We start from the raw sequence: 557,722 nt of genomic DNA on the forward strand, positions 1-557,722 counted from the left end.
GACAAAGAGTTAAGGACATTTGAAAAAAGGACACCTGTTAACAAAGGATTAACTCTTAAAAGCAATAGCCTGTTGCATATTCATACACCTCATATATGATGCATAAATTCCATTCAAATACAGGATTCTGCCTGGTCATCCTCTGGTCATCCTCATCAACTTCTTCGTCTGAGTCCTAACAGCACCTTACAGCACCTTTGGAGGCGGGAAGAAGTTCGTTTCTTCTGATAAGAGAGCAGTAAGTTCTTTTTCTCTGAAAGATTTAGGTGTCCTGTGGCTGCTATCTCGCTGCAAGTCCTTTCCTTAAAAAAAAAAAATGTATCCTACATAGCAGCTTCTATTTTAACATTTTTGTAACCTAAAACTATATTTAACACACTACTTAAGAGAATTAATACTGCACTACTTTCTAGCACAACACATATAACATTCATTTTAATATTTGCGAAAAGCCAATCATAAAACACGCATTTTTCATATCAGGAAAATGTTTTTTTCCCCCAGGGGGTGGTTGGGCACTGGCACAGCTTCCCAGGGCAGTGGGCACAGCACCGCCTGACAAAGCTCATGGAACATTCGGACATCGCTCTGGGGCACAGGGAGTGACTGTGGGGATGTACCGGCAGGCCGGGAGCTGCACTGGGTGACCCCGGGTTCCTCCGGCCGAACCCATCCCGCCCTTCCCTCACTTCCCCCGGCCGGGGCGGCCCTGAGGAGCCGCGGTCCGGCCGGAAGTGACGCGCGCGTGAGGGCGGAAGCGGCGCGGGGCGCGGGGGCGCGGCCGCGGGTGGCAGGTGAGGAGCGCGCGCGGGGGCGGGGCCGGGCCCGGGCCCCCTCAGAGCCCCGGGAGAGCCCCGGAACCCGAGCGGGGCAGGGGAGCAGCTCCTGGAACAGTTCCGGAGAGCGGCCGCGGCTCCGGTGGGTGCCCTCCGGCTGTGCAGGGGCTTCGGCCTTCACGTCTGGGGGCCGCAGGCGCTGCCCGGCGGGAGCCCCGGCGGCTGTTGGGCAGGAGAGCCTGGCAGCGCCTGTGAGGGAGGGAGAGCAGGGCTGGAAAATGGTTCTTGGCAATGCTCTTGAGAACCTGAAAATGGTTCTGCAGAGAACCTGAAAATGTTTCTGCAGGCAATGGTCTTCCTAACGCACTCACTTTTCGTGGGTGCCTTAGGAAGAGCGTTGCCTGCAGGTCGAGGGAGGTGATCCTGCCCTTGTGCCCAGTGTTGGTGCTGCTTCCAGTTCTGGGCTCCTCAGGCCGTGTGACAGACACATGGAGGAGCTCCAGCAGAGAGCGACAAAGCTGGTTAAGGGACTGCAGCATCTCTCTCTCCTGTGAGGGCAGGCTGAGGGAGCTGGGTCTGTTCAGCCTAGAAAAAGATTTTCCAGACAGGTTGTGGAGTCTCCCTCGCTGGATATTCAAGGACCATTTGGGTGCAATCCTGTGCCAGGTGCTCTAGGATGGCTGCTTGAGCAAAGGGTTGGACCAGATGGCCCACGGAGGTTCCTTCCAACCTGAGCCATTCTGTGATTGTTACGTGCTGCTTCGGTGCTGAGCCATGGCATGGGTTGGGAGATCTGCCAGGCAGGCATGGAGCATGGAATTCTCAAGTTGGCAGTGACATCCAGGACTCCTGAGCTCCATATTCCCTGAGTATTTCAGGGAATGGCGAGGGCAATGCCTCTTTTCAGTGTAGGTCAGGTACCCTGTAGGGACAGATGGGAGATGCTGCAGCCTGGAGGAACAAAAAAAGAGGTGTCTGAGAGAGACATGGGATTCTGTGTTATGTGATTTTTCCTCAGAAAGTCAACTGATAGCTCGTGATGGGGTTTGGGTGTCTTGTACTATTCCAAGTAGTTGTACTGTTTGTAGTACTTTGTACTGTTCCCAGGCCAGTACTTGTGCTGGTTGTAATGATTTGTCAAATAAAACCTTTTGTCGGTGTTGGCAAGTGAACCCAAATTGCTGATGCAGTTATTGGAATCATCTTTTTCTATGTTCAAAGTGAAGAATGAATTGGCCAGCAATAAGGAGACCACAGGACTGCTAGACCTAGCTGTGTACATGAAGAAAGGATGCTGATGGGTTTAGGGAATGTCGTGAGTTCACATCCAGCAGTGACAGTCATTGTTAGTATTTATTTTAGCAATCAACAGGAAATCCTGTGAAAAGGCTCCCCCCTCCTTTATATTTATTTTTTGTTTGCTTGTTTGTGGGGGTTTGGTGTTTTATTTGTTTTTTTTTTTTTCCTTTTCTTTTTTGGTTATTAAATGTGGTTCAGATATTGAATGGTTGAATAGCGCCTGGATTTTCCCAAAGACCTCTTTCCAAAGAGGAGGCTCTTTATCCCTGTGCAGAGCAGGCTAATTGTTGACTCTGTGCAAGCCAGGCAGAGTGGGGCGGTGCTGCTGTGGTTGTGGCATTTCACGTGGCTGAGGCAGAGGGCAGCTGGCAGTTTGCTTGGAATGACCTCTCTGTCTCATGGAGGTTGTTGCATGGGGGGTGTTGCTGGCTGTGTTGTGCAGACTGGGCTCACCCATGCTGGAGTGGAAGTTAGAGCTGCCCCTGCTCCTTGGCAGCTCCCTGCAATACGGAGCTTTCCTGGAGCGCTGCAAGGAGGCAGAGCAGAGAGTGCTGCTCTTGCCAGAGGCAGGGCCTGGAAGCAAAGTGGCTTTGGCATGTCCTTGTAGAGACCTTTCTGCATGGCAGTTTTCTGGGAAACAGAGGTGCTCCAGTCAGCTTGCCCTTGCTTAGACTTTATTTTAGGAAGGTTGGCTGATAAGTTCTCCTGATATTTCATGATGTTTGTCTTGTATGAGTGGTAAAGCTGGGATGTAGAGGCTGCCTCATATATCTCTGTATTCCTGGGATGCTTTGGATGGGGGGGAAACAGCCACAGCTCCAGAGCCTGAGGCAGAAGGGTGCCTGAGGAATGCCTAGAGCAGCACAGGCTGCTATTCTTAGCATCTGTCCTTCTTCTATCACTCCAGATATTGAAACTGAGTTTTAAATCTTCATTCCTTCAGATGCAAAGTGCTGTTCTCTCAGCTCAGGCGTTCTTGGGCCAGAAAACTGAAAGCAGATAATTCCTGGGAGCTACTCTGCAGTCTGGCTTCTGGGAATACCAGGTGACTGTGGTGACATCAAGCTCAGCTTGGGGAGTGAAAGGGAAGGGTAGAAATTGAGGGCTGGGGAAAAATAATATTGAGGTAATCCTGAAAGCAAGGCAGATTTCTTTTTTATAACATTTTTTAGATTAAAGGTAATGTGCAGAGGAAGAAGAGGATTATGTCTGAAATTGTTATGTTTCCCATGGCTGTGGTGTAAGAGATTGAAGGGAATCATTTTTATCAGTCAGAAAAGCAATTTCTGAAGCAAATCAGCTCTGCTTAGACTCCCTCTCAAGATAACCTTTCCCTGAAAATACTTCATCCAGGTGTCATTTTTTTGACCCAGCTTTTCATCAGCTCCTGTCAATCAGGCCACTGTAGGGATATTCCTTCTAGCAAATGTGAACACACTTGAAGACATTCCTTATTTTGTTAGGTCCCCTCCTGTCATCTTCTAGAAATGCAAGCACTGCCTTTGCTTTTGAATGTGTAAAACAGGCAGGAACTGATCTGCTCCCTGGCTTGATTTAATTGTTTCCTTAATTGGATGTCAAAGGCTTTGTTGTAATGCTGCACGTGGAACCTGGGGGCTGAAAAACTCCAGAACTTTGGAGCAGAGGGTGCTGAATGTGGAGGTGAGAACCAGGAAACTGCAAGTTATGGTTTGTGGCAGTGGTTGGATCTGCAGCTGAGGTGCCTCTGCAGGAGGGTGGAGCTGATTTTGCATCAGAAAATTAGAGGGCAAAAGTAGCTGGATGGTTTTTTCTTTCTTCTTTATTTTAATTTTTTTTTTGGACGTGGTGTGTTTCTGGAAGAATTGCTGTGTCTGATAGTGAGAATGAGAAGCTCCAGACATTCTGCAGGAAGCTCTACAGCAGCATTCTGGTTAGCCTGGCTTTGGAATCCCATTGTTTAAAAGAGAACTTATTGCAGAGAAATGCATCTCTAGAGGACTTTGCATAGCCAGTGGCTTCTGTGTACTTGAAGCATACAAAACCAAAGTGCCCCCATTTAGGACATCAAAGAAGGAGCTGTGTCTGGATGTTTGGGATGGGATTCTCAGCTTTAGTTATGATGTTTGTAGAGTAGGTGTAGCTAAGCTGTTTGTTTAGGCTTCCTTTGTAATAAATAGTGATAGGAAGGCAATCAGCAGAGTGTTTGTGGTCAGTTGTATATGCTGCCCTGGAATCAGATCAATTGTTCATTCCAGAATCTGTTTGTCTCCATGACTGATGGGAGCCAAAGGTGGCAGTTGCAGAGGGGATTATCTGATTAACTTATCAACATCTGCCTGTCAAAATGAGCTTTATGTATCCAGCTGGAGGAAATGAATTTCAGCCTGTGCATAGAGGACAGGGCTTTCTCAGCAAGGTGATGCAGTGAGGGAGGCTGCCTGTGCTTCACAAACAGAGCTCTGTGTTGAGGGGAAAGATTGTCCTGAAGACAGCAGTGGCTTAGAGGGGGTCTTAGCTTATGGAGCTGGCAGGATTGAAGTGCACCTCTAAATTCTTTTAAGTCTCTAGTTTTCAGATTATCTTAAAAAAAAAAAGCATTCTCTCTCTGGATAGTCAGTGTAATTTGTTGTATCTAATCCATCTTTAAATGTCAGGTGTTTTGCCAAGGAGTTGCCACGTGCTATTGTAAAGCTGGGCTCTGAGATCTCAAATTTTGGTTCTTTCTCTTTAGCCTCAGTGGAATACGCCAGTAGTGACAAACCAGCAAATCTAAGTGGCTCTGAGTAGTTTTTGGGTAAGGGGGAGTCTCCAGATTCACCTATAGTAGCTGCCACAGCTCTTTCTCTCAAAGCAAAGTGTCTGAGCCAGAGGTGTTTCTAACAGGCTCTGGCTTCTTGAGAAGGAGGTGCCTTAAATGCTGGATTCCTGCTTTCAGAGGCAGATTTTTGACAGGCCAGTGCTTTTCTCCAGGTAGTCCTGCTGCCTGTCAGGTGCCTCAGTGCTCTACTCCTTCTGCAGGGCCATGGTGAGATGTGGGACTGGCTCCTTTTGAAAAGGGTTTGGCTGTTCAGGTCATCCCATATCAATGAGCAGCTGTGGGAGCAGGAGGTGCCCTGTAGGATTCATTTTCTACACGGAGTTTTTGTTGCTGGTGTTCCTCTGAGGTAATGCTGTGCTGTAAGGATAGGCTCAAAGGTTGAGATTGAGCAAGTATCCTCTAAAGCTGGAGGAGAGGAGCAGAAATGGCTTTTAGAGCTGTGGCTAAAGTAGCCTTGTGCTGTAGATTGGGCCATGGTGTGGTCCTGCTGCTGGGAGAGAGGGACAATGATGGCTTCTCAAGGTTTTCACTTTCCTGCACCCATTGCCAGCTTCTGTGTCTGGGGAACTCCAGCTCCTCTGTCTAATTCACTCCTTGATAGTGGGCAGGGTGGGACAGCTGGAATGGACAGAGTCATTTAGTTCCACAAATAGCACTGGGAGGCAAAATCACAGCCAATGCCAAGCACTCCAAAGATGGAGAAACCCCTTTCTTGTCTAAAATAGCTACTAGAGGTCTTAAGACCAAAGCAGTAACATCTACAAAGGAGTTTGAGGGTGCTACTATGAGAGACATCTAGTAACATGAGCACCCTGGTGGAGTACAGCCTGCTACGGGGCCTAATTAGGGGCTCATTAATGCTTTCTTTCATCACTGCCTTGCAGCCTTCAGATGGTGATTAGACCTATTTATAGGGGCAGAGTTCCTTAATATACAGCACCGTGTGCTTCTTGCCAATCAAATCAGTAGCATCTGCATCTTTGATTGCTGCTTAATAACATTGTAGAAGATGGTTAATTAAAAAAATATAAATAGACCTTTCATCCTCTTAACTTACCCAAGTGTTGCTCTCCTGCCCCCACCTTCCCCAAAAAAAGGGTGAAGTTGGATTAGCACAGGGACTGTGGTGAGCCTCTCATGTCACTGCTGGAAATGCATCCTGCTCTCCTATCCAGGGTAGTTACCTCTTGTGTGCTCTGCTGGAGAACTGAATTTCATCCCCTCCCATGCATGCACAGGGCAGAATGATTGTATGCTGCATAATAATGGACTTGTAGGCTCCTGTGCTGCCTTTGAGCAATTTCCAGCTTTTGTTTCAGTGTCTGCATCTGTGTGAGTGTGTGCACACACTGCCTTATCCTGCCTTGAGCAGCATTTCATATGCAATGGCATATTTTGCTTTTCTTGCTTTTCAAGTCTCTTTTTAAAATACTGTTCTCTGTTTTTGCAGCTGGTAAACTCACAGGAGTGTGCTTTATCTGTGGAGGGCAAGGTGTTATAATTAACTTTTTATATTATTCTTATTTTTTCCTTAGAGGATTTAATTCTGATATTTTGTTGGGCTAGCCTGTAGGCAAGCCTCCAGAACAATCAAGGTATGACTTGAATACACCAGCAGATTTGACCATGGGGAAATGTTTGTCCAGGTAAACATGGTAGAAAGTATTACATGTCAGAAATTACTCTCAGGGCAGAATTTGGGATGACTTCTTGTGTTTAACCAAGTTATGGATGTGACTTTGCACTTTTTGGTAAGCCATGCCCAGAGCTTGTCTGCTCCATCTATGGAGTGTGTTTGATCTTAAACTGCAGTTCATTTGTGGTTTGGTCTGTTGCCACTTGGGAGCCATCCTGGTGGTAGTGGAGTAGTCAGGTGTGGTGAGGGATATGCAGAGGGATATTGCTGATCCCTCTGTCCTAACAAGGATCTTTATTGGGATCCTACAGAAGAGAGACATAGGTTAGAGACAGCCTGTGACTTCTTTTTGGGGCTGTTACTGCCTGTGGGAATTAAAGGCCTCTAGTTCTTGCTGCCTTTCCAGGGCAGTGGTAGAAGCAGCAGCACAGTAATTGCTAAAGCAGCCATTGTAGCTTTGAAATACACACACTGATTTATTTCAAAGTATTTAATCCCTCTTCTCCCCTGAGCCTGCTCTCTTTAGAGTTCTTGAAGCATGTTAAGGAAGCAGGTATTGTTGATGGCTTGCCTTATTCTCCCTTTATTTTTACAGCAAAATACACATCTGCTAAGTGCTTGTATACAGCTTTACATTCTGCCTGTGTTAAAGGCAGCCATGCTATTTTTTAAATATTGCCCTTTTTTATGTTCCTTTGAAAATCTAAAATATTTTAAGGTTGTAGGGTTATTTTATTTTTAGATAATCATCCCAGTAGTCAATCCTCCATAGAGCAGTATTTTCTAAAGAACTTAGGGAAGTGTTGCTTCTTTTACAAACTCTGCTCTGTAACAAGTTCTTTAGGGCTTGCCTTAACATGAGAGTGTAATTATTCTTATGGAGAGAGGTGAGGAAAGCAGGTGGAGTGTTTCTCTGCCTATCCAGAGCAGTGAATTATATACTTTCTTTTCCAGGGGCAGAGCTCCACATGTCCCTCCAAGCATTAGACTTGGCTGTGGTGAGTGAAGAGCAAGCCCAGTTGTTGGTTCCAAGTGCCTGGAAACCCTGGAGTGCTCAGCCTGCTTTAGGTCTTCTGGAGAGGCCAGACAGTCTGGTGGAGGCTGATTCTGTTTCCCACTCCTGCTGTTTCTCTCAGCTTTTGCCAGTGTGAGCGTTGGAATTGGGAGGGAGAGAACAGCTTTGAGGGCAGAGGAGGAATAGCCACCAGCCCTGAGGAGCTTTGGAGCAGCTTGCCTGAGGTGAGAGGCACAGACAGCTAAAGGCAGAAGTGCAAATCTAAGCAGTCAGGAGCCTTAGTCAGAACTTCCAAATCAGAACATAGCACTTGGAAGCAGGTGGTGCAGTGAGAAAACAACCTTTTTCTCTTTGCTTTCACTTTAATGAGGTAAATGAGGTTATTATATAACACCAGAGCATATTTGTCTTGATCATGAAAGTTGACATAGAAAACATAATTGAATATAAAATGGCTGGAGCCCCCAGATGCTACAGCTCTTTTTCAGAATCTCTTTGATCACAAAAAAGAAAAAAAAAGGCAAAAAAAAGAAGAAAAGCTCTGTGTTGCTGTTTCTTCTTCTTTGTGTGACCCATTGGTGGTCACACCACTAATGATTAAATGTCTTGGGTGATCTGACATCTGGTTTTGTGACTCATACTTTCTTTGGGCACATGTGTCCATTTCTCACTGTAGCATCAGAGTATTTCATGTCAGCTGTCGTAATTCCAGCATTGCTGTACTTCCTGCAGGAACACACCCTCTGTAAGATTCTGGAGTGATACTGGAACCAGTTTGTTGCTTTGCTGGAAGTCCCTTCTGTATGTAAGATATAAGCAGTTTATTTGCACCTTTGCTGTGTGTGTTACATGAAGGCTTGGCACCCATTGGATAGGGTAGAAGAGTTGACATAGTCTAACACCCAGCACTCACTTTTTTATTTTTTATGTACTAATTCTGATAGTGGAGCATGGCAAGAAAATGTGCTGCTTCCTTCTCAGTGCTCTGGAGTTTGAGATAAATGAAGAGTCAGTCTTACTGAGTGATGTTCAGCCTTTGCTTTCCTTCCTGACTTCTGCTGGGAATATTTTGGATTTCCCTTTAAAAATATTCCTTATTCCTGCAGTCTCTTTCTGTTAAGTGAAGCAATTCTTCTTTTATTCTAACCACATGGTGGCCCTTACTCAAATTGTTTGTAAAACTGGCTTATTTCTCTAATTCATTTGGTCCTAGGAGGTAACAAATGGCAGCTGTAGCATGGGATTGTGCCCAGGTCTAGTCATTTAGTTGTTGCTGTTTTCCCTCCTCCTTGCTATGGCTCTCCAACTTGTTCTCTTGCACAGAAAGAATTGTCTCTTGTATCTGTCTCTGGCACTCATTTCCAGAGCCTGCCATGTTTCTCCACTTTTTGTTTTAGGAAAGGTGAGAATCTGAAGCTCCTTTGAGAGTCTTCATGGAGAGCCTATGAAGGTGATGTTTACCAACAGACAAACTGTGGCAGTGTGAGCAGGAGCACCCAGGGATTTTCCTGCTTTGCCCAGTACTGGGGGCTCCTCTCTTTGCAAGGGAGCAGTGGGACCTGAGGGAGAGTCTGTAGCTTCTGACTGTAGGCAAAGAAATGTTTTGGGAGTAGCTAGAGGAGCACTGCTCCCAAGTCAGCAGCTGAACTGAGCTTGGTTTTAGGAAGGACACTAGGAGAATTAGGATTGGTGAGAGTCTCAGAGATCCTACTGGGGCTGTGTAATCTTGCCTGACCTCAAGAGGTGAAAATCTTGGCTTTCTTAGGATTACCTTTACACAGGAATGGTTTTGGTAATGAAACAAGTTTCAGAAGTTTCCTTCTTGCCCCTTCTTCCCCCTGTGTTTCATGACTGGACAATTACAGCTGTTTATCTGGCTGTGGTAAATTGGGTCATTGAGCTGATTTGAGTTAAAAATAGGCATCCCAAACATCAGGAGCACTGATGCAATGGCAGAGTTTTTGACCAGTGGCAGGGAGGATTATAAACTCCTTTTGGGGCCAGAGTAACTCATAACCACGTCCTTGCTGTGTTATCTGGCCCCTTTATTCCATGGTGACAGTCAAATAGCAGCTTTGAAAGGAAAAATATTGAAGCTTGATTGTGGTCAGCAGATCAAAAACTGCTGTCTCAAAATTAGCTGTACTCATCTCAGATTAACTTGTATGCTTTACAGCTCTAAATAATAATTTCCTGTCTGCAGAGCAGGCCCAGTCAAGAAGACTAATCAGTGTGCAAACATTGCTGCTAAAGAGTGCAGATACAGAGTCTTGCTGCCAGTGATGCATGAAATGAAACAGAGTAGGTCTAGGCTTCCTAGACTGGCAGCAGAGCCAGCTTTGTAATGGCTGGGCTTGATCTTGCAAATTTGTTAACTGTGGAAAGGCTTCTACATACTCTTAAATCTCATATGATTCATTACTAAACAGCCCCACAAAAAAAGCCCCAAAACTCAGCAAACCCCACATCCCAGAAGAATACCCTTAAATAACAGTCACATCACATTTACAGAAAGCTTTTTCTCCCCTACTGTGGTATCATGTTAAAGCAAAAATTTGGAGAGGGTGGTGTTCGTTAAATACACAGAAATGGCTGCAGGCAAGTCTAATCTGTTATCTCTTTGTTTTGTGAAGCAAGATAGGGAATTGAAGGAATGTATGAAGACCCCTCTCGTTTTCACATATTAAACTGGTTTTTTTTGTGTTGTGACTCTCTTCAGGCTCCTGATTTGTGAATTTCTCCAGTATGGGCTGTGTTTCTATGTCACTCTCAGCCTGCACTGCTGTAGAGCCAGGAATGCAGGTTGCACACAGCACTGCTCTGAACTGGCTCCTGCAGACTTCCAAGTACCACACAGGGAATGTGGTACCTCCTGAGATATCCCTGTCTGTGATGCCTTGGATTTTCATCCTTTGTTTTGCTTCTCCTCAGCTTAATGAATATTTTCTTATACAGATCTACAGAGCCCTGTGTGGTGCAGCCCTGTAATGAGCACCTGTAAACTGTCTGGTTTTTACAGCCCGAATGAGAAGAGACACAGAGAAAACAAGTTTGGAAGGAGTTGTGCAGACCTAGCAGTAGAGTTAGGGTTAGAAAACTGTATGGATACTCTACTCTGTTCATTCTTTAGAACATCCTAATAGAAATGTATTTGTGAGTTTGCAATTTATAATGTGCTCAGAGAAATGGATTTTTTTCTCTTTGTTCTTCCAAATCCCAGGAACTTTTTTGTTATTTTTATGAGTAAAGTTGGGAGGCCAACTTTTTGGGAATTGCTGAGGGAGAGGTGAGCAAAGTTCAGGATGGAAACATGGGTGGTGGGTGACCTTCTCCTGGCTGAGCTGTAGAGCAGTGGTACTGGCCCAGCTGCTTCCAAAAGTGTGCATACAGCTCTGGTGTGGGGCACACAACTGAAACATTTTGGTGACTGGTCAGGCTAGAGATGTGAAAGGATTCTAAAATAAGGAGGCTCCTTTCAAGATAGTTACTAAGGAAAAATCCAGTCCAGAAGCAGCAAAGAGCTCCTGGGAGTGTCAGAATGGAAGAATTCTCATTAACCTACTTGGAGCAAGGGGGTGTGTGCCCATGCATGCCTTGTAATTTCATGGCTTCTGTTCTTGGAAGGGTCTGATGTTGTGTTTGTTGGAGCAGAAGTGTAAGATGAAATACTGCCTTTTGCTAATATGGTTGGATGACCTGAAATATATCCATGTGGAATAGGAGGAAAGGGAGGAGGGGACAGGGTGATTTGTGATGAGTCTTATTGCCACCCTGAAGTGACTTTGCTTCTAACTCTGGACTTTGTTTGCAGCACAGTCCTGAGCAGAGATTTGTTAAGTAGCATGCTAAAGTAAAATTATGGTTTCCAAGAACATTCAGCTAAGCAAGAGAGTCTCAGCTCACTGTAGCAGCCTTGAATGTATTAAAAATCCAATATGTCAGCCTTACTGCTTGTGCCTTTTTCCTCAGCTTACCAATTCTGTTGCAAACGCTTTCCTAAAATAATTAGTGGAGCAGAAAGTAGAAGTCCCTTGAATAATTGCTGTGATAAAATGGCAGTGTGTTTAATGTGTAATGACCTATTTGTTCTTTCCCTTAGGTACAATGGCCACAGTAGCCCAGAAGCACTTTTTGGAAGGACAGCCATACTCAGTGCCCCTGATCCAGCCAGACCTGCGCAGGGAGGAGGCTGTGCAGCAGGTGGCAGATGCACTTCAGTATCTGCAAAAGGTGTCAGGAGATATCTTCAACAGGTAAAGTGCCCTCCTGGGGGCCTGGGTGCTTAGCATTCAGCATTACACAACACAGTGCTGGAATTAGGTTGCAGCAGTGAAGGGGAAAGGGCATTGGGTTGGCAAACAATGGAAGTTCAGAAAAGAGATGAAAAAGGACCGGATGCACTTCAATATGAGTTTATTAGATTTGAGTCTGTCAAAGTTAAGCATAATGAAATGGCTGCAGTTTGCCAGAGATTGTTGGTTATGAATTTTTTATTCATTTTTATTAGTGACTAAAAATTATTAATTTTTATGCCACAAATTGCATTACTGCTTCTACTGCATTTATCCCTTATTCCTTCTTGCTCATGCTTTGAAGGGGAGGCATTGTAATTTAGAGTATCTTGAAGATGTGTCTTCTTGAGTCATTGTACTTGAAGCAGTGAAGTAGAAAATGTCTCTTTGTTCTGATCTCTGCAATGTACAAACTGTTCTCTTTGGGCTTCTGGTGTTTCACACTTCCCTTTTTGTGTGCTGGAAGGGCTGAGTGCCCTGGGTAAGACTGGGTTTCTTGCCACAGTATCATAATCCACCAAAGTCCATCTCTTCAAGGATTTGGTCCAGATTTGGCCCCTCTTGCATATGATCATCTTTAGGATTGGATCTTTAAGGCTGTCTTTACAGCAGATCAGAGAGATTCTTGTGTTTGCTTGCAAATGATGGTAGATAGTGTGGTTCCTTTTTCTGTCCAGTGCCATCTTTGGCATCTCAGTGCTCTGGGATGGTGTGGACTGTCACTGGGAAGGAAACAGATCAGCATTTATCTTCTCATAGCCTAATCAGTAGAAGCACATGCTTTGGTTTCAGCATGTCCCATGCCTATCTAGTTTAATTTCTTATGATGTGAGCAGGATCATGACGTTCTTTCTTTGAGTTTTGGAAGGTTTTTTGAAGGGTAGATTGAAGTTCTGTTGTTTCTGATAGTGATGTTTTGAAGGGTAGCCTCTGGAGAAAGAGCAGTCTCTAAGGCTGAGCTCAGGTCATTGAGGTTAAGGTTTTCCACTGGAATACTCCTTGTTTGGGCAAGGGCTGTGTGTGGGCTGGATTAGGTTGAACACAAGGTCTACTTCATTTGTGCTCTTCAAAGTAGGGGAGCACTTCATGATCTAAGGCTGGGAGAAGGCTTTCTAGAGCTGCCCTAAACATGTGGAAAGCACTTCTCAGACTTGGGCCTGGTTGGCAGTGCTGCCCCTCTCTGTGGGGTAAATGAAGCTCTTGATAATACAGGAGTTGCTCTTTCTGTGTCTCTATTTTCCCTGTTTTTCCTCTCCATACTGCTGTCTAACACAGTACCCTGTAATTTCCCTAGGGAGATAAGCCTGCTGCTTTGTATGCAAGTCACTCCTGAGTACTGAGCAGTGACTGTGATGCTGTTCCCTCACTCTTTGGTGCACTCATGACTTTTAATTACCAATTTTCTCCAACAACAGAGGAGGCTTCATTGGCTTCTTTGTTTGCTTTGCCTTTCCAGTGAGGTCTTGGCTCTCTGATATAGTTAAGAGTGATTTAGTAATTATGCAGGCATCTGATTAGAAGTTCTGTGACCTTGGTTGTTCCATGTCAATCAAGGGGCAAAGCTTTCAAGGTGAGAACTTTGCTACTTAGTGACCTTTTATCTTCCCCTTCCTGAGATAAGGCAGCTCTGTCTTCCATTTCCAGGAAGGAGCTGTCTTACCTGGGCAAGCTGGCTGTTTGATCTGCAGAACAGCAGCTTGCAGTGCTGATGGAGAGGAAACTTGTTCACTGTGGGAGACTTGGCTGAGGGTGTCCAGCTCCTTACTTCAGTACAGCAGAAATGCAGATGTTCTGAGGTTGTGTTGTGGGAACAGGTGAATTGGTACAGTGCTTTTGAGAGTGGCAAGCCAATCTGTACTTTGTGGAAGGTGGAGTGAAAGTGTCTCCTACTCTCTATGAAAAAGGGAATATTTCCACAACCAGATCTTTGTTTCCATTTTAGCTAATCAAAGTGTCTGCTCATAATTGTTGCTGACATCTTAATTGAGTATGAAATCTTCAAATGAACATGTTGAGATGACACAAGGAAGATACCTTTCCATTTAGGGAATTAGAAGAAAATACAGGGAGCTTTCCTTCACTTCCCCCCTTTTTGGGCAACTTGGGAAATAACCCATGTGACAAGTCTCTGCCAACTCTTGTTCCCAATCATTCTCAAAGAAGCTTACTTGCTATTAACTATGGCAAGGTACCTGGTGAATGAGACTGCAGGGTTCATTAGTTCTTAGCCAATCAAGGGGTGTGTGGGTGCAAAACCTCAGGTAAGCTATGGCAGAGACCTAGAGCATCCCCACTGGGCCCAGCTGTGGAGAACAGGCCTGGACTGCAATCAGGAATCACTTAGAGCAGGTACATCAGCTCAGCATCCCTCTCCATCCTATCCCTAACTCTCAGGAGCAGAGACCCACCTGACATCTTTCACAAGGGGAGCCCCAAAGCTCTTGGTTGCTGGGCAATAGAGATTGATGTCTCAGGCCAGTGCTGTCCAGCAGTGCCTTCCTCTGAGCAAGTCCTGTCCTCTTGGGGCTGATATCAGTGCTATGACAAGGCCAAGAGGCTGCATGTCCTTCTCAACTTTATGCTTTGAAGTAATGGAAGTTTTAAGTTTGTGTGTGTTAACTGAATCCAAGTCATTAATCTGTTGTGGAAGCTGCAAAGGTGAGATTCACTGCCTGTGGTTACTTAGATATTAATACTGCTTAAAACATAAATATTCTAACATAGCCAATCTGACATAATATCTGTTTGAATTTAACTCCTGGGTTTTTAGGAAGGGTTTTTGATACAGGTCACAGGAGCTGGGATGACCAGTTTAAACCCTCAATTAACAGTAGTCTTTCATCTATTTTCTATCTATTTCTATCTTTCTCATCTATTTAATGAGTTTTTCTCATTAGTATTTTCTGGGTGGGAGATTGTGCTGGAATCATGTGCTTTGGAGTATTTTACAGGAATGTTCTTGGGAGAAGTGCTTAAAATAAGTGATGAGTTTAGATTTCCTGATATTCCCTCCTAGTTAGGTAGGCTTGTCCTTCAGCATTTCTCAGTTTCTGAGGAGTTTGTATTGGCAGGAGATGTTAATAATCTCTAATATTGTCCATTTGCTATTCAAAGTGTTCACTTTTAAGTAATGGATGTGTGGAAAGTTGTTTTTGCAAGTTATCTCATGGAGTGTTACAGTAGTAGAAAGAAATCAATTGCTTGGGATTGGGAGGTTGTTATCAAGGTCCAGGATTTGCCTGTAATCCAACCCCAAGTTGTCCTGTATACAAAATTTTCCATCCTTATACTTCTTTTTTTTTAGTTTATGGAAAAATTTCTGGTTGTTATTTTTTAAAATCTTTATTCAGTGTCTTTTGCTTGTCTGGAATAATACTTTGTTAAACCAGTGTATCCTGTTTCCTCCCCAGCTGCATTCAAACTAATTTCCTATTACATATTTGAAAAAGGCTTTAATATTAAGCAAAAGTTTAAATGAGAGCTGCATTCTGAAAACCATAGCTGGAAAACAAAAGCACTGTGGAAATGCTCTTTGGGGTGGGGAAGAAATCTGGTAAGGCTGTGATAAGAAAGGTAAGGAGTAGCTGGCTGGGTAGCAGAGCCTTCAGGGATGTTTATGACAGGAGCAGAGCTGAGATGTGAATAGTTCTGAAATTGAAAATACCAACAAAATCTTAATCATGAGGTACACTTGTGTGTTTTAAAGACCTCCTTGTTTTAAACTTACTACTTTGATTAGTCATGATCATCAATAATGGAAGTGGGGACTGGTACACCAGTGTAAATGTGTTTAATTTAGGAGGTCTGTGGAATGGAAACTTGCCAAGAGGGGTCTTGCTGCAAGCTGCACTGTGCTCGTTGTTGTGCCCTGGGGCTCTGGGATGCAGCTTGGAGCTTGGACACTGCATTGTGTGTGTTCCTCTGCTGGCTGCAAGGGTTGATCTCCTAGGAAGAGAGCTGTCCACTGGGATGGCTCACCGTGCAGGTGGGTTAACCAAGAGACACACTGCAGCACAGGGAAGCAATTTTTCTCCAGTTAATTTGAGAGTGTTATACCTCTTGTTTAACAACAAGGTGCCTCATGGTACTTTGGAGTTGTCCCAGAGGTCATCTGAAAGAGGATGCCAGGTCTAGTTTTGTTTCAGGTACCTCTCTTGAGAGGCTGTAGGAGCAGTTGTTTGCTGCCAGGAAGATAAAGCAGCAGCAGGGAGGTAAAGAGTGAATGGAGTCTCCTGCAGACATGAGGAAATGGAGAGCAGGGACATTTTGCCTGCAGCTAGTTGTTATTCTTGTAGATATATGTCCAAGTGACGTGGATTTATTTTCCTTTTAAGCATAGCACACACTTTCTAAGGCACCTTTCATTTGTTATGGCTGCCATGATCCTCTGGAAGATAAGTTTGACAGCTTGTGAAGATGTAGCTTCAGAAAGGTTCCTAGACTGTAGAAAGAAGACTTTAGGAGGTGACCCAAGGGTGTGATCAGCATGCTTGGAAGTCTGGCAACAGCTGGCACCAGCAGGCATCCTACGCCCCCATAAAGAGGCAAAGGGAGTAGGACTGTTCTGTCAGAGACCAGGTCACAACTCCTTCTGGATGCTGCTAAAATCCTTAAGCTTAAGATCTTCTGGAATCTGACCTGTGCAAAATTGCAGCAGAGGTGTTCTCCTACTTCTGGAATTAGTCTCAAACCTGCTAAGCAAAAGGAGGCACACAACAATTTCAGACTTTAAGGAGCTCTTGAGAACATTCTTTCTACTCTTACAGCAGTAGTGGAATTCTTGTGGAAATATGAGACAGTTTGCTTTAAAACAGATGGCATGTGCAATAGGAAAGGCAAACAGTGAGGAGAAACTAAGGTAATTTCAGTACATATGGATTGTTGATTTATTTTAGTTCATGGGGTTTTTTTTAATGCTGACAGGGAAGTCTCTTGTTTGTACTCTGTTCCTTGTTGGAGAAAATTCAATATTGAGTAGCAGCCTTCAAGTTCCTGTGAGCTAATTTTGTCCAGCAGTAAGTCTCCGTTAATTAAAAGGGTTTTGGCAAAGATCTTATGAACTTCCCCATGCAGAGAGTAGTTCCTTTACCCCTCAGTCCCTGACTGCAAGTGGCTGTGGCTGTCACTCTCTGGAAATAGGCAAGGAGAAGCATGTCATAACAGCAATGTGAGGCAGTGTGTGCCCCACAGCAGAAGTGTTCCCTTATTTCTTAGCCCATGGTTCTGGCAATATCATTGGATTCTCCCACTATTCTTGATACAGTAGCATCTGCCATGTTATTCCTTTATTGCACAAAGTGAGAGCTCTACCTTCTCAACCAGCTTCAGACACTGGAGATTCACATATGTTGGAGTAATTTTCTGTTCCTGTGGATGACTTTTGTGTACTCAGTCAGCCCTGGAGGAAGAGATTCAAACATGTAATTTTGTTTTACAGGCATGACTTCCATTAGGGATCCAGCATGGAGAAAACTGTCTGGAAAATAACACTGAGTGCCTTGAAATGTGTATTACAGGCTCATTCCTATGGGGGTGTGCACACTGAGGGGAGAGTTGGGGGAGGAACACCAGTGCCAAAGGTCTGTTCCTCACACATGACTGGTGCATTAAATTCCCTTTTCATGGTGCTTCTTCTGTCTTGCTGTGGTGCTGTTGGATTTTGCAAATGGGGAAGGTTGTAAGGGTTTAGGTGTAAATGCAACTGACAGCAGAGACAGAGCAGTGCTTTTGGAGACAGGAGACCTATTTGTAGGTGCTAATGAAGGAGTTTCTGATTTTCTTCCATCTACATCTTCCAGAACCTAAATTACCCACCTGGCGTTTCTCTTTCACACACTATACCATCCAAATTCTTTAATTCAGGCTCCAGAAACTTTCATCTCCTCCTCTAAATCCACCAGACAAACATTTTATTGAAGGAATTCACCATGCTGTGCAATTAATAATTTTTATCCCCTATTCTCCCTGGCACAGCATGGTGAATTGGATTCCTTTCTTAATTCATCCAAGAATATGATCCTTATTCCGGATTAATGTGCATTATAAAACCAGGTATTTGCATTTTAATTTTTTCTAGGACTCTTGTTTTAGATTGACCAGCAAAGCTGAATCTGAAAACATGTTTGATGGGCCTAAGAGGCATAACAAGACATTCATTCCTTTTAGAAGAGGAGGTAAAGCTGTTGCAGTTCTGCTCTGTGTGAATGCAGTAGGAATAGCCTTCTGGTTGTCTGTGACATATATATATATACATAACATTCCAATATATATACACATACATATATATATGTATAACATTCCAGTAGCTCAGGACCAAAAAGCAAGGAAGTTCATGGTGTCTCCACAGTGCAGTCCTCTCTGTTGTTTTGTCCCAGTGACTGGGTAGTTTGGTTTTGCTTCAACAATACTTTTGAGAGTGACATCCTGGATTTAAGCTATTAAAGCGTATGAATTTACGGTTCTGGCAGTTTTGGGGTGGAGAAGGAGGTTTGGAAGGTACACTCTGTGAATTTGTTCTGGTATTACTGTGAGGATAGTGTTTCCATTCTTAGTGACTAATTGTGAGTTAGTGCATGGGAAAGACAATTTTTAAAATGACGGTGGGGGAAATGAAATCATGTGTCTAGACCAATTCTAAAGGTGTCTGATCACTGATGTGCCTCAGACTATTTCATTGAAATGACAGAGCAGCTGTCAGTGCAAGCACAGAGATATCTGCTTTTTGATGCTGTTAGGAGAATCTCTGCCTGTGGCCCAAAGTTTTTGGGGAAAGAGTAACTAGAAATCCCTCAAGAAAGTACCAGAGTGCTGTAATCATTCAGGAAAGGTGTTAGATGGATAAGGTGTCATAAAGAGTTGTTCTGATTTGTTAAAGAAGCACACTCAAATTAGCTTGTTGATGGGCATATCACACACGGTGACTTTTGAGATTTGAGTGTGACTGCAACTGATTGTAGGAAAATGAAGAAAGAACACTAAACAACCTCTGTTTCTGAAGAGTAAATATTAAATAAAAAACTTCATTTGCAAAAAAATATGTGAAGAAATCTTTCCTTTAAGAGAAGGAGGTCTGTTTGGAAAGAAGAACTGTTAAGAGAAGTTCACTTTGAAAGCAGAGGTAAGAAAGGGAAAGGCTAAATTAACAACGAAATTTTGTAACTGGTAAAGGGCTGGTAACTGTTTCTGAGAAAGTCTATCTTATGAAGCTGGACTTGTTTTAATTGTAGCAAAATTTTGGGTGGATCTTGGGAATCCCCACTAGTTCTGGCAGGATACTGAAGAGGGTCATTGCTGAGCAGAAGCAGTGAGTGCAAGGAAATAGAATTTTCACTGAGATATAAGCTCTTGAAAAGTACAGGGATCACTGCAACAAACATGATAAGCAGAAACATAGTGCTGAGTGCAGAACAGAATAATGATCTGCTTATTCCAAGTCATGCTTCAAAGGCCAGTTTGGTCATTTACCAAGTATCTGATTACACCTTCAACTGGTCAGCACAGTGAGGGATGACCACAGAGGTAGACCCTTATTATGTGATCAAAGTCAGAAAGGAAGTAAGAGTTCTGAGAAGACATGAGGTGTAGTTGTCTTTAAACAGACATTTTATGGTACCAAGTCCTTTTTCTTGGTTGGGCTTTCCTTCTCCTGAATATTCAAGTCCAGCTGTGCAGGACAGCAGTTTTTATAGAGTAAGCACTAGCTTGTAAATGACAACTTTTAGATATACTTTATTGAAAAGGAGACTGAAGGGTTCAACTTGTGAACCTGCAAGTAAAATTTCATGTGATTGCCATCAGCTGCTTGGAAGTGGAGAAAATTTCAAGTCAATGCAAAAACCTTTACTGGTAAACATGTGTCCTAAATGTGGGTAAATGCTACATCTTGGATCACAAGAAAGAAGTGTAGTGGTGGTGAGAGAATTGTCAGTGTTTTGTGTCAGTTCTTGCTGGCTGTAGTTTATTCTAGTGAGCAACAGTGGGATGGATTTGGCAATGGCAAGACATTGAAAAGGGCAGATGAACCTGCACAAGTGGCCTTAAACTCAGTAAAATGGGAAATTAAGCAGCTACTGAAAAATATGTGCTAAGTCCTGTGAATTAATGCAAAATTGTTTGAGTTAGTGAATAATGGACTGAAAATCTGATCTGTTGAGACTGTACTGTGAATTTGCCTAGGTTTTCTTTGTTCCGGGGAACAAATGATTCCACTCTTGGTTTCACAAGCAAGCAAGACTTAATTAACACTTGGAAATTGCTTGGAGATCTTTGGGTGAAAAGCTATGAAGTTGTGAGGATATTTGATTAAATGCAAAGAAAAGCAGTGCTTTTCTTGGAGAACAGTGAGAATAGGAACTGCTATCACCAGGAATCATTTTCTGCTCTGGAGGCAGACATGTTTTGCTCAGCATTCCTTTCTTGATGACAATGACTTGTTTTGGTGAGATGAACAGACTAAGAGCAGTGTTTGTGCTGTGTGCTGTCACAGTATGAGAAACCTCCATCCCAATAAAGGAGTGGGAGCTCAGCTTTCCTGATATTTTCAGCCTTACATCAGGGGAAGACCTTAAGAGATGCTCTCTTCTTTATGTTTTGTTACATTTGTATAACTGAGTACTACTTACCTGAAGAAAACTGATTTAAAACCATTTGGAAGGTATGGGGGAAAGCTAGGAATAAAGAGAAACTTCCTGACTGCCTGGCCAGGGGGGTGGAAGGCTCTGCAAATTTCATTCCTCCCACATGATCATGGCAATTTATCTTTGGTCAAGTGAGGCACAGCCTAAAGGCCTGGGGTGGCTGCCTGTCAGTGCTCCTCTCCTGCTGTTGCTACCTTCAGGTGAAGCTCAGAAGAAACAGTGTTTCTGGCTGGTGGCTTATGAATTTCTCTTGCTGCTCCAGCTGAGAGAGGGCGCAGATCACCAATTTCAGTTCAGGCTGATTTGCCTCCTGTAACTGTTGCTGATAGGGAAACTGGAGCATAATGTCAAATGAGAGTGAGCTGTGTAACAGAAATATTGTCTGTGTAGAATTCAGACGTGGTACCCTCAGTGATCCAGAGGAATCTCAGGTCTTTTCAAAGACATTAGCTCTCCCTGCCCCAGATACAGTTCACAGCAGGGTCACCTGGGCATTTCTCCACTGCTTATGTTTGCTGTGGCTCTGTAGTGATACACATTTTCTTTTCAATGGGAACAGGGAGGAAGATCTTTGGCTAGCCTGAGAATGGAGCTTTGATGGGAGAATGAGAAACCTAATCTTTGTGTACACACAGTTGATTAATTTAAGGTTACAAGGTGCCAAAACACCTTCTCAAGCTATCTGCCAAGTATGATCTATTACTTCGAGCAACATGGAAACAAAATTTATTTTTGACAGCCTTGTAAAATTCTGTCCAAACAGGATTAGCCCTCCTTTGACAAGTGATTAAAAAAAAAGAAGAACAAAACTGAAAACACTTAGGGCTATTACTACAAAAGATTAAGCTTCAGTGAGTAAATACTTAAGAAGTTTTTTCAAGGATGGGTGGAAACTCTAAAGATAACAAACTATACTTCACTATTAACTTTTACTGGTTACAGTACTAGTATCAGTTACTACAACTCCTCTCCTCTGAGGAAGGGCTGAGACAGCTGGGGTTGTTCAGCCTGGAGAAGAGATGATTTGGAGAAGACCTCATTGCAGCCTGTCAGTACCTAAGGGGCTCATAAGAAACACGAGGACAAACGTCTTAGCCTGTTGAGATAGGACAAGGAGTACTGGTTTTAAATTAAGAGGGTAGGTTCAGACTAAATGTAATGAAGACATGTTCTGTGATGAGGCTGGTGAAACACCAGAACAGGTTGCTCAGAGTATTCAAGGCCAGGTTGGCCGAGGCTCTGACCAGCTTGTTCATCTGAAGATGACTGGGTCACTTCCAAGCCAAGCTATTCTATGATTCTGTGATTCTATGCTGACTATCATCAGCTGCCTAAAATCTCAAGACTCTTCCTGTAGCTGCTGCTTTGGGAAGCAATTCCACTGCCAGTGGAGGAGCTCAAAAGGTCACCTGTGAAACTCTAGCAGTACTGGTAAAGAACCATTTTTTCCATTGCTTCTTTTAGAAGTAATGGAGTTCCTAAAGTCATCTTTCCCAAAAGTTGTCAGTGTGATGGTAGGACCTGTGTTGTAGAGGTATATTGGCACTGTTAATGGAGAAGCAGAGTGACCAAAAGTAGCCTGTATAGTTTAAAGATCTTATGGTGTACTTTATTTGCAAACAGACTTTCTGCATAGTATACACTGACTTTCTATTTAATATATATTTCATCTAAAGAAATAAAAGTGCATCTGCTTTCAGACCAGTCAATGGTATGAGACAAATAAAAGGCTTGGAAGGTTAAAGAAGAACTTGTTTGTGACCTTTTTCTACAAAGAAAAAAAGAGAAGCTGCTTTTCTGGGGAGGAGAGTAAGCTGCAGGGGAAGAGGGAGAATGGTACTGTGATGGTAGGTCAAAATTCTGAGTTTCCAGTTTTTACATACACTTAATTCACAGTAGTGGGAGTACCTTCTGAAATGAGAGATTAAAAATCAAACTGAAATGTTTTTTTTGTGAGAACATGACCTGTGGAGAGTGATATATGCTGGATCCTGCTGAGGATAACCTGGCAACCTTGATCACTCTCAAATCTGCAAGACCTTTCAGCATCACAGGAACAGGACAATATGCAAATGCTGAAACACCTGCAAATCAGGCTCGAGGAGCAATCAGAGTGAGATAAACATTAATTAGTATAATACCCAAACCCTTAATGGAGGAAGGAACGTTGATTGCACAGCCTCACTTGGGACTTCTTTCTGTCAGAGATGCTGGATGATGACAGTTTCTGATTGCACTTACTCAGATAAGAAGTAAGACTTTAAAAACTGCTTAAATATGGAGAGAGAAGAGCAGAAAGCAAACAAGTTGATCTTTCTGTGAGTGGTTGAATGTGTTTGGCTCTTCATAAGAGTATGTATTTTTCCTTTTTGCCTTTCAAACTTTTGAGGTGAATTGGCTTTGTGAGCTGATTTTGAATGCTTCCCTGCATCACAGTAAACCTTAAGTGTCTTACCAGACTTTCCTTTGCTCTGCCCATCTTGATCCTGAGATGTTGCCAGCTGCAGGGGCAGAGGCACTGAGTTGGAGTGGGGAGTGGGCTTCTCACAGTGTTCATTTTGACACTTTCTTTCCTTGTTACCCTGCTCCAGTACCTGCTGCTTGGATTGTCTGAGAACAAAATTAAATACAAGAACCATAAACTCAATCCCTTCTTATTCATGCCTCCTGCAGTAAGGGAGAAATTTAATAAAAGCATACGTCATTTGGCAAAAAGAAAAAAAAAAGGGTAGCTTGACTTTTAGGCAAGAAGCCAAGGTTTTATAGAATAAATTTACTATATGTACCCTGAAGTTTAGAACAGCAGTGCCAAGCATCACCCTGCTATCTCTAAGGCTTGGAGCTTGGGCTGGGAGGTGATGAGAAGCCTGATTTTCTGTGATGTGTACAGTCCTCATTTAAGGAAAAAGTAATTTAATACTTCATCTGCCTTATCCTCCTGTGCAACTTCATTTCTCATTCTGCTCTGTAATGTTCTTTCTCCTTGGTTGATCACTTACTTTTATACTTCAGACATGAAAATGAAGTTCTTTGGTATTCTAGAGAGGTTTGCTCCAGCCTCTGTTGCCTAACCTTTCTCGTTCACCTTGGTGTGCAGCTTGCCTGTCCTCTCTCCTCTTCATTTCAGAAATTTTGTCATCCCTGTCACTTTTGGGTGACATGGACATTCAACATAGAAAGCAAAGGGTCTCTGGCTGCTCTGATGCTTCCTTACAGCTGAATTCTGTCTTTCTCAGATACCGGTCTTGGAATCTGTTGGCCTATCTTTAAACCATCTCTGATTTTAAACTTTTTTTTCTGTTGCTGTCTGATCCTTAGCAGATATAGATGATAAAAATCACCATTTTTTTGGTTGGCACTGTGGAGTGCTTGGAGACTCACATACAAATGTAGCATTATTGTCAGTGCTGACAGTTACCATCAGACAGTATCCAGTGTCCTGGATGCCAGATTTCTAATGCCTCAAATCTTTTTCCTGTGGGAGTAAGGAAACAGTGAATTTTCCACCATGAATAGACACAGACACAGCAGAGGAAGTCTTTCAGTAGCCACCTGAATGTGAGATTTATCAGAGGAGTTATAACAGAGTAAGAGGAAAGATGTGCTCTGTGGTTGCAGATGGGACAGAGGATAGGGGCCCAGCAAGAGAGGCCCTCAAGGGGTTCCCAAGAATTGGGAGGAAGTATTCCTGGAACTTGCTGTGGGTGTTGGAGAAAATTGCCTGTAAAATGGAGAGTGGCTTAAACACAGCAGGATGAGGATTTTAGGACAAAGGAGAAACAAGAGCTAAGTTGGGGGTGAAGTGCAGAGGGCTTGAGGGCAAAAATATTTCAGAGGGACAAGAGAAAGTGAAAGCTTGAATCAAAGCTGCTGAAAGGTTGGCTTTAATATCTGCTTCGATCAAAAAATAAAAGTCTGTATGGATTAAGAGATAATCCAGTAGATAGATTTAATCTGCCATGTGTATTGCTTCCCCAAAGAAAAACACTGGGAGGGGAAGGTTGATTTGGCTCAGTGCCCAGCATTGGAAGGTAGGTGATGTATTCTTCTTTTTCACAGACCCCCCTTTCACTTGTCCTGAATGAAGCACATCCTGCTGAAAGGGAGGGGCTGTAGCCTCCTGCTTCTTTGCAACTCCAAAGTCATATTGAATTTAACTAAAGGCATTTCTCAAGCAGAAAAGAGCACTGAGAGCAAAATAACACAGCAATGACTAAGAAAATAGGCATGGGGTAGGTTCAGATGCTCATGGTGGTTTTGAGAAGCAGTACTGGGCCATTTTATTAACACTTAATCTCTCTTGTCCTAATTGTCCTTGTCTTCCCTTTAAGGGAAGTTAAGGTCTGAATGACACCTTTCCTCCAGCACTGCCCCTGAAATCCTCAGCCATATCCCTCCATCCCTTCCTTCCTGTTCCCTTTCTTTACAAAAACTGGTTGAGTCCTTTGAGTAAGTCCAGTTTCCACAGCAGTACAAATAGTTGATCAAACATGAGGAGGTTTTCTCCATGTATTTTTTCTGGTAAGGTATATGGTGTATTATGTCTTCTAACTAACACATTCAGCTGTATCTTGAGCTGTTCATGCTAACAGTCATGCACCTCTAGGAGCCTGTACACATGGGATTTGGATTGGTTGGATTGAGGGGGTTTCATTTTTATTTCAAAGTTATCTTGTTCAGCAACAAATAAATTAATCTGTAGACTGATATGTATGCCTTCTATGTTGTGGGCCTGCATGTGTACCATCTCAGGTGAAGGTTTCTTTGCAGATCTTATAGGGTCAGTGGGATTTGGCCTGTCAAATCCTTGAGCAGGAGATCACAGGAGAATGTACAGGGTACATTCAGAGAAGATCCATCATGGTTTGAAACACCTGAGCTGGCACTGGACAACTTGCCCAGCTTGTGCTGGGAGCAGGCTGTCTGCCTGAGATGGTCTCCTCTCACTGATGATATTTTGTGGGCAGTGGGGTTGGATGTCTCCCCTCTTTTTGTTTTCTTTTTCTTGAGTGAGGGAAGAGATTGGTGAAACACTGGGGATAATGTGGGGCAGGAAAGGGAGTGAGGGATGTGTTTGCTTCACTGGACCCACTCACATTCATGAAGTGAAAGAGAGGAGAACACTTACTGGTTTGCAGACCTGAGCTTGCATAACTATTTGCTTAGCACTTCCTTCTGGGGGAGAAACATGTGCCTTGTCAGATCCTGAAAATTGTGTCTGGAAGTCAGCAGGGTACTGGCTAAAAGGCAATTGATACCTCACTTTTATTTGGAGCTTCAGGAAAGCTTTGTGGAGTTCTTCTAGGAGAGAGGTCTACTCTCAGGTGAGAGAGAAAATTGCATCATTGATTTGAGGGAGAGCAGCAAAGCAGAAATAAATGACTCAGTTTTTTCAGCTTTGAAGGAAGCAAAAATAGTCAGATGCCCCTGGAGAGCAGTACTGGAAATAGTGTCAATCAATACAATTATGAAACCTCTAGAAAAGAGGTGAACTGTGAGGTGGGAAAATCTGCTGGTGAGAGCAGTTAGGAAAGATTTAGGTCCTTCAGAGGCATCTCACACTTGAACAAAACAAGGCAATGGGACAGCCCTGTGACACATGAAATTTGCTGCAGACAGGTGCTAGGAAATGCAGACTGAAAGGAACAACAGAAACTACTCTGAGAACCTATCAAGTGTAAAAGTGATATGAACTTACTCCACTGAGGCAGAGGAGGGTGTGGGAAGGAAATCATGAACAGATTTGTACTCAGTGTTGGTACAAAATACAAGCTGTTAGACTGTGTTTAAAATAAAATGGGGTAATGGAGAATAATTCTGAGAGGGAGAATCTCATGAGGTTCAATTTTGCTCATCTCCCACTCCAAGCAAAGTAAGGTAGAAACAGGCTGTGTGCTATCATGCCATATGCATAAGGAGGAATTTTTCATGCCTCCAGAAAGAGGAGAGCATGGCTATAAACAAACAGAAATACTTCAAGTTTAGAGAAAGTGAGGGTTTTTTTTAGAATGGTACAAGGAGAACAGGCTGCTTGTTCTTGCTGTTTTTCACTATCTGCATTGAGGGGGGGCTTTATATTTCTATACTATAATAGAGAATGTGCTGTCCAAATATATATACATAAGAAAATACTGGAAAAGATGGATTTGGTACAGTTTGGAATTGGGAATCATGGATCACTGCTGATCTCAAATTCATTACTGAAGGGAATTAGGCAGAGCAGAAAAAGAGCATGAGAGCTCTCTCCTCAAAAGCAAAGAGAGACTCTTGGTGAAATTTAAAGACAATGCTTGAGATTGCTTTTCAGAGGCACAGAATGATCCAGTGGAACTGGGGTGAAAGTTCAGAAGACTTTCCAGCTTTTGCCCTTGTGGCTGAGGAGAATCTGCTGGTTATGCATAGGAAAGGAGGCCTCTTTGAGAAGGTGACTCCATCATTAGCTGTAGCTGATGCCTGCTCCCAGCATCCCAAAGCATTCTGATGCTGATCTAGGGTATGGGTTGAGATAAAAACAGGTAAATTAAATAATAATAATAATAATAGTGATGATGTAATGCAATGTGATGTAAAGGAAAATAATGAAAAAGAGAGAGGAATACAACACAAGAAAGACAAGTGATGCAAATAAAAACAATTGCTCACCACCAACTTGATGAAGCTTGTCAGTCCCCAAGCAGTGGACCCCAGCCAACTTTCTGCCTAGTTTCTATGCTGAGCATGATGCCATGTGGTCTGGAGCATCCCTTGGGACAGTTGGGATCAGGTGTCCTGGCTGTGTCCCCTCCCAACTCCTTGTGGTGGGCTGAGAGGCAGAAAAGGCCTTGACTCTAAGCTGAGCAATAATTAAATCATCCCTGTGTTATCAACACTGTGTCTGTTGACAGTTTTCCATCTTTCTGTGCCCCAAACAGCCACAGGAACATCATGCTGTGAGTCATGGATTTATCCTACTTCATGTTGGAGTACCTAAAGCTCTCAATGGGATGGATACAAGCATGGCTCAACCATCACTGTTTTTCACTGTGAAACAACCCACTCCCCTGGGATTCACATCCTTCTCTGAGGGGCTGGGAACTGCTGTTTTCAAAAGAGCCACTGATTGTTCAGCTCAAGAAGTGTTCTTGCCTCCTTCCTAGGATCTCTCAGCGGGTGGAGGCCAGCCGGGCACAGCTCCGGGCGATTGGGGAGAGAGTCACCCTTGCCCAGGCCAAGATTGAGAAGATAAAGGGCAGCAAGAAGGCTATTAAGGTAGTGACTTCAGTGAAGGCTGCATGGCCTCTTCTCTTCCTTCTTTCTTTACTCCTGGCATAAGCTCTGGAGAAGAAAAGGTGCTCAGCTGCTACAGCTGCTGCCCACTCAGCTCTCCATGCCTTACTGCTGAGCAGGATTGTGGTGAGAATCCCATTCCTGACTTGGCCAGCGGATGAATTTTAGACCCATGAGCCACACAGCTCCAGGCTTTATGTAGCCTTTAGAGGTTTCTGTCCCAGCTGCTTCCTGAGAAAGAGAAAAGAATGTGCTGAGCTAAGCCTAACTCACTCCTTCACTTCAGGCTCATAGACACTTATTTGAATGAAAGCTGCTGTCAGAGAGACTCCCTTTAGTGTATCTTAATCCCATTGAGCCATGTAAAACTGGTGAAAATCCTTCTTTCCCCATTCTTGCTCCATTTTATACAGTATTCCCAACTCCTTTCCTGCCAGTGATCTCCTAGTCCTTTTAGAGAGAGAGAAAAGCTCTGGCAATTCCAGTTTCAGAAGTGGCAGCCCATGCATATTTGGATTTGTTCACATAGCCCTTAGGAGCCTGTTGACTCCAAGGCTGTCCATTCCCACTGGCAGCACAGGTTGCATGTTTGCTCCTCTCCATGTGTTTCTGCATTGTAGGATTGCCTAGTTGTTGGGGTTTTTTAGTCCCTCCTTGTTTCTCCATAGGTATTTTCCAGTGCCAAGTATCCAGCCCCTGAACGGCTGCAGGAGTACAGTTCAATTTTTGCTGGTGCAGAAGACCCAGCTAAACAGAAATGGCCAAGACACAAGATTCAGAGCAAACACCAAATGCTGGATGAAAAAGCTCTGCAGGTAAGGAGCAGAACAGACCTTGGGAAGGACAAGCAAAGAGAACCTGGAGGCTGTTAATCTCTTTGATAAAGTGGGCCAGGGCTTTGGGACATAGGCTAGGAGTAGAACATATTTTCATTTGGCCTGTCATTGTGGGGGAGGGTGTGAGGTCAGACTGGGAAGCTTATGGAGGTGAGGTGCCACATGGAGAGGGCCATGTCAGTACAAGAGTTTGGATGGCTGTGAACTGCCAAGTCTCTGGAGCAGCTCCATTTCCTGAAATGCTGCTGTTTCCTGCAGCAGTGTTGGTGGGTGCTGCTGCTGCCTGGGCTCAAGGCCTTGGCTGTGCCTAGTGAGGCAGCTGGGATCAAGCTCATGGTTGTTTCAGAAATAATTTCTGAAGGCTCTGATATAACTTCTGGTGAGAGGGGAAAGGTAAGAGGCTTGTGAGTGTGTCAGGAGAAAAAGGAGACATTCATTAGAGCATTTTTCTGCCCCAGGAAATCGTTGCATTTGGGCACTGTCCCTGGGTTGGAAGGACAGGAAGGAAGAGTTGCTGTGCTTAAAGTTTAAAAGTTGCTGTGTATGTGCTGTGTCAGGAGTTGCAGATGTGCTGTTCCTAGCAGGTTAAGGATCAGTTTGACAACTTCCCTGCTCTCCACCCCTAAAGAGACTTCCTTCCTCATCCTTGTGTGACTTGGCCAAAAATAAAGCTGCCACTGAATAATTTATCATGCTAAACTTCCCTGAGTGTTAATGGAGTTGAGACTTCACACAGAGAGGTAGTTATGAATATTTCAGCCAGGCCAAGGAAGCAGGATTGCTGGCCAAATGGAGAGCTGGCAAACTTGAGCAGGGTCCCTGCTTCCTTCCAGTCCTGGCAGTAGCACAGGCAGAGCTGCATGGGACAGGCTAGTGTCTGCCAGGGAAGCCAGTGAGTGCTGCTGTCTGGAGTGGGGGGGAGCAGAGGCAGGCAGGGTGCAGGCAGGGAGATGGGCTCCCACCCTGAAGGGCTGGTACTGAAGTACAGCCCTTGCACAGGGAAGGGATTGAGAAGAACATCAGCTGTTAAAAAGCAGTATCCCACAAAGAGCAAATGGTCCACATGCCATGCCCCACAGCCATGTACCTGGGATGCCATCTTTTCCAGTCCCAGTCAGTCTCTGTACCATTCTGCCATGTTCTGCCCTTTGTGACTAAAGCTGCCATCACCACAGGGGCTTTGTTTCAGGCCCTGGGGGATGTTTGTTCTCCCCTCCTGTGACCCATCTTTTGATCCTCTTTTGGGACTGTTGATCTTTCTCTGGTTTTGCTGAGTCTGCCTCATGCAGCAGTTGTCACTGTTGCCAAGCTCACACACACGAGCTCCTCTGTGGGGTGGGGGATGCTGCTGTCAGTGGTGAAGGATGGAGGGGTTGATGTGCTGAATGGGGCTCAGCGTGGCCAAGCTCTGACCACATTCCAGGGGGACAGGCCCTTCTCAGCCATAGCTGAGCACAGAGCCTTGCAGTAATGAAATGTGACAGGGAGAAGTCTAATGTTTGCATTTATGCTTTCCTCAATTATTCAGGGCTTTCAGCAGGGGCTCACTGCCTGTTTTCAGTTCTGATGAGAGCCTCTTTGCTGTGAGCAGTCACAGTGGCCTTTGCTAAACTCCTCGTGCACACAACACCTCATCAGGAAAGCAAACTCTGCTGATGTCAGTCTGAGGGGAAGTGGTGGCAGCCTGTGCTCAGCCTTTAGGGTTTTTGCTCTGGGGGGAAGCAACTGAGTTGGAAATGTGTGTGGGTCTGCAGTTGATTTTAAATGCTTACCCCTTGGAATTTCTTTTTGCCCCCTCAACTCCAAGCAAGTGAAAACTTATTTGTTTAGAGGATGCTGTTTAGGTTGGTAAGGTAAGCACTGATGGGTAAGAGTGCCAGAAACACAGTGCTTGTGGTAAGCCTGGAAAATCCCTTTGCTTTGCACACTGCAGTGGTAGCAGCAAGGCTGGACTCAGCAGGGAGCTGGCTGCATCCCTGTGGGGCTTCCCTTTGTGGTGGGAGCTGTGTCTGGGTGCTGCACATGGGAAGAAGTCCAAGCAAAAGTTACCATCCACTGCTGGAGTAACCTTGCTAGGCTTCAAAAGTGTCAGTAACTTGACATGTCCTTGTGAATTCTGCCTCTCCCAGAGCCCACCATAGGCATGTGGAGGCTAAACCAGGCTTTTGTCACTTGCTCATCTTGAAATACTTTCCTAGCTGGCCTCAGCACTCCATTGGTGTGGGGGGAGTGGGATTGCTGGTACATCCCACCAGTTCCATTTGTAATAGTGTGTGTTTAATTAAGCTGAAGAACCACAGTGACTTTATATATTTTTAATTTTCTTGGGAAGAAAAATGCCTGAAAATGCAGTGTCCTTGGGGATTGTGATCCTGCCAGGTGCCAGACCCCGGGTTGGGGTGTTTGAGCCTTCAAGCAACCCCCATGACTTCAGTATGTCAAGGTTGCCAAACTTTGGCTTAAGAATTTAGTAATTCCTATAAGAATGTTCCTATAAGAAAACTAATTTTTAAATGGCACCTTAACTTGTGGAATTCACAGTTGCAGGATATTTTTGACAGTGTGTGGAAGTTCCAAATTTCAGAGCATCTCTAGGTACTTGAGGAAGACTAGCACTTTGATGGCATTTAAATTAAAAGGATTATATTTCACATTTCAGAATAGTCATACTTAGTGCTTTTATAAATTCCTTAGATGAAGTTTATAAGTAAATGTAGGTAATGGTTGTTTTCTCACTACACCCTTAAAGTGATGCACAATCTTCCAGTGCTAACTGAAGTATACAAAGAGAGAATTAAAAAAGATATATAAATTACTTGAGGGCTAAGTGTGTCTGAACAGTTCTGGCAAAAAGAGTCAGTACTCCTTCATGCTGAAAAAATTAAACATTGAGAAATGAATATTAATGATCAAAAGAACTTTCATTTTTGAGTCTCCGCTTCTACAATCTCTAAATAAGAATTTATATATTTTTGCCTATTTGCTTCCATTAAAAAATAGAAGGTGTTAACTTCAATGTATTTTTCACAAGTTGGAACCTGAATTAAATCAAAACCTTACATGTCCTTTCTTACAGCATTTTATAGTCTCAGAGCATCATATAAACTCTTAGTGGATTAACTGAACTGTGACTAAGCCATTTCCTTGGATTTCTGGCTACCAGATTCAAGACTGAAATTTCAATCAGCAGGAACTGCTTGTGTCCCTGAGATGTGGTCTTAAAACTGAACCAGCAGTGGTCACCATTTGTCCCATACAAGTACAAGGAGGGGAGAGGGACTCAGAGAATGGGGTGGTGCAGGGATGCTGGAAGGAGTAAGGCAGTAGGAAGCTGTGGACAGTATTTGGAGTGGTGGCAGAAGAAAACCACAGGTGAGGCGAGTTGCTTAACCTGACAAAGTGCTCTGGTTTCTCCTGGTATGAACACTTACTACCTTGTAGCTGCTGCCTGCCTTACTTGTGAAGAAAGAACTGTGAAGGGGCTGAGGAGGGGTCTACAGAGGGGTCTGAGGTGGAGGTTTGTTCATCCCAAAGTGTCTCTGTTCAGGAACTGATGCCTTTCCTCCCTCTAGAGCAGAGTGCTGTGGGCACTGAGCTTCATCCCCCAGAGCATGTGGCAGCGGGCACTGTCACACCAGCTGAAGCACTGCTCTGATGTAGGATGGCAGCTCCTGTGCTCTATAAAAGTCAGGCAGCTCAGATGTAATAAGTCCTTTTCGAAAGGGAGCTCTATATATTATGCATGAAGTTTTAGAACTGAGAGAGAGAAGATTTCAGTTCATTAGAGTTGAAAACTCCTGCAAATCCCTCAGGCTTTGCAAAACCATCTGGCACACGTTCCACTCTGTGCACTCCTTTCTGCCTGATCTCTTGCCTAGTGCAGGCACTCTATTCTTTCCTAACCTCTTTTTCCTTTGCTTTCCTGCCTACCCCACCAGTGCAATCACAGCTCTTAAAACATCAAGTGAAGGCAACAGAGGGGAGGTAATAGAGATGTGTGGGGAACTCTGCCTGCATGAAAATGTGTTGTAATTGGAGACACTGTAACAAAAGCCTTTTAGGCTGTGGTGCTTGATCCCAGCCTCTGACTATAGAGCCAGAGTGGTGGTTTTACTCTGGTGGATTTACTCTGGTTTTACACTGTGCCAGAGTAACAGTGTTCAGTATGACCCATCCGCGGCACCAAAAGCACTTGCTGCCATTCTGAACTGCCAACACTTGCCATGATTGTGGGGTTGCAATGTTGTCCATGTACTTCCTAGCTCAAGGGGAGATAAGGAGCAAGCAGCAGTGTTCCCAGACCATGCAGTGCATCCAGCAGTGTGGGGTGTGATGGCTGGGGAGAGCTGCCTCAGCAGCCATGGCTCTAGTGTCTTACCATCTTTTATCTGTCTTCTTGCAGGAAAAGCTCAAGTATTTCCCTGTGTGCGTGAGCACCAAAATTCACCAGGAGGATGATGCAGAAGAAGGCCTTGGCAGCCTTCCCAGGAACATCAGCTCCCTCAGCTCCCTGCTACTCTTCAATACCACCGAGAACCTGTGAGAGCTGGAGCAGTGCTGTGCTGCTCACCTGCCCCTGCTTGTCCTCAGAGGAGCTTTCCCTTCCTCAGGCATAGCAGTGACTGCTTGCTTTGCTGGGGATTTTACCTACCAGGCTCTTGATAGGACAGGGTTTGATACTTCTCTGCTGGCTTCCAGCTGGGAACCTTCCCTGCTCTTTGCCTTGGGTGGAAGCAGTTACTTTGTCCATACCTGATCCTCTACTCACCTGATTCAACCCAATTTTGCACTTTCTTTGCTTAGTTCTTCCTGTGGTTCATCTAATTTCTTTCCAGCCTTGAGATGTGCAGTCACTCCTGCCCTTCTCTGCCCTGCGTGCCAGCTTAGGTACTGCTTCTTCTCCTGACAATTCCTCACAGCATTACTTTACTGCTTTTGCTGCTTTAATGTCTCCACCACCTCCCTCACTGCAGTTTCCTTTCCCACTCACATCATGGTTCTTCTTTCTGCTCTTATTGAAGAGCTACTTTAAGCTCTTCTTGAGCTTTCAGCTGCTGGACCTTGTCTTTCTTCTCCTGAGCCATGAATCATTTCTCCTTTTTGTCTGTCCTCCTGGACCCTGAGTGACAAGTCACTGGTGTCCTGCTGCAGACTGTAGAATGGTTTCAGGTCATGTGGTGGAAAGGGGAGAGCTTGGTCCTGGTGGCACTACAGTGGAGCTTTGCTTTAGAATTAGTCTGGAGGCTGCACTGGCAGGGTGGGGAGTGCTTGCCTCCTGGTTGTGAAGGGGAAAGGCAGAAAAATGGAGCCAAAAGAAGGAACCTGGAAGCCCAACATGTTCCATCTTTATGAGTAAAGCCAGGTCTCTGCCTCCAAGGCCCTCTTGTGTACACTGTTTTTTCTGGCCTTGGCTCTCACTAAAATACTTGTTTTCTGCCCTTAGGTACAAGAAGTATGTGTTCCTGGATCCCCTGGCTGGAGCAGTGACCAAGACCCATGTGGCGCTAGAAACAGAGACAGAAGAGAAGCTCTTTGATGCACCTCTCTCCATCACCAAAAGGGGACAGCTAGACCGACAGGTGAGAGGCAGCTGCTTACATTTCAGAGGGCTGTGCTCAGCTCTCTGAAAAGAGAGGACTTTGATAGGGTGGTGAGCAGGTAGGACAAAAGCCCCTTACAGGGCTGCGGAGGATTCATTTACCAGAAGGACCTTGCCTGGTTTTTGCTTGAGGTCCTGGAGTGAGCTTGGTGAGTGAGACAAAAGCCTCACACTTGGCAGGCATTTCTCTCTGCTCAAGCCTTTGTTGAGTGGTGAAAGGAGAGTAATGGGATGGGATATCAACTCACCTTGCTGCTTCACCTCAGGGCTGTAGGGAGGTTTGGAGGATTTATCACTTGATCAGCTCCCTTGTGCCAACTCCTGAGCCTCAGAGTCTGAGGGTGAGGTGCCACTGCTGGAAGGTCCCTGGGGTGAAGTGTGGTCCCATCATTCCTGCTGGGAAGAGGTGCCTACTGGTGCAAACAGAAGGGCCAGCCAGACTGAGCAAAGGGCTGTGCTTGGTGTACACATGGGGCAGGCAGTGCACCAACCCAGTTGCCCCAACATGTGACTGGTACCTGGCACCTTATAAAGACCATTGCTGGGGTGTACCAGCTTTGCTGGGCCTGGGAAAAGGAGCCTGGGAATCATTTGCTCATCACGTTGGACTGGAGGATATAATGTATGTAGCGATATAATGTATATAGTGAACAAACTCTTTATTCACAGTGCACCATCACTACTGTGTTGCCTGTGTGTTAAACACAAAAGCAAACCCCTGGAACTATTGGGTTGTGCTTCTGCATTTTAATCCTGGAAATGGTTCAGACACTATCCTCTTCTGGAGGAGAAGGGACTGGTTTGTTTAGGCTGCAGCAGTTAGTGCATGAACCCTTCAGAGTTCACGTGCTACTGTGAAACTAAGAAGGGTCCTGCACTTCCTCCTCCTGCAGCCTACCTTTCCCAAGCCTGGCCTGCAGGAGGTAACCTCTAAGCACAGAGGTGTAGGGGTAGCTGATGCACCAAGGTACACCAGCCCAGCTCTGACTGCTGCCTAGGTTGTTCCTGCAGTGCCCCTGTTTGCAGCAAGCACATAGTAACTGCCTTACCTTGTTGGTTTGGGTTTCTTTAGGTTGCTGAAAATTACTTCTATGTGCCAGATCTGGGCCAGGTCCCTGAGATTGATGTGCCCTCCTACCTGCCAGACCTGCCTGGCATTGCTGCAGACCTCATGTACAGCGCTGACCTGGGCCCTGGCATTGCACCCTCTGCCCCCAGCAGTGCAATTCCAGAGCTGCCCACTTTCAACACTGAGTCGGTGGAGCCTTTGCAACCAGGTATTTTCAATCTCTGATCCCAGGACCCTATGAAGGAGGAAGGCAGGGATTGCTAGAAAGTGGAGATGGGGCAGAAGGTCCCTTGGGAGAAATTTTAAGATGGATGATGGATGTTGCACCTGTGGCTTAGGCCTGAGGGAAAGCTGCAGCCTGCTCAAGTTCTGGCCTGACTGCAGCCCCTTCACCTCCATCCCCTTCTCTCTGCATAGCTAGGGAGGAGGGAGCACAGTGTGTGTGTCAGCCTGGTGGGATGCCCTTGTGCAAGTGGGATGCAGCTGGGAAGGGAGAGTAGGGGAATCTCAGACTCTTGCCTTGGCCCTGGCTGCTGTTAAGAGATGGTGCACAGAGCAGGAGTGCTCTACTGCAGGTGCTGAGGTCTCTGATCTGTTGCTGCTGAGGTGTGTGAAGCTCTGAGCTGAAACTGGGACTCTTCAGATACAATTTCTTTAATATTTCAGATCTTCAAGATGCTAAACTATTGCCACCTCCTCCCCCTCCACCTCCCCCACCGCCTCCTGTTGTGCCAACTCCGGTGCCTCCTCCACCGCCCCTGCCCCAGCCCACGGCACCCTTGGAACCAGCTCAGGCAGTGAGTGAGGAGAGCAGCAGCACAGTGCCTGCAGGTAAGGGCTGGGCTCCTCCACAGCTGCACCAGCCTCCTTCCCTTCACCTGTGTTCTTGGGGGCCTTCCCAGCCTTCCAGCAGGGGAGGAGGTACAGTGGGATGAGAGGCTGTCAAGGTCTTGGAGTAGCCCTTGCCATGGGAATTTGGTTGGGCCTGTCGCTGATGCACTGACCCATGTCTGCTGCCTGTCCTTCCTGTCCCTGCAGCTTCAGTCCAAGGAGCCCCAAAAGAGGTGGTGAACCCCTCCACTGGGCGTGCCAGTCTCCTGGAGTCCATCCGCCAGGCCGGGGGCATTGGGAAGGCCAACCTTCGCAGCGTCAAGGAGAGGAAGCTGGAGAAAAAGAAGCAGAAGGAACAAGAACAAGGTGCTGAGACTCTTTGGCAGAATTTCTTTTCATTGCCCAGGCTGGGGAAGCATTGGGTCTGGGGGCAGGCAGGCAAGTCAGGAGCACAGTGAAGTCACAGAGCAGAAAGGAGTTGTCTCCTCACAGGCTGGTGGAGTCTCAGGTGTTCACCACTCAGCCAGAGCTCTGTGAACTTGCTAAACCCCACTGGCCCAAAGGGCATCTGTCCCAGGGCTTGTGGGGAAGTTTCACATGTGATGCACAGGAGCAGGCACACAAATGAAACCCTGGGGGACAGGGCTGAACCAGTTTAAGCACCTTGGCTGAGGTGAATTCCACTCAATAGAATTCACTCAATTCATTCCTCAATGAATTCCACTCTTGGTTTTCCCCAGGAGATGCCATTAACACTGCTGTGCCTAGTGTTTTCCTGACCTGAAAATGGACTGTAGTTTTGGGGTGTCATACAAAATTAGAGGTTTGGAGTTTTTTCTTTAATCTGAAGGCAGTATTGCAGGGAAATGCTTTTGCCATAGTGCTTAAGTCAGACTAATCTTTCTTCACTGACTTGTTCTGCTCTGTTTCAGTGAGAGCTACGGGACAAGGTGGAGATTTGATGTCAGACCTGTTCAACAAGCTGGTGCTGAGGCGCAAAGGTACTGTCCTGCAATGTGGGCTTCTTCCCCTAGCAAAGACAGAGAGCACTCCCTGGTACCCAGGTTGTGTCAGCCACAGCCTTGGAAACAGGAACAGAGATTTTCCTGGGCAGTGTACCACAGTATAGCTGGGAGTGTCTTTGCAGAGAATGAGCAGAGGAATCTCCACCTCAAGTCCAGCTGGAGGCACTGGAGGAGTTTGTATGTTTCAGAGGATGGACCCTGAAAGCTGCTTGTGCAGAAGGGACAGCAGTGTCTTTTCTGATCCAGTGCTTGGGCAGCTGGCCCACTGCCAGAGGCCCATATGGGCACTTGAGATGCCATGGGAGGTTTCTGGGGCATTTAGATTGAAGGTCACACCTCAGTGCTGGACAGATGACAGCAGGGACTTGCTCAGGGGGAGCTGCAGTTGAACCTTGGCATAAGACTATGGCAGCATTAAACATGTTGGCTGTTCTGGTTACCTGGGTGGTGAAAGCATGGCTTTCCCCCTCCCCTTTGCTGAATCTCTTTGGTCTCTAGTCCCCAGGTGTCACTCAGTGGTGATTTCCTTCTCTCACAGGTATTTCAGGGAAAGGCCCAGGAGCCTCTGGGAACACGGATGCTCCTGGCAGTCCTGCTGGTGCCTTTGCTCGCATGTCGGACTCAATACCACCCCTCCCACCCCCACAGCAGCCCGTGGGTGAGGAGGATGAGGATGACTGGGAGTCATAGATGGGATCCATTGAGTATTAGTGTGAAACTTGCTGCCTGAAAAATTTTCATGAAGTTGAAGGAAGCAGGTCCTTCCTGTCTTCACTTTGGTAAGAGTGGGAAGTGTCATTAATTAAGAGTGTGTAAAAGGAAAGCCCAGCTGTCCAGCCTTACAGCCCAGGCTGTAAGGCTGGAGGGCACCAGCTGCTAGAAGCAGGTGCTCCCCTCCCTGAAGGCAGAGCTTGTGCAGACCACAGGGTTTGGACCTACTCAAGGGGCAGGTGACTCACAATGGAAGTTTCTGAGAGGCACCTGTTTCTTTCCCTGTGGGGCTAATTAACATACAGGGAGTGGGTAACAGCTCTGTGCCATAAGTACTTTCTTGTGAAGAGCCTGGAGAGGTGGCATCCAGCTGCTGAAACTGGAAAAGAAGCAAACAGGGCTTCTGAGATGAGACTTGCTCAGGATGACAGAGGTACCTGGAAACAGCTGAGGGATTATGTGGCTGTCCCTGGTGTTATTGCTGCCCTCCAGCACTGACCCATAACCCTGGAAAGACCCCCAGGAAAGTTAAATTTAAGAAGTTACTTTGAATTTAGAAGCTTAGGGGTTAAAAAGAGCAAAGCAATCCTGTGCTTAAACATGATCAAAGGAGAAGTTCTGTATTGTGGCCATATCTTTATTTCCCTTGTAAGAATGAAATGCTTCAATCTATTGGCTGCTTGAAGCCAGGCAGAAAGAGGGTGAGAAAAAACGTTACCCACAGCTGCTCCATTACCACTGTGTGTTATTCCAATATGACATAAATTAGTGGCCTGCTAGTTTAAAATTCCTGTGAAAAGCTCAATGATGGCATTGGTCAGTCAGGCCTCCTACACTTGGTGGTTGATGGGAAAAAATCATATGTGTTCAGTCAAAATAATTACTCCCCATACTTAAGTGTACTTAAATAATACTCGCCATACTTGAGTGTTTTTATTGAAAGTATTTAATCAATTTAAATAAAACCTTAACAGCTGTAAACAAGTAGGTGCCTGCTGCTACTCTCTTCACCTGCCTCAGTCCTACAACCAGTTTCCCTCCTGCCTGTGGTGCTGAAGGCTCTCTCTCACCATCATAGCACTCAGATACTGAACAGTAAATATCCACAAAGGATGCAGAAGGCAGAGATTTTATGAAGTCCATGGCACAGAAAAGCAGCAACTTGTGTTACTTTACCTAGTCTTCAGAGATATAAGTCATAATGATAAACACTGTCTGTTCTCTGCTCCACATCACAAAGCATCCAACTTGCCTCGATGGAACTGGGAACACACAAAACCAGGCAGTTTATCCTCGGCCTTACTCTAAAGGGAAAGCTCTAAAAAGGTCCAGATGAGGACAATGGGGAATAGTGACACAAAATACAAGGAATTCTGACCTTTCTTAACTCAGCAAACGCTGATCCAAAGGCAGGTTTCACCTGGGTCCTCTCCCTGATCCACTGGGGCAGTTTGTTAAAGATGGCAGGGCGTGCGTACCTGTGGTCCAGGAGCAGGATGCTTGCAAAGTCCTTCTGGTGGCGAATGGCTCTGCCTGTTCAGAGGATAAAAACAAAGAATGGCCCACTCAGTTGTTTGTTCCCATCATCTGTAATGCATCCTTTTTCCTGCCCTCCTCCTCCAGTGTATTTGGCTATCCCCCAGCCTGTCCAAGGAAGGATGATTTACCTATTGACTGGTTTACTGCCTTCATGCACAGGTTTTCAATCAGCACTCTGCTCGGTGCCTGGCCACCAGCTCTGGGCTGGAAAGAAGAAACAGGAAAGTCTGAACACAAGGCAGATGTAAATCAAATTGAGGAATCTTGCTGACAAAGTGAGGTGAATACTTTTACCCCTGCAGGGTGAGCGGGTAGCCGGGCAGACCCCAAGTGGAGAGTAAGGAGGAACAGAAGAAAGGCTGCAGTCAGAAAACTGTGTTGAGCGTTCACAAAGAGCCAACCCAAGGTGCCCTTGAAGGCAGAAATCTTGTCCCCAGGAACAGCACCTCCAGTGAGCAATGAGAAGAGACAAATAATCCTGGCAAGCAGCTTCTACCACCCTGCCACCCCCTATGGGTTGAAGGGTCCTTGCTCCCCTTGGAGCTCAGAGCTGCCAGCAAGTCCTGGTGGCATTTCCCTCCACCAGACTTCTCTGTGTTTAGGGTCACCTGTCCAGGAGCAGCCTAGAGAAGACTGTGCCCTCAGTACCACACTGTCTGGAAAATGAGGGCAAGCTAAAGGAAAATAAAACCTCTGAAGGCAGCTCTGGGACTCATGTGCTGGGAAGTTAGTACTATAAAGCAGAATTGAAAGAGACAGAGGTGTAAGTGCCTCCTACCATTGTTTTGTCAAGCCAAGTCATTTTTTCCTGGAGTTCTGGAGATTTAATGTTGGGGTAAGGCATTCCCACCATAATCACACACCTGCAAGGGAGGACTGCATTATTCTTAATGTCTCATCCTAGGGCACTTTGCCAACAGACTGATAAATTAGAGGTCACTGCACCCCTGAAAGACAGCCAGCCCTGCAAACCAAAGGCAACAATAAAGCACAGCAGTCTGACAAGCATGTGCTGAACAGAGCTGCAGAGGGATTCAGGGTGCCAGAACAAGGGATTATCCAGCACAGCAAGCCTAACTGCATTATTCACAGAAGAGTGGCCTGGACAGGCAGGTTTTACATCACTCGGCAGACCCTTCCTGTTCCTTTAAGCATCAGTTAAGTACACATTCCCCATGCAAGTACTAATGTGCTCATCCTGCTTGGAGTCACTACAGCACAAGCCACAGCTGGCTTTCCAAGGAGAAGTCACCTTACCTTCCCAGGTCATCAGAGAAATTGATCCCTTCACTCATTTTGCCTCCAACTACAGAAAGCAGCAGGGCCCCCGTCATCTGTCCTCCTGTCTGGCTGCAGCGCTGCAGGAGAGGGACAGCAACTTAAATCAGAGCAGGGAAGATTTCTGTGCTTCAGAAACACTCCCACACCTAGGCTAGAGCCTTCTTTCCTTGTTAAAAGCCCCCTCCTTCACAGCATTCCCATACCTGCTGGGCTGCCACACTTCCACCAGACTGCCTGCTCAGCTTACCTTTATGCATTTGGCATATTCCACTAGCACCTGCTCCACCTGGTTGGCTTTCTTAGGCTCCTGAAAGATCTGTCAAGCACAGTTCATCAGTTCAGCAACACAGCAATAGGAAGCAAACAGTTTAAAGAAAGCAAATAATTTTACCCCCATGCCATTAAACAACATATGGAACTGAGGTCATGGAAGGGAAAATTGCCTGAAAAACTAACTTAACCAGTGCCTTTCCTCCACCCTGAAAATGCACTATGGCTCTTTTCTGCTGGGCTCTGAAGGGAGCAGCAGCTGCTCCTGCCCCTCCAACATTCCCTTTCAGCTTTGGGAGACTTGTTCAATACTGCAAGAAGTTACAAGTCATCCAAGAGCTGAGAGGCAAAACAGCAATGTGCACCTCTTGCACCTAGGAATCAAGACTCTCTGGGGTCAGGGGACTCTACAGCTGCAAGATATTGGAGGATAGGGACAGGACCAATCAATTTGAATCATCAATTAATTCCAAGCAGGGGCTCCCCTTGCACAGTGAATAAATTAGCTTTTCATGCAAAGTCTAAATAAAGTAGTATATCTTTATATTATTCTAGCACACCTAATTAGTTACTGAAAACCTCTGCAGTTAATTAAGCTGTATTTTACAGGTGCTGTACCTTGGCCTAAAACACAAGTAGTTTTCCTAGTAAACAAGAGGTCCAACATCTGTCTTCTCTGCAACAGTAAAGAACCTACAGAATGTGTTTACCTTTGGTTAGCAAGAAGTAATATAAAATTTTACCAGTCAAAATCAGTCTTTCAGTAGAAAAATAACTGGTAATTACAAATATAAGCCAAAACTCACTTTTTGAAAAGTAGCTATTTAAGCTTCTGATTTAAATCAACTTTCCCTGTGTGATTTGTATATAATCTCAGTGTGATCTCACCACAGCAACCTCGGGAAAGTCTTGAACCTTCCCCTGCTAAGATTTGATCTTGTGTGTGGGCAGTTGAAAGTCTCACTTGCTGCACTTACACCCAATTGCCTTGCTAATGCATATCCAATTTTCTGGAGACTGCAGAAGTAAAACAAGAACAATTCAGAGTTGAAATTTGGAACAAACTGTTTGTGGCCCAAAACCTTGGAGGAACCAGGCAGAGCATTGGGACCCTGACAGGACACAGCTGAAAGGCACTCAGAGTGGTAACTCTACAAACACAGAGAAAATGAAGCACAGTGCTTCCACCCAAAAACCTACAGGCTGCCCCATGTGCCAGACTGCCAAGAATCACCAAGGCTGTGAAATATCTGGGACTGTGGTAAGTTGTTTAGCTTTCGGGACACACAAGTCACAGCCAGGGTATATGTAATTTTTTTTTCCCCTGGCACATGATCCAAGATCCCTGTACCACAACCTGCCTGACTTTCCATACCCAGCTTTCAAATACCTGTTAAGAGTCATTGCAAAGACTTCATATTTGCAGTGATCTCCCTATTTAATGTTTCTCACTGCTCCTTCAACAGGAGTCACCACTGCTAGTCTTCCAGTTCTCATCTCTACTTCTGGCAGATAGCAAAATGCCATTTGTCTTATGAACTGCACTGTTGTCTCACTCTGCCCAGCCCTTGGCTGTGCTGGTCTGTGCTCAAGGGACACACAGATGAGCCTGGGAAAAACTAATTCCCTGCAGGAGTTCAACCTGAACAGCCCCTCCTAGCCACAAGAGAACAAGCCTGCTATGGATAGCAAAGACTGTCTGCCCCCATGGCCATTACACAGTGTGCACTTCAAGGATGTATAGCTGCAATCAATCTCATTTAGATAGCAGCTCAGTGCTCAGCCACCCAGGAAGTGTAATTTATTCGTTCCTGGAGGGATTAGCTGGATAAACATCCATTCTGCTCTGTGCACAGAGCATGGGAACAACTCAGAGAGAGGTCCATAATGCATATGGGATTGTTTGGGTTTTGACACCTCCGTGGGAAGTCCCAACTGTCCTGGCTGCACAATCACCTTCTTCCTGGCTGCCAGGCGGGAGAGCAGCCCTGTCTTCTCCCAGTGTCCGTACACCTGCTTCTCGTACTCGTAGGAGGGGAAGAAGCACACCACACCTCCCGGGATCACATTGCACAGGTTGCAAAGGATTCGACCTGTCTCATCCATCTGCAAGAGAGATTAGAGCATATTGCAGCTGACAGGAGCCCCAGCTACTGCTGCTCCAATTCTCTGCTCAATCCCAGGATCACACCTTCCTTGACATGACTTAGGGGAGGAAAAAAAAGTGGGAAATATGCCAGGTCTGTGAGAACTCCCATGAGGAGCTGGGTATCACTAAAAAGCTCTTCACTGCTTGGCCTTCTTCCCTAGCCTAGGGTTTCTGTTTTGGCTGTGGAGCTGTGGTCATTCAGGAAAGGAAGGTTTGCCTCAGTGGATGGAAGCTGTCCTATTAGAACAGATATTGAGAGCTGGTTAGCACATCTGCTTGAGATTGTGCAGAGACAGAGCAGACCTAGTGTCTAGCCTTGGGTGCCCACTGGCCTGCCACAGGAAGAAGGAAGATGTGCCAAAACACCTGCAGCTGCTTCTGTGGTTTGGGATTTCCTTTGCCATGGCTTTTGCTCAGCCCCCCTCTTAAACACACAGTATACCCTGCTCTGAAATATAAGCATGTGAAGCAAAAAAAGAGATCCCAAGGAAGGGAACAAAGGGCAAACTGACCATCTGAGGCAGGTCTCTGGTCTGGTAAGTGAACTCCAGCTGCTGGTTGGAAGGACCACTGCAGAGGATGATGGGTAAAATATTTTCTGGAGGAATCACATGTCCTGGGGACAAAAACAGGGAGAGTCAACATCACTGCTGTTGGCACAAACCCCATGAGCTGAAGAACTTGAATTGCATTCTAGTGACAGAGGCAAATGTTTGCTTGGCTAAGCCAAAGTGCCTAAGTCACTCAGCTGCTCCAATTTCCATCCCCTCGGCCTCTGGGAGGAAGGCATGGCACACTGCCTGCTAATACCAGTCAAGACTACAGGGGAAGCTCAGAGTGAAAGGGAACTCACACCCCTTTGCTGCCCTGATTTTTAGGAAAGATGCCACACTGCTCTGAGTGCTGACAGAATAGTGCTAAAGGCAAACTGCAGCCCTTCCACTGCTGAGCCCTCCCTGCCAGCACTGCACACTCACCACAGGAGAACTCCACGATACGGGCAGGGTCCACGCCAGCACAGCACAGCAGCTGCTCTCGGAAATCAGCCACCTAAAACCCACAAAACAAAGGCAAGTGAAGTACCAGTGTCCCAAAAACCTCTACACCACCAGCAGCAGCAGCAGCACTGCCGGTCAAGCAAAGGAGCGGCAGCGCCCTCTGCCCGCACACAGCGGCACCGGCTCTGCAAAGCTCCCGTGGCACGATCCCAGTGGGATTCCCGGCCTTGCAGAGCTAGGATGGATCACGAGCTCCTCCCTCTGCTCTCCGTGATAGTTCCAACCCACCACCGGCTCAGCCTGGCTGCTCTCTGCCCACCCCGGCTTGCTGACAGCACCCCCGACCTGCTGAGAGCCCAGCACAGCATCCTCATTCCCTCACCGGCTGCATGGTGCCTCCAGCAATGATGACAGCACGGCATTCTTCCACAACCTTGGCAAAGTGGACAGCTGGATTCAGCAAGAGGAATTTGAGGCTGCTCTGACCAACTGTGCCTGGGAAAAGGAGAGAAGAGCAGTCAGGAGCAAGCTGTGACACAAATTCAGGGATATGAGAGATTCTCCCTCCTGACCTGGGTACTCTGGCAGGTACCCACCTCTTAAAGTAAAGACTTGCTGTTCAACACAGACAGAGGCAGCAGCAGGTAATGCCAACCTGAAAGTTACCTTCTGCTTCCTAATCTCCCTGGAGCTGTACAACAGGTGCAGTAAATTGCAAGACAAAACTTGACATCCAAAGTGGGAGCAGACCTCTGCAAATCCTGGCCCCAATGCCCTTGGTTAAAAATTCCCTTGGGATCATAAGCATCCTCAGACAGACCAAGCCTGCCAGCCTACATCACAGATGGCACAAATGCAGGTTCCAGGTTCCCCAGAGACTCTTATATCTCCTCCCTCAGTGCCAGTGAAACAACCCGCTTGTGAGTAACTCATGCCACCCCTCCCCAGCTCACCCTTTCCAGTACCTTGCTTGTTGAGAATGACTCTGCCATCTTGGTTTGCATTTGTGAGGGCTGAGAGAAATCCTTCAATCTGCATCAGTGGAGAGGCAGTTCGGAGCTGGTCGTGCTCAGCCTCCACGGGAGGGCTCTGGGGGGCACCTGCTGGCCCAAAAAAGAAAGGAGAGGCAGGCAAGGCAACTTAGGCCACACTTCTAAAGACAGGGGTTAAGCACGGAACATGCTCTACAGGAAAACAATACCTGGCAGAGAATACAATATGCAGGCAGAGAATAAATACCCATTAAAGGGAAAAATCCAAATTCTGTCTCATTGCTAAATTAAAAAAAAAAAAAAAAAAAATCTGATTTTTGTGGATGACACCACGCAGCAGAGCTACTACACACAGTAGCTCAGGTCCCAGAGCCAGCAGGTCACAGAAGTGCAAAGCTTGAGTGTATGTGGTGTGAACATGGAATTACATCATTCAGCTTGAAAGGGACCTCACTAATCCAATGTACAGTTGTACATCAGCTAGTGAGACCTGTTAAAAACACCCATGCAGGAGGACACCTTCTTCAGCCTCTCATTCTGCACATCTGCCTCCTCCCTTTCCTCATGCAGAGATGTGGGTTCCACATCCTCACTCTGCCCACAGATGCACAAGGAGAGGATGCCTGAACTCACCCTCCTTATCAGATCCCTGCTGAAGGGTCAGAAGAAAGTCCTGCAAACCAGCCACCTTCTGGTTCTCCTTGTTGGTCTTCAGAGCTGAGGCAGAGCCCCCATATCGCTCCACAAACCCAAAAAGCTGCCAAACAAAAGCCAGAAATACTAAGACTACCAACAGCAGTAATCAGAGAAGATAAGACAGATTTGCTGGCCTGCTGCTGTGTTCACAAACCAGCCTAATCAGAATGTATCAGCTCCCATTACTTTCCTACACCCACTGAATCAAAAGAAAAACAAGTTTCTGATGTCTGTTCTTCCACTGCAAGGCAGCCTACCTGGCTGGCAAATTTGAGGCCAAGCAGCACAGAACTGGCACCCACTGGAATACTGTGGCAAAGCACATTGTATTTTTCTTTTCTGGATAAGCAAGAGTTACCCTGCCCATATAGTACTTTTTAAAGGAACCAGTTTGTTTGCAGAACAGGATGGAGAAGACAAGCTCCCACCCAGCTGCTGCATGTTCCATCTCAAAGTGCAGGTGTGAAACAGCATTGGAGCACTGCTGACCATGAAACCCCAGGGCAAGTACCTTCCTGCTGATAAGGCTCTTCTCACAGTAGCGCTGAACCTGTTGGAGGAGGACAGGAAAATGAACTGGCATTCAGCACCCCTTCTGCATCCTGCTGCCCTTGATCCCTGCCCAGCAAGGCTGTCAGTTGCTGTGCTTTTGGGGAGAGCTGCACAGCTCTTTGTGGGCACCACCAGCCAGAGAAGAGTTTATTACAATGTGAGAAATGTTTGTTACCATGACATCCCACAGTGTTGAGGTGCTGTGTCTGGAGGTTCAAGGGGGAGAGTTAGGTTACTGGGGTAGCAAAATTTCTGCATGACAGCCCTTACAGTGTAGCTTTGCCTTACAGACAGTTAGAAAGCATGGGCTTTGGCTCTACTTCCAGCTTTCACACAATAATCTCAAACAAGTCGCCACCACCTGTGCCACAACATTTGCATTACCTTGAAGAGGTTGATATTGTCAATCTGGCTCTGAAATAGAAAGTCATTGATGGATTTTAGTACTGTCCCTGATAGAAAAGAGAGAGAAGGGGAAAAGAAATTATTGGCTGCTGCTGGGCCTGCACCCCTTACTGCCCACATCCACGTCCCTGACTGATAGATCCATACCCCAGGAGTTCACTCCTGTCTTACCTGTTTGGGAAACTGCCTGACTTCCAGGATTCTGGTTCACATTACCTGTAAAGCATGAAACCAATTCAAGGCAGGCTTGAATCTATTTCAAAATTAAGCAGAAAACTGAAGACTGACCTTGATGGGTACAGTGCACAAGAAACCCAAGAAGTAACTACACATCTGCAAAATGTGTCTACGCAGACAGAACACCAGCTCCCACTCAGTTTTAATTTGCCCTAGAGTAGCCCTACACTATAGAACAAGAGTGCTACTGCATCCTAAGGAATACCACCTACATTCCTAAGATCTAGGAAACAGATCATCGGAGCAAAGGAGCAAGCCCTGCAAATTCCTGTGGACCTAAAATCAAAGCAAAATATTTTCTCACAAAGGAAAGGCACCACTCAAGAAAGATTCATTCTGCAGATGCATGCTGACACACAGAGGCCTTGCTACCAGACCACCTGGAGATTTATTTCATGCAGTTCTTGTGCTACACTGTTACACATTTTATACATCTGCTGTATTCCTCACTTAGCATTTTACATCATCCTCATTTCAACTGGATCTCAAAACTACACAGAAAAGGAAACTGCCTCTACCAACTTACAATGTCATCTGCTGCTCCTAAGCTAGTGAAACTAAGTAAAGGGTTCCAATATACATCAGTCAACTTCCCCAAGTACAAACCAGCCTGCAAAATAAAACTACTGGCATCTGAACCTATACATAAGCAACACTTCCCTGCAGAGGAGGAAGGGGGACAGTGTCCTGAGAAAGTACTAACTAGCTCAGAGTTTATCATTATCCCTGAAGATACAAAAGGTTTGCTTACCTCCCAGCATAGCCACAAACTGCTCCAGTAAATACAGGATCTGCTTAATGTACATCAAGTTCTTTGCCTTCAAACGTTTCCTATGAAGCATGAGACATGTTTAGGCCCCAAAACCTCTTCAGGGACTAACCAAAGCAGATGAGCTGCAGAAACAAGTACATGAACTCTTCTTCATTTTGGTGAGTCAGGAACTAAGATTTCTTCCAAGTTCACTCTCTCTGTTTGTGACAGGGCAGAGTCATCTGGATATCCTGCCCAAGGTCATCCCAAAGCATTTATCCATGCTCTCCCCCACTGTTCCTACCATTGCACCTCTCCTTGCATATTAATTATAGCTGGTTTGTTACAATGGCAGTGATGCCTCAAGACCCTGTTGCAATAATGCTCCAAACATTCAGAGTTATTATCATTGAACACAACAATCAGCCACTGCAGGGATGGCAAGGTGCAGAGCCAAAACCCACACACAGCTTCCGCCTCCTCCTCAGAGCTTCCTGCTTCTACCATCATGCCAGTCAGCACAATGGAAGACTAAGGGAGAGACATGAAAGACTGAGTCTTTTGAAACTCTGCATCACAAAGTAGAAGTGATTAGAGGGCAATATTGGGAAAGAACTGAGTGTATAAGGGGAAAACAGAATCCTCAGGGTATCCCCTTCTCGCTGCTTAATACCAGCCCCAGGAGTCTGACTTAGATGAATTCTAGGCAGAGATAATAAAGCAAGTGTTCTTTTCATCTGCAGAACTCTTAATGCAGTAACTTTCCACTGGGGAAAAGCAAGAAAGACCCTGCAGCCATGGGGCAAGCCAAGGCATCCACAGACCTTGCCTGTGCTGAGCTGTTTTTCCCCAAGATCCTCACCTGTATCGCTCCATGTACTGCGACAGCTGGGAGTGGGCACAGCACAGCTGCACAAACAGAAAGCAGAAGCTGTTGTTATAAAGGAGAGAAGAAGGAGCACTGCTGGAAGCAAACCTCCCTCCCCTTTAGCAGGCCAGGCTGTGACTCACCTGAGAACCGCTGACCTCGGCGCTATGGATGCAGGTGATGGTGTCTATGAGGTTGTGGGCCTCGTCAATGATCACAACCTGGTCCTTCAGCTTGATCCCAGCTGCCTTCCTGGTAGGCTCATGCAGAAGCATCTGATAGGGCAGCACCACCAGCTACAGGAGAGGCACACACTGCCCTGATTCCAGCTCTCATCCTTACAAACTCTGGGCATTCTACAACCACTCATTAACAGCCCTTATCAAAGGGCCATGCAGAATTCAGCCAAGTGACTTACTCTTATTATGGGAAAAGTAAGAACAAAACCAGGAGCACATGCTTGAGAGGGGCACTGGGATGTCAGCTGAAATGATTATGCTACAATTGCATATGGGTTTAGGTTACCTTTTAAATCTCCTTTGGGGCACTGAAACTCTTCAGGGAGAACTCAGCAAGGAAGAAGAGTGGTGTAAGAGCTAAGAGTTCACCTGTATGTCAGTATTGCTTCACACTTGCTGAACTGCTCAAGTATTTCAAAATGCTGAGACATACAGCATCCTTATGAACTTCTGATGGGAATTCTCATTTTCCTTTGCTTTCTGAGCAAAACTAGAGCTGACAGAAACACAGCCTGTTTACAGACTCCCCAGTCTAAGTGACAGTACTAGAAGGAGCAGGCCATCAGTTCACTCATAGAGTGCCTGGCATTAACGCCACTAAAACTTAAGCCTTACCTGAGCAGCAGGGATAGCAAATCGACTCCCATAATATGGGCAGGCTTTGGTCTCCCTTCCTAAGGACACCAACTGCTCAATATCCTTCACTTCCACCAGAACTTCATCACGGAGAAACTGCATTTGCTCAAAGGAATAAAATGGGCACACGGTGTGACTCACACGTCTCTTCTTCCCCTCATTCTCCTCATTGCTCTTCTTTTCTAACAGCAGAAATCAAAAGAAAGCTATGAGCAACACACACAACAGCCTAAAATAACCATTTTGCAGAAACTCATGGATTTCAAAGCAAGCTTTGTCCTGTGTATTCCTGACCTATCACCTATTTTTAAATTATTCAGCAGTAACATTTCCATTTCCATAGTGGACACTACTCTTGCCAGTTAGATTTAGCATGTGACATCTTCCAACATTTCTAGCATTGAGTTAAACACAAGTATCCTTCTGTGCAGAAGTCCTGACCAGCTTGAGACACTCAGAAGATTTATCCTGATCTCAGCATAGCCTGGAGATCAAGAAAAGCACCAAGGATTCCTGTTCTTCCAACCTGTCATTTTCAAGCTTCTACCACTCTTGCTAGAACTGACTGGCAGCACCCACTGTCTCCACCCTCTCATGACACCTTTATTAGGAATTGCTTCCCCAGGCTGTGGGAGCATGTGGTATTTCTGGGGTCCCCCATTGTGGGGAGGAATGATGAATCTGACTCCATGTTCTTAGAAGGCTAATTTATTATTTTATGTTACTATATTATATTAAAGAATGGTATACTAAACTATACTAAACAATAGAGAATGGGTACTTACAAAAGGCTTAACAAGATACTACTGAAAAATTTGTGACTCTCTCCAGAGCCTCGACACAGCTGGCTGTGATTGGTCATTAAGTTAAAACAATTCACATGAAACCAAAGAAACAATGACCAGTCGGTAAACAATGTCCAAACCACTTTCCAAAACAGCAAAACACAGGAGAAGCGAATCAGATAATTATTATATTCCTTTTTCTCTGAGGCTTCTCAGCTTCCCAGGAGAAGAAATCCTGGTGAAAGGATTTTTCAGAAAATATGACAGTGACAGGAGCATTCTTACCTTGTTTGTTCTTCTGCATCTCCATGCAGCGGTCATTGATGAGCTGGAGAGCGCCCAGGCGTCGCACCTCCTCGTTCACACACAGATTCTGGCACGTGCAAACAGAGGAAGAGGAAGGGAGTCAATTCACAGCTGAGTGCCCCCATGTGCACTCCCTGCTGTAAAACAAATGATTTTCTTTAAAGCAATCTCAGGCCAGACTCCAAAAATGAAAAGTCTACCAGTTAGACATTGTATATACTAACTGCTATAAACATGCTCAAAACTCACAGAAACTTAGGAGGAAAAAATGAGAAAAAGAGGGCTCACTGCTACACAACAGCTTCTGAAAAATGCTGCCAGAAGTATTAGTTTACTAAGAGGAGCACCTTCTCAGTGACTCAGACATCTGTAATACTCCATATTAGCAAAGGTAAAACATATTCTTGTATTTACATCAAAGGGTAAATGACCAAAACAGAGTTCACAGAAAGATGTACACCACACAGATCTGTGTTGCAACCCATGGCTGCCTTAGTTTTTCAACAGGAGACTCAGCCTGTCCCAAGGTGACTTCTGTGGCACCAGATCCTCACAGCTCCTGGCAGTGTGTTCCTGAGAACAGCAGCACGTACCTGCCTGGATCCCAAGGAGACCAGACGTGTGTCCTTGCCAAAAGGACTTTTCTGCACCTCATGCACAAACTGGGACAGCTGGGAGTGAGTGCGGCTGCAGTAGTAGATCTGCAGTGAGGAACAACAAAGGGAAGACAAGAAGAATATGGAAGCCATTCCCTACCTATGACCAATCCTACAAGGAAGCAGCCAAGCACTTCAGCAAGGTTCACCTTGCTCAAGTCTTCAAAAGCACAAGGGAAGGCACATGTTTGAGTGTCACCTTAAAACTGCTGAGGCTAAAAGCCCCATCTTTGTTTTCTCCTCTGCATTTGCTTTTGTTGCCATTTAATTTTCCAAGGTCTCTATAAAACAGGGATTCACCATGGGAGAGTAATAAAACACTATTTATTGCTGTGTTCTTTTACAGCGAGCCACAGCAAAAACGAGCACAGCAAGCTGCTTAGGCAGGCAGTGTAGTCCAGAAGGAGATGAGCACAGCAGAACTAGCTATCTTTATCAACAGACCTGGCAGCTTTTGGAAGCTAGCTCCTAAATCCTTCTGTACTGTCTGACTGTTGGAAAGGTGCGAGGAAGCCATCATTCTGCTCACTCCTACACTATTCTATGAAGTGGCACTATTTAATTTCCTCCTCTCACCTTAGTCACATGCTCCTCTTCCAAATCATCATCATCATCTTCTTCCAGCCTAAGAAAAGAGAAAGCTTAGTTTCCTTTCAGCAGACCACTGACAGTATGAATCAAATGAAGCTCCACCACAGGAGTGAGGTCTCAAGAGAGATGATTAAGTCATCTCAAAAAAGAGCCTCAGAACTCATCTCAGGTGGTAAAAGAAAATTTAACTTTTTAAGAACAGGGTTCTCTTTAAAGGAAAAATCTCTCCCGGATTGTGCCTTTTTTCCAAGTTCAAGAATTTTTTCTTCCTTTTGATTGAGGAGCCTCTAAGCCTCAGGCATAAGCTAATCAGTGCTGTACTATTATTTGGTGACCTTATTTATTTATTTTTGTAAAGCTTTCCCATTAGAAGCAATTTACCACCCTCCAGATACTGCATAAAGAAGGGCTTCAGGAAAGCATTCAGCTGCCATTGCGCTCCTCAAAGGCAACAGCAGTTAATGTTTGATAAACTACTTACATATAAAAAAAGTAGTTAAGCGTTCTTCAATTTTAAGGTAGAAGGAAATGTCTAAACATGAATTAGTAAATTTGTAATTTAATTGTGTTTGATTTTCTGTGCTGAAGTACGGCTTCTGGCTTTCTGCATAAGGCAAATGCACGGGAGACAAAAGTGTGCATGGGATTTTCATGTCAAAGCTCTGTCTTAAAGAAATGTGAACATCTCTGCCTTTAGAGTACCAAAAGATGCCAGTGCTAATCTGCAGAACTGACAGCTGACTGGTATCCTGAGTTCCATTCTGCTTTTCTAATGCAAGGAACTTGATCTCAAGTCATTCACCCAGCATCCAGAGCCACTCTTTGGGAAGCTGGGCATGGATAAAGGCAGGACACTGCTACACATTTTAAGATGCACTTTCTCAGAAAGCACTTCAGGTCACTCAGATCGGTCTAACAAAAGTTTATAAAAACCAAAACAAACCAAACTAAAATCCCCCCCAGACAACCAATTAAATAAAACCCCAGAAAAACCACCACCTTACACTGTTTGAAAAGGTGAGAGACACTTTTTAATAAAATCTGCACAGCTTCTTTAATCAGGGCAAGACAAAAATTAGATGGAAAATGTTTCCTTAGCATGGAATCCCCTCAGTCCCCGTCCTTACCCAGATACCACTTTCTTTTCATCATCACTCTCATATTCAGCAAGAATCAGCTCCTCCTCATTGTGATCCAGCTGGTCTAGAGCATCCTCTCCAGCTCCCTGTGAAAGAGCCTCCTTGCTGAGCTGAAGAAGGCGCTTTGCCTCATCATCCTCACATCTCTGGAAGGAATACAAAGGCACAGCATTTCCCATATAAAAAAAGAGTGGCACAGGGGTTGCTTTATGGCATGAACAGGGCAGAAGACAGCACAGGTCTCTCACAGAAGGCTGAAGCTGTTCAGCCCTACAGAAATCAGCTGTTACCAAAACCAAAGACCTGCCCACACAGATGGTTATGAAGGGGAAACATAAAGGACCTTCTCTGCAAAAGGCCTGCTGAACTAATAGACCCTCAATGAAATGTTCATGTAATCCAGTATTAGCTGCTTAAAGTGGCCCATAAAAGATGTCTGCCTGAGAGAAAATGGTATGTAAATAAGCCTGAACAAACAAACATGTAAAGACATAATCAAACACTCTGCACATTTAACTCAAAGCTAGAATCAGCTCAGCATCTGGTTTAGAACAAGATTTCTCTTCCTGATTTTTCTCCAGATGTATGACTGTTACTCTAACACAAGTCTACCTCTCTACAAAAATTCAGTTGAACTGCTGAAGAACAGTTTTCTGATTAACTTCTGTGTCACAAAAAAGAAAAGTTCATTTTTTTCCATCTCAAAACAGTATCTTCCAATGTTAATGAGCATTTTATTACCATGGAATATACAGAAAATGCAGTTAGTAAGCACTAACTTAGAAAAGAAGAATCAGTCGCTTTTCTAAATCTCCATCATATTTGCCTCAGTTGCTTTCTTGCTTTTCATCATGCTTCTCATTTCACATGCTCTTCAGTCTCTTTTAAGAGACAAGTTCTTTGTTCCATTTGGTTTTTATTTGCCATTCTCTACTATTTCTGTCATATCCTTTTGACAGGACTTGACCAAAACATTACACAGTATTTGAGATGGAGCACACTAGAAATCAATAGCCTGGCAGCCTAATAAATCTATCTGGGGACCTGAACTGAGTATTTCTGGGAAGTATAATTCATATAATCAAAAACCATCAAGAGCACTGAGGCCAGTTCATGCACCTAAATGAGAGGAAATATGTATCTGTGAACTTTAATACCATTTTTATTCCAGAAATACAGACTGTTTCACATATTTTCATAAAACAGAGATCTTTCCAAAAAAAGCCTCTGAGTATTAAAGCTTTTTAAAGAAAAGCAGAAAGCCAGAAGGCAATCAGAACACACATCATTTCTGCCCACACACAAAAATTGTCACAGAAAATCATTGATGCACAAATTGTTTTTCACACCTGCACTTTTAAAATTTAACAAATAATTTCAGATGACCAATTTCAGAAACCTCATACAAAGAGCTCCTCAAACAGATGGGTTGGAAAAGTCAGTGTGAAGTCACACATAAGCAAATATGAACAACACTGAAGGTAACCAAAACAGAAAGTTTTGATCTCTGTGGAATAACTCACCTTCCTCTTTGCTGCGTATTTTAACTGCACGTTTTGCCGAATTTTCTCAAGACGATCTTCTCGCTTTTTCCTTCTGATCTGCTCTTCCTACAAAAATGGGGGAGTGTAGGCAGGATTACGTGGATTTAGTCCTTAACCCTTGGTATCACTACTTAGGCTCTGGGCATTGAAAAAAGAGTAAGGGAAACAAATTTTCCGGGACAGGGCCAGGACAGGGTTCTGTTCTCTCTGCGTGCTCCCCTACAGTGTTACTCTGCTCAAAGCAATACAAAGCAGTAATTTCCTGTCTTGGGCAACCTGCAGTCAAAGACACACCACCACCAAATTTGCCTGACGTGTTCTCCACTCACCATCCAGGATACAGGAACAGTTTGCCCAGAGAGGTGCTGGAGTTCCCAGGAGATGCTAAACAGCCTCCTGGACACTGGGTACCGCGCTCTAGGGAGAGGCCGTTCTAGGCGACCCCCAGGGTCCCTTCCAGCCCCAGCCACGCTGTGTCTATGCGATATCAGCCCTCGTTATTTCATCCATCCTCTACACACGAGCGCATCCCCACCTTCAGCCTGTCCACCATGTCCCGCTCCTCTTTCCTCTGCACGAAGGCCGTGACCCAGTCCGGCTGCCCGGCCGTGTCCGCGCTCCCCGGCCGCGCCTGCTGCGGGCTCAGCCCGTCCTGCCCGCCGGCCCCGAGCGCCAGCAGCTGCTCCTCCTCCTGCCGCCGCTTCTCCTCCCAGTCCCGGAGCCACGCCAGGGCCCCGCAGATGAGGCTCAGCGATTTTCCCTGTCACGGAGAGCCGGCAAGGTGAGGAGCGCTGCCGCCACCGCCGCGGCCCCGCCCGGCCGCAGCCGCGGCTCGGCCCCGCCGCCTCACCGTGCCCGTGGGGCTCTCGAAGATGCCAACCCGGCCGGCCTCCAGCGCGCCGTACAGCGCCTCCATGAACTGCTCCTGGATGCGGTACGGAGTGTAGGGGAACGGGAACCGGCCCGGCACTGGGCCCGCTGCCGCCGCCCCGCTCTCCATCCCGCCGCGCTTCGAACCGAGCGCCGCGGCCGCGGCCGCCCCTTCCCGTGACGCAGCGGAAGGAGCGCCCCGCGCTGCTCTCTATGCACAGAGCTCCCTTCCCGAGCTGTCATCCCTTTCCCCGTCCCCTCCCGTCACGCACGGACAGAAAATTACATTTCAGAGGAAAAAAAAAAGAAAGAAAAAAAAAAGTTTTATTTAGGATGAGTGAAAAATGCGTATTTTATGATTGGCTTTTCACAAATATTAAAATTAATATTGTAATATAATATAAATATTATGTTAGAAAGTTATGCTGTAGTAATTTTCTTGAGTATTGTGTGTGTTAAATATAGTTTTGGGTTATGACATAATGTTAAAATAGAAACTATGCTATGTAGGATACTTTTTTTAAGGAAACTACTTGCACCGAGATAGCAGCTAGAGGACACCTAAATCTGTCAGAGAAAAAGAATTTATTGCTCTCCCATCAGAAGAAACGAACTTCATCCTGCCTCGCTCAGCCCTTAAGACACTGCCAGGATTAAGAGGAAGAAGCTGACACTGACCTGACAGAATCCTGGGTTTGAATGGAATATATGCATAATGTATGAGGTGTATGAATATGCAATAGGCTATTGCTTTTAAGGGTTAATCCTCTGTTAATGTGTGTTCTTTTTCAGGCTTATTTTGCCCAGAAAGAGGTACCTGGACTTCCGTAAGTCTTTGTTTTTATTGTCTCATATTATCCTAATCCAAATTGTCCAAATTATTATTACTCTAATTATATTACTATTTTATAGCCATTATATTACTATTAAACTTTTAAAATTTTAGAAACAAGTGATTGGCATTTTTCCCAGATGGAAACATACAGTAATAAAACACTGCCATATAGAAAGGGTTTATATAATACTCAGTCCTGTATTTGAACTGTATATGTTCATACCCTGGAAACAACAGTGACCTAAAGAAGAGCAGCATAAAAAGAACAAGACAACTGCAATCAGTCTCTGGACCAGCAGTGAGAACTCATCGTGTACTGGTTCAGGTTAGGCCATCTGGGGGCAAATCCTTTCTTTCTGGGTTAAATAATATAAGGCTATATTTTTGTCCATGTTTTGTTGATGTCCGATGTTGGAAGCAGTTTCAAATCAGCAACAACAAATCTGGGAGAAGCTATAGACTTCCCTTCAACTGGAAGCACTTCTGCATCCAGGTTTTCTGGAGCAGCCATTGGTTTTGTGTTACCTAGCTATCATGAGGTAGGAATTCCTTATCCCATGTAAAGATTTGGAAAATAGAAAGAAAAGAGAAACAGATTTAAGTTCAGACTATTCATTTAGTTTCTTCCTTGCAGTCATAGCCCTTTTCCTTAAAAAGAAAGCTCTGCAGAAAATTGTATCTAGATTTCATCTACAGAACAGATAGACAACTGAGTAAAATTATAAACTGGTTTATTAACCTTTAGACTGAAACATTTGGAGGCTCCTGGTTTTTCATAGGTTATACTCATTTGGAAACACACGTTGGAAATTCATGCTAGAGCGTGAGGTACAATGGACAGCACTGCTTACAGACTGAACATCATCCTGTCACATGGAACAAGGTGTGATGCAGCAGACTAAACCCCCCTGTTTCAGATGATCTGCAGATTTTGGAAGACACTACTACACTGGTTATACCGATCCCCAAAGTTTGTTTACAACACTCAGGGCTGAAAAACATTTGCAGTACAAACAAAGGTACTCAAAAGCACCTCAAAGCAGCAAACTGACTCAAATATTGTCAAATATTGTCAGCACAAAAAGAAGAAAAAGCCATACTTTGGTTTATGTCTTTTACCATTATGAGTATGTTCTTTGCTGAAAAATACACAAGATTGATTTCATTTTGGACAGGGTCTTTTTGAAAGGGTATTTAGATACAGGACTTTTCCATACTCTGCCTACAGATCTTCCTGGAAGCAGAATCTATTTACTGAGGGAGCAGAAGGGGCAGGGTGAGTGTGGAGTGTGCAGCATGGTACAGCCCAAATTTTCAACATTCAGCTCTTCCCTTCCCAGACATGCTCCATGCAATTTCTCACCTTGTGAGCAGTCTCTCTACTGGCTCAGTGTTGTGCTGCTTCTGGTCACAGACCTGCTTCTCTTCATTCATCCAAAAGGTTAAAGCCAAGCTGGGGACTGCAGGTCCTGATCAGAGGAAGGAAAACAGGCATAATAAATACTTGTCATGGTAGCAGTGCTGTAGGGTGGGATTACAGGAGGATAAGTATTTAGGAGCTGAAAGTAACCTAGACCATAGGAAAATGATGCCCAGAAACACGCATCAGGGTCTCTGTCTGTCCTTCCATGCACACCGTGACACCCCTGTTCAGGTCCATTGACCAGGGCCAGTTCAGGTAGCACACACAGGTCAACGAGATGTCCAGAGAGCTGCCTGACAGCTCACTGCCTTCTCACAGGTGTCTGGATGTTTGTCCTGCTGCACTTCCGGACCAAAAATGTCTCCTGATGATTTTTGTGTAAGAAAACTATTGATTCCTCAAACCATTTTCTCTCCATCACCTTTCTTTCTGGTGTTTTCTGCCATGTCTGGAGCCCTGTTTAGTGCTTTGTGGATCCTGTCTTAATGGATCAGCCAAGCACACACAGATCTGGGCAAGAGACAAGATTTGATCTGCTCACACATTATCAACAGCAGCAGCCCAAAGGCAGAATTTCCTGTCCTGTGCTCCAGAAAAATGGCTGTTTGACTGCCTCTTTCCAGATGGATTTTACAGGGCTGGCAGTGAGCAGAAAGAAGGAGTCACACACACCTGTCCATGCACAAACAGTGCCTGGGGGAGGGGGCAGCAGGGAGGAAGCAGGAGCAGCAGAGGATGGAGTGTTCGGAACGCAGGTGTCTGTGACATCAGTGGCAGAGCAGCACAGGTGACAGCTCCAGCAGTGCAAGTGGGCCCCAACTGTCACAGGCACTGCTCCCAGTGCCATGACGGCCTTGTGGGCTTATCTGGCTTTGTCTGGTGAGTAGGACATGTCCCTCCTCCAAACCCAGCTGTGGGGAAGGGCAGCCAACCCAGCTGCTCTGCACTCTCCCCATTACTCCTCAAAAGGAAGGGATGAAGCATCCTCCAATGCCTCAGGTGCAGAGATCCATGGGCTTGTAATTTTGGTAGTTTTCACCCCTGGAGTTGGTCTTTTATTCATCAAGGAGGGCCACAGAGCGACCTAAGAGCCAGACAGGAGTCTGATCTGGATGCAGTGGGCACAGGCTGGAGCAGAGGTGGAGGCTGGAGATGCCGTGACAGGGACAGCTGGGTGCATTAAACCAGACATGAGCACTAAGGCACAGGTCAGGAGCTAATCCACAAAGCTAAGAGGGAAGAGTTGGCCCAGCAAAGCAACAGGGGAAGCAGGAGAAAGAGGTCTGAGAGAGGACCTTGGTTGAAGACCTATTTAGCCAGAGGAAGGGAGTTTGCAGAGGCCAAAAATCTTGGAAGGAAACAGTCTACTTGCTCCAGCACCAACAACAGAGCAATATTCTCAGTTTCAGCCACGACTTCCAAGACATTTCTCCCAGTTCAAGATTTGAATCTCCAGAGCTTTGGTGAAGGTCCCTCAGCCATGTACTGTCACTCCTTTCAACATGAGTGAAGCAAATTTTCCACAGGTCTGGACCTTCCATCTCTAGCTTGTTAATTCATTTTCCATGTGCTGGATCCTGCACCCAGAAAAGGCAACAGAGATGTGGGTTCAGTCCTCCAGCTCTTCCAAACATGTTGTGGTTAGCGTTTCCTTCTCCCTCTGACTCCCTGCACTCTATTTTCCACCAGTGCTCTTGGGCTGGGGCTGCATAGCTGGCCCTCGGGGCACAAAGGCACAGGAGCCAGGAACACCCCTCTCTGACCAGGAATACCATCAGTTCTTCAAGTTCCTGAGGATCACCATCCAAGCCAGAACCGCCTGCCAGCTCCGCGAGCTGTACGGCTGCAAGAACTCACTTGTCCAGAGGCTGGATGAGTACGAAAACCACGGAGTCATCCCTTTAGGTAAAGCCAGCCATGATTCCCAAGGGCAGGCAGTTGGACATGGACAGGAGTCCTGCATGGCCCTGATCACTGGGAGAGGAAACACTCAGGATCTGGGGAGGAGAAGTAGGGGGAGAGAGGTGGGTAGCAATCCTGCAGTGAGAAGAAGGCATGTGCTCACGGGCAGCCTCTCTCACATTTCATTGGATCCACGGAAATCCAATGGATTCCCTAGGACCAATCCCTAGGACCAGCTTCCTCTCGTCCCTTGGGTCATGAAGATGACCAAGAAGCAGTGGAGTTTCTCAAAAGGTCCCCATGTGACACAGGGGGGTTTTCTTGGAGGGATGTCACTCCACAGGGAGGTTATTGCAAAGGGGGATGCCAGCACTGGAGTCTGTCACTGGGTCTGTGTCTTTATTTGCCTCTTTCTAGGGCCTATATGCTCCGAACTGCCAGAAAACCCTTCCTTCCACAATTTCTGCACCTTTTCTCTTTATCGCTGTATTATGAAACAGTATTTCCTTAAGGTGAGTTATTTGGCTGTTTCCTGGAGACTATGGTGTGCTCTGGGCAATTTATAGGCAAAAGAGAGAGCCCTAAATACGAGTAAGTAGGAAGACAGAAAGCTAAAAGACAGGGAAGATAGAAGAGAACCATGGGCAGCCCATCATGCAGGGGCACTCACACCAAGCTGATTAGCTAACACAGATGGCACCTGCAGCCCCTTGCCAAAAAGGAGACTTTGTAGGAGGCATTCTTCAAGAAAATGAACCTCTGAGGACCGCCTCAGCCCTCTTCCTTAGCTCTCATTCCCAACCAAGTTGAGACAATCTAGGTTTCTCCAGAAGAAAGGGGGATTTATGTAGGCCAGAAGAGAGTAAAGAGAGCTGTGAATCCCAAGAGAGGTTTATGAGGAGACTTGACAAAGAAAGGATATGAAGGTTTATATTTCTTTCCTGGGCTCATCTTAGTAGGAAATGGGAAAGATGAGATTGTGCAGTGAGAGCTAAACCCACAGAAGAGGGCTGTGCATAGGTGCCTGCTCCTAAGGCTCTCCAGAGGAATGTTTTCTCCTCCACAGAGGACTGTGTGCCCAGGACGCCCAGAGACACAAAGCATTCAATCCGGTGCCAGCCCCATCGTGAGCAGTGATGCCATGCCATCCAGCAGCTTTGGCCCCCTGCCAGCTCCCCCCATGCCTCCCACACCTCACTCCAGCCCCGAGACAGAGGCACCTGTGAGCCCCACCTCCTTCCCTGTGAGCACAGAACCAATTCCCTTCGGCCCAGAAGCCACAGAGGTGACAGCCAGTGGCCAGCAGCAAGGACCCCTGCCCAACAGTGACATCGAGGATCTCCTCCTGAGGATACTGGACAGCCAGGTGCAGACTTCACTGCAGACAATGAAGTTGTTGATGTCTGTTGGGAAGGCAGTGAAGGAGGAAGAGTTGCAGAAGGCTGCCATGACCCTGCTGGTGGCTCTGAACAATGCAAATGTGTCTTGGTCACCAACCAACTGATACAGCTAAACAGTGTGGTAAACACAGGGGAAAGGCCATCTCTTCCAAATGCATGGTGAAACAGAGCCATGGGAAATGCTATTGCTCAGGATTCAAAGAAAAAGATGGTATCCTCTTGGAAGTAAATGTATTGAAAAACTGTAAAAACTGTTTGCTCACCATTAATGGTGTCCGTTGTGTCATTCAAGGGATGTCATGGGACAATGATGGCTTTTCTTCATTAAATGCAGGTGTTCCTGCTCAAAAGCATTAAGAGAAGACCTGTCTTTGAAAATATGTATGTGAATATACATACACAGATGTACAAGGGGTGCTCTACAAGTGCAGGAAGGCTTCATCCTGCAAGGGAACTGTTGGTCCCATGCAGTACTGGGGTTGCACATGGTTGATATCTACTTCTGAAATGTAGTTATGAAACACACAGGATAAATATTCATATTAAGAGCCTCTTGTCTCTCACAAGAAATCAGAGAATCTGATTCTTGGAACTTTGGCTGAAGTGCTGCTTCTTTTCTGAACACTGAACGTGCCTGTAAGTAAAACTGTGTGAAGCCATCTGGAGTCTGCACTTACTGCTAAAAGGAGAGCGGGAGCTCTGCAAGAACCAGCTCCGGTTGTCTGAACCTCCATTCAGAAAAAGATGGTGTTACCTTAAACTCAGTCCAAGCTCCAGTGGTTTTTTGCTTTCAGGAGACCACCCCTGAAGTGAAAGTCCCCTATTCACCTTTCCTTCTGCAGGCTTTCTTGTTTTCTATTCCACCAAGGGCTCTCAGGAGAAAGGGCTCAAAGGCAGCTCTCTCAGTGATGCACCACACCAAGCAACATCCCTGTGGATTCAGTCTGGGATGCTGCTTTCCTTTACACTGCTAAGTGACACAGACAGCTGAGTGAAATATTGGCTCTGTGTCTATCCATTGAAGGAAGTCCTTAGGAAGATCTCAAAATCACAGGTCCTCCATTGTCCTGGGAATGGGAGATTATTGCTGGTGTCCTACACTTAGGACCCAGTCATATCTTGTCTCAGACCTTGTTGAAAATGAGCAACAGTGGTGACAAGGATAGACAAGGGATGAACTTAACTGCAAACTTTGCATTAAATCTGTCTTACATGGCATAAAAAGTGAAACTGCTAAGATAACATGAAGTAAACAAGGAGACATAAAATTTAAAAAATAGTAGCTGTACATAGTCTCAATTTTGTAATATGGAGAAATAAAGTAAACAAGCAAAATAATTTAATTGGAGAGAACAGCTGACCACAACAGTCAGATGGACTTAGTTCCTTCTTGACTGAAAGAGGAAGAAGGAAGGTCAAGCCCTGGTATAGGGCTGCCCAGGGCAGTGGTGGACTCACTGACTCCAGAGGTGTTCAAGAAACAGCTTGACATGGCCCTCTGTGCTCTGGTCTAGTTGACAAAGTGGTGTTTGGTCAAATGTTGGATTCAATTACCTTGGAGGTCTTTTCCCACCTTAATGATTCCATGCTCCTAAGAGAGTGGGATGTCTTCAGTGGTTTGAATGCAGCCTTTCACATCTAAAGGATGGAAATGACAGAACTTCAGACTGCTTTCTGTGTGCCCTCATAGATGAATCAGTCAGTATTGCATGTTTAGTATCCCCAAGACTGATGGCTTCTATAAACCTTCAGTCCCTTTTTAACATTTTGGGTGCTGGTGTTTCCTCCACCCCCCCTTACTATCAAAATTCTTAGGGTTTCACTAGAAGCCTAGGTGCTGGAAACATCACCTGATGCTCAGAACAGAGAGCATTTAATATTTTCTCCACTTGAATGTGGTATCTAAATTGGTCAGAATCAACTTCCTAAAACAATTTGAAGCATTAAAAAGCAGGCATTCTTTATGTGTGCAGGACACACAGAAAGTATCTCCTTATTCTGTGTGTGTGGTGAGGCTTTACAACCAAGGTATTTATCACACATATTCATTAAAATGTGCTTCTTATCCAATACATAAGCATCACCTTTCTAGAAATAATTTGAATGTTTTAGTACCTTTTGACAATGACAGGGAAGGGGAAATTACTTTCTGTCAGTGTTACAGTGTATGTCAAGTAACAACCTCAAGGAACTTGCTGACAACTCAGCACTTAAAGGATTTGTGTTGTGATTTTTTCTTGGTATGAACTGGAAGGAAGGAGCAAATAAAATTCCTATCCAGAGAAGAAGAGCAGAGCAGCAATTACCCAAATTATAACTGGTCTAACATGGTGCATGGGAGCTGTATTTCCTTTGGCCTTCCTACTGATGAGGCTCCAGTAGCTGTTGGTTGTCATTCTTCTGGTACAAATTACAGTCTTCTACAACTGGATTGATGCAAAAGAGATTGCATTCAATCTGTTTTAATTATCCTGATATTGTACTGTTTCCTTACATAGCCCATTAGTCAAAGCTGTGGGATGCTAGAGCTGACTTGACTTCTAGAGGTGAGGCAAGTGACTTTTGTTTATGGAAATAAATTCATTTACCATTGTGTCCAGCTGTGTTCAGAATTTTGTTAGGCAATCTGTGCCCTTAGTAGTCTCTCTGTCTCATGAAAGGAAATGGGTAAACCCTCTAAATTGAAAGAGATGTGGTAAAATATCTGTGCTGAGTTTATGGGAAGCACAAAGATAAATATAAACTTGGCAATATATTTCACTGCAGTATTGGCACCTGACTACAGACAGGAAAGCTAAAAATGCAACAGCAAAAAAAAGTGAAGAAAATTAAGACAGAAAGACCCAGGGTCACACATTTATGAACTAGATAGCTATTATTAGTTTAATTTAAATGGTTTCTTACCACTTGAGAGAGTTTCCTATATGTTCTTGTCTAGCAACTAAATGATGCTTCCTTCCCACTCACTCCCACATATTTTTTTCCTCCTCCACACCCACAGTAGCAGTGGCCTTACATTCAGGAAATACCAGCTGAGCCTTTTTTAGCCCAGTGTATATAGCTGAATTCAGCGCTCTTAATTTTTTTTCAGCTTTGTTTTACAAGGTTTACAGACATCAAAATGTTTTGGCATATTTAAACACTGAGATCAGTTCAATTGCCCTTATCTTTTTGTTTAACACAGAGTAAATTCTGCTTTGTCAGGCTGGGGTATGTGAATGCATGTGCATGAGAGGAAATTCAATGAGCTTCAGTGCTGAGAGCAGCAGATTATATTTTGCTCTTCTCAAAGCAAGTAGATGTGATTACAGTTCACCCACACACATGAAAAAAAAACCAGAAAAACCAGAGTACAGGCCCTTAATATGTGTCAGGCTCTGGGTTTCCAGGTTGCTGCTTTGACATAGAACATGGACAGAATTGTGTGGTGTTTCTATATTTGTATCTTGGATTTTTGTGTGACATTTCCAGCCACAGAGGTGGTCTCTGTGTGGCATTGGTTGCTAGCAGCTCACTTTGCATTCACTGAGTGGATCTTGCACAGAACTATTTTTACTGAAGACAAAAAAAATCTGTCTCAAAATGCTATAGCAAAATTTTGTGTATTGAAACCATCCCAGCCCTCTCCCACAAGCTATGGAGTCCTTAGCAAGACACATTTCATCCTAAGCAAGGAAAAAGAGATTCAGAGACAGCCTGGTCTTTTTGAACCATTAATGAGAGACAAAATGTTAGCATAAATGAATGGGACAAACCCAATATTTCACAAGGACCTATGAAGAATAGATACACACAGGTTTAAATAATCACAAAACCTTTTCTCTTCATAGTTACCTTAATGACTTGAAAGATAGGTGAAAATTCAGTACAGGGGGCTCTGTCTAAATGTAATTGATGATGAGTTACTTTAATAGACTTCAGGTCTGTTCTTCAGGTTTCAGTGCTTTTCTCAAGGTGGCTGATGGTAATTTACAGAGGTGGCAGCAATTCCTTGAAAGCTGGAAGCACCACTGATTTTGACCTAAGTTTTCAGGTAGGGAATTGCCAGTCACTTCTCTGAAGGTTTCAGCTGCTGGGTGAAGGCACAAGCAGCACTGGCTCTTCACTTTGAGATGGCAAGATAGCCAATGAATCAATGCTCTCCTTTTGATAAAGCTCCTGGGCAGGGGATGGTGTGGCACTGTTTCTAGAAGTGGGCATTTTTGGACATCTCAGATATAATGATTTTCCCAAGCAGAAATGTGCATATATTATACCTCAGGAAAAAAAATAAATTGCTATCATACAGAAACATGCAGGCATACATCCAGGATAAGGAATATTAATGGCACACAGATGTGCCTTCCTTTAAGCCAAAAAGCTTTTTGTAAGTTACTTGATCAAAACTGTACTGACTGGGAGATTTTTGGTAGGATGAGCTAGAGAATAGTACTTTCTAGTAAGAGAACCTGACTCATTGCTGCCCCTGCCATGCTGCTTTATTTCTGCATGCTTCTTGGATTGTGCTTTCTTGGGCTCCTGTTTTCCTCCTCCTCTACATTTGTGAAGATCCCAGGAGAGAAATGCTGAAGGCTTGAGTTCCTCTAATGCATATAAAGAAATAAAAGGCTGTAGCCCAGAGATTGAGTAATACCATCTAAAGAATATGTAGCATTTCTCTTGTAGTTTTGTGCCTTTCTGAAGAAAGTTTCTGCATAAATACAGAGATTTTGAAAAAAAAATCTAAGCACTATGCACCTTTCTTTTAATTCTTCCAGCTTTATTTCCAATGGCTTTTGGCTTTTTCATGTGCAGTGATTGCTCATAGCAATAACCCCTAAAAGAAAAGGCAGCATAAAGCTGCTGAAAGTGTAACAGATGCTTGTAATATCACTGCCCTCTCTACAGGGACCTGTGTAAACTGATTCCTTGCTACACTCAGCATGTTAACATCCAGGAGCAGAATGCTGTTTGTGGAATTTATAATGGAACCAGGGATTCCAAAAATTGATCCACAGGGTCTTATAACTACAGGAGCTCCAAACTATATGTTATCCATCTGCCTTGACTTTGCTGGTTTTCAAATACATCTCTGCATTTACAGTCTATTTGGAATAATTTTCACTTGGTACATCCTTACAAAGAGACTGTGGAGAAGAATGATTATCTGCCAAGCACTGATGTGTTTGGGAATATTCAGCACAAGCTTTTGAGTGTTATTTAAATGAATGACTTATTTTGTCACCCTTGAAATATGCATCATCACTTTGGCAACCTCTGTGTGGTGCAAGGTGTGCAGTGCAATGAGATGCACAAATGAACAAGAGGCAGGCAGCAGGGCACACATGAGGAATGAGAAAAGGAAGTCATTTAGGAAAGCCTGGAGTAAAATCAGGAGGGGCAAAAAAAAAAAATCTCTCTCACGTGGCTGAGGTGGGAAAATGGGGTTGGTTTCATTTTCTTCTGTCTTGGCAGATGTCTGGGACTGCTTGCCAAGGCTTAGAGGGAAAATGTGCATGTAAAATGCAAAAGTTCATGAAAAAACATAAACTCATCCTTTCCAGTGTTCAGTTCTTTTATGACATTATTTTATCTTCTCTGACTCCCTGTTGTTTTCCACTGATTTCTCAATCCTTTCTATGAATAAAATGTACCAACCCCATACTCCCACCAGCCCTCTGCCAGGCTCTGTAACTGCAATTATTTTGCTGCCCCAAAAGCTTCTTCTTCCCCGTGAGCTCTTTGGTTATAAAAGATGATTTTCAGTCACAGAATCTCAATCCCTATATTCCTGCCATCCCTGTTCCCCACCTGCAGACATCAATGAGCACTTGCTGACTTATTTCCAGAACATTGCCTCCAACACCCAGCTCTGCTCTAAGCCCCAACATTTTCTTTGCCTGTGGCTTCTACCTATTTGAGGAGGTACATAACAAATACATTTCCCTCAGCAATGGAATAGCATTTTTTATCTTCCTGATCAAAAATATTATTATTTCAGTAAAAAAAAAAAAGCCCCTCAAACCTATTTTCTTGCATTTGGGTTTTACTTATTCTTTTTTTTTTTCCAGAGTGGTACCTTTAGATCATGATTAAATAGATGAAATTAAACGCTTTTCAAAGTAATTCTTTGGTTTAAATGGTCTTATTGAAAAGTAAGATATGCCTGCAATAGTGTGCAACTCAGAATTAATGTTTTCAAGAATAACTAAAAATGCTAGTTTGCTTGTCAATGAATTATTATTGAAAAATTTAAATGTTATAAACTTTTGCTGTCCGGTAACTTTGCAGAATTCCAACACCTGTGCATATCTGTACAACACCTTTTTTTTTTGCTTTTTTTTTTCTCTTTTAGTTTTTTTTTTTTCCTTGCCTAGCCTAAATCTGCATAGTTTCCCATAGAATCACAAAATGGTTTGAATTTGTAGAGTCTTTAAAGATGACCCAGTTCCACCCCCTGCCTGTCCTTGAACTCTGCCAGGGATGGGGCAGCCATAGCTTTTCTGGACAACCTGTGCAGGGTCTCACCCTCCACACAGGGAAGAATTTCTTCTTAACAGCTAAGCTAAACTTGCTCACTTTTTTTTTTTTTTTTTTTTTTTAACCCTAAGTACTTTCATGGAAATCCTGGTCTTTGATGAAAATGGCAGTATGTGAACAGAACACCTTATTCCTATTTCTGTCAGCATCCCTTTTTGTAGGTAGCTGTCCTGCAATCAGTATATAAATACAGGTAAAGCAGTTCAATTTTTTAGTGTCAGAAAGGTGTTACATGTCATTTTCTTGGAATCAATGATGTATATAAAAAGCATCCAACCCCATAAGCCTTTGAAGCTGGGACATCTACTGTGTACTCGCTCCTGTTGATATGAAGAGCAGTAGTGGTGCCACCATCTCCTATATTCACTTGTTAATTGGCTGTTTATCTCATCCCCATGAGAAGTCCTAACTCATCATCATGAATTCTTCAACCACTCTGAACACATTAAATCAACCTGCAAATACCTGGACTTCCTCCCCTGCACCTCCTCATCCTACAGAACCACAGAATCCAGCATAGTTTTTGTTTGGTTCTTTTTTCCTTTCCTGATAGATTTCAGATATTGTCCATACTTTAGATATTGTCCATAGAGTTTAGCTGCTTATCAGGCACACTCTAAGGTTCTCCATTACCTCAGTTGTTACAAGATCACTAGGCTGTCTCACATTGCTTTAACCAACTCATGTTATTTAGCTTTAAGCACATATATTCCACTATCCCACTGGTTTAGGAATGCTTCTTGTCTTCTGAATCCCCCACCCCTTTTTTTAATTAAAAAAAGGAATGTTTTGAGGCACTATAGGTGGGATCCATATTTGAGAACCTCTATGACAGCATCACTAGTTTTGTGAATACTGCATTATTTTTCACACTATACCAGAAAAACAGAGTTGCTATACTACCTCAATTATTCACACATCTAAAATCTTCTCCAAATCGTTGTTAACAAAAATATGTTAATGGGTAAGAGCAGCTTTTCATTTGAATAATGACTTAATGCTTCTGCAAATTTCAGATGGTGGAATAAGCCCTTTCTTTAAAAGTTTACAATTTCCCTGGAGTTCTTGGAGTACCTCTACTCAAGGGAGAAAAAAAGGCAAATGGGAGACTTCAAACCTCAGCACCTGATGGGGACCTGCTGTGGTTTACAAATCTGTTTAGGGAGATGAAACATTCAATCCTCTGCTGTCTTTTGTTCAGAAGACTGACATTGATGGGAGAGAGGAAAAGGCCCAGTGGTGTTTGATTTAGTGTAGATCAGGTTTGTTTTTCCTGCCTCTCCAGGTGGAGATGATCCTTGGCAGGTGCTCACTTCAGATGTTCGAGATCACTGAGGAAAGAAGCACCTCTACATTCTTTTGATATCAGTTTAAGAGAGGCAACAGATCTGAGTGAAAATGAATTCTGTGAAGGCCACTGGTGTCAATTGTTCAACTTGGAAATTAGTTATGGGATTCAGTGCTAGCTGTCATGCCTCCTTCATTCTCTACTTAAGGCCATTCCTCCTACAAGAGGTTTTGTTGTCTTACTTCATTTTTCAGTGGTAGGAAGATGTAAAAGCCATTTGCTAGATAGTCAGTAAATCCCAAAATACCCTGCTGCCCTATTTTCTATTGATTTCCCAAACTTTGCACACTGGACATCAAAATGGCTTTGATCCAGCTAAAAAATCAGTATCACTCCAGTCAAAAGAGAAAAATAGTGGGCAACAGCATTAAACCAGTCATGAGAGGTCTCTGTTAGATGTGGTTCAACAGCCAGCCCCCAGGCTCTTCTCATGCTCCTCAGGGAAGCTCCCAGCTCAAACAGGCATTCTAGTTCAAATCACTGTCCTATTTTAGGATGAAATGCAAAGGCAATACCATGCTCCCCACACCTCATTTCTGAAATAATTTAGACTTGAACACATTTGTGAACTACTTAACAGAAGTTTTGAGCATGGCAGGGGAGGTGAGAAGGTGGTTTGAGGCCGGAGTGTGTCAGTGCAGCATCCCAGTCTGTCCTTCTGCACTGAGGGGCACAGGGGGGCTCTGTCCGTGGTGCTTGTGAGACAGAGCTTGCAGTGAAAACTGCAGACAGCTCTGAATCAGCTGCTAAAAAATCAGCTTCCACTAGGTGGAAGGCTCTTCTTTCTGTTTGCTCCTCATCTCTTCCCTCACCTCACCGAGTCTGGGACCTCAAAGCCGCTGAGCTTTGATGGCACTCCCATGTCACCTGGAAAAGCACTTGCATTGCATCAACAATTCGCTCTGCAAGGACCATCCGCTCCGTCTGGTTTTCTAAAGGTGTACCTAGCACGTCTGTCTGAAAAACCCAAACCATTAATTATTGGCTCCAAATGATATATATGTTGAAGCTGAAAGCAAGAAAAGTATCATGCTTTTCTCAATAATGATTTGTTTCTCCTATGTGAATTCCTCAAAGTATCTATGTGTTTCTATCCCTTTCACTGTAGAAGAAGAATCTAATACCGTTTGTCTTGCTAGAGAGGAAAATCATATGTGTTGTATATGCAATTGCAAAGGTGCTGATAGAAGAATGTGTAAATAGATATGTTTGTTTTTGCTGCCATCAGCCTTTGTGCAATAAAACATGCAATCCTGCAATAGTTGTGCTGTTACAAAAGAACTTGTTTCATTGGAGTGGAAGGGTTTTCCTGTTAGTGGAATAAGGTTTAGTTTAACCATCTTAATCAAACTGAAAAAAATTAAGTCAAGTAAGCATGACACTGATATAGAAATAAAAAACCACATTAATAAAATCCAGTTTGAGTTCTCTATATATATATCTTCTGGGATACTGGTGTAAACTTGGACTCCTAATTAAATACATCATTTTGAAAAGCCAAACACATTATTCCATAATAGTGTACAGAGAAGTTTCAGTGTAATAGATAGAAGTCAACAGAAGCCATATGGAAAATGAATGAGATTGTTCTCACTTTGTTGCCCATTATCATCTTGTTCAAGTTCCATATGGTGACTGAGCTCTCTTTACATAACTCTTATGTGTAGGCAACTATGTTATTGGAGCTGTTAAACAATTAATAAAAATCTACAGCCATATGTGCTGATTCTACTGTTTGCTCTCGTATTTGCATTGGAAACTGATCTGGGAAATTTTGTTCTCTGTTCTGTTCTGATACTAATCATGTCCTTTCTTTTCTTTTTTTTCACACAATATTCATCTCCTAATTGCAAGAACCAATCATCTCATTACCCATCTATAACGACTCTAATAATTATTATCCCATATCCCACATCACACATCCTGCACAGCCACTGTGTTCATTGAGATGATCAGCTGAGTTGGCACTGAGGTCTTCCAGGAACAATTCTGTGGTCCTCAGAGCCATCTCTGCCCTGATCTGAATGAGACCAGGGCCTTCCTCTTCCAAATTTCTAGAGAATCTCCTTTTACAAACTGAGGCCACTGCCACAGTACAGGGTTCACATAAAGCCACCTCTGAACAAGCTGTTTACTCAGACATACAAATAAATGCAGAGGGGATGAGGTGCAAAGGGGAGAGTTTGATGCTGCCTGAAGATTGTAGAAGTGCATTGGTCCAGCAAAAAATCTGGGCCTGCCTCCCTACCCCTCCCATTTGTGCTATTGCTCTGAGAAATTAAATGTCATTCTCAGCAAGGATCTCACCATGGTCTTCTCCATGTGAAAGCATGCAGCCTGGAGTCTCATATTATTTGGCAGCTAATTAAGGAAGTGGCCAAGTCCATGGAAAAAAATCTCTTTCAAGACCAAACTAATGCTAGAGAAAACCCCCCCTCTGAGTTCTGTAGGATGAACTTTAACACTTTATTTAGCCATGAACTTCACATCTACATTTTGTTTTGAGGTGGCAGTTGGCTGCAACTGAAGATAAGCAAAATGGTTTTGTTTTAAATTAATGAGATTTAGTCTAAGTCCATTCACTGGACATGTTCATGAGGAGGAAAGAAGAACAAGCATTCTTCAGTTGCTCTTTTTAAGTTGCAAAATGTTAATACAATAAAAATGAAAGCATAAAGAGATGCATTTAAATAGAAAAGGTCTATGCAAAGCAAGACCAGGGCATTCAGGTTGCATACATAAAATCTCAAAGGTGTGATTGTAAGGGAATCTGGGAACCAGGCGATGTGTAGTTTTGCAGAAGAAACCTGAAATAAAAACCACACATCTGGCTTTTTGGGCCTGAGAGGTTAGCCTAAAATAAACCACAGCCATGCTGGGCCTTAATTTCAGGTCAGACCTAGTGGCCACAGTGGCCAAAGAAACTGAAAAGTGTAGAAATTTTGTGTGGGACTTGTATGTAGTGAGAAAATGGACTGATCCAAACAGCTACAGGGTCTTTATCTGACCTCATTAGTACACAAAGCTTTGCAACAAACGCTGAAGGAAAACTAATTAAAGATGTGGAAATAGATGAAAACCTAGTTAAAATGCAGCAGTACTTCCACAAAGATAGAATATCCCAGACTAAGCCAGTATGATAAAGGCTGATAAATCATTCTCTTAGACAATGTAAATACAGTAGATGAAATCTATCTGGACTTCAGTAAAACATTTGAGAGGTTGCCATGCGAGAAAATATTAATTAAGATGGAGAGATGTGGATGAATGTAAGAAATGAAAAGTGAGGACAATAGCTTGTGCTGAAAGGAAGAGTCTTGGTGGAAGCAGGTTACTAATGTGGTTCCATAGGGAACAGTCTCAGAACTAATCTTGGTTAAAATTTTATTAGTGACCTTGGCAAAAAATATGTGTGAGCTAATGAAATTTGCTGACAACATAAACTTAAGACCTGCTGTTACAACAGAAAAGGGTTGGAATGCCTCATGCAAAGAACTGGGTGAGTCTGCAGAAAGAGAAGCTACATGAAATTTAATAGAAGAAATGCAAAGTAAGGTCTATAAATGCACGATTGTTACAGTGGGGGTTGCTCATTGCAGACATATAAATGACACAAACTCTTAGAAATCCACATGATAGCAATGGTTTAGTGTGGAGTCTTGCTTATGTAAGGGTTTGAAACACCTTGGTTTAAACCACTGATTGGTCTGGCTTTAACACCACCCAGCATAGGAATGTGCTCCCTGATAAAACTATCCCTTGGCTCCTTTAAAAGGAAAAAAGCCCAGAAGTTTCTCTCCTCAATTAGCAAAGAAGACACCTCATAAGACCTGGGGGACTTCACCTCAAACTTAAGAATAGCCAATTGGACAGAAGCCAAAAAGTCCCACCTGAGCAATTAACTAGAAAAAGGAGAGAACGAAGGAACCAATCACTTTTGTGAGGTGTTTTACCAGGGGCAAGAACTGCTGGCACCTAGCTCGGTTTTTCTCTGTAAAGAGTTTTGTTATTTTGCCTTTTATTAAAACTTTTCTGTTTCCAACACTACCACAGAAGCCATCCTGCTGATTTTATGCCTTCTAAGGCAGCTGAGCTATCTTGGGTGTGAAATAGATCTCCAAGAGATTATGAGACCTGGCCCAAGGAAACCACATACCAGCCCAGCTCTTTGAGCAGTTAGGATGGAGCTTAGGATGGAGTTAGGACAGAGCTGCTTCTGCAGCTTAGCATGGAGGGTGATTGGGTGAAGTCCCTGTTTAGGTCTGAATGAATCCTATCATTGTTCACCCAGGGACTGTTTATGGAGCCTGTTTATGGCTGGGCTTCTTATTTATAGCTGAATTAATTGCCCAGCCACAGACCAGCTGTGACAAAGAATAATGTGCATGCTGACAATCCAGTGGATTGGATGCTCCATCTTGAAATGCTCCATGGTATCTTTTAACACATGGCTAGGAAGAACTAGAGACGATTCAGAATATAAATTTAATGAGTCCGTTCTTAATTTTAAGAAGGCATTGAATTATTATGAAAGAATGTATTACCTGCTGTACAAGAAATAGGCAAGACTGAAGTGTTTTTGTTCACAGACTACATCTCTTTCCTGTTACTGTTCAGTACTTAAATCTGTCACATGAGGCAGAAGAAAAGCACAAAATTATTATGTTTGCTGTATACATAATCTTTCGTGTGTTTACACATGCTAAATCTATAGAATAATTAAAGCAATGAGGAAAGTCAGGAGTTTAATGTGATTCTTTATCTCAATTTTACGCTCTGTTTTGATCAATGTTGCTAATGAAAGTCTGTAATGTCAGGTGAACTTCCACTTTTAGAAGCTGTCCCAGACTGTGAAAGCCACTTGCTTGTGAAATCCCACCTGCAGAGTGGCCTCCAGTTCTGGGCTCCCAGCGCAGGGAGGACACGGAGCTGCTGGAGTGGGTCTGGAGGAGGCACCAAGGGGTGCAGCACCTCTGCCATGAGCAAGGACTGAGGGAATTAGGTTTGTTCAGCCTGGAGAAGAGAAGTTTTGGGATGACCTAATTGTAGCCTTCCAGTACCTGAAGGAGGCAACAAGAAAGAGAGAGATTTATTTAGAAGGGTCTGGAGTGGCAGGACAAGGGGAGAACGTGTTAAACCTGAGAGAGAGTAGGTTTAGATTGGATGTTAAAAGTTCTTTCCTGTGAGGGTGGGGAGGCCCTGGCACAGGTTGCCCAGAGAAGCTGTGCCCCATCCCTGGAAGTGTTCAAGTGTTGGACTGGGTTTGGAGCAACGTGGGATATGGAAGGTGTCCCTGCCCATGGCAGGGGGTGGGACAAGTTGAGCTTTAATGTCCTTCCCAACCCAAGCCATTCAGGGGGCTGGGGTTCTGTGAAATGTAAAATAGTTTTTGAATTTTTCTTTGGCTGTAATTTCAAAGCATCTATAAAAATCTAGTGGGGGATGTGATTTGAAGTATCAAGATTCTGAGGAAGGGATGTACTGATGTGAATAGAGGGGAGAATTGAGGTGGACAGCATTAGGGAAGGATTTGCTTTTAGGGTTGCAGTTAAGGCAGCTGTTGTTGATGCTGGATTATATGGCTGGTATTGAAGACACAAACTTGTTTGGGCCCTCCTGGGCTCCTTGACACCAGCAGAAGAATCACTGAGTTATCTGAAACCCTCAATGGGCCCTGTGCATTGAACTCTTGTAGTAAAACACTTCCATGCCTTACAGCATGGCATTTCCTGCACAGTAAATTATCATAGCAGAACAAAATATCCAGCTTGCAAATATTTCATCTTAATACTTGTGAGTTAATGGAGAAATAATTGGTTTGGGCAAACCAACTGCTAGCTGGGTCTGCAGTGCACTGGTTAAGAAACAGTCTAGTGGAAATGAAGAAATAGTGGGATGGTTAAAGTTGATTTTGAATTGGGATTTGTGCCTAAACATGGGCTATATGATCACCATATAGAATGGCTTTGGAACTCTGGGACTTTACAAAACTGTTCTGTTTGGTGCAGCTCAGAGGTGAAAGGGATGATGGTAAGCCTGGGTATTTTGACAAGAGCTAGAAACCTTGACCTGTGTTGCATAAATATAAGAAGAACAGGAATTTATTTTAAAAGACCTAATTTATTCCACCCAGAGGAATCCCCAGTGAATAATTATGCAATTAAAAGAACCCTTTTTAACACAATGCACCAACCCTTTGTCCAGTAACTTGTCAGAGGAATTTAATTAAAACCCACAATCTTAAAAATGTACTTTTCTGCAGCTGAAAGTATGTAATCCCTGGAGATGGAAGCTAGTTAAACAGGAGTTCAGGCCAATGTAATTCTGCCACATTAGTGTGTACTGCAGCACTAATTTGGAGAGCAAGCTCCATAGATGACTGATCATTAGTGTTTATTATGATTACATTATAGTAATTTTTGTTTAGTCAGTGACCAGTTATGCTGAATCCAAAAAATGGTGCAGTGTATTTATTGCAACCACTTATCCAGGTAATTTTGTCCCAATGATAGAGCAAGCTTACATAAGGCTTTCTGTCAGCTGGTTATGCATTAGGAACTTTTTTTTTTTACCTCTTGTGTTTGTTCTGTGCCAGATGAACAAGTGTATGTGATAAGAAAATATCTGTACTGTTTCAGACAACAAAAAATATTTCCAAAACCTCTTTGCTAGTAATGGCTAGAAGTAGTCCCTTTGCTTTAGTGTTTTCAGAACTAGGAATGGCTGATACATGCAGGTATTTATTTATATGAAGTAGGGAAATACTCTTTATTTCACTGTGACATGCTTAATTCTTTCTCATGAATAGATATTTGACTCCTTCCAGCAGAGGAGGTATGGCAGGGTGTGTGAGGAAGAGATTTTGTTGTCAGTGAAATGACAGTTTCCAGTAGAGGAAAAATGGTGATGGAGAGTTGAGGTTTAAGGTTTCCTCACCTGCTCCAGCTCTGCAGCTGTGACCACAAGCATTATAAAGGTGCAATGTACTCTGAGGTTGGATGTGTGATATAACTGTGGAAAGATGTTTAATCAGGTGAGTGTCATCATGGCAACCTGCAAACTGACAGAGGGCAGGAGTAGATGGGATATGAGGAAGAAATTAGGTTAGATATTGGTGAGAAATTCTTCTCTCTGAGGGTGGTGAGGCTCTTGCAAACAGGAGCTGTGGCTGCCCCATCCCTGGAAGTGTCCAAGGCCAGGGCTTGGAGCAAACTGGTCTAGTGGAGGGTGTCCCCTGCCCATGGCAGGGGGTGGGATGAGATGATTTTTAAGATCCCTTCCAACCCTCACCAGTCTGTGATTCTGTGATCCTGGAATAAACACTGAAAAGACTCAACTGCATGAACTTGGGCTTCCAAGTGTAGGACAGTAGATACCATCACTGAGCAAACACTGCTCACCTGTTTTCCCAGTTGAAATGGCATGGATGAGCCCAGTGCAAAATTGCTTTCAGAGAAACCAGCACAGTTTGATCAGTGTAGAATTTGGTAGGCTAGAGTACAGATGCTCTTGTCAAGGAGACAATCTTCCTCTCATTCTGATTTTCAAGGCTGTGTCTCAATTCATTGAGGAATTAACTTTCCTGTGTGCTCCTTTTCTGATCATTCTATGAAAAGAGGTTAAAAAACTCCTAAACTAATGTGATATAGAAAGAATAAAGTATTTGGATTGAATATGAATTCAATCCAAATTGACATAAGAATGCCAATTGACGTATGAATTTAGTGTCTACGTTTCTCTCTTACATTTTAACATAATGTTTTTTCATGTTGGCCCTAAAACCAGGAAACTTCTTGTATTATTTCTGGGACAGAACAGTGATACTACATAGCACAGTGTTATTTTGCATGGAGAACTGGCAGTTTTAACAATTATGAATTTTTTACTGGTTTTATTAATTCTGAAAGAACAGAGGTGTCAATATAACATGTAAGAACGCAAACAGTGTTACATTTTATGCACACCATAAATGCTAAATGGTTGCAGGAATATTTCTAAATATTTTTCTCCCCTGAGCTGTGGCAATTCTTTTGTCTCTGTTAAGTACCTGGTTATTGTTTCCTAGCAACATGTATGGGGGAAAATTCCTTGAGAGAAGGGGAAAGGAAGAATCATAAACCCCAACAGTAAAATTGCGTTGAACTTTTCAAAGTAATAATCCTTTGGTTTCAAACATCAACTTACCAACCTGTGTGGCATCAGCATTCAAATTCTTTGGGATTTTTTTTCAAGTTGTCAAATTATTTCAGCAGAGAGAGGCCCAAAGAACCAGAGCCCTGTGTGTGCTCTTGCTGTCAGTCTCAGTAGCTATTTGCTGATTTTCACCAATTCATTGCCAGCAAAGAATGGCAGATCAGTAAAGAATATGAAAAGAAACTATGCCAAATAGCTGAAACCAACTCATAATGAGAAATTCAGATTTGGGGCTTGGTAGACATTGTGTAGGAAATGCACTGAGGAAAAATACTGTTTAGGGCAGACAACCTAGGGACAAGGAGAATGTTTGTTTTCAAAACATTTTTCACAAGTACATTATGCATTCAGCTCATGTGTTGCTGTGTTTATAGATTCCATAGCAAATTTCCTGCAGTATTATAAATAATAAAATAATCTCCTGAAAGCCCTTTGCCTGGTTTTGTATCTGATACCCCTTAGCAGATTCTGGCTTTACACAAAATTCTTGTCCTATCAAAATGTAAATTGTGGGCTGATGTTACAGTGGTGAGCTGTGTCAAGGCGTTTAAAAGTAACAGAGAATATCAGTGAAAGGCAAGAAAAAAAGGGAAAAAAATGAAGAGAAAGCACACTATTTACATTTGATGAAGAGCATATCTGACAGCTGAGTGCACAAAAAGAATTGGCATTAACAACGCCTGTGCCTGACAAATGCTGCAGGAATCTCTTGCCTCTGGAGTCTCTGTGGATGGGAGTTCATTAGCAGGCAGCTCTGTGTGTGCCTGCCCTGCTCCTGCTGAAGCAATAATCCTTTAGGGATGTCAGTGAGTAACAACCTTGCCTCAGGAGGAATACAGTCTGTGATATTTTGTAAAATACTTCCAAATTTCTCTTTTTAATTAAGGGCTTGTAGTTTGGGTCTTCTTTTTTTTTCCTTCAATTACCTTTCTGGTAGGGTGGGGTTGGGGAAGGCACTAAATCACTTTACTAGAGCAGTGAAATGTGGCATGGAACACTGTAAAGGAGATGATGTTGTGTCTCAGGAACAGAGAATGCTGCAGTCAACAGGAAATCAGTGTCTGAGGGTGCTACACTGAGTTTGCCTCCTAACTGGAAACTTTCTAATTGTTGCTCCAAGGGAGCAATAAGCTGAAAACCAGGCAGATGCCTTCTTCTGCACTTCCCTTGTTCTTTGATTCCATGTAAATAATTTCCAGCTGCATAGCAACTTTTTGTGTTAAACATTTGTAAATGTTTCAACACTATCAGAGTTGCTCTCTCTTGTGCAGTAACTTGGCTGTTCAGAAGCCAGATGTTTTCAGCAAGTTTCAGAGGAAACCTGATTTTAGATTTTTAAATCTGCTCTCTCTAGACTGAGCCACTACTTCTAGCTATAGCATTAGCAGTTATGAAAGAGAAATTGTGTTTTGTCCCATGCTATGTATTGAAGGATTGGATTTAATTTTTTTCCCTTCAAGCAGGGGCTGAAGGAGATGGTTTTTTTCCTTGTATTATAAATTGTTGTATATAGGTAAAGCCTTACAAAATAAGGGCCTTGTTACCAGTGTAAAATCATGGCTCAGGCCTGTCACTGTTCATCTTGACTTTGAAAAGCTTTCTTTTCTCTTGGTAAAGGTGCATACCAGAGCAATGACTACAACCACGTGTGAATGTTTTTTATTTACTTTCCAGGAGCTGGGGGGTGGCATGTTTGAGTGGATGGCCATAAAGGCAGAAACTCTGCTCTAATGAGTGCTTGGTGCTGTGGCTTGTTTTATCTTTCCTGTGTGTTCCCAAGACTTTTAGACTTTCCCATAGTAGAAACATATAAATATTGCAATTTGTGTAATAAAGATGGGTCCTGCTGCAAGAAGCAGTGGTCTCTGTTTGGTTTTTTTGCCAAGCTGCCCCAATTAAATTCATTGAGACCTTCATTACTCACATTATCTGACAAGCATTCTAGTGGCAATGATATAGCCTAATTTTTATGACTTATGATTGCATTTATGGTTTAAATTCAACAGACTGGAAAGGCCTGGTGTAAATAGGAATGTAAAGCCCATTTCCTTGTAAGAGTTTTTGGAAATGATTGGATGAAGTCCATGAAGCTCAGATATATTGGACATTGGTTTTGTTTTTTCTGAAAGTACAAATTCACAGGTTCTTGAAAACTTCTCGAAGTCCTTAAATTCCTTAAAAAATGTAAACATTTTGTTTAGGAAAAAATGTAATGAGAAAATGTTCAGGTAAGATAGAAAAAGTCAGATTTCCTTATTTTATCCTTACTTCCTTATTTTGTGGCTTGGCTTCATAAACACTTTTAAACTTTGTTTATTCAAAGCAGATATTTATGCACCATTTATTCCTGGCCATCACAGGGGCAGAAAAGTAGATAATGCACCAAGTACTTATGAGCAAACTATCTCACTTACTAAATCATCTACAATACCTGCTACAGATTAGTTGCTAAAAAAAAATACATTATCACACCAGTTGCTAACTGTCAGTCTTAGAAAGATCTAAATATCAATATCTATCAATAACAAAAAATTAAGTACTCATTGGAACATCAATCACTATTCATTTTTAATAGCAATACAAATCTGACCTAGAATTGCTTTTTTAAAAAGAATATTATTACTCAGTGGAAAATGGAATTTTTTTTTTTTTTTTTACTTAATGGCACCCTCCCCTGTATGTATGGACTTTGAGTTTCCTGTAAGTGGAGCTGATTAATTTCAACAAGGAATAAGTAAGATTGTTACAAAATAATTGGCAAGTTTATGAAAATTGTCTAAATGGTAGAACCTGCAGCAAGAAGGCAAACTGCCCGGACTTTTTTTGGTCCAAAATAATTTCCCAGTTTGAGTGATTTGAAGGATCAATACAAAATCTGATGTCTTGGCAGAGGAGAACATGCTTGAACCACCCAGCCATGAATTTACCTGTTTTGTTTTTATTTAACATGTTCTGATAATACCAAACTGATGTTAACCAAGGGGGTAAACTAAATTCAAAGGAGGGGTCAAATAGCTCCATTTCTTTCTCGCCTCCACACCTGAGTCTGGGTTTTTAATGTAAGGGAAGGATGCATTTGGAAGTACTCATTTTGCTTTTTGGAGCAAATGCTTGGGGAAACAGATCCTCTAAATCCTGTTTTTTGGTCCTGATTATAATTTTGAGTGTGTTCTTTAGTACTCTGTTTGCAAAGCACAGAGCCTTGACAAAAAAGCAGCAATTATAAACAGCAACAGCTGTTTTTTTTAGTTTTTCATATGTTAATGCTCTCTTTAAATTTTTGTGAAGCTCTTTTATGTGAAATATGAGGTATAGAATGTTTCCTGTAATAAAGCTTAGAATTGCTATAGAGAAGTGACCTGGAGTGAGGGTACAGAGTGTATATATCAACATCTACATTGAGAAAAAAAGTTTTAAGTTGTTTTCAGGAGTGGTATTGGTCACTAAAGGTGTGTAATGCGTAAGTACTTTGTGGAACAACTCCTCCAAAACAAAAAGAGTTCAGTTTTTCAGTTTATTCAAACTCTTTTTTATTAATTCATAGCTTTAATTTTTTTTTTTTTTTTAGATTGCAGTTTTAATATGGTTGTATACCACTCTTGTAGTAAGAAAATGGTAGCCAAATATCAATGAGGTTTTTCCTCTACAGCAACTGGACATTAGAATTTCTGGGGTGGGTTTTTTGTTTTTTGCTGTTTGTGTAGTGCATAAAATGTGCCACATTGTCATGATAAGTTCCTTTCTTTATTTTTGTAGGGCTGACCCAAGGATCATTTAGTCCTTCAAGAATCTATTTGCAAGTTTTGCATTACTTGTTCCTAAGGAGAAGCGTGCCTGAGGTTGACCATGAGAAATTACCTGAAACAGGTAAATATTTTTATAATATTTCAAATTGCATCTGTGCAGAGCTACAAGTGATTTCATAGAGCATCATCAGTAAATGAGAGGCTTCACCCACACTCTGTAATGCTTATTGGAGCAATCCAGTATGAGTTACAGCTTCTGTACTGATGTGTACCCTACTAAAGCCATTAGGGCTGAAGGTTCATTTCATCCATGTACCTTTTGTGAATTACTGCCAGATATTCCTAGAGCAAATTTAGGCTGTGGGAACATCATCATCATCCCATGTTGTGGCACAAATGGGAGCCATTCTCCAAGCACACGAGTATGGAATGAGCATATATTGGAACCCAGGAAATTCCTCTGGCTGCCCTGGAGGACTCGAGAACCTGCCCAGGGGGCTCAGAGACCTTGGCACAGAGCCCAGGACCCCTGTGCCTTTGATCTTGACCTATGGAAAAATAATTACCAACCTTTATATGAAGAATTACAAGTCAAAAGAGTTTAAGTAGAATGATAGTGAATTTATCACAGGGTGCAAAAATAGATTTTTGGGGTTTTTAGAATGGGGGTTCAGGGGGCAAGATGGAGGAATCTGGGCATGTCCAGCCTTTCTCCTTCTTCTCCTTGGCCTCCATCTTCTGCTGTGATGTTGGCACCTTTAGATTGGTTTAGAGTAGAAGCTCACTGTCTAACATAGGTGATAGGTATTGGAAAGTCACTGTAAATATTGTACACGTAGTTTTTTGTATAAAAAGATAACACCACCCCAAAGATGTGCAGTGCACCTCAACCTGACCTGCCAGACAGACCTCAGCAGGTCAGAGAAAGAATTTTATAGATAAGAAACAATAAACAACCTTGAGAATGAGACCAGAAGAGTTCTGACTCCTTCTTTGACCGCTGGGCTGGGAAAAGAGACTTTTCTAACCTATCTTGGGGTCACTGTGAGCAGCAGGGATTCTGAGAAGCACAGAGCATTGCAGGTAACTGCCAGAGGTGATCATTGAGTGGAGCAATGTGAACCAAGGCATCAGGGGCTCACAATTTGGAAAGATATGCATTATTTTTATTTTTTTTTTCCCTTGAGTTTTTGAAGATGCCAGGCTGAAGCCCAGAGCAAGGCTCTTCCAGATCCTGCCCAGCCTGGCTCAATCTCAGCCTCCCTTTCCCTGTCCCTTCTGAATTAGATTCAGATGAATCTGAATTCTGAGAAAAAGCTGTAGAAAAAGAGTAGGCCCTGATTGCTAGGTATTTTGTGATGAAGTCACTTAAAGAATTGATTTGGTAAAGCTTTTGTAATGTCACTGCAATTCTGTTATGGTCTTGGAACAGGTAATTGACTGTAGAAAAATACTGGTTATTATATGCCTCCAAAACACTCTGTTATTTTTCAAAATACATGTTTTCTGGATGCAATGTAACAAGGAATTTACATGCTGTAAATAAACCACAAGGCACTCTGTTTGTAACAATATCTGTTTAGGTATATTTTAATTTCAAACTCTTAAAAAAAGTCTTGATTGACTGTCACTACTACTTTTTTTTCCATTAAAATGCCACTAATACTTAAATCAGGGATCAAAACAGCATTACATTAATTGCAGTGTCAATCCTTTTTGCAAGATACTTGCAGCCTAAGATTCACAGTATGCTGAGGGAATTAGATAAATGAGACTGGGAGTACAGGGTGAGAATTGAAGGGCTTTTCTATGCAAAGGGAGAGAGTCAAAGTGTTCTTCATACTTGCAGATAGTCACAGCCCAGTAAATGGCACATGGAGCTATCTGCTTTATTGAATGAAAATCACTTACATACAATTAAGAGCAATAGTTGGGGCTGGTGCAGAATAAGAAGATAGCATTGAGAATAGCATGAGAAATTTGAAATCTGACACAGCAAGAAATGCAGCTAGATTGCACTGCTCCATCATTGCTTTATTTGAGTCATTGAGCTGTGTAATAGGCCATCCTGTGTTCTCAATTGTAGAAGAAAGGGAATGAAAATCATCTTAAACTATACTGTACAAGAATGAACACACAGCAATCTGCTTCTAAAACATGCAGTGTTATTTCAAGATGGGATGCATAGTGTAGTTCTTTAAATTAATTTTAGGGAATTTAAATTAAATTTAAGAGAAATGATTCACAAATTCAGTCCTCACAATGCAAACAAGTGAAAGACAAATATATTCAAGAAGAGCAGTTTCATTAGGTGTAATGGATTTTTCAAGGATTTAGAAACTTCTAAATTGAGAAGAAAGCCCAAAACGTATTCTTTATTGTTTGAAAATGCAAAATGACATTGTTTGCTTGTCTAAAAGGAAGGACAAAAACTGAGAAAAGCAAAATAAAAGTTTCTTTTAGTTAAAATGCATCATTTAAAAATTTCTTGGCAAGCACAGTTCCATATTGTATTCATTTTAAAGTGATTCATGAGCACTGTAGTTTTTGTTACTAAATATTTTCTTTAAAACTTCAGGCATCGCAATGATATGGAATTATTTGCCACTAGAACAAGATGAACTTCTTAGATAAATATCTTGAAGCAAATATAAATTTGCAGTCTGTGCAAAAATAGCAGATTTTCTTTTCCAGTTACTGCTTCAAAAATCCCATCCAGTAATATATCTTAAAACCATAATGTTATTTTTCTTCTTATTTTTCTTCTCAAGTACTTGAAGTATACCCAGTATGTAGAGAGTGATTATATGGTTGTCTACTTTCCCTAGGGCTTGAAGACTCTGAGCAAACCATCTCTGAAATGGTTACGAACAGCCTACAAGGAATTTGACAGGAAGTAAATCTCTTAAAGACTTATTTTACTCTTCAGATTGTCTAATGTCTATAATGAATTTCCATGAAGGAAATTAGGTGGATCTGTCCTGATCCACCCACAATTAACTCAGCTATTCAGCTCTACCATCTCTGGCATTTAACATTTTTCTGACTATTTTGTTTTCCTTTCCTAAGTACAAGAAAAACCTTAAAGCACTCTATGTTGTCCATCCAACCAACTTCATAAAAATTCTGTGGAATATCTTTAAACCTCTTATAAGGTACTTGGCACTTCACTGAACACATTTTTCCCATTTATTTCAAGGATGGCTTGTTCTCTAATAAGTTGCTTTTTAAAAGGCTTGGAGTAAATTATGTCAGGTAACAGCTCAACACCCATTTAAACTGTCTTGACATGCAGCAATAATTGCCTGCTAATTCTTATAAAGTATGACTTTACAGGTATCCATTGCAAATACTTATTTTTCCTGGTTCTTACTATGTCTAAGTGAGTTTTTTTTGTCTTGGAAAGTATGGCACACTGGCAGTTGAAAAGTGAGTGATCCTGATACACTAAGCATTCATACCTAGCATAAATAATTCAAACCAATGCCTGTCATCTTAAATGCATCCTCATCTTGACCTTCTGATCACCCTGTTTTCATCACAATTGGTTGCTTCTGTTTGAATCTGTGACCAACAGCAACAAAGCTGTTTGTACATTGGGACTGACAAAATAATTGAAAGTATGAATAAAGTCTGAAAAGATCTACAAACCAGAAAGCAGGAATCAGCTGAAGCTAGGGAAAAACCCTTTTTACTACTTAAAATGGTTTAATAGCCAGCCATGACTTTTCTTTTCAGGTTGACTGTAGTTTGGGTTTGTCAAAAAATTTGGGTTATTAAGTGTAAAATGGCTCATGTACAATTTGGCTAAATTATACTTTCCTTAAAAACTAAAACTTATTAATAACTTGTTAATTTACTAGAGTAGTACAATTTTAAATTTTTTTCATAGTACCTTTTCATTCCAGTTTAGACTAATCTTATCTTGGCAAATCATGCTGTTAAGTGTCAGTATTAATCCAGTTCACAAAAATAAGGGAGAAAAATTCTCTAGACTTTCTGTTCCCTAGCTTTGCTGAATTATAGCCCAGACTCATTTCTAGATAGTGTTGCAAATAAAAATAGCAGATGTAAAATAGATTTCATTATTATGAGGCATGTATTTATTTTTCTTTTTATTTTATTTGTCTGTTAGTACATTTGGTACCTGTTAGCACATGGCCTCAGCACTTTTACGTGGCAATGTATTTGGTAACAACTGGACAAATGACAGAGTTATTATAATGAAGGATTTTAGCATCCTTTTATTTGATAGTATTAAGAAAATGTAAGTATTTTTGAAATTTTTCAAGTTCCTGAAGCTGATTGATCTTCTTTCCAGTCCCAAAAGAAACGAGCAAGAAGGTAATGTGTTAAGTCAAGAGTATTTTCTCTAAAATGCAAGATAACTGTAGGAAGACCATATTTCTATGAGCTAGCAGAACCTGTTATGAAAATAATATACATTTAGGTGGCAGTAGTGATGAGCAGCATTTATTCCTAACTGCCCATGAATTTTTTTACATATTGTGGGTTCTGTGACACATCCTCTATTACCAGAGGTGATTATTTACAGAGTTATGTGCTCAACTCTGGTTTAGGGAAGATGTTGGAAGTTCGGGCTGTTTTGGATGAGAGACACTCTGGAGAGCTCTGAAACTGTGCATGCACAGAACTATTCCTCGTGTGTCCCAAAATTCCTGTTAGCTGAATTCAGGGCAGGGACTGTTTGTTCCATGGGCCGCTAGAGGGAGGATGTGCACGTGGATTGGACAATCCAGGGATAAACTCATCCATCCAGAGTTTTCCCCCAATTTTCCTATGAAAGTAAGTTGCAGCAAAGCACACTTTTTACCATCAGCTCCTACTATTTTTCTTGACACTTCATGACAGTCCAGATATTTTGTGTTGTGGAAAAACAAGACATTATTTCAGCTCATATGTACAAACACGTCCCTGACCCTCGTTTGAGCACCTTGACTCGTATGGTCGTGTATTCTGGCTGAAACTCAACACCTAACTAATAGAGCTTCAAATCTGGAAGTCTGTTTTGCACAACTTGGAGAAAACAAATAGTATTCCTGTTGTTTCCTAGAAGATATCCAGCCCTTTCAAAAGGGGTAAAGCTGATGGCTGGCACTTCAAGGCTGTACACTATCAATGCTTCGAAAATTTTACCTGTTGCTTAACTACCCCAAAGTTTATTTCTACATCCCCATTATTTTGTCTTTTTGCAGAGTGGAATACCTACATAATACAAAGATGTTGTTCTGTTGTCTGGATAATATTCTCTTGAAGGTTAACAGTTCTTTTAGTGAGCTCCCTAATGCTGTGTGAAACCTAGTTTACAGTGCCTTTTAAAGCAGTGTTTTTCCTATCTGTGCAAATCACAAAACATTCAGATGGAAGTCAGTTGTTTTTTATTCAAATCAGACTCTCAGGCATGCATGTGTTTGATCATATGAAATGAAATCCATCTTATGTCTCCTGCTGCTTCAATTACAGTCTAATTTTGAGTTGCATCAGCACTTGCGTTTTTGTAGATTTAGAAGAGAAACCTCTTATAAATGTTCCTCCCATGCTAATTTTTATACTATTATGTGATTTAAAAAAAAATTTTAGCCACAAGTTTGGGGAAAAGATCACCTACTTGAACTATTTAGGCGACCTGGGACAACATCTCAAATCTGACCAGTTAAATATCTCTCAAAAAGCCATCTCGTATGTGACAAATTTAATATACATTGCCCCACTTTTTTCTCAGGTGGGGTTGCATCCTGATCACTGTATTCCAAGAAGAATCTATTTCTTCAGTGTAAAATACCTGTTGGTGCCAGGTTGGATTAATTCTGAAGGCTGCATTGCTGTCAGAGATACACTGAAGTGCATCAAGTGTTTAGTTTGATACTAAAAAATTTGGAAAAAATCCATCTCTGTCATTGAGCATTTTCTTAATATGATTTCTACTTCTGGGTGAGTGTAAGCAAAACCAATCCATGTGTCATTGCTGCTTATGAGTATCACACAATTTTCTTGGGAAAAACCTGTAATCCAGACCTCTTCCCTTACATATTGTAACAGATTGACTTCCTTTTATGAAGAGCATTCCCAATCAGCAAAGTGTTGATTGATTTTAAACTTTGTGGGTGTATCTATTGTTAGTAGGTCCATTATGTGTATGTGGAGTTTATTTGTGTGTGTCAGGGGGAAGGATTTGAGAGTGGATGGGAGATGAAAAGAGCTGCACAGGGCTGGGATAGTCAAGCACCAGTATTAGTATCAATAACTCTTTCTAACATGATGCTTTACATGGAAATGCTTTGATGTACTGACAGAAAGTGATTTTATGTCACTGCTGAATGAAAGTAACTGGAAGCTTTGATTATGACTGCTACTGATGCCTGGTGGCTTTTAACACACCTTTTGTGTAAATATGGGATAACAGAAAATACCTTAGAGCTCTGAGGTTATAAATTGGATTGCATGGTTGCCAAAGAAAAGGGAGTTGTAATTTGAGGAGCAAAAATGTTTGGATTTTGCTGTTAAATTATACTGTGATGCTATTTTTTGGACACATTTATTACTATACTCCACTGGCTGAAGCAAAAAGGCTCTTCTATGTCTTGCTTAAGTATTCCACCACAAATACTACTTAAAAAATTCCTCCTGCTGAAATTCTGAAGGACAAGGTTCTGTGAGACCTGCAGCATGTACACTATTGTCAGGAGATCACATCATGAGCAAGACTTGTAGCTGTTCACATATACAGTCTGTCATCTGCAGGTCACAGATTATCACTGAAATCTTGATTTTTTTCCTGACATGATGAAAATCTTTGGAGGAAACAGAAGGGAAAACTTCCATCTGTGGTTAAGGTTCCTCCACCATGGCCACCTCGGCCTACCCAGCAATTTGGAGTCAGCCTGCAATAGTAAAGCCATAAGATTCCTAAAATATTCTGTTGCTGGTGGATGCTGACAGTCTGAAAGTGTTTTGGAGATGTTTAGATAATGGGTAGCCAAGCCAAAACACTGTCCTGTGCTGTATGTTCAGCAAGCTCTGATAAAACAAAGTAATAAAGCCTTATTGCTGCACCTGATTGCCTCTCTCATCAAGGAAGGGCACAGCTGAGCTCAAATACAGCACACAGAGCTGACCTTGACTAGATGCTGACATTAATTAAAATAATAATTAATAAATAATAATTAAATAATAATTAAATAATATTATAAAATAATAAATAGTAATTGAATAAATAATAATTCAATCATATTAATTAAATAATAGTAAATTAATAATATTCATTAATTAATATGGATTAAATAAATAATAATTAAATAATAAATAATTTTAAAAAGTATAAAAATAATAATAATTTTAAACTGATTAGTTTTTAAATCTAAAATTAAATCTCTTTTGTGAGAAGACAGGGGATTTTTTATTTTTTCTATCTGATGCCATGGATGTGGGAAAGGGGACAGAGAAAACATTCAAAATTGCCACAATTGTGCAGCTTTTGCTTGTTAAGTTGTCATCATAAACATTTCAGAGTGCTTTCCTTTTGGTCATAATCTTTCTGTGTATGGATGACCAGGGAGGAGGAATACATTCTAAATCAAACCTCCATGGGCCTCAGCAGGGAGAAAATGAAAGGGAGAGGAAAAGCAAAGGGAGAGAAAGCACTGAAATGTCATGAGATATTCTTGGCTGATAATCTGTGTGTGAAGGCCTTGCCTGGATAACTCTCTGCTGTCTAGAAATGAGCCATTGGGTGTGTACCATTCTGCTGTCATTGATCATGTGTCCATTCAGTGAGCAGTTCTTCTCCCTGGCACTGTGTTCACCAGAACAGATCTCTCTGGAATCCGACATTGCTGCGATACGACTGAGATCTCCTCAGTGGATCATTTCCAGCAGCTGTACTGCAGAAAGGTTCTGTTCTGTTCATCACCTAAGCAGAAAGAGTAAGAAAAGATCATGTTTGAAATGTCCTGTAGCACTGCCTAATCCTCAGTGGCAGTTTGTGTTCTCCATCACACGGCACTGCAGCTCATCCCACCATCCTGAACAAGGCAGGACAAACATGGATTGCTTGGCAGGATCCAAAAAGAGACACATGAAACACAGAGGTTTCATTTCATTGATCTTTGAGCTGATTTACATTAACTGAAGTCATGTCCTGAGCATTTAATGTCCCTGTAGGTCCAGTAAAGTGAAAGCTGTGTCCCAAAATGTGAAATGCTCTGAAAAATACAAAGCCCAGCTCACCCCAGTGCTGCACAAACACAGCAATCCTTTGCATGTGACTGTCAGGGAACAGTCAATTCTATTTTAAATACCTTTTTTTTTTTTTTTTTTTGAGAACCTGGTTTATTTTACTGAGAACAGAACCCTTCCTTCAAGGGAAACTAGAATCCTATAGAAAATGGTAGAAGTGCAGAAACTGTACAACTATACTTTTTTCCCCTAGAAAAAAGAAAGTGATGTGTAGGGTTTATTATTACAAATTATAGCCTAGTTATTTGTTTTACTTCCCTGACAGATATATACTATTTCTCAACAGGAGCAAGTGCTGTAAATAATCAGTTTGCTATTTATACACTGCAACTGGAAACACATTTATGGCTAACAATAATAATTAGAGAACATTTAAAAAAAGCTGCTGGGTTGCTATTTGGTTCCTCTGGAGTGAGCAGCTGTAAGAAAGAAAATGCAATCAGTGCAACTTTAGAGAGGCTGAGAATGGGTTCCATGAGCTTAAATTGTCAATAATAAAGATGTAACAGCTTCCAAACACATTAAAGTCTTGATGATGCTCCATTTAAGTGAGTTAGGCTTTTGACTAATTTTAATAAAAGCTGCTCTGAGTGTTTAGGGTTTAAATACATGAAATAAAATCCTTTGACACACAAGGAGTATGTTAGAACTCCCCTTTTAGAAAAGCTAAAATTAATGTGCATTTTTTTCCCCTTACCTTGATTTTCTGCAGGCTTTTCCTCACTGGCATCTGGAACGTTGGCCTCAATGCTGACCTCATCTCCCACCCTCTGTTCTTTTTCAGTCCCTTACTGAGAGATATAATTTCACTGGTTATTTCAACTTCACTTGGTGTGCAAAGAGACCCTAGAGCTTCCTTCCTGGTGTGGTTTATTAGTAACACTAGTTTATTAATGGGGCTGCACAGTCACTGTGAGACTATATTGCCTCTCTGAGTATGTCATGAGCTTGGCCCTGGTGGCAGAAGCTTCTCTCATGAGTGGGGTTTTTTGGTGGAGTACCCAAAGCCTTGGCTTTAGCTCTCAGAGGTCTGTGATAATGGGGAGCATTGCACTGGGACTTGGTCTTACAAGTCAGGTCATAAATATTTCTTCTGGCCATTATCATGTCATTATGCTGCTGCAGAGATATTCTTTCTAATAAATATTTTTTCTTCTGGCCATTATCATTATGCTGCTGCAGAGAGCCATTGCTCCATCAGGCCCAGTGCTGTTTTGTACTGAAATTAATGGTGCCTTGCCAATGTGTAAGAACAAGATGTTGGATAGCCTCATCTAAAGATTATACTGGCAAGCAGCAGCAAATAATGATAATTTCTAATGTATGAAAGACCATACTTTAGGATTATCTGAATTAAATTAATCCCTTGCTGTTAGTCTTTTCTTTCCTGCAAGTGTGTTGCATACATTGCATACATTGTAGAATTTATTTGGTCAAATGTCTGAGATGGTCACATTGTGAACGTGGTTTGGGAAATTTGGCTGCATTTTTAAAGCAAAGTGTCTGTGTTTGTTTACAGCAAGGAAAATTCCCCTTTCCTAAACATGTTCATGTTGCATGTAGGTACAGTAGTGTCCACAAAGTGCCATTAACCTACACATAGAGCATCACTGAATTTTATACACTCTAGATTCTGATATGGGTATTTTGTTGAAAAGGAGCAGTCAGTGGATTGATTTTTAGTAAGGCTCACAGAATAGTTTTGGGCTTATGTCATCCAAACTTGACAGAGGAGTAGGCCTTTCCCAAATATTGCAAGCTTTTAAAAATCATTGCTTGAAAGGATAGAAACTGTAGCAGGAATTCAGTTTTCTCTTGCCTTTAGTGTGCTGGTGCATCAGTTAGTGTTTAGGTGGTGATTAGGTATGAACTCCTCTTTACCTTATGAGTAAATATGAGACAAAGTAGTGAGGGGAGGATATGAAAATACTCTGTAAGGGAAGAGAGGTGGTAGATGGTACAAGGAAATAATCTTTGATTACCAAGATGCAGAAAGAGGTCGGACATGGGATAGAAATCCATGGCAGCAAAAAACAACTTCATTAGTTCTGCAGCTTCCTTTTAAACAGCAGATTGGTCTAACATTTGAAATAGTAGAGAGAGCTCTGGGAGGTGTATAAACATGTTTATTACAATCACATAGCAACTTGCAGTGTTTTCTACAGCACATGAGGAAGTGATGCATGAAATGTAGTATGAGAGAATGTGGATAACATAATAGAGATACAGAATTTAGTGCCTGGGGAGAGGCTGGGTGGTGAAAGTAGGACAGAGGAAGGAAGGACTGGTTGGGCAATGAAAATGTGATTGGGAGAGACTGTACTGGTCAGTGACAGCATTGTGTCCCTGGAGTGATGAACGGAATCAAAATATTTGAGGGCTTAATAACCCAATAGCATGAAGTGAATTCTCATGTCAATTTATGAGTAAGAGGGGCAAAACCAAAGGGGGATTCAGTATCTAAGGCATGATCTGGCTCTGAGTCTTCCTGTTGGAGGATCCCTCCACTGCAAAGCTGGGAGTGACCAACCTCTTGAGCATGGAGACCCAAAGAAAGGTACTTTCTTGGGCCCATTTGAAGATTTTAAAGAAACAGAAGGTTTATGGCCATCATTATGTTGTGTTAGTGACCAAAGCTAGTTATTCTTGCACTGATCTGACATAAAACCTCTATGTCTTGCTTTTGTTCTTTCTGGGTGTTTTGTCTCATCACTGCTGCACCAATTTCTAACTCTTCTCCCTCAACAATTGCTGACTCAGCTCAGATACACACAGTTTTCTGAAGCAGCAACACCAAATGTGCAGTAGAGGGAAAAAAAAACCAGTCATGATGGTTATGGTTAAAAAAACTCCAGGGCTGGCTCATCTTCATCAGGGCAGAATTTCTCCCAGATGAAATGTTTAGATGAAATTGAATGTTTTTCCATTCTGAAAGCAGTAATCATCCTTGAGTTTTCTCCACACCTTGACCACCTTTGGGTAAAATTTCATCTATTCAGTGCAGGATCAGTACAGCTTGGGAGGGATGGACTCTGATGTGATGAGATTTCTTGTCCTACTTTCTGCATCTTCAGAAATCAGTGGCATAGTAGTGCTGGCCACTCATACATAGTCCAGTTCAAGCACTTCTTAGCTGAAATATCTAATTTTTTCCCCCAGCTCTCAATCCTTCTGTGCCCTCAGGAAGGAGGGTCCAGGGCTCTGTTAATGTTGTTATTTTCCAGCCAACCCCAGGTTTGCTCAGGGCTGTGATATTCCCCATCATAAAGAGATTTCAGCAAACCAGATTTGTGAAGAGAGATTCCTTGTCAGGTACAGCATTTTTTGACATCCTCAGCCAGCTGATGCTTGAAAGCCAAGTACCTGTCATGCCAAGGCTGTTAAGCAATGGGTGACAGACATGCAATTTCTTTGCACTTGATTGTAGGTGTGCAGGTATCTGTTGTGCCTGCTGTCTGCTGTGATTTGACTCTTCCTGTAAATCTGGAATATCTCAGTTGTGCCATCTCCAGCAAGTGCTGACCCTGTGGGTTGCTGACAGCCCTGGGAGGGTGACTGGCAGCATTCTTTGCACTCCAGACGTGGCCTTAAGCACAGTGAAAGCTTCAGTTTGTCTCCTGGAAGTGACAAAAATTCACTGTCATTGCCCTGTTTCATTTGATTTTGGCAGAGTTTTCAGCCTTGCAGCGTTAGCAGGAAGTGGGATTTGGTTTTCATCCAAGGTGCAGTAGCTCCACTCTTTCTTCCATTGCTACATTTTCACATCTGTGTACTTGAATTCAGTTTTGGAAACTGAGTTAGACAACAGAAGCTTCTGCAAAAATCCTGCTTCATCAGCAGAGTTAGGATTCCTTGAAATATCAGTGGCCCTGTGGCATCCCTTGGGTCCGTTCTGCACCTCTCAGACTTTAATTTCTTGAGCAGCTCTGGTGCAGGAGCTGTGCTGCTATTCAGCCCCTGCAGTGCTGTGTCCAGGCTGAGGAATCTCTCAGTCCCTGAAGTTCCCTCAGCCTTTTTCACCTCCCTGATTCCAGCCCCTCTGACAGATTGCCTGGGGTCACAATCTCCCTCCCTGACATTTAAATTTTGTGCCTCAGCTCCAGACACCTCTATTTGCAGCAGCTCCTCCCAGAGTGGAGGCACTGTCACTGTACAAAGGAGCCAAAAATTCCTTTCTTGGACCCAGTTTGTATTTATCTGACATTTACTTTTATCTGACAGTATAGCTAGACCTTTCTGACCAAGACTGCTCTCACTGGATCTCAGTAGTAATCCCCTCAGTACTTTTACAGACACTAAAGAATTTCCTGCTTTCAGAGATTCATCTACATCTGCTTGTAGTTTAGAAACAATAACTATTATAGCCCATGCCTCAGACAGTATTACAATAAACACAATAAGCTGAAGTTTCTGAATTTCTGTAATTTTCAGGTTGGTTTTTTTCAAGAATGGAATAAAATAAAACCATTTCACCACTTTCATTGGAGCCTCACTTTAGAGTGAAAAATGCTTTTAATACTGAATTTTAAAATTCCCAATTTAGGTTTTTTTTTAACTTCCACAGAGAAGAATTGGTATTCTAAAATAAGTTCTGAGTATCTGAAAAAAAATCATCATCTCATTAAGTTCATCTTCTGCACCAAACCAGAGTAGTTCTCTTAATTTCAGACAGAAGGGTGTGGTATGATCCCGAACCCATGTGATGATTTAGTCAGGCCAAAGAGGTTTACCTTGTAAAACAAAGCACATTTGTGTCTTGATATTAACCAGCAAACCAGAGAACTTTTTTTTTTCCATGCACAGCCTCAAAACCATCTAGTTTATAAATGCAAGGCTTGACTTGCACTAAGTAAGATTTTTTTTGTGTGTGTACCATTGTGGGAATTTGCAGGGGTGCCAGGACGAGGAAAGAGACGAGAATCTTGACTCCATGTTTCAGAAGGCTTGATTTATTATTTTATTATATGTATTATATTAAAACTATACTAGAAGAATAGAAGAAAGGATTTCTTCTATTCTTTTTTTTTTCAGGATTTCTTCAGAAGGCTAGCAAGGAAAGGAATAGAATGGAATGATAACAAAATCTCGTGACTCTCAGAGAGTCCAAGACAGCTGGACTGTGGTTGGCCATTAATGAGAAACAACCACATCAGACCAATCACAGATCCACCTGTTGCATTCCACAGCAGCAGATAATTAATGTTTACATTTTGTTCCTGAGGCCTCTCAGCTTCTCAAGAGAAAAGTCCTAGCAAAAAGGATTTTTCATAAAATATCATGGCTACATACCATCTTATCTCTACTACGCCCTGAGAAATTACATTGCTTAATTAAACATCCACTCTCTTTTCAGAACAGTTCTTAAGTGTTTCTAAGCTGGTATTGTTCCTTTGGCAGGGAACAACACCTGGTGCTTCACTCACAGCACCTTTTCTCCAAGCAGCCAAACTGAGCTCATTTTCTTTCCCTGGCTGTTGTGTCTCCACGTGTCCTCAGTCTCTTCTATGCCAAAGTGAGATGTAAAAGAGGCTGCCCCTCATGACCAACTGTTCTGGTTGCTACAAAGGATAAAACTGCACAACAAAATCTGTGTCTTGTTTGCAAACCCCCCAACACCTGGAGGTAAGCTATCAGCTTTTGTGGGATTTTTATTTGATTGAATACATGTATAAACTGCACTGTTCAGACCTGCATGAAGATGTCAAATAGGTTACAAAAGGCAGGGATGTCACCCAAGGCTACTTTCAAACATTGATACACTGTCATTTGTAGCTGCTTGTATGCAAACTTTGAATGATAATGATTATGATTATGACTATGATTATGATTATTTAGGATTATAATAATAATACTAATGTATTTCATGTTTTAAGGAGTATCCTCAAAGGTATAAACAACATGCTTTAAAAAATTTAAAAGCAAAGTAACCTGCAATGATTATTACTAAAATTTCCAAAATTTGGTAACAAAGCCATGCAAAACCGACACATCAGGCATTACAAATAAATTATTTGCAGAGATTCCAAGTGTAAACTGAGACCATTCATTCATACATGCAAAGGCTGTGCAGTTGTGAGCTGCAAGGACACAAATACACTTTGGATTCTGCTGCTGCTGCTCAGCTTTTCAGTTGGGCTGGGGCTGTCTCTTCCCTTGCCCTCTGCTCTTGCTGTGCACTTTCTTGCAGTGCAAATCACCTTTATGGGCTGCAGACATCCCACTCACTTGCTCTGTATTCATTGCACAGAATGCAAGGAAAAGGGAGGATGGGAAATCTCCTCCTCAAACTTCCACTGCTATCCTAGCTTTAAAAAAAAAAAAAAAAAAAAATTCAAATTTGTCCTAAACAAGAATTTTAATGCCACTTTTAAGAAGAAACAGTGACAATTCAAATATTCTATAAACTCAGCAGTCCTTGTGGAAGAAATAAATCAGTTCTGATTAAAAAAAAAAAAACTTACTAGAATTAGGAAATATGAAAGAAGATGTCTTGGTTTAGACATGCATTAGTGGGAATGAAAACCTCTTCCAAATCAGGATGGACACTTTGTAAGACTTGACAGGACCCCAACTTCCAACTTACTTAACTTACTTACATTTTAACTTACTTACATCTTAACTTACTTACCATCTTCCTTACATCTTACTTACTTAAATCTTACAACTGCAAGAAACATTTCCAAACTCCATTTGGGACTCCAGGAGGGATTCAGATGCTCACTCTTTGCCATTTCTCTTCTGAAAGCAGACAAATCAACGAAGGTTTTTGATGCCAGCAACCCTCAAATCAAGGATGATTGAAAGAAAAAGAATGCAATTTTCTTGTCTGCCTTTCTTTGACAAGTTTCCAGCAATGTGACAGCATGCATTGCTTTAATTTATCTTTATCAGTTTTGATTTTCTGTGTCTTTTTTGTGGGACGACTGAAGGGGGCCAGTAGGAGGGGAGCTAAGCATTTTTAGCAGCAGTAAATAAATGCAGAGTGTGACACAGTTGTGTCATGGCACTGTGAAATTTTGTCTACTCTGGTGAAAGCCATCTTATTTCAGTGTGGAATAAAGTGCCTGCTTGTTGTCATTTATGATTACTGATACTTAAATAATCACTCAGTTGCATTCTCAATTGCAGTATCACTTTTTTTTGAATATAGATGGCTTCTTTGGAAGTCATAAGCTACATTTTTCTGTGTACCACTTAATATTTAGAATAAAATGTCACTCTTTTTGGTCTGAGGAGTTTAGTGCAGGGTGGTAAAAGTCCATTGGTCTCTAGATGTGTTTTTCTGGTGAAGGGCAGGGGGCAGTTTGTGAGAATTGCCTTAGCACAGTGGTGACAGAATCTGGTGACATGCAGTGTTCATCAAACTGGGGAGTCCAGGCTCATGTCCCCATCCCCTCACAGTGGCTCTGGCACTGCTGCTCCAGGGTGGATATTCTGTATGCACTGTGTTATTCATGCTATTCATGGCAAAACAGCTCAACTTCTACACACAGACAAAAAAAAAAAAGTCTTTTTACTGAGACAGCTGTAAGGGGTCATGCTGTGAACAGGATTTGATTGAAGAACTTTGCTAACAAAAATTAAATAGACTGCTTCACAATTATTTCTTGATAGGACAAAAATGAATGCTTTGAGCTGTAATCATCAGGATTGCCTTCAGTCAAATTTGTTTTCTCATCCTATGACTCAGGTGGTTTTAGCATGCATGTTGTCTGCAAAAAGGAAGACACAGTGATTAATTTTATTTTATTCTGGGTAAGTTGTGTTGGCTTAATTATGGTAGTTCAAAGATCTGGGTTGTTTTTCCCCCAGAGCCTGAAAAGGCAGATTCAGGGTTGGAGAAGGTATTTCCAGGCTTATAAGGCTGTGTACTTACCCATCACAGTGGAATATCCAAGGAGAGGCATCAGCTCCCTTCCTTCCTTCCTTCCTTCCTTCCTTCCTTCCTTCCTTCCTTCCTTCCTTCCTTCCTTCCTTCCTTCCTTCCTTCCTTCCTTCCTTCCTTCCTTCCTTCCTTCCTTCCTTCCTTCCTTCCTTCCTTCCTTCCTTCCTTCCTTCCTTCCTTCCTTCCTTCCTTCCTTCCTTCCTTCCTTCCTTCCTTCCTTCCTTCCTTCCTTCCTTCCTTCCAAAATTCCTTCCTTCCTTCCAAAATTCCTTCCTTCCTTCCTTCCTTCCTTCCTTCCTTCCAAAATTCCTTCCTTCCATTCTTTTCCCCATGCCTGTGTGCAGTCTGCTTGTTAAATAAACAGGTTTTTTCACTTTTTTTTTTCCACCAAGAAATTCCTGTAATAGTGCTGGGGTGAGGGCATGCCAAAACCTACCTCAGAGGAGATGCCCCTTTCAGGATATTTTCTCCTAACTTTCCTCTGTCTCAAACTGAGACATTTCCATCCCTTGTTATGAGACCTTGTTGGGGTCAGATTCTAATGCTGCTCATGCTGTGTGACAAGGGAAATGCCATCTCTTAAATAATGGATTCAGGTGGCTTTCATCTGACCAGCTTAAACACAGAGAGCACTAAGAGCAATCCATGGATTTACAAACTTCTAAAGCAAAGTGTCCTTTTCAGTTCATGTTTATCCCAGCTCATCAGTGAGCTCAGGCTCATTGTTTCCCCCCATCAAGAGCATAACTGCTGTTCACTTTTACTCCTGTTTAACAGAGACTGAAGTTAGAACCACAGATTGATTTAAGATTTGCTCTAATTTCTTATTTATGGTCTAAAATATAAAATATTAGCCTGTGCTGGTCTGACGAAACAAAAAATTGCAGTTTTGAGAAGGCTGGCAGACTACCCACAGCCTTGGAGGCACTACTGTGCAATTAAGCATCTTGTACTCACAGAAAGGAAAAAAAAAAAAAAGATGTAAAATGTGACTCTTGCTGTTGCAGTTCATTTACTGTAGAAGAATATTTTCTTTTTTTTCCCCTAAGAATTGTACTAAGCTACACTTAATTATGTGTCCTGTCATTTGGCTGGGTTGCCCACAAATGTAAAAAGCACTGGGTATATTTACTTTGGCAGCTGGCTTGTTGCCACCTGTGATCAAACAAATTGCTGTGCATTGATTAAATTTCACCTGGCTTGGCAAGTGGGTTCTGGAAGAAGCACAGATATTGCTGTATCCCAGTTTTTGCAGATAAAGATAAAAGTGGCTTTTTCCTCTCCAAAAACATAACCAGCAAGAGCTTAGTGCTGTTTGCCATTACAGTAGCATTGATGGGAGGCAGAGCCAGACAAGTACAGCTGTTGTCTGTGCTACAAACAAATGTCTTTAATAAGACTCTTGAAAGCTTAGCCAATAAATTTATAAACCTGTTAATAATTGATATTTATTACATTACTCCTTACAGCGAGATTCACATCAGATAAAAACATTAATTATTAACCCAACTCCTGAAAAGCAAATTGAAAGAGTTTATGGATATCTGTTTTCTGAAAGAGTTGTTTGTGTAGAACACCTCTAGTCAGTGACAACCAGCATAAAATTCTGCAAATTCTCAGGAAACAATTGCTGAGGACAGAGCCTTGATGAGCTAGCAGTTCTCAGCTGCTTCTTCTCAAATTGTATTTTTAGACAGGCTGTATTATAAATCCAATGGAACAGTTTTACTACAATGATGTTATTTGCTGTAAATTTATTTGAGTGAAACAAAATCTGATGGAGAATAAAGCCAGGGGTCAAATATATGACCCTTTGTTCCTTTAGTGACCACACATGTTAAGAAGGTTAGATATGGTAGTTTGAAATGTCAAACTCCTTCCAGAACTGAGTGCATGGGCTAAAATTTTAATATTCAATTCAACAGGCAAGGGCATATATTCCTAGGAAGTAACTAGGAGCTGTTTTCAGCTGAACTCCAGCCAAAGCTCTAAATCCAGCCAGTGGAGTGCTTTCAAACAGAGCCTGGGGTCCTTGGCAAAAGTCCCTGAAGCTTGTCTATGAAAATGTACTTCAGTGGTATGTTATCAGCTCTTTTAGTACACTGACCTAAATTCATGTGCAAAATACTAGATGATGGGTTCATTAAGGAATTTTGTTATTATTTACTGATTTTAAACCTATGAAATACATCTGAGTGAATTTGCAAGAACGACTGAGTGTCCTTCATTAATGTATGACTCATTTATTCTAGAACAAAGTAAAGAATCTTGATCATGCAAACAAACCCACGTGTGCTTCAGTTGAAATACTCAAATGTTTCAGTCTGGCTATTTACCTGCATGAAAAAAAAAATTGTATCATCTGGTCTTCCTCATCCATATCTAGAAACATACAGTAGTGCCTCCAAGGCTGTGGGTGGTCTGCCAACCTTCTCAAATCTGCAGTTTTATGTTTTGTCAGAGCAGAACAGGCTAATATTTTAGATTACTCTGCTTCCAGTAGAAATTTCCGATTTCGACAGCATCTGAGTGAAATTACATTTTGTGCTGGGTGTGAGGAGCAGCACAAACTGGAAAGAAGGAAAGGGAGAGGCAAATGAGAGTTTTACCAAACTCAAAAAGCAAGAAGTACCACAAGCCTCAAGAAAAGTAGCAGTTCTTGGCCCCATCCTATTTTGTATAATCATTGAGATAAATAACTTACCTTGAAAACTGAGGTCCAATGAGATCCTTTTTCAATATTTTTCTTCTCTAGATGAAGTCAGATTTCAATTAGTCCACAATGTTAGATAGACATCTTTCAGAAGATTAATGATAAATAATTCAGAACTGCCTCAAGACTAGAATCAGATATTTCAAAATACCATGGACAGGCAGTGTTGAGGCCCAATGGCTTCCAGAGGGGTGGAAAGAGCAATGGTCTGCACCAAAATACCTTAAAACAGTTTCCTTTTAAAATTTGTTTTATAGTTGTTTAATTTTTAAATTCTTTTTTGGGACTTCTAGTAGAGGGCCTCTCCAGGAGGTCAGCCAGCATCCAGAATATCAAAGATGTGCAGAAATTCTGCAATCAGGGTAAGCTGTGATCACACCTCTGCCAGTAGCAATGTGAATGCTTTGTTCATCCTGGTTTTGGTGAAGCAGGAATACAATTTCTTGCAATTAATTAATCAACACAAAATAATAAGAGCACTAGTAGAGAAACCTGAGACATGGCAATAGGCACTTAATGCTTACTGAATAGCAAATCATCTCTGGATGTCACACCAGAGCTGCAATAAAATCTGTAACAGCTAATGAGGTTTGAGTCAAAAAAGATATATTTTTTTCACAAAAAAATGTTAAAAAGTATGGAGTCTATGTACTTTACTGTAGTTACAGAGTCCCTGTGTCATCTTGCCTCTTAATGGAGGCCTCTGGTTATGGCAAAGAAATATAATTTTACCTAATAATTTATGAAATGTAGTGAAGTAATTTTGAAAGTCACTGACTGCCCTGTGAAGTCATTTTATGAATTGCCTTTAAGGGGAGAACCTCTTTTAGGACTCTATGCAAATGAAAAAGGCAAAAATAAAATATCAGGAGTTACCAGCTGCAGAAGGCCAAGAGACTTTCTGGTCAAAATGTTGTGTGAAGCAGTTTTCAAGGAGCAGTTTGAAGAAAAAGGAAAACATATCATTGAACACCCATTTTGCTTCTCCTCCTTTTAGGCAAGTTTGTTAATTTTGATGATTATTATGATATCCATATTCCTGTGAGGAATCCAGTGAGGTAATTGGCATTCAGTAGCTCTTCTTGGGCCACTGTCATGTTGGCCATATTTTAGCCAACAGTGTATTTCAGAAACAACAGCATTTAATCCCATTTTCTGTCTAAATACCAGCAGAAAGCAAGATTAAAGGATAAACACATTGATATAACCAGCAGTTGCTATAATACCCACGTGTTCATTTACTAGCTGAACTCTAAAGCTATTAAGGAAATCCTCATGTCATTTACCATTATTTTAGCAACTGATATCTCTCCTCAGTGTTATGACTTGTGTAAGTGACTTTGTTCCAGTAATAGAAACATCATCTTAATGCACTTAAGAGCTGAGCACTTGGTATGTTAATGAGGTGTGCAAAAGTACCACACAGTATTTTCTGTAATTGGGCAGCAGAATATAGCATTCTTTTTGAGTAGGCCTTATTATGTCAAGCACAGCATCAAGTGATGCTAGCGCTCACATCTGCAATTTTTGCTGATCCATAGGTTTTCTTCCTTAATGTCTCAGGGAATATTTGCATTTGGAAAAGGTCAAGGGAACATGAAACATTCTCAGAGCTAGAAATCTCTATTCATTGCAGATTGGTGTGCTGCACAAGCTTCCACAATTTATACTTTAACAGTAATCCTAGTTTTTACCTGCAGGCATCTACTTTCTGCCTTACTATAAAAGGCAATTTAATTCTTCCATGAGTTAAGTCTTGAGTAGTGCAAGAGGTACTTGTAGCAATTTCATGAAGTGGGATGAATTGTAATCACTAGATAGAGGTTTTAAACACTCCAAGTTTGATCCAGGCTTATGAAAAATGAAGGAAAAAAATCCCTATTTTCTCTGCAGTCTCAACCACTTTGCTTCCTTCTGGCCCAAGAGTGCTACAGCAAGACAACACAACTTGTACAGAAGTAACAGACTTGAATTTCAAAAATAGGTCCAAGTTCTTTAACTTTGGATTAGTAATGATTTTGCCAGTAATGAGCCCAGTGGTGAAAGGTATAAATCAGCCAGCCCATCTCTACTTTGCAGCCCACCTAGCTGCTAGAGAAGGGCTTGTAGGGGCTTCTTGGAGTGGACTGAGGTCCCATGGCAGAAATGGGCAACCAGGAGCGAGAGGGAAAACAAAGAAGTCTCCTTGCAAAGAAGATGACTTGGCAAAGCACTCTGAGGTCTACAGGCACCCAGTTCTGAAGCCAAAAATCATGTGGTAGAAAACTATAATTGTGTTTTTCCATGGCACTTTAAGGCTAAAGAAGCAAGAGAATCTGTCGAGGCTTACATTTTCCCAACCTGCTGCTGAGTTCTGTCCCTGCCATCATGCCTGATGTGGGGGTAGGATGGAGGACTTTCCTGGAAGAACCATTGCAAAACCTTGCTGAATTCAAATTGTCAAACCTGGACCAAGAAGAAAATGGACTAGGTCTGGGGCCCATGGGCTGTGCTTCAGATCTGTCACCCTGATTTTTTAAGTTTTTCTAAGCCTTCTGATGCTTACATTCTTGTAACGAACTTTCTCAAGCACTTTATGTAAATAACTTATTGTTTTGCATTCTTTTATAGAAGAAGAGAAATTTGATGGACTATCAGTTTGTCCAGTGTCATTGGAGAGGTGGCACTGTCACCCTCCAATCCACTGTCACTTTTAGAAAACTATAAATGTTGGAGTCAGAAAATAAACTTCCCTTTTTTCACCTTGAGAGCAGCGGTGCGCGCGCTCGCGTTGTTTCGTGACATCAGATCTGTAACCAAAGGAGCAAATTTAAAACCAAATGCAAGCTGTAATGAATTGCCCTGAATTGTTGTTTTGTCTCAACCACTTGTCCAATTGGAAAGTGGAATTACCTTCAGTAAAGCTTGGAGGTGGCTGGAGATGTTGGGAAGGATCAGATGACTCAGCCTCACAGAGCAGATACAAGCAGTTGGCATATCTGCAAAGTGGCTGGTAGAAACTTAAATTTCACTCAGTTTGTGGGGGTGTTTTAATAGCTAGTAATTTTCTTTTGAAAGTGTTTGGCAGAGATCCTTTCAGCATTTTAACTGAGAAACCAGAGAAATGGTGGTGTTGCTATATTTTGAAAATGTGGTAGTAATTGGCTGTTTCTACCCCCTGTATTTTGCAGTTTAAGCTCATTAGGTGGTGTAGTGCCTGCTTCACTCCTGTGGAATCCATGAATCACAGAATTATCAAGGTTGGAAGACACCTTCAGGATAAAGTCCCACCATTATCCCAACATCACCATAATCACCCCTAAACCATGTCCAGAGAAGAGAATGGTGCTGGAGTACCAGCAGCTTAAGTAGAAAACTATAATTTTATATAAGTTGTCTAAATAATAGGTATCAAAGTTATCTAAATAATTGTATATAAGTCATCTAAATTCTTGGAATTTTCCTCCAAATTCTTGGAATTTGAATCAGTGGAGTTTTATATATTGGTGAGTGCATAGTACAGAATATAGACTAGCTTTGAGTACCCCCAGTGTTTGGACTGCATTGCTTTTGCAGATTGAGTTGATAGAAATTTCAAATTTCTTTAGAAAGCAGTAAGAACAACAACTTGGATATTATATCTGATTTTTTTACGCATTGAAAGTCTGTTATTAGTCCCAATGTAAATTATTAGCCAGCATAAAGGGAGAATTTTCAGTTTTCTTTCTAACTATGCTGTGAATATTGCTTGTGTTTGATGAACTCTAACAACCTTCAATTTAGGTTTAACTGTTGTTTAACGGCTTGGTAATGGCATGTATTAAACAAGTTATCATCATATTTGCCTTTAGAGCAAAAGAAAATTAGCCAGTGTTAAAAAAGATAAGTGGTGTTTTCCCTAATGCTCTGGGCTTCTGTACAGAGCAAATGAAACAGAGGGAATATTTAGATTGCAGTAAAAGTCATAGTCTCAGGAGGACCTAAACACAAGCACTTTTTATCTCACAAGTTTTAGTGAGTTGAGGACTTGTGCTTCTGTCCTTGCTCTTGGCAGCTGGACATTGCCAGCCTGTGTGAGGAGAACAACAAAACCCTGTCACAGAGGGTGAAGAGGATTTGTTCTTGTCTCAGGAAATAGCCAAATATTCAGGAGGCTGTGGAGTGCTGGGTGTGCCAGGCCTTCCTTTGCCCAGTAGGTGTCATCTGCAGCATTAGGCAGCGATTAAAATTTGAAAAATAGAGGCTTAAAACAAGGTGGGTTAGGACCAACTTCTGATGGCATAGCTGTGTGTTTTCTCCTGCTCCTCAAGTATCATAAAGACAACATGTGGCTCTTGAGTATCTGTATTGCTTGAGTATCTAAGCAATAACCACCTATGACTCCCATTTAAATATAAAATCTGGCATATTACACAAAAAATAATTAACAAGAATTCAGGACTTTTCAGAAAAATGAGATTGACAAGGACAAAACTATCATAGTTTTGTATTGCAACTCATCAGCTTTACATTTGTGTGAGGATCTCCTAGTCCTTCTAGTTGTATTGAAACTCAGACATATGCTCAGCAACTTCTTTCTGTACATCAGCACCCTGTTTTGATAGGGGAGGAATTTGGCCTCTGGGAATTAACAAAACCACAGTATTTTGCCACCCTCTGACTTTGGTCAAAATACATATGTGTTAGTTTCACTGTCTGTAAAAAAAACAAAGGAGCATCTGGCATTAGAAAAGTTCCTTGGGATTAAATAGTGCTAAGTCCTATAAAAGGGTTGTTTCCTATTTCCTCATATCCTTTTTTAAAAATCCAGCCAACATCAATGGTATTTGGTCTGCAGGCTGTGTTGCATAACAGGAATGGGAGTCCTGGACAGCTTTAGCACTGTAACAAACCAGATCCCTGTGGGTTGAAATCCTGAGTTCATGGAAGTCAGCCTTGCTCAAAACATCCCCAGAGGTAGGCAGGGGGTCCCACATAGATTTAGTTCGCCCACTCATCCTAGGCTGGGAGACAGCAGGAATTTGCCAGCTGCAGTCGTCAGAACACAATTGTCTCTGAACCTTTACATTTACAAAGGAAAAGTACAAGCTGCAAATATCCCTTCAGCTGATTTGCCTGTCTGTGGACTCTGGAGATGATAGTTAAAACCAGACTCCCTTTTTCAGTATTGCTCACATGCCAAACACCAGGTCCTCCTCTTACTGCTGTGTAAACTACCATTTCCTAGCCATTAATAGCTCCTCTCATTTAGTGAATGAAGGACAAAATGGTGCTCTCTCATGCCAAGGTACCTTTTTCTTTAAAGAACAGATAACACCTGTTATCCCAGTCATTTGATGCTTCTTAGGAAAACCAGCAGCCCAGGTTCTGGTGGCCATTAGCTCTGCTGGGGACAGAGTGATGGGGGCTCCTGCTCCCCTTTGCCTTCCTGCCTCCCCAGCAGCCTGGGCAGAATCAGGGAGGGACTCACCTCTCCCTGCCTTTCCCTTCAAGGCTGCTGATCTCAGGGAATGGACTCTCCCAAACTAAAGGCACCTAGGTACAAATCCCCAGTGATGAGACCCCAGCCCCGTCCCCCAGCCCTGGAGGAACTGGTGAAATCCTCCATCTGTGGCAGGAACCCCCCCAGTCTCTGTCCTCAGTGCCAGACTTAACTATGGCATTAAATCAGCTCACATGAATTATTCAGAAGGCTTTGGAGTGAAATTCATGTTAGAGAAATCTATGTTTCAAATTTCCTGACTCTAAGAGGAGTCCTGGAGGTGTCCCCTGCAGTTACTTTGATAACAGTTTCTCTTTACAAATGATAATTGCACGATTCAAGCTTTTGTACAGTGTGGCCTTGTGAACTCTTCTCTCGTATCAAAGAACAATTTTAAGATCATTTCCATAGCAAAAAGAAAGTGATTGTGGAGATAATCTGTTGAAAACACACATGCAGGATTTCAGTTGAAAACAATAAAATGCAGTCATGAAATGAGAAATCAAGTGTTACCTAGCTGACGATATATAGAGAATAAATTGCCTGGGCATTTCAGTTTCCTGAGCTGCTAGGATTTGAAAATTGGTCTCAAGATTAGTCTGATTATCAGGACACATCTAGCAACAAGCACCAAAAGGGAAAGGGAATACTTTTCTACCCTGAATCTATGAAGAAACATAAGAAGATTGAAAAAATGTCATTAACCATTTGGGGGTTTTTGCTAGAACTGCAAAGGGGGCCCCTTGCAGTTCTAACAAAAATACTTCCATAGATGAATATCACTTACATGTGTTTAGATGATCTGTCTGGGTGTGCTGCAATTCTTGAGCAGCATTCATCACAGAATATCTCAGAGCCTTATAAACTTTAAGATATTTAATATGAGCAGACCAATAATAGAAAAGTTCCCGATATTTTATTTGCATGATCAGTGTATGCTTAGGTAGCAACAGAACCAGGAAAAATGCCCTTTTCCACAGTGGGTTGGTCAGCATCTAAGAACTGTCACCCAGAATTGTCACTCTGAGGGGAAAATCTTTTCATTTGGTACATGAGTTCTCATGTTTCTTCCTAACTGGTGTCTTTAGTGCTAGGAAAGCTGTGGAAATTGTACACAATAGGACCATAGAGCTATTATTCTGGCTGTTCCTCTCTAGAATAGTTGGCAAATGAAAAAACCTAAAAATAAGCTGATTGAAAAATTATTTCTGCTAGAACATGACAGCAAAAATTACAAGTGCTTTCTTAAAAGGCTAGTTTTGTTGCAATTCTTCCAGAAATCATGGAGTTCTTCTAGAAAGCTGCCTGTGTCCCTCTGAGCTCTGAGAACTCACAATTGATGTTTGGAGATGTGGAATTCCCTCCTTTTCCCTGGCAATAATTGCAGCACCGCGTGCAGAAAGGTGATGCCATCTCAGAAGTGCATGAATAGGAAGCAGTGATGTTTGTTCCCTGCCTCTGGAGCACTGCAGATAAAGTGAAACTCATCTGTGTGGGTGGGATTTGGGATCTGGTTTGGTTTTTTTTGTTTATTTTCTTCAGTTGTGATGTAATGGAGGAAGATAAGAAGATCAAAACACATAGTCAATGGCTCAGCACATATTTTTTTATGATGCAGTTTCAAACCACTAGAAAACTCTTTAGTTATGCAAGTGCACTTTAAACCATAACATAATATCTACACCAGAATTTCATTTTTCTCAATTCACTGCTTTGTGAATTTATTTCTAATGTCACCCCTTCTTCACGATTGAAGTTTCCACCTCAGCAACTAGAAGAGTGTCAACTACAACAGGACTGCTGTGTTTCTAGCATGAATACTGAGGGAAAAGGGGATTTATTGCAGTCTTTTAAGCCCAAAGATGAAATGCAAATGTGAATTAAAATGTCTGTGGTAACTGCTCAATCAAAGGTTGGAGTGCAGTATTTCTGCTGCATTTAAACAGCAAAGAATCATCTGCAATTTGCCAGTGCAAATGCAAACAAGAACTTCAAAGGCCAGTGGTATCTTTTCTTTTTTGGTTTTTCTTCTCCCTGGCTAGAATGTATTATAGCAAGTTTGTGTATGCTTTGTAGTATTTTTTTCCTGTCATAACAATTTAGTTTTTGTTTCCTTTTTTAAGGGAGGGAAGAAATCCCAACTCTTGCTTTAATGGTCTTCACTATGGTGAACTTTAAAGTGGCTTTACATCAGGGGAGTGAGGCATTTTCTGTTTGCATCATCAGTTGCTAGCAATTGATCTCAGAAGTCAGCTTTCATTTTCTAAGCAAAATAGGCTGCAGTTGGATAAACCTGATTAAGGTGAGTAGATTTTATCTGATGTGCCTATTGCCACTCATTTCAGCGCAATGACTTTCTTTCCAACTGCAGATGACATGCAGAACACAGAACAAAAAGAATGTGTCAGTTTGTAACGCATTCTTCTCAAAGTTTAAGTGATCCTAATAGGCCATCAAACTACTAGAAAACAGCTTGGCATGTGGAATAAGCTCCTGATCAGGCTGCTGTAGTTTGTGTTGCCATCCTTACACAGAAGTCTGCCATGAGAGAAGCTGCTTGCTGGCCTGATGTTATTGTGAAAGTATCTTGCAAAAATTTATGTTCTGATTGGAAACTAAATACTAAAAAAAAATTGAGTGGTCTTGACTTTGTTTCCTGACTTCTGAGTGTTTAGGTCCTAGTGGCTTCTCTGCTAAAAGTATGAAACCTGGAGACATCTGAGATCCTGACACAAAAATTGCTCATTCTGGCATTGCTCTGTGTTACTTCCCAACAGAGAGAAATGTTCCTTTTCCTCTCATTTCTGAGGGACAAGAGACAGTGAAGTGGAAGAATAGGTGACATTACATTTGCAGAGGTGCAGATACAAAACTGACAGCCTTGGAGAAAACACATTTCATTCGAATGGCTATTTGCAGAGCAGGTCCTCTGCAAGATAACTTATGGCATGAGAAAGTCCTGTGCACAGAAAACAGTCTGTCAAAGTAAAATAAAGAGCCCTGAAGCTGTGAAGTCTGGCATAGCTGTGAAAATAACTTTCACTTGGGAGGGGAGGCTGGGAACCCTGCAGCTCCCGATTCTTTTCAAAGACAATGCCTGTACCACAGCAAGGAACACGGAGGGGACCGTACCTCCTGCAAATCTGCACCAAAACCCCAATTTAAAATGCTATCAAAGATTAAAGACTGCACTCTCTTTCAACTGCATTAATTATCAAGGCAGCATGCAGAGCTCTGTAAATGGCTCCTGTCTGTTAGCACAGCACTGAGTTGAAAGGTTAGGGTGGTGGCAGACAGATGATGGTGATGACGACAACAACCTGTGATTTGCAGAGTTTTCTGCCATAGGGGAGAGGTGTCTTCTCATCCTGGAAGCAATGTTAGGAAAAATCTTCTAATACTTCTAATTCTGGAAGCAAGGTTCCTAACAGTCTGCCTTTTATGTAGCAGGGGCTGGGAGGGAGGAGAGGGCAGCTGAGCTGTAGGGGAAGCAGGAGCGCAATGCTGAGCTCCCTTGCCTGTTGCAGCCTGAAATTAAATGGTAATGCTGCCACGAGGTGAAGACAAGGCAACACACTCCCAGCCAAAAAAAAATACTCTTTTCCCTACCCCTGACAAGAAAACCCCAACCCTCTTTCTGCTCTGCATAAGCACTAGCCACTGTGGCAGGTTTTATGCAGCTGTGACAGTGTTCTGCTTTAATTTGATTAATTTTATTGGGAAGAAGTTCCATCCCTCCCACCAGCCACAAACCAGCCAAACCCTGTTAGGGCCCTCTTTCCCTGTTTCTTTACTACAAAGTGATTTATAAATTACTTTACAAAATAGGGTCACCACACATTTGAAGAACACCTGAGAGTGCAGGTGTGAAAGGAAAGCCCAGGGGTCTGGTGGACTGGCAATTATTCCAGGAGATGGGAAGCTAATCAAGGGACTGCACAGGGTGCCTCTGCCTGGGAGACACAGTGGCCTCAAGGAAGAGGCCACCTTCCTGACAGAAAGCAAGCAGAAAATATTGTACTCATTCTTGCAGGGCTTGAGTTTGAAAATGGAACACAGTGGTGGAGAAATTTCTTTCCCCCTCCCCACCCCAGGAGAGTCTGGCCAGGGAGGGGATCCCTCAACAGGCCCTGGGCAGCAGAGACCACCACAACAATGCCAGGAAATTCTCAGTCAAGTTTAATGCATCATAAAGAAGTAAAACTACATTGGCATATTTAAGACAAACACTTCTTTTTTTTTTTTTTTCTATGCACACTATCCACTGGACAGCCCCCTTTTCAAAATAACTACTTTTAACAGTTGAAGACAGTTTTTCAGAAATTCTTCACATATTCAACCTTCTACAATTTTCCTTTATTTTTTTATTTGTCTGAGAAGGAAAAAAAAAAATTATGAAACCTGAAAACATCTACATTGCAAGCCACTCAGAATGCATAATTGCATACATTAACCAATGTATAACAACTGTGTTTTACTTAGTTCACTCTATTCATCAATAAAAGAATATAAAAATCTTGTTCAATCGAGAGTTGTGTATTAAAATAGATTTGTATAGTACTGCACAGTTTCTCCCGGAGTTGTGAAAATGGTTGAAGGGACCTTGTGCTTTCTGGGCAACAGAAAAAGCCAGTCCCTCGTGTGTTCATTTTTTAAAATGAAAAACAAAAAAGGCTATTCGGCACCACGTGATATGCTGATGTGAGGGACCAGCCTTGTGTCCTGCTCTGGTGGCTTTCCATAATTACCTGTTTGTGCTAATTGATGGAGAACTCACAGGGACAGAGACAGTGGCACAGGGGAGCGGGAGCTGAGAAAAGCAGGGTGTCCATCAGCACCTTCCCAGGCAGCACCTTGCAGAATATCAGGAAGACCAGCTAGTAAACAGGCAGGTGCACTGGGATTCTCTCAGGCTAATGCTTAACGCTTCCCAAACATGCTAAAATCCAACAAAATGTTAAAAAGGAATCAAGTTTCCAAAAACAAAATAATCCCAAACCTTTTTAATTTTCCATGCCCTGTCCCTCCCACAGAAGTCTTGTCTCCGAGTCTCCAGTGTAAGAAACAACCCCTTGAGGCAGTTTTTTTTTTTTCCCTGTACCATTTCAGCAGATATTTCTACAAAAAACCCCAACCAACCAACCCACCAACCAAAAAAACCCAAGGCAACAACAAAAAAAAAGCCCAAAAAACCCCAAACAAAAAAAAAAACAACAACAACAAAAAAAATCATGTTGCATATCTTTAAAAATGCAGTACAAAAAGGTTATTTTTTTTGGCATATTATCTGTACTGACAAGAAACAAAACCCAGAATATTTATTTGCTTTTTTTGTTTAAAAAAAGAATCCAAAATGAACAAAAAGACAGAAAACCACAAAATAATCACTTTAAAAAATGAAACCCAAACTGTCAAAGGTATCCACTGTTATGGTTGATGCTAAACCTTGCACAAAAACTCCATGAGAAAAATACACTGATAGCAAAATAAGTAAAAAGGACCTGCAAAAGGAGTTTTACAGTCGTATTTTTTAAATATTTTGGAACGCATATACAGATGCATCAGCATGAAAATACTTCAATATTTTACTAGAAATGCTAACTTCATACAGTTTCTTTATTTAAATATCTGCAATTCTCAAGTCTAATAATACGGAAAAAAAAGATCTTTTGTTTCCAAGGCTCTGTGAGTGTCCGTGATGCTGTTCTGGTCACAAAGACCCCACATCCAGGTCACTTGAACCAATGGGGCCAAACTTGTTCCTCTGACATCCATGTCAAGTGCTAAGTAGCTCAGTTTCTGGTTATCTCACTGATTCCCCCCCATAGCTTTCAGCCCAACTACTTCTCTAATCCCTCACTAACTCCTCTCCCCTTGGAACAGAAAGCCTGTCTGCCAAAGGCTCTCCTGCTTCCTCTATCAGCCATGCTCCTCTGGTTCACCCTCAGTCATAAATCCATTAAGGCCAACATAACAAAACAAAATGTCATAAGCACTGAAGGTTCTTGGCAAATACAAAAGTGCAGCACAACCTGCCCTGTGGGAATGTGCTGCCACAGTGACCTACAAACTGGGCTGCCTGGCCTGCAAGTCTCTAAGTGTATCAAAACTGAGATTGCTCCTTCTGTCCTGTGTTCCAGTTCCATCTCTCCTCTGCTCTTGTGCATAAAGTTCCTTGTGTCGCCGCTCCTCGCGCAGCCGCCTCCTGTCAGTTGTTGCCCTGTGATGGCTGCAGAGCTTTGTGCATGGCAGCAGAGGCAGCAGAGGGTTTGATCCAGGGGATGGAGAGCAGGGAGGTGGTGGTGGTGGTAGTCATGGTAACCTGAATCATCTGCTCGTTTTGTATCAGTCTAATGAGGGTTTTGAGACGTTCCAGTGATGACTGAGTCCCTTTCTGCTGGGCTATCAGGCTGGTTTTTAGCTCTAAGCATTTCTGTCAAATAAAGAGAAGAGGAGAGAGAAGGAAAGACTGAGAATACATTCAAAGTGGTGTCAAACATCTCTTCAAACATCCTTGGGTGCCTTGGGTGCACATTCTGCTCAAATGAAGTATGTTCTCCTTTGGGGAAAGCAAAACCACAGCTTAACAAATGGAGCAATCAGCAGTGCTGCACACACTGCAGCAGCTGTCTGAGGGAGCAATATCCTTCCCAGGCCAAATGCATTTGGAGGATGTTTCTGACTCCATCCTGTAGACAGCCTGGCAGGAGCACCTTCTGCACTCCACATGAGTGCAAGAGCTGTGTTACTGAAAAACAGAAGGCGCCACTCAGGTCTCTCACTCTTACCAAAGGACCCTGATAAATGCTCACCAGGACGCATTTCATATGTGCCACACATTCCAGGGAATAGGCACTGTGAAGACACATTAATCTCACTGAACATGATATCAATATTTTTCCAGCAGAAAACTTTGCTCCAAGACACAACTGTTACACCAGAGCAGTCACAAGAAAGCTTTCATCCCCCAGGGTGGCCAAATTTCTCCCCATGATCTTTTGAAATAAAAACCTCCATGCAAATGGGCACGAGAGCAGGAGCTAAACAAAGGCATCCCAAATCCTCCATTTCTCCAAGAAGAGGCAGGAAGAATCAGTAATTCTCCTTTCTCACCCCAACCATGGACTGCTGCATCCAGCACCCCACTCTTCAGTGAGGGACAGACCCACACCCTGAGTCTGTCTCCAAGATGGAAGGGGACAGTGGTCTCTAGACCTGAGACCTGTTTTCTTTCTCCCAGTGACCCAGGGCTCTGACCAGACTGATTACTTGTCTGCAGATTGCTTCCCTTTGGCTATGGTCCAGACTGCCAAGGGTGAGGATTCTCCAGTCCTGGGGAATTGGGAAAAGCTCACTTGAAGAACAACCTGTTTGGAAAGCAACTGTGTGGAGCTGCTCAGAGGTTGGTTTAGAGAGATGAAATTTCAGATGAAAGATAAATTATGTTCTGTTTTTACCATTGCAGCTGTGGGTGTATGAGAGTGTTCTTCTTCATATAAATCTCTGTTAAAATGTCAGAATGAAATTGCTCTGTGTGGGACACCTTTAATTTATTTTCTTCTTTCAAGTGGATACATTTCCAATAAATATAATCATTGGCTGGTATTACAATTTAAATAAGACAGTGTTGCCCACTGGAAGAACCTGATTCTGCTTAGGTAGAAATCTCACTGATTTTGACAGCCATGACAAAGACCTGATAGCTGACAGCTTTTCTTTTTCCAAATTCCTCAGCCCACTGCACTCCCCTACCTATTACACACACATGTGGTTCCATTAGTGTTGCACACATGTACAGGGAATATACAGTGATGTCTTCTAATAAGTATTTGCTTTTCCTTCCACTCTGCTTTACATGATAAATATTTTAACGTGCCCCTCTGGATAACTGCAATGGTAAAACAAGCTGTGAGCAGTTACTCCTGCAGCTGCCACTTGGATTTTTCCAGGGTAAGGAAGTGTCAAATGTTTACTGAGGCTGCCCTGCAAACTAACAGCTGCCTCTCAGGATGGAAGTAGCCCCAGAGAGTTCCTTCAGCCATGAGGGGTAGGAATTGGGCTTTGAATTCAGCTCCTCATAGCACAATGTGTGTGTAAGACACCCCCAGACAACATTTAGCTTTGAAATGAGTTTGGAGAGACAAAATAGTCCATGTCCAGTCATGGAAAAATGCTACAACATTCAGTAAAGATGGTTATTTCTACTTAATATCAAGAGGTTTGAGTTAATGAACAAGCAGCTACCACTGGAGGACACACTTGTGACCAAACTTTTCCCCTAGAAGATGGAAGTGCCTTGAAGTCATTGGGTACCTCAGAGCTATGGATGCAACTACAAGGAAGGCAGCCATGGCTACCTGTGGAGTTTTGTTTGTCTCAGAAATTCAAGTGATTGCTCCTCCTCTGCCTGCCAGAGTGGCTTACCTTCGTGCATAAAGAAAATGCACACATGCTTCCTCAGAGAGAAACACATTCACACTTGAAAATCTATTGCTTGGGAGCTTGAATCATTTTCTAGCCACAAAATACAACTTTTTTGGGCTTAAATTCTTTATAAACATCTCTTCAGGAGGCTGTGAGTCCCCATCAGGTGTCCTACCTTCACTGCACTGTTGAGAAGTCGATCTTTTTCTTCCAACTGTCTGTGCTCACTCTTCAGCTCACTGCTTCTCTTTAATAACTTCCTCTTCTCTTCTTCTTTGACTGTGGAACAATAAGATTAAGGATGCAGAGGTTAAGAAAAGGATGTGGTGTGCACTTGAGGACAGAAAGCAGAAGCAGGTATTTTGCATGGTGAGTTTAAGGTCTCATTAGCCTTTTGTCAGCAGGTACAGCCAAAGAAATCTGGAGTTTCTGCTTGCAGGCATTTCTTCACTAAAAGGGTGGTCGGGCATTGGAAGGGGCTGCCTAGGGAGGTGGTGGAGTCCTCGTCCCTGGAGGTGTCCATGGAACCACTGGACATGGCACTCAGTGCTCTGGGCTGGTTGACAAGGTGGGATCTGTTACAGCTTGGACTCCATGAACTTGTGGGGCTTTTCCAACCTCAGTGGTTCTGGGATTCTGTGCATGTGTCCATGTCAATGGTTAGCACAAAGGAGGACAACCCAAAACGTACAGTGCACCTTTAAGGTGAATTAAAATTAATCCCTAGACTTCATGTGATCCTGAAGGTCTCCAAGAAGGAGGTGAGTGGTATTTAGGAAGAGGCCAGCCCCTTGGAATGGCAATAGTTAGTGACCCTGGCAGAAAAGCACAATTATAAGTGTGCCAGACCTCCCTAAAGGTCCTTACAAATATGATCTAGTGCCCCAAACAGCCTGTTGTAAGAGTGCAACAGGGAATTAAAAAAGAACAATGCTCAGTGCAGAGCTGTCACACAGCATACGACTCAAGTGGCTGCCATACCCCCTAACACTGAGACAATGAGAAGCTGGGGTTGCTGTGGGGTCAGGGACACTAGCCTGGCATTGTGTCCACACCCAATTGCATGGCTCTGCTTAGCCTGACTCTGCCTCACAATGATTCTGCCTCAAAATCCTGTTTTCAGCACTGTTCAGGGAAGGCACCACTTTGATGACAGCTTCCTCCAGCAGAGTGAAGTTCCTGAGAGATCACTCTCAACTTCCTTTCAGAGAGAAGGGAGCAAAGGAGCAGACCAAGGGGAAGGGGACAGAAAAAGTCTGCCCTGCCCAGTCACTCATGGTCCTATGACCTCCACCATCAGACCTGGCAGCATTGTAACTCTATTTGATATTTCAGCTAAGGACTCAAACAGCACTGCTATCATGAGCAGGGAATCCCTTGTCAGAGGCTGAGTTAATCCCTACCTGTTTTATGAGTAACATAGGAGTGAACAATAGCCAGAGTTCCAGTCCATGGCACATTGTCATCTTTCTTTAAAACCTATAAGCCCAAGAAACAATAAATGGTTAGGATTCCAAAAAAACCCCACACACTAATGTTTGCTCCAGCCTTACAGTTTGGCAGGACCAGAACTTGGATCCTTGTCTCGGAACATAAAAGTGATCTCAAGGCTAAGCACAGGGAACTCTGTGGCACAGAATCTACACTTTAGTGTTTTAATAATTTTTTTCTTACTTGTGCTATCAACATTATTCACAGCAACTAGACAGTTTAGCATATCTCACATGATGAACAGTTGTGTGTAACAAATGTGATTTAAAGAAAAGGAAGTTTTCTCCTCACACCTTTCAGATCCACTAGTGAACAGTGCCTTCTGACACTGCCTCCCTCATCTCTAAGATTTACATTCTTTTGTCTGGCTACATGATGGTGGTGTCACTGTAAACAAAGGAGCTGAAGAGATATTTTTAAGAGGACAATTCTTAGCAATTACAGGCAAGCTACAGCACTCCCTGTATGTTCTAACTCTAGGATGGTGAAAAATACCAAAAATAATACTGCAAACTGCACTAAAAGCCTCTCAGCACTTCTTTATCTAATGTAGTCCACTGAGTTATGACCATAGGTTAGACTTATTCAGGGGTACACAAATCTGAGGTGTCTCGCCATTTTCCCTTCTTGGTACACCATGCTCCATGTAGCTTACCTTCTGTTGGCACTTTGGGCAGACCCAGAGCCCTTTGGGGGCAGTTTTGAGGGGTGGGTCCAAGCAGTTGAGGTGATATGCTCTGGGACATGTGCCACAGGGCTGCAAGTTAACTCCACGCTTGCAAGCAGTGCAGTGCTCATCGTGATGGATCTCGTTCTGCAAGAGAAGGGTGCCCTGGGTAAAGTCAATCCATTGAGAACTTCTCTCTACACAGCATTCAAAGCCTCTACTGCAGCAGACAGGCTCCTTCAAACACGAAATCTAATTGTCAAAAGGACCCTGACAGACACAGAAGACAGAAATAATAGATATATGATAGCAAGAAATACAAACAACAAATGACCCAGAAGCAAGTTACAGAAATTGAAACATAAAACCCAACTAATCAAACACAGGAGAAAGTCAACTAATATAGCCAGTGATATAGGAATTATTGTGACATAGGAATTATTTCACTTTTTTCATTGCCAGTGTGTTACTACAACACACATGTATCCCCATGCATGGCTCTGTCGTGGGTCAGTTAATGTGGGGATCACTTGTCTGTGATGCCCAAAGCAGAGGGAAGCATAAAGGAAAAGGATTCTGGGGAAGAAGCACAGTTCCATGTTTCATTCCCACTGCCTCAAAGGGCAGCTGGGGAAACAGGAGGCTGGAGCAAAGCCTTGGGCTACAAACCCTCTTTTGTGAGCTCCTCTGGCCTCTTTCTCCCTGGCACTAATTGGTCTCTGCTCAGACTTGCTCTGACAATCTTTCTCCAACAAGACTGATTAGTGCTTTGTCTGAAGCAATGCACAACATGAACTGAGACTCATCAACAAAGTTACAATGTCGTGTAGTAGATTGCTATGCTAATCTGGTGGCAACATTAATTACTCTTTTTAATAAAGGAGACACTGATTCTGAAACTCTCATGCCTTGTGAATCATTACAAAAAATAAAAAACTTCCTACTGCTTTTCTAGGAAGTAGAATAGTGATTTTATGTTTTTCAATTCCAAAAGCGTGCTTTCATTTTTTGGAATAGTAATTAAAAAGTTTCACAGCAGTTTTAGTCAAGTTTATATCCTGAATTCTAAACCAGTCCTGTCAAAAAATCACTCTCCAAAATATTACTCTTTATAAACTACCTGCTCAAAGAATCTTAATTTTAAGCCCAATGTAAGGAGATTTAATCTTTATGAAGTAGAATGGTTACTCATTTTTCTTACCAAATTTTCATTTAACTCATAAATCTGGTCTAGCAATTTCTCAATCAGTGGAGTCAACAAAGGGACTAAACTCAAGCCTTGCATGTGAAAGCCCAAGAGTTCATCTCTTTAAAATTCCAGCTTAGGGACTCAAAGGTTTAGTTAAGTGGGAGAAGAGAATACTGCAATTAGGTACCTTGAGAGTGACTACAATAATCAGAGGCAAGCACTGAATACACAGTGATGAGAAAGATACCTGCTAATACACAAACTTTGCCACACATACCTTCCAGAATGAATCCTCATTTGCTAGCATGCAAAAGAAGGGCAGAAAACAGATCAGTGGAAAATACATTGCTGCAGAAATTGCTAGTTCTCAGCTGTGGGAGTAATTTTAATCAAGATGTGGCATAGGAGATCAGGACATTGCCAAAATTCATGCAGGCAGTAAAGAATGGAACAGCAAGCAGTGAAGTTAGCATTTGAGATTTAAAAATGTACATGGCAGGTATCCCATGTCCAAAGGTCTGATGCTAAAGGCTTATAGTATTTGGAAATTTCAGAAATTTTCCTGCAGAGCTCCTCTCTACATGCCAGTCAAAAAGTTTTCCTGAAGGACCACAGCATGCTGGGTGTTGAAAAGGCTGGCCCTGAACCAGCAATGCACTTAATGTGGAGTATGAAATGGGTGCCTCCAACTACTTGTTAAACACAGATTTAAATGTTGAGCTGGTTCCTGGACAAAATGGTCAGCTCCTGTAGGAGTGAGCCTGAGGGTATCACCAAGTCCTTCTCATGAGACTACTCCCACCCAGAACACCAGTGACCTTTGGATGAACTGAGTCTGTACTGATTGTATTCACAACTTGATAGGAACAAGAACCAAGAGAGCTCACTGGAAAGCAGGCCAAGTCTTCCATAAAAAAAATAAATTGTGGAATTCAACACACTTTGGTCCAAAAATAAGAAGCCAGAAAAAATTAAGAGCTTTATGGAAACTGCACAGTGTGTTGCAATTTCTGCTGCTGATTTCATAGAATCACAGAATGTCCTAAGCTGGAAGGTACCATCAGGATCATTGAGTCCAGCCTCTGGCCCTGCACAGACACCCCAAAAATCCCACCCTTGGCCTGAGAACATTGTCCAAAGTCTCCTGGAGCTCTGGCAGCCTTGGGGCTGTGACCTGACCCCTGTTCAATGCCCCACCACCCTCTGGGGGAAGAACCTTTTCCTGATATCCAGCCTAATATGGCCCTGGCATGGATCCAGCTATTCACTTGGGGTCCTTCAAGGGGCTGGAGCACACTGTCCCACTGAAAAACACTTCATGGACAGGGATTTCTTTGGATTAAAGTGGAGGCAACCAAACTGATACCACTCCTGCAGAGTGCAGGAACAAGGCAAACACTAATTACAGAAGCATCCTTCCAATGCTGGCAGTTTATGGCTTCCCTAATGCTGAGCTTGCATCTTCATTTTTGCATTTAGCAGCCTCTGATAGATTTTTTTCTTCCATAAATTTCTCTACTTTTCCCAAGAATTCTAGTATACTTTGGCAATGATGTCCATAAATAATCACAGACTAATAAAATGTGTAGATGTTACTTCACATCCAAAAATACACACACAAGGGTCCACCACTGTATGACACCATGATTACTCAGGGGATATAAATGCTATTCAGATCAACAGAGGCTTGATAATTGATGAATCTTTTGTACAAATGATACATGTCAGGGGATGTGACCTCATTTCAGAAAAGACATTTTCATTTAAATCAATCCTGATCAATTAACATTTTGATCAAAATTTACAAGAATTGTCCTCTTCTGTATATGCAGACATGACAGTTGTTTCCTGGACATTGTGGGGATTTTTTTTTCTAGTTTGTTTGTCTTTTCAGCTCACTTTTGCTACAAAGTTTTAAACTTAAAACATGTCCACTTCCCTCTTCTAGTTGCTAAAAAATTAAACTGAAGACAATATTTTTAAAGGAGCATTTTAAAAGAGAAGGGCAGCCATCTCTGCACTGAAGCTGGAGAACTGCATCACTGCAGAGCCAAGCAATCTGGGACAGCACCTGCCTTCTGCTCAGTGCCTGCACAGCATCCAGAAAAACAGAGCTGGTGCCAAAAATATCCTTGCAGAGGTGAGGAATTCTGCTATAAAGAAGTCCATCTCAACATTCTCAGAATATGCAGAACTCCAGCAGGTGTTCTGGATTCTGGAAAAACCAAAGATACAGGACTCAAAGAGGAATTAATGATTAAGGAGAGAGGTTGCTGATTTTCAGGAAGCTGAGATAGCTGCAACAGTAGATGTCTGTCACTTGCCCACTTCTTTGCAAATATAATGAGAAACATGTAATGAAAGGAAGGTCAGAGATATCAAAACCTAACTTAAACCCACCCAGGGGCTGGAGGCACAACTTGCTAACAATGCCATTCTGTCCTGATTTCTCACATGTGTTTACACGGGGAAAACAAGTGCTATGATAAGACAAACAATCTATCGCAATTTTAATTTTGAATATAAAACTGAGCCAGGAATAATATTCTTTCCAGTGGGGCTCACATGAGCCTGGCTTCCTGCTAAGAGGCATGTCATCATAGCTGCTTACTGTAATAACCTCTGCTGTCCTCTGAGAGCCAATGCATTAGAGGTGAGTAGAGTAATGCATGTGGTAAGTAGGCCAAGTGTCTGTATCTGGCATGTGAATTTTTGAAGGCAGAGAGAAGCACTGCTGCCTTTCAGTTGGTGCTCCTGTGGTGCAGGAAGTCAAGGCAGAGGCAGAAAGGTGAATCTCAAGCACTAAACATGACACTTGACAGGGAGATCAAGCAAACACTGAAAAACTGTCAAAACTTCATGTCTCAATTATAATTACCCCTGCAAATGCTCCTAATACTGAAATAATATTTAACTTGGATAAAGGTCTCTCTTCCCTTACCTCTAATGCAACTTAGTAGAGAAAAAGTTATAAAGACAAAATAAGGGCAAGGACTGAATCAAATTTCTTTACTGATTTGTACTATTTTAAGGAAGAAAGTTTCTCACTTTATTCCTTAAAACAGTACATGGATCTTGTCTGAAGAAGTAAACTGTACTCAACATTCCCTGTGTCCCACCTCTCATTCCCAACTCATTGTCTTCTCTGTGTTGCACATTTTTTCCTGAAATGTGCTTCTTCCCATGAACAAATCATCAGCATCCCCAAATGGCTCCTCTGAGTCCTTAATTCTCAAGGCATTTACTATTAAATTTCAGATATGAAGTTCTTATAAGTACAAGACTGGAAGGCATCTTGAAGGTCATCAGGTCTAGATTTATGACTCTACCTCTTGGAATTAGAAAAACCGGCTCTCAACCCTTGTTACTGAAGCAAAATTTGGGAGAAATTTCTGATGCTTGAGGATGGAGAGCAGTTTCTTAAAGCCGGTGGGAAGAGGCAAATGAAAAGCCTAAAACAGTAATTTTTTTTTAATATGTATTTTTAAGTACTTGGGGTTGGCAACACTACTTTCTTCAATCAGTTCTCTCACTGCATGGTGCTTAAAGTGCCTGTCTTAGGTTGCAAGATGTGTCTGGGAGTGTGTAATCTATTGCCATCTGTTAGAGTTACCTTCTGTTAATTGGGCCAACCACTAAAACCAGGTGGGCCAGTTTGCTTTATCTCCCGTACAATCAATCCTCCCTCCAAGAAATATCATCTGTTAATGAGCCATTGAGTCTCACTGCATAACTAATAAAAATTACACAATCCCATTATGAGATGCTCTGCACAGGGGGAGGAGCCAAAAATTTCTACCTGGATATAATCTGAGATTTAGAACATCACAATCAGCCTTTTCCACAGGATTCCCAGAGGAGCAACTTTCTTTTCCACTAGGTTCCCAGAAGACCAGGCCCCCCTACAGCATCACTGGACCTTCAGAAGAAAACTAAGCCTTCTACAGGATCCCTGCTGCAACAGAACCACCCCTGTCACTGCAGGAGGGCTGCAGCCACCATTTAATGGCACTGCTGCCACCACCCTAGCCCACAGGGTGTCAGGGCCTATTCTGACTCTGTCAGTGTTGTTTTGCATTTCTATTTTTTTCCCCTAATAAAAAACTGTCATTCCTACTGCTATATCTTTGCCTGAGAGCCCTTTAATTTCAATATTATAATAATTCAGAGCAAGGGGGTTTACATTCTCTATTTCAAGGGAGGTTCCTGCCTTCCTTAGCAGATACCTGTCTTTTCAAACCAAAACAGTGCCAGAGATCAGATTTTCCACTGATTGCAGAGGTTTTGGATCCATTTCTACAAAACTGTGACCTTTAGCCTTACCTTTCCATTGTTTTTGCAGGAAAACACTTTTCACTCCATATTAAAAAACACAGCGACATTACACAAAGTAATGCCCTGTGGTATCCTAACAGTAACTTATAGGAAATCCTATTAATAAATTTTTAACACATCATTATGAGAGTAGTACATTCATTTAAAAATATGCTTACCTCTTGTTGAAAGGAACAAGGGGTTATTCAAATAATTCGATGCAAGGCGTTTCCTCTACAAGGGAAAAGAAACCAACCCCCATGTCATTGCAGTGCTCTGCTTGTCTCTTACATTTCACATTATCAGTCTCCATGGGCTTACCTCATACCTAACCAGCTCTCCAAAAGCTTCTTAGAGACCACTGACACAGTCAGTCAAACAGTTGCATAATTTCATAATTTACCTTTCTAACAAGTTTCTCACAGAGCAGTTTATTGTGTATTGGATTTTATTAAGAAGTGAGAAATACAAATTGTGAATGTTATTGGTGGGGTTGCAGGATATGTCACATGGGCTGGTAAGAGCAAGACTACAGCAAAACTAACTCCAAGCCCAGCAACATCCATAAGGGAAAATTGTTGCTGTGAGATGACATTTTTATTTGCATTTATAGATGCCTATTTTTATTTGCATATATAGAAATGGCGATGGATTTCTCACCAGCAGGAAAACCACTACTACCTTTGTGACACCTGCCTACAGTTCAGAGGAACATACTGCATTTGCAAGCAACAAGTGAGGGCCTAAGCAAAATATTTCCCTTTCAGAAGTGACTGTGCAGGACTTTGAGGAGCTGGCAGTAATTTCAGTCTGCTGAGCTCACCAAACTTACAAACAGAGAGCACTGCAAACCTGTCTGAGATGTTTAATTCATCTAACACAGCCCATGGCCAGCATTGTCTGATGGCACAAGTTGTGGTCAATAGCAAGCCAGGCTTCATTAATAGTCTGGACAACCCCAAATTGTTCCTCTGAGACACCCAATACTTGTACAGCAGTACAAGTATTGTACTGGAGACAGCACAATTTTCCTCCTTTATGTGTTGTTAGATTCAGCTTGGAAGAAAATTAGAGGGGTTTTGCTACTAAATTTTTTATTCTGTGGTGAACAAACTATTCTCTTATAGACGGGTGCCTGCCAGTCTGTTAATGAACTTTGAATAGATGTTTCTTTCTTCAAAAAATAACCAGCCCAAAATGTAACCATTTCCTATGAAAAAAAGGCTACTGAGGCTATGAAAATAAAATGGTATCTCATTTTTTTAAAGAAAAAAGCTTTGAGAAGAAAAAGCACACCATTCAAGTGAAGACATAAGACCATGATCACATTTTTGCAGTCAAAGTTAATATCACCACTATGAATGCTGAACTCCTGCCATTTTGAGGGGTGTGGGCAAATAAAAGGTCTAATTTATAGGCAACTTCAATTTAAACAATCATGAATTAAAGATCATTCAGTAGACTAAATTAAACTGCATCAAAATGCCTGAAATGCCACCAATACCTCAACTCCCTGATTAGCAAACCAGTCTGAGCAGCTAATTGATTAGAGAAAAAACATCTGCCTCCATTTTACTTGAATGACATTCCCCATGGTCAGTACTTAATGACAGCTCCTAATGAGGACACAGCTGATCAGCCACAGGAGTCTTTCACAGACATTTCTTTGTCCATGCCATCCTTCCTTCAAGCATATGCTTTTGAGAATAGATATGATGAGAAATATGAACTAGGGGTGCAGTAGACCTGGGCCATCTTCTCTTCCACCTCTCCAAGGCAATAGAGTTTGTCATAAACACCAACCTGGCTACAGCCACAAAACTCTGCTGCAGGTATTTTAATAATCAGGACAAAAACATCTAAAGAGCTACAGATTTCATGCTAGCAAGGCTAAAGTTCCTACTGTGTTAAATACTGCACTTATGGGCATCAGTATTTGCACTGAAAAAAAAATAGTTGAGGAATTCTGAGGAACTCAAGTGCCCAGAGCTGCTCTGGAGTATAAAAATCTCCAGTGCTTTCAAAAAAAGAACAATCAAGCAACTCAGCAGTTTGACTGCAGCAGTGTGTTTCTTCTTAGTCTCATCTGTTTGCTATCTGCCAGCAAAGACAGAAATCTGAAATACTGGCACACCAGAAATTCTGCATCACTTATGCCTAAATAAACAACAATCACTTTCTTTAGTCTTAGAGGACTCAGAACACAGAGAGGCCTTGCTTAAATGGAAAGCTAGCTGCAATTGAGTTTCATCCCAGTAGAAAGTTCAGACAGTAAACCCAAACTGTGCTGAAATTTTAAATGTGAAATTTTAATTAGCTGAATAAACGCATATATGTTTGTTTAGAAACAAAGAAAAAAATCCAGAAAAAGTTAAGCCTATTTATATGCTGCTTTTACACCAAGTTTGCAATCCAATATTACACAGGACCAGAGATTATCCAGAGCATTTTTCTTTTAATAATGCATTGTTATATTTATTATGCAGACTTCTATACCCTCTGCCGACCACACTGATTCTTAAACCAACACACCCCTTTTATGAATGCCACAAATTAAAAAAAGTGATGATGATGATGATGATGATGATGATTACTATTAATTTGGCACATAAGAAAAGAGAAATAGCAATGCACATGATCTAAAGGGACTGCCTTTGTAGATAAAAGAGTAATTAGGTCCTGCATTAATTTAGTTCTCTTGGACTTTATTAAAACTAAGATGAATTCTAGTTTGGAGCAAGTGATGTTGTGTGGTGAAAACCTGTTGTTTAGCCACTGAGATATTTTCTTTCTTTTCTACATCAAGATCTCTTTACAAGTAGCTGTGGTTCTACATTCATATATATTTTTGTAGCAAAACACACTTAGACCTTTTATTGACATGAAATAGAACTGTGGTAAAAAAAGTGAATGATAAAGTACCTCTGTTTCCAAGAGTCCACTGTAGGCTGGATTTGCTGTGCTTCTTCTCTTTCTTTCCTGACGCTTGCTCTGGATTTCTGTAACCATGGAAAGGAACATGAACTGTGTATTTCTCATTTATCAGGGAAAAATGTAGATATAACTTGCTAAGCAAGATGATCTTACCCACACAGCCCCTTGAGCTTTGTGTTCTGTTTCAGTTTCTAAAGTATAACTGGGTTGCATCAGCATTGATATTTGCTGCAGTTCAAGGTTTGACATTAATAAGCTTTTCCTTGTGATATTCACAGGCATTTTTTATTTTTTTCTTCCTTCAAGGTAGACTTCTGCTGCCCTACAAGAATTTTATTATGATCTCTTCAGACACATATTCAGCAAGCATCATCAGAGAGCCCTCAGAGTACTCTCCTCCATGGAGGTCAGGAAAAGCAGAGTTGAAATGGCACAGCTGGATTCAGTTCTAACCAGGGTGTGATGATTTATCCACCCAGAACACACCTTCATAATCCTGAGTTTGCAAAATGTCATTATGAGTCATATGTGCGTGTTTGTGTCCCTGCAAACACCAGCACACAGATGGGCTCTTTGGACTGACTGCAGCCCATTATATTCCTTCCACTAAACTTCCACAACTCCCTTCCACTAAATGGTGACACCTATTGAAGATGACACATGCTGAGGACTGTATGTAGCAACCACCAGCCATGTGCACAACTCTGTAAACACAGAGAGATGGAGCAGATTACTCAGCCACAGAAATCTGTAGGTTTAATGTACTTTGATCTGAGCCAGGATTCCATTTACATCACATGGAATTTCTTTCTGCAGCTCTTGACGTCAGTTCAGAATGCTGAGATTATTACAAGCATGTCTTTTAGAGCCTGTTAGTTTGATTATAAACCCCAGACACACTTTAGTAAGGAGAGCCACAGCATCCATCCCATGACATGAAGTGTGTGCTCTATTCCAAAATATTTCCTGTGTGAATATTGTAAGGTAAATTTTAGACTTGGTGCTGAGGTACCAGAGGGTATTCTAAATGTCCCCATGGTGGTGATACCTTTGCTCTGTCTTGCTCTATCTCAGAAGGAGAGGAACTGGCAGGAGCATGTTCTTCAGCCCAGAGGCCCTGCAGCCCACCCAGTAGATACTCAGGACACCATCTGATTATGCAGGAGGTCTGGTGTCTTTCCTCAATATCTGAGCTGAGGAGGTCAATCTCAGAACGCACTCAGAAAATGCCCTTCAGGGTATTGAGCAAGATCCCCCACCTGTAATCCAACATTAACATACAGGTGAGCTTTCAGGGTGTTTATATACTTGGGAACTGGATCCCCAGTACTTAGTTCTGGTTTCCAGCACCCTTTTCCAGTGTTGATCATTCCCATATACCATTTGAAGCATTGCTATGAACAGGGTGTCAGTATTTTTGGTCATGTCTTGGACATGGTGTCCCTGGAGATGAGGCCAACACTTTATATGGGTTTTGTACTGGCTTAACTTCCAAGTTGGATTTAAAACTTACAAGAATGGATTTAAAACTTTCCCTTCACGAAAGAGTATTGGCTAAGCTGCTGTGCTTGGAGTGATGGATGCATCAGAAGGAAACTAGATGGACAAGGAAAACAGGAGAGTAGCTGGGTTTTCCTATGGCACAGGGACATGTCATCTCCCATGTTCAGAAGGTGTCTTCTCCTAGGGCACTTCAAAGAGCACAGTCACAAGCTGCCATGTGACTCAAGGGGCTGCACAGAATCTCACCCCCAAGAAATGTGTGATCTGAAGCTGCACTAGGATGTGAGATAGGTGCTTTGGCTGTAACCACTGTAACATCACATTAACATCATTCAGGCTATGAAGACTCCAGAACACAGGATCTTGTCTGGGAAACCGTTCTGTTCTACTGTGAAAATATTTCCCATGAAATGCTCATGTGTCTATGCTGAAATATCCATCCTGAAGCTCCCAGGCTCTCTGAAAGCATCTAAAGGGAATCGTGCCTCAGCAGCAGGGTGAGTGCTACATGCAGTGGCCTCTCAAAGACACAAAAGAGAAATGTTGTTCTTGATGTCAGTGCCAGATCTTCTGAGGGAAAAAGCTCTCAATGCCCAAAGGTAACAGAGATGTCACAACTGAGGAACCTTGGTGCAGCCATAAAACAGGAATTGGTCCTCAGCTGACTCTTTTCCATGGCCTCAGCAGTGTGAGCTGGAGCTGTGGCTCCTGCAGCCAGGTTCAGGACCCTTATCAGGACCCTTGAATTCAGGGCTTCAGCATCTCAGCACTGCCATGGCAGTGCAGAGAAAAAACTGGAGTTAGGGCAGGCTTGGTCTTCCAGAAGTGGTCACAGGGATAGAAGACTGGGACTTTCAATGGCCCAGAAAAAGAAACAAAGAATTCAATGCAGCAGAGTTTTCTTGGTATGTAACTGGGCCAAGCATCCCATAAATGGACAGTGCTGGATCTGTTGATCTCTGTCCTTCTTGGTCCCAAGTTAAAGAGAAAATTTCTTTGGTACATGCTCTCACCAAGGCAACAGAAAATATCTGGTGGTGTCTGACTCACACATATGGCAGATAGTCGGAATGCAGGTTTGGAAGAGGCATTGCTATGGTACAGAGATAAGAGCTGGCTGGGACAAAAAGTAATAGCAGTGGGAATAGATGGAAAAGAAGAGAGAGAGAGTAGTGAAGGAAACATCTCGAGATGTACAATACCATCAGGGAGGGAGAGCACTTCCTTAGTGGACACAAATGCATCTATGTACACAAGGAGTGGTTCTGTCAATAATTACACCCAGACAGAGCAAAAGCATACACTGGTGTGTGCTATCTTTTGTTACTTGTTACTTCTGCTAAAAAAGTATTGCGTTCTTTTCAGAACAGGATGCAATAAAGTTAAATTAAATTTGTTTCAATTGATGAAATCATAAATATTTCAGTAATCTAGATGGACCAAGATATGCATTCTTAGAGTGACCTGAACTAAAGGTCCTTCTATAAAATTTTGCTTTCTACAATTTTTTTACAAAATTGTAATGCTAAAAGGTGTTTCTAATAGCCTAGAGAAAATGATTCAGTAGGTTACAACTATGCACTGTATCACACAATTAAGCTATCTTATTCCTTAGCTTATCAATTAAAAAATAGAAACCAAACAGGAAAAATTAAACTGTAATACATTTGACAAAGATGAATTAATTTAAAGATAGATTTATGTTGGAGGCCAAACTCCAGTGAGCTGCTGCTGCCTTCACCAATCAACATTCTGCATGGTCATCCTATGAAGCCTGTGATGGCAATTTTTCTTCAGTGAAAGCTGCACCTTGCAGCCTGTCAGTCAGTGGAAGCAGCTGTGTTCATTTACTGGTAAAGATGCCTGGTAAAAAGGCTCTGCAGAATAGAGCTCTTTCCCCAGGCAGGGAATGCTTGTGTGGAGGTCAGGTGAAAAGGCTTTTAGGTGGATAGAGAAATACATATGGACTTGGAGCAAGCCCTTCACCAGAAAATTAATGAATAAAATTAAGAAAAACTGTAACACTGTGAATTAGAGATACTAAATGAATAAGCTTTTAATGATCCAATCTTGATAGAGTTAAATTCCGAAAATGTGAAATTGAAAAATAATTAGAAGTTTTTAAATAAACTGAACTGTGTAATGACCACTGCTTTCTGATAAATAGCAATGACTGCTAACTGTAAACATGACACAGTAAAATAATAACCTTCAGCATGTGAAAGCTATAAGGAAATCTCTGACAGTTGTAATCACCAATTCTGATGAAGAAATACCCTTTCCATAGTAAATAGCTCTTGGCTGGAATCATTTATTTAATGCTAGTAGAAATATAAAATGTGAATTTGTCTTCAAGAATTGATTCTGCATGGTGGGTGTTGTAGCAGTTTGGTTTAAAATGAGCATCTCCACACTTGGCATAGAACAGAGAAGAGCACTGCTGGCATTTTGAACATAAGCAATAAATCCACACAAACAATTAGTTTCAATAAAATCCAAGGGTATAGAATTATTCAAAATTAAGTTATCTCTGTTGTAAGCATAATTTGTATTTCTGCATAATTTCAAATGTTGTCCTGTTTTCCTTAGACAAAGAAAACAAGAACTAATTATCATTTGCACTTTTGGATTATAAATCTTCTCCCCAAATTGTTGTAGCTTTTTGATTTCCATTTCAATCCATGACCATTAAGGGATTAAAAATTATGAAGGCTTAAAATTTCTTTAAACTGCTTTCAAATTCTCAGTCACTGGGACATTAAATTATTTTTTTAAATGCAGATTTAAAGAGGAAAAACACTGAAAAATAGAAACAAGACCCACAGGAAACCTGCTGCATATACTGAGGAGACACTACAATTCAGATATATTTTCTCACTAATTCACAGCTTGTCTTAAAACCAAAGAACTGGAAATCTTAGTAAAAAGAATTCAAGGTAAAAATGTAGATACCTTGAGACAGCGAGGTAGCTAAGCATGCTCCTAAGCCTAAAGCACATAAAACTTAAACTCAGGGCACTGGAAATTCCTAAGTATTTTGTTTAATATGGTCCATGGGATGGGTGGTAAATATCAATTGCCATTAACACTTTTTGTGATCAAGAATCACTGTCAGCTGACACAGATACCAGTTTTCTCTCCTTTTACTGGTGGAATCACACCACCTCGTTGTAGCTGATCTTGTAACTAAAACCATCAGGCTGCAGATCTTTTCTTCAAAACACCTGCATCATCTCTGCCCATGAGAACTATTCTGCCACCCCAACTTGTCTCATGCCACTGGCAAATTTGCTAAACAAACTCTTTTTCCCCCCCTTTCATCTCTAATTTCAGAACAACAAAGCTGAGGCAAAGAAAGATACAAATCTGCTAACTTTTGCAAGCTATTTTTGGAAGGTTGGAGAAGGAAACTGAAAAGGATGCGGTGCTGATTTTAGCTTACGTGCAATATTTGTTTGAAGTCATATGCAGGAGCCTGAGAAGACATGCTAGATGCTCTCAGGCAAACACTGGATTTGATGGGAAGTTTAAGTTTTTGGCTAAGTGGGGAAAAGGGAGGGCAGGAATTCTTTGTGAGATGTAGTCTTAAGTAAGTAAAATCTTATGAAACAAATGCCAGATATTCACTGCTATTTTACATATTATTTTGTGGAACTCTAGAGGTGACAGACAATCCACTCAAAAAGTGAAAGTCCGTCTCACATGGGAGAGAGCAGAGGGCACTTGATGCATATCTGGGCAAACATCTTTGAACCTCACAGATCCATCAACCAGATCAGTGGCAATCAGAGCCTTTGCAGGATTTTTATTTCACTGTTTCTCCCAGGTCTTCACATCTTTTAAAGGACCATGATGACTGAGTGGGTCCAAATCCCAGCCTGTGCCAAGCAGGCTGGTGGCTGCAGGGCCAGTCCTCGTGCCCCTTGAGCTTTGCCATGGGGTGGGAGGCAGAGCTAAGGTCTCCCACTGCTGTGAGTCTGAAAGGCACAACTGTGCAAAGGTAACCCTGCATCTCATTTTTTCATTTTCCTTTTTCAGTTTTCATGCCCTTCAGAGGGCATGAAAAAAACAAGAAAAGGAAAAACTGAGAGGGAATCTTGTTGATGTGTACAAATATCTGCAGGCAGGGATCAGAGCACGGGCTGGGCTGTGCTCCATGGTGCCCAGCAACAGGACAAGAGGCAATGTGCAGAAACTGATGCCTAGGAAGTTCATCCTGAACATGAGGAAGAACTTCTTTTCCAGAAGGGTAACAGAACTCTGAACAGATTGCCCAGAGAGGCTGTGGAATCTCCTTCTCTGGAGAGTTTCAAAAGCCATCTGAACACAATCCTCAGTAATGTGCTCTGGCAGAGAAGCCAACAGAAAAGATTTCACTCAAAAACTGAACTGTAAATCAACATATGCCACCTTACCTTCCAAATGTTCTGTTGTAACCAGTCCTAGTGCTACCATGAAGGCAATTTTCTGAGGAAAAAATAAACGAGTTAGATTTTCTATTATAATGATCATGGTAAGAAAATAAATAAAATTAGCACTGACAGAATAAACCCAGCAAAAGCCTTTTAGAAATGTATCTTATTTGAATGCATAGTAATGTAAAGAACTTTAACTGAAGATTTGCTTGAGATATGCCTGGTTCTCCTTGTATGACTACATAAACTCAAGCAGTTCAAAGATGTCTGAAGTCAATGCTCAATGACTACTGATCTTACACAGCACATGACCAATATTCAATCAATTCAATCAATTTCACATTGCTAGCTGGATTGCTACTCAGTTCTTAAGTGAAGTAATTTTGTATTATTTTTACAATCTGGACAAGACACACTGCTTTTAGGGGATATGAGCAAGCTGTATGAAGTGAAACAAGTATGAACTGTACAACACTAAACAAGACATCAGAAGCATATTGAAAGTCCCCTCCCATTAAAAAAAACCCAACCAACCAAACAAAGAAAACTCCCAGAAATTTCTCTTCCCAAGTTTTAAAAATAACATCTTCTGCATGGATTTTAAGATGTATACTGATCCAACATTTTTCCTCAATGAGGAGTGAACAAGCATCTCCTACTGACACTGGTGAACTCATTTTGCAGCGCGAAATCTGATCAAAAATATTATTCACAACACTTCTAAACTATATATGCACAAAACATATCTTCATACCAAAAAAATCTTCAGAACATGCTGATGCAGTGACAGGACAAGTATTTGAGCAGATTCTAAATTTTCTGTCAGTGATTTCTCACTGGAAAACATTTCCTTGCAGAAAGGTTTTGCTGAATGTTTTATCATGTTTTTTTGATGAAAACTGAAATTACACTGTGTTGTTCCAAGCCCAAACTGAACTGAACACCTTGGTTTTCAGTCACATTTGTGGCACTTGTGGGGCTTTGGGGGCCTCCTCTTTCTGCTGTGCTGAATGATCTTGCTGGATTTTCATGAGGTTCAATTCCACAGGAGAGACAATCTGACTGTGAAACTCAAGCTTTTGGGAAATCCAAGCAAGCAAAGCCCACAGTCCAAGTCTGAGGAAGTGTACAAAGACCATAGGAAGATGCAATTATCATACCTCAAAATGTTTAGATTTAGGTCCAACTAAAACACAGTGTTTGAGCAGTAGAAGGTCAAAACATTGTTTCATTCAAAGAGGGTCAGGAGAACATGTTCCAACACTTCCAAGCCAAAATATTAGTCTGACCTTCTTGCTTTGTGAAAAGCTTGATGATTCAACATTTCGTTTCAGCTCAGGATAAAATCAACTAGTAAGTCACCAGAACTACAATTTCCTTTTCAATTCTGACTTTCACTAAGTGAAATCGTGAAAGCAAAAGCATCCTCATTTTGTAGATGAAAAGTTCTCTTTGGTGGGTTCATCAAAATCAGAGGTTAGGATTGGACATCTCTACCACTCATGCATCTGTGAAAATACCTTTGTCAAACAGGTGAACTAACACCCATGTAGGACAGGAATATGTCCTTTCCACAACCTCAAGAGATTCAGGTAGATTAAAAAATGGTGGTGTAGAATTTCCTCATTGGCAATTTAGATATATTCACACTGTATTTCTGCCTTCCATAGCTGTGGTAATTACACACACGTGTTCATTTGCAAGTCAGACCTTGATTTCAGTAATATTCACTTCTTACATGCCTGAAACAACCAGCCAGGCACAGTGGGGGCCCCACACCTGAAGGAAAATATGAATATTTGATCCACTGTGCAGATCTGAGAAGAAAATTATTCAACTGAGTAGGATTACAAGCTCCACCTCAGCCCTGTCAAAAGTAACAGTGGCAGGATACTTCCCAGCACTGTGAGCAAAAGTAATGACAATTTTAGGAATAGAACCAGGAAGCTGGAATGGTTAATGAGTGTTTTTTCAATGGAGTGCAGAATTTTTGCATCACCCCAACATTAAACTGTAGGGAAAGCACATATTTTCTGATGCCTCAACTGAAATTTGTGCACTGGAACATTTGCTAAACAATTTCCTCTCTTCGTGCTAAAATTGTTTGAATATGTATCTAACTAAATGCAACATACTTGCTTAAAATATGAAGAACCATCACAAGTGGACTTGATAATTATCTCATGATTAAACACAGGAAGTGTTAGCTTTTATAGTTACTTGAAAGATGGTTCCTTTTAAAAAAATCCCAGCACAAGCTGTATTCTTTTGAACAAGCATATTATATTAACAGCCTATTTGTTTTTATGGGTTTTGCTATTTCACACCTCTGCAGCTGATTGGATTCAACTCAAAATCTGACTTCCACTGCAAAACTTTCATTTCAAATATCACAGGGTCTATTGTTGGTCCTCTGTACAGGAAGTTGCAAAGCCAAGACTTCATTTTCTCCAGATTTTCCATCCAAGCTTAATACTAGCATTTAGTTCACAATTGCCATGTGTTTCTCTTGTGCTTAGGAAAAATTAGAACACCAGTAACTAAATAACCAGCATTTATGGCAGTATTTTTTCTTTTAGGTAAAAACATTTTAGAATGAAAGTGTTGCCAGATAGTTTGCTAATATGAATTGTTAAATGATCAAAACGGTTTTGGCAGAATTCTGTTTCTCTCTGTGTTGAACTCACGTCTCTTCAAGAAAAAAAGAAAAGATTAAACCCCCCCAAAAAAATGAACAAAAAACAATGTCCAGGGTATTTTCTCCCCAGAGGAGCAGCTCCCTTCTGTAATTAGCCCATTTCTTTACAGAAGCCATCCTGGTGGGAGAAGGCCCATCACTGGATCCATCACCATTGTTCTCCATCCCCAGCTGTGCCCCACTGATGGGAATGAGTGGGTGGCCTCCTCCTCTTCCTCAGTCCATGATCAGCTTCATTGCTCACCAGCAGACTGACCAAGCCAGGAGCTAAAGACAGTATTTATCCCTGCTCTTCTCTGTTTGTTCAGGTACACTCAGTAATGTGGGATTCCTGGTTATTGCTAAGTATGGTTATTTCTATTTAGCTCATTTCAAATTTATTAAATCCCAGTCTCTCCCAACTAAGTTCTCTACAGAGCCATACTGGAGTTCCTGCCTCAGTTTTCTGCTTTGAGGATAAATAAAAGTGAGAAGTGCCTATTTTCTCTTTAAAAATACCATGCTGTTTTTGCTTTAAACTTAATCATCTGCTTATAAGCCGTGAGTGCTTTCAGAAATACACAGAATGTCTTTTCATGAAGCAAAACAAAGATTTTCATAAAAGCATTTCATTTTGTAATTACATGTTCTATTTATGTCATTACATGTATTTATACTAATTATGATGTTAGTTCTAATTACACTAATTGCATAAATACATGATAATCAACTAAAGTTTACTTTCAAAGAACAAAAGAAATTAACTCTAGACCTACCTATTTATGGCTGTGCCACAAATCTATGAAAAGAACTGTCATAGTTTAGGGCACAGTGTCAGCACCCTACCCAGAAAATTAAGGTTTTTAAGAGCTCCAGTAAACAGGGTAGAAACAGTGTCTGTGGTTAGAAAAAGGTTGTTGAGATATTCTAGTTTGCAATGTAAGGAAATTCTTACATTTTTGAATCCCATAGGAAAAGTGTGCCCAGTCCAATTGCCTCCTCCTGCATCTCTCTGGAAGGCTTTTATTCATTATTTTTCTATGGGGAAAAGTAATGAATAAAAAATTGATGTTTTTTCCTAGCATTCTGTTTCTAAGCAGGGCCTACTGGTCTTTCTGCACATAAGGTGCTACAAAACAAAGAAGTTTTTGGAAATACCTGTCTAAACAAAACAGAACTCTACAATCCCATCATTCTGTGGTAATGAAGATTCATGTAAGTGTCAGATTTTAAACTTGAGAGGTTTCCCAAGCATAGTTTTGCAGAGCTTCTACATAGAGCTGTGATATTTTGGGCTAAAATGTTTATCCTTAATACTTTTAACCATATGAACCTCCTAAAATGGTAAAAAAATTGACCACAAGCCTCAAGTAACATAATTTATTTTGTAATAATCCTCTTAAACCTATAGCTCCAAGGATGCTTTTGTGCTACACATTTATTAGACTAGTGAGGTTTAAGATTTCACAGGAGCTGAGCATTTCCACAAAAGAAGTAGATTCAGTCTGTATAACTTCTCAAACTGCCCTAAAATTACACCTAATATAATGTGAATATACCCAGTCAAAACCCAAAATGTCTGTTAGAGAGACCCCATTTCTACAAAGAGTAGCAGTTTATATTTCTAGTTTAAATCAAAACTCTAATTCCCAAAAGAGATTTAGTCTCATTACCTGCTTTCTACTCTCTTACCCAATTTAAAGGATTTTAATGTATTTCAGACTAGAATCTGTGTACATGTGGGAAGACATACACCCAGCAAATGCAAGAAACTAATAATACAATCTAAAATGTGCAAGATTCATTAAGAAGAAAATGGTAAAAGCTCAGCTTACAAAAGAAATGTTAATTACACCTCATACGCAGCCTCTAAATCTGATGCTAGATGTTTCATAACATAAAAGAAAATATCTTAAGTTTGTATGCACCTTTCACAAGAAATCCAGCCACAGCCATAGGGTGCCTAGATTATTATGAGACCTTTAGGTATTATGAGACCTCCAAGTCTTACATTTTGTGACAGTGGAAGGTTTGAATGTGCACCAAGTTTGTGCAAATTTGGTGCAAACCAAATTTGTCAGGGCACTCACTGGCAGAGAAATTACCCTGATTGCAGAGACTGAGAGGAGAGATGAACAGCTGGCAGAACCACAAGCACAAATAAAGTAATCACATATACACAGAGAAGAGTGTTTAGATTTGGCCCCCATAACTTAACCACATTGTAGCTCATTTATTAAAAATTAAAAAAAAAAATTAAAAAATCACCTCTGGATTTTCCTCCTTTTTCTTTTTGGTAGCAGGCAGTCCCTGAGCTGACTCTTCAGAAGATTTCTTTGTCTCCAGTTTACTTTCTGTCTGGGTTTGGACTTGAGGTTGAATAATGATAACCTAAAAGACAATGCACAAATAAGAGAATTCACTATATGAAACTGGATTTTTCTGCCTCAAACCTTTGAGTCCTCTTTGAAGGGTTACTTGATACCCTACAAGTAAGAAATGTAAGTCACAAGTCAAAAGCATAAAACGACAGGATACCTAGGTTAAGGTCCTAAATCCATACTTAAGTTTCTAAAAATTAATTCTTATTAGTGCATTATAAACCTGCTACAGCCTAAGTCTCTTAATGAGTGCCTCTGAAAATTAGGACACTTTCTATTTAGAGGACTTGTGAAAGTGGCAGAGAAGCCATGCTTTAGCACTTGTGTTAGTGATCTTAAGGTCTTTCCTTTGAGTTTATTTTGTGTACAAGTAGAAGAGATGGGATTACTAAACTTCCAAGCTCAGTTTGATCTCAGTCATAGCAGTGTTTTTTCAGGGTTAGTACATGGGGATGGGAAAGAAGGTATTCCTCATGGAACTCAGATCAGACTTCAGTCCTCAGCCTTTACATGTTATAAATAGTGGATGTCCAGTTTTCCATAAACTAAATAAACAATATGTTTTTAAAATTAAATTTAGGTCTTCTTTAGAACCTACAGGAAGTACAACACAAATCTCATTAACACATTTATGGTAGCATATCCAGCTGCTTATATTTAAATTACCACATGAAGGTTTACATGATGTAGGTCACATTATCTAGAAACTATTAAATTAAAAGGAATGAATTTCTGCCCACAGAAGTACACATATAACTTCATATCTATAATCAAAAGGACTGTGGAAGCTTCAAAAGGACTTCCCAAGGACTATCACCTTCTAGATAAAGATTATTAGATTTGAACACCAGGCCTTTTCCATCTACTTCATTGCTAATTTTCAATCAATGTCATTTAAGTGTTAGATACATTATTTCAACTCAGTCACTCTAGAAGATTCAAGAGCATAAAAAGGGATGGTTTTTTTGAGGCAGCTGCCATTTTAAGTAAGAGAAAAATAATTTATGTCAAAGAAATGGGGAAGAGACGTCTGCCTTTATTTACCTCAAAAGCCATCCTACATATTTTTTTAGCGCTGTATGAGAACTTGTGCTCCAAAAAGACCAAAAGTAGGAGGATCCCAGTAGTAAATTACAGTGAATGTCTGCCTGATACATTAGCAGCCTGTATGGAATCTGACTCTGGTATAAGAGTGGTGAAGTTCTTGCATTCCAATGCAGAAAAGCAGTACAAAGCTGAAAGAAGTAATTCATAGCTTGAATTTTTTCTTTTTACTGATTCATCTCCTGGTCAATTCTGAAACCCTGAGCTCTCATTTCATTTGGTCTTCCTCTGAAAGAGCAGAAGGGAATCTCTGATTTTTTTATGTACTCCCTGGTGTCAGTCAACAAATTGAGTATCATTGTGTCACTGAAGAGGGAGTCCATAGGAAATGTGAGCCTGTATAGAATCCAGGGATTTTATTCATGAGGATTGGCTTAAGGAAAGAGAAGTTCATTTTAACAGAAGATCCTGCTAATATCAGTCTACATAATGAGGTGTTTTGTCCCCAGTAAAAAACAAGCTTGTACGCAGCTAAAAGCCCACTAGCTTCTATGTGTCCATGTAAGAATTGTCCCGTTGCTTTCTGATTATTTTCTTTGAGAAGAGCCACTGACAGCACTCCCAGGGCAATATTTGCTGACAGCTGCAGCACAGCTGCTGTGTCTGCTGCCCGGGGAACTCACCTTGCTGTCGGCACTGATGAGGAGCGGCTGCACTTTGATGCTGTCGTTGACCACCGAGACAGCGGCGCTGGTGCTGATGGGAGCTGCATTGCTGGGGGACGTGGAGATGATGGCATAGGCCACCCCAGCACCACTCAGAGGGGACGACAGGGCTGCAGGCTCGGTGACACTTTGGGACGGGCTGCTGTGCGTCTGTCCATGGCTGACGGTGTTGTTGGCGGTGGGGAGGGCAGGGCTGGGGTTTTTGATGCTCACTATGGTTGCCTTCTGGAAGGTGGGAGGCTGCTTGGAAGGTTGGTCTCTGCACGGGGAGATTGGGAGGCTGTCTGGAATCAGGGTCTTTGGCCTAACCTACAAACAGAGAGCCAGGTGTTATTAGTGAACAAACACTGCACACCATGTGTTCTGCCAGTGGAATCTCTAATCGCATTCACCATGGACCAGGAGCATCTAGAAAAACAGAATGGAGCAACTGCAACTAGCTACCACTTATAGATATATTCCCAGCTCTTCTCAATTGGGTCATTTTGAAGTTCTTAACTCACTGCAATGCTAAACAATCAGAAGAGAAGAAAGTCAAATCCTTATTTTGATCAGTACACATCCATACAAATGCTAGTCAAGTCACATCCAGTTCTCTCAGCTCATACCTGCAGCACAGCTCCTGTGTTTGCTGCCCATGTATAAGCCAAAGCCTTTGCAAAGAATGGAAAACCCAGATGCAAAAATTTCCTGTTCTGAAGGACACAACACTTTTGCTATGAATTAAGGAGAAGGAGCTGAATCTTTAAGGGAGTTGTGGGAAAGCATTTACAGGGACAGTAAAGTATATGCTTTTATGCCAGTGGGTTGGTCAATGAACATCCTCACATGTTTAAGACATGCCATGTCAAATGGAGAGGACATCAATCACACAATCACTTAACTCACAAAAAAATAAAGAAAATAAAGAGAGGCATACAAGAAACCCACAACCACCAAGCACCATATTTTGTTGCAGTAATTAAAGAGCTAACTTGCAGCCGTGGGTGGATGCAGGAGGAACTTCCATGAATGGAAGAGGACACTTTGCCCTGCTTTGCAACAGCTGGGGCTGTACCCAGAGCCATGAATGATAGCAGCAATCAATTGTTTTCAGCTAACGTGATGTGTTTCCAGTGGTGTAATTAACATTACCCAGTCAACGTGGCTCTGCCTTAACAACATGTTAAGTACAGTTCCAGGATTGAAAATAAATAATTTAAAATGCTTCACATGGAGTTAACTTCACTCCCAGCTAATTCGTTAACACAGCTGATAAAACAGTCAGTTCCCTCCGTGCTTATTTAGTCCTGTCACTTCCTGCACCTTCCATACTGTGAAACAAAATGACAAGCTCTAACAGACAAACACGGGAAACAGCTGCCTGTGTCACCACGCTGGAGTCTACAGGAGCCCTTCAAATCGTGCCAACTTCAATCTTCAGCCTATGTAAGCAATTTTTAAAAAATGCAGGGATTTACTGGTGTGCAGAAAACCATCTCTTAAGGTTGACCATCATCCCCTGTTGTGTCAAGAAGGAACCATACCCTTTTGTCCCCACAGCAAATATTAAGGGCAGCAACACACACATTGCCAGCTCTCTGGGTCTCAGTAATTTGTCCCTCAAATATCAATAGGAGCCCTGTGGACACCCACAAGCCTCCTGGGGAAAGGCATCACAACAATAATGCCCTGGAGAGATGCGTCTTAGGTTGGCAGCATTTCTCACAGCTCAGGGTGAGGAAAGAAGCCTCCCCCATGGTGCTCTGCAGCACTGTGTTAATTTATCCCAGTTCTGTCCTCCCCATTGGCCTTCCCTACCCCTTTTACCCTCATATGTTCATATTCTGGTAAGTTCTCCCTTCCCTGCTTTCCCATTGGTTTATGTAACCCCACCTATCCACCCTGGCATTCCTTATCCCCATGTTCTGCCCCTGAGCCCTCAGTTCATTGGATCCCTGATGCTCTTCTCCATCCCCTCTTTCCCGGTATTTATACCCTGGGCCCTCCTGTGTGTTTGTCTTTGTCCCCCTGGACCTCTTCAGCCTTGCCTGAAATAAAGGACGTTGGAACTGCATGCCTGGACCCTCCCATGTCTCCACTGCTGAGCTGCTGTGTGTCTGTGTGTCTGTCTGTGTGTGCTGCTGCTCTCCTGGCTCCCACCCCTTGGCACAAGATGCTCTCAGGGAAGGTTGTGTTCACCACCACCATGGACTGCAACAGCGCCCTGAACCCCTGAGCAGTGCAAAAGCAGCATCAGAGCCACAGTCGTGCGTGGGACAGTCACATTTCCAGCAGTCATGGTAGATGGAAAGGTAAGGAGGAGGTTTGCCCAAGGTCCTGCAGACTTGTGCAGAGCCAGGAAGCCACTGTGCTCAGCTTACAGCTTCGGGGTGGCACTGGGAAGCCACAGAGACCTGCTGTGAAATGATGGAAAACTACACAGAACTCCAACAAACCACAGTCAAAATACCCTGACAGTAACTGAAGGGTTCTTTGCTCATTTTCTTTATGCAATGATTATCTGACTGGCTTAGTTAAGATACCAGACAAATACCTTGGTCAAGTAGTTTTAGGGAGGACTCTGTACTTAGCTTCATATCCATGATTAGTTAATGGTCTTATTTTCAAAAGTAGTGCACAAAGCATTGGTCTAAACCCATCAGTTCAGGAGTTTCTCTAACCAAAAACTGTCATGTAGTCTACCAGGATCAACTGTATCTGTCACTCTTAATTGCACTTCTATATTTAATCAAAAGTCTAATTAAAACTAAATGCCTACATATAGGCATTATAATATAGCTATATAATATCTTTTAATATGTAATTATAGCTATATAATACAGCTATATAATTTTCTACTGCATGATGCAATACCTCTGTGAATCCTACACACACTCATAATACACATCCTGCAAGTTATGTCTGAACACATCTTACTTTGCTGTAAAATAAGCTCTTCCTGCATAGATAACTAAGCAAACCTAATTTTCCAAAATACTAAATTCTTTATAAAGTGCTGCATACTGAAGTTATCTGATAGGACACACCAAACTGTTACATCACAGAGCATATGCTGGGCACTTTCTGCCACCATGTGATACAGAAGAGGGATAGCTGTTTTCATGGACTAAGCCTCTGAAAACTCCCTGCTAAGTTTACCTAACCTTGGGAGACTGTATTTATTTGCAATTACAGAACAATAAAAAGGGTTGACTACAGAAACAAAAGTTTCAGGTACTCCTGAGTTAAAGTTCGAATTATTTAAAGTGAAAATAACATTTATTTCAAGGAGCTGCAAGTGTGAATCCAAACCAGAAAGCAAACATAGAAGCCCCTTGTGCTCCAACACCTATGAATGTTCCCCTCAGAATATAAACAACAAGAATAAACATTTAATAAACGGCTACATGAAAGACCTTTGGCAGTGTCACCTAAAATCCCAAACTGCTACAGTTATTGGTGGAGATAAATGGTATCAACTAGGAAGGGAAAAAATAAGAAGGAAAAAGGCAGCATAAATTCCCTTCCCTCATGGCAAAACTGTAGCTTAAATTTGGAAGATGAAAGGAGGACAGTGGCACTAGCAAAAGTTTGGAAGTTGGCAATCACTGAAGAAGAGGTAGATTAAAACTAGGGCAGGACAGGGAGTGCACTGCACACAGTACCAAAAAGTAATTTCCTACTGAAAGTATCACAGGTTGGATGACACCAGTTCCTGTCACAGGAGTTGCAGAAATAAAGGCACCAAAGTTGAGCAAAAGAGAAGAAAAGTGAAAGAAAAATAAATAGCATGTATGTTACCAAAAGAACACTTCAACTCTTGGCAAGTGCTGCAAGTAACAATTCTCCTGTAGGCTCAACCCCTCTTTCCCCAAGTATCTTTCATTTAACTTCTGACAGCTGTCAAAACACAATGTGATACTAGCAGGGCTCGAAATGCAGCAGAGAGAGCTGCTTCTTGAATATAATGATTTCCTAAACCCATGTTGTTCTTGAGTTTCCTCCATACTCACACTAACAGAAACATTTCATTTCCTGTGGCAATGTTCAGGCTGCTACTCCTCAGATAGCTGCAGGTGAGCACATTTTTCAAGGAGATATTCTCAAATCCGAGCACTCACTAGGTGGCAGCTGTCTGCTTTTCAGACACAGAAATAAGAGAGCACCCAATCCTGTGAGATGTACAGAGCGCTCTTTTGTTCAACAACTTCTAATTTAATATATTTTAAAGAGCTTCAAATCAGGAAAGAATCAGCTCCTGTGAGCTGATTCTACTACATGACTTCTTGTATATCCCATATTATTAAGCTTCATCCAGATGTCCCTGTATGAAGCTCAAAAGGCTGGGACTGGGTTCGGGTTCTGTTTGTTGTTAGAGCCAAAGCTGTTATTGTTGTTTGTTTGTTTGTTTTATTATACATACTAGTAAAGACCTGTTATTCCTATTCCCATATCTTTGCCTGGGAGCCCCTTGATTTCCCGATTTTGATAATCCAGAGGGAGGGGGTTTACACTCTCCATTCCAAGGGAGGCTTTTTCTGCCTTCCCTAGCAGACACTTGTCTTGTAAACCAAGACAATCCCAACAGGTGAGCCACTCACCTGCTGTAGAAAAGAAAAATAAGGTAAGAAAGAAAACCTCTTACAAAAGAAGTCCTCAAGATCCAACCTATAGAGGTATAGGGAAAAAGGAAAAGGGAGGAAAGTCACACAGTTCCTCCAATCTCTGTGGGCAATCCTATGTAGTCCTAAAGGACAGGATTTAATTAGAACAGTTACATCTGTGAAGATCTGCAGGTGATATGAGAATTGTTAAGGGCATTTCTGGCAAATGTGCTCTCCCTCAGGCCTAGGAAAGAAAGGAAGTTAACATGGAGTACTTCAATTACAAATCCAAAAGGGATCGCTGTGATCCTCCAGTTCATTGGCTGGACATATAATTTCTCCCAGAAACTGAAGACTGATTTCAAAAGAAAATACTAAAGACTTCTTAATGATGAGCTCCAGTAAATTGTTAATTTTGTTGGGTTTTTTTTTTTTATGCTCGTGACTGGCATTTTATAGCAAGGTTGAATTTTCCTAACTTCAGCTTCCAGTCCCTGGATCTTGTTCTAGCTTTGTCAGCAACACTGAAGAGCCTTCCCCTTCCCCTGTATCAGATATCAGCTGGATCATGCTCAGCATCCATCAGCCCTTCATACTAGCAGGGCCCATCTGTATGAAAGTAAGTTTTTCAGCTCAACACAATATCACATTGCCTTTGAGAGAAAGACCATTATTCACACTTTATTTTCACTTCACCCTTGTACTCAGAGCTTGAAAACAAAAACTCAAAATGGATTTGGCACAATTCATATGTCACAGAGGCAAAGTGCTGGGAGCAGCAGCCAGAGCTTTCATTCTTGAAAACTTTAGAGGATTACACAGAAAACATTAGCAATGGCTGATAAAATGAGTGCAATATGGGGTAATCATATCCTTCACCAGAATGAACAGATGCACACTGACTTCAATAAAGCTGGGTCTATTTGTGCCAGCTGAGAACTGACTCCCTCCCTCTTCTTTTTTGATCAGTAAAAATTAGGCAAAAAAATATTTCTCCTTAAATTTACAGCAATGACATTCCCTAAAATCCAGGTTGCCCCATTCACTCAAATACAAGTATTTGCAGCTTGGTTCATTTTTAGTTCCTTTCCCAATAAGCTCCTATTATCTTCAGCCTGCTTTAGGACCACTGTCAAAATAAACACAGTTTATTTTCTTCCCACAGGGAAGATTTCTTTCTTTTCTTCCTTCCCCTTGATGGGGCTACATAAAAAAGAAGTTACTCTTCATTGTGGAAAGCCCAGGCAAGATGACCCAGAATAAGTGAATCCCATGTTCACATACAACTTAGGCCTCTCTTTAGCATATTCCTGGAATATTAGCCTGTGAACCTACAGAAGGATGTTGTGAAATTCAGGGCAGAACCCAAGGAGCAGCTCCAGCCCACATTTTCAATCCTGCTGCTCTGGATGGAGCAGACCAGGGAAGAAACCTTAATCTGATCACAACAAAATTGAGCAAAATTGAGCAGAACTTCAGCAAGGGCAGAACTGCAATAAGCCCCTCGAAACAAAGCCTGGTCTCTCAGTTTACACACACCACCACCCAGGAGTCACTCAGCAGTATTTTCACGTGTTCAAATTACACACACTCCAGATCAGGCATCTCCCAGGTGCTGTGTACCTGCCATGATTTGGTATTTCAGTTGTTAGTCATGGACTGCTAACTTAAATGTAAAGGTGACATGCAGCTAATAGAACTCCTGGGCAGTTTTTTTAAGAAGGCAAAACAATCTAACTTAGTTTTTCTTCTCCTTCATCTTTGCTTGATACTACAGAAATGGATGTTTTGTTGAGAAGGACGTTTGAGTGGGAATCTGCCAGCTCTGCTTTTTGTGGAGGTCAGCATAAGGCAGTCAGGTGGGAGCTCTTTATTAAAAATGTTATCAATGTTTTGAACACTGGGTTGGTTTTACATGGCTTGGTTTTTTTGGTGAGGAGGGAAGAAGCCAGCCACAGAAGTGATTTTTCTGTGGGAAGCTGCTAGAAGCTGCATGCCTGACAAACCAATAGCAGGCTGGCTCTGAAAACAGACATGCTGCTAAGCCAATTGATGCAGTTAGTGACACGTCTGTGATGACATATTTAAGGAAGAAAAAGCATGTACAATTCCTCTTTTTTCTTTTGAGGTGTAGGGAGGCGGCTGCCAGAGAGGCCATCCCGGCACTGGGAGCGGCAGACCAACTTTGCCACAGATCAGCCTATTTCTTCTACAGTACACAGTGGCATCCCAAAACTTATGTCTGTTTCTAGGAGTTGTTTTCCTTCCAAGAAATCTTCCAGAAGCCCTACTACTAAGGAAGCCAGGAGCAGTACCTGAGTTTGGTACACATGTGAAGAGAAGCAGCAACTACCAGTAGAAATGTGCTCATGAGAACTATGACATGAAATTTTAAAATAGGACTGTGTTTTTAACATTTGGGAACATGTGGGGACTCTTTCTGGGCTCACATGGTACCCAGTGAAGAATAAACACAAACCAAGACAACAGAGCTTGTCCCAGGGCAGCCCAGTGACCACATTCAGACACACATTAAAGTGTCAAGGTTTGAAAGGACAGGTGTCTGCTAAGGAAGGCAGAAGCCTCTCCTGAAATGGAAAATGTAAAACCCTCTCCGCAAATTGTTATAATTTTGAAATTAAGGGGGCTCTCATCAAAGATATGGGAGCATGAATAACAGTACTTCACTAGGGAAGAAAAGAAAATAAAAATAAAATAAACAATGTAGTAATACAATACAACATTGACAGAGTCAGAATAGACCTGACACCCTGTTGGTCAGGGTGTTGGTAGCAGTCCCATTCAATGATGGCTGCAGCCCTCCTGGAGTGACAGATGTGGTTCTGTTGGAGCAGGGATCCTGTAAAAAGGAGGAGTATTCCCCTGAAGGTCCTGTGGTGGGGTAGATGGGCCTGGTCTTCCTCTGGGAATCCAGTGGGAAAGAGCTGCTCCTCTGGGAATCCAGTGGAAAAGGCTGCTGTGGTGTTCCAAATCTCAGATTGCATCCAGGTAGGAATGCTTGGCTTCTCCCCCTGGGCGGAGCATCTCCCAATGGGATGATGTAATTTTAACAGCCATGCAGTGACACTCAATGGCCCATGAACAGAAAATATCTCCCAGCAGGGAGGATGGGTTGTGGAAGAGATAAAGAAAACTGCCCAATTAACAGAAGATAACTGCCACACACTCATTTCCAACCTAAGCATAAAGTCACTGCAGAAGATAAAATCTAGGCAGTGTCTGACAGCAGAACTTGGCAGAGTTGGCTGACACATACATATTTCACCTGAGGCCCTGTGAGTACCTGTTTGTTTTCACCACTAACCTGTGTGATCCCTCCAATGCAGACACTGCTCTGTTCGAAGCAGCAGTGTCATGAGCAAAGCCATCCCAAACTGTGCCTTCAACCAGCATGGAAAGATAAATCAGATTATAATTCTATCTCTCTGACCTAACTGCCATTCAAAATATCACAGTTTCTCCATTAATTTGAGTGAGGACTGGACTAGGCCCAAATTACTGGCAATAAAACAGGGGATTAATTTTAATATTTTTACCTTTTCACTTAAAATCTTCCTGTTGAAGCACAGAAAATCACATTCACATGTACCTCTAGGTGGCTACAATGCAACTTAGATTTGTCTGTAAACCGGTTCAAAATAAGCAGAATATTTGCTCTGCAGCTGGATCTTGGAACTCAACCTGAGAGAATGCCACCCCCTCCTTAGAGCAGATGGTGCCATAAGAAAGAGGAATAGTTCCAGAGTAACACAGTGTTTAAGGAGAGGACCTCCAGGATTTTCTTCTTAGAGCGCAGTGGAGAGTCTGCAGTTTCAAAGCATCTTACTCAGCTGGAGACCTCAAAGACCAAAGAAGAGAAAGGCTCTCTGGAATTAGCTTCTCAGACATCACAGCTCACTTATTTGATGAAAGCAAAAATACCTTCATATTTAGGAAAAACTAACCAAACAAACAACCAAACAAAAAAAACCCAAAACAAAACAAAAAAAAAAACCAAACACCAAAAACCCCACAAACGTCTGCCAAAGAAGCTTGTTTTGGCAAATAATGAATGCCTAAAATATTGTTTGTATTGCGCAAAGAACTTGTAAGTAATGTTTGTTTGCTCACCGCTTAATTAGCAGTTCTAAGTGATGGGATTTTGCTGCCACTTGTGAATGTGCAAATTTTGAAACTTCATTCCCCAGATGGAAAAGCTTCCAGGGGGTCATATCATAAACCCATTTAAATGAACAAAACAAATGACAAGTATCTCTACTAATGTGGAAAATGAGGGAGCTGTATGCATTATTTTATGTAACTCTTGTTAAATACCTTATTTTACTTCTGTGGTATGATTTTGTTTGCATAGGGGTAAATCAAAAGAGGCTGTCAAGATGAGGAGCACAGAAGTGTCAAATATATAAAACCCCTTTAGACATGATGAGGCCTCAAAATGGAGGAGCCTCCTCTTTCTGTCCAGCCAGCATGGTAATATTTATGCCTATCTGTAAATCTGAAGAGAATTTGAATCCCAAAGAAATAATGAGACTGGCCAAAAGGAGAAATGCCAGGGAGCAGTTGGTGTGCTTTTTTTTAGTTATTGTCATAACTAGATTTGTCACAACTTCACTGTCACAACTAGACTTGGCAGAGATGAAGGCTGAGGAAGGTTCCATACCTTCCAGAACAAAACTGAGCCACAGATAACATCTGAGTCTGGACACTGCTTTCATTCCCTGTGAAATATTCCAAATTCTTGGTAGAGGAGTGATGAATACGATTCTGCTGTCCCAGTAATTTGCTGTTACATAGGCAAACAAAGTAAAGGTTTCAGCAGGTGCCAAACCCAGCGGGACTCAACTTGTTGGTATGCTTAGGAGATGGGAATTTGCATCTCTGAAAGGCAGCCCTAGAATGGCAGGATTGTGCCAGTAACTCAGAGCAAGGTATGGGGCCTTGCCTGCCACCCATGGGGACAGAAGGAGGTTGGTGGCCAGCCTGGGTCAGTGACCAAGTCTGATGAATGAAACTGAGGACATGGACTGTGACTGGGTTTAATTCTGCGCCATTTCCAGCTCCTACTGGAAGATAATATACACCTCTTAATTTCCAAAATAATTTTTTATTAGGTGCTTGTTTTCACAACACTACAAGGAAGAAGGAGGAGATGCTTTTTACCATAATACCTGTGTGGCATCACATGCCCTTGCTTCCTGGAATTTTTATATTTCCATATGAAGTTTCTAGTTTTCCTGGACCAGAGCAGTGAGGGCCACAGTGGGAGACATATATTTATACTTAATAATCATTAATGTGAAGAGCAAACCATAGAACTGCAGCAAAACACCTATTGAAAATGACATCCAAAATTTTTGAGAAAGAGGATTGATATGGGGAATAAAGTGCATAGTTATAGAAACAGTGATTGGTGTTCAGAAAAGAAGACAGTTTGAAACATTTTAAAAAACAGTGAGTGCAACTCTCCTTTCACTCTTGCTCAGAGAATCTTTTCTCAGTCTGGCACCTGGGTTAGCTGGGCCAAAACTTTGTATTGGGATAGACAAGGCAAATAAGTCAGTGAAACAGAACGTGGGGTTAGATCTTGAACAGGAAGGTTAACACTGCCACCAGTTCTTTTAATTACAGAATTGCAGATTTTCAGTTTGATTTGTGATTCAACTTTAAAGCATAAATTTACATTCCACCATATGTATTTTGCTCTTCCACAATGAATCTGCATTACTTTTTATAGCTTTTCATTGTGCTATCAGTACACACCCAGAAGAATTATGTTTTTCATGGACTGAAGAAAAACACAACTCTGCAAAGTCAGTGTGCTGATGCACCCAGGCCTGGGCAGTAGACAGAAGCAGAGAATATGTACAAAATGACACAACCCCCTCTTTGAAAGTGTATTTTGTACCTGAGGTAGCACTGCTGGTCCTTGTCCTGCCAACCTCTGCAAGGAGCTGACCTGAGGAACCTTAATGGGCACTGCAGTGATAGTTCCCAAAGCCTGTTGGAAGAAAAACATTTGAACACAGCTTAAAACAATCGTAAAGCTTTCCCAGACAGAATCTCTCTGAGCCAGCAGTTCCCTTCCAGCTCTTTTTCTCTTCCCAGCTGCCCTGGCTGAAGGCTCTCTAGGAGGCACCAAACTGTTTTCAAAAAAGATCTGAAATGCACCACAGTGATGTGTATTGGTACAATGATGCATTTCATGGCAGCCAGGGTCACAAAGAGATATTTGCTGTGCCTCAGGAAATAGTAAATACTGAATTATTAAAATGGAAAGCTGCCTATAAATCTACTACAGCGCACTGCCACACAACATTCAGCTGACACCCATTTGGGCCAACAGAGCATTTATTACTACCTGTGCTTATTTTTGTTACTCACCCTTTTCTTAGTTGTACACTAAATTTATTCAAAGCTTATTTAAGATAGGATGGAAAAAGCAGATAACTTATAAATTTATGATTGGGCCATATATGTAGAGAAGACAGCTAACTTTTCCCATTCAATGTCTTTCATCCCTGATTTCAATTCACAAAATCATGGAATGGCTTGGATTGGAAGGGACCTTAAAGATCACCCAATTTCACCCCCCAGCATGGGCAGGGGCACTTTCCACCAGACCAGGTTGCTCCAAACTCCATCCAATATGGCCTTGGACATTTCCAGGGATGGGGAAGCCACAGCTTCTAACCAAAAGTTCTAAAAATACTTTGGTTTACTGGCCAATATTCTTTGGGCAAGGTTTTGTAACTTTTATCTAGCATTTTGTTATCACTGTTGGGATGACACAGAAATATAAGCAAGCATATGACTGTCATTATAACAGCAAGAGACACTTAGTCACCAAACAGAGAATCTTACCAGGCTGTTAGAAATAGCTAATATGGAGAAAAATATAGATTCAACTCAATTTCTCTAAATTTAACTCTGCTGTAAACCAAGAGTTTGGATCACAGCCAGCAAGATAAAATATGCTATTATTACCTCAATCTGGTAATGAAATTTGTCAGTAGAAAAGAAACTATAACATAATCAGCTCAAGGAAAGTGAAACTGTGTCATATCCATACTGATATGTTCTCCTCAGACCTCACCCACAGAGTGGCAAAACAGTCTATTTCATTCTGTCTCCAGTGTTTGATGAGAAATAACAAGTGTATTCAGGCAGAATATTCTTAATAAACTTCTCCTACAGCATTTATATTTTTTACCTCTGCTACTCCTGTCAGAGACATTTGGGGGTGTGATGCTGCATATTCAGGAAAGATTAACATTTGAGGATTTGTCTGATTAAAACAACAAGGAGAGCTGAACAGTTAAAAACATGCAAGACAATTTTTCTTGAGTACTCGTGGATTACCAGTGCCCTGGATTATCCATGGAAAAATATACTCCATTAAAATTCTGTCTCAAGCCAAGAGAAGAGGGAAAGGGGGGCTGAGAGAGCAGCATTTCCATATTTCCATCCATGGATGACAACACAAGTAAGTTACACTTTCCTTTAGAAATTAAGGATCTGGCAGCAGGGTGAGGAACAGAAGGGGGTATTTCTGCCACAGTTTGCTTATGGGGTGATACATGGACTGAAAACAAGAGGAAGGATCTGACTGAACAACTTCACTGCCCTCACACATCAGCAAGAATACCATGATGAGCTACTGCATTCTGGGGAGAAGGAGAAATTAAGCTGCCACCTACTGCTGTGGGCATTTATTAGACTCATCACAACTTCCTGCTTAATATTGGAACAAACTGTAATCAATTCAGCCCAGATTCAGATTTTTTAGGGTAAATACCAAAGTGAACTTTCCAATTCATGCTACAGAAAGTTTATCAGACATAGGATCTATATTTTCCTACTGTCCCAAATAAGATTTCTTTTACCACAAGTGAAGTCCAAGGTCTACTTGGAAATACCAGGGCCACCACTACTTCTCCTGGGCTGCACAGATACCCTCTACAGAAAGTTAGAAACAAAAAGTTCTGCCTTCTGGAAAGTTGTGCTTTAAAGGCTGCTGCCTCTGACCTTGCAAACACACATTCTAACATTCCTATTCCTACAGATACACAAGGATTTGCAAAGATGTCCAAACTGGACAGCAGAATACACGGTGGTTGGCATGGTGGTGTTCAGTCCAAGGCTGCACTTGATGATCTTGGATGTCTTTTCCAACCTTAATGATTCTGTGATGCCATTAAAATACAAAGAGTCGACACTGAATGAAATTGGGAACTGATTATAAAGATAAGAGTCAAATTACTAAGATGTTAAGTAAGATAGAGTGATCAATTGTTAAGATGCATAAAAAACTCCATGTCTGAGCAAAAAAGCTCTTCTCTTGTACTACTTTAAATATCTCCAGGGAATAAAAAACCAACCAAGCATCTAGAACAGAATGACTGTCTGTCCTGCGAGGAAGGAGGTCCTGTCAGCCCCTGGGTGCACTGCTGGGCCAATTATGGTTCAGGTTTCAAAACAGTGAATGATTGAGACAAAAGAAATGAGAGAACAAACAAGAAACACGACAAAACTACTCTGCACTGTTTCCTCAGCTTCACTTGAAGGCAAAGTCAGGAGGAATCATCTGTGGGTAGTGGAGAAATGAACTACTGTCACTTTTGTCACCTGCACTTTCAAAAATTTAATCAGATTTATTTCCTGAAGGAGCAGTTCTGCAGCAAACACAAAAGTACAAAACCAAATAATGGCACTCTTAAGTTATGAAATTTTCAGTGACAAAGATGCAGCCTTCCCTTTACAAATGATTTTATAGTAAGGATCTGTTATTGAATATTCAAGGAAACAATCTCAGTATAGAAATCATATGGCCAAGGAAAAAATCAGAATTTCAATCTCATGTTAATATTAGCATGAGATGATCAGTATGTTCAGACAGAGAGAGATGTACGAATCTATTTTATTTTTCACTATTTACATTGTTTTGTTACTATTTCCCAGCTTGGGCAATAAATGGTTCCAGCTATTCAAGAATTTGATAACCTCTGTACTTTTCCTGTAACACATTTCATCTCTTATGTCTGGGTACTTTGCCTAGGTCAGTATTATTGTCTCCATTTTAGTGATTAAAAAAGTCTAGATTTAGAGGTAAAATGATAATGGTCAGGGCTAGATTGTTGTGCAGCTGGAAATTCCAGTGTCTAATCCATGTGACTGATTAACTTCATCTCATCCATGCATGGAGACCTTCAACCAAGTGGCCTAATTTTTAGGCAGACCAGGATGTCTCCATGACAATGAGTGAAAGAAGTGAAGTATGAAACAGGGAATCCCAGTTGTGCTCTCTGCAATGAAGGAGGTGCCAGAATGGGTGGTTGGGCAGTTTGTCTCTGGGTACAATTTACACTGATTTGTTCTTGTTCAAGCTGTACATAAACATAGGAAAAATAAATGGGAAATAAAAACGTAAGTGTCTTTATCTGATGCCCTTGGCCACACAATGAGAACTGGACAAATTTCCCATGGCTCAAGCTGTGACATGTCAGATCCTGCTCACACTCCCCTTCATACATCAGCTCAAGTTGGGCCCTCAGCTCAAGCCCGTGGGCCTCAGGAGGTTACTAATCAAGATACCTCCCCAACAAACAGAAAAATAAACTTTTGTTCCTCCTGTTTTCATGCCCCGATTGTCCAGGCCATGGTGAGCCTGATGGAGCAAAGACTTGCCACTCACTAATTCCACACTATCGTTTTTATCCATGGGGACTTTTTTCTTTTCTCCTTCTTTTCCAGTTTATCCAAAGAGCAAGGTTGTGCACATTCTCATAAACTCCTAATTAACAAGCTGAAAAGACATTTTTCTGGCAATGCTTGACCTTTAAGCATTTTGTATGGATTTATTGATACAAGCAGAAACAATAATTTAAAAGACTATTTTATGAGTGCAGGATAGCAGCACTTTTGTAAAGATAAATGAATTTCTCAATTCTACATTTACAGCTCTAAGCATTTTAATGAAAAGGTCCATAAAAGTCAAAGATATTTCTGAATCTCTCCTTTGTCTAAGGCTTTTCTGGTGACTCCCTGAAACATCTATAATGTGAAGGGATGGGGAAGTGAAAAGCCAAATTTCAGTTTGCCTCAGGTTTGATTGTATGCATTTAAATCAGACATTACTTTATACAGTCAGGTTTTTTTTTCAAATAAGAACAAATACATCCAGTGTATTTCCTACTGTCTAATTCACTAAACTTTGCATCCAAAAGCATTTTGGGAGCTCATGATCTTTTGCTCTTACCTCAACCTCCAGCCCTGGACTGGGACAGAAAGCTCAACCACTCCATCCCTCAGTGCAGGAGTTACTGGATAATGAACACATGTGACTGGGACACAAGACATTTCCCAACTCCTGTCTCCAGCCACCTCCACAGGCAGACAGGGATCTGGCATGTCAGGGACATGGTTTTGATTCAGCCATCCACAGGTGCTCTCAGACACGAATGCAGCAGGCCTGCTGTGGAGGGGATCTGCAGTCCCTGTTGGGTAAATTTCACCCAGCAGCACCTTCCAAAGGGTCATTCAAATTGCAAAAAGAGGTGAAGGGATCCAAGGGAAATCATCCTTTTCACTGGACAGTTTATTCACTAAGATAATAGGAATAAAATGGGAAAACCAGCTCAAGTCCCCAAACAAGAGGACACAATTGCATTAAAAGACAAAAAAAAAAAAAAAAACCAAAAAACAAAAAAAAAACAAACCAAAACCAAACCAAAAAAACCCCACCAAAAACCTAAAAAAACAGTTCTTCCCATTCAACCAAAAGAAAATGAAAAATTTAAGAGATATTGCCAAGTGCAGCTATAGAAGAAGATCACTTATCACTGTCATTTCTATTAATGCCTTGCATTGTAACTACAGGAGTAACCAACAGGAGTTGGATTCAATGAGCCTTGTGGGTCCCTTTCAACTCAGAACGTTCTGTGAACCTCCTATGATTCTCCTGCCATAAATCAACCTCATCCCAGGATAAAGGCTCTCAAAGACAACTGAGGTATAGAAGTGTGAGGAGAGTAGCAAGTGGAAGACATAAAAAGTGAAACAAAGAAGTATGGCATGGGCAGAGAATAAGAATTCAAAGGATGAAGTCTAGAGATGGTCAGAGGATAAAAGGATGCTGCTGCAGAAAAAAAGATGAGACCTGCATTATCAGTGATCAGACTAAGGGCCATATATTCAGTTTCCAGCTATTATGTTATGACTTATTTAGTCAATGCCTGAGTTTTCAAATTTAGGACTATTTGTGATTTAAGCAAGCTTCTGCCTTTCAGCCCTGAATGAATACACACACACACACGCCCATGTATATATCTAGATATTGTATCTCAATTGAAAATATTTGCATTTTACTCAGTTTGGGTACCTACATTTGTCAAACCATTGCTGTTCACTTTGAATAATAAATTGCCTTCCCCCCTCCTTTAGATGTAGTAACAAATGCTTAAGGACTTATTGCGACCATTCATTATCTGTACAAACCCATTGCAGAGCTTGTGTCCATGAGCAGTTTGAGATTACATCACAGATGTAAAGCTGTTAGGGGACATAACTGTTCTCCCACTCCAGAATTACACCAGGATAAAATCACTCCAGTCAATCACTGAAGAGAATCAGACTCAACCAGCAGCAGAAGGTCAAAGACACATTCAGTTCTACAGCACATTACCAAAATAAGAGTTTAACTCAGGAACATATGGGTTTGTTGTATCTCAGCTGAACAGTTCAATTATTTGAGCTCAACTGACACTACATTGCTGGATTATTTGCAAATTATTTTATACTGACATCAATACTGCAGCACAAATACTGTGTTCCTGCAATGAATTATGGAAATACTAATCTACTTCTTTTTAAAGAACATATGCATCTTTTTAAGATCTAGGTCTTCTTCGTGTTGAACCTAAGCTATTAAAAAAATCTTTTTGTCTGTTATGTGTTCAATATTGGCACCAACAGTTTTACAGAATGGATTTTTAATGTGCTAGTGACAGGGGAACAGATTGCTATGGCAACAGCAAAGACGAAAATTCTTAACCTGAATGGATCATCGCTGAAGTAATTGCAGGGGATTTTTACCCATTCTACACCCATTTTACAACTTGAATGCTGCATTCAACTTTAAGCTTGCTTTATATAAATGCCAAGCACTGTATGCAGCCTCCAAGTTGATTTGACCTAAAACTTGCTGCCCCTTTCCTCACAAATCCTGGATAACTGCTGTCCTCTAGCTCACCTGAACATCTGAATACTAGCATGTTTTCAGAGTCCACCAATAAAAGCAACAGGCCTTTGGACATAACTTTGAGGCTCTTGTAAAACATGTTTAGATACATATTTTTTCTTTCCTTCTAGACTCAACTTGCATAAAAATCAGTGGAAATAATTTTTCATTCTCCAAAATCTGGTGAAATCACTGTGCATGGTATTTCCAATAAACTGATGGAATAAGGTATCAGTTTCACATTTCATTGCATCTAAAGAGGCTGTTATTTCAGACACATATTTTGTATGAACATTAATTAAATGGAATTTCATAGAAATGTAAAGGTTTATAGGTTTTAAAAGTGTTTGTTCTCCCCACTTCCTCTCCCTTTACTCAGAGTTCATTAATCATGCTTGCATATGCAATTTATGATCGCTATGAAGTAGACAATTGGAAATACATATGTCCTGTTGCTTTTTCAAAATATCAATATTTTTGAAACTATCCTTTCTTTGGGCACCAAAAATACTATTTGAAACAACTCTCCTTATAGTCAATTAACAATGACTTGGACTTTTGTCCTGGAACAGCTCTCTCTGCATGGGGGCAGCAGTAGGAGGCAAAGCACCACCTTAAATTCCACACCTGCTTTGAAAACCAAATTCTTAGTTGTTGCTGAGGTTTTTGTACTCATCCCTTTTATCACCACTCATTTGCAAGGAAGACCAAGGTGGTATCACGTCTCATGCAGGTATCAGAAGAGAATATGCAGAGATAAAACAAGCAATGTTCTGCTTTTCCTGTGTCTCTCAGGCTTTTCAGAGCACCACCCAATTTATCTCTGCTTTTACCACAGGATTTTCAAACCACTATCTCTACTTCTTGCACATTGCCATCTGGGTGCACTGAAAAATACAAACTCTGAACACACTGTAGGTATGTATTCTGGCAAAGGGAAAACACAATGACTACAGCCCACATTTTTCCCTGTTTCAGAAATCCCATTGATTACTTACGCAAGGAGACATCTGTGCCAAATGCCTATTCCTAAACACAATTTGCACCATAGTATTTACTGGTCAGTAGCTTTTTTTAATGCACCATTTTTAAAATGAAAATAATTATAAATTACTTCTACATATGTTATAAAAATAAATTTTTATATATAGATATTATTTGTTAAGGGTTTTTTTATTAGGATTTTTTTCAACAGGCATTAGATCACACTCTAAATTTCTGAATTGAAATAAAATAAAAAGAAAGTTTGGGTGTGCTGAATGCATTAGCATGCACCTACCTGTTCTGTGATTTGTAGCCTTATTCAGAAACCATATTTAACTAATTAAGTCTCCACCTCCTGCACAAATGAGCATAATGCCAATGAGTTGAAGCAAGACTCAGCAGCTGTGATCACACCTATAGGCTCTTGCTCCGATGATTCATAAAAGGTTTTCTGTTTAACTACTCAGCTGTTCCAGGTTGATCTGGTTTTTAATGACTAATGTTTTCAAATTACTTAGTCTGAATTCACAGTTTGCAGAAATATTCCCAAGTAAAGGGAAAATGTATGAACAGTGTCACACAAAGCAGTTTCACACCTCTCCCTCAAGTGAGCTCAGGCAGGAGTGAAAATCTTCAACAGACCCAGCAGCTAATAAACTGTCCTACCACAGCTGCAGGATATGAAGATTACAGTATGAAAACATCCCTTTTAAAAGAAAATATAGTAGTAATAATAATAACAAAAAAACCCCACTAATGGCTTGCCAAGCCTATTGTACTGTCATTAGGAAAATCGTGAAAGACATGCTAGTGATGTGTCTTGTAGATTAATTCTTCTGGCACAAATAAAGCTTCTCTACACCTAACTTCAGTGGAGATGTTCCAAACTCACACATTTAACAATGCTCATAGAATTTGCTGAGAAATACTTTGTTATGAAGGCTTATAAACTTAAACTTACTCAAGTGTAAACACGTCATGATATGCCAAGATATAAATTAATTCTGGTTCTATGTAATAACTTCTAAATTCAATACCAATTTCTGGATTCAGGCTAGAAGAATGAGAGTTAAAGCTCATGTTCCTCAAGACTTGACAATTCTGAGCCAGCATAATGATGGTTCAAGGCCACTTACTCTGGCTTTGAAACCCACTTAAAACCACAAATACAGCAGGAACCTGGAGCTTTTTATCTTCTCATACTTATTAGGGAAGTTGGGCTGTCCTTTTCTAGCAATAATAACACATGCAGTGTCTAATTTCCCACATTACAGGAAAGGTTAAAAATTACATGCTGACAGAATATGGAGGATAGGCTTCTATTTTGAAAAGTCAAGCGTGAGGGAAAATAATATAGTAATGCTTCACCCTAAAAAAAAGTGAAAACAGCAAATTGGGTTGTGGGGTTTCATTAGAGCAAATGCTACCTAATTACCATATACAGTCTTCTAAAATCATAGTATCCCTGTAGCATCTCTGTCAAATTTCTACAGTATGCTTATTACTACTAGTCTGCAATATCATTCCTTAAAAAAATCTTAGTGTACTAAGATATTATTCAAAGAAAAATTAATATTATATTAAATTAAACAATGCTGACTCATGGGTTTATTTCACACCCAAAAAGTGTGAAATATTTAAGGTAAAACCCTTAAATCATCATTGCCAGTTCAGCAAACTACAGGAAGCACAATGTTGCTTTAATTCTATCAAAGCTGTCATTCACATTCTGTTATTGCCTATTCAGTCACTGCTATTGCAGTGATCCTGCAAATAAAAATGAACACATCTCCAACCCAGCCAGTCTCATTGCTGGATTCAGTGAGGGATGCAACAATCAAATTGTTTGTAATATCCTACATGTGCAAATTTGATCACACAAGTCACTGAACTGGGGTTGTAATAAAATAAAACACGAAAAAGAGGCTAAACAAATGCCTATAATAAAGATCTCATGGAGAAAACCCCCCCAGACAAACAGTCATACCCATTAACAAAATGCCTTGCACAAAAACAGTGGGGATGGTCTTGCCTTAACTGGTAAAATCTCCAAGGACAGTATTTAGCCAAAGAATTAGAACTATCAAAAAGATTAAGACCCTAGCACAGAAAAGCAGGTAAATATCAACTGATACATGGATATGACTAATCCTCTTGAAGACATGTGAATTATATACATGTTAACTCAGGGTTATGCTCAAATAGAAGATAAACTTGAAATAGTTTTCTGAAATTACTGATATTGAAGCCTGATTGTAAGATCAACAAAAAGAATTTTGGTTCGTCTTACCTTGCCTGGTGCCTGCCTTATTTTAAAAGGGTCTATATCTCAGCTTTCATAATGATAAAAATCCAATTCCAATGCAAGTCTTTCTACTCAAGAGGGCAAAAACACGACTCAAGACCACAGCATACCATCTGCACAAGAATTATCTGCACAGAAGAAACATCAAGCCCAAGAGTGATTTAAAAGCAGCCAAAGAAGAAACAGGCTCATGATAAATGAAAGTAACTAGTCTTTTCCCACCCATACACACATATATGAGTATCAAAAACACACCCTATAGCTTTTAACAGGCATCCGCCAACACTCTGTCCTTGTCACTGATGGAAACTGAAATATATCTGTCTTGCCATTCAGCTATTCTCTAAATTTAGAGATGAACAAATTTGGTTAAATTTGGATCAGGCACTTTGTGACTCACATTATCCTCCAAGTTGGCAGTCCTGCACATGTCACACAAAAAGACCATTTAACATAGAGCACAATCCCACTCCTGAAGAGGCACTGCCCACAATCAAGGCAAGGGATACACAAACACCCCATTAAAAGGCAGGAAACCCATGCAAGCCACTCTTATATGAACAGCAAAACAGTGCCTGTGGGTTGAAATATGCATTCAAAGAACCAAATCTTTAACTAGTGCAAATAGAACTCCATCACTTGGAGCACAGCTCTCTAGATTCCTAGTCAGGGAGGGTCTGTCCTTCTCTACAGGAATTTCTCCACACACAGATTACTTTCTTCTCTCTCACAAACACACACAAACAATTTTAATTGCTTATTGTGTAGCAATATAACTTGAATGTTAATGAAATGGCTGTGATGTGAGGAAAAGAGAACAACTAGCATCAATAAGTACTAATAAAGTACTTACTGAGTAGTACTAAGCCCTAGCATCAATAAGTACTAATAAATATTAATATAACACAAACACTACTTATATTGCGATGTGAAACAAGTTTATTATCCACTGATGAAATCCACAAATGAAATAGAATTACTGCCTTTATTACTGTCAGGAATTACTTCTAAGATACTTCTGTTTCCTACTTGAGTGTCCATCAGCACTCTGTGTTTACAGCATCTACTGTCTCACCCATCTCTCTCACCAACCCCACCACATTTATACATGAAACAGCTGAAGATCAGTATTTCCTGATACATTTTTCCAACCAATTTCAATATAGACACAAATGCACATTGTGAGATTAGCAGCAGACCAATTGCCAAATCCTGATACAGTTAGAACACCAATAGGAGATCTTATCATGCCTGTGTTTGCAATATGAACATTGAAAGTGGATAAATACAGAGTTTGCAGTCTGGTATCAAACAGCTTCCTGCAAATTATTCAACTATCCCACAGACTCTGAAGATAATGAGAAAACCTCACCTTTAAACAATAAATGGAACTAAACCTTTAGCAATATTCCAAAGCTTTTCATTTCCTAAAGTGGTGCCTTTTATTAAAGTAACAGCACATGTAGAATAAGTAGACCTATTTATGCATCCCATAATTTAGAAAAATACCTAGGAGATGACTTCTCCAGCCCCAAAGCTGATCATCTTTCACTATTGCAAACTGCACTTCAAGTTTGAATCACACAGCCATCAAATTTTCTATCCATCCCCTCACATTCTTGGCCCTCCATTTTAAATAGAACTAACTTGAAAATTCTGACATTTTCAGGAATGCTTGACTGATAATTTCTGTGAAGCACAGACAGCCTCCAATTACAATGAAATAGCTACAGTGTATTATCATTTTTAGAGCGTTCTTTGCAATTCTGAAGTGAATCAAAGCTCTCCATGGGAGCTACTCTGATTAATGTCAAAACAATCATGTGCTAAAAACTCTCAGCATTAGAATAAGGGACTCCGAATTTTGTTTGTATGGATAATATATAAAAATGCATGAAAATATCACAGAAACTTCCATAAAGGGACTGCCTATATCTTCACAGAATCATAGAATTCCAGAAAGGCTTGGGTTGGAAAAGACCTTTAAAGCCCATCCCATCCTACCCCCTGCCATGGGCAGGGACATGTTCCACAAGACCAGGCTGCTTCCAGCTCCATCCAGCCTGGCCTTGGACACTTCCAGGGATACTGCAGCCAGAGCTCCTCTGGGCAACCTGAGCCAGTGCCTCACCCACCCTTACAGGGATAAATTTCTTCCCAATATCTCATCTAACCCTACCCTCTGTCAGTTTGAAGCCATTGTCTCTTGTCCTGTCGCTCCTGACCCCTGTCCAAACTCTGTCTTCACCTTCCTTGTTGGGTCCTTCAGACAATTAAGTCCCTGCAAAGCTTCTCTTCTCCAGGCTGAGCAATCTGAATTCTCCCTGGGTTTCCTCACAGCAGAGCTGCTCCATCCCTCTGATCATCTTGGTGCCTCCTCTGGACTTGCTCCAGCTGCTCCATGTCCTTCCTGTGCTGGGACCCAGGGCTGGAGGCAGCTCTGCAGGTGGGATCTCACCTGAGCAAGGCAGAGGGGCAGAAAACTCCCCTCCCCTACTGCCCACACTTCTATATTTTTATCTTCCTAAATTTTAAGACTATCTTTTACAGGCAGTTAGAATTGCTCCCAAGAAAAGGCATGAAATTGGAGCAATTGCATTTCTCTCCTTTAACCTGGTTGTCTATAGACAGGACAATGAAGTACTTCTGGATATAAGGAAATACAAATGTGTTGACAGCTCCATCACTCTTGCAGGACCAGGAACCACTGACAAAACTAAAGTAGTTTTCAGTTAATCTCCTTCTGCTCAATCATGGTCTGGTCTCCAGAAACTGGGACTCACAATTATTCCCTTGTAGAGGCCAAAGGGCCAGCGACTAAAATCATACCTCATCCTTGGAGGAGTTACAATAAATAATGTACCCCAAGGTTAGGGTGAGAAAAGCCTCTTTCCCACAAGCCTCTGCATTCAGATGTTAATTCCCTGTGAGTTCTGTTGTCCCATTTGCCCCCTGTTCAGCCCCTATTTCCATTTTTGTATGCCTCCTCAACTGTTCTCCCTCCCCTGAATCCCCATTGGCCCTGATTTGTCACATTGCTCTGCCCAGTCAATCCCCAAAGGCTCCCTTTGTTTTTAACCACACCTTGCACCATTTTGCCCTACTCCCATTGGACCCTGATCCCCTGAACCATCTCCTCTTATCCCATATATAATCCTGGACCCTCAGCCCATCTGGGTTCTTGTCCCTGGGCTGTGTTCAAAGTTGTGTCCTGTTCTTCAATACATCATCATTTGGATCCCCAAACAAGAAGCCATCCTGACAACATTCCTCATTGACCCCACATTCCCTGGTCATTCATTTTCTTCCAGCAGGGTGTTTGTTTGCCAGTTCCCACAGAAAATAAATTTGGAAAAGTTGCTCTTAGATTTTTACAACAAAGCATCTGACAGTCAGTGTAAGTCCACTTTTACCTACCCTTTCCTGCTGAATATTCTGTTGCCTTCACTGGAAATTTTTGGCTGTGTAAGGAATACTATATAGGGCCTGATGAGGTTTTATTCAGTTCCTGAATTTTGTATTTTCAGTCTTAATTCAGTCTTTGGGTGTCTGAACCCTAATGTAGACCAAATGGGAATGCAGACTGAGCAGAGAAGAAATCCACATGCTTTAGATGCATTAGGATATTTAAAAGGAAGCCATTTATCATCAGGAAGCATAAGTGCTTATTGTGAATCTGACATTTAAATATACCATCAACAGCAACCAGCATTGAGAAATGGTTTAATTAACCTGAAAGTATGTAATTTTATGCTATTTAACAAGAAATACAAATTTTAAAGTGCTTTTATGCTGTATATATCAGAGTAGTAAGGCAAAATCCTGCTGTTAGATACCCATATTTAAATATGGAGTAAATTAATGAACCTCCCTTCATGAACCTGCACCTAAGAGGGTGCAGATACAAGCAGAATCTGTCACACACACTCTATAACCCACTTCCTAAAATTACCATGTTCTTTACAACATTCTAATGGTAGAGTTAAAACTTTGGCCCCAATGGCAAGAACTGATCACTGGATGGTGAGTGGAGTGGTAAATCCTCAGAGTTCCTACTCTCTGAGTGTTTTTCTTCATTATTATTCTGTCCTGGGGTGGTGACTTTATGATGCTTGTATCCCCATTGATCTGTTTAGCCCAGAAAGAAGTTTTGCACTTTTAAGATGGTTCTGAGAGCAAAGAGGGGAGAGAAGAAGTGTAGAGTTTGTTATCAGGAACTGCACTCACTCCTCCATATTTGGTCCTGGACTGTGCTGTCTGCAGCATGGACAGACAGCAGGACAGGGCTCTCCTTTGCCTTTAGTTAGTTTTTAGCTAGCTGAGGCAGAGAAGTTCCCTGCACTGTGGTTTTTGTTTCTCCTGGACCTGTTTAACCCTGCTCTGGACAGAACACCCAGCAGAGCACCGGCAGCTCCAGCTGTGGGCACCGGGCCGGGCCTGGGCCGAGGCATTTCCAGCACTGGAGGGACTGATCAGAGACTGAGTGAGCTGAGCTACTGCCCACCAAGGGACTTGCTGAGTTTGTCAGCTCTTTGGAGCAGCAAGAGGTTTTATTGTTTAATATTGTTCATTTTTTTGTGCTGGTGAATACTTTACCTGCTAAATAAACAGTTTTTTCCACTTTTCTCGAAGGATATATTTTCCCAAACCACTTGGGGGAGGGACAACTTGAATCTACTTTCTAGAGGAACCCCTTTGGAGGTTTTTCTCCCAGATTTGCCCTATTCTCAATTTAATTTGGCTAGGTCATCTCTTCTACATTTTAACATATCTCCTGAAGGTAGATCTAATAGGATCATACTTCAGAATTCCTCTGTTTACAACAACTCTGTGCCCACGATGGCATGGTCAGTACTTACCTGTTTAAAATCTCCACATCACTGGCTTTCTGTGGTGTTGTCTCCTCTGTTGTTACTTTGAACAGAACACTGTTACCATGCCAGGTTGCTCTCATAGACCAGCAAAAGCAGTCAGAGCCCTGATAAGGCCCCCAGCAGGAAACCCAGCCTTTGTTTCACATTTAAGGAAACCATAAAAACCAGAACAATTTATGGAAAGTCAATAGGAACTGTTACCCACACAGATCAGTCATTGCTCTGTTCCTCCAGAACAGACATCCAGACACAGTGATGAATAAAACAAAGCTCAAGTAAGCCCTCAACAAATCTCTTCAATATCTTGAAATTCATCAGCCATCACTGACCAACACAGATCTGAAGAAAAATACAACCGAACAGCAGTTGTAACACACAGTAAGAGCAGGAGCCATTGACTCCAGAAACACAATGATTTTGGCAATCACAGACAGCCTGGCACATCTCTGATGCCAGCACAATGCTGGTGCTCTGGCAATGGCCAATATGACCAAGGCTCTCATAATCCATAGAAAAATGTCTTTATTTTCCCCTCCCTTAGATCTGTGTGGAGCCTCTGGATCGTTCTTGTGTCCTTGTGCTCACTACTTATCATTTCCACCTGCATTTCAGCACATGGATTTACATGGATAAGGAATAATAAGTATGAGGCAGAGCTACAAAGAGCTACAGCAAAGGCTAAAGGGGGGCCATGGCATGATCCAAGGACTCGTTGGACAGTTCTCATTCCCAAGGATGCCATGTGCAGCATGGACATGTCTGAGGCATTCTCAAAATTACCAAAAAGGCCTGTAGTGTGGCTGCCAATACAGGGATACTGCCTAAGGCAGCCCTTGTGAGCTTCCTATGGAGAAGCACAAAGGGATCAGCATAAGTGGACCCTTTATTTCTCAGTTTTCCCACAGTAAAACATGGAATAATAATGCCTTAGTCATACTAACTCCATATTGTGAGGATAAATTAACTAGTGCCGCATTTTCAGGCACTGTAGTAATATGAATTAAAAAAAAAAAGCTATATATAGCCACATAACCAATACAGGTAAATACCTCTATAAATAAAACCTGTAAGTACTGCTGCAATACAAATAATAAATAAAAACCAAAGAAGACTTAGTCATATGCACAGGCAGATTTACAGTTATGGAGGAAGTACTTTTACAAAGAGCATAGTGAAGCATATAAAGTAGGGTGGTGAAGAGAAAGGTAATAAATCATTCTACAAATACATTATTCTGAAAAATGGCCATAGTAGGTAAGAGTATGGTCCTAAATTTCTGGGATGCATTTTTTTTCTGGTAAATTGAATATACAGATAACTAACAGGTATAAATGAGCATCCTCCTACATGTATAAAAGCCATATTTTGTGAAAAAATAAATGGATACCTGTGTTGTCTGCTCAGTCTAAACAGGGACACAAGTAGTTCTGTGAGCTGTGGAGTCAATGAAGTATTTGTGGACAGCAGTTTACTATCTTGCCAAGAATTTATAGCACTATAAATCCTCATACTGTATTTTGCTTTGAAAGAAGCCCTCTGTATAGAAAAGCCCTGGGACACAAGAGTACACGTGCATGGGGAATCTGCCAAATTTCCTCCAGCTGACCCAGGAAATACATGGGTGGGAAGGGAAGTACAGAGAGGGGCAGGAGGCAGGTTTGATGCTGTTTGTGGAGTCATGAAGGACAGGGAGCCAGGGCCTTTTCATTACAAGGTAGATTGTTCCAGCACAACAGATGGATGCTTTGTCCTTCAGCAAAGCAATTTCAGATCTTGTTTTCAGTCAGGAAATGGTGGTGAGGATAGGAAAGGGTAAATACCACATAAATATCATTACAATAAGAATAAAATTTGAGAGGCTTATATCAAAATCTCCTTATACTAAACTATGTTGTAGGTACAGGCATACCATTGCCTACCCAGTAGCTCCAGGGCGTTCTCTCTACACAACAGCACTAGCAATTCTCTGAAGGCAAAGCACACCTATCATGTATACATCATATGCCAGCAAAATTCAGCCTATGCCAGCAAAACTCTGCTATAGCCAACATAACTTGCTCCAGATCATCCAAATGAAGCTCTAAGCTCCATTTCTTGAAGTGGGAGCAAGAGCTGAACTCATGATAGCCCTGTCTGTACCCTTGCATCAGTGCAGCTCTGTCAGTCATGTCCTCACTCATGAGATTGGCACTGAAAGGCTGCCAGGGAATAGTGGGACCCACCACTGATTCCTGCAGCTCACCATTTCCAGTGCTTACACATTTCAATCTCTCTTGCTTTTTAATCTCACAATATATCCTGCTTCTAATAAACCATGTGATATGTATCTGAACAATCCTTTAGCATCTCTTATGCGTTTATTTACTTAGATGCTTTTCTCCATGCAGATATGGCTTCCATTAAGTCAACAACATTGCAAAATCACTTTAAAAATTGGCTGAGTAAACAACAGCCTAAAATGAAAGCGATGACTTGCTGCTGCCCAAATGAAATTTTTGTAACAACCTTACATTTAATCCTATCTGTATTTAAAAGTTCTGTATTTAGACAGTGTTTGATGCCCTATTTTTTTCTGCTGAGTTTCATTTAGCATTTCATTCTTCTTGCTAAATACCACACGACATGACATATGCACATCCTGATCCTTTAAATACTTCCAAGCACTGTTCAGACACTTGTAACGTTACATTTCATGCCCTTGCCCTTCCCCTCACTTTGCAGATGCAGAAGAAGAGGCTACACTACACCAATAATCTCAGTTACAACTGTCAGCTTGCCATGTTAGCCCAGTTTGCAGAGATCTGATATCCTCCATCTTACAGACTACATACATTCCTCTTGAAAAAAAAACCCAAACAGAAACAGAGCAGAAACAACACTACAAAAGAACCTCAAAAGAAGACATGGTAAATACTTATTAATAAATGTCAATAATGAAATTTCCATCCAATGCTACAGTGGTTGTAGCTAAGGTATTACTACATTGATTCATTATAATACTCCAGGAATAATCGAGAATACTGAGCATGAAGCAAGAATAGATTTTTTTTTTTCCCAGAAAAATAAATTTTGCAAAACAAGTTTAATTTGGGTAGAGGAGTGATAATTAATATGCAATCTGGCCCTAAGCTTGATGACACTTTAGGACCAATGGTCAGCTTGCATTTTTTATTTTTGTAATTCAATATTTCTTACTGTTTCTATCCATGCTTGCTGACTATTCTCAAAAAGATAAAACTATCACAGTCCTCTTGCTTAGAAACTTGCCATTGCTCAGCTTCTTCCTTCATAAATTACAAACATAATCAGAGATATCTAAATCACAAAACTACAGTTATTGAAAACTTGCTATGTGAAGACATCTCTAAGTAAAAACACTAGAGCTTTTTCTCTAGCAAAACCAAGGCAAATCCCACATGCTGGTCAACATTGCCATGCCAGTCCAACAAGAGTTTGAAACAAAGCTTCTCCTTGCAAGGAAAAGTTGCAATGCCAGGACAAACAGTGTTTCAGGTTTGAGAGCATCAGTGCTTGGCTCCAGCAGGCTCAATACACCACGGAGCCCAGCATGCCCGGGGATGTGGAAGGTGGGACTGGGACCCATTTGCCCTTTTGAAAGGATAAATGGGAAGGAGCATGGAATATTCAACACCTCAGCAGGTTAGAAATTCTTCCTCCAACAGCACTTGAAGAAGTGAAAAGTTTGCAGCCAAATGTTCTAACTCACATTGCTCTCCAGCACCTGGGACTGTTGCTTCACTATTTGGTTTAAACACATTAAATTATATTTCAAGCTTCTTCCCTCACTGCTTTGATTATTTTCTTCCAATGGCTTCTGACAGTGACTGTAGAAGATAGCCCTTCACAAAATGAGAGACTGTTGTAATATTGAAACTTATATCTTTCATATTATTATCATTTATATAGTTATTTTCCAGGATTCTAAGAAATATCTACTAGGATATCATCAAGTATATTTCCAGTAAAGCATAAACAATACCTTTTAAAAAGGAAATTACCCAGCATGAGATACAAAATGGATATTCAAAGGCCAATTCCCCAGACAGATACTTCAGTTTAACAGCTAAACAGAGCACTGTTTCTCCAGAAAACCTGACAGGACAATTTGGCTTCCAAAGTGGCTGGATGTACTTTCCATTTGTTAGTGAATGCAGTAGGGGATGGTCATGCCCTATATGTTTAGGAAGGAGCTTCCTGGGTATTAAAAAGCCTCATGCATTCCAACATAACCTTGACTTACAAAAATCTTCAGGTATAGTTTGCCTGTTGCTTTTATCCATACCAGGTTCTCCTTTCTTGATTATTAGAGATTCATATCCAGAGTGTGAAGGGGAATTAAAAAAAAAAAAAAAACCCAGACTAACACAGCCCCTATGTGCAGAGAGCAGAAAAGAAATCCACATCTTCCATGTAAGCAATTACACATTACACCCTCTTCTACAAAGTTTTAGAAAGACTTTGTCACTTTCTTCATGTTTCAACTTCATCAGAATCACCTCCATCTCCTGACACACAGCATGACTGGAGTCAAGTCTTCTCTTGTTAATGGACTGCACGTGAAAAATGTGTATTTTATGATTGGCTTTTCGCAAATATGAAAATGAATATTCTATGTGTTATGTTAGAAAGTTATGCTGTATTAATTCTCTTAAGTAGTGTGTTAAATATAGTTTTAGGTTATAACAAAATGTTAAAATAAAAACTATGCTATGTAGGATATTTTTTTTCTAAAGAAAGGACTCCCACTGAGATAGCAGCCACAGGACACCTAAACCTTTCAGAGAAAAAGAATTTATTGCTCCATTATCAGAGGTAAATAACTTCATCCTGCCTTGCTCTGGCAGGATGATGCCAATAGGATTATGAGGAAGGAGTTGACACTGACCAGACAGAATCCTGTGTTTGAATGGAATTTATGCATCATGTATGAGTTGTATGAATATACAACAGGCTATTGCTTTTAAGGGTTAATCCTCTGTTAACATGTGTCCTTTTTCAGGCTTATTTTGCCCAGAAAAAGGTGCCCGGACCTCCATAACTCTTTGTTTCTATTGTCTCATATTGTCCTAATCCAAATTTTCCAAATTATTATGACTCTTACTGTATTACTATTTTTATAACTATTTTATTACTATTAAACTTTAAAAATTTTAAAAACAAGTGATTGGCGTTTTTCACACTGCGCAAAACACGATGTGCAGCAAAGAAACAGCATCCTTCCCCTTCTGACCTCCTTTCACTAAGTCCATTTATTTAATATTTTCATTACTATGAACATAAACATTAAACATATATTTGCATCTATTCCTGCCTGGAGAGGCAGCAGCCTGCCAGCTCCGCTGAGCCTGAGCGAGGGCAGGTTCCAGCACTGGGACTTGAAACACCAGCACAGCCAGGAGCTCCTCCACCCTGCAAGCATTTCTCTACGTAAACTTTGTGATGTTGAAGAACTGCTTTTGAATCAGAGACGTGGTGCCAGAAGGTGGGACAATGAGAATGAGCATCGTGAGCTCCCCAACTGCCCTGCGCTCAGCACGAAGCCTGTGGCTACACGACACGAAATAACACAACATGCACACACAGCTCTTTCAAGGTAAAAAGAGCACTTTTAATTTCTCACTTTAACATTTATAGATTTCAAAAAGTGACAGTGGGTTGGAAGGTGACAGTGCCACCTCTCCAATGACACTGGACAAACCAATAGTCTATCAAATTTTTCCCTCTTCCATAAAAGAATGCAAAACAATAAGTTATTTACATAAAGTATGTGGAAAAGTTCATTACAAGAATGTAAACATCAGAAGGGGTTTTGGGTTGGATTTTTTTACCCTTTGGGTTTTGCCTCGAACTATTATCCTAGTATAAATTATCACGATAGAAGTCTAGGTAATACTGTGGCTTCAATAATAAATAAATGGCTTATATTAAATAATTTTCAACTTTCTCTTCTGTTGTCTGAATATCCATTCCACATGCCCACTGCACCCCAGTGCTTGGTGACTTCCTGTATTCTTCCACTGTGACTGACTTGGAAGTCAGTTTGCTGCTTTCCCTTTAAAGTTTTCTTTTCCTCACAAAATTCCACTATTTTTCCAGTGGTGGTGGTGGTGGGAGGAAGAAGAAGAGGCAGAAGAAGACGAAAGAAGAAGACGAAAGAAGAAGACGAAAGAAGAAGACGAAAGAAGAAGACGAAAGAAGAAGACGAAAGAAGAAGACGAAAGAAGAAGACGAAAGAAGAAGACGAAAGAAGAAGACGAAAGAAGAAGAAAGAAGAAGAAGAAAGAAGAAAAAGAAAGAAGAAGAAGAAAGAAGAAGAAGAAAGAAGAAGAAAGAAGAAGAAGAAAGAAGAAGAAGAAAGAAGAAGAAGAAAGAAGAAGAAGAAAGAAGAAGAAGAAAGAAGAAGAAGAAAGAAGAAATAGTAGTAGTAGTAGTATAGTCATCCAAGCTAACTTTTCTCCATAGCACCATTTAAACTCACAGTTCTCTGTTTTTCTTAAGAGTTGTTCTCTTATATTGCTACAGAGTGGCTATCCCATCATCTGTAATAGGAATATTTTGATTATGAGCTTGCTATAGGATCTCTGACAAGATTTGTATTTGAGATTTCTGTAGGTACTGTGAAGATGCATATGGTAAATAATAGTATGTGCATACAATGCTCGTGTTGAAAAGGAAAAAAAAACTTTTATAAAGTTGTTGCACTTTGAGTAATCTTAGGAGCTTTTATAATTAATGCCATTTAGGCAAGCTAGGTGTATGTGGAAAAAATGTACTGGTTCAGGCCTCTTTTGATACCTTTAATTATTAAACATCTTGTCAACTAGAGTAGACATCAAAGGCACTTAATCCTGCAAACAGTTCTGCCCATGTTTAACTTTATCCACTGACCATAACTTTGGGCTCCAATGCAATTACATGTTATGTACAGCCTTTGAGAAACCTCAAGTCTGCTCTTAAAGCCCCTAAGAGTTTTGCTGTCAACTTTGTTTGTTTAAAATACGGTGTGTGTATAGAAGTGTGTGTGTGTAGAAAGTTATAGACATGGTTAGGTCTTTCCAGAATCGAGGCTGAAAACCTTACCACTGGGCATAAAGTAGAAGCCTTGTAGCACAAAACTTAAGTGATCTCTAAGAAAATATATCCTGTCTTACCTTTAAACCCAACATACACTTTAAGATAGGAAATATATGTGTGCTCCGGGAACTATAGTTTTTGTGTTTATATGAAATCACAAGCATATGCTTTACCAGAGATATTGGCTTCAGATTTTAATATACAGAAATTACTTTTTTTTGGTCAAAGGTTGGACTCAGTGATCTTTGAGGTCTTTTCCAACCTTATTGAATCTGTAGTTCTGTGATTCTAATGTCAGCATTACTCTAGCAATTGTGACTTTGTAGACATTGTTTTGAGATTTCTTCATTTTTGTCCTTACCTTTCATTCTCCATTATCCTGACAATGATCCCAAGGAAGCATAGGCAATATTCTCCTTGTTTTCTATGCTGTTGTGTGTCATAGAAGTTTTGAAAAGAAAAGATCTTTCTCTTCAAAACAGAAATATACCTGTCTGACAGCTTAAGAGTACTCAAGTGAAAGACAAGAAGGTCAGCTATGCGTTTTATGTAGGGGGGAAAAATTGCTTATGAAAAAATTCTATGAAACCCTATTTCTGTGGTTTGTTGTAGCAGTTTTCCACTGGTGTTCCTGGCACTGATTCCATCCCCATGGCATGCTGCTGCAGATGCCAAAGAGAACTGGGACAGCCTGTGGGAGAGCTGACCATCTCCTCTCCTGCTCTACAGAATATTTCCTTGCAAAGCACCTTACCCCTAGATCGGCATAAAGCTCTCAGACTAAGAGCTCAGCCCTGTGGTTGTATTTTTGCTTCATGCCCTTTGAAAAATGCAAGCTCACAGACTCTGAAAATGCTGTACTTGGTTACAGTGCTAGAAATCCATTGCATAAGTGGAGTTATTGCAGGAGGGAAATCCTAACCCTGCTGCAGACAACCAGAGGTTTGCTGCTGACATCAGCAGCATTCAGTGGGGATCTTCTTCTGTGACCCTAGGAGCATTTCCTATTCCTGATAGATCAACTGATGAAGTGTCTTTTAAAGTTTGTCCTCAGACATCAACGTGTGGGTTACTGAATGAAAAACTTCTTACAGAGACTGATTACTCTGATTTCATATTTTCACTTAAATTTCTAATAAGTAATATTCTAGTGGTATTAGTACAGCTTTACTTTGCTCTCAGACAGTTCAGCTACAGAAAGCACCTAAGCAAATAAAACTTCTTGACTCCAAAAGATCCTTGGTAGTTCAGTGGAAAGAACAACAATAAATTAAGTAGAAGTAGATTATGACTTTCTTGACTAACTTTAATAGCAACTAATTGCTTTTTTTCCTTTTTCAAAGGAGCAAAATAGTGGAAAAGTACAAAAGCAGGAATTCTGTAAACAAACAAAAAAATTTCACTACTCAAACCACCATCCATCCCTTGTTCTCACTTGTTCTCCCACAAGCATTAACAGTGGGTCAGTTTTGGGTCTTTGCATGTGATGCATGTTAACATTTTTCCTAACAACCTCACAATTCTGTCTATTCATGTGTATGCAACCAAAAGAGCTAAGGAAATAAAGATTACTGCTTGTTTCAGTCTAAGTTGTGATAAATATGAAATGCTTGTAAAACTGGGAAAATTTCATTTGAATATAGGTTTTGTGGCTTTTCTAAGTAAATACAGGGAAAACATTATGTCCTTGGGATACTTGTAAAGACCAATTGGCCCACGTCTGTTACCTCCTGAGGGTACAATGTTATACTAAGTTTATTTAAATAACTGAAAATTTTAGAAACTAAATATGGAAGTATATACAGAGGATCAGGTGCTCAAAATTAGCTTTCAAAATAGAGGTACAGAAAACCTGTCCATTTAGGGAAAAGCAGCAACAGCATCTCTTCTGTGTCTCTTTTGTTAATTTTCTAAAACGTACCTATCAAAACTTTAAAAATAGCCCCTTTAATCAAACTGTGTTAATTAAGAGATAAATTTTTTTCATCTCTTCATGTTTTTTCCTTTGTAACAGCCATTTTTACGTTATAACCCTGAGAAGATGTTGGTAAAGGAGTGTTGACAAGAAACAAAGATTATGATATGAGAGATTAAAATAATCCTCAACAAAACCTACATCTGCTATGTTCTATTTCTGCCAGATTAATTAAAATAATAATCTTAGTTTTTAAAGAGAAAGAAAATTCACATTTTGAGAATCAGCATAATATATTATCCGATACTTTTGGAATTATGAACAATAAAATACTAAGCAAGCTTTGGACACTGCAGCAGAAAACATGTGCTGATACAATGGAAAAGCCAAAAGAGAGGAAAAGAAAAGAAAAATAGTTTTTGCTATAGATGCTGGAAAGCAGGTCTCTGCTTCTCATCCGCAGCATAATAGCACACACAATACACCAATTTTGAAACAGCATCTTTTCAATAGCAACATGACTTTCATTTTCACTGCAGGATGCCACAGGCAGTCCAGAGTTTGAAATATGTATGCTGGTCACATGCAAACATGCCACAATGTGCTGGAAATCTGCCACTTGTTTATGATTTCCCATCTTGTATGTGGCAGGATCTCAACTATTTAGAGCAGAGTTAATGTTTTTTTCCATATGTATCAAAATAACTCTGGCCTTCCTATTTATTAGTGCATGTAAGCCTTCTCCCCCTCCTTTCTAGCTAGGTCTGTGTTGTAAAGGTTTGCAAGTAAGAAGGTAGCTGTCCAACAGTTTAAGCCTCAAATTTGGTTACTCAAATGCTACTTCTGCTATCACAAACCACAAATCATTCTGTTTAGTGAATGAAGCAATGGAAAAAGCAAAGGGAGAAACTGTTTGCAGGTGGCTGTTCTGCTGTGACCCACACACTGAGCAGTGGGGCACATGTGTGTGCTCACACAGGCTCCAGCCAGGCTCCACGTACACAGCACTGCTCCTGGTGCATGGCTTTGTCCCCTTCATTGTCACCCTGCTGCACTTTACATCACGTCTTCAAACCCTCACTGATCTGATGTCAACATTACTTCACACATGCATCTCAAATAAGAACATGGTCATGCTCCACAAAGGAGGAATTCTCAGCTCCTGGCTGCTGTCTGCCATAGCAGTGATTTAAAACAGGCACACACCTTTCAGCAAACCTTCATGTTTTCCTAGAAAATATGAGATCTGTCTAAGAAGGACCTAAAATTCACTGTCCATCACATTTATATTTTAACACCTACACACTGTAGATAGAACCCTCAGTCTGTTAATCTTTACAGAATGATGCTCTGACAAAGCAGTTTGGTTGTGAAAAACTGCAACTGTTTACAGAGCAAACAGTTTTTTTCCTTAGTGGCCTCATGGCTATGAGAAAACATTTGGCAAAACCCTGAGAGTTTATTTAGCTTGCAGAACACTGAGAATCCACTTTCAAACCAAAATTATGTCTTTGTCAATTAATAATATAACATTCCACACTAATCTAATGCCATGCATGCAAACCAGCTGAACAGACTTCTCCAGCAATGAGAGCCATGGCCTCTCTTCATTTACCCAACAGTCACAATAAAATTCTCTTAAGCAACAGAATATTTAATATTCAGAGAGTGACAACACACAAACTCACTGTAAACACAGCCACCAGCTATGGCACTTTAGTACATTGTCTAAGGATTTTGGTTCAAACCTATGAATTTCCATGTATTTCTCCTGTATTTCCAAATTACTACTTATATACAGGGCTGATCCTGCCTGATCTGAACCTTAAGTCATGGGCCAACCATCCTCATAATTTCACACACTGAAACAAAGAAATGAGCAGGGCTTCAGCCAAGCACATGTGTACACACAGGCACCCAGAGGAGTTTGGTCAGTGCTTATGGAGGCAAAAGGCTTCTTAGTCTGTGTTTTATCCCTGAAATCCCATAAAGAATGGTTCCTTTTGCATGTATGCCTTGGGCACCAGGTTATCTGTGCCCAAAGAGAAGACACTGAAACAGGTTCTCATACAAACAGAAATGAAGAGAGTTGCATGGGAAGATTTTATGCGCTGTTTCCAAAAATGCTGTACTTCATGTAAAGGTGTTCAAGATGTGCAACCAAGGAGGAGCAGGAGGAAGAGGAGGGGGAAGAGGAGGACAAGGAGCAAGAGGAGGTGGAGGAGAAGGGTTTTAAAGAAGGTTGGGGTAGTTCCTCCTGCCAATTGCTCAGTAAATGACCTGTCAGTTTGATGCAAACGCTCTCCCTGTGACGCTCCAGCTTGGGCGGGGGCAGGGGTGGGGAGAAAGGAGGGGAGGGGGAAGAAATTTCTCGACAGAGACATTTTTAATGACCCCCAGGGAGAGGTCACCGTGGCTCAGGCTGATGTGAGGTACCCGGGGGCAGGCAGCCTTCCTCCTCCTCCTCCTCCCTGGTACGCTCCTCCTGTCCCCCTGCCCTTTCCTAAAGGAAGCCCCCAAAAGCACGATGAATAAACAAGGAGACAGTGACTATTCGACTAGGTACAACTCGAGTGTTAGTTTCTGTGAGAAGAATTAAAGAATAAAAAAAAAATAGCAGAAGAAAATCTGGGAGTCAATGGAAACAGCCTTTCCAGGGCTGGAGTGTCAGGAAGGTTTGTGTGTGTTGAAGTACAATCTCAGCATTAGTTGGTCGGGGTTTTTTGTACAGCTTCTTTTGTCTGTTGGTTTCGTCTCCTTTTTCTTTTTCCTTTTCTTTTTCCTTTTCTTTGACAACTTCCTGCCTGCCTGTCATTAGAACTAAGAATGTATTTCTTTGTCTCTGTCAGATCTTAGTTAATTAGCCATCACTGCAGCAGGCTCAAGGATTTAAATTCAAAGTGAAACTCATTCTAATCAAAACTGCAGCAAACTGGGGGTTTTGTTTGACTTTAACCTGAGAGTCAGTTATTGTATCACTGATGTACATATTGCATTACCAGCTGAGTGCTTTCAGCATCCCTCTATCAGTGTGAAATATTTAATCGGCACAAGGATCCAATCAGCACAGCAGAGGGGAAGCTGGTGTGTGCATTAATTTACTTCAACTGAAAAGCAGTAAAGCAGGTCAGAAACATATAACCTCCTCCCTTTCCCCCTCCTCCTTCCTCTCCCAAACAAATACACAGCACATCAGAAGAGTTTTGTCGGGGGGAGGGGGGGGAGGGATTGAAAGCCACCCTTTATGAATCCAGATAGGACAGTCAGACAATAAATTAGTCACTCCTGCCAAAGAATGACAAACACTGCCTGAAATAGAAGAGGGGAACAATGCACAACACCACCACCACCCCCAGACACCCCTTCTCCAATTAATTACATTGTGTAATTGTTTGGTTTTTAATCTTTGACTCTTTTAAAGCTGAATGATTACCCCTTCTGTGTATGACATTGATCAGAAGGAATGCACATGCCAGAAAATATTGAAACAGTCTATTAAGGTGCAAAACAGCTTTTGATTTTCTAACCTGCCAGATTCTCCAGGAAAGGCTTCCATTAATATTATTGGTATTAAAAATCTGGTTAAGGAGCACTCACAAGCTCTTCTGCACATCAGCAATTTTATACACAGCAGCGCACAACAGCCAAACTTTTCCCACTTCTAATTCTACCCTTGTCTTTTTCTTCAAAGACAGTCAAGTTCCTTGTCTCCTTGGCATCATAACGAGAATACCAGCATGCCATTTTCTTTCACAAGGGATCATATACAACCTGAATGTTACATGAACAAATTTGTTCAGTCCTCCAAGCAAAACCATCATGCAGAAATGTGACGACAGACGATGATTAAAGTTGCATCAAAAACATCCACCCCAGCTTGTCAGTGTGAGTGACCAAGCTCTCATTGTGGCTGCTCTCCAGGACAGGGCAGCAATAAAGAATTAATTAACAGATTTATGTAAAAAGAGAATTTTCCAAGCTGGTAAATACTCCAACAATGGTAACCATGGGCTTAGAAATACATATATTCACTCAAGTGCAATTAGCCTTTAATTTCTGAACCCATTAAACATCTTGCTGACTGCAAAAACCAATGCATTTTAAATGGTATTGCTAACTGGCAATCCACTCATCAAAGCTTGCAATTAGCTGCTTAGTGACGTGTAAACAGCACTTTTTAACTAACACAGAGTAGGGAGGAAGAGGATGCTATTAAATGAGAAAAGTCAGACTGATATCATGGAACATTCTGGTAGTGCCTGTGCATCTTGAAGGAGAGGAGGAGGGGGAACAAGGGTTGGGTTTTTTTTAATAACCTCACAAATAATCCCTCATCCTTTCTCTCTCTCAAACCACGCCAATGATCAAGGAAATGAGAACAAGGCGCTTGATTCACAGCTGACTCTTTCTTCTTGTTACATCAGATCAAGAAGGAGCAGTGTAACAGGGAGGGGGGAGCTGATTTCTGCCTAGGAAACAAATCTACAAGCTGGCATTTTGTCTCCTACTCCTATTAATTAGACCAGTTTTGTGTCAGAAACAGAGCTTTAAAAACTTGCAATGGAGTTACATGTGTGCCCACTCACACACATGCTGCATATATGCATCCAGAAAATTAAATATTATGTGTGTGGGATAAACTCCTCCCAAAAAAAAAATCTTCAAGGCAAGAGTAGTTGGTTTTCCATTTTATTTGATAGATGGATTTCTATTCTTTTCCTTAATCCCAAGTGTAAAATATACAATGAGCTGCTAATAGTAAGACACAGCCTGTGCTGAAGCCCCCAGTAATGACAGAGCCTTTAGACAGGGGCACTGTGTTCTGCAGCAGGTCTGCAAGGCTCTGACATGCTTCTTTTAAACCCAAACTCACCACAGAGGAAAGGAAAACTTTGGCTTGATCTCACTACAAATAAAGCAGAAAGCACACAGGCATCCTCTTGGCAGGTCAGAGGGGAGCTCCCTGCTATGTAACACAGCTATGTTCTCCCATAGCCCCCAAAGCCAGAGTCCTACTTTCCTTTAGCAGCTCAAAATTTGCACTTTTGCTGTCACTAGCTTCAATTTCTCATTATTTTCCTCATCCCATGCATTCAAGAGGACTGCATTCATATGGCTTATTTGTTGGTGAAAAACAAAACCAACTCTCTATAAACAAACACACAAAAACACCCCGGGTGTAAACCATAGAAACACTAATGTACTTCTAATTTAAGTTTTAAGAAAACAAAGGCAGAGTGATTAAAGGCCAGGAACATGCAGCCAGCATAAGTGCTCTAGAACAAGCTGAATGTTTCCATTGTGTGAAACTCATTCATTATAGCTATAAATGCAGGGCAGACATTTGCATTTCTAGAGTGGCATCTTGTCATTTTTAGATAAATCATGGGACCCAGACTCTTTCTAAATGGCATCTAGCTCACATTTCTTGATAATTTGCCTCCCTTTGTTTCAGTACTCTACCTCTGTTCTTCTCCTTTCCATGCATGTCATTAAAGTTTGTGTTCTATGTGTCTAGAACTCAGGGGCTTCCTATTTTTGCTTAAAAAGGCACTGCTTCCTATGACCAAGCAATGCAAAAAGAGATGCAACCACGTGCAATCAGAGAAGTTAACAATAAATTAGAGTAATTTATTGTATCCAGTTCCAAAGCTGCTGCCTCCTCATTCACATTCCCTGTGCCCCATTCCTCCCACCAGTCCTAATCCCACCCCAACCTGATAATTATTTCTTTGATTTCTCCCTCCTTCACCCCAGCTTAAAATCAAATTTGGAGTGGCGGGAAGAACCAGCAGTACAATAAACCAAGCCAAATCCTTTCCCCCCCTGCTTTTTTTTTCCTAGATAACACAAAATTCTCCTGAAATGAACAAATGTAACTGTGAACAGATACAGACTTCCCAGGGGATCAAACCATCAGTTCCTCAGTATACAAAGAAAGAACATAGAAGTTAAATGGCTGCATTTTCCCCAAGGGAAGGCAGAACCTCAGTGCTGAAGTATTCCCATCAGAAATTCTGGATAAATTGCAAAGAAAAGAAAAAAATCCCTGCTTTCTCTCCAGACCTGGTGTAGACATTTCTGCAGCAATTCTACATGCACACATTTCATCCCAGGAAGCTGATTTTATCATGGAACCTGAAGAGTGTGCTTTGTTCAGAGGACAAAGATGAAGGCAACTCTATGAACAGGTTTGTTGCAAAAGCCATCAGCTGTTAGCACACTTTACTAATGAAAAACCCTGTGGCTTTGGTAGCACAAAGAGCAGGGTCCTTCTAGCCCAGCCTCTGAGTCTGCTGCTGGCTAAACACACCAGGACTGAGGTGGAAACAGAGCTGCTTTCAGGATGAATCCCCTTGCCTCAGTTTCCCAACTTGATAACATGTTTTCCTCGTTGAGGTATTGTGAAAATGAGCTTGCTAACATCCATTAATTGCTGTTTATTTATATTTTAAAGACAAGTTAAATCATATGATTTTATCTTAACCCCACAGGAATATGACTGTCAAATCAAAGGTAGTGAACTACCTGTTTTTCTGAAATATTTTCTCATGTCCTCCAAAGGAAATCTGGTGGAGATGAAGATGAGATTTCACAAGTCCAAGCATTTTCCTGTGTGTGTGTGGGCTTGGCCATGAAAAGAACTATGTGCAGATAGCAGAAACTTAATTTCATGTATTTTCCTTTCTACATGTTACATAAAAAACAGTCTATAGACCAAAAAATGTAGTAAAGCCCATGACCAGAAATGGAAAACACACAACAGGTAATTGCACCTCTAAAAAGAGGTGCTACAGGTCTGAGGAAGAAAAGTGTTCAAAGAAGCTAGAAGGGATGGCAGAAGAGACATACAGAGACAAATTTCTCTCAAAAGCACCTTTGCCAGTCTGCTATCAATGGAGTGAAAATAGTTGAAGTAGAAAACCTCTGAAAGATTCTCCTCCTGCATCATAAAATGACTGTTTATTACAAACTATGGAATGACAATCATGAACAGTTGTGCAGGTGTTTGCAGAAGTAAAGGATGCAGAGGGATGAGTTGACAATGGACGTCCATCTCAAGACTTCCTACTTTCTCATTCAATGTATAGAGGATGACAATCTCAGTGGTTTTCTCTGTTCCTTCCCAGGATGTCAGAGCATCTGTACATCATCCAAAGAAATCCCTATGATCCAGTGAAACTCCTCCAGAGGTAGAACTCTGAGTATACATGTGGAAGGAAGCTGCAGGAACTAAAACTGAAGTCACAGAAACACTCACATGATGTATCAAATAAAAGCTGGAAAATGAACCTCCACATCACAAGCACAAAACTTTAGTTATTGAGAGAGCACCTTCACTCTCATTTAATTTTTCCCTCAGTTGCACCACTTCATTTGCCACGTGGAGCATCAAAAAACATTACTGTGAATGATCACATTGCTCTCTTTATCCAGTCTGAGGGTTGACTGTGCAGGCAGGCAGCAACAGCACTGCTGGGGATTTCTGCCTTTCAGGGAGGGAGGGTTCAAAGAGGTAGGTTATCAAATAATGTCTTACCAAAAATATAAGGTAATGTTCAAAACCTGGCTGAATGAATATTGTCTAATCAAATAACACCTCCTACAGAAGAGGGAGAAACTGAAAATTGGGAACTCCAAGCCCTCTGTCTTTGCTCAGACCAGTATTCAGTACATTACTTTTTTTTTTTTTTACTGAGGGCATATAATGGCCTAGTTCCTCTAGGGACATGGGTGGTTTAGAAAGATTAAAAAAAAATTAACTTCCCCTACCTGGTCCTTTCCCCCATGACAAAGAATTGCACACGCATGAAAAATCAAAAGCCAACTTAGACAGTTTGAGAATCCCAAAGAATATCACTTGACTAGATACAGATAATTGATCAGTGGAGGATAATTGATAAGAGGAGGATACAGCATGCAATTGATAAGAGGATAATAAGATAATAATAATAATTGATAATAATAATTGGCAATAATAAGATAATAATAATTGATATGAGATAATTGATAAGAGGAGGATTACAGCATGTGACATTTTTCTGTTAATGAGACTTCCAAGAATGCATGAAAAAATTATTTAGAATGACTGAACTGTACAAATACATTAGCAGATGTAGAAAATACTGTGTAAATTTAAGAAGCAAGGGAATTATATGCTTTCACACTAACTTAATGGAAATACAAATGATAAGACAATGCTTAAAGGGAAAGAAAGGTATACAGCAATGTTGGGAAAGAATATTAAAGAGATAAAAGAGCTGCTAATGAAGGACTGTGTAGATCCTTGAAACTAAGACAGTACACAGCCATTATTGTGAAGACCAAAGAGAGAGTAACAAGGAATAAATAACACAGATCATGCCAATGACAGCAAATAAAATGGAATGTAGAAGAGAAAATGAGATAGAACAGACTGGGCTCATTTCAAAACAACAACAGGAGAGGAGCACAATGGCTAAGGAGAAGGCAATGACACACCACATTGCCATTGCCTTCACACACCAAAATGGAGATGCTTCTTTAAAGCATACATAAAATGGAAATTATCTGCAAAATTCAGTGCCTAGTCTTCAGTTGTGTCTGAGCTAATTTCTAAACGATGAACAGTAATAGGAGAAAGACAGACATTTGTATGTTGAGTTTTGTGCTATTGTAGTGGTAAGTACTTGGATGCTTTAGCCACGAGAACTCTACAGGGAGCTGCAGAGTGGCACTGATCTGTGTGTCTACTCAGAAAGGATTCAAGGACACAAAAAAATGTGAGAAGTGATCGAGAGAAGCTTCAGCAAACTTTCCCCCTAACTTTTTTACATTTCAGAATCAGAAGAAACAGTTTCCATTGAGTGCAAAACATCACAAGCACTTAAATACCAACCTCCATCAGTCAACCAGATCCCTGCCTGGAACAACAGCTTTTCTTCTGATAAAAGTAATTTTGCCAAGATGCTGAGTACAAAAAATGACAAAGTGGTCAGAAAGAACCGATGCTCTAGCTTTCCAGTTCTGTAGTGCACCCAATTTTTTTTACGTTCCCATTTGAGTTAACTTTTTCTTCTGCAAGAGTGGAACCCCCTTCAGAGCACAAGGCAAGGGTTAAGTGGCAGGTTTGTGCAGCAGCCCCCAAAGATTTGAGTTCAAATACAGGACAAGGCATAAGTAGGGATGAAAAAGAAAGTCCTTGTTCAAGATCCAAAATCATCTGTTGTGTAACGCCCAATTTGGAATAAGATTGGGCTGCAATTGTGTGAACTGTAATGGCACAATTTAGAAAAAGAATGGGATAAATAAAAGGCAATATCAAGTTTGCTCATTCCAGTGGATTCCAGCTGAGCAGGAGGTGTTAACAACACTCAGTGTGGAAACACCAGCTCTCCACACACCTTCTCTGTAGATACTGTGACTGCAGCCAGCCCCACTCCTGCATTTCCCTGCTTTTATTTTTTTTTTCCATCCAATTTTTTTTCAATCCAAAGGATTGAAGTCTTTAAAAGTAATTGTGGAAAAAACAAAGTTTAGCAATGATGGCCTCCTCATTACTAAATGGAGGTGAGGGAAACAGGTCATGTTGTACAGAATATAGTGTGCCAATATGAATTCCCAGTTCTTCCAAGGGAAACCATCTCCTAGTCCCTGAATCCTGCTCCTGTGGTACACAGACTAAAGTGACTGCACCAGCATTCAGATAGCTATGCAATAATTAAATTTATTAATTAAAGCTAACCTGTCAAAGGAAACAAATCCTAGCTTTTAATACAGATGAATTTCCCACTTCAGCTCCCACCCTTGCTGCAAAAACAACTGGGCCTGAGTGGTAGAAGGAAGCACTGGGGAGGAAGAGGGAAAGAGGAGGGGAAAATGCCATTACAGGAGAGTTCTGATGGTGCTGGGGCAGCAATGGGCACAGGCTTGGCAATTTCACCACAAACTGTGAGCAAAGCGGGAAACAGAAAGGAAGGGATTAAAGAATAAAGAAAAGAACATGTGCAAGAACCTATGAGGACAGTGCACTTTGGCCAAAGGAAACAAGTATAGAGCCTCTGTGCCTTTCACTGCTAGGCCAAGAAGTTTAGTAACTGTACTTCCAGTAGTGATCAACACTCACTTTTCCCACAGTTTTGTGTGGAACATGTCCTTTTCCACGGGCTGCTGCCAATGATAACGTGCAGACTCAGCAAAGAGGCTAAAGGCTGCATGGACACAATGAATAAATTACCCTCTCAACCCTCAGAAGATTATAGGTCTCTGTCAAGTCATTTAGATCTAAAATCTGACCTGTCTAAAAGCATTTATAGCTTGTCAGGGAGTATGTTCTGTATATTCAATAGTCATTTCAAGGGAAATAAATCCCTTTATTATAAAAATTATATTTTTATACTTAATAATTCTAATTACAATTTCTTCCTACAAAAATCCTTCATCAAAAGAGCTTATGCACTAAAAGTTCACATCTCAGCTAAATAGACACTAACATCCCCACATAGGCACATCCACCTAGCAGACACTACTCCCAGTCTTTTGCTGACATGATGAACAAGAAATAAATCACAGGAATAGGAGTCATCAAAAAAGCAACTCAATGGAAATTATTAAAAAATAAATCAGTCAAATGCAGAAGGATAGATGAGGCAAGGGAAAAACAGGACATAGAGAGAAAGGCATTTGAAATTTCATGTTTCTTGACAGCATTCTTTCCAAAAACCAAAAGCAGGCTGGGCTGGAATGCAGTGCTGTGGTAAAGGCAGATGCATTCAGTTTTCTTAACTAAAAGTTTCAGGAAGAAGCAACTACAGCACCAGAGATGCTTTCTTAATGTGAAGGTGGAGAAAACAGCAAGAGACAAAGACTGCTGAATTCAGCAGGAGCTGAGTCTATAAATGGGCCAAGCAATCTGCAAATGGAAACTTTTCCAAGCTGGAATGAAAGTAAAGCTCCTAAGTATTCTAGCAGTGAGCATGACTGAACCTCCTGCTACTCATGTACCATCCATTAACATCCATCAATGCTATCAGTATCATCCATTAACATCATTGCATTCCAGGGCTTATTAGCATTCCCACTCCACAACACGGTGGAAGTTTATTAGCTGATTGGTAATCTGGGGATGGTGTGGATGAACAGAAGATTTTTTGAAACAGGGCACAAATGCTCTCAGCTGAGGATTGGATTTATTGTTTTTTGATGGGCTCTAAGACATATCATCAATTTCCTAAGAGAGTTTGCTGGTTACCACGTAGTCTGTGAGTATGACAGGACATGCAGTGCCACAATGCATGAGCTGCAGAAAACAGGGCAAGTCCAGTCTGGAGTGACTGGAATATGGAGGGGGAGGAAACACAGGCTTTTGATGCTGACACCTGTGGCTACAGAGCAGGCAGTGCAGTCCTTATGCTGTTCTCTATGTCCTCTACGTCTGAGGAGAACAAAACTCAACCCAACTGTTTTAGACTGGCACATGTACGTGTCCAGATGAGCCTTGCTGCTGGCATAAAGGGGAGTGATCAAATTTTGATCATTCTAGCCCAGAAAATTAAACAGCAAAATGTTTACTGATGCGAGTGCACTGTTCTTTATCTTGAAACATGTGTTTGTACAAAATTGCAGTCTCACTGGGGAGTTATCCCAGTTTTAGGACAGTTGGATAAGAGTGGTGAGTGAGCTGCAGGAATTATATTCCTAAACCACAGAATGGGCTCACCTTGCCTTAGCCCAGGCCTTTATGCCTTAGACCTTGAACATCTGATGTTCAGACAGAACTCCTGAATAGCTGCTGTTAACATTTCATTTGGCTTCAAACATTAAGAATGTTAATCCTGAATGACACAAGCAGGAAAATTTGTGTATGGATCTCAGGAACAGTCCATTTAAGTAGAGCCATCACCCTCCAGTTGTTCAGTACCCAGACAGACACAGTCAGGATTATCATAACTTGCCATTTGACAAAATATCCTGCCATCCCTAAAGAGGATGTGCTGTCACCATCACCTGCAGCTGCACCTTCCCCCTGGAGACAGGCTGCTGATAGCCAGCATTCCCCAAAGCAGGCACACATTGCCTCACCCTCTCCCTTGCCAAGACTGCCAGTTAGTTGCTCCTGCTTTTAAATTAATATTTGCTCTCCTTGGTACACTGGCAACATGCACAGTCTTTTTGGCACAGCCTTGCACAGAAATCCTCCTGCCTTGGACAGTTCTGGCTTTCCTTGAGAGGCGGCAATGAAATGTAAGAGCAGTTTTGGCTAGGGAGGAGGCTGATGCTGCTGAGATTGCTCATGCTGAGCAATGAAGCTTGGATGTGACATTATCAACAAGGATTTTTACAACTATGCAGGAGACAAGGCAAAATGATCTGGACAAACTCATTGTCCTGGCAGAGAGCACAAGAACAAGCAAAAGTTGACTCATGGCAGTAGAAATCAGCCCTCGTATCATCGTTACTAAACTATAATTAGACACCTCCATTTTTTAAATTCACTTGTGATTCTTTTTAAGGGCTGGCAAAAGGAATGAAAATTTCCCACAATTTCATACGGAAATACTTTTTAATTGACTTTTAAACCATTTTCATGTTGAAGTAAAAAAAAAGTTCTCGCTATATTGGCTTTTTTTAACTGGCCAATAACTGAAAGGACAGGAGCTGATAATAACACTAATTGATAGGACAATAGCACAATCACTCTACATTGTGTTATATTAAAATATCAAGAGGCATGTGTCAGCTCAGCCACAAGCAACCATGAAAAATGCATTGTTTATGAAAAAATACAAGCCCTTCAAGGGCATTTACAAACTTTCCACAGCATCAGCAGGAAAAAGGATGTACTTAACCACCATGCCTGACTTCCAACAATAGAATGCTACAAGAGCATTTGTATTTTCCTTGGTCTTTTGCTATGTTTCTTCACACATGGGCAAGAACAAATGAGGGCTGCACATCTTCACTATAGCACCTTGAGGAATTGCTGTCCCTGAAAAACAGTCACATTTACCTTAGAGGCTGGCCCAAGCATTCCAAATCTGGTTCCATTTTTCTGTGGACAGGCTCCTCTGAAAAAGCATTTGCAATGGCTGCTAAAGCCTGTCAGGTCTGTAGGGCAGTTCCATCAGTGCCTCAAGATGTGAATTAAGTTCCAGCCCAAAGCTGCTTAGCCAGACATGCACGGTAATTGAGGTCTAGCAGAAAATCTGTGCAGGGACACCCCAAAATTCCATTGGACAGCCACTGGTTTCCATCTCAGAATGGTCAGGACATGAATATCTGCAGAGCTAAATGTTTTAAGGCAATTTTAGGATTATGTGACTACCAGATCACATTGCACCATTCAGAAAACCCAATTCAGGAATACTTGAAGAATTGAGCATGAGCATGAAGTTTATCATTTCTTCCTGGAAGCCACTCTGAAACCAAAGTGAAACCTCAATTTAAGTATCTCAAGTAATAGCACCTACTATTTTACTAAGTTCATGGCTTTCAATTTTGAAAGTCCTCATCTTATTTCCAGCTTTAGCTTTCAGCCACTGACACCTTTCTCCCAGTTACACAGAATAGCTGCCTGCTCAATCAGATGTTCCTTTCCTGAAAGACAGGAACAATGATTCTGGTTTCCTCAACAGCCACAGCAGACACTAAGTTTGGGGTAGAATATAAGCCTGTTTTTTGACTTGAATTGCTCAGGAGTTTCACCTGCAGCTGTAACCAGGCATGCAAGGGCCTCTGACAGCCAGAAATTTTGATGGGCACCTCTCTGTTCTGGGATTTTTCTATTTTAAACAGATTTAGGGAGCCAAAGGGGGCTGAGTGTGCAGGAGCATGTGTCATTCACATGCAATGCAGTGTGCAATCCAGTCTTTGACCTTCCCAGCTCCCAGCCATTTGCATTCTGGCAACATCTCACTTTAAGTCCCCAAATACCCCCAGCCCAACAAAGAACAAATACCAGCTTCTCTGAAGCTACAGCAGAGAGAAAATGGCAGCTAAAAAATGCATTAGGCCAACTTCAAAGTTGTTGAATTTGGTGCTTGGGCTTTGAAAAACCTGTCATTTGGGAGGAAGGGTGGAAGTCTGCTTTTTCCCCCCCTCCTTTTCATTAAACAGCTTTTCAGAACTTGGGAGAGCTACAGCTCTCATTATGCATTCCTCCTTCTGGAAATAAATACTTGCGTGAGTTGTCACATTAGTCAGCAGATAGATGACAAAAACAAATTACAGCCTGGCACAGAACCATGCACTGTGTGTGGATGTGTTACAACAGAATATCTGCTCTTACAAAGGTGGTTGAGTCTCAGAGGGTGGAGTCTTTTCCAGGAGCAGAAGTCCTACAATGAGAGGCTTTCCAAAGAAGAAGCAGAGAATCATGGCTGTGTTTCATTCCTTTCCCCTCAAGGAGATATTACACACACTCCCCATATGGCTCAGTGCTACAGAGGGAAATCCTACTCCTGCAATGCTTCTTCCAGCTCTCTGGAGTCAAAAACAAGCTAAACAGTCTCACAGCTCACTTCAGCCTTTCAATGAGCTGGGGCTCTCCAGAGGGATGGGAACCAAAAATTTGGTCTTTTCAAAATCCACAGAAATTGTCCCCTCTTTCTCTCTCATTGTACACATTTCAATCTGTTTTGGTGTCAGTTGTGATGCTCAAATCAAATTATTTTTCAAAAAATAACAAGATTTAAAAAACATGCCCATAGTCCAATGCTCACTGTGAACAACTAGTTTTTTCAATCTCAGGAGGATCAACATCCTGGATTAATACTCAATTGGTTCTACTGCAGTCCTGCTCCCATGCATGTGTGCAAATATGAGCCAGGGGAGTTATTCAACAAATAATCAAAATTCTGCCCTAACCTGGATAAACAGATGATTGTTTTTGAGAAGCTAGGGCAGAGGAGACTAAGGTGCACAATCAGATTTTCTGATGAGGATATTTCAATGAGTAAATGGAGTTACTTCAATTGTTCCTGGAGCAGCTGGAAGGTCTGTTGTTCCTGTGAATGCCTTCTCACTGCTGTGCTGCCATAACTGTAGTGGAAACTACAGTGTGGGACCTACAACTGCATCATTCCTCACTAGAGAGGGATGAGAAGGAAACTCATAGCCTGCCTTCCATGCATTTCTCTAACCTTAAAATACCTTTACATTGGCCTTGTCTCTAATTTAAGGATATTTTTACACACCTTCAGTAGGACAGTACCAGTGATGTCATTGTTCAAATATTTCTGAACAGGTCACTGAATGCAAATGAACAAAATTTAAAAACCAATCAAACCCAGAAAACTTTTTACCATTTACATTCAGAATATTGACAAAAGTAATTGTATTCAAATGCTGTATCCCCAACTAATGACAGAAACAACTTAAAAATATGGGACTTCATAAAAGCAATAAATTGTGGGGGTTTGTCTCCTTTAATAATTGTGTAGGAGTGGTGTGGCCAAACTTCCAGAAATAAACACTAGAAGTTCAATTATTTGTACAAAGTGAAGTGGAGAATTAATGCAATCACATGATTCCTACAGCTAGGGCTTTAAAAATAAAGTCAAGCATTGCATGACACACAATATCCCTGCTAGGCTTGGCCTCCATTTATATGCTATAAACTCAAACTGGGCAATGAAAATAAATTTTCCAGCACCCTTTTACCTCATGCTGCTGTTCAAAGCTCTCATTTAAGTCCTTACTCATTCTTGGTGAGTCACAAGCATTTCAAGCTTTTAATATTTGAGTATCAAACCAGGCCAGAACTTCAATCACTGTGAGCAGTGACAAGGCATCAACATTCCTCTGAATCATTATTGGGACCCAGGACATTGCTCTGGCTGCCCTGGGTGATTTGAGACCCTGGCAAGGGGCTCAGAGACCTTGGCATGGAGTCAAAAACACCTGTGTCTTCGATTTTAGTCCATGGAAAAAATTACCAACTTAGTGTGAAGATTTACAAGCCACAAGGGTTTGAGTAGAATGATAGTTAATATGTCACAGGGTGAAAAAGTAGAATTTTGGGGGTTTAGAATGGGGGTTCAAGAGGCAAGATGGAGGAATCTGGTCATGTCCTGTCCTTCTTCTCCTTCTTCTTTTCCTCCATCTTCTGCTGTGATGGTGACACTGTTTGATTGGTTTAGAAGAGAGACAGTCTGACACAGGCGAGAGGTATTGGAAAATTATTGTAAATAATGTACACGTAGTTTTTAGTATAAAAAGTTAACACCACCCCAAGGGCAGTCACTGTGCCTCAACCCAACCTGCTGGACAGATCTCAGCAGATCAGAGAAGAAATGTAATAGATAAGAGAAAATAAACAACCTTGAAAAGCAGAACCAACGAATCTCAACTTCTTTGGTCGCAGAGCTGGGAAAAAAGACTTTCTAATACCTCAGGGGTCATCTCAACCACAGAAACCCAAGAAATCATCATTACACTCCCATGTTTGAAGAACTCTGCACAAGGGCTAAGGACTGGGTATAAATGTGAATATTCAGGTGAACTGAGCACACTGAAGCCAATTCTGCACCTCCTAAGGATCAATACTCACACACTACTCCTGATTTTAGGGACTCTCTTGGCAATGTTTGTCAGCCTGTGCCAAGGACACCATGTTCTGGATTCACATGGTTGGCATTTCAGATGCCCTAAGTGTTTTTGTGACTGGGCCCAAGTTTTCTTACAGTGCTTAATACAAGCAATTAGGTGTTAGTGCTGTTATAAAATACCTATATTATGTATTTAAAAAGACCCCTCAGTTTAAATCACCTCTTTGCTATGAGACACCCACACAGCACTGCTCAGAGTAACACAGAGGTAGAGTTATTTACTTGTAGGGGTTTTGCTTGCTTGTTTGAACAAAACTGCAATAATAATAAAGGAAGCATAGGCAGGAATGACTTTTTCTTTACAGAGATATAATATTGCCAGATTTTATGCTTTACAGGATTATGCCAACTGCAGCAGAGCTCAGAAATAATACCCAACAGTTTTTAAAATTCCTCTCCAAGAAAACAATAACATCCACATGTAACATCCATAACATCTAACATTCCATGAACTTGGAATCACCAGGTAGGAAAGTATCTGGTTTGGTCCTGTATTTTATATTTTATTTTATTGGTTTTTATTTTATTTTATTTATAGCCCATTGTCAACACAAACACACCCAAACACTTTAACACATTAAACACATTTAATAAGTGCCCTTGATGGCAGCCATGTAGCTCTTTCTGTCTTAATGATTGGTCTGTAATGAAATATTTGAAAGCACTGGGCTGCCTCACAATACACTTTGCACATAAATGCAAATCAATAAGAAATATGAGCACTGTCTTTCAGACAGCTTCAGGTCACTGTACAGTCTCCCCTATTTTGTTTTGTTTGGTGTTTTTAATAGTAGTTAATGATGGCTGCTTACATCAGACTGGTAATGATTTTCAAGCTCTCTCTTTTCTCCTCACTATATCCCTAGAGTGTTGGCCAGTAGTTAAATACTCCCAAAATCATGTGATTTTAGGCAATATTGTCACCCATAGCCATGAAGAGGCAAGTTGGCAGCATCTGCTGTGCTTATCTGATGTAGTCACATCAAGCATCAGTACATACCTGTGAGGTAAAATGACTTCCAGAAAGTCAAAGAATAGAAATTCAGGGAAAAGTGTGAAAAAGTTTGCATCATGTTTCTCATAACATCTCTCCTGGATACAAAAGACTTTTCTAGACTGGTAACCACTTCAGTTGTCTGAGACAACTGAAATTTACATCCTTATGTACTTACACAGGAGTACACAAGATGTAACAGACTCTAATAATGAAATCGAGGAGATAACTACACACAATATAATATGAGGCTATACAAATTTTGAATACTTAGTTGTATGACTGTATATACATAAAGGTAAATGCTTAAAAGAGCCACTTGACTGATGTGCACTATACTAGGGATTGCTTTTTTTTTAAGTACCTTTTTTTCTACTATATTACAAGCAATTTGTACAATGGAGCTTGACATGTTAAGTATCATTTCAGTAATTAGGTAATAACTGTGTCAGTTTCTCAGCAAATGTCTCCTCAGTTTGTTTTTGGCCAATTTTCTGATATTAATTTCTTACTCAAGCACTTTAAATAGCATTCATATGAAAGGAAACAGAAAGCAATAAAACCCTTGGTCTTCAAAAAAAACTTTTTTCCCCCCTAGTTTATTCTTCTAGAAGTACAATGTTTGGATATGTGGAATAAACCAGTGAGACTCATGAAGAAAAAGTTTCATATTTCTATGTATGTCTCCACTAGAAGATCACAAGAATAATAGAGGATAAACAAACTCTTGACTTTCCTCTTTGCCAAGCTACCACCTTTTTAAAGGGCCCACTGTATGTGTTATTTCTGATCCAGATCTGAGTGTTTTGAAACCGGACTTGAATTTGAATCATAAGAATAGAATATTCCAATTCAGGAAAACACAAAAATAGGAAATGCAGGATGTCATTATACTTCCCAGTCTTCCTTTGGATATTACTGTTAGTGTGTCTAACTAAAGGGATTGATTTTAAAGACTGATGGAGTGTCCCCCTGCTCTTTTAAATCTCTCCTTGGCCATACATTAATGTAAATATAGTGAGAAAGGGGAAGGAAAATGGAGAAAGTAGCCTCCAAATGCCATGCCAAGAACAATACCAAGTTCACACTGAACTTTTGCTGAGCCATGAAGTCAACTATATAGCCAGTTCCAAACAGCTTTCACAGAAGTTACATTAGTCACAGGAGTTGTGCATGAAGCCAGCTCCTGGCCAAGCGGGACAAAATATCTTGTTTTCCTCCTGGTCTGTATTTTTAGAAAGAACAACATGTTTTACTGAAAATGTGTAATAAGCTGAAAATCAGCTTCATATTCATAGCTAACCAAGAGAAAAAAACACCTTACAATGTGAAATGTAGTTAAAGATTACTTTTACAGTTTCAGTTCTCCTGAAAGTAACACCTTGGTTTTCCCTCTGCCAGAACGAATTCATTGGGCATTTTCTCCAGGAAGACATAGAGCTGTAATGGCTGAGTCTTCCACTCTTTTTTAAATACTACATAGAAATGTCACTGAGGAACTTTATGAGAGAAAAAAAAATTTAAAAAATCACACCACTGTGCTAGAGGTACAGAGAATGCAGTAATTGATGCACTGATTAAAAGATTCCTTGTGGGTTTTTTTTTTTTAAGCTCTAGGCTTGAATCTGTTTCTTCCACTCTGGAGACCAAGATTTCCTGTGTGCATTACACACAGGAACAATAAACACACAATGTTTATTGCTTCAGAAACATGCACCTAGTGAGACATTGTGTTTTGCAAATGATGCAATATAAAGACCTCACTTTGCAGCCTTATTTAGACAAAAAAATTAATGTAACTTCTAATTTTCTCATCTCATGCAGAACATCATTCTGCTTCTGTGCTCCAGGGCCCAGATTATGCTCACACTTCAATCTCACTATCTGATCTCCCATGGGAGAAACCTGCACTAGGGCTGGAAATTGTTTCACAATTTAAGTGTGCTGTGTTCCTCTAATGGCACTATCAGAGATTATTTTAACACACTCATTTTATGCCTTTTAGCATCACTTTGACACCAAGTAATCAAAAAAGTACATGAGATGGGGACAATACTAAATTAATGGCAACTGATCCAAACCAAAGAATGAAAAAGAACCCTGCTGACTCTGGATCACAATTCACTCATGTATGCAAGGTAACAACAGATTGATTACTTTTTGGCCTCTTGGCACATTTACAGTTAAATTGCTTCATTTGTAACAGAACCAATATTTCTAATTATGTAAATTGTAGTATTAAAAATATAATGATCTACTGTGGAAGCTAAACAAGAATATGACCCGGTATTCTGGATCTATTCCAGTAGAGTTTTCAGCTCAAAATGCAAATAAAGAAATAGATATTTCTTTATGCAAATAAAGGAATAGAAGCACAACAATGTTGTGTCCCAGGGACCTTGGGCAGTCATCTTACTCCAGCTCAGTGGCAGGCTCAAATCCATTCTTGTACATCCGGACATTCCCAACAGGCGCACTGATATTTTTTAATGCTCATTAAAAAGTTTTTTCACTGCATTCTTCTAAGGCCTCCAAATGTTAATAAACTAAAACAACAAAACTGGAGGATAACAGTAGGTCTGAGTAGGGTGATAATATATTGCAAGTTAAATTGCAATTAAATTTAAATGCAATTAAAGGCTTTCTAGTAATGGGGGACACCTGAGAACTAATTTGGGCTTTACATAGGCAGCTCTCTGAAAATATTGAGATTTTCTGATCACACAACAGAGGACCTGAGCTGAAGGACAGAAAGAATGAAAGAACAAAAGAAAGAAAGGTGGAGATCACCAACAAATTTGGATTAAACATGGAAACTTGTCACAATATAACACGAAATGAAAGAAACTCACATGCTGAGATGTCCAAGGCAAAAAATGCACATTTATTTCTGGACCTTGATATTTATAGAATTCTAAAAGTGACCATGGATTGGAGGATGAAATTGCCACCTCTCCAACCACACTGGTCAAACCAACATCAAATCTCTCCTCTTCCAGAAAGGAATGCAAAACAACCGTTATTTACTTAAAGGTGTGTGAGAAGCTCCATTACAAAAATGTAAACATCAGAAGGCTTAGAAGAACTTCAGAAGAACAAGGCAACAGAGACTAGAGTGGCACTACAATAACTAAGACACACGCCCTTATTCTGGAGCTCCCTGCTCTTTGCCAGCCTTTGGAGTGGTCCACAAACCACTCAAGAGACACTCGTGCCAGCTTTTAGGTGCTCCCAAACCCAACAGCCAATGAAATCATATGGAACAGAAAGCACAAAGTACTTCTGGGATTTGTGACAGTAAAGCCTTAAGGTATGAAAATGCACTAAGGGAAATGCAATATAATTCTGGTGCAAATCAATAGAGTCTAACTGCAGGGAGAATTTTAATATTATTACACAGTTAATCCATGGCTAAATTTGTCTTAGTGAATTGTTAATGTTCTTTCCAAAACAAACAGGCCAGGTAATTTTGCTCCTTTTTTACCTTGGCAAGCTCCTTTCATTACATCTCCACATCTCTCTGAAAAAAGACACACCATGACTAGTTTTAAAATCTATAAAGCTAAAAACCCCTACAGTAGGGAAGAGGAACAGCAGAAAATTATACTTCACCTGAGTAAAATACAGCCTGCCAAGAGGAAAAATATTTTAATTTGTCAATGCTGGGCTGTGGATTTGGAGTGCCAAAATTATTAAGGTCAGAACACTGCAGTGAGTGGCAGGTGTAGCATCTACTCAGTGCACACTCCTGCATCTCACTGTACACAGCTCTGATCAAAGGCAGCCTGGAGAGGGCACCTAACAATGAGATCATCCTTCAAAGAGGGAAGAAAGGAACTTGTGAAAAGGAACTGGCCAGGTCCTCCATTATCTACAAGAGAGAAATTCCTGATCCTTCCATGACAGGCTGCTTGAACTGGGAACCCAAAGCTTCTGCAATGCCTTAGGAACAATGCTGCTACTTCTATTCCCCACCTGTGGAGCTCAGGATGACCCAGCCACCTCTGGGACAGGGAACACTGGATGAATCCATACCTACTCACTTGTGCTGACCCTGCCTCAGCCCTTTAAGTCTGTGGTAGTTTTGGGGCCCCCCCGTTGTTGGGAGGAATTAATGAATCTGACTCCATGTTCTTAGAAGGCTTATATTATATTATATTATAATTATATTATAGAGAAAGGATACAGACAGAAGGCTAAAAAGATAATAATGAAAAACTCATGACTCTCTCCAGAGCCCCAAAACAGCCTGACCCTGATTGGTAATTAAGTCAAAACAATTCACATGAAAGCAATGAAACAATCACCTGTTGTTAAAACAATGTCCAAACCACATTCCAAGCAGCAAAACACAAAAGAAGCAAATGAGATAATATTGTTCTCCTTTTTCTCTGAGGTTTCTCAGCTTCCCAGGAGAAGAATCCTGGGATTTTTCCAGAAAATATGATAGTGACAGAAGTGATTTCCAACACTGGAACTGCACATTCAGCCATTAAAACAGCTTCACACAAAGTCATGCCTGGGGCCTCATCCTGGACTATCCATCGGTGCTGACTTTAGGAACTACTTATCTTGCAGCTGACAACCCAAGAAATGAAGCTCAGTCCAGAAAACTGGAAAACTGACCTCTGGTGAGGAAGGAAAATCTAGGGAAAAATATCATTCTGGGAAATTTCATTTGTCCTCATGCAACCTGTTAATATACAACTACTGAACGGGAAGGATAAGGTAAGGCTGTTCTGACATGCTTTAACTGGGCCTCTCTGTAACTAAATAAAGCTTTAGGTATTCTTTGAGTTGACTTTGGATTTCTTGGTTTTATTGGTCTTGTTTTCTAAAAGCAATGTTGTGACTTCAAGATTTCTTATACATGCTTTCAAGATTTAAACCACTTTACTATTCCCATCTGTAAGGAAATAACAGAGGGAGAAAATTCACACTTCAAAATTCTTGATAAAAATGGTGAATATATCAAAATCCAATAATAGTAATAATCATGACGATGATGATGACAATAATAATAACAATGATGATGTCTACTGGTGTTCTTCCTGTCCCTACTCCCATCTCTTTCCTCTGCCTGTAAGATCTCACATTGTTGCAGGTGTATAATAGAACATATTCCAGCTCATGCAGACAAAATGAGCACAAAGAAGACAAAATAAACACAGAAGTTTTGAATAATTATTCACAAATAACACTAACAAATCATCTTCCAAATGAGCTTGATTTTCACTGGCACTTTGCTTACCTATTATGCCAGGTGGATTTTTGGGTTTTGGTTCTCCAGCTGTTACTCAGGAGTCACATGGACACTGCTGTTCAACATTTACACTGCATTGTCTTCCCCTGATACATTCCTCTTCCTTTTCTCTTTTCCCATTCCATGTCACTCTTTGTTCTGCCTGTGCCAAGGGCCCAGGCACACAAAAACCCAGTGGGACACGCCTGGAGGCAACAAGGATAGCAGTAAAGCAGCAGGGCTCCGTGTAACAAAGTCTGTTGCTTACCCAGGTGCCACTTGGATTGGCTCAGAGAATTCCTCTCTCATCCTTAAGAAATCTCACTGAAGACTGAGCCACGTGGATCTCAGGAAACTCCCAAAACTCACCTGTGGCAGCTTTGGACTGAAAATTGATGGAATTTGCTTTGATAAAGGAAAGAGGCTTGAACTGCATTGTAACAGTGTTTTAATGGGGTTTGAAGACCTCTTTGATCATTTACAGAGGGGTGTAAAGCAGCCCTTTGTATAAAATAAACACCTTTTCTAAGTGCCCAATTTTAACTAACAACGTCTGCACTAACCACCACATGCTCCTAAAACCTTAATTCAAAGCAACAGAGTTTTTCCTGTTTGTGCAGTCCTCACATTTCCCCATGCAACTGTGAATATCAGGACTATAAACTTCAGCATAGCAATAATATGACTTCCTCAGACCTTCTGAGCCTTTTGTTGTCTCTCCCAGAGCCCTCAGGTCATGCTGAAAGCCATTGATCCAGTTATAGTATTTTCCATGGAGAAGTGGCAAAACTGGTCACCATAAAGCACCAGTAATAAATGGAGTGCTAATGATGCCCATTTCTTCCTGGAATCCCAAAGAATTCCTGAACCACTAATGAATTATATTACACCTCTTCCTTTATAAAGTACCCAGCCATTAATATGATTGTTACTTATGTAGAGACACAGAGAACCAGGTTTGGGAATATCAACAGAGACAAAATGTGTAGCTATACTTGTGTTTTCCAACCTGGTAGAAAAAGTTGGTGTCAGAGGCAGGAACCAAATCAAGACTATTGAGAAGTTAGTTTATATGAAATATACTCTAGAAAATGGACCTGGAAAACCCATATCCAGTGGAAAACATTATTAAACTAAGGATACTTTTGCAAGACTGTTTCACTCACAGACTCTGATTTGGTTCAAGTGAAGGGAATGGCTGGAGCTGTGTCAGGGGATGGTCAGGCTGGATATCAGGAAAGATTCTTTCCCCAGAGGGCACTGCCCAGGCTCCCCAGGGAATGGTCACAGCCCCAAGGCTGCCAGAGCCCCAGGAGCATTTGGACAAAGCTCTCAGACACAGGGTAGGGTTGTTGGGGTGTCCTAGGCTGGACCAGGAACTGGACTCAGCGATTTGGATGAGTCACTTCCAGCTCAGGATATTCTGTGATTCTATAATCTAATAAATCTCAGGTGGGATAAATTCTGCCAATGTATCTTAACTAAGGCAAAGGATCAGAAGAAGTAAAAATTCACTCCAGCTTCTTTTCTAGACACTTTACAGTTATTTACATATTGTCCTGAAAGGATCTTTAAATATCTGTGCTTCTCCTGCCTAAAGTCAGGAAGGCTAATGAGTGAAAGCTGATTTTTCAACTGTTATGCCAAATCAGAAATTATTTTGGACTCTAGTTGGAGATACAAGTGTGTGAATTACAACAGTCCTGTTCTTGTTCACATGCATAACAACATTAACATCACTGGAAAGACAAATGAGCTTGGAAAAGGAGTGTTTTCTTCAGCCAAAATAAGATCATGTAAATCTACTGCCCATAACAGCTGTAAGCAAAGAGACACCAGTGGAGAATTTTTTACTTTAGATGTTCAAAATTACAACTGAAATAATACCTGCACAGCCATTTAAAAAGTAAGGTATTTTATATTATTTTAAAGGTGCTTTCCCTAGTTGCTCCTTGCTGCCTAAAAAGTGCATCTACATTGCCCTGTCTTTGAGAGGCTCCATGGCTACACTCACTCCTTCATCTTTGATTCCCACTGCCAGAATTTCAAAACTTAGCCATATCAATTTCTGCTAATGAAATTGGAATATTTACTAAAACCTGAGCTAGCAGCTGTAAAATCTGTGTGCTGAGGAGGGGGAGGAGAGGCTTGTTAGCAGCTGGCATTTTATTATGAGGCATTCAAAAGCCTGACAGATAATGCACTTTCCAAAGACACTCTGAACTACATGTCTTCAGAAGAAATTGTAATAGCTACTGAGGTTTGGGTTTGCTTGTACATTGTATTTCCTGCTTTCCAGGGAGATGGATGCAGCATTTGATAGATCCTCTTTGTGCCATATGAATTCAGATGGTGGCTGACAGGGTAGTTTTAGAAGGAAGATTTATCTCAAAGTGTGTTTCCATGTTTACACACTCAGCATCATTTTTCACATCCACCTTTAACCATTATTCCTCCTTGGCAGTAGAAGTCAGGTTCTTAATTATATGAAATTTTTCATTGTAATGAAAGGAAACATAAAGATCCTTGTGAACACACTCACATTTATAACTTATTTACAATGTGTTTTCAGAGTTCCAATAATTCATGGTGCTAACAGTGGAAGACTCCACACACTAGCTGTAATATTAATCCTTTGAAAAATTATTAGCCAAACTCGGAATTTTATTAGTCAGCTTTTCATGTTAGAGGTGCTCTGCTGGGATTTCACTATATCAATGCTTACTTCATGTTCTGACAATTTTTCTAACTAGCCTAAGATATTATTGTATTAGATGATGATTTACTCATTCTATTAAGCCTTGACATTAAATGCATTTAATGCTAAATTAGTTCTTTCTTAAAAAGACTTTCCTCCTGATAGAGAAAAAAACCCCATTCCAATTAAGAGAGAAAAGATCTGAAGTAAAATATATGTATTAATTGTCCACCCTTTTCATGAAAAGAACACTTTACTTTTTTAATATTATAAGCTGCTTTTGAGGAAAAACTCACCACAGCAGAGTCTATGGATCTGTAAGATTTTCCTGCCAAAGAGCATAATGTTGCAGGAAAGTCTAAGTGCCTCTTTTGGGTTTTGTTTCTAATGTAAAAAGGATCAGTTGTGCTATTACCAAGGCCATAAGAAGTTAGAAGTCAAATTCTTCACCCTGGGCAAGCCCATCAGGTCCATATTTGCACTGGACTCAAGATTTGTTCAAGTCCAAGGCCCTAACCTGCAGAAAGTGGGGCAGAGCTCAGCTGTGGTATCAGTGATAGGCAGGATTCTGTGCACATTCTCACAGAAAAGGGCTTTAGCAAACATGGATTGAATGAAAACACTATTTCCAATCACACTACTCTTTATTTAAATGAAAAACTCCTGACTGCCATTGAGAACCTGCCTAGGTCTGAATTCAGATTCATATGTGTTGATCATACTACTGCAGCCAGGTCCACTTGTGCTAAAAACATAATGAAAATGAATTTCTGTAATGAAATCAGTAAAAAAAATCACAGTTACTTGTAAACTGTTTTCCTAAGTGACAGAAATAAGTGGCTATTTCTATTGCATTGATTGCATCACTTTCAGGAGGAAAGTATTACTGGCTTCTTGTTTCAGACTATTGGCATGTGCATTCACATTTCTCCTTATCAAATAAAATATGGGGCAGTAACTTTTTTTAATCTTAAAAAAACAGAATGGCAAGGTATTCATCTTCCTATGAAATTAAGGTTTGGAAAGGAGGCTTTCATATCCTGCTGAATAACTTCTACTTTTGAGTGATGGCTGCCCAACAGTGGATATCTGACCCTGCTCTTCATTGGTTGGTTATGTAAAACATTGCTGCCAGACTGCTTGTACAGTGAGATTTCATTTGAACACTGAATTTCTGAAGAACTGAGGACTCACTTCCCCTTCAGCATATTTTGGCATGAGCACCTCAAAACCAAGCACAAGAAACACAGATCCTTGTACTTGTTCTTTGCATCCTCAGAGGGGAGGATGTAGCCATGACAAACGAAGGGTATAAGATCTGATTTGTCCAAAGTCAGGCATGTCAGAGAACAGAATCACATTACCAGAATTTAAGGATAATTAGAGCAGGCCCTTGCTACTGAATAAATCAGTACAACTCCAGTGATACACGAATTTACAGCTGTCAGTGCCCTGTTTATTCTCTTTTGATCAATTATGACACAAACTTCTCACCTATAATTCTTGCCCCCTGATCCTGTTTTACCCTCACAACCATGAGAATTTTATAATGCATGCTGACCAGATCAACAGATACTTCCAGTAATTTATGATGAATGTTAACCTGGTCTACACACAGAAATGACACCTATTTAAACTAAATCAGTTTCTAATTCAATTTAGTTAAATTGGAGCAGCTTCCAAGCAAGAACACATAGATTGGTTTAAGAATAGCTAATATCATGTTAGCTTCATTCAGTTTAAAGAATCTCTGCACAACAGGATTGCAATGAGTTTATTAAATTGATTTAGAAGCCAATTTATTTCAACCAGTACTATTTGTGTGCAGGCCAGGCTACAGAGACAAGTGCAAACTGCAAAATGCAACATTAATTGTCAGTATTACTGCTCCCAGAAAGTAAAGAAGTAATTAGTTTGAATAAAGTTTCCATTTGTCAATGAACAGCACACATGCAACAATAAAGCTAACAAACAGTGTTTTGTTTACATTATAGTTTTCCCCAGGCAGCTGTTATGCCATTAGTGATGAAAAGTCATTGTTGCATTACAGTCTTAGTGTGAAAATGCTAAAATGTAAATATATTTAAACATCTTGGGAATATTGTGATTATTGCTAATTTTTACTTCTATTGCAACATGTATGGAAACGCCTTCACTGTCCATTTGCAACCTCTTTTTCCCCCTTTCTTTCATTCTGGGTTTTTAGGTGCCTGAAGAATTAATGCTTACTTATGTCAATAGGCATGCTAAGAAATTAGTCCTTTATTTTCAGTATAAAACCTACAGATTGGTAAATTCTGTGGTGATAAAAGATTGAGATGATTCCCTTTCCATCCTAATCATCCACAACCAGCTAAAGGCATCTGAGTAGTGGCTGAAGATGTGTGCAAACTGAATGATATTCAAAAGTTTCCACTGCTAATTCCCAGGTAAAAGGCAGAACTCAAGTTTCCTGACATAAATTCAGTCCCCTTAGTAAGAGTGACCCGAGTTTGAAGAGAGGGAAAATGCTTTCTGATCTGGAGGATATCAGAAAATAGCCAGATTAGATTTCTTCTCTTTTTTTGGTCACTGGGATGTAATCATGATGTCATCTATGAATAAGAAGACATTTCTGTGAAACACTGCTCCACTCTCCCCAGGCCTTCAAATAATTTCTTACCAGGAAATTGGAAGTGATTGCTGAAAAACCAATTTTGTACCTCTTTCTCCATAATATACACTGAACAGCGATGATCAGAGGCCACTGAGGTGTAAATGTCACTTGAATAGCCTGGACAGATGGGTCTTTTCATGGGGAGATCAGAGCATGGCTCTGTGTCCTGGGGAGGGAGGCAGACAGGGACTGTGAGCACACACAGTGTCTCTGGTTCAGAGAGAGAAGTGGCTCTTGTTCCTTGCTCAAGGTTCTCACCTCTCCTGAGGGAACATTCTCTGACTGCAAGAAAATGCAAGGCTTTCTCTACAAGCTCTAGGACAGTCTTAGAGATGAACAGCTCTTCCCATCAGTCACAGCATTCCCTCTTTCCTTTCCACCAGCCTCTCTTATTCCTCCTCTCGGGCACTGCATCTTTCCCAAGATTCCTTCCAGTGCAAGACAGGTCCCAAGGCCGTTCCCTCCATCCCCTTCACCTCCCAGCTCTAATCCCAGGAGCTGCAGAGTTTGTGGCTGCCATGTGTCTTGAATATTTAACATGCTCTGCAGTCCTGCTGCTTTTCAAGAATCTGATTAATTACTTACAATTTACAAAGCATGTTGAGGAAGAAAGGAACTCTAATATCAATGCTAAGTACCATAGTTATTTACTTCTCTGGCTTTATTCTCTACTTTATTCTACTTCTCCACTTTATTCTACTTTCTCTCTATGTCCTAATAGTCATAAATTGGTGGCCACCTGAATTTTGATCTATGAACAAAAATTTGCATTTGGCCTGTGGAATTCAGCAGAATGGGACACGCACACTCAGTGTACTGTCACACTGAGGAGGCTCACATTTAATTTCTGTCATCATATTCTCATGTGGTGGCCAAGACTATTTCCAGATAGGCGTAACATTTCAGTGACACGAATTTAACAACAAAACACTGCTGCTGGTTTTGCTATTATTGTTTCCACACCTGACTGAGGAAAGGAATTAATTCCATGCTCTTTAGGGGCTGGTTAAGGAGGACACATAGGCCCCACCAGCACACAAAAGCAAGTCCTGGTCCAAACAGCCTTCAAACGACTGAAATAATCCGAAAAACTTAGCAATGAGTCAGGGAGGTACAACACAGATATACTATCACCAAGAAAAATAAAGACACAAAATTATGTGAAAAACAAAGGAAGAACTTGTAAGAGAACTTAGGGAAACTTCTCAGTGAAAATATTGTCCTAGGAAAGGCAGCTGAAGGGATTGAAATGATTCCTACCCAAAAATGTAGTGTCCTCATCAGAAAAAGACAATGTACTTTATTTATGCTGCCAGAGTGACAGAAACTTCTCCATGATTGCTATGATGACTTTAACTCACTTGGGAATTACACTAAGTTTACATTTCTTTTCACAGCATTTAGTACACAGAATATATAATTTGCTTTGACAAACAATACCCTTTCTTTAAATTTCAGTCTTACTCCAAGACTTTCCAAGCATAGGATTAAAGAGAGATATTACTCCTTGCAAAATAAACACTTGCTTTGAGGCTATAAATCAGAATTTCCTTAAACCAACTCAGCTTTGAGCTTCCCTCAGGTCTTTACACTTCCCACAGGTAGTCTGGCAAAATTCCCTGATAGCTACTGAATGAGTGGGAAAATGCCAGCTTTCAGAAAAAAAGAGAGAAAACAATAACAAGCAGATCCTAAATACACAGCAGGCTGCAACACAGGTGCCAATATTAGCAATAAATGAATGAACTGCTGTTTTCACATGTCAAGGTACTGCCTGCTACAGTTTTACTGCCTTGTGTAAGATGTGATTAGCAGGTAGGGCTGCTCTTGCTGAGTTCAGTTATAAGAAGAACCTGGTGGATACACAAATAAGTTTGGTATTACTGCACATGCAATGCACACTCAGCTTGCTTAGAGCTCAAAGCCTTACCTGTTGGAACCATAAATCACTCCCCTGGCACTATTCTTAGACCCAGGGCTGCTAAAATATACACAGACAATCCTTGACTACCTCTAAGATGTTTCACAATTTAAGTTCAGCAAGAGCTTCAGTCTGTAGTATTCCAGAATAAGCTCTTCTGAATCAGATGGAAAACCATGTTCCAAATGTATCTTTAAAGAACCCAGTTAAAACTCCTGCTGCAGGAGAGTTGACATTTTGCACCATTAAACACATTAGTCTTTTAAGTTAAAGTTCCAGGCAACACAGAAGAAATTCAGAGTTCTGTCTGCATGAGGGCAAGGAGGATGCAGGCATTTAGGGGACTTTTCTGTTTGCTTATGTGCAGCTCCTAAATGGCAAGTGCTTGTGGATTTGCTGTGTAGAGTTGCATCTGTCCTTGGTAATTGGGAGCAGGAGTCCATCTGCCAGAATGTGTTTGGTGAATCTCTTTGCAGGCTGCCATTTTGTGAGCAAGGACATACACAAGGACATACACCCTTGGTGACCCCTCCCTAAAACCATCTGTAGAACCTTCCAGATGCTCCTTTCTCTAACTCATCCTCCAGTTATCCGTAATGAGAGAGTTGAATGAAGGAGAAAATCCCTGTACATATCTACACATATATGTATGCATGTGCAGCCATGAGGAAGATGAGGGGATCAAGAAGGCATAAAAAACAGCCTGGCCTTTTTCTGTTGAAGAAATGCCCAGGCAGCAAATTGCCACCTGCCACAGCTTTTCTTTTCCCACTTCAGAGTGGTCTTTATTAGCTTTTTAAACATTTAAATTGTTTCTAATGTTTCATCTAAGAGGAATCTTATAGTGGAGAAAAACTGTTGGGCTGGATTTTCCTTGAGTAATTCTCAATGGAAATTCTCATTAGCGATCTGACCTTACATTTAAAGAACTGCAAGGGAAAAAAGTAGAATTAATTAGTAACATTATTTTTCCTCCAGCGTATTTTAAAAATTAGCAACTGGAGCATGAAGGAGAAGGGGGTTCATCCTGCAGTGTCACCATCATATTTTCTGAAAAATCCCTTTGCCAGGATTTCTTCTCTTGAGAAGCTGAGAAACCTCAGAGAAGAAGGAAAACAATATTATCTCATTTGCTTCTCCTGTGTTTTGCTGCTTTGGAATGTGGTTGGAGATTGTTTATCCATCATGTGAATTGTTTTTACTTAATGACCAATCACATCATTGGCTGGGTCACGACTCTGGAAGGAGTCACAAGTTTTTCATTATTATCTTGTTAAGCCTTCTGTAAGTATCCTTTCTCTATTCTTTAGTATAGTTTCAGTATAGCATTCTTTTATATAATATAATATAGATCATAAAATAATAAATTAGCCTTCTAAGAACATGGAGTCAGGTTCATCTTTCCTCCCCACGATGGGGGACCCCAAAAACACCACACTGCAGCCCTTCCACACAACAGCAGCTGCAGAAATGCCTCTGGGAATGCAGACAGGGAGAGCAGCATCACACCCTTAAACATAAGCCAGGCCTGTGGAGGCACAGCTCAAGAGAGCCTTGCTGTTGTATCCCGAGCACTCCTTCACCACAGAAGTCAATGGGAACACTTGAGGCATTTTATGGGTACCAGATTGAAAATGATCAGTGTTCTATGGTGTTGGGAAGGATGAACGTTTGACAAGAAAGTCTCACAGATATGTATGCTTAGCAAAAAGATTTTTGAATGTAGAATTTGAAGAAGGAATAGAGATGGAAGAAGTTTTGATATAGAAGGAAAGAATTGCTGAGCCAGTCTTACTGGATAACCAAGGAGGCAAAGGGTATGTTAGTTAGAAGGGGTTTTTATGACTTAAAACAAAAAATAAACCCACCTCAAACAAAAAAAATGTTTTTACCAAGCAGAAAGACAGTACAAGCAAACAAGTCAGCAAATGTTGCAAGTAGGAAAAAAGTCTCAATTCCAGTGCATGAAAACTGAAAAACAACTTCTAGCTTAAACTGTAATATACTAACCTTTAGTGATTAGAAAATAGTAACATGAATTTAATAATTATAGTAGTTATGATAGGCTATAGATAAAAGTTAAGGTATAGATTGGTTCTAGAGAACTATTCAGTACACACAATTTTAGAGTTTTATTCTTCTAACATTTCACCATTCTGGTAACTACCTCTCAAACCATAAGATTTTGATCTGAGCCTCACGACTCAGTTGTTCTGTCTGCTCACTCCTAGCTCACATGTATGGAAACACCTTCCATCCTTCAAAAATCATCAGTTTTGAGATTTCCAACTCTCATTTCAGTCTCACTGCTATTACACAGACGGAATACAACTTCATGGCAAAAAAAACCATCCCAAACAAACAGCAACCAAACACAAAAAAGTTTGCAACAGCCATCCATATTGAACAAAATACCCTGTGTGAAGATCATAAAAGAAAGATTAATCTAAAATCATAATTTCAGAATGTCTGATTCCAGCAATCTACAATCAAGGAAAGAAGACTGACAAAAAACAACTGCAATCAAATATTCTAATTATCTATTTTTCCTTCCTCTCTCCTGTAAACCTGTTTTATATTTTCTTTCTTGACATTAGCAGTTTTATTCACAATTTTGAAGAAACACATATTTGTTGTCTGAGATCATGTCTGGCCAATTATCAAAATTCAAAGAATAGTTACAGAATTAAGGAAAAAAACCTATTCCCTCTGAGAAACAGGAAGACAAGACAGACAATATTAATCAGTGACATTCCACTCACTCAAAAAGAATTGCATAATTTACACCAAATCAGAAGGTGGTTCATGATTTTAAATTAGGATCCTGGTTATTTAATAACTTACTGCAGAGCTCCAAGACTACAAAGATAGTCTATCCTTATTTTTTTTATATTTACTGATAAGCATGTTTCCTTAAAACAACTTCAACTGTAATAATTAAAATCTTAAAACCTGCTTAGGTCTAAAGTTGTTACTTCCTGCCAGGAATGTCTGAAAGGAGTCAGAATATTCATCTTCTTGAATAGGTCTCCTGGAAATATATATATATTATATATCACTATATATATATATACATATAAATAATATATATAATATAGAATGTTTTTCCTGAATAGCATGCTTGCTGTGGAATTTGATAATCTTTGGCATTTTCAGCATTTCACACAAAGCATAATTTTTAAGGAATGTCTCATTATACCAAGCTTTAAAATGTTTGGAAAGGACCAAGAGCCAGTTTAAGTTTTTGTAGCCACTCAATTTTCAAGCTACCATTTTCTCTACAGAAGCTGGATTATCATGTTGAAAAAAAAAATCTAAGTTGTGGCATTATGGTCAAACTCAAAAGTCTAACATGCAGAAGATTCACTTAGAGCTGCTAAATACAGGGTAGGGGGACAGTCTGATCCATCTTTTCATAGATGCATGAATTAATTATTTACCTGTTACACTTGTAAACCTTCTGTCTATTTTTTTTCCTGCAGTTGTCACTAAGTTCCATTTAAATTGGAGCTGTCATTTTCTAATACCTACCTTTGCAAACACAATTAATTTACTTAGCAAACTATCTACTGGGGCTTTTCAAACATTTTTTTTTTCTCTAGGCTTATTAAACATTTGCCAGGAGCAACTTTACAGAAAGCACATCACATGGATGACAGCTATTTGAAGATCTCAGATTCACATTCCTTATTCCATAACCCACCTGTGTGAGCAAAGCCAAGGGAAGCAGAAGTACAGACTTGATTTGGCACCTCTGCTCACAGACTGGGATGGGATTCCCACACTGGACACTTCAGGGCACTCAATGGAACATCAAAACTTTATAGCATGGTCTCTCCATGATGAACATATTAAACTGACCCAAGGAGATAATGTTCAATATTTCACAGTTTTAACCAGCAGCATGTCACAGAATCAAACAATCCCAGAACAGTAGGTGTTGGAAAAGACCTCCAAGGCCACTGAGTCCAGCCTGTGACTGATCCCCACCTTGTCACCCAGACCAAGCACTGAGTGCCACATCCAGGCATTCCTTGGACACCTCCAGGGATGGGAACTCCACCACCTCCCCGGGCAGCCCCTGCCAGTGCCTGACAAGCCTTTCCTTGAAGAAATTCCTCCTGATGTCCAACCTGAACAGCTTGAGGCCATTTCCTCTCATCCTGTTCCTTGTTTGCTGTGAGCACAGCCTGACCCCCACCTAGCTGGGCTCCCCTGTCAGGGAGCTGTGGAGATCCAGAAGGTCCCCCCTGAGCCTCATTTTCTCCAGGCTGAGCTCCCCCAGCTGCTCCTGGTGCTCCAGACCCTTCCCAGCTCCATTTCCTTCTCTGGACACTCTCCAGATTTGCAGTGTGATTCACCAGTGCCCAGCACAGGTGAATAAACACTGCTTGCCACTTCCTCCACCACCTAAAGTGTAAATTTCCATCTAAAGAGGATGTGGAGGGCCTGAATTTGAGGTCCTTAACATTGTCTAAACCAAGCACGATTCTACTGAAGTTGCTGCCAGGGTGGTACATGAAGGACTATCCTTAGAGTATGGGGCCACAGTTATAAAACACATCCCAAAGCCATCCTGAAGGCCAGACTTGGAGCCACAGGGAAGAGCAAAATTGGAAGTTCAGATGCAGACATGACCTCTGGAGAAAACAATTTCTTTTGTGTGACACAGCTTTGGGTCTCTGCAAGGCAGAACTCCCTGTTTGGGAGATACCATGCACAGGACGCCACGAGCACAAGATTGTCACCATGATATTTTCTGAAAACTCCCTTCGCCAGGATTTCTTCTCTTGAGAAGCTGAGAGTCCTCAGAAAAGAATGAAAACAATAATTATCTGATTGCTTGGGAATGTGGTCTGGAGATTGTTTACCAACAGGTGCATCTTTGGTTCCATGTGAATTGTTTTTAATTAATTACCAATCCCAGTCCAGCTGTGTCAGACTCAGGAGTCAGTCATGAGCTTTCATTGTCATTCTTGTTCAGCCTTCTGATGTATCCTTTCTCTTTCTTTAGTATAGTTTTAGTATATAATTTCTTTTAATATAATATCATATAAAAAAATAATAAATCAGCCTTCTGAGAACTTGGAGTCAATTCTCATCTCTCACCTCATCCTGGGACCCACAACATGACACAAGATCAAGACAGCTGCTTTGATTGCAGCAACCTACTTGTGCTCAATCCAGCAGGTCCAGCCACTTGAGGACAGCACCTTGCTGTCTGCCACCAGCAAAGTGTACAAATCATCCTTCTGTGCTGCAGGGGGGCTGGAGGAACCTCCTTGTCTCTTCCAGAGGTTGGGATGGCAGCTGGGAGCCGCTACAGTCAGACTGCAAACCTCAACAGGGAATTTGTTTTCACCTCTCTCACACACAGGTGATCCTACCCTCAAAAGAGCAAGGTAGAGAACTATTTATAACAGATGACTTTGTTGGATATAGGAATAGAAGATGAAGGATCAGTCTGCAGCTATTCCTTTGTAAAAAGCAAACCAGAGCTAAAGGTAGGAGCTGGGGCTGGTGGCAACCAGGTTTAACTCAGTGCTGACTCCAGTCCATGTCAGTGTCACTGTCCACTCAGGAGCTAGCTGCCTTTTACTTTCACTGTCATTTCTCATGGATTGAGAGCACACAGCAAAAATACTACAGATCTAATGGCTTAGCCTAAAAACCCTCTGGATGGTGTATAGAACTCAGACTGCCTGTAATTACATTCAAGGCCAGATCATAGGTTGTTTAGCACAGGGACTTCACTTATTTATTTGTATTAAATTAATCCAAATCTTCTCTTTGTAGCTGAAGATTTGACTGCTACAGAAGCAGCAAGGAAACATCAGGAGTCAACCACCTAGATCTGAAAATCTTACTTGCAGGAGAAAACAATTAAATACTGCAGCCAAGTTCAAAATCCAGAAGGCATAACTTGGTTCTGTTTGCCTTTAAACAGTTCTTTCTGTGCTTGCCTGTACATGACAGGTGCTTTTTCAATTTAACCATCTTGCAGCAGACTTCATCAGACAAAGTAATGATGGCATTCACCTACAGAGAGCTGCTAGTTTGAATGCAGTGCTCAGAGACAATCTATGTCATGGAGAAATGTGAATGCAAGGGAGAAGAATGTCAGCATTGTGCAAACAAGAACTTTTGTCTGTTCCACACTCCAGAAATATCCATTCAAATAGAAGGATGATAAAATTAAAAAAAAATAAGTTAAATTAAAAAAAAATTAAAAAAAATCTATCTGATATCTGGGCTTTAAACATGGCATAAGACCAAGTGACCATGGATTGTAAAGAATGTCCTTTGCTGTCCCTTAGAAATCCAACAATTTTGAAAGAGCAAAAGCTGGGAAATGATTGTGAACATGACTTGTTTGGATGCTAAATTGTGCTGAGGTCCTAAAATGCCACTGATTTCACTGGAAGGTAAAAGGCTCAGAGCTCCATGGGAACCAGGCTTTTTCCTTTTTAAACAAGAGACCACTTCCCAAGAAACGACATAGATGGCTGCTAAGGAGGTGAGGGTTTCTATGGGGTTGGCAAAGTAGGAAGCAAAGAGGCAGAAGAGAAGACACTGTGTGTATATCTGAGCTGCCAAATGTACCATCCCAGGGAATCCAACAGGGCCTGTTACTTTCTGAGCTCAGCTTGAGAAGACAATATGTTTAATGGGAAGTCCACCTGGCCTGGCAGAGCACAGGCTCATGGAAAAGCACTGATTCCCTTGGCTAACTCATACAAATATTTCTGCTGGAAAGAGTTGGGTTGGATGTCATGCAGAAAGACTGCTGAGGAACCCAAATCCTGCCATATTACCAGGGAGCAAGCCTGCAACAACAGCTGCTCCCAACAGCTTTGTTTTAAATTTATGAAGTCCTGACACAGAAACTCAAGATGAAGTCAACTCCCTTATTCTGTCAAGTGGATATTTTTCTCATTATTCAACACTTAACAGGGATGACAAGATTAAACAGTCACTCATCTTCTGTGCCATTATACCTCCTGCATGATTGCTTCAAATTAAGTCTAACAGTCAATGAAATAGTCAATATTTAATTTACTCATTGCAGGTGGTGATTTAGCTCCTGTTACAATATCATTCAGTAACAGAAATATTAGTATTTATCAGTTTTTATGACTCTTCTGCAGCTTTAAGTCACATGTCACTCCCAGAGGGTGAATTTTGAACACCAGGGGCCACTTCCTTTTCCCTGCTTCCCTGGGTACTCACCATCAGTGATGATGCACAAGACAGCTGTGAGTTTCCAGAGAACCACTAAGGCAATTGAGACACCTCTATTCTTCTAGGATCACCCACTGCCTAGCTGGTGGTGCAGAACATTTGGATTCAACCTGAGATGCCAGTGACACTCCAGGGCAATGAGGGTTAATTCCCTCTCCTTTGACCTGGCTGCATTACTTACATAAAAGGCAGTACACAGGTAGAGGCAGGGGCCCCCATAAACATTTTGGTGACATTAATTCCTGCCTTTTTTACCACACAAGAGTTCATCAACTCAAGACAGATAATTTTTGCCCTGTTTCTAGAGGAGAACAAGCAGCAATGCTATTGCTCCCTTTTGATCATGCTACAATCTTTTGGTTTTTGTTATCAGTATTTGAGGTGAACAAAAATATGCACTTCAACTCCCTGATGAGAAAGACTTTACATTGAAGCCCCTTCCTCCTGAAAAATGGGGCTTCTCCACATACCTCAGTTACTGAAATATAGGAGACCTCATTACTGTCCTGCCATGGACAGCTCAGCTTTCACTGAAAGGTCAGAAATTAGAAAGAAAAGGCATCACTAGGCTGAGAATTCAACTATCTCTCATCCCTTCTCCTGCTGAGATGGTGTCGCTCTAGAACATAAAATAAAATTATGTGGACATTGGAATCTCCAAGGTAAAAAGAGGGGAAGTTTAATTCTGACTCCAGCAATTATAGATTTCCAAAAGTGACCGTGGATTGGAGAATGACACTGCCACCTCTCCAATGACACTGGACAAACCAACAATCCATCAAATTTCTCCTCCTCCATAAAAGAATGCAAAACAATAAGTTATTTACAGAAAGCGCGTGAGAAAGTTCGTTACAAGAATGTAAACATCAGAAGGCTTAGAAAAACTTAAAAGAACAGGCAACAAGATGGAACTGGGGGCCAAATCTGCCTTAATCACCACACAGCTCAGAGGAATATTTGCTTATGTATAGACTGGCATTGAAGTGACTCCTCAGGAGGTGAATGAGGAAATATTTTCAGCAGAGGGGGAGGCAAGTGAACACCAACTGAAAGATGGAACAGAGCACCAGCAAGTGAACAAAGACCTATGAAAAGCTACAGAAGCTCATCTGTGGTTTGGGACCAAGGCAGCTTTTAGAGGTGTGCCTCTGGATGGCTTCTTCCACTCCTTAATTTGCTGGGAATTTCTGCCTGCAGAAAAATGCAGCAGAGTTGTTCCTGCATTGCCCTGCTTAGGGTTCCTCCTGTGCTCTGCACATCCCTCCCTCCCTGCTCCCCACTGACTGCAGCCACAGCTTCCAAACACAGATGTGAGCACACAAAAAGTGTCTCCTCTACCCACCTGCACAGCCAGAAACAGCTCAGCCCCCAGGCAACAGCACAACATGTGAAATTACAAAGTGGATACAGAAAGTTTTATGAAATGCACTTTGGTTTCCCATAAGTAGTTTAGTGAAAAATCTGCTTTTGGATTAATTTGGGTAACAATCTGCTTTGTTAATCATGTGTTTGCATATGCTTGTTTGGAAATCCATGTGTTGTGTATGTCATTGCAGAGCACACAGTTATCATACTTTGCTATCTGTTAAAGATCTGGTTGAAAAACAGGCACACTTAACAAAAATATCTCTGAAATTCTGTCTCCATTTTCCATCACAATCCCTTCAATCCCTAGGTCCTGTCATAGGCATTTGTGCCAAACAAAAAACTTTTCTGGTCTTCATTTAGAAATTTCTCTCTTCAAATTTTTGAACCAGAACAAAAGTATTTCTAATCTTTATTAAATTGACATAGTAATAACATATTATGTTATAACATAACAACTTTATTAAATTGACATGGTGGAATAACTTTGATACTAGAAAGATTTTAAGCTTCAAAACACCAGAGAATTCTAATAGTTTTTATGGTGCATTGAATTTCCAAGGTCTAAACACAAAATGGGGGGAGACAGTACTGCAGAATAAGGGGAAAAGAGATTTCATAGCCATATGCTTATCCTCACAAAGCTGAACAGTCAATTAATGAGTTGAGTAATTCCATATTTGTTGCCATTTGAAAATAAAATTGTGCCCATATCTGAAGAGCCTCCTTTCTGCTAAGAGATCAATTTTTATTTACCTGCACTTTGAATGTGAGTCCCTATAAATCCTGGGTCTGTTGTTTACATTTATGTGTGTGTTAATGACCCCATGTGGAAACCCCAGCTCTAACAATGGAGAGTCAGACTGGATCTTTGCCCCAAGCACTGTGGATGCTCCTCAGCATCCCTGTTGGAAGAGAATCAAATCTCAGCCTCCCCTTTGCTGCTGATCTATGGTAGCAGTACATCACACTGCACCAGCCCTGCTCCCCCAGCACCTCAGGTGACCAGGAACACCAGGAAAACTCCTCCACCCATCTGACCATGGCCATGGGAAGAGGCAGGAGGAGGTGCACCACACCTGCATGGCTGCAGGGAAGTGCTGCTCCAGGGATCAAGTGATGATTTAGTAAGGGTTTGCTCTACATTTCTCATGGGTGCATTTCCGACCTGACCTGATGCTGGCCCATGGGTTGTCTGTACATTCTCTGTACCTCTGGCTTTCTGTCATCTCAAACTGCTCCAAGATGTACCCATGCTTTGCAAATCGCTGGAAAATCCCTCAGCACGTCCATGAACGTTGCACAGAAGTGTAGGAGATTTGAAAATTGTTGGGCAAAATTATGCTTTGAGGATGGTGAGCTGTAACATGTCAGCCAGCTCTTCCAAGCTTCCAGCAACAGATAACAAGAAAAATCCCCCTGTGAAGAGAGCACAGGTGTCCAAGCAGGAGCAGTGTGCTTTGGTTGGGAAAGCAGCAGCAGGAACCCCTTCCCCTGGTGAGGGGTTCCCATGCCCTGTGAGGGTCAATCCCACACAGGTTTTACTTCCTCTGCCTTCATCTCCCTGCCCTGCTCTGCCACCCACCCTCATCACCACAATGTGGAGCTCATTGGAAGAGGCCAAAGAGCACAAGAAATGACTCCTGAGCATCTGCCAGGGCTCCTCAGCCTGCAAACCTACAGGCTAAGCATTCAGAAACGCCTCACTAAGGGTCTAAGGCAGATTTTTATAAAGGCTTCACAAGTGGGCACTGAGCTGCTCAGAAAATCAAACTATTCAGCAGTGTGAGCTTTGAGTATTGAGTGCTTTGGAAAATCTGGCTGTAAATCCACAGCCTACTCCTTTTGTTTCATTAATTGGCTGTGGGGTTTAATTTCTTCATCTCACTTTCTCCCCTCAAGTGTAATACTCTAATGAAAGCAGCTGATACAGGTTTGTGTTTCTGAGCACTGATATGCTACCTGTGGTGATTCACACTTAGAAATATATTCTAAGATAGCCCTGGCCTCCAATATAAATATGCCTCCAAAATCATTTCAAGTCCAAGTAGGCAAATGATTACTTGAATTTTAAATAAAGGCATTGTTAAGAACTCGTACAGAGATGTTAAAGAAAGACCTCCTCTAGCACAGGAAGTCCCTGAGCCACAAATTGTGGGAGGTTGAGTGAAGTTCAACTCCCTCCTCCAATGCCTTTTCCCCGTACCTGTTATGGGCCACTCCACTCTCAAATTTTTATGAGTAGTTTTGTGTTTAAGAAGTCAGCACCAGTAGAAGGTGAGGATTGAAAATTTTCATCCTTAATACTGTTTCAAGTTATCATGGCCAGAATAAAAACCACCAACTTGGCAGGGACATGATGAGCTCTGACAAAGTTCCCACCTGAATGGCACCACAAAGAATGCCTAACCTTGACTTTCCAAAATTTCCTGGCATTTCCAGATCCAGAACCACTGCAGACACTACAAAGAGAACTCTGGAAATTACATCTTAAAAGGAGTTTATTTCTCCAAACATCACAGGCAAAAATATCAAGCTGGATGTAATAAATTGCTATGGCAAATTGAAAATAAAAAACTTCGCTTCATGTCTTCTCACTAACTTACTTCCACTTCAGGGAAGCCTTCAGAATAGATAACATAGATGATTCTAAATTCTTTCAGGGATTTTAGAAACTTTTCTTTCCCTTCAAAAGAATCTTCCCCCTTACACTGCTTTCAAAGCAATCATCACATGGGCTGTGAAGGCACAAGCTGGTATGAAGATAGAGATCAAATTTTGAAAGGTGCTTGTCCTCTCTTTGATTTCACTGAGAGTTAAAAGCCTAAAAACCTCAGATTACAGTCTTGCAGTGGTACATAAAAAGCAACACTGCCAACTCCAAACGTTCAGAAATGCAAGACCAAGTCCCTTCCCACACACACAGGAACAGAAATGAGCTTGAAAACTTTAAGATGTGAGCACAATACTTACAGGATGGCTTCTGTAAAGGAATTGAGCTTTTGAGCTTCTCTCTACCACCAGATGAGCTAGAAACTTTTCTTTGTTTAAAATGAAAGTTTAATGTTCGCTGACAAAAGCTGAGCCTTCATCTGAAAACTATTCACCACTGTAAGATCTGTGATAAAACCATGATGGCTACAGCAATAAAATCCTCAGAGTCCCAGCATTTTAAATATGGGCTTTGGTCTGGGTATGACACTTGGGTTAAATCACAAGCAGTAAAATATTTGTTTCATGTCATTCTAATCCCTGTTTGTCAACAGAGAATCACAGAATCAAAGTTGGAAGGGACCTTTAAGACCATCCAGTCCCAGGATCCAGTCCCCAGTGATCAACCCATCACTGCCACTGTAACTCATAAATCACTAAACCGTATCAACCAAAACAGTGGGACAACTTGGAGTATCTCCCCAGGCAACTCCTGGAATTGCAATAACAGGATACCTGAGTCCACATCAGCACAGGACAGAACACTTGCTGCACATATAGCCATGTCCAAAGTAAATGTGATTTTTCCACTAATTTCACTTCAACAACCAAGACACTTTACAATGAAAAAAAATTAAAAAGCAAAATAAAAAAAACCCAGAAGGTCTTGTTGATGTCTGTAAACTATAGTAGGAAAAACCATGTGGCAAATATGTGAAAATGAAAGGCAGTGCTTTGGGTGTGCACAACAAGAACCCCAGCAGCACCACTGCCCAATACTCCAGCAGCTGATCTTGGGTCATGCTGTCCCTTTGCAGCAGGGCAGCTCTGCCATAGAAAGGGGGGAGGATGTGAGGGGAGTCATGGGGGAACCACCCCCATGACAAACACAAGCCAAAATTTCTCCAAATGAATTTGGGGTGATCAATGAACCATGGCAGAATTTGTTCTGTTCCTAGTCCTGCGAAAAACTCAGATTAGAGATGCTTACTTCTGGAACTGACCCTGAAAGTCCAGAGAGAAGCAAAATCTGATTCTATTTCACCAACACCAACCTCTCACTCATGCCCTTACATCTCATCAGAATCCCCAGTAATTCTGCAACTTGTGCCACTAGGAGACAGGACAATAATTCCACAGGAGTGTCTCCAAAAGCAAACCAATAAATTCAGTAGAAAGAATGACTAAACTCAATATGATTAACCAACACATTAAATTCTAATGATCAAATAGCTTGGACCAATATTTACCAGCACCTGCTGTTGAGTTTATCAGAATACAGAACTCTTTGTGCATGGAGGAGATAGTCTGTTATCACACTGCAGCTTGTCTTTCACACCACATGCACCACTTACTACACAACTGAAGCACAGCTTTGCAATTTTATTCAGCTGGTCTGCCACAAAAAATCAATTTAAAATGGCATTATTGTAACTTGTGGATATGGATCCCTTGTCACTTCATAGAAACACTATTTCTTCACATTTAAGGTACAATTTCAGTAGGTGCTTTCCTTTTCTTCCCCCCACCACCACCCCCCAGCCTTCTCTCTCCTGTATTATTTCAATCTGACTAAAGTTTCCCTATCTGCTTCTCAATACTTTTGTCATCCTTCTGGCATTCTAAGACAGGTCGTACATTTTTAGAACCTGTTCAGTCACTGGAGAGGCACATCCTTGCTTTATGTGAAGGGAAGAATGACTTCAGGTACCATGGAAGGGGCTTAAAGACATTTTGTTGCTTTCCCTGATTCTCCATTACTCAACAATATAGCATGGATGCTAAATAGAAACTTCAAAAACTGGCTTTCTAAGGTCCTCAGTTCCAGACAGATAATTCCATACCATCAGAAGGTGAGACATGAGTCTCCTTGAGCACCCTCTCCAGTGAGGAGGTGTTTATATCTTGCTGGATCCCTTGATGGTTGTACCATCTTGTTACTGCCTCTGCTCCCCTGTCACCTACTCATCTACCCAGTCCTTTTTTGTAAGGACTAGAGCTCAACTCCATGCTAAGGCCAGTGTCAAAACTCTCCCAGCCTCTCCCTTCCAAACTCTCTCTTTTTCCAAATCTGAAAGTTCTATTTCAGCTGATTTAAAAACAGACTTCTCAGAGCTGAAAACATGGGAAGCCTCATTGATCTACTGATATTTCCACCAAGTATTAACTTGTTTTATATTTTGAAAAATGCACTTCAGCACAGTTCTAGCTTGTACATACACAGCAAGGCAGAGTCTGTGCCTTTTTCAGTTTGCAGCCAGGACAGTGACATGAAAGCTGCTTGAACTTGCACCACAGCCTGAAAGCCAGGGAGAAGCAGAGTGTCAAAGTGACACTTTATTATGACATTTTTGTCATCATTCCTTAGCTTGCTAGAAAATCAGCCAGTCTTAAGGCAGCATCTCAGAATCCTCTGACATCATTCTGTGCTCTCAGAGAATCACAGTGCTGAGTGGAGAATAATAAATAAGCAAGATGCTCTGAAAAGGGATGTTCTGGTAGGCAGGTTGCACAGGCTGGAGAGTTTGTGAGGGGCAAGACTTGATGCCAGATGATGCTGTTGGCATTTTTACAGGATGCATATGAAACTAAAAGTAATGGAGTAACACAGGTATGTCTTTGTAATATAAAATTATATTTGCAAAACAAATACTGTTAACTGAAAGCTGTGTGGTTATGGGGAATGCCCCATTTATCCTAATACACTGTCTAAGATAACAATCCTAATAAGAAATCAATTTCAAGTCAATATATTCACTCTTCCTACCATTTCCTTCTATTTCACTCAGTTCAAGCACTGACAAATCAATTTCCAGTCACTGATATGCTGTCATAATGCTGCTGGACACTGGAAAACACAGCACTAAAGCCATGCAAAGATGTGACAATTCTGGCAATTGGTGACATTTCAGTTCCAAAAGATCATGATATAAGAAAAAAGCCAGACAAAGTCTTGACCCTAAACATTCAATCACTATGAAATAATTTGAATAATACCTACCTATATTTCACTCATGCCCATTTTTGAGGGCTTGTACAGCTCAGGAAGGAATTCTGAGATTGCTGACCCAAATTTTCTCCCCTAGCATTAGGCTTGCAGGGGTAAAATTACTCTTGTCAACAGGACCATTCCTAATTTAATAAAATTGAAACCAGAACCATGCATTCTGTTATGGTCCTAAGAAAGCTGTGTTTAAGCAGTGAAGAGGTCACATATGGTGTGTGGCAAACTGCAAAAAGAGACAAAGACAACTCCTAATTGTTAAAGGTCATGAAATCATGCTGGTATGTATTTATAATTGCTGATGCCACTGAAGAGCTCCTGAAGATCTGCACTGACATTTGACAGGTGAAGTCTTGAAATTCCAGAAGTTATTCAGATACTACAGTTATTCACAAGAGAGCAGCTGGACTTTCATATGCCCAAGCACCACAGCCAACACACCACAGCTTTACCATATTTGTAACATGGACAAGTCACAACTTCCAAGTTGCCATTGTGACTACCTGAGAGCCTTAACCAAAACACCTACTGAGTGGAGCAGCACACCTCAGCTTTGAGAGGCAGAAAACACTAACTACTGTGACACACTGCTCAAGGGAACCCCCTCCTTCTCATATCTTTGATCTCTCAGAAATATGAATTATTGATTTCAGCACTTGGGATCCTTCTTTAAAAATGCCAATAGACAGAATGATGCAGTCAAAGCCATATGCGACTTTTTGCTGAAGATTAAGAGAATGCCTTCTCCAAGAATCAGATAATGACCACAGTGCACACAAGGCTGCAGGAAGAATCCAAGAGTCCTGGTTCCCACCCCATATTCTACTGCTTAAACAGCATTTTCCATAAGCAATTGAGAACAGACGATTTAAAGCATTCCAGCTGCAGCACAAATCCTGGTTAGAGTGGAAAGTAAAATCAGCTAACAGCAAAGTATTGCACAATTGAAATTCACAGCAAAGTCCTCATCTCTCAACCTCATGGTCGCATTTCCTTGACATTTAAGAGGTTAGTTTCACATGGGATGACTAAGGGAAAATAATATTTTGTGGAACAGAATTTGTAAAGTCAAGGTTTTTGATCCCAAAACAGTCTCAAGCAAATCAAATGGGCTTCTAAGCGATCACCAGCTCCTGGAATACTACACCTCACAATGCCTGCAAGATTCCTTACAGGCTACAAAAACTCCTGCAGCTGTTGACCATCATGATAATGTACCAAGATCTCCAGTACATCTGCTCAAGTCCTTCTACCACCAGTCTGCTTGGAATAAGCTGCACAACCTACAACAATAAGCAGTGGTCATTATTAGTGATACATGTACATGGTTGTCTTACTCCATGCAATTTACCAAGTGTCTTCTGTTGAAAAAAAAATACTCTTTCTTGACTTCATTTGCATTTAATTTTCATATTTAATTATCACCAGTAGGTAAGATTAAGTATTTTCTTAAAAGACAAGAAAAAAAGACATTGTAGTACTTTTAAAAAGAAACCATCAGCTCTAAAAGACACTATTTGAGCATAAATATTGGTTTTTGCTAAGTAAGAAGTGCTTTGATCTCTTTGCTGCAGTTAATGGATACATGTCTGAGCAGGAAGGGGTGGGGGAGAGGGAGGAATCAAAACCAAAAGACAAACAGCCTGAAATTCCAACAGAGCCCTCAGAAAACCATTTATTTTTCCACATCACATACTTATTCTTTCCACACTGGTCCTGAAAACAAAACCCCAATTTTCAAGGCAAAGAACACCTGGGGGCAGATGGGACTTCAGAGGCAAACTATTTATCTTCTTGAAGTCCCCTTTCACATGTGTAATATTAAGTGTGTAATTTCAATGTGCAATATTAAGTTAGCAATACAAAATCCCCCCCCAATCTATTCCCCTCATCAAACCACTACAAAAACCAACCACTGGTATGTTCCACTAATCTTTATGAATGTTACACAAAAAAGCTGAGTCTTGATACAAAGTTTGCTGAGATTTTCCCCATGTGAAAATTGCAGGGCTGGAGCCTCAGTTACCAATGAAAATGCACTTTGGAGGTTAAGAACATGCAGGTTTGGGCTCCTGGAGGGAACATGCCCCAGTAATCAGACTAAAGAACTGCCAGGGCAGACAGATTGCTCTGCCAGTGAACCCATTTAGCAGTTCTACCCTAGCCTGTCTCTCCACTGAGACACTTCAGAAAAGGAAATCTATGTTTTAATAATCCTAATGCTCTGGGCAGTTAAGAGGATGCATAAAAATGTTGCTCTTTAAAAAAGAATTGGAGATTCTTTCATTTTGGTTATTAATTAAAGGAGAGGAGAGTATTAGATGGGAATGGAGCAAGCCTGTGGGGATGTGATTGGGAAGTTGGTGTCTTCCATGCACCAAGTCAGTGGATGGGCCATGACCACTGGGATGCTGCAGCACTGGCCTGATTTACTCTGGCTTCTGCTTCAAGTGGTCGTCAAAGCAAGTTCAGGCATGGTACATCATTATTATTTCATCAATTAAATGCACTATGCTCAGCTGGCAGCCAGTGAAGTCAGCTGTCACAGATGCATCCAAATCCAGGGCAGAGGGGGGTCTTTGTTCTTTAAAAAAAAAACAAAAAAAACCACTGTGGAATAAGATGTTCCATACTAATCAAAACAGAAATGGTTGAAAACCCAAAACCTTAATACCTAGCACAAGTTGACCAAGGGGAAAAAATAGCTTGCTTTTGTCTCTCTTATTTTTTACTAGAAACACTTTATCTTCTTGGATTCAAGGAAACTTCCATTAGGCAAAAATTCAATACTGAGCACCACTTCAGCAAAATGCCCTTGTTGCAGAAAGCTCTGAAAAAATCCCAGGAATTTGAGGAATTTTTTCTTCTCCAGAAATCTTATTGTTTTGTTTTGAATGCAGGAGACAAAGGAACAATGCTGCCCAGTCTCTGGAATGCCCTCTAAACCTCCAAAGCCACTGCTCCCAGCAGCTTTTCTCTCCCAGGGTGCTCGATGGAGGTGCAGTGACCTCAGCAAACACAAATCACAGGGGTTTTCTTCTCTGAAACAGCCACCCACAAAATTCCTTTACAAGCCACGGCACCACAACTGAAGAGTGACTTGGACTTTGCTGTTGTTTTTAAAACACACATTCCCTTTGCTCCCTAATGTGTTTGTAAACAACCTTGATCTTACAGATGTGTTGAGTGATCAGTACTGCCAGCTGTTGAAATCACAGAGACTTTTTAAAGGAGTTTTGTGGATTTTGTATTTCGGTTCTGTTAGCTCATACCACGATACTCTCATTTGTTCCAAGCCATTATTTGCATGGCTTTATACAACATTGATTGTAGGGGTGAGTGACAGATATATTTTCTTTTCAGTGGTTATCAGCTGACAAACAACAACCATTAATATTGGCTGTCCATCTAAAACACAGGGATTTAGCTCCATTTGTTTTTTCAGAAATTTATATTGGGAAGTATATTTAAAAAGAAAAGGATGTGTCCCTTCTGGAATGACAGCCAATGAACTCAGATGCCATGCAGGAGGTGGAGATCACAGCCAGCAACACTGAACTAAAATCCCAACTCACACAGCTGACAGGGCTCTGTTTCATCATGAGAAGCAGCTCAATCTTCCCTGCAGAAGCACAAAGACAGGCCAGAGGCTCTGCTCAGCAGTCCTGAGGAGCTTCTGGACTATTTTTTCCCCCCAAGTAGTAAGATAATTGATACTGAAAATGACAACAATCAATAATGGTTGCAAACCTACTTACAAGCCATTCTCCATTCATATTGACCTGTCAGGATTATTAATAAAAGCATAAGTGCTCTGGCCTAGCTCCCCTTTCGATCAATAGATTCCCAGCCATAACATGTTCTTCATCCTTCATAAAGAACATATCCTTTTGTATAAGAACATATCCTTTATGAAGAACATATCCTTTTGTATAAGAACATATCCTTTTGTTCTTCATCCTTTATAAAGAACATATCCTTTTGTGTAAGAGATTGAATTGACTACCTACAGAAAAGGTGTGCCCACAAAAACTTGTGATACATTAGGAATCTCCCATGTTTAAAGGGGAAGTGGAGCATGCTGTAACAACCTGGGTGGAAGCCTTTCCTTTGCTATGCAAGCATCTCAAAGCACTTGCACACTGCCACATTAAAGCAGAGCTCCACTATCCTCAGCAGCAGACACAGAGGCCTCAGCCACTCCTTGTGTGGCCCCTCCAGGACTTTCCCCATCTCTGTATCCTCCTTTGAGCATTCTCCATCAGTTTTTATATTCTGCTGCCCGAAACTGCTGAGTGTACTCAAGGTGAGGCCACAGGAGCAAGGCACTCACTCTGTCCTGAAGGAAGGAAGGAAAATGAGAGACACATCTGTTGAGACCCTTCTCTAAGAAAGAGACATGACAGATGTGAACCTCTGCAATCAATAGAATTGGCTTCCCTGAATTTGCAATCTTGCCCATCCAGTGCAGTAAACATCCCTTTTAAACTACAACTAATTATTCAGGAAAGGTATTAAAGAACATTGTGCTCAGGAAAAATTAGCTTTAAAAAATGCTCTTTCCACTATGCTTATCCAGCTAGAGTTTGTAGCATACACTGACTGCAAACTGCCCAGTGGAGAGACAGGATGATAAAAAGTCACACAGCAAAATTGCCAGTCATGGTTTTCAGTGCCCAGCTACTACTCCTTAAAAAAAGACTCCAAAATGCTCAAGTGTAGTGGGTTGACTGTTGGCCAAACACCAGTGCACCCACAAAAATCATCTACTCATCCTCTTCTGCTCTAATTGAGCAGAGAAGGTATAAAGATTGATAAAAAATTGAGCTCATGGGGTGAGATAAGCACATTTTAAGGGCAACAACAGGCTCAAAACTTTAAAAAGAAAATAAAGAAAATTTTTATTAAAATAATTAAAAGAAGAATGATAAGAACTAAAGTAAACCTTACACCAACTTTCCTCCCCCCAGCTCCTCTTTTTTCCCACCAACAATGTAAAGAGACAAAACCTGGGATTTGAGTCAGTCACCACATCTAAAAATAAGTCTTTCTTCAGTTCACTTAGGGAGAGGAGTCTCTCCTGCCATGCCACAGGAACAGCTTCTTGTAGCTTTAATTTCATGGCTAAACAGTCTGCCTGGCACCTGCTTGCACGTGGAATTCTTCCAACCACTACCATTCATGGCCATTTTGGATTATGGGGTACAATTCTTAAGGATGAGCTGTCCTAACACAGAAGAAAAGAGTCCTCTTCCTCTGTCTCTAAAAGCAGAAGTTCCCTCTCTCTGTTTAAGTCAGATCAGAGCTTTTTTAGTATCCACATTCTACAATTCTCACAGGCTGTGGGTGAGTGCTGAATTCCCCTATAAACTTTATGAATTACAGAGAAACAGTCTGGTGTACTACAGCCTTCAAGACAGTTTGCAGAAGAATTTCAGCTCAGAGGCCCAGAGTATCTCCTCTTCCTCCTCCCTCTCCTTACTGTGATATTTTATGAAAAATCCCTTCGCCAGGATTTTTTCTCCTAGGAAGATGAGAAGCCTCAGCTTCTCCATGTTTTGCTCCTCCAGAATGCAGTCTGGAGATTGTTTTCCAAACATGTGAATTGTTTTTAATTAATAGCCAATCTCAGCCAGCTGTGTCAGACTGTCTGAGTCTATCATGGGTTTTTATTATTTATTCTTTTCTAGCCTTCCATCTGTATCCTTTCTCTTTCTATAGTATGGTTTTAGTATATAATTTCTTTTAATATAATATAATATAATATAATAAAATAATAAATCAACCTTCTAAAAACTTGAAGCCAAATTCTCATCTCTCACCTTGTCCTGAAAACCTCACAACACCACAGTTCTCCTCACCTTTTTCTTTTTTCTGGGAGAAAATTAATGTCTGTAGGCTCATCAGCTTTCAAGCTCTATTATTTTAAAAGACTTTATAGAGTTCTGCAGTGCTGAACAGGTAAATCTCACCTGAGCTCTGCATGGGGGAATTCCTCTTGCTGTTGGTGCCATGATCCCTGCTGGACCCTGAGGTTGCTCCTGATGCTGATCCCAGCCACAAATCTCAGCTTGCTGGGCTGCAGCCTATGGCTGCTGCCTCCAAGGCAGGAGAAAAAGAACTTTTCACAGCTTTTCCTTCTAAATATGATTCACAGAGGTGTGTCCAGCCTTTCTAATTGGCTTAGCTATCAGTTTCTCTGGGTCTGGACTGAAGGCACTTGAGACACTAATTCATGTTGGGACTCAGGTGTTTATTATTTCTTATCAGTAAAACAGTCTCACTGCTGTGAGTTCAGCAGCAAGGCACAAAATGGCCAACAGTCTCTTGTTCCAAGGTCTTTTAAGACTAAACTATCCAATTAAGAACTGCCACCTAGATTATTTTCCTTTTTAACCCAATAACTCATCCCAAAGAGCCCCAATGGGGACTTTTCTGCCCAATTACAAAATGCCACCCAAACCCATGAAGAAGAAGGAAGAAGAAGCATGAAGAAGAAACTCAGGACAACACCCTGTGCCCTCCCTCTTGCTTCCATCCACAACATACTAAAAATCCCAAAACCTCAATTTCTCACCGAGTGATACACCTACACTACTCTCTATAACCTATTTCACACATTTGTGGATTCCAGTCTATCTTGAAGTCTGGGAAACTTTCTCCATGAATGAGGGTCAGAGTCAGTGCTCCCCTGGGGGTCAGGGCACCCCAGAGCAGACAGAGAAATATTCCCAGTGCCCTGGGTTTCCACATTAGCAGTGTGCCCATCCTCAAAGCCAACCTGCTGCTGGTCTTGCCAGGCATGGAGGAAGTTGCTAGTATTCCTTACAGAAAAATCAATCTGTGGCTGATATGTTTTCCCTCTTCACCAAAAATCAATTATTGCAAAGCCAGTATATCAAGGCTTTACTGGAGTTTCAGTAGTGGCATTTCACAACTGCAAATTACACAGTTCAGTTTTCTTATTTTAAAATTAATTTTATTATTCATACAAAAACTTATTATTGCACTTGTCTAGAAGTCAGTTCCTTCTAAAAGTACGTCATTGTATTATTTCAGACCATAATAACCCTGCATGCTGATTTTTATTATAAATTAAGGTAACTTAGACTGGAAGATCTTGGGACTGAACACAAGCTTTTTTGATCTGTATTTCTGTAAAAGCAGGAGAAAGAATCTTGAGCTGTGACTGACATCCATAGGAATTGTCAGAATTCCTAGGAAGTTACAAAAAGGAAGCAGTGATTTTGTGTTCCCATTGCCACTGCCAATGCTGTCACAGCAGTTGCAGGTGGTGCAACCTCTCTTGTGCATTCTAGCATGGTGTGTGACAGAAAATCAGGTCACCTTTATTCCATCCTGAACTGATAGCACAAACACAAATACAAAAATAAGAAAGGACAAAAGCCCTCCTGTGTTTTGAAACAAACTAGGTCAATCAAAACTCGTGCTGCAAACAGGAAACTAGAAATCCCAACTGGATGGCTAAGGCCAGACATTGCTTGAGTACAGAGTTAAATGTGGCCAAATTTGCAATGCCATATTAAGACATGCTTGATACACTTCCAAACTTTAATATTTTAACTCCATTTCTCTATATGCATAACAGCTATTTCTGGGATAATTACAATCACCCTGTAGTGCTTTACTGATTTTGAAATAAGCACAACATTATAACATAAATTAACTTGAAGTAGAAAATACTAACAGAATTAATCTGCATGAACACACTGAATTTTGTGACATTCAATAGACACCCTCAACCTCTAACATTAGTTAAGTAGCCATGCACATGCACCCAAGATGGTAAAGGATAAAACAAGGATCTTGTCAGTGCCTCATTTGATTTGTGTCTAGGAAAAGAAATATCTACTGACTCAGGGTTTAACTGATCCCATGTTTTTCAAGTCTCACAACAAACTATGTAAATGATAGTCTCAAATTAAAATATTCTGTCTTTTGTCAAATTATTCAAACTCTTCACATATTGTTTTTGAACATAAATGAATTGCCTAGTGCCCATTATTTTTTTTCAAAAGCAAAACAAAATTGAAACTCAATTTAAAAAAGAGCTTTTCCAAACTTTTAAAATAAGCACACATACAATATATGGAAATTGAAATATTGCATATTAAACTCAGATCTGGAGTAAAAATGCACACTAAATGTTCAAAAACATGGCTTCAAGGAAGCAACTTTTCCTCTGGGTGAGGATACTCTGGTGACTACATCTAGTCAGGGACTTCTGTGGGTTTCCTGGGCAAATAATGGTCTCCAGTCCCAGTTATTCCTGATGAAAAGAAGACAAAGTCATAGGATGGCATTAAAGGCACATTATCTGCCAATACAGCCTGCTCCAAATGTGATTATTACTTGTAGAACATCAGCTTTAACAAGAAATCCATTTGAAATCACTAGATTTGTTTCATTAGTGTTTGTTCTGGGCTAAATCCTAGGATTCCTGCATCCCTCTTGTTCTTAATTGCATTAGAAAAGCAGTTGTGGAAGAGGAGACCAGGGTGTTACAATCCCTGACAAATAGCTTGGGTGATCCATGGGGTTCCATTAATGCATGGGAAGAGCTTTCCTGAAGATGGGTCAAATTAAAGACTAATTCAAAAGTGCCTGTTACTCACCAGAGAAGTCTCTTGGCTATAAAAAGGCACTTTAAAAACAAAAAATTCAAGAGCATTTATTCATCAGTCTTCCATATACTTATATAAATACATATTTTTAGTACTTTTGTGGTTATTTACACGTTTTCAGGCATATATTCAATTTTGTTTACCAAGGAGCTCTCTCTACACATTTTGTGGCCCAGCACTGCAGTCAGCCTCCCTTATACACACCAGACAGGAATGGGGCATGACTGCAAAAGCTGGGGCTGCTAAAACCCAAAGTTTCTGCAGATCATCCTCACACCATGCTGCTGGCACAACCTGAAGACAATAACACAGCTATTACAATATTTCAGCCACTGAAACATATTTAGTCTCATCTCTTTCCAAAACCCAAAGGGCCAGTAGACACCATCATGGGCTGAATGTTTCCCAAGTAAAGCACAGACCAAGGTTTTGCAGCTGTGCACACAAAGGAAGACCTGAGAAGAGGAAGGAGCAGTCAGAGGAAGGTGCTGACAGACTTGGCTGCATTAAAAAGGCATTCAGAGTTCTGACAAAGAACCTAGAGCACCAGGAGAACTCTGACTAGACCATGCCACTTTGGGAAGCGGAGGATTTTTGGGGTTTCTGTCACTCAGGTTTACTGAGTGACACCCATGGGTGCAATGGCACCCAAGCACTAACCTTGCCAGCAAATTCAAGGAGCTGGCTTCTGCTCACTTGACTGCAGAAATATCCTGGGTCTTACTGACACAATTGAATTCCAAAAATAAAAGCCCAGCCTGCATGGTTGCATCTTGGAAAAAGGCACAGGGTTTGGGATGGTTGCTGTTACTCTTCTGCAAAATTTTCACTTTAGCCAAAACAAAAAGACAAAACATAAAATGCTGCCATGACATGACATGACAGTGTGGCTCTTACTTGCTCCACTTTGCAGCTGGTACTAGTGAAAGAAGCAGAACAGGAGCTGAGAGCCTCTTTGCTGTCAGAAAATAAAAGCACTGTCTATTGAGACAATTATCCTACATCAGGACTGCATTATTTTAATGAAACAAGACTCACACAGAAAAAAGTGCCTAACAGCTACACTCCTCCTCATGTCTCAGTGCTGCCTTAGAGCAGATGAAATTCTGAGAGAAGTTTAGAGGGTTTCACATAGGATCCTCAAGCACTTTGTACACATTGCATCCAGCAAAGGGAGAGATGTATTCTGTGGGAAAGCTGCAGGAATGCAGGCGCCAGTGCTCCACTCCACACTGACACCAGGGTTACTGTCACTTTAACAAGCTTCTACTACAGTGCTATTATCATTCAAAGCTCCTTATCATGCCAAGTGCAAATATTATGACTAGCTGAACATCTAGAGTAATCACTGCTGTAACTGTGTACGTGTACTTGTGTTTAATATTGAGGGCTGTTGCTGTCACCAGGCTATGAAAACCAAGCTGGCATTAACACCAGCACTGAGGATTTGCATACAGCTGACAGGAGCAGAGCCTGGCACACTGCTGGGTGGGCACAAGGCAAGGGAATCTGACCACCACGTAGTGTCTGACCAACACCAGCCAGGACAGAGGGCTTCTCAGGAGCTCCACTTTGCCAATGGAGCAAAGAGAGGCATAGCAAACAGGCACTATGCAAAACACAGCTGCCTCTGCAAAGCCAGAAATTGTCTTGTGGCTGCCCCACTCTACAGAATCCAAGCTGAGGCTCCAACATGTCAGGTGGGAAGTAAGGAAGCTTTGAGGATGGGCCCCTATCAGATGGCACCTACAACTAAAGCTGCCTGGCAAGCTCTGAGACAATACACAGTCAGCAGCCAGATGCTCAAAGGTGAAGTGCAGGCTTGCATTTTCTTGGAAATATCTACCATTTGGGCTTTGGTAGATTTTCTTAGCATGAAAACTTCCAAGCTGTACTTAGTCACAGCAGACTGACACTGGTTCACCCTTGTGAGGTTACTCTGGACTCAAGGCAAGGGGTGCTGTGCTTGCTTCTGACATGAAACTTCATCTTCCGGAGTGGCCAAGGGTTCCCACTGATATGAGCAGGGGAAAGTGTTGGGCATTCCTGAGAAACTCTCCATTGATTTCTCAGTGCCTCAGTGTGTAAAATATAAACATCCTACTGCCTGGGAGACTGCAAAGTTCAGACAAGGTGGGAAAGAAGAGGTACAGTAACTGCAGTGGCCCCCAACTATTTGTGTAACAAAAGCAGTGCAAAACTGTCCTAAACATGCAGAGGTCTTGTTATTACTGTTCAAATGGCGAAGCATTGCAGAAGCTTGTGTCAAATTGATGGCAGAGTTAAATGCACCAACTTACATCAGAGGCAAACACACTGTCATTAACTAGGCTCTGCTCCCAAATGTGGATTTCTGCAGTTCCAGTTTCTTAAAGAACAAAGGAAGCAGAATGTTAACTAATATTTAGTAGGATCACAAAAAAACTATATAATGGGCACATGATCACTTGGGGAACACTTCCTATTACTGACAGCAGTGTGCTACTACAGCTACATGGATTTTCATGAACCTGCTCTTTAGGAGGAAAAGGGTACACAGTGAAAGAGTTGGACTGGAACAGGGAGGAAGGAGCATGTGAACCCTGGGTATCTGTAACAGAATATGGGCTCTGCCACAGAAACACTTGTTTTTGCTGGATTGCTTCAATCTTGCTTTTCACTGGCACTAAATTCATCAATATGAATGGACAAAGTCAAGAGCCCTCATCAGCAGCACTAATTAATTTTTTTTTCAGAGATATTAAATCCTAAATCAGATTTTTCAAATTGCTACTTGGATCACTTGTGCTGGCACCAAACAATCTGAATTATTCATAACAGCAGTGCTAATCAAATTCTGAAAACCCTGGTGACCCCCTGCTCTTGCCTGATAACTGGGAAGCAGTACTAGAGAGGGCAGGAGGTTGCCAGATTAAAGTTAAAGAGGTTCAGGAGGAAATTGAAGCCAGTGATGCTTTATGTGGCTACATTGTGCTAAGAAAGTAAGCCAGCAGATGATAGGCTCTCCTACAAAAGGAAAGGGAATTTGCAGAAGTTTCGAGTGCATAACATCCAGAAAGGAATTGCTCAGGTGTAATATATAAAAACACAGTTATATTTTGCTAACATTTTTATATATACAAATCTTTGGGGCATGTAGTTGGATATTCACAGTGCTAAAACACAACTGTGTTATTTCCAATGACTTTGGGCACATAATTCTGAGTACAGCAGTAACAAGTTCTAAAAAACAATTACCATTGTTATATTCCCTATCCATGAAGAGTAGCAAATGTCTACTCCAAGAGGTAAGGTCAGGCAGTTCTAGGGAATTTTTCATTTGCAAATGAATAGATAAAGCTGCATTCAGTTTCCTAATACAGGTGCACACAGGCACCATAACATACCTGGCTGCACCCCTTTATGGCATTTGGTCTGTCACATCACACAGGGTGACCTAGCAAAGGACACTGGGTATCAAACAACACTAGAAAGTGCAAGAGAAAGAAAACCATCTCTTTTAAATACAGGCAACATTCCGTTCCATCTAGAGGGCACTTTAAATCAGAATTTCCTAACTATGACAGTAATTGAAATTCACCAGGGCAAGTACTATATAGTGAACACCACTAAGCATGTTTTGTATAAAGATTAGATCTAACAAGACACTTGTCATATATTGCACAACCACCACATGATTTTTCAAAACAGTTACTGAGAATGGCCAGCTGTGAGACAGTGTGACCTGTAATACTGTAGTTACAGAAACATTATCAGCTTCAAAAAACAGTGAAATTACTGTATCTATTATGGGTACAAATGGTGACTAACTGTGATAACTAAACTACAGCAGCAAAGGGAAAACTCTTCCTTTTTTTAAGTGAGCTTTGCTGTATATTTGACAGCAGCTTTTGTCTAGATGGGTTGAGAGTTTTGCTTTTGATTAGCTGTCACAGGCAACAGCTATCTGGGGTAGTTATGCTCATATCCATTTACTTCCTCTTGGCAAAAGAGTTAGAACCATCAGTGGGAATGCAGAATAAAGTTTTTATATTTAGAATTACATATTTTAAAATAACTCATTTGGGGGTCTCTATTTTAAGGATGTTCTGTAAGTCAGTTTAAAGACAAAAATTTGCAAGGATGCTAAAGCTCTGTTGTGCTCATGATGAAATTATATACATATATATGTAGAGATTACATACCAATAGACATTTGTGTATCCACAGAAGGTAATAATCAAACTACAAAGTGCAAATTTAACTTCAGACTTTGGTTGTTAAGACACCATCCTGAGTGCTAGAGGTACTGTCATTTGGCCGAGTAACTAATACAAGATGCAGCTGTGAAGTTGGGCTCTGAGCTGATTTGGGTTCTCCAGGTTTTCTGATAGTTTCCTGCAACAAGTACAGCAGGTCATGACAGGCCCTAACTGCAACATTCTGATCAGTGCAAGAAACCAAGTCATGGTTTCTAAAAACACAGTTTTTAATAGCTTGGTATAAAGCTGCCTTAATTCAATTTTTAGGCATGTCTCTAATTTTTTTTTTCATTAATGAAAACTCATGGTCTTAGTTTTCATAGCTTTCAAAGAAAGAGTTGCCAGTGTTATCACTATAAATATACACTGTCAGCATGACACCATTATCACCTTTTCTTAAATTAATATTAGGGGGTTTACTCCGTCTCTAGCATATATCCCAAGACAATCAGTTTAATGGCCTATGCAGGTGACCTGCCAAAAATTAAGACAAATTGAGCATGACAGCCAGAAGGTTACCTTATGTCTCTTCTAAAGCCTTTTCTAGAGTTACATTTAATTCTGAAAATCCATCTTTTCTATATTCAAAGCTCTATGAATAATTTCAGCTACTCTTTTTCTCCTTCACTTATTCACTCCTTCACTCCTTCACTGTTTCAGCTGACCAATGAATTGGCCACCTTCTAATTCCAGTCAGTAAAGGAGGTGTTTTATGGACATGTCATGGCATTGTAGTTTACGTACAAGTCCTCTGAGGAAGCCATGCATTCACAGATGGCTTTCCACTCATGACAACCAGCTCACTTTATAAGCTTGTAAGCTTACAAAAAGTATTAAGCTGTAAGTAAAAAGTGTAAGCTATAGAAAAGCATTGGGAACATCAAGACCCCATATACTATTTAAAGAGATATTGTGCACTTCCTTTTTGCTACAGCTGCCAAACCACATGGGCATAATTATTTCAGTGAAACGTCTGCTGACTAGGTAGATACCACAAAAACAGTGCAACTGTTCAGAATAAGGTCCAGATCCATAAGCATATCTATAAACTTTTGATTTCAGGGGGCGTTTAACTGCAAAAAGTCTCTGTGAGTCTGCATACCAGTGAGATCTCTTCCTGCTCCAGCCACAAATGCTTATTGTCATTTTTGTCACACCACTTAAGCCCCATACTTTTCCTCACCTTTGTGTGAACAGAAGAAAAGGGGACAAGCCTTATCTACAAAAAGGGCTTGGGGAGTTTGGTATTAATTTATGCTTATTAATTGCTTGAAGATCTGAGGAAGAGAGGGAAATGCAAAAGCAGTCTTTTTATTAAAGGAAGTTGGATGACAAGAAGTGGGACACCTTCTGTAATCCTGAAGGAGGACTCCCAGCTAGGACAGGGTGTTCAGAGGGAGGCAGCACCCTGGGAGGCAGAGCCAAGGTGGAGTTGCCATCAGGTTTATAAGTACTCAGCTTCCTCCATTCCTGCTTTCTGCACAGTCTCCCACTCTCTCTTTCTTATGTATTTCTCAAATTTATTTCATTTGGCATTCTTGCCCCAACCTCTGTGATGGTTCTCTTGACCTCTGCTCACTGCAGGCTCTGGGCTCTGTCCTGACACGTGCTGAGCTCCCCTGGGAAATACCACACAGCCAAAAAAGCCAGAAAGCACTAACTCAGGTTGCCCAGAGTTTTTGCAGAAGGGCAGAATCCCACAATCAGAGAAAGAAAACTCAGCAACCAAATATCTCCTAACATTTCTTCACGAGTTAGGTTAGCTGATCCTTCCCTACTTGCCATACAGTTTACCCTGATTTTGCACTGCAAGTTAACTACAAGCCCTAAGAACTGTACAAGATACAAGCAACACAGTGATCCCCAGGACAGCACAATACAGGAAAACCCTTCAGTGCTCAGCATTATCATAGCAGTGACTGAGGATTGGTGATCTCCAAAAGAAACATCCAGAAACACAGCCTTATTGACAAAGGACATAATCATCTCATCTCCAGAATGACAAGACAGACTCTACCTTTTCCATTTAAAGTTTGCCTCGTAAGTTCATCCAGCTGGAAATAGACACATATTTCTGGAAGAGTTGATGGCTATGAATTGCCCACTCATGTAGTATTAGCATCCAAGACCTTTCTTCCAGAGCTAGCTGTCTGGCAACCTTCAAATGTTTTCCATGGGCAATCCCAAATGTTTAACCTCTGGCATTTTCTGCCATACTAACAAGTAACTGTGTCACACATTTAAATGATTCCTTTTTCTTTGACCTATCATGTCTGCCTAGTGATAGAAGAGCTTCATAGTCTGTGAACCACTATTTTAAAGCAACAAGCAAAATACATGCACAGTAACATAAGATGTATGTTTTGGAGAAAGGTGGAAAACATTTGGCTTGCACAAATTCATATTTCTAGCTTATCTGTCCCCAGATAGCTCAAAGACAGTGCATAGGTCTATAATGCACTTTATTCTGGATGACTGATAATGGGATTATTGCTCATACACCAAAACCAGGACATTCAAAATTATATCCATTTATTCCTAAGGAACAGAATGATTGTCAGAGCCTAATGTGTTTATCAACATGAGGCCGAGCCAGTGAGGTTAGCTAGATATAGCTCCTGGAGAATATGATTGTGTCAAAGGATCTACAGTCAGTGTTCTAGAGAGTGACTGTCTAAAAAAGGGACACCCAGCCTGAGAAATTATTCTCTTTGAAGTAGCACCTGCAATTTATAGGGATGTAGTGATTAACAGAGCAGTGAATCTGAGGTGGGTTATAGACCATGAACTGTAGCTCCAGAGTGTTTGTTCTCCTTCCTGTTTGCTCCTCAGTCAGACACAGCAATTAGATTTCCATGATTCCCTGGACTTGAGTTTTTTCTGCCCTGTGGGATACAGTCCACCCAAAGGGTTTTATTCTCCCTAATCTGATCCCAAGGAGCCTCTTTGCTACAAATCATGACACCAGTAGTCCCTGCTGTGTGTTACACAGACTGAGGGCTAAGCAGGCAGGGAAGCGAGATTCCTCTGTCCAGTGAAGGCATCTGATCCAAAATCTTTTCCAGTCCCAGAAGCAGCTCTTGTTTCATGAAGGTTTGGATCAGACTTGAAGGACAGGGCTGGGTGGCAGTAGCAGGGATGATGGGGTGGCTGTGACCATTTCCATGGAGAGCAAGAAGCCTTCTCTAGGACTGTCAAGCATCAGTCCTAGATGACTGAAAATCCCAGAAAAGTCCTCACTAGCATAGTGATGAGCACATGCATCACTATTTCCCAGTTCAAGCTTCACTTTTAAGAGAGTATTTGTATTTGCCAAGCCACAAATTGCAGCAGCCACAGTGGAGACTTCATCAGCAAACAATGACAAGACAAAGATACCATGAGAAGGGAAGGCAAGAACCACCACAAGGGTAAGGCATGCTCCTCTTTCAGTAGTGCACCACAGAAACACATCTGTCAAACAGTGCTGAGACTGAAGTAATCAGTGCAACTAATTACCACTAATCGTAATATAGTTTCTGTCTTGCTGCTAATACATTTAGACTTGCTAATCAAATCAAACTATTCCAACTTGCTGTGCTGCTTCCAAATAAATATTTCATCAAGGATAAAAAATGAAGCTTTGTTCTTTTTTTTTTTTTGGTGGAGTTTTTTGTTTGTTTGTGTTTTTTTGGGTTTTTGGTTGTTGTTGTTATGGCTGTTTGGAGAGGCCAGTGGCTTTTTTTTCATTTATTTCACACTGTAACAAAACTAGTAGAAAATGCCATCAGGAAGACTACTCAGCACTCTGAATGTTTTCATTTAGGAGCCAGAGCATGCTCACATCCCTCCCAGAAGAAGTGTAGAAGAGCAGCACCTTTACAGGATGCCCATGCAGGTAAACTGATAAACTAGACATAGTTCACTGGATTCAGTTTCCAGCTCTGCTGCAAACTTCCCAGCCCTGCTAAATACCTCTGAGCCTCAGCTGCCACTCTGTGCAAGTGGAACTATAATCTGTCTTTTTCTAAACTGAAAGCACTTCAGACACAAGTTCTCCCCTGCATTTCTGTGCCTGGGTTAACACCGAGAGACTCCTGAAAGGTTTCTGGAAGCTCCTTTAATAGAAAATAATTGACAAGTGGTTTCCAAAACTGTAATTACATTTGCAAATATATGATTTTCCTTCATACATAAAAAAGAGAAAGTAATGAAACTTCTTCCTTTAAAAATTGCACCATTCTATACAGTTTTAATAAGTTCCCTTCTACTGGAGACTTCCACATGTGCCAGAGATCTGGGTGCTCTGGAAAGGAGTTTCACACAGGTGAACAGGCAGTTCCAGATGCTTCCAGGACTGAAGTGAACTTCACTATTTCACAAGCAGTCCAGCACAACAGAGGAAAATTTGCTAAAGGCACACACTGAACACTGACATAAGGTTGAAGTTTATTCCCCAAATTACCAATATAGCCCTTGGAAATCTTTAAGATTCCCGAAAGATCAGACTCTAAGATCCTTCCTTGTTTTTGAGGACTTTCTCCCATCCTAAACCCAACCACCTCCATGTATGCAGCCAACCACATTCTGAGGGAAAACCAACAGCCAGTACTTTGTCTTGTGTCACAACAGAAATGAGTCCCCAAAATGCTGTGAATCAGTCCTGCTCCAAAACCTTAGCCACTATTTTTACAAATTCAAATCCAGAAAAGACCACAGTTAATGTAACAATGGAACAGGATTTCAATATTTAGTGGTGCCTAAAAAACAATAACCAAATTAATTTGCAGCTACCATTAGTTGCCAACTGAGAACAAACATCTGACATTCCAAACAAAAAAAGAAAGAAAACAACTAAATATTTTATACCAAAGAGGGCCTCAGATTTTAATTAATTTTTAGACTTTGAAGTTTGCAAACAGCTACTTGTAACAGAGTTTACAAAGGCCAGTTAAAATTGTGGTGTTGATCTAGAAATCAATGTATTTTCACAAAAAGCAACTCATTAGCAGTGAACATTCATCACTGCCAGGTATTCCACATACAAGAAGCAGCATCTGGAGGCTACTGAAGCAAACAGTAATCACAGAGATTTAAAACTGAGACAAGATGATCAAAATTAGCTCAATATAGTAAGAAAAAAAAAATCTGACCTTCTTAAGAAGACTTCAGTAGCATCTTTTTCAGTTACCATCAAGACCCATTTTTGTCAGGATGACCTTTCAGTGTATGTTGCACCAAGATTGCACCACAATTGCTTTCTTTTCACTTTTCCCCTCCCATTTTCTGCACCATCCAAACTCAGAGAAGGGTAGAAAGACAGACAGACAGATAGACTGACTGACAGAGAGATTCATAAAAAGATAAGTTGGATTTTACTGCTGTCCCTTATTGGCAGAAAGAAGAAATGAGAATTAAAATACTGCATGTTGCTGCTTTTCTTTATTACAGTGTTAAACCCACTACCCAAGATTATTAATAGCAGTTTCACAAGCTCACTCATTCACTTTCCAGCACGCATCTGTACAAACCATGCCATCTTCTGGTGCTTCCTGGCAGCTAAAAGAGAAATTCCACTGTCAGAACTTAAACTGTCACCTCTATCTCCATACAGGGAGTCTTCTCCCTATGATCCTGTATCTGACTGCAGCACTGTACTCTGAGAAAATCTTTCATGGCTCTTCAGGTATTTTACGGCTCTTCATGGCTCTTTCACGTACCACAATTCCAATGAAAAATGAAGTGCCAGAAATTTGTATGATTTACTGTGAAATAACAATTCTCTCCTACAAACTGAGCAATCTGTGCCTTAAAAGTCTCTATATTCAACTTATAGAAACATTCCTATGACTGATACCATAAGAACTAGAACAGAAGATAATTTTGAAATCAGTTTCTTAATATAACAGAAGCATGTGTCCATCAAGAAGTTTATGACATCTGGATGCAACTCCCCATATGACATAAAATACAGATTGACTAACATGTTGAGCTACTCTTTCAGTTCTTTACCTTGTTTTTCTGTATCCTGCAGAAATAGTTCCAAACATTATGGCCCACAAACAAGTAGCTGCTATGTGTTTTCTTCTCCTGCCAAGGCTTCTCAACATCTTTGCATGTCACAGATTCACCTTTTATTCACTGAATAATAAAAATATTCACTTTTATCCACTGGATAATAACAGAGTGGTTGTTTGCTTCCACTTTCTACATTGGAAAGTTGTTCCAGAACCTCATTCTTCTTGTCACTTTGAGATGAACACAATGTCCAGCTTTCATTTCTGCTGTGGTTGCAGTAAGAGGACCACTGCAGAATGTACCTTTGTACATCTTGTACCTCACAAGTTTTAAAGAAATGTTTGTTACTCCACAAGGACCCCACTACACACTAATACCTCAGCATCCACAGTTCTCCATTAATTATGTGATGTGTTTCTATGCAGACCTTTTACTGTGAATAAAGAGTGTCATGCTATTGAAAAACATGCTGACAGCAGGAAATCAGGACTGTGTGTAAGGCAAGAATTGTATAAGACTGCTATACCTGCACTTGGTACAGGAGGAATTGCTGAGTAAAAACCAGTAACTTATCACAGAATCACAGAATGGGTTTGGGTAGGAAGGGACCTCAAAGATCACCTTGTCCCACCCTCTCCCATGGGCAGGGACACCTTCCACTATCCCAGGTTGCTCCAAGCCCTGTCCAACCTGGCCCATAGCACTTCCAGGGGTGGGGCAACCACAGCTTCTCTGGGTAACCTGTGCCTCACCACCCTCAAAGGGAAGATTTTCTTCCTAACATCTAATCTAAACCTACTCTCTCTCAGTATTAAGCCATTTTTCCTTGTCCTGTTACACCAGGCCGTTGTAGTCTCTCTCAATCTTTCTTGCAGGTGGAAGGTGGAAGGCCACAACTGGGTAACCCCACAGCTTCTCTTCTCTAGGCTGAGCAATCCCAATTCTCTCAGCCTTTCCTCACAGCAGAGCTGCTCCATCCCTCTGATTGTCTTGGCACCTCCTTTGGACTTGCTCCAGCAGCCCCATGTCCTTCTTGTGCTGGGCTCCAGGGCTGGAGGCAGCTCTGCAGGTGGGGTCTCACCTGAGCAGGCAGAGGGGCAGAAAACCCCTCTCCCTTGCTGCTCCAGTACAAACCCTGCACCATCAGCTCACAACCCAACCTGTACAACACAACCATCAGCTCACAACCCAACCTGTACAACACAACCATCAGCTCACAACACAACCTGTACAACACAACCATCAGCTCACAACCCAACCTGCGCAACACAACCATCAGCTCACAACCCAACCTGTACAACACAACCATCAGCTCACAACCTAACCTGTACAACACAACCATCAGCTCACAACCCTACCTGTGCAACACAACCATCAGCTCACAACCCAACCTGTACAACACAACCATCAGCTCACAACCTAACCTGTACAACACAACCATCAGCTCACAACCCAACCTGCGCAACACAACCATCAGCTCACAACCCAACCTGTACAACACAACCATCAGCTCACAACCCAACCTGTACAACACAACCATCAGCTCACAACCTAACCTGTACAACACAACCATCAGCTCACAACCCTACCTGTGCAACACAACCATCAGCTCACAACCCAACCTGTACAACACAACCATCAGCTCACAACCCAACCTGTACAACACAACCATCAGCTCACAACCCAACCCAGCCTGGTGAGAGGAAGCACCATTGGTATTTTGACCCCCTGTCCAGCTGCTACGCAGCTCCTGAAGGTCAGCAGTGGTAAAGTTCTTGATGAAAGAATGCTACTGGCTTTTTAGAGAATGTTGGAAGACCACTCATTTGTTTCCTTGTCTTGTAACAGCCAATATTAACATTTAAAAATGGCACTACTATGCTCTCTTTCAGTTATATTTGCTGACTTTTCTATAGTGAGAAAAACATTCAAAGTAAACTAAGTCGAGTAAGTTTCAACTCTGTTTACGAACCTCATTGAGTTTTTTGGGTATTGCGTAATGGACAACACTACAAACATTAGGAATCTGAAATGAGAGGCAACAGTTCCTACTGAAAAAGGGAAGTGGTGGCATTTTATTAAGAAATATAAGGAGTTCCAAAGTGGCCCTCTAATGTTCTGTTCAAGCAAGATATCAAAATCAATGGACATGAAGTTCTGTTAACACAGACAAATTAGGTGCAGACTGCAACCCAAAATATTATAATGCCATGGAAGAGGCTCCACCCTTGAGGGACCCTGTTCCCAGCCATAATGGGATGTATAAGTTTTACATACAAAATAAGAAAATAAAAGCTTTAAGTAGGATTCCAGAATTCCATAAAACCTGAAATGACCCAGATCTTAGGGATATAAAACATTTCCAGCCCTCAGAATAACGTGGGAAAAGATAATAGGGGTTGATTCTTCATCCTCATTATGCAGAATAGAGAGGAAAGCACTTGATGTGCCCATGCCCACAAGCAGGGAAACTGCCTTCCTCCCTCTCCTCTGTACAGAGCCATCATTACAAAGACAGAAGGGCCAGAGATGGGCAGTGCTGTTTTAAGTGTCAGAGGAACCCACCAGCAAGGAACACATATTGGGTAAATCCACATTAAACACTGCTTCCAAGTCAGGAGTCATTTCTGAAGCAGATCACCCTGTGATCTGATTGGAGTAAATCTTGTACTTTGTTTCACAGTGCAAAGTAATTCAGAAGAGGACCAGGGGGACCCTGTTGGGGTTAAACTCAACAGCAGAGCAAACTTCTGGAGCACACAGTAACAGCCATTCAGTCCTTGGGATCAGCCTAGGGATGAGCCCTTGGGTACAGTGTCCTCAGCACCCACAGCTCTGCTCTCCAAACCTTCCACTGCACTGTGAGATAACCACCACCTTCCTATGAACTGCAACAGACCAAAGAAAGCCTCTCTTTGTGTCTCAATCTAAAAATCCTCCAGGGCGAAAGAGCCAAAGCCACACAGCAAAGACAGAAGCCAGAGGGGAGCCAGTACACCCACCAGTGACTGGCAGGAGTTCATTTTTCACTGTACAACCACTGGTCATACTCAGAAAGCATTACAAACACCCACATTAGAAACTGATCATTTTATTCCTAAGGAAGTGACAGCATTAGATGCCACCATCACTCAGCACTCTGTATTTTCCTCCTTCCCCAGCTAAGGTGGGTTTACCTACCTAAACAAACAGAAAGAGAGGTTGCCTCGTGTATTTTGCTAGATCAGCTTTATGTTACACCTCCTGGAAAACAAGTGAGGGAAGCAAAGTGACACATCCATTCTGGGAATTAAAAGTTATTTCAGTATTGAAATTTTTGAGCTTGAAATTACCACTCTGAGGTGGGACATCATCACTCTAAATAGAGGGTTATTCAAAATTTAAACATGGACAACTGAATACAGAAATGCTAGCAATGACATTCCAGTAGAGGAAAATCAATCACACCTCCAGTTACAGCTGGTAATTAAAAATAGATGTAGTATATTAGCCTTGAGATATAAAAATGCACAGCATTTTGACAACTACTGATTTGATATTACTGATTGACATTTTGACATTACTGATTTGAATCACACTAAAACTCAGCTTCCTGCACGTTTCCTGGGTACACATTCAGCAAAAGCTTGTTCTATGAAAGACTGTATCAGCTTCAAGCAAATAAACAAAGAGTGAAAAGTGTGCACAGGGGTATCAATCCTCATCTTAATACCCCTTCTAACATCAAACTTGCTGAAGAGAATTCCTGCCTATCATCATTAGCTAATTAATCTTAAAATGTTCTCTACCATTTCTCCAGGGAAACAAGGAAATGTGGGAAGAGGAGACTGCTCAGACCTCTTCCAGTTGTGGGTATCCATAAAGTCACAGTGTGCCTGCCAGCAGCTCCTCCACAGAAGCTCTACAGCCTCTGCTTTGCCAGGAATTGTGACAGAAAATCATCTTCACATCTCAAACTTTGACCTATACCTCTCTATTTCTCATCAGAATACTGGGACCTACCTGCTGTGTTCACAAAGAACCTGCAAGTTAATTTTAATCCCTTTGCTCTAGATATCACCTCAAATTTGTTTTCTTGAGCTCTTTCTGTGTTTTGATCTCTATACATATTGTACACCTCTTCTACCAGGAGGAGGGGATTTTTCTCTTTAAAATATGAAGGGGGGTGTTTGCCAACACCCTTGATTTTGGCAGAATCTGGCCTTTGAAACATAAATCCCTGTGTCTACTTTGTCTTCTAAGCCATTTCCACTAAAAACATTTGGGATGCTCTTAGACAACAGTCAGTTCCCTCAGAGCAACACTGGACAGCATGTAAAGCAAATTATTTTTGTTTAAGGCTGATCCATTGCACATTCAGCACAGCAAATCAAATTCCCACAGAAGTTCAGCATCCACTAATTCCAATTTCAAGATTTTTTAAGTTGAAAATAATGTAATTACTTGGGAGGATCCTTAACCAGAGAAGGTAAAATTCTTTCAGTGGATAATAACTCAACAGACTACAGGAGTGATGAGTTCAGTCATGTCAAGAAACTGCATTTTAATAAATGCCAGGTTCTGTACATGCCTAGTCTGCTGAGAACTGTGCATTTTGAAAACTTCATGTATTTATATGAGAGGTTGGAACAGGCCAGCTGATGAATACATAACTATCTAATGATCAAAAGATCTTTTTCAAGGAACAGTGAATCATTAAGTAAATATGTAGCAATTTTCAGCATTATATTATTCAGACTTTGTTCTGGAATAATATTTTAAAGCTATTTTTTTGACACTAAAATCTAAAGGTTTAGCCACAGACTTTAGAGAAAGTCAATCAGCAAACCAGTGGCTGATGCTAACCTAAACTGAAGCCAGCTTAATGAAAGAGCAAGAACCTGGAAGATCCAGACAAATGAGTAATTGGCCAAATTTGGTAGTTTTGGGATGGCAAGGAAACTTAAGTCCAGCTGGGCCAGATTTTTGAGAAGTATAAACAGGCACAGCTCAACTGAACCCAAGGAAACTACAAAATCTTAACATGAATAACATGAATATCTCATATATCTTCCTTTTTTTATATTTCAAACAGTGAAGCAAAATAGATTATCAGAAATTGTAATTATGGACAGAGCTTACACACCCCACTTTGCCCAGCTAACACTAGTAGAACTAATAGGGGCCACACAGTAGGAAGATCTTTAGAAAATACATTAGCCCAGCTTTCAGGACATTGGATCATCTTACAAAATCTATCATTATCATTTGACAGCACTCAGTTTAATAGGAGGCAATTTCAAACAGCAACCAGGGACTGAACTGCAAAATAACCCAACAACTCAACTTTGAGAGAACCGTAGAAACACAGCATGGCTTAGGTTGGAAAGAACACCTTGTCTTAGGTTGGAAAGAACACCTTTCTTTTATTTTTCTATCAAATAGGATAGCAAGTTCATAACAGTGAGTGAAATGGACCACCTCAGGCAGCCCAAGCCAGGAAAATGCCAGCTTACTTGCTCTGTATTTGTAACAGTAGGCAAAGTCACTCAAAGCTGAGTTTTGGGGGAAGTTTATTCTTCCACTGTGTATGGAAAACTGTCAGCTACTACTGCTTTCACTGCTTGCATTATCTTATGGTCTGAACCCTGGAGGAGAATCTCATTAAGCCAAACCTAAATACACACAGGATAAAGACAGACCCAGACCCAAAAAACTTCAGCATATTTAGGAGAATTACTTTATTAAGAAAGTGCAAAAAGAAAAAAAGATACAATAATCAACTATGGCCAAAGTTTTTCAACCAAAAGGCCTGAAATCCAGAGCTTAAATACAAATATAGTCTCATTAAAAAAAAAAAAAATCTATCTAAAGATGTCAGAAATAGGAATTCATACTGAAGGCCTCATAAACTCTCTGACTTAAAAATACACAAATGCAATCAGGCTCCCAGCCAAGGATACAGACAGAAGCTCAGACTCTGTTCTTAAAACAGGTCTTTCACCTTCACCTACCTCAGGCTCAGTGCTGGCCTAGATCTCAACCCAATTTCCACTAGTTTTATGAATTTACACCTGAGTCTCTACACCATTGCTAGGAGCTGCTGACTCCCCTCTTTAATCATCAGTACCAGGCCTCTCTGTGTATGTTTGCACATACACATGGCAGGGAGAAGGGATGACTCTCCAATGTCAAAAAAATCAGCAGAATGCTGCACTCCCAAACTGAGTTTGGCATACAAAAATCATAGGCTTCTCACAATCCTCAGTTATATTATTCATGCAGAATGCACTCAGCATTCTATTGTTCCTGCTCTCATTGTTTATAAATGAGTCTTTGCTTCATCTGGGGATGGAAGTTCCTTTAAGCTTCCTTTACTAAAAGTACTTCTGTATTGAGATACAGGGCTAGCACTCAGAGGGTTAAAGAAGTTTCTGGAAATGTTTGTGCTTCTGGAAAAAAAATGTATTTTTTTCTTTATTGAAGGAAAAATGAAACACTGGTCTTGCTGATTTATTTTAGCCAATCTGATACACAGGTTCCTATTCCTTCCTAAATGTTTCAGAAAATAATGAAGTTCTTCATTTTGTTCTCTCTTACTGCAACATTTCTGAAGGAAATTTCTTTGTATGTTAAGACTCTTGTTTTTATACCTCACTTAAATATTCCCAGCTCTATCACATTAAAACATTAACCTAAGACATGGTCTTTAAATGCTGTACCTGGCATAAATACTATTTCTCATGACAGGACATGAATTGTTCCAGGTCCCTTCTTTCAGGGATCTACAACTACAAAAAAAGATACAAGCCTTTGTCCAGCAATATTGCAAATTTCATGATTTAGCTTGTTTGACAGTTCGGACTACCATCATTAATCCTGGAGATTCCCCCAGATCAGAGTTTTTTCAATCCAAATTAAGTTAATTAACATTGGGCTGAACAGTGAAAAAAAAAGTAAGTTAATCAGATGGCAACTGAATCACTTTTGGCTGAGGACATGCTTCTGTTTTAAAACCAGTATCACCACAGTTTAAAGGGGACTGGGACTGCATCCTTTACCTCTCCATTCTTCACCTCTCTTCTGCTTTTAAAGTTCAAAGGACTTCTTTATGCTGCTACTAAGGCTGAGATACTGCAGATCCAAAAGGGACAAGAGGCAAGCTGTCACCTGACATACTGAAACCAGAAAACTGGAGAGATCCATCCATCCATCCATCTTTTGGAGTGAAAGGAAACTGGGTTTTTTGAACTAAGGACTCAAGAAATATAACAGTTGGCCAGTTAATGGAAATGCATTTTTATTTCACTAATGTTAAGCAGAGAAACAATTCCATCTCTTTCAAAGCTTTCTCCTGTCTACTTGAAAATATCCATGGACTTTATGAAATGGATAGGTTTTGTCTTTTTAATATCAACTCCTAATATATTAGCTCTTAACTGAAGTTTAATGAAGCCATCCCCAAGAGCAGTATCTTTAAGCCAACAATCTCCATCCTCTGTGGGTTCTCCCAACACTCTGGACTGCTTTCATCTGCCCCCTCCCCTCCTCACCTGCTTTGCTCCCTCTGGTAATATTCGGATTTTTATCACACCAGTGCAAACTTTGAGTAACTCCAGTGAACTCCAGGGAAATATATTTCTGGACTTACACCTGCCTAGCCTGCAGAAAATGTAAAATGAGCTGAATAATATTTAGTTTGCTCATTAAAGGCATTTTTCCCTTTAATTTATAAGAAAAAAATAATGAAATCTGGATTGTATTGGTCATACTCATCTTCAATAACACCACATTCCTCCAATGATCCTACTGAAAGAAGCTACCCACTTTTTCACTCAAAACATATGAGGAGAACTTGGTCTGAAATTAGTAGAGGAGAGAACACAAAGTATTTCCTTCAACAAAGATCAGCCCTGTAGGTCATTTGAAGGAGGGACAATAGAGCAGAATTTCATTTGGTTTTTGAAACAGCAGCTTTTAAAAAATATATTTTCAGTTTAAGTGCCAGGTTTTGTCTAAGAAGACAAAAAAAGATTGCAAATACTTCTGTCACTCTTATATTCCAATTAGTTTTGAAGGGGTGAAAGATGAGAAATTAAAACAATTCCACATAACATGGGGAGTAAATAACCTCCAAATCTGGAAACTCGTTGGTGTGTGCAACCAAGGACGAGTGCTGAATGCAACACATCCATGGAAAAAAAAGTGCACTGGAAAAAGCTGGGGTTGTTCTCCATTTAAATCCATGCCTATTCAAAACAGTCATATCTGAATTTCTAAGAGCACGCAAAATCAGTATGCATTTACCATAATAAATGCCTTTTTCATCAACTAACAAAACAGAACAGATACAAACGAACCAATCAGGGATTTCCAGTGAGCTATCAGTGTTAGAAAAGCTACTCTGCAGATTCCAGTTGAGTCACCACAGAGGAGAAAAAAAAAAGGGGGGAAAGGGGGAAATAAATTACTGTGTGCAACTCCATCTGCAAACTGCTTCTCCCGCACTGGTATGTAATAAAACGTGTTGCTAAGATACACGCTGCTAAAGAAGTTCATTAAAGGACACTTTAAACAAAGCTGCCAGACTCTTTTCCCTTTAAAGACTGCTTATTTGGTTCTGTCCCTTGTGTTTATAATTAGATCCTCTATATGAGAGATTGTGTTCCATTCAAGCCCACTCAGCAAAGAATGTTAATAAAATAATGTAAATAAGGCACTGGTTTAGGTTGTACATATTTATGGGCTGCAGAGCTGTTGATAGAAATGCATCTAGACTCCACCTGTATTTTTAAATGCAAAATAAATGCTTTTCCAAGTAGTTTCTCCCTAAGCAGGAGAGCAGAAACATTAGCTTCTGCACCCAGCACTCTGACCTAACTTTCAGAAAATACTTTCAAGCAAAGAAAACTGGCTTCTTGCCTCAAGTTTGGAGTTTCTGAGGTGCCTCTCATATAGGCTTTTATATGCAAGCCTTTGTTATCTACACTGAAATAAAGGACAAAATTCTTTATGTCTTTCCCCTGGCAATCTTTCTCTTTTTCCATCTGTATACAAATTCCTAGATGTGTGTTAACGATTTACAGAATTTCCTTGATCTAATATATTCACAAGTAAATCTGTTTTGTAATATTTTATTGCCAGGAAAGATATGCTATCAAATAGCATATATAAAATACTTTTAGTCCTCCTAGTAACACTTGGATGGTAAGTGTACGGAGGCTTTTGTTTTGATTGAAGGGAACAGAATGGGCAAGATGTACTTTGCTTTCAGTCATTGTGGTGAAATGATGCTAAAGAAATAATTTCAGCATTTATCTGTTTGGCACTTAATAACACACAAGATGCATAAATCCCAGATGAGAGTTAGTATCAGTGATTATATAGGAAATGCTACTTGTCACTTATAACCTGCATCTCACACTAAATTCTGTACTGCAGCCCGCAGTACGTATATATTTTTAATTACATTTTCAGGCTCATTTACATGCGCATATTGGCTTTCTGCCTGAATGATATCAAAGAGAAAGACCTTGTGCTCACACCCAACCACACACACCCACACACACAGAGACACAGAAGCAAATTTATACACAGAGACACTCTGTACATTTCTGAGAATGGAAGCTTCTCTCTTCGTCATTCTTAGAAAAGCTTTGACTCACCAATAAATCTTTAGGCAATCTTAGCTGATTTCAAGCACTTTAGAAAAACAGATCATTATAGAAAATGTAGGTTAATCTCTGCTGCATGTCAAAAGTATCAATGATTCTCACTTGACTCAATTATTTGAAATGTAATATACAATTTCACTTTCTGTAACCTTATAAGATTTGTCATCAATAGCTGAGTTGCACAGAAAGGCAATTCCACTCCTTCTCCCCAGATAATACAGAAGCTACATCACAAAGTACCAACAGGATCAAGTTAAATTAATGTGGAAACAAAAAAGACTTACAGGCAGTATAGACTTAACTTCTGTTTCAAGGCCAATTATATGCTTCTCTCAATTAAAGACAAGCAATCAGACCAACCTTCAGATGAACATACTGTTCTGGCCCGAGCCTCAATACCCAGGCTCTTAAAACAGAATTACAGCTCTGAAAATAAGATTGCCTCTCAAAAGCCTAAATTAACACCACCCATCATATCTACAGAGCTCTCAAGTACTTATTATTTTGATTTTACTGCAGCTGCACTTATGGTCAATACTCTGGTTTACTTTAATTCAGTCAAAGGATTGTTTCGTAATTTAAACTTGGACATATATTTAAGTTCTCCATGGGTTAAAAAAGGAAGACACATGCTCCTATTTCCTAGTTCCCTGTCTATTAAGCAGAAGGGTCTGCCTGTACATGTGCAAAAAGCCCTGTGGTACATATTAGATTTCAATAGAGCCTTACTATTGGCAGTTGCAGGTTGGAGCAGGAACTAAGCCACATCAGCAATTTCATATGACACTCTGGAAATTGCTACTGCATAACAATAAGCAGCTGATTCAAAAAAGAGAGTGGTGGGGGAGAAAACATTTTTCATGAAGTACATTTTAACTCAAGAACAATTCCTAATAAAAAAGTAGCATCACCTTAAGTTTAAAAAATAAAATAAAAAATTACAAAAAATTTATGTATATACAGACATATAAGAGAAGTGTGTGATGAGGATTGGATAGACCAAATATGAGTCTTAATAGACTCACTGAAATAACTGTCTACTTTAATGGCAGAATGACAAATTTGCATTTCAATTAGTCCAATTCTGGTTCTTTTTGGCTCTTTGTTCTTATCTCAAACTTGCAGCCTATTTTCATATTTCCCTTACCTCCAGCTCCACTGCATGTACCAGTTGCCCTCCTTGGCACTATGGCCACACATACACCATTTACCATAGCCTTGTCTTACTGATTTGCAAATTTCTGTCCTTTATTGCTTAAAAATGTTGTTGGTGCTTCAGATTTTGTTTTGGGGGCGGAGGGGAGGGGGGGGCATCATTTTATAATCAAGTACAAAAATACTGCATATAATATCCTTGATCACAAACAGAAAGGCATAGAAGGAAAAGTTAAAAGTAACTTTGTATGAACATGTCTTTATATGCCTTCGTGCTTTCACCTTGAAAATCAAATCTGCAATGAGATGAAAAGGGATTTTCTCTACTTGAACATAGCAGAAGCGTTCAGACTGGTGCAGTATCCCATTGGAAATGTTATTTAATACCAGCATTTACAACTCTTCTCTAGCATCATGCCATGGAAAGAAGACATTCCCCTTTTCTCCCACAGATACAAGGAGTCTGTGCACCAGATCCTGAGAGAAGATGAACTGGTTCAAACATCTGCCATGACACACTGCTCTGGGTGAGCCACACACACAGCATGAACAGTGGAGATTTGGTTCCCTCAAACCAGAGCTCCTGACAAAGACTCCTCCAGAAGCACCACTTAACAGCTACCCAGGTGCCTGCTCAAAACTTAAAACAAATTCTAACTCAGAGTTCCTACATAGAACTAAAGTTACTTTGAAAGAGTCTCCCTACTAAAGTATTGTGCACATCTGAACAAATACCTGTTTGCTGCAAGTATAAATTAGATATTTTAGTGTGTAACAGGTAGCAAGTGTCTTTAGTGTAAAACCAGAAATGAAATAAGAAGGCATTTTTTTATTTTTGGCATAATTCCTTTTTCTAAATAGACAAAGGCATTGTAGGGAAAAAATTGCTAAATCACAGGGATAATCATCATAGCCAGCTCCTCTAATGAGGCATCATGGGATTACTGGAGTTATTATAAGAGTCATCTTATTGAAGAAATTCAAAGTTAATTGAAATCAATTGTACTGTTCTGACAGCAGGTGTTTTAAGTGGGTAAAATATCAAAGTGAACTCTTTAAAATGGTTAGAATGAATGTAACATTCTCTTTTCAACAGTTAGCCCTGCCAAGTGATACACTGTACAAGTAGAGAAAAGTGTACAGTCAAAGAAAAATGCTGGAATGAAATAACATTTCCCATGCCAGTCCAGCTACCAAACAAAATGGGGTTCTAAGCCCTCTAGCAGAAATTTTTGTTACAGTTGTGTGAATTCCATGAATCTTTTTAAGGGTAACCTAACGGCAGGCTGAAAGCCATATTTCCATTCCTCCATGAAAATGTCCTTTATTGCCCTTTTTCTCCAATATGACATGGGAATCTCAGTATGCTGTTACTGAAAGCACAAACAATGCTAGGATTGTCATTATGCAAACTATATTCCTAAGTTTCTCCTCCAAGAAGCTGAAGGTAAATCCTTCCCTGGTTTTTCCTCCTCTTTCTATAGATGGCCAAACAAGCAATCCATTGCCACCAGATTTTGGAAAAAAAGAAAAAGAACTGGAGCTTTCTGGAAACTGGAGCTCTCTGAATTACAATCCAGAATCTTTACTCTGATCCAGCAAGTCCATTTTATTCTGCAGTTGTTCAGGATTCCCAGCAAAGTCAGCAGGACCTCATTATACAGCAGAATGGCAAAGTCAAGCTCATATTTAATACCTGTTGTCTTTGTGTTTACAGACTCAGTGCAGTGATAGAAAAGTTTAATGCTCCACCTGGGAGCCCATCACCCTGCCTGCTCTGACATCCAGAGCCAGACATGGGTGCAATTCTTGCCACAGCAACAGGGAGGGCTGGGCATACCTTGGGCCAGAGTTTGACATCGGGTTCATCTCAATCTGGAAATGCCTTTCAGATTTTACCTGAGTTTGCACTGAAGCTTATAGCCCTTATTTTACCTTAATCATTTTGAAAGAACCCAGCCATATGAAATACTGAACTCTGGCAATATCAATAATTTACTCTGTACCTCATGTAAACAATGCTGCCATTTGCAGCATGAACTTCAACAAACCCAAAATCCACTTCCTCCTCTTCCCCAAAACAGGGACAATATCAGCACAATGAGACATCTGGAGCTAAACCATCTCCAACAACTTGCACAAGAACTGTACTTCAATTTTAAGAAGTAGAACACTTCCCACAAACAAGTTTTGCTGGTGATCACCACAGGCAAAGTACAGTCAGTGATTTCATTTCAGGTATACTACCCCAAAAAAAACCACCCCAAACCAGTAATAACACAGGCTGGGAAAGTCTGCCTGAAACTGATGCTGATTTTCTGCATAGATAGTAAATTATGGTAAAGAAATGAGGCAGCACACAAGTGAATGGCATCATGTCTTTCAGGAAGGCATATTTTTATTACTGTGCTACAGGATAGAATGTCTGAATTGATCATGGTCAAAAATATAGTGGCCCACACATGTTCATTGTTAAGGACCTGGCTTGCCACCTAACACTTATGTCAGTAAGGAGGAACAAGAAAAAATGAACTTCCAATGGAGGTTAAAGATTTGTTTTGGTTTTTTTTATCCTGATCTATTAATTAATAAAAGACAACTTTCTAGAATTAAAAGACTCTTAACAACTCTTTAAGGACATAAAGAGCAAGAAACACATGCAGCAGAGCAACTCTGGTGTGCTATTAAGGCCAATGCTGGCTCTTATGATGGCTCTTTTATTTCCATATAAATGCTTGTTGCTTGACAATTTAGATAAAAATGTTACTGCTGCTCTGCATGTGCTGTAGACTGAAGGTGTAAAACCACTGGACTAACTAATGGAGTCTTCACACATCATATCTTGTTCAAGAAGAGGTAACCCATTCTCAAATGTGATGACAATTAATCAAAACCACAGCATCTGAGGGATGTACTTGTGACAGAAGTCTAAGCTGTCTTTCTGAGTTGGATGCCAAATTAAAAACTGATTGAAGCTATTGCCTTCCTGTAATGAAAATGGTGGATCTACAGTACTTATTTGAAGACACTGAAAAATATTAAAACTATGCTAAATTCTATATTTCTCTAACCCACCAACATAAAGAAAGCATCAATGACTAACCAGGGATCCTTGATTAGGATGTAACTTTAAATCCAGCTGCACATAAAAGTCCACTTCATAAATTTCCCTCAAAAGTTGAGCTTGTCATTCAGTTCTTTCTTGTCTTCATTTGTAACTTACAGTAGCATTGTCACAAATGCTACTGTAGCCATCTACAATGAAAAGTGATAAATAGGGGCACTGGGAGATAACATTCACTCCTGCTATGTTCCTAACAGGTGTAGATGGGGTTTTTTTGTTTGTTTGTTTTACTGTTTCATCATTAACGTGTGCAGTTAAATTGAAAGGCAATTTTAGGGTCTTTTGTATTCAGTGTACACAAAATCAAAGGTATACATTATTGAATTATGAATTAGTTGTGCCTAAACAAATCTTAGGGGAGGGGATAAAGGAGGAAGGAGTGTAAATACATATGTAAAAATAACCTCCCTGCTTGAACTGCCTATTTAAATTTACACTGGTGTTTCCATGAAAGTGAGGGCATGAAACCACCAAAGAGCTCCACCCTGAGCCCATCTGTGGTCTCAGGGGTCCTCACTGCTCCTTCTCTATACCCTCAAGGACATAGAGCTCATTTACAAGCCAGAACCCAAGGAGCAACTACTAATTATAGCAAGTCTGCAAAGTTACTCGATGGGTTTGTGACCTGGTCACAAGCTAAGACCTCCAAACTCATTTCACTTGTGACCTGAGAAGGATTTCAGTGCAGACCTCTGGAGGTGGCAGCCTGGAGCACGAGGACACCACACCACCAGCCAAGCTCTTAATTATGAGCTCTTGTTGCACAGGATGTTGAAAACAGTAAAAGAAATCTAGAGTTTTGCCTAAAAATAGGGTGCTTCCTGCCAGGTCAAATTTGCTGTTTAAAGAATTTAGGTATTTTATGTTTAATTATTTCATGGTATATCGATTTATTTACAAGATTATGAGAATGGCAAGTCATAAATATACAAGAATTTTTTACTAGTTAGTTTGGATTATACATAAATATGCTGTGCAAGCATAGCAAAAACCATTTTCCCCAAGCTGAATCAGAATGTTCAAACTGAATTTTCAAATGTGTCTCTCTGCCTTATCTAAATTCCAACATGACATATAATAAATAGCTTCTCATTTACCACGATCATAAAAATTTAAACAGCCTTGAAACAGTTGCTGCAATATAGGGGGAAATGATCAAATCTATGTTCCAAATACCCACTTAGAACAGTAAAACTATTTTGATATTTAAGAAATAGCACATAAAGATGCATTGTTGCAGGAAAGGCTTTTACCTTATTTTAAAAAAACCAAAAAAACAAAAAACAACAAGGTTCTACTCAATATAGTAGTATTAGAGTCAACAATTTGCTGTTTTACACTGCACAACAAGGACTAACAGCCCTTACACATCATGTAGTGTCAGATTTGCTTTAAAAAAGAAACTATCTGATTTGATTCTATACAGTGATTAAACATCTTTGTGCTCTGCTGAGTAGGGCATTCTCTCCCCTCCCCCCTCCAAAAACGGCATCAAAGCAATCAAAATGGTAATGTTCGGCATGAATGGGGCCCCATCCCCCACCGGCAAACTCCGCAGACTTTTCTCCATGTTAGGAGGAACCAACACCCCTTCCTCACAAAATGGAAGCTTCCACTACCAAACTGAGAGTGCTGACCAATTCTCATTACAATAAAACTGGGAGAAAAAGGGGTGGCGTGCAGCCGTGGCCCGCAGGCAGGCACCATGCAGGCACTTGGCAACTTTAAGCACAACTCCAGCAAAGCAAAACAGAACACAATAAAAAAAAATAGGAAAGGAAAGAAAGCCAAACAAACAAAAACAAAACAAAACAAACAAAAAAGAGGGACGGGGGAGCAGCACACGTGTCGCCTTTCGCCGGGAGGTCGGAGGGAGGCAGGGAGGGAGGAAGGGGCGGCTGTGGGCGCTGTCCCCGGGCGCGGTGCTGAACGCAGAGGCCGCGCTCGGCCCGGCACGGAGCGGGGAGCCGAGCAGCCCAAAGGCCACCCGGAAAGTTGGACACGGGGGAGGCTCGGGCCGGCAGCTCTCCCGCTGGTTTCCCAAGTGCCTTTCCCAAGTGCCTTTCCCGCCTGGAAGTGCCGGGAGAAGGGCCGGGAAGCCGTGAGGGCAGCGGCGCTGTCCGCGGTGCTGAGCCCCCCTGAGCCCCCGCCGCTGAACTTTCCTTCCGGGCCCCGCTGGGCCCAGGGGTCACCGGCACAAAAACAGCCACGAGAAACTTTGGGAAGGGCGGGAAGGGGAGGAGGCAGAGAAAAAGGTTCCTGGGTTGTTTTGTTTCTCTCCCCTGTTTTTGGTTTGTTTTTTTTTTCCTCCCCCCTGTCCCTGGCTGCTGAAGCGGGTTAATCTGGTTTTATTAGTATTTTTGGAAGGGGTAGGAAAAAAGTGAAAGTGCCTAAGTGAACTCGAATCAAAAGGCAACACGTCAGATCAGACCAAGGGAAGAGAAAGGCAAGTGGGGAGGGGAAATTAAAAAAAAAAAAAAGAAAAAAAGAAAAAGAAGAAAACAAATAAAGTGATCAATAAAAATCAGTTTTGTAATTAAACCCAGAAATGGCTCCAAACGGGGCTCCAGCCTCCTCCTTCCCAACTCTTACTCTGCACATTACACAGAAGTGCACAAAGTAGCCCAAGACAGGAGAATTTTCCATATTCCTAAAACATGTCGACCAACTCAAAATGGACGCCTCTTTTTTTTTCTTACGTTTTAACTACTGCTTATCTTTTTGCTACTAGTACTGAAATAATTCTTTCCCCCAGCAAGACATCAGAGAATCCGACCTCATTATCAAAACATGCATTTTCTGACTCTATGCAAAAGAAAATGGATGTTATATCCCCTGCCGCCAGTATTTTTCAGCTAACGCAGACACTTTTCGGATGTTTAGATAGTGCATCATAAAAACAAGAAGAAAAACCAAGCACAACTGAATCGATCTGTTCCTTACTTGTTTCTCATTAAGAGCTGCTATTCTTGATTGCCTTTCATGGATTTGTTTCTTAAGATCCCCGTTCTGCAAAAACGGCAACAAGACGCATATTAAAGGCAAAGTGCAAACTAACCCCGTGATGAATAAACTTGCGAGCTAGAAATTGTTCAAAGGCAAAAACCATTCCACCGAAGCCGTACAGAAGCATGCACACACAAAACACCCTCCTTAGCAAGAAAGCTCAGTGCAGACTACAAAATGAGATCTCTTACTGATAAAGTTTCTCATCCTGCTGTCCCAGCACAACTGCGCTTATTACGGCAGGGATAAAATACTGAAGAAGAGAAAAAAAAAAAAGGATCTGCATTTACCTGTGGATCTTGCTTCATCTGTGCAACTAGTTTCTATTTTTAAAAAAATCGCCCCGCAAAAAAGGAGGAATTAGAAACTGTTTCAAGTTTAATGGATTTTTTTAAATGTATGTATGTGTGTGGACGGGGGAGGGAGGGGGGTAAGGAACAAAGAGGCAAGTAAACACTGCGAGTCAGTTTCAAGCAAAGCTCATAAATATTCAAGTCTCGTCCTAATCTCTCCAACACACACACACACACACACACACACACACACGCACTCTCACACTCACGCACACTCACACGACTGCAGCGTCGACTCCGCGTCTCCACGACACCCACCCACACAAAAAACTCAGCCAAACAAGCCGCCAAAGTACTTTGTGGGAGTGCTCGCCATTGCGGCGGGGAGCCGGGGGTCCCTCCCCGCCGCGCCCCCCGCGCCCCCTCCCCGGGCCGCTGCGGCACCGAGGCTCGCTCCGAACATGCAACACCGGAGCTGCGAGCCCGAGCCAGGCACGGCACGGCACGGCACGGCACGGCCGGTGCCTCAGCATTGCATTCTGTTACCTGCTGACATGGGATTTCCACTTTTAACGCCTCCTGCAAGCTGTGTAGCTCCATCCCTGCAACTTGCCAGGCACTTTCCTGCCACTTTCAGATCCGAGTGAAGTTTTTTTGTTTGTTTGTTTGGTTTGGTTTTTGGTTTGGTTTTGTTTGGCCTTTTTTTCCCCCTGCCTTTCTTTTCTTTTTCTTTCTTTTTTTCTTTTTGGCTTTTTTGTTTTTGTTTTTTTCTCTCTCGCTTTTTGCAACAGACCCGCCAGCCAGCCACCCCTCCCTTCGCGGGAAAATGGAAGAAAATAATTTTTTTAAGTAACCAAAAAAAAAAAAAAAAAAAAAAAAAAGAAAGATGGGGAAAAAATAAAGTAAAATAAAAAATTAAAAAGAAAAGGAGTGGCGGCACCAAGAACAACAATACGTGAGGGAGAGCGGCAGGACAGCGGGCAGACACAAGTACTCGGCGTGCACGGCAAGTTGTTCGCCTCTTTGCTGGGGACACGGACTCATCACTCACTTTCCGCCGATCTGGGGGGGCCCCTCCCCGCGCGCCCCCGCCCGCGGGCCCCCCCCCGTTCGCCCTGGGCCGCCCCCGCCCCGCCCCGCGCTCGCCCCGCCGCCCCCCGGGGGCCCCCGCGGGCCGCTCCGGCGGGGCCGGGCCCGCAGCCACGGCCGGCCAGGGACTATATTTCCTGGCAGAGCGCGCGCGCGCGCGCGCCGGGATCCGCCGCGCGGGGGGGGCAGAAAGTTGTGAAACGGCCTCGGCGCGCGCGCGCGGGTGCCCGGATGGAGCGGGGGGGGTGTGGGGGGGGGGGGGGGAGAGGCGGAGGGGGGGGTGGGGGGTGCGGGGGTCTCGCGGCCCCGCGCGTGCGCGGAACGGCTCCTGCGGCCACCGGGGCCGCCACAACAAAGTGGGGAGGGAGGGGCGGGGAGAGATAGCGGGGTAGGGTCTGTAGATAAGGATAGGAGATAGTGATAGGGATAGGAGAGAGGGATAGGGATGGGGAAAGGAATAGGGAGAAGGAGAGAGAGAGAGAGGGCAGAGGATAGAGACAAGGGTAGGGATAGAGATGGTTGAGAGCAGTAGGGGACAGGGCCAGAGATAGGGATAGAGACAAGAATAGGGACAGGGGATACAGAGAGGGATAGGGGATAGGGATAGAGATAGGGACAGAGACAAGAACAGGGATAGGGGATACACAGAGCTATAGGGGATAAGGATAGAGATAGGGATAGAGACAAGAATAAGGACAGGGGATACAGAGAAGGATAGGGGATAGGAAGACAAGGGTAGGGATAGGGATGGTTGAGAGCGATAGGAAACAGGGCCAGAGATAGGGATAGAGACAAGAATAGGGACAGGGGATACAGAGAGGGATAGGGGATAAAAATAGGGACAGGGATAGGGACATGGACAGATACAGGGATTGGGATGGGGACAGGTACAGAAATAGGGACAGGGATAGGGACAGGCAGGCACTAGTACAGGGATAATGATAGGAATAGGGGAAGGGACAAATACACAGGGATTGGGATGGGGATAGGGACAGGTACAGAAATAAGCACAGGGATAATGATAGGAACAGGGGAAGGGAAAGGGACAGGGGAAAAGGACAGAGGAAAGGACGGGAGCATGGACAGGGGATTGGGTTTCCTTTTCTTTCCCTTTTCCGCCCACCTCGAGCATGTCCACTGGGGCCTGCGCTGGGGTTGTAGTAGCTCAAGGGGGGAGGGATGGGAGTGTGGGACATTTGGACGTAGGACCCGCTGAAATGAACCTGCTTCTGAGGGATGGTGACACAGATCCTTTCACTCTATTTAGTTAATAAATAACAGCAGTGATACTTTAAACTGGTTGACTCAAGAAGCGTTGATGCTCCAGTTCAGCCAATTCAAGCCATGGTTGCATGCATTAGTGAGGGATCCAAGTGCCACCAGGTCACCCTGCACCAGAGATGTGCTCCAGAGCAGGTGTGGACAGAAACACATCACCTTGATGTCACATGAATATGTGACAAGGCTCCAGGTCCTACAGACAGACCCCACCTGATGCAGCATCAAGCCAGCTGCCAACTTTTTAAAAATAGATTCAAACCAGCAGCATGAATGTACATTAAGTCAGTGTTTGACCATGCAGCTGCAGCATTTTCCATGCAGTAATGGGAGCTGTGCAGTTAGATTTACTGTTGTCTTGATGCATGGCCAGAGTAGGGTTGGAAGCCAAAAACAATGCTCAGAATAATTTTATTGATGACAGTCAACATTTAGGGCACCTCTTAGCAAGCACCTTTTAGCCAATGGAGTGCCTGGGACCAGAATTTGGGTGTATACATACTCCACTCCTGCACTGATTGAACACCGATATTTTATTCAACCTGCACTGAAACACAAAGCTGAAACTCAGCCTAAATCATTAGTCAGTATTTAAAACATCACTGTGCTGCTGTTGTGCCTGGATGCCAATTTTAATAACTAAGTTAATCTCAAAACTATTTAAAGACACCAATATATAGCAAAACCAACTTATATCAACTATACTCTAATTAAAACTGGTTTTATATATGTGTTGTGAATCCAAAACAATGTACCCAATTCCCAATAAACTTCTCAAACATATTCTGTTCAAGCATAGCACAACTTTTTACACTAAATTAATTTGAAGATTCATGGTGAAATATTCTTAGCCTGCCAAAATTATGAGTAAAGTCTAAACAGAAATTTTCTATTAACCTTGCAATGAAATAAAGAAGAGCCTTACTTTAAAGGCTCTTCCAAAAAAAGGCTTTTAAGAGCTTTTTAAGGCTCTTCTTTATTATTTTTATTTTAAAATCTAAATATTTTGGAAGAGCCCTATTTTAAAATCTAAATTCTTTCTACTCACATTTGTAAAGACAATTCAGTCAATCCAGCAGATACTGATACGTATGAAAATCTTTCAATATTGAAGCAACGTTACTTCTCAATGTGTTCCATACAAAGGTATTTTTTAGTGTTATACACAACAAAAGCAGGGCTTTGCCAAGTAATTTTGTAAATTGTGAAGGTTACCTTTGTAACCTCTGGTTATAGCAGAGCAAAGCTTCTTTGAGTTCTGCCATTGACTAAAGCTGATTAAATAGTAAAGAATGATTTCTTTATGTGTTAGTAGTTAATTAATTGACATTATGATGGTTGATTTATTTTACTGCACATTCCATTGGTAGAGCAAAGAACCTTTTTCTTACCATTATAAAATAGTCACTTGCTGACCACAACAAAACTAGTGATTCCTGCAAGCCTGACTTCCTGCAAAGATGTCTATGGGTTCATGAAGTAGAAATTTGATTTTAACTGGCAAGGGGTGAGGATTATCATGTTATCCTCCACACAGCACTGTGATGTCAACAGAAGAAGTTTGGAAATTTGTTTAAGCTGCCTACCATTCAAATATCAGTTTATAAATCTTCAATGCTACTCTGATGGGCCACAAATTTTAATATAAATATAAATTATCTGTTATCAATTATAAATTATAACCCATAATGAAGTGCTTTGCTTTTCATTTATTGATGCTGCAAATATTGTTTTCTAGTGAAGTTATGTAAAATACATTAATCTGACAAATACATTTATGTGATAACATTATGCAATCACCTAGGAAAATGTTAACAGCTTTATGCAATTTACTTGAGGATTATGATGGCAAAAATCATCCTGCTTGCAAGAGCTCAGGGGACTTCCCTTCCATCTATTCCTCTGCATAAGGAACAGCTACATTTTAGCTGGGAAATGCAAAGTGAATTGGGAGGTGAGTAGGATGCCTGGCAGTGTTGCAGGTGGGTTTGCTTAAGCATAGAAATTTATGGTCAGTGCTAAACACAAAAAGATCATTTTGAATGAAATGTCATATGTAATGTGATTAAACACATTTTTCATCATCTCCTTAAAAGAATATTCTTGCTCTTATAACCTGTGGGATTCCAGAGGTTGTACAGAAGGAACTGCATTCCTTCTTTCTCCTAGAGTGGTGGAGAGACACCATTCAGAGCCTCTAAAGGGACTTTTACAAACAAAACTATCTGCAGTGCTGGAGAAAAGATGTGTGTTCTACAGCAAAATATAAACATAGCTTTTTTTGTTGCCAGAAGGTATTTTAGTTTCTGTATTACATTGTTTGGAACAATGAGGCCAATTGTTACAGTCATAGTTTCTAGAAAAGTCCCTTTGCCCAGGATTCTTCTCCTGGGAAGCTTAGAAACCTCAGAGAAAAAAGAAAACAATAATTACCTCATTCGCTTCTCCTGTGTTTTGCTGCTTTGGAATGTGGTTGGAGATTGTTTACCCACAGGTGATTGTTTCATTGGTTTCATGTGAATTGTTTTCACTCATTGGCCAATCAGGGTCAAGCTCTGTCGAGGCTCTGGAAAGAGTCAAGAGTTTTCATTATTATCTTTTTAGCCTTCTGTAAGTATCCTTTCTGTATTCTTTAGTATAGTTTAGTTTAGTATTCTTTAATATAATATAGTATCATAAAATAATAAATTAACCTTCTGAGAACATGGAGTCAGATTCATCATTCCTTCCTGCCATGGGGCACCCCAAAAATACAATAGCCAATTTTACAAGCACTCATGAATAGTTTAATGCATGTGTATCACTTTTACAGTCCTTGGTAATAAAGTTACTTATGTGCTCATACATTTCTAAATCAGTACCTTTATCTGCTAAAAGTTATTGCAGAAATGCATTGACAGATTGACCTGTCTGATGAGATTACCTAAAAAGGCACAGTACAGTATCAATAGAAGACAAATAAATAACACTTGTAACAATATTCCCTGCATACAGAGACTCAGGACCAATTGTTGTATCAAGAACACAAGACACACAATTTTTTTTTCTTGCCACGCATCTAATTTCAGATAGCCAGGAATCAGATACAGGAATCCAACATCTGGGAGTCAAATCTCACATTTCAAGTCCCCACAAGAGCTGATGATGTTCCTCCCTTATGAGATATTATAACTGATTCAGAACAAGACTTGCAAATTCACAGAGGAGAGCAAGGCACTAAATTATTTTTGGTAATACTGTCTTGTCATTACAGTTAACTTGGAAATTCACATTCCCACATACCGTTGTGCAATATTCTCAATTTTCTACAGAAAGTGCTACAAAGACATGGGGGAATTAAGTACTGAAAGGTAACTAATGAATGAATGACATTGCAAATTCCATGGACTTCAAACCCTCTTCCCAAACTGGCAAGGAAAAGGGTGAGATCATGAGGAGCTGAGAAAGAAGGAAATATCTGCTTGATACAGGTTGCCCTGGGAAAGTCCTTGAATGACTAGCAATGTACTACACAACTCTGTCTTTGTACAAGCCACTGTCAACCTCTCTGCAAGAACAGGGGCTCTTTCTACAGGTGGAAGCCAGTGGTAGTAAAATTTCAGAACCAGCAAGGTAAGATGAAATCTAGGGCAGAGCTTGAAGCCCCACTGAGGGGCTTAAGGCTATCCAATCTGTCCAAGATGTGTAGTTTGCCCTATATTTTCTGGATACCTCCATCCTGCAACATATTTCTTCCCCTTTTAGGATCATCTCTCCACCTTAACTGAGAAGATGCTTTAGATAAAAGAAATTATTTTATGGAAGTAATATTTTCCGCTTCTCAAAAGATTTATCTGGAGACTAGGGACAATGGTTAGTCATCTTGGTGAAGCTGAGAGATGTAGCCAGCTCTTGTCTCTTGTGGAAAAACCTTTGGGAGAGGCAAAATGAGTCAGGAAATTAATTCATTCCCCATGATTATCAGAGGGAAGGGATATGAAGAAATGAAATGCTGAAGGCTAAGGTATGCAGGAGGCTGAAAAATTTGTCTAAAGATCTGATCCTCTGGATTATTTTCTAAGCCTTTGACATCTTCACTGTCTCATTACCACAAGTGTCCATATTCCCACAATTCCTTCACTAGAATTGTGAATCAGTTATTCTTCACAGGTTTATAAGGTAGGTCTTGCATGCAGTTACAAGAGGTATTGTGTTCTTTCCCCTCCTTTACTGGAGTAAAATCAGGGTCCCAGAAGCAGAATTTATTCTCCTTGGATCATTTCTACATTGTGCACGTGAAAGCTGATACTACCCCAGCTATTAATGACACAATGCTAGGCAAAAAAACAAGAATAGACTTCATTGCAATTCTTTTGGAAATTCAGCATGGGAAAAGAGAGCTTATCCTTTCAACCATGAAAAATATCTCTGCTGAATTTTGGCAATCCTCTCTTAACTGGAATTCTTTAAAATATTATTCCTTAAGTACAACTATCTTCCAAATGTAAACCAACTTAAAAGAAGTTTAAGATACTGCTAGGCTTTAAAGAAGTATCAAGGTTATTCTGAACATGTTTATCTTCTTGCTTTACTTCTTCCACATCCACCAAAATGATTCACACATACTGACTTCACAGAAATATTCTTAGTATCAGTCAGGACAAACACAAGATCCTTCCTAATTTAAAGACTCTAGAGAGATGTAAACACACTATTCTGGCCTTATTTATTGGAAAAGGATTACACTAAAAACTGTAGAAGCTGCAATACCAATCTAACAGGAGCCAGGATGCTGTCCTAGGATATTGCCATAATGTAAAAGCAGCTACAGAATTTAAAGTGCAATCAAAAGGTTCACTTCAGCCTGTCTCAAAAACTTACTTCTGCAAAACTGGCATTTATAACAGAACATCTTGAGGCTTTTCTGCAGTCTTCATCCTATAATTATTAAAGGCAAATTTCTTTGTCTATGTTCTAGCAAGGCATTCAGCATTTGTCTCACCAGACTTTTCTGTCATTCTACTTTCACTTACATTAGCTGCAGCCCAGTTCTGGAGCACAGATTTCCTCAACACTGAAGGTCTGAGAGCCTTAGGACTAAATCTGTAAAGATATTTATCCCTCTGACTGGATCCCCAACAACTTTGGAGATCTGACTTGTCCTCCAAAGCATCAATTTCTTTGATTTCAGGAGGTGTTAGGTGCCTATATAGGCTTACATTCTGGCTCTTCTCTTGAGGTAGGAGCTCTTCTTCTTGTGCTCTCAAGTCCATTGTTTGCAATTAAATGGTTTCCTTTCCATTGTCGGCTCTGAGCATTTCTCTAATTATAACCATCTCCCTTGTTCTCTCATTGTGTTATAAGAACTTTCCTGTTCTGCCTTTCATCCTGTCCTTTCATCTCTCTATTTCCCCTGATTTTTCCCAGCTATCTCATTTTAGCCTTCTGTCTGAATCACAGAATCAGACCCCCTTAAGCAGACTCTGAATCTCAAGATGGAAAAAATTCTATTCTATGTATTAACAACTCTTACTGACTTCAGTGGAGAATGCCTGATTCCATCTGCTGAAAATATCTGGTCCTTTAAATGCAAAATGCTACCAGCATTTTTGTGCATTTGACAAACTTCCAGTGGGTTATGTGCCAGTGCAAACTGTCAGCTGGGCTTTTGCTTTCATTTTAGACCTTGAAAAATGCCTCCCTGTGTTGTCATACCCACAGGTAAAAGAACTTCTGAAAAATGCAGACATGCCAATGCAAGGAAAAAAAATCTGTTCATATCAAACTTTTTTGTCACATTTGCAAGCCAAGCAGCACTGCCCTCATGCTGGTTTTTTGAAAAACAGCTGCATCAGTAAGTATAATGTAGAACTTGCAGGTAAAAGAGAAATACATATCACTCTAGTCAAGAGTGAATGTGAAGGATTGACTGAAGTTCTTTTACTCATCCCTCCATACCCAAACACTAGGTACACACACCTTACTTGGGGGCAAAGAAGTAAAATCACTTCCATTCCCTACACAATTTATTTTTATTCTGAATACCAAACTTAGTTTTTACGTGCTGCTACTCACATATCACCCACTCCACAGTGTCTGGTAAAGGGAATGAGCTGCTTTTTGGAAGCATGATGCACTACAGGGGATTTTTGTGTTCATTTTCCCTGGGAAGAGTTAAAACAAAAGAGTTTTCTTCTGAGTCAATTCTTTTAGTTTTGAAAGAACATTTTGAATCTCTCTAAACACACTTTTAAATCCAAGTAAATGACATACAAAGTGTAGTCCTTTTTAAAACCCAAATTCTAGTATGGTCCCCCATATGATAGAGCAGCCTGTATGGGAAGGGAGCTAAACTCCACATAGTCTTGGATATTTGGGAATATCCTCAAAAATATGCTCAAAATAATGTTTCTTTCTGGAAAAGGCTCCTACTGGAGTTCTTTCCTACTGAGAAAGAACTCCAGCACGTTACTCCAAAATCAGGAGCTGTGCCTGGGTTGAAGCAAGTCCTGAGAGTGTAACCCAGCCCTGATTCACATTCATGATGTCACTACAGGGCAATCACCACCCCTGAGATCTAAATCAATGCAGTGTGATTTCCTAAAGCTCTCATGCTGGGCTAACATCACTAATTTTGAAGTGAGGAGTAAAATTCAAATGAGATATAAAAATGTTGAACACTTCCGAAAATCCCTCTGATGACCTTGACGCTCAAGAAATATTTTTAAATTAGATCAGCAAATTCTGGATGTTTCTCTTCTCAAATTGGAAAGGGTGCTAACATTTTTTTTTTCTGGAGAATCAAGTCAATTTAAAATGTACTAAGTTACACAAATGAAAACAAGGAGTAGACAAATTCACCTTCCTTCCTTCCTTCCTTCCTTCCTTCCTTCCTTCCTTCCTTCCTTCCTTCCTTCCTTCCTTCCTTCCTTCCTTCCTTCCTTCCTTCCTTCCTTCCTTCCTTCCTTCCTTCCTTCCTTCCTTCCTTCCTTCCTTCCTTCCTTCCTTCCTTCCTTCCTTCCTTCCTTCCTTCCTTCCTTCCTTCCTTCCTTCCTTCCTTCCTTCCTTCCTTCCTTCCTTCCTTCCTTCCTTCCTTCCTTCCTTCCTTCCTTCCTTCCTTCCTTTTTGTCCTTCTTTTAATTTAGGATAGAAGCATAAGAACAGGGGTATTTAGGTAATACAGCATAACATTGTGTCAAAGTGTAAAAAGTTCAGAAAAGAAATGCATAACCTCCAAGAGAGCCCCTCACTTGGACTTGCAATCCTTTAACCCTTCTAGGATGTGTGCACTCATACTTGAGCCCCACTGAGACCTTGAAACTGCTCATCTCCTTTAAGAAAAGAATCCTATCTCAACGCCTTCACCTCTTTTTCAGGCAGGAGGTAATGAGCCAACTCTTTCCACAGAATGCTTTCATCTCCCTGTGGCACCTGGGAAAACATGGGCAGACTGATAGATAAACCTGGCTGAAAGTCACAGTAATAGAAAAGTCTCATGCTAGGCCTAAGGTTTCCCAAGCTGCCAAGGAGATTTAGAAGCCTCTTTCAAATAAGAGTTATGAATTTGAATCTCTTTAGCAGTTTGGAAAATACTTTCTTTAAGCTTTTTAGTAGGGAAAGGTAGGAAAGAATAAGCAGCTCTCAGCCCAAGCCTGATTCATAATTCAACCACACTGTTATGGAAGAAGTATCTGTGCCCCTAATGTCTTCACTCCAACCTGTCATGGAGGAAATCTGTGTTTGTCCTACTACTCTAAAAACCAGGCCTGGCTCTGGCAGAGGCCACAAACTTTCTGTTCTCTGTCACATCTCCTTATAGTCAAGTGAAGAAGAAGTCACGGTTTTCCACGGGACACACTTATGGAAGTGATGCAAAGCTTTTAGCCAATAGAACACTGTACACACCTCTGTGAAAAACACATGTTAAAGATGAAAGAAACCTATCTCACAGCAGGAAGTGAGTGCACTGGTGATTAGCCAGCACCAAACCCACCAAACTCTTTGGTGCATTGGCTGGGAAATCTAGAAGTTGGTGAAATCTCTAATTAGCAAAGCAAAACCACTTCACGAAATTGGTGTTTCTGCCTGGTTTAGAACTGAAACCACCACAGACACCTATCACCTTGGCTTCATCACAATTGACTCAGCTGCCTGAGTAAGAGCCACATTTTGCTCTTACACAAAGTTCATGCACATTTGTTCCCAAGGTTTTGTTCTCCCATGCGGAATTTAACCCAAACCCATTTCTGCTCCAAATGAAAATATCAAATTAATTTCTGTGGCAGAAAGCAACAGGGCCTTGTAGTGCAATGAACAGACAGTGACCCAGCAGGGAGCAAGAGGAACATTACAATGAAGCCTTCACCTCTCTTTGGCTCTATGCAAAAGTTCCCAGCAGTACTGAGACATATTTTCACAGGACAGTTAAATTTCTGCTGAATGGGATGAGAAGATGAAGCAGCCCATTTCACTGCATTCAGCAGGCTCCTGCACACAGACATCCTGCTTAACATTTCTGTTGAACAAAGCCCTAGTAGGGTAGAAAATATATTGAACTCCCATAGTGGAGTCCCAGTAATGGCTTTTTGAAACTATATCAATTGGTATAATTTGCAGAGCACAGATATTTAATATGGTTTTAATTACTGAAGCCTCTTAGATACTGTATTTCTTTTCTCTCTTCATCCTCATCCTCTTTTTCAATTTTGTTGTTGCTGCTGTTGTCCTTCACTTCCAGCCTCACTGTCTTGCAAAGCTGATCCAGTCCCCAGAATCCTTTTATCACTCTGCTTTGAAGAGGAGAATTGAATTTCTTTTGTACATTGAGGTGAATTTGTACATAACACTCGTTCGACAAATCTTGCTCCAAGGATCACTCTGGGAATATATTCAGATCAATACCATTCCTGTTGATATCATTGGAAAGCAACATTGCAGAGCATCACAGAGTGAGGCTGTGGGAATATCATCTTCAAAACGGGGGATCTGAGAAACTCAAATGAGAAGTGTTGAGCAACAGGATATTGTTCATGCAGTCCATGCACTCATTCTCTGGAGCAGGGCAGGGTACACTAATTATCTCCTGCTATTGCAGCACACAAACACAAGCTCCCCAGTATGACAACTGTGCTAGGAGCTGAACAAGCTGAGGTTAAAAAAAATGAAAATGAAATGAAATGAAATGAAATGAAATGAAATGAAATGAAATGAAATGAAATGAAATGAAATGAAGTGAAATGAAATACTTAGGATAGAAAGTCTCCATGTTCAATGCAATTATCGGTTGTCTTACTCAAACATGCAATCATGGGGAACAGCTCCAAAGAATATTAGAAAGTACATTCTGCGTTCTCAGAGGTTTTTTCTCTTCTTTAAATAAACATAGTGAGTTTCCTTAAATAGTCCTCTCTGCCCTAAGCATAAGTGCAATGAAAGATGTGCAAAGACAAAACACAACAGGCCATCAGAAAACAATGTATCAAACTCTTGCATGAATGAAGCTCTCTCTCCGGACCACCAACATTCTAGTAAGGCATTAAAGTGTTCTCACTTTGCTTGTGAGCTCTCTTCCAAAAGATGATAAAACAAAAGGCTTCTGAGTGCTTTCCAAAAGCTGCCAGGGCTATCAAAATAAAGGAGGAAGATGGACACTGGGTATACTAACACTGTGCTCATGCTCCTTCCCCAGGTGAACACACAAACTTTTCAGGTGCAGTGGTGTCTCCCACAGGAGATCCTGTGCCCCAGCCATGGCCACACTGCCTCGGTCAGAACAAACAGATTGAGTGACACACAGCCCAAAAATGGTTGCTAATCTCCAAGCTGCAGCTCATGCAAGTTAGCCAAAAAGGTCACTGATGTCCTCATACTTCCTGTTTTCCACGCTAAATTCCCAGCCTAAATGCTCTCCCTGTTTTTTTCTGGGCTAAACATCAGTCTCCCTGTCCTTGCCCCAGTTAAATACTAGGTAAGTTGTGTAAGGATGCCAAGCAATTCATCCTACTATGTCTGTGATGCCTGTTTTACTCTCCTTATGTCTCTGTAGAAACCTTTTTTACACATTGGCCCATTCTTGAAGGACTAGCATTTGACTTGCTTTTCAAGTGCCCTTTGCTAGGGACTTAAATCCCCTTCTAGTCCTTTTATCTATGGGGAAAAACTTGCAAACATATCCCAGGCATAGAACAAAACCAGAATCCAAGGGCAAACAAGAGGAAGCCCAAATTTGCTTTGAGAACAGCCCATGATTTTTTAATTCAGTCTCATGACTAGCCAGGAACAGGCTGACTCATGAGGTTTGAGTGCCCTGGCTCAGCAATCCTGAGTTGCTGTTGGAACGTCTGTGTTCTCTGCTCCTCACGCTTCTTCATCTCACCCTTGGCTGATTTGCATTGCTGGAGAAATACATGATTACAAAATTTAAAGGCAAAAAATAATTTAAAATAACTTGGACCTAAATAACATGACTTGGAAAGGTGTCTCCTGTACTGCCTGGCTTCTATTCCTACAGGTTTTCCTTCTAATTCCCAGGTGCAAATATATACTGTAAAAACATATCACAAAAGTAAATGTGATCTTATTAAAAGGGCTGGTCCAGCAAATTTCGCTCTGCCAAATCAGCCAGAGAAGTTAATGCAATTTACAATTTAAAATAAAATCCAATCCTATATATTGACATTATATTTCTTTCTTATCGCACAGACAATTGTGTATATTGACACGATATTGATGCCTCAGGTTTTAGCTTTTATATTTTTCAGTTTCTGTACTGCTTTAGTGTGTAGTTCTGAGCTTCATATCAGGGGATGGTGAGCTCTCTGCACAGAGTAGGGAGACAAAGCAATGCCTTCTCTAGCTGGGGACCAAGGACAACCAATACAAATCTCAGGCCCAAGAGCATAAACAATGGCAGAATGAAGAGAGAAAAACAAGAAGGATGGGACTTCATAATCTAAAGCTATAATTGGACAATTAACTCCAATATGCAAATGAACCAGAACTTACAAAAGTGAGTGACCCTGTGACTGGTCGTGTATTTTGTGACCATTTTGGTTCATCTTGGGTTGAGCTCTTGTACTGCCCAAGATGTATCCATTGAGGCCTTTTAATAAATATATGCTTTATTCTTTAACTCTGGCCAGCCTCTGTTCTAGGTCAGCCTTCACAAGACATCAATATCACACAGACAATTGTTACACAGTGGATATGCAGTATTTATAAAGCTATTTATGTCTACATGCATACAGAAATACCTAGACACTCACATATGTACCCAAACCCACATGTTTGAGTGCAAGCTCTGCTCCTCAGCTTGCTTTAGGCATTCAAATGTGGTTTCCAAACACATGCACACAGGGCAGCACTCAGTGTGTGAGCAGAACCATCTCTCTGAGGAGCAGAGGCTTGCCATGCTGCTCCCAGAGTTCATTATAATCATCACTTCCAAGCTCTTCTTGAAAAGAAACTCTATTGCTGGGATTCTTTAGAAACCTGAGACTGATAACTCTTAATTTAAACAAGCATTGCTTTGCTGAAATCAAAAGAATAACTAAGAGAATAGTGTTTATAAGGAGACCACTTAGAACCAGCAATTCTAATTCTAAAAGCCCTGATAAGGTTTCAGCTTCCACTGTTAGCATAATCATTTTACACCAGTGATATCCATTTAACAAACTTCTTTATCCCTAGCATAAAAACATAGGGACTAAAAATAAAGCTGTTACAGAATATGCATTTTGTTTATACATATTTACACAGACCTCAGATCTGCATATATGTAGTACCAGAAGGATAAAGCCATCTGATGGAGAAGATCAGCAAAGCAATCTGTAGCCTCTACAGCGGCCAGAAAAAAAAATATTTGTATGGTGGCAAACAACATTATGCAAGGCATGCATGTGCTTTAGTTTGTGATGGAGAAACAATTGCCTAAATTTGTGTATCCAGAGAGACTGGCAGCCATTGGTCCTGCACACAAAAAAAAATCTCACCTCTATTAAGATTTCAAAGCTCAGGGCTACATCCTTCCTCCTTCAGGATTTAACTGACTTCTTGCAACCTTGCACCTCTTGTCTTCTCAAGGCACATGATGTGTCAGCAAAGTGAGTATGATTTTTTCATCTCACTGAGGAGGGATGTAATGGGGGAGGAAAAACGGTAGGAAAGCCTTTCTCCCACACTTTCCCAGCTCAGCCTGCTGGGAGATGTAATCAAGCCACAACTGCCATGGAGCAAAGGAGCACAGGAGCGACAGGAAAGGGCCACAATAATGAGACCCTCCCTGGGTAACCTGTGCAGGGCAACTGGCCAAGGGCAGCTTCCAAGGGCACCATGGCAAAGGGCGTGGCTGGGGAGGAAATGAGGATCCCATAGGAGAGCTCGCTCCTGCAAATCCCCTTGGCCTCATTGTTCTTGGGCATTGGCCAACTTGGTGGAAAAGCCATGTGCTGTGGGATGAACTGGGACAGGGAGCAGACATGTCACCCCTCTTCATGCATTAGGGCTTGGGCAATGGGAATTGTGGCTCCTGGGCCTTGGAAAACTTCTGCCCTGCTTTGTGTTTGTATATGAGGTTGTGAAACAGGAGCAGGAAAAATCCTTCCTTGGATTTGGTATTGTTCAACTCAACATTCTTCTCAACATCTAACACATTCATTTTAATATTTCTACATGAAAAATTAAGGGGTGTTCTTTCTCTAGTGGTGTTGGCATTTTTAACCAACACCTCGATGCACAATAACCCCCTACACCTCTACTGCCACTCCTTAGCTCTTTATTTCTGTATTTATATTCTAACTAGGGGGGGAAAAGTGAAATAGGGTCTTCCTTTCAGCCTCCCAGGCAAGCAACTGTGGGGATAGAAAATGCAAATTCTTGGAAGTCCTCTCGGCTCTTTTGGGTTTTTGGGGGGGTTTTTTGTTTGTTTGTTTTGGGTTTTGTTTGTTTGTTGTTTGTTTTGTTTGTTTGTTTTAAGTAAATCAGGTGCTCAGCCTCCTGTGTCTAATAGGAGAGGGGAAGTGGCTCTTGACCCCACAAAAGGCTTTTGCTAATGTTCCCCAGTTTTCCTGGTGATTCTTTCCAAGCTATAGCAGCACAAAGCAATAGCCTGGATCTCCTTCTTTCGCTTTCTCCTTTGCTGGGTAATTACTTTGGGTTCCAGCTCCCTCCCACAGCCACTAACCTCGGATCCACAGCTCCAGATGACGACTCTCCTTCCCTCCAGTACATCAGCTGTTACTTCTCATTTCACGGCTCACTTGTGAAACTCTTGAGCTCTTTTTCTCTTTACATGTTCAACCTACGCCAGTGGCATACTGGCACCATGTGCTTCTGACCTTCCTCGAGAACTCCTCTTTTATCACATTAAAGCCGCTGGGCTTGTGTATTTTAGCGGGGTGAGGGTAGGAGGAAGAGGAGGAAGGACAGCCAGAGGGGGATACCAGAGGGGGATGCTAGAGAAGAATCCAGAGGAAGGGGAGGGATGCTCCAGCTTCTCTCCTTGCCCTGCTGCGAGACGGGGGAGCAGGACGGGGCTTCGTCCTACACCCGAGGCCGGCAAATTGCGCCCAAGTTCAGCCCCTTTACGCGCCGGCAGCTCAGGAATTCTGTGGCTCTAAGAAAGCGGAGAAAAGCAAGCTCCACCTCCTCGCAGGTCCACAGGAATCTCGTACAGCCCTCGCCTCTCCATCTCCACCGAGGGCAGCGCACCCCGCTCGGTGGTGTCAGGGTTTGAGGGAGCTGCTGGGGCTTTTTTTTGTTTGCTTGTTTGGTTTTGGGTTTGGTTTTTTAATTTTTACAAAATTTTTGTAACCGGCAGAGGCTACGTGAAAGGACTGATCAGCAGGCACTCCTCACCACCGCATCAGCTGGGGGAAGGGAGCCGCATCCGGCTGGTTCAATGACTGGCTGGGGAAAACCGGCTTTGGCTGCAGAAAGAATCTGTTCGGAGGGCAGAGAGAAAGAAAGGGGAAATGTTGGGAAAGATGAAAGTTTGACAAGAAAGTCTCACAGATATGTATGCTTGGCAGAAAGATTTTTGAAAGTGGGGTCTGATGAAGGAATAGAGTTGGAAGCCAGTTTTGATATAGAAGAAAAGAATTGCTGAGCCAGTCTTACTGGATAATCAAGAAGGCAAAGGGTAGGTTAATTAGAAGGGGGTTTTTATGACTTAGAGCAAAGGATAAATCACCTCAAAAAAGATGTTTCTACCAAGCAGAAAGATAGCACAGGTGAACAAACCTGCCGATGTGGCAAGTAGAAAAAAGGTCTCAGAACTTTCCACTGCAAGAAAACTGAAAAACAACTTCTAGCTTAAACTGTAATGTACTTTTAGTGATTGGAGAATAGTAACATGAATATGGTAATTACAGTAGTTATGATAGGCTATAGATAAAAGTTAAAATATAGATTGGTTCTTCTCTGTTAAGATGCTCAGCAAAGAAAAGCATATAATGCATTGTAACCTAAACGAAAGGGTCTCCAGGCCTGCCTGCAGCTGGAGCTGACAGCTGTAGGCACAGGCTCTGTCACCCATGACCCTGGTCTGCTGTAACGTCTTGGATACAATAAACTGCATTTTGGAGAACTGCCTGGAGTCCCACATCCCTCATTTTGGCTCTTACAGGGAAGGGTTAAGGAAGGAGCACCTGCCGAGCTGAATGGGCGGCGGCTGTGCCCTGTGCCCCATCAGCAGGAGTGAACAAGCATCTCCTGCAGTCCCACCGACTTCGTGCCCCAGAGCTCCCGAGAGCATCCAGTGAGCTGCCCTGTGTGTGCGGGGCCACCAGCTGCCCCTGTTCCAGGACTGCCCGGCTTTTACAGGAATTACAAACCTAGGAAAAATGAGATTGGGATTAGGACTGCTCAATTTCACACCCGCTGTCCGTTTGAAATGCATTCTTAGACATTTTTCCTGCTGTTAACCTGCCTGCAGGGCAACAAAGCTGCAGAAGAATTTGGAGAGTGAAGCTGAGGGAGCTGGGGTGGCTCAGCCTGGAGAAAAGGAGGCTCAGGGGGGATCTTCTCACTCTCTCCAACTCCCTGACACGAGGATGCAGCCAGGTGGGGGTCAGGCTCTGTTCCCAGGGCAAAAAGAAATGGCATTTCAAGTTTTGCCAGGGAGAGCCTCCTCCACCACAGAGATGAGGCTGGAACTTCCATGCTCTGCTTTTTCCCCTGTTTCCCTTCACACCCCCTGCTCCCCACCACCACCTTCTCTGCAACACTGGCACTCACAGTTATGTGTCTGGCCAAGTCAGAAACTGATCCAGCCGACCACTACCCCTTCAGAAAAATGCTTTTTAAAGCAGGTTTTTTCCTCTCCCACATTCCCATGCCTTTGAAGTGCTGAACATTAACACTAGCCATGGAAAGGTGGTCATCTGGGCAGACGCCAACTACAGTAAGAAATTACCTGTTTCAGTGAGGATGATATTTCCCATTAACATTAAAATAATTTTGATGTCTTTTTTGTTGGTTCCTGTTATCCAGATGTGTAAAGTTGCACATTTCCACATGCCAAGGTGCTACTGAGTGTAATGTGTATTAGCAACTTACAGTGCCTTGTTATACCTTATTCTAATTCTGTAGTACCTCAGATACAGATACAGCTGTACTTTCATGATAAAAATAAAAAACTCTGAACAGTGTTCAGTACAAACATCTACAGAGGTTAAAATGGTGACAGCAAGTGCAACCTCTTAGCTGAAGTAAAAAGCAGATAGCTGATATGAAAAACTGATATAATAGTTGTTATGAAAACCAGACTTCTCATGATTATAACTTGGAGTTAAGAGAAAATGAACAATATTGAATCCACTTGTCAAATGGGTTCAGTAGAGATTCTCTCATATTTTTTAAAGGGGCAAACCCCCATCTTTTACCTAGTAGACCTGCATGCCCTGGAAATAAGTGTGCATATGATAGATCTAGAAATAGGTAACTGCCATGGTAATGGATGCCCAGAATAACGTTACCCCCTCTGCCTCTCTGCTTTCCTCTTAATCTCCCATTTCCTGACCCCATCCAGGATTACCCTGCTTGCACAAGTGCACCCTAAAGGATGACATACTGGCAGTGAGCCTTGACTGCCAAAATTAACTGGATCTGAGCTGTCTGAGCAGAGAGAAATCAGACTGGCACAGCAGCCAAGGCACTCAGAGCTGCTCTGCTGGATGAGCACTTGGTGGCAGCAGAATTGCTGGAGCCCGGGCCAGGCTGACCAGCCCAGCCTCTCACTGCCAATGGGGCAGGATGAGGAACGCGTGCTGTGGAAATAGGGGTGAGGAAACAATGGAACAGAGCACTCCATTTCCTCCAGCAGTCCTAAAAAAATATCTTCCCTATGCCAATACAAACTTCAATGTGTAATCTTTGCATTTTCTTTAAAAAAATCATCCAACTCCTCTCTCTCTCTTTTAAGGACATCAGTATTTTTCAGTCATAAAAGAGTCTTTGTAATGCATTCATTTTGTGAGTCCTTTTGTTACCTCCATATAATTCTCCCAGACAATTATTACCACAGCCATTGTTACATCATCCAGTTAAAGTAGTTCTTCTGTGCCTCTGTCTCTTTCTCCTGCTACAAAATGAAGTGTTTGAATGAAGAGCTACATTCCTCAAGAAAATGAGCTCTCCAAAAGAAAGGTAATGGAAAGTACATATTAATTAACAATGCTAAATTGTGGGCTGGTATTTATATCATATTGACAGACTAGGAATGGAGAAAAAGAAAAGAGTTTATTTTCTCTGGCACAGGCTATCTTATTAGCATAAAATAAAAATAGATAAAAAAATTCAAAGTAGTAATATATGACCCCTTTCTTTGAACTTAGATCAAAGTTACTAGGTGATTATATAAAACTGGTGAGTTTTTTCTTCTTTTTTTTTCTTTTTTTTTTGTCTATTCAGCATTAAGCAACTAGCCATTACATTGTACAGAAAGTTATTTATATCAGGTGATATAGGTATAAAAGTTTTGATTCAGGTTATATAGGTATCAGTTTATATAGATATATAAAAAGTCATTATTTAGGATATTGACATCAGGTTATATAGACATAGCACTATATATTGATACCTTATAACTCAAGCAAAGTATTTAGAGGTCTCTAATTAGAAAATGTTGAAAACATACTGATTTAGACTGATCAAGGAATTGCTCAACTTCTACAGCAAAACAGAAGCCACAGAAGTGTTGTGGAAGTGGAGTGACACACTTGCAAGCAAAAGTATTGGTCAGGACAAAGTCAAATGAGCCACTTCTAGAGCCTCTGTCAGGCCAGAAAATAAGGGCCTATTTTAACTAGTGTCTTAAAGCATCAGACTGTGTTGATGTTCCTTTCTGTTTAAGCATAGCAGCTCCTCACTTTCTGGACATTTATAATGAGAGCCATGAGGGGATTTTGATCACTTAGGAAACTTGCACTCAAAAAGTACAATGGCTCCACCAGTACCATCACACTCTTTGCAGAGGCAGGTCTGTCATTCCAGGGCTGCTGTAGGAGCCATTCACCCTCCAAGCTCCAGAAAAAATCCAGTTGTTAACCCCCTTCAGGAGGCACCAGGGTGAGACTGAACACAGGGTGGTAAAAGCATCGTTATCTATTTGTAAAGGTAACAATTGCAGTTTCTGCCATCAGATTCCATGCATGAGCATCTACTCCAGGGCTGGGCCATCCAACACCTGGCAGCTCCATGGCTGCACAAGGATGCACACATGAGGGGAGCAGGAAAGTCAGAGGAGGAACTGCACTCCCAGTTGAGATGCTGTGCTGCCGTGCTAAGGAAACAGTGAGAAGCTGAACTTAATGGGGATGTTTTCCACTGCCCAAATGACATCACATCCATGCTGTCATGACAGGCACAAGGACAAGTGCAATCCTGCTATTAACACAGGGCCCCAGAGCAAAGCCATCCCAGGAGACAGCACTTGTAGAGACTCTTTCAGCAAAGCCATCCCTCAATACCCCTCGTTCAGCAGCAGAGATGGAAAACGTCCTGTCTGTTCCTGAACACCTGCAGGATTGGGACAACCCAGCCAGTGACTCACATCCAGCCTTTCTACTTTTAAAAAACCACAAACAACTAATCACACTTTTCCAAAATTGGCATTTTTTAAAAATATCCAAGACAGATGCTTTGTCTGTTCTGCAGCAGTGTCACCCACCTTATATAAGTCGGTGGAAATGGCAGAATCAGAAATTTCCAAAAAAAGGCCCTTTGGGGCCAATGTCACTCAGACATTTCACTGTTTCCTCACAGTTTATATGGATTTGTTACATTTTCTGGCTTAATTTGGGGGAATTGCAACAAGAGGTATGAACTATCTTACAGTGCCATGCTCAAGTCTTTGTTTTGAAAGGGCCAAAGAGACCATCTGTGAAATCTTGAGGGACCAGGAGAAGCAGATTCACCTCACAATTAAGTGTCCCTTTCTGTGTGAGAAATAATAATACCTCTCAAGGCAGCCAGCTAAGGCTTAATGAACATTCACAAGCCAGAATAAACTTAATAAGCCTGAACTGATGAAGAAAAAGATAATCACAAAAAAGAAAGTTCTGCTCCTGTGGTGAGATGAACCCGGGTGTGATCAGCACAGCACCAGCAGCAGGGACACCTCTCCTCAAAGCATCCCATGGGCTGGAGGAGAATCTCACAGCTCTGGGGAGCTAAAAGCTCCTCAAAAGGGCTGAAAACAGACTGTACTTAACCAACTCACACTTCATGAGAACCAGAGCTTACCTGAGTCCACAGTTCAGGTTATAAAACTTCATGCTTCTAACAAAAGTATTCCCCAGAATAATGCCTGGGGCCCTGCCACTTGATAGTCCTCAGGTGCACACTCCAGTGAAAATAATTTGAGGATATAAGAGAAGAGTAAAAAGAGTAAATCCCTTCATAATGTTATATTTTTTAAGTGCTTCCTTATTTTAAACTGATCTGGTTCCCAAACAGGGAAGGATTAAAATGAAAGAACAAATCAATAGTCCCTCAAAAATAACAGTGTGATAAGATCTCCCTGACTCGCTTTTCTGTTTGTCTTGCTGGAGCTCTTCAGCTCCATTATTTTGTCTTGTTATCCTCTGGCAAGGTGTGGGAAGAAATAACCATGTCTTGGAGAAAGATCTTCCTCCTCACTAATGCAGGCAAGGTTCTGGTGTGAAAGTTTTAAAATCTTGGACATGGGAGAGGGAGTTTCAAAGCAGTAACCAGTAGTTTGTTACATCTTTTTTTTTTTTGCATTGAATTTTCTCTGAATGCTGCCCAAATATTGCTAATGGCAAGATGGTTCCTCAAAACAAGGAGTGTTGACATGCAGAGTAACTGCAGCAATGAAAAAAATAATTTGTCTTGTCCTATATAAACTCTTCCACTACAAGTAAACTTTTATGTTTGCTTGCTTGATTCCTTCACCTCAAACTTCTTCTCACAGCCAAAACCAAATTTTCCTTAGGGATCAAAACTTATTCTCTCTTTCAATTCACACCAAAAATGCAGCTGACCCAGTTACCATTGAGATGCTCAGTCAGAAATCAGCTGGGGAAAGCAGGATGAATGACATTCTGGATCAAATGCATAATTAAGGCATACTAAATACAGCTGGCCATAATTTTTCAAAGGAAGAGGATTTTATATAGCTTTTTGTACATCAACATCTTTCAGTATTTTTTATGTTGTCAATTTTTGGGTTTTTTACTGTCTCACATATTTTGAATATAGCTATTTCTACCAAAGCAGCTTGGAACTCTTGAGAAAAAAAAAATAATCAAAGCAAGTTTTCAACAAGAAATTTGTTTTCAAGTATGTTTTTTTGGTTTTTGTTTTTTTGTTTTTTGTTGTTTTTTTTTTTTTGTGGACTGTAACTTCTCTCCCCTGGAATTACAACTTCATAAAAAATGGAAGCATTGATTTTTTTTCTGAAAACTTTCACCTAAACTTATTTGCTTTTTTCCTCCTTATTTTTTAATCCTCAAAATATCTTTAAAGTAACAATTATTTTTCTGATTAGATCAATAATCTCTGATTAACTGATATCTGCTTGCAAGGAGGTTATTTACCATTTTGAGGTGATTATCAGTACTTTTATTTCCCCAAAACTCTACATTAAACTCTACTTTTCTGGTTGGAACACTCAGAAGTTTTCCTTGCCCTCCTTTATGTGTGGGTGATATTTGGTGACTTGGTTTTGCCATTTGATTGCAATGTGAACAGAGTAGATTATTTTTCTTAATTCTTCATTCAAGAAGAATTGACAAAAATGCTGAAGTTCACATTAACTGAAATGCTGATTACCATTAAGTTATTTTAGAAATTCCAAATAGAACTTCCTTTAAGCAGCTCAGACTGGTCTTAAGAGTTTTGTTGGAAGCAAAGTTAGTCATGAAGTCACATAGAAATGTTTTCTATTGTTTTAACTTAAGTATCTCCTTTTAGATACTTTTGTTCATCTTCACATTACCATTGTTTGATTTCTTTGACTCCAAACTATTCTTTTTTATAGCTTGTTTGCACTTTGAGAAGGAGACAAGTTATTTGCAGAGATTTAGCCTTTGTAGCATATGTGTGTGTATGCCTGCATGTCTGTGTGTTAATCCATGAATTTTCACTACTCTGGGAAACTGATCTTAGACCAAATCACAGGAATGCACATGGCTGGGTACATGGCAATTATGTTCTCGCTAGGCTTCAAATTAATTTAGATTGGAAAGATTCTTCCATCATTATATATATTGTGTCATAGGAAAAGAGTTGACTTGTCCCACCTGAGATAGGATGGCATTTAGATCTAAACCTCATTAATAAATTTTGTCCACTAGGATTGAAGATATTAAATATTGAATTATCTTTATGTGTTTTATGATCTTCCACCATAGCTTTATTTTACTATGAGTTTAGAGAAATTGTTTAAACTTTACAACTTGCTTTCTTATGATTGAATATGATAAGCTACAAATTTTACTGTAGAGAATTCAGGTTCTTACACTATCAGTCTTACTGCAGCCCACATTGAGAATTAGTAACGTCAGAAAGAAGCAAAAGTGGGACTTACAGTCTCAGATAAATTAGGGAAAAATTAAATGAGATTGATGTTCAAACTAAGCCTTTTCAGAAGATATGGAAAATCCTGCTCCTTTCTGTTTTCCCCTCTCCTGGGTGCAGAATAAACAAACTTCAGCAGCTGATACAAGAAAGAATCTGTTCAGATGCTTCTTTGGTGAGCAGAGAGCAGCAGAGTCCTATGGAAATTAAAGCATTTCTCTAGTGCTACAAGATGTATTGAGAAGGAATTTGGGAAACAGAGCACTTGGAAGCAGAACAAGGGGACAGTCAGGCTAAAGAAGTTATTAAAACATGACATTACAGTAACAAGAGGGACATACACTAAGCTGATGAAAAGCACCACAGAAATAGGAACGAAAGCTGCTTGTCAAATTTAACTACTCAGTAGGCAACCATTTATTTGGGTGCTGTTGATTCTCCAAACAGCAAGCATGTGCTGAGAGAGCATCTGAACTTCATTGTATGGCTGCAATCCCCCAGTGCTAGCTGAGCTGGTCTGGCTCTCTGAACTGCACAGGGACTGCAGGATTGCCAATAAGAGCTCTGCATTTTCAGCCTTTTGCGAGTTCCATTATTTTATCACTGTAGTTTTTTGTCGTATTTTTTTTTCCACATATACACAGAGATTATGATTCTGCTCACAGAGCTGCAACAAGTGAAGAATAACCTGGCTGCCCTGGCAATATTCCTTGATACACTTTGTGCAGCTTCTGATTGCATTCCCATCTCTCCCACAGCAGTCCCCTGTGCACAATGAGGGAAAAATACAGGCAGCAGAAGAACCACTGCCAGAGCACCAAGCCTTGACCAGCCCCTTAACTGCCTGTGACACGTGAGAAATGAGGAGAAGTGGGGGGTGATCTAACAGTGACTGTTTTGGCCAGTGAATATAAATTTTATTTTTGTGTGTCCTTAGTGCTCTCCAGGCAGGTTTTTATTCTACAGCAAGTATTGTCTGTCCTCTGGCAGCTAGGGCAAAGCTGGAATAAGGTGCTCTGGCTAATTTGATGGAAACAAAGTGATACCTGTTTAGGAGCCTGCACGTGCTCATTGTGGAGGCTGGTGGGCCTACACAAAATGGGTCCATTATGGTTCCTTGGAGGGACAGACCCTAAGTTGGTAAAATATCCCCTGTTCAAGGTGACTGAGCAGAGCTTCTCCCAGGATGCTTTGTTGTGTATGCAAATACACCCCAGTTCTACCTCCCTGGTTGGCCTGTCGGCCTCTCCGGCCCTTTTTCCTTATATGTATATCCCCTAGAATGTTCTCCCTTCCCTGCTTACCCATTGGCTCCATATTACCACAGTGTCCCACCCCCTTTACCCTATTGGCTGTCACCCCTTGTCCCATCTCTGTACCGCCCTGAGCCCCTAGCCCATTGGGCCTGATGCTCTCCTCCACCCCCTTGTCCCCCATATTTAAACCTGGACCCGCCTCTGTCCTTTTGTCTTTGTTCATGGTTGCGTTTGCGTGTGGCTGGAATAAATCTCCTCCTCGGAACGCCACACAAAGATCCTTCCCACTTGTTTGTCATTGGTGATTCTACAAGAGCCCCCTGAAGTGTGTACTTGAGTGACTGCATGTGTGTGTGCCTGTGCCACCAAGCAGCTTTGTTGTTGGAGACCCTTCTGGAAGGTTCCAGCACTGCTGCCTCTTGCTCCATCACCAGCGGGCTAGCGGCTCATGACAGCCCTGGACCTCAGTGCTGCAGGTGACCAAGCCAGGCACAAACCCAGTTTAGCTCCTGTAGCACTGATTACACAAACACCCTGTGTAGTGTAATCTGTGCAAGGCCACGCCTGGTTTGATATCTTGTTACAGGGGCCCATGATGACCTCATCATCCACTGCCCCCAACTCAGGATAAAACTCCAGTCTTGGCACTCGCAATGTCAATGAATGAAACCAGGATCAAATGGATCGTCATGTTGGATTTGCTGCAGTCTCCAATAAGGCAGCTCTCCAACCCCCCTGAACAGGACCTTTTGGCTCAGCTGTATAACATAGAGAGTGAACTTGTAAAGAAAAGACAAAAATCCCAGACAGGTTTTCCCTGAATACCAAGAGCTGCATGTTCCTGCTCCCTGCAAAACTGCTTTCCCTGAAGCCATCTAGTGGAACACAACCAGAATGTTCCCAATCAGGGAAAAATGAAGAGAGGGTTATTGCAGGCATTCAGAAGATCTCAGTACAAATAGAAATCAAACCAGCAGCAACCTTGCTGAAAGTCTTCCTAAAGCATCATTTTCAGCTACGGTACCGACTTTATTAGGCAAACTCCTCTCTTTAAGAAAAGCTAACATCCCAAATGTAATTGGCTGATTTCTCCTATCAGCTTGGCTCTACTTTGGCATAACTGCTCTGCATTAATGTGTGTGTTTCTGATTTCATAAAGGTAAATTATGGGAATGGGGCATATTATGTGTATATTGAGGTGCTTTCCTAAGCAATCTTTTTTTTTTTTCAGACCCAGAGACTGTCCATTTGAGATAGGTGTAAACAAGTAATAAAGAAACTAACTGAGTGCTTGACAAATCCTGGGTTTGTTCCTACCATTAGCACAGCCACAGGTGGCCCCAAAGGACTGAAATTTCCCTGCAGCTGTGAGTAGGTGTGTACTGATCCATTCAGAAAAATCCCTGCTCTCTTAGAAGGGCAAAGGAAATGCACAAAGTACTATACCAAATTAATAAGGAAACCATGAGGAACAAATAGGATATTTCTTAAGCTAAATGCAATAACTAAGGGGACAAAACAGGGTCAGGTCACACTATACCAGGAAAATATCTCTTTTTTCCCCACATGCTAATGAAACAAGAATGCAGAGCTGTACTACCTGTCCTTTTCCCCAATTCCTTCTTCACTCCAGTACTTCCATTTTAATTGCCAGCTGTGTTCACCAGCAACAAGTTACTCTGAAGGACTGTGAGATACTTTATTAAAGGGCAGCTGTGGCAACTGAATGTTAATTCTGTTCCTAATTTCACCCACTTTTCAGACCAGAGCAATTTACACCCACGTTCCTCCCACAGTTTTTCCACCTCTAAAAAAAGAAATGGCAAGATAAAAAAATCACTAGAAGCTGGAATTCTTTTACTGTAAGGTTGGTGTCATCATGTAAATTTTGACATTACAGTATTGTCCTGCTGAAATACTTCTCCACAAGATAAACACTAACAAGTAATCACCTCTTTGTGGCTTTGTCCAATTTACAAGTGCTGTGAACTCTGATGGTTTCACACCTAGGTCTGGGTTATGCCAAAGCATTAAATGACAAGAAAATATGGTTGAATATTTTAAAAGCCTTTTGAGGATAAAAGGCACCCATAAACTGCAAAATGAGTGTTACTGAATCTATGCAGAGCTGAACTGGAAAGGTGGAAATACCAGTCTTACTAGTACTTTCAGATCATTGAAATTAAACATTGAGTTAAAAATTCATCATTTTAACATGATTCCTTATGTTGAAAATGATATTTCTGAATGATGCCAACAGAGCAAGAGGATAACCCTATACAGGAAATGTATATCAAGGTTTTAGACTGGGAAGCAGGAGGTTCATACTGCTTTATTCTGAGTTCCCTTTTACTCCACAAAAAGCTGGGATAACTGGACAGATTTAGATTGTCTGAAGAGCAAGTTACTATCTAGGCAAACCTAGGACTGTAGAATTTGTCCTTAAGTGGGTGACTTTTATTTATACTTGAAGCTCTTTTTCCCATCCAAGATTGTCCCATAATAGAACCAATTACAGATCCTCAGTTATTTGAGGTTTTCGATTGCTAGAAACACAAAGGTCTTGGGTGTTATTTTTCTGAATTCCCAAGGTTTACTTGCACAATTCTCATTAATATTGATGTGAGTAAAATATCTTAAAGATCCCAATGCACACAAAAAAATAATAGACTCCTAAGTGAATGTCTATTATCAAATGACAAAGAGCTGTAGTCTTTGCAAAAGCCAGGAAAGTGTATTCTGTTTAATGAGTAATAAGTGTCCTATTATCCATTTAGTCCAATTACATTGAGTCTGGTTTTTCCAAAGCCTTTCACTTTGTCACAGTGAGTATGGGAGGCTGACAATAAAGATGAGCCACTCTGAGCTCTTGGATTGTTACACTGATCTCTCCTTACCTCAGTAAGAGCTGGATCCACTCATTAGCAGAAAGGAAACAGGCATGACAACAGCCCCCAGTAGAGCCCTCAAGGTACCAATCTGACAATGATCCCATTGTAAACCTCTTGCCATCAAAATGTTTTTATTCTCACCCATTACTCAATCTGCAGGGACTCAGAAAACAAGGATGAAATGGCTCCCTTCTGAACTGCTCTGAGGAATATAACAGAGCTGAAAATTTAAGCCAAGAGCTACATGTTTTTTATATGCTGCTTAATTCTCAGAAATTGGTCTTGCTTTTTTCCACAGCAGTGCCTTTTTCTTTATGAGACATTCCTTGTCGTTTTAGGACAAGCCCTCCATGGTGCCACAGAATGGGACACAAACACACAGTGCTTTCCAGCAGAGAACACAAATTCACACTGCTCTCCATCCAAAAGTTTCCCAAGCATCAGGGACACCATCATGAGTTAGTTAATCTTTTCCTACCAAGAGGGTCAATATTTGGAAACAGGGAATGCACAACAATAACTGATTTCAAAAATATTTCATCGTATTTTAGTATAAGCTAAGAGGTGGAGTGTAGGGGCAGAGTTCTGTTTCATCACACCTGATTTTTCCTATTTCTTGTGCTAGCATTTCATCCAGCACGCAGAAGACCAGAACAATAGAACCATTATTACAGACATTCTGCACTGGAAGGGACTCACAAGGATCCTCAAGTCCAACTTTGACCAGTAGCAGAAATCTTACATCTTTTCCATTCAGTAAACCATCCAGTTTATTTAACTATTGAAACCCACAGGTATGCAGTGAAGTGTCTTTGGTCTTTAGGAGCTCCTTTAACATATTGGGTAATATATGCTAAAAATTTGCTGCCCTTTTTTTTTTTTTTTTAATGATGTATACCATAACAGACATTACAATATGTCTGGTAAACCACAAGAAACTAAAAAATTACATTGGCAAACACACACATACATAAAGATATGGCCTACATATATATATAAACACTTCCATACCTGATATGGATGTTTGAATTTATTGCAGGGACTGTATTAAAAGGTGTTGTCCCTACCTTACATACAGTTACTCTGACACCATCATGTCTTCTCCTAGGTACTACTGTCCTACCTTATTTGAGCAGCCATCATTTATTTTAATAGAAACAAATATTCAATAAATTAACTTTAACTTCTGTGGAGGGACTCCCAAATGTGCAGGTTTCTTTTGCTCATTAGAGCCAAGTGTTGTCCATGTATTCTCATACATAGAATGTGTACTCATCTCCCTGCTCCCAGCACAAAACCCACCCCACAGCCTGCACAGAGAGTCCTGCTTGATTTCTCTCATGAGAAGTGTTCAGCGTGCTCCTCTGCCCTCTCCATTGCCTTTAAAACCCTTTTCAGTATTCAATGCTTCAGACCAACTCTTGTCTTTATGCACATGATAATCATATAAAAGCTAGAAACTCCAAAAAAGTTGAAACTTTTGAAATAAACAAGTTTATCAATGAGGACTAAAACAATACACGGAAGTATAACAAGATCAAAACAAACAAAACCCCTTTCCCAAAAGCAAAACCCAAAAAACCATCAGCAGAATTTCAAACACAATTCCCAGTCTGGATACCTATAACACCTCAAAGACAGCAGGAAATCTGGACACAAACCATGTGTCAGGCCAGTTTTATGAGTTAAAAAGGTACTGCTGCTTAGGAGACTAACTGAATATTGAAATAAATGCAAAGATTACCACTGTCATCAGTGGGAATTGTATCGATCTGAAAATTAATGGCTGTCTCACTGCAATGTATTTAAAAGTTTATCCTTCCCAATATGTATTGGCCATGTCAAAATATTGATTTTCAGAATAAATATTCTTACCCAGATTCATACTCCTTGTATTTTTTAATCAGTGCCTACTAAAAAGAAATTACAGTTTTCTGTAACACATTCTTCACAATACTTTTAGCTGATTAAAGGAAAGAAATAATGCTTAAATAACTATATCAATAAATCAAAAGACTGAAGTTCCATGGTCATACCAGCCTGGACAAAGATTATCAAGCAATAACTGACACTAGCTAGATTGAATTTAAATTTATATGTGTTTGGATTAAAACTTTGAATTTCCTTTTCTATCTTTGATCTGCCAGGAGTGATTGTATGAGTAGTGTTTATTATCAGCAAGTAGTGAAAAAATACGTAAAGTATTTCAGGAATATATATTGAAATCAGGATTAATTTTGTTCCTTTGAAATCCCATTTTCTTCCACTCTTCCATGAAAGTTTCAATAGTCCACTAGGAGAGCAAAAGTAATGCAACACAGACTGGGCTTCTTAATACACATCAAAGAAGGCAATCAAGCATGCCAACTTTCCAGTGTCCTTTGATTTGACATGAATTTGAAAAAAGGACTCAGACAATTTTGGTTAACAAACAGGCAGAAGTACCACAACATATTTTTGAACAAAATTCTAACATACTACAGGTACATTACCTGCCAGAAGTATTTTTCAAAGCTCTAGTTCATCTGGGGTTAGACGCAGAGAAAATTGCTCTGATCAAACTGCAGCACATTTCCCAGCATGGCTTCAGTACATTATTTGCTGAAGGAAACAGAGATACAGAAATTAAATTCCAGATCTCAAACTGGACTGAAATTAAAGACAAGCAAACAAACAGGAACTGAGGAAACCTTGCAGAAATAGGTGTAAACTGTTTAGAAACAGATGTAATGATTTAACACTCCTGGTACTCCACACCAGTTTTCCAGGAGGCTTTAGAGAACAAGCAGAAATAAAGGCTTACTCATACATAGTTTTTAAACAAATGCAATGCCTGACCGAATTTGCTGTTCCCTTAAAGACCATCTAAACAGCTGAAAAAGGCAAATTCAACTAGGTTTATAGCCCATTGTTTTCTTTCCTGGAGGCTACACACTGAGTAATTGTTAGAACATTCCTTCTTGTCAGCATTTGAAAGGAATATATGATTAGATAAAGAGTGTTTACCTGAGTACCATGTATTGATCAGTTGGCTTCTAAGTCATCTTTGGCAGAAGGGCCACTTCCAGTCTTTCAGTATGCAGCTGAACACAAGTTATTTTGGCAAATAACTGCATACAAGCTTCTCCTGGCTATGCCTGAGGAACCTGTAGTTTTCACAGTACTTTGAATTTGATTTGGAAGCTTGTATTGTTATGGTCAGAATTGTATCAAAGGTTTGATAGAATTTAGAGCTTTAACACTCCAACTGAGAGTGGCTATGATCCACACAAAGCCTGGAGTCCCAGTCTTGTGAAAATTATATGTGTGCCATAAATGCACAGGTTGAGATACTGTAAAAACTTTATGAAAAATTCTGGCTGAAGACAATAAATGAGAATTCCACCCGTAAGAGAATTTCTGGCTGAATAGAATTACAAGAACATAAGCCATATGAGAATTTCTGGCTGAATAGAGGAACATGAAGGTCCTCTGGAAGGACATCTGTCCTTCTGCATCACAGCTGTCCAGCAGACTTCAGCTTGCAATCCACTCTTGGTGCTTCCCCTTATTCTAGAACTGCAAATGCTAAAAGAAATGGGCTTGTAGCTTTCCACCATTCCACTGCAAGGATGAAAAAGGTCTCTTTCATCTCTTTCATGAATTGCTGTCTGGCTTCTTGAAGGACAAGGTTCGCATTTCAGAAATCAAACCACCTACTTTGTGCTGTGGTATAGGAGTTGCCATGGGAGGTGCTTATTATAGCAAATCCTTCCACCCAAGTGTCAACAGCATAAAATTGATTTACTCTAAATATCTTACCAACTTTTTGAAAGAAATAAACCAAACCTCTCTCAAAGTAATATGAATATCACAGTATTACACAGTATTGCTCAAAAGTGTAAGCAATAGGAAAAAATTGAATTAGAGTAATGGGATATTTGAATCATACTTTAAATCTGTTCCTAGAGCAGTTGTGTGAAAAGCTGCTGTTCTTCAACCAGTGAATTTGCTTTTCTTTGGTTAATTAATGAAATTCAAAGTTTACTTGGGAAATTCCTTTTGTATTATTTCACAGGCAGTTACAGCACAGTTATACTGAGGATATGAAGAGAGAGACTGGGCTTTCTAAAATAAATGTACTTGGTTTTCAGACAAAGGAAAATAACTTTGCTCTGCAAAGAGGCAATATAATGTAATCCATAAATCTCTTCACTTTATGGGCAAAGGACTCAGCTGTGAGCTAGGCTGCAGATACTTTCTATCAAAGGAATACCCAGAAAATTGGCAATCATACACTGAAAATCTTGTCTTTAAACTTTTCAGGATAGGAAAAATAGAAAGAAAACAGCATTTCATGTCATGATTATATCATCACTTAATCTCTGTATAGGTACATAGATGACCATCTCATCCTTTATTTCCTAGCAGAAAAAAAATTCAGATGATGAAATGGCCAAGACCCAGCTCAATACCTTGTGTACTGAAACATGCCCTTTAAACTAGCCAAAAGCCAACAGAAGTGGCCACTCTACATACATAGCAAGTGAGGAAGACAGGAGCCTGTCCACTTACAGTTTTGGCCTCTAAGATGAGGGCTGAAATGTTGTAATCAATCTTTTTGGTTCTCTGCTTCAGATCCAAGACCTGGGTCCATTTTCCTTAATACATTAGGTATGTTACTCCATAAGGAAAAAAAATTCTTCCAGTCATGTAGCTCAGTGGTGTTACAGTTTGACTCATAAAATCCTTACAATGGAAATTCTTCTTGCAATTTGACTAGTGAAATTTGTATTAGTAGGAGACATGCTCCATGCATAAAACTCCCTGTTGCTTTCAAACCTGTTTGTGGACTGATGAGGCAACACCACCAGTGACACTGAATATTTCACATTTGTCACAAAAAGGTAACATTTTCCAGCAGTTTATTGTGGGCTATTTCCTTAAGGGGAAAAAAAGTCATAAACAGCATTCTGTAAGAACCCTCTCACCTTGAGACAGGATGTCTGTCAAAACACAGTGGAACCTCTGAGGAGTCCTTTCTCAGTGGCACTTGAGTATATGTAAGAGAGTAAGGACCAGGTTAGTCAACAACTTTGCACTTTGCATAGGCTGCAAAGGACATAAAGTTAGTTTTTAATTATCTGTTATTGTGGTACTGCATTTTATAGGTGTCCTGGTTTAGGAATGGCACTCCCCAGTTTAGTACACTCCTTCCTTGAGACTCTCTTGAACCAGACACTGCTTGCTCTCCCCATCCTTCCCCTCCCTCTTCCCACTCTGGGGGTGGCATTGAGAATTGCAGGCACAAAAAAGTAAAAATTACATGTTGAGATAACGACAATTTACTGGAAGCAGAAATGAGATAAGAAAATGAACTGCAACAGCAACAATATCAATAACAAAAGGCATAAGGCAAAAAAACGATTCACGCGAAAAAACCATGACAAAATACCAGCTGGCTCTTCTCCCCCACACCACTTTGGGTGGGTCACTGAAAGCTCTTTGCAGTTCCCTTGGATAATGCTGCTTTCAAGGTGTGACTAAACACATTTATTTTCTGGAAACAGTAGATTTGATGGCTAGGTGATTAGTACTCACTCCTGTTCTAACTCTTCCGTACTCCTCCCTACATTGTCTTCATCAGTTTGAGAGGTTTTTGCAGCTTCAGCAGATCTGAGACTGCAGTGTTGGCCAGGTCTGGAGAAGGATCTAGCTGAAAATAACTCTCAGGGAGAAAGCAGTAACTACTGAAATAACATCAAGCTCTAACAGTCAAGTGATATATGTAATAATCTCTAGCCCATGACAGACTACAAGCAATGTTAACACAGTTGAATTTGCCAGTCTGGAAGCAAACTGACCAAAAGAATGGCAACAGTTACAACCTAAGGTCAGACGAAAATAATCTCCCTAAAGAAATTCCACAGAGAATAAAGCACAATGATTCTACTGTGGGATCTGAAGAAGCAAAAATTCTTTTACTTTGCATCACAGGGCAGAGGTCTAAGGGTAAGAAAGACAGGCATGGAGCTCTTCTACTCCATTAAAACATCATTTTCTTGTGTTCTGCTCTCTTCTGCCTACACAGATTAAATAAATTGGTTTAAGAAAACTACTGGGCCCTCCAGAACAAGCTCTGGCAGATTTCTGATCCAAAGGCTGCTGAAGTTGGAGAGGATGGGAATCAGCAGGCTCTACACTTTAACATGCAGTGCTCAACCCCAAGGATGTGTAGAGACAGCAATGTTAAGCAAAATGAAAGGTTTTGCATTAAAAACATTCAGTGTATATTTCAGCTGTGATTAATACAGACAACTGTCCCAGCACTAATGATCCCTTCACTTAGTATTAAACTCTCCTTTTATCTTCACAAATACACTGAAAATCCAAAGCACTTGCAATCCCAGGTGCACTGCAGTATTTTAGCAAGATTATTTAAGTTACCATGCACTTTGTATAGGCATGACTGACCCAAGTGCATCAGCTGTCAGAGGCTGGTTGGGGAAATGAGGCTTTCCATGGAAAGGCACAACTGGCACATCAGCCAGGACCAGCTACTAACATACAGATCACCTCTCTCATGAGGAAAAAAGCACCATCAAGAGTCCTTCAAAATAAGAATATTACAGGACTGATGTAGTCATGTCAATAATGGACAACACAGCTAAGAAGAGGCTTTTTATTAAAGCCTATTATTTGGCTAAGTGAAAATAATAGCTTAACTGCTGCTAAGTCTTTTTCCTACCTGTAAAGTATATTATTTCAAGTATTTCTAGATGTGAAATGAGGGCTTTATTATCATGGATTATGAAAAATAAAATAAAAGATGAGAGGAAATCACAATGTTTCCTGACAATTTTTTATACTTGAATCACAAGGACTGAGAAAATATCTTGTACAATAGCTATGAATACCATTTTCCTGAAATATTTGGTTGTGACAAAAGCTAATAGCAGTTTCAAATAATTCAGACATCAAATGTAGCACCCTTAAATGTTGATCTCCTTAGAGTCCTCATTTTAACATTTATTTGAAAGTTATTTTCTAAAAATGTTTCTTCTCCTTTTGTAAAGAATTCTGAAGTTTATAATTTGTCTCATTTCTGACACTTACTGGTTATATACATTGTGTCGAATCTCCAGCCAGTTTGGTTGCCAGAAGAGCATCTCTCATGTCTGGGGAAAGGCAGTGGAATCATGTTCTATCTACAGAGCCACAGCAGTGGAGCCAAGCATTCTGTTCTGGATATAAACTGAAATTTTGGGACACCAGGACAGCTCTTTCCCACTGGATTCCCAGAGGAAGACCAGGCCCATCTACCCCACCACAGGACCTTCAGAGGAAAACTCCACCCTTCTACAGGATCTCTGCTCCACCAGAACCACACCTGACACTGCAGGAGGGCTGCAGCCACCATTGAATGGGACTGCTACCAACACCCTACCAACAGGGTGTCAGGGCCTATTCTGTCCCTGTCAGTGGTTTTTTTGGGTTTTTTTTGTTGATGTTTGTACTATTACATTTGTATTTTTAGTTTTCGGGGTAAGGAACTGTTATTCCTAATCCCATATCTTTGCCTGAGAGCCTTTTAATTTCAAAATTACAGTAATGCACTCATTCAAGGAGGAGGTTGTGCAAGATCCCTGTTTGTCTACCAAATCAATAACCACGTATCTCACTGCAGAAAATACCATCAAGTGCTAACAGTAAAAAAAAGTGGGGCAGTGCAAGCTTGTGTTGCTCCTGGACTATACTGTTGGTGACAAAAAGTAGGTATTGTATAAGGCTGGTGCAGCTACAGCCAGTATATGAAAAAGGGAAATGCTCAGATGCATTCAAAACTAAAATACATTCAGGACTGCAGCAGCACTGAGTATTGTTATCATTCACGCTTTCTACTTCCAATACAGTGTCTGCATATTTCTTGTAGACAAGGCCTACAGGAAGAGAGAATTCAAATGAGATACACTGCAGTTTGGCTGTCTGAGTCAGTCTGATTAGACTTTCATATATTCTGCAAGATTTACAAATGGATTGTGTGCCTTTATTTTGAAAACAGCCTTGTCTACATGACAACCAGCTAATCCAAAGCTGCTGCCCTTTCAAGGACACTTGTCCTGAGCATAGGAAGGTGTAAAAAATACTGACAATGCAGTTCAAAATCTTCCAGCTTCTCTAAAGCAGGAAATGTGAGACAGCCTGGAGGTTTTTAAGAAGCCTGGAGGTTTTTAAGAATTTTTAAGCTAAATAAATATTAAACATCTATTCTGTTTGCTTTGAAAATGGATTCAGTTATGAAAACTTAACCAGAACCAAACATTCACCTTTGCAATTTTTTCTGTGTCTCCCTTACAATGCTATCTGTATTCCTACAATGTAATTCAAAGTATTTCTGAAGTGTTCACATGTCACATAACTTTACATCCCCTTCATATCAGCAGCCACTGACAAGCTCTGGGACCTTTACATCCATCCCCAAGTGCCACAAGGAAGGCAGCAAAGATCTTCAACAACCAAGTTCCCTGCTGCCCTCTCACATCTTGGGAGCCTGGTATCAGTGAGTGCCACAAGCTGCTCTCCAGTTCTTTCTCCTGTCAGGGTCACGGTCACAGCCATGTCACCTCACTGCTGCAGCCACAAAGGTTTGCCTTGTGTTCAGCTTTCCTGTGGAAGCATTTATTCCTTGCTTCATTATAATCTTTCCAAATCCTGCCAGGCAATACTGCCTTGCTCCCACTTTTCTTAATGATTTCATGTTTTTTGTCCTTGGTTCACCTGTCTCGGCTCTGGAGACATGTCCTGGGTGCTGAGAGGTGCCCAATGGGACATGGGGCACCTGCCAGTGGCCTGGGCTCTGGGGGCAGTGAGGGTTCCCTGGGGGGAGCAGGGCAGGCTGGGCATTGCCAGGGACAGCCTGTCTGGACACAGGGATAGGACAGGTAGCATAGGCTACTCCTGCTTGCAATCATGTCATACTGAAATAAATCTCTACTATCTCCTGACTTTGCTTGGCTTTTTTCACTAAAGTATTTTTGTGTACTGTGTGGATTATTCTGCATGATGCATTCCGCTAGCTTCTTCCTTCTGTAGCACAAAGAAAACTGGAATAAAAGGATTTTAGTAATGCTGAGGGAATTCTAAAATTCTCCATTCCTTAATTCATGAATTTCCATAATCCACTTCCTTAATCCACTTCTCTCCACAAATCAGAATTAAAGACATCTTCTGAAATAATGCCCACAAACATTACATGTGTTGTGGACAGCATCCAGCTCCATAATTAATTTACACATACCCTCTGTTACTTGTCCAGCTGAAATCTGTGGACTCATAATTCATATTCTTATATTACTAACCAGCTTCAATTTAGAGCTCTATCCCAGGCTTTGTGATGCCACCCCCCAGAATTGTTTCTGCAGCCAGATCAGGAAACTCACCTGAGCAGTAACCATCCTGGCAAAGAAATAAACAAGTTAGTATTAATCCAAACCAGTTTTCCAATGTCAGCTGCAAAAACCATCTGCCAACACAGAGGAAAGAACAGCTTGAACTGGGAACAGGCAGTAGAACTACCTTTTCTCTTCTGGCAACAGTACCATTTGAAGTGTTTATAAAACTCAGCTTTTTTTTTCAACAAGGCTTACTTACAATGTTAGCTGCACACAGACAAGTGGTTGAATGCCTTCTTGAAGAATCCCACAGAAGAGAACCCTATCAGAGGAAAATCAGGTGAATTATCTTTTCTCATTCATTTATGATCAATATTTTGTATTTTCTTGTGTTGGTTGTTTGGGGATTTTTTAAATAGAAGTTTTCAGTCTGCTTCCCAGTGAGCTATGTGATGCAACACGGGGCTAAACCATGACTTGGCTGAATAGACTGAAAGGAAAACTGGTGTTACAGGGGGTACAGCTGACAATAGTAACTTCTGCTAGAAACTTCCTTTCTGAACTCCTCCTTGCCTCCTCACCCTGAAAGAAGCATGGAAAGAAAATTACCCTAGCTGTGGGGAGATAAATATTGAAACCCCACTATTGAGTCACTGAACAAATCTCACAAAGAAATACCTACACTTGTTTTAAGTTTAAAATGTTCTTCTGAGTTTCCACCAATTTAGAAACACCTCCTTAATGCTCCTTTCAACTTTTCCCCATCCCATCTTAATTACATCTCCTTAAAATCACACCTGTCAGCTATGTTTGACAACAATCCATAATGCTGAAAGAAAACTGTTAAGGATATTTTGCAGACTTTTTGGAGATTCAATTCAACTCAGAGTGATACCAGGAAGATCTGTCAGTTTTATCAGTGATTTCTTTTAAAGGAGAATTGTGTGAGACTGCAAGATCCTCAAGTGTAAATGAGGAGCACTTAGAACAATGAATACTGCAGGGGTGAGGAACAGTCTCTCATCAATATAAGGTAAGATTTGCCCCTAATTGTGTGTAAAGTTGCTCTCCAGGAAGTGCACCGATTTAAACACAAAATGATTGATTTATGACTAAAGGGACACATTTTCTCTTGCTCTCTAAGGGAAAAAATAAACAAACAAGTATTTTTCAAGAAATGGGACTTCCAGTTCCACAGGTGAAAGTTTTTTCCACTATTTATCATGTAGGAGGAAATACTACAGAGATCATATGGCTATCCCAAACACACCCAGGGATTTAACAAACACCCAGCCCATATCTTCAGTACCATGACACCTGGAGTGTTGTAAAAGTTTAACATCTTCCTAGGTTGAAGTACATTAAAAGTCCTCAGCCGTTATTAATCTGTTGCTCTGCTCTTCTGCCTATTCCCTGATATCATAGTATATAATATTATAAACAAACTATAAAACAGGACTGTATCTCAATAATGATGCTAGAGGAACAAGCTTCCCAAGCATGGATAAAAATATTTTACAACATTTTCTGCCCTTTTGAAAATTATTAGAAAGTATTGCCATTACAAGCTAATGAATAAAATTAATTTACTTTAAAAAGACCCAACAAACAACATATAAAATCTCCCTCATTTGGTAAATGAGATTTCTTCCTCTGAGTTTCCTTCCTAAAAAATGACAAAGCCAAAAAGGCATTATCCATTGAAACCAAATCCAGGAAAGTTGTATATAGTGTGATGCACTTCAATGTACTGAAACTCCTGCCTTTATATAGGCACATCATAAAACAAGTTAATAGCATAAAGTTACCTTTTTCAAATTTAACAGGTTATGCCTGCACCTCTCCCATCAGTGAATATTCTTACAGCCCCACAATCCAAAGTGCTTTTGAGGAAATCTACTCAGGCAAAGTATGTTTGCTGAGGAAGTTCAACATCTTCCATTTTCCTTTGATTTTCATGACCACTGGCCTGTGCCAGGAACACAGAAGTAGTACAGGTTCTGTGATTCACCAGGAATCTTGCTAGGGAAAGCCAAGTTGGTGGCAAGGAACAATGGTGCAGAAGATGAGAGAGCTGAAAAAGCAAACAGGCTGTTAGACTGTTAAAGGTTTAGAGTTCTTGGAAATAATGGAGAGGATACAAGATCTGCCAAACCTGTTTACTTGGGGTGGGAGACTAGCAGTGGTCAGACTCAGAGATTGCTGTAGCCAAAGGAAGTTAGGAAAGGAGTGGCTAAGGAAAAGCTGGGTTAGGAACAGGACAGGCTATGATACATAAAATACCATTATGATGGATATTCACGGGGAAGTGGACTGACAAAAGGAATCCTTGCCCTTCTTCCACCTCAGAGTTTTATGAATATTCCAAACATGCAGCCATGTTTAATAAAAGACTTAATAGTTCAACAACTTTTACTCAACTGATTGCAAAGTAGTTGATGCTTCTGGAAGTTTGGACCATGAGAGCTAAGATATTTTTGTGTATTGAGAAGTCTACCCTTGATTTAGCATTTATATATTAATGAATATATAAAGTCTACTTAGTATCATTTTAAAAAAATACTTTATGAGTTCTGTGGGACTCATAAGGACACAATAAAAATATATAAAGTCTACTTAGTATCATTTTAAAAAAATACTTTATGAGTTCTGTGGGACTAACTAGGACACAATAAAAATCACAGAAACAAATGAAGATTCATAATGAAATGTTCATCTGCCTGGGCCACCAGGTTAAATCACCAGCTATCCAGAGCATTTCATGCACAGTGGCTGGAGTTTTTTGGCTCAGAACTGGCAGCAAATGCTGCCTAGAAAATGGTGGTTTCTGTTGATTTCCCCCCAGCTTCCTTCAGCAGATAGAATTTCAGTTTTCTCAAAAGACCATAGGCTTAGAATAACAAGTCTTACATTTCCAAAAGAGATGATGAAAAACAATAAAAACAATAAAAAAGCCCACACAAACATTCTGGCCATCTGGCCGCTGAAAGGCAGATATGAAGCTCCACTTCACAGAGCCTCTTGTAATGTGCCCACAGTGGCACTGTGGGAGAATCAGGTGCTGTATTTCTACCAAATATCAGCTGTAGATTACAACATAACCTGATATTCATGAAGAAACAGTTTTCAAGAAAATGCTAATAAACCTGATGGCTTCCTATAAGTTTATGGAGATACAGGCAAAATGATGGCATCTGTTTCTGCAATGAGGAAAAGCTTACATGCAAAAAACAGTTCAAGTAATTAGTATTTTTTAAATTTGCTGGAAAGAGCTGAAAACTCGGTACAAACAAATCCTTTGCCTGAAGTCTGGGAGAGCAGAATTTACATTTTAGTCATAGAATGAGAGAAACTGACAGTCCTGACCTATTTTGGAACTAGAGACTGAGTGGAATGGTGCTGTAAGCACTTTTGGACTGCTGAGACACGTTACCATGACAAAATATTCCATTCTTTCTGAACAAGATTCACCTTAAAACTGTATTTGTATGTGTATTTGGTGTATTTGTAAATATGAATTAGGGCTAATGACCCCACTTTGTAGTGAGTAATTGCTATTACAATGATGATAGAGTTCTAATAACGTACACAAGAATCTTGAAAATGTCATCAAAGAAATCTCTTTTCACAGACATTTTTCCAACTGAACTAGCAGAAACCAAACTGGACAGATATATCCCTGACTCAGAATTTTAACTCAGAACTGTGGCTTCTTTGGGCAAAATCTCTGATCTCTATTTAGTGATTATGTATTATTTTAGGAATGTTTTATTGAAATTTTACCCCCTCCTCAATCTAGGGAAGAATACAGAAAAATGCTACATTTTCCTTTCCTTTTCCCAATTTTCTAAAAGAATGAAAACACCCCCCCCCAAAAAAAAAAAAAAATTGAAACATCTAGTTTAATTTTGGACAAAGCTTGTCAACTTGTCCTCAATTTGTAATTTTTGTCTTTCTTTGCCAACAAAATCCTTTCAAGTTAATATGAAATTTTTATTTTTTAGCACATTTTAGGAAAGAAATCATTAATAATTCACGTAGATCCTCTACTGTGCTCACCCTCTATAAGATGTTGTGGAGATCTGCCTCCTCAGGGAAATGGGTGTTATGTCTTCCTGACCTCTTTGATGCCTGGAGATGAACCCTCCTTATTCATGACACCTCCAAATCATCTATAAATTTTCTGATTACATTAGACAGCCACCTTTGGTCATTGTTGTGCTGGAGATGAGCACAACATATCAGAAATAGTTTATGGCAAGGACAATCCTATCAAGAGACAACAAAAATGACAGCTGTGCTCATTCCTTCCATGAGTATTAAAAAATGGGAGTTCTGATACATTTTCCAACATCCTCCTCACTGGGGAGAACAGCTCTGTTCAAGGCATCTTGATTTTAGCAGAATTGGAAAAAATAAATTGAAAATACAGAAAAGAGGTTTCAGGCCCAACTTTACATAAATTAATAGACTAACAACTGGAATCAACACATCTTATAGACCACTAGGAGGAGTTTTCCCCTTTTTTATCCATATTAATCAAAAAGTTTATTTTTAATGCAAACTTTAATCCTTTTGTAAGAATTGCATTTACTGTTGTTATTTCCATCAAATATCAAATTTCTAAGTCAGTTGATATTTCAAAGTGCAAGCTTGTGTAAAAGATCACCCACATGACCTCTGACTTTGCAATTGTGATTTTTGTTGTTTAGGACCTATTTGGTTTTGTTATTTAAGAAAATACTCCATTTCAACTCATATTCTTTGCCACTGAGGACCAGGAGACAATATGGTATTTTGAGGGGCTAATTAAGAGATTGGTGGTGACATTTCAGCAAATCCAATTCCCTGCTGAGAAATATTAATTCTCTTTTATAATTTTTGGGCAAGACCCAAAAAGGCAGGGAAAACTTTTAAATATAGTTATTTCGAGGCAGTTGGGTTTTTAACAGTTGAGAGGTAAATAATGCAAACCAAAGACAATGACAAAAGGAAAACTTCTACCAAAACTCTAACCCTGGATTGACACTGAGTTTGTCACCTGGTGCCTGCCAACAGAAACAGGTGCTGACCCCATATTACCATGCAGAGCTGAATATTTCAAATCATCAAGTTCTTTTGCTTAGTGTGGATCAGGAGTCCTTATACAACACAACAGCCAGGTTTCCAGTTAAAACACTTGGTAGGAATTCCTAAGAAACCTTCCCAGCAACTGCACAAACATAAAAAATATCAATGGGGAAATGCCTGGAATCCTATTGACTCTGGAAAACTCCTTATTGAAAGAACATTTTACAAATAGCCTTTCCCTTCAGCACTGTAAGTGCCCTACTTAAAATAAATAAGAGTTGACAGATAAAGCAATTTAAAAAGCTACACTTCTGGAATAACAAAATGTGCAAAAAAAACGAATAAAATGTTTAGTTAAATAAAAAGTGTATTTTAAAAAAGAAGACCTTATTATTTTCCCGCTTCTTACATTTCAGCATGGTATCTGTATTTGACTTGCTCGGTTCTTTCCAGCAAAACACACTTAAAATGCCTCACCCTGGTAAAAGCAGACAACCTGTCACAGCCTCGTACCTCCAGCGGCCGCGGTGATGCCGTCGTGGGCAGTGACCTTTTCAGCTCAAATCGAGTGTGTCTGGGCAGGACAACGCTGCATTCCTCCTTCAGCTGCTCTCTGCTGTTCTCTGTCCCCCACTGGGACAAAATCAGCATCTTTATTTTCAGCATTCAGGCCAGAGAGAGCTGGATAGAGCCCCCTCGTGAAAAACGCCAAATCACTTGGTTTTAGAATTTTAAAAGTTTAATAGTAATAAAATGGCTGTAGAAATAGTAATATAATTAGCGTAATAAAAATTTGGACAATTAGGATTTAGGACAATACGAGACAATAAAAAGAAAGAGTTACGGACGTCTGGGTACCTCTTTCTGGGCAAAATAAGCCCAAAAAAGGACACACGTTAACAGAGGATTAACCCTTAAAAGCAATAGCCTGTTGCATATTATTCATACACCTTATACATGATGCATAAATTCCATTCAAACACAGGATTCTGTCTGGTCATCGTCAATTTCTTCCTCTTAATTCTAATGGCGTCTTCATGGCTGAGTGAGGCAGGACGAAGTTCGTTTTTTCTGATGAGTGAGCAATAAATTCTTTTTCTCTGAAAGATTTAGGTGTCCTGTGGCTGCTGGCTTGGTGAGAGTACCTCATTCCTCTCTTTAAAAAAAGTATCTTACATAGCATAGTTTCTATTTTAACATTATCTTATAACCTAAAACTATATTTAAAGAAAATTAATAAAGCATAACTTTCTAACACAACACATATAATATTCATTTTAATATTTGCGAAAAGCCAATCATAAAATACCCATTTTCCACGCCCTGTCCCCGAGTGACTTCCACCCGGCCGCGAAGGTGTTTCCTTTGATCATCGGCACAAGCCCCCATTTAGCAGGGTCCTGGACTGTGCTTTCCTACAGGCCGAGCACACTGCTTATAATTAATACCCTGATTAGGATTATTTAAAGCAATTAATTAAAAATTAACGAGGAAAATGAAGCAGGGAAGCAGGGAAGAGGAAGCAGGATAGCCCGTGACAATGCAGGGCATGGCCACCCCCTCAGCCGCCCTGAGGCGCCTCCCGTTGAAAATGATGAATTATGTAATTCAGAACCAGCGAACATTAACTTGATTAAAAAGTATAAACAAGAGAGAAAGTTTTTTTATCTGTGTGGAGACCCGAATTTTTGTGGGGCAAGGCAAGCGACCGGCTGACACTGACGGAGGACGTTCCGGGGTTGTTTTTCCCGACGATTTCGGGAGAATTCGGTCAGACCGCGGCTCGCGCCGGAAGTCACGGGGCCGGCCCCCTTCCCTCGCAGCGGCCTTTGGGGCGCCCCCCTCGCGGCCGCCGGGGGTACTGCAGCCCCCGGCCCCGCCCCGCCCCGCTGCCCCCGCCGGGCGCACGCGCGGTGCGGGCGGGAGCGGGACGGCGGCGGCGGCGGCGGGCGCGGCGTTCCCGCTCTGGGCCCCACCGAGCCCCGTCTCCCGGCGGACACCGAGGGGGCGGCCGGGCCCGGCGGCATCGGAGGGGATTGTGGGGGCACAGCGGGGCGCGCTCAGCCTGCGAGGAGACCAGGAGACCCTGCGTGCCGCCCGCCGCAGAGTCGGCCCCGCAGCGCAGCGCGGCAGGAGAGAACCGCCCGCCCGAGCGAGTGAGTGCCGCGGGTGGGGGGCGCGAGGGGCGGCCGGGCACGGGCGGGACCCGAGCAGGGGAGCGCGGGCTGGGGATGGAGGGAGCGGGGCGGCGGCGGCGGGGTTCGGGGCGGGTCGCACCGTTCGCAGGGTTCGGAACGCGCGGATCGGGCTGTGAGGTGCGCAGGCAACGCGCGGCGTCCCCGGGACGGGGCGAGCGCAGCCGGGAGTCAGAGCGGAACGGCAGCGCCGCGGCCACGGGGGCGCGGGGTGGCCCCGGCGGCATCCGGCTTCCGCTTCCTCCCGCCGGGAGCCGCAGCGACAGCGCTGCGACACCGCCGGGCCCGGCACACGGCCCCGCTGCCTCCAGCTCCGCCGGGGCTCCGGCCCCTCGGTGTTCCGGTGATGCCGCCCCCTGCAAACCTCCCGGGGAGCCTCGGCTGCGCTAAATAGGGCAGTGAACTCTCTGTAGGTCAGCGAAGCATCTGCGCTGTGTTGTTTTTAAACAAGAAGAGCTCGTTAATCGAACAAGAGTTAGTCTGCGTATCAGGGAAGGGTTCTTCCCCCAGAGGGTGTCGGGCACTGCTCAGGCTCCCCAGGGAATGGTCACGGCCCCAAGGCTGCCAGAGCTCCGGGAGTGTTTTGGACACCGCTCTCAGGGATGCACAGGGGGGGATTGTTGGGGTGTCTGTGCAGGGATTGTTGGGGTGTCTGGGGAGGGATTGTTGGGGTGTCTGGGCAGGGCCAGGGGTTGGACTCGATGATCCTTGTGGGTCCCTTCTAACTGAGGATATTCTGTGATTCTTTGATGTGTTTCTCAAAATCCTTCTATCTCAGCCTGCTCAGAACACGTGCTCCGAAAACTTAGTGAAGTTTTTGAACACCAACCAGGTGTAGGTTTGTGTTGGTTCTTGTTTCACGGGATAGAATAGACTTGAGGTTCTCTGTTGGATCCTCTACAATGCTTTTAACGATGAACTCCGTAAACACAGGCGGGTACAGAGAACCTGGAGCTTAGGTCAGCAAGGTTTCCTCTCTTCTGGTGGGGGACAGCCTCTGTACTTAATGTGCTCTTTCAGTAAATCAAATATCTAATGTAATAATGAAACGAATACATTTAAATAACACTATAGTATATTATATACTATATTATATACTATAGTATATTATATAGTATAATAATACTATAGCACATTATATAATATATTATACTATAGTATATTATATAGTATAATAATACTATAGCACATTATATAATATACTATAGTATATGATATACTATTATATAATAGTATAGTATATTATATAAATAATACTATATATATTATATAATATACACACATATATAATATATATACATAATGTATATACATAATGTATATATGTGCAGAACACTTTTATTTATTATAAATTAAAAATTAAAATATATTACATAATATAATACAGTCTACGTAAAAGTTATGTAATAAAATAATAATTTTAATAAAGGTGACTTTAAAATAACTTCTTATTTAGATTTCCAATGGGTTAGATTGAAATGATCTCCCAGGGATTATCAAGCAAGGATGTCTACTTTCAGGACAGAGTGGATTAGGGCATTTAAATATGTATACACAGGCCAATCTTTGTCCCTCTACTTCCAGAGGCTCTAGTAACTTGACCTAGTAATTTGTGATGTGTGTCAGACAAAATTCAGGACTTGGATGTGTGGTCTCCAAGTGTGCTGCTGGATGTACTGTTCTAAAATGTTTCACCATATAAACAAGATATCTCATAGCAATGTATTGTTACAATGTCTGCCTCTGAAATTCAGCTATTTGTGGATTTTTTTAAATCTTTCTTCTGGGCAGGTCTTAATCACAAACCCAGAGGGGGTTTGGAAGAGTTTTAGTTGTTGTGCTTGTTTGAGATTTAAATTGCAACAAAACTGCATATTTCCTTTGGAAAGTTTTCATATTTAGTGTCAGAAGATATAACCATAGTTGGTAAAATATCTCTTTTTTCACATAAAATTCCAGTAGTGTGATTGCTTGCCAGGTTTTTTAGATTGACTGCAGCTACCATGTTTTCTTCCTTTGGTTTTGTACACAGCTCATAAGTTGTACCTTAGCAAAATGGGGCTCAGAACAGTTACAGACATTCCTTCTGCAAGGCTGATTTTGCTCTACATCACAGAGATAACCAGAAAAATGATGATTGTTTTTGCCACAACATTTGGTTTTCAGTTGTCATTCCAATCTTGACCTGCTTCTACATGAACTGCAGATCCTGGTTTTTTTTTTTGTTCTAAGAATACAAATTGAAGATCACTGCCACTTAGAATTTAATTTATGTGCAATTCTTTCTAGGATTTTTTGTTTCTTCCACATAGGTGGGGAAAAATGGCCAAGAGAATTGCAGAAAAGGAGCTGACTGACCGAAACTGGGACCAGGAGGATGAAGCTGAAGAGGTAAAATGCACATTAGTTCCCCCCTATGCACACCTGCAGGTAGTAGAGTAGCTGTTTATATTTGCTGTGTATCTGGTGCATAAAACCTACAGTAGAACTGGTTAAAAGGTTAGCAATTAAAGATAATTTTACAGAAGTGGGTTTTTAAAAATTATTTTATAAAGTTTCAAGTTATGCAGGCCCTATAACAAAGCAGCTTTTAAGGGTTAAAATTTCATCAGTGGTTCTGGGGAAAGGAACTTCATGTTTCTGGAGGGAACCCCAGGCTTGTTAAAATGCTTTTGGACTCTTCAAATGTGTGATAGGTATTTATTGAATTGAGAGGAAAAGCAGATTTGATTTCTGGAGATTAATGCTCTGTATGCCTCCAGTATGTTTTTTTGAGGGTCAGTAATAGCTAATTTTAGAGCTATGTTAATCTTAGCTGAATTTCCCCACACAGCCAGAGGAATTAGGCAAATAGTTAAGTGCTATGTTCCATCTGATTGTAAAAAGAGAGTTTCACTTTTAATGTCTCATACTTCCTCATGGCTCATGTTTAAACAAACTGGTTTCGTTTTTTGTCCAACTAAAAGCATCAAATGCTTAGGCCTGTAAATGTGAAAAAGGAAACTGACTCTTCCAGGAATTTGAGTACAAGAAAACTTCATTTCCTCATTTGTTGCAGAGTGATACCGAGCCATTAGCTGTCTTTGCTAGTGTTTGAGCTACAGCAGGCTGCTGAGGGTGCCTTAGAGCCCACATCTCCATATATCTGCTCCAAACTGTGGATTACTGACAGATTCCCTTCAGCACAGAGATCTTAGAGCTGTGTTTTAAAAAACCAAAGCAAAACTTATATTATTTGATGTAATAAAATGGAGATAGCACAGAGAGAAATGTAGTGCAGAGCCAGAGTTTTCCAAGTATCAGCTCACAACCAGTGGGCTGGTTTTTAACTTCTTCCCTTGTTTGCGTGGTAGCAGTGTTAGGGTTGTGTTCAAAACCTGATCTTGGCCTTCCCTTCATGTTGAATATTCCACTAATGATTCCATAACTTCCTTTTCAAGGTGGGAACCTTCTCTGTGGCAAGTGAAGAGGTCCTGAAGAACAGAGCTATTAAAAAAGCAAAGCGCCGCAACGTTGGGTCAGAGGTAATGTGGTCACTGAACACGAGTACTGGACTTTTACTCACAAAACTCATCATGCTCAAGTTTTTACTTTCTTGGGTTTGTAGTGATGCTGAAAAAATTTATCATTTCAACTCACCAGGTCCTATGTGCACATGAACTTTGCCTTTACTGTTCCATGCTAAGAATAAGGCTAAGGCTGAAAAAGGGTAATACTAGTTTGACTGGTGAGCAGGGTGTTCTTGCATGTTTTTGAAGTAAAAATAACGAGTGTTTCAGACACAATGTTGTTTGCAAGTAGGTAAAACAGCATTTTTACTGCTTTACTTCAATTTTTTGTAGAGATGGAAGTATGGAAATGCAAAGTTATTAGTTATTCATACTGGAGGGCTGGGGAAACTTTATTATTAAACATCCAAATACTAAGCTGCTCTGAGAATGAGAAACATGTCTTTTGTTAAGAATGCTGCTACTTTTTTTTCCTTCCTTCTTGTCAAGAGCCTTAGTGCCATCTACTCTTTGCATTAACAAATTGAAAATTGAAAGGCAGTTGGCCTTTGTTACAGGTTTAGTTCCTGTGAAAGCATTATCCCAGTCCAGTCATATTGTTGTTCTTTCAGAAATCCTTGACAATGCTTTGTTGTATATATTTTTCCTAGACATCCTTTGAACAGGGCATGCATCATGTTAGAAGTAGGCCTGGAACTTTGTGTTACACACGTTGCTCTAGGATTGGATGGGACTAGGCAAATGTTAAGATCTAGACAGCCTTCTCCATGCTTTTGATTTTCCTTCTTCTTGTAAGTGAGGAAGCTGTCTTAGCCCACTAAAGCCTTGAGTAGTTTTAGTCACAAATGTGGTCGAGGATACAGTTAAATAAAGGATTGTACTGGAAGGAGGTGATGCAAAACATAAACTACAACTTGAGCAGGAGAGTTTCAGGGGCAAATGGGATAGGAAAAATAGAACAGAATGAGAAAGGGGAGCAGATAGATTGCAGAAGTAGTCAGGAGGCTGGGAGCAGGCTGTTAGGGCTGGTAGAAGGGCTGGTGTACTTTAAACCCAGCTGACAGTTAAAGACCATGCAGCCCCTCACTCTTCCTCCTAGTGTGATGAGGAGGAGAATCAGAAAAAAGGATAAAAGCCTGGGTTGAGATAAGAAAAGTTTAATGATTGAAATAAATGATCATGATGATAAGGGAACCAAAGAAAGAGAAAGATATTTACAAAAAGGTAAGCTTGAAACTTACTGATGTTCCTACATGGAGCAAGCAGAATGCTGCAGTGAAAAAGACAGCAGTTTAACTGGAATGTCCAGAGAGAAAGGTGGGACTGATGAGAAAGAAGCACAATAAAAATGCCCACCTAGGAATGAGAAGCAGAGGAAAAGAGAGCACAAAAGGAAGCAAAGAGACCCATAAACACAAGATCAGATACTGGAATACAACCTAAAATTGACAAGCTTTGCCATTTTTCAATGGCAAAAGCAGATGAGACTCAGAAGCAGTTCTCCTCTGATGGTTTTCCAGAGACACTGAAAGTTCACTTTGAGTAGTAAAAGTTCATTACCTCCAAAGGCCTAAAAATTGCAGTGCTTTATTTGCATGTCAGTTGTACTTTGTCTTTTAGAAACACCTAAGAAACTATACCATAAAATAATACAGTTGCAAAGTCAGTGATCAGAACTGGGTAATGAAAAAGTTGCAGAGATGGATATTTTGTGGTCAGGTACAGTCTGTCTTTGCATCTTCCATCAGTCACATTGGAATATTATGGGTAAATCACAAGAGGTTTCATAGGTGACTCCAGAGTGATGAGTGGATTAAAGTATTGGGCTCTTGACTGCCATTGTAAATGCCAAAAGTTGTTGAAAATAAACCTGAAATTACTTAATCTTGTGTAGTTATTTAAAGAGAAACCAGATTACCAGAATGTCTAATAGGTAGTCAAACACATCCACAGCTCTGAGCAACTTCCATGTATCCACATCCTAGACCCAGTTTATTTTCATACCAAACATCTGAGTCTTTTAAAAACAGTAGCAGTGTGTGTCATAAGGAAGCTGTTAATTTTGTTTGCATAGCTGACACAGTAATGCATGGGATGACACACTGAACTAGGGAAAAACAAACCAAGGATATCAGGAATATTAAGTGGGGATAGGATTTGTGTGGATAAGATGTTTGTAACTGGTTCTCTCTTTTTTTTTTCTCCCCAGTCTGAAAGTGGAGGAGCTTTTAAAGGGTTTAAAGGCTTTGTATTGCCTTCTGGAAAAGGAGGAGGTGGCTTCAGTGGATTTGGGAATGGTGCAGGAATAAAGGCTTTGGAAGGGCTGTCTAATGGAAGCAGTAGTGTCTCCAGTACTCCTCCTTTCAGCAGTTTGAAAAGCACCTCTGAAACACAATCAGCATTTGGTAAGTTTTAAATAAGCATACATATTTATCAGCACCTTCAGTCAAAATTTGTAGGGTTATTTTAGTAGTGAAAAAAACAAATTTAGACCATCTTATAGTTGTGTTTTAAGGTTTTGAGACTTCATGCCTCTTTGTAAGATTTCTTACAATTTTAGAGTGCTAGAGGGACAAGTTTTCATGTGCATGCAATTAAAAAAGGTGGCAACTAAATATTTCTAAAAGTAAAAGTTTTCTAGGCACAGATGGAAATGGAAGGCACTGGCATAATGCAGTCTGTAAAAGGTATAAAGCATCTGGTGACATGTCCCAGTTCTTTGAATTTAAATAAAAAATACATACTGCATAGCTAAAGTCTTCCATCTTTTTTCCTTGTACATCTGATCTTGCAGACAGTCTAATGAGAATTTTATCTGTTACAGTTATACCTACATTTCAAGGCATTTGAAATACTTCAGCATGTTGAGCTGTCATGCTTTGGAATTCCCTGAGGAATATTAGTTCCGTCCCTTTGTGCTGGACATGCAGAAATGTTAACCCTGCCACCACAGAATTTTGGAGTTATCGTGCCATAGAATAGAAATGGTACAGTTTGAACTTAAGAGTAACTTGGATTTCAGTGAGCTTGAATAACTTAAGGGAAAGTGAAATATTCAATGAGAGTTTTTCTAGTTTGCTTCTTAGGGTTTTTTGTATAGAAGTGCTCAAAGCTTGTAAAATTACGGACTAGTGCACTCAGGGTGGTTTAAAGCACATTTAAAACATTTAAAGCACAAATGGCAAGAGATAAGTTGAGTTTTTTTATTTAATAAGCATTACAGCTTGCTGAAGTTGTTAGATTTTTGTAAGATTCTGAAGGTTTTGGCAAAATATAAAGCATGTATTTTTTTTAATGTTCTCTACAAGATATCTTTGGATTTTTTTTGTACACCTGTGTGGTCCATCTACTTTGTCTATCCCTGACATACTTGTTTAAATGAAAACTTGGGTCAGCTCACTGGCATGGGAGTACCTGGGGCACAGTGTGGTGACCCAAAAGAAAGAGCTCAGCTGAGTAAGGATGAGTGATTCGATAAGGAAATATTGCACATGTTAGGCTTTTAAGAGAGCTGTGTTGCTTTCGGGGTAGAAAAAGTTTCTAAGCCACATTTCTCACTAGGTCGGCAAAGCATCTGTGTTATTTCTTTAAACCAGAGCTTATTAAGCAAATGAGTTAAGTTGGAGATCAGGGAAAGGTTCTTCCCTCAGAGGGTGCTCAGGCACTGCCCAGGGAGTGGTCACAGCCCCAAGGCTGCCACAACTCCAGGAGTATTTGGACAATGCCCTCAGGGATGCACAGGTGGGGTTGTTGGGGTGTGCTGGGCAGGGCCAGGAGCTGTACTCAGTGACCCTGCTGTGTCCCTCCCAGCTCAGGATCTCCTATAACTCTGTGATTTTTCTCCTAACAGGATCCCCAGTGTCAAACGGCCCCACTGCTGCTGTGTTTGCTGAGAAGAAGGCTGCCAGCCCCACAGCCAACGGCGGCAGCAGCCAGCCCTGCTCCTCAGGCAGCACCTTGGGCTCAGCACCTGGCTCTGGCTCCTACCACAAACAGCTGGCTGCCCTCAACTGCTCAGTTCGTGACTGGATAGTGAAACACGTGAACAGCAACCCCCTGTGCGACCTCAGCCCCATCTTCAGGGACTACGAGCGCTACTTGGCCAGCATCGAGCAGCAGCACGGGGGCGGCAGCGACAGCAGCTCCGAGAACGAGAGCGGCAAGACCCCTGCCCCCCAGCCTGCTCCCGTGTTTGGGAGTTCAAAGCTCCAGCAAGGCTCCACCTTTTTGTTTAACAGCAAAAATGAGGATACCTCTGACAAAAAAGCTGAAGCTGCATCAGAAAAAAGAGACCCGTTGTTAGGAGCTACATCAACTGTCTCGTTTAATTTTGGCAAGAGTGTTGACAGTTCTGTTTTGGGTTCCCTCGGTTCAGGAACGCTTGGTAGTTTCTCATTTTCTTCTGGGAATTCAGGTTTGTTTGGAAAAGATGCAAACCAGGCCAAGTCTGTCACTACAGCATCCACCAGTTCATTGGAAGCTCAAACAGACAGTGGCAATAATGATGACAAAGGTAAATTCTATGTATTTCTATTTATAGTTATTTTACTGGTCAGCTGTGAGTGTATGTGACTTTAGAATACGAAAAAAATGTAATATTTTTTAAGTTCACTGAGATGATGGCATGGTGTAGTGTCCAAGGAGGTTTAGGCTGGATATCAGGAAAAGGTTCTTCCCCCAGAGGTTGCTCAGGCACTGCCCAGGCTCCCCAGGGAATGCCGGAGCTCCAAGAGCATTTGGACAACACTCTCAGGCACAGGGTAGGAATGGTTGGGGTATTCTGGGCAGGACCAGGAGCTGGACTCCATGATCCTGGTGGGTCCTTTCCAACTCAGGAAATTCTGTATTCTGTGATCATCATCATTCTTCAATTTGAAAGTGCAGAATTATACCTCTAATCTGGAGAACCCAGCCTTATGTAAGCAACACCAAAAGTATGTGCTTATCAAGACTTACATAATTCTGTCAGATTTGTACTTTATATAATATAATATACAAAATAATCCCATATCTAAAGACAGGAATTGATGAAATTTAAAGCAGCTAGTATGTTCACCTTTCAGCCTGCTGGACTTCTCAATCCCACTGCTTTTCTTAGTAGGTTTATCAAGAGATCCCTGCAGTAAAAAGCATGAGATACAGAACAGTTCAGTCCATTTTACTTAATAGATTGTAAGGAGGCCAACAAAGTTACATAGTACCTGACAGCTTTACTCTGGTCTTTGCCTGTGCTGAATACAATAGGCTGATAGAAATCCCAGCAGCTGAGGGGCTGGAAAGGCATAATCTGCCACTCTTATCTGTCATTCTGCAACTACTTCCTTTTGCCCCAAATTAAACCTGGCTCTTGGAAGTATTTATTGTGCTTTACTTGAACCCATTTGTGGAGTATACTCTGAAATGTGAAAACTGTTTCTGTTCAAACAGAAGCTTCTGACTTACTAAGCTTTATATTGTTGGTGTTTGATTGTTTGGTATGGATTGGGTATTTTCATTGCACTTAAACTGAAGGTGAGGATGAAGTTGCTCTAAGAGCTGAATGAAAAGCAAGTAACCCTTTTTTTGTAGCTGAAGCTGCTGCAGAGTACAGAGGGACTGAAAGGGGTTCTGGGTGTCACTGACCAGCCACATGTCCATGTCCATTATGGTGGGCATAAGGGACTTCCAATGCAGTGCCAAAATCTATGCTCACAACATTAACATATTAAAACTTTCTATTTAAAGGAGGGGAAGAGGAGGAAGAAGAACCACCAAAAGTCATCGTTAATGAAATAAAAGAAGATGATGCCTTCTACTCAAAGAAGTAAGTGACTTTAACTTGGAAAATAAAATTAATACCTGTGTATTGCTATTCTTCACCACCTAAAATGGCTTTAAGTTTATTAGAGCCTCACTTAAAAATGTTTATAAATTGTACATTAAAATCCTATTATAAGTTCAGAATGATACAGCCAGCTCTTATGACTTTCTGATTAGGCCCTGAGTACAGGTTGCTGTGCCTTTTATTTTTCCCTGAAAGTAATACATTTATAATTTCAATACTGAAAGAAGTAATTCATTTTCTCTTTGATCTTCAAGTGCTGTCCATTAGCACATGAAACAAGGTCAAGAATAATAAAGATTTAGGTTACTCACAGCATGTTAAATCCTGACTACTGTTACTGTGAGTCAGATGGATACATGTACCTGGGAGAGACCTTTTTATTTCATCTCTACATGGCTGCACAAACAAGGATTTGGGTTTTATTTTTTCTCCACAGGTGCAAACTGTTCTACAAAAAGGATAATGAATTTAAAGAAAAAGGTGTAGGAACATTACATTTAAAACCAGCAGGAAATGAAAAAACTCAACTCTTAGTACGAGCAGATACCAATTTAGGTAAGTACATTTATCCCAGTTACAAGTCTTGATGTCAGAATTCCTTGCTAAGCATTAGGATTTTTTTGTTTTTTTTACACAGCATTAATAGATACAATTAGTGAAAATCTTTCTACTTTTTTTTTCCCTAAATAATTTAGATTTAGGAAAAACTGACAAACACTTGGGTGCCTCTAGTGAGCATTAGAAAAGAGAGCACATTAAGCAGTGCAAGAAGTAAAAGGCTGCAGTGTATGTTTGGGGATACAAAGTACCTGTTTTACCCTGGTTTGTCCAGATTAACACGTCTGTCTGTATCAGAACATTTTGCTTCTGGTGGTCAGAATGAGGAACTTGGCATAAACTAAGCACTGTGACTGGATTCCTCGTTTGCTGCTTCTCCCTTGTCCCCGTCCCTTTCTCCTGTGTCCCCTGACTGTCCTTTGATATTCAGGTTCCTCCATTTAAAAAAGGAGGATGCAGTATTTGCAGAGATTTTCTCATTTCTAGTGAGGAAAGAAATCTGAGACCAATGGCCATGAATAGATACTTAGGAAAGAAAAAGACAAACATACACAATGTTTGTGAATTGCCTTCCTTGCAAACACCCCCCTAAATCTCTAGTTACTATCTGTACTAACACTGTAATGCAGTAAAAGCTAGAAAATGGCTAATGGTAATTTTTTCCCCTCCTCAAATGCAGGAAATATCCTGTTGAATGTTCTAATTCCACCTAAGATGCCATGCACAAGAACCGGAAAAAACAATGTTCTTATAGTTTGTGTTCCTAACCCACCCATCGATGAGAAGAACCCAGCTGTTCCTGTCACTATGCTAATAAGAGTGAAAACAAGTGAGGATGCAGATGAGTTGCACAAAATCTTACTGGAGAAAAAGGAGGCTTAAAAAAGTTGCAGTCCATAATTTGAGGATTTATTGCCAAACTGCTGCTGCTCTTTTTTTCTTCCGTAACTTCATTTGAACATTTTATTCTTTACTCTGATATTAAGAACTGTTATAGGAATTCTGGAAAAATGATGTGAGGAAAAGCTAAACTAGCTAATAAAAGCTTTAATAGAACACAAGTGTTGGACTGTTCTCCCTCATTTTCAGTATCTAAATGCAGGACCTCTTCTGGATAAAGCACATGGATGTAAATCCAAGCAAATGTTTTTAGCACCAGTCGACCAAATGGACAGAAATCTGAGTACAAAAACATGGTACCAGAGCTTCCTTACAGACTGTTATACAATGCAAGCACCTCCTGTTTTGGGAAGGGAGGATGTTCAAGCTTACCTGTTGCAACTGTTTCTAGACTGCAGATTTTTAATAGCTCTGTTGTATTCTGGTGAGACCGACTTTTTAGACTCAGTGGCAGTACTGCACCCCACCAGTGATGATCTCCATTGTGCTGGGTCTGTACCCTTGCAGACCTGTGTGCTTTCAGGACTCAGAGACTGCAGATATTTGAAAGAGAATTTGCTTGTCTAGTCTTGTTGACAGTAGTGGTTCCTCCAGAGGAACTGTCAGTTCTGGTCTTACTGTAGCAACAAGTGAATGATGTGCAATATGGTACAAGCAGACAACTGGAAGACAGTTTTATCTTGGACACACTGGCAGCCCCTGGCTTCTGACAGGTCAGAACAAAGGGTTGCACTTCCACATGATCCTTCCAAGGTGTTTGTCCTTAGTCCCAAAACCCAGCTGAGGCAGAGCTGGATGTGCTGCATTGCTCCTGCTGCTGGTACTTTGCTGAAGAAAGCTCTTCCCACAACAAACTTCAGGACTTTTTAAAGACCTTTCTGTTGCCTGTTGCCCTTACCAGGAGACACATGCACAAGGGTGTGTGTCAGTATGTATTTTTCCATGTGATAAAAATGCTGTGCTGCACTGCATTAAACAAAGCAGCAGAGTGCAGCTTTGCCAGAAGCTTTCTGTTGCATGTGGGGAGCATGGGGTAATTTGTAAACTTAGTTTTCAGCTGTGATAAAATTAACCAGGTGGCAATAATTGGGGATCAGAGCATTCTTTCTGGTCTCGGTTTCACTCTCAACTTTGTCAGACTGTGTTTGGTGATTTATTCCTTTTCTTTTTTTCAAATGTTGCTGGAAACTCCTTCCCTAGTAACTTTTTCTACTGTGCTTCCAACTCTGGGACTTTTCCGAGAGCTTGATGATAATATGAAACTTGAACTGCTCTCAGATGTGTCACACTGACCAGCTCTGGCAAGGTGGAACAAAAATGCTGTTTTGCCTCTGGCTATGTGACACAGAGGAAAAAGCCCTTTCCTTAAAAAGACTCAGTGTGACACAATTTATACAGGGGACCTGGTGGGTCCAGCACAGTGGCATCCTGTGGGCAGGGAACAAGGAATAACACCATTTGATGAGGTGCAGCACATCTTACCTGTACCCCTGCTCTGGGGGGAGCAAATGGCTGCTGTAGGCCTAATTCACTGGACAATTCAGGTTATGGCCTTTTTTCCCCCCGCTTCATTAAAAGGAGGAAAATCTAGATTTTATCTATAGCCCTGTTGACCAAAGTTCCAAAAGAAAGGACTTTGCTCACATTTCAGCCACGTTTAGTGTATAAGAATTGCATTTTTAACACTGAAGTGTGAAGGGAGCTTAGATGCCATTTGAGATATTTGAAAAATAAACTGGTGCCTTTGGGGATTCTTTTTGCATCTGGCTAAGTACTTAAATCATTAAAAGTCAGTGACATTGCTTTCCTCAAAATAAGATATACTTTTTTTAAAAAACAAGTTTTGCTGCTACCTAAATTGGAGGCCCAAAGCTGACAGGGTGTGTCTAAATGTGTATGAATGAAAAACAGAATGCTGCCTAAGAGTTAAGTCCAGGCTCTGGTCCAAGGGCTTAGTTAATTTTGCATTTGTCTTTCAACTGTAGTGTCTTAACCCTGTCTCTGTACAAAAAGGTTTATAGACAGAGCTCTGGTTGTACATCCCAGAAAGAAAAGCTCTGTCTATAAAAGCTTGGCCTTTTCTTTGCTTACTTCCAAAAGCTCATGGATTTGGAACTGTTCCTTTAACCTTAGAAACGTGGACCAACAAACTGAAGTTAACACTTCTTCCCTTATGCCCCCCTCTAAAGAGGGGCAGTTGTTAGGTTTTGCACACATGGATGTGGCCCAATTCTGACAGTACACCTCTGGCCTCTTTCCAAGCAGAGGGCACAGAGTGAATGGAAACATAATAGAGGAATGATAAATTGTGTTGGAAAGAATTAAACCTTACCCTAGCCATCATAGCAAGTAACACCTTAATTCTTCTGTGCATGTATTTAATCAGTAAAGCCAGGGGAAGGTGAAAAATTGGGATGTCACCTTCATTAGAATGTCAACTATATGCATAAACATACAATTTTGAACATTTTACATGGGGAGAATTGCCTCTAAAAGGACAGGGAAGAATTTCCCTGCTAAGCAGATTTTAATCAACATCAATTCACGACTGTACCATTATGTGGACTATGAAGCAGGAAAAGATAGTCATACACTGACAAACTTGGTGCTCAGGTATAAAGCACAGCCTTTTCCAGCACTTTAGAAATTTTTGATGATGCTTCAGTTTCTATTTAAGGAATACTGAAATATAGAATGCTGTAAAAGGCCAGAGATTGTTAAATAGAAATAAAGGCCTTAAATGAAAAAGCAAATTTCACGGAGACCACAGACATCAGTGTACTACTGCCTTCATAACAAAGTGGCACATGCTATCCAAGGAAAGAATTTTGATCAGAATTCCAACTCAAAGAGGCATTCCTGTGTCTTAGTAATGTATTTAACAGCTGGGAATCAAATACCTGATATCAAAGATGCAAGTTTCTGCCCCAATCTGCGTTAATGCCTCGTTGTTCCAGGTGTATGTAGATGTTGGAGTTTCTTATCCATTCCTCCTCCTCTGATTTTGAAGTTTCAGCTGGAAAATAAACATCTCTGCTTCTTTAAATTATCAGAATAATTTCTAAGGGAGATTATTACAGTTGGCTTGAATTTTATTTTAAAATATTAAATTACAGTATGCAAGGTTTAATTTGGGAGGGCAACACTGTGTTCCTCTAAGCCCTTTTGGCTGATGGATGTGAAAGTTTATATTAAATTAACAGTTCAGATGAACATACTGTAGAACATAAACCAATCAGGAGGTTTGCTGTGCTATTGAAACTGAAGTTCAGCTCCCTTTGCAGCACTGTAACATTTAAACTGTCGTTAAAGATTGACTTTCTGATGCCTTAACTTATTTGCATTTGATAAAATTTTGTAGCTGGTGCCTGTGTGCAGAAATTACCTGACATTAAACAATTTAAAGTGGCATGAGCTAGTCTAAATCCAATGAAGATGCTGAATGTGATGATTTGTTAGTTGTTAGTAGATTTCAAAATGCTCTGAATTTTTCAGTGGATACTTAAGTTTTACATAACATGTATGTTAATGTTTTCATTAGTTCTGATACACTGAGGTCATGTACAAAAATCCATGGAAAATGTGAATAAATGAATGGAAGATTCATTTGTCTTGTGTGAATCACTTTCATTTTGAGTGTCTAACATGGAGTAACAAAATGAATTGTACAACCAGTTGCTTGCAGGTGAATTCTTGCCTGGAAAATTCTGCTACTAAAAGAAGGAATGTCCTGGCCTGCCCATTCCTGACTTGGAAACCTGGAGCCAGTTCAGCAAAATGCTTCCTCCTTGTGAGGTCAAGGAGCTGGGGCTGCCTTGGAGGACAGAGGGAACACCTGTGCTCACAGAGCAGTAGAGTGACTGGTAGAGAGACTGACCTCTAAACCCTCCACATGAATACTGAAGGATTTAGAAACCACATCATCTAGGTCTACCTGATGACCCTTACTGAATTTACTTTAGATCTTGCCTAGAGGCACCAACCTCAAGTCAGGCCAAAGTGATTATTTTTTTCATTGGTTTGTGACAGTTTGCAAACACAAGAAAAAAACCCCTTTTGGATTAAAAACTAAACCCAAAACCAGCAAACGTTTCCCTGTCCAAACTTCTTGAATGACTAACCAAGCAGGGGAGGTTTATTACCACCACTCTTGAGGTTCTTTACCTTTTGTAATGATTTAAATAATGCTTCTCCATTATGGTTGCTTCCAAAACCTTTCAACGCTTGAAGCATTCAAGGGAAAAAAAATCAGTTTGTTTCAAAGCAATATTTTAGTATTTCCCAGCCAGCTAAGATTCCTGCCCAGTTGCATGAGCAGTCACAAAACAACACTGCCAACAATCTGCTCAAACATCCATGAAAAGAACTGAGACATCCTGTTCTTCTTAAGCTCTGTGTTTTATTTCTCCCTAATATCCCACATGCCTCTGAGCTATCACACATGGCTTAGGATAGATGTTGTTACCTACCACATGGATTCATAAAACATCCTGGTCTGGAATTCTTTAAAATGAAATCATCAGCCCATCAACTCATGGACATAGTTGGTAACATTTGTTCAAGGAGTGTTTAACTAATTTAACAGAAAAATCCCCTGAAGATTTCCAAAAAATCAGGTGGAGAGGGAGGATTCAGAACCTTGCATGTCTTTAAATCAAAACAGATCCCTGCCAGTACACACAATTCGAGGCAGTGTAAGCAGTGCAGATCTAAATGCAATCTCATTTTTGTGACATGCACAAACCTGCATTGAAGTTCTTCCTGAATTAATCAGGAAGAAACCGTAACAGCCATCAGTCCTCACTATTATACACTGCACAAACATAAATATGTCTACATAATCAAGTTCAGAACAAACCACAGATCAGTTCAGAAGGACTGTTCTAAAGGCAAGAACAAAAACCTTTTGTAAACCAATTCAGGACTCCACTGACTTTTACCTTCTTCCCCCTTACCCAATGTCAAGTAGTCAGGGACTGATCACTCAGAGGTTCTGTAGCAGAAGCAGCTTTGCTCCAAGTGCAGTCAGAATGAAGAGCAATGAGGCCACTCTGCCACATGAGTTTCCATCTGGCAATGCCTTCAGGAGTGCCACAGAGCCTATTCCACCACTGGTGCCTGCCACCAGGAAGGAACACATCCAAACTCCAACACCGGCAGGCACAGTAGAGAGAAAACACCACTAACAGACTTCATGGTCATTAAAGAGGTCTGTTTATTTGCTGCAGGGTCCAACACTTTCTTCACTGCTGCCATAAGCACAGCCAACTTTATTTTTGGTGCACAACCTTCTCCTTGCTCTTTGTTCAAATGGCTCAGTACAGTGCCTGCACAATTTTCAACCCATCACCTTTTAAGCAACACCAATGATCGATGAGGCAAATAAAACCCGAACCATGCAACGTGTTAGGCTGATAAAATTAGGCTGAGAATATTTATATATTTACATAGAGAACATTCAACATTGGAACCTGCTTGCAGACTTGTATTATCTTGACCAAGTATCCAAACAGTTACATTCTGGTGTAAAATACTCTTTTGTTTAAGGTTTTGTGTAAAAGCTATTTACTTCACAATGCCTTTAACTGGATAACCGTACCTGGTTTTGACACAGAATTTCTACACACCAGCAGCACACATTTGCAGTCATACCTTGCAGAATGTGTAAGGCATTTGCAGACATCTGATTGCTGTGACCACAGGAAATCCACTTTCCAGAGCCTTTGGAAACCATGAGAGTCTTTCAAATACAAAGAGTGAATTCATATGAGAGACACTGTTCATCCAAGAACTATAAACTCGTCATTTCTTGACACTGCTACATACAACACAGATAGAATTTAAGACTAATAAATTATTTTCCTAAATAAAAATTTGTTCTTAAACCCCACTGAGTAACAACAGGGCTTAGGCACTTCTGAAGATTTTATCTTACATCTGTCTTTAATATGGAAGCTTCAGACTATAAAATACAGGACAAGAAATCATTTCAAAAAGGAACAATTAGTGACTGGCAAGAAACAGGTCAATAGCCTAAGAGTGTAGTCTATTTCCCTGGATTCCACGTCCATACAGAATTTCAGTGATCACATGGGATTCTGTACATGAGGGTCTGCTGGAAGAAATCTGTCTGCAGAGCCAAGGACTTCACTGTCTACATAATGAACATACTTTGGGGAAAACATATTACTGTGAAAAGCCACCTGTGCAAACAATTCTCTTTTCTGGAAAGCACATCCTGCCCAGAAATAGAAAACTATAAAAATAGTAACAGCAATCCAGAGCCCAACATGCCCAAGCCTTATAAACAATGAAGACCAGGGGAATAAAAAGAGAAGGAACGGGGACCAACACAAACTGGATTAGCCAAGACAGCTCAAAGACTCAGAGTTTCTAAAAGCATCTTCTTTTAAAAGGAGATTTGGAATCCACCTTGTCCTGGCTGGCAGGACATAAGAGAACATAATTTCACATACATGGTGGTCTCTAAGGCAGAGCAATAATCTGCTAGCACAGAATAATTGATTTAAGAGCGTTCTTAAAAAGACAAAACAAACAACAAGCCAAAAAAAAACCCCAACCAACCAAAACAAAACAAAAATTCCCAAGCTTTTTATACTGGTTAAATCAATAGCAGTGAAAAACTTGTTATGGATTAAAAGATTCACATCCTTGTATTTGACAACAATCAATATACAACATCTATGAAGAGCTCAAGTGGTAAGCCTTGATCTCCAGAGGGAGTGAATGGGCAGAAGGATGGAAGGAGTTAACTGAGCAACGAGGTATGGTGGAATTCCAAAAAAGAAAGACAGCTGTTCTGCCAAGTTTCCCAGACTTGTTAACTGAGCTGCATCTTCAAACACCACCATAACTAATGAAACACACTGTGCTCCAACCATTAAGACAATGACAGCCAAACAGCCTTCATGGCACTGCAGGACACACCAGCTCCATCTGCAGCAATTACTTCAATGGCCAACAGGGGCTGAATCCACTTTACTGTAGCTTAGGAGCTACACAATTAAACCCTCTCCAAATTAATAGGGTGAGAGGTTCTTGCTAACATTCACTTTGCTTTTTTGATGTAGTGCAATAGCATGCTAAGGGTCCAGCTGTGCCATCCTGACCCAAACAGAACTTTTTGATCAAATTCCCTGACAATCTGTCCACACAAGGACAATTTTCAGGGCTTGTTTAAAAGAAGAACAAAATGTGGAATTTGATAACAAAAGTAAGAACCACTGGCTATACATAAAAAGTCCAAGACAGTTGTTTAAAGAAGGAATAACTGAGAATCTGGAACATTTTTGCTTCCAAAAAGCACTATTGACATTCAGTAGACTTTTTGACCTCTATTTTCCATGGATGTCCATGAGGGCATACTTGTAGTCCTTTTCTACTAGAAAAGGTGAGTCATCAATACCTACAGCATATCCCACTAGCAAGATACAAGAAAGAAATTCACTTTTTTTAGGACATTACAGCCCCTCAAACACTAGACATCAAAATCCAACCACATACATGTAACAAAGCAGATGATACCTCCTGAAACACAGATGTAGGACCTAAACTGTACCTTCCATAGCACTGCTTTTACACTAATGCACTAGCTTAGAATCATTCCTCATTTGCTTTGAAATCTTACACAGCAAGATTTTCTCAGTCTTTCAAAATCACACAAAGTTAAGCCACCTAAACATAATACACAACACCAAGGGAGCATTACAAATTCTTGTCCACTGAGAAGTGTTCAGGCACCTACAGCTGAGGGTCCTATGTGGATACACTTCCTTTTTACATTGTTCCTCTGGCTGCCTGCCTGAAAGGTATCAATTGTCATGATTAGTACAAATGTGAACCCTCTCTCCCTTCCCTCTGCAGTGAACATTTGAAGGAAAACCAAGCACTGATTTGCCCAGTCCAGCAGTATGAAAGCACAGAGTGAGGAGCACATTGAGAGGCTTGTTTTCTAGCTGAGAAGTGGTTTAATCCTCAGCATGAGCAAAGAGAGAATATTTTACTGACTGATGCCAGGCCCACCACCTGCAGGGGATCTCAGGTCCCCACCCAGGCTGCCTGGCCAGTTCCTTGAGAGGGCACTTCAGCTGCTGTGTGAGGACTCCACCTCTCCCTGGGCTCAGGGAGGAAGCCTGGGGCAACCAGATTAGATGGTGGAAACACCCACACAGACCGCAGGCAACATTCCAAGGTTGCAGCATGAAAAGTGGGTGTGCTGGTAGTGACAAAGGGAACATTTTCCTAACATTTTCTTGCAACACATTTGAAGCCAACTGAAAACTGGTCAGCTGTCCCTGTCATACACACTCATGCTGCCAGTGTAAGAAAGGCCATTGTGCTGTGCTAAGGTGACAGCTGGCCTCAAATACAGACAGACCTCCTTACCATGCTGGAGCCATCAGGTTGGGCTGAAGGGCAAATTTGGTCTGCCTTTATGCTGAAGTGGAGCTATTTCCACGGAATCTAGCCTGAGGAAAAAAAATCAGTAAGTCCTATTTGAGAGGTTAAGTCATTAGATGCTACTGTGAGAGTAACAACAAAGCACTTTGGAAAGACCAGGTACGAGGGAGACAAAGGTCCAGGCTCAGAGCACATGCCACAGCATCAGCTTTAGGTGCTCAGAGTCTGAAAAGTGACAAAAATGGCATCTTCTCTCTCCCTCTGTGCATGCACTGGAGTCTCACGTGCCCCAAGGGACACACCACCCCTCCCACTGCTGTGGGGTCCTAAATGGACCCAAGAATGTACTGGCTCTCATCTAAATAGCCAGCCAGAGCACAGTAACCTCAGCATTCCATCATTTTGTTTTCAAATGTCAAGGACAGCAGTTTTGCTGTTTAGAGAGAGCTGGACTTCATGTGTAAACATAAGGCTGTTTTCCTGAGAGCTCCTGACAGACCTCCCACTATGCAATTTTTAGTCACTTTTCAGAACAGAATTATGTTTCCATCTTTTGTATTTCAAGAAAGCTCTCTGTGCTTCAGCATGTAACAACCAAAGATGGAAAATTCGGGCAGGCTGCCTCATCATAAAGCAGCTCTCATACCCTCCTTGCCTACAAAGGGTACCTCAAGGATGACTACAAACTCCCAAGTCCAGTGCATGCAGGAGGATGGGTTCCTGGTAAGGTTTTAGGCCTTTGGAGACTGATTATAGCCTCCTGTTTTTTCACTTTAGACTCAAAGTGGAATTGACTCAACTGAGAGGAAGATAAGCAGCATTAGTACTGGAGATGAACCTCAGCTTTACTATAGCAGCACATTTTAGCCTTCTTTTCACTGGCTCATTTTCTCAGCCAGCTCTTGAGGATGAAAATGTTGCTGTTCTTTGGTAGATATGGAAATCTGTCAGCAGAGTTCACCTGTCCTAACACTGACACATGAAAAATGGGAACATTTTCAGCCTCTTTTAAGCTCTGACCTGACCTGCTGCACATACCAAAACAGAGATGTATCTTTCTCCTTTTCTTCCCTTAGAAGGAAGCTGCTCTCTCCCTGCTCTGATCCACACACACACACACACACAGAAGCACACACACACACACACACACACTCACAAATGGCTGATCAGACGAGGAGAGGGTATGGCCAGAGTCCATGGAGGGATGTCCAACAGCACATCATTATGAAATTCTTAGAATGTTTCTCCCAAAGAATATAAAGTTTAGCACATTCTGTACATATTGTTGGCTTCTTAGTTATAAAGTAAACACGGTAGCAAACTGTCCATAAAGTGTTGACTCAGTTTAAACGCAGCCCCTTCTTATTTCATCTTGCTGAAAGTCCTCTTCCAGTCAGAAACACTCCAGTCATGTGGGCATTCGGTGTGTGACAGCAGAGGAAGGAAGAAAGAGGCACTTTTGATCGGCTGGTATTCCTGGAGTTCCCTTTTTCCTGCGGAGGTCTCTGTTCCTGACACTAGGTGGTAGTGTTAGCACGGAAACCGCTGGGGATAGGCACTTGGCAACAAGGCTCCAAGGCAGTGCCCGCCCTCTGCTATGTCATCAGGATTGGTTTCTGCCGCACTTCCAGGATATCTGGGCATGGGAGAGAAACAGAGACACTCAGCCGACTTAAGACGCTCCTGAGAGCAGGCACAGTACCAGGAAGAACTGGAGACATGAGCGTGGACCGTGGCACAGCCCACCAGGAATCTAAAACATGACAAGTACATGGCTTTGCCCGTTAAAATCTGAGTTAACCAGGATGCAACTGGGAGGAACTGAAAGAAAAACTGCAAATATATCCTATCATGTGGAGAGGAGAGCTGATCCACTATAATTTATACTGGGATGAAGCAAAATACATTATTCCCTGGCAATATTTTTCAGGGAAACCTGTAAGTGCCATCAACAAGAGATGCCAAGGGGTTTCCCATTCTTGAAGGGACAAATGCAACACCCCCAAGTCCATTAGGGAGACTTCTGTGGGTACAAATAATTCAACTCTTCCCTTCATGCTATAGCCCAAAGCCTACATTTCTGCACCCAAAAACCTGCTATAAAAAAACATTCATCTTTTTGGCTCCTTAATTCCATATTGTCCAAGTGGGACAAAATATGAACCTTAAAACTTCTGTTGTAATCACGGGCATCTTTCTAAATATACACAGTAAAACCAACATGGCAGGGCACTGTGCAGAAACATCTGGAAACTGGGCTGTGATGCCCTTCTCAAGGCTACACAAAAAACAAGGAACATGGGAAAAGGGAGAACACAATTAAAAGGCTGATCAAATGCCACTGCACAAAGAAGATGACATGAGCAAAAAATGATCCCCAGCTCCAGATGGCTCCAGCCACACCTCTGTAAAGAATTAAACTTAGTGGAGGGCATGAAGGGCCACAGAGATAACTAAGGAACTGGATTATCTGACATTTGAGGAGAAGGTGACAGAAGTGTGATTATCCAACATGGACAGAAGGGTCAGAGTGAAATCTTATCAATAAACTCAAGACATTTTAAAAAGTACTTTGATCACTATCACTGGGATTTTAATATCTTAGTACAGGTTTCCTAACTACCCAAGAGAAATGAGCACCTTTCCCACTTCACCCTGCCCCACATGTAATGCTCCTGCTACCTGGAAAGCCACTGGCATAAGTACACTGATTACAAAAAGGCCTTGGAAACAGGGCCTATACAACATGTCAAGCTAAAACAAATGTGAGTAAGGAAAAACTGCAGATGAAAATTCTGCCTTACAGTCCAGAAACTTCATTCCCTATTTCTGTGTATCTTGATATATACCCTAATTCCTGAAACCATATGTTCAACAAATTAAGACTCAGAAAGGATGTTCAAGCTCAAAGCCAGTATTTGAGCATAGAAGCATTTGTGCCACCCTCTTGAGCAGATATTAAATGCCAGCAGAAACAATACATCTTCTGTGAATTCCAAAACGCCTGTGGTGAGAGAGTGAGTAAGCTTGGTAACTCCAGCTAACCTATTGTAAGACTATCAACACAATGATGATAAGGAATAATTATATTTTTTGCTGAAACATTGTTCAAAATCCATCCTGAATTACAAATGACCCATTTTTTAACTGGAATCTGTAATTTCTTCTAAATCGAAATCAATTCCTATTTTTAACAGCATTACAGAGAAATACTTGTACAAATACAAGTATTTGGTAGGCTGTGCACCACGGATGTCAAAATTCACCTGTTAAAATTCGATGCAATGGCAAAGTGATGTATGTTAAGTGTGCATAGAGTAGAAAGTTTTCATCAGTCCTGTTCAGCTTCAGCCACGAGCCCACCAGCGAGCGTCCTGTTCCCGACAGGGAGCGCGAGCGCAGATTGGTCGCGTTGTGCAGATCTGCAAAGGCAGGGAGAGACAGCAAGCCTCAGGGGATTGCACTTCACTGGAACACTTCTGAAACTCAAAAAAAAAAAAGAGGAAAGCCTCCCATTCTTTGTTTAGAGACAGATCACACGCAGGACACTATCATAACTGCTTTTTAAAAACCAGGCAGACCTTGCCTAGCACAGAGTTCACCATTTGCACTGAAGCTAATAAATGGTAGCAGCAGCAGCTGAAAACAACAGACAGACAGGAGAGGGCCTGTGTTACCACACTGCACCAGCAGAACACTGACTCAGCCTTCCCTCATACACAAAATCATAGAATAGCCCTAAAATTAAGTACTTACTCATGCAGAAATTCACCTGGGTAACAAAATGGAAATTGTTTCTTTTGAAGAAAATTGCGATTTGGCAGACAGGGGGAGATTGAACACTAATACCTCAGTTTCCTGCACACCTCCATGCACACCCTGAGCCACACCTAGGACCCTTCAGCTGAGCCATTGTTCTCAGAATTAGTTTAGATGGCCCCAAACAACTTTTAAAACAAAAAGATACCGAGTCCCCTGTAGGCCAGAGGAGTTTTTCCACAGGCGCAGGTCTCTCCCACAGCCACGTGCTGGATTTTTGGAGTGCTTTTAAATCTTTGCTCTATTTCCTTGTAAAATTCAGTCCCACAGGGCTAAAATCAGATGTTGAAGTCAACAGATTGGTTCTGAACCAGAGTGATCCAAGTTCTGGGACTGAAAGCAGATTGTGAACCAAAGAGGAAAATATGTGGTGGCAGCTGCTCTAGAAAGATGCATAGCAATGTGGGAGGAAAAAAAACTGTGAAAATCTTTCTCTCCTTCCCTATACATGTGTATAGCCAAGCTGTCTATTACCTCTTCCCATGCAGGACCACTATGCCAGGAGCTCTGTGGTGATCAGGGCAGAAGGATGTGACTCTGGCAGCTGCAATAAGCACAACTCTCCTGGTGCATCATGCTTGCACACAGCAAAGCCACTGAAGTGGGCCTTGATGGGCTGTTCCTGTTCACCACAGCTCTGTCTGCACTGGGGCAACTCTGCAGCATCACTGGCTGTACCAAGGACACTGCTGATCTTTACACAAGCCACAAAGCCAAGATGCACCCAAATCTCTGCTCCTATCTCTGCATCTTCTGCATCTGGCTTTTTCATGCCAAAATAAGAGTTTCACCACTGCAGCTCCCAAGGAGCACTGGTAGGACACTCAGGTTTCTGAAATTTGTAAAAAAATAGCAATTTTACAAAATTTAGCAATTCTTTTGACTATTTCTTGTAGAAAACTAATTTTTGAATAAATCAATCTTCCTAGCATAAACTGTTAAAATATTCCTCTTTTCATTTTTGAGATGAGGATCAGTAAGTTCAAAACACTAAAGAAATAATTTCTTGGTGTTTTATATGAATGCCACTAAATACCTGAAAAACCTAGAATTTGTTTACTTCCATAAATATATTAGAAGGAAAAGTATATTAAAAGAAAAAGAATTTCCATCATTATCATTGAAGACTCTAGTATCAGACCCTGCAAGACAACCCTGAGTAGGCACTGCACAACCCATGAGGGCTTCCTCTGGAACACCACAAACTCTGTTCTATCCTGGGCAACCTCCAAAATAAAGATACCAGAAACAGGACTACATGTGGGGAATGCTGCCCTTCTCCCCACACTACCCTGTGCCTAGTAAAATGTACTAAAACACGTCTCATTTGAAATAACATATGCTCTGACTAGGCAAATTAGGGAAAAAGAGATGAGTGAAGGCTTTTATCAATAAATTAAATTAGCTGAATTAGTTGCCATCAGTTTAAGCTGCCACAGAATTTGCATTGAACATTGTCACTTCAGTTTGGTTTTTAATGTGCAATTCTTTATTAGCTAAGGTGGTCCAGTGCTGCTGATAGGCAATTTGTTGGCTACTTTCTTTGCTACTTGTAATCTGGAAATTACCTTCAGGTTTATCTGTTAGAACACTAACAGACAGATTTGTTGACTGAATTGTTTTTAAACATATGGAAAGCAATTTGGACATGGATTTTTTGAGTTTTCTGCCTTACAAGACAGGGATATGCCTTGGATTTATATACTATATTCTGAGTCAGGCTCCACCTTGCCAGTTGTTTCCTCCTGAGTAACTAGGATTTAAAGGAAGAGTTCTACAAGGCAATAAACTATTATGCAGACAAACTCATTAAGTTTTCTCTACAAAGTTCAGACCTGATTCAAAGGCAACTGAAGTAAATACCTTTTCACCAGCTTTAACCAACTCTGGATCAAATCAGAATTCAAAGAACTTGTTCCTGAGAACATGTCCAACCCCACTATACCTGGAGAAGCATCCCCAGAGACTGTGGCATCTGGGAAAGGGGAGGATTTCAGCTGCTCCAGTTTCTCTCAAATGGGTCCACACAAAATAAATTTTAATATATTCAGGACTTGTGGGCTCCAGCCTTCAAAGAGATGCTTAAGCCTATGAAAAATCTCATTTTCAGAGAGGCACTGGCTGTATGCAGAGCTCATGTTTTTCCACCCTGCAAACCTTCTTGAAAACCCTGCACTGGGATCCCTTTCCACAGCTCTGTACCCTCTCCAGACAGGTCTGTTTAGCTGTCAGTACTTCTCTCACCTCCACCATCATCATCTCTGAAGAATTCCTCACTGTCATTTGCTGAATGGGACTTTTTCATCTCAGCAATTCGATTTCGGGGCACTTTTCTCTTGAGGGATGGGGAGAAGAAGGAGGGGCGGTTGTTTCGCTCTGGGGTTGGTGGTGTGCTGAAAGAAGTAACCTGAAAGGGAAATAAAAGAAATGCTGGAGAAAATCTTGGCTTTCCCTCCATGTGCCAGAAGGCAATCACATGTGTAAAAATCAGAATGATAGCTGGTATCTAGCTCCATTTTATCAAAGTGGCTACAGAATTTAAACTGAACAATCACCTCAAGATGCTCATCAAGGGGAAAATATTTTGATATATCACAACACTCAACTGTTACATGAAAAATGAAAAACCACTCTCTTCAGATGATCACTTTTAGCAAGGATCTAAAGTCACAATGGCACAAAATTAGTAATTTAGGCATCAAGAATGTCAATTTTATTTTTGCATGTCGAAAAGCAGAAGACTTAATAAGAATGTACTGTGTTGGACAGACTCAAAATGTGCATCTTCATTTCTTTGGCATGCACAAGGCAGCAGTTTCCCTACTGGGAAGGCTGTCCCATGGGATCCTTGTGGAAGGTCAATGTTCCTGGGGAGCAGGGCCACAAATTCCTGAGCCCAGCACACTGAGGGAGAAGTTAAGGTAATGTTCTCATTTATGTGGGTCGTGTTTCAATACTGGAAGGAGAAAGTGAAGCTGGGGTGCGTGCCTCAGAAGATTTGGTCGGTCCAAATGATGACAGGGATGGAACTGTCTGTGGTGAAACTCAAGTTAGGGACAAAACTATGGAGATACCCTTCCTTCAGAGCAGTAGTTGCCATTGAGTAAACTACAATTAAAGCCAAGTACACCTGTTCTGGAGAGAACTGAAACATAGTGCTGATGTAGTGGCTTTGACTATTTTAATAGTTTTAAAATGAAACTGTTTTAATGGTTTCATTTAAAAGGGAAGAAAATAACTACTTTGCTAATGGATGTGAGTAACTTTGATCTTGTCCTTCTTTCTTCACTATCCCATAACCTCCCTGAGCTGGCAAATAACACTGCTCATATCTGTCCAAAGAAATGCAGAGGGAGGTGACATGGAGTGATGATGGCAGCCAAACCAGGTTGAGTGCAGAAACACAACTCACTCCATGTAGTACCTCCATCACTAATGCTAAAAAAACAAAAGAAGGGCATTGTAACACCCAACTGATCCTCTTCCCAGCACATTTAATTTCTAATTTGTGCTTGTCTCTGTATTTAATTTGGGAGTCATTTCATATCACACTGTGGGGGGAACCAGAAACAGACATATCAGCATTAAAACCATTAGCAAATCTAATTTTACATTTTCCAGCTGACACTGAAAGCTTTGGAGACAAAAACTCATGTTGTTCCTCCAGGCCTGATTTCTTCTGGCTATATTTCTGTGGTAGAGAGCAAGAACGTCCAGTTAATGAGTTCTGTGCTGGTAGCTCATGTTGCCTTTTACTAAGTCAGAAACAAAAACCATACTGCCTGCATGGAGATCTGTAGAAGCTGTTCTGCAGATCTTTAAATGGTACAGGTTAGCTGCACTACACAGAAAACCATCCTAGACTCTATCAGGTACTGACAGAGCCCAGGTCTGTGCAGTTATTTTGAAGACATGTTGCCTAATCCCCATTAACCAGGTAAAATGTCTCAATGGAAAATAAGGCTCAGGATTGAATAAAGGCCAAATCAGCATCTGTGCTCTGATTCTATTAGCATTTTACTGCACTTGCATTAAAATTAAGCATATGTATGAATATGATGCAGCATCTGGATCCATAATCTTTGCTTTAGCATTATACAGGCTTGGTGTTGGCAGCATTCCTCAGTGGCACAACCTAAAAGCACCACTTGCTATGAGGTTTAGCAAGCAACCTATAAAATACACAAATTCCACATTTCTAGGTAAATCCCACTTTGCACAGAAGTGGAATCTACTTTTTATTTCTAGAAAACAGGCAGAACCATTGGTTTCCCTGGCATCAAGATTGCTGTTGTTTCAACAAAGCACTCCTCCAGAAGTATGAATCATCCACTCACCTCTGTACTCAGCATTTGCTCAGGGGAAACTGTGTTAAAGAATGCATCTCACATACTGAGCACATCCAAATTACACACAGGCAAACCTAAGGGCAGAACCTGGATGGGAGTTAAGCCCAGCTCCAGCCTGCTGTGGCATTTAGATTCTCTGAAAAAATTCCTTCGCCCAGAGTTTTTCTCCTGGGAAGCTGAAAGGCAGCGAGACAGGCCTCAGAGAGAAGGAAACAATTCTTATCTCATTTGCTTCTCCTGTGTTGTGCTCATGTGGAATGTGTTTGGAGATTGTTTACCCACAAGGTGATTGTTCCATTGGATTCTGCTGTGAGTTGTTTTGACTCATTGGCCAATCAGGGCCAAACTGTGTCAGGACTCTGGAAAGAGTCACAAGTTTTCATTATTGTCTCTTTAGCATTCTGTAAGTATCCTTTCTGTATTCTTTAGTTTAGTATAGTATTCTTTAATATAATATAGCATAATAAAGTAATAAATTAGTCTTCTGATAAGATGGAGTCAGATGCATCATTCTCTCCCCTCCTTGGTGGACTTGCTTTTACAATAGCCGGCCCTCCTGTCTTTGGAACAAAGCATGTTCATGCTTCACCTTGAGAGAGTATTTCTATCTGCTACTTACCCTCTCATGTACTGGGGAGTCTGGATTTGAATCTTCTTCTGTCCCATACGGTGAAGTGTCCCCAGTGGAAACTCTGCTCACTGCCATCTCTGCATGTCCTTTTCCCTGTGGTCCTTTCATTCGGACAAACTCCATGTTGTTGTATTTATAAAAGCCAAAAGACATTCTCTGAGCCATCTTAGCTGCAACACTCACCTACAATGGATGGAGACAGGAGAGAAAAACATGTAATAACAGCTCTACCACTTGAAAATAACATCTTCTGAAAGCAATTATCTAAGAAAAAGTCAGAACCATAGTGAATAATAATTCCTAAGAAACAATTCAAGCCACAATCTGAAGTGATCCCCAAAAAGAAAGTAATTTTACGAAAACAGGTTCTGAGAAGAAACAATTCCTTCAGCCACCCAGAAGGCAGAGTTAGCAGTGGCACACTGAGAGAAAAGGTTTTAATTCAGGTCCACACACTGTGGCACATGAGAGCACAGGCAGGTGTGTGCTCAACTCAATGCAGCCTTTGCTGGGGCACTCACTTGAGTCCAAAAAGCAATAGACAGACACACGAGATTCCTCAAACCAGCAAAGCACACCCCAGAACTGGGTCACTACCTTGTCCCAAGTAATTTCTGACATTCTTATGTTCCCACTGTCAAGGCCAAAAAATAAGGAACCAGCCCCATGCACAACTAAGCTGCACTGCATGGCTCACCAAGACACCCTGACAGCTTTAAATCAGCACAACTGAACTGAAAATTGAACTGAGAACTGAAAAAAGGAACAGACTAATATGAAAATAGTCAAGGTTTTGCTAAGTGAAAATGATGCCTTAAGTTTTCAGCTTTTATCCATAAGTTTAAATGATTTATTGCAATTTTCATCAGTTTATGAAAAGACCAAGATGCTCATCAGCTTGTATTGTAGTGAGAATTACAGAATTCTAGAATAATTTAGGTTAGAAACAACCTTTAGGATCATTAAGTCCAATCATTAACCAAACACTGCCAAGCCTGCCACTAAATCATGTCCTTAAGTGTCACATCTGTTAAATATCTCAGGGGCTGAGATTCCCCCACTTCCCTGGGCAGCCTGTTCCAGTGTTTGACAACTCTTCCAGTAAAGGAATTTTTCCTAGTGTTCAATCTAAACCTTCCCTGAAACAACTGATATCAAATAATCTTCAAAAGCATAGACATTACTCCTGTTCTGTAAAAAAAAGGGTGAAATTTTGAGTTTTGCCTCTGGCCATGATGAAATATTTGAAGAGTTAACAATTTTATTTCATCTAACAAAATAATGTCAAGTAGCTGTGTGGTCAGTCACGACATTCCTAGGCTATGGGGTGATTTTACCAAATCAAATCTTATCTTTCCACTGCAGGGTTTTCTTTTTATGCTGTCTTCAGTGATTCTGCATTCTGACTTATTAAAATAACCCAGCTGCTGACGGTGTAAGGCCACAAGATGATGGTGGGAGAGAAACAACTTTTGTTTCATGTTCTCTCAGAAACCTGCTGGAAGAGTGTAATGGCTTACATTTGAAACAGGGAGATGGGAAATTATTCAGGAACTCTCCTGACAAGGGTAGAAACAAAGAGAGATTTAGAGACGCAGTACATATTGTGAGAATTTCTTCTGTTTGTTTCTAAAAACCTCTCAGGATTGTCTTCATAATAAACCATTTGAGAAGTTTGTTGACTCTTGATTTCAGCACTAAGTCCTGAATTTGAAGGTGAAAGTGCTGGTATTTCATATCTCTGTAGAAAGCAAAGAAAGCTTCTCTCAGTGGCAGTGAGACTACAGGGGTTTTTTGAATACAGCCAAGTGCAAAATACAATGAAGAAAAACACACTTTATCACAAGGTAGTTACCAGAGTTTAAAATCTCCCATGAAATCATATCTTCTCTGAACACAAATATCTATGACTTTTCAAGAAAATGAAGGGGCTCCAGGAGCTGTTGTTCAGGTCCATTCCTGTGTCGCACTTTTGTTTATGTATCCCTCCCTTCCCTCCTCCTGGCAAACAGCAGAGGAATATTCCCAGTCTGAATACCCTCAGTTATCTGAGCCAAAACCAGCAGCTTTCAGCTAACTTGCAAAGCCAAAAAACACAGACTATGATGTAGCTGATCTAACAGGACAAAAAGCTGACAGCCACAAAGAAAATCTAGTCAGAGCACCACTGCTGCAAAGGACATTGTCTTTCAGAAGCTCCTTACCCTGTTGTCATAGACCTTCTTGAGTGCTTCATAGCGAATGGACCCCTGGAAAATCACCCCTTGGAAGGTGTTGCTTTTATCACTGGCCACTAGCTCCACACAGACCATTTCTCCTTCTCCCACAGTCATGTCACTGAAAACCTGCCAAAGATGCAAGATGAAACACTTTGATGCAAAGTTGTTCAAATCAAAATACATTCAGATTCCCATGGCTGTCCTGATGCCCAAGGAAGCTTCAATATAAATTGAAAAGGAGCAGAATATTCCACCCCAGCCTTTCAAAAACAGACTCCAGGCAGTGCACACAGCAAATCACTTGTTGAGATGAGCAGCTCTCACATCAGCCTGTCATGCTTTAGCCCATCATCAACACCGATGCCAAAATCCAGCTTTAAGATCAGATTTCAAACATTAAAGAGAGAGGAAAATTAAATAAAAATAAAATAAGATCTAGCAGAAAATAACCCTCAACTGGCCAAAAACATTTGATCAAAAGGTACAAGAAAACAGCTAATCAGGACATAAGACTGGAATGTGATAAAGCTTTGTTGCTGCAACAAGTAACTCACCTCCTCAAAACTGTCAATCATGAAGAATATATTGGGGTAGCTGATCTTTGACTCCTCTCCTTTGCTGTCCATCGGGTGTTTGCTTGGAGAGGCAAACACTTGCTGAGAAAGATGCAGAAGGAGATGTCACTTCTTAGTTAAATGTGCTTGTAACAGACACATCAAACACAAGACAAGTAATTACAAAAGTATTTTACAAGGCAAGTAATTACCTCAGGCTGGCACTGCTCACTTACACTAGAGATGCTGGGGATCCTGCAAGCATGGCTGAGCTGGTTTCTGACTAAAGCCAGATTTGCAATAATGGCACTCGAGAAATCCTTTCACATACAAGTAATTAAAAACTCATTGCTTCATAATAAATGTCCCTGTGTGTACCTGACCTCTCACCATGGTACTTTGTCATCACCACTTTCAGGTGCCTTAAAGTTGCTGCAATGCACTGCAAAGTAAAATGCCACAGTGTAAGAAAGTCACCATGAAGCAGCTGACCCAACACATTTACTTTAATTTGTTGTTGTTTACTTAGTACCACACTAGGATCAACCTCCCTCAGTAAGGGCAGTGTGGCTGTCCTGGGGTGATTCATAATGTTATTTTATTCCACATCTATCTGCACCCTAAACCTGTTACTGTATCTTTCTGACCCTACAGCTGCAGACCTTGTGTGTGTGGGGTGCTATCGTGGGCATTTTTGAAATTGGTGTGGAGGCAGGTCCCAGGCTCTTGGCTGTGTAGTATTCACATCACAGGCTACTTGGTCTTTGTTCAGGCAAACAATTTAATTCCTGTTTTTCATTCTGTCTTCATTTTTGTTTTTTTTTTTTTTTTCTTGTCTAGGGGAAACTGCAGATAGCGACACTGGGGGCAAATTCCACAGGTGCCCACCTGTAGCAGCCTTCACTCCAGTCCCAGCCATGCCAGGAGAGAAGACTGTGGAGAATCTCTCTCTTTGTGGCAACTTTGTGTTTGCAACTGTAGCTACTTGTAGAAATTGCATTTTGCAACTAGAAAATCTTCCAAGTGAACTTTGAGAACTCTCCCTGCAGTGACAAAAAAAGTGCACGAGTTCGGGGGGCCAGGCCATGCTGTGCCATGGCAGGAGAGAAGACTGTGGAGAATGGAGAATCTCTCTCTCTTTGTGGCAGCTTTGGGTTTGCAAATGTAGCTACTTGTAGAAATTGCATTTTGCAACAAGAAACTATTAGAAGTGAACTTTGAGAATTCTCCCTGCAGTGACAAAAAAAGCCAGGGAGTTCAGGAGGGCCAGGCCATCCTGTGCCAGTGCCCACAGACCGGTCCTTTCCCTCACCCCACAGCCAGGTGCAGAGCCCACGAGCAGCAGGAGGAAGGCAGGGGTTGTCACTGTCAAAAATAGTTAGAAACTGTTGTGAAATAGTTAATAATTGTTAAGCATGTGCTGTTAAAAAGTCTGGTTGTTATATTGTGAAAGGGTAGTTATAAGAAATACAGTATTCAACATACTGTATTGCACCTAAGTAAAGTGCACCACCCCCTCAAGCAAAAATGAGCCAGCCTGGACAGAACTGTGAAGGGCCAATCAAGCGCCTTAAATCTTCATGCAAATGAAGGATCCCAACAGAAACCAATCCAAAGGGACAAAAAACAGGATAAAAAGGGGGCATCCGGGTTGGTGAGACTGTGGAACATTGGGAACAGCCCTGCTCAAGAAGGGAAGAAGATCCAGGGCCGGCTCTGCAGCATCCTCGCCTGTCAGGAACGCTCCTGCTCGACCCGCAGGCCCTCCAAACTTTAGGCTTTACAATAAAAGCTGAAATCACTTTAGTTCCGGGAGTGTGCTCCTGTTTACGACCCCACCATCTTGTCCCTTTATTTCTGGGACACACGGTCACCTGGGAGGTGCCATCTTGGTGTGACGCCATCTCCCCTTGGCCACATGGCTGCCTCCTGCATGCGCCATTTTGGGAACAGGCATTTTTGGCATTTTGGGGCTCTCTTTGCTCCCATGGGATTTTGAGTTACAGCAGTTTGGTATCTAGCAGTTATTTACTTTTTCCCCGCGACTGCTGGTGTCTGTTTCATAAATAAATGTTATTTTTTCACTTAAACCTATTAGTATTTCATTCCTTATTAAGGGAAAGGAATTGGTTGGAACCAAGGGGGAGTTACTCATTTCAGAGTGCCCACCTCTTTTTAGACTGTCTCAAACTGTTGGAAATTATACCAAGTTTAATTTTTTTAACGTAACTTTAGTCAGGGGTTTTGTTTGCCTTTGCCGTGGGACAGGGGGGAAGGGAATTGAATTCAGGGGACTGGTTCATCACTCCATTATGAACTTAACTCTCAACAGAGTGGGAAGATACACAAAAGATAACAACCATTAACCAACATCAACTCCAAACATCAACCCTGGCGGGAGATACCCGGTCTGGGAAAAGAGAGATAAGAGAATGAAGAATGAGAACCTAATTAACATCTGAGGGGAAGAGATTGATAACCAATAGGGAACCAATTACTAAGAACTGTGTAATGCGTGACCAATAACATTGATCCAAATAACTTCTATGGGTTTTGACTGTATAAGTATGTGAAAAGTCTAGTAAAAATTATGCATGATGGAATTATTTTCTCTGCACAATCCAGGCAATGGGTGGGTGAAATGAATTCTGTTGCACATCCTGGCCAGAATAAAGTAATGCTTTGATTCTCTAACACTAAAAAGGTTTTTGAAGAGTTTTTGCTTTTCCTGTAGTTTCAGTGACAAAACCAAGACAATGGCTCACAGAAGGATTTGGTTTCTCATCTGCATCTTGTGTTTTTATTTCTTTCCCTATCACTATGCTTCCTCTTGCACGTTTCTCCCTCCCAAGCAGTTCCTGAACTCCTTTAGTGACTTTGTTTGTGACTTTGTTTAAACAGACAAAGGCTTTAGATTTTATCATTCCAAAAAGATTAATGAGTACATAAGGAGGGAGAAGGAATTCATACCAAGCAGATTTCTTTGCTTCCACATCTGTTTACAAACAAAGCCTTGAATTAAAGAAACCTGTCAAATCTTAGCCCACTGTAAACATGCCAAAAGCTATGGATCTGACCAGGCTGTCAAGTTCGTGACATTCTTGCTACAAACCATTCAACACAAAACATAATTAAGGATATTAGATAATTATCAGAGGGTTGCTTTTATTTATTTGCACTTATGCAGCCTTTATGATGTTGAATAGAGTTAAAAAGAAAGGTTTAAGACCAGAAACATCATTAGAAAGCAGACTCCTCAAAAATGCTACCTGCACAATGCCTGAAACAAGGGCCTTTTCCAGGCATTCTTGCTCTCAAACCAGCTGATGAACAACACAACACCCTCCCAAATTCATCTCCAGTCAGGCACACCTGAGGAAAATATAGTTTATGGAGATCCTATTGACAAGCCAGCAGTTTGCAAAATAAAATCAGCCTTTTTTATACTGGCTTCATGCCACAGGCACTCACTTGGGTGAGCAGAGTAAATTTGTCATAGGTCTCAAGTAGGACAGCAAATCTTAGGCCATCAACATCTGGCTGCATATGGGCAGGAGAAGACACATTTTCTAAAGCAAGAACCATCAGAGCAGAAATGCAGATCCAAACCAGCTGGATTTTCTTCATTCAAAACCAACAGCCACAAGAGTGGATGTGACAATTAAATGTCCAACTGCAAACATGCTTTCACTGCATATGGAATTGCCTTTGCCTCTCTATAGATCAACACAATGATGTTGAAATATTTCTGGTATGTACTGGTAAATTTATGTGGAAAAGGGAAGACAACAATACATAAGCAGTTCCACAGTAGGAGAGTCTAGAAAGGAGGAACAAAAAACTTCCTCTTCATTCTAAATACTGCTCACATGCAATAAGGGCATATCCCTCATCTTCTCCTTCCTAGTTTTCAAATTTGCAAATAATATTTACAGATTTTTTCTCAAAAACATTTGCAGAAGTTAACTTGTGGTGAAATTTGGACTAGCCAACAGAGAAAAAAGCAATGAGAAATAACAGGCTTAAATCAGCAGTGCAAAGTGTCATCTCAAGAGCCTCTAAAGAAAAAAACTATGTGTAATCAATGTAAATCACAGAGACAATAATCAGCATTGCTAGTTCTGTTTGTAGGCAAAGCAAAAGCTCTTTTAAAGTGGTTAAACATAATTAAAAACTAAAGAGCATTGGATTATTTAAGTAAAGCCACACAAGCAGCTGCATGAAGTAAGGGAATGGAAAGCCTGGGAGAAACAGCCATTTAAATGCAACAGGAGCCTTTTAAAAGAAGAATTTCTGCTAGCTAGCAGTTGTTGTTGGAAAGTCTACATTGCAAATTGATATTGAGTGGGGAAGCCTCAGGTTTCTTGTTCTTATCCCAATTATGCTTGTTATTCAGTCTCTTCCACTATGCTAAATCCTGGATTAACTGCATACAAAAGATAAAAGCCTATGGAAGGAATAGCAGTTTAAGAGACGAAAAATCTTGTAAAATAATAAAAAACCAAACCGGTAACCAGTAAATTGCCTGCCATTTAGCAGCTCTACATTAGAAACTTACCCTGAAGGCTCCTCATATTCCAGATCTCATACAATTTCAGATTTAGTCTCAGACTGGGGAACAGTTGGGCATCATATTCCTTCCTTCCCCTGCCACCTTCCCTCTCTCCCCTAAATCCAGCAGGCAAAGATACATACCCTGAAGCATGCAGGGGTCTTCACATTCTTTGAGAGAGGCTATAAAGGACATTTAGATCTCAAATCTAGACAACTATCAACAAATATCACTATACAAACACTTGAGATGCTTCAGGAGGATGAATCAGTCAGACCACAGCCTGAGAACCACTGCCCCAGTTTTGGAGCAGTTTTTAGGATTAGGTAATACTGGATACCAACCTCTGATCCAAAGCAAGAAAAGGAGAAGCTCACCTGAGATTTCTTTTTGTGAATATGAATATCTCCTCCATCAGAGCGTGTGCACACAGCACAGGTCACCACATAATCCAGCTGGAACAGGGCACCAGACAGAGAAATTAACATTTAGAGTTGGGAAAACAAAATATTCATGTGCATGAAGCAGAACACATTCTGTCTCATTTTTTAGCTGTCTGTCTAAAAACTAAGGTATTTTGGTGTTGCCATTTTCTTTACTCTCTTTACTATACTGAACCATCTACCATTTTTTTATTATTTTCATAATAAAGTATTATTTTTTTTTTCACTTAAACCTATTAGTATTTCATTCCTTATTTGGGGAAAGGAATTGGTAGGAACCAAGGGGTTTGGAACCAATTGGTTGGAACCTGTGTTTGTTCACTAACTCAGTGACACCTAAAGCTCTTGTACAGCTGCTTGTTGAAATGCACAGCTGATGGGTAAGGAAAGTCCTGCCAATATTGTTTATCACGAGCTTAATTTCAGCTGGTGGAATAAGCAGCACACACACCCCCACAAACCCCTAAGCACACTTTAGGATAGAAATGGAAAAGATTTCCTCCCTTTGAACAGGAGAAAGAGACACTAATGAACAGCAGTGACATGTTAGAGAGGTCAGAAAACACTAGCACAGCCTTCCAAACAACCTGAAAAAACTTATAGGGAGCAAGTGCAATAGCTCTGGACAGCAGAACCCAGCTGTAGTAACATCTCTGAATTCTGACTGTGGCAAATGTATCCTGGTTTTATTGAGCATCAAATAAAGGCAAAAATCTGCTCTCTGCAGAGAAGTTCTGCAAAGAGACTTCTGGGAGGAAGGAGAGAGAATGAAAACAATTCATTTTCAAGGATGTGTGCCTGCACCAACAATTTCCCATTCTGAGATCATAATGAGCAAAACCTTTAAGGGATCTCAAATGATTACAGTCATATTCAGCTTTCCTGAACCATAATGTACACAAAGAATAACCAAACAACCTATAAGTCAATTAAAGAAATAATTAGTTCTAGCTTCATGTTTCTACCTCCAAATATTTTACCCAAGTTCTGTTGTGAAGAGCAGTAACCCCTCAGCATAATTATGACATTGCATTTACACTCTTCTCTCTTAGCTGCACCAGTGAACTCTAATGGAAATGCTGCTTATCTAAGTCTCATTCATTCTCAAAAAACATTAAACTGGATGAAGCCTTCCTTTTGCAAAACTTTGTTACAGAGCATAAAACTCAGCCTAACTTCACTGCATACAGTTAAAGTTTGTTGTAGAAAGCTTTTAGGACTCTGTTGAAAAATAATGAACTTCTCAGTTTAGGTTCATTTAGATTCTGAAATGCCAATCTCCATAAATAGTGCAAATTGGATAAACATCCCTGTTACCTTCTGCAGGATGAGGTTCAAGTAGACACTCTCTTCCCAGTCAATGTCAGGGTCTCCCAGGCCAGGAAGCTTCTTAGAATCTCGGCGGTAAACTTCAACTTCAACCTGCTAAGAAAATACCACATCTCTTTGAAAACTATTACTTAGAGGTACCTATTTCCAAACATCAAACTGGAATCAGAAGCTGTACATCATGTAGCTTCCTAGTTTTCTGTCAGGATCAGATTTTGCTGATGATGCAAGGCTTTGTGTGGAAATGTACTGGGGAAATATTTTTTAAAAGGTTTGTAGACATAGTTCTTCTTTTGGTTTGTTTTTATTTCTTCCAAGGTTCCCATCCGCGATTTTTTATTGGCAATAGAATTACACAAACTAATGACAGTTTCTGCAAAAAACTAAAGATGTGAGCAGACAAAGGAAACAATCTAATTTAGATTCATCTCCAAACAAAGGAAATATTTGCAGTTCTGTGCCTAAAAGCACAGAAACACAACATGAACAAAATTCCAAAAATACCCTGTGAAACAATAGCCATCCTGTCTCTGAAGGAAAGAAGCAGAAAGAGAGAAAAGAAAAAAAGAAAGAAAACAGGATGAAGGCAGGACTGAGCAATGGCAGGGTAAAACCCTAGCTCTAAGTAACACCAGGGAAAGCAAAACCAAGTGCACAGCAGACACCTTTTCACTCTCTCTTGCCTCTGTATCCATGGAGCCTTTATTTTAAGCCAAGAAGCAGTTCATCACCTCATAACACTGAAGTTTAAACCTCCCTCTGCAGAAGTCAGCCACTAATTCTTTCTGCTGGTAAAATTCACTCACACATGAACAACTTCTCCCAGCAATTACAATGCCAGTGCTCAACAACTCTTTCATGGAATGCCTTGCAAGTCTATCACAGATATTGACAGGAAAAAGGCTTTCTTTAACCATTTTTTCCCTGTGCACCAATTCAGGGTAGGATTCCGTGGTGTACAACCTGTGGGTCAGGGCAGGGTGGATCTTCATGAATCACAGCTCTCCATGGACTGGAGAACATGCTGCATTTCAGACAGCTGAGTCCTCCCAGGAAAACAAAACTGCCCCAGCCAGGCATCTAGGAGACCCTGGGCCTTTTCCAGGTCTGCTGCTGACTCACCTGGCCATGCCTAATCTTTGTGCTTGCTTACCTGGCTCTAGATCAGACATGCTCTCCTGCAAGCATGAAAATAGAAACAACTATGTAAATACTAACTATTTATCCCAGTGAAATCTAAAATCCAAGCTATATATTTGCTCATCCAAATCAGTGACCCTTCTGGAGCTGAAATCCACGATGCCACCTTTGCATCAACTTTTCACAGGGTTCTTGAGCTACAGCTGTAAAGGAGAGGGACCTCAGCCAGGCTGACCTCCCACATGCCATGGATATTTCACCATGTTGCTTCCTCAAAAACCCCAGTTAAATGACCTTTGGCTGAACAGTATCTGGGAAAATACCTTGCTTTGAGAACTCATTCCAATGATTAATCATCCTCTTGGCTACAACATTTAGTTCAGCTGCTTTCCTTTTGCCAGCCTCTGGATCTTGTCATACCAATTTATGTATATATGTGTATATATATATGTATGTGTGTGTATATATATAGATATATATGTATATATATATGTATGTATATATATGTATGTATATATATGTACGTATACATATAGACATATATACATGTATATATGTATATATATACACATATATATCTATATATAGACATATATACACATATATATCTATATATAGACATATATACACATATATATATGTACATATAGACATATATACACATATATATATGTACATATAGACATATATACACATATATATATATATATGTGTATTCAAGACCTTCTTCATATATATATATATATGAAGAAGATCTTGAATACTCAGTTTTGGGTTTTTTGGTTTCGTGCTTGGGCTTTTGGGGTTTTTCCTGTCATGCATTAATCTTTGCTAATCTTTTAAATAAAGCAGACAAAATACTTTTAGGACACCTCTGAGCCTCTCATTAGGCATCACCTCAGAACTTGTGCTCCTTTGCTCCCCACCTCCAGACATGGAGACACTGGTCACTCCTGGCTTCCCTCTCTATACATGTCAACTGCATGATGCAGTTAGGAAGAAAAAAGACCATCTCAGGAGCTGCCTGGCCCCTTTGGTACAGTAAAAAGGCATTTTTTCACACTGAGAAACCCCAGCAAACAGCATGTCTAATATCCCAGGACTTGTGATTCCTGTGTTTTAACAAGCTGGGAAGCCCCAGACGTGCAGAACCCCATTTGGTACCCAGCAGGGCTGCAGAGCAGATACTCAACAGGACACAGGCTGGGCTGGCCAGTTGGCCATCAAAATCCATCTGCTCATGCATCTGTTCTCCAGTGACATCCCTGTCTCTGCTAAATGGGAAGGAAATCAAAGGAGCCTGCTATTTTCTGGAGCATGCAGAGAAGCCCTGTGGGAAGGGTGCACTCTCAGTCCTGTCACACAGGGAAGCTGATGTTACAAGCCTCCACTGGAATATTTATATCCAAGATAATATTTCAAAGGGGACAACTGTATTCAACAATGCAACAATGTCCTAAAATGAAAAAGAAAGATTCTTTCAGATGTTATATGGAGAAGCTTTCTTAGGATTATGGCTACTGAAATTTTCACTGGTGGTTACAGCAGAGCACAGAGTAAAGAATGGCCTCCAATACAAAATTCCAATTCCCTTTTTCTGGATACTATCAATTATTCAGAAGTTGCACCTGATCCTCCTGGAACACACTCTGGAGCCCACATAAAGGCAGGATAATGCCCAGTAGCTATGGCAACTCGACACCCACCATAGCTACAAAGCTGAAACAAAGCCCACTGCAATAAAGCAACTGCAAACTGTGCAAGAAGCAAAGTTCAGCTGCAGAAAAACCACCCATTTTGAAAAATCTGCCTCTGTGTCAACTGCTTGATTTCTGTGCCCACAACCCCTCTGTACAACCAAATGATCACAAACTTTGGGAAGTTTTCCTTGTGCTAGTGTCTTGGTTTAGAGAAAAGTTTAGGAGAAGAACACTCTGGAATGAGTATTTCCACTAACGAAAAAGAGTTTCAACAATCCCTGTTTCCTAGTGGATGAAAGAGAAAAACAACAATTGGTTACTGACAAACAGAGTGCCAATATGGGATGGGAAAAAAGCTCCAATTCAATTGCATATTAATTTCAACACTGAACCCAGACCTTCATATACCTCTAATAAGCAAGTTGACCAGCTTGTAACCTACAGATCAAGTCCACTAAGTGTTCTGATAAACCAGTGGCTTCATGAGGCCTTTGGGGAGCTCCAAGCAGACACTGTTAGCTTTTCCAGGATGCAAACCTAGCCTAGCAGTGCCCTTCTGTCCCTCAAATCCCCAGTGACTCAGACAGATATAATGCATTTCTGGTACTGAATTATTCAGCACAATTCATCAGATCAGAAAACTGGGTCTGGGCTTCTTCCCTTCCCAGTGAAGTTGCTCTCTGTAGCAGAGAACAGAGCATCTTCTTGGTTGCCACGTTTCAGTGCCATTCATATTAAAATCACATCTGATTCTGGCTTTCTTGTCGCCCTATTTGACTGCTGAAGAAGAGTTCTTCAGAGACTGGAAGCAATGTAAAAAGCAATTCATTAAAAATGCCCTTGCAGCCCACACTCCTTCCTAAGTCTGGAATTTTGTGACTGTGATACTGTAAAAGTATTTCAGCTGTACTTGCTCACACATTTAGACAATCAAAGTAGCACAAGAAAGCACAGGGATTTCTGGCAAGGGGAACTGCAAAAGAAAGGTCTTTACACTGCAGTTGAGCTCCTTATGAAAAAAAAATATTCAGAGTATCAATCTGACAATCTGATAATACCAGGGTTCCTTTTTCATGTTTCAAAATGAAAGCTTTGTGTGGATGTTGAACTCTGCAGGAGCCAGTGCTCCTGCTCATTGCAACACCTCTGCAAGTTCAGCACAATGGAAGAGCTGAGGCACAAGAGCTGATTCTGTATCAACTTGGAAGTGTTGGAATAATTGTTCCCTCATACTACCCATGAACGAGGATAAAATCTATTCAGCAAAAAAGATTGAATTTTTAGCCATCTTCAGCATTTGGGTGGTGGCAGGGGACTGCCATGAAGTACAGCACAGAGCTCTTCTGGAGACATCCTGTTTGCTTGCAGTGCTGGAAAAGACCCTAACACTGGAATAGAGCCAGCAATGAAAGATTCTTAAAACTTGTATTTTTATTAGATGCTGAGTTCAGGTTGTTGAATCTTCCAGGCAGCCAGACAGTGACAGTAACTTACAGATTCAGTTAGGAAAACCCTGTGATTTTCTGTGCCAGTCATGTGCCTGAAGTAATTTAGGTTTGGAAACTGACTGGTCACACCACAAGCAGTATTTGTTGAGTCACAGGTCAGATACACAAACATGTAAACAATGGCTCTGTTCAGTTCTGTCTCTGAAGCTGCAGTTTCAACATCAATAGCTTCAGCTTTTTGGAGACTTAACAGGCCTAATGACTATCCTGTGCATTTGGCAGCAACTCTACTCCTCCACAATTCATAATATGCTGAAGAAAATAGGAACTACTCCAATATCCAGGCAAGCTCAGAACATATGCCCAGGATATCTTACATTTATCTTTTTTATTGCTTTGCCCCATAGATGTGGCACCTTTTCAGGTGACAAGGCACAATGGAAGGCAGAATACAACTTGCTAGTCTATCACAGACGTTTCATCTTTCTTTCACAGCTGTGTAACACTGTATACTTGCATCTTTCAGATTCCCAGGAGAAAGTAAAGCTGCTCTCTACAGAAAGATCTGAGATACTCAATCTTGACCTAACAGCATTTTAAAATCATAATCCAACCATGTTAACCTTTCAAACCTGCAATGTCCAAGACCCTTTGGAAGTGAGGATCAGGGCTTACATTTTCCAATAGGTCACATCAGCTGGCATGAGAGGCAGCAGCAAAGCTGGTTTTGAGTCTTGACTTAATATAAAGTGACAAGTCAAAGGGATTCCACTTTACAAAACCCTGCTAAATTCCTTACCCTTGTGAAAAGCTACACTACACAGTGCTTTGGTCTGCAAAGAACCTGATACAAGAAGCCAAGAGAAGATGTATTTTCAAAACTTGGCAAGAAAAACTGCAAGAGTGTTACTGTGACATGCCAGGGCAAGACAGAATTAAATGTACTTCTCTGGGATCCAAGAAGTTCTGCCCTGGCATTCACATATTAGGAGCTTAATTGCTGTTTCACCCATCTATGCTCAGTTTAGAAATTGGTGGGAAGGAAAAGACAAGCAAATGGAAAGTCACTTAGACCAGGCAGAGTGCAAAGCACATAATTTAAAAGGCCTTTTAAAATAAAATTTATGATGGTAGAGAAGTTTACCACCAGCACCTACTGGATCTACTGAATGGTACAATTTCTTACTTCAAGCTGTTGTGACTCATCCAAAGCCCTTCTCATTCAGTCTTAAAACTAAGCAGAACATCTAATCTCCATCCTATCAGGTTTTTTCTGCTTATCCTCTGTTACACTTCAATTTAAAACCAAATGTTATTGCCAACACTCTTCCAGCTCCAGTAAGCACAGAAAAACCCAAACCCACAAGCAGGAGCTACTTTTAATCAGACAGTTCAAGCACCAAAGCCTGGGAACCACTAGATTCATTGACACTTGTTTCCCACTGACACACACCATCACAGCAGGGCATGGAAATGACACAAACAAACACCACCATTGTCAGCATTCAGACAAACAGCACGTCCCCACTCAACCCCTTTTGTCATTGTCATCAGTATGATGATTGCTATCCTCCAATCTGCACAGATCTCATTTTCATGAGCATAAACTAATGTTCTGAGCTGACATGGCATCAAGTCACCTCTGCCTACTTTCTTCAGCCAACACCTGCAGCAGCCAGCTAAGCACAGAGAGCACATATGCAGTGGTGTTTGTGGAAGAACTACAATGGACTTGCTTCGCTGTACACCCAGACTACAGAGTCACCCCCAATGTGGTCCATGAAGGAATCAGCACCAGACCATTTGACTCAGCCTGGCATAAAGCAGGAGCCAACAGCACAGCTCCTGTTCTAGTCCTACACGTCCCCAGACAACTCCGAACCCTCCCCTTCATTTGCCTTTTCAATCTACCCCTGGAAAGCTAAAATGAGAGCACAGCTTGGTGGGTGGAGGAAGGCTTGCACTTCTATCCAGCTCCTACAGATACTAGTCTACATCTCCCTCCCCTTTAACAGTATCACTTTGGCATTTTGGCATCATTTTTCAAGGAAGAATGTCCAAAACTACAAAGTAAATAAAACCCCCGTGTAGTCATAATTTGATGTGTAGGAGTAGTTGTTTGGTGTCTCACTGCACTGGGCAGGCTCAAAAATCAGTTAAAAGAGGAGTTGGAACTACAAAGCAGTCAAGTGAAATCTATCAGGAGGGCAGCTGAACAAGTACCAATGAATCACCAACTATGAAGTTTCACAAAGCAATTGAAGTACTTCAAAGTCACAGGAAAGATTCAATTCTCAGAAGCCATGCAAAATAGAGCCAGCCACAGGAGAGTTACAAAAGGCTGTGTGTGCTATAAAGGCCCACTCCCCATCCCAGATGTTACCCCACACGATTCACTAACACTGATTTTGTACTAACCAGCACTTATGCAACCTCCTCACAAATAAAAATTATTTATGGTGCTTTTAAAAAGCTTAAATAATGCTCTGAGAGCAAATACAATGTCACTGTCGCCTATCCACAAGAGCTTCAGACACTTTAAGCTAATGAATCAGTTAAACAGATTGATCATTGAATGGATTTAAGTAACTAGGCTGCCTCTGAGATTCACTTTCCTTGGTGAGAAGGACAAGAGGTTAAATGACCCATGCTTTTACCAGGCTGAATAAAGCCATAATATCATTTGATGTGAAACAGGGATGCTTTTATAGTCACTGAAACAGCCATCAGGATGGAAGTTTCCCCCACAATTCGTAAAGCTCCAAATACACAAGCTGAAGACTAAACCACTCATCTGATAGGGAAAGAACTATGTTTTTCCATCTTCTCCTTAGTGGTTGTCATGACAGAAGTTGGAAGGCCAAGGAGAAGAGAGAAGATAATTCTGTCCATTTTCTGTATCTTCATCAAAAGTGTGGGAAAACCTTCTGGGATCTTTTTCTCAAGGGAGCTGACAACTGTGGCTCTTTACACCAGCACATGTGAACCCAGAGAACTCTTGTACAGCTGGTTACAAACACTTCCACAGACACCATGCACAAACACCTGTGATTCAACAACAGTGTCAAATTGTTTACATGCGTCAGGAAATCAATCCCCGTTTTTTCCTCCTCCATTTATCTTCCTACAGCCACCAACCTTAATTCTCAATAATACGATCCTACCCCTTGCTTCTGTTTCCTCCACTTAAGATGAAAACTGCCATGGAATGCTAAGAAGTTTCTCAGAAAAATACCTGTGCAGCAGCACCAGGATACCTGACTGTATTTGCAAGGAACAATAGTTCTTTATGAGTTCTTTACATTTTCTTAAATGCAGACTATGAGAGTACAGGAGTTTCTCTGCTGTTTGTCACTGCTGTATCCCAGCTCCAGGAGGCTGCTTGTGTTCTGCTACCAAATACACCCAACAGATGTTCATTCCTGATACTCTGGTAATCTCAGCCAGTTTTCTACTAGAAATACCAATGTGACCATCTCTCTTCTCCTTTTTTTCTCTCTTCCTAGAGACTTGTGCTTTGAGTTTATAAAGTATCATCACTGAAAAGCAAAACACAAGTCAGCTTTCCAAAGAGGCAGGCAAGATTTCTGACTTTCTCAAGTCTATAACAATGCACCTCATTTACACTGCTGCTGATGTTACAGAATCACAGAATCATTAGGGTTGGAAGAGACCTCTGGAGATGACCCAGTCCAATCCCCTGCCAAGGCAGGGTCACCTGGCATTCACAACCTTAACCAGGTATTTCCTCATGGACCAATTTTGTATTGCATCTTGTGGCGAGCAGAGCTGGAAATTCCTCATCCTTGCTTTGCAATTCTTCAGATGTGTCAGGTGCCCCACACCACCACCAAATCCCACGCTACCTTAGGCTTCCCAAGTTAAAACACATCATTACTCACCTTTTTCCCCTCTGTGCTCTCCCCAGCAACATAGGACAGTTTCCGGCGCACGTAGAAGAGCATGTCATCCTGCCGGGGGGCCCACTTCTCCATGAAATAGGTTGAAAACATCCAAGTCCAGAACACAATACGGTCATCTTTGAAACACCCTAGGAGGCACAGAAAAGGAGATATAAGAGTTGTGAATGAGGGTGTCACTTTTGCTTGTGCATAACACGACACCCGAACTGTAGTTCTAAGTTCTTCTGTGGTGCACATGATAGTAAAAGATTTTAAAATCACAAAATTTGGGGAGCTAGAAAGAAAGTTAGGCTTAGTAAGCCCTGGGAAATGTTAGGCCTTGTATTTGCTAGATCATGTGAAACTGCACCTGTGTAGTCAGTATGTGATAAATGATAGAATTGTTAGATGTGATTAGATATAATCATTGTTTAAAGAATCATGAGAAACTATGTCAGAGGTTTGAGGGGATCATGAGAAATCCATGCTTGGATGAAATCAATGTATACAAGAGAACAATGTAAGTTTAATAATTAATATGTAAGTTATATAATGATAGAATATAAAACATGTTTGATCTGACAGTATGTTGGAGTTTGGGTTTGTGTCCCCTGACAACCAGAGCTCTCAATAAGAGCACCTGCATCTAATCATTCCATGATTATGTGTTCCTGAATGCTAACACACAGACCTGGTGCTGTCACTTGGCCTGAGCCCACAGGCTAACCTGGGACATTGTCAAGCACATTCCAGCAACCAGTCTGCCCCTCTGCCCCACAGGCAGGGCACAAGGTCAGGGCCCAGGAGCAGACTCTGGCTTGTGGCATTCACATTCCCTAAAAAATCCCTTCACCCAGGGCTTCTCTTCTGGGAAGTTGAGAAGCCTCAGAGAAAAAGGAAAACAATAATTATCTCATTTGCTTCTCCTGTATTTTGCTCCTTTGGAATGTGTTTGGAGATTATTTCACTGGTTTCTGGTGTGAGTTGTTTTCACTCAATGGCCAATCAGGGCCAAGCTGTGTTGGGACTCTGGAGAGAGTCACGAGTTTTCATTATTATCTTTTAAGCATTGTGTAAGTATCCTTTCTGTATTCTTTAGTATAGTTTAGTATTCTTTAGAACAGTATAGTATCATAAAATAATAAATTAGCATTCTGAGAACATGGAGTCAGATTCACCATTCCTTCCTTCATCGGGGCACCCCACAAATACAATACCTGGCTCTGCCTGTGCTATGAAGAAGTGCAGGGCCAATGCCCTGAGGAATAACACATCACAGCCACACTCGAGCACTTTCAAAGACATGTGGTGACAGCAAATGCTCCAGTTAATGACCTGAAGCCACAAGGTGCCCACAGGTTTCTTATGGGGTCTTGGGGATTACAGCCAGTCCTTCAGGAACTAACAACTGATGCCTTCCTTAACCAATACACAGAAACAAGAATTTATCTGGGACTGTAATTCACCCTCTCTCTGACAAAGGAACAAAATCCAACTCAAGGAAACGATGAGCTCACAAGCCTTGAATCCCAATTACACAATAAAAAGTGGCAGGAGAAGGACAAAAATGGGAAGAGGAAGATGCCACAAAGTCTCACTCAAGGAGATGAATGACATCAGCATCAGCAATAGCACTGCAGTTGGCCTGTCCCCAAGAAAAGGAGGCACAGTAGAGGTGACATCTCATTTTGTGAAACTCTTCAAAGCTCTTAGCTGTAATAAAACAGCAAAGGGTGCTGCACCTTTTGTATTGTTAAAGATAAGAAGAGAATGCAGTCCTGTGCCTGGTGATAGGGGAGCTGATTATTACTCCATGGAGTGATTGCATCCCCTCCCCAAAGCCCCAAGGCTGCTATAACCAAGCTGTTTTAAACATGTGAGGAGAGTAACACTAAAAAATTACAAATAATTATATTGCTGACAAAAACCAAAACCCTAGAATAGACAGTGGGGATAATGGATGGTTATTACGTACAAGACAGCAAGACAGGTGGAGGTGTGTGTACAACCCCTTCTCCAGAACATCTACCCTTTACAGGCAATCATCAGCCTATTTTCCTACTTCATTCCCTGTGCAGTATTTGCCAGACAAATCTTTCTTCCAATCTTTAATTACTGGGGTGGGCAGGAGGTCAGATTTTCAAAATTTTGGGAGATAGACGTGTGACTGAAAGAAAAAGATGAAGTGTCTCCAAACTAAATAAAAAAGCAATATTGAAACCACAATAAAATCCACTGATGGACCATGCACAGAATATGTAAATCAACATCAAGCAGGACAGTATTTGAAAATATGCATATAGCTGATTTAAAAAAAAAAAAATGGAAAGGCTGAGAGAGAACAGAAAAAGGTCAAGATAGTTAGCTCCCAGTGCAGGCTAATTCCAGGCCACACTGCAATTACTTTATTTGCATGACTGCAGTAAAATAGTTTGAATTACTTAAGGCAGCATGGAACATAATGTGCAATCCTGAATAAAATCTGCACTAAATACTTGAGTACTTAAGGACTATCCATTTTTTCCAGTGGACAAATGGAATCAAGTGCCGGAGAGATCAAATACAAGATCCTGGGCATCTTCATCACAGGAATGTCTCCTTAGGGCACAGATGAACAGGACTGTGTACAGCAAATAGTTACACCTGAGAGCATGCAAGAGTGGATTCCAGTGTGTTCAGACTCACAAAACCAGTCTGAAAAAGGACAGGATTATCTCTGGTCTGTACATTCATATAGGAATATCAAGAAGAGAAAAAGAACTCTTCAGGTTTAAGGCTAAACCTCACTGACACAAGGCCAAATGGCTCTAAATGAGCCACTGACACATATGCAGGCTGGAAATTCAAAGCTGATTCCTAAGCCTTCAAGCCATGAAGTTCAGGAGCAGCACCTCAGCTGGAATAGTGAAGGCAAAAATCCCTGTAGCTGAGACAAAGCTCAGCTTTGACTTGGTTAAGAAAGTTCCTGTGGTACCTGTGACAGCTGAGGACACCATGACCCAGTCCCACCTCTATATTTAGCAAAGAGCGGAAAATGGCACACATTCACCGTGGTTAACTAATAGCCTCAAAGAATCTGAAAATCTCATGGGGTTAGAGTACCTGAATTCCCAATCTTAATTAGATAGGGAGGGAGGAGGAAAGAGGATTGCCCTGAGTTCCTCTGAAGTTCTAAGAAAGACAAAGGAAAAGCTAAAAAATGAATGTACATTCTGTAAGAACCATCTCTGAAAGTGCTCTAGTGTTCAGAAATACTTTGCTTTGGTTTGCTCCATAGACAAGGAAACAAAGCAAGTCTAGGCAAGGCATTCCTAGATTTATAATACAAAATCAAGTTATCTAAATCCAGCATTATAAAAAAGGGTTTATTAATCACTCTTAGATTCTTACAGTACATGCAAAACTCTGAGGAACTGTCCATGAGCTGCTGACACCATCAGGTGTGCTTTAGGCTATAAACCACAGGAATTTACTATGCTCAAATAATTATTTAGGGGTGGTTATGGCATATATATTTAGCATATATATTTAGCACATACATTTCTGGGTGGTTGTAATACCTGCAGGAGAACAGAACTGGGTAGAATACCAGGACTCTGTGTGTGCTTTTACCCTTGCTGGGGAACACAGAACAAAGTGATTCCACAGATTCAACCTTAGTCTAAACAGAAAACCTGGGGACAGAAGTGCTGCAGCACTGAACCTGTTTCAGCACTGCAGCACAATGCAGGGGGAAAACCCTGGAAAGCCTTGGAGCCACATTGGATCACTGACAATTTCAACCCCACCTGCAGCTGATGAGATGTAAAACTCTCCTCTGTGCTTCAGAGATGCTTGCAGATTCTGCTGTAATTAAAACCAGCCTAAGGATGCCGTGACTGTTGTGACTGCAGTGGCTAAAGGACTCAAAGCCAAAAAGAGCCAAACCACAACAAAAGAGCTGCTCTTTTCAATTCTAGTAGAAGCAGCAAGGATGTGCAACAGCACACAAGAAGAAATAGCCTTTAAAAGCTACTATAAAATTGCATTACCTTGCAAAGGAGACAAAACATTTTTATTTGTAACCAGGACATAAAATTTGAGAGGGAGAAAATCTATTCCAATTTAAAGCCTGAAACTGTCAGATCCAGTATGTCCACTCAGGAATGCCTTCAACTATTAGATCCCCACTTTACAGTAATTTTGGTCATTTACAGCTTCTCACTAGAAGCCTTCCAGCTTTGCCAAGAAGAAAATTGGAAACATCTATAGTTGAGAGCATGTAGTAAGTCAGCTTCCTGAAAATGCTCCTCCCCTAGCAAATCCCACTTCTAAAGGAATAAAATGGAATTAAGAGTTCAGACTATAAATCTTAATGAACCCAAAGTAGGTTATATAATTATGAGACCTTTGTCATGAACAAATCCTAACTACAACAATTACTGTAATTATACATTTACATGTATTTTATCCTCATTAGAAGCAAAATTTATGCCAACTGCTATGCAATAAATGTCTTTCTTCTTACCTATTAGGTTTTTATACTGAACATTCATTTCAGGGAACTGACTTCATATTCACATAGGAAATCATTAATTTATTTTTTTAATGCCTTCCAAAAATCATTGGATAAAAGGAAGTGTCAGGTTATTATTTTGCTTCAAAAGAATAGAATAAAAGACTTCTCATTCAGTGGATAGTAATTTTTTTCAGCATGTACCACTCAGAGCTTAGAAGAACAATAATTTCAGCTAGACAAGGTTTCTTGCTATGCTTTTACTCCTTTAGTCTGCCACAAGATTCTCCTCACTGTGAAACATTATAAAACTCATTTCATCCAACACTGCCACAGTGATCACCTGTAAAATAACTATCCTTAGATGTTTAAGAGTTAATTAAACACTAATGAAGATCTTTACAACCCCACTATGGTGATGAAATGAGAGTTCTAAGCAACTCACACTGTACTTAACTTTTTTTCTGAGTTTAGCCAAGTATTTTGCAAGGACAATATAAGAAGTTCTTCACATATATTAAAGCTACCTTTGATGGTATAAGGTTGTAATTATGACTGCATAAAATCAGAATGGATGTTCCCTCTCCAGAGATAGTTGCTAGCTAACCAGATCTTCAGAAATCTGAAGTTCAGGCTTCTTCCCAAGACTACATAGAGGGACAGCACTTAATCCCTTCAGTTTGACCTTAAAAAAACAGGACTCCAGTGAACTTCCAGAAGTTCAGCAGCAAGCAATAGTTGGAAGGCAGGTGATGCAGAAGGAAAAAATTTTACTGGCAGAACTTTGGCTAAAAAAGGAAGGCATTATGGTAACAGCAGCAACAGGGGCAAGACAGATGTCACAGATACAACCCTCCTCCTTACCCTTGTGAGAAACAATGCTCCCTTCTGAAATTTCAAAGGTTTATTAAACCCTAACAAAAAATACAACAAAGGACTGAACAAGGAAAAATTAGTGCCAGGAGTCTCCATGAGCAGCAGCCAGGTGCTCTCCTGCAAAATGGCTGCTCTGCCTTTTATACCCTGAGGCCCTCCCAGAGTTTTGTCAGTCAGCTCCTTCTCTGCTGTCCATCAGTGGAGATCACTCTCTTACATCTCACTGGAGGTCAGGTGTTGTTTTGCTACACCTCTTAGTAATAAGCCAGGCCTCCCCAAATGCCCTGACTACCAAGGCTATTACAAGGGGCAGGGGAAAGAGGACTACAGGAGGACATATTACAATAATGTGAAAAATGCGTATTTTATGATTGGCTTTTTGCAAATATTAAAATGAATATTATATGTGTTCTGTTAGAAAGTAATGCTGTATTAATTCTCTTAAGTAGTGTGTTAAATATAGTTTTAGGTTATAACAAAATGTTAAAATAGAAACTATGCTATGTAGGATACTTTTTTTCTAAAGAAAGGACTCCCACTGAGATAGCAGCCACAGGACACCTAAATCTTTCAGAGAAAGAGAATCTATTGCTCACTCATCAGAAGAAACGAACTTCATCCTGCCTTGCTCAGCCAGGACCATGCCATTAGGATTAAGAGGAAGAAGCTGACACTGACCAGACAAAATTCTGTGTTTGAATGGAATTTATGAATCATGTATGAAGTGTATGAATATACAACAGGCTGTTGTTTTTAAGGGTAAATCCTCTGTTAACGTGGGTCCTTTTTTGGGCTTATGCTGCTCAGAAAAAGGTACCCAGACCCTCCATAACTCTTTGTTTTTATTGTCTCACATTGTTCTAATTCAAATTGTCCAAATTATTATTACTTTAATTATATTGCTATTTTTATAACCATTCTATTATCATTAGACTTTTAAAAATTTTAAAAACAAGTGATTGGCGTTTTTCACAAATAACATCACTATATATCTACAAAACTTCTCTTAACATACTCATATTATTCATCTCTTATTTCTGAGAGCCAACCATCACATTATTCATCTATAACAGCCTAAAATAAACTGTTGTATTGCACTAAATAGTTGTTTAGACACCAAGTTCTTCTCTATTCTACCCCACCAAGTGTGGCATGCACACATCCATCCATCTAAGATGAAGACACAGTATTACCCCACTTAGAAAAACTTGAGATCTCTCATATGTTCATTCAGAAACATATCCACTTCATATCCACATAGGAAATCATGAATTTATTTTTTAATGCCTTCCAAAAAATCATTGGATAAAAGGAAGTGTCAGGTTATTATTTTGCTCCAAAAGAATAGAATAGAAGACTTCTCATTCAGTGGATAGTAATTTTTTTCAGCATGTACCACTCAGAAAACAGCTGGAGATGAGCCAAGAAATCCATAACAGGGTGTGGAACCTGGCTGCAGGGAGGCAAGGATTGATTTCAAGGAAATCCACACATGCACACCAGATTCCCCAGCTGTGCAGTTACAAATTCAGGAAGTCTCATAGTGCCTGTGCCATCTCACCAACGTTTTGGTGGGATGCAGTCAAGTGGTCTGGAGATAACCATATAGTCCAGGCATCTAAATAGACATAACTCTTACTAGGTGTAACTACCTATCATCCTGACTTCTAAAGCATGTTTTTAAAGAGGTTACCATCATTATCCTATTTAAAAATTTATCACTAGAGAAGTATTTCCTATATCTCATCCATCTGGTGGTGTCTTTTGAGCTACTTTGCTTTTTCCATTTAAATCATGTTTTTACCAAACTCAACAAAATTGGTCTTGCTATCCTACACCAATCTCTGAAACCTGCAATCTGTTTCCCAACCTTTTCCTGCAGCTCCTACTGTTATAACCACTCTCCCTCCTGACAGAAACTGCCTCTTCTCCATTCATCTACCCCGAATTAAAGCCAGACCACAGCAAGATTAATGAATATAATACCACGCAGTCCTTTTAGGTACTGGTCATTACTGCTGTGCCCAAGAGCACAGACAGCCCTGCCAGTCAAAGTTACAAACACTTAATGCATGTCTCATGTATTTAAGGACTTTGCTTGGCCCCAGTGGTATTTATAGACTTTTGGAATGGGGAGAGCAGGGCTCAGGGTGAAGAGAATCCTCAAACACAACTACCAATACTAAAATTTGCAGGGAAAATTTAGGAAAAGGAAGGTCTCAGCTGGTTTTCAAAATAAAATACAGTAATTTGGTATAAAAAAATGTGTAAGAGATGGCTCTAGCTCACCTAGGAATGGGCTTAAGGAAGAAAAAAGCAGCCAAAAGAGGTTCTGGCTTTGTAAACCTCCCCAGCTAGAGAACACAAAGAGGGCAAAGCACAGAGGGTAAGGCTTAACAACACATCGCCTGAAGGGTCTTTTTCAACATTTATTTTAGGGCCCAAAAGTTTAATTACTTCCTCAGCAACAAAGGGGAGTTGGGAGGGGGCACAAGGGGTGTGAGGCACAACACTTCTGCACACTGAAATCATCAGAGAAAGAGAGTCTAATCAGGAGAGACAACAGTGAGGGCACACTCAGACAGCTCCAACCATAGTACCTGCCCATTTTGAAGGAACCCTTTCACATATTTAGACACTGAATTCAAAAAGAAGCACTCACAAATGATCCAGGTTGTACAGCAGGCATGAAAGTTCAAGTCAAAAACTTGAACTTGAACAGAAGACGGTTGTCTGCCCCCATCACCAGCTCTTTAACTCTTTTGGTTTGAGTAAGTTACTTAGCAGTCCTGCCTGACTATTCCATCTGTCAGGATAAGGCAATATTCACATCCTGACATCTGTCAAGAGACAGATCAGTTAGATAAATAAATAAATACCTTCCAAATATCTCACTTGTACTTAATGAGAAACATGCTTTAAGCTATTCTTTGTCAAAATGGTCTCAGATACATAGATTATGACTGCAGTGTAAGCAAGATGAGTCAAAGAGCATCCATGGAAACATGGGAAAGATACCAGGGACCTATTTAGACATGAATTATCAATATAAGTATCATCAGGTGTCTGAAACTACCACTTGGAGTGTCCTGACAGGGCACCACAGAACTGCAGTTTAACCTCTTCCTAAACCATCTCCCTGCCACCACTTTGATCTGCCTTGCTTAATTAAACAGTGACACAAAGAGCTTATTTTTCTTGTCTCTTAGGAGTTTCTTGGGATTAACACTGGGGTATTATTCTGCAGCACAATGAAGTTTAATGATCAAAGTTATCTATCCAGCAACTCCACAGAGTTACTAAAAGATCAGCATACAAACACCACAAAGTAGCTAATTTCAGGTCATCAAAACTGCACAGTAGGAAATTAAAGAAGAAATATTTCAAATTCTCTCTGTGCTACACCTCATAGAGAAACACTACTACTGGGCATTCCTGATGAAGAAATCCCCTGAAGAACACTTTCCTTTTAATTCCAAGGAATACAAAAACACCATGTAAGAACTTCTGTCTATATCCTTTTTCTTTCTTTTGTATAGTTTTAGTATGGCATTCTTTAATATAATATAGTATCAAAAAATAATAAATCAGCCTTCTGAAAACATAGAGTCAGATTCTCATCTCTCACCTTATCCTAGAAACCCTCACAAACTTGACAGTTTTGTTTGGTTTGGGAGTTTTTTAGGGGCTTGGGGGTTTGTTGAGATATTGGGACATTGGAACACCAGACAGATGATGGACTTTGGACCTGGTTAGCATAAGAGGTTTGATAACAGGTTTCTCTTGGCAAGAGCAAACAGAACTTTGAGGATTAAAAGAAGATTCAATCAGACAGGTTTACCAGAGTAAGAAAATTTCACTAAACTCTGCAAGCAAGAGATGTTGTAATATGCATAAGTTTGTGCATGTGATTTTAACCTAATCATTGCAGTAAACATTACTAGTCTTCCTAAAACAGTATAGAAGCATTGGTAGTCCACAGGAAATTTGGATTCTGGTCACCCAGTCTTCCCCATCTGTCTTCATCACTGACAAAGGGGTTTTCTTTCCTACCAATTTCCAACTTTAAGCAATGGTTTCATTCACAGAGAGGCACAGTGAGCAATTTCTGCCTACACACTGTATTCACACCATCTACTTCACAACTATCTTGTGGCACACAGGACCTGGAGCATCCCTTTGCCAGGCTGACAAGTCCTACCCTACTAGTGAAGTACCCCCTGTGCAAAAGTCATCCCCACAGCACCTCCACTGCCCTTCTCTGAACCTTTCAAGTCTACAATATTAAAAATGAGCAAATGCCACAGAACCTTGCTGCACTTTTGACTGCACTGAACACAGGAACAATTACAGCTCCCAAACTAGGTAATACCAGCTGGCCCTGTGAAGATGATGTTTGCTAATCAGCTAAACCCAGGGGCAGAGTTTCCTATGCAACAAGTTTTGGGGTACAAACATGCCTTTCCACAAAACTATTTCCTCTTTTTTCCCTGCTCTTCATACCTCATTGCAGAGCTGCAGCACAATGTGAAAAACGCGTATTTTATGATTGGCTTTTCACAAATATTAAAATGAATATTATATGTGTTATGTTAGAAAGTGATGCTGTATTAATTCTCTTAAGTAGTGTGTTAAATATAGTTTTAGATTATAACATAATGTTAAAATAGAAACTGTGCTATGTAAGATACTTTTTTAAAAGAGAGGAATGAGGTACTCCCACTGAGATAGCAGCCACAGGACACCTAAATCTTTCAGAGAAAAAGAATTTATTGCTCACTCATCAAAAGAAACGAACTTCATCCTGCCTCGCTCAGCTCTGAAGATGCTGCCTTCAGGATTCAGAGGAAGAAGTTGATGATGACCAGACAGAATCCTTTGTTTCAATGGAATTTATGCATCATGTATGAGGTGTATGAATATGCAACAGGCTATTGCTTTTAAGGGTTAATCCTCTGTTAACGTGTGTCCTTTTCTGGGCTTATTTTGCCCAGAAAAAGGTACCCGGACATCCGTAACTCTTTGTCTCTATTGTCTCCTATTATCCTAAATCCTAATTGTCCAAATTTTTATTACTCCAATTATATTGCTATTTTTATAACCATTTTAATATTATTAAACTTTTAAAATTTTAAAAACAAGTGATTGGCGTTTTTCACACACAACTAAAAGGAAGAAGCCTTACGCCCAGGCAGAAGAAAAGTGCAGATTGGAAATGTGCTTGTGCACAAGTGGACACATTACAGGCCTAGAGGAGGGAACAGTGGAGCTTCTGCAGGCAGCACCTCAAACACAACCACGGGTGAAACTGCACAGCTTTGCATTAAGAAAATTCATCCCAGAGCTCCTCACTTTTAATACATCTTTATCAACAATACCTCACGCAGGAGAGCTCAATATTTCATGTGCTTTAATTTTCTGAGATTAAATTTACAAAAACCCACTGCATCAGCAACGGAAACAATTCCACCCACCTGAGGAATGCCCTTGACACTGAAGAGCAATCAACCAACACAAGTTTCTCAGTTGCCTCCCTTGCTCTTAAGATCTTAAGTACAGCTGTTTCTGAATCCAAACAATTCTTTTCTGCTATTTTCTGTTTTACTGAATTTCACCCAAGAGAGAAGGGATTCACAGAACTAAACTTGAGTGTGGTTTTAGGCACATCTGCAATGCACAACCAAAGGAGAACAATACACAATACAAGGGGGTTCTGTTAAGGACCAAATTGCTTTTTCTGTGCTGAATTGAGCACCTCCTTATATAGAAAACAGCTAAAGGCCAGTAGGACAACTCCCACAGAGAGCTGTTACCTTAGGAGAAAAGGTACACCATGAGTTAACAAGCATTCTCTTTCAGCTTTGGGGTTTTATTTTGGTTTTGGGGTCTTTCCTTCCTATTTTCTTACCCAACTAAGATTTTCTGCCCAGTACTCGTCTCACCATTCTAGATATCAATAACATCTCTACATCCCCAACTGCTTTCTAAAGTACTTGTGGTCGCTTCAGAAAACTTCAGTTTCTGGAACACTTTTAATTCCACTTTCTGAACTTCACATATAATCCGACACTTTGATTACATTTACCATGTTTGTTTTTCCCTTTGTTTTCCCCCATGCAGAGGAGCACAGGATGACCTTGTGGAAGTCCAGCACAAGTTCATGGATTATTTAAGTTGAAAACACATGAAAAGAACAACTCAGTTGATCCTGCAACTCATGCTAAGGTTTACACCACAGCCATGCAGTGTCACATATTACAGCACTGGAATGCACTTGATGCTGGACACCAAAATGCAAAGGACACACAAATTTTTGTGTAGTATTTTGAAAGTCCACTAAAAGTGACAAAGTATAGCTGAACATGACTGAGGTTAAACACTGGCCACAAAGTCTGGCTGGGGTTTCAGAGCTTCCTCAAATTTGGACCCTTAGATTCCTCACATCCTGGAAAAAAACCAGAATTGCTTATTTGTCACTTCATTTCATGCAAGTAGTGAGGATATTGAAGGGAAATAAGTGCTCACTTGCACAAAAGCATCAAGAAATCTCAGTGTTTGAACTCTGGGCATTGCAGTTTTCTGCTTTATTCTCCTTGGGATGGTTTCTGTGTTACTCAGAAGTGGAAGGTGGGAGAGAGATTACTTTCTTTCATCCACATTTGTTTCAATTCTCCATTTCCATTTTTACCTGCACTTGTTCCACAGCAGAAAATTGCTTCATAGCACCATTGCTGAGAAGACAAACACAATCTCCTCTAGAAAAAAGATTTGTAAACTGTATTCCTAAAGTTCATACATCTTCCTGCAGGTCTCTTCTTTACTATTATATCATATGCTGAGGAAATCATCTTTTCAGTTAATACTCAAAAACCAATCAAAGCCTGCATAATTTAAAAGCATAAACAAGTGTGTACCATCTACAGATTTCCACTTTGAAAAAGTAGAATTCAAATGGAACCATAATAACATGAGAAATATTTTCCAACAAGAGTAACCCTAGAAGGTAAATTTAGAGAAAAATCATCAAATATGATGGGTCAGTATGAAACACCAAATAAAGACAGCATTTTACAGGCATCTGACAATTTACTTTGAGTACTAATGCTGGCAAGGGTCAACCCAATTGAAAGGATATGGTTACCTGCTACTGAACTGCAGTGCACAGCAATAACAAATCCATTCTCATCCAACAGTTGCCAGCTGCTTTGCTGTACCTCAGCCTCTCAAAGCATGTGGTAGTTCAGTTCCCTGGAAATGGCACCCAAACCCTCAAACTATGTGCAACTCCCAAAGGCCTGCAGCATCACTTAAATCCACAGATTGAATTTACACCAGAGGAATCACCTGGTCATGCCTTTCCTAAGAAACTGCTGCAGAAAAGCTGCTGTGTTTCAGAGCTGGCCTAACTGGGGATTTAGTGCAGGTGTACACGTTCTCCTTGCACAGAGGAGACCCACCTGATGCAGACACTAAATCCAGTGAAAGAGGGACAAATGGTAACACATTTCCTACTGCTGCTTTCAGGATTACCCAGCAACAGTCCTAAACTTTCCAAGACCTAGATCCAACCTGGAAAGGTCACTTGGCAACTTAGAAAGCATGCTGGCCCTGCTGGAGTGCAGAAACTTGTCTGTAATAGCACAAATATGTGTTTTCACTGCTAAAATACACTCTATTTTTGTTCTCTGCCAAAGCAACCCCCCTGATCAAAGACTGCTGCTTCTGTAAATTTATGACATCCAAGGTCCCTATTTTCACACTTAATAAATATCACTGTCAAAGCCCTATCTGAGAGACTACTGTGGTAGGTCAGGTAAAACCAGCAAATTGTATTTTAGAAGTATTGCAGCCTTACAAAACTACCAAGACTGTGGTTATTAGTGATAATTTCATGTCTGTACCTCCCCCAGCACCTTATCTTTGCTATCACAGACTGCTAGTTAGCAACTTGCTGTCAAGGCAGAAGGAAGGAGCAGCTATCACAACAGCAGCTGGCAGAGAAGCAGAGTTATTTCCTAGCCATACTTGCTCTCACAGACTGGCATTTTCCAAATTCAGTTTCTCTTCTGGTTAGAAACATCGGCAGCATCTTTCTGAGTGAGCACTTGGCAACTTTACAGTGGAAGCCATAATTCTCACTTACCTTCTACACCACAAACCCACTCACTTCTAGAAGCTGACAACCAACACTTTCACCTATCTTGCAGCCAAGATTTAAAAAAAAAAAAAACCAAACTTGTTTGACACTGCCATCTCTTAGCTGGGTGCCCAACCTGATATGCACACATAAGACAACCAGTCTAAAGAAGGATGTATTAAAAAAAATAATAATAAATAAAAGCACTTTTAAAAATCCCACTTAGTGTTGTTCAGGGTTGGGTTGTCCAACAAACTATCTTTGCCAGCATCTGGATATTTCAGCTATTTAGACAGCACTCCCTTTAGCATTGATATTACTGTTACTGCAGGTTTCTAAGACAATAAATACAGCTGTTCAGATAGAAATAAAAGTGAACTGCCTGCCCACTCACCTCCATCCCAGTGGTATCTCCTCTTATGGCAAATTCAGGCCACTCTCTTTAAACAAATCACAGTCATGCACGGGAGACAAATGTTTTCCCTAACAGCTGCTCACTTTGCTGTGAAACCATCAAATGGTCAGGGAAGCACAGCCAGGCTGTCCTGCAGGCACTGCAGGGCTGGACACCATCAATCCCCTCATCAGCACCCCAGGTTTGCATGCTGCAGGCTGTCAAGAACTCAGGACAGTTCTTGACAGTCCCAAGTAAGGCACAAGAACTTCATTTAGTCCACAACCAAACAATTGGAAACAAGAAAAAAACTAGCTCTCTGTGGAAATGGTCATTACTGGGAGAGAAGAGGGGAGGGGAGGGAGAGGGAATTTTATTAACAGATGTGACATACTACCTTCAGTCAGGCAGAACCCAAAAAACTGCCCTAAAGCCAGCACCCTGCTCCTTAAGGGAGAGCAACTGCTGCAAAGCTGCTGTTCTATTTCATAAACAGGGGTTTAGTCTTCCATTAATATTTTAGCTACTGAAAACATGCCATGCCTTTCCATTGGTAACCAGCATCACTGCTTCACTTTCTCATCCAGAGGGAAGACTTGCACAGCTGCAAACCCCTATGGACCTGGAAGGCTTTGTTCATGGGTGTATTGCAGCAACCTGGCCAAGGGAACAGAATCCTGGGCTAAAGAGTTAAAAGAGTTGGAAGCTTTTTGCCAACAACCTACAACATGCCTATTGTTCAGCACTTCAGCTCTGCTACTTCCACCATCCCTGGGTCTCTCCCACCCACCACAGCACCCTCAACAGGCACTCTCTCCAGGCTAAAAAGAGTTACAAAAATGGCTTATAAACAACCAGAGCAAGTCACAACCTTTATCTTCTGAGAAATCACTTCTTTTATCCCATGACAGTGACAAGGTCTCAGGCGGGAACACGTGAGCTGCAGAAGAAAAGCCTTCCTTAGAAAATTCCTCACACAAGGCAGCACCACAAGGCAGTGTCTTTTACTGCCTCTGCCCACCACTGGGCTTACAAACATCCTCCCCTGAGATTTTGATTACACACTTTACTGCCTTTTGATGTTGCAACTACTAGTTTAGAAGTAAAGAATAAAAATCTTAATATTCTTCTATTCAGTCATTACAGCACTGAAGCACAGATCCTGCATTTGAAGAGGCAAACCAAAGCTTTAGATACAGCCACAGTAACTCCAATTTCTCCCTGTCCTTTTGTTTTCTGTAAATTTTAAGAAATGCCCTCAACCTCAGGTTTCACAGATAGTGACAAGCAAGTACAAGGTAAGCATTGCATTTTTACTTGCTGCATTCTTCACAGCATTTTGCTAAAGAAACATTTGTGATTCTCTTCAAAGTTCCTTACCAGAAAAGGAGACAGAGGAAGGACATGTCTACACTTGATTTTCCCTTTTTGACCCATTCAGGACAATATAGGCTAAAAAATTTGAACATGGAGTTTTCTTCATTTCTGGCAGTTGTAGAAAATAATTCAAATTGGAAAGGAACTCAGAAGTCAAGTTCTGCTGCAAAAAAATCACAGGCAGCTCTGTGTTTATGTTTTTTATTAATAAAGCTGAATTTCTGTTATTTACAGGCCAGGTGGTGCTCCTGGCCTGTCACAGGAGGGAACAGAAGACAGCACAGTCTCCAGGAACAGGACACTGAGTGCAACTCTGCTGGCACCTCAGAGCTACAGCAGCCTCAGAGCAAAACATCAGAGTGAGCTTCAATACAGCAGGTCTAAACTCTTAGTCTCTTTATTTTGAAGATACCTAGAAATGCTACTTTAGAAATTAATTCAAGACAGCAAGACTGTAAAAGTGGCAAACAGAGTACTTGGGATCTCACACTTTGCCTGCCCTTCCACTTTTCCATTTGAGACTCACAACCACATTTTCCTTATTAGCTTTTAGGAGCAACTGGATGCTACTCAAGTGTAGAACAAGTGCAAAAGGATCATTCTTCCATTCAGAAATACTTCTGTTGTGTCACAGGATTAATGCATCCTATTAAATATACACACATATATGACTGCTTAGATATCTATCACCAAAGGAGTTAGACAGACAGCTGTTGAACAGAAGAAAGTGAAAAATTTCATAATTCTATTCTGGTCATTTTTAAAGCACCAAATGCAAACATTTAAATTGTTGTTCCTCTGTTAACTGAAAGAAAAGCCACAATGAAGAACAATCCAGAATGAATCTGAAGAGTCAGAGCAAAGAGCTCAGCATAATGTAATCTATGATTTTAATTTCAAAGATCAAAGAGGATGAAATCAGTTCCCCTTTAATCATGCAAAACATGGGCTACTAACAATTGAAATGATGTTTTGAGTAGAGTTTAGTCACTCTTGTTATGAAAAACAAAGGTCATCTGTTCAGACCTTCATTATTTAGGTAGAATTAAACTACTCATTAGAAACAAACAAACAAACAAGAAAAGGTACTTCAACATTCCTACAAAGTATATAAAAAGCTGGATCATCATTATTCAGAAAGACACCTGGGTTTACAGAGCTTTATCTCCAAGTTGTACTGGCATGAACTTGCTGCTTTCCCTCTGAAAGCATGAGATCAGGCAATCACCAAGCAGGAGTGACCTCCCTGAAGCAATAAACTCATCCCAAGACTGATTATTTCACTTATGCTGAACACCCTGTGTATTGTTATTTTATTACTTTATATTACAGAGCACTGAGTTTTATGGAAATTTGAAACCCACCTCTCAGGGTCCTTTAAGGCAGGTAAGTAAACAAATCCCTTACTGGAAATGTCACACTGCTAGACATCCAACATCTCCTGCATCTGCTCTCCAACAACACAGAGGAATAAATTTCCAGTGAGATCCTTCACAGCTCTTAGCAGAATGTTATAAATCCATTTCAAAACACTTCCCTCATCTTGTTTCAGCATCTCCAGGAAATTAAATCAAGCTCTTCATAGTGCAAAGACAGCTAAAGCTTCACTGGCATTTTAATTCATTTCTCGAGTTCCTGCTGATCACACCAAGCCCTGCAAGGTAGGACCAAGAACTCCCAATACACTTCTGCCTTTTATCCAAGCTTGAGTTAAGACATGCAAACAGAGTTTGGAGCTAAAACTCCCTATGTAACTGCCAGACACAGAAAATCAGAAAATCTACCTTCCACTTCCATGTGCTCAAAGGAAACCCCACCTCAGTGTTCACCCATATTCCTACAGAACACCTGACATGATGCAGCACCAACAGATGGATAAAATAGGAGCAACACCTAACACAATATTCCTGACCCTTGAAATCACTCTGGGTGTGGTGACAGGGCAATTCCTGACATGAGAGCTCATGAAAAGCTGGGTCACTATTGAGCCACAAAGATTTTCAACACAAACAGCAAAACCAGGGGCAGTCTCAGCCTGACTCACTGAGCACATCTTGCCTAAAAAGGAGGAACAAAAAGCCCAATGATGTCATTTTCCATAGGGAAACACTACAAGAGATCAGGTCACCTCAAATGCACTTCTGCACATCCAGCACACTGCTGTACCTGGAAACAACCCAGAATACTTCAAACGTGAAGAACTGATGATTGCCTGACATCTGCTCTGCCTTCTGAGATAAGAAAGAAAATTATGCAAAAGATATCCTGAAACACCAAAAGCAGCCTCAAAACCAGCAGCAGCAGCTGTTTCCTCACTGCTGTGGCAGGACAGATATGGCTCCAAAATGAACTTCACATCACAACACATCACCTGCCTGCAAAATACCACATTCACCTAAAGGGACTTAACTTGTGGCCCCTAAGGAAATATGTCTAGGGAACTCCCAGAGGAGGAAGATAAAGAATTTGCTATTTCCAGGGTTCAATTTCTGCATGGTACTAGCACAGTCCATACTAGAGACCGGGTAAACCAAAACAACAAAATCTTCAGTTTTAAAGCCCTGAAATTGCAGAAAACCCTATAAATCTTCACACAAATAATATAATTCACATATCATTTGTGCCTTATAATTTGAGCCTATAATTTGTGCCTTCACATAATATAATTTGTGCCTTAAACAGTAAGAATTCAGGGGAAATAAATTCCTTAGTACTGTTGGTGCATCTGATTAACTTCAGCCAACAGAACTAGTGCTGCAGTGTGCCCAGGTGACCACAACTCCACAGCAGCAGCAGCAGGATGCTGTATCTGCTGCTCCTGCATCCTGACTGCACTTTATTTCCTGCACAGAGAAAGGCAATCAAAGCCCTCTTCTGATCACACACACCCCAAAAAAGAGCAACCTTGCTTCCCAGAAATTCACCCTGCTTAACCCAAGGGACTGGGTTAACAAACAAAACCAGCTTGTTTCACACACTTTTGAAGGCTCTCTGTAAAAAGCAGCTTCACTATTCACTGGGCTCCTGACACCATGAATTGATTTTGTGCAGACTTTCTCTTTCCACCTTATTGTTCACTTCCAGGTAATAATACTTAAAACATCAGTGAGCTGCTACCTGATCCTACTGAGCCAGTTTACAAGGATAAGCAAATGCAACAATCATCACTAACTGTTTAAACTGCAGGGGTTTGGTTTTCCAGAAATGCAGCTGGACATGAGACACTGTGTATTTCATCTATTTCAGCTAGTGACACTGTATTTCAGCTACTGACACTGTGTATTTCAGCTACTGAAAAGCCTTCATCCTCTGAGCTTTCTCTGTTCATCAGCACCCTGAACACTAACACTTAGAGGGGAGACCAATACACTTCATTCTTCAGGAAATTCCAGTTTTCATTCCTTGGAAAGAATCCAAACAGATGGAACGCTAAATCTTTAAAAGATCCATCCTGAACCTTATAGGTAAGATGTGTCCTAATCCCTAAGACAAACCTCCCATCCATCTTAAACTCCAAAACAGAACTCAGACTCCCAAATGGATTTACAACTTACTAAAGATTTAGAGCACACTAACATGACAACAAAACTAAGCAGTTAAGGTTGCTAGAGCTATAGTATTACACAAATAAGAGATGGGTGTTCTGCTAGCATCCAGAAAATGAAAAGCAGCACACCATGCCTTAGAAACTTAACTGCTCATTTTGGTAAGGCAACAATGTTCTGGAAGGTATTTTTTGGGATTTTTTTTTTTTTTTTTGGGGGGGGTGGTGGTGTTGGATTTTTTTCCTAGCTTTTAGAAAAATCTTGCCTCTCTACTTCAGCACCTCCAGTCTGATTTTGATAATTTGAGCGTGTACACTCCCGAGCAGGACGTGAAAAAATCCCATAAGGTTTCATCTCTGTTAAAATGAAAGAACAAAGTAATAACCCAACTGTCATAGAAAGATGTGAAAGCTGTAATAAAAGAGAGTTTGGTATATTATCCATGTGGCATGGAGTATCTGTCACACTCCAGACAGAAGCCAGATGACAAATCCCTGAATACACCAGTGAGTGATGGAAACCTGACAGGCCATTAGTGACATCAGCATGAACAAGGTTCTAAGCAACAATCAAAACAGAATTTTAAATGAATCACTTTTAAAAGACAAAACCAAACAAACAAAAAAAAACCTCACAGAAATAGTTATTAACCATGGAGAGCTGCAGCCCTAGAGTCTGGCCCCAGATTGCTGTTCTGCATGGCCTGATTCTACAGGGAATTCCTCACCTTGACTGTAGAAGTGACAGGATGGGATCCCAGGACACAAAACCCTTGGACATGCAGAATGGCATTCCCATCCCCTGGACAAAGCCACTGGGTCTAGGAGCTTGCTCCACCTGTGGTTTCTCCCACACAGCCCATCCAAGCACTCATACATATCAAATGTCCTCATGTATCCGACTGCAGAAATGTCTTCCAGACATTTTGCAATGCCAGGCAAAAAAAAAAAAAAAGGCAGTTTTAAAATATTCTATCTATCTTTCACACTGGAATTTCCTTGCTATTTGCTCACCTTTATCCAACTACAAATCTGAGGTTCAACACCTCAGGGTATTTACCTAAGGGTAAACTGGTTGAATCACTTTGATTTCGAAGTATCTACTTTGACTCTGATTTAAATAATCTGTTCTGGTCTTGCATTGTATTTGCAAGACTTTCTAGGACTCTTCCTGAAAAGAAATACAGATTCCTCTTGGTTGAATGTTTGGGGGGGGTGGTGTATTTTTGGTTTTGACAGATTAGGAAGCTACTCTATAGGCACCTTTTTATTTTACTATTTTTAAGTTTCTTACATTAGTATCTTCTTTTTCTCCTCAGTATTTGACTATACATTTTTTAGTGAACACTTCATATTCATTAGCTGCTAAGCACTTTATAAATAGGGCAAAAGAAATTGTGTACACAATAAGGTAAAAGTAATAAAAATGTTTTTTTGAGGTGAAATCAATTGTTCTAAATAAAACAAACTCATTGGTGAATTTGGTTGCATACACGCCTCAAGTTTTGTTAGGACAGAAGTGATTTTTATACCTTCTTGTTATTGACAGATCAAAAGAAGAAAAAGCTTTGCAGCTTCTGTAGTTTCTCACCTTTGACTCCACAGCTCCCTGAACTAACTCCCAGAACCACAAATGAAGAATGTTTTGTGTCTGCTGGAAAGTGACTCCTGTCAAACCAGTTCTGTGCTGCAGTAAATTCTCTGCAGGCACTTCCACCTACTCTGTGGATATTCTTTCTTCAAAGTTACAGACACAATTATATCCTTCTTGAATATTATAATTTAATTAAAAGTTACTACACTATGAAAAAAGTAAGGCCTGAATATTTCAAATCCAAATTAATTCTCCTTTTAATTTTAAATTTTAACCTCTTTTTGTTTTTCACAAAAATTCTTCCCCTGTTCTTCATCCTTTTACCCACAGTGTGTTCCCATCAGAGGGACCTGCATTTACTGTGTGCCACCTCACCTTCCCCTCTCTCAGGAAGGCTAAAGGATTCTCTCCAGGTCTTACTCATCAGGCAATGTGGCCCATGAATCACACTACAGTTTCCTTTCACATGATGAGCCCTGAGGTTTGTGCACTGCTGCACAAACAAGTCCAGGCAACCTCTGGCTCTGAGGATGAGCATTCCTGCTTCTGCAGCCCTGTGCCAAGCACACGCTCCTCTGCTCAAGTCCCAGAACACCCCCAGCACCACAGGAAAGCAAGCACAAGAAATTCTTCATGACAGGTAACACCACTGGGCCTCTCTGCTGGCACCTGGAACAGGTTCCTGTTGCAAACCTCAGTTTTCAGCTCCTTATTAAAGCCCCATGTGCTGCACTCACCTTCTTTTCAGGCCCTCTAGGACTTCTCCATTTTTCACCCACTGCATGTCCCCATTACAGACCAGCCACAGTTCAAGAGACTGAGTAAGAAAAAATAAATAGGTAGATCCAAACATTCTAAATTCCAGTAGGAATAAAGTCACGCTCCACCCAAACCCACTCTCCTACTCGAAAAGCAAGGCAAATTGTCACTGAATGACACAAGGAAATTAAGTATCTGAAAATGTTATACAGTAGTATCAGGAACCACCAAAAACAAAACACTCCCCAGTTCTGGGATTTGGCCAAAAGGAAACTTTAGGGCCTCACACGCAGCCTGGCTGAGGAGACACACAGCACTTCTGCCATTCCCTCAGGAGGAGAAGTATTTTGCCACAGCAGTGTTGCAACCAGCAGCATTTCAGAGGGGCCTCAGTGCACAACACCAGAGCTGTCCAGCTGGGTGACACCAACAGCCAGACAAGAATTCTTGGAGAGACATCACCCTTCCCAGCTTGGTAAATAATGACATGAGTCATTATTTTGAAGTGCTGCATTTTGTACATTACACAAACAGGACACTACGGAAAATCCCACCACACGAGGGGATTTACACTTCTGAACAAAGATTGTCCAAATGCTTATGTGACATTCTTGAAACAAAGCAATTCCTCTCACCAAACTGCAGCGTCGGCAAAAATTACAATTTCCTCCTCCTTGGGCTCACTTCTAGAAAATAGACAAAAGGAGACAGAATGGCCAAGTTATGACCCAGTGAGCCCCATTTTATTGCTGAGGGTTTAGCAGCACTCAGGGAAAAGCCACTGCTGGAGTCTTTGCCAGCTGATTTGAAGGGAACTAAAAACAACAGGTTTCACCTGCTGATACAGCTCACTACAAAAAACCCCACCACAAATATAAAACCAGCTGTGGGTGTGCAGCTTCCAAAGCCCCACAGGTGATGTGCTACCCAGGCACAAAGGAAAGACAGAATCTCTGTGCTAACCACCTGAACCCAGACAGGACTGTGACTGCTTCCATGACTTCTGAAATTGAGGAAAATCCTTGACATCTGCTGTGCTGCCAGAGCCCAGCACAGTCCAGAACACCCCAGGCTATTCCAGTTGTGCTGCATGCCTTGCAACAGCTTTCATTAGTACAGGGCAGACATGCACAAGTTTAAGGCACGGAATCACACCTTGGCTTCATCTACAGTTTCTCCTAAAGGAGAAGGTGTTCTTCCTAAAGGAGGTATTTAAACAATTTACTAACCTGGCAACAAATCAGAGCACAGGGGAAAGAGCTCTCATTAGCTGGGAATGATGATGTTGAGGATCAGGGACCACACTGCAAAATGCACATCTCCACACAGGGACAAATCTCCACAGCCACGAGCAGCCCCTCAAGTGCCACGAGCCAAGCACCTTTCAAATCTTCACTTGGTAGAAAAGAGTTCCACTGTCCTGCTCCTTGTGTGAGTGTCCCAAAGCCACTCAGCAGGACTTCCCTTGGTGGGCTGTTGTGGATGTGTGCTCAAACACAAGCAGAGAAGAAGTATCTGCATGGTCTTACCAGCTACCACAGTTTTTCTCTTTCCTAATTTCAGCAAAAGAAAGTGATGGTGATATTTCTCTTTATCACACATTCAAACATGAGATGGCCAAACAGGACTTGACAGAAGCTTTCCAATGAATGCAATCGCACAGGCATTTAAATTTCATTTACAATTTCTTTGCCACAACATTTTACTTGCTTTATTAGGCCCTGTAACATTTCAACACTACATTACATCCCAGAGAGCCAATTCTATCAGAAAAAAGGCATAAAGAACCAAGAATCATTTCTCTTTGTACAAGATTTCACTTTGTGGCAAAGCAAAAGGAAAGAACAGAGAGCCCACTCCTTCCCAGGGAGACCACAGCAAGCACTGACAGACAAACTGATGCATAAAGGCAGAGAACCAGAGAGTCCCCATGTTCATCCAAACCTCACAGCCTGTAAAACCTGAATAAAAACTTACTCTGAGCTTTTAACAAAGACTCAGAAATGGATGAGACTTTTGGGGCCTTATAAACAAGCTGAGGAGGGAGGAGTCATTAATAAAGGCACCATGGGAGAAACAAGTGTTGTATATCACTTTTCATCATTTCTAGCACTGCACCTGCAAGAACTTCTGGATATTCACCCCCTTAGAACACAGGTCCAGTCCTGGCTATACAAAGCTTTGAATAAGGCAGACACAAATTTTGGATGTGAAGAACAATTTCCATGATCTCTACTGCTGCATATAAAAAATTAGTAATTTCTATTCATTAGCCTGGCCAGAAGAGTTTCCTGATGTGAACACTTTTGGTTAATGGTCTGCCATACCATTCTGTTGCCTAAAGTCGACCGAATTTCCACCTGAAACTTCTGTTTTGCAGCGCATAAACTGTGCCAAAACCTAAATAAAGACCCGCTGCGTGAAATTTACATCAGCCGAGATGAAAATAAACAAGACAGAAAGCTTAAGAAATCCTCCACGGTTTAAAAAATTAACCGACCTGCAAGAGCCCCAACATCCTGTGCTTACTAGACCACGGCAAGCAGAGTGAAGTCATTTAAACAGAGAAGGGAGGCGTCAGGCTCGCAATCTCTGGAGAGCCGCACAACAGCGAGCACTGCCAAGAGGCGCCCAAAATCGCTTGTTTCCACCCCAAAACACACGATACGCTGTTTACACTTAAAAAATACAGTACGGGGTGATGTGCGCGGTGCTGCCTGAGCGTTTTTTCCCTCCAAGGGCATTTCAGACAATGGAGCGGGGATGATCCCGGGGGGCTCGGGCGGGCGTGAGGGGCCGGGCCGTGCCCGTGGAACACAACAGGTGCAGCTGCTGCTGCTGCTGCTGGTGCCGGCCCGGGGCTGAGGCTGCCGGGGCTGCTGCTCCCGGCCCGGCTCCGTTCCCGCCCGCCCCGCCCGACTCACCGAGGCCGCCGAGGCCGTCGTGCCGGAGCCCGGCGCGGCTCCGCTCCTCCGCTATGGCCCTCAGCATGTGCCGCAGGGAGCGGTCGGGCTCGCCGTCCGCCTCGCCGTCCCTCCGGGCACAGGCCATGCTGCCAGCGCCGAGCTCATGTCAGGCCGCCGGCAGGCGGCACCGGGGCCCGGCACGGCAGGAGCAGGAGCCTCCCGGCCCCGCTGCCCGGCCGCTGCCCCCGGGGATGGTCCCCGCCGGCCCTCCCGGGACACGGCGGCCGCTGCTGCTGCTGCTGCCGCCGCCCGAGCGCTGCCCGGCCGCGCTCGCCGCTTCCTCCTCCGGCTGCTGCTGCTGCCGCTGCTGCGGCCGGGCGGCACCGGCAGGGCCGGCACCAGCCCCGGCACGCCCACAGGGCGGGCCCGCCGCCGACCGTCATCCCCGGCAACCCATCCTGCATCCCCGAGAGCAACCGGCATCCTGGGAAAGCCGTCCGGTGTCCCTGACAGCAACCGGCATCCCGGGAAACCCGTCCGGTGTCCCTAACAGTCCCTCCTGCACCCTAGGAAACCCATCTTACGTCCCTGACAGCAACCGGCATCCTGGGAAACCCGTCCTGCTTCCCTGACAATCCACCCGGCATCCTGGGAAACCTATCCTGCGTCCCTGACAATCCATCCAGCATCCTGGGAAATCCATCCTGCATCCCAAGAAACCCATCCTGCATCCCTGAAAATCCACCCTGCATCCTGGGAAACCCATCCTGCATATCCCTGACATCAACCAGCATCCTAGGAAACCCATCCTGCATCCCTGACTGTCACTATAGGGCATGAAATAACATGATGTGGACACGCAACTCTTCACAAGGGTAAAAAGAGAATATTTAATTTCTGACTCCAGTATTTATAGATTTCCAAAAGTGAAAGTGCCACCTCTCCAATGACACTGGACAAACCAACAGTCCATTAAATTTCTCTTCCTCCATAAAGGAATGCAGAACAATAAGTTATTTACATAAAGTGTCTGAGAAAGTTCATTACAAGAATGTAAACATCAGAAGGCTTAGAAAAGCTTAAAAAACCAAGGCGACACTGACAATCCATCCTGCATCCCTGACACCTAATGACTGTTTCTGGTCAGGCTTTCTGGACTCCTCTTTCCCTATCCTTCCTTCTCACTGTGTCCCACAGATCTGTCTACTGCAGGCAGATCTCTCCTGCCCACCCCACTGATGTCATGGATGAGCTGCTGCTTCCTTCTTGCTCTCCTGTTCCCACGTGCCCTCTGTTTTCCTTCCTTTAGGCTTCCATAGCCAAATATACCTCCTAGCTGATCACAGCACTTGATCAGAAAACACAGGAATAAAGTTTGTTTTCTTAAAGGGACTATTGATTAAGTCCCCTTAAGATCAGTTAGAATCCTAGAATGCTAACTGATTTTGTTTTTTAAAGATCTCATGGTACACTGTAAAACAAGAAGCCACTCTGTCTGCCCAAAGTCTTTACAGAGAGGGGGCTTTGTATCTAATCTTTATATATTGGTCCTAAAGGTCTTCTTCATCAACACTTAACACTATATCACTATAATAACTATATAATTGTATAGTGATAACTATAGTTATCACTAGGAGCACTGTCTGACCATACATGCTCTCACCCAACCCAGTTACACACAACATTCTCTGTCTTACAAAAGGGTAATGGGTATAATGGCCCTGAGCACCCTCACCTGGAGTCTCCTTCCCCCCTCCCCATCTGGGATCTCTATTTAAGCTCAGCCCTGAGGCCCCCTTGGAAGGAGTGGTGGTTTTTGGCTCTGGTCTATCCTGGGCCCTCACTGAGCTGTGACCACAAAGGCCCTGCCAGCCTGGGAGTGTCTCTCCAGGGAGATTTTAAGCTGCACAGTGCCCTGACAATGGATTCCTGTGCTTTCTTATGTAATAATGCACTTCATGTCCTGATGTAAAATATGCATATTGATCAACAAGATGGGTAGGTTTTGGGGCAGAGGCTGGGCTGAATTATTTTTTGTGCCTTAGAATGCGTGTTCTAAACAGCAGAGAGGTAAATGCAAAGGCCTTGGGCTTATTAAAATATCTAGTTGGCTTAATGTTGTGTGGTGTGCCTTTTGCACCAGTCAATAACAGTCACCTTTGCTATGTGAAAGTCATGCAAGTTATTAGTATGAGGCTGTATTTTTCTTTCTATATTTAATTTAGTAGTAGCTGATAGTGGTAGCCTGCAGTGTGAGCTGATGGGGCCACATGGGGTGTGAATATCTAATGGTGAAAATGAGTTTGCAAGTTAGAAAGTATGAGCTTATTGAATGCATTTGAGTGTCTTTCCAATGGCTGAGTCCTAGATTACACACACCTGGCAGTCCTGACCCTGGCAAACCTGTGTGGCTTCTTCCAACCTGTCAGAGCACTTGAGCTCTGCATTTCTTGAGCACTTCAAGGTCTCTGTGTGCGTAAACTTTTGTAGGAGCAGACTTTGTAACTCTGAAGCTTTGGAGGCTCTATTCAATCAATTATAAACATGCAAATTACCCCCATTTTTCTCATGTGCTCTTTACTGATAATAAGAAACTAAGATTAATAGCAGCTGTATGCAGCAAATGAATGTTACATCTAGCTCGAAGACACTGGGCACGAAATGCAGTTTTTTGAGGAAGAGATTAAGCAATTTAAAAATTTGAATCCTATTTTGGTCTCAAATTGGGGTATTGCCATCTTTGGCAGTCTGCTGCTGTGCTGAGGGCTTGCCTATGGGTCAGTGGCCATCCAGGCAGTTTATATGCAAAGAAGAATTCTCAATCTTTACTGAATTGCCTCTCTAACTGCATCAAAGCATTCTGACTTAGGACGTGGCAGTTTGGGGCCTCCCATTATAAACTGTGTTAAGTTGGCCAGCTTGAAAGATAACTCAAAGTTACTTCTAGAACTTCAGCACAGGCCTGACTTTGCTTCCAAGATTAAACATAATACAAGTTACTGAAAGTTTTATGTACAGAATGTTACATGATCTTTTTCCAGCTAAAATAACTCTTTGAAGTTAGATCTCTGAATGCACAGCAGAATACTTTAGGTCATGCAATTCTGAAGTTAGAGGTGTTCTATGCGTTTAGTTTTCTTTTGCTCTTCCCCCCTTTCCTTGTGGCAGTCTTGTTACCCCTGCTCCTACTTTAATCTGTTAATTGCTGCAGGTTATACTGAATGGAAGCCAGAAGGGCTCAGCCCAGCACTGTAGGAGTAGAAACACATCTGAACTTGTTTGTAGAGCTTTGAGCTCAGACTGATCCCTCTTCTCTTCAGCCAAAACCACTGAGCCTTCTGCATCTGAGCCTTTTATCCCAGGTTGTTCCTGTGCTGTTCCTGAGAGGATAATTATCTCAACAGGAGTGACATATGAACCATAGCCTTTGTGATAACAGACTTCTGAGATTAATAAGCCACTTACATAGAATCCATGTCTCATTGTTTCTCTTGAGCTGTACTTGTACCCAGAAACCCTTCATCACTTATGAACCCACCCCAAGCTCTTCACCAGCTCAGCAAGTCTGAAATCCATGTAGGAACTATTTTTTCACACTCCTAAGCTCTTGGATAAGAGGAAGAGGGGAAATCCCTTGACAAATTCAGTTTCCTTTCAGGAAAGAAGCTCCTGCCAGGCTGGGTAGGGCTTTTCATTCAGGGCATGGGATTCTGCTGAGAAAGCTGAACTGGCTGGAGGCCACCTCCAAGAGCAGAGGTAATCAGGGCTTAGCACAGGCCAAGTATCTGCTGACAGGTCTGTCCCAGAGAGTGACACAGCATTGCTCTCCACAGGACTCTTACTTGCTGCCAGTATCTTGCTAAATTCCTTGTCATGTTACCTTACCTGTGTCTCACCTCCACATGCCTGCACTCTTGAGCCTCCGTGTGTTACAGGCTTTGAGTTCACAGGCAGCAGCTGCTAAAGAAATGTTCCCCATCTCTTAGACACAGGATTTCAGAACTGTGAATGTGTAACTTTGCCTAAGTGTTGCCTGTGTTCTTTGAGAGGACAAATCTGGTGGAACACAGGTGGGTGGTGGGGCCACAGGGGCTCAGTGAGGTGAGCCAGGGCTGCCCTTGTGTCACACTGAGCTGTGGCTGCCAGGAAAGCACAGGAAACTGTTTGCCATCCACTTCAGGAGGTGCTCAAGGCTTGTGCAAGACCTGTTTGTAACCACACAGAACGGGGTTCAGCCTGCTTTAAAGAGAAAATTCCCCAAATGGTACTTTAGAGGAGCTGTGTGTGTTAGAAGTAAGTTTCTGTACTGCTTGTAGACAAGCTTACTCTGTGCTGTAAGGCATTTGTGTCTCACCAGGAGGAAAAAGTAAGACATTTGAAGGCTTGAGGTGTTCAGTGCTCCTGCTGTTAGTGGCAGGCAGTTCCCTGGCCAGCTGCACCCTCCCACACTGTCCTGGGGAATGTTGATCACACTGGTGCAGGCAGAGCAGGAGGAGATGGAGTCAAGCCAGTCAGCTTCTGGGTGTCCCCAGGCTCAGCACCCCTTCATGTAGTGCTGATCTTCCTTAGACAAATATTTTATAGATTATAAAAAGTGCTCCCCAGATGAGCTTAAAAAGTATCTGTTAGATTTAGGGGGCTTATGATGTGCTTGTTTCAGGCAGGAGGCTGTGACATTTCCTTTCCTCAAGCAATTTGATGAAGAAGAGGCAGCTAAGGAGCAGCTAAGGAGGTGGGATGTGTCTTTCCACTGAAGAAAGGCTGTTTTCAGCATATTTAAGATAAATAAGCTGAAGAACATAAATTTGAATTTCACAGTTCTAATGGCTTAGAGAACACAGAGATTACTTGATTCCATGAATTTAGGCAGAGACTCTTCACTCTTGAAACACAAATTTGGTGGCTAAGACCAAAAGAAATGCTGTATAGCAAACACCTCTTCCTTCCTCACACCTGTCTCTGTCAGCACACCCAAAGTGTGGCTGTCAGGAAAATCCTTTCTCTGTCAGTGTTGCATGTCAGGAGTGCATGGGGTGCTGCCTTGCCTGCTCTGAGCTGAACTGAACACCAACACACACACACCTCATCCTGCCTGCTTACAGCTCCTGTGGAAGCTTTACGCACATCAGATGCCAAATTCTCAGAATTATTTCCTGCATCTCACCAGCTCTTTGTGGAAATATTAAGGGAGAAAAGCCATCTCCTGTCAGGAAGATCTAAAGATCTAAAGCACCGAGTCCCTGCAGAGCACCGAGTCCCATGCTGCATCTCTGAGCCAGGCACAATCAAGAAAATGGGAAGACTTGGGAAGTAATTGGTGAGTGCAACCCTGTCTGTCCATGGATGCCTGGCTGTGTGCTAGCCCTGACAAGTGCTTTTATTCAGCAGTGTCATGGACAGCTGCCAGAGTTTCTCTTGATGAGTTAGTCTGATGTCATTCTTTGTTTCAAAGGCCTGCATGTACTGCATGTTCAGGGGAAATACACCTGTAAGGCTTTGCAGAGGGTGGAAAGGGACAGCTCCACTTGTGAAGACCATATTCTTTTGTTGGGCAGTATGAAAAAAAACAAGGTTAATGTTTTCAAATTAAACTAAAGGAAAAATGCCATTCATTTAGCTCTGAATGCTACAGTATCCCACACATGCAGTATCTAGAGGCTCTAAATTATGCTAGGTCTAATTACTGTGCATGGACAAAAGAAGAGAGTCCTCGAAGAGATTAAACACACAAGTTATTGCTTATGAACAAAGAGTGAGAAATTAGATGTCAGAAGTCTTTCAAAAATCACATATGGCAGCAGTCAGATAAAGAAATTATTATAACAAAAGCATCCTGAACTGTCAGGTCTTTAACTTGGATGTCACCCAACATTTCATCATCATAAAAATCTGCTTTCTCTATAGTCGGTTGCAAGTCTCATTCCTTATTTTGTTTCTTTTTTCCCTTTTTTTTTCCCATCCTCCAACCTTTCTTCAAACCCAGATGATGGGAATGCCAGCTCTTCCTTGCTATCCAGCTTCCAGATGTGGCTGCCTTCCAGGGATGGCTCAGCACTTGCCTCACATCTTTTCAGGGTATTCTGAGCCTGTGGGCAGCACAGGAAATGCTTTTTCCTGCTCTGTTATTCCTCTTATGATAAGCAGCAGTGTGCCTCCTGACAGGCACAGGGCACTGCAAGCATGGCTGGAAAGGAATTACAGCACAGGGCTCTGCAGCAGCTCAGCTACCACAATTAAGGCAGCAAACCAGTCATGCTGGCCTTTGGTTTTGTGTTGCTCCTTTTAATTTCTATGTGTGCAGCAAAATGAGCCTTAACAAACAAGCCAGAGCTTTTAATTTTAGAGGTATTACACTTTTTCAGTGATGAAACCTTCTTGTTACTGACGTTTGGTTTAAGTCAACATCTTAGCTGGACAGCAAAAAATGCAATGCTACCATGTCTTTAAAATTATTTCTTCAAAGTTATAATGCACTTGTAGAGTGATTGGTTTTTAGGAAAAGTCAGTGAAAAGATACAAAAATCTTCTAAACATTCAGACATATACATGCACATTCATGCCTTTTTATTATTCAGGTGATTTAGGACTGTGTAGAGAACTAACTTGAAAGAATATCTCTAGTTTTCTAAACTAGATATCCCTGGTTTAGAAACATCTTCCAGGAGAAAAACTCAGCTGAAACAAGTCTTGACTTTTGTGCCTGGACAAATGACAAAAAAACCAATAGATGTGAAAAATACATAGTTCTTGCTTTATTACACAGATATTCTGGATGAGTGTAAATTTTTTTTTTTGAGACTTTCAGTGCCTCAGCCTATCAACAATCAAATGAGTAAGGGTTTTGAAGGCTGCATTCCCAGCTGGGGTGTTTTGGCTATGTACCAATGGAGCTGTGCAAGCCTGAAGTGCAAGCCTGAAGCTGTGCAAGCTAAGGATATGGCCATGTTTTAGTAAATATCATAAATCTTTAATATAACTACCTTGTACAGATATATCAGATAGTCATACACTATCTGCTTTTCACGGCATGCAGTGCTCTTGGGTTTTGGCTGTTAATGAAGGTGGAGTGAAATTTCACTGCTGAATTTCTAAGAGGCTTATGAAAGTGAAACCTGAAAGGACAGCTACAGAACAACACATTATTTCTGAAATGAAATCCACATCCTGTTGTAATCACAGTTTTCCTTCTGTGGTTCTCTGATTTATATCAATCCTAGTAGGACCCCACTACACTGCAAGACAGACAGAAGAGGTCTGTCTGTACCACAGTAAAGCTCAGCAAATACATAAATAAATCAAAATAACATCAACTGTGGACTCCATATCTGTGCACACACATACAGGTTTCAGAAAACAGGTGAGCTCATTTCTCTCAGCTACTCCCATGCTTTACATTTTCCCTAAAAGATGATGCAGGACCTGGCACTTTCCCAGGTGTGTGTGGTTGTGCCTCCCCACAGGCTGCTGCACTCTGTGTGGGAAGCTCTCAGCTCCATGCTGAGTAGAGGGCCCAGGACAGCCAGGTCTCCAGGGCAGCTTGTCCCTGGTTATTCATTCCCAGGGCACAGCTGAATGGACACAGGAATGGGGCCCATAGGCAGGGAGAAGTTTGGGCCTGAAATGCACAGTGACCAGGCAGCTGCACAGATTCCTTCTGGTCTGTGTGAGGTCCCAGCACACATCCTGGTGCTGTGCTTTCTTGTTGCTACAGTCCTGGCTCATTAATGACCAAGCTTCCTTATAATTGTCACCCTAAGTGGCTCTTTGTGGCTCAGGGAACCTGGGACTGAAAGAGACACCACAGCAGTGCCTCATCTTCTCACCCCTTTACTCCATGAGTAAAAAGCTTTCAGGGCTTCAACACAGCTCACTCCTCACCCCCCTTCAGTCCTGCTTACACCAAGTGTTAAAATCCTCTTTGAACCCTGTCCTTTGAACTGGCATGGGGAGCACAAGGCTCCAGTGAACAGACTGCTGACCTGAACTCTGGCCAGCACTGAAGCAACATGGTCAAATAATTTCACCCTCTGGGAGTTTCTCCTCTGCTAGACAAAGCTACAGTGTATGAAACCAGTCAAACTTCAAAACATATCCAGTCCTTGCATGAAACTACTAAGCCTTTTCTAAAAGTAGGAAACACAAGGAGAGCTGATTGTAGCGTGAGTTATGTAAGCAGTGCAAGGTACAGAACAGTCAGAACAAAGTGATGTCACTCAGCTTGCACAATGTGTAGTTAAATGTAGGCACTGCACTGATTTATGGATGTACCTGCTGGACTCCAAATTTAGAGTATGTTCTTGTGGTTAATACAGGGGGCAAACCATGGCTGCAGACATGTCCTGTGATGTTGTCATCACTCCTGCAGGAATCCTGGTTCTGACCTCTGTTCAACCCAGGAATGATTCAGACTGCATGTCTGTCTGTGTGTGCAGGAGTTTGTGTGTGTGCTTGCATGGGGGCAAGGTCTATTTTATGTACACTCTTTCTCTTAAGTGCCTCTATGATACTGCACAGTATTAGGACAGGATGATTTTTTTTAATGTGGGATTTATTGCTTTATCTTTAAAAATATTGATTGCTCTATCACTGCATCAGCTTGTTCCTGTCTAGATGAGATTCAAAGTGCTATAATGATTTCTCATCACATCCAGTGGAAAATGAAGGATCTGGTTTTCACTTTCACAACCGTAAAGATGGTGTTAAATGGCTGGAGAAGTAATAACATAAAACCAGTCAAATCGCCCAGTTCTCCCCAAAAAATAAAAGCAGTGTCTAAGAGTCATATTTTGAGATAAGAGCTGGCTGGGAATGTGCTCCCTTTTTATTTGGAAAGAAATTCCCAGATAGGGCTGTTTTTATGCAGCTTGGGAAACGTGCTCAGCCTACTGCTGTGCAGCTCTTGGATGACTTCAGTTTCTATAAAAAGGAGGTGATCTCATCTTCACTGCTTAAAGATGCATCACCCTATCTTTTCCCCTTGGCCCAGCACAAAGGGGAATTTGAATTTATGAGGCCTAAAGTGGCTATTAAAGGATTGACCTGACTGACAAAGGCATTAGTGTTAACCCATTCAGTTCCAGGCTGTCCAGGCTTGTGCCCTGGCACAGAGAGCAGCTGGGAATCGAGATCCAGGCAGGGTATGTGTGGTGCATTCCATGTGAGCTCAGGGATCACTCCTGTGGCAATACCTGAGGGCAGACAGTGTGTGCATGCTCAGCTCTAGGAAAAGAGATGGGGATAGACCACCCCATGCATTCCCTGGTGAGACTGTGAGAGAACTGGTAGCCCCACAGAAGGGAGAAATGCTGTATTACAGGCATTTACCAGCATATTTGCCATTAGCAAAGTAGAGTTTGAACCCTGAAGTTACATTTTGGCATGCCCCTAGGATTTGATTTTCAAAAGCACATGTTTATATCTGTGAGAAATGCTTCAGTTCAAGCTAATTATTTGGGGCCAAATACTAAAAGTTATTTAGGCTCCAGAATCTTCTTGTTACTAAATTTAATGTGAGGATTTCAAAATTAAACCCAAAGCATTTGTCTTGAGGTTCTTTTGTCTATGTGTATGCAACAAGGCAGGTTGGTGATAATCTGCTTCACCTTAGCTACTGCTTGCATTTTCATGACACAACAGTGCTTTTTTGCAAAGTCATTTAGCAAACCTAGTCTAATGCCAAAGAAATTTTTTAAAACTGTAGAAGGGACACATACTGTGTTGAGAAAAAAATTTGAGCAGAATGGTGCTTTTGATGTATTGGTCTTTGTGTATTCTACAAAGGTTTCTCATTAAGCCTAAGCCTAAGAGGAGGTGGTCTGGAATGCAGAAATGGTCAACAGTGCTGTACTTACAGCATTTCATAGCTAAATATTCAGCTCTTTCTGTATTACCACTGCTTTGTTCCTGCCTGCCACTGACAGCACACACCTCAAAATGCAATCCAGTCCTGTATTTACATTTCAGTCCCTTCTATTGCATTTCTTCTTAAGAAACTCTTAACCTCATCCAGTAGTTTTAAAATAAGCTATAACAGATGACAAGTTACTGAACACAATAGGTGTCCTAACAAGAAAGGAAGGTTTCAAAATCCTTCCAGTGCCTTATAGAATGGTATTGCAGAATTGTTTGCATTGGAAGGGACCTTAAAGATCATCTAGTTTCAAACCCCTGTCATGGCAGGGGGCAGGGACAGTCTTCTTTTTTTTTCTTTGCTTTTGTTGTTTTGTTTTGGTTTTTTTTAAGCATGAATCTTTCAGACTGATTCTTGAGAAAAAAAGTGGAAAAAACTGTTTATTTAACTGGTAAAGCATTCACCAGCACAAAAAAAAAGAACAATATTAAACAATAAACTCTTGCCAATCTGAAGAGCTGACAAACTCAGCAGGTCCCTTGGTGGGCAGCAGCTCAGCTCACTCAGTCTCTGATCAGTCCCTCCAGTGCTGGAAATGCCTCGGCCCAGGCCCGGCCCGGTGCCCACAGCTGGAGCTGCCGGTGCTCTGCTGGGTGTTCTGTCCAGAGCAGGGTTAAACAGGTCCAGGAGAAACAAAAACCACAGTGCAGGGAACTTCTCTGCCTCAGCTAGCTAAAAACTAACTAAAAGCAAAGGAGAGCCCTGTCCTGCTGTCTATCTCTGCTGCTTGGTGCCCAGCAGAGGCCAGGGGCACAAACACAAGAGAGTTTCTCTGAACATTAAGAAATGTTTTTTTGCTCTGTGGGTGACTGAGCAGTGGGCACAGGTCGCCCAGAGGAGCTGTGGAATCTGCATCCTCGGAGACATTAAAAAAATCCCAAATGGGTACAATCCTGGGTAACCAGCTCCAGGTGACCTGGCTGGAGCAGAGGGACTGGAAAAGATGATTTCCAGAGGTCCCTGCCACTTCAGCCGTTTTCTGAGTCTGGGTTAGTGTTGAAGATAAAGCTTTAAAATGTATGCTTTTGTATTTCCAGCTCCCTGACTGACAGTGATTGATCAGTTCCATGGATCCACAAAACTGATTCCTTCTTCATGAACTGGCTGGTGCCATCTTGGATGGCAAACAGGATTAGAAGAAGTAATCTTGAGATTACTTTGTATTCCAGGGAGAAACAAGGGGTAAACCTTTATTGAAAGATGAAATCAAGTCTTTTGCTTGCTTTCTACCACCGCAAAACTGAAGTCTGCACTCATCACATTGTGATGCTGACCTAGAAAAAATACTAATCCACATTCATTATGTGTTAAAATCAGAAGTGGAGAGTACCATGAGTCTGACACCTAAATGTGAGGCCCAAAGCTGTACTTACTGCAACTCTCCTGTCACCCTTACTGTTTGCAAGGAGGAGTCCAAGGATGTTTAGCTCCTCATGGGGGTTTAATCTCTCCTCATAGTCTCAACAGTTGTGTTTGTAAGTACTTGGAAATATCAAGGGAACAGCTAACATCTTGTTTTTAATGTATATTGTAGAGGTATATGGCAGTGTGTATAGAACGCATTATTAAGCAAGTAAATAATATTTGCTCACCATATTAAAGGACATTCCTAAGGTAATCAGGTATAAAACTACCTTGCTGCCCAGGTCCTCCTCTAGCCCTTTCTCAGTTATATTTAGCTCAGATTATTTAATCAAGGGATGACTGTTGACATGGAATGTGTTTCTCAAGCCTGTAATAATTATTTCACTGTGATGAATATGAAATACAAGTTTTCATCATTCAGGACACAAGGCACATATGACAAATGTTGCCCAGGGATTAACAGGATTTTTGAGCAGATAGAGCTGTGACTGGATACAGCCTTTAATATGCCTGCAAGTCCAAGCAGGGATAAACTGCAAGTGTTTAAGCTGGGGAAAGCTCTTGTTGTTCTGCCTAATTAAACCTCTTCTGGTATCATCTTTATTACTCTTGATATCTTGTAGACAATTAGAACTGCAAATTGGTGAGTTCTGCCTTGATTTTGGTAATTGCTAATCATTAAAGATTTTGGTTCATATTACAGAAGGTGTTTCATAATCCTGTTGGTAGGGTGGTCACAGTTTCATCAGCAAAATCCAAATCATGCTTGCTGTTGTCAAACTATCTGGTGCTACATAAGCCAAATGATAAATACTTTTTCATAGAATTCTCATTATCCCTTCTCATAATGAAGCAGGCAGCAGTGACATAAAGGTGCAAAAATACTTTTTCATTTGACACTCAGTTCTATTAAAATGTTCCTTGAAGCTATGCTTACCTAAAATATGAAACCATGCCTTCCTAGAAGAGTTTTCATGTCTATTATAATATCATAAAATAATAAATTAGCCTTCAAAGAACATGGAGTCAGACTCTCAATTCCTCCTTCGTCCTGGGGACCCAGGAAACACCACAATGATCCTCTAGGCAGCACTGGCAGCCAGGATCTGAAGACAGACAGCTCTACCCCTGAGCACTGACCTTGCTGCCATACAGATTTTTTTGGCCTGTGCCATGGCCAGTGTTCTCTGCAGCCCTAATCAATTGGTAGCTGCCTTCTGCATTGGGAACACTTTGCTTTGAGCACCATAATTAATGCTAGTCCTACTGAACCTTTCTTGCCTTACAATACACAACTTTATTGTCACCTGCCCGTGGCTTTTATCAGCCCCTTAACACTCGTGGTAATTTCCTCCAACAGTCTTGAAACAACATTCATACCATTTGTGCCAGCTCATAACTTTGTACAGCTTTTGCACCTCATAACTTCCACCTTGCACCCAGCTTTCTATAGGCCTCACACCTACTTTAGTTTGGTTTTAAACTGAAGGATTCTTTACTGAATTCCCCAGCAGCTTTTGCAGTCTTTCCAAGCTTGCCAAAGAGAAAAAACATTTTTTTAGCAAGATGCTTGCCCCAGTGCCTATCTTACTGTGTTCCTGCTTCTTTGTTCCTAAGGCATAGTCTGTGAGCTCATGACTGAACTTGATAACCACTACATTTGAGGTTCCTAGCCTCAAATAATCCAGTCTGTATAACTTTGACCAAGCCAAACTTCCTGCTATTACAGAAAAGGGTAAGAACCCTCACAGGGACAGTGCATACTTCAAAGAAGGAATAGTGTGTATGGAGCAGCATGACTCCTCTCCTAGAAGGAAATGAGAAGGGGTTTGCAGGTTTGGGCTGGGGTAGAGTTAAATTTCTTTCTTCCCAGTAGCTGGTAGGGGCTGTGTTTTGGATTTTTGCTGGAAAGTGCTGATAACACAGGGATGTTTCAGTTATTACTGAGCAGGGCATGCACAAAGCCAGGGACTTTTCTGCTCCTCTCCCACCCCACCAGTGACAGGACTGGGGGGCACAAGGAGTTGGGAGGGGACATGGCTGGGACAGCTTTTCCCAGCTGGCCACAGGGACATCCCAGACTGTATGGTGTCATGCTCAGCATACATACAAATGTAGGAGGTATTTGAAATGCTGATGTTTGTTTCCCCAAGTCACAGTTGTGTATGATGGAGCCCAACTTTCCTGGGATGGCTGAACACCTGCCTGCCCACAGAAAATGGAGAATGAATCCCCTGCTTGGCTTTGCTTGTGTGCATGCCTTTTGCTTTTCAAATGCAAACAAAAGTTACCTTTTGACTGCAAAACTGCATTTACCATACTATTAAAATGTTAATACAGCACTAATAATCAATACAACATAATACATAGAGTAAATTATCTGCATAGAGCCATATAATATGCACTTTTCACAAAACTCATAATTGCTCTTGACATTGCATGTGAGAATTAAGTGAGGAGGGCAGAGTCTGTGGCAGGAACACCTCCCTGCAATGACAGAAAGCTTCGTCACCCACTTCAGAGAGCAGAGGACAGAAACAGCTTGGCAAGGCACACACACAGAACAGCTACCAAATGCTGACTAAGGCATGAAAATAAGGCAAGAAAACCCTCCCTGAATTATTTTAGAGAAGCTGACAGAAAGTGGCTTTTTTCAGCAACAGCTCAGTCATCCAGCTGTGCCAGAAATACATGTCTCCACAACAAGACACTGAAGGGCTGGGATGTTCCATTACTGAGATTCCAATTAGCTAAAACAGGGACAAAATTAGTTAATACTTAAGCTGATTCAATCAACAGTCTTTAAATTTAAATGTCAGACTAGTAATCATTTCAAGCATGTTCTCAGCTATGTACTTGTGACAGCCTGAGGATGAGCCAATTCAGAAGATGCATCCAGTGAAGCTGATCAAGAGCTGGTTGACATACATAATTTAATTTCTATTTTTGCTTCTCTCTTTTTTGTCAATCACTCATGTGTTGAGAATTCACAGCAATTTACCCATCAATGCCAAGACTAACTACAATTAACACACATAAAGATATTTCTTACATACCAGTAGCAAAATCTTTTAATTTACATTTTCCTAGAAGTCTAGGCATGTGACCTCTCTGCTAGTTTTTGTAGCTAGCTCACTGTGGTTATGAACTCACATAGCTGGAATTGTCCACTCAGTTCACACCATGAGTCACCTTAGTTATTTAGTCTGGCTTTACTGGATGACCCTGAAAGAATTGGGAAAAGCCCACTGAAAAGAATACAAAAAAAACCTGTCAGCTGTAAGACTTTCTCTAAGTACATGTTCTCATGTTTTGGGGAATATTTGAACCTCAGGATTTGTTAATCCACAGACAGCCCACTTTCTCCTCTGTGATTAAAGTGGATTGTAACAGCTGGGAACAAATTCTTCACTAAACCGTTTATTTGTTTCCCAAACATGAAATGTTCTCTTCTGTTCTGTCAGTTTTACTTCTGCCTTGCTTTCTTTGCCTACAGCCAGAGAAAACTCTGCAGCTGCCACCTCAGCTCCTCTGTCATCCCCTTCTTCTGCACAGTCATGCCTTACACATCACTTGCTATTACTGCACCCTCTTCCTTCGGCACAGCAACAGATCTGATTTCATAATCATATGAAATCCTGTGTGAGCTCCAAAACTAAGCTCAGGGAGGAGCCTTTTCCATCTGCTGTGGCAAACTTAAGAAACACAAACAACCCAAAACCTTGCTTGTGACAACATAAAATTTATATACATACTGAGAAGACATTAAAATGAAATAATCACTATTAATAAAACTAAATTATTTAACATCTTAACAATACTGATGAAGATTCCTAACACCATGTAGACAAACTTAAGATAGAGTACCCAGCCATCCCTCTGAGACCTTCTCAGTTTTGGAAAATTAATTCTTGTTTTAGAAAAAATAACATTTCATTTACATAAATATAAAGTAACATTTCCTTTACTACTGGTGGTAGTAAATAAAAGTGTCATTTATATCCATTTTATTAAAGAAATAATCTTATTATTCAGACTTTTCCACCAAAACAAGTTTAATGCTCATCAAGTATCAGTGGTTAAATAAACTAATATTAGGAACAGCTATTAATTTCTGAAGCAGGGTTTTCTTGTTGTAATCACAGACCTTTGAGATTAAACAAACACAGAAGACTAAGACATCTACAAGGTTCACCTTTAACTTAGCAAGAGCCTTACTATGAATTGCAAAAGAAGTGTAAGTTGGAAGTGTTTCAGGCCAGGCTGGACAGGGTTTGGAGCAACCTGATCTAGCTGGTGTCCCTGCCTGTGGCAGTAGCTGGGCTGGAAGAGCTTTACACTTCTTTCAAACCAAACCATTCTGGGATTCTACACCACAGAAAATTATCAATCAGCAATTGCCATCTTTTGCAGAATCCTCTCCTAAATGTTACACTAGAATTGTGGACACTGTTGGAGTTGTCAGTGCCCTGATCAGAAGCAGAAGATGGTACCAGGAGCTAAAATGGTAAATGTTCTTTGCAACCTTGGTTTAAACTCACAGAAGCTGGAAATAGTCAGGGCTTGAGGATGTCCTTGTACTTCCTTATGCTTCCTAGAAGTTTCCTTCCTGGAGACTTCTCCCACTTTCTATACTGGGTTCCTGTTGTGCTCAGGTAGTTTGTGCTTTCCCTCAGAATCCAATTCCATTACCAGCAGTAACACACTAACACTGATTTTTAATATTACAACATAGATTACCACAGTGCTGCATTGATGAAATTCAAAGAAGTGGGATCTGAAATGACCTATGGTTCCTATTATATAAGACAGCAAAGATGAGCACTTAAATTCTCAAACCCCACTTTAGACCTCCATCAGAGTCACTTTTATAATGCTTATCTTTTATTATGTTTTTTAAAACTTCAGAAATTGGCAGATGAACTTCTTTTTTCCTTGGGAACTGATCCTGCTAGATAATAGTGGAATCAGATTGTTTTTAATATCTGCTTTCCCCAGTTACACAGCACTTCTTCCTGCATGACACACTGCTTCAGCATTTGAAACAGAAAACAGTGTCTGCTTTTAAGATTACTGTTTTCAGATCTAATTTCAATTTATCATTAAATCTGCTGTAATTTATCTCCACTTGTTCACATTGCTCTTTCTTCATGTTCTTAAAAACCCATAAGAATTAGTTTTGATTCTACCACATATAGTCTCAATTTTCAATTTCTGTTTTATTTTCTTTTTCCATTCAAGAGGGGACAATGTGTAGGCATGATTCTAGGATTTGACATTTGTGGCCACCCTAACAATGGTTTTCAGATTATACATTAAAACTGACTCCCCATTTTAGCTTGTATGACTGAGAGAAATAGGTAAAATACCATTGTGAATGTCAAATGGCATTATCTCACTATTAAATTTTTATATCCCACTTCCCACTTCTATATAAAACGGATATAAAACCAAGGTACCAGAATAGTTATCATTAGAAATATAAATAGAAATAGAAATAGAAATATATATTCAAATGTTTAGGCAAGTTTTTCAGTTTCATATTTTAGTTATCAACATGACCTGTAAAACTGATAATAATGGAAAAATTCTACTTTGAAACCTGTGATATCAGAATGAACTAGTTTTCCAGGTGGCTGCAAGCATGTATAAAAATTTCTTGTTATTTCACACCACCAAGATTCCTTCATGTAAATGTCAGATAGCAAAAAATAAAAACTTTAGTACTTGTATGTGCTTGACCATCATATTAATAAAACCTAATTTCCTTTTGTAAAATTCCACTGACAAAGGCAGAAGACTGTATCAATCCAACATAATCATTGCAAAAAAACTCCAGTATTCATTAAAGAGCGTGTTGAATATCATCCAAGCCCATGGGATACAGAGGCAACTATTAGAGCTAGTTATATATGCTTCCTTCAAAATAACAAAAGGATGACAGCAGAGTAGAGCCTTCCACTGTGGAAGGACATGCTCAGTATCTCCACCATAACACACAAGGTTTAGATTTTTTTTGTGCAAGAAATGCCTGAAGGATCTAAGGGAATGTGTAAAATCAATGTTCCACCATGAATGCTTCTCTCCCAACCATTCAATTTCTTCAAATAATAATGTATAACCCATCAAACATCAGGTTTGTTTAAAAACCTTCTGCAGTTCTTTGATGGTATATATAATGACTTTGCAGAATATCAGTGCAGTTACTCATGTTTGTGTTTTCAGGCTACTTGAAATGCAAAAGATCTACATAAATCTATCCTCGTTTTTCTTTTTTCACATCAGCTGCACCTGATGTGAAAAAAGAAAAAAAATTATAAGGAAGATAAGAAAATTTGCTTTGATGATTTCTCATTAGAAGTTTTGCTTACTAAATGGGCAAGTCTCACCATCCTCCTGGTCTTGTTGGTGGTGTGGGATGCAGAATGCTGACTCAGGTGCACGTGCCCCAGATTCTCATGGAGCTCCTTACTGCCTTTTTGCTTCCATCTCATTCCTGCTTTGCTGCAATCCCAGAGCTTCTTCCAGTGCTACTCAGCACCTCTCCTGTAGTGTGACAAAAATGTTGAAGCAATATGAAGTGCAAGAATTCACAGCACAGCAAGTCTTTAGGTGCACACTAGGCTGAGCAAGGCAGAGCCAGCACCACACCTCATCCTTGCTGCTCTGGTGCCCTCTGCTGAAGTATCCACCTGCCTGGATTCTGAGTCACTGGGCAGGGACAGGAGCCTCTGCCAAGTGCCCCATGCTGCCACCTCTTTATCTTGATATATTTCCATTTCTGTTCTGTCTCAACAGAAAAGCAGAGTATGACTCCTTACTTCCCTTCCTTCCTGCCGTGGTACTTAGGCTTTGTTATTTTTGAAATCTGTTCTTTTCCTTCCTCACATTTTACAACAGCCTTATATTGAGCTTCAGAAGGTTACATGTGAGTTGAGATGATAACAACTGTAAGAACTATATTTTATAAGAACTCCTGTGTGGGTGTGTGTGTGTATAAAAGCACTGATCACTTAAACAATGTCATTTTTGTTCCTTCCTGGAAGATTTTCACATGTGCTGTAAGAATGGGGCAAAACAGGAGACAGGTAAGGCAATACACTCAGCACAGATTTTCTAGAGTAAATCAGTACTTTTGTTTGGCTGTACAAAAACAGCCTTACTCTCACTTGGCAGGTATTCCTAAATTGTAAAGGTTGTAAAAACAACTTCTCAGGTTCACATAACAAGCAAGATGAGGAACTGCCTGGGCTCCTGTCCCAACCACCAGACCTTGGGCATCCTCCACACTCATGCAAGTTACAGTGATTACATTAGGACTAAACTGCCATCTGAGTGATTTTTCCAATGGAATTTATCAGGTAAAGCACTCTTACTACTTGTAAAAGGTGGGATTCTCTTATGTCTCTGCAGTCACAGCACATTTCTGCAGCAAAAGATGATTTCTTGGAGTTATCCTTGCTCCATATGACCCACAAGGACACCAAGTGTGATAATGGCTTGGTTTGAGAACGCCTGATGAAAGATTTCTCCTGTGCATCTTCCAACAAATAGAACTGTCAATTCCCACAGGAAATTTCTTTTCAGCATAATATTTTCAGTTTACTCTCTCTCTCATTACTGTAGTGGTAAAAAAGTTGTTACACACCATTCCAGCAGTTCCATTTCAGCAGAAAACACTGAAATTTGTGGATTGTAATTGAACATTACAATTTGTTCCTATTGCGTATGCTCTAGTTATGGTAAATTTTCATGAAGACTGATATCATTAATCTTAAAATCTAAGGATTTAAAAAAATTACATTTCAATTACCAATTTTATTTTTAACTTGCTTAAGAAGAATACAAGTTTTGCAAAAAAGATGTTATCTTTTATCATTAGTTCTTTTAAGTTTGCTTGAAGGCTTTAATAATCTGACATGCCACATGATGCTGCCTACCCTCCTTTGATTCCAGCAAGTGAAGGATGCATTATTTACAGAAAAACAGATAGAAAAATCCCTAAAAGGAATCAGTAAGTTGAGTGAAAATTAGTAACTACTGCTGCAATTAGCTCTTATTACCAGGCAGAAAGAAATAGTGTTTGTGGCTTGGCTGGTTAATTATTTTTTGATCTTATTTTTCTACATAAGCTACTGACATAATTGCTAAATAAACAAAAGTGAAAGGATCAGAACATCCTGTGAGCACAGATGGAGCTTACAACGTGTATACATTTTTAAGATATTAAATTAATTTAATTTTAGCAAGAGTGTCATCAATCCCTCAGAGATGAATAGGTATTTTTTGCATGCTCATTGAGGCACATGGAAGGCTGTGGTACAAGTGTTGATCTGTTAACAAACTTCAGCTACATTGAGAAGCAAACTTTCTTGTGAAAAATGCATGGATTTTATGATTGGCTTTTTGCACATATTAAAATGAGTATTATATGTATTGTGTTAGAAAGTAATGCTGTATTAATTCTCTTAAGTACTGTGTTAAATGTAGTTTTAAGTTATAAAAATTGTTAAAATAGAAACTATGCTATGTAGGATACTTTTTCTAAAGAAAGGACTCGCAGTGAGATAGCAGCCCCAGGACACCTAAATCTTTCAGAGAAAAAGAATTTATTGCCCTCTCATCAGAAGAAATGAACTTCTTCCTGCCTCGAAGGCGCTGTTAGGATTCGGAGGAAGAAGTTGATGATGACCAGACAGAATCCTTTGTTTGAATGGAATTTATGCATCATGTATGAAGTGTATGAATATACAACAGGTTATTGTTTTTAAGGGTTAATCCTCTGTTAACGTGGGTCGTTTTTTGGGCTTGTGCTTCCCAGAAAAAGGTACCCGGACATCCGTAACTCTTTGTCTCTATTGTCTCATATTGTCCTAATTCAATTTGTCCAAATTATTATTACTCTAATTGTATTACTATTTTTATAACCATTCTATTACTATTAAACTTTTAAAATTTTAAAAACAAGTGCTTGGCGTTTTTCACATTTCTGCTCTGTTAGAGAAATTTCTTATTCTGACAGGGCCTCACCACCCTCACAGCAGAGAATTCCTAATGCACATAGTCTTGAAAACCCCAGTTTTGCTTTTTAATTATGGAATTAAAACCAGAGAACTCGACACAGTTTTGCAACAGGAATTTGGGGGTACAGGTCTGTAACAGCCTCCTTGGCCACAAGTACAGCTTTTATCCATCCAACTACCAGGATTAAAGTGAGGCGCTTCAAAGGGAGGCGGGACTGCTGATGGGAAAAAGAGCTGCAACTGAGCTAAATATTGTTAACCACACACCAGAATAAACCATGCTGAAGGACGTGGAAGTTTTTGTACTTTGGCTTTAAGATATTAAAAGCTAAAAAAAAAAAAAAAAAAAAAAGAGAGAGAGAGAGAGAGGATTGGAAGGGGAGGAGGCGCTGTGGGTGTTGGCGCTGTGACTCGCTGAGGGGAGCCGGCTGTGTGCAGCGCCGGGCTGCCCTGCCCTGCTCTGCTCTCCCGGCAGGTTACCGGGCCCAGGTGGCCTGTGCCACTGCTGTCACTGCTGTCCCAGGTGGCCTGTGCCACTGCTGTTACTGCTGTCGCAGGTGGCCTGTGCAACTGTCACGGCCTCACAGCACCGCGCCTCATGCACGATGCCCCGGCCACCCCCGCCGCCAGCCCCGCCGTGCCGTCAGTAGAGCCGCCCAAGGTAACGCCGCCGTCTATGCCTTCTTTTCTATTTTTCTTTTCTTTTTTTTACTTTCCTCATCGTAATGTCTTTCATCTCCAACACCTCTGTTGCCGGTACGTTTTCAGAGCACCAACTGTTTAATATGCGGGTTAGCCAGGTGGCTTTCTGCTGCAACAGAGCTGGCTGCTGTGCTGCACACAGACCCGCAGCTGGGCGCTCTTGCCTCTCAGGGGTTTTCAGTGAGAGGAGCCGCTCCCATGCCCGATCCCAGACCGGGACCTAGCGGACAGACGGGCTCAGCTCCCCGCCGCCCACCCTGCTGGGGGTTTGAGCGATTTGGGAGCAGATTCTGATCGCAATCTGCATTTCCGAGCTGTACGGAACCTCGGCGGCGGGGCGGCTGTTTCCCGAGCGGCGGCAGGCTCGGCTCCGCAGCGCGTCCGGGGCGCTCCCGGAAGCCGGCCGGGAATAGGGAGCGGCGGGAGCGGCTGTCCCGGCCCGGCAGCCGGCAGGGAATTGGGAGCGGCTGTCCCGGCCCGGCTCCTGAACCCGGCAGCCCCCAGGGAATTGGGAGCGGCTGTCCCGGCCCGGCTCTTGTTCCCGGCAGCAGACAGGGAACTGGGAGCGGCTGTCCCGGCCTGGCTCCTGAACCCAGCAGCCCCCAGGGAATTGGGAGCGGCTGTCCCGGCCCGACTCTCGCTCCCGCTCCCGGCGTGGTTCTCCTCAGCGGGAACTGGCGGGCTCGGGACCGGGCATTCCTTTTGGGTTGAATGTTTTAGGCTGTTTTCAGCTATAAAAGTGTCTGGGGACACTCGCTCTGTCGAGTCAGCCGGAGTTCCAGCCAGTAAACAGAGCTCTCATTTCACCGATAAACTCGGAGTGTGTAGGGCAGGAAAGATGCGAGATTAGCAGTGGTGCCGATGTCCCCTCGTTGTGCTGGGAGCAAGGAGCCGGCTCGCATCCCGGCTGCCAGGCATCCCTGGATCACAGTGGGCTCCCAGTTCCAGGGGAAGCCGGGTTGGGAAGCAGCTGTCCACACGTGCGGTCAGGCCCGGAGGATGTCCCGGAGCGGCTGGCAGTGCTCGGAGCACCGGGAGATGTGACCTCCATCCCCCATCGCAGCCATTCCTCTGCGGGATCGCTGCTCCCGCTGCCTTGCACGGCCGCGCCTTCCAGGAATAACTTCGGCAGCTAAAAGGAAACAGCGAGGCCTGAAATGCTGGTATTGACAGCAGCCCGTGGTGAGATGTTTTTAATAAATGTGGGGATTATAATAAAATTATAATAATACTAATAAAGCTTTCTTGAACGGGGTTATAAAATAACAACTTTTCCACAAAAATAAGTTGCACTTCCTTCCTGCCTTGTTTTTGCATTGTGCATTTTTTGTTTTGCACTTTTGTTTTTGCATTTTGTGGTTTTTTTGCACATTGTTTTTCCATTTTGCCTTTTGCACTCATTATGTTCCCATGTATGAAGGGGACATGTTTTAGGAGTGATTATGGTGACATTGGGGTGGTGGCCTTGGTGATCCAGAAGGTTTCTGCCAGCCTTGATGGTCCTGTGTGATTTTGAAGTGCTTTGCCTTAAACAGATTATTGTCCTGATTTTTGGATTTTCTAATGACAGCAGTGGGGCACCTCCATAGGGTACTGTTGGTCAGGGAAGGGAGTACAGAGAAAATAAATATTACAACAAGAAAAGATTTTTCTGCCTTAAAAGACACCCTGGCTGCATTTGCTGAAAACATCTGTGTTTTTTTTGTTTGGGTTTGTCTGTTTGGTTTGGTTTTTGGAGGGGGATTGTTTGGGCTTTTTTTTTAGGTTGGATTGGAGTTTGTTGGTTGGCATTTTTTTGTGTGTTTTAAACTTTTTTTTGGTGGGGGGCTTGGGGTGGTTTGTTTTTCTTGTTTGTTTGTGGTTTTGTTTGGGGTTTTTTTGTGTTTTTTTGTTTGTTTGTTTGGTTTGGGTTTTTTTGTTAGTCAATCTCCAAACTTGGAGCTTCTTGCTTCCAAATTAGCTCCCAGCATATGAATGGAATACGGAGAATAAAATAAATAAAATGGAATAAAGAGAAAAAATCAACAGTAATATGTCTGATTTTGGTTTTGGCTTTTTCTAAGGCAGAAGCATTAAGAATTATTTTGCTTTTTGTTTTATTCAGGGCTCAGAGATGGATTCACCAGAAGGGGCCACCACTAGAAGTGAGCAGAAATACAGGTAACTTGCATTAGAGTTGATACAAAACTATCTCTTAATGAAAATCTGAAACCACAGTGGGAATAAACTACTGAATACTGAATACATGAACAACATCATGCCAGAAAACTTGAAATTACCCCAGGAGCTAGTTCCTACATTGACCAAGTACTTCATGCTCACTCAAGTTGTTTATGAGGAGTGAACAATGAAAAGAAACAATTTGGGCTAAATGTAGCAGGAAGGCATGGGGCCATCAAACATATTTTATTTGTAGGCACTAGCTGGCAACCATAGCTGCATGTTTATTGCTTTGCCTGAGGCCATTTCAAGTTGACCATTATAGTTTGACCTACATAGTTTCAGATGATTGTGAAATAAGATGTGTTAATCATCTTTATTACCATGTTACCAGGAACTGAAAATCTGTAAAGGTAGTTTGGAAAGTCAGGAGGGTTCTGAGTTTCTGTACTACTGAAGTCCTTGTTTGTACAGAGTGATTTTGTTGTATGGTTTCTATGCATTTTCACTTATTTGCTGAGTAATCATGAAAGGCAGATTTTCCTCACATTCCTCTGTGCTGGTTTATGCAGAGACTGTGGATGTAACACCAACACTCCTCTGAGAGGGATCTGTGGGTAGTAATGTCAAAACAGTGAGTTGGATGAACCCTTGATCTGAACCAGCATGACTGCTATGTTCACATATCCTACAGTGATCAGAAATGAGAATAAAATATTCCACTTTTTCCCAGAAAAAAAACAGAAGTTTGTTTTTTTGGAATAGTGTGACTGTCCCTTTGAAATAGTTCTACTTCCTCTCTATCACATATGTATTAGTTCAGTAATTGGACAATCTTTTGCCTTCTTTTTTCAAAATTTCATTGGAAATGGTGTTTGTCTTGCCCTGTAAATTGGCAATTATCAATTTGGATCTCAGAGGTAGTGGTGATTTGAAGTTGTTGCCTTTTTTTTGATTTTCTGGCATTAGCCATTTACCACATTTATTTGTCTGAAATGGCAAAAAGGCATCAAGGTTTTGGTTTGGGGGAGGCCATGAGCTTCTGTGGCTGGAATAGAGCAGAATGTGTAGGAGTGGAGAGCTGTTGTGTAGGAATGGAGAACTGTGTTCCTGCAGGTTTGTTGGTGTTTTGGAGAAACTTTAATGGCTCAGGTGAACTTCTGGAGTCAGTCCCTGGGCTCTTCAGGCAAGCCAGGAAACGCACCGTGAACAATGAACACTTTTGTTTTCTGTGTTTAAGAAAATTCTTAAAAAGTCTCATAAGAAAGCAGCCTCGGGACCTTCTGCTGGTGATTGGGACGGGGGTGAGTGCTGCAGTGGCCCCAGGAATCCCAGCACTCTGCTCCTGGAGGAGCTGCATCGAGGCTGTCCTTGGAGCAGCTGAGCAGCTGGAGGTGCTGCACCCGGGGGATGTCGCCGAATTCCGTAAGAAGGTGGTCAAAGAGAGGGACCTGCTTGTGGTTGCACATGATCTCATCAGGAAGATGTCACCAGTGAGTATGTTCATTGCCTCTGTTAATTTCTAAGCCTGCTATGTGCTTTTGTTCTAAGGGAACATTACTTCCAGAAATTGATTTTTTTTAAATGGTGAAAATGGAAATTTGGTGAGTAATCATACTAATGTAAATGGAGGGCCACTGAGGAAGGAAGGAATGATGAGGGGGACTCCATCTTATCAGAAGGCTAATTTATTACTTTACTATATTATATTATATTCTATTAAAGAATACTATACTATACTAAATAATACAGAAAAGATACTTACTGAATGCTAAAAAAATAATGAAAACTCATGACCCTTTCCAGAGTCCTGGCACAGCTTGGCCCTAATTGGCCCTAATGAGTCAAATCAACTCACACCAGAATCCAATGAAACAATCACCTTTGGGTAAACAATCTCCAAACACATTCCACATGAGCACAGCACAGGAGAAGCAAATGAGATAAGAATTCTTTTCCTTTTCTCTGAGGCTTCTCACTGCCTTTCAGCTTCCCAGGGGAAAAACCCTGGGCGAAAAAGAATGTGAATGCCACAATCATACAGCACATTGTACATTTTGGGGAGACTAAAAAAATCCCTGAGTTTTAGTACACGTTAGCATCCATCAGAATTAATGCAAACAGTAGTCCTGACTATTAAATACTTGCTGTAATGTTTTTGAGACTGAAAGAGGAATTTCTAGATCTGTGGCTGTAACTGCAGGGACCCTGTAAGTACAGGTAGGCCTTGGGGCCACACATTGTGAATCACCAGTGCAGATCACACTTCCCTGAGGACAGCCCGTGCATGCCCAGTCTCACTCATCCATCTGAGTTTCCAGAGGTTTTCAAACAGTGTTAAGACCTTTGCCAAGTCTTCCTTCTAGTTTAAATAATCTGGGTGACAGACATAGTGCTCAGTGTAGGCTGGGCTGAGCCTGTCAAAGCTCCAGTGTGACAGTAAGTCTGCATGTGTTCATAGCAGATTTAATTAGTAATAAAGTTTTTTCAGCCAGGAATGAAAACACAGAAACTGCTGCCCCCCCCATCCCTCGTTATACTATATCCCAGGGATATCCAGGATATACTGAATAGCTGAATACTGATAAAATACTGGTGTGCCTGAACCCAGGGTAAGCTAATTTTTATTCTATTGTCCTTGTATTACAAGCTCTCTTGAGAAATCCAGACAGTTGTTTGGAGCTACATTAAGTAGAAGCAAGAGCACTGGAACAAACTGAGATTTCTTTTGGGTGGTTTTGGTTGGTGTTCAAGCCTGTTTTGGGTGGTTTTGGTTACTGTACAAGGCCTCTTTTGCAGGAATGCTGTGGCATTAGGTGGCCAGGTGGGGTGGGTTCCTGTGGGAGGCAGCTGTAACAGAGCACAGGGGCCTGATGCATTGTTCCTCTCCTCTTTCCTCAGCGGACCGGGGACACCAAGCCCAACTTCTTCCAGGACTGCTTAATGGAGGTGTTTGATAATTTAGAGCAACACATTCAGAACCCCGTGGTTCTGCAGTCCATCCTGAGGCTCATGGAGAGAGGCACGATGGTTCTGACTACAAACTATGATAACCTGCTTGAAATATTTGGTCAGCAGCAGGGTAAACCTATGGAATCTTTAGACCTTAAAGATAAGGATAAGGTACGATGAGAGCTGTAAAATTATTAGACTTAATTTATGACAAGTTGGCACATAAGCTGCGCTGAAAGATGTTTTCTTGTTTAAAGAGTCAAGACTAAAAGTTGTTAATTGTTAAAGCATGTCTATAAATTACAGCAGATGCCCAGACATTTCTTTTACATATCTCTTTATTCTGAATAATCTGGTAACAGTTACCAAGGAGAATTTCAGTGACATGTTTGTCAACCAGTTCCCTGCCATTTTACTGGAAAAATCCACAAGTTATTTAACTTGTGTAAAGTTGTTAAAATTCCAAATAGAATTTCACCTGGCTGGTAGTTAATTTGCTGTTCATATCTTTCTGTCAGTGGTGCTGGAACTTGCTTCTTGGTTGACTGGCTGTTTAACCTAAAAAGCCAGAGACAGCTGCAGTATCAGCCATCACCTCTTTGTTATGATTTAAAGTGAGCTGTGTAATTAGTAATTACAACCTCTTGCTGTAGGAAAGTGCTAAAGGAGTTGTTTCTGCTTTAAGTGGTTTATAAGTCAGTTCAGCTGTATAGTTTTGCAGATTCATGGTGAGTGTGGTACATTATAACAAAAGGATGTATCTTGCATGATGTGCTCTAGGTTCTTCAGTGGGCAAGGGGCCATGTAAAATATGGAGTTCTTCATATTCATGGCTTATATACAGATCCCTGTGGAATGGTGCTTGATCCCTCGGGATATAAAGATGTTACTCAAGATCCTGAAGTCATGGTTTGTATGATCTTTAAAATTTTGACTATGTTTTGCCAAACAGTTTTCTTGTAATCACTGCAGACAAGATATCTAAGGTTCTGTGGGATCATATAAATTAAATATTTGGGGACCAGAGGAACTATTCAGAATTATTCAGGAAGATGGCTCTGTTGCAAGGGCAGTCTGTGCCCTTGGCTGTGTAAATCACAACTAAACCCCTCACAGCTGGATGTCACAGTTTGTATTTATCTCTGGAAAGAACAGGGGCCTCAAAATACTGGACACCAGGACAAGGATTCATCATCATAGGATTGCTAGGCTTCTTAGGGGTTTAAATTGGTACCAGGATCCTGGACTTAATGTCTTAGCTGTCATAGGAAGTCAAACATCTGGTCAGGAATATTCATTTTCCATATTTAGAGGTTGATTTACAATATTCTGTCACCCTAATTCTTTCAATTTAAATTCCCTTGCTGGCAGCACTTACATGCTTATTTAAATTCCATGGAATGGCTTGGGTTGGAAGGGAACTTAAAGATCATCTTGTTCCAACTCCTATATTTGTATTATAAATTTGCCCTTTTTTGTGTAGGAACAATGGTTTTGAAATGTCAGTGTGGCCTGGTCCTGAAACATTTGATTTTTTCAGGTCACAGGTGAGGTTCTGCTCTGCTGGTCCTTTTCTGGCTGATGTATTTTAGAAGTTCTGACCTTGGCTTTTTCTGCTGAAGTAAACGTGGCTCTTCTTTCTTTCTGTTCCTTCACAGGAGGTTCTCCAGAACTTGTACCGAACCAAATCCTTTTTGTTTTTGGGCTGTGGAGAGACTCTGCGTGACCAGATATTCCAAGCTCTTTTTCTTTACACAGTAAAGAACAAAGTGGATCTAGAACATTACATGTTGGTGCTTAAAGAAAACGAAGACCACTTCTTTAAGCTGCAGGCGGATATGCTGCTGCATGGAATAAAAGTGGTGTCCTATGGGGACTGCTTCCAACAATTCCCAGAGTATGTCCAGGATCTGACTGCTCAGATCTGCAAACAGAGAAGTCCAGGTAATGTGGCCTCATCAACAGCACAGTCTGGAGCAGGTGCTGGGCAGTTTGCCCTGCCTGAACACTGCAGCTGATCCAAGGCACTGACCTTGTGTGCAGCTTTGTGGCTTGTGAGGGACATGCAGAGTTGAAGCATGTGGCCAGACTGTAACTAGATGGGCTTTTTAAATCTGTGGATTTTGGAGGTCTGTGGATTCTTGCAAATTTAATCTTGAATTCTGGATTTGTGTCTTTTTTAGTATTTGGTAAAGATGTTTACTTAACATATATTTATGATGTGAACTACTTGAGCTTATTGAGTATTACATTGTCAGAAATCTGACTTGTCAGGAAAAGAGATTAAGAGAATTGAAGGGATTAGCTGGTGGGATAAGCTGGTTGAGCTACAATATCTGACTGAGCATAGAATGGGAAATTAAATCACTGCATCCAGTAAGTGTTTGGTTTAGTACACTTAGGGTTGTGAAGAGAATGAAGAGAAACAACAACTGTATGTCTAAGGAAAGAGATTTCTTTAATGTTTTCCAAACAATGACGGTTCAGTTTTGGTTTATCCAGAGAACAGAGGAAAATAACTAAATGACCTTGGGAAGAATTGCTATTTGACAATTCTTCTATTTATCATTTCAATTAAACTGTTTTGTCTGAAATTATTCCCAGTTGGTGCATGGGAGGAACCTTTCCCTGAAAAGTGTGTGTCCAAATTAATAGCCTGGTTTTTGTGACTCGATGATCCAATTAGACTGCATTATGTTTTTCTTTCCATGAAGGTCAAGATCCCAAACAAAACCATTTTCAGGTGTGCAGAACTGCTCTGTACATCACCCAACAGTCAGGGTTTGGTTTTTTGTGCCTATTTACAAACTCTATTCTAAAATGTAGCAGGGGGAGTTCGTTAAAAGGGGTATATTAAAGAAATGAGGAATGCAAAACCAAGATAAGCCTGATGCAGACTGGGGACTACAGGAAAAGGAATGCAGCAAACCACAAGCAGTCCAGGAATCCTGGAATGCCTTGAGGACCAGTTCCTAGGAGAGGTGAAAAAGAGCCCAACAGAGGAGAGGCTCAGCTGGACCTGAGGTCAGGGTTAGTAGTAGCCTGGGCTGGAGTAATCATGTCCTGGTGGAATTCTCAATCTGCTAAACCATGAATGAAGTTGCTCAGCCATATGATTTGAAAAACTCTATCAACTGGGGAAGTTCCCACTGACTGGAAAAGAGGAAACATAACTCCTACTTCTAAAAAGGGAAAAAAGGAAGACTTGGGGGATGTGGGTAAAAAATGGGCTGGATGGTCACGCTCAGGGCTGTGGGCTGTGGTTTTATGTGTGGATGGAAACTGATGGAATCTGTGTCCTCCAGGATCTGTGTTAGAACCAGGACCATGTCCTGGTTTGATGGGGATGTAGACAGTGAGCTTGAGTGTCCTGAGGAGACAACAGCAGGCTCAGGGCTGTGGCTGTAGGGAAGGGGTCACAGCCAGAGAGACCTGGATAGGCTGGAGAGGTAGGGCTGTGCAATCACCAAGTTCAGCAAGGCCAAGACCCTGCAGCTGGGTCAGGGCAATGGCAAGCTCAAATCCAGGCTGGGGATGAGCAGATGGAGCAGCTCTGGGAGAAGGCCTTGGGGGTGCTGGTGGTGAGAGCTGGACATGCCCTGGCCATGTGTGCTGGGAGCCAGAACCCCCCCAGTGTGGGCAGCAGGGGAGGGGGATTCTGCCATCAGAAGGACATGGAGCTGCTGGAAGTGGGTCCAGAGGTGGGCAACAAAGATTATCAGGGGCTGGAGTAACTCTTCTTTGGATACAGGCTGTGGGAACTGGGGGTGTTCAGCCTGGAGAAGAGAAGGCTATAGGGAGATCCTACAGTTGCCTTCCCGTGCCTAAAGGGGCTCCCAGAGAGCTGGAGAAGGACTCTGGACAAGGTCACATAGGGGTAGGACAAGGGTGAATGGCTTCAGACTGAAAGGGCATAGATTTAGATTAGATATGAAGAGTTTTTGTGATCAAAATGTGGGACCCTGGCACAGGGTGCCCAGAGCAGCTGTGGCTGCCCCATCCCTGCAAGTGTTCAAGGCCAGGCTGGATGAGTCTTAGAGCAGCCTGGGATAGTGGAAGGTGTCCCTGTCCCTGGCAGGAGGGTGGAACTGGATGAGCTTTAACATCCCTTCCAACCCAGACCATTCTGGGATTCTAAATACAACCTTGCTGTTTTGGGATGGTGCATAAAAGTGTAAAAACTTCCTGAGTGCTCATGTGTGTTGCTGATGTCTCTTACACTTCTCTAGATGCTGATCGGGTGGACAGCACAACACTCTTGGGTAAGTAATGTTTTTATTTTCACAGAAAGTTCCACAATCCTACCAACACAAGAAAAATACCCCTCTTTCTAGTTAATTTCCAAAGTAATTAACTAATTACTGTGCAGAGCACTGATTTAGCTCTGAGAGTTTGCTGAACACTTTTTTTACTCTCTGGTTTTCTTTCTAGCAGCAGGTAACTATGGCCTTTTCAGGTCTATCAAATGACAAATGATAATATTACCTCAGAGTACTCTGGTGCATGCTAGTCACTTTTTATATACATCTTCTGGAGCTTTTACATGCTAACATCAATGAGATTTTTGGTTTAGATTTCCAAATACATGTTTCTGTTCCAAAAGCCTCCCTTAAGGGGTCAGGAAGACTGAATCTCAAGGGTGTGGTACTGAAGGTGATTTTACAGCTGAGCTGTTTAGGTTGCTTTGTGATATTTCTGTGAATAACCCAAGCAATAATGATGGAAAAGATATAGTGATAACAGCTTTAAAAGATTCCAGTCCTGAGAGATCTGTGCTGCTGCTGCAGCCAACATCAGAGTTGGATATAAGTATCATTTGGTACTGAATGTAAGGGCCTTGGGCAGTGCAGGAGGTGCTCACCTTGCTCTTTCCCAATCAAAAAGCACACAAGCTCCAAGGCACTTGTGTGCAGGTGTAAAGCCAGAGATAAGTTTTGTAATTCCAGTGGGATTTTAAACTTACCTTTCTCTCAACTAAGTTCATCAATCCCAACTTCAATCAAGTACAATTAGGCAGAACAGAAACCAAAACCTTCAGTACAGTTTATTTCAGTCCCTCTTAAACAGTCCTCCTTTACTAACTTGTTAGCACCTGTTTACTTGTAGTTCAGAATACAGACCAAATAAAAAACCCAAGATTATTGCATGTAATACCCCACAACCTTCTGCTTTTGAAGTAATTTCTATTCCATTCACTTCACTCTCCCATTATGCTGTTCATGTACTTCCAACAGCAGCTTACCAAGGATTTCTGCTGCAGACTTCAGGGATGGTTCAAGTTAGGACCACTGTGGTAATCTATTTTAACTCTCCAGCTCAAGCTGGGTCTCTGAATAAGGGATCCAGACTCATGTGTGAGCTTCACAGGTGCTAAATTAGCTTTGGCAAAAGGCAGCTGAATCCCAAGCAGAGTCCCTGTTGTTTGTGTCAGTACCAGAGGTCAGTTTTGGGGAGAGCTTGAGCCCAGCCATTTAGCAGGGTTAATGTTACATGTAATTCAGAATCCAGAGATGAGAACTTTGGGGGGACCAGGATTGTGTTTATCTTGCTAGCTGGTGCTTAGAATAAAAAGTACACCAAGCACATGGATATGGCAATATTAATGAGTTTTCTTTCCCCTCTTTCACTCCAGGAACATCATGTGTGGACTGTGCTAAAAGGAAGTTAGGAGAAAGTGGCACTGATTCTCCTAAGAGGATTAAGCATTTAGATATGCCCACTCTTGAATGAAATAACTCCAGACACCAAAGGCCCACCCCAGAAGCTTTTTAACAGTAGGTGTTTTACATCTGCTGCATGGAATGTTTTGAGCTGGTATTTTCATGATTTTAAGTGGAATAAAATTGTACATACTAGCTTTCTCTCTTTTAAAGCCATAAATGTGTCATGTGTAAAGCTTGAGAGTCAAAGGAGTCACTCCCCTGGCACTGCCAGACCACTCAGGCAGGACCTGCAGGGACAGACAGAAGCAGATGCAACTTCTCTTTGCATCTATGTGAAACCACTTGGACCAAACTCCTCCCCAGGTGAAGCCACCCAACATTTGAATCAGTCAAAAGTGCCTTTGAAATAGAGGGGTTTCAGTTCAGTTCTCCCATCAGCTGAACTGCAGGTGGATTTCTGGATTCTTGCAGGCTTCAGTCTCTGATCCCCAAGTCCTGAAGAACAGTGCTGTTCCACATTTATGGAACCACAGCACGATGACCCACCTGCTTCCCACTTTTGGCATGAGGATTTGTTTTTTCCTTTGTCTGGTAAGGCACAAGATCACCTGGGGAGGAAAGGCTGGAACTGCTGCACCTGCAGGGACAAGACTGCAGGGCTGGCATTCCCTGACCTGTAGAAATGTTTTAAATATTGCTACATCACAGGTTGTGGTGCCTTGCTGCCTTTGGTTTGGCAGGTCTTTACTCTCTTGTCACACAACCACCTCCTGCAGCTGCTGGAAGGTGCTGCTTTGGAAAGTGACTGGTCAGGCTCTTGTGGGTCCTGGTGATCAGCTCAGAATGCTTCACCTGTTGTTTCAAGCCAAGCAAAATCCATCACTTGCACTGAGGTATTTATGACCCTCATTACTACCACTATTTAACCCCTAAAGTCATGCAAATCCTTATCACAAGGATTTGATTTGGGTGCACAATAGGAAATCCCATCCCTCCCCTTGGTAAGGATCAGCCTACACCCAGCAGTGGTGATTCTTCCCTTGTAGATGCTGCTGAACTGGAGCTTGTCCAGCAGCCTCCTGTCTGAGGGCCATCTATTGCATCCTCAAAAGCAGAAGAGTGAGGGGTTGTTTTATCTCCTAATACATCTGTTACTAGATTCTGAAATAAGGCACTGATGCTGAGTCATGCCTCAGAGCAAAATATTTTATTGAGTGAACTGTAGCAATAACACAAGTATTTGATGAACATCTGGATCCTGTGAAACATGTTACACTCCTGCTCAGACAATCTTCCTCCCTGAGGCAGGATCCTCACAGGCCCAGCACACAAGCCCAGGGCTCACAACACATGACAAGGTAGGTGTGTGTGAGCAACCCACAGAGCAAAAGGAACCTGCTCTGAACACAAGATAAAGTTATTAACAGCCACAAACCAAGGGAAGCTCTTTAGCACACAGAGAGGTGGAACATAAGCCAGATAAAGTGATTGCAGCTTTTAGTTTTCTTTACCCAACTTCATTAACTTTAAGTGAAAAATTCATTAACTTCCATCTGCATAGATGAAAAACAGCCAGCAAAGTAACTTCAGTGTCCTGGGACAGCTAAATAATAACATTACATTTTTATATATTTTTATATATCTATATTTCACTTGCCTCTAGAGCATGACTCATTCTTTCCACTTCTGTATGAGGTGAATTAGCTCAGAGGTGAAATTTTTCAAGGTTACATCACAGCTCTAGAGCTGCATCCCAAGTTTTTCTACAGTTAACTAATACCTGTGTAAGGTTACAGTGGAGAACTGAAGTCTGATTGTCACAGAGGTCACCCAAGATAATGAACACACTCCAGTACCTTACTGTTTTAGAAAAGAGGAAATAATCCTATTCTGAAGGCAAATAGAGGCAGCTACAACACAAAAGGTCCTGACTGGAGCAGTGAGCACCTGAACAGCATGCTGGCACTAAGAAAAACAAGAGGCTTGTTCTTTGGGATACTCTACTTATGGAAATGAGCCTGCAGCACTTCTTACAGCCAAAATACTTGGAATGAAAGCTTTGGCTACCAGTGTGCACACCTCAGAAATAACCTCAGGCTCTCACTCCTTAACAAACTGGATCGAGGAGTAACAGCTGATTCCCTTCATATTTTGCAAAACTGCTTCACTTGCAAAGTGAACATTTCCCTGTCAACCTCTAACAGCCCCATTCAAACTCAGGTTTGTGTGAACCCAGTTCCTGTTGTCACCTGGCCCTGCCACCATCCATGCACTACTAGAAGAGAGAACCACGGCTGGGCTTCTCTGCTGTGTCCTGCTCTTCCTCCTCGGGGTACTCGGTAAGATCCAGGGTCAGGACTTGGCTGAACATGACATCATCGTACTGAGAAGAGGGAGGATCACATGTAACACACTTCTGGTACTTGAAATAAGCATTTTGTAGCTATGAGAAGCAATCATGAGCTGGAGTTCCCCAAAGGATGTTCCCCAATGGTACCTGCACAGCAGGACACACCCAGCCACCAACTGTGTGCCTGGTTCACTGGAGCAACACTTCAGGTGTGACCCAGCACTTCCACAACCCCATGAGCATTATTTACCCATAATAATTGTTACCTCAGGACACACTCCAATCAATGCATCTGCCTTGCAATAGAACTCTTCCTTCAGGGAAATGACTATCATTTGGAACTGTTCATGTGCCTGTTCTCTAATGAAACTCGAGACCTTTGGAAAGAAACCAAGTATTTCAGTTAGTTCTGGCAACCTGAAACAATGCTGTGACTGGGGAATGGTGAGGGAAGAACTGAACTGTGCTAGCTGCAAAATTCCATCACGATTGCTAAAATGAGAAATAAACCAGTTTCAAAAGCCAGATATTTTGCATGGTTTTAAGACAACTCCTGAGGTGTGCTGCTCTTTGAAAACATTTTAAAAAATAATGGTACATTCCAGTGAATAAAGCTATAAAAAGACAGCAGTGCCAATGAATAACAATTTTACTTTATATAACTAGAAAGGAAGGTGGCAATCCCCAAATAAGTTTTTTTTTAGAAGTGTGAAAATGTTGCTACTGGCTGTATAATAATCTTGAATTAGTTCACTGCAGACAACAGCAAGTTTCTCAATGATAATGCAGCTTAAAGGTACAAAATTTAAGTTATTAACTGGTGAGATTGCAATTTACCCCAATATAAATTAAATGCTGCATAAAGGAAAACCAGTACCTTTTTAATGAGCCCTCTTTCTGCATACTTCTATCTACATTACATGTAAATTAGTTTTTTACTGGAAGAACTGTTAGTAAGAAGAACTCTTGGGGGAAGAACTCTTATGGGAAGAACTCTTGTTAGTAAGTTACAAACTGCACAGTCATTTCAGAGTATAGTTCCAATTAGTGAGAGGTCTGTTTTAATACAGCATCAGCCTGAAAGAATGCAAAGAAACAGATTAATTTCTTAGGATAAAAACCAGATACCAGTGAGTAGCAGCAACCATCTTTCACAGATCAATTTTGCTCACTTGCACTATTTAATTTTAGCTATGTTTGAATTGAGTATTCCAGGTGCATAGAGGCAAAAATCACCTCTTTGTTTCCAGTGTTTTGACAAGAATGGTGCTCAGCACATCCTTAGGTGTAAAGGGGACCTCTCTTCTGCCAGGCAGAATGAGCCTCCTCAGAGAGGCAAGGTGCAGCAAAGTGCCTAGTGCACTCATTAATCATTATCAGCTCTGGTAATGCATCATAGGTGCCTATATGGGAAGCTGGCAACATCCCAGAAATCCTCACCTTCATGCAATGCGTACAGGACTGGGGCATGTCTAACTGCAACAGGAACTTATTTGGATTAATCAAGTCATCCAGGTAACAAGCAGGTAAGGGTCTGTGCCCGGCTCCAGAAAGAGCCAGAAACCCCAGGCAGCCACCCCAGCCAGCTGCAGAGGTGGGCAGTGCTCATCACCTGGCACACCACAGCTTCCACAACAAGCAGAAATGTGAAGTTCAGGAGTAAATGGTGTAACAGCAGAGGAATGCCTGGAGTCAGCCTGCACTGCTCTAAGCCACCAGCCTTGAGACATCTGAGCTCAGAAAGAGTAACACAGAAAACACAATACTCATATTCAACCAGAACACATCATCTTAGAGTGTCCCAAGTGAGACTCAGAAGCAGAGCAGTATCTGACAGAAGGAATTTAATTCTATCTGGCAGGCACAAGTGGTAGAGCTTTCCAGCTTATCTATTCCAGAGGTACCCTCCAAGCAAACTCCGGAGCACTTGGCACATCACAGTTAATGCCATCAGGGGAAAAAACCAAAACATTTGGTGTTTTAACAACTGCTTTTGTTTGCTAGGCTCTACCAAGACTGACATTAGCAGTAGTGCTAGTAGAAATACTGTTCTGAAAAAGAATACTTCCACAGAAGAAAATCCAGGCATATGTAGAGAGCTTTAGGATTCCTCCCTACAAAAAAAATCCCCCAGTTCTGAGCCTCCCCCTCTCTGCTGTTTGTGCTCCAGCCTCCGTCCTTGCTACATTGAACAATTACTGCCAAAAAGAGAAAGAGAAATTAAGAAGGCAGGAAGGTGTTTTAATGAAGAAAAGTCATGGGACTTTTCTCTCTCATAGACTCATTAGTTCAGCCCTCAATCCAATCTAAATTAAATCAGATTCAGTCAGGCTAAACAATCTCTGTATCCCAACACCCTGCAATGGAAGTAGCCACCCTTTTACAGCGGGTACCAGATACTGTCAGTAAAAGAGCAACTTACTTTATCAATGTTTGTGTTGTCCAGGGCAGCATCTATCTCATCCAAAATAAAAAAAGGAGCTGGACGAAAGCTGTAGAAGACAAGAAAGTATTTTGCATTGAGATACCAAAATGTTAATCAACATTCTAAATACTTACTTACTCCATAAATAAAGTTGATAGTATTTTGCAATATTATTCTTATATTTACTGTAATTAAATAACTAGGTACAATTTAACATTTAATATTAAATAGACAACAAATTAATTAGCAGTTAATATTTTTAATTAACATGAAATTCTACATTGAATATGTAAAGTCATGACAGATAAAGAATAAGGACTTCATTAGCAGAATTTTTAACATTTAACATTTTTTTTTTGTATAAGCATAACACTTTCTCCTTCTGTCACCTACTTGGCCAGATACTTGGAGAATACCCTAACACATTTTTTTCCCCCCTGGATAGTCCCAGAACAGTTCTTTTACCTGTGCACAGCAAACACAAGAGCCAGGGCTGCCACTGTTTTTTCCCCTCCTGACAAACTGTCCATGGGCATGAAGCGCTTGCCCGGAGCCACGCAGTGAAAGCCGATCCCTTCCAGATAGGGCTCCTCAGGATTTTCTGGACTAAGGAAGGCCTAGAAACAAACACATTTACTTGTTACTAGTGAGATTTAGCATATTATTTAGATGGGTATTTTTTAGGTTTAAATACTGCCTGAGCTAGTGAGGAAACCATGGAGTTTGCTTCCCTTTTAAGGAAGCTGTTCATCCATTCTGAGAACAGCAGTATCCAGTTCCCAGAGAAAATGGTTTTGTCAACAAACCAGGGACCAAGAGGCTCAGTAACAAAACCAGTATGGAAATGGTGTCACATATTTGTTATTTCCAGACTCTCAGCTACTGAACAAACTTGACTTTATCAGCTTTTATGTAACTGCTTAGATTTTTAAAATTATTAAAATGTTAGACTTCAAAAACAGATTTTTTTTTTGGCCTGGAAGACAATATATTTGCAAAATTGCCTTTTTTTCATGAAAGGTTAGCTTTACAGAACCTAGCTTTGAGCTGGACAAAGACTGCTTGTATTAAAGTCTTTTTCTGTACTTTGTATCTTGGTTCCCAGGGACAAAATTTAAAAGCATTATTTTAAAGGAACCCCCATTTTTCCTAACCACTAGAGGTATGATAGGTAAGATCTTTGCTAGATGGTTTATTTTTCTCATTAAGAGAAGAGACAATAAAATAATACAGACTCTTCCCTCTGTGTACCTGGAGACAGGCAAGAGAAATCTCCTTACTTAACCTGCATTTCAAATGTCTCCTCTCAGATCACAGACAGCATGGAAGAAAACCAAACCAACACACAACATGCTGAAGAAAATCTTAAGACAAACAAGAGTTCAATCCTTTAAACATTCCACAGTCTATGGAATTTGACATAACCAAAGCGTTTGGGAGTTCCCTCTTGACTTTTGGTATTAACACAGGAACAGTAACAATGGTAATTGTGAGAATTTTTTGACATGTTTCTTAAAAGCTGCAAACATATTATGTATGTTGATGTTTTCTAAATAGTTAAGTGGGGTAGAAGGTGCTTCAAAACCTTGTACAAAACACTAGCAGTGATTTATGATTTTCAGTTGTCTGTACTAATGATTATTATTAGTGTAACTTGATGTGTAAACCAATGTTATTTTAACTGAAGTACTCAATTGCATTTCACACTTGTGTTCTGATAATTTACAAGTCTGCTAAAAGCAGAGTTAAACTAAGCCAAGCTGAATTTTTGCTCACAGATTACCTCTCTCTGTCTAATGTCAAGCATACTTAGGCTTATTGCCTATTCCTTCCCTGACCCTAAACTTCTGTAGTCTTTATTTCTGTAATTTTCTTCTTAAGGTCTGAGAATGTCTTTGGAAACCACAAGTGCTACTTTATTCTAGATAACAAAGCAGCCAGTATGGCCTTTAAGGCACAGGCCCTGTGCACAACTCACCTGAGCACTGCTGTTCCTGCAAAGCCTCTTGTAGATCCTGTCAATGGCTATGGAGGCATGCTCAAAGCACCTGCTGAACAGCTCATATCTCCTTTTTTTCACCTCTTCAAATTCCTGCTTGCATACTCTGGCCTCCTTTCTGCTGTTCTCAAAAGCTATGGAAAAAAAATAAAAACACAGGAATTATTCCTTAAGAAGTGTTTGAGCAAATACACAGAACAAATATATACTGGGTACCACAAACAGTATCAAAGAAAACACTTATTACAGAAAAAGGAACATACCAATATAGTGTGAGTTTCCTTCCAAATTTCAAATGGAAGACCCATAAGCCAGCAAAGTTGTGATGTATTCAATCTGCTCTGTGCCACATTTGTCTGGAGCAAGGAACAATATTCTTCTAATTCCCTCTGGGAAGCAGGCAGCCCTAAGCAGCACCAGCACTGACCTGGTACAGCTCCAGAACCCCTGAAGTTTCTTACATTGTTAGTATCTTCAAAACTCTCTGGAAATACTAATAATTTTGCAGAAATGCTCGTGTATGAGTTTTGGACAACATACACAGTTCCTTCAGTTATGTATGAAAAATTTAAACAATTTTAACATTAAAGTCAGTACTTCTCAGAAAGCAAGTAAAAAAAGTAAAAAACACTGTGATGTCATGTGGGGAACAAATATCTTCCCAATCATTCAAACTTTATTTCAACAAACTACTCAACACTCAGTGTACGTTAATGACTTGTTGAACATGTAATTAAAATATAACTGAGGATAAACACTTAAGCACAAAAAAATCCCTTAATATCTGAAATGGGCAAAGCCAGCAGGACCAGCCCCTGGTCCTGAAGAGGAATTTCAGTTAGGGTGGAATCACAAAGGTGACTGACATGAAAGACTCAATGTTACCATCTATCGATTCTTGGAACCTGTCCCGAGCTATCAGTAACTTCTCTTCTGCTCTCAGGTTTGGAGCCGCTGTCTTCATTAATGTAACCTCTTTAGTTTTGATTTCTTGCTGCATTTGCTTCACTTGATCCTCTATATCTTTATCAGATTCTAGTTCCTAAAGGAAAAAAACAAACAAACAAACAAACAACAGAGCAATCAAATTTGCTTTTGGGCCAAGACATTTCAATACATACAAGCAAGCACTCATGGTTCCTGAAACAATTAGCCCACTCATTAATAGCTTTAACTTGAAACACAACTGAAAATGGTCTTATTTCTTGCAATGAGTCTACCAGGCCCTGACTCTTCTTTTCCCCAAGACCTTTAAAAACTGGAAGCCAATTATTTTCTCTCAATTCCCTTTTTAAAATACAACACAGAAGCGGGATTAGTGCTTCGCTCCTTGATTTTTAAAGAAGAATCAGTGAATTCTTTGAGATAAGTTCTACTGATGACAGATTCATCCTCTGTTCTGTATTTAGCCTCTGACATGTAACTATTTTCCTCAAGATTAAAAAGGAAAAAAATATTACAAAACCTGCTGAGAAAATGTGGGCTGTTAGACAGGGAAGGTGGGAAGCCTTGGTCTCTGCAAATACCACAAATAGAAGGTGAACAACCCCCCCACAGCCACCCTTGGGTTCTGGAGTTTTGAGCCTTAACATACAAAGTTGGAACTTTGAGGCAGAAGGTAAAGGGGGATGGAAAAAAAAATCAAGGTTATATTAAGTCTCTCAGTTCCATTTTTGTGGTTCAGGTAAGCTGTAAGTTAAAGCCAGTTACATGGGAAACTGACCTATGCAGAAATTCCACACATCAATGCTACATCATGAGTACAAAACTAGAGCACACATACACATGCACTTCAGCTTAGCAGTGGTTTTACCAGGTGTCACTTAAAGACTAAGGTGAAGAACAAAATAAACAACAAATAAAATACCTTTCACAAAAATAAAAATCAGATATTCCATCTCTAATAGTTTCAGACAAAAGATTACCTTTAGGTCAGCTTCTAGGGTGCTGTAGTCTACCTGAATTCTCTCTTCCCTTTCATAGATCCCTAATAGAGCCTGGGTTCCTTCCATTTCAGCTCCTGGCTGTAAGATGTAGGACATTCCAGTTCAGAAATACAACAGTTAACTTTCAAACTGTACAATCAATTCATTAAAAGGTTTTAAAATTAAGATACAGTGGTAACATGGTACAAGGTGTACGTAATCCATGGCTCTTCCCCTGGCTCAAATGGAATGAAGAGTTAAGATCTCACGAGCCTAATTAGCACACACACCTGTTAAATGAAGAGGAAAACATCTGGTCAACTCAGCTTGAAGCTATGCTAAAAGCAGCAGCAACCTGGTTATTACATATTTACAACACTGTACATACTGTAAATGTCCTCATTGGAAAGATGCACACTCACTGATACCTCAGTCCTTTCCAAAGAAAGGCTGTGTAAGCTGAGGCATTTCTTGCACTCAAAAGAATTGAGGAGCTTCAGTTCTGTATAGCACAAGCAGAGAATCTTGTACTGCCTGTCACCTGAATTTCAAACAGTCGTGTTCCCTCAAATGAAACAGGTCCTATTTCTATTTATTAGACCCTTTCCCACCAAGACTTTTTCTCACAACCAAATCTTGCTGATCTTTCTTCTCTGTGAGGTTAATTAGGAATCCACATTGTTATTCCTTCTGCTCCCCTCCTTGGTTTCCTCTCTTCCTTATTCAGAAACAGTGAGAGCTGAGCTCCCACATCCTTGGATCATTGGCCTTTCTTGTTCTTTCCCTTCACAGACTGCCCACCCCACCTCACTGCCTGCATTTTGTCTGCTGCCCAGTTCACACCTATCCTCCAGCAAAAATACTTTTCTAAGGAATGGGTTCAACAAGACTCCTTCCAAATGCACACACTTCTTGTAAGTTCTTCAAAACCCACAGCTCATTTCTTTTGTAACAGTGCAGAAAGTCTGTTTCTCCTCACAAGAGATGTATGTTGGAAAAAGAGGGAAGATGGAGACAAATAATAAGGAGCAGCCATCAGATAGCAGGAATTTTATTTTAGCCTATCCCTGATTTCTGTGAGTATCTACATCTACTGAACACAAAAGGATGATTTTTATATTTATATTTATGGATGATAGACCAAATACGATCTCAACCCTTGCACATGCCATATTTATTTACATTTCTGAACTGACCCCTGTGTATCCTCTTACTTATCTTCATACCAATTTTCTTGTACAACAAGATTTTATATATTTCACAAGAGTATGTTTCAAGCACAAGCAAAAATACTTGCCAACAGTATTTCTGTCTACAAAAATAAAAATAAATCCTTCTTTTGAATGTAAGAGACCTGATCACACAAATAGAGTGTATTGGTTTGAACATTACTATGTAAGAGAAACAGTCCTGTAAGGAAAGAAAAATTAAATTCATGAGGAAGTGCTCCTCCATGATATATATCTATCTTCTGTAAACACTGTAAGTACCTCTACTTCACTGATGTCATCCAGTGATCCAGACAGTAACTTGATTTTCAAGTCCTGCACCTTGCATTCAAGCAGCAGATTATGTCTCCTTAATCTCATCTCTTCCAGTGAGGTTTCTAGAGCTGTAGCTTCCCTCTGCAACTTTGTGGCTTCTCTACATGCACAAAAGGCACAAAACAACTCAAGGGTGGAAACATCACTGCTAATAACATCCACAGAAAAACAGCATGAAAAATACAGCACAGAAAACAGATTCCAAGCACCAAGAGGGCTGTTTCTTCTTCAATAACCCCCACCAAACATAAAGGAAAATGGTAATTCTGCCATCCCCTCCATTCTCCTGAATTACTCCAGAGGGAGCCTCAGTCTCAGTACATTAAAAGCACATTCAAATACCCATCTTTCCTAATTACAGACTACCTCTTCTGCTCAGCTCTAGTGAACATGTATGGAGATTTGATCCTTTAACATGTAACCAAGTATCTCTTATCATTACAACCAATTCCTGTGGTAGCACCAAGTTACCATCAGCAGAAACACTGTTAAAATTATACACAACATAAATTACAAGGCATACAGTCATGAGTTAATAGAAAGTTACACAAGTTTACATAACCATACTGTGCCAATGTGATGGGGTTTTTAAACATAGCAGTGACTCCTGATTAAGGGATATCAGTAATAAGCAAGCACAACAGAACTGAAGTATAAACTGTCCACAAAGATGTTGATTTAATATAAAAATAGGAGAAAAAATGACCTAAAGTCAGTATTACTTTAAGGTAACCAACATATGAAAAGTCTGGAAAAGTAACAATAAGATTGGAAAATAAGTGTTCCCATTAATCAAATCCACTGTACAACTCAAACTGAACTGTGAAACTACAAGGGAACTTCACATGCTGCCAATCAAGCTGTAAGCTACCTCACCACAAGGGATGGGAGATCTGTGGTCAGAGAGTGAGACCTAAGACTAGGCAGATAATAAAAAAATTCTGTATGGTTTATGGGATGGCCCTCTCCTTCACACAGTGAATTAGAAACACTGTTCAACTAAGGCACACTGTGGATGCAAATCACTATGTCTCTAATAAATCTTTCACAAGAAAAGAAAACAAGATAAATCCAAGCATGTGATCAGTAAATCTATTCTAAATATTATCCCTTTAATCATCGTCCCAGGAGTAGAAGTAGGAGTTACCTATTAAGAGTTAACATCGTCTTTCTGAACTCTTCAACTTCATTTTGGCTTTTTGCAAGCTCAGCTTTATGAGCACTTAGTCTATCCTTAAGGTGTTGCTGCTCCTCCAAAAGTTCATTCACTTTTTTTAGAAGCTTTTCCTCATCCTGCATAGAAATATTTAGATTTTTAACCTCCCACCAAGAATCTAGATCTGGAACCTCTACTAAACAGAAAGAAGGAGTTAGACCTGTTACACTCAAATGTGTTACAGAGAAGATCTGAAAGGCACTGGGGGAGGGGGGGTTCCCCCCACTTTGTGGCACTTTTATACATTTCACATTTTGTTTTTTGTTCAAAGCTTCTCCTTCCCTTTTCTGCGAACAAGCACAAGCTTGTTTCTTTAACAAGCACCATCACACATTACAGGATAAAGAACACTGTGAATGAGAAACCCACACCTATTACTTCAACTAAAAATCTAAACTGGTTTCATAGCATTATTTCAAATGTATTAGGGGCTGTAAAGTAGCTTAAAGATATAAAGCACCAGAGTTGCTTGCTCTTACTCATAAAATCTTTGCTGAATCTGAGCCACATGCTGCTGGTTTTATCTATAGTACTATGTTGCCTCTTCATATCAACAGAATACACTAACTGAGCAAAATATAAAATAATACTGTACATACAGTATTCCAAAACTTAATTTTTATAAGCTTATTAAAAATAAATAAGCATTCAAATATAGCAGCTTATTCCAAAGTTAAAATGCAATATGCATCTGCATTTGTCTAAGCAATTACAAAGTCAACTCTGACTTAACCCCTTGAAAAATTAATCCACAGCATCAACTACATTTGTTCAAAATTGAAACTGAGAGGAAAGAATGTATTGAATTACAGAGACAGAGAAATTGTTTTTATTATTACCTTCTGCAGCTTGATAATCTCAGCTTCATCTTTATGAATTGTCTCCCTCAACTTGCTGACTGAGTTTGTTAATTTTTGTAGATGATCACGATTGTACTCCAGCTGAATGTTCAGTCGTGTCCTCTGATTTTCAAACTCCAGTCTAATCAAGGTACAGGATTTCAAACCATTTCTTACAAAGCAGGCTATTAACTGTGACTGGACTCTATTTAGATACCATTATGTATCTTCTATGTGAACACAAAAATCTGCATTACATTGATTCTACTACACCACATCCTGTGAATATATGTGAAATCACAAAGACATAGTGATAATGGTTAAACAAATGCAATATAGCATATAGCCACATCAATATGGAAAGTGGCACTTGAACTTCAACCACCAGTTCATTTAACATTCTCCTCCTAAGATACAAATCTGAGGTGCAGTGACACATGTCTGTGAGGGAAACACTAGCTGAGGTTGCCTGGAAAAACTCAAGAACCTGTTTTCCTTACAAGAGTATGTTCCTATACCAAACACCTGCATCTTACACCCAGTTTTCCTTAAGATTTATTCACACATGAGTGACCCTTCATGCTATTCTCTATCTGGGACAGTGCCATTTTTCAATGTGGGTATTAGAAAACTACTTTTTTTTTTTTTTTCAGTAGTGCTACCAAAATTTTACCTTTCAAGTTTGTTGCAAGCTGTCACTGACTGTGTCTAACAAACCCAAACCATAGCAGTGATCCAACTAATCCTGGTCTAACTAATCTACAGCAGTGGCCTAACTAAGTGACAAAGAGCACCTTCTACATTCTCCTATGACTTTGTGTTATTTCCTGTGAGGGAGTTTCTCCAGTACCAGTGTGCCCAGTCTAATACCAACCACTGGTTTACATTTTGGTGACAGATACCACCTTCTCTTATCAATCTCCTCTTGCTGTCTCACATGCTCTTGTTCATACACACGGATATTTTCTATCCCAATTTCTTCACAGAACTCCCGGAAAACAACATCTTCAACCTTTGAAAACAGAGAAATGGAACAAAAAATGATCATACTATTTGGAAACTCACACATGTAAAATATTCAATCACTTCATACCACAGACTAGATTTTTAAGGTACTTCAAGAAAACAGCTAACAACTACTGAGAAGTAATTTGTACTTGAAATTTTCAAGTAACACTTTCAGTCCAAATGCCAGACATAAGGCATTTGTGATCTACCAACTAAGATTGCAACTCCAATCTAAGCTCTTCTTGACACCACCTGGTCATTCTGAAGACAGAAGTCATCACAGTGTAACCAGCTTCCCTGGTTTTGCCTGCTGTTCCCAGGCAGCTGAAGAAGAGAAAGCTAGACAGGACACTAATTCAGATACACTAGATTTCTTGGGAGTTGTAGTTTAGTTCTTTATTTGAATCCTTTCAAGAGATCCAAAAATATTAATTACTATGCTCTGTTTATAGAAAAGTTACAGGAAAAACTCTGCCACAGAATAGCTCATTTCCTAATTATACAGCATATATTAACAAAAGCATCAGTCAAAATCAATTCTAAATTTTTTTTTACAATTTAAGCAGGCAAATACTAGGTACAGTGTATATGGCTGGACTGAAGGAAGAAATAGCAACAGTCCATTCCTATAAATTCCTGTTTAAAAGGAAACACAATGGACTGAACAAAATTTTAAGAGAATTCTACAGGTCAAAGCCTGATATTATTTATATTGTTTTAGTATTCAGGATTTTTTATCCAGGTATCAAGTACTAATCAAACCAAGTTATACTATCCAAGTTACACTTCTCTTTGGAAACTGATGATTGGTTCCAAATGATAGCCTTTATGTTTTTGTTTTTTTCAGAACAAGCAAAATGAAAGTTCCTGTATGTGGAATTCTTCCACAGTTACCCATCAATGACTTCCTCAGTGTTTGCAGATGACAGACATCTGCACTCCCTCATGCCTGCACCCCCAGTAAGACAGAGAACAGGCAGCAGTTTTGGCTTGTTCTTACATGTAGAATTCCAGTCATGGATTAATCCCAGACTGACTGATGAGAATGGGTCAGAAGCCAGGAACTAAATTACAGATGAATGATACAGCCTGAGTTACTGCAGACAGTGGTGAGGAATGTCTCCTTCTCCAACAGTATACATTTACACCAGCATCTAAGTTCTGGGCTGTGTATTTCCCAGATAAAACTGCAGTACCATTCTTCCACAGCTTATAACAGATTTCTTTGCTTGACAAGAGTATGAGCAAAGGCAGCTTCAAAACACAGGTAGAGAGGAGGTGCTATTTCCCCAAGAGGGCAATTACTGCCTACTCTAGCAGAACACAGCAGGAAACCCCTCTTGCCATCACATCAGGCTTTACTAACATTCCCTTCACTGAATGCCTTTAGTCTCTTCATAACAACCCTGCTCTGCAATCTGTCCACTGTCTGTATGAACTGCTCTGGGGACCACTGGAAGATTGGGAAATGACAGAGAAACCAAGGCATGAGATGGCCAAAGTGTCTACATCAGTAAAACTTAAGCTTCTGTAGCCTAATAGCATGAGCTCTCAAAGCTCTGACAGAAGGCATTACCTTGTTAATTTTTTTCTGAAACTCTTCTATTTTTTCTTTTCTCTGCACTATTCCTTCATTCAGCATATCATGCTGAGCCTCAAGATTTACCAGTTCACTTTCCAGTTTTGATTTTTCCTAGATAGAAAGGAAAAAGATGGTAATTTTTCTCAATAGGATGATCAACTTTCTAGAAATTAAGGGACAGCTCTGTTTCACGTTAAGAGTTTTTTTCTGATTAAAAACATTAAGCATTTTCTTCTCAAATGCCACTTAGCCACTATTAGTGCCAATCTGCATGTAACAATTATAGTTTTAAAGAGTGGAAAAGCAAACTAAGTACCTCATAAAGTGCACTTTGACTTACAGACTACTGAAGGTTACTAGATGATAAACCAAGCTTACCAGAAACCCAAGTTTTAAACCACAATAGAAAAAGTCTCCTATAAAGTACTCTGGAATCTTTGGGTGTTTTTTTATTCTATCAATTCCTCAGTTGTAACTGCTGTATGTAAAACTTTAACTGAATTTAAAAAACTACATAAGGAAGTAGCATTGCTTGATCAGTAATTGCAATTAAAACAATACAATTATTAAACATGAAAATTATAAAGATTTAATATCATACCATGAAGAGATTAGCAAGATGTTTCTTTTTAATAAGGTCTAATTCAGTCTGTGAATATTTAAGTCGTGTCTGAGTTCCTTGGCACTGAGCACGCAACTGCTTCAAGTCAGCCTCCTTCCGTCTGATCCTCATCAAGTCCTGGGAAAGTGTTATGGGGGGACAAAAAGCTTTTTAAACAAAAGATGAACTGTTGGAAAATGATTTTTTTTTCAGATGTTAAAGCCCCACTAACCAAGTCCTCATTCAAGGTAAAGGCTGACAGCAGAAGTCATATGCAATATTAATATTGTAATGGATTTATTTCTCCCCAGTAAGTATCCCCTTAAATTACAACTCCATTAAATTAAATTACAACTCCATCCCTCTTAAAAAAAGCCAACACTAAAGGTACAACAAATCATTTTACACTGGCAGGTTTTGGTTCATGCCAACATTCCCATGTTTTCACAACCATATTGTCATTTTCATTACAAGTCTTCAGGTACACTCTTAACGTTTTCCTGGAGGGAGCTTGGACCAACAGTGTTGTCCTGTATTTCTGCCTGTATTTCCAGCATGACTTCTGTAGTTAAGTACTTTTAAGAGACCTACCTTTAACTCAGTAATCAAGCTATCTCTTCTTTCTTTCATTTTATTCATTTCTTTCTCATCCCAACATCTAGCTTTAAATCTTAAATCACTTGATCCTCCAGAAATCACTCCAGATTTCAAAAACAAAGTTCCATCGAGAGACACTGTCTGGAAGAAAATAAGTTATATCCAAATAAATCTGAAAAAACCTCAGCCAAAGTATCCCATGCACTAGTGCTCAAGATATGGTAAGTAAAACAAGTAACAACCACATTTGAGTTGGACTCAATTTTTTCTTTTCTCTTCCAAACCTGCTAACATGAGGCATTTGAAGCAAAGAGAAAATCTGCACCTTCTTAGGAGTAATCACATTTTGGTATTATTACAGCTGATCAGAAAATAAAATGAAACTGTATCATTTCCTTGCATATAGCCCCTTGTGTATACACTTGCACTTAAAAGGTGTAGAACAAACACCTTTTAAACTTGATAGAACAGACCAAGCAACATGGTAACAGAGTAAAGGCAAACAGCTTGTTTGTAAAGTGAAAGTGTACATTTTTGTAAAGAACATGGGTGTTTTTGTGACTTTATTTCAAGTAAAAATGACTTCACACTCACCTTCAACTTAAAACTCTCTTAATCAAAATTTTAGAAGGTTTATTAAGTGAATAAAATACTCTCTGCAGCAATAGAGACAGGAATGAGAAAGAACTGTAGGAAGTGTCAGAGAAGCTTGCAGTCCTTAACATAATCCATATCTACAACCAAGATACTCTGGCAGATATTTTAAAGAATTTTGAAAGATAAAGTCAGTGTTTTAAAATCAGACAGTTTTAGAAGCATGATTATCCATCCCTCCTACTCCTCATAACAAGGACTATACCAAGACCTGTATTTGGACACTAACTATCCTTTCACCTGCCTCCTCCTTTTCCCAGAAAACCACTTCAACTTACTACCAGAGAAAAAAAAAACAACCAAGAGAAGTATCTAGTGATTTGTTTCTGTGGGATTGGACAGCAGAGTACCAGCTCTGTGTTTATCTGCAACACTCCAGCATGTTTACAGAAGAATTTTTTAATGGCATCAAACACATAACTGCAATGAAAAATGTACGTAAAAAACTTTGGCTTCTCACTTTCAACCTCACTGGTCCATCAAATGCAATGTGTTTCGCATCCTTAACTGTTTCACAGATCAAGGCATTCCCACTCACAAACTGAATCACTTTTTTCAGTGGAGCAAACTGGGTTTGTACAACATCCACCATCATTTTAGCCTCTTTTATCTCCCTTAGCTTCTCGTTAATTGGTTTAACCTGTAAAGCAAACAAGCAAGGTTTAGAATCCATGTTGTTAAAGCAAAGCATGTCCAAATCTGAGTAGTCTGGGGACAGGACATACAGATCAACACAACAAGGAGCTCTAGCACTGCAAGACTAAAAACAGATCTGAGGTTTATTTTCTCTGTACACCACTGTCCTTCAATCTGCATAACCTATTGCATGACTATTTATGATGGCATTAAGATATATAATTGTATAGCCTGTGCATCAAATCAAAGGACACCAAGGCATGGAGAATAAACAAGAGAGTTCAAGATGTGTGTGTGGTTGCAGGGCTACCACCTTGCCCAGAAAAGCTGTGGCTGCCCCATCCCTGCAAGTGTTCAAGGCCAGTTGGTAGGAGCAGCCCGGTCCAGGGGAAGGTGTCCTTGCCCATGGCAAGGGTGGAACTGGATGAGTTTTAAGATCCATTCTAAACCAAACCAGTCTGCGATTCTATGGTTTTTGGGGTCAAGGAGACATGGGCAGATAGTTCCCATAGCTGGAGCAGTGCCATGGAGGGATACAGGCTTTTTGGGAAGGACAGGTGGTGTGGGGACAAGGACACAATACAGCATATAGAATAGACTGAGGTACTGAATTCTTTTCACTTCAGTCTTTACTTGCAAGACTAGTCCCTGGGAATCCAGGCAGGAGCCCAGGGAATCTAGAACAAGACATATTCTAGCAAGAAGAGGATCAGGTGAGGCAAACTTAAGCAAACTGTATGCATGTAAATGGGCCCTGGTGTGATGCAACCACCAGAGCTGAAGGATACCATTACAAGGCCACTTTCAATGTACCTATGAATGATCATGGCAACTGAGAGTTGCCTAAGGATTAGGGGAAAACAAACATCACTTCTGTGCTCAAAAAGGGCAAGGAGGAGGACCCAAGGAACTACAGGACAGTCAAACTCATGTTGATTGTGGAAAAGGTATCCTATCTAGAAACTAGTTCCAAGCACACAAACACAAAATCTTGGAGAATTAGTCAGCGTGGATTCACCAAGTCAGTCATGCATGATCAACAACAGCCTGACACAACAGAAATTACTGGCCTGACAGACCAGGGGAGAACAGTCAGTATTATCTAGCTAGACTTCTGAGAGGCTTTTAACACTGCCTCCCCTAAGATCATCATGGAGAAACTGATGAAATAGGGTCTGGATGAACAGTGAGGTGAACTGAAAACTGTCTGAAAGACAAGGCCAGGGTGGTGACTGGTAGGACAAAGTCCAGTTAAAGGTCAGTAGGTAGCCTTGCCAATACTGGGATTGATCCTGTTTTATGTCTTCATTAATTATCTGGATGATGGGGAAGAATGTACCCTCAGCATTTGCTGATCACAAAAAACTGTGAGGAATGGCTGATACAGCAGACAGTCATGCTGCCATCCAGAGAGACCTCAGCAGGCTGGCAAAGACCAACAGGAGCCTCATGAAATTCACTTCCCAAGTCCTGTGCCTTAACACTTCAGCTCACTCTAGTTAAACTAAAATGAGCCAGTATCAAGACTTACATGTGTATTAGCTTGCTGATGACAGGAGAAAGAAAAACATACTTACATCAAGGTAATCCAAAGCAAGAAAAGTTTCAGGCTCAGCTCGTTCTTGTTTTAGGAACCGAATGCAATCTCTTGCTATTTTTTCAGTGGCAACAACAATAGCAGTCATGTATTTGCTGAATACCTTGGTAACAGCAAGCTGGTATTTTTTATGAATAGGATGACACAGGTCAAGCAATCTTCCAAACTGAAGATTAAAATACAGGGAAATATTAGTTAATATTAATACTATACACTCAAGCAAGAACAAAAGTTAAAAATATATTTCAGACTGTCCAATTTACTCAAGCTGCTTACTCAGTCTGTTGCAGAACCTTTAAGTCTTAACTCTAAAATAAAGCATTAAATGAGGCCATCCCATTACCACAGAATCTGGATAGAGCCTTTTTAGACTTTCCAGGATCTCTGCTCTCATCTGCTCACGCCTTCCTTCATGGTAATCAATCCTGGCATTCTGCAGTTCACCAACTAATTTGTTCAAGTCTTCGTTCACTTCAGCCATTCGTATTGTTGCATTCTCAATTTCCTTAGCCAGCACTTCCTCCTGCTGCTTTTTTTCTGTTAGTGATCCACTTGGAACAGAAGCAAAAATAAAAAGTAATTCCCAATTTCATTTATACACACTTTCAGTATAAATTAAGGTCATTCTGAAATCACCTAACTTCACAAGCAGTAAATATCAAGCAGAAGACAAGACCCAGGAGGCAAGAACCGAGCTGTGCTAATACACAACATAAATATTAATGTTTTCTAGAGCAGCACAACTACAAAATTCTCCTGTTTTCTTGCTCAGAATTTGTCCAATAATAGCCCTATACCCACAGTAACAAAACATGTGAGAACTTAGAATTATAGAACTGATTCAAACAAAATATGGATTAGTCATCATACTTCCTACTTTATTTTGACAGCCAAAGTGACTGAAATATGAAGTAAAATTAGTAAGAATTCTAGTTCTTATTAAAATTTCAAAGAAAATAATTAGAAGTAGAAACCTGCTATGTTTTGAAAATGATTAATACCCAAGAAATCCAGTTAACTTTTAATTTTTTACACATACATGCATACTTTAGCATATTCTTCCAACTTCTCTATGCGTTTTTCATGCTCTTCTACCTGTTCCACAGTCTGTTTAATGGTTTCCTATACAGTCACAAATAGAATATGTTAAAAATAAATAAGAGCAAAATGACAGTTATAAGATATACAGGTCTACATTAAGAACAAGTACTGAGATAGATATTTTCTTCTTTATTGCTATTTCATGGTGAGGTAACAGCATCTCTTTCACAACAGCAGGTGCCAAGCTACACCTGAACAAATAACATAGGGAAATTATTATATAAAGGCCATTATGGGATTTTCCATGTTCAGCTACAATTTAGGGAAAACCTCTTCAGCACAGATAATCAAGACACCAACAAACAAAAAAAAACCTTTAAACAAAGCACCAGGAAATTATAGGTCTTGAAGTAAAGAGGTGCTACTCTTGGCCCTACATCAGTATCTTTTTCCAAGGAAGTTGACACAGTTTCCAAACTGACACAAAATATTGCAGTAAAAAAACCCTACCAATGGTAAAGAAAGAATTTTCAATAACGCAAATTTATTAAAAACACATTAACTGAAGCAAGTAGAGAGGAAAAAAATACTGCTACCTACACAGTTTATTAATCCTTAATTTAACTCCTGAATTCATTGTGACCTTTTAAATAGTTCTAGGGATGGAGAGTTAACTTGCACCCACTACATTGTTTGCATATACGTATTTCATGCACTCTTAAGTAACCCTTATTCTTTTCTCAACAACACAATGGGACTTGCTCAGTTTAAGAAGCACAGGCAATGGAATTCATTTCACTTCTAGATACTAACTACATTTTTCTGCTAATTAGTAATTAAAAAAAAGAAATTGTATTTCATGAAGTAAAAATGAATGTACAAATATTATCTTAGCTATTATTTATATCCTCATAAAAATGGAGCAAAATACAGACTTTTCCATAGAAGCAAGCTTATATGTTCAAGAATGAGGTGTTTGGAGCTCTATCACTCATAAAGCCTCATATGGTGCATTTTTAAGCTTTCTGGATAGCAGTCTCCCTCAACCTTGACTCTGTAACTAAATGCTGAAGAAATGCATGTTGCCTCTCTAGCAGAGTTAAAAAAAATACAGCCAGAAAACCCAAAACACCTAACAGGACAAGGTTTCCAGCAAAACAGAAATGCTACATAGCATTCTGCCCTTTTTACTTCTATCAGAAGCAAATATCAGGCATGGTAACCAAGCCAGAGTGAAAAATGTACATATTTTATTCTTACATGTTTGGTTCTGCAATGATCAAAGATATCGCAATCAAAATGCCTGCAACTATATTCACACAAAAAAGCTGCCTATGAAGTGCAAGAGAAGAGTGGACACTGAGATTTTTCCAACTACAACACATTCTTACACACAACTGACCTTAAAACCATCTCAGCAAAGATGTTGCTCTGATCAAAATCCACCTCTGCAGGGTTTGAGTGCCATACACACATACAACAGCAGTGGGACACCTCAGAAACACTACACTTACACAAGCAGAGACTGCTGACAGTTAAGCCAATGTTCTGAGTACTTGTAAAATATCAGAGCCAAAGTTTCTAAACACCAATCCTCAGTGTGGGCTCATGCACACGATTTCTGAACAAATTTAGAGGCCATTTTGCTAAACCTGCTGCAACATAGAAACTGAGTTAACACTTCCAATATCCCTCTCCTGCTGAGGATTTGATTACATCAAAGCATTGAACATGTTTATATACAGTTATAGCACGTTTATATACAGTTATAGCAGAGGGAACAGCAGAGAGACATTTTTCTCCTAAAAACCCAATTCTAGTTTGATACAGATACCTCAATTTCATTTTTCTTCCTGCGATTAAGTTTCAGCCTTTCTTGATCTCCTTTATCCTCCCAACGAAGCTTTTCTAGCTGCTGGGCTAGGGTAGCTACTCTCTTTCTTGCCATTTCCTTTAGCTCTTTGTACCTCTCTAACTGCACAAAAACAAACAAACAAAAAAATTTAATTCCTTGGAAAGTGAGAAAACTCATGTTGTTACAGCCTTAAGTAACTTTACCTACCTAAATTTTGTGAAAACTATCCAGAAGACTCTTCTAGCTTCTGATGGCATTATAATAACCTGAATTATTTTTACACTAAGTTTCAATCCAAAGCTTACACCTAACAGTTCTCACCAACAGTCTTTTTTATCCTTTTTTGTTACTCTTATTGTTCAGGGAAGCTTATAGTACTTCCCATTCAATCTGAAGATTTACACTATGTTTTTTGCACAGCCCAAAATTCATGCAGTATTTTCAGCATTCTCATGTTATTAAAAAATTTCATATAGTAAGTGAAATACAAATATTTTAAACAAATCTGCTAAGTGATGACTAACTGACCAAATGCCTCTAAAGTGCAGTGCAGGAAGATTCACAAACTAAGGTAGCAACCCTGCAGGTTCTCCATTAATTGATCAGAAACTATTTTAAAGAGGAGACAGTGGAAAACAGCTACCACGTAGTTTTACAAACATTTGTGGCCACGTGGTTGCAAAGACAGCTTCCTTCCAAGTGAATTTATCAAGGGATGTAGCCCTTTCCCTCTCAAAGGGGAAGATGGTATGTATACTACCAGGTCTTCATTGGTTTTCCCTAATTGACACCTCAGATGAAAAGCCAGTTGTTAAAAATCACTCAACCTGAGACCCTGACAAACATTTTCTGTCCTACCCTCCCACAGTGTACCATGCATCTAAATAAAACTTAGAACTTTGGTTTTGTTTAAGTTCAAGGGTAAAAAGATCACTAAAAATCACAGGTCATTGGTGAAATAACAGTTTCTGTGTAATCAGGAGTATTTTTGGACTTCTCTAGTAAACAGTACTTTTGGGCCTCCTGGTTTACCTGACTTTCTCCCAGCTCAATATCTGCTGCTCTCTGCATTCTCTCTTCTTCAGTTTTCTCCTCAAATGCTCTCCACACCTTCTCAATCTCACTCAATTCCATCTCTAGCTCTTTTATGTTCTGCTTTTCCTTATCATAGGCTTTCTCCTTGTCCCTTAGAGATTTTTTAGACATTTCTACTTTTTTGATTTGGTAGGATGTGTTTTCCTTTGCCTTTATATAGAGGGGTCTCTGCTGAATCAGCGATGCCTCCAGAGTCCTAAAAAACAAAACCAGAAACAAGCCCAAAACAACCAACCCCAACAAGACACAGCCAAAGCTGCAAAGCCACAGGAAAAGAGGAGAGAGGGAAGATAGAAAGGACACTCCCTCCCCCCTGCTGACCACATATGCAAACAATCAGTTTTAAACTGTTAAGGGTAGGGCTTACACTGTGGGTATGCCCACAGAGGATTTTTTTTTTTTTTAATATCCAGTGAAAATGGTAATTTAAGTGAAACCTGCTAAAATTTAATAGCAAAAAAGTATTTATATAATGAAAAATATAACTAGACATGGTATAGGAGGTAAAAACCATTTCTGGATTTTAGTTAAGTGAATTGCTAGGAACTGACTTCCACAGCACTGGACTATCAACCAAATTTTTACCAGGAAATGCACACCTGCCAAGCACCCCCCAGGGCAGATAATGCTTTATTGAACTATCACAGAATCTCACTGGAAAACCTACTTCATTTCTTTTTCCATATGCTGATGGTCCCTGTTTAGTATCCCAAATATTTTTTTCTTCGCTTTAAATGAATCTTCTGCTGTAGAAAGAGCCTCTTTCTTGATATAAGCCTCCATATTCTTTTCATCCAAATTGTTTTTCAGAAAGCTAATTTGTTTTGCATTGTGATAAAGCTGAAAAAGCTGCAACTGTATCCTTTCTTCATCCAGTTCCTTGATTAACATCTGGTAATGCTCTGCCTACCAACATTAAAATTTAATTTATAGTTTATAAAAACTATTTTCCATCATTAGCAGTCTAATTTCAAGGCCAAAGTGATGTAAGATGGTGTACAAGTAGCTCTAATTCCAATGGTAATGGTAACTAATGGTTAAAAGTAATGGTAACTAATCATAAAACTCAAATATTGAGGTCCATACTTTAATTAATTATACTGGCAAACCTATACTTTCTTTTATTTAGATTACATGTATCCCTCTACCTTTTCAAATGATACTAAATTATTATACAGTATACCATACTGAAAAAACTACTAGACTAAAGCCAAAAAAAGTTTGTGGCTTTGTTTTGTTGGTTTGTTGTGCTTTTACAAACACTACTGAAGTTCAGAAGAGATGCAAAATCTGGCAACTTAACATGAAAAAACTGAATGAAGCTTTAAGCTACCTCCTCTTTTTCTATCCTTGCTTGTTTGCGTTCTGCTGCCACACTTTTTTTCTTGTTATAATTAAACTGTGCATCCTCTTCTGCTTGCTGCATTTTCTTCTTCTTTTGTTCATAATCTTCAGCATATTCCCATGAATTACTAATTTGTTCAAAAAGTTGAGTTCTCTCCTTTGGCTTCTTCATTGCAATTGACTCTACTGTTCCCTAAACCAAAATTGAAAATAAATAAATTATGCAGCACCACAGATCATCCTGATGCCTTATGAATTTAGGAGCACATAGTACAGATTGACTTTTGAATTTATTTATGGTCAACACAGATGGTGGAAATGCATCTAGATTCAAACCCAAGGAAAAATTTTGTGCCAAAATGAGGATCACCTTGCCAGCCACTCAGATTTCTATAGATGTTTCTGTCCAAGGGAAAAATCTATTCTTCCTTAGGAATTTTTGTTAGCAATTATAAGTAACATGATTTTGTGAAATGTATTATTCATCAAAAGCTTAAGGCCTATGTCATTAAATTCTTGAACACTGATAGCTGAATAGAATTTTCAACCCCTCAATCTTAAAAGAAATCCTTTACATTTTCATGTGTCTTTACTAACAGGAGTATTTTAGGACAAAATTACTTCTTCCTAGTACTCCTGCAATTAAATACACTAAGCATTTATAGAAACCCATACTTTTCTATATATTGTGAATAACATAAATACTCAACTTCTTCCAGATTAGCTTCTTTCTTACTAGTGTATGCATTTATATACAAACCCCATTAAGTGGATTTTGTAGTCTTGTAGTTCTTGGTAAGGTCAATAAAAAGTACATTGCCTTGTAGTGGCTAAGGGTGCTCTCATTTCTGGGCAATATTTAACTGTGTATTCTATGAAATAACCTAAGAATCTTTTGTTTTCTTTTGAAAGTACCCTGAATGCTCACCTGAAAAATAAGGCAATTCCTGGCCTTGACAAGAATTCCTACTTTTTCTAATTCAGATATGTAAGCAGATCGGCTGACAGACTTGTCATTGAAAAGAAACTCAGAACAACTGCCTAAAGGAGGAAAGGAAAAAAAGAATTACTGCTGAAAATGGCTACAACAAAAAAAAACCCACTGGAAAAGAGTTACACTAGTGGAATAATTTAACTGAGTGATTTTTTTCAAAGAACACAATAGATTTCAATTACTCCTTTATTCCTTGCAGTTATTTACTTTTTCTGTTTAAAAACTCCAGTTTCCAATTTCAGTACTTTCTAAAGGAACTGACACCTGCAGCAAGGTGTCAGATCACATTTCTTAGAGCCTACATCACCTACAGATCCCAAGGAAATACCTAGAGACTGATACTGAGCAAAGAACATATAATAACTTGCTTAATTTTTTAAAACTAATTAACTCAAACATATTTTTTCATTTATATCACTATCTGAAGGACTACACTAATCTGCCCAACTATGAACTAATATTGGGCATCTGAAATTCTAAGTTGGGTATTTTTGGTCTCCATTTCTTTATACATCAGACAATAGACATTTCCTGCAGCAGAATCTACCACCTACCACGGATAACTCTTGAAAATGTTTTCTCTTCCCCATCTTCCTCACAATACACAATCTTCACACTAGCTGTAGAAGAAACAGGTTTTCCAACATGTGCTCCATGAATGAGTTCTCGAACGCTTTTAACTCGCAAATTTGATGTTTTTTCACACATCACAAAGCTAACAGCATCCATTATGTTAGATTTTCCTTAAAAATTAAAAAAAAAAATTGACATGACATAAATGGAAGCATTTTATTAAGAATTATAGAATCTGAAGAATTGCAACATTCTTTAAAAATTCTATTTCTGATTATGTATTTTTTTATTCTTTTAGGAAGAAATCCTTCTCTCTGAGGGTGGTGGGATAGTGGCAGAGGCTGCTCAAAGAAGCTGTGGATGCCCCACTCCTGGAAGTGTTCAAGGCCAAGCTGGATGGGGCTTGGAACAACCTGGTCTAGTGGAAGGTAAGATGGGGGGGTTAGAACTAGATGAGATATGAGGCCCCTTCCCACTGAAACCATTCTATGATTTTGGGATTTTATCGAGGAGAAGCTGTTGCACAAAATAAACACATTTTTAAGATGTAACACACTGGCAGCAGAAAATAAGCCTGTCTGTAATAAAAATTATGACAAAACTGATTTATTTTTTCAGTCTTATTGGAGAAATCTTTTGTGTTTTTTACACAGGCTTCTTAGAGGAGAGTGTGCCACATCACTCTCCTTCCTTGGCAGTGTGTTTTCTGGAGTGAAGTGAGTGAGGTTTATTGCAGGAGCACTCCAGCCCCAAGTTTTCCACTGCAACTCTAGTCTCCTGAAGAATATTAGCACTTTGCCAGATCCATTCACCCCAGCAACAAAGCTATCTGGTCATAGTACTTCAACAAAAACCCTCCTAATGGAAGCCTCTTTTCGTTTGATCCCTTTAGTCTTGAGCATTTCTGCTGACAGAATTATTTTCAATCTATTTTCAACCTTCCTATGTCCAGAGTATTTTGACTTACTCTCCAACGTATCAGAAAAGCAAGAACACTAGGAGGAAAACAGAGAAATAAAGATACTCAATTCAGAATTACATAATATTCACACCTTTTATTCCCTGGATTCATCTGTAAAATGTACTCAGATTTAACTTAAAGAGCACCTGGAAAAAGTGTCCTAGTTCTGAGACTTTACAATACAGAACAGTTGGGACAGGATCATAAAGAACATGATAACAATGCTAAATATATTCAACTTACATTCATAGATCTTACTTCAATCAGGTAAGTGAGGAAACTACAGGGTCTAAAAATCTGAATTATACACTAAATCAATAACAGACATGAGAAATGAAAAGTGAAATGTTGAACCCATCCTTGTTGCTCTGTTAAGACAGCCCTCACCTCCTATCAGTTTGATAAGCAGACACAAAATCCCTTTTGTTGATTGGAGCTTTCTGAAGCAGAGATCAAATTTTAAGAATGTGAAAAATGTGTATTTTATGATTGGTTTTTTGCAAATATTAAAATGAATATTATATGTGTTATACTAGAAAGTTATGCTGTATTAATTTTCTGAAGTAGTGTGTTAAATATAGTTTTAGGTTATAAAATAATGTTTAAATAGAAACTATGCTATGTAAGATTTTTTTTTAAAGAAAGGACTCACATGGAGATAGCAGCCACAGGACACCTAAATCTTTCAGAGAAAAAGAATTTATTGCTCACTCATCAGAAAAAACTAACTTCGTCCTGCCTCACTCAGCCATGAAGACGCCATTAGAATTAAGAGGAAGAAGTTGACGATGACCAGACAGCATCCCGAGTTTGAATGGAATTTATGCATCATGCATGAGATATATGAATATGTAACAGGCTAATTTTTTAAGGGTTAATCCTCTGTTAACGTGTGTCCTTTTTCTGGCTTATGCTGCCCCGAAAAAGGTACCCGGACGTCCGTAACTCTTTGTCTCCATTGTCTCATATTGTCCAAATACAAATTGTCCAAATTTTTATTACTCTAACTATATTGCTATTTTTATAACCACTTTATTACTATTAAATTTTTAAAATTTCAAAAAAACAAGTGACTGGCGTTTTTCACGAAGAAGTTCCAGCACCCTGGGATCCCACAGTGCTGCTGCCCCTTCAGAGCCTCGCTGGTGCGGGCCCCGCTCCGCGGCCGCCGCCATTTTGCAGAGCCGCCCCCCCCTTCCCGGAGGAAGCACAGCACAACCCACACACTCCCATCAAGGAGCAGGTTTCCACTGGTACATCCCGGAGTATTAAAATAAAACCATCCTTATGTGATTTTGGTAAGCTGAGGTAGGTAAGACAAGGTGTGCTGTTTGTAAACTAGGCTTTCAGCTTAAGCTGGAAAGCACCAGGTCAACACGATAATAAAAGTCCATGAACCCTCTTTCTCTCCCCCAGTCTGCTTCTGCTCTTCCATCCTGGAAAAACCTACACTTTCAGCTAAGAATTACAGAGCTAAGAATTACAGAGCTTCCTAGGCTTCATTTATACTGCCACACCTTCAGGCGCACATGAGGAGATTTTCAGCAGGTGCACAAGGCTAAATTCCACCAAACTGAGCCCTTAATGTTGACAGCTCAATGGAGCAGCTGCTCCCTACCGACCCACAATACCTGATCCATTGGGCCCGATGATGCAGTTGAACCTCATGAAAGGTCCGATAACCTGCTGCCCTCTCCACGACTTGAAGTCCTTCACCACCAGCAACTTCAGGTAACCCATCTCCGTGGGAAGCTGGGGTCAAGAGCTGCCAAGCTCCACACCTCAAACTGTCAACGAGGACACTTCACCAATTTACCAACAGAAAACCACCCCCACCCCGCACCGCTCTTCGACGATTTTATCGCCTCAAAGGGAAGGGCGAGCCCGCCCCGCCCTCACAGCCTGCGCGCCTCGTGCAGCGGCTCCGCCCCGCGGTGCCCTTCGGGAGTTGCCGCTCCCGTTCCCATCGCCACCGGCCGCCTTGTGTCCCGCTTGGCCGGTGCCGCTCCCGTTCCCATCGCCACCGGCCGCCTTGTGTCCCGGCTGGCCGGTGCTATCGCGACCGGCCGCCTTGTGTCCCGGCTGGCCGGTGCCGCTCCCGTTCCCATCGCCACCGGCCGCCTTGTGTCCCGCCTGGCTGGTGGCGCTCCCGTTCCCATCGCGACCGGCCGCCTTGTGTCCCGGTTGGCCAGCGCCGCCGTCCCGCTGTTCCCATCGCGACCGGCCGTCTTGTGCCCCGGCTGGCCAGCGCTGCTGCTCCCGGCCACCGCTCTCAGTCCAGCCCCGCCGTGCCGCTGTTCCCTCCGGCGCCATGAGCGGGCTGGGGCCGCAGCGGGAGCTGGAGGAGGCCGCCGCCCTGGAGCGCCGGCGGCGGCGGGAGCAGCTGCGGCGAGGCCGCATCTTCAACCCACGGATCCGCACCATAGGGGTGAGGGCGGCAGGACGGGAGAGCGGGCGCCGTGTCCCCCTGGTGTTCCCAGGGGTTCTGAAGAGAACGGCATAAGGCGGGGAGGGAGTGCAGGGAGGGAAGGGGAGGCTGAGCCGGGCCTGGAGCGGCACCCGGTGACCCCTCCTCAGGTGTGTGTGTTTGTGAGGGGGAGCAAGCAGGAAGGGAGGGCCCAGATGCAACTTTCAGAGTCGCTTTTGAAGTTACTGGTGAAAGAAATCATAGAATATTTAGGGTTGGAAGGGACTTCTGAAGATCATCCGCTCCATCCCCCCTGGCATGGCAGGGTTACCCAGAGCGGGTGACACAGGAACGTGTCCAGGTGGTTTGGAATATCTCCGGGGGAAAGATCCGTGACCTCCCTCGGCAGCTGTTCAGTGCTCTGCCACCCTCGATGGAAAGAGGTTCTTCCTCCTGTTGAGACAAAACTTCTTGTGTTTTCCTTTATGGCCATGGCTTCTCCTTTGTATCTGTGCCCCACTGCTCTGGATTCAAGGGCAAGGTGCCAGTGCCCCCTAACAGCACAGAGGGATCAAGCCCTCTGTTGTATCTCTTCGTAGTAGTGCTTTGATGGAAGCCAAGAGCTTCCAGAGTCAGTTCATGTAAAGTGGATGAAGCAAGTAATTGTTTTTTACCTCTCTGCTCTGTGATACTGCCCTTTTGTGCTTGGTCCTCACTGGAGTTGATGCTGCGGGAGATTTAGTGCTGTAAGTGTCCTGCAATTAGTCCACATTTTGCATCAGATTAATAGGACAGATCCATCCTTGTTTATATATGTAATTAATTGTTGTGTCTGATTTTTCTTAACATGGATGTGTAAATGTGAACATGCTTCAGGCTAGTAGATTTTCTCCAGAGTTTACTCTGCAGTTTGCATCTTGAACGTCAGGAAATAATGTGCTCTATACCTATTTGACTTTGGATGCAACAGTATTTTGAATCTCCCTGTGATATGTCCAAAGGCCCACATTAAGATGTTTGTGAGCATGCATGGAGGGAAGAGTGATGTGAGGTGACTTGGTAAAATTGCAACAGATGTCAACTGGATCCTCTTCTCTTAGGTACAGAAATATGTCTCAAGTCAGTAGAAAAACATCTTCCCCTTATCTCTGACAGGGCTTGAATTTATTCTTTTCATTCTTATGCAAGAGTCATTGTATCTGCAGATCAATTAGCAGTTCCCACTTACTGAACATGACAGGTGTGTCCACCTGGTACAGCATCCCAACACACGCCAACAATATACTTAAGTACCCAATAATATTCTTCAGTGGAAGGAGCTAATAAGATTTTTTAGCAGTTGTGATGTGGGTTAAGGTACTTGAAATTTCTTCATCAGGAAAACATACTTTCTCTATAAAGTGGCTTTTCTAGAGCCTTAAAAATGAAGGACTGCAAACCATAAATCCTCATTTAATGAAATAGCTGCCAGCTAACATATCCTGGTGCATTTTATTGAGCTGTACTGGAGTGCACCATCCAAAGGTTTTACCCAAATACTTTTGTGGAATTTACTTGTTTTGTAGAACTGACTCAGGCAGGTTTTGATAGATCTGTTTACATTAGACAAACAACTAATAGGAAGGAGAGTTCATCTGGAGAATTTTGATTAGCAGCTTATTTTGATTTAACATCATTCAGTGTACCTGAACAATGATGCTGACAGAAGGACTGTTCTTATGGTTTGAAGTTAGGCCAGGTCTGAACCATAAAGAGCCAGGAAATCAATACAAAGCTATATCAGTATTTCTGTGTGGTTTTAAGATTATTTGCTTCAGTTCTCTGACCAGTTTACCTGAGTGGCAGTCACTGAGAAATTTAGAAATCAAGACAATATTTGACTTAGAAACAAGAAATCCTAAAGCAGGGTTTGAATATTTTAAAAACATAGAGATAATATATGAGAGAGCAGAATGGGAACCCAGATTTTATATTTTTTTTTCCTTAATCATTACTAGTTTTATAATTACTTTGACTTCTGTGTCTGTTTTTTCATCTGAGTAATGTAAGCATAAGATAATGCTCTCCTCACTTACAGATTGAAGAATCTATCCTCACTAAATCACTGATTTTTCTAAAGTGTTCAGATGAGTAATCCAAATGAAAAATTACTTTCAATTGACATGTAAACTTTATACATAAATAGAACTAGTTTAGAAATTAGCTGCCTCAAACTGTTCATAGATTTCTTATTTAAATGCTTAAAAGTGAAACCTGTAGCTTTATGTGACTGGGAATGTCAGTTTTAGGGATGTTTTTGTGTCAAAGTGAAAGTGTTTTGAAGAGGTCAGAGCCAACAGTGTAACACAAGTCGATGCACTGACCTACCTCTATTATTGCCATGCTAAGAACTTGTATTGAATTTCTCTTAGCAGTATTTCCTGTAGTTGTATTGCCAGCTTGGCTTTCCCAATGAGACCTCTGAAAGAGTTGATATTTAGTGTCCACAGCACCATTGTTTTTGGAGGATAGAATTCTTGATGGTTTCAGCCTTGCTTACAAACTTGCCTCTTTGCTGATGGCTGTTGTCAGTTGTCCTTTACAGCACTAACCATGTGTATTTTCAGCCATGATCTGTTTCTGTTGTCATAGGTTTTAGACCAAGATTAGTAAAATTGTTTGCCAGATTCTTGAAGATTTGTCATTGCGTTTTTGACAAAATTTTAAGGACATTAATTGACTTGTCAGTAAAAAAAAAAAAAAAAAAAATTAGTAAAATCCATGTTTCTGCCTATTAATTTGCCACAATCTGCTAACAAGTGTGGGGCCACATTCTTTTGCCCAAAATGGAGGTGTCTGCTCCCATTTGATGATGTGGCCTCTATTATCCTTTGCTCAGGTCCCACTTGCCATGGATGTGGATGTTCTGTTCCGTATCTGTTAGCTCATCACAGATCCTGTATCCTGTAGTGCATTTTGGCAACCCTGTGAATCTCTCTGATAAGTCAGGAAACATTTCCATTCCTTTTTTATAGTGAACCCTTTGTATTTTTTTCAAATATGAACTATTACAACTTCCTGTCATCTTTACTGTTAAAATACTTACCTGCTTTATAAATGAAAGCAGAACAATAAAATAAAATTGCCAGCTGTAATGGGGAAAACATTCTATGTAATGCAGCTGAAAATATTTATAGCTCTATGGATCATGTAAATGTGGTGTTTTCATTGGATCAGGTGCGAGAACATGCCCATCATTATTAAAACAATGCAAACAAACAAGAATATTTCTGTTTCTGGATTTTGTTTTACCTACATTAGAAATGTGTATATATTCTGGTGCTAGTGGTGTTATTTCTATCTTGTACAACTGTGAGTCAATGTAGCTTGACAATGTTTTAATTGTTCAAACACAGTATCTCCTAAAGTGCTGCTTTTTTTTTTTCATTTTAATAGATTGATAAAGATGCATTGGATGCACAGGTCAAGGAGAAGAAAATTCAAGAAGCAGCTGAAAAAGCAGAGCATGAAAGATTTGGTATATTCCTAGACACTGTGATATTTCTGTGAATAGCTAAATGTTTTAATCTGTTTCTTGATTTCTTTTATCCCTTCATATATTCTCTAAATTCAGTCATCCAATTTATGTCCTATTTATGTTCATACATCTACATTGGCACAGTATGTATTCTCCTTGTTATCTTAAGATTTCTATTGACATGATTAAACTGGGATACATAGCATAATAGGCCAGAATTTTCAGTGTTTTCTTTTAAAAGGCATTGATGAATAGCATCATTTGAAAACCTGAATATGCAACAGGATTAAAAAAAAAATAATTATTTACCAGTGTCCTTTTCGGTATGGTAGTGGCTAATCTGTTTTAGGTGCTTTTTGTAGAGTGAGCTCATCTTTTGTCTAGCCATTCTTCTATAGAATATATAGATTCTGTGGATCCTCTCTAGGTTGTTATTGCTGGAAGCATGAGTCATGTACAGTAAGGTGATAAGAGGAGCCATTGCTGAGTCAGAACTTGCAGCCACACAAATATTTCATGCTGTGCCCTGACCTCAAACTTGTTGTGGTCTTCCATGCTTGGGATGCTTTCCTGGGCTATCAGATGAAAGGGTCCCGCAGCCTAAGCTCTCTGTGTGCCTCAAGAGGAGCTAAAATGCAGCTGCCACTTCCATGCTGTGCTTCCACTTATGATTTTCCTGGCTGGAAAATACACCTGTCAGGGCCTGACTCTCTTGGGAAACTACCAGCAGCAATGTGGAGTCTGGCAAAAGAGGAAATCATATTTTCTAGCAAATTATTTTAAATAACTAAAATGGCTGGTTGGGTGGGAGTTTTGTTGTTTGTTTTTCTTAAAAATGCTGGAATTTATTTAGTTCCAATTAAATGGGCAGGAGCTCTTAAGCTGTTCAAAATTTAATACCAGCCAATGATTTTAGTGCTATGCTTAGAAAAATCATGGGAACTATGGAAGAGCTACCTGTATTCCTTTCAGTTGCAGCCCAATTTTGGTTTGCTTCCTGGCAAGCAACAATGTATTTCAGCTGTAGCTATAAACTAAGAGTAAATGGGGACAACTGGTTTCCTGTACATTTCTTATGTAGCAAGTTTTCACCAAACAAAACCTCATAGTTCTGGTATTTATTATTGTATTTGTTTCACATGCACATATTTCATTGTAACATTAATAGAATAATTTATAGCTAAAAAGCTGAAAATATTTAATAAGTAAATATTACTAACATTAGAGTGTTTGCTGGGCTGGTACTTATGGATCAAATACTCTCCTAAGGCATAACAGTTTGAAAACTTATATTCTGTGTATTCATCTTGAAAATTTTATTTTCACCTTATGTCTGCAGTCCAATGACTCATGCACCTCTAAGAGTTGTGATTTCATTGTGTTCATTTTTGTCTAGCTCATCACATGAAGAAAAATGACAAGCTCATGTGTCTGCTAGAAGAGCGCCAGAAAAATGAAATCAAAGACATCAATAGGGCTCTAACTGAATTTCATAAGAATTTTCAGAAGCCAGAAACAAGACGTGAATTTGACCTGAATGATCCCCAAGCCCTAAAGAAAGACAGACCTGCTCGAGTTTCAGATGATGATCCTCGGTGTACCATCTCTGGCATGCAGAAGTTCATGGGTGAAGACTTAAACCATGATCAGAGGATGAAGTTTCAAAAGGAGCAAATAAGGGAGTGGTCTCTTCAGCAACAGAAGGATTTAAAAAATGCATTAGCTGACCAAAAATTGGCAGGTAACAAAAAGGATAATGTAGTTTTAATCTTCTTTTTCTGAAGTTGTGGTGTATCTGATGAAAATATGGTATTGTATATTAAACTTACAAATACTAGACCAGTTAGAAATACTAGACCAGTTTTTACTTTATAAGCTTTACTTTGTAATGTATTCACTGTTTCTCTTAGGAAATCTCTATTTTAACATGTGATTTAAATGTCACCCAGGTTTCATTTCTGGTTTGTGCCTCTAGTTGGTATGCTTACTTCATCAGGCCAAACTATCCAATCCCTACTGTCCTAGAGCAGAAAAAATAATACTGATTTTTCTTTCCCAGCTTGTCATGAAACATTATTTTCTGCAGTACTTAACATACTTCTTTCATTTTAACACTAAGTGTTCAGACAAGATAGGTTACATATTATACTGATTCATGAGTCACCTGAAATCTCAAGATGGACAAGTTTGATGGTAGGATTTGGAAATAGTTACTCAGCCTACTGTATCTGTAGCTCCCCCCTGTCTCTTCCCCTGGTTAACTCATATGCACATCATGTCCATGAATACTAATTATGTTTTATTTGAATCTAATTTAGATGATCTTTATGACAAGTTTAGGATTGAACTTGACCGAAAGATTATGGAAGAACAAAGAAAAGAAGAGGAAAGCAGGCGTGCTGTTTGTACAGCTACTAAAAATTTCAATAAAATCCAGGTAAATTAATACTTAGTTGGTTTGTTATTTTTTAGAAAATGTGGTGACAGAGAAGGAGAATAAGATGCACAAAATCAGAATAAGTACTCATGTTTTCAATGGGGGTTTCTTATCACCTGACTTCCAAGGCTGTTTCAGCTTGGAACAAGGTAAATTTTATGCACTTTGCCAAGTAAGCAATTGATCCAAGGATTTAGATGTCTTTTCCCTAGTTATCCTCTGCCAGAATTGTCCCTCCTGGTTCTCAGCTTGCTGACTGGTGAGCAGGAACAGCTCCCCAGTCATTCAGAGGCTTTGAGCTGGTAAATTGGGGTACTGCAAAAGCCTCCAATGCTCCTTTCTGGGTTTATATCAGACCTCCCATACTCTTATTGTGTCTGTCTACTTTTCTTTGCACTTGTGTGGAAATATTGCTAACAGCTGCTTTTTGTCCTTGTTGTTTACATTAATTCCCCACAACCACTGGTTTTGGCTCTTCAGCTGCTTCATGGTTTTTTTGTACAATGTCTCTTGGTTGTTAACTGACCTTCCTTTGGAACCTGTCTTAGTACCATTACCTCTCATGCTCTAGTTCTTCATCTTACTGCAAAGGGTTTTCTTCTTTTCAGCTTCTACACACAACTCAAAGGGCTACATGGATGCTATTAGCTTGGTTAAACTATATTTGTTATGACTTACCTTTAAATGTATTTATCACTTTAAAATAAACCACATTAGAATTGCCTACATTAAATATGGTATCTTTTGGTTCAGCTGTATAAGCATGCAAGTCTTTAATGTTGCTTGAGTCTTTTGGGGGGCATTTGTCATATAATTTTATTTATAGACAGCCCGAGTTAATTGAAAATCAAAATCTGAAAGTACAGGAGCAAGCCGTCCTGTGTGCTCTGTGTGCCCTAGCAAGCAGAAGGTTTCTCTCTGTCCACTGGAGGCTGGAACTAGGCATTGTTAAAGATAGTTTAGTTTATGTATTACAGAAGAATGAGACAGTGTTAGAAATGAAAGATGCATAGCATTATCATTCTCCTTCAAATTAGTTTACTTAGTCTTAATTCTTCTTTGAAAGGTAATTATGTTCAGTAAGATCATTGTATTTTATTTCTGGAGTATTATAAAGGGAAATTTCCTTTGAGTAGGAGACTGTTCCTTGTCATGAACATTAGGAGCAGTGCTTTCCATAGAAAATGCATACTGTGATTGCCAGTATTTCAGATACATTCATGTAATATGATTCAGGTTTGCATTTTGTATCAGCAAAGAGAATCAAGGCTGCATTCTCAGACTTTAATTGGACATCTCCTGTCTTCTGTTTTGAGGGCTTACCCATGCTTTTCACCTAGATTCAGTGTGTAATATATAAATCAAGGCTAGTGATTTGAGATAGTAAATTTTACTGTAAATTTCTTCCATATTGCGTTTGTTATATATTGCCAAATATATATTGGTTATTAACTTAAGGATAAATGTGGAATTATTTTTTATTTAATTCTGTGTTTTCTTATAAAACAAAGTTATTTTTCCCCAGTTTACTTGTTATATGTGATATGACAGCATTAAAGAACTATTTGATATTAGGGTTTTGATCTTGGCTAATAAGACAACAATCACTTTTTGTAGGTGATGCTTTTCACAACTCTATGCAGGTTGGAAATCATCTCATGATGTGTTAACATTTTTTCATCCCTTAGTTCATATTTTTCTTGGAAAAAACATCACTTCTCTCTTTCCATTGAATTTAGGTTGCTGAACTTGATCACAAAAATGAATTGGAAAAGGCTCAAAAAATAAAAGATGATATGTATGAAATAACCTGCCTCCTTCGAGGAGATTTCCTTTCTGAAAACCCAGACCAAGCAATCGGTCCCGGGGGTAAACGTAACGTGCTGGTGGATCGATGGAAGGGAATGAACCAGGAGCAGCTGATGGCAATTCGTGAGTTCCAAAAGGAACAAGTTCTGGAGAAACAGGTATTTAAGCTCACATGCATTTTCATGCATTGTTTGTTTTTTTGGTTGTAATAATACTATAGACAATGTTTGTAAATTAAAAATACCATTGTTTGCCCTGGACATGCCAATATGAGACTGTGTTTTCCATTGATCTGAATTTTACCCAAATTTTAGTCAGTCTAACTGAACACAGTACCTCTGAAGCACCTGGGAGATGGAGTTGGACTGGGAGGAAGGTTGCTGAGGAGCCCAGAGCCAAGGGGGTCTTAGGGCATGGTCCATGATGGTCCAGCTGAGCAGCAAAGTCCTGCCCAGCCCAAGACCCAGGCTTCATGGTGCAATTCAGGACCTGAGAGTGCACAAGCTGCCTGCAAGGAGTGGGCTGCTCTGTAGGGGAAGAAGATCCAGGAGCTGAAGGTGAAAGCAGGGCAGGCCAAAGCAGTATTCTCATGCTCAAGGGTGCCCAAGCAAGGCAAATAGAGCAGGTCCAGTGACCTTGCTCGTGCTTATTTCAGAGGCCTAAAAGTTCATGAATGGATGGAGTAAGAATGTGATGGAGTTTTATTTCTACCATCCCACATGACTATGAGCCATGCTATAAAATAGAATTTCAATGGTAATAGTTGCTGCTCTAGAGGAGTATAGAAGCAGGCAGTCAAAATGAAGATATCTAGTTTCCTATGAAGTCAAGAGTGTCCAGGCCTAGATATTGTGGAGTAGGAAGTGACTTGCCTCCCTTGTGCAGAGGCTGCATTTATGACAGCTAAGGAATAGTGTTTGATTTTATCTTTTAGTCCTTACAATACCATAGACTTTACCATATCTTACCTAGTACTGTTTTTAAAGCTGAAGGTAGAATTGTTATTTTCCTGCCTCTCCTATTACTCTGAAATGAGCCCATTCAAGTCATTAGGCCGGCTGAAAATGAGTGCAACCAAGAAGAGTAAGTTTTTTGCAGGCCTGATTTTTTGATTCTGTTCAGTGGGGTGTCAGACAAGAAGTGAGGCAGAGGAAAAAAATTTCTACTCATGTGGAGTTCGTGGCTCCCCTATTTTACTGAGTTAGTGATATTGTAAGCCATACTGATGTCTATGCACCTCTTGTTTCAAAAAGTTTCATGTCTTGCTGACAGTAATTAAAAAAAAAAATCTGTTGCTGCTGTGGGTTTTTACAGAGAGAAAAGAATAGCCCCTTCATTGGCCATATCTTGCTTCTGCCTGGTTTAGAAATCCTTGCTCTCTTCTCCCCATTCAAATGCTACCCTTAGTGTTCAACACAGGCAAGCACGTTAGTTAGGATGAACTTACCCCTGAGACTTTATATACACAGTTCCATCTTGGACAGAGAAAAGGAAGCCTTTTTCTCATTGCTGCAGAGAGCGAGAGAGCAGGAGCGCCGAAGAGACGCAGAATGGGACAGGCAGCGTCTGCAGGCTGCGAGGACCCAGCTGCTCTGGGAGCGGCACCAGCAGCGGCAGGACCAGGTGCAGCGCCGAGATTTGGATGCTGTGAATGCAGGGCTCTCTCAGGAGCAAAAAGCAAAGTAAGTACCAAACCAGCATTGTTCAAATAAAAAAAGCTCTTCATCATTATTAACCCAATAGCTTGGCTTTCAAAGGGCTCTTTTGACTTGTTGTTTGTAACTTTTTTTTTTTGTTACAACTTCATGTTTTTAAAAAAATCAACGATTCACCTGAAGTGTGTTTTCCACTGTTCTTTAATCAATCTTCAGAGAGCAGGTTTTGAGTGTTACTGACTGACATGAATGAATTAGGATCTGGAATTCTTAAAAGTATTCCACTGACAACAGACTGTTTATATAGATGGCAAAATAGTGAATAAATATAATTAGCTATGCAGAAAATCATATTATCAGGTGAAAAACCATTACATGTTTCTTTAATTTATCTTAGTTTTCTGAAACAAAAAAGGATGAATTGCCTGCGGAGCTGCCAATTTCTGATAGCTCAGGGTTAAGCTAGCAACACAAACAGCATTTCCATTATGTGTGACAGAACTAGATGATTCTTTAACTAACCACTGGATGTGTCAGGAGGGCAGTTCTTGTGTCTGCTCTTTTGGGAAACAAGAAAGATAATACATGCAGGACAAGAAAAACAAACATAATGATTTAGTGTTCTATTTTTCCAGTTTTTTGGGGTTTTTGGGGTTTTTTTTGGGCATGAATACAGAAGCACAGAATAGTCAGAGTTGGAAGGGACCTAGAATGATCATCGAGTCCAGCTCTTAGATGAATGGCCCATATGGGGAATGCACCCTTGACCTTTGCATTATTAGCACCATGCTCTGACCAACTGAGCCAGTCTCAGGTTCATATATACCTTTTGCAAATGTATTTCCAATACATGATGCTTTCTTATTATGAAAACAAAAGTTTGGAATTGTGTTAATTCAGGCTTTTTTATACTCTTGAGATTTCTGGAGGGATATTTCAGGAAGAAAGAAAAAACCCAAGTTTGCTATATTGAGATGTGGCATATATTTTGCAGAACAAGTTCTAGTTACATTAAATTCAATTTCTAAAAATTTATGAACATTTATGGGTGTTAATGCATAATATCTTTTTTAGATTTCTTGGGCTACTTCTGAATAATAACAAAAAAATCACTAACGGCTTTTAAAAAAATTATTTATTTCTAGGAACATTTATCTTAAAGAGGAAGAGTATTCAAATATTCCAACAGAGGAGTTTTATGCACAGTTTAATACAACCACCCGGTGATGATCTGGACAAATCAACCAGAATTATACAGAAGTATGTAGACACATTAAAATTTTCAGTTGAGCAATCCCATGTTTTATTGTTTTTATCTGTTCCCTGCCCTGTTCAAACACTGCATTCAAACTAAAGAACAGACAGATCTGTTCTAAGAAAAGGAAAACATTGTAATAATTTTTAAACATGATTGTTGTTCTGAAAGGACTAGTAGATTCAGTAGTAGGTTGTTTGAATCTTGTGTCTCAGGCTTAGCTGTAATACTTACATTATTCATGCCTAATAGGAATCAACTTCTGGAAAGACATCTGAATTTCAACTACAGTGCTGCTTTATGCAACTTGGCCAGAGGGGAATGCTGCCTCCCATAGACCACAAGAGATGCACTTCTCTGGGAGGGAAAGAAAATGACCTAGACAGAAAATTTTGTGTTGGTTTGTTTGTGGTTTGGTTTTGGATTTTTTGTTTTGGATTTTCTTAAAGCAAAAAACCCAGCCATACAGAAAGGCAAGAAAAAAGGAAGTGGTCAAGTTGGTCAGAAACATTGTGAACAGAGGGAATAAGGAGAAAAGAGTTCAGTAGTCATGGAGGTGATTAGTACACTGAGGCATGGCACTGAAACAGAATGTGTGTTAAGAGTTAGTGTGGAAAAGCAGGGGGGAAAGTATTCCTACATACACCCTGATGCTTTGGAAATAGTGGAGGAGGTTTCAGGTAATGTGCTGCTGAAGGAGAGTGGGGACAATTCACAGGTGTGACAGAAGAGGGGTGAAAAAGCAGGTGTGCACCAAACAAAGTCAAGGAGAAAAATCTCAACTCGTGCAGGGCAGATCCTGGAACCTATGTACTTCCTGTCTTCATGGTGACAGTGTTGACTTAGCAATTAAAGAGCCAGTCATTGGCATCTGAAAATGGGCAAGCACAACACAGGGGAAGAGACTATGGAGAAGCAATGTAGGAAAGTAATTGCATAAGAGAAATGGATGGCGGAGCTAACAAGGAAATTAAATCCAGAAGAGAAAGAGCTGAAATGGAAAGGACTGCCAAAAGGGTTAGAAGACTAACCTAGGAGTCAGAAGATCTGAAAGAGGAGAAAAATGAGTCAGATGAGAGATTGAGCTAAAAATCCAAGACCTCTAATATTGTGAACCTTAAATAAAAATAGAGCCCATTTATGAGGATAGATCTCGAACTGTAATGTGCCAGCATATGGGACATAAATCTGAGGTAAAAACATCCTGATGATGTTGGCTTGGAGTCCACTGATGGTTCTTTGTCTCAGCAATAATGGTAATGTTTGGTACTGAACTTTGTAGTGAAACAGGTTGAAGATGCCTCCACCAAGCAAAGGAGGAAAGATGCTTGAAAAAAACAGAGGGCTGAGGTAAACTTGAATGAGTTATTCTTTTCTCTGAAGATAATGAAGAATGCATGGTTTTTGAGATATTAATAGGAGGATTTTAAAGGTGCTTGAAGGAAGCATTTCTTGAAAGGGGACTGTTTAAACAGGTCTGTTTGCTCAGCTGAAGTAGTGCCCTGTGGGATCACACTGATAAAATCTTGCTGCCTGATTCAAAACACTGATTAAAGAGGAGTAGCATTTTTTGATATGATTGTAGAAATTGGATTGGGATCTTTTTTTGTTCATTGACACATGAACTAGGTAATTATATATGGAAATGAGATGTAATTTTTTTCTGTCTTCCATTGATAGTGATGTAATGCAAAGTGCATAGTTAAGTCTTGGAAATTATTGTAATTGGTGTGAGCAAATGAGTTTGAAATTTTGGGTATGGTTCCCCTTCTTCCATTCCTTTCCTTGAAAGAGACTAAGAAATTTATTGGAATAAATATCCAGCTAAGCCATCATCTTCTCCAGGATGGAGGAATACTCCTTTCCAGCAAACTGTCTCAAGGACTTCCAGAGCTATAATAGGTGGTTGTTATTGCAATCAATAATGGTGATAAAAACCCTTTGATTTTTGAACCCAGATAAATAAATGTACCAGCCAAGATGCATTTCTGCAGACTCACCTTCTGTCTCTTTGTTTTTTGAACCTAACATCTTTGAGCTTCACTTGCTTCTTGTTAATCTTTTTGTGAAAATGTTTCTAAAAGGTGAATAGCTGTTCCTCATATATTTAAAGTTGTTTTAGACTGCTGTGACATCACCATTTCATTTTCACTTTTTGTAGGTTGAAGAATCCTGTTTGTCCAATTTTTCCTCAGTAGAAGTTATCACACAGGTTTCTCAGTCCTTTTTAATGGTTTCTATACTGTAAAAAATTTGACTATATAACCTTTATGAGATGAGGGGGTCAGAAGATTGTGTAATAATGATATTTTCTGGTTAATTCCTATTTTCCATGATGCAAATACATGTGTATTTCTATAGAATTCTAACATTGGGGGTTTTGGCCATTGTTTACCACTGAGAGGCATTTTCATAGAACTCTACAGTATCTCAAAATTTCTCAAGTGTATTTTTTTCTTCAGTTGTATCAACTAGTTCAGGTCCCCCAAAATATATACTTAAAATTGGGGAGAAGGAGGGGGTGGTTCTTGATATGTGTCACTTTTGGGTTTTCCTGTATCAAGTTTCACCTAACATCATTTTATCTCCCCATCATCCTTTTGCTGCACAGGTAAGTTAATAGGATCAGGAAAGTATATGATCACAACATTTACTTCCTTCTTTAGGATGTTGAATAGCATTTTACCCAGGGCTGGTGGGACTTAGCAATTTTCATTCTGTGCAACCTGTTACTGTCTATTTTGTTACGCTGTCCTGGACTGTCTGTAATCAACACAACAGCTTGAAACTCTACCAATAAGTTCCACACAATACATTGTTCTGGTTTGGAATCATTCCTACTCTCCACCACTCTATTTTTGTGTATTTTTTGTGAACACACAAAAAAATCTCTTCATCTGTTTGCAATGACATTATTTTTTTCTGCTGCTTTAAGAAATTTTGTCTCCTGCAGGATTCTTTTTAAGATCACCTGCTTATGAGGTATTCAGAAAGGAATATAAATTTTATACCTTTACTTTAGAGATCCTTACACTTTATTTTTGGTCTATGTTTTTAAGTTTTACATCCAACTTGGCCACAGTTTGATTTCCCCTTTGGAATGTTTCTTGCTATTGATGCCCTAAATGTAGTGCTGCTTAGCAGAATTGTACTGAACTCTCACCCTGAGAAATCTAATTCCTGTGGCTTCTCATTAGCAATCCTGATTTTTCACAGAAGAAACCACAAAAATCTTGCCCATACAAGAAACCACAGAAAATAAGCAGCAGCCTCTAGATGTCATAGTAGAAATTGCACAATTGCTTTTCACACAGCAAAAAATAATCACACTGAGCTCCTTAGAAAATAGGGATAAGTGTATTTTTTTTTAATAAAACAAAGTCTAATCTAACAATGACATTTTACAATAATACAAGAGAGTGGAAATACTGAGGATCCTGATGCATCACTGTCACACCAACTTGAACAAAACAGTGCTCCAGTGTGTGCTATGGCCTTTCTAATAAGAATATTTGCTATTGCAGTGGTGATTGAAATACACTAAAAAAAAAGAGTACTGTAAATACTGTGAGTGTTTGATATAGCAAATAAAAATGAAAGTTATTTACCTTTGAGCTTTATTAGATTTTCAATGAGCTTTATCCATCAATAAAATTTAAGAGTTAATTTAGGTTTCTTATTTGAAAATGCTAGGAAGGAAGTGAGGATTGAAAAATAGAGCATATACAGGAAAAATTGACAAAAAGAAACAGCCAGCTACATAAAGATGTTAGTATTTAAAAAAACAAAATATTTAATTGGTAATATTAAGATATGAGTTACTAGCTTAATGCTATGGCAATTAAATGCTAATTTAATTGCAATAGCAGTGATTAAGTGATGAGATGTTTAAACACGATGTCTTGAAAATTGGTGAAAATGCCTGAAACCAATGACACTGCTCTGGAATCAGGATGAGTGGGGAAATTAATGAAAAGGTGGATGAAAAAATGGTACAACTGCTCAACAGTTTCATAGTATGCTATATGAGAAAACTCAGTTAAAAGGACATATAATAATTGGGGTTTGCTGAGTAGCAAAATGGGTAAAATTTTGTCCATTTCAAGCAAACCTTCTAACTGGAAAATCCTGTTTGTCTTTTCACATGCAGAAGGATCCACGGTCATTCTCTGGGTTCATGCTTCTGCTGCAATAACAGCCAGTGTGAAACAATGCCAGTGTGAAACAATGATGATTTTGAGTTGTGAATCCTTGGGAGATGCAGGTCTGCTTTTATCTGTAGTTACCTAAGTCCAGCTCAGAGATCCAAGTACCAAGCCTAGACTGAGGATAACTGAAATTGCAGTGGATCAATGTTTTTAGCCTCCCACAATATATGTGAGCATATAATGTGTAAGTATAGATGTGTGCAGAAATTAAAGTGCAATTTTTAAAACCATCTGCTCAGCTCCTGCTGGCTTTAAAAAAAAGAAAGATAAAATAGTAGTTTTTTGGAAGGATGGCCAGGGCCAGAGTTCATTCCAACAGAGATCATAAGCTTATTTCTACAAAGAAAATGTTTTTCCCTGTAAGCTTAAAGGACTGAAGAATGAGAGGTTCTGCTAAGGCTAGCCAAGTGTTATCCAGCTGGTGTTATCCAGCTGGGAAATAGCTTATTGCTTTGATGAACTGCATTAAAGAATGGTTGACAGGGTCTTTGCTTTTCTATTTTTGAGATCTTAGTAGGATGTGTAACAGTTCTTCCAGAAGTGAGAGCATGAGTCATGTATGGCATAAAGAAGAAGAGCTCTGGTGAGGTGTGTACATTTGTACACACAACCTGTGTAAACACAACCCCTGAGTGGAACCAAAATTTCATCCCGTACCTCTCCCTGTTGGTTTTTAGTTTGGTAAGCTATTATCAGCATCCCATAGGGAATGGAGCTATAGTTTTTCTTTAATGTGATGGGATAGAATTTCACTGATACAAAGGTTAGTGGCAAGTTTTGTCTTAGCCAAGGGAAAATAGATTTCATGCTGTTTAAATGAATCATCTGTGTTTTCAGATATTTAAGCAAGAAACAAAATAGAAAATGAAAAAAGTAGAAAAATAATTAAGTAAAATATGAATGAAAAGTCTGACACCAAAGCATGGCTGTATAAAAATCTGAGCAAATTATGAAAGTAATATTTCATGCTTCCAATTTTTGCACTTTTGAGCCTCTTTACAGGTAATTTATGAACAAAATAGAGCAGAGGTCACTGAGGTTCTAGTCAGGATTATGGATACTTTTAGCTGCAGCCATGATTTGAAAGTTCAGGTGTGTACAGCTATGTGACCACTCTGCCAGAACATGGGAAGCAGCATGTACTGAGCTCAGGAAAATGGAAGGTGACAATTTCAATAAAGCCTCTTCCACTCTGAAGTAAGTCTGCCCTTCTTATCCTGTAGTTTACAATGTGTGTTGATGCATTAGTATTCTGCAAGGAGGTCATGCTTTGCCACATACCTGTTAGAATCTTTTGCTTCTACATTTCTGATTTAGTTGTTTATTTCTGTTTAGTTGCTTATACTTTGACAAGAAATTGCTCATTCTGCACAGGCTTCCTTAATGCAGAAGGACACTTGGGAGACTTAGTCCTCTTACAGTCTGGATACCTTTTTTGAAACATGGAATATAAAAGTTTGAATTTCTTCCTGCATGATTATAATCAAGGTATAGGTTGCATAGAGATGGAAGAATCTCAGGCTACCAGATGGGTATGTATTTCTGGTTACATTCCATGTTGAAAAAAGTGAAGCACAAAAAGGGAATATTACAGAAAAAGGGAGGCTCTCACTGCAATGTTCTCCTGGCTTGGGGTTTTCTTTCCTCCCTTCCTTGTAAAATTCAAATTGTTAATTGCATGCATTGAAGAAGAAAATTATTTTGCATCCTTACTGAAGATGAAAGGCCTTGCTGTATTAAATCTGGAATACAGCATCAGTTTTCAATTTGACCTGTATATAAATAAGCCATAGAACTGTGACATAATTCAGTTTATGAGGAAATGCATCAGTGTGGAGCAGAAAAAAGCCTTCTGTTAGACATAAGTAAGGCTGAAAAGATTTTAAAGAAATAGTACATATTTTTCTCTTCTAGAAATGTGACTTGTGCTAAAGTGCATTTTTCTTTTCTGTCAGAGAAAACCCATGTGCCCTGAAGTTACCAATTATAGCTCAGCATACCAAAGGCTTGAGGAAAAAGAAAGGCCTCAGCCTCCTCATTCAGGGTTTTCCTGAGTGCTAGAAAGCTGTTTTATTGTCATATTTGAGTACAAAAGAGCAACTTACTAGAAAAAGTTAATGAACAAAAAATGAGTATAACAAGTTTGACCAGCACAGCAAATTACTTCTATTTATTCTAATATTATTTGTTAATGAGATGAACTCTTAAAGATACCTGGATAACAATCATTGTCCCAGTGTCTACAGACCTGCCTTACTATGGATTTAAATGTTTATTCAGTTCTGCTCTGTGTATTAATTCATGTTTCATTTACTGGAAAATTTTTTAGTTTATAACTAGCTGATGTAGGATTGGATTGTTGATGTTGTCATGAAGGTAAATGTCAAGAGAAAGTACTTGAGTAATAGCAGCATCTCCACTAAAGAAAATCACTTTGCACAGTAGGTCTCTAGCACATGAGACTTACTGTATTCTGGTGTTATGATGCATTTATAGAAATTAATTCATAAATGACATAGTGGTATTTTAACTTCTCCTTGATGATGCCATTTTACAGTAAAATTCTCAGTCTCCCTCCTGTGTCACCTGCCCACAAGCTGTGCTTTATTCAGACCTGCAGCTGTGCTGCCTGGCAGGGCACATGGAGCAGAAGCCACATGGAACAGAAGTATCAAACTGCTGAGTCCTTTCCCTGAACAGGTCCATCCCCTTTGCTCTTTCTACCATCTCCAAGCTCAGCTTGTGAAAATAATAGAAATTTCTATTTGAAAACTTTCCCTTCTTTTGTTTGGGTTGAAACTGGTAAGGGATTCAATGTGTAAATGGAAAGCAGGAATGCAAGACAGGAAATACGGGTTCTGTCCCTGTGAAGTCCTAGAACCATAGGAAAAAAGCAAGTCACAGGGAACTATGGACAAAGTGCAAATATCAAACCTTCCCTAGCCCAGGTCTCTGAAAATGCAAAACACATTAGGAAGTGGCTTTTTATAATGGCTGCACATATAACACTTCACTGATAAAGCCAGTAAGCAGCATGATAATACCTTAAACCTAGTGGAAGACAGTTTACAAGAGAATAATGACACCTATTAAAGAAAAATTGTAGCCACTGAAGAAAAAGAGCTAAGACAAGTACAGACTGATGAGGGAAAGTTTTTAGCCAGTCTGTCAGAGCCCCAAACCCCAAACTGATTAGGGAATGACATAACATGGTAACATGATCCAATACCTTATGCTTGGCTGTGAGTGTCCTCTGCCAAAAAATTCTGAAGTACGAAAGGGAACATTTTGAGATGAGAAAGAAAAAATGTTTGAATCTCAGAAAGAATCAGTTTGTGCAATAGTTCAGAACACTGGGGACCATGATTGCATATCCTTGGTCTGCCCCATGTCATGTCTGACCAGGACAATTTTAAGCTTTCTCCAGTTTAATTTCTAGTCTGCAAAATGAGAATAATTCAATAGCAAATATAAACTAATATATAGATTAGATCTATTTTCTATGCTCAGTTTGAATTTGAAGCAACTATTTCACAGCACTGCAGTCAAATGATAAAGTTAAAAAATGGCATTAAATGCAATCCAAATTAGGTCTGGTTTAGGCTAGCTCAGGTGTCTCCAGCCACTTGAGCTTTTTGCAAATGCTACAACTGAGAGCACAGTGAATGGGTTGTCTTATTGAGTCTCTGATAAGGGAAGAGAAGACAATGAAAATGGGAGGCAATATGCTTACCATTGTAGAAGGAAATGTTTGAAAGCAACATATAAAGTAAGGAAATAGAATCTTTGAGAGGGTTTAATAAAATTGAGCAATTTTCTTATATGCTTCGTGAGAATCTATCGAACCACTTTGGGTATATTGTGAAAATTATGATGTAGACAGTTGTGTTCAGGGCTTAAACAAATTATTAAGGAGCACTGTGTGATAAATCACCAAAGGAGGGTGGGAGGAGGCATGATTTCATTCAAGGCAATGGAACTGTTCACACTCAAAGATAAAGCATACCTCAGTGCTCCACTGGCTCAGAAGCTCATTGTTCAGTGGTGGAAGTTCAGCTGTGGGCAGGTTCTTTGGAAGGTGTCTATTTTGCCTTTCTCTTACTTCCCTCTAATGCCTAGGTTACTGTCAAAGGCAGGATATTATGATAGATGGACAACTGGTCTGATCCAATAAATTGTTCATGTTCTTGTATTTTCCGGCGAAGAGCAAATTTTCAACATTTGGCTTTCCTTTGTCTGTAGTGCATTGAGGAAAAAGGAATTATGAGCCCTATCTTCTTCATGTTCTGTTTGACCTCTCTGAAAAGAGAAGACTTGTTCCCACTGGGAAATGTCAATTACATGGACATGTATATCCTAGGAACAGACACTTTAAAAAATGTTATATAGTGTCCAGGTTTTTTAAGTAGCCAGGAAAATAATTTCATTCTTCAGCAATGATGTCACTGAGCTTGTAGTCCAAATGGTGTTCTCATTCTTGGCAAGAAACATTAAACAAAAAATGTATGGTTTTCAAATGCTACTCAGATTCAGTAAAAAGCATTTATGCAAACAAAAGATGTTGTTGTGTCTAGAAAATATTGTTTATCTTTAGAATGGAGCCATGTTAATAGTTTTAATATGCTAAAATGTGAGGTCCTAGATGCACAGAATAATCAAATTCTGTTCATCTGCCTAAAAGCACTGTCATCCTGTGAGCTGAATTAGGACTGTGCTGAAGCCTCAGGCCCTGAGTAATCTGTGCACAAACTAAATAACATAAAATGTTTTTTTCATTCTTATTTTCTATAGAAAGTATAGTTGTCTTTATCAGTATTAGCTGTATTTTTTGGAATGTCTAGAGAAAATATATGTATAATCCATAAAATTGTCATCATACTGCGTGATGCATCAATATACAAATTTACTGATTTCTTTTTTTTTTCTGGAATCTTGAAGGATATTTACATTGAGGAGACATTGTGGGTTTTGGTTCAGAGTGGTTTATGTCCACATCCAAAGGTTTTTAAAGTCAGCAGTAGGATCTCAGTACTTTTGGTATCCTCTGTTTTCTTATCAAGTGCTTACAATTTAATCAAAGGATATGGGGGTATTGAGTGTGAACATGTAGAGTTATCTTCATATTCATGTCACAGAAAATAAACAGAGACTGAAACTTTTGGTTGAAAGTATTATCACTAATAGTAGGTAAGAACACACAAATAGATATGAAGTAAAATGAGCAATGTATTCTTGTGATGATTTACTTGACTGTCAACTTGAATTTTCAGTTTTAGCTTTTCGGTGGTTTTTTTTCCCTAAACATTTCTATTTCATTGTAGGACAGTGTGTGGTGCCATTTTTGCATGGGGCTGTGCTTTTGTACTTGGAAGTCATTCCCATGAGAATGATATAGCACTCTAACAGATTGCCCAGAGCAAATGTGTCTTGATTCTCAGAGATACTCAAAATTCATGTGGATACAGTCCTGGGTGACCATCTCTAAGTGGCTCTGTTTGGCTGAGGGAGCCCCCATGTCATTTCCAGAGGTTGCTTCCAAACATAACTATTCTGTAATTTTGTGCTTTCATTTCTTGCCTCTAAAAAAATGAAGGGAATATATTTTTTCTTCATTTAAAATATTCCTTTGTGTATCTAGGTGTCTTTTAGCTCAATATCACTGTGACATTCAGAGGAACAGAGAAGGAACATCTGTATGTCAGCCATGTACCCAGACAGTTCTAAAGCACAACCTCAGGGCCATTTGGATAACTGTGTAATTTAGCAAGGCAAGTGAGACTTTATAAGCCATTTCTGAAGTAATATACAAGTAAAATAGATTGTTAGTTTCCATAGGTTGTTTTTTCTTTGCTTTCATTTGTTCTTCCATTTCAATAAATTAGTCTTAAGCGGTCTTGGACAGAGAAATAAGAAAGGAAAAACATAAAATAATGAAAAGGAGAAGAAGAAATAAATGAAGTAAAATTAAATGCTAAAATTAAATGCAGTATTAAATGTTAATTTAATACTGTAATAAAAGTAATGCTGTCCACTGACAAGAAAAAACTCTGATGGAGTAAAGTTCTTCTATGTAAAACCAGGAAGTTTTAATCCCTTCTGGGATTATTTACTCAGTAGTGTTATTCTGGACAGAATTAATCAGTCTACCTTCATAATGAGGCAACCCATATATAAATATGTATATACAAAGTGTAGGTTTTCAAAGAAATTCTCAGAAATTACACATTCTTGGTAGTTTCAGGGGAGCAGAGCCAATATCTTTCTATCTCTTAAATAGGAAAAAGGCACTGTACTGTTTTGAAGGCAAACCAGCAGGAGGAATGAACTCCACACAAATAATGTTACCAGAGATTCCAAGTCAGAACTACAGTTTAATAGGAAAATTACAATAAAGGCAACAGTACAGTAACAATGGCTTAAACCAACAGTATCAGGACACAACCTGGCATCCTGTTGGCCAGGGTGGTGGCAGCAGTCCAGCTGGAATGATGGATGTGGTCCTGTTGGAGTGGCGATGCTGTGGAAAGATCTGGTCCTTCTCTGGAGGTCCAGTGGTGCTTGTTGAGAGCTCTTTCCCTCTGTGCACCAGGGGTGGTATTGAGGTGTCCCAAGCCCCAGATTATTTCCAGGTAGGAACATTCAGTACCACCCCCATAGTGGGGCTTTTCCCAATAGGATGATGTAACTCTGTGGGTCATTTTGGGAAGCCTTGATGGCCTGTTAGCAGAGATGGCCCTCCTTTAGTCTGAGTGTGCATTGGGCAGCTGGTGCACAGACCAACCCGTGACAGCTCATCAGAAGGTGATATAGGTGGTGATAGAATACACACCTTGCATTGTGGCCAAAGACAAACACTCCAAGATGCATAAATAGTACCAACAGACTGCAACTGAAGCAGTTCTGTGAGACAGAGAAGGAAAGGTTGAGAGACAGGGAGGGTGTTTTTCTGTCTTCTCCTGCTATGAGATACTGTTCTTCTCCAGCTGAGGTAGAATATTCCAGATTATTTTAGAATATGAAGAGAAAATGTATCACTCTGTGGATCTCCACCTTCTTGAGAGTATGGAAACTATCTTACTCTATCTCACTGTATCTTACAATTTGAGGCAGCCATGAAGATGTGTAGATTCTGCACAACTTGCTGTTTAAAACTGTGAAAAGAAAAATAATCCATTTTCTTCCATCTTTTCAACTTGTGCTTTTTGTTTTCAGCGACAGACGCCAAGATCTAGTTGCATATTTTCAGTTGTTATAATAGGCCTCTTACACAAAAATGTCAATTTCCCCATGTCACATTCCAGTCCACAGACTCTTCCCAGTGATTAGGAAATAATAAACTTTCCTAGAGCATGATACATAAACTTTTTATCATCTATAATGCCAACTTCCTCATATAAATCTGAATCTTCTGTTTCTGAGAATCCAAGGCAACTGTGTGTGATCATTTTGGAGTTCACTATGCCAGTTCCTAATTTAGCACTAATATTTTTTGGAAAAAGTGCAAAATAACAAGAAGTGGTGCTTGCTTCATGTGTATTTATATCTCAGATTTGGAGTTTTGTTTTTGCCCAAGGTTATTCTTTCTCTCACCAACTCCCTGTCATGTAATAATTCTCTGTCATCTAATTAAGTAGTGACCTGAGATCAGATAAGGCCATTCAATGTGTCTATTGAATTTGGCCCAGTCTGTGAAAATAATGTACAAGAGAGAGAGATGTGTGAAAGCACTAGGAGAAATTTAATTTTCTTTTGAAAAGTATTTTAGACAATCTAGCTTCCTTTTTGACTCTGTTTCTTTATTTTTTTTAGCCTTTAATGTTTGCCCTAGAAGAATACTTTTGATCTACAATGATTTATACCAGTTCAACTAGAAATCACTCAGCAGAGTTAAATATAAAAGGAAGTTGTAGTAATGCAGTTGGAGTGACACAGAGCAGGAATGGTGTTTTTTGACTTGCCAAGGTAAAAACATGTTTGCAAATGTGACAGTGTGCTGAACAGAGCAATGTCTGTCACATTCCCCTGACACTGGTTCCTTGGCATGGAACAAAATGCAGGAGCGTTACCATGGGAAGCATTTGCTAAGGCAGGTTGGGTTTTCTGTTGTGCAGAGAGCAGTTGTTATCTGATGCTGAGGTGTGGCATTTGAACCTGGAGTTACAGTGTTTGGGTAGAGAAAGGAGGGATTTCTAATGGCATTCTTCACTTATAGAAGTTTCTTCTTAGGAAGATTCTCGTCTTTTGGAAAATTCTTTCATCCTGTGTTGTATGGTGCACTGAAGAGGTGGGTAAACTGAATTTCAAACATGCACTGGAGGGGAATAAGCCTCTGTTATCAGAGACTGCTAAGTGTTCCTAATGCAGCAGTTTGTAGAAGCATAACTGGTGCAGGTCTGAGGCTTAGGCTTTGTGCTCACAGAGATGTTAAAACACAGCATTGTCTTTCCACACTCAGTTCTTAAGTCTGGGTATAAAATATTTTGGGGAACTGAATATATATTTGTTGTACATAGAGCAAATATATTGAGTGGAGAACAGGCACTGACGTGGCTGTTTGATTTGTTTGAATGATATTGAATGGATGTTGGGTTTTGCTAATGTTTTAGACAAAAGATAATTTTTGATAAAGATGTATTTTGTTTGAGATAGCCTGCAGACAAATCAAGTCTTTAACTCACTGCAGTCTCAAATGATTACAACAAATTTAAAGTTGAAAAAACAAGTAAAAAACAAACACACCAATTTTTTTTCTATGCCTGGTGCTTAATTGTATTATTATTTTAACTACTAAAGGCCAAAAAGTTGTTCACTCATGTGCACAGCCTTTATTGACAAAGTCCCAGCAAGTGCCCCTAAAATATTCTGATTTTCAGCCTGTTGCTTTTCACCCTGCCTTGCATCTGTGCCAACTGGACTTACAGTATGATGCTGTAATTGGAACATGCTCCTCACTGCCTTGAGTAGTTTTCAGAGCAGTATTTTCCAAGTGTTTGTGACACTTACCATATGGTTTCCAACTTCAGTGCTGGCCAAAGCCTGGCTGTCACCAACCAGACATGAACAGCACAGCTTCAGAAACTCACGTTCCTTATTCCTTGTGTCTTGCATCAGTTCCCTTTTGCAAAAAATCTGCACTGAACTACTCTTCATTAAAAGATGAGAAATTGAAATCAAGTGTTCTATACATGTAAAACTGCTGCCCACACACAGGAAAATGACCTGCATCTTCTCTACCAGCACTGCTTGTCCTTTTACAACCTTAAATTTACTTTACAGTTCCTTTGATGAATGACTTAGGGTTGATATTGATAAATGAATGAAAAACTGAAGACACTGAGAGGGGGTAAGCAGTTAATCTATTATTACAAGCAAGACAACTTAATTCTGTGAAAGTGCCATCTTTCTGTTAGCCTGCGCTCCATTTGTGTGTTTACCTCGCATTGTATTTTTCTGTCCTAAATTTTAATCAGAAGTATTTTGGCCTGTGTATACTTTTGGCATCTAAAATGAATTCTGTTTCCCATTTTGTCCTACATGGTGGAGTTTTAAATATATTTAGGTGAAAATTGATGTTGAATGCAGAAAGAATTTAATGCCTTTATAAATATAGTGACTCAAAATAAATAATAATTAGAAGTTTATCCAATACATTTGGAATCTCATGATCCAGACAGTATTTTTTTACTTATTGATTTTGCATCATAGGGAGCTTTCATGGATGGGCCTAGGAGATTTGATTTCTTTTAGATAGTAAAAAAGAGTCTCTTTGGGTCATACTTTCAGAGGACTATGAGCCAGTGTTTTATGGAGAGGATACAGGGTGGTGTAGCTGGCTATGGAACACTGGCTGTGGATATCACTTTAAAAAGGTAACTGTAATGAATGCAGTTATTTTAAAATCAAATTCTTTCATAGGGAAGGAAAATAATCACAGTTAAATGCTGTATTTTTCCTTGAAGGTTTTTGCAAGTACTAGAAAGGGTTGAAATAATGATATGAGTTTTCTTCCTCAACAACTTTAGTTTTCCAGGTTTCTAGGTTTTCCTAATGAATTAATTAGTCCTTTTTCTTCTATGAATTAAAGAAAAAGAATCAATCATTTGAGTTCACTTTTTTGGTAAAACATGATTTTGGCTTACAGAATGGTACATTCCAGTGAAAGTAAAAGCCAAGCAATCCAGTTTACCACCCATTAGAATAGAAATAGAATCATTAATGTTGGAAAAGGTCTCCAAGGTCATCAAGTCCAAATCAAGGCAGCTTCATGGAATCATGGAATTGGAGAATGTTAAGGGGTTGGAATGCTCCTTAAAGATCATATAGTCCCAACCTCCCCTACCGTGTGCAGGGACACCTCCCACTAGACCAGCTGGCTTTATTCAGCCTGGCTTTGAATGCTTCCAGGGATGGGGCAGCCACAACCTCCCTGAGCAAATGCATTTCTTTCTTTCTTTGTCATATTGCCCCACATTTGTAAAACAGTACATTTTTGGGTTTGGAAATACTAATTTGTTCCTGTTTATAATGTGCAGTGATCTGTTCCATGCAGAATTCAGTTATAAATTCATAATAAAAATTGAAATGGGGAAACCTTACTCAATATGATCTATGTAAGAGAATCAAGAGACTTTTGCCTTATGGAGCTCTGGGTGATCTTTCATAGGATCAGTGCAGTTGTTGACCATGTTGTTATTTCAGGCCATAGTTCAGGTAGATATGCAGTGCATTTAAAGAGGTCTGTCACTGAGAGCCTTTAAGAAAATTAATCAGCACAGACGAAAAAGGAAGGTCCTTGCTTAGCTAAAAAGTCACCTAAAATACTGGCTAAAGAGGATAAGTCTAAAATGTAGCTTTTACAATGAGCAGTCATTTGCAACAGGAGTGGTCTGTGCTAAGATCTACTCACTTCAATGTACTCATAAATAATCTAGAAACAGATGTGAACATTCAGATTAAAAGTTTGGAAGATACTAAGTAATTCAGGATAGAGGGAAGAAGAGGAGATGGTAAAGAAGAGCTTATAGGACTAAATGACCAGGCAATAAAATGGCAGCTGAAATTCAGAGTAAATAAATGTGAAGTCAAACACATGGCAGAAACAACTCAGGAGTCTCATAAAACTGAACCAGCTGTTCCCACTCAAGAGCAAGATTCTGAGGTTAAGATCTTTAGTTTCATAAAACATTGATTCATTGCTCAGTGACAGTCATAAAACCAAATCAACTGTTAGGCATTTTCAGGACTGAAAACAAAACAGGGAACACCATTATGCCACCATGTACCTTTATAGTTCAATCATGGGTTTTTGAATATTGTGCAAATTCTGATCTCTTGGTCTTAAAAAGAAATGTATTAAAACTTGAAAATATTCAGTAACGGCAAAAAAAGGTATGGAGTTTCTCTAGAAGGGGTGGATTATTAGGCTAGCCATTTTTAACTCAGAAAAGGGTGATTTGGAGGGCTGATAAGAAATCCACAGCATTCTGGCTTTCACAGGGATAGTTGATGCAGCTCAGCTGTTTGCTGTCTCATTTCATAGAAAAACTAAGGACCATCAGATGAAGCTGATTTCAGAACAAATACAGCATGGCATTTCTTCATGCAAAGAGTAGTAGCTCTGTTGAACTGCTCACCAGGAAGCATTGCAGATGCTCATATTTATGTGGATTTTAGGGGGAAGTGGACAACCACTTTGAAGAGGAATCCACTTAAGATTACTAAACAGAAAAAAATCCAGTAAGCTTAGGAAATCGTGTGACCTGCATATAACTGGAAGCTGAGGGACTTCTGAAGGAAAAGTCTGTTTTTATTCTGTTGCTCTTCACTGAGCATCCACTTACAGCTACAGCCAGAAAAAAAATACCGGTCTAAATGCCCCCCTAGCTTGAATTCCTGTTCCTAAGAAGGGCAAATAAAGGTTTTCTTTTTTAAAAACAATGAAGACCGAGATCACACAATTTAAGACCAAAATCACCTGTTTGGGGCATGTGGTGCACTGTATTATTAGACTACTTAGCTATCCAAGCAAGAATTTAGAGCTGATGTTTTCATAAAATACTAAGGGACTTAGTGACTTCCAAAATTACTTAAATGGACTTAATGGCTTCCAAATCTGACCAAATTGCAGTCTGGTTTAGATGTTTCATTGTATTTGTTGTCACTGAAAACAGGCATAAAAAACTATACGAACAATATCAGAGAGTATTGATTACAGTAAAAAATACATTTACTTTGGCACTTTAATTAGGATTTATGTCTTCTGTTATTTTTAAGCTTATTTATCTGCCATGCATATTTTCAATATAGTGTGAGTAGAAACTCATGTTTCTGTTTTAAAAGCCTGGTATGAGAAAAAGGAGTTCAAAACCAGCTGATGTTCATTCAAGCAGAATTGTGCTTTCTTCATTTGCTGACTCATTGAGGCTGCTATAGCACTCTAGAATGCAAAACCCTTTAGAAGGGTCATTTCTGAAGTACCAACTGGGGCTTGGGGTGGTTTTTTTGTTTCAGCTAAAACTCAACAAAAAATTATGTGGTCCCTTAAGGCATTTATTTCTTAAAACTACCCAGTTTAAGACCTAGAAGAATATTCCAGTACAAGATTATAATAATGCTTTCAAATATTTCATCTGAGAATTTATGTATGAATAGGCATTTGCAAAGCATATGTGTTAGATTAACATTCAGTCCACCACAGCCACAAAACAGTTTCCTTTAATGGATTCCAGGGATTTAAGAAAAGTATATTTTACATTATTAACTTCAGCTTAGTTCTATTAACAGCAATTAATCCTCTTTTTTGTTCAACTTTGTGAGATTTATGCAGGTTTAGAATTTTGAAAATAATATCGTTATATTAGCATAAAGCTACTAATGAAGGGATAAATAGGGAAATCACTCTTCACTGTCTACTCAATGAAAATTCCCTGTCTATCCAGATGCTAGCATGCTGTCCATCATTAACCTACCTGCTTGATTAACAATTAAATGAGACTTATAGTTGGCACCCTAGGATGCTGAGTTCACCTAAAGACTCCTGCTGACTGATTATAAAATTAATGTATTTCTATATATATACAAGTATATGTTATATCTAGCAATACATTACAGCATTTGTGACAAAATTAGGAATTTTCTTACTACACTAACTCTTTTGCGTATGTTATTTGTTGCCTGCAGTATATATTGACCAATAATAATAATAATAATAATAATAATAATAATAATAATAATGTTCTGTAAAGTTAGCAAAGCACTTTAGTTCTTCATGTCAGACTAACAATGAAGGTAATGAATCAATATCACATTGTATGTGAGAGCTGATTTCTTGGTCTGCCTATCTAGTAAATAATAAAGTGCAGGAATTAAAAATTTTTAATAATAGTATTTTTGGAATACTATACTTATTCTATAGGAATAAGAGTATTTTTGAAGCTTGGAGTGAAGGAGAGAAAATTCACTGAGAATTTTGCTCCCAACATCAGTGCATCTAAGACTCAAGTCTAAATTACAAGCAGCATAGATCATAATTTTGTTATTTTAATTTTTTCTCATCCTTTAGCTATAATAAACAATGGTATTAACTGTTTTGCAGGATGGCATTTAGATTTTTTTGGTATTCTAGCATATTAGTTGAATCCTCAGACAGATTGCATCCCTTCCTATGTGTTGGGCATTCATTCATTCATTCATTCATTCATTCATTCATTCATTCATTCATTCATTCAAACAAGTTTTCTTGTTCAGTTAAGAGCACTGTTCAGATACTTTGGAGCTGAACTTGTGTTTAAATTCCTGCTGCAGAGGAAATTTGTTTCCTAAAGTAACATATGCCACTTTTGACATAACCAAACCATTTCTGTCTTGCCAACAGATGATATGTGTTTGGATTCAGGCAAACTGCCAAAGAGGATCTACTATATTACCTTTCTTTTACTGTTTATAAGTTGCCCTGAATACATCACAGGGGCTAGGCAAATCTGTTTGAAATTTAGATTCTAAAGGGGCTGTAAGGGGCTGGTTTAGGAGCAATGAAAATTTTAGTTTAGAGAAGAAATTTCATTCCCTTGTTTTCCCCACAGGAGAGACTAGAGCCCTGTGCTTGTGTGGATATCTTTTAATATGAACTGAACATAGTCTGAGAATTACATTTCTGATCAACACAACAGATTTATTTTCCCTGTTCCTCACTGGGAAGCCAAACTGGCTGTTTAGAAGGAGACACAATTGGTACAAACAAAAACATTTCCTTTGAAATGTTTTGGTCTGTTTCTTCTTTGCTTTGTACTTCAGGAAGTTTGGGAGAATAGAAAGAGTGTGATGATGATTTTCATTCTTGCAGTAATCTCACTATTAATTTCCATAATGAATTTAACACATTACTGGTGTGGCACTGGATGCCACAAAGCCAGACATAAGCACTCCTCCCTAAATATTGAAGAGGAGACATTCTGAGCTTGAGAGGGTTCTTGGGGCACTTCCTTTGAGACCCTGAAATATCCTCTAAGAAAGCTTGGTAAAAACTTAGTGGCCTTACTTGCATTTTCTGTGCAATTGTTACAAGATGGCAATTTGCTTTTCTCCAATTCACATACCTTGTTAAGCCTTCTGAGCTCTTCTGTTTGAAAACTTTACATGAATCCAATACAGAAACCAGGGATTAAATGAACAGAAAAATTACAGAGTAGTTTTAAAACAACACAAAGATGACTCCATGTTGGAATTCAGGTGCAGCTTGTGATTGCACTACGTGAAAATTTTACATTGATTTTCTTTTAAGTGAAAAACTCAATTTTTTGGTGAAAGTTAAGTGCCATCTTCCCTTCTCCTAAGCTGATACTTCCATAGGAATATACCTTCCATAAAGATCAGTGGCTCCCACAATACATCATAGCATGTCAAAGACCTCTCTTACAGGAAAGGGAGTCAGAGTCTGGTGTTAGCTGTCAGAATAATTATATTGAGTTATGGATCTAGTGACAAAAAGTGATCTTGAAAGCCAAAATGGGATCTCACTATTTAAAACCTTTCTTTTAAAACCAGTGTATTTCAACTGCATGATTCAAACATGGATCTTAATATTCATACGACCATGAAATGAAGAGTAAAAAGAACTTACACATTAACAAGTGACATGTTAAAATAATAATTAAATGGTTAGTTAGATATTAACTGCCTGCTAGTTTTCATTTTATTTGAAGGGCAGAGTATGTCTAAAGTAATCTCCACAGCAGAAAATGTTTCACATAACTTGGATTGGATCCTATTTCCTATGAAGTAAGGAGAATTTTGCAGTACATTTCAAAGGACCCAAATTCTTATATAGTCATTTGAGACAATGAAAAGAAAATGAAAGACAATTCCCACTGTTTTTCTGTCTTACTCACAGTTAGCACCAGGGCTAATGACTAACATGAAACACAGGAAAATGGACAATAAGGCTCACAAAATACTGTCATTGGGAGCATGCCAGAATTTGTATATGCAATTGCATTGTTTTATTGTATAGAAGGAAAAAAGCCTTATAAATAAATTTGAAGTGGACATTTCTAATGGAACACAAGTGTTAATATCTAAGTTAAATAATTGGCCAATAGTGAATGCTATCTGGCAAGTTCAACCAGTTGAAATGTGTTGAGAATGGTCAGTTGACTTCATTGGTCTCTGGACTAAGCTTGCATGTAAATGTGCAAAACTGTCTCGATTATTTGTAATTTGATCATTTTATTTTTTAAAGACTAGATTTCAAATTAAGCATTTGTGTTTTAATGCAGCGTTTTAATCCCGTGGGCAGGAAGTATTTCTGCTTATTCATTTAGTGCAACTGTACTGCAGTTAGCTCAGTCTTTCTACCCTTGAAATTAATGGCACCGTTCCTGCTGATTTCAGCAGCAAAAGCAAATCTACATCATAACTAACTGCAATTCCCTTTACTCTTCCTTCCCTCTCCAAATATGTGTTTATTAGAGAAAATTAATTTTGAAATGTTCTTTAACTAGTGATCTGCTGAAAGACATTTAACTCCTTAAATTTAATTTTTAAATGTCAGATGTTAAGAAACAAAAGACACTCATTAATTTACTTCTTATTTCAGTTTGTGCTTATGCTGAATCCCTGGCTAGAAGAGAGATATTTACATGGTACTTGGTATGTTACAAACACTAAGAGCTTTTAGAAAGACCTATATTAATGTAATTTCCCTGCTTAAATGTTTCTTCTGTGCTTTGCGTGGTACGGGTTAAAGCTTATTAACATACAATGAAATGAAACAGCCCAGTGAAACAGGCTGTTGTCAGATCCCACATGATGATTTGTAACTTCAGGCATCTCTCTGTAAATCTCTCTGCTAACCTGTTCCCAATTAGTGACATCTGGGACCAGATTTTCTTGTATTTGAAGCAGAGGCCGTAAGAAGTTTTTACTCTGAAAAAAAAAAAAAGCATAAAAAAGGAGATGGGAAATGTAATAACAGAAAGAACTTTAAATTCAAGTCCTATATATGATCTTACAAGCAGTATCAATATTTTTAAGTATTGCATCTCAGTGTAGTGTATTATACCATGAAGTGTTAAAGGTCTGACTTTACAGTGATTGGTGTTATTCCAAGTCTAAGTTTCAAACTTTAAAAGGCTTCTTTTCTTTTCCTTTTCCTTTTCCCTTTCCTTTTCCCTTTCCTTTCCTTTCCTTTCCTTTCCTTTCCTTTCCTTTCCTTTCCTTTCCTTTCCTTTCCTTTCCTTTCCTTTCCTTTCCTTTTCCTTTCCTTTTCCTTTCCTTTTCCTTTCCTTTTCCTTTCCTTTTCCTTTCCTTTTCCTTTCCTTTTCCTTTCCTTTTCCTTTCCTTTTCTTTCCCTTTTTCTTTCCCTTTTTCTTTCCCTTTTTCTTTTTTTCTTCTTTTTTTAATAAAGAGATGAACTACAATATCTTTAAGGACATACTAATAAACTTCCTGGCTTACATATAGAAATTCATAGGATACTGCACCTCCTTTTTTTTCCCAAGAGTTGGCAATCCTCTTCTGTTGCAAATTGTCACAATTTTGATGAAAAGAGTGGAGCCATGAGGATTTACATGAGCCATGAGATTGAGATTCTTGACATATAGGTATTTGTGCTTCCATTGAATTTTTGGTTATTATATCACTTTTGGTTTTCTTCATGCCATGGATCAGTTTTTAGACTCTGTATCTGTTCAGTCTTTCCCTGAAATTATGGTTGGAATGTAAGAGTCTGAAGGCAAAACCATGTAACTTCCTGAAGTGTACAAAAGGTCTTTTAAACAAGAATTTTTCATTTTGGGAGACACTGAACATTAACCTCCTGAGCTTTTCAGCTGAAATTGGGCATATGTTGAAGGAAGAGCCAAGCCAGCATAACAATGTATGCATAGATACATAAATAAACAAAAAAGGAAAAAAACACATGCTCAAACTTGGCACTTTTGGGGTGTTTCACTAGTAATTATGTGTGCTTTTCATAGGCATTAGAGTCAAAAGAGAAGGTGGTTGTGTTTGTCTCAGAAAACACATATCCTGTTTTTGAGATAAATAACAGTACTTAGACAATTCAATATCTAAACATGCTATAGTGACAGTTCCAGTTCCATGTTGCAAAGTGTAAAACATGTATTCCTTTGCTGAGTCCTCTGAAGTAGAGAGAAGCACCATGAAAATGCCTCCAAATAAAATACAGCTTGGGTGGCACACAGGAATGCCATAGCCAAACTTGGTACAAACACATAGAAATGGAAGCCAGACAAACCCACATTGCCTGAGCATTTTCTTATATTCTAAATAAATCTTAAAAAACCATATTTTGAAGAGTGTCCCGTGGGACAGAGATAGAGAGGGATTATTGTGTGTGTGTTCTGGTTCTCAAGTGCTCATAATACAGGGCTTAAAATTGCTGCAGGCTGATGTGAATGTTTCTCATCTGTGTCTGTGATGTGTTGGGTTTGCACGGCCTGGTTTTTGGTAGTGAGGGGGACACAGAGGTGGCTCCTGTGAGAAGCTGCTGGAAGCTCCCACCATGTCCAGCAGAGCCAATCTCTGATGGCTCTGAAGATGGACATGCCACTGGCCAAGGCTGGGCCAATTAGAGATGATGGTAACACCTCTGTGATAACATATTTGAGAAGACAATCCAAACAAAGTCAGTGGGGCAGTTTTAATTCCAGATAAAGAAGAGGAGGAGGTGAGAATGTGTGAGGGAAACAACCTGGAGACACTGGGGTCAGTAGAGAAGGAGGGGCAGGAGGTGCTCCAGGGGCCAGAGCCAAGATTCCTCTGCAGCTGTGGTGAGACAAGGGTGAAGCAGCTGAGCACCTGCAGCCCCTGGGCATCCACAGGAGATGCAGAGATCCACCCACAGGGAATGGGGATCCACAGAGGATGCAGAGATCCACCCACACCCCCTGGGGATCCATGGGGATGCAGAGATCCACGGTGGAAGAAAAGGACAAGTTGTTGTTCCTTAGCCATGTCTTAAATGGAAGCTTCATAGACAGGACAGAAGTTTTCTCTAGGACTTTCCAGTTAAAAAAATGTGGGAAGAAGTATTTTGACATTCCTGTCTCATCATATGTCTGGATTGAAGGGCAATGTGGGACATCACACCGTAGGTAAGCAAATTCTGTGAATATTCACAATAAGCTTGAAAAATAACATAATTCTGAAAGTATTATGAAGGGTGATAAAATCTTCCTCGTAAGTACTTTCTGACCTTGCCATCCTGCTGGTAAAATAGTGAGGGCTTTTTGGAGGGCTTAATTATGTCACATAGATAATTAAGTCTCATTTCTATCCTTGCAGTGCTCTTAAGAACAATCTTGTCTTTCTAGCAGGGAAGATCTCTAGTTAATCTTTCATCTCAAAAGCCATTAATCTGATGAGAAGGTATTAGCAGTTCTGACAGCTTAAAGCTCCAGTATTTGATGTCTAAGGTAAATATTAATTATATTCTATGAGGAGGAGCCCAGGAATGTAGGAAGAGAGAACAGATGAATTCTTTAGGCTTTTATTAATATTTCATACATTATTACTACTGCTAGTTGCTGTTTCTATGAAGGCAATATCTAGGGGTCTGGTTTTACAAATGTCACTCCACAGTGCTAGGAGTGGCCAGCTAAAATCCACATAAGCAAATAAAGGAGTGATTCCACTATGTAGAGCCATGCCTGGAAGAGATGACTTTTAGCTAAAACACAATGAAGAGTCAGGAGGTCGAGACAATATGTTAAAGGGTTTGTCTGTAATCACCTGAAAGTCCCTACTCCTGGATCTTCACCCATGAAGAAAATGAATATGGGGTACACTTGCCTGAGATACAAACACATTCTTGTGTGTGTGTTCTCTTTGAAAGTAAATTCTGAAGAAAAACAGAATGCCAAGATCTCTAGCTCTTTCAAAAGAACAGTCATTGCCTCCTTCACAGAATAAATATACTCAGAATATAAGGGGGAAATTTTCTTTTTTCTTTTTCTTTTGAAAATCTACATATGACTGACATATGAAAGCAATGCTGACATTACTATTTGGGTCCTCTTCCTCAGTTGAGGAATGAAGAGAAATCTGGCAGTAAAAACTCCAGCATGATTGTTTTTTTTACTAGAAACAGAACAGCAAACCAGAAGAGAATTTACAGACATTTCTAGTAAGGCTGGCTTTACTAAGAAAGGAAACAGCTCACTGTGACAGGCAGTGAAGTGAAAAGGACATCAGATTCTGTGAGCTGTCAGAAAATACAGAAGGAGGCATGAACAGCATGTGTGTGAAAAAGATTCTTTTGACCCGTGATGGAGTCTGGCAAATGCTGGCTTCAGAAATCATAGTGAAAAACTACAGTTCTTAACATACAGTTTGGAAAATGAAAAACATGAGTGGACTTTTTTTTTTTTTAGGACGCTTTATATAACCCAGTTCAATAAAGAATTTAAGGGCAAATATAAATTAAGGTGTGTGAGTAATCCCAGTGAAGTTAATAAGCCTGTTAAATAAAGATGAAGTGTTTGGCTGTATTGAAATCAGGCTACATACCATCCCATGAGAACAACTCCAACAGAAATATTACCAGTTTCTTCAGTGGCAGTTCTTTGCAAAGTTAAAGCTATTCTTAGCTTTGCTGCTGCAGAGCAAACAGACCAGTTTCTTCCAGCTATGATCAGAAAAACAGTACTTGAACATCTACTGTGAAACTTTACAGAGTCCAAAAGAAAAGCAGCTACAAAGACTTTGCAAGGGAACACAGAGAGTTAGTCAATGGCCACTAACGTGGATCTGCACTCTGTGTGTTTAGCAGAGGACTCTAAATGTGGACCATCCTCATATAACTTATAGAGGGAACTCTCCACAGCTGGATTTTTAGGGGTTTTGTTGCAGTATCGCAATGTTGCTGAATTTTCTGTTCCACATTAAATTAAGTTCCTTGTGTTTTTTTCCTATTTGCAAAGTCATCTTTTCATTTTGATGGGAACAAGGAAACTGAATGGTTTGGTGTAGTAAATGGTCTGAAATAGACATATATTTAAATTATAGAATGTCTGTGTTGGAAGGGAATTTACAGCCCATCCCATTTCACCCCCTGCCACAGGCAGGGACACCTTGCACTATCCCAGTTTGCTCCAAGCCCTGTCCAAGTTGGTCTTGAACACTTCCAGGGATGGGGCAGCCACAGCTTCTCTGGGCACCCTGTGCCAGGGCCTCACCACCCTCACAGCAGAGAATTTCTTCCTGATATCCAATCTAAACCTACTCTCTGTCAGTTTGAAACCATTCCCCTTTGTCCTGTCACTCCCAGCCCTTGTAAATAGTGTCTCTCCATCTTCCTTCTAGGCTCCCTTCAGGCACTGGAAGGGGCACTTATGTCACCCCAGAGCCTTCTCTTTTCCAGGCTGAGCAATCCCTATTCACTTAGCCTTTCCTCACAGACTATAAATCATCCTTAATTCTGATAGTTTCAGAAGATAGAAAACAATATACTTATATTTCAACAAATTTTATATATTTTAGTGTATTTGTAATGAGATGTCAAACTTGAAGGCAGAATGTTTCATCAGTGTTCATTTAATAAGCATGAGTTTCTTGTTGGAAATAATAATAAATTTCTTAATTTCTGTAAAACTGTCAGTGAAACCACTGGAATATGGAAGTCTACATAGGTGCTTTCATTTATAAAATGAGAAGTTTTGTTTTACTCCAGGGTAAAAGTTTAGGGATAATTTATTATGCTAGTTTTGTCTTGAGGATTTGGCAAATTCTCAAGAATAACAGCTTTCGTAATTGTACAAAGTCAGTTTGACTTGTAAGCAGTCTGGACTGAGGTCTTAGCAGAGGCAGGCCAGCTTCCTAGGCAATCTGGACTTTCCTTGTAGGGAAGAGTTAATAGTACTGGCCCCACTGAAGTCAGTGGGAATTTTGCCAATGATTTCCATAGAGCCAAGCTTTCACTTGTCTTTAGCAGAGCTATTAAATACAGTATATTAATATATGGAGATGAATAAAGGCATTTCTTTTTCTGGATTCATGTAAATGATTCTGCAAGTGCTTTTCACACCACCTATTTGCTGCAGGAGAGGTAAGACACCATTTATATAGCTCCCAAATACACCTATTTGAAAGAACCCTGTTTTCTGGCTTGCAATGCAACTATTATTGACATTAGATCTTCATAATGACAGCCTGTGTTTTTGTGGAATATTTTAGAAGTACAAATAACTGTCCAGCAAATGTCTATATCTGCTATTCAGCTGGAAATGTGCCTGTCTATACATTTCTAAGTTTGGAGAAAATAGGAGAGCTATTCTAAACACTAATGTTACTATAATATAGACTATATAGGATGCTGCTTTGAAACAGGGCAAAATAGAAGTTAAATTAAAAGTTGGCCTAAAATACTTCATGCCACAATCTTGGGAAGATAATGGCTTAAAGCTGCTAGTTTCTAACAACTAATTCTTATGCACCTTGTTTAATTTTATGAAACACAAAACATTTTACAAATCAGGTTATTCCTGTAGACAACATGAGGCACCAAGAGGTTGAGTATTTGGCCAAAAGATATCTCAGAAGCCAGAGAGAATGAGCTAGAAACAGAATGTCTGTTAAATTCTGCTCAAACTTACTGTTATGCAGGCCACATTTCTCCTGGATAATTAATTCCTAAATATTTAGGACTTTCAGGGTGTGGGGGGTCATTTTTGTGAGAAACCTGTATGTTTTTCCTACCTCCTTTTGGTGTAAGTTGCTGCTGTCTGTCTGTCTGTCTGTCTGTCTGTATGCCACATCCTATTTTCATACATTCACTTGGGAGCCGTTCTTCCCCCTTGCAGGAATGTCTCAATGACCCAATCCCAAACTCTAGGACTATATGAAAGAACAGTTGTGAGATCAAAGTCAAAATAAATAAGAGTGTGAGGAAAGGGTAGTCTGGAAAAGAAAGAGTTAGTTGTTTCAAGTTCTTTTAGCCAGAACCAAAACTTTGTAACTTACTCTGCTTCCAGAGCTCAGCCAGGAACTAAGAAAGGAATGACAGAGCAGTCCCTGACAGACAGAAAAGCTCAATGTTATCCAAAAGTTAGAGTATACTGTAGCTCTCCAAAGACTCTGAGCCAGCCTCCTCATCCCCATAGGCTGTGGCTAATGCTGGAGTACATACAAATGAAACTGAGAACCACAGGGCACACCCAGCATGGAACATGAAGCTCATTCAATATTTATATTTTGCAGCTGTACATAGATCTTATGATCCATTCACCCTCCCAATTAAAACCCAGTGTTTACAAATTTCACACACACCAGGTATCAACCAGTTTCTGTGGAATTGTGCCAGAAAATATGGTAAGTTTATAATATCTTTATTCTAAACGGTTTGCTACATTACAATAACTTTTAAATTAATGTTTATTAAGGTACTCTCTCACAGCCACTACTCAGAATTGTGTCAGCATTTTGTAAATGCAAGCCACACTCCCTGTAAACAGTATCATTAACATTTGTTTGTAGAATCAGGCCACCAAGAATGATCTTGAGTTCCTGGGACAGAGATATTCAGCCCAAGGCTGTGAAGTCTAAAAGATATGGCACATGAGTAAATAAAGTTTGAGAACCTCTGATAAGGAAATTGAGACTGAGGAAAAGAAACAGGCTGTGAAATTGGGGGAGAAGGAGGAAATGAGTACACATGAATTTGTTGCAGAGTTTTATCAGTGTTCATACTCTTTCCACTGACTGCCTGCTTACATTATAATGTTTTAAATCAGTTTCTAGTGGTAAGATAAAGGTTTTCTGGCAAGCTGGAATCGTTTGCAATTGGATAGAATGGGTTCTTGTTTATTAGAACTATGCAAAAAGACTTGTAATAATGCAGGAAATTCATAAAACAATGAAGAAACAGCACTGAATGATGCAGGTCTTCAGTGACCATGAGGAAACAGAGAAAACTACTCCTGGTTTGAAGCTAGTAGGTACAACTGACTCTGGGATTTTATTTATTCAAGACTGAAACGTGTTATTTTCATTTGTGTATTTTCTGGTGCCCAAAGATCATTGGGTCACATACTCAGATATTACTTTTGTTTGACAAGGGATGGAATTCAGATTTACCAGGGTTATCAGGAGGGGAAATGGCCTTTTCCAGAATAGCCATTTACTTTACTGATGGATTTTCCCTACCCTTTATAATGAGATTTTATTTAGACTGCAGCTAAAATAGCAACTGATCCCTGCTGTTGTTGGATTTGTGGAGGCTCCAAGCAGAGTCTAAAGCAGATGCTGTTGTCCCCTCCAACCTGTGTGTGCATGACTCACACTGTTCTCCATCTTATCCAGAGGATCCCAGCCTTCCTAGGGCTCAGGTCAAGGAAAACACCTTGCAGATCCACACATCCAGCTAGTTCAGTGTGTGAGGACATGAGAAAGTTTAGAAGGGGAAAGGAAATTTATGGGAAGTGAGATCTGAGAGGCTGGGAGGATGCATCTCTAGAAGGAGAGGCAGGAAATGCCCCATGAATGTCAGATTGAGTTATTCCTGAATTCTACAAATAATGCCACAAGGGAAACGACATGGATCATCAAAGCATTCTTTTATGGCCAGATAAACTCCCTTCTTGTCTTAGAAGCAGTCCCCATACATATTAATGGACAACTAGGGTGTGTTCTGAGTGTCCAAGAGAGCTATATCTATTTCCCTAAATCAGACAGGAGAGAAAAGAAAACGTAGGCAACCTGTAAAAAATAGATACAAACTCCAGAATGGGCCTTCTTGGAGGTGCAGTTTTGGACTTGTAGGCTCACAGAGGCTCCCAGCGCTCCCATTTCCTTTTGTTTACCTAGGCTGGCAGCCATTTGGTGTGGATGTTTTGTAGTTTGGGATTTGAGGATGGGGATGTGCCTGCATCCTGATTTATTCCAAATTAATTCCAGACAAGGATATGGAAAGCGCATATAAAGTGTCTCCAAGTGATACTACTCAAGGGGCTTTGGTGATCAGTGGTGATGCACAAAGTGACATCTTCAATGAATACAAGCCCAGAGAGCTATTAAAAACTAAACTACATTGATTTTGACTCAAAATAAGTAAGCAATTGTTGTTTATAATGACTATAGCCATTTCAAAGAATAACCAAGGGTTACTGTGCATCCATCTCCAAAAACTGTGCTAAGTTTCTTTTTCTTTTCCTGCTCCAGGTAGGAAAGAAGCTGAATGTCAGTTGTACCATGCTCATATTAGTGTTTGGAGCTAAGCTGAGTGATCATTTGTTCTCCAACAGCCATAGATTTACCTACTGTAGAGTTTGAGGTCTTATATTTACAGTGGGAGTTGGTAAGATCCACATGAATCCTCTCAATCCTTGTGTGTCTGTACCAGTCAGTGATGTATTCTTCCTGTTAAGTAGGAAAAGAGGCCTTTTTATGCATCTTTAATGCAGCACATAACAAGAGCTTCATGTAGCTTCATTTCTTGCCATAGGGCCCAAGGAGTTTCCCTTTACAGTTACAAATCTACAGTTAGATTTCATTTCTAGGTGAGTTCTATTAACTTCCTTGCAACATTCTTCTTGAAAACAGGAAAGATAGTGCAATTTCATTTCCCTCTTTTTCACTCAACTTCTGGGACAGATAGGTGGAGTGGTAAAAAAATCAGGCTTTGGGAGCTGCAGTAAAAGAGATGAGCTGGAAGGCACAACAGCTGGGACTTCGTGTCAGCTTTGTTCATTAGACAGAGGTTGATGCCCTTATAGACACTTAATCAGGTCATCTCAAGAATTCCTAAGCAGCCAAAAGGGAGCTGAGAACCTGCTGCCATAGATGGCTGGGTTTGATAAAGTAATTCTAAATTCTTTGTCAATCTGCTTGCATGTATCTACTCTCAACAGGACCCTTGGAAATGACTTGTGCAGTGATTTGTTACGCTGTCATTACTCGTTAATCTGAGCTTCTGCAAATGATTTTTATTCTTCTGAAGTAGAAACAAAATCCTCATTAAAGAATTTGTTTGTTTTAGAGCTACACAAAAGATTACACAGATTTACAAACAGATATAGGGGGGAAAAAATGTGGTTATGCAAAATGTTCCCTCTCATAAGCCCTTGCTTTCCACTGACTCCCAGGACCTCTGGATTGAGCTTGCAGTGCATGGCTCAGCTCATTACAAAGCTTGGGGTCAGTAATTGGAATCACATGTACTCAAGGCCTCTCACTCTGACTGTAGGTGAGAGTGCCAATTTATAGGAGAAATGTGTATGAAGCAAAAAACCCCCACCCCAAACCAAGGAAAAACCTATTGTCTGATCTGCAGATGACCACAGCCATGATGTTTTCTAGAAATACTTCTTAAACTTTTATTTAAATTTGCCTCATTTCTGGTATAGTTTGTGGTGGTGAGCTAAACAGGAACAAGGAATTCTTACTCTGGAATAAAAATGTCCACACATGGTGTTAATCAGGGTAACTCCATGTGTGGACAGGCTATTATGTATGACTTTACACTGTTTTAGGCATACTGGGTGAAGTTCTTTCTACCCACCTTTAATCAATTAGGGGAGGTTTTAATGTAGAGTGAAAAAAGGCAATATTGAGCTGAACCTAGAGTTATTACAGAGGGGATTCCTCTGGTTCAGTAACCTGGCATGAATTTTAGACAAGGTGTAATCTTTGTGAGGTGTCTCTCCCAGCTGTCTGATATATGAAAAATGGAGGTTGGAATGAAACACTGGCAAGGTCCCACTGTAACTGATGTAAAATCCTTTTAAACTGAGTCAGGGCATTTAAAAAAGAGAGAGAAATAGATATGCTCATGGTAGAAAATCCCCCAGTTAAAATCCCCCCTCCCAAATAAAATCAGCCATTCATCCCTCTTCCCCTTTTCCAGCTGCCCCTTCCCAATAAAATAGAGAGGAGAAAACCAACCCAAAAAACCCACCAAAAACAACAACAACAAAACACACAAAAAACAAACCCAAAAAACTAAATGAAAGCAAACAAAAAAAAAAACCCAAAAACCAACTGAAACAAACAACCCACTCCCCCCCCCAAAAAACCCACACAAAACCCCCCAAAAAACCCACAAAAACCCAACCCAAAACAAACAAACAAAACAAACAAACAAAAACAAACAAACAAACAAAAACCAAGAAACAAACCAAACAAAACCCCCCAGCAGTTAAATGAAGACAATGTAGACATTTTGAGTGGGGATGGAGGTCAGTTCTTGGATAACTCTTTCTGCAGCATGTGTGGGAGGCAGCACCAGAAGGGTGTTGGAACCAGGTTCAAAAGGAGCAAAAGGAAATGGCCCTTCACACAGTCACTGGTAAGCCCAGTTGCCAAAGGGTATTTTGGATGATAAAGTTTTACAAGAACTCATGGGGAGACATGATAAATACCTGGAGTAGGAATTCACTGAGGGCTACTAAGTACACATAGACCACATTTCACTGAGGAAATGCTCCAAACTCAAAGGAACTGAAGGCTGGGACAGTAATTGTGACAATTACTGTGTGTTTTTCTTATTCATGCTCTTCCACTACTTTACAACTGTGGCTGAAGACAGGCTGTTGAGATAGTTGTACTCTTGGCCTTACGATGGTATTTATGTTCTTGTGTTAGAAAAGTACAAATAACTTGGTGAGAACGAAAACACACATTCAACTCTTACTGCCTTAAACACTTTTCCCATTTGGACATTTTGAGGAGAGATACTCAAAAGTTGCATTATTGAGTAGTTTCAAGAGGAATAGCCCAATCAGGGTCCACGTGGCACAACCTGCAAGCAAACACACAATGACTTCCAACTCTTTGTTTGTGTAAAATCGAGGGCAAAGTATACAGGGGTGTTGAACTCTCTGTGTGTTTCCATCTCCATTTGCCTGCAAATATTATCCCTCTCATTATCTGAAAGATCTCAACAACAGCATTGCCAACTGGGTCCTTTGACCACTATCAGTGTTTGTGTTCCTGTTTAAATAAGATAAGGAGGTTAAAAAAAAAAAAAAAAGAAGATGAAAAAGAAGGGAGGGGAGAGAAATCAGAGCTGCCTCATTTGGGTTGAAATTCTCATCCTGACTTCTTAAGAGTAGGGGGAGGGAAGGAGGGATTTTTATTTTCCCCACTGAATTTCATTGAGAGATTCTAGAATCTCTCTCCTTTTAAAAACCATATCTGATTGACAAAAGCTGTATTGGGGGGTAAAGACCTAAAAGGGGTAGGGAGGTTGAATACTTCCCCTTTAGAGGTTAAACCTCTGCTAGGTGGTTTCTTTTGTTTTATTTTGCTTTGCCTTGCCTTTGTTTGTGGCTTTCCTCTACTTGGAAACGAGAGAAGTCGCTGCACTTCTCTTTCACGGCATCAGTGACGGTTCGGGCTGAGGATCCGCCGCTCGCCGAGCTCCGGGGAGTCACTTTCAGGGCGTGTGGGGGCGGCGGGCTATCGGCAGCACCAGGCAGCCTTCGGTGCCTCCGAGCTGCGGCCACGGCTCTGTCCTGCCGAGCACTCGCAGGCTGGGTAATTAAGCGGGCAGGCACTGAATTAAATCTTTGTAAAGCCCACCGAGTGGGGGGGGGGGGTTCCTGCAAGCTCTTTTCCAACCGGTCTCGGGCGGCTGGGACAGCAGTAGCAGCAAGCGAGGAGGGAGAAGCGAGAGCCCCACGGACGCCTGAGGAGAGCCGAGACCCGCTCGGGGCCAGCGCTCCCCGCCGATGGACGGGGCCCGGCCGCTGCGGCTGCTGCTGCTCCTGGCGCTGCTGCCGCCTTCGCTCCGGGGACAAGGTAAGAGCGGCGCCGGGAGCCAGGGATGGGCTGCGGGGCTCGCCGGGCGATGGGGCCCCTTCTCCCCCGTGTCCCCGCACGTCCCGGGCAGGCTTTAAAGCGCCGCTGCCACGTCCAAGTGAGCAGAAAGGCGTGGTGAGCACCGGCCCCGCCGCTGCCCCCGGGCAGGTTCTGCCGGACGGGACGGGACGGGCTGGGCTGTGCCGTGCCGCGGGGTGTTGAGCTCTCTGTGTGAGAGGGTGATGGGTTCGCCCGACGGACACCCCCAGCCCACCCGGGATCTAGAGCAGCTCGGTGGATATCGCAGGAATGTCGCGACATGTCGGGGCGGGCGCCGTGCGGTGCCCCTGGTGCCCAGCGGGAGTGACGGGTCCGAAAGCGGCGGCGGCAGCAGAGGCGGCAGCTCTGACCTGCCGGACACAGCTCCAGCCGAAAGAAAGCACGGGGAACCGAGCCAGCAGCTCACTGGGATCCCGGAGGAGAGGGAGGAATAGCGAAGCAAAGGATGCAGGCTCTGTGGAGACAAAACGCGGAGCGTGTGCGAATGGTACCGTGTGATGTGGTTGGTTTTGAAAGCAGGGATCTGGATCCGAGCCATGACTCCTTTTCTGTACTGCACACTTTTATTTCTGGTCTCTTATTACTGTCTGAAGAGAGGATGTGAACTTGTTAATTCATTGTAGAAATCTCATGCAAATCTTAATTTGTAGGAGGTGACAAAGAAAGTATTTGCCCTATGGTGATAACGAATTTATCACAGCTAACAGGTAAGTGACTTTTCCATTAGAGTAACCCCAAGGGGTCCATTGAGGTTTCATTACACTCCAGGCAAGTACTTGGAAACACATGGTCGCTGGCCTAGGCAGACAAAAGACAGTGAAGTAAATAATTTGTTACTATCACAGTGTCTTGAGTCTTGGATTTTCATCTAGCAGAGCACTTGTCACAGATACCTGCTTTGATAAAGAATTGCTCATTTTAAAGAGGGACAGAATAAGATGGTCAGAAGACCAGCATTCGCCTCCAGAATCAAAATAGCTCCTACTTTGCCTTAGACAACAGAATACATCAGCAAAACTGTGGCTTTGGTGTGTCAAGTGAGCAGGCATAGTAATTTTAAGCATCCAACATGATTGTAGAACATGAATTATTTCAGTTTGTGACCTCTGTACATTTAACCTTAGTTACTGGATAATTCTTTAGAAAACTGGGAAGTCATTAGATCTACAAGCTCTGTTTTTTTAAAAAAAATTTTAACACAAAAATTAGCAGTAAAATATATATCAGCGTTTGATTTCCAAATTAGAATCCATATCCTAATATGACTGAGAATTTCTATTTCTTAAAACTTAACAGTACACTGGATAAAATTAGGTTTAAATATCTGAAAGCAGGTGAGGATCCTTGCTTAGGAGATCAGCATTCAAAGAGTAGACTTCACTTGGGTGAAATAATTAATGAATATTGAATAATAATCTGCATTTTAGAGGTAAATGAAGTAATTACTTGGTGAAGTCATGCTGTTGAAGCCTTTGGGGCAGAGCCTGTGCTCCCCTGCAGGTCTGGAATGAGGGGCCTTGGAGCAAAGAGGAGGTCCCATGTGCTATGGTGATACAATTGCCAAGTTACTAGGATAGTGTATTTATGAAATACAGTTTTCTTCTGAATTTGTTACCATCAGTTTCCTTAATTGCTTTTCCTCACTAATGAATCATCAAATCATCAGTAGCTCTTAAAGTGTTTGTTCTGAAGAAACTGAAGGACTGCCTTCAGGGGAACTGCCCAGTGCACATTAATATAGGGCATGTACATCATTCTTTGCTAGAGTAAGGATCTTAAAACCTTAAAACATTTCATGATGCAACTTTTTTTTTTTTTTACTGTAAACATTGCATTATTTAACACCTATCAGCTACCATAAAACTAAGAAGATTAATTCCATCACCATGGCCAGTCGGTGTATTAAAAGTTCATCCTGCAGCTCTCTCTTTGGCACATCTTGGTACTACAGGCACAGTTTTAACTCACTAAACATCTGGAAGCGTGTCTATTCAGGGGAAGGTTACTGTTGCAATAAAAAAAATGTTCCACTGACTTTGTGGAAGGAGTTTTATTTTAAGATTATGATTTTTACATGTGCTTTTATAACAGTACATTTATAAGAAGTATTTGGGTGGAGGTAGGACACATAAAAGGCTGAATCTGTGCTTTCTTGTGTGTTACCATAGATAAAGTCTGCCCCAAAAAAATCACATACTACCAGTTCTAAAACATGAGTGCTACCTCTAAATTAGTTTTTAGTTGAGTTTTGTTTTAAGAGGCCATTTTCAGAAGTGACATTTTATTGCAATCAGGAGAAGAGCAAGATGTTAAAGCTCTTTGTTTTTCATCTGTGTAATTGAAAGCAGACGTGTTAGTGAAATCCAAGAGAAACCCCCATAAACCAGCTTATCAAGTTACTGCAGTATATTTATATTGTTCTGTTAGGTTTCAGGCATTATCTTGAGAGTAGGTCAATGCATTTTCAAAAGTTATTTATTTCTCATTCTACTTTAGCCCATTCTGCAAGTTTCATATCAACTTTACATGTGTTTTCAATAAATAGTTGTGTTAAGACCAACTTGTTCTACAATGCTTCTATTCCTATTTTCTGAAATGAAAGATGGGCTTCAGCCCTCTGGGACTTGACTGAAATAGTTAACAGGGACCATGAAAGATTTTGAGTTTGGCTTTTTGAGTTATGGATACTTCTAAAGAAGTAGGTGGTAAAATGAATTCAGTAAGCAGAGAATCTGGGTTTACTTGATTTGTAAAATATCTGTAGAGAATAAAAGGGGATGAAACAGAGAAGGTCAAGAAAGAGAGAGCTGAAATCCAAATAAAACAACTTCAGGGCACAGACAAGAATTTCAATGGTAACACAGAGTGGGTTAGAAGGAAAGAGATAAATGAAGGAAAGCTTTTGTGAAAATGTAGCAGAAAGTGATGGTTGACTGTTATAGGAAGCAAAGAAAACTAATGAAGTTAAGAAATAACAAAGTAAGCAGGTAATTGTAGCCAAAACAGGCAGAAGTTTTGTGAGCACTCTGCAAATGTTAGGCACTCGTGTTTTTGTGTAGATTTGAAGGAAGGAGATAGGTTAGGAGTGAGATTTTAATAGTAAAGTCATCACACAATTAAATTGGGAGGTTGGATAGCATTGCTCCAAGATAAGATGTAGAAGTGGAAGCAGAAGGTTAAGAAATTGCAGGGTAAGAAAGAATAGAAAAATTTTCTGCAAAGAAATTCATGAAGGAGTTGTCAGGAGCAAGAGGGAAAACATAGGAAGAGGCCACAACAAGCAAAAAGCCTAAAAAGGAGAGAAAAAGTCAGTACAGATCAGTGAAGAGTTCCAGAAGAATGGCTAGAATTAATGGCCATAATATTTTGCGAATAAAAATTAGCTTAGAAATGCTCAGAATAACGTCAAGTAGGTGGAGAAGGAGTAGACAAAGACCTGCTAAGATGATATACTGGGTGATTTACATGACAGAGTGTACAGTGAGGGGGAAATTGTGACACTCACCTGCATCTTTATCAGACTTGGCAAGGTTACTTGTCCTCTGGTGAGACAGAGGACAGCCCAGAACAAATTGTGTTGAAATTATTCTCTGATCAACAGGATGCAGCGTGTCTTAAGCATCTCCCATGCTTGTACTCTCCTCAATATACCAACAAATCTTTGGCTAAGGCAGTTAATTAAGTTTCTTCTGTTCCCATTTTAAAGTCAGCAACATTTCTATTTTCCCCCAGCACTAAGGAATACTTTGTCTCTCATTTGTGCCTATTATAAACTACTTCAGACTTAAAAGTTTTGAGAAATTGCCTTTTGGATTTGAAGTATGTGCTGCTGTATATTAAGAAGAAAATAAATTTCAAGATTCTCAGGGATTTTCATTCATACTCTTTTCAGTTAGTCAAATTGCTGTTACATTTTCATTCAAAGAAGGCTAATGCAGTTTTGGGTACTGAGTACACAGGTACAGGAAGTATCTCTAGGAAGTATTGATTTCTGGATTGTAGTAGCACCACAAATGAACAATGCTGCACAAGGATGCTCTATGTTCCCCAATAAATTGTTTGGTTTTCAGTCCAGTCAAAATCTGGATTGAGACTTTAATCTTAGTAATAAAGAAAGCAGTACCAGAAAAGATCGTTTTTATCAGTACTTATTTTAAAGGTGTACAGGTGTAGAAATACTTCATATGCTGTATTCCAGCTTTTTAGGGTGTTTCCAAGGATTTATGAAGCTTTGGAAGGATATAATGTGCAAATGCTACTTGCACTACACTCATTGGAAATACTGCCACCTTCCAGCTTTGCTATTGTCACGGACTGAATTTCAGGTACTGAGTACTTTTAATATAAATGTTTAGTAAGAGAACCTGGTAGAGATAGATGTTGATTTGTGGCTCAGTATAGATAATTGCAAAATTAGGAAAGTGTCATGTAAGAGTTCTGGTAATGTTTTCTCTAAAATGAAACCTTCCCTAAAGCACTGCTATATATATGCAAAAAAAGGAGCTGTAATTTCTTCCTGCTCTGTTAAGTCTGTGATTCCTTCCATACTTGAACCCTGACCCATTGTGCTATAAATTTTATCCCATCTGCTTAGTGTTTCCTGACTATTCTTTAAATATGGCAATACTAGAATATCAGAATCTTTCATCATTGTCCATCATTTTTCATATTCAGCAATAAACATGCTGCCTACAGAGAAGATACATTTTACTTTAGCAGTATATAAAAGCAGAGTTATTATTATTAATTTACTAGTCAGATGAAAATACAGAAATCCCAGTGTGAAAATGTTTTTCCTGTAATCATTTTACAGAAATAGCAATAGAAATAATTTTATGGCAATAGAAATGCTTGAGCATATATGTTCAATATTCTGAGATGTGCTGCTCTGTCACATTCTCATATCCTCATTTAAGTAGCTTTATTTTGGATATATACATTTACTTGGACTCAAATAAAAACTGTTTAAGGTCTACCTAAAGACTGCAGTACCTTTGGGGTCATGGCCTTTATATAAATGAACAGGATTAGCAATAGGTTAATTTTAAAACCCTAAATAAAAATTTCTAATCATAGAGTTTTTCATTATTTGAAATGAGAAATCAAGAGAAGATTAAAATTTGCTCTTAAATGAGAATGCCCTATTTGGCACTTTTCCTGTGAAGTTATTTCATTATTTGCATAATTTTCTCACAGGGGGAAAAGTGAAGGGCAAAGTTTAGCATGCATTTGTCAGGCAGAGCAGTCGCAGTTCTTCCAATTATGAGTCATTATTTGTATGTCCTTCCATGTCATCTTGGTGAGTCTGGGTTCTTTAGTCCATCTGTGTCCCTCAGAGCTGTGAATGCAACACCTTTTTTCATGTTCTTGTGAGTATGTAAAGTGTGGGACAGAAACTACACCTTCTAAGCTGTTTACACAATGCTGATTCAGTGGACTCCAGGTTTCTTTCAACACTTTCATATCTTCTAGGAATCTTCAGAACATTCTTTATTCTTCTGGTCTTAATGTCTTTTGATCTTCAGCCTCTTCATGGAAGCCCAAAAAACAACCCATCCAGAAAGATGAAAAAATAGGTATTAATTTGTTCTCAGGAAAGGCATCCTCAGGGAGTGGCAGTCTTCAGGTACTCAAAAGGTTGGGTGTTCAAGAGGTAGTGACAAAAGAATGAATTGAAATGAGCTTTTGGAGTGAACAGTGGGGTAATAAATTATAAAAAAAAATTTCTGTTCTTGCTGAATGTATGAGATCTTGGAGCACAAGAGCACATTGCCTGGACAAGTTTGGGCAGTGCCTGGACAAGTCTGGGAATCAGCTTCACTTGATACTGATTTTAAACAACTAATTAGAGCTCTGCCCCCAAGTGACTGAATTTTATCAGGTGTCCCTGAAAGTAGTGAGTAAGACAAGATAACCTCCCAAGGCCTTCTATATCATTATCTTTGCTGATATTTTGAGATACAGATATATATATATATATATTTAAGATGCCTTATTCCTGCAATAGATGGAGTTGTCTTTTCTAATTTTTAGTAGCCAGTAGCCTACCTTTAGGAAGATTTTTTTTTTTAGACCCAAGGCATAATATAAACTGTGCAGTAAAGCAGAGTGTGCTTTCCCCACTAAGGACATAATGGATGTTGCACCATAGCTTTGCCTTTGTCAGGCCTTTCCTCATCACCAGCTATTGCCATGGAAGGTTTTAAGACCTTGTTTTATAAACAGCACACAGATATCTCATAAAATGAGGTTTGGCTGTGTCTGAAAAATCCCCTTAGTTGTGTGATGGCCATTGCTGGTGCTACCAGACTCACATTCCCTATAAATGACTGTTCTCCAGACCTAAATAATTTCCAGTAAAATGTTGGCTGTTTTCAAACCAACCACAAAACACACTAACATACCAGGCATTTCCTTTAGGGTGCTGCTGCTTTAGTTACTGTGTTAACTGGGTTTCTTCAGTGATTTCAGCTGTCCTGAAATAATCACCCTCAGCTGAGAATCCATCTAAAAGTAAAGGTTCAAACCCTTTAAACATGTTTAGAGAGGATGCAGTATTTTTTAGCTGTATGTGAATTGTGAGTGATTGTCTATCAGCCCATAAAGCTCCAGTATTACCCCTCACACTTAGAGGTGAGGAGCCCAGAGTCACAGATCCTCTTTGAGGGCCTGAGCAGGACAGGAAAGGGACAGCTGGTGAGGAGCACAGCCTTGCATCCTACAACAAATGCATTGGAGAATTCCTCCTGGCCCCTGCTGCTGTGGGTGTTGGAGAGAGGGTGTCCTGGCTCCAAGTTTTATGCTATTGTTTTGAAATTCAGGCTGTCTTACTCCTTAAGGGAGCCTGTAAGAACAACTGAGTAGAATGACCAAGAATATCTTACTGTCCAAAGATGACTAGAGCCACAGTTTAGCTGTGACTGTTCATTGTACCCCATCAGTGTTTTAGGGTATTTGATGACCATTTGATTCCCCTGCTCTGTGTGCCCAGTCTTAAAGAAAAGCTTCTATTCACCTTGCTTCTTTCTTTTCATACAAAATGGAAGAGGGGCATCTTCATTCCCACTCCATTCTGAAGAGATCCATCACATACTCACATTGTCTCAGATCAAGAATGGCAATGCTCTCCTGCTTTGCTCCTTTACTCCTGGTTCTAACTATTTGTTTCAGGGAATCATGGGCCCAGATTTTCTGTTGTACATCTTTCCCTTTCATGGTTTCAGGTCTCCTTCACCCTTTCCCCTGATCTGTGAGCCCAATCCCTAGGTTTACACACAATGAAGATGAGCAAAGCTGTATTTGTCATGTTAGTCTATTACCAGTTGGACTTTTGAAATCAGCTGGCTTCCCTCTTGTCTAAACATGTCTCCAGGTCTACTCAATACCTTAAGAGGCCAGCCAGAGTGTGTTTGCATTGCCAAAGACAGCATTTCCACAGTTTGTTGTAAGAAGAAGGAAAAAATCAAGAGTACACATCCCAGCTGCCAGCACTGTTGTCCCTGCTACAGAAGCAGCTGACTTTGTCCACCTGATAACAGCCTGGTGTCAGTGTTCAGGAGGAATTAATTTGGTGTAGCAGAGCAGGCCAAGCACACTCTGCCCTGAATGTTGGGGAAAGGGAGCCTTGGCTAAAGGGGTATGCAGTTGCTGTAGTTTTGTGAGAACGCACTTTTAAAGGGAGATTGGAAGACAAAGAATGTGACTCTGAGTATTGTGGCTGGCCAGTCTGTCATTCTGAGGATCAAATTCTGTTAGTAGATTTGGAGTTTTTTTCCAGCTGGCAGTTAGATGAATGAGCATCACTAGTGAGAGTGTTTTCTGGACTGGACAAGAGAGGTTTTATCAGAAAGGTACACAGTGTCTGTTGAAAGTGGTTTTCTTACTGGAAACCTAAACCAGTGGGTGCCTGCTGTGCTCACAAGTTCCAAAAATTGTGCATGAAATACTGTTACTGAAACATGTTGGGTTAGTGCTGAGCTCTCACAGAGTCTATCTGTTGCCTGTATCCTCATGTGCTGAGAAGTGATGATCATGTTTTGTTTTCTCACATTCCACAGTGCTGAGCCTCTTACAGAGTAAATTGAGTGAAAGGCAAGATCTGCACCACATTTTGCAAACATAATCAATTCATGTGCTTAAAGGATTATAAACATCTTAATAAGAAGGTGTTATTTTGATCCCTTGACCCGGACTCACTTCCAAATCTATACCAAACTCTAGGTGGTTATGTGGGCTGGGAAATGAAGGAGTTTGAGGGTCACATCATTGGCTGCCCTGAAGAACAGGCAATGCTGACTGGCACTGCCCTGGTGAGCCCACCTAGGCTCAGGTGTCTCTTTGGTTTGGTTTCACCATCAGGTTGATAACTGTTCCACAGATCAGTAATGAACAGCCATCCCAACCCTGGAATGTATCTGGGCCTTTCCAATAGAGGCAACAGTGGAGAATAGCTGCTGTTGGAGATTGTTACCTAAAAAAAATCTCCCTTTTTGATGTAGCTGGAATGCTACTGCTATGAAATTTATCCAGTTCTTTTTACTCCTGCTTTTCATTTGCACAAGAGACAATTCAGGGGTTCTCATTCCAGGAATCATGCTTTTTTTGCATTCTTCAGCTTATCTTTCTTTTGCAAAAAATATTCACTGCAGCAGCTGAATAAGCAATTATTGCATCACAGAAGTCTAAGGTTATGCAGATATCAACCTCATTTCTTGCTTTGAACTCCCACAAGTTATGGCAATCCTGTTAAAAAATCCTTTTCTTAAAACAACATTTTCTTGTGCACATCATGTCTGTCTAAACATAGTTCTGAACCAGCATATGAATGCATATGCACACATAATGTTTGAATATTTTTGGCCTTAATCATGCCCTATCTGATAGATTTTCTTCATGACATCTTTTGTAAAATTAGAGAACTTAATTCCTGCTGTGTTTCTGCTGTCTCCTTCCCAAGACTCCTGAAATCTCTTGCACAATCCAACATACTCCAGGTGTCCACTAGGACAGGCATCCTTGCTGTTACCACACTAACAGAGCTCAAGTTCTTTTGGATGCCCTGCTTTGTACAGGAATTGGTGATAAAAGTGGTGATAAAGCTGCATTGGATTTTATCCAAAATAAACCTGGGATTTTCTGAACAAATCAGTAAGAATGCAAAATTACTGTATCTGATGAAAAGGAAGTTAGCATGCTCCCCTATTAACAGAGCTCTGGTTTATCCTCATATTTTTCTGCCTTGTGATGCCAGAAAGCTGAATAAGCATTCCTCAATTTTACAAAAGGGATCTGACACTCTGTTCTTGCATGTTACAACTTTCCTGTAGGGTTTCCCCCTCCAAATAAAATCGTGTAAGGGGATAGAATATAAGAAAATAAAGACAGTGAAAAAAGTAATCTTACCCCTAAGGAGTTACAGCTGGGCCAATTATCAAAGATTAGGAGCAGGCCTGACTTTAACAGGCCACAGCTGTAACCAGTGAGAAGAAGAGTGCTATAAAAGAGTGGGGTGGGTGATTGAGAAGGGAATTGGAGTTTGTTGGCTGCTTTGTGAAGGAGAATGAGTCAGTGCTCTGAGGAGATGCCCGTGAGAAACACCAAGGAGGTCTGAAACTTTTGTGATAAGGAGACAACAGCATGGAACCCCTGCCGTAAGATGACAACAAAGGGTCACATTTAATCTGAGCACAGATGATGGCATCAGCATTTCCCATAACAGCATTGTCTTTAGGATGCCTGAGATTTCTCTGGCTGGTTTGCTCGAAGCATTGTGCTCTTGGCAAAATTGCTGAAGGAGCACCAGGTTCAGTGGAGCAGTGCTGTTCTTCCTGCTTGGTCATCGTTGGCACTGCAGGTCTGGTGTGTGCCAAGAACCCCACCAGCTGAATAAGACATGTGGTTACAGTCAAGAAAAAAAAACACCATTATTTTCAGTGGAATTCCTTGAGATGTCATAATCAGAGTAGTTTCTACCTTCTGCTTCCCACTGCCTGGTTCTTTTCCCACCCTGCAGTACCAACACAAAGTTAGGAGAGGCTGTGGAGTGGCCACAGCCCCTCTGTGCTCTTGGTGCCGTGAAGAAGGTGCAAGAAGGCACAAATAGCCTCAGAATGAACTTTTTGCACAAGGATTTCCAACTGGGAGCCACATGAATGTGCACGTGTGTACAGTTGAACCGGCAACAGAACTGCAGCCGGGAGGTAGTAATTCTGTCCTGCTTCTAAATACTTATTAGCAACTCTTAATGCCCAAATGGAATCACTTCCAGTGCAATCAGAGGCTGACACCTAATATGTGAGACTCACACCTTGAAATTTTGAAAGAGAAAGGACTTCCATTTTCAAACCAAACAGCAGAGCCAAGAGAAAATGTTTTTCACTGTTTGATTGTTACGTTTTAGAAGAATGGCCTTGAGGGTGGAGTGCTTTATTTTTTACTGCTTGTTTTTCACTTCCCTCTATTCTCAGGAGATGTCTGGCAGGATCTTTAGAGGATATGAATTGTGATGTCACCAAAACAATAGGCCTGGACCACAGTTCTCCTTCAACAAACTCTCCATGATCCTTCATTGCTTGGATGCACTCCTTCAGAGAAGCTTGCTTAGCTTGGCCTGCTTTAAATTCTTGGGTTATTTGGTTGGAGTAGAGGTGTGTTGCCAGGGCTTGGAGGGAAGAGCTGGTGTCCAGAGCCAGGGATTGTCCTTCTGGGGAGGAACTTGGCTAAAGACTCATTTGTACAAAGCCCTGCAAAAACCTGCAGCCAGCTCTGCATTTCAGTTGAATGTGTATCATTTTTCAACACACTTAAGATTGATTGCAGACAGCAGCACTAAGAAGAAGGTTATTTGTAGTGCTTTGTATGAAATCTGATGCATATGATGTTTGTCAGCTGGAAGGCCCCAGACAGGGTCCCTATGCCCAAAGAAGAGCTTAGACACAAATGCATGGATTTCAGGCAGACTTTTATTTACTAGACTAGTTTAATCCAAAGCATTATAAATTGCACTTAGCTTTCAGCCACTGGCATGAATTCTGGACACACTGAGGGATTCAAGAGAAATATTGCCTTGACTTAGTAATGACAGAATTTTGACCATTATTTTGGGTAAGACTAGAAGAATGACCTGGGTCATAGAATACAGAGCACTGTTACAAACCAAAACTTAAATGCAATTCTAAGTATAATGATTTTTTTACTAAAACATGTTTGCTTTCCTTGATCCAATAATTTTGATTGTTGTTTACTGTAATAACAGTGTAATACTGCAATTTTTGTTGACAGGAACCATGTTCTTTCACAGGTTTTACTTATCTATGCCTAAAATGCTCTGTTTCTCCCAGTTTCTCCTCATTTAGCAGGACTTTGATTCTCCTGATCATCCTCCTAATCTTTCTTTACACGTTTTTCCTTTTGATGTAATCTTCCCTAAGCAGGGAAAGCCAGAATCCTGTGCAATATTACAGAGCTTTTCACCATAGAATTGGTAACTGCCTTGAGAGTACCTACCTCAAAATGACTGATGCATCCTAAAACCTCACTTAACTCGTTCCTTTTTGCTTTGAATTATAATCACTAGGAATATAGGTTGTTCCCTGCAAAAAAAGGCCTGAATTACTGGAGGGAATTAACTTCTCTATGTGTTTTTATCTGCCTTCCCCTTCAAGGAATGTGAATTCCTTGATGATCTCAGAGGTCTTTTCCAACCTGAATGATTCTGTGATTCTGTAAGAGATTCTGTTTCTGGTAAGAGGTTGACCAGCTTGTAGTTTCCCAGATCTTCTCTCTTGTCCTTCTTGAAGTCAGGGAGACACTTGTTCTCCTTCATCCTTCAGGAACTCCTCTCATTCTCCATGAGCTCCAAGATCATTTTGTGTAACCTGGCAATGTCATCATCCCTCTCCCTCAGCACTTGTGGGTGAAACCTGTCAGGGCCATCAGTCAAAAAACTTAAGAAACAGGGAGAAATCATTGGAAAGCTGTTCCTCTGGAGAACCAGACAGGGTTTTCACACATAGTTTGCGTATTTGTTACACAAGGAGCTGTTCAGTGTTCAGACCACAAGACAGTTAATAGAAAAGTGTGACTCCTGTTTTATTCCAAGTTCTGATACACCTGCTGTGCAGTGAACTTTTGCACTTGGAACACGAAGCAAACCTGTAGTGCTTGTCAGTTCATTAACTGTATTCAGTTTTATTAAATTAGAAGCTTGCAAAAATATACTCTACACAAATAATTGTCTTTGGGGTGGTTCTCCTTAGTTTCAGTGTTGGTATAAGTTGGTAACAGGATTAATTTTTCTTTCATATGTTAAGTGATCAAAACACCATATACCTTTTTGTTCCCCTCTGCACTACTTTTGCATTTGCACAGGCATACTTCTGAGTAAAATATTGAAAACAGACTAACTGGATAATAACCTCAGGAAAAAAATAGTTCTGCAAATTTGCTTGTAATTTGTTTCATTTGCTTTTCATATCAGGTATTTGATTTATCCCGTATTCTTCGGGATTTTAAAAGGTTGCTTTTTGCTACTTCTGCTTTTGATAATAAAGGAGTGCAATCCCAAAGATTCTTTTGTTTGGCAGGACTATCTGAACTGGTTTCTGCCTGTGTATCAGTGTGTCTTTGTATGGAATGTCAGGAGAAAATGCAGTTTGCTTCACCAAGAAAGGAAAACCTGCAGCACTGGGCTTTATTGCAAGGTGCTGACAGGTGCTTGCTTGGACCATGGATGCTTTTTGTATGGGTGCCCTGTCCTGTCTGTAAGTCAGGGAGGGAAAAAATGACTTGCTTGTGTTTGGTTGGGTGTTTTTTAACTGGCAGATGCAACACCACTTCTTAAAATTGTATTAAATATATTGTGTTTTTCTCTCTTTCCTCATTTCTGCAGATCTGTCAGTGGAAGAATGCTGTGACAAGGGTGTTGAATGGGCAGTCACAAACAGAATATGTGCTTCTCTGCCATTAATATCCGAGTCTAGAGAATGCAGGTACACAGTTACATATTATATATTAAAACACAGCTTATACTCTAATGTGAAACCATAGGAATGGCAAGTATTGGAAGATGAACTTAGAAGATGAAGCACCCAACTCTTATATCCCAGCTTTTCAACTCTTATATCCCAGCTTTTCAAGTCCATACGTAGCCTTGGGGAGTTCTTCCCGAGTACCTACTTTTCATACAATCCAGTCCTTTTAATTTTTGGTGTCAGTCTACCTTAGATTCACCCACCCTGACCTATGTGGCATGTACAGTCTCTTACTCAGAGGTTTTCCCGCTCTGCTCTGCCCGAGGACACCTCAGAATGGCTGCACTGATGTCACCAAGCTGGCTGTGGATCTGGCCACCTTTCAGGGCAAATGTTTATAAAGGAGCACAGCAGATCCTGCACATGACCTATCTATGGTTTGAATGAGTACATATGTGTACTTTATGTAGGATAAATCATAAGTACATGTGTGAGGCAGCCTTCTCTGGTGCTACACAGGATTGTAATTGTCCTGCAGTCCTCAGCTGATTTAAGCTTTAAGTTCCCCCACAGAGTGATTCAAGGAGATTCCTTATTAGCTCAGCTTAGGAAAGGAGCCTACAAGAAAGATAGAAAAAGACTATTTACAAGGGCTTCAAACTGACAGAGAGCAGGTTTAGATGGGATATTAGGAAGAAATTCTTCCCTGTGAGGGTGGGGAGGCCCCGGCACAGGTTTCCCAGAGAAGCTGTGGCTGCCCCATCCCTGGAAGTGCCCAAGGCCAGGTTGGATGGGGCTGGGAGTAACCTGGGATAGTGGAAGGTGTCCCAGCCCATGAGATGAGATTTGAGGTCACCTCCAACCCAAACCATTATGTGTTTCTATGATTCTATGAAATGTATTTGATGGTACAAAATAGAACCCCTCCGTTAATATACGGATTTCTTAATTCTGCTGAGAATTGATAGGATATTTCTGTTGGTAATCTACTAAATGAAATAATGCAAGCTAATATTTAGTTAAGATTTTGATTCTACTGCATCTCTTATGTTATTGTGGTATTTGTAGTTTTTATGTCAATGATCATTTGCATTATTTTCTGCTGTTACATGTACTTGTTACATTTAATTAGTGGGGCAAACAACTAGTAGTTTGAGAGGCAGCTCCACAGAGAAATTTGTATTTAAAACACTTTGCTTCCCTCCCCCCTACTCAAATGGATTGCAGTGTGATTTAGCCTTGGTAATAATTATATAAGGGTTGAGTTGATCTTTATTACAGAAGGAATGTGTCTTCCAGGGAAGTCAGTCTGTGTTTTCTGACTTTTGCATTTATACTGGCATCAAAAGCAACCTCTTACACAGAAGAATTGACAGATAGGAAATAAATGCCAATTTCTGAAATACTTGAGGAGTCATAAGAATTACAGACAAAACAGAGGCAGGAAAAACAGGAAACCAAGTTTATTGAACAATCTAAGTCTAAATATCTTGATGATATAATAATCATTTGATTAATATGAGTTGAGATTCTGCTGCAAATAATTTATTCTTCAAAATATTTTAATTTTAGAGACTCACTTGGACTTCATAGGAGCTGGAGAAAAAACTCACTAATGATCTAGCTTTTGTGCATAACTGAGATGTAGTTAAGAAAATTATACTAGTAAAATAAAAGGCACATAGTCTATGAGAGGTATGGGCACTTCTTGACAAAACCTTAAGTTGATAAACTCAGTTTGGTTGCATTTATTCTTGACTGCATGCTCCCCATGAAGTTTGGCTTCGCTCTGAAAATGACTAAGTAAAATTGGCACCTTGGAGCACCTTTTTTAACATCAATATTATTTTACTCCAGTTATAATTGCAAACTGGCATATCTGTGAGAGGTATAGAAAAATCACTTTAGGATGCCATTTCAGACACAAAGGTCAGGGCCAAATTCTACTCCTAATTGCTGGTGTAACTGTAAGAATCAGTGCTGAGGGAGCATGATTCTTTTTGAAGGCACATTTAGGGTACTGGCACTGATATTTTACATTTATTCCTGCTGCACAAAGGCAGGAACAGAGCTGGATTCATTGCCCCTGCTGAGGTCTAGGCAGGTGAGAATAGAGGCTTTAGAAACAAGATAGGTCACAGATTTTCAAAAGGACTTGGCTCCTACTCAGACTCCTGCATGAAGTGGGAGCTGCTGGGGCACAAGTCAGCATTCCTGCGGTGGTTTAATCCCAGCTGGGATCCCCTGACCATCCAGTGAAGGGTTGAACATCTGACATGAGTGCTCTAGAAAAGTGTGGGGGGTGGAAAGCCATATCCCTTGATGCCAGGGGGAATTGTTTGCCCTGCACATTTCAGCTTCAGTTGGCAAGGTTAGCAGGTGGATATATGGGGAAAACACATTCTGAAGTGAGCAGGCTTGATATTTCCTGAAATAAAAGGGATTTCCTGCAGTTACTGTGCAAAGACCATGCAACACAGAAGAGAATGGCTGTGAGTGCTTTCCCCAGTATGCTTTACAAGAATTTCCAAGCTTGCTTTGAATCATCTCTTTAGAGTAGTAATAGCAGTGGTGCTGCAGATTCAGTCCCTCCCTCAAAGGAAGCCCACTGCTAGAGTCTCTTGTGTGAGGAACCAACTGCCTCATTGAGTTGGAGTTGCATCCCCTTAGCTGTTTCCCAGACATTTAAAATACATCCACAGTGATCATAGAACCATGGAATGGTTCGGGTTGGAAGGGACCTTAGAGACCATCCAGTTCCAGCCCCTTCCATGGCAGGGACACCTTTCACTATCCCAGGCTGCTCCAAGTCCTGTCCAGCCTGGCCTTGGGCACTTCCAGGGATGGGGCAGCCACAGCTTCTCTGGGCATCCTGTGCCAGGGCCTCACCACCCTCACAGCAGAGAATTTCTTCCTAATATCCAATCTAAACCTACTCTCTGTCAGTTTGAAACCATTCCCCTTTGTCCTGTCACTCCCAGCCCTTGTAAACAGTCTCTCTCCATCTTTCTTCTGGGCTCCCTTTAGGTACTGGAAGGGGCACTTATGTCACCCCAGAGCCTTCTCTTTTCCAACCTGGCCTAGGGCACTTCCAGGGATGGGCCGGCCACAGCTTCTCTGGGCACCCTGTGCCACTCTCCCACCACCCTCAAGGGGAAAATGTCTCCCACAGAAAGAATTGCTCTCCATCCCTCTCATTCTCACATCTGCCATGTCACAAGGTGACAGCTCTGGGTTCCAGCACATTTTAGGGCTCGTCTCCCCAAGTCCCTTGTGGTTCCTGAGGGAACCAACTGTGTCAGTGTCACTCACTGAGTGTGGTGTGGTTCACACCACAGCCATACTCACTTTTTTGTCCTACACAAGGTGAGCCAGACCCTGTGTGAAGTCCACAAGTTCCAAAGATCCTTCTGGTTGCTCTTGCTCCAGCTTTCAGCTGAAACAAGGCTCTGGGCCCAATGTCTGCAATCTCTCACTGTGGTTTCTTGCCCCACACATGATTTTATCTCACTGCATTATCTCTCTGGACAATGTCAGTGTTTATCTCTGTGTCTCTGTGGCTCAGTTAATACAAGTGTAGAATTTTAATGAGTAATATCTCTGGCTGTCATCGCAGTGGGTCTTTTCCCATTCATTCATTTTCCTGTGGTGTGGTTGGACTCAAGGCAGCTGGAAAGAGCTGCCAGTTAATTTTGGAACTCAACCTGTCCAATAAGTCTTCTTCCTTTCTAAGTGAAGAGTTTCCCCTGCACAGAGCTCTTAGCAAGTGAACTTAATTCCCTTGCCAGAAACAGTCTGTCTCCATATGGTATTTGCATGCCTTTAACAATGTGTAGCCTTTCTGGAATTACACCAGGAATAGCATTATTTACTAGTGCTGCAAGAATGCACACTGAACGATCCAAGGCTGGAAGACCTAGCTTGTTTTTGCAAAATCATTATTTTTGATTTTGATATTTTGTCCAAGACCCTTCCACTGTACACATGAATAGCACTGACATAGCTTGAAGGAAGTAGAATGAGAGAGACAGAGGGTAACAAAAGTAGATTGAGAAAACATTGTTTTCAGAAAAAAAAGTTAAATTTTAATGCTTTTGTGAAAAGAAGAGAAATTAAAAATAGATGATTATGGAATCTGTGCTGGTTTAGGAGTGCATCCTCTACACAGGAGAATAATAAATGTGAAAATATGGTGGATGTAAGTGGGTGTGTAGATTTTAATTTGGAAATTAACTCCATGAAAATCAGCCACATTGGTTAAGTTTTAACAGAAAGTAAAAGTGAGAATATAAAACATGACTTCTTAAACTTGATTTATAATCAAGTTATCTAATAGTGAAATAACTTTTAGATCAACATCTGAAACAATTAATAAGGATTTTTTGATTTTTTCAATGTCTTGAAAAAGTGAGCCATGAATAAAATTCATCCTTCAAAAATACATGATTTTGCCTGGAACATCCTGAATGAGTATCACTTATCACTAATATAACAATCAGTTAAAGATTGAATATTTAGTGTTATACAGTATCTGCCGTATTGTGAATAGCTGTTTATCTTCAGAAAAATTCTATTGCTCTCTTTTAACTGAAAGTCAGAATAAGGCAGATAAAGAAAAAGCAGCTTTTGGCTTTTTAAAGTATTACTCCTAATTAAAAAAAAAAACAGATTCATAGAAAGGTACTACTTTATTTTCTCTATTTTTAGGGACCAATATTTTAATGGTCCACAGACTGTTAATGGTATAACACCAAGAGACAAATCTAAATATTCTGTTGGCTGCTTCACCTTGCTGGGGAGCACAAAGGGAGCAGGTATGAGCTGAGGCTGTCATCCAGGGAGACCCCTGTGGCTTAGGGAATGCAGGGAGAGACCCTGCTCATCCCAAACTCCCTGGAGCCTGCCTGGCTGGTTTGGTGATCCCTGGCAAACAGCAGCACCCGGGCTGGTGTGCAGAGGGAAAAGAAGGACCAGCACTGTGCAGGTATTTCCAGCATCTTCCTCTGCCATCTTTCAAGGATTTCTGCCTCTGTTACTGCCACACTGGTGTTTGGAGTCCCCAGCAATATTTGCTACCAGTGCAACTGGGCTGTAGGATTTGGGCAATGAAGTGTGATTTTATTGTTGTTGTTCTCAGAATGAACAAATGGTATTTTAATCTAGTATCCAGTCGATGTTTAATTCCTTGTTACAGTTGGGGTGGACCACATGACTTATGAATACAGCTGTGGGAAACATTTTAAGAAACTTTCTTGTTTTGGTTGAAATAGCCTGTTTTTCAGAGATTTCAAAGAGTTGGCTGGTGTTTGAAAAAAACAAAGCCACACCAGGAATCAAACAGATCTACTGAAAGACTGCTGTTGTTTGTTTATTTGTTTGCTTGTCTGTGGCTGACATATCTAGCTCCTCAAGAGAATCTGAAGGGGTAAAGAGGCTGGAAAGTCTCAGCTCCCACACTCTTGGGCTTGGAGTTCAGTTTTTAGAGGCTTCCAAAGCCCTGAAAGTCAGACCACCCCAGAGCTGGGCAGGGAATGGAAATTCTGCTTCAGAGGGAATTTCAGCAACAAAAAAGCTACATATTCTTCCAAACTGGAACTAAATCAGATATCAAAAACTTCAAGTATCCTGCCAAATAAAGTTACTGTCCTGGGCTTAACTTCTTGCTATAATTGCTTTTAGAGTTCATTTTTGAATAATTTGTCCATGAATTTATCCTGGCTTTTAGTTCCTATGCATTGAAAAACCATGGCTGTTTTTGTCCAAGAGGGAACTGCACAGTCAGACCATTACTAATGATGGAACTGTATAATTCTAGAGTGGTTTGGATTGTAAATGATCCATGTACAATCTAATAAATAGGAATTGCAATCTTCAGGACTGTGTCTGGACAAGCTGGCCTCACCCACATGCACAGAGATCCATAATCTGAGCCCAGTACCCACATGTCCCCCGCTTTTGCCTGGCCTTAGAGCAGAGGGAGTCCCTGATACCACCTGGGAGCTGAAAGGTCATGCCATGGTCCTGGAGAGCAGGAAAGCTCCTCCAGAGGGGGATGCATGGTAAGCCATTTATCTCAGGTGATGGTGGGAGAAGCCTGTAGTTCAGTGGTTCCACTAACCCACTCCTTTTCCTGATATTATCAAATTTCCAGCAGTGGAATAGGGGATTTTCAGAAGTACAGGGGATTTTTTCCTCTGTTTCCCAGTGTCTGTAACAGAAAGTAGTGGTGAAGAGCTTTATCCACAAAACTACCCAGCAAAGCAGAGTTACACATAAAAGCAGAGTGGGGAGAGGAGAATAGTAATACAAATAGTAATAGAAATATATAGAAATATTAGAAAAATATATAGAAATATAGAAATATATAGGAATAGAAATATAGTAATAGAAATACAAAGCCAGTCTTCCCTGGGCTTTGTATTCATGTGACAGCAGAAACCAGACTGGAGGAGTTTAAAGCCTCCTCATGTAGATTTTTTCCCCCTGCAGGAAGAAGTTTCCAGTTTTTTCACTGACATTGAGATAAAATAGAGTGATTTAATGAGCAGTGTAACAAAACTAAGTTTTCTGCACAATTTTATTCTGTCTCCTCTCCACATCTCCCTGCCCTGTAATACTTTTCTTTCCCTTGTCTTTCTTTTCCTCTTGCTTGCAATACACTGTGCTGTTTCTCAATATGACTTCCCTTGGTATCTTCATTTTTCTCCATGATCTCCAGGTGTCCCACAGAACAATGCTCTGATCTTCCTTCCACATGCCATACCTGTTGATTTGGGGCAGGGTTAGACTGGGATTGCAGGTTTTCACAAGATCCAGGGACTGACTTCTTGTCACATTAATATTTTCTGAAAAATCCCTTCGCCCAGGATTTTTCTCCTGGGAAGCTGAGAAGCCTCAGAGAAAAAGGAAAACAATAATTGTCTGATTTGCTTCTCCTGTGTTTTGCTCCTTTGGAATGTGTTTGGAGATTGTTTACTCACAGGTGATGTTTCTTTGCATTTCTGGTGTGAGTTGTTTTGACTCATTGACCAATCAGGGCCAAGCTGTGTCAAGGCTCTGGAGAGAGTCACAAGTTTTCATTATTATCTTTGTAGCTTTCTGTAAGTATCCCTTCTGTATTCTTTAGTATAGTTTAGTATTCTTTAATATAATATAGTATCATAAAATAATAAATGAGCCTTCTGAGAACATGGAGTCAGATTCATCATTCCTTCCTGCCACGAGGGACCCCACAAATACAATGACTTCTCCCTTCCATCAGCCTCCTCAGCCACCAGCTGTCACAAAACATGCCAGAATGCAGCCCTGAGTTCCTTGAGTCCTGAGGCAGGTGTGGTTGAAGTTTAAAAAAGTTGCTAGGACAGACTGCAAGGTAGATCAGCAATGAAACCGCACTAACCATGTTGCACAGACAATCTGTCTCCTCCCAGAGAATATCTTTGTGTTGTAACAGTGCTCCCACTGAAACCCCTTTCCACATAACTAGTAGGAGTACTAATTCTCAAATGTTGCATCATGTGTTCCTGACCAATATGAGACATTTTTCTCCCCTTTCTTCCCTGCTGCTGCAGCATGACCCAGGTGCAGTGCTGCCGCAGCCAGCTGGAGAAGCAGTCCTGCTCCGACGGGGTTGAATTTGCCAACGCGCGTGAGGAGTGCGACTCTCATATTGCCAAAAATTCCACCTGTGAGGCCGAATACTTCAAGGTGAGACATCAGAGATCTCGAGTTTTGTGTTGCTGAAATGGCTCCCAAGGTATTAAAGAGTCTTTTTTCCCTTCGTGGCCATCAAAGAAGTCGAGATTTGTCAGTTCTGCTTTTGAAGGTTGTTTATTTTCTCTTATCCATTACATTCCTTCTCTGACCTGCTGAGATCTGTCCGTCAGGTCAGGTTGTTGCACAGTGACTGCCCTTGGGATGGTGTTAACTTTTTATACTACAAACTGCGTGTACTTTATTTACAATAATTTTCCAATACCTATCACCTATGTCAGACAGCCTGTCTCTATTCTAAACCAATCATGCAGTGTCACCATCCCAGCAGAAGATGGAGGACAAGAAGAAGGAGAAGAAGGACAGGACACACCCAGATTCCTCCATCTTGCTTCTTGAAGCCCCATTCTAAATACACAAAATTCTACTTTTTCACCCTGTGACAAATTAACTATCATTCTACTCAAACTCTTGTGGCTTGTAAATCTTCACACAAAGTTGGTAATTGTTTTCTTGGGCAAAAATCGAAGGCACAGGTGTTTTTGACTCCATACCAAGGTCTCTGAGCCCCTTGCCGGGGTCTCGAGTCCTCCAGGGCAGTCAGAGGAATGTCCTGGGTTCCGACACAGAGATACTCTTGTTTGTCTCCAAGAAGTGGAATTGAGGTTATTTAGGGTTGGCCCTGAAGGTCATTTGACTCGGTTTGCTGCACATGAATGGTTTTTTTCCTGCCTGAACCTCATATCTCTGTTACAATTGTTTGCATTGTCCTTCTCTTTGAGAAGTTTAGCTCTTTAAGAGTTCTGGAAAATTCCTCTGAGTTATTAGTGGGGTTTTGGTTAGCATCTAATGGATTTCAGCAAGGGAGAGACCTCTTGTGGACAGATACCAAAAGCAGTGTTACTACAGGATTCACACCAAAACTGACAACTTAAATCCAAACATAAATAATAAGAAATATTGTAAAACTATTGTAAACATTACCTAATCAAAAGACCTTATTAATCTACGGAACTGCAGGTGCTTCCTAGTCACACCAAAAATTATATCTTCAAATTTCTCAAGTGTAAATTTACTACTTTATTCCTTTCTGTGAGAAGGCAGTCAAGGGATCATAGGAATTCAGGTAGGACACAGCTGTCTACTGTCTATTCAAACATGGGGAGCAAGGCATGGTTTGGAAGCTGCATGGGATTTTGGTAATACCAGAGGGGAATATTTTGATATTATTACTGGGGTGTCTGAAGAAGCAGAGGCCTACAGGCAGTGAAAGGGTAGAATAACAACTTGATTGTTGGCCATCACCACAGCTGCAGAGGAATCTTGGCTCTGGCTCCTGGAGCACCTCCTGCCGCTCCTTCTCCACTGCCCTCAGTGTCTCCAGGTTGTTACCTCACACATTCTCACCTCCTCCTCTTCTCTATCTGGAATTAAAACTGCCCCACTATCTCTGTTTTGATTGTCTTCTCAAATATGTTATCACAGAGGTGTCACCATCATCTCTAACTGGCCCAGCCTTGGCCAGTGACATGTCCATCTTCAGAGCCATCAGAGATTGGCTCTGCTGGACATGGTGGGAGCTTCCAGCAGCTTCTCACAGGAGAAGGACACCTCTGTGTCCCCCTCACTACCAAAAACCAGGCTGTGCAAACCCAGCACACCAGTTAAGATAACACATGGCGCTTTCCATCTCTGGATCATTTTGGCTGAAGTATAGAATAAATCATTCTCATTATCAAGATGTTAAATCAAGATATATCATGCACAGTTAAAATAAATATGGGTTGGAAAAAATGGTTCAGGGCACACAATTATGTTAATTGAAGATACAGTGTTTTACAGATATTGCAAGATTTAGCAAGTTCTGTACTTGAAGTTTCACACGAGCTGGAGAGAGAGGCTTTTCAAATGGTGGTTCAGCCTAAAAGAAATAAGGAATTTAAGGCTGTTCAACAGTTCAAAAAAGGGCAAAATTAATGATCACTCTTCAAAAATTTCCAGAGAAACTCTGTAACTCCCAATATGAATATCCTGTGACAAGATAAAGAAGTGGACTGAGTCTTCCAGCAGAAGCCAGTGAGCGTACCAGAATTATATAATGTCAGTATTTGTCAAGGCATCAGCCTATTCAATAGCTTAAATAAGTTTTGGTTCTAAAAAATATGCAGGGTTAAGTCAAATAATGAATCTTTAGCTCACTTTCATATTTTTGTCTTCTAATTTATGGTTAGGAAAATTGAATATTATCAAAATTATCATCACACATTTAAGAACTTTGAGAAGGGTGCCTCAGGGAATTGCTTGATATGTTAGAATAAATATTGTGAAATCATCGAGGGTTTATTTCTAAAGTCGTCCAAAAAAGCCAGAAAAGATGAAATTATCCCAGACATAAGAGGATGAAACTGGAGAATCTGCCACTGGATGGAAGTAGTTGGAGGAACTAGTAAAAAAATTGGGAGTAGGGACCATCTCACCAAACAAGAGTAAATAAGGGAAAAATGCATCCTAGAGACTGGGAGGGCATGGAAGCAACACCCCAGGAGATGAGGCCAGGATAGAGGAGCTCCAGCCCTGCAGAACAGTTTCTGTTGTGTATTTAATGGCATCATACAAAATGGAAAACTTACATACTTCAGGATGCTGTTACTGTCTTGACTTCATGCTGCTCCAAGTTTTGAAAGTGCCTTTCAGTTCAGTGCAGGGAGAGAAACATGTAATTCCTTACAAGGGAAAACTTAGAATATAGGCAAGGATAGACATCTCAAAGTAATGCAAAGCACTTCATCGTTGCCTTCTTTTTAGCAGGTGTGGTGCTTAAAGCACCAAACTATAGAAATTTGGTTGAAAGTTTAGTTATTTTATGTTCCATCTGTTCTGTGTAATGGTGCAGGCAACTTTCTTCAAGCAAAATAGATTCTGGAAGACAAAATTAATAAAAAAAAAGCTTAAATCTGCTTTCATGTGACAGTAGCAATTGTCAGACACCAGTTCCAGAGAACAAAATACTTTTGCTGCTTTCTGACAGCAAGGCAGAAAACTGAATAAATCAGCAGCATCTTCTCAATTTAAAATAAAGGAAGCCTCCACAGGATTAACTTGTCCTGCCCTTGCTTCTGTGCTGCTCTTGAAGAGTTTGTAGAAAATTTTCCATCATTGCCAAGGTGAGATAATTACTGACATAATTTTCAAAGCTCATTGACTTTGTTAATATTTTCATTTTCTTTTTAACAGACATGTTGTTACTGTTGTTTGCTGGGAAAGGCTGCCCAAGTTCAAGGACAGAGCTGTGAGCCCAACCCAAAGATGGGATATCAGTGTGGGATTGTCTTCAGGACTTGCTGTGGGAAAGGCCAAGAAGGCATTGATCTGTCCATCAGTGATTATCCTCCCAAAAAAGAGCCAGGTATTTTATTGCATACTTAAAAGAGTGAGACACAAAATGATACAGGGTGCAAGGAGTGTTTTCACTTTAAATTATTTCTGTTGGAATTTCTCTAATTTGACATCTCATCTGAGTAATTTAATGATGCATGTTTGGGAGCTCATTTTTTTGGCTAGTGACAGCTGAAAGGCTGTTGCTGAAAATAAGAGGCAGAAAGAGGTCAGTTTCTGGCATCAAACTTAAATGTACAAGAGCTTATTTTGGGAACTAATGATCTTACCTTGGAAACTGAATATAAGCTATTAATTTTAATGGCATTTTGCCCACTGAAAAATGTTTAATTAAAATGAAAATCGACAAACAATTCTTAGAATTGTGTTGAAAAGCTAGAGGGCCTTTGCCAGCTCAGCAGAATGCAAATGTTGCCATTATGTGAGAGGCAAATGGCCACAAACCAGGAGTATTTGAAATGCCTGGACTGCCTGGGACAACTAAGATCTCCAGGAAGTGTGGAAAATGTTTCTTTTATTACCAAAAAGAAGGGTACCTAGGTGCTCCTGACATCCTTATCCATACCTAGTCCACAGAGCTGAAGAGGATGAATGGGTATAGACTGACCCTTATAGATTTTCATTTGTTTGGGTTTTTTTCCCCTTTTTCTCTTAGACAGACCTGAAATGCAGACAGGTCATGCTCTGTGGTGTTGCCTCCCTCATGGGCTGCTGAGCACTGAAAACACCATCTGGCTGGCAGATCACAAGCCACAGATTTTGGGGGACATCATCCCAATCCATCATTTAAACACAAGCCCCTTCACGAAAGCTTGCACTGATCTGTTTGAGCCAGCACATTACCAGAGTTGTTCCAGGTCTTTCCAGCCTGCCTTGTCTCAGTGTCCCCCTTCTGAGGTAACATCTGGAAATGCCATTCTGGGCAGTTTCTCTGTGTGTGTGCCCTTGTCTCAGGAGGGGAAATGCCCTGTCCATTAGCACTGGCTGAGGTGACTGGACTATTAGATCCCTTGTAATCAGACATTTCTGCTTATGACAGAAATTTGCATGCTCACTGTAGCTGTATGGCATGAGAAATATGCCATTATGGGAACTGTGAGCGTGGCAGAGTATTTCCCTGCTTTCCTTTGTGGGCAAGTGACACACACAGCACACACAGCAATCATTATTATGGTTATTGTGGCACACATAAGAGCCACTATGCACTGCAAAGCTGGGGCAGGACAATGTTCTCATCATTCAGCTAAGAAACAAGCAGGTGTTTGAACCAACATCAAATAAACCTATTGATAAGAAAAAATGCTTGTAGGAAGGCAGAGCAAACAACACAAATAGACACTTTGGTTCATTGTGAAAGGGAGATGAGGTTCTGTTTTGCAAGGCAGATTTCTGGACTAGAACCTTGTGTTTGTTGCGCCATAGCAGTGCATGAAGGGCATTCTGCTGCAGGGGTAAGGCAAGGTGGCTCTCCAGGTCATATAAAGTGTTGTCCACAGGTCAGACTTGATGGTCTTGGAGGTCTTTTCCAACCTAATGATTTTTTTTTTTTGTGATCTCTGGTGTTGTGTCCCCAGAGGCCTGTACCAAATCCAACCAGACTTGGGCAAACTGATTCCATCAGCTCTGCATAATTGAAATTGAAATTGAATAATGCCCCTATGGCTTGAGGACTCAGTTAACCAACCCAGCCTTGTGCCATTGCACAAACACTGCTTTCACATCCTCTCTGTGACCTCACATCACTTGCTTGTAAGTGACTGCTGCTGGAATGGGCTCATGCACAGTCACTGAAACAAGCCTAAGTTTCCAAGTCAGCAAGCAGAGTATTTTGGAATCATGTTTTTGCACCCTACCTTCGCCCCTGTATTGGAGAAAGTCCATTAGCTGGTTCTTTGGGGATGCAGTGGGTTCAAGGATGTGTTTGGCCCTTGTATGTCCTCATGTGGAGAGAATGGACTCTTGGAATATGTACACGAGGCAGGAATACCACAGTATATAAGGATATATATATATAAAAAAGTGTATATATATATACACTTATATAAGTGTATTAATAAGTTCAATAAGTATATTAAGTACATATATATATATGTATGTGTGTGTATATATATACATTATATATATATATATATATATATATATATATATATATATATATATATATATATATAAAGTAGTAGTATATAAGTATATTTAAAAGAATGATGTAACTATGTGCCCAAAAACCTAGGTGTGGAGTTCTTTTTGAAACGAAGTCTAAATAACTGAGTTTAATCTGATTCTCAATAAATCTCTGAGTACCCCAAGCTACTATAAAGTCAGTGGAAGCCAAGCATGCCCCAACAACGTGCCTTATGAAAATGAGGTTAAGCTCTGGTTAAAAGCCTGGCATGAAGAACCTGTGTTTGAAAATATCAGTCCATAGGTAATCTATGAATACAGTGTGACTTTCATATTGAATCAGTCAGATGGAAAATGCCCCATGGCCATGAGCATTTGAATGTCAAATTTAAGTAAGAAATAGCTGTAAAATATGTAAATAATGTTTTACAATTTTGTTCTGGTTTGTCCAAAACCCTGATATGAGTTCCATCCCAATCACACAGTGTTTTACCTTGAGAAGAAAAGTGCTTTCTCCTCTAATGCCTATCTCTCCTCTTTTTAGTTGAAATTTCAAAGGAGGAACTGGACCAAGAAGATCCTTATCTGCATGATGGCTGCAGAGGTGAGTCCTGCTAGCCAGCTCTTTTGTGATTGCTTTCAATAAAGTGAAGCCAAATTAGATCTAGCCAAAGCCCTTTGCCTAGGATAGTTATGGGTAAAAAAACCCCCAAACATGAGGAAGAGCCTTTCCAAGGAGTAATAGGCTGTTATGTGATGCCTAAATAGTGCCCAGATACAAGGGAGGCATTGTCTCTCACAGTGCAGTTCATCTTATCCAACTGAAGCTGAGACAATACATTTAACTTCTACTTAACTTCTAAAGTGAGGTAATGCCTCAGAAGTGTCACCCTTGAACCTGTGGAGTGCTTTGGATTTTTCAGAATGTGGTGATCCTATATTAAATATGTGCATCTTTTGTTCTTCTCTTGGTGTTTGAATGTTTAAACATGTGTTTAAACATTAAATTAAACTTGTTTATATTTGAGATGCATAACCTGAACAAAAGGAAGACAAAAGTGGCTCTTGTTCTGATTAATGATGCTGCTCTGCCTCCTTGGAAATGTGCATTTGGAATATTGCTCTGCTAAGTATTCTGATTTATTGCTTGTCACATATGATTTACATGTCTATAAACCTAAACCAGCAGTGATTCATTGTTTTCTGCCAGCATTTCAGAACTCAGAAATGTATTTAGGATAAAAACAATTTAATAGGCTTACATTCCAGTTGAAAAATTATTTACTGTGCTCTATGTTCTACAGCTGTTACACTCTGGAGAGACTGGGAATATCTACCAGGTCATTAGTGAACCAGAGTCAACAATGCCTCTCCTCCTTGCTAATTAGAGGAGATGACACAGAAATATGTGTTACATATTTTCCTAGCATTATTTCTTCATGTAATCAGTTGTTGTATTTCTCAGTTAATCAGCTGCCTGCAGGAGATGGATTAGTATTGCTAATTGCCAATTGGTGGTTCTGTCTACAGTATAATTTCTGATAAACTTGGCATGCCAAAACTTCTAATTTCCTGAACTTTAACAGGGGAAACTTAAATTTCCTAGGAAATGGAACTTCCAGCAATTTGTTTTGGAGCACCTTCATGTAACATGGGGAAATTAATTCTGTTCTTCTAACACTCCCACTACAGGTTTTAGTGTGTCAGGATGGAGCTCACAGTATTAGCAGAGATTCAGAGAGCAGAGGCTGTTGATCTCAACTGCAAAGCTATGGTTCCACCTAATTTTCAGTGATGCATTAAAGGCCCTGTCCTCATTAGAAATTGTTGTGCTTAAAAAATTATTTATAATAACATTTTATAGCTGCAATTTCCCACATGGATTGTGCCTATCTCACACCTTTTGTTTAATGCCTATCCAGCCATTCTGAAAAACAGGACGTGAGTTCTGTTTGTACTAAGAATATCTGCAGCCTTACAACAAATAGTTGTTGTTGGAAGTATATAACCTTTTCTCTAATTTTAGAATATGAAACATTTTTAATATTCATTTATATTTTAACAAGGTCAGAAAAGGTTTCCTTAATGATGAGCCAAATTTTGTGTAAATTCTCTGTAGTATTCTCTTTCTGCTTGTCACAATAATCCTTCTTTTATTAATTTTTAGATCTTTCAGTGCTTAGCCCTTTCTTTTGTATATGTGTATTAATTTCTTTTCTAAATAAATCAATTATCCTGTAAATTCATGGTTAGTTTCAGATCCTATGAAGAGCCCCTTAATTACATGAGGCCTTTTAACATATTCATTAGGTGGTGGTCCCTGCTCCCAGCAGTGCAGAGACACAGGATCCAGCTATGTCTGCTCCTGCTTTGTTGGCTATCAGCTTCAACCAGATGGTATCACCTGCGAAGGTAAAAGAAATAAAACCATTGCTTTCATTATAAACATTCTTGTTTTAAAAGTGCAAGAATAGATACAAAAATACCCAGATAGGAGAGAGCAGAATATGCTTATGTCAGCTGGGGAAAGAGATGAAGTCATAAAAAGTTGATTTGAATGGAGTGTTGAAATGAGAATTGTGGAAAAATTAAGTTAAGAGAGGGTCAGTGGAAAAGGTGGAGAATTTAGAATGGAGAAGAGGCAGAGTTTGAATTTGTTGTTGTGAATAAAACCAAAACAGAATACCTATTCTCTCTTGTAAAAGTGGATTGTTATTGATAAGGCAGACAAAATAAATAGGGTAGGATTCTGTAGCTTGTTAAGGACACAACTGACAGAAAGAACTACTGTTCTGGACTCCATGAGTGGCATGGCAACTGTCAAGGAAGGATTGTTAGCTTCTCCCAGAAGAAGAACTGGTTTTTCCTGCACTCCTGTGTGTGGTCAGGCACTGCCCAGGCTCCCCAGGGAATGGTCACGGCCCCAAGGCTGCCAGAGCTCCGGGAGGGCTTGGCCAAGGCTCTCAGGGATGCACAGGGGGGGATTGTTGGGGTGTCTGTGCAGGGCCAGGAGCTGGACTCAATGATCCTTGTGGGTGCCTTCCAAGTCAGCATATTCTGATCTGTGGCATCAAATGAAATGGGCTGGGATAGAGGTTGCATTTGGCTTCTATTGGAATAAGATCTATCACACTGCAACAGACTTCAGGCTTGTGCAATGTGACATTTGGTTCTGAGTTAGTGAGCCCAGGCTCCTTGTTGCTTAGGGATGTGAGCCCTTCCAGGACACAGCTCACCTTGCCCATCCTGCATAGCTGTTCAAGGATGTCAAGTGTTCCAGATGAAGAGTGCCTTTTTCTGTCAGTGACTGGAAATGTAATCTTAAGTACCTCAGATACAAACTTCAGAATATAAATAAATATTGATGATTGGTCAGATTAACACTAACATAGTAGGACATATAAAAAGGAAGAGCTTTTACATTTAATACAGGAGGATGTCAGATTTTCTTATGCATTCAAAGTTAAAATGAAAAATAAATTCACAAAGGAAATGTCTATCAGTAGCTGTGCAGTAGAAAGTCACAGCTCGGCTCAGAGAGTCCCTCAACCATATGTTGGTGGGATGCAGAGCAAGGCAAGGATTTCTGAAAGTTTGCCCCATTCATTCAGTTACTATAATCCGACCATGAAATCACTGAGGCTGGAAAAGACCCTAAAGATCATTGAGCCCAACATAAACCAAACACTGCCAACTCCACCAGCAGACCATGTATACACATCCTGGCTGTAACAGCTTTAGACATATCCAGAGACATCATCGACTGCTAGACTCAGTCAGATGATGTTGAGTCTCTGCTCTCACTCAGTTAAACTTCCTCTTCTTAAGTACGGTGTATCAGCAAGTCCTGGTTCCAACAGGGTCCAAATGTCTTGTGACAGCTGTGTAGCAGGATGTGAATGTGAGGCCAAATCCCCACCTTTGAATTCAGATGCTCAGAGGAATGACTGGCTGGAGGTGTGCCCACAGCAAGCCTTCAACCTGATCTCTTCCCAGGGACATCATGCTTCTTATTTACTCTCTCTTATTTACTTGTAAATGGTTTTGCCTGTTGCAGATATTAATGAATGTATCACTGGGACACACAACTGTGGGATTGGACAGACCTGTGTCAATACATTGGGATCCTTCCGCTGCCAGCGGGACACGAGCTGCGGCACTGGCTACGAACTCACAGATGACAGTCGTTGCAAAGGTATGTCCTGGGCACAGAAACTGGGATCTTCCAGGCTTAAGTTAAACACTAAGCATGTCATCATGTCATGCTCTTTGGGTTTTGGTAAATACTCAGGTAACTGAGACACACACACTTCAAGGACAGCAGTTTTCCCACCTGTCACCTTGCAAAAAAACAGATCATGCAGCTGGGGGCTGCTGCAAAGATTTCCAGCAGAGATAACTGCATTTCACACTGGCAGTTTGTGTTGCATGTTAGGAGCTGCTCTGGGGACTAAAACAGGTGATTAGCAATGCCCAGAACTCACACTATACACAATACCCTGGAGATAATTTCTGGCTAGCTCCAGTCTGGTCTGTGGGATTGATTGTTCATTTGTGAGTGGAGCGCCTTAGTCCTGCTCATGGAGCATATCTGATGGTTTGGATGCACCTGAATGAGTCAAGTTTGCACATTCTTGAGTGTGAAACAAAGTGTGGCAAGTGGAGCAACCAGGTGATTCAGTTTGAAAATGTGAGGGAAGATGCATCTTTAGAAAAAAGAAAGCAAGCTTTTATCCTTAGGAGGTTACAAAGGGATTAATTTCTAATCACAGCATTCCTAGGTATTTAAAAATGTGAAGGAGTTAAAACCACTGTCCTTGACTAGCTGTGTTTGAACACAAAGGTAACAGTCCTTCTTACTAAAAAAGTTACTTGTTTCAAGTTCCATCCAGCTTAAAGAATGCTCTTATGTGCATCTGTAACTTCACCTGGCGTGCTGCCTTTACAGAGATATAAATTAGCAGCAAACTCCAGCTGATGTGGAATTGGTTTTCACCATGTCTGCTCCCTCTAATCTTAGACTGCTTTATAAAAAAACTAATTTAATTCCACTGAGTAAATTAACTCAACCAAGATTTTAGGTAAGGCTTTACTGTAGGAACTGATCAGTGATGAATAATAAATAGATTGAATAAAAAAAGCTGATGAACAAACTCCAATGCCAAACCTGCAGAACATCACACAATGTTTTTGAAAGTATCATGGTGTAACTGTGATCCCTTTGAAGTAACACTTCCATTGATTTGAATAACATCAGATTTAGGCCAACAAATAGCTTACTGGCAAGTATTAACATATTTCTCTGTTGGAAAAAAAAGGAGCACAGATAGTAAATTACACCTGCAATAATATTAGAAAGTTCTTATCTGGGTAAGATATGTTAATATTGTTAATTATTAATGCTATGTTAATAGTGATAAGATAGTCATGTATGGTTTTTAAATGCCAAGTAACATGACTGAGCTGTGCTACATGTGGAATCCTGCAAAACCCAGTTCAGTATTAATTCACATGGTCTCCACACTAATTTTTTAAGATGCACAAAGCTCTGGGGCTACTGTTGTATCAACTGCATGAATGAGAAAGCTGAGTTATCCTTTTGCTGGAGATTTTCTGTATTTTGATAGCTTTAGGAGATTTCATCCCATTGCCAGTTGGCAAACATTAAATTTTAGTTGCTTTATGTGGACAGGACTACATTCCTGAGTGAAGCCTCATTTGCTGTTATCTCCTTTACCTGCTTTACGTGAACAATAATTTATTCAGAAATATTTATTGTCTATTCTGAACTGGAGTAGAATGTTAAAGTAATCAGAAGTCATATTTATGTGCATTTTAAAGCATGATAATGCAGGGATATTGCAAGCCTTAATATGGATGGGAATCAAGGCCAATTAATTCACTTATGAAAGAAATGAACAATATCTGCATTGGATCTAAAGCTAAAATTGAAATTGCACTTGGGTAATGAAATCTTCCTGACTTCATTCAGCACACTGCTGAATCAAGGCTGAATGTGATGCTTTAGATACTCTATAATAGTTTTGAATCATTTAGTTGTGAGAACTAAACTTGTAAAGCATAATATGCACAGACACCCCCCCTATATATAATATTAATAATGAAATTGTAAAAAAAATCTTAACCTATCTGGTTTTATTGAGATATTTTTTGAGGTAATAAGCCAAATTGATCCTGGATCACAGAATTCCAGGAAGGTCCACTGAGAATTAATCTATGTGATGATTTTAATTATGTCTTATGTTTGAAATGCAATGAAGGAACCCGTCTAATTCCTGCTAACAATTTTTTTTTGTGACGTACCAGATATTGACGAGTGTGAGACTGGTACTCATAACTGCCCCCCCGATTTTATCTGTCAGAATACTCCAGGATCTTTCCGCTGCCGCCCCAAGCTGCAGTGCATGAGTGGGTTTATACAAGATGCACTGGGCAACTGTATTGGTAAGGCATGCTCTTGTCTTGGGGAATGCTCAAACGTTGCTGGGAGAAAAGTTGTGCTTTCCCTGGGTAGGTTCTGAACTGCTCAAGCTGTTCTTCATCTGTGCGTGCATTGCTTTTTCCTTGATCCCATAGGTAAGAGTGACAGATGAAAGCCATTTAAATGAAACATCTGAATACTAGATCCTATTATTAATGAGATTGCATTACCTAAGGTGGTTAGCTGCTTAAGTCTTTGGGTGTTTTATATGAAAAAAAATGTGTAAAAAAATTGTCATATATTTTATCTAACTCTATCCAAAAGGTTTTAGCCAAAGGTTTGTGGAGAAAGCCGTAATTATGGCATCATCTGGAACACCCTTTGATATTAGTCTGCTTGGTTTTACAGGCTTGTAGGTCTTTCCAGATTTGTTATAGCCCATCAAGAATCTTACTGTGTATGAGAAAGATGGGACACTTATAACATACTGTGGAGAGGAGTTTCACTTTAAAGACTGATGACAATCTTGCCAGGCCAATGCCTTGTTTCCAAGACTCCCCAAAACCAGAATTATAGCCTTCAAATAAATGCATTAAAATTACTGGTTTCCAGCAGACTTTATATGGGTTTGTCTAATGTGACCTACAAATCTATCAGTTATTCCCTTGAGTATTATTTTCAAGTCTCAACTCAACTTTTAATTCCCCCATTGGCATAGCAAGCCTTGGACTTGTGGAACTGGCCAAGCAGCAGCTGCTGCCAAGCTGCACTCATTATCAGCCCCTTGTTCTCCTGTAGAGCTGAAATCTGACACTGGAAACAGACTGAAAACAAAACTGCAGCCTTTAAAACAAGGGGGGCCAGTGCCTGTGCACAGCAAGCCCTTTGAAAGCACATGCCTGCCACAGGTAGTGCCAGGTCCATGGCAGACTTTGATTAACTTGCTGTCATGGACATCAGGAAAGCCACATTAAATGCATTTGCTCAAAACATTTAGGCAGTTTCACAGCCTAACTTTAGGCACTGGGAATCAAATGCTGCTCTGTGTGGAGTTGAGGGGATTTTGTTGTTGGATTTGGGACTCTGATCATCATGTAGAAGCTAAGAGCTCCATCAGAACACACAGACTGAAGCAGAACTGGGTAACTGAACTGTTGATCAGTGCTTTGTATATTTAGGAGAGACTTTTAAAGGCTTTGAAACAAATACAACTTCTACACCAAATTTCCACTGCTTTTCAATGGTATCTATGGCTTTTATATCTCCCCAGTCTTCACTCTGGAAGCTTTGTATCAGTGGAGCTAAAATGTCATGAATAGTTGTCTTCTCCGACAGGCAGAACTTTTCTCTGAGAAGTTCTCATTATGTAACTCATTATGTGAAGTTCTCATTATGTAACTCATTATGTAAAGTTCTCATTATGTACATAATGAGAGCATCTTACCTCAAACCTCTTGAGACCAGAAAGAGTTACACTGACTTGTGCTCTTGTAGATATCAACGAGTGCCTGAGCACCAACATGCCGTGCCCAGCTGGACAGATCTGTATTAACACTGATGGCTCCTTCACCTGCCAGAGAATCTCACCCAGCTGTGGCCGAGGTTACCACCTCAACGAAGATGGAACAAGATGTGTAGGTGAGTGGCAGTTGGGAAGAAAAAGCAGTTCTAAGAAAATAGCTCACATAAATAATTTATGTCTAGCAGTTTCTTGCGCTCTGACCAGGTTTTTGTCATTCCCACAGTCAATTCTTGATCCTGTTCTTTCCCTCATGGCAGTCCCAGCAAGTGAAGAATGACAAGCATCCACCCTCTGTCCTTCATAAAACTCACGAAACCCTACATTTTGAGGGGTAATGACTATCAGCCCCCATAAATGGCATTGGCTGTGACTGCATCAATGGAACAATGCTGTGTGGCCCCAGATCTCCTTAGTACAGAGAGATAACAGAAGGTCAACTTAATGCCCCACAGAGGCCATTCAAGTAACACTGAAAGATATAGATGCCTTTGGCTGGCTTTTAACTGAGATGGTTTTAGCAAAGACAGGCATTTTTGTATGTGTTTTCAATTTTTGTGAGTGCTTTATCAAAGCACTACTGATGACTCTGGATCTCAGACATCTTAGACTAGATGAAAATCTGATCCACAAATAGGAGTATGCATAATAAAACAATTTTGGACTGAATTCCTCCAAAAAGGAATTGCCTGATTACTTCATTGTTCATCCCGAATCCATCAACATTAAGGACACCTTAGAGCTAACCTGATTTGGTACGAATAGTTTGGATTTGTGACTCTGATCTCGTAAAAGCTGAGAGCATGATAACATCTCGTTTTCTGTTCCAAAACACTTTATAACCACCAGAGGACCAAAAAAAATACCTTAGCATGTTCTTCTCTCAGCCTGCATAGGTAGAAGTGTACTTAGAATCACTTTTTGTTGTAGATGTGGACGAGTGCTCATCCTCCAGCCAGCCCTGTGGAGAAGGGCACATCTGTATCAATGCCCCAGGCAATTATCGCTGCGAGTGCAAAGCTGGCTATAGCTTTGATGTCATCAGTAGGACCTGTATTGGTAAGTTGCACCACCAACCTAAATACCTGCAGCCATAGCACTTACAAAGTGATCCTCTCTAAAGAATGTTACTGCTCTGTGCATAGCCTCTGTCATCAGAATGTAAAATTGACTGCTATATATTATTTGGCTGGCTTTAAAACCATATTAAAGAACTGCTGGTACTTCAAAGGAAGCTGTATTAGTATTGTCAACATGTTATCTGCTATCCTGTTAAAAGGTAAGGTTGTGAGAGTGAGTGTAATTGTTTTCTGTGATATTTTTATAAGCACCTACAGCAAAAGATTCCTTTGGAAGATCAAAGCAACTTTCTCCTGTATAGATCTAATCCAATTATACTCTGGCGTGCTTCTAAATGAGCATTTTGAGGGCATCTTCTCTCTTTAGTATGAAATTTAAATCTGGAAAACAACAATCAAACTTTGATAATCACATTTCTTGTCCAGACTGGTGTTGCAGTGGGGCAGCCCATGCACAGAGCTCTCTGTGTGTTTGTCATTGCAGATATCAATGAATGCAGGCGCTACCCAGGCCGCCTCTGTGCTCACAAGTGTGAGAATACTCCTGGCTCCTACTACTGCACTTGTACCATGGGCTTCAAACTTTCAGCTGATGGCAGATCCTGTGAAGGTATGGCTCTCATTTATGGAGTGTGAGAGACAGCTCTGTTGCCCTGATTTTTTAAGTTTTTCTAAGCCTTCTGATGTTTACATTCTTGTAACGAACTTTCTCACGCACTTTATGTAGATAATGTATTGTGTTGCATTCTTTTATGGAGGAGGAGAAATTTGATGGACTGTTGGTTTGTCCAGTGTCATTGGACAGGTGACACCGTCACCCTCCAATCCACTGTCACTTTTGGAAATCTGTAAATGTTGGAGTCAGAAATTAAAAAATCTCTTTTCACCTTAGAAGAGCTGCGTTTCCACGTTGTGTTATTTCGTGTCCTATAGTGACACAGCTCATTGCTCTTTTAGCTGTTTTTTTATTTTTTTTATTTTACTTTTACTTTTAAAATTTTTTTTTATTTTATTTACTGGTTTTTTTTTTTATTTTACCTTGCAAGACTGCACTGAAATGGCATGAGAAATCATCACAGTGCAGTCTCTTTGGTTACATGAATGCTGCTGTGCTTAGTTGAGGCCACCACAGCCCATAGCTTGAATATATCACCCTTAGACTGCATCATTTGGCAGGACAGGATGACACAGCCTCAAGCTGCACCAGGGAAGGTTCAGGTTGGATGAATCAGGAAGAATTTCTTCTCTGAAAGGGTGGTGAGACATTGGGAGGGACTTCAGGGACTCTCATGGACTCCCTTCCTGAAGGTGTCTGAGGAATGCCTGGATGTGGCACTCAGTCCTCTGGTCTGGGTGGCAAGGTGGGGCTTAGTCACAGGCTGAACTCAATGGTTTTGGAGGTATTTTCCAGCCTGAATGGTTCTGTGATTCTGTGATGCGAAGATCTATGGGTCTGCTTTTGCTGCACTTTGAAGGGTGATTCAACTCAGTCAGGTTCAAAACCTTCAAAACCAGCCTTGCTGATATCCAGAAACAAAAATGTAAGTGTTGGCCTAAAGATTCCCTCCCAGTCTCACACCTTGAAGTACAGGAGGAAATTATAGCACTGTAAAAATTAACGTATACTGCCTGTTAAGAGTAACACACTGAGAGTCCCCTATTTCCAGGTTACTCAGTGACGTGTGCCATCCTTTTTTAATTACAACTACCTTCCAAAACTTTGTCTTATTCCAGTATTAGGAGTGACGAACATTGCAAGAAATTTGGGGTTCAGGTGTATAACTCTGCCTTTCAGATTTGAACGAGTGTGAGAGCAACCCCTGCAGTCAAGAGTGCGCCAATGTGTACGGCTCCTACCAGTGCTATTGCCGCCGGGGGTTCCAGCTCAGCGACATCGATGGCATCTCCTGTGAAGGTGAGCTCTGTGGTGCTGCAGGGAGAGGGTGGGGGCCCACTTCTCATTGCTGCTGTAACAGACATGAGCAATTCCATGTAATTTTTTCATTCTAGCATTTGAGTCTCTTCGGTATTTTCTTTGTTTTTTTTATTTTCTAACTGTATTTAATGAAGGTCTCCCGCCCATGCCCTTTTCTAGAAGCATCTCTTTCTATGTTGGTGTCATTTTTGCTGTTCACACTGACTTGTAGCTTGGCACACTTTTGTTATTTGACAGAAATTTGTCTTTTTCCTGAGGAGCTACCAGAATTTCTTGTCTTCAGCAAGTGGAGATATGAGCATATTTATGTTTTACATATGTAAGACATGTTATAACTAGGTAATATTTTATAGATCCTCTTTTTGTGGCTGGTTCTGAACTAGTGTATTCTCAAATACAAGGAAGATGAGGATGTGACCTCATGAACAAGATCCTGAGCTTGGACTTAGGTCTCCAAGACTTATTAAACAGTGAGACCTTGGGCAGAACATCTAATGGTGATTTCCTTTTGTAAAAACAACAATAAAACTATTCCTCTCTCTCCCTTTTATAAAGCACTACAACACATGTCACTGTAAAGTGCTTGCTCTCATCCATTACTTTGTCTGTTGGGCTCTCATATAGCTTTTAATTTTCTTCAGAGTTCCATTTATTCCTGAAAGTCTTTGCTATTTAGATGTTGTTGGCTAGAGCCACACATATCTGATGATCTTCTTCATTGCCCAAAAATTGGAATCATCAAATTGAATTTGAAGCTTATAGCAGGAGCGCTGTACATGTGCACTGGGCTGAATGTCAGGAACACATAGAAAATTAGTGGTGTTTTTTTTTTTTCTTGCAGATATTGATGAATGTGCTTTGCCCACTGGAGGACATATCTGTTCCTTTAGATGCGTTAATATTCCTGGGAGCTTTCAATGCACTTGTCCCTCCACTGGCTACAGGCTGGCACCCAATGCACGCAACTGCCAAGGTGGGTTCAACAACTGCAGGGAGACCTCATGCATTGCAGAATTCTGACAAGTTATAGCAGGTTTTGTGTTTAAAAAATGCCTTTCCTACGACATGATAGGTAATGCAGTACACATCAGCTTGACATCTGAAGAAATCAGTCTCTTATGATAAATACACAGGAAATTTCAGTTACAAAGTAATTCAGCAGAGACTACTTTTGAAAACATTATTAAATAAGTATAAAAAAATTCTTACAATGAAGATTCCAATGCTGTGAGTTGGTTTAGCCATTAAAAGGAAATATCCTGCTGTAAACACGTCAGCAAATATTTAGGTGTTGTCCACTTAGTGGCACTGCTGCTCTTCCTTTTCTTCTTCTTGCTGGTTGGTTGGGTTAGTGTTCTTCTTTTTTGTTCTTCTGTCCTCCCCTTGCAACCCTGCAGTAATGTTTAATTGCACTCCATGTTTTGCAGTACCTGATAGGATACCGGCTGCATCTTGAGTGCTGTGTTCAGTTCTGGGTCCCCTAGTTTAGGAGAGACATTGAGATGCTTGAGTGCCTCCAGAGGGGCAACGAGGCTGGAGAAGGACTGGGAACACACACCCTGTGAGGAATGGCTGAGGGAGCTGGGGGTGTTCAGCCTGGAGAAAAGGAGACTCAGGAGTGACCTTATCACTCTCCACAACTCCCTGAAAGGTGGCTGTAGGCAGCTGGGGGTTGGTCTCTTTCTCCAGGCAGCACTGACAGAACCATAGGACACAGTCTCAAGCTGCATCAAGGGAAATACAGGTTGGATATTAGGAAAAAGTTTTTCACAGAAAGAGTGATAAAGTTCTGGAATGGTCTGCCCGGGAAGGTGGTAGAGTCACCATCCCTGGATGTGTTTAAAAACAGACTGGATATGGCACTGGGTGCCAGGGTTTAATTGAGGTGTCAGGGAATGGGTTGGACTCCACGATCTTGAAGGTCTCTTCCAACCTTGTGATTCTGTCATTGTCTGGCACCTGCAAGGAGAGGAAAAGCCTGTGTTTAACCCACAGCCCTGTTTCCATCTGGCAGATATCGATGAGTGTGTTGCAGAAAGCCACAACTGCTCTTTCAACGAGACCTGCTTTAACATCCAGGGCGGCTTCCGCTGCCTGTCCTTGGAATGTCCCGAGAATTACCGCAAGTCGGGAGACACGTAAGTACCTTCCTTCCCAAGCTGGCATCATCTCCTCAGGGTCATGCCACTGCTGGCTGAACACAGAGCAGTTTCTAGCAAATATGTGTTGTGTTGGCAGGCCTACCCTATGTTTTGCACACACAAGTCTGGTTTCCTTCCTCATGCTCCTCTTTCTAAGAAAAAAGATACTCCCTTAAAAAATGCCATGTGTCAGTGGTTTGCACCATAATGATCTCCAGAGCCATAGGCAGATACTCTCTGTCTGGTTCCCTTGCAGGCAGCCTGATAGGAGGACTACACTGGGATTTGAAATCCTTGGCTTTTATTTCAGGATCACACATACTCTTTCCTTACCTTCACACTTCAGCTAAATGCTTCTTTTGAGCTCCATCTCTGAATTCTCACCTGTAGTGTTGCAAAGGATTGCAAGAATGTCTTATTTTTGGTACCATTTAATTGAATCATAGAATATTAAGGGGTTAGAATGGACCTTAAAAATCATCTAGTCCCAACCCTCTCTGCCATGTACAGAGACATGTCCCACTAGACCAGTTTGCTCAAGGCCATTTCCAAACTGGCCAGGGTTGGGGCATCCACCTCACTGGCCAACCTGTTCCAGTGTCTTACCTCCCTCACAATAAAAAATTTCTTCCTAATATCTTACATAAATCTCCCCTCTTTCAATTTGCATCCAATTTTCTGTATTAAAAACCTGGAAATCCTAGCAAGGGTGGTACTTTAGCTGCAGCTCATAATTGTGTCTCTAACCTAGCTCAGGGATAGTCTGTGCATTCTGGTGTGGAAAATAAGAGACAGCTCTGGGAGGAGGGGCAGCTGGCAGCTCTTTTATACCCATCAAATAGTGCCAGCAGAGAGGAGAAGTTGCTGCAAACTCTCAGTTGCATAGCTAGAGTTTATGGCTGGTCAAAGTGATGCTTTGCTTTCTGCCCTGTGGCTTTCTGGCCACCCTGTACTCCAGGCTGTTGTACTCCAGCAATTCCTCCAAAGCCTGCTTCATGTGTGCCCTGTACTCAGGTAAGTGTGAGCTCCACCAGCCAGGGAGGAAAGCTGACAAATCATATTTGTTATCAGCCCACTGTTGCTTTTCCCAGTCGGTGCTGGTATGGGCACCATCTGTCAGACAGACCTGAGTACTCTGTGCCTCCTCTGAGGAATGAAGCCAGCACTGATCTCCATCTCGGGGATTTTCTGGGGATCAGTTAGTTTGCATTTAAGCCTTAGTCTTTGAAATGTCATACAAGTGGCACAGCAGATGTATTTGATCAGAATGCTGGAGAGGAAGTTCGTGGTGTAAACCCAGCTATTTATAAAATATGCTTGTGTTCTGGGAAGGGTAATAGGAATTAAATTTTAAATTAAATTTGTCACATCAATGACCAAGCAGCGCCTCATGATGCAGATGTTCTCTTTATTTATATGACTGTGGGTTCATTGGTATCCTAATTTTAAAAAAAGTGAAAAAAGTGCATTGTGCAATGGGCCACTAGGCAGAATTAGCAGATTTCTGCTCTTACAGACATTCCTGCATTGCACAGTTCAGTTCATAAAATACACATCATACACACATGCCATTTCATTTTCTCTCTTATCTGTGTTTGACTTCATTGGCTATTTGAGCTACATGTCATCTTTTGGGAAAGCAGTAGAGTGAATGTTTTTCTGTGTCCAGGTTGTTGGGCTTTCTCTGCCTAACTCAGACCTACTCATAGGGTGAGATCCTTCTGATGTGCTCAGGCTATAATTAGGCTGAGTCAGACAAAAATCCTGCAGCTGCTCAGTGAAATTCTAATTATTTTTAATTCCTTAAGTCATTATCTTGGATTTATTAGGTTTTCCCCTCTCAACAGCTACAGATAGTTACTAAATGTGTTGCTGGAAAGATGTTTGCATAAAGCAAAGAGAATGTGAGTTCACTGTTGTCACTGGTGAAGAGCAGTGGGTTCCACAGGTGCTCTCATTCTCAGAGGATATGAATGTCACACCAGTGTGCAGGAATCAGGGTTTATGGGTGGGATTTCCTGCTGCTCACTGGGGAGCAGTTCATAAGACAGCTCTTTAGCACCCTTTTTACATCCCAACTACTTTACATCTTCTTGACTGAATCAGTTTTGCACATGTACCCCAGCAAGGCTGATAGCCAGCATATCTTTGTTATGTTCTGCATGATAACAACATTAAATCGCTTTTTCACCCAGGCTCTAAAATCAAAGTAGTTGGCTTCTTATCACTCTTAGTACAGATACCATTTTTTCTCTCCTTTTTATTCAAAGCACATTCCAGTTTCACCAACTTGGCACATCATAAGAAAGACAACTTATTTTTCCATTCCCATCAAGCTGGCACCTCAGGAAATTTTTCTACCTTGTTCCCCATTATTTTCTTTGGAATTGCTCTAATTTAATAGGCCTCAGTCCTGTAAATCCAAGTTTCGTTATTCTTATTTTACCTTAAAATCCTTATGCACAGGCAACAGCACTCAGTGATCCAGAAGCTTCTTTACCCAGTGCCTGTAAAGCAGAGGTTTTTCCTGGTGGCTGTTGCAGTGGCAATTGCCATTAGGTGAAGTAGGAAAGGAGGAAACACTCTGTTATCTTCCCCAAGTACAGCAAAATCCCTGGCTTAATCTAAATGGTAACAATTTTATTGAAGGCCTTATGTCTTTTACTTAAATTCTGCTTTTTGTTTTTCATTGATCAGTCTATAGGCTTGGGATTTTTCCCAGGATAGATAAGATCTGCTGCTCCTCATAATAGAACTTTACTTGCTGCACTGCCTTGCCAAAGAGTTTTTGTTTTCAAATTGCATAACAATTAACTTCTCTTTATATGGCATTGAAGTCTAACATTTGTAATATTTAAGCCAAGAAAAATAGTAGAAAAGATAAAGAAGCGTTTATGGCAACGTGTCAGATGTGTGCTGCATTGAGCCAAATGGGGAACTATTTCTATTTTCTAGACATGTCTGTGCATATTATTAAGGTTGCCTGGTTCTTATAATTATTAGGACATGTTTTTAACTCCTTAAAAATTTGCCAAAATGTAACCAATGGCTGAAATTTTTCATGCCGGGTGTCTGACTCAGGCTCAAGTTTTGGCACATTTCAGCCAGAGCAGCTCACCCATTTCCAAGAACAAGTGTAGAGAGGAACACACTGGTATGTGTGTCTGAAAGACATTTTGGTGATTTATTTTTTTAAATTTATTTTAACAGTTTGCTGTCATGTTACAGAGCAGAAATCTGAAATTTGCTATGAAATTGCTTTTGCACCAAAATCCTCTGAAACCTTTAAAATTACAAACTTTGTAAAGCTTGTAAAATTGCATTCAGCCTTCTTTAAGAAATTAAGGCCTTGATGGGTAAACCTAATCCACTCCTCTGTGCCAAAATAGGCTCAGACATACCTGGAATCTTTCTGAGAGTTCTTTTGCCTCAAGTCCTTGAAGGATAAGGATTTCATAGCAATCTGTCTTTGTATTTGGCTATCTGCCTCACTGCAATTTAATTCTTCCTGTCAATAGAGAGGTCTTTTTCTTCCATCAGCAAAGAGTACACTTCTGATTTAGTGGTCCTGAGCTTCTTAGTGCTCTTCAAAGCAGTCTGAGACATGCAGATCCAGCTCCACAGGCTATCTGAGCCTGCTCCCACATAAAGCCACAGGAGAGGAGCCCAGTCTGTCCTGGGCCAGGTGTGCCTCCCTGGACAGCCCCAACTCCATGGATAAGTGAGATGTTTCTAGCATGGGTGAGAGAGGAGCCAGCTTGGTAAGAAAAAAATGAGAAGAAAATGAAAATTTGGAGATAAGGAGTTGAATGTAGGGAGGGAAGGATCTGAAGGTGTGTCAAGGTGAGGAGAATGAGTCTGGGAGATGCTTCAGGGGTAGCAGGGAAAATTACAAAGGGGGCAACCACGGGGGTCAGGTCCTTATGGCCAAGGGTGACTGATTCCAGGGAATTAATGACAGGACAAGAGGACATCAGGAAGATGTCCTGAAATGGTGGTCAGGGAGGTGGTGGAGTCGCCATTCCTGAAGGTTTCCAAGGAATTCCTGGATGTGGCACTCAGTGCTCTGGTCTGGGTGACAAGGCTCTGGGTCACAGGCTGAATCTGGTCTTGGAGGTATTTTCTATCCTTAATGATTCCATTATTCTATTCCGGATTCGGATGGGGACCATCAAAGGAAGTAATAATTTGGGAAGCCACACAAAGATCCTGAGGGAAAGGATCTGTGCTTTGGGTCTAGGGCTGTGAGGTGGAAACTCAGAGAAATAAGTGTCAGCCAGGAGAGAATGGAGCAGGAGGAGGATTGGCACTGGCTGAGTAGACAGTCCTGATGCCGAATATTTGAGTGAGAAACAAGGGCCATAGACTAGGAAAGGGGATAGGAAGAAGAAATTAGGTTAGGAAGGACAGATGAAGGGTACAAGGATAGGATGTAAAGGCTCAGTGCTGAGGGCAAAGAGAATATAGTTCTGTCTGCTCTACACCTTGAAATGTCCTAGAGACTTTATCTCCAGACAGGAGAAGCATACAGAACACTTGTCCATCCTCATTACCACTCTGCTGTATCCTGTTTCCCTTCCTGGAGTGGGGCTCCAGATTCTCCTCTGGTTAAGAATTGTCTGTGAAGACCAGTCATCAGTTGGTTTCATTCCCTTAAAGTTCTACTCTGTTTAAGGCAAAAACCACCTTCCCTGCACAGCTGGTCATTGGCATCAATGTCCATGATGTGGCAGTGCCTCACTTGGACCTCATGGTGTGGTGCAACCTGCTGAAAAGAGATTCACACCAACAATAGCACGAGCAAAAGGAATATTTATATTTTTTTTCCACTTTGCAGTGGAATATAACATGCAGTTCCACAGGAACATGCAGTGCAGCATGTTGAGTTGGTCTCCCTGTAGGAAGCAAGCCATGAAGCCATAAATCTTGCTAACAGAAAGTTCGTTTTCCTTCAGCACGTGAGGAATTGTTGCATACCACTCAGCTCCTTTGAGCACAATGCAGTGAAAATCTGACTCAAAAATTAATCTGAGGGAAGGCAGAAAATACTTTTCTCCTCATTTTTACAAAATGTTGTATTTATTATCTACAAATGGAATCCCTCTAGTTTTGGCAGTTTTCATTTATCAGTGTTCAGTACATGAAATTCAAACTGGGAGTAATTCTTTGAAACCAATTATTTCAGCCACATAAGTAAGCATAATAGAACAGAGTAGAAAGTGAGCTAAAATAACTGGGTTCAAATTCAGGAATAAGCATTTAGCAGCAGTATACGCTTACTTTTGTAACCCATTAACCTGATCTCAGAGTTTTGCAAAGACTGCAAATATATAATATTTAATATAATGTATAATAATATAATATATTATATAATAATATAATATATAATAATACTGCAAGTATAAAACTGCCCCTGGGCTCTGGGCTGGTTTTCTCTGGTAGCACTTTGTGCCTCCTTAGGACTCCCCTCTCCTGCTGGGCCCCTTGGCTCTGTCCTGTGTCTCACAGGGCAGGGGCAGGACCCAGGAGCTCTGCAGACAGCTCTCACCTGTCCCAAGGAGCCACAGGGCTTGGGCTGCTCCCTCCCTCCTCCCACCATGTGATTTCCTGCTGCCCACTGCAGTCTAGAAAGGGTTGAAATGCTCTTTGCTCCTCGCCTCTGTGGTGTGTGACCCCAGAATGAACTCTGGCTCTTGAAAGCAATAATATTTGCCATCTCTCCTCTGTGGTTATTTGAGGGAACAATTACTGCACATTAACTGAACCTACAGTGCAGTGTGCAGTGCATACCACCAAAGCATGAGATAAATGATGATGAATTTTGAATAATTTTAGCTCCTAGCTGTAGGCACATCTATCTTCACAAATAACTTTCTGAATCCACAGGACATCCTTTTTCTTGGAAAGCTGCAAGCTTTGGTTTTTGTTCTCTTAAAAAAATCTAGCCATAATTTAAAAATGTGCTTTACTTTTATAAAATAATAAGGAAGAACATCTTTATGAGAGTGTAAGTGCTCATAAGCATGTACATGCTTCTAAGAAGTTGTACTTGAAGAAAACATTTCCAACTAAGGAATGAACTGTCTCAACTTGCTCCATGATTTCAGCAAAACCAAGTAGCCTCATGATTTTAACAACACCAAGTCATTCTCCTTAGTGGAGTTATTAATGACGTTTCAGAAAAGAATGCAGAGCTCTCCATACCTGAAAATACTTCAAGAGTATCCACACTTAATTAGCTGGCCATCCTGTGAGGACTTGTGCGTGATCTTTAAACACATGAATAAAACTAAGAATGCATTCAAATCTTCAAAGAATTGCTTCAAAGAACCACTTTTGTTTGCAAGTGGTATTAAAAGAAAACATGCAACACATTAATTGAAGAACTGAGGGTACTTTTAATTAGTCTTCTTGAAAGTGCTGATTTTGCATATAGCGAGGAGTTCCTGGAATTCAGATCACCATGCATTGGCAACAAAGTGGGGCTTGCTCATGAACCACAGCTCTGTTGGTAGCAGATGCTGCTGATAGGAGCTCAAACTCATGTCAGAATAAAGTAATGAAATGGACACTCAGATTTCCTTGAGGTGGTAAAAGAAACAAACCATGCTTTCATGCTGGAGCATTTCTTGGTAAAGAAAGAAATTGTTTAGGTTCCAAAATTTCAACTGGTGGAGCAAATACTGCTTGGAGTGGAGAGACTAATTTAATTGATTCATAGTTTTGCATGAGGTGAGTTTAGAGCTAAATGCTCAACCTGATCATGATGAAATTTTACAAAGTCATCATCCAGCTGAGATTGTTGTTGTCTACCTTTACTTCCACACACCTGCCTGAAAGGATGTTTGGACACCTGTGTGGTGATTTGGGCATATCTTTAACCTGAAATGCTTACAATCTTACCCAGTGAGCAATCCTTTACACACTTCTCAAACCCACCAGGTACCATGATGTCAGATATTCATTAATGTGTTCATAAACTATAACACCTTAAAGAGCAGTGACTTGGATGCCCATAGCTGTATGCCATATTTTTCTGGACAAAGTTCACTTCTCTCTGGAACAGAATGCATGAAGACTGTGACTGCTCATGTAAAGGTTTGTTGCTGCCTGCCAGCCTGTGTGGGTGATCTCTTGCTGGTGCTCTGGATTTTTCACTGTGACACGGTGCTGAGGCAATGAAAGAACCGAGGGCAAACTCCTCTCTCACCAGAAAGTCATGGGAAATCATTGCCATGACTTAGGGCTGTGCAGGAGGAGACTGAATGTGTAGGACACATTGCTGGAGACATCAGGCCATTGGATCTTGTTTTCAGGGCTTGCCTAGATGGGTGTTAGACTGTCTCTGGTTGGTTCTGATAGCACGGAGCAGTTCTTGTGCCATATCAGCAGGAAAAGGTTCCTCTTCAGAGACCAAGTCCTTGGACATTCATGGTTTTCAGAATACTTCACTCAGTCTTAAAATACAGCCAGACATGCCAAGTAAGACACAGACAACCCCCTTACCATTTAGAATCTCTTCCTTTACTGAACATATGTCCAACCGGCAAAGGAATAAACCTTGGAGGGGAAAACAGTGGCAGTGTTCTCCCAGGGGGGCTTGGCTGATGTAAATGAAAATAAACTCTCACCCCTGCTGAGGTGCCAGACTTGATCCATCTGTGCCTGAAGAGCAAGGGCAACACTTCTGACAATGGCAACTCTTCTCCCAAAGCCCCAGCTGCAGGCAAGTTCATCCTTATTGAATTCCTGTCCCTTTGCAATATGAGTGAGGTGCCAGGCTGAAGAGTGGAAGCAGGATGCAAGCCAGGCTATCTTTTCCCACCCCCAGTGCCCCTGCTCTCCCTCCCACTCGCTAAATGTGCGCTAATCTTCCTCTTGTCTTGTGTTCTCACTTTTCTTGCAGTCGCTGTGAGCGCTTGCCTTGTAATGAAAATAAGGAGTGCCAGAGCCTGCCTCTGAGAATAACCTACTATCACCTCTCTTTCCCCACCAACATCCAAGTACCCACCGACATTTTCCGCATGGGCCCTTCCAATGCTGTCCCTGGGGATAAAATTCAGCTGTCCATCATCAGCGGGAACCAGGAGGGGTTTTTCACCACAAAAAAAGTGAACAACCACAGTGGCCTTGTGGTCATGCAGCGTCAAATCACAGAGCCCAGAGACCTTCTCCTGACAATCCAAATGCGACTTTCCCGCCACGGAACTGTCAACACATTTATTGCCAAACTTTTTATCTTTGTCTCTGCACAGCTTTGATCCCTAACTTACAGCCATCACTGGCTACTCTTTCTCTTCTAAGAGTAGCTTTTTTTCCCCCCCCGATTTTAATAAAGTTTTAGTTCATCTGTTGCATGCTGCACTTGCATTTTATTTGCCATCATCATCACAGTTTTCCACTTTCCCCTATAACTGAACATCTTAATTTGTGGAGATTCTTCTGTGTACTCTGCATCATAATACAAAGCAGAAGTTGGTGACTAAGGGTTCATTACCTGAGCATCCTGAGGACTGAAAGCTATTAATTTACTTCACACAGCAGGGGAGTCAGCTGATCATACACAGTTACATAGGTTTAGGTCTAAATTTTCCAAAGAAAATATTTTGAACTGTCTCAACTGAGACATCTCTAGAAAATTTCATCCCTTATGTGGCAAATAGTGTGGATTTTCTGGCAATCTGTTAAAAGGGCATAACTTGGACCCTTAGGAGCCCTGAGGGGCTCCAGCACATGGGTCAGTATAAAAGTGTGCAGCCAGATTCTCAAGCTGTCCAATTTATTGTTGCTCTGTTGTATCCCATGAGCTAATGCTGATTTCCACCAGGTACAGATCCCAGTTCCAGATTCTAAGGATGGTACAAAAGCTAAGCTCCTCTAAAGAACATTTATTTGAGAGATATTTCATCTTTCTTTCTGTGGAATTTTTGCTGAATGGAAAAGCTAATGACAGCAGAACAGCAATCAACTTCATAACAGCATTCAGCTAATAGCAGAGAGCTCCTTTCTGTTTCACAAGCTATATCCTGAAACATTCCCATCTACAGGAACATTTGAAAAAGATACTTGATTTGACTCATAACACTGTTGTCTCTCCAGCTGTCATATGAAAGCTGATAAATTGCGACCACTAAATACTTTATCCACAACTACCATCACACCAAACCATAAGTGCTCTGAGAAGTCAGTCAGAATTCCAATATCCAAATCTTTCTTCCTTTGCTTTCACTTTCCTTGTTTACTTCTAAGCAGTTAAGAATAATACAACTGGAATATCTTTCGAATTCTTTTGTTTTCTGAGCTGGAAGAGGATTTATTCATTACACAGAGTCCTTGTGCTGATAAATATTAAAAGCTCATTCCCAGAGATATGATCCAAAAATTAATGTTCTACACTACCCTGGGCTCAGGTGTCTCTGCTGCTCATTAGACAGACAGAACAGTCATTCCATAGAAGAACAGGGAATAATCCATGTGAATGCACCTGTAGAGAAAATATCTCACTATCTAAGTGCTGACAGCACAGTCAGGGTACAAGGGTGGAAACTGGGAACCTTCTAAAGCAAGAGCATGAGCCTTAATCACCTGAGCACAAGGAATGACTCCTGGATGCCTGGATCAGGGCAGGACTGCAGCACTCTGCCAGACTATTACATGTTCCCCAAGGCAAAGTTTATCACAGCTGGCTGACAGGAGTTCAGGTCTCCTAAGGAATGCCAGTGTTTAATAAGCCTGTTGACACATCCTTATAAAGGTGCCAGAAGCTGGGGAGAGAGTCCCAGGTTTAAATACTGAGAGCACAGCCCATGTCACTTGAGCTAGTGGGGTTAATTACCGCCACAGAAGGTGCTTATACGTAAATGCTCTCTGGCTACCAGTTCCTTATGAGGCCATAATGAAGTAGGATGAATATTGAAAAATAAATTTCATTTTTGCAAACACGACTATATATTTTTTTGGCAGGAAAAGAAGGGAGTTTGAGAATGTGGCCCTCAATGTCGTAAAATGCTGCCACGTTAATTGTATTTAGCAAGGAACTCAAGAGCACAAAGCTCATGTTCCTCTGAGTCAGATGCTTGAATGCTGCAGTGTCACTGGGACTTTCAGGAGCATGTAGGTAATTACATAGTGCTATTTATATTTTCCAAATGAAAATGAAATCACAGCTCCTGGTCCAAAGAACTTACTGACTGAATCTGAGAGACAATATGAAAAAGAATCATATCAGGACCTTAGAAGAATGAAAAGATTATACTCAGGAAATAATCAGAGCAGCTGAGCTGTTTCTTAACTTTCTTCTCTTTAAATGAAAATGCCCATAGGGAAGATGACCTCCAAAGCTGTAATTTGTGCTGGAGGCAGAAAATTTGAAGGAAAGGTAAAAATAAAAAAGTTCTCATCACTTTTGCCAGTCATAGTCCCCACTGCAGGAGAACATGAGCAAAATGGAAAACATCAGCTAATCAGAAGATGAAATGCAAAGATGATGTGTAAGGATAAAATTATAAAGTATTATGAGAACAGAGCATATAATTTATAGCAAATATCAGGATTTGAGATAGATGTTAGTTGTGAAAGAAGTTACTCCAGTTCAGAGATGTCAAAAAGATGAGGCAATGAGAGAACAAAGTGTTATCAACTGCACTTTGGATATGCTGGCATGAGGCAATTATCAGGGATAGCAAAAGAAAGGTGATCAGAGAGTGAGTATAATGAAAGAACAAATTCCAGTTAAGCAGTGTAGACAGAGAATGCAAAAAAAAAAACCCCAAAAACCCAAGTTAGTGGAATTTGTAAGAGGAGAGACAAAAGGTGCAAAGAAATAGAGTTGGCACAGACACTTATCTGTCACATGTGTGGTTATGAGCTGGATGGATCTGTAAACTCAGTTTAGATGAGAGCTAACACAAATCACTTGTGACCATTGAGATTCTCTGATCTGTACCAAAGTCATGTCAGAAGGCTTTATCCCACAGGTGAGCATCATGAATGCAAGTCTTACTTAGGACTTCATCTTGCACAAAATGATGGCTTTGTTGGCAAAGTATTTCAGAAATACTTGTATTTGCCTTTTTCTCCAGCTGAAGTTGAGAGTAAAGCTCCATTTAATTCCCAGGAAGAAGCAAAAGGAGACCACTACTGAATGCCTGAGACACTCCCACCACAACGCATTTTGCATACAAATTCTATTCTCTAAAGACAGCTGTGGTAATTTAGGATGTTCTAAGTATTCCAACACTACTTAATATGCAATAGTGTCCCAAAATAAATTAAGGTGAGGGGTCTAGGACATGACAAGACTTTGTACACAGATAATGGTGGGAAGTAAAAGGGAACAGGCCACCTCTTCTGCCCTGTATCTCCTGTCCAGTCTCAAAACATCAAGTACAGGGTGTGAATACTTGTATTCCTGTATAATACCTGTATACCAGGCTCAGCTGGAGTTTATTAACTCAGCTCTGTTGCCTCCCCATGGACTGTGCCAGCTCACATCTGTTGAAGCATGAGTTCCTTGACGTTGATTTGTGTTTTCCCCTTACTTAACTTCATACAGTATCATCATGCTTCGATTAATTTTTTTTTGATGAGCAGAGTTGGGAATACGTAATAGGAAGTTACTGATATATTGATTATAAATAGAGCCATAAAGTCCCTTTGAACATCTGAAAAAAGATGGTTTGTAGGTGTGGACTGGAATAAGACATTTTGAAAAGAGCAAGAATGATTTGTTTTTAGAAGTATCTAGCAAAATAAATTTTCCTTTTTTGGTTTCCCTTTAACTCAGTAATTTTTTCTTACTTTTAATCTTTTCATTCCCCCTCCCCTGACACTGCAGCATTTTCTTTCTCCACTTAGAAATATGTAGAAATGGGCAGGTCAAAGTTGAGATCATTTGTGGGGCTTAGTCACATTTGAAGTCCCAGCACAGCCCTTTCATCTCTCATGAGCACAGAGTGGGCATTGTGTGAAGTTCTTGAACTGTAAGTGACTTTAAATTCACTCTAGTGGACAAGGGTGAGAAGTCATTTAACTTTTAATAGACTTTCAAGGCCGAATGAGCAGCTGGTTGAGATGGAATATGAAATGATCCTTACCATTTCCCCAAGCTCAGAATTCAACCTTTGAGATTTTAAATAATGTGGTTAACTTTTCCTCCCCCTAGTTTCCATTCCTCTCTGTTTTCTCAGTTCTTTCAGATGGAAAGGGAGGGTGTGAAAAAAAGACTTAAAAGAGGTTCTTCTGGCCCTTGCTACACTGAAAATTGTGAAAGTTGGCCCTTTACATATTTATTCCAGGTTTCTAAAACAGAAACAATTCTGTCTGCTTTATATGACTGAGTAAAAAGGGCTTGTGCAAGTAAAAGTGGCTCCACTGAAATTGCTGAGAGCAGGCCAGCTGAGAGGGTGTGGGTCTCGTTGTTTGGTCCTGTTTGTCCTTGGAAAAGGACCTTACATGGCATCTTGAGCACCACAGTTCTCTTTGTTTTCACATGCCTGGCTTGAAGAGCTGGGTTTGAGGGGGTTTTGACTGCAACTCTGAGCCAAACCCAGTTCTTCAGGGGTCCCCAAGCTCTGATGAACTGCATTTGTCTAAGTTTTTTTGTGGTGAAGAATCAACACTTCTATCAATTACAGTTATTGGCTGCCTGGATTGCAAAACACAAAGTATTAATTATTCAGTCTTTATATGAATGAATCTCTTTTTTGGTTTCTCTTAGTGTCAGACTAGAAAAGACAGATACCATCCGTTGCATTAAGTCTTGTCGACCGAATGATGTCAGCTGTCTGCTGGATCCTGTCCACACCATCTCCCACACTGTCATTTCACTGCCCACGTTCAGAGAATTTACAAGACCTGAAGGTAAGTGGTTTGTTCCTTGTTCCATTTAACAGACTGCAGCATATAAAACCTCCACCAGAAACCCTTGCCTAAAGCCAGACTCACTGCCGGTGCAATAAATGTTTGCACAGCTCCAAATTATAGTTTACCATTCATTTAATTAAAACCTTCAATACCCAGGAGTTTTAATTTTATGGAGGAAAGAAAGTCATTCTGAGCTCTAACTCATACTGCTTCCCAGTCTAAGGAAATACTGACTCTGAATTCCCATGTACCACATTTAATCACACAATAGACATATGCCCCATGACATTTTTTCTTCCCTTGTTTGCAGGTTTTGCTGTAGGAACAAGGTACTAAATATATTTCTCTCATCTGTCTATGCCCTGTTGATTGCTACTGACAGGTGACTCGTTCCAAGAATAAAAACCTTACATGCAGACATTAATCACAAAATAAATTATACTGAGTATATGATGATTGGCTGATTTTTGACCTACGAACAAAGTGTTTGTTATAGACTAAAGGAAGGGAAATTCCAAGGACCGGGCAGAAAGTTTTTAAGACAAGAATTTCAAAAAGCACCCAATTGAGTGGCTGTCCTCTGCAGTACTTGTGAGTTTTTAAGTCCTGCAGTTTCATACTCACTTTTCACTCACTTTCTTAGCTCACATAAAAACTAAAAAATTTACAGATCAAGAGCCAGTTTTTGCTCCTTGCCATTTGTATGGATTTTCTGGCAATGCATCCATCAGTGGGATGACTGCCTGCTGCTCTCAGCACCTTACTGAGTGGCACAGACACAGAGAGAAGGGTAGGGAAGTCAGAAAGGTTATTTTGGAAGGGTTTCCAAAGACCCTAAATCCCCATTTCTGATGTACCCAGTTTCAGCCTTGCTGTTTCTGAAAGCTGAAACTTTTCAGAAAAGCTGAAACTTTTCAACTGTTTCAGAAAGTTGTCCTAAATGAAAGCCAAAGCTGACTCTTCCCTTCTGCACCAGGCAGGAGTGGAGAAAAAGCCATCCCAGTCCTTGCCCAGACAGGAAGAATTTAACCACTGATGCAGAGCTCCTGTAGGTTCTGTCAGGCCTGTTCCAGGCCTTGGCTGGCCCTGCTTCACAGGGAATGGAGGAATGCCCCATGGCCACTCCTGCTCCCGTGCATACCCCTTCAGCTTCACCAGGTGTACTGGCAGCAGAGCTAAGGATTTGGCCCAGGATGCTTCCCAAACCTCATTAGTCCATCCTCATGTTTTAATTAGAAGAGATGAGACCCAGTGATCTGAGATTACTGCTGAAGCCCAGAAGTTGTAAACTGTAATTCAGTGCATGGCCTCAGGTGAATTCTTACAGCTCCAAGTCAAGTTTCATCATCTGTAGAGTGAGGATAACAATGAGAGTAATAATACCTCCATCCCTCACAAGGGACTTGAAAATAGTCTCACTTTTATTTTTAAACCTAAACATCTCCTCCAGTACTCCAAAGGACTCTTTAATTGTAATGGCATTACTTTGTGTGACTGCCTAGGGAATCAGAGTGGAGAGGTTGAGAGAGGTTCATCTGCTTGGTCCCTTCCTCAGCCCAGCCTGTGGATCCTTGGTGTTGTCCTCTTTGGGCACATGCTGGAAATCTGATTGGCTTCTTCAGAGCAATCTTTTTTGATTTTAAAAGTAAGAGTGTTTTGGCTTCAGGGCCCTTGGATGGTGGAAATAGGAGGAGAATACAAACCTATCCAAATCCTTGCTTCCCTTAGATCTTCTGCTTTCCATTTTAAAGGACAAACTGGGAGTGGTAAGGGAGGGTAATGTCTTCCACCAACTTTGAGGACAAGTCATTTTGGATCAAATTCTGTTAGATTCTTCAGCGATGTTTTCAAATACCTGTCAGTGCATTCTGTGATCCTCTTTACTTGCAGAGATCATTTTTCTTCGTGCCATCACACCTACATATCCGGCCAACCAGGCAGATATCATATTTGACATTACAGAAGGAAATTTAAGAGATTCATTTGATATCATCAAGCGTTACATGGATGGTATGACAGTGGGTGAGTAGTGTTTTCTGCCTACTTTCTTCTTTCAGCTATACTGTAGGACAGGGTCAAAGAAATTAATACAAGTAGTTAATCCCTACCTCGATTTTCAAGCCAGCGTTGATTTCATATTCTTCAGTCCAATATGTGTAATTTGAACTAATATCACGGATATTTTTTTATGCAAAATACCAGAGCCCTATTCTTTAATTTGAGAAGTATTTTAACTTTTTTTTTCAGAAGTAGCTCTAACTAAAATTGCAATTGTCTTAGTTTTGAAATGATGAGGGACCTAATGTAACCAGGAGCAGTTGGCAAATGATGTTAAGGAGGAAGGCAGGAGCAGATCTCAGCCAGCTGATGTGTTGCTCTGCCCAATGGGAGCTGCCCAGGCAGTGGCAGGGGAATACACTGGAATTCTCATGCCAGGTATTAAAAAGTAGCATTTGATTGCTCCTTATTAATGTTTATTTATGAAAATAAAAGACTCCTGTTCCCTGTGAACACTTGTGCTTTGGTATGTGAACATGCAGATTCTGCTCAGGTTCATACATGTGCTTCAGCAGGACTTGTCCTGGGAAAAAGAAAAATCACTGCAGCTTTCAAAGCCCTATTTCACGTGGTCTGAAGGTGGCACTGGTGCATTTCAGAAGCAGGATAGCACAAGGTCAGCTCTGCAAAGGTTCTATGAACTGCAGATAAAAATCCTAAGTCATTAGGTTTCTATTTCTTTCTTGATCAAACAGAAGTATAGATGTGAATGCTGAGAAAAAGGGAGAGTCTGTTAAAACAGGATAAGATTACAGATTTCAGTTATTGGGGCATTTCTTTAGCAGAGTATAAATGTTATCAGATCTCACAGGAGTTACAGTAGTTTGCTTTTCGTGCCATGTGCTTCTTTCTGTCTGAACTAAGAAAGAAGGATGTGTTTGGAAATTCGACTGGCCAAGGTATTTGCCTGAGGGAAGAGTTTCCATTTTGAAGAACAGGACTGTGTGTCAGTAGTATTTCACTTGGTAAACCAGATTATTTGCCTCACATTGTGAAGAGAGAGGGATACTCTTATACACTGAGCTGAGAAGATATGATGCATGCCCAAGTGTATTCCCACTCTGTGAAAGAATTGGGCAACTCTTTTCACCTCAGTTCCCCCTGTGCAACATGGAGATGATAAAACATGCCTACTACTGTCTTAATTAATTCTTGTGTGTAAGACTCTTAATTAATTCCTCTGTGTAAAAGTACTTTGAGATTAATGGATGGAAGCTGCAAAGAAAACTGCCTACAGCAGAATTGGAAAAGGAAAATCAAAACAACCCCCCAGCTGAAATTACCTGGAGGGGCAGAGGTTCAGGACAGCACATTGTCTGTGTGATATTAGGATTGCAAATAATTCTGCCAGCAGCAGTTCTGCTGCTCTCATCATAATATAATTTTTATTATTATTAATAATCAGAATGTTAGGTGTATCCTTAAAAAGTTCTGGGAAGTTTTCAAGACAAATCAGATGGGATCCTAGTCCATGAGAATTCACAAAGTCCCTGTTTTAAAGAAAGGGAAGGGTTTGTGTAAGGGAGGGAAACCCCAAAGGGCATAGACAGCATCAGAAAGCTTTAGTGGTTATCCCACTAAGTTACAGGGACATCAGAACTGTGTGGAGCACAGCAACTCTAGCAGAGCAAATGCCCAACTAGGGCAGCAACAGAAGGGTTTTCAGGAATCTTTCTGCAATTACAATGTTCCAACTTGTTGCAAAAATCCATTTATGTGCTTCTGGGAGAGTATTCCTGGACCATCATGCTGCATGACCACATATGCCACTGGGATCCATGCAACATATTTTTAAATATTTTTTTATACATACTTTTTAATATCTTTTTGCTGCCTGTATAGGAAATAATAAATTTATTTTGATAATAAATCATAAATGCATTGGTAAAAGAAATAAGAAGCATGCTTCATTCTGTTGTACTATTTCAGGAGAAATGGCCAGAATATCAAAGCTATTTTGTCTGCTAATGGGAATTAGATCACCAAATATCTTTTTTTTTTTTTTACAAGACTAATTTTCTATACAAGAGAAAAGATTGACAATTTCTACAGTGAGCTTTTTGTTGATTGGGTGGTTTAGGTTTTTTTTGTTAAAGAGAATACACAGACTAGTTCAGAGCGTGATGAAATGCATAAGAGTACATGGAAAAAAGCAGGAAAATAATAACTAGAATTACTGAAAGACCTCAGTGTAATAAACCTTGACTCAGTATCAGGCCAGAGGAAGCTGATGAAGGGATTCAGAGGAAGGAGGGAGCACTGGGAAAAGATGGAGAATGGCTGCTCAGGCTGGTTTGTGCTTTGCTGATGGAGAGATTGCAGCTGAGGTCGTTGGAGGGGATGAGTGTGAAGGAGCAGCTGTGAGGTACACAAAAGAAGAAAACACAAGCAGAGGAAAGGACTGCCCCAGGGAATGTTACAAAAAGAAACACAGTCTCCCAAAAGATATGTAGAAGGAGTAGCCCCAAAGGTAGGAGAAGAAAGAGGCAAGAACAGTATTGCAAAGTCAGGGAAAGAAAACACATTAACAGGAATCAATGATCAGCACTATTGGACATGGAGGAGACAAAAGAATGAAGAACAAACTCCAGGAGTAGCTCTGCTGACCTACAGAAAGTATCTTCCTGTGGAAGAGGAAGAATGAAAGCCACATTCCTGGAGAGGCAGTGTCTAGACTTCATGCAATCTGATGAAAAAGAATTGGATAAAAAACCTGCTTCCAATATTTTTACCCTGTTATATTAAAAAGAGATGCAAATCCCAAATCTTTCCTGGTTCAGAAGGTGTTGAGGACTCCTTGTTTCCTGGTGTGGTTCCAGGCAAAGGTGGCAATGAATCTTAATGATACTGTTAAAAACCTAACATCACTTACTAGCATGGGTGGGAGAAAAACAGAAGTGCAGACCCATCCAGGTTTGGTGTTTCTTTAAAGCTTTTATAGACTTTTCGCTGCATTCCTCCTTTAACCAGCTGTCAGTGAAAAATGAAGAATGCATTTTCAACCTGTGCAAAAATGTCCTATCAGTGCCTGAGGTATTATCAGTTGCTATAAAACACTTTCCCCTTCAGCTATGCATTCATTTTTTAAAACAGTAATCCCACCTTGTAGTCTGGTAAACTTCAGGAAGGTTTTAAAATTTCACAATACATCTAAAAGTAGTTTTGATAGGCTGAGATCTTCCATATTGCATTTGGTTAATAACCTAAGCCTGTATCCTTGCCTATAAAGCAGAATGGTACTATTCTTCTGGAAAACATCCAGAGCCAATGTAGCTATAAAAAGTCACTATGGAGTTTCAGTGGGGGGTTGTGCTGGTACTTGAATGCATTTGTACACACTGATATGTGTGTAGATGCTCTCCATTGGTATTTGAAAGGGTTCCATGGCTGTCTCTGTCCTGAATTTCCTGCCTCTTTTCTGTGGGTGACAGTTTGTGATGCCACCTTTGAGCCATTAAAGTGTCTCAACTACTGATAGCACTATGCTGGATTTATCACTAGTCTAATTTCCACTGTGGTATCATCATTGTTTAGTGTGTTCCAGAGTCTGAGGAGAGACTTGTCAAAAATGATCAAGAAGTTAAACAAAATCAAGCACCATGAGCAAGTGTTTGTGAGATCCCATTTAGCTGGGGCAGGAGAAAGAGACTTGAGGTCTGTTTGACTTTTGTGACCCCTGTCCTTAGCACAGGGGTAGTAGTTCTGTATCTCATAAGTAGTTCTGTATCTCATGAGTAGTTCTGTATCTCATGAGTAGTTTGACCATTCACAGTGTGGCAGTCTTTTTATAGTCCTCCATGCAAATGTTTGTATGGTCTGACATTAAATTCAATCATTGGTCTGCAAAAGATTTGGTTCTGAACTTTGTCCCTGGACCCACTCTCCACTGCCAGGCAAGTACCTTCACATTTCCCTCTGCTCCTCTCTCCTCTGTTGCCCCAAACTCTGTCTTTGGGCCAGAGGCTGACTGGTTCTTGCTATGCCTATGTCATGGAGCAGGACATAATTCAGTAGGTTTTTCAACAGGGTTTTGCAGCTGCACATTAAAAAAGACACAGTCCCTTTCAGTATCTTTGTTCTGGTTTCATCCCTAAGCTTCCTCTCTCACAAGAGGGCCTCCTCAGAAAATAATATTTTGTGATTTTTTCTCTGTGCCAGGTTGCCCTGTTGCAATCAGCAGCAGTGCACTGGAGATGAGGGTGCCCAGAAGCCATTTGGTAAATGGGATCCTGGATTTGCTGCCTAAACCTGCCCTTTCAGGAGGCTGCTGACTGCACTGCTCAGTAGCCAAATAGCTCAACACCCTCCCTCCCCTCCAGAAAAAAATAAAAAATAAAGAGGATGGAGAGCTCTTCTGGGGGCAAAGAAGCACCTTGAGCAGGAGGCAAATTTTCATTTCATATCTGAGAAATGCTGAAGGTGCTTTTCTGGTGAGAATGAGTCTTGATCTCAAGGGGAACAACCTTCCTAACGCCAAATTTCACTCCAGCACATTGCAAGAGTCAGGTTAGTTCAACTCTTCATCTCTGTTCATCTCACCTCTCAGGTGGTACAAGGTATTACCATTGGTACAGACCACCTTTGGTTACAGTTTCCATAAAGCTCAGCAGGCAGATAAATTAAACTGCAACTCTGATGAAGTTTTGTGAACTGTGGTGGGAAGTACAAAACCCAACAACTTGGGAAAGAAATGGACTAGGTTAGGGACAGCAAAGAGCACCAAAGTCCTTGGCTCAGGTTGCATAGCATGAGATACTGCACAAATGAGCAAATAAAGCCAGATTTGAAATCCAGTACACCAAGAAACATACTATAGCAGCTCCTCTGAGAGATGTCTGTGTGAATCCAGCTTTCTGACGTGCTCTGCCCCAGTTCAAAGCAGCCAAAGACCTGCTTTTATGATGATCTCCAAGTGTGAAATAGATGTGCAATTGATTAATGACTGGAATGATACCCAGTGCTCTGCTTTAGTTGAGACAGTGGTGTTTAGTCAAAGGTTGGATTTAATGGTCTGGAAAATCTTTTCCAGTCTTAATTCTGTGATTCAGGTGCTTCTGCTGCTTTATCCAAGTTTGTGTGTTGATAGCAACCATCTTACTCCTGCAGCAGCACCTACACACCCCATAAAAATGGAAAAGAATAAGAATAATGAATAAGACCCAAGGTGTATCCTAAATCTTTCTCAGAATGATACACAGATGCCTGGCTCACTTAAAAACAACCCTACCTTAACTTTTTTTCTTAAAGGGGAAAAATGTGGTGAAGTGAACTCTTATTTTAGCCTTTGAGAACTAGTCAGGAATTGACATTAAAGTTTAGGAAGCCTCCTTATCAGAATTCTGCAAACAGGAAAAGCAGAGCTGTTGCCTCAAGGTGATGACTGAGCACTCTATAGGGGCTTCTGTGTCAAAGCCTCAGGATTAAGCTCTTTTTCTCCCATGGTAAATCAAATCACAGAGCCGTATCATGCTGTGTGCCATAACTGTGGCTCTTTGCCAAGAAATGCTTTCATCACAAGGGCTGCAATAATTAATTGCCCAGGTGTCGTGGACCCAAGTGTGGCTGAATTGGAATGATGTGACTGTGAGACAGGCAGGGTGAACATAGCCACTCTCACATGAAATAAGATATTGGGAATAAAGTAGCAAGAGGCTGATATTTGTGATTTTGCACATTTTGGACATTCATCGCTGAAATTTTTCCACCTGTTTTAGTAAATGTGTAAGGCTCTTTTTTTAATACACAGAGCATCTCACATTCCTAAAGGTGGAAGAGGAAAGATTAAAAATAAATGATGGAAACTATTTCTTAATGAGGCTACTTCAAGTACAGTTATTGCATTTTAGGCATGAGTGATTTCACAGCACTGTCAACAATGAAACCCATTGCCAGGTTTGGCTGGAAGGCAAACCAGACATCTAAAAGCACTTCAAGTTTGCCAAACCAAGACAAAAGCACATCTCTCTGAAGTTATTTAGTGTCCTTAATAAAGATCACAGTATTTGTAAATTAGCCAAACCTCAGTAAAATCAAAGATTTTTTAAAAAAATTCTTTCATAATACCAAGGATCCATATGATCCAACATGACAGATAATAGCTTTGAAAATATTCCCCATTTGTTTCTGGCCAAAAAATGTGTTAATGTGATGACACTTCTTTATGGCCTCTTTATTTGATGCATTTCAGCAATCAAAGATTTCTAGAGAAGCCCAAGGGTTAATGAAATTAAACTTGATGGAGTTGTTGAATTCATAACAAACTGAATCCTAAATTTCTCATCTGTTGAATAATGCAGACATATCCTTTTTCCACGTTGAAATGTAATTCCTGTACTGTAATTTCATTTTTTTCTTTGGAGTTGAAGCAAAAGGGAAAAGAGAAGAAGATTCAGTTTTAGGCAAACTTCAACTAACACTCGTACCCTGGGTGGAAACTTCAAAGGCTGTGAGTACCTGGGGAGTTTTGGACAATTGTTTAAGCAGTTTTTAAAGGAGAGCTCTGCCTTTTCATGGCTTATAAATGATTCTGGTGGCCACAGATCTCTTGCCTAAGGGAGGGATGTGAGCCAGAGGTGGTGGCTGTTGTCCCAGGCATGGCCCACCTGGTCGCCCTGTTTTTCTGAGGGGTGTTTTGACATGACCCTGGTCCTCCTTGACACTTCTCAGAGAAGCAGCCTTGAGCTGCACTGTTGGATAGTGCTTGTTGAACTTCTCCAGGGACACAGACACATGCACATATATTATTTTTATCTCCCAGGGTAACGTGCCCCTGCAGTCAGCACTGCACCAGCAGCCTGGGTCATTAGGAGCCCTGTTCATGCCACCGGTGCAGAACTCACCGTGACAGCGCCCAAATCACTGCTACCCTTCTATTCCCAACAGGAGAGTGCTGTGTTCAGTGTTGGGGAGCTCTGTTGGTGCTCCAAAGGGAAATCCCCTTCTCCTGCCCACCTCTGAGCACACACTCCACCCTGTGGTCAGAGGAGTGCTTGTGTGGCAGGCTGTGGTTTTGGTTCTGCCAGGTGCTCTTCCAAGGAAAGGGGTGGAGAATATTACAGGACCACTATTTTTGATCAGCTTAAACCAACAGTGAAATTACCCTGAGTGTCATATAGCTTATAAAAGTGAATTTTATGTGGCCAAGCTGACTTCTGAAGTATTTTATAAGCACTTGGTTGCTCAACAGTTGAAAAAAAGGCCTTTTTCCTAAATAAAGATCTGGGATGTTCATGTTTGAAAAGTATGATTTTGAAAATCTTGTCCCCATATAGTTCAGCAAAGATTTGTATAGCCAGCCACATTCCTGTGAAGCAGTTCTCCATCAGCATGGAAACCTTGTTAACATCCAGCTCAGACTTGATTCTCCAAAACTTTTATTTTGTGAAGTGTTCACCATCAAACTTGAATGAAGGTCTAATTCACAATGTTATGAGGGCAATATACTTCAAAGCAAGAGGAAATCTATTTTGGTACTTGTATTTTGATTAATGAGTTTTCTGAATCCTTTCACTGTAGTTATGTTTGTCAGGTGTGGCTTCTTAAGGATTAATGATATCTTCAGAGCTATTTTTCTGAATATGATTTGATGCCTGAAGTGATGATTAGCAAGAAATATTTCATTTTACAAAGAACAGCCACTTATTAATAAAGCATATTATATCAGAAACTATAGAGCACCGCATAGTAGGAGCCACATTGTTATTGTGACAAATAATGGAGAAAAATATAAAAAGCTTTCACACACACAAAAAACAAAAAAAAAAAAAAGGAAAAAAACTATTCAGCTTTTGAGAGATGGAGGAATCTCAAGTATAAATTAACTTTCTGAAGTCAGCAGACAGATATCTGGTGGTCTGGGAAATGCCTGCAGTTTGACAGCTAGATTGTTCCTTTAGGCACAGTCATGAACTGGAGAGGAGTGGAGGAAAATAATGCCTGGGAGGCTGCCTATGGTGAGGGCAGGGGAACTGGTGACAAAAGGCATGGAGAAAGCTGAAGTATTCAATGCCTTCTTTGCCTCATTCCTTACTGGTAAGACTGGCCTTCAGAAATCCTGGGGCTCTCAGAGCAAGAGGAAGATATGGAGCAGGAAATATTCACCCACAGTGGAGGAGGTTCAGGTCTGGGAACATTTGAACTGGGAATAACCAAGTCCATGAATGCTGAGGGACAAGTGCTGAGGGAACTGGACAATGTCATTGTAAGGCATTCTCAAGTATCTTTAAAAGATTGTGGTGATCAAAAGTTCCCATAGAAAAAGGCAAATGTCACTGCAATCTCCAGGAAGGCCAGAAAGGATCTAGGGAAGTGCATGGACCAAGCCTACATCTCAAGATTTTTTTTTGGTCTTTTGTGCGAGTCAGCCCAAGGCACTGCTGGCCTTGTTTGGGGCTGGCAGAGCTATACCTCCCTTGTAGGTGATGTGAAAGGTTTGAGACAGGAGAGAACCAGACACAGAAAACATCTTGCATGGTGTCCACCTGTGCTTGTCCTTGAGTTTGGTGAAGAAAAACACCATTTTAGCACTTGCCACAAAACAAAAATGCAAAGCTCTCAAGGAGTGAATCTGCCAAGAGCAGCAAACCTCTAATACGAACATTTCAAGGGTTTATCCTTTTTTTTTTTTCATTCTACCCATTCAGAATGAATGCATCCTTAGACATATGCTGTAGCACAAAGCCATCTGCCTGTATTATTATACTGTATCATCCCCATTCATTTAATGGGAGAGAAGGGAAATAGTTCCTGCAGTGGTGGTGGTGATTTCAGGACCATCTAGAACATTGGCACAACAAACTGTAGAAATAAATACTGTCAGAGTATTGTTTCTTTCTACATTCCCTCAATTTCTTTCTTCAGTATAGTTGTCAGCATGTGTGGCATTAACTTCTCAAGACATTTTATCAGCTGGATTTTAAAACTGCAGCAAGAGAACTGTGTGAAAAGGCACTGCCACATGGCCTGCAGTGTTTGCCCATTGCACCCTTTTCTCTGCCTATTAGCAGGGTGCACCTCAACAGGAATGATATTATTACTAATGGCTTTGAATGCTGCATCAGTGATGGGTGAATATTTGCCATACTGTGGCACAGCACAGCAGAGAAAACACCATTTGCAGTCCCACCTCTAGAGCAGAGTAAGCCAGTGGAGTGGTGCAGAAAGTGTAGAATGCTATTATAGGAGTGCCAAACCAAACCAGCAGCCTTTGCTCTCTAGGGCTTGGTGGTGACTGCAGGAGCTGCTCATGGAGTTGGTTAAAGATTGCCAGCACTGAGTGATTTCAGTCCTGTGCACTTCCATGGTTCTCATTTAGAGCCTGCAATAATGTGATGTGTTGTTAGTAAAATGCTTTAAATACTACCCTAAAGGGAGGACAATTTTAGCAAGGATTTTCTGTTCCAATACATCATCTGCCAAGCCCAGTCATTTTTATAAGGTACAGGAGAGTAGCCAAGAAAGCTAAAGAAAATTAAAAAATAAAAAATAAAATATAAGTATATATATATATATGCATGCATATAAATTGTAGGGGGTGGGATGCTTAAGAAGTGCATTCATCAAATATGGCAGGCAAAGTGACTGTGGTGAGAAGTTTGCAATTTCACTGCATGCTGAAGATATTAGTTAGTGTTTGAACAGGACAGAACTGTAATGCCATCACTGCCTTAGGAAAAGGTGCTGACAGGCTGCATAAGCAAACATTTATGTCTCCCATCAGATCTCAGGCCAGAGTGTTGGTAGGGAACAGCTGCAGGGGCTCAGCTGGGACTCCATTGTAATCCCCAGCATGCAGGAGGAGTAGATCTCAAACCATCCTTCCTTAAACTGTGCATTTCCTTCTGAATCAAACTGCCTGTCAGAGTATCCTTGCTCTTTCTTTAGTATAGTTTTAGAATATAATATAATATAATATAATATAATATAATATAATATAATATAATATAATATAATATAATATAATATAATATAATATAATATAATATAATACAATATAATATAATAAGAAATCAGCCTTCTGAGAACATGTAGTCAAATTCTCATCTCTCACCTCATCCTGGTGACAACACCACACTTATCGAACCCCAATGCTGGCAAAAGAATGGCAAACACTCACTTGAGGATGACATGGGGCAGAGATAGCCCCCTTTCCTCATTAAACTTTATTCCTGTTGTGTCCAGTGGGGTTGTCCATCCATGAGTCAGCACACTAATGATTTACAGATTGGTGTCATCTGCTGTTCACAGGGGAAGGGCTGATTTTACTGATGCAATACAGATAGTTTCTACTGTTCTAAATGAAATGGGGTTTTCAACATGATACCAGGAATTGCATGGAGTTCCCAGGTGTGCTCGTGTACTCCTCTGAGCAATGTCTGTTCTGGGTTACCCAGGGAAATCTCCTTCTGCACTACGTAAAACCAGTGTCACAGCATGCTTATTGAATTTGTGTCTCCAAACAAAAGGTTAAAAAACAAATGCTGATTTCAGAATACATAGGAGAGTTTTGCCATTTGCAACACTTGAGTGCTCATTATAGATCTCCCAGATATTTTGACTCAAAAGCTGTATTTTATACTTCTTTTGCAAGCTGTTTACAGGCGCAATAGATAAAATACCTTTCTCTGGGCTATACTGAACACCAAGAGTGGTGTAGATCCTCCAGACTTAGCTAGACCTGCTAATCTCAGCAACCCATTTCCGTCCCCACAGGTGTAGTTCGCCAGGTGAGGCCCATCATTGGACCTTTCCATGCCATCCTGAAGCTGGAGATGAACTATGTGATGGGCGGGGTGGTGTCCCACCGCAACATCGTCAACGTGCACATCTTCGTGTCTGAGTACTGGTTCTGAGGGACACCCACAGCAAGTGCTCCAGCCTGAAACATTACCACAAGCTATTATGTCATATTCTTGTTTTTAAAACCCAATAGTGTTCTTTTTTTTTGTTTTGTTTTTGTTTTGTTTTTAAATATTTGGTTTATAGTTTAAGGCAAATAACAAGCTATTATGTTGATTTAGACATAGGGCTGAGCAAATTAAATGAGCCTGATGTAGTTGTTTGTATAAATATGTAGTGTGTAAAACTGCTCAGCTGCCTGGTGAAGTTTAAAACTTTTCTAAATGTTTGGACAGATCTCCTTGGCCAGATAACCTGGGTGAGAGGCTGTGTAACAAAACAGATGTCAGAGTTCATTGGGATGAGTATATGGTGTCTTTGGATGAAAGAAGTTGTATAAGGATTAACAATTTCATCTCAAATTAACTACCTTGAGGAGGATTGTCAGAGAGTGATAAATAGGTTTGGGCCCTCTGAATAGGTCCCCAGAACTGCTAATTATTCCTGAAAAATTCAGCCTGGATATTTAAGAAGTGCCATTCAGCTGCAGCCACCAGAGGAAGTGCAAAAGGAATTAGAAATACTCAGAGACTAACAAGCTATTGCACATATTAAAAATACTCCTATTTTTTTGGTACTTATTATTTGATTTTAAGATTGTTTGATTCTAATTGAACAAGTACCTCTCATTGAAATTAATCTGTTACAGGAACACAGCATATTGCTTCAATTCCAATCTCACCAGTACTCAGCAATACATGGGAAATTCATACTTCATCTCCTGTCTGTTATAAAGCTCCATGCCTTTTTAAAATTGGTAATAAAATTAGCATGTTAAACTGTACATTTCCTATGCACCCAACTAAGGCATATGTAATTATATAATGAAAATCTCACCAATAAATGAATGTTTAATGTATTTTCTAGGCATCAAAATACTGTATCTTTTTTATTACAGAACAGAAGAGAAATAACTCTATGTTTCAGTTTGTTGTGTTTGTTAAGATATGAGGAAATAAAGAAGGTCAGATGGGAAATACTCCAAAGTATGCCATGGTTTCTGATTCCCAGGAAAATTATATGATATAGCTTTTGTAAGCAAATTCATCAGATACATATTCCCACTCAAACCCCTTGGTCATTATTGGCACTAAGCATGGAACAGGCTGCTGTGAGAAGCTGTGGCTGCCCCATCCCTGGATGGGCCCAAGTTCAGGCTGGATGGGGCTTGGAGCAACCTGGGATAGTGGGAGATGTCCCTGCCCGTGGCAGGGGTTGGCACTGGATGAGCTTTAGGGTCAGTGTGATCCTGCTACCTTTACTTTTTAAATGTGTGTTTGTGGTCTGGGTGTGTTTGGGAGGATGTTGTTGATGCAGAAAGTAGCAGGTGCCAGCTGTGGCAGAAAACAAGTGTGGGCTCTGAGGGATGATTCTGTGAGCAGCAGCCCTCTTGCTGTGTTTCAGCAGTTTGCATTTAGTGTTAAAGAAATGGCTTTTACAGGGATGCTGACACATGACTGTTCATTATTCTCTGGTGGTGTTAAGCCACATTGTGCAGGAAAATTGTATTTATATTTTTATTCACGTGGTGGGCAGGGATGGAGATGTTCATGCCATGTCCACGCCGCCTTTTTCTTATCCATCTGAGCTTGACAACTCATCTCCCAAGTGTCACTCTTGACACCAGAGATCAGTAATGCAGCTGGACAAGGAACCCACCTCTGGGGTGCTCTCATCACCTTGGAAAGGCTTTTCCCAGGTAGGTGGGCTTTAACAGAGCTTAAACAAAGCATCAGTTCCCCTTGCCATTGTCTGTGTGATCTGTGAGTCCAGCTTTGGTACTGCTTGGATGGAAGGTGAGTCACCCCATTTAAATGAGAAACCAATAAATCAAATGGAGGGTGATGCCTTTTTCAACCTAGAAATGAAACTCAAGATAGTTTTAGTATAGGAGCTAATATAAGAGTGGGTCTTTATTGGAGCTCCAGGAGCAGTTATGGAAGAATGTCCACAAAAGTCCATGCCCACAGGGGTGCATACAATTTTATAGGTTTCAGGAAATTAGCATAATTGATGAAAAGCACCAATGAGGAGGACAACTGGTGATGTATTCCCTCCAAGTCAAGTCCCTTCTCTGGAGCTCCACCCCTCCAGTTGGTTCTAGCTGTATTTTGTTTATGAAAATGTGTCTCAAAGAGCTGTTTTCAGGCTTGGTACCCAGGAAAAACCAAGACAGGATAGAGGCCTTGTACCCCCAGGGCTTGGAGCTCTGGAATTTGTTTTGTGTTCCTGCCTAGGGAAAGGGCAGGGAAAACTACTGGGAAAACTAGCTACAAATGCAATAATAATCTACAGAGCTCCAAATGTATGTGTAAAGAATGCCAAGAATATATAAAAGAAAAAAAAAAGGTAAAACCTAATAGACATCAAAGGAAAGCAGCTGTAGTGTATCACACCATGGATGATGGGTATCTTGGCCCGGCCATGCTCACAAAGCAACATTTGCAGGTTGATCCCCAAGCTGGTGGTTAACAAAAACCCCAAGGTTTTTTTGTTTTGTCATTAGCTGATGGTTCTCACATGAGTGAGATCCCCAAGATGGTGTTAAGGTTTTTTGTTTTGTCATTAGCTGATGGTTCTCACATGAGTGAGATCTGGTGCAGGTCATACAGTGATTGGGGGGAAAGCTGATAAAAGATTTTGGGCTCCTCCACTCAGGTAAAGCCAAAGCCAACTTTATCTGAGCCCAGCCCATGAGTGACCTTGGACCTGATGAGAACAACTACCCCTGACTCTGGATGTGAGGTAAGTTAAATTGCATGTTGCCAAATTGTCCTAATACTGCCAACATTTTGAGAATAAATTGTAATAACAATAAAAAAGCACTACTGTAACGGATACCATCATAACTCTGTAACTGCACTTTAGGTTTTGAAAATTACAAATATGTGTTTAACTAAGGCTAGCCAGAAAGTACTAAATGGTGCTTGAACTGTGGCCAGCTGTCTAGAAACTAGAAATTAGAAAAAAAATGGGGTTGTTCTCTTCCAAAGTGGAAAAATTGTGTACATTTGTACCTATTGAGCTGGTGACCATTTGTCCAGCTCTACCAGGAAGCACCAGATTTTCTGTGGTATTGAGTGGATGAAGTAGTTTGTAAAACAACTGCCAAAAACTTGAAGAAAAATGGACTGTCAAGCCTTCAACCTATGATGCACTTTACATCTTACAGATTAGGGATCTCATTTGCAGCCACTAAATCTCCTACTTTTTTTTTTTTTTATCAGATCCCATCAGTGAGGAAGTCATGGTAAACTTTGTTTTCTTTAGTAACAGTGAGTTTCATTTTGTCTTGAATTACGTGCATTGATTGATTTTAGTGCTGTTTTCTTCAACTCACGTAAGCAGCTTGATTTTTTCCAAATCATTGTAGAAGAATCCACAATGTGGAAGAATCTCTGGCTACAGAGCTCTGTAAACGTTTATGGTTAGAATTCTTTTTTTACCTGTCCCCTGAGCTAGATTTACACCTGACCTCTTATTCCACTTCCCTCTCCTTAAGTTTCTCAAATGGGGAACACTTGGGAACATGGAAAGAGCATTTCAGATGCAGATGCCTGTGTCATTCAAGGAGAAATGAGATGTTCTGTCCCATAAATTCCTGTGCTGTGGAGCTGCTGTTTCTGTGTCAGAGCCTAGAGAAGGTGGTGATGGGGGTGGGATGGGCAGGAAGAGGCAGGAAAGCGTCTGTGTTAGCAAGCAGGAAAGGAGTATTAATGCATTCTGAGAACTTGTGGGCTTCCCTGAGCTCCTCCCAGGCAGAGGTTACTCTGAAATCAGCAGTGGTGAGGCTTTGGTTTTGATGACTGGCCAAGTGTAGTTATCTGATAGGTGTGGGTGGCTACAAGATTGCTCCCATTGAAGGGCACTGGGAAAATGAGCTGCTGGCTTTTTTTTCCCCTAAACCCACAAGATTTCCCAGATCTGCAGATGCACTGCTCACTGGGACGGGGTCAGAAAGCCACTAAAGCAGAATTCCATGGACCTGGGCTCACTTGGGCAGGGGCTCAAGGACTCTGACCAGGCACACACAGTCAGTGAGGCAGGATCTGGAAACCCCCTCTTCAGCAGTGGTGCTGTATTTGATGCTTGGAATAGAGGCTGCCTCTGCAGGAGCCTGTTGGAACCCAGGATGTTCCTCTGACTGCCCTGGAGGATCAGAGACCTTGGCACAGAGTCAAAGACACCTCGATTTTAACCCATGGAAACAATTACCAACTTTGAGCGAGGAGTCACAAGCCACAAGGGTTTAAGTAGAATGATAGTGAATTTATCACAGGGTGAAAAGGTAGAATTTCGGGGCTTTTAGAATGGGGGTTCAGGAGGCAAGATGGAGGAATCTGGGCATGTCCAGTCTTTCTTCTTCTTAGCCTCCATCTTCTGCTGCGATGGTGACACTTTTGGATTTGTTTAGAGTAGAGACAGACTAACATAGGGGATAGGTATTGGAAAATTATTGTAAATAAAGTACACGTAGTTTGTAGTATAAAAAGATAACACTGCCCTGAGGGCAGTCACTGTGCCTCAACCCAACCTGCTGGACAGATCTCAGCAGGTCAGGAAAATAATGTTTTAGATAACAAAGAATGGGTGGTGTCTCTGGGGCCAGCCAAGGAGGTCCAGGGCCTGGGGGGCTCCAAAATGATCTAAAGCAGAGCCATCCAATTACTCTCTGCAACTGCACTGGGGGCAGGACATTTTGACTTTGGTTTCATCTTCTGGCAATGGCATTAAAAGCCTAAATTGATGTCCATTGAAGTTAATGAAGGGTTCCTGATTTATCAGGCACACAGCATTTCAAAGACACCTTGACCAAGTGTTTTACTTCTTCATCTTTTATCCATTCCTTCTGTGTATGGAGATTATGTAGATAGGTATCTGAAAACCCCACATTCTGATCTGTTGTAAATAAAAGCCAGTTGTACTGAACCCTTGGGTGGCAGACTCTTTGAGAGAACGTGGAAATGTTATTAACTGGTTTGTCTTTCATATCTATCTTTAGCTGTATAAAAATATTAAGAGGTTTTGGAAGTGTTTTCAATTCATAACCCAGAAACTTGATAGAAAGAGTGGAAAGGCTGTCTGGGATCACTGCAAGGTGACAATAGTTACTGGGGAGGGCAAAAGGGAAAATCTCCTCAGCAGAGAGCACAGCCCTGCCCCTGTGCTGCAGGGGATGCTCATAGGGTGGCTTCCATTGGCTCTTGCTGTGGAGGATCCTGAAGGGTTGGTTTGATCCCACAGAGCGAGTCCAAGGGCTCAGTACCCTGAAGTGCTCCCACCTACAGCTCTGGATCCTTAGGTTCTTCTTTCCTTGAACTGTCAGAAGCCTTTAAAATGACAAATAACTACTTTTGGGGTGGGAGAGATCGTTTTCTCCCTATAAGTGGGAGAGAGAAAATGTCATAACAAAAATAAAGCATAGCTATAAGCAAATTAGCCATGGCTAATTTACAGTGCTCTGTTGGGGGCCATCAGATACATGTAAGTTCAACAAGTCACCTTCAAACCACAGAGGCCTCACTCAAGGCTGTAAGTCTCACATATGTGAGGTTAAAGGAAATCCAAGAATGTAATTATTTGCAGTATGTTTTTAAAAAGAGTTTACAGATTTTTTGAAGGAGTTTGTAAAAGAAGTCTATCTCCAGCTATATTCTGCTTATTTAATCTCCTTTTCAATTCCAGTGGTGTCCATGTTTTCCTCCCTGCCCTCTACAGTTGCTTGGGCCCTGCCAGGCTCTCTGGCATTTCTTTGGAATATCATGTAAGCCACTGGGTTGATGTAAACTGCTCTGTTGTGTAGCTGGTAATTGTTCATGAAACTGAGCTCATGCTCAAATAAGGAGCCTTTGGATGAGTGCAGCCTTGGGTCTGCCTCAGAAATGCACCATGCTGAAATAATTGAGTAGCATCTGTCTCTTAAGTTACCCTGCATGTGTGTCTTGTCCACACAAGTTTTTTGTTCTCTTTGAGTCGCAGTTCATGGCCTGAATTTGCTTTTTTTGAACTGCAAGGAGCATTGCCATTAGTTTTGACCAGTGAATTTCATTAGTGATTGAACATCTTTTGCTCGCTCTCTCCCTAACCCCTGTTCTCTTTTTGATTATTCTACAATTCTTAATGCATTAGATACTCTATAACATATCAAGTGTATTTTTTTTTTTTTACCAAAAATGAAACTCTTGAGAGGGGGGAACCCAAGAATATTTGATGGGTCTATGGATCCAAAACTGTTTTCCACATGGCCAGACTTCTGAAGATCTGCAGATGCCTAGTTACATTGTCATAAGAGTCAAGACAGATTAGCTATCTGTGGTATTTTGGTATGTCAGGGCTTTTTATTATCTACCTCTTAATCTCAAAATTTGGCTGTATAACAAATAAGAAAGTATGTGCTAAGGTATTTACAGAAAGGCATTTTTTTAATGCCATCTTTCTGTGACTAGAAACATGAAAATAAAATACATTGAACTTGCTAGAAAGCAACATTGTGTTTTCCCACTGTCCATCCTTAAATTTAAACCAGACATTATGCATGTAAAACTTGCAGCAAATTGAGCATGGTATTGACCCTTCAGCTGGGACTGAGGAATAGAAATGCCAGTATTTTATAAGAGCCCAAGGCAATATGAATCAAACAAACACAACCAACCTAGACAGCAGAGCAAACAGTCACTCGTTAAACAGTGGAAGAAAGTCACTGATGAATGAATGAGCTGCATCCTCTCCACCTTGAGCTTGCAGTCAATAAATCTCACTTGAAAAGTGATGCTGCCACTTACCCTGTCAGCACCAAGCTGTATTATTCCTAGTCTCACAGGATTTGTCCTGTTGGCCTATTATTGTGGTATCAGCATCCATGGCTGGGTTTTATCAGAAGCCAGTGGGTGGAATTGTCCCAGGTCACTGCGGAGCTCACTGATGGAAACAGAAGCACTTTTCTGTGGGAAAGGAAGAGGGAAAAGGCTTGGACAAGAGGGAAACTTTAGGCTTCAGCAGCTTCTTTTTAAACAGGTAGACTTTAGGTGCACATGTTTTAGGTGAAAGCATCAGATCTCACCAAGGCTCTTTGATATTGAACCATTTTAAGTTTTCATTTTCAAGTGCTTAATTCTCTGCCAAACAGCGTGCCCTGGAGTGTCAACCTGACCTTCAAAATTCCCACCTCCTGCCTTGGGTCATGAGGGATTCGTGGGTCAGGCATCTCTGCAGCCTCTCAGTGCCTTGGGGAGCTCAGTTTGTCAGGTGTGCCAGGCCCTTTGCTGCTCAGGCACTGGGCTGGACCAATTATAGGTCATCTCTAGAATAAACCAAATATTCTGAAGGGGGCCTGGTCCTAGTTGTCACACAAACTTTGAACAAAAAGGTGATAAAAAGATAAGAAATCTTAGAATGGAAAATGGAGTTTGAAGGAAAAGTGTCTGCAGCCAATGGTGTTACAATGCTGATGAAATTAACTGTTTGTGTTCCAAGAAAGAGCATTTATTTATACAAAATCTCCCAAATCCAAGGCAATTCTGTTCCACAGGTGGCCATGTAAATGTGGTACTCAGGCTGTTCTGCTGCAGGAGTCTGCCTTCAGCTACATTGCTTGAGAGATTACAGGTGTCCTACAGCAGCATAGAGCTGTGACTGTGCTTACTTTGAGATTATATTTTGAAATGGGAGTAATGAATTCAGAGTAGAGCTGGAGAAGCTGCATGACTTTACTTGGTTCTAGTTCTGTAACTGGATTAAAATGGCACTGCACAATAGCAGACCTGTACTTGACATCCCAATTTTTCTTCCTTAAAGGGTTTTCCATGCCTTCAGCTGCCTTTTTTTTTAAAACTTGTGGTAAGAGTTAGGATGCCAATTTGGATGGATTAGATATGTGTTTCAGCAACATTATGATGACTTCTTCTTTAGTTTTTTTAAATGCTGATATATGAAATATAATTTTTTACAAATTCAACAAAATAAACTGGCTTTAAAACCATAATACATGTTCATTTTAGCAGCAGATCTGTAAGGAAAGCAGGATAGTGTCTTTGTTGTTAAAAGCTGCTGGTAAAGGGATGCACACAAAAAGCTGTTTGCAATGCCTGGAAGGAAGCTTGATCTGCTCTGGGAGAAATCAGTGCCATCCACTTGGAATTCATCCATCAGCAATTAGCATACCTCCACATCCACACACATCTCCTTTCCAGGATGTGCCCATTTTTCTGCTCTAGTGAAATGGAGCTGTGCAGGATGGCAGAGCACGGCCAGAGGAATCAATCTGGAGCAGAGCCCTGGGACTGTGGGAGGAACGATGCTGTGCTCCCACTGAGTCTGATTTTCACACTGCAGTGCATTTCCCCATGCATTTATGCAATATTTTGTCTTGCCAGCCTCTCAGGGCTGACAAATTATGGGCAGAAGCAAGAGCCAGACTATCCGCCCCAATCCTTTGCAGAGATAATGTTCTTGCATTTAAGGAATTTCACCTCATCCCAGGCAGGTAATGGAAAGCAGGTCCAGCAGCTCTGCTCTTTGTATTGCAGCAGCTTTGCTTGGTTTTCACCCTTGCTGTCCTGCTGCTCTCCCAGTGCAAGGAGATATTGGGTCTCTGCTTTGTGTGTGCTGGCTCCTTTCCCTCTGCATTCCAAGGACAGCCCTTCCCTGGGCCCTGGGCTCACTGCAGCATTTTCTGGGTATCTGCTCACTCTCCATGCACTGAGACAGAGCACTGATCTGCCCCACTGGTGTTTGTTGCTGCCCTTGGGCTCCTGAGCTGCCCCTGGCAGTGGAGTGTGAATTTGGAGAAAGTGGGGCTTGACTGCAGATGTGAGGCAGCTTTAGGAATCTTAGTCCAGTTAAATTCCTCTAATGAAAAATTTCTTTAGTATACAAAGTCTGGCTAGCCTGCTAGAAGATAGGAGAGAATCCTGAAGTCAAAACAATTAAAGGAACCAAGTTTCTCTCTCTCTCCTCTGAAGAGTTTAACCCACAGGCCAGTAGATTTAGTTGACAGAGGGATTGGAAAATCTGATACATGCAGACAGATGCAGACATGTATAAGATACATAAAGTAGTTACCTGTAGGCATAAGGATTAGCATGCAAGCATACTGAGATTTGTCCTTGCAAAGATGGGAATGCCAGCACAAATACTGAAGTGGTGCTTTCTATACATCACATAATGATTAATTTTTGAACCTTGATCATGTGTGGCTCAAACTTATGTATTCTGTGGAGGAGCACAGAAGCAATCTGTCCCTCTGATGGCTCAGGTATCTGAAACTGGCTGGGATCTTGTAAAGGTTCTTTTACAGCCTGCCTGGGCTCTGAGTGCCCCTCTGGAAAGGTCTGTTTGTTCCACAGCTCCTGCATCACCTCTGCCAGGCTGCTGTGGGTATCACAGCTAGCCCAAATCACCTACTGCCCATCTCTGCTCAGGTGCCTGAATTGCTCCCTTCAGGAATCTTGCTGGAGCCTCTATTTAGAATTTTGACCATATTGGATTTTTGCCATTGGGAAGACCAACGCACTGTGGAAGGAAGAAAAAAATTAGAATGGATTACATTGGGATTGCCTGACTAAAATGCTACCAGCTGTGCGTTGGAGCAGGGAGTTCTGTTACTGCAGGGAGGAAAGGAAGAAAAATGCCCACTTTGTTAGCTGAGAAAACCCAATTTGTAAAGTTCAAATCTGCATTCAGACCAGAGTCCAGGGTTATTTTGATCAAAGTACAGCTTGCTGAGAGACAAAAACAGGCAGGGAGGGAGCCAAGGCTTTCAGCCACCAGCTTCTCATATCTTGGGAGCATTGAGCCTGGATATGGCAGTCTGGGAGTGAAAAAGTGCACAAAGCAGTGCACATTTGGGGGCACTGAGGCTCTGGTAGGCAGATAAGGCACTAGGAGGAGATTAGATTGCAGTGTGTTGATGGAACATGGGTTTTGGGGAACAGCAGGAGGAACATAAAGAAAAAGACAATATAATGTGCAGAAGATAAGTTTTTGACAGTATTGTCAATTATTAGAATTTCTGGATTTCCAGGAGAGTTGTCCTTGTCCAACCATTGGTGAAATTCCCTGCTGGCAAGGAGCTGTGTCCTTGCAGGAGGTGCAAGGAATTTGCATGTGATGGTTACTGCAGCAGTGAAGGGCCCGTTCAAATTCACACTTGATTTAAGGTAGTGAGCCATACTAATGACAGGGTTTATGATGTTGTAAAAGAAGCATCTGCATTGCTCAGGGTTATTTTAAAACTGTCTTTACTGAATCACTGTTTGAGTCAACAATATGAATTTAACAGCACAAACCACTCCTGCTCACCCCTTTTTCATTTTTTAATCTCTCTGCCTGTCGTGCTTTTGTCCTGAAAAAATAAAAATAAGTGGTCCTAACAACACCAGTTATTTGAAGAAATGAAAATGCTGACAGGATGGAATGGCTCAGCAGCAGAGAGCAATTTGGCACTTAGGGTTGCAGAGACTACAGAGAGCTTCAAGTGCTGCATTCCCAATGAGAATACCACTATTGATTTATTTCATAACTTCACCTGCCTCTCACTGATAGATGGCTGCTTGTTTTGATCCCTGGAAAACAGTTCTGCACAATAACATAGGTGCATTGAATGCTCCAAAGGTCAGGCAGCTTGAGCATGGGAAAATATTTGTGAATGAGGCCCGAAAAAACTACTGAAAGAGGTGATTTCTGGCTCAAAGATTAGTCTTCATTTAGAGACTGAGAATTTATTGCTGCCCAAACCAGCATTATCAGCTTTCTGTCAGCAACAATCATCAGGATTTCCTTTCCCAATCAACATGAGCTGTGACCTCATCGCTGCAAAGGTGAAACCCTGACAGGGATTAAAGGCTAATAGAAAGAAATGAGGTAGCAGGGCTGAACAAAGAGGAGCTTGTTACACAGCAATGGCCAGCTCAGGCAGAATGTTGCAGCTGAAACACGAGCCACTGAACTGAAGGCAAAAAGGAGTATTTTTAAGAGCCTGAGTAATGCTGGGTCTCCCCATCTTTCAGTGGAGAAGGAAGGCAGACTGCTGTCCTTGCCATCAGAATTTTTTGAAGTGGGATTAGCATAGCCTTGTGGTTTGTCAAGTGTTTAATTGCAGTTCTGCAGGGATGTGGTCTCAAAGACACTGGAAGCCAATTTAACAGTCATGCCTATCATTATAGACACCAAATTGCTCCTGTGCACAAATAATATTCAGTAGTCTGAAACAGAGAGGCTGAGTCTAGGGCAAGGTTTAGAACATGAAAAGTGATGAAAGGCAAATACATGTCTGATATTCATCAAAGCAACTTAATCCACGGTGGAAGAGTGAAAAGAGGTAAATATGGGTTTATGCTGTTGATCTGTGAGTTGCTGGTTTTTTCACTCATCCCCCAAGTTCCTGGAACCAACAAGTGAGGCCATTTTTTCAGGGGGAATTCCTTTCTCTTAAAGGTCACCCCTGACTGCTACCATACCTTTTTATCTTAAGACTTGGTTCAAGTCCCAGTGCAAGCCATATGGATCATAGCTTTCAATGGGCTCTGGATAAATCCCTTTGTCAGTCACCAACACATCCCTGCTTTTTCCAGCAGAGGTAGACTTGTACTGTAGTCCAGATCCAAGCCTCTTGGAAGTTTATGGCATCCAGGATGCTTTCTGCATGTTTCAAATATCTTCAGCCCACCAACACAGGAGAGCATCTCCTCATGCTGTGTGCTGGGCCCTTTCAAAAAGGAACAGGATAATTTGACCTCTCACTGGAGCACAGAAATCCCCTAACAGGGCTGAGGGTACTTGACACCTCATGGCATGAGGTCTCTGGGCTGCAGTCTATTCTGAGGCTGCAAGCAGAGGATTAGAAACCATATCCATCCCAAACATACAGGAATACTATTGAATTTGATGTGCACTAGATACTGTCATATTCCACATGGTGTACTTTGAGCACCTCTCAATCCAGCACAAAGAATCCAAGTGAATATGAAGCAGAAAGGATGAAAGAAAACATTCTCATAAGTAGATGCATGAATCAGGTTACTTGCTGATACTGAGCAGGCTTCAGAAACTATTCAGAACAAAAATATCTCCAGCCTACACATTACAGAGCTTTCTGTGAGGAATCAATGCATCTTTAAAACCTCCAAGGTGCTTCATTTTTGTATTTTAGAGATTAATGTCAGCACAAATACCACAAGGTTAAGTCCTTTTCTTGTAAAGAAATCACCATCTCAAGCAGTCTGGTTGATCCCCAGCTCCCAAAAGGTGGAGCTGCAGGAACAGCCTTCAGCTGCCTCTGAAATGTTTGTAAGCTTTCTCCAAACCCTGAGGTCAAGCCATGTGGATAATCCCCAGCCCAGCAGTAGGATGCAATGTTCACAGCTGCAGAGGGTAGCCTGGCTGAAATTCAACTAATGATGAAAACCTCTGCAGCAGCTTTTGAAGGCTGGGCAAAGTCTGTGTCCTTTCTGGGCAGATTTGGCTAAATCAGCCCAGCATATGGCTAAAACTTTTCACTCAATGGCAGCAAGATATTTAATTGTATGAAAACCTTAGAATTTTTTGATTTAGCAATGCTATGGCTTGAGTTCCTTTCATTTAGTACTCTCAGCCTAAATAAATATGAAGCTGATTGGGATAGAGGAATAATGAACCCTATAGCAAAACCCAAAGCTACTACCCAGCATTGAAAGGCAAGTGACAGGTTTGAGGTTTGTCAGACAGTTTTCAGAGAGAAAGGCACGTACATAATGCTGAACTGAAGGGAAAATTTAAGTAGGGACAATGTAATTACCAGGCCAGGAAACTGAGCTAGGATCTTTATTCTTTATGAAAATGGCATAGATTGATGTTTGCCAAACTAATTTCCATGAATAATTTATTAATTTATATTATTTCTTTTGTTTTCAGTTTCATTTTTAGTGAATTGATGGAGGGGGAAGAAAGAGACAAGTTACCTTTGTTTGCAGGTGACCACCTGCAAATAAAGTTAATTTTTCTCTTTTTTTCCCTCCATCAAGTCTTCAGAGGTGATTAAACAGGATCCATTTTGGTTGCTGCCTTTCTTGCAAAGTTCTTGTTTTGATCAACTTAATTTTGTTCATGCTATTTCTGCTTCATGCAGAAACTAAAAAGAATGCGAGGCTTCAGTCTGTTTTAAAGTTGGGTTTGAACATTTTTACCAAAGAATGGAGGTAAAATGAGAATGAAGGAAGTTTTGCAGATTTTTACGACATGGGAATATTTTAACAACAAAATCAAAAGTCTCGTATCTCTTGTTCCCATGTCTTTGTCAGGAGTGAAACTGGAAATTTCACACTGGCATGTGGCCTAAGGCACCTGTATCTCCCTCAGCTCCCAAGGCAGGCTGGCAGTTCTACCAAACCTCTTATCCTACTGAATTAAGATATGTTCCTTTGAGAGCTTTTCCTGGTATGTTTGAGTACCTTTTTATTTGTATTACAATCAGCTTGAAAGCGTGCCAAGGGAAATAGTTGTGCCCTCCACAACAGGACCTATTAAAGGCAGAGCTCAGCATTACTCAGCTACAACTATCAGAGCCTTCCTCATTTCCTCCCTTTCTCTGCAAACACACTCTAATCTGGAGTGAGCTAGAACTATTTTTTTTCCCCCTGCATATATTGAAGACAGACTTGGTGTTTGTATTGGCACAGGGCCTGACATGGCATTTGTGAGGATGAACCACAGGCATGTGTACTTCAGCTAGGCTGAGCCAGGGAAAAGTGTGCTAGAATCAGGAAAAACCTTCTTCCCCTCTCCCTCTGCTTCCAAACCAATAAGGCAAGGGGAAAAACACCCTTTAGGCTTCTTCTTTGCAACCTGTGGCCACAAATTCCTCTCACCTCTCCTGACATGCACACATGAGGCCCCTTCACAGGGCTGGGGACCATCATGGCTGCACGAGCAAATTTTGGGAGGTGGCTTTTGCATGGGTGCAAGGGGAGGAAGATAGAAGTGGCCAGACATGGATGGCACTTTTGCTTTCTTCTCCAGTAATTTGTGAGGCAACACAGCTAAACTTTAATGGAAGAGAAGACAATATGCCCCTAATATGGGCAGTAATTGAGCATATTCCCAACTAGGATACAGTGAAGAGATCCCTCCAAGGAGGCAGTTTTTAACTCTGTATCTGAATTTTGTCTCTGGTGTGCCCCTGGAGCAGCCCTACTCCCAGCCCCACCAGCAGTAACTTACACACTGCCATGAGCAAAACTCCCTGGCATTTTACAAAGATGTGTTCCACAGTAAGGTTAATCTAAAATGCACAAAAGAGTGGTTTGGTGTGTGGAGCAGGGAATGAATTGTGGGACCTTTCTACTAGATGGTCATCAGTTCAGGTCCCAGCCAAACTCCCCTAAACAGACTCTCCTGTTCTGTGGTGCCTTTCACAGGGAATCGTGGCTTTTTCACTGCTGCTCCAACATCCCCTACAAACAGCTCCCTGCTTGGTAACTTCCCAGAGACAGACTGGTCCTGTACCAACAGAGCCAAGAATTAATCCCTTCTCAACAAGGACCATCTTATGGTACCAACTTTGCTGAGGGACATCAGTGCTGGAAGCTGAGTGCCAGTTGAGCAGGCTATTTCTGTCCCTTTTTATGCATGGGAAAAACTCCTGGGATAGTGCCCTGGTGGTATTTGTGCTGTGCTCATTCTAGGGGCAATCCCAGACATCATTTTCCAGTAAATGCAGACTGATGTAAGAGGAGATGAAATTAACTGTGGGTACATGTGAATCATGTCTGTAGAGTGTAAGGGCTTTTCAAGAACAAACTGTGAGCAAACTGTGCTGGGCTCAGTCCCCCTGCACTGGCAGAGATGCTCAATACTGCAGCAACTGGACTGAGAGGGGGCTACTGAGAATGGCTACTGTGCATGAGGATGCTTGTCCTTGTTTGAGGTCAATGGAAACTTCTTGATGCCCTAATAACTTTTGCTTTCAAAAAAAGTCTTCTTTCCACCTGTGCTCAGCAGTATGCTGTTCATCTCCTGGAGGTAACTCCTGTAAAGTATCTTGATTTGCAGTATGACTGGAAAAAATCCTGTCACTTCAGCTCATTAGATCCTTTGAGTAATTAACAGTATTATTTCTGCTGCTAAATCAGCAAATTTGGTCTGCATTTTTTTGGTAATAATTATTTTATAGTATTTATAATATTCCTTGAGATTGTAATATTGGCACTTAGTATTTGCAGTATTCTGTGCTTATATTGTGATTATAAAAGTAGTTGTGTGTTGTCATTCCTACCCAGATCAGGATACACTCTATTTACTCCTGTTTTATCCAAATGCTGCAAATCCTTTAATGAACTTTTCTTTGCTTCTTCAAATTAAAATGCTCATAATCATTTTAATCCTCATTTCAAATTGGGAAAATTTCAGAGAATAATCTACCCAAGAAGGAAAAAAAAAAAGAAGTTACTGTTTTTGTAAAAAAATTTGAAAATCTATCTAAATTTTGATCTAAATTCAAAAATGTGCAAAGGTGATATCATCCAAAACTTAGAAAGCTTTCCAAAGAACTGAGTCAGTTTTATTAACTCTAAAAACTGGATATAGTGTGCTGGGTGGTTTCTGTGATTCTGAAATGGATAAAACCTCTTTAAGTTTAAGGTTAGGAAGAGCTAACTGAGGCGGTCACCTTAGCATCTCCTCTAAGTAAATGATTAAGAATGCAAAGGTAGAAAAATCAGGAAACTGCAGTTAATATGTTTCCCTGATAGATTCCTCAGTCATTTATACCTCCTCTTTTTGTTTAATCATTAAATCAGTCAATCTTTTCTGCTTCACATGTATCTAGCTTCTATCGCTGTGTAGTGATCTCAGACAACTTTTCTCTCAGAAACCCTGCAGGGATTGACAAGATGTTTTTATAAATCAAAGGCAAAAAAAGTCAAGAGATTTTTTTTTTTCTATAAGCAGTCTGGCTTTACTTTCTTTGGCATTTTTTTCCCCTTTACTCTCAATAAGAAAAAATAATCTCTCTACCTGGCTTACTGTGAAGTGCTCTTTGCAAGTTTCTTAAATGCAAAAGACAAGTAGGATGGTGGTTTTAAAAGAGATTATTGGACAGAGTGTCTGAAGAGGTTGAAATACAACTTTAAATAGAAGGTATTTTTAAGAATTTGGGCTTGAGGGAAAAAAGTTGCTGTCAGCTCAACTCTTTGTTTGCCAGAGGTCAATGAATGATGAGGAAGAGATTACACAGCAAGCAAATAATGTTGAATAACGAGTTTGAAACTCTTCTGAAACTTTAAGCTTGTATTTACTCCTTTTGTTTCTTCTGCATTGGTCTGAAAAAATCTTTTTAATCAAAAAAAATCAACATCTGGAACAAATACTGATTTGTCGTGTAGAGCACAGGGCTCAACAAATGTTCTTGCTGTTTCTGGCCTTAGCAGACTGAGTGTGTGGTTATGGCTGTGCTGTACCTGCTTGGAGGATGTACTCTGTAGGGATTGGTCCATCCACCCCTTCTTGGGAATGTTTTCCCTTGGATGTAATTCTCTAGAGCTATCCATGACTAGCATCTTCCTGCCCTGTGCTCAGATAGGTCTGGAGAGCCCTGTGCTGTCCTGTCCCAGGATGGATGGGACAGAAAGGATGCAGATGTCACTCCTTTGTTCATGAGCTGCCTGTGGTTTCCTTGGGTATGTTCTAGTTCTGAGCTGTCACAGAGCTACAGGTGCTGTGCCATCTGCCCAGCACAAACTGCAAAGTTTATCTTCCTTTTCAGCTCTGACGTGTCTTCCCAAAATTCCCAATGCTCTGTAGGAAGGTGGCAATGCTGGTTATGACATCCTGCCCTCCCACACTTCCTGTCCCTTGCTCCTGCAAGCCCCCATCTCCTGCCTTGTGCTGAGGTATGTCTTGAACCACTCCATGGTGGATCAGCATCAGGAACTAATAAAAATAACAGCAAGAATATGATGATGTAAAATTGGAGCTGTTAAATCCAGTCACCAGCCCACAGGGATGAAGTGTGGGGCACCAGCAACCAGGAGCGGCAGGAGGAGGAAGGGCAGAGAGTCCTGGAGTCAACTTCCAGGTTTCCTGCTGGACCAGCCCTCTCAATCAGCTTGCTCTTCTACTGGGTCACTGACTGATAGACCTCAAACAATGGAGCAAGGATGGGAAGTGGCCCCCAGGGCAAAGCAGGACTTCCACTTTCCGAGAGCTGTCAGCTCCAACATCAATCTGCAGCCATCACGTGCGCTTGGCTCAGCTCCCTGAGCTCCCTGAGCCAGGTCACCAGCAATCACCACTGGAGGAAGGAGGGCAGACCACTTCAAGGCAGACTATTTAAGTCATCTTTGGCTTCTGAAAGTTCAGTCTCCTGCAGGATACTCACTGCTGCTCCCTCCATCCTTGCCTGCCTGCCAGGGAATACCACGGGGTAGGAGTAGGGCCGTGAGGTGCATTGGCAACCTCCTGTTGGTGTTTGCCACTGCACCAAGTGCTGAAATATATCCCAGTTAATGACACCCCAGTAAAATACCAGTGTGCCAGAACAGAGCTACATTTCTCTTGTTTAAAGGAATATATGAGAGGACAGCCTGTTGAGAATGAACATATCTTCTGAAATAAGGAACTCCTTAGAAAGGCTCTTTCCAGCATATTAACAAGTATTGATAGTGGAGTAAAGCAACCCAGCTTGTTAAAGACTGGGATCTTTGTTAAACAGTGAATGCAAGCTGAATGTACTGTTGTGTTTAAATCTCAGCTGTCCTTAATGGGATGGGAGAGGGGAGGAAGAAAAGACAGAAACAACCCATTCATGATGAAACCAGTCACTGTTTCTTCCTTTACAAACAAAGGAGGGGGGAAAAAAGGAAAAGAGCTCTCACAAGAACCTGTATGAATTTCCTTAAGAGAGTGTACTTTAGATGGAGAATAAGTTAAATTCTGTGAGATGTTGGGGTTACCAGGGTAACAATGTTTTGAATACGAAACCAAATAGATGTATGAGCCCAAAGTAAATCATTAATGTGCATCAGTATGTTTGAGATGGGTTGGAGTGATTTATATATTGTAGTCCTTCTTTATTTTATATTTCAAAAGTGTTCTTTGATTTAAAAGCAAACACTTAATAGGCCTCTTTTCAGACAATTATGTCCCCTTTTCTACAAAGCACTTTGAAAAGAGACTAGTCATTGATGCCATCTAATAGAACAAACACACAAATTTGATGGAGTCAAACAGAATAAAGGGGCCTTGGTACATCAAGGAACTTAAACATGGGCATTATTTTGAGCTTGGTAATCATCCCAAGACTACTCTGTTTCTTGCAAACTTGCATTCAGTACCCTGCTGAATTCAAGCTTACATGGTCAATATGCAATATACTTTTTTACTACTAGGAACATTTCTTGGTAACTATTTTTGAACTAAGTCTTTCTATAATAGATGAAAAGAGTTATTATAGATAGGTTGGGGCTGGATGCAGCTGTTTCCCAAGCAATTATCTTCTTATTCATACCTATTTTCCTCGTTTAATACAATTTATTTAGTCCAGACGTCTTCACAGTAGCATGAAAAATAACAGCAAAAGTAAGTTAAATGGTCAATTGAAGAGATCTCTTACAGGATCCTAAATTAGCCCTGGTAAGTACTGAACCTCTGCTGGTTAACAGTTGCTACTAACTGTGAGTGATTGCTTTCTTCCCAACATTTCTTCCCATCCTCATTGCTATTCTCGGGACATACTCAAACCTTGGGCTTCATAATTAGTAGGAATAAAACACGGTCATTTAACAATGCCACTAAGCTGGAACAAATGGGGTTACTTTGCTTATTGAAATTTGGGGCAAACACCAGAGACTAATATCCTAGAAGAGAAAAAACATACTGCATGCTTAAGGTTATGGAAGGGAATTAAACTCTGACTCGCAGTTAGAAAATCATTGTAACTATTTTCCTTAGTCCAATAAAAGAAACTCAGTTCTTCTCTGAAATAGGAAGCGTTAAATTTATGGCAATTTAATAAATGCTGGAGTTTTTGCAGTTCACAGTGTACTTGAATGATTATAAAAAACAAGCTCTTAAGAGCTGAAGTGTTTCTTCCAAGATTGTTTTTGGACGCTCCTATTTGCTGGGTGTTATTTGTGTCCCTTTCCAAGCAGATAAAATGGGAATAAGGAGTTCACCAATAAGAAAAAGAACTCCTCTGGCTCCTGCAACTCTGCTAATGGTCTGAGCAAACACACCTTTCTGGGGGAGAGCAGCTGCATCCTTAAAGGTCAGCACAAGAGGAAGGGGAGCTCTGCCCAGCTTCCCTGGGAAGCTCCAGCCAGATGACAGTAGCACACCACATCACTGCTGACAGTTCCTTGAGCAGATTCCTGCCATGGGCAATTAGCCTTCACAAAGCATGAACAGACTAGTTTTCTATGAGGAGACTGAATTTTAGCTGACAAATTAGACAGGTTCCCTGAGGCCAGAGTTATGCGGCTTTGCCAGTCTCACTAAAAATGTGATTTATAACAGATTCCTCAGCAGAGGCACTCCTTGCTTCAGGAATGAAGGTGCACACTGTACTCAAACTCTTCATCTAACATGATGATCTTACAAACCTTTGTCTTGTGCAGGAAAAATTGACTGTTGCTTGCTTTTGACTTATCAAGTGACTCCTCATCTGTCCATGAATGGATAGTGGGAAACTACAGTGCATATTTAGAAGTCAGGCATGCACTGGTGTAAATAACATTTTAGGAGGTAAGAGTATATTAGTTTGGGAAATTAAATCAGATGTAGCTGGATGGAGTTTCTAGCTGTGGAAACAATGCAACAGATTTTTGTCTAAGATGTGTCTCTGGCTTTTGATGACTCTGGCATACAACAGAAGCAGAGGTTGTGGTGCACAGGACTGCACTATTTCTATGTGAAGTATCTCACCCTGCCTGCTCCCAGCACTGGGTGCTGGGCAGGTGACTCCTGATGCCTGGTGGTTGTGATACACCCTGGGGGCAGGATGAGCCAAGGTGGCTGTTCCATCAGTGCAGGGCTAGCAGGGGTGAGAGACAGAAATAAAGTCTAGCAGACACAAACACCATATTGTGCTTTGTTGCCTTTAGTTCTGCCTTTAAACTAGACCACTCTGAAAGGAAAAAAAAAAGTTTTCCCAAAGGTAATGGAAGACTCAGAGTTTTTGTGCAGTTGCAGAGTCACAAAAATGATGGGCAAGGAGAAAAGGGAAGAGAGAAGTCAGGTCCCAGACCCAATTCCTGCCAACTGAGGCTCCACCTCTGACTCATCACAAGGTTTTCTCCTTGTTTCCCCCTCTGGTGAAACCAGTATTTGTATTCTGTGAATATCAGCACTTGCTCAGATCAAAAAGCAGGCTCACCCATCCCTGACAGTGTCTTGAACATGTCTGTGTTTGCATGGAATTAACAGTTAATATTTTAATTATTAATTTATATTACTTAATAGCTGCATGCTGTGTTTCTAAGGTATGAGGCACACTCAGAGACTGGTAAAGTATGGGAGGGGAGGCTGACAAAGCTTTGGTAGCCTGGCAAGTGGATAATGTGTGGCACACAGATGCAGGCACAGGGGGCTGATTTTATTTGGATGAGTTTTGGACTTAAGGAGAACATTGCACAGGTGAACAGATGGACAAATGCCTCCTTCAATACCTGCTTTTATCTCCATGTGAGCTGGGAAATGTATAACTCTGAAGTATTATTACCCCCAATCATTAAAGAGTGTGGGATTTTTGAATTTAGAAGCCTGGCATACACATACCAATAATGACTTCTGCAGAGGCTAAATCTTATCATCAGTAGATGCAGATGGAAACTATCAAACTTGACTTATATTTGTGTCTGCTTAAAAAAGATGTTAAAAAAAATTAATAACTTATCACTTTAGTCTTCTGATATGACCTTCTGGAAAAAGACATATAAAAAAGGAATGGATCAAAGCTTCTCTTCAGATACATAATTACACAAATGGTTTTGGACAGCCTTACATACTGGTTTAAAAGAAACTTAATTTTCTTTTTTGCAGATACACAGGTATGACAGGGAGGTTTCATCAGATATTTCTTCAATAGGTTAAGGTTTTGAAATTTAAAGGCAACAAAACATTCTTATATCTGAACCTTCTGAAATCTTCAGAAGGTTATTTTAATAGCAATATTTGTTCTTTTTCAAAAAAAAAGTTTAGATTGCATGCTTCTTTCAACAAATATTAAGCTAGCACAGGAAAATTCTGAGAAAATAAGTTCTGAGGTTTTTAACTAGAACTTAACAAGCTTCATAGTATTATATCAAAAATGAATGCTCACAATTTTCAATAACTTTTTCTTGTAAGTATCGAAACCTTTCTTATAGCTGCAAAAATTGATAAAGAGCTAAAGAAAAAGATTCTGTAGAACTGAAGTTTATCCCTTTATTTCTCAGTTCTGTCAGTCTAGCAACTCTATATAACTGCATATATTTTCTCCTTAGAGACAAAGAGATAATGTATGTAGCAACTTCTACTTACCAGTAGCATCTTCTCAAATATTATTTCTTAAGATGCCATTAGACTGGCTTTCATAAATTCTGCAAGAGCAAACTTTGTAGGTATTTGTCTCCTAACATGAAGATACCAATCCCAGGCCTATTGCTCCCACCTTACAAAGCTTATCTGCTGAGAGATGTTGTACATATGGAAAACCTTCTAAAGGCTGAGGTTATTGGGATTTAAAATCCTAAATTATCCTGAGTTGGAAGGGACACGTATCCTGTGATTTTAGTGCACAATAAGGATGAGCAGACTAACTCATATTTCACAGATGGAATTAACAAATTAAATGGACTGCACACCGGCAGTGAATAATACAAACTCTGCACTGCAATGGTTTTAGGCCGAGTTCTGCTGCCCACTATTTTACCTCCACTAGATGTCAGGCTTTTGACAAAGCTGGAGGGGTTTAATCTCTATTTCTTAGTATGAAGCTTGGTCAGAATCACAGCTACAATTCTCCAATTCCAAGCACCAGCAGTAACCCAGAACAGGAGATACTCTGAGTGGCTGTATGGGTGTTTCTTGCTTTTCATTCTTTTATGCCTTGTTTTTTCCCTGCAGCAAATTTCTCAGCATTGACAAGGTACACCAATGCTGGTAAATGGGAGCACTTCCAAGGAATGTGGGATTCCCTGTGGGCATTTCCCTGTGCTCCTCCATTCATTGGCTTGACACATCTGTTCAGGAAGACTACATAATAACTGGTGAGTTCCTCAAAAATATTCAAGCATGTACCTCTTCTCTCTGAGAGCAACCAGGTGGTGGAAACTTTTCAGTTATTTCTCCTCCCTAGTAGGGATATTTATTTCTATTTTCTGGGAGTGAGATACAATTTCAGAGAGTATTCCCATCTCTCCAGCAGCATCTTTGTGAGGTATCTGAAGGAGCCAAGCTGGCCTCCAAGCTTAGCAAATGAATTACATTTTCCAAGCAACAGAAGGCAGATAGCATTTCCAGGGCTTTACACAGGATTTTGTAAGACTTTGCTCACAGATGCTAAGCAGTGATTGCCACAGTCCCCAAAAGGTGATTTTCCCATGTGGAGCTCTGCAAATATGGAGCAATCCCAGCAGGTTTAATGTGCATGTGGAGAGTGACTCCACACTGTGCAAAAGCAATGAGTCTGCTTGAACTCCCTGTCCTGTGCCACAGAGTGGCTCCACAGAAGCACAAAAGCCTGGTGAGCTCAGCACAGAGCACAGAGGTGATTTATGTGCACTGGCTTAATAGCAGCTTTTTGGCTGTTCAGTTGTCTGGGCTGCTGAAGTCCAGAAAAGCTGTTGCTGCAATGAAAACCAGGAAAAGACAAGATTTGCACATGAGAGATGAGATCTGATTGTATTTGTCTGGGAAATCTACATTTTATGGCAAAAGTGTCAAATCTAGCTCCCACTCCACTGCTTGTGGGAGCATTTTCACACTGGCTTCTAGGACTTAAAGCCACACTGGATAGTGGAAAAAGTCACAGGAGGAGACTAGTAAGTGCATGCTCTCACCTCCACAGCTCTCCTGGAGAATCTTTCTTTACCACAAAACCTTAAAAAAGACCCTTAGAACTTATTTCAGATATATTGTCTCTATGCAGCATTTCTGCAAGCTCATTGCTTACTGCCTCATTCCCCACATCCACCATTTTTCCTTCAGCCTCTTGACTGGAGTCAGTGGCAGCCTGCCTTGTGGAGAGAGAGATGTCCTTCCCTGCTTTGTGTAGGCCCTTGTGCATCCCTGCCCTTTCCTACAGAAATTAAGCTGTAGTAATCAATTTCTTTCCCTTGCAGCAGTGTTAAACTACACACCACTCTCAA

General features: G+C 40.9%; 10 protein-coding genes and 2 long non-coding RNA genes across 37 annotated transcripts; 6 read left to right on the top strand and 6 right to left on the bottom strand.

Moving 5' to 3' along the window:
• Positions 1 to 655: 655 nt before the first annotated feature.
• Positions 656 to 38,775, top strand: WASHC1 (WASH complex subunit 1). Of its 5 annotated transcripts, none has more exons than XM_077178228.1 (11): positions 656 to 794; positions 11,626 to 11,779; positions 27,591 to 27,702; positions 28,389 to 28,535; positions 32,959 to 33,095; positions 34,000 to 34,135; positions 35,228 to 35,432; positions 35,891 to 36,055; positions 36,263 to 36,421; positions 36,988 to 37,056; positions 37,619 to 38,775. In XM_077178228.1, the coding sequence occupies exons 2-11, from the start codon at positions 11,631 to 11,633 to the stop codon at positions 37,768 to 37,770; spliced, it is 1,431 nt and encodes a 476-aa protein (XP_077034343.1). In that variant the 5' UTR covers positions 656 to 794; positions 11,626 to 11,630; the 3' UTR covers positions 37,771 to 38,775. The 5 variants fall into 5 exon arrangements, with proteins under 5 accessions (XP_077034343.1, XP_054486941.1, XP_054486946.1 ...); XM_054630966.2 differs by having other exon boundaries at positions 794 to 918; XM_054630971.2 differs by lacking the exon at positions 656 to 794 and adding an exon at positions 3,100 to 3,120.
• Positions 38,720 to 55,467, bottom strand: DDX11 (DEAD/H-box helicase 11). 5 transcript variants are annotated; one of them, XM_054632202.2, is made up of 26 exons: positions 55,276 to 55,467; positions 54,961 to 55,185; positions 54,405 to 54,491; positions 52,870 to 53,027; positions 51,728 to 51,776; positions 51,089 to 51,196; positions 50,475 to 50,562; positions 49,384 to 49,586; positions 48,673 to 48,825; positions 48,524 to 48,570; positions 47,662 to 47,741; positions 46,845 to 46,889; positions 46,653 to 46,720; positions 46,228 to 46,266; positions 45,654 to 45,777; positions 44,994 to 45,128; positions 44,411 to 44,523; positions 44,008 to 44,080; positions 43,543 to 43,646; positions 42,838 to 42,987; positions 40,859 to 40,927; positions 40,588 to 40,688; positions 40,109 to 40,193; positions 39,459 to 39,534; positions 39,170 to 39,324; positions 38,720 to 39,053 (listed from the first exon to the last, which is right to left on the bottom strand). In XM_054632202.2, the coding sequence occupies exons 1-26, from the start codon at positions 55,423 to 55,425 to the stop codon at positions 39,024 to 39,026; spliced, it is 2,715 nt and encodes a 904-aa protein (XP_054488177.2). In that variant the 5' UTR covers positions 55,426 to 55,467; the 3' UTR covers positions 38,720 to 39,023. The 5 variants fall into 5 exon arrangements, 3 of the variants coding, with proteins under 3 accessions (XP_054488177.2, XP_077034341.1, XP_077034342.1); XM_077178226.1 differs by having other exon boundaries at positions 44,994 to 45,131; XR_013182268.1 differs by lacking the exon at positions 38,720 to 39,053 and adding an exon at positions 39,625 to 39,776 and having other exon boundaries at positions 39,262 to 39,324; positions 44,994 to 45,131.
• Positions 55,218 to 64,567, top strand: LOC129119955 (uncharacterized). Its single transcript, XM_077178229.1, has 5 exons — positions 55,218 to 56,012; positions 56,088 to 56,122; positions 59,243 to 59,458; positions 59,873 to 59,967; positions 60,522 to 64,567. Coding segments are annotated over exons 1-5 (786 nt in total). The 5' UTR covers positions 55,218 to 56,010; the 3' UTR covers positions 60,960 to 64,567.
• Positions 64,568 to 109,132: 44,565 nt separating this feature from the next.
• PHF21B (PHD finger protein 21B) lies at positions 109,133 to 252,585 on the bottom strand. Of its 4 annotated transcripts, XM_077178230.1 has the most exons (14): positions 252,054 to 252,585; positions 251,505 to 251,537; positions 251,152 to 251,217; positions 147,253 to 147,345; positions 136,699 to 137,049; positions 134,859 to 134,981; positions 129,914 to 129,965; positions 123,984 to 124,060; positions 121,241 to 121,295; positions 117,025 to 117,047; positions 115,547 to 115,705; positions 114,804 to 114,879; positions 113,576 to 113,679; positions 109,133 to 111,409 (listed from the first exon to the last, which is right to left on the bottom strand). In XM_077178230.1, exons 1-14 carry the CDS (start codon positions 252,105 to 252,107, stop codon positions 111,185 to 111,187), a joined length of 1,491 nt encoding a protein of 496 aa, XP_077034345.1. In that variant the 5' UTR covers positions 252,108 to 252,585; the 3' UTR covers positions 109,133 to 111,184. The 4 variants fall into 4 exon arrangements, with proteins under 4 accessions (XP_077034345.1, XP_077034346.1, XP_077034347.1 ...); XM_077178231.1 differs by lacking the exon at positions 251,505 to 251,537; XM_077178232.1 differs by lacking the exon at positions 251,152 to 251,217.
• Positions 252,586 to 256,312: 3,727 nt separating this feature from the next.
• On the bottom strand, positions 256,313 to 285,763 carry LOC143694083 (uncharacterized). Its single transcript, XR_013182273.1, has 3 exons — positions 284,010 to 285,763; positions 281,532 to 281,640; positions 256,313 to 256,440 (listed from the first exon to the last, which is right to left on the bottom strand). It is a non-coding gene; the product is annotated as an uncharacterized LOC143694083 (long non-coding RNA).
• A 14-nt stretch (positions 285,764 to 285,777) lies between these two features.
• Positions 285,778 to 295,361, bottom strand: LOC143694082 (uncharacterized). 3 transcript variants are annotated; one of them, XR_013182271.1, is made up of 5 exons: positions 293,994 to 295,361; positions 292,470 to 292,679; positions 290,219 to 290,484; positions 288,670 to 288,732; positions 285,778 to 288,474 (listed from the first exon to the last, which is right to left on the bottom strand). It is a non-coding gene; the product is annotated as an uncharacterized LOC143694082 (long non-coding RNA). The 3 variants fall into 3 exon arrangements; XR_013182270.1 differs by lacking the exon at positions 292,470 to 292,679; XR_013182272.1 differs by lacking the exon at positions 292,470 to 292,679 and having other exon boundaries at positions 293,958 to 295,361.
• Positions 295,362 to 295,411: 50 nt separating this feature from the next.
• Positions 295,412 to 310,546, top strand: NUP50 (nucleoporin 50). Of its 5 annotated transcripts, none has more exons than XM_054630988.2 (8): positions 295,412 to 295,636; positions 297,965 to 298,066; positions 299,116 to 299,199; positions 301,394 to 301,589; positions 303,035 to 303,697; positions 304,909 to 304,987; positions 305,445 to 305,563; positions 306,246 to 310,072. In XM_054630988.2, exons 2-8 carry the CDS (start codon positions 297,998 to 298,000, stop codon positions 306,446 to 306,448), a joined length of 1,413 nt encoding a protein of 470 aa, XP_054486963.1. In that variant the 5' UTR covers positions 295,412 to 295,636; positions 297,965 to 297,997; the 3' UTR covers positions 306,449 to 310,072. The 5 variants fall into 5 exon arrangements, with proteins under 5 accessions (XP_054486963.1, XP_054486961.1, XP_077034350.1 ...); XM_054630986.2 differs by having other exon boundaries at positions 297,988 to 298,066; XM_077178235.1 differs by lacking the exon at positions 306,246 to 310,072 and adding an exon at positions 310,142 to 310,546 and having other exon boundaries at positions 295,506 to 295,636; positions 297,988 to 298,066.
• A 1,117-nt stretch (positions 310,547 to 311,663) lies between these two features.
• Positions 311,664 to 365,469, bottom strand: KIAA0930 (KIAA0930 ortholog). 2 transcript variants are annotated; one of them, XM_054630994.2, is made up of 10 exons: positions 365,074 to 365,469; positions 340,974 to 341,122; positions 332,772 to 332,876; positions 331,389 to 331,466; positions 326,460 to 326,561; positions 325,891 to 326,031; positions 323,675 to 323,869; positions 320,951 to 321,113; positions 318,154 to 318,309; positions 311,664 to 316,523 (listed from the first exon to the last, which is right to left on the bottom strand). In XM_054630994.2, the coding sequence occupies exons 1-10, from the start codon at positions 365,198 to 365,200 to the stop codon at positions 316,483 to 316,485; spliced, it is 1,257 nt and encodes a 418-aa protein (XP_054486969.1). In that variant the 5' UTR covers positions 365,201 to 365,469; the 3' UTR covers positions 311,664 to 316,482. The 2 variants fall into 2 exon arrangements, with proteins under 2 accessions (XP_054486969.1, XP_054486968.1); XM_054630993.2 differs by having other exon boundaries at positions 332,772 to 332,879.
• Positions 365,470 to 385,765: 20,296 nt separating this feature from the next.
• FAM118A (family with sequence similarity 118 member A) lies at positions 385,766 to 397,022 on the top strand. 4 transcript variants are annotated; one of them, XM_077178240.1, is made up of 9 exons: positions 385,766 to 385,876; positions 385,911 to 386,014; positions 388,160 to 388,215; positions 389,456 to 389,708; positions 391,117 to 391,338; positions 391,948 to 392,076; positions 392,826 to 393,111; positions 395,397 to 395,429; positions 396,800 to 397,022. In XM_077178240.1, exons 2-9 carry the CDS (start codon positions 385,952 to 385,954, stop codon positions 396,895 to 396,897), a joined length of 1,140 nt encoding a protein of 379 aa, XP_077034355.1. In that variant the 5' UTR covers positions 385,766 to 385,876; positions 385,911 to 385,951; the 3' UTR covers positions 396,898 to 397,022. The 4 variants fall into 4 exon arrangements, with proteins under 4 accessions (XP_077034355.1, XP_077034354.1, XP_054487558.1 ...); XM_077178239.1 differs by having other exon boundaries at positions 385,819 to 385,866; positions 385,910 to 386,014; XM_054631583.2 differs by lacking the exons at positions 385,766 to 385,876; positions 385,911 to 386,014 and adding an exon at positions 386,460 to 387,237.
• A 1,926-nt stretch (positions 397,023 to 398,948) lies between these two features.
• SMC1B (structural maintenance of chromosomes 1B) lies at positions 398,949 to 425,406 on the bottom strand. 3 transcript variants are annotated; one of them, XM_077178236.1, is made up of 26 exons: positions 425,298 to 425,406; positions 422,687 to 422,875; positions 422,067 to 422,179; positions 421,128 to 421,331; positions 420,462 to 420,700; positions 419,732 to 419,990; positions 418,679 to 418,819; positions 416,843 to 416,925; positions 416,147 to 416,354; positions 415,784 to 415,969; positions 414,031 to 414,210; positions 412,911 to 413,057; positions 412,320 to 412,457; positions 411,713 to 411,829; positions 410,034 to 410,140; positions 409,129 to 409,270; positions 408,221 to 408,366; positions 407,020 to 407,173; positions 405,852 to 405,855; positions 405,530 to 405,621; positions 404,490 to 404,646; positions 403,584 to 403,738; positions 402,071 to 402,222; positions 401,603 to 401,672; positions 399,447 to 399,557; positions 398,949 to 399,213 (listed from the first exon to the last, which is right to left on the bottom strand). In XM_077178236.1, exons 1-26 carry the CDS (start codon positions 425,404 to 425,406, stop codon positions 399,106 to 399,108), a joined length of 3,711 nt encoding a protein of 1,236 aa, XP_077034351.1. In that variant the 3' UTR covers positions 398,949 to 399,105. The 3 variants fall into 3 exon arrangements, with proteins under 3 accessions (XP_077034351.1, XP_054487569.2, XP_077034352.1); XM_054631594.2 differs by lacking the exon at positions 405,852 to 405,855 and having other exon boundaries at positions 405,530 to 405,628; XM_077178237.1 differs by lacking the exons at positions 401,603 to 401,672; positions 402,071 to 402,222; positions 405,852 to 405,855 and having other exon boundaries at positions 405,530 to 405,628.
• A 335-nt stretch (positions 425,407 to 425,741) lies between these two features.
• On the top strand, positions 425,742 to 438,731 carry RIBC2 (RIB43A domain with coiled-coils 2). 2 transcript variants are annotated; one of them, XM_077178241.1, is made up of 8 exons: positions 425,866 to 426,094; positions 429,509 to 429,590; positions 430,987 to 431,331; positions 431,909 to 432,027; positions 433,767 to 433,994; positions 435,352 to 435,518; positions 436,637 to 436,751; positions 436,999 to 438,731. In XM_077178241.1, the coding sequence occupies exons 1-7, from the start codon at positions 425,978 to 425,980 to the stop codon at positions 436,716 to 436,718; spliced, it is 1,140 nt and encodes a 379-aa protein (XP_077034356.1). In that variant the 5' UTR covers positions 425,866 to 425,977; the 3' UTR covers positions 436,719 to 436,751; positions 436,999 to 438,731. The 2 variants fall into 2 exon arrangements, with proteins under 2 accessions (XP_054487915.2, XP_077034356.1); XM_054631940.2 differs by having other exon boundaries at positions 425,742 to 426,094; positions 436,637 to 438,731.
• Positions 438,732 to 468,477: 29,746 nt separating this feature from the next.
• On the top strand, positions 468,478 to 535,381 carry FBLN1 (fibulin 1). Of its 2 annotated transcripts, XM_077178242.1 has the most exons (17): positions 468,478 to 469,208; positions 482,158 to 482,257; positions 489,811 to 489,946; positions 493,187 to 493,358; positions 496,014 to 496,073; positions 497,780 to 497,881; positions 499,527 to 499,664; positions 501,797 to 501,934; positions 503,406 to 503,549; positions 504,361 to 504,489; positions 504,994 to 505,119; positions 506,305 to 506,424; positions 507,287 to 507,418; positions 508,460 to 508,583; positions 521,305 to 521,447; positions 523,341 to 523,472; positions 534,219 to 535,381. In XM_077178242.1, exons 1-17 carry the CDS (start codon positions 469,139 to 469,141, stop codon positions 534,356 to 534,358), a joined length of 2,106 nt encoding a protein of 701 aa, XP_077034357.1. In that variant the 5' UTR covers positions 468,478 to 469,138; the 3' UTR covers positions 534,359 to 535,381. The 2 variants fall into 2 exon arrangements, with proteins under 2 accessions (XP_077034357.1, XP_077034358.1); XM_077178243.1 differs by lacking the exons at positions 521,305 to 521,447; positions 523,341 to 523,472; positions 534,219 to 535,381 and adding an exon at positions 516,493 to 516,939.
• Positions 535,382 to 557,722: the final 22,341 nt, after the last annotated feature.

The sequence above is a fragment of the Agelaius phoeniceus genome, chromosome 5, assembly GCF_051311805.1.
Source record: "Agelaius phoeniceus isolate bAgePho1 chromosome 5, bAgePho1.hap1, whole genome shotgun sequence".
Classification (NCBI taxonomy): Eukaryota; Metazoa; Chordata; class Aves; order Passeriformes; family Icteridae; genus Agelaius; species Agelaius phoeniceus.

Bases quoted from the DNA above. Each gene is read 5' to 3' on its own strand.
- WASHC1 (XM_054630964.2), top strand. From the start codon at position 11,601: ATGACCTATTTGTTCTTTCCCTTAGGTACAATGGCCACAGTAGCCCAG. The intron at 28,536-32,958 runs GTAAGGAGCAGA...GTCTTCTTGCAG, and splicing joins TGGATGAAAAAGCTCTGCAG to GAAAAGCTCAAGTATTTCCC. The intron at 36,422-36,987 runs GTGCTGAGACTC...GCTCTGTTTCAG, and splicing joins GCAGAAGGAACAAGAACAAG to TGAGAGCTACGGGACAAGGT.
- DDX11 (XM_077178226.1), bottom strand. From the start codon at position 55,425: ATGGAGAGCGGGGCGGCGGCAGCGGGCCCAGTGCCGGGCCGGTTCCCG. The intron at 46,267-46,652 runs GTAATGCAAATG...CTCCTCCAACAG, and splicing joins ACAATATCAACCTCTTCAAG to GTTCAGCGCTACTGTGAGAA. The intron at 42,988-43,542 runs GTCAGTTTGCCC...TCTCTCTTGCAG, and splicing joins CCAGAGACCTGCCTCAGATG to ATGGATGAGACAGGTCGAAT.
- PHF21B (XM_077178230.1), bottom strand. From the start codon at position 252,107: ATGGAGCTACACAGCTTGCAGGAGGCGTTAAAAGTGGAAATCCCATGT. The intron at 137,050-147,252 runs GTACAAAATACA...CTCTGTTTGTAG, and splicing joins GACCAGCAGTGCTACCTCAG to GTTAGGCCAAAGACCCTGAT. The intron at 117,048-121,240 runs GTAAGCATATTT...TTTGCATGCTAG, and splicing joins CTTGTTCCTTTCAACAAGAG to CAAATGAGGATTCATTCTGG.
- SMC1B (XM_054631594.2), bottom strand. From the start codon at position 425,406: ATGGGTTACCTGAAGTTGCTGGTGGTGAAGGACTTCAAGTCGTGGAGA. The intron at 422,876-425,297 runs GTATTGTGGGTC...TTAATTTTTAAG, and splicing joins CATCGGGCCCAATGGATCAG to GAAAATCTAACATAATGGAT. The intron at 409,271-410,033 runs GTGGTATCTGTC...TACCTTGATTAG, and splicing joins GAGGAGATTGATAAGAGAAG to ACTGGAGTTTGAAAATCAGA.
- LOC129119955 (XM_077178229.1), top strand. The intron at 56,123-59,242 runs GTAAGTCTTTGT...ATTTTCCACCAG, and splicing joins AAAGAGGTACCTGGACTTCC to TGCTCTTGGGCTGGGGCTGC. The intron at 59,459-59,872 runs GTAAAGCCAGCC...GCCTCTTTCTAG, and splicing joins CCACGGAGTCATCCCTTTAG to GGCCTATATGCTCCGAACTG.
- KIAA0930 (XM_054630993.2), bottom strand. From the start codon at position 365,200: ATGGCCTGTGCCCGGAGGGACGGCGAGGCGGACGGCGAGCCCGACCGC. The intron at 331,467-332,771 runs GTAACAGGGATG...GCCCTGTTCCAG, and splicing joins TGAACCTCATCCTGCAGAAG to CTGGATTATGTGGTGACCTG. The intron at 326,562-331,388 runs GTGAGCTTCTCC...CATCTTTCTCAG, and splicing joins TTCACAAAAAGAAATCTCAG to CAAGTGTTTGCCTCTCCAAG.
- FAM118A (XM_077178238.1), top strand. From the start codon at position 389,211: ATGGCAAAAAGGCATCAAGGTTTTGGTTTGGGGGAGGCCATGAGCTTC. The intron at 391,339-391,947 runs GTACGATGAGAG...GATGTGCTCTAG, and splicing joins ACCTTAAAGATAAGGATAAG to GTTCTTCAGTGGGCAAGGGG. The intron at 393,112-395,396 runs GTAATGTGGCCT...ACACTTCTCTAG, and splicing joins CTGCAAACAGAGAAGTCCAG to ATGCTGATCGGGTGGACAGC.
- RIBC2 (XM_054631940.2), top strand. From the start codon at position 425,978: ATGAGCGGGCTGGGGCCGCAGCGGGAGCTGGAGGAGGCCGCCGCCCTG. The intron at 432,028-433,766 runs GTAAATTAATAC...CATTGAATTTAG, and splicing joins AAAATTTCAATAAAATCCAG to GTTGCTGAACTTGATCACAA. The intron at 435,519-436,636 runs GTAAGTACCAAA...ATTTATTTCTAG, and splicing joins TCTCAGGAGCAAAAAGCAAA to GAACATTTATCTTAAAGAGG.
- NUP50 (XM_054630988.2), top strand. From the start codon at position 297,998: ATGGCCAAGAGAATTGCAGAAAAGGAGCTGACTGACCGAAACTGGGAC. The intron at 303,698-304,908 runs GTAAATTCTATG...TTCTATTTAAAG, and splicing joins TGGCAATAATGATGACAAAG to GAGGGGAAGAGGAGGAAGAA. The intron at 304,988-305,444 runs GTAAGTGACTTT...TTTTCTCCACAG, and splicing joins GATGCCTTCTACTCAAAGAA to GTGCAAACTGTTCTACAAAA.
- FBLN1 (XM_077178242.1), top strand. From the start codon at position 469,139: ATGGACGGGGCCCGGCCGCTGCGGCTGCTGCTGCTCCTGGCGCTGCTG. The intron at 496,074-497,779 runs GTGAGTCCTGCT...CATATTCATTAG, and splicing joins TCTGCATGATGGCTGCAGAG to GTGGTGGTCCCTGCTCCCAG. The intron at 505,120-506,304 runs GTATGGCTCTCA...TCTGCCTTTCAG, and splicing joins TGATGGCAGATCCTGTGAAG to ATTTGAACGAGTGTGAGAGC.